Source organism: Vidua chalybeata, chromosome 20 (genome assembly GCF_026979565.1).
Source record: "Vidua chalybeata isolate OUT-0048 chromosome 20, bVidCha1 merged haplotype, whole genome shotgun sequence".
Taxonomy (NCBI): domain Eukaryota; kingdom Metazoa; phylum Chordata; class Aves; order Passeriformes; family Viduidae; genus Vidua; species Vidua chalybeata.
Window position 1 is genome coordinate 2,698,485 of NC_071549.1, and position 549,551 is coordinate 3,248,035.

General features: G+C 43.3%; 5 protein-coding genes and 2 long non-coding RNA genes across 26 annotated transcripts; 2 read left to right on the forward strand and 5 right to left on the reverse strand.

Annotated features, from left to right (window-relative positions):
* Nucleotides 1–190,832: 190,832 nt before the first annotated feature.
* Nucleotides 190,833–192,285, reverse strand: LOC128798175 (uncharacterized). Its single transcript, XR_008434344.1, has 2 exons — nt 191,924–192,285; nt 190,833–191,842 (listed from the first exon to the last, which is right to left on the reverse strand). It is a non-coding gene; the product is annotated as an uncharacterized LOC128798175 (long non-coding RNA).
* Nucleotides 192,286–197,500: 5,215 nt separating this feature from the next.
* Nucleotides 197,501–314,889, forward strand: CASTOR2 (cytosolic arginine sensor for mTORC1 subunit 2). Of its 4 annotated transcripts, none has more exons than XM_053961431.1 (10): nt 197,501–197,883; nt 258,491–258,561; nt 277,601–277,645; nt 303,308–303,501; nt 304,263–304,395; nt 305,698–305,821; nt 306,386–306,496; nt 308,158–308,240; nt 310,324–310,418; nt 314,370–314,889. In XM_053961431.1, the coding sequence occupies exons 1-10, from the start codon at nt 197,771–197,773 to the stop codon at nt 314,433–314,435; spliced, it is 1,035 nt and encodes a 344-aa protein (XP_053817406.1). In that variant the 5' UTR covers nt 197,501–197,770; the 3' UTR covers nt 314,436–314,889. The 4 variants fall into 4 exon arrangements, with proteins under 4 accessions (XP_053817406.1, XP_053817407.1, XP_053817408.1 ...); XM_053961432.1 differs by having other exon boundaries at nt 277,604–277,645; XM_053961433.1 differs by lacking the exon at nt 277,601–277,645.
* A 10,195-nt stretch (nt 314,890–325,084) lies between these two features.
* On the reverse strand, nt 325,085–344,689 carry RCC1L (RCC1 like). The gene is made up of 12 exons (XM_053961177.1): nt 344,421–344,689; nt 343,154–343,283; nt 340,600–340,728; nt 339,687–339,753; nt 338,595–338,646; nt 337,159–337,243; nt 335,952–336,133; nt 334,434–334,518; nt 333,218–333,391; nt 331,784–331,869; nt 330,197–330,247; nt 325,085–325,532 (listed from the first exon to the last, which is right to left on the reverse strand). The coding sequence occupies exons 1-12, from the start codon at nt 344,685–344,687 to the stop codon at nt 325,506–325,508; spliced, it is 1,335 nt and encodes a 444-aa protein (XP_053817152.1). The 5' UTR covers nt 344,688–344,689; the 3' UTR covers nt 325,085–325,505.
* A 131-nt stretch (nt 344,690–344,820) lies between these two features.
* LOC128798210 (uncharacterized) lies at nt 344,821–346,128 on the forward strand. The gene is made up of 2 exons (XR_008434358.1): nt 344,821–344,905; nt 345,764–346,128. It is a non-coding gene; the product is annotated as an uncharacterized LOC128798210 (long non-coding RNA).
* Nucleotides 346,129–346,606: 478 nt separating this feature from the next.
* On the reverse strand, nt 346,607–354,862 carry NCF1 (neutrophil cytosolic factor 1). Its single transcript, XM_053961321.1, has 11 exons — nt 354,748–354,862; nt 354,204–354,284; nt 353,815–353,890; nt 352,419–352,584; nt 352,232–352,287; nt 351,805–351,927; nt 351,318–351,425; nt 350,375–350,492; nt 349,648–349,755; nt 347,961–348,103; nt 346,607–347,067 (listed from the first exon to the last, which is right to left on the reverse strand). Exons 1-11 carry the CDS (start codon nt 354,817–354,819, stop codon nt 346,949–346,951), a joined length of 1,170 nt encoding a protein of 389 aa, XP_053817296.1. The 5' UTR covers nt 354,820–354,862; the 3' UTR covers nt 346,607–346,948.
* A 5,944-nt stretch (nt 354,863–360,806) lies between these two features.
* On the reverse strand, nt 360,807–453,670 carry GTF2I (general transcription factor IIi). 10 transcript variants are annotated; one of them, XM_053961111.1, is made up of 47 exons: nt 453,585–453,670; nt 437,171–437,276; nt 435,709–435,847; nt 427,610–427,744; nt 427,066–427,249; nt 426,846–426,874; nt 425,790–425,838; nt 425,042–425,085; nt 423,907–423,924; nt 423,754–423,807; nt 416,692–416,748; nt 415,138–415,200; nt 413,323–413,445; nt 412,246–412,308; nt 410,387–410,491; nt 405,906–405,968; nt 404,217–404,339; nt 402,134–402,196; nt 400,927–401,031; nt 397,551–397,613; nt 396,353–396,538; nt 393,480–393,542; nt 391,651–391,755; nt 388,927–388,989; nt 387,617–387,721; nt 386,767–386,832; nt 384,915–385,098; nt 383,513–383,565; nt 381,880–381,963; nt 381,004–381,187; nt 380,629–380,687; nt 378,490–378,561; nt 377,801–377,993; nt 377,237–377,295; nt 376,504–376,587; nt 375,957–376,037; nt 374,258–374,323; nt 372,546–372,729; nt 371,620–371,672; nt 370,951–371,058; nt 370,043–370,126; nt 369,070–369,253; nt 368,043–368,071; nt 366,809–366,877; nt 365,431–365,469; nt 363,068–363,142; nt 360,807–361,320 (listed from the first exon to the last, which is right to left on the reverse strand). In XM_053961111.1, exons 2-46 carry the CDS (start codon nt 437,267–437,269, stop codon nt 363,084–363,086), a joined length of 4,095 nt encoding a protein of 1,364 aa, XP_053817086.1. In that variant the 5' UTR covers nt 437,270–437,276; nt 453,585–453,670; the 3' UTR covers nt 360,807–361,320; nt 363,068–363,083. The 10 variants fall into 10 exon arrangements, with proteins under 10 accessions (XP_053817086.1, XP_053817085.1, XP_053817083.1 ...); XM_053961110.1 differs by having other exon boundaries at nt 416,692–416,751; XM_053961108.1 differs by having other exon boundaries at nt 423,754–423,831.
* A 20,629-nt stretch (nt 453,671–474,299) lies between these two features.
* On the reverse strand, nt 474,300–543,447 carry GTF2IRD1 (GTF2I repeat domain containing 1). 8 transcript variants are annotated; one of them, XM_053961453.1, is made up of 28 exons: nt 543,366–543,447; nt 521,790–521,918; nt 519,629–519,770; nt 516,790–516,936; nt 513,179–513,362; nt 511,377–511,678; nt 510,855–510,944; nt 509,957–510,040; nt 508,387–508,570; nt 507,159–507,184; nt 504,487–504,607; nt 502,035–502,072; nt 500,922–501,002; nt 499,108–499,197; nt 498,476–498,535; nt 497,932–497,997; nt 495,284–495,467; nt 494,092–494,150; nt 493,855–493,920; nt 492,939–493,022; nt 488,565–488,748; nt 487,789–487,817; nt 482,329–482,376; nt 478,177–478,254; nt 476,662–476,854; nt 476,162–476,199; nt 475,313–475,449; nt 474,300–474,553 (listed from the first exon to the last, which is right to left on the reverse strand). In XM_053961453.1, the coding sequence occupies exons 2-28, from the start codon at nt 521,910–521,912 to the stop codon at nt 474,479–474,481; spliced, it is 2,913 nt and encodes a 970-aa protein (XP_053817428.1). In that variant the 5' UTR covers nt 521,913–521,918; nt 543,366–543,447; the 3' UTR covers nt 474,300–474,478. The 8 variants fall into 8 exon arrangements, 7 of the variants coding, with proteins under 7 accessions (XP_053817428.1, XP_053817432.1, XP_053817427.1 ...); XM_053961457.1 differs by having other exon boundaries at nt 475,394–475,449; nt 499,075–499,197; XM_053961452.1 differs by having other exon boundaries at nt 499,075–499,197.
* Between the last annotated feature and the right edge of the window lie 6,104 nt (nt 543,448–549,551).

Here is a 549,551-nt window from a genome sequence, read left to right on the forward strand (position 1 = left end):
AGCAACGGCCCAACACTCTGAAGCTGCTCAAATATTCACTTACATCCAGAGCCCAAGCCACACAGCTCAGCCACTGCGCCACTGGGCTACAGTGCACAAAATGCTCCAGTGGTGTCTAAACAGGCTTTTGTCACAGATCTCTTCTTCAAGTAATCATTTACTCTTCTTTTCAAAAACAAGGTAAAGAGATTGAAAGTCTCTGTCTCCCTTTACATTACATGATTTTCAAATCTTCCCTGTAACCCTTTCCCAAACACTCTCCAATTTGCCAGCGTCCACACACCAAATGTGGGCACACATCTCTGCTACTCAAATAAGAGCACCTGGAAACTAATCAGCACAGTAATATGGTGCAGTTTTCCATTTGACAGCTCTCATTGGGCTGCACACACTCTGTTTGTCTGTCCTTCATTTGAAGTGGGCTTGTGTCGCACTACGACACGAAATAACTCACACATTCATGCTAGATGCAAAAGAGGGAAAAAAGAGGAAGTTTATTCCTGACTCCACTATAGATAGAATTCCAAAAGTGACAGTGGATTGGAGGATGAAATTTCCACTTCTCCAACCACACTGTTCAAACCAACAGTCTATCAGTTCTCTCTTCCCACAAAGAAGAATGCAAAACAATCATTATTTACATGAACATGCATGAGAACTCCAGTAGAAATATGTAAACATCAGAAGGTATAGAAAACTTTTAGAAGAACTTTAAAACTTTTAGAAGAACAGGGCAACAGGCTTGCTTTGGTGGGAAGGAAAATAATGTACATGCCTTCACATGTAGTTTAATTTGTGCTTGCATTATATAGTACACAATTCCATTACCTCTGCTTCCAAAATGGAGTTGCTTGAAGATTTTAATATTTGGGGACAAGGGAAGACGTCAACATTAAAAAAAAAAAATAAAACCATTGCCTAATTTGAGAAAAGAAATTAACGCCCTGTGACCCATTCCAGAGCAGACCACTGATGGCATAGCTCTGCACTGGCAAAAGTCTCCATTCTAAGGGGCAGAGGATGCTGCATATGTTCAAGAGGAATCTTGGCTGTGATTACTTTGGAGAGATCAGGTTACAAAATGGAAAATCTCCTTCCAACGGGGGGCATCATTCCAGTTGGCCATTACATCACAAAACTTCCAGGGATTACAAGCAATTTTAGAAGGCAACTGTGCAGCTATAAAACATCTGGCTGTATTTCACAGGGTGATCATTCACTTCCTGGGTCCCCCTTCAGAGCTCTGCATGAGCAGCCCTGCTTGCTGTTGGATACTGCAGAGTCTCCAGAGCCCACATGGTGCTCTTCCAAATCAGAAATGCCACAGCAATCAAATCATCAGAGATATCTGTGCCAGGAATCACATAATTCACATTTTTCTTTCCCACAAAGCACATTTTCTATGTCTCTTTCATGAGAATGCCCTCTGCAGTGTCACTGCCAGAAGCAGCCAGGCTTGCTGTGACTGAGCACAGCAAAGCCCAGGCCCACTGGCTGCACTGACGTGAGCTTGAAATGCTTTAATTGCATTAAATGCTTAACTCTACTCACTAGGATGGTTAAAAGGCCAAAAAAAAAAAAAAAAACAAAACAAAACAGAGGAACAAAAATACAGACCAAAACAAACAAACAAAAAAAGCTTGCAGAAGGAGAGAAAGCAAGAAAGCACAAGAGGAGGTTAAAACCAAGCAGTAATTTTAAAGACCCATAGCAATCAGTGACAGCTGGAGCCTCCAGGTGCCCATGTGGTCAGCACTAAAGCCTCTACTCTTCTCTGCCTCAGACACAGGCATTTTCACACTCTCCCAGTAATGCAGTAAACGAGCATTACACTCATTACATGAGTGCAACAGTGAAAAACAATGAAAGCAGCTTGGCATTTTTATAAGACAGTTCAAATAAAAATTAATGGTACATGTAATAATAATTCCAAGTGTATTTTGTTTCCATTTACGTCCAACTAAGAGACAATTTTTGGTGCATTTGGTTTTACAGCTCTGTGTATATGCAGCAAAGTAAAAATTCTGCACATGGGAAAATAAATAAGTGGCTATATGACTGGTTGACAGCAAGATTTGTAGAGCTAATTAGTTCAATGAATAGGAAAGGCACTCAAAACTAACAGCTCATCAAATAGTTCTTCATACAAGAGATATCTGTCACCCTGCCTGTAGTGAATAAATATTTTTACTGTCTTCCAGAGATCAATGCCAGCACAAGCAAATGAAAACAGAACAGAACAAAACACCAAGGCCCAAAGAACCCAACACCCAGGGTGACCTCACCAGTGGCAGCTGGGTGGGATCACAGCATCATCAAGGTTGGAAGAGACCTGCAAGGGAGTTGAATCCAACCATCAAACCAGCATGACCATGATCACCCCTAAACCACATTCCCCAAGTGCCACACCCAAGTACCTCTGGAGCACTCCCAGAGCATTTCCAGAGATGGTGATGCACCACTTCCCTGGGCATCTTATGTCTTATTTTTTTTCTAATCTGAATCTCCCCTGGCACGGCTTGAGGCCATTTCCTCTAGTCCTTTCACCTGAGACATGGCAGAAGAGGCTGAGTCCCACCTGGCTACACCATCCTTTCAGGTAGCTGTAGGGAATGAGAAGGTACCCCCTGAGCATCTACTTCGTGAGACTAAACACCCCCAGCTCCCCCAGCCACTCCTCACAGCACACGTTTTCTAGGCTTCATTGCCTTTCTCTGGACACCAGAGCACCTCCAGCACCTCAGAGTCCTTTCTGAAGTGAGGTACCTCAAACAGAACCCAGAGCTGGAGGTGCTTCACCAGTGCCAGTACAGGAGGATGGCCACTGTGGTCACTGCCCTGCTCCTGCTGGCCACACTGTGGCTGATACAGGCCAGGATGCCCCTCACCTGCCTGGCCACCTGGGCACTCCCTGGCTCATATGCAGCCAGTTGTCAACCAACACCCCCAAGCCCCTTCCTCCTGATCAGCTCTCAGTTCCTCCCCCAGCCTGTAGTGCTGCAGCCCCAGTGCAGGACCCAGCACTTGACCTTCCTGAACCTTCTGAGCTGTCCTCAGCCCACTGCTCCAGCCTGCCCAGAACCCTCTGCAGAGCCTTCCTGCCCACCCAGCTTAGTGTCATCTGCAGAATTACTGGGGGTGCCTTGATCCCTTCATTCTAATCCCTGATGAAGATATTAAACAGCTGACCCCAAAACTGAGCCCAGGGAGTCCCACCAGTGACCAGCCACACTCAGCACCACTCTCTGGGCCCAGTTTTTCAGCCAGGGGGGTTTTCACACAATGAAGTATAAGAAGTTGTTGGAAATATCAAGCTAAAATCTCCTTTCTGCTGTGGCCCAAACAAGCTTCCTGTGATCCAAGACGGAATCACAGTAATTGGCACAGCTTAAATACTGTAATATACATAAACACTCTTCTTGGTGTCAGTCTGGGGCCAAAGGCCATCATTTTGGCTAGTCAGACAATGTCCAGTGTGGATTATACCACAGTTTGTTATTATCACCCTGAAGAAAACAACAGGCAGGGAACAGAAGACTTCTCACAGTCCCTCTGCTCTGTCTGTCCTGCCAGATCCAGATCACAGCACAACCTGCTGGGTTTGCTGTCACTCAGGATGTCTCAGCAGGTGACCCTTGATGCATTTCAGCAGAAGATACACATTAAATTACAAATGCAGCCACATCTCAACTTGCTGATCCCTTCATGTGTAGCTGGGACTGCAGGGGAAGGCAGAACCCAAGGCAATTCCATGCCCAGGACAGAGCAGGCAGCTCAGCACCACGAACCAGGGACATGGGCAGAGTCTCCAGGCACTCATGTGCAAGATCTGTTCCAAGACTCAGGGTCCCGGAACAAGTATAGCCCCTTAACAGAAGAATTGGGCCTAGGATGAGCTAAGCTGCATTTTTCCGTGCTGCTCCTACTGTTACTGTTAGAGAAGTGAGAGGAGGTGGACCCCTGAAGAGGTTGGAAAAACTTCTCCCCTTCTTCTACGTTAAAAATCAGCACTCCCACATCCTGAGCAGCTGTCATTGATATAAAACTTAAAAATCTACTATGCAAAACACCTTAAAACTGGTACAGGGTTGACTGAAGTGCCTGTCCTGGCAGCCAAGGGTTGTCCTAAGCTCACAGCCCCAATTCAGATTCTGGTGTAAAACCAGGCCCAATTCAGACACCTCAACCTATTTCAGATCCCACTGTAAAGGAAACAGAAGGTATTTATTTATGTTTGCCAATTTTCTCATGCCACAACACGTGAGTTGAGCCCAGCACCTCACTGCTATCAAGAGCCAGGAGGCTGTGGCTCACCCCCCTGAGCCAGCTGCCAGGCTGGCTGCAAACTGGAGCATTTCAGGTGTCCACAAAACAGGTCCTGAGTGTAAGAACTGCCTGTGCTCCTTTTGGGCATTGAGTCATTCTTTGCGTGGTTCTTTGCATTGTGTTGAAAATTATGATTAATTAGGAAGACAGAGCACATCCCCAGAGCACACTGTAGAAATGGCAACACCTTGTGTAGACATTTGAGGTCAACTAATTTTCCATGAGAGTTCTCTGCAGAAGTGTGGCTTCATCAAACACAAACAGGTTCAAGCAAGTGCTTTTGTGTTGGGGGACCCAACGGGGCCGTGTACTGCAGATTAAGGAAACAATCATGCTTTGAACTAATAACAGATGAAATAATAAAAATTGTCAGTGTTCTAGGAAGGCTACTGATAACACTGTGACTCACTTGAGTTTCTAAAACCCACAAATATCACCTTATTCAATACCTTTGTCTAAAAAATTAGGCTCTCAGGGATAGTTTTATTTCTCAGAAGGGCCTGTATGAAATACATCATTGTGAGAGACAAACCGAGTTACAAGATATTGTTCTGGGCAGAACAGTTAGTTAGAGTTAGCAAAAGAAAAGAAAATACTTGTCTACTTCTATTTTATAGTCCTTGAGGCAGAGGAGAAACTAACATCCTAAATAACAAAGACCAAAAAAGAAAAGGAAAACTAAAGCAGCAATGAGCATATACCTGAAACCAACAGCAAGGACCCAAATCTCTCCTTCTGGCAGCAAGTGCTGAGTGGGACAGAGGAGGAAAAGGACGAACTTTAGAAGCAGCTGGTTGGAGAGAATCCCTCCCACAGATACCCTGAGAAAATGAAACTCCCTCAAAAGGAGCAGGAAAGCTCCTGCAGCTCCCAGCAGCTGATACCAGCAGCACTGTCCCTGGTATGGAGAAATAAGACTGTTAAAGAGTCCAAAGTGATTCATGGCTTATCCAATTTTATTACTGACAGTCAAGTAAACCATTGGATCCTCTGGCAAGCGATATTTCTAATAGATTTGAAATTGTGATATAGCTATTATTCAATCAACTCAGTTTTGCAAACTACATCGATATCTGAAACCATTCCAAGAGACATAATGAGACCATAGTAGTTACGTATTTAAAAGAGGAGAAAAAGCAAACCATCTGTTTGCTTATGTCTAGTAATAGAGAACATACCCTTACCATCTCTTTTGATTTTGACACTGTACTCCTTTAAAGAACTACTCCGAAGAAAAATGCTCAAGCTGCAGCTGACTTTCATCATACTCCCCCAGTCTTAGTCTTCTTTTGAAGCAAATCATTACAATTCTCTTCATCTTTTTATGCCTGTAATCTAGAGTTCCAAGCACACTCTTGGATATAGAGGCCATTTGGGACAAACATAAATTGATGAAACATTGGCCTTGTCTTTTGAGCATTTCAAAATGATAATACACCATTTCAGTATTTGAATTCTTTTAAACCTGAGGCATGATACTGAATGAAAGCACAAGTGAGCAAACTCACATCTGAACATGAATTTGTGATTTAACTTTGAGCATTTTGTCAAATCTTCCCAAGCTTCCTTAATAACAAAGCAATACAAAAGGGGCATTTCCACTGGGATATTGAAACTGGCCCTTGGAAACACAGTACAAAAAGGTTTCCATTTTACTTTCCTTGTGCTCACCCAGCCCACACTCAGTTCAATAACTTTTCCCAGGTTGGCTGAGGTGACCAGCATGACAAAAGTCCACATTCACTGCAAATATAATTCATGACAACTTGTTTCTACTCTGGTCGCCCTCTCATATTGAATTCTTCTTGTGTGTGAAAAGGTGGCCATGGCCAGCACGACAACTGTAATTAAGGTTCACAGACTTACTATTTCCATCATAAAGCCCAATTTCCAGGGTTCAAGAAGTCAGCAGTTCCAACTGCACATGTTAGCAGCAGAGGCACAGTTTGTTCTTATCATTTATAAAAGCAGTTTAAATGCACTCAGCTATTGCTGGAGATCTATAAACCATGGGCCTGCGTGTTCCTCTTCAGCTGTTTAGAACTTACACACTCTGGACATTAAATTCTCCTCTGGAGAAAGCAAGCAGAGTTGTGTTTCAGGGCAGCCATTAGAAACACCTCCCCACCAACAAACTCAGGGTTTATTCCCATTGCTTCCTGTTTATTCACAGTCTCCAGGGAACAGAAGGAGATCTTTATTTAGTTTTTGACACAAGCATGCCAAAATTCTGAAACATGGTAATTCAGGGTGCACCAACCTTCATAACCTGATTATGTCAAGCTCTTAGAACAGGCAAGAGCTGGAAGATGTACATTGTACAGCTCCCAGGGGTTGTGCCTGCTCCAGGCTCCAGGCTGGGTCCTGGAGCAAGAGGCAGTGCCAGCAGTCTCTGCCCACACCAAAGGGTTTTGTTCCCCTGCCCCAGCACACAGCAAGAGGCACATGCAGCTGTGCTGAAGACAGATGCCCACACTGGAAACCTCAGGGTTGGTACAATCCAACAGAACAAGCCCCAAGGAGGTGGGAAAAGTGGGAAATGTTCTTCCAGTTCCTCCCTGGTGCAAACACCAAATCTGCATCTGGTCACCCAGTGGCCAACATTCTTACAGAACACAGCCAGCTTGCTACTACTTTCCCCTTATCACTGAGTTAGGAGACAATTACATCACAAAAGGAAAAGGTGTAACTTGCCAGTTTGGAAAGTATAAAAAAAAAATTGCATAAAAATAAGTAGAAATGCTAAATGTAATACATATATGTGCAGAAATGAAAAAGAAGTCTGCAAAACAGTGATAATTCTTGGTATCCCATGTATCCAGCTCTGCTCCTGACACAAAACACACCAGTATCCCTCACAGTGAGATGCTGGCACGTGTGGGAGTCACTGACTCACAGGTCACAACCCAGCAAGTTTGACTTACCACACTGCCCACATTCAGCTGGGCTTTGGCTGCACAGGCTGCTCTTAGTGCTGAGAGAAAATTAATTGTATTCTGTATAAGAAACAGTACAAGAACCTGAAATGAAGCACTGGAAGAGATATGTCCAATTTTTTCCCCAGCACAACCATTCATATGGAATATAAAGGAAAAATAAAGAAAAACCTTTATTTAAACATATAAACGTTTATTTATGATGGTTTTTGCACCATAAAGCAACACTGGATTCCTAATTCCTAATTAGTATAGGTAGGTCAGCTACACAAGCCCCACAAAAATGCTACAACTTGGTGGAGTAATTTCTGAAAGACCAGCTCTGGAAGAGCAGAGATAAGGGCAAATTTTGAGATAGTGAAATCCAACACAGGCCTTTTCACTCAGGCTGTAACATCAGCTGGGAGTCGGCAGGTTTCATCTTTTCAGATGTCAGAGCATTGGTCTCTGCAAAAAGGTGAAGTACATAATCCTCCTGCACAAAAGAGAAAATTAATTAGTTTCTCAGACATGATAATGAAACCTCGAGCCCTGAAAATGCTAATCCCCACACTCAGTGAGGCCTCAGAGGTGCCTCGATGGCAGTGTCTGTCTGCACAGAAGTCAGGAGCCCTGGGGGAGCTCTCCAAGGTTCAGGGCTGCTTTGTCCAGCTGGCTGCTGCTTTACAGAGGCAGGGCAGCCCAAGGCAGCAGAGGGACTGACCTGGACCTTTCTGCAGAGAGAAGCTGCAGAGGAACCCAGAGTGAAGGTGAGCCTGTGGGAAGGAGCTGTGGGCTGGTCCAGAGTGAGTGGAGGCAAGCACAGCAAGTACTCTGCAGGTTTGGTTAGGAAGCCACAGTAAAAACAAACAATTTCCCAAAACAACAGAGAGACAGTGCTCAGATTCTGGTTTATGTGTGATCATGGAAGAAAGAAAAAAACTGATCAAAATACTACACTCTGTATCTTTCTACAGATTATTACAGAGGCAGAACTGTAATAATAGTTATTATTATTACAGTATAATAATGATAAGTATAATAAGTATTATTATTACAGTATAATAATAATAATAATAATAATAATAATAATAATAATAATAAGAAGAAGAAGAAGAAGAAGAAGAAGAAGAAGAAGAAGAAGAAGAAGAAAAAGAAGAAGAAGAAGAAGAAGAAGAAGAAGAAGAAGAAGAAGGAGAAGAAGAAGTTGTTACTATTTTGGAGTAAATTCTAGCACCTGATACTATTCTGGTCTTAAGATTATTTTAGTTTAATTCCTCCAAACTAAAATAGTAAACAAAATAAATCCAAACTGCTACAGCCCAGCACTAACATATCCACAAGGGGTTGAGGAAAGCCTTCTGCAGTATAAAAGGAGTAAAAACTGATCAGTCAAATATTTCAAGAAGGAAAAAGTCCAGCCTTGGTAGTAAGATTCTTGATATGGTAGCAACCAATCCTGCTGGTATAAGCAGCATGTGTGATCACCATCAACCTATAACATGACTTTTAGTCTTCAATATTTATTCCACACTAGTGAAAATTTAGAGCATCTTCTCTCAAGCCAGTCTAATTAAAACAGTAAAAAACAGAATTAAATACTCAAATCCAAGGATTTGGTTCTCCTTCCTGCATTGACACCATCTCTTGGTTAAGTTATGATTCCAAAAGCCAGCAATGATGAAGTTCATCAGAACTGAGACAATGAGCACGTCTAACTTGCTCAACTATCTTCACTGTGTTATGCAATGTTCAATATTGATTTTGATTCTGCTAGACTTCTATTGGAGTTATCTGTTCCAGCCAGCTGCCAAATATACCTGCTCAGTAATGTGTCCAAATTCATTAACGGTTTTGTTTTAATAATATTTCATTTTCAAGTTTAATTTTATCCACACATTAGCTTCATATTACTTATGCAAATAAAAGCTTTATGACTATATTAGCAATAATTCATTATCATTCCCTACTGGCTTAGTGAAGGAATTTGTAACTTTGGAGTACATCCAGAGCTTTTAATTGAAGATACTAAGGGAAGTCTACATTTAGTTAGAATCATTTACACATACTAATTAAATATTATTAGCATAAGTCCCTCAAACTCTTTCCAGGCTCAATGATTGATTGTCTAGGATAGGACTTCTCCTCGAGCTCTGTCTGAAGCATACTGTATGAAGATGGAATCCAAAGAGCACCCTGGGGGAAGTGATGCCTTCAGAAGGCTGACCTAGAACAGAGGTTGGACAGAGCTAAAGAATAAAGCAGGGATTTATTAAAAGGCCTCAATGGATCCACCTTGGGCAGCACAAGAGCCCAGCCAGGGCTGCACCCCAGGTGAACCAAAATGGTCACAAAATGCACGAGCGGTCACGGGGGCTCTCACTTTTATAAGTTCTGCTCCATTTGCATATTGGAATTCATTGTCCCATTACAGCTTTAGCCCATGCAATCCCATCCTGCTTGTTTTTCTCTCTCCAGCCCACGCTGTTTGTGCTCTTGGGCCTGAGATTTGGATCATTTGTCCTTGGTGCCCAGCTGGAGAAGGAATTGTTTTGTCTCCCTGCTCTGTGCAGAGAGATCACCATCCCCTCATATGAAGCTCAGAAGTACACACTAAAGCAGCACAGAATCTGAAAAATACAAAAGCTAAAACCTGAAGCATCAGCAGGAGGCTGTGACTGTTGGAGCTGGGATCCAGGACAGTAAGGTGATCTATTTATTGAAAGTTACTGCTCCATCTTCCCCATTCCATCTCTCCATCACCATTATAGCAGAGGTAACATTTGTCCCTTCCTCATCTGTCTACCCCTCACCATCTCTAAGCAGTGGAAGACAGGAAATCACTGGCTCTAGCCAGGGTTATTTTCCTCCCAGAGACTGACTTCAGGTGAGAAGTTGTAGCAGGTAAGAAAGGAAATACCAGAACTGTATGATCTAGTTGCAAAACCTAAAATGTTTTAGTTACTGGGAACAAGGGAGACTGTTTGGGTGCAAGTTTTTTCTGTTTCTTTACATCTTCATAACTGGCCACAGGTAGGGAATTTAAAATGATTAAACATACAAAAGAGTGCAAACTTACAGAATGGATTGTAACTACCTGTTCCATATTGCCACCCAAGTCCTACAGGGCTGCAACTTCTGAGTTCTAGTGTTTCCATCTCCATTCCAAAGACTGGACCCTAAATCACCTCAAAAAACTCATTAAGAAAATTGCAATGACTATATTCCTTTCTTTGTGCTCTAAATGATCTCCTGTTGGATCAGGAACTGTCATCTGTTTACTTTAGTATGTTCCTAGTCCCATAAGGACTGTGGGTATCTCCCCATCTCCTACAGAAGATGTTTTAATTAGCCAATTATATTAGTAAAAAGCAAGCTAATTTCTAGGCCAAAGAATGGCATGGCACAGATATTAAAATCAAATTAGCAAGATATAGCAGTGTTTCCTTTGGCATGCAAAAGCAACCTCCTGCACAGATAATCAGCATTGTGTCTGGGTGTGATCTGTAGCAATGAAAAGCACACACAGTGCTGTGTAATGAACATGGTGACACGTATATGAACTTCCCTCTACTATCTCCAGCCCTGTTAATTTAGTTTATTGGTAATCACTGTGTGTCCTTTCAATGTATGCTTTAAAAAACAAACAGCAGTGCTTGCAAACCATGAGCAAAGCACATACACCAAAAATAGAAGGGGGAGGGAGGGAGTAGATCTTACAGCTTAACTCTACACTGACTTCTGCCCTCAACACTACAAGTTTACTCCAAAGGAGAGAATTTGAATGTTTGATCCAGGATGATGGGCACTTTTGATTGCCAACTAGTGAAAGCTGAATCTTTTAAATTGCACCTAGAATCTACCTTTTGAGGTGGTAACCAACTGAAAAGATATTTATTTAGGCATTAAAACCAGACATTCACAAAACAACTAGCTGCTTTGAAAAATGTATTTCCACCTTTCCTCCCAAAGAAAACAGCAGACTGCTCTTCCCTGCCCTGCTCCCAGAGCCCAGCTGTGCTGCACACTGAGCTGCTGCTTTGAAAAGCAGCATGGATTTGTCTGGATAACACTTTTATCCTTCAAAGGCCGGGGCAGCAGAGCACCTGCCTTGGCAAAGCTCACACATCAGCTCTGCTTAACCCGTGAACTCCAAAACCTTATCACAACCTTTCAGGGGTTCTGAGCTGTAAAACCACCCCTGACCAAAACAGGGCCAACAAGGCTGGACAGTGAGGAGATGAAGGGGCAGAAATGGGCTCAGGTGGCAGCTTTAGGGGACTGGCCTGGCTCCTGGGGGTGCAGAACATTCCCTGCTGTGCCACATACTGCAGCAGCTCCAGCCCCAACGTCAGACTGGACTCAGGCTGGGACTAATTGCTCCCCTCACAGCTTCTGACAGCCCAGAGATGCCCTGGACTGGCATGGACACACTCTGACCTGCTCTAATACATAAGGGGAATCATTTCCCTGCATAAAATGGGAGATCTGAAAAGTGCAATACGTCCACATATCTGAACCCACATTTAATCTCTTCAAAATTACTGTAAGGGAAGGATTGGAAGACTGCAGGGATCATTTCTGACTCCCTGGCATTAGTGCCTTGTGTTCCTGGCTGTATTTACTGTGCTGCTGAACAGAGATTCAGAGAAGACTGACAATCCAGAAGAAAGGCAAACGAAATACAAAGCATGTCAGTACTCTTCTGATGTTGCTGCTGTCAACACTGCTAGTTCCTCCTCTGAACAGAATAGAATTGTACATATTTTATTTTGTCTGAAGGATCATAATGTCTTTGTACAATGTTCAATCCATAATTTCTTGTCTTTACCTCACCTGGTGTCCTGCTCACCTGCTACCCTGAAAAAAACATGCACTGGATCAAACCACATGATCCATCAGCTAAGCAAAAGATTGATGAAAATCTCATTTCTCCATGTGCTTTCTGACAAAAATGCCCACAGGAATATCCATGTGCTCTGGGAACCACTGACACTCAAACCCATGACCAGGGCTCACTACATTTGCTCCTGCTGAATACTTGGCATCAGTGCTGTCTTAATTGCCTGTGCCCAAAGAGAGGCTAGCATCTCTTATGACAACCACAGCATTTTTTGTATCTATTGAAATGAACTTGTAATTTCTTTTGCCACTTCCTACAGTAAATAAAATATTCTGAAATTGCTGTTCAGTAATTTTGCAGAATTTCATTCAAGGTGCCTGCTTGCCACTTTCCCTTCAACCCTGTGATATTATTTCTACACTCACTCACCCAGAATCCTCTTCAGTTCCACAAGGTGAGCCCCACATTTTGCTTCATTTTTGTTCTTACCATTTTGCTCCTTCCTCGAGTCAAAGTGGAGTCATGGACACCAAAACTGAGCTTTATGATCACCTAAAGCCATGCTCAGACAGAGGGAATGCTGCTGGAAGCACGGTGGGGGCAGTGATTCCTGGCTGTGTTGATGTCCTGTTTCTGAGGTGATGGAATGCTCTGGTAGGAATAGAGGGGGGTGTGTCCAGCATTTGGAAACATGATGTGACATGATGTCTTGGTTTGAAAAGACAGGTGTGTGCTAAGGAAGGCAGGAGCCGTCCTTAAAATGGAAAACGGAAACCCCCTTCCTCTGAATTATTACGATTTTGAAATTAAGGGGCTCTCAGGCAAAGATATGGGAGTAGGAATAACAGTTCTTTACTAGCAAAAATTTAAAATACAAATGCAATAGTACAAACAAACAAACCCAAACCACTGCCAGAGTGAGAGCAGGCCCTGGCAGGCTGTGGGTCAGGGCAGTGGCAGCAGTGCCATTCCATGGGGGCTCAGCCCTCCTGCAGTGCCAGCTGTGCTTCTGCTGGAGCAGGATCCTGGACAAGGCTGGAGTTTTCCTCTCAAGCTCCAGGGCTGCTGTGGATGGGCCTGGGCTCCCTCTGGGAATGCAGTGGAGAAGAAAGCTGCTCCTCTGGGAATGCAGTGGGCAAAGGCTGCTGTGCTGTTCCAGGGTCAGATTGGATCCAGGTAGGAATGCTTGGCTGCTCCCCTGGGCAGAGCCTCTCCCCATGGGATGCTGGAATTTTCTCAGCCATGCAGGGACACTCAGTGGCCATGAACAGAAGAGATCTCCTGGAGGGAGGATTGGCTGTGGGAGAGATAAAGAAAAGTGCCCCATGAACAGCAGAGAACTGCCCCAGCTCTGACAGATGGGGACAGAATGCACACCTCCAGGCACATCTTTCAGCCTAAGGCACATGAGGATTTCCCAGCCCAGCAGCAGGGTTTGCCCCGTGATCCTCACACACATCCAGACAAAGGCTCTTCCCTGCATAACCTCCCTGCCAGGACCTGCAGCCCTCTGGCACACAGGTGAGCTTAGGTGAGAGCACACCGAGATGGAGCCCTGCCACTGCTGCCACCACCAACAGCAGATGGACCGTGGGGAGCACTGGGGAGCTCTGGGGAAGAGCCACCAACCACTGCTGAGGTGGGGAGTTCAGAGGTGACCCCAGCACCACACCTGGGCTGCACCTGCTGGCATGCCTGCACAGCAATGTCCCCGTCCCTGTGGGCATGGGTGACTGCCACAGGCTCTGACGTGGGCTGCAGGGTATGTGCACTGGCACTGGGAAATCACCTGGGCACCTGCAGCTCATGAGCAATGGCAGCTCTTGCTGCAGCGTGGCCAGGTCTTACTGAGGGGAAAGGGGTCAGGAAAAAATGAGTTGGCTGATCTGGGACTTCTGCACCTCAGCACAGGACTGTGAGAGCAACAGAGACACAAACTGAGAGCACACCATGCAGGATCAGTCTGTGGCTGCTCGGCAATCTACATTCTGGTGCCATGGTTTTGGGATGAGCTTCCCTCCCCCAGTGTTTAGCTACAAAATGTATGAGTAAAGAATGCTAAATTATATGCAAGTCACATTAAGAACAATCAGTCGCATGTAAGAAGGAATCTAATAGTTCATAAATGAGATGCAAATTCATTTTTATGGGTGCACTATAATAAGCCAATTATTTCAGAGTTCTTCAATTATGCAGTTTCAAAAAACTGAATTGCTTTAAATTTTTTAAAGAAGCTTTAGGTTTTTCTATAGTGTACAAGGAAAAGAAAATATATCTGCTTTGATAGCAACATTAAACCAAAAACCAAATCCCAACTCCTAAACATGATGCCAAGCTGCAAATAGGAGCAATACAAACCGAATAAGCCAGCTGGCAAAGCACAAGTGCAGCAGACATGGAGCTCTGTGCTGCCCCAATGCCAGGTCCTGAGAGCCCAGCCTGCAGCTCACTGGGGTGAGTGTGAGACAAGCTCTGGGGAATTTCCAGAGCTGCAGGGATTCACCAGGCCTAGAGCCAGCAGTGGCATTGCCATCCATGGCACTGTCTTGCCACCATCAGAACAGTCCTTTGGGACTCATGGCACTTGGAAAATTAAAGGACATCTTTTTCCTTTGGAAAAAAGACTCAGCTCTGAGATGTTCTTCCTGAATCCTCCTGCACTATTGTTCTTTCAAGAAATTGGATAGAAGAGAAAGTAGCTGTCAATTTGGTTAAAAAAATATCCAACCAAACTAGTAGAGAAGATCACATAAAGCAGAACTTCTCTCCATTGTGCACTTTGTGTAAAAAAGTGGAAAAGTACAAGAACCCAGCCAGATTCCCTGACCTGCATGACAGCACAAAATACATCCTGCACTAAGTTACAAGACAGAGAATTTGTGAGTGGCTCATCGCTGGAGGAGTTCAAGGCCAAGGACGGATGGAGTTCTGAGCACCCTGGTCTAATGGAAAATGTCTCTGCCCATGGCAGGAGGTGGAAACAAGATGGTCTTTGAAGTCCCTTCAAACCCAAACCATACTATGATTCTATGATTCTATGATTCAATTCTGCCCCAAGTTTGACCTAACATTTTTTTCAAAGTTAGTAAAGAAGCAAAGTGAGGCTTAAGAAGGCTTGAAGGAAAACAAGCTACACAAACCTCAAAGGGGTGAAGTGTTGCCAGGTGAACTATTTGCTTAGATGGTACAGAAAAGGCAATGACAATTTTTCAAAATCACTAGCCTGTGGAACCATACATTCAAACTACAATTAACATTAACCAAGAAGGGAACAAAGATCACACTTCATTGATTAGAAGAATCAATCACACCAGTTATGCCAACTCTTCTCTATATTTGGAAAGTAGCACTGAGTTCATCAGGTGGTCAGGCATAACTCTGTGGTCAGCAACCACCAAAGACCACCAAAGGGACCCCTGGGACAAGAAAAGAACTGTGCCAGTGGGAGGGGAAATATGCTGATAACTTTGGGGAAAGGATTATCATATGTATGTTTCTTCTGGGAAAAGCAATTAATATTTATATAAACTACAGTATATAAACACCAGCCTTGCCTGTACTCAGCATCAAGATATTTCAGAGGAAATATCCTCTCATGCATCTGGGGTCCAATAAAGAATGCCTGCTTCTTACTGCCACACTGGTGTTAAGGAGTTGTATTTTACTGAGTATTTGGTAACAATGCCACAGCAGGAAAATAACTATATGAACCCTGGCTTAACTTTTCTGGGTATATAGAGGCCATATAAAGAATAAACTTATTCTTGCTGCTGGAATACTTACACAAGCTTCTGGCCATATAGGCTTTTCTTTTCAGATCTGAAACAGAAGCAGAAAACTTGAAATCCTCACTGCGTGGCTGCTCTCCAGTTAAATCTTTTTTGGAAGTGTGCTGCTTCTGATTCCAATTCAGCATGCTTCCATGCCTTAAGCACAGCAGCCAGCCTAGTAAAAGACCCAGCTTCTACTTGGTTATCTTGTCTTAGTGCAAGTGCACCACCAAAAACCTTTAATGGGTTTCCCTACCCTCACAGAGAAGCCCTATGGTTTCAGGATGCTGAAAAGCAGGAAAATTCATTTTCCCCTTCCTCTCCATGCCCAGTGTAAGCTCCTATCAGTTTTTCTACTAGGCCTAGTCTGTTGTTTCTGCCAAATCTTCTTGGCAAAAACATCCCAACAGATCAAGTGTCTGAGTAGCAGCAAAAGAGGCAATAAAGATAAATTATAACATAGTCTTCCACACCAGTTAAGTTGCCTAGAGATAGTACAAAATCAACACCCAGATATAGAATCAATTGTTTAGCTTTAAAAATGCTTTTAGAATAAGGCTTAGAACAATGTACATCAGAGTTTGAACACTTTCCTATCGGAATCCACATGTATTGTTTGCAATGGGAAAACAATGCTCATTTTAACAAATGCCATGTTCACAAAACAGAAATATAAAAAAGTGGTGTGACATATCTAACATCTGGATCAGGACTTTTGTGTCTAGAGACTGTGCAAGATTCCAAGGTGGCTTTGAAGAAGGATATCGCTGAGCAGAGCTGACTTGAAAGCAAAGTGTCAGAATCTGCAGCCAGCTGACCTTCCAGGACCGAATAATTTTAATAGTATTCTGGCCTTATAATGCCATAAACCATATCATGAATACATACATCAGTCTTGGGTAAGAAGCTTAATAATAAATTAGTTAATTTTTTTTCCTTTAGCCAAAAGCCAGTACAAGCCATAGCTTTATTTACAAAAGGTTAAACATTTCTTTAATTGGATTGCTGGCATTTAAGTGTGCAGCAGAATATCCTTCAGCAGTGTCCCTTTTATTTGTGAGTGGAGAAGTGCCTAGAGAAATGCCAAGGGAAGATTTAATTTTAATAAAAAAGAGAAGCTTAAGATGCCTTTGGAGGCTTATGTTACATCTCAAAACTACCATGAACTAATGAATTTAATCTAAAAGGTCCCCAACCACAGGACTGAAGGGAAATGGCAACCTTGGTGTAGCTTGACAAAGCTGACATTCTGTGTGTTAGCAGTGGTAGTTCTGTGCTTATGTTCTGTTATGAATGCACACACACATCTAAAGTTTTTTGTGATTCAAAATATATTTTTTAATGAGAAGTATAGTTGCCCTACAGCATCCTAAAGATAGTTCAAAGAACCATTCATGTCAGGAACTTGCAGATAAATAGAGGAAAAGGAAAATCCTCAGCCCCTCCTCTCATGAGTCAGTCCTTTGGAAAATCTTAAACAGTGAAATTGTGCAGCCTGGAAGAAAAACCCCCTAAGAAAACACCCCCTTGTTGGCCCACACTGGGGCCAAGGTGAGGACCCCATTCTGCACAGTGCTGGAAGCCGAGTGCCCTCAGCACCACCAGCTCAGATATTATCTCACAGTTATCACACACACACTGTGGGACTCTCCTGGAAGTGGCTAATGTGCACTTTACCTCCCTAGAAAGCAGGGTGAGAATTCATGAGGAAAGAAAAGAGGGTCTGTAAATTACACAACGGACCTTTAACTAGAGGGATAGGCTTCATTACTGGAGCATGTTACTTGACGGTCAGAATTAAAAACAGCTTCTAGAACGTGGATTGCATTTAACTTTCCATTTAGGGGAACAGAAAACAAAAATAAAATTAAGTAGGTAAGAAAACAAGAAACTGTTTCAGAGACAGCCTCAGTTATCTGGTAAATATTGTAAAGCAAGTTTGCACCAACACAGGAAGGGACCATCAGGTAAGTTACCATCAACCAGGCACCTCTACTTCAACATTGCATTTGGCCTTCCAAAATGTGATAATTGGAGCATTGCCTTAATGCTACGATGGATTTGAGAGCCAGAATTACCTATTTCACTACCACCTTAGACAGCATGAGTCTCTAATGTTTGTGCAATGGTTGAGCTCCAACATTCAGAAGCTGGAGAGAGAGAGAAGAGTGAGAATGGAGAATGTGAACAAGGAAAATCTTACTGTGATGTGTCCTGACCTCTGCTGGGGCCAAGTGCAGCAGCCAGCCACCTCTACCTACTGACCATCTGTAAGGCCCCAGATCTCACTCAACAAGTCTCTTAAAAGGGATTAATATTCTTTTATGTACCCTGAGTCTGACACACAGGAGAAAACACTGACTAGATATTCCTCAAGAGGTCTAAAGAACAAAATCTTTACTGGCAAACCAGAGAAACAGAGAACTTCAGCAAATTTTAGAGCAACACTCAATCAACATATAGCCCTTCACAAAGCATTAATTTAGCGAAGTCTAAGTCCATTCAATTTAGCAAACTCCAACACATCCAATTTTAAGTTAATCAGACTTGGAGAAGAAGAAATTAGATGAAGAAAGAAAAAGAGAGAAACAGAAGAGATTGTTTTTTCCATGATTCTAAACCAACCCATCTGTTTGATCTTTAAAAAAAGACACTTATTCATGCAGGGTTTATCCTCCTGTCCCGCTGCAATTCCATGACCAGCTCATGGAAGACACAGCTTCTGCCTGTGGGACAAAATCAGTGAGGAAAAAGAACAACCACAGCAATAGCAGCTTTGGTTTCTTCTATTCTGTGGCCATATATTTGTTCTTTGAGTCACGATTATTTGACCCCAGTCACCACACTCTGTACTGGATTTTTACATCTAATGAGGTTTCAGGCTGCTGCTTTTCACTATTATCCTTAATCAAGTTTTATTGATTACTGGGGGACAGCATCAATGGAGAGAACATTACAAACAAATGGAAAAGCTGCCCAGAAGCTACTGGGAATGTTTTCATGTTTTAGAAAAAACACACCCAGTGTTAAAAAATAACACCATTGCCTCTCCTATTCAATCCTGTGAACTGCCTGTGAGATATTCTGATGATCCTGCATTTTATTTTCACCTCTAACCCTAACAGTCCCTGGCTGAAAACCTGCTGGATGTGAAAACTGAACCAGCTGAGCCAAGAGCTGGAGGCAGGAGGATCACACATTCTCAGCTTGATGTGGGCAGTTTAAAAAGTGTTTATTTATACAGCCTCTCTCCCACTCAGGCAGCAGGAACCCACAGAAAGCTGAAGGAAAGGTTGGTGGAACTCAACAGTTATTTATCTTGTAGTTTTTTATAACCCATCTAAGAGTTAATGGCACAGAAGTCACTAGGCCAGGTACCACCCTATCAGAGCTTCTAGAAAAGTATCAACTTAGAAAAACAGATCTGTTATTCTCGTTATGGTGTGTTAAATTAAAATGCATTTAGTATTCTAAATTATTTAAGATCCATGGCGTAAATCCTTCATGGCAACATATTTATGATCAAGGTAATGCTAGAGTAGAAAATAAGGGAATTGGGGTATTTAGGGTACACAGGAGAGAAATGTCTGAGGGATTGAGTTAAATAAAAAAATATATCTGCTAGTTCTTAAATGGTCATTATTACCTAGAGTGACTGTTTAAATGGAAGCAGGGTGACAGCAGTGACCTGCACTGACAGTGCATTTCCAGACAGTGTTGTGAAAGGAAAGAGTGTTTGCAGGCCAGGAGCCCATTAAACATGGCAATCCGTTAACACAAAGGCCCAAACTCATATTATCACAGAAATCTTCAACCTCTTCCAATTTCTTTCTAGATACAAATTGCAATTTCCCAAGACAGTTCTAAGTAAGCAAAGAGTTGCTGCTACTCTGCCTCTACCACCTTCATGTCTCTTCTTTATTCCAAAGGATTCCTTTTGCCATGAGATATTCTATGCCTTGTAAAAGTATCCTTCAAAGTCAGTATGTCTGAACTCTTGATTTCTTGATCATAAGATTCCCTACTGTATTGCATAGGATTAATGACTAACTGCTTTCTATGAAGAACAAACACAAAACAAAGGGTTGTCTGTACAAGATGGGAAAAGAACTTCCTTAATTTCATCTAATTTATGACTGCCTTATGCCATGAAGAAAATGGATCTCTCCCTGTGCACCTTAGGAGAATTCTACAGTTAAGAGTCAAGAAAAGAAAAACATAATACCAAATTTCTACTTCCTGCATTTACACTGATCTACAAAGGATTCTCTTGTCTCTGCAATTCAGAATGACCAGTCACTACAGGAGAGAGATTTAAGTAAATAAATCTACCACAACCTTAAGTGCTTGTGAAATGCACCAAAATCTGTGTCATTATCTTGATTATTTCATCCACTTCTACACCCTCTCCTAAGCTTCTGGTTATTTTTCTGAAGAAAAGAAAGCTTTTATTTCACATTACTTATAGATTGCTGATATGATGTGTTCCTTCCTGTGCCACTGTTGGATAGGGATGATGTTACACAAACAGGGATGCAGATGAGTGGGAATGGGCTGACACTGCTGGTGTTCCCACACCCAGCATTGATCAACTGTGGTGTGAGAAGCACTTGTAGAAGAGAAAGCAACACTGAGCACTGGGCACTGAGCAAACCCCCAAGGCACGAGCCCACATCCAGCAGCAAACCCACTGCCATGCTCTGGCTGGGTGGTGGGGTTTAGGAATGGTACTTCCCAGACAAGTGCCCTTTCTGAGACTGAACCACACAACTGCTACCACTGACCACACAGGAATCCACACAGCAGCTTTCCATTTTCAGTGTATCCCTACAACATGACAAGAAGTGTCAGTGAAGAGAGTGTATCACTCTTCATTTTCTGGTAGCTGGTTGTATGGTGGGGCCTGCTCAGCACGTGTCACCTTCTGTTAAATGATGATGATGATGATGATGATGATGACAATAGTCAGAAATTTTCACCGTCAGGCCAGTTCATGAAGACTTCCAGGATCCCAGGGCCATTGGGATTTCCTGTTCAAGCTCTCTGTATGATCAGTGCTATCCATGTAGTCCATGTAGCATCAGTGTGTGCTGCAGGGCCTTTCCCTTTGAACATCCAGCCCAGCACTGGCAGCTGGGGTGCCAAAAGAAGCTGTGCTTTGGTGCCAATCACTTCAGAAACAGCTCAAACCCCTTCATAAGCAGGCAGTATCTCTTTTTCAGTTGGGGTGTAGCTGGCCTCAGATATTTCATATTCCCAGCTCCAGAACCCCAGGGGTTGTTCTCAGTCTCTCCAGGTACCTTCTGCCAGAGGCTCCAGGAAGGACCATTCTCCCCAGCTGTGGTCTAGAGAACATTCTTTGCATCCTGTCCTGTCCTGACTGGCCCAAGGACTACAGCCTAAACAATCTCCTGTTTAATTTGTTAAAAAACTTGTTGTTGCTCAGGACCCCACCTAAAATCGTTCTTCTTCCATGCCACGTGATAAGAGAAGGTTTACAATCCTCCACCAAGAATCTGAACCATGCTCCTCTCTTGCTCCCCCACTTTCACCTCCCCCTCTCTGCCACAGCAGGATGGAGAAGAGAACTGGAGGCACAAAAGGCAAAAATCACAGGTTGAGGTAGGAATAATTTTTTTATGGCCATAAGATAAGAAAATGAACAGTAACAGCAAAAACATTAATAACATAAGTGTACAGAAGAGAGTGCTTGATGTGCCAAAATCCGTGGAGCTCACAACTTGACTGCAGCCACACTGCCCCGAAACAGAGCCCTTTCTTCTGCATAAAGGTTCCCTTCCCTTGCCCCTGGCAATTCTGTGAGGTGGTACAAAATAAACTCTGTCCCAGCCAGGCTACTGCCAAAACTAACCCTGTGCTGGCCAGAACCAGGACACGGGATGCAGATGTGCTGAGAAACCTGAAGTAGCAGCAGATTGTTTGTGCTTTGGAGACCACTGCAGTGTTCAAAGGACTCATCCTCTGCTCTTATCATTAGGGACTGCAAAGGAAGAGCACACTGCTCACAGCTCTGCATTACCTGACACCACAAGTTCTGACACCTTTCCCAGAGCTCCTGCACTGGGAGTGCTGTGTCTGAGTGTCATTGAACAGGGAACATTTTGTAGCTATCCACATTACAAGAGACAGCAAGGCAGAGCTCAATCAGGCATGGACAGGGAATGTTTCCCAGCTGGTACTGCTCATGCTCATCGCTGGGTGATTGTGTTACATTTCTCTGCCCTTTGTTGCTCTTTGTTCAGAGATGGTGGGATGGAATTCACCATATCTTTAAACTGTCACTTAGTGACACAGCTGCACTACTCATGTGCTTATCTTCTGGTTTGCAGCTTTTTTTTTCCCTGCTTTGTTTCTCCTACAATGTACATGTATTAGCAGCTTTCTCATGAATTGGCTTTTTTTAAACATGTGCATTAATTCCTAAATTACAATGTGTCATATCCTTTCAACTGCTCATGAATGTCTTTGTAACTATGGTATTTTATGGCAATTTAACTCTGGAGATTACAAATAAAATTATCAGCTAAAAACAGAATGATTAGTAAGCCAAGATAAATGCTGTAAATTAATCATCATTTCATACATTGTACCAAGGTTTTAAATTTTCATGTTAACATAGCAGATGCAAATTTTTGAGGTGAAAATAGTTGTAGCAATTGTAACACTACAAACTATCAATCCTTAAACACAAATAAAACACAGATGAGAAATTTTCAGCTAGCTTTTCAGTGCCAGGCACCTTCACACAACCACAGCCATTTTTGAGCAGATACTTGCCAAATGGCCACACTCTGACAGTTACTGGTCTTTGATTTTCCAGCTCCAGGTCAAGAAGGGTGCTGGTGACCCAGCACACTCTGCAGCCACAGCTTCCTGCAGTGAGATGTGAAGGAATGAAACTCCCCTGTCTGCAGATCTTTTTTTGGGACAGGACGTGCTGTACCTTCTGAGTCTTGCAGCACTTGGCCCAAGGGACAATTAATCCTCATTTAGGAAAAGGACCTTAGATGTGAAGAGAACATTTTCTTCTGCAAAATAATGGGGGAAAATCTTTTAATATTAAGAGAAACAGACATGTACCCTGACATCCCCTAGGACATATACAAACATATTCCTCCTGTGTCCACATACAGATGCACACACACTTCCTTCACATTTTAAATTATATTGCATTGACTCAACTAGACAGAAAATGTGCAGGGTTACTCCCAGACAAAGATTAATCTTCCTTTGATATATTCAATACTTCACATGCTCCACATTATCTGGTGAGTATATATGCCTTGCCTTCAAGAATGTGATGTACTGTGCCATACATCATCGTCTAATTTATTGAGTGTGCTTCTGCAGCATGCACTGCACATCCCTGCCCAGGGTCAGGATCACATGCCAATCTGCAGTCTTGCTTTCCCCAGCCCTGGGACTCCTCCAAGTGCCACAACTGCTGCAGTCTGTATAGCCAGACCTGTTCACAGTGCTCACCTGCACAGTCCAATCTGACTTTTTTCTGAACACGTGTACCATCAGCATAAGGTTAAACCAGAAACAACCCCTGAAACTCATTAAAGGCAATAGCTTGGGAAAACCATTAAGTAAGAGGAAAGACTGCATGTCAGCAGAAGCACTGGAACAAGCAAAGCAGCTGGATCTATGCACTCAGACACTGGCATCCAGATAGACTCTCCTGGCTTTATTTAACAGGATGAAAACTCAGTTGGGGCAGTTGAGTGTTCCTTTTGACACTGTTCCCCATTTGTATGACAGCTGTCTTTTAAAGATGAGAAATTGAGAGACAGATGACTCTGACTCACCCAAGTGAGCCTCATCTTCTGAAAGATTTCCATAGAAATGGAGCAGAACATTTTTCTTGTTCCTACCCAGATCCTCTCAAACACCCACTCTGCCCCAGCACTCTTCAAGTCACAGGCCAAGAGGTGCTAACAGCCAGTGTGGTGAGAAATGGGAGGAGGGAAAATTGAGCAGATACAAAGACATGTCCTCTGTGTGCAGTTCAGTTTGCTATTGAAGACATGGGGCTTCTGCAGAGAAACAGCCTGGAGTAACATCCCATGCTGCTTGCCAGCAGTGTGCCCTGGTGGCCAAGAAGGCCAATGGCATCCTGGCCTGGATCAGGAATGGTGTGGCCAGCAGGAGCAGGAAGGTCATTCTGCCCCTGCACTTGGCACTGCTGAGGTCCCACCTCGAGTGCTGTGTCCAGGCCTGGCCCCTCAGTTTGGGAAGGACGTTGAGACGCTCGAGCGCGTCCAGAGGAGGCAACGAGGCTGGAGAGGGGCTGGGAACACAAACCCTGTGAGGAACCACTGAGGGAGCTGGGGGTGCTCAGCCTGGAGAAAAGGAGACTCAGAGGTGACCTTATCACTCTACAGCTCCCTGAAAGGTGGCTGTGCTCAGCTGGGGTTGGGCTCTTTCTCCAGGCAGCTCTGACAGAACCAGAGGACACAGTCTCAAGCTGCACCAAGGGAAATTTAGGTTGGATATCAGGAAAAAGTTTTTCACAGAAAGAGTGATAAAGTTCTGGAGTGGCTGCCCGGGGAGGTGGTGGAGTCACCATCCCTGGATGTATTTAACAAAGCCTGGATGTGGCACTCGGTGCCATGGCTTAGTTGAGGTGTTGGGGCATGGGTCAGACTCTGTGGTCTTGAAGGTCTCTTTCAACCCAGTGATTCTGTGAATTCTGTGAATTCTTTAAGCAAGAGCAATTGTCACAGAATGGACACAACCCATCATGGTGTGGCTGAAAAGTCTGACTCCTCACACACCTCTCTCTCAGCATGCACGAGCATTGCTGTCTACAGCTGCACTTAAATGGAAGCATGCTGCATAAATATTGATACTTGCTGTGATTAATATTGCTATTTATATTAGCAATGAATTGGGTTCACATAAAAATAATTAGCACAGCATGCATGGGTCCTATTTGCTACTAATTATATCACAGTTCATTTCACCAACAGCAATGTGTCACCAAGTCAATAGCAACCAATGATTAATACAGAGAATGTATTATTTTAAAATAATCCCTGTGTAACTACCTGTGTTATTATGAAATACTATTAGGAAGTCCCTGCATAATTGCTTCAGGTGAGTTCCTGACCAGAGTTAATAATGCTAACATAACTTGTAAATACAAGGATAAAAAATATGTTACTCAGTGGTTTTGTTTGTTCATTTTCTGGCTTTTATTCTTTTTTCCATTATTTCCTTTTGCACATCCAGACTCGGGGGCAGATCAAAGGACCAGTTCTACCATTCTGCAGCTCCTCAATCCCAGCAGTGTGATCACTCACTCCTGGAGCAAGGTGGTGTCATTCAAATCCCCCCATGGGGAGCACCTACAGCCACTCCCCCTTCCCCCAGAGCTCTGGATGTACTTTTAGAAAACACCTCAGAGAACAGACAGACTCGGGCAATTGTGGCCCAATCACACCACCCAGGCAGCAGCATGAATATAACAAACATGTAATAAAGCCAGCCAACAAAATCCTCCCCAGAGCCCGCCTCCTGCATCTGCCCAGCCTCACTCATCTACCAACTCCCCTGAGAGAGCCATTTAGCCACGCTCGTTGCCATCTGGAAAGGCAGGACACTGCCGCTGCTCCAGGACTCACAGGCTATCAGGAGACTTTGTTTACTGGAGTTTGTGAAGAAAACTGCGATTTTGGGGATGAAATGAGTTGTCATCGGCTCTATTCTGCAAGATGCTAGCTCTGGCCAGGATCCAGGAAAGCACTTAAGCACTTGGTTATCCCTTAAAAAAAGTAGAGCAACTTTTCTACTGACTGTATCACAGAAAATATATTTAAAAGAGCTTTAAAAAGGAGCATAGACAAAACAGGGCGATGTGATACAAGTGCTGATTCCAAAGACGAGAAGAGTGCTTTTATATTGCTCTCAAGAGCAGACTTTTCACTTTTGGCTTCTGGTGGCACCTGCAACATTTAAAAAGATGAAAAGGGCCACATGTCAAAGCTGAAATAAAAAACTTTGCAGGATAAAGAGTCACAGATCATTTTGAGACCGCAAATACAAACTTCTCTTTGCTCATCACTTATTAGTTAAGACAAACTCGGATGTAAGTTAATATTTCTTGCCAATATCTGTCAAGCCCACCGCCAGCTAAGGAACACTAAATATCCCTGAGTAGGGTGTGCAGCCATCCATCAGCCCAGGCAGCATTCACACACGGAGCAGCTCCGTGGTGTGCTACTGCCCCCGTGTGCAATAAACATTCCTAACAGCAATCCCAAAGCTGCCAAATGCTGCCCTGGTTTCATCCTCAGAGCTGGAGTGTCAGGGAGGAAACATCCTGGTGCCCTGCAGCTGAAAAATCAAAGGAATATTTCAGCTCAAGGATGACTGACTTTTAACCTGGGAATGGCAGAACACTATCCCTTCTGATTATTCTGTAGGAACTTCATAGATCTGGGACAGACATAAATCAAAGGAATATTTCAGCTCAGGGATGACTGACAGTTAACCTGTGAATGACAGGACACTGGCCCTTCTCGATTATTCTGTAAGAACTTCACAGATCTCGGACAGACATTTGTAACAATCTTGTTGCAGCATAGGAAACAATGGATTCTGAGTCAGCTGGGGTGAGATTTTTTTGGAACAGCTCAACTCTTATTTAGATACAAAAATACTCAAAGTTTGAAAGTTTTCAGTGCATTACCTGAAGTGCTTTTGAAAAATGTATTTGGCAGTGTTACTTCATGAAGAGCAGGCCTCTTTGGAAAAAAGAGGGGAAAAAAAAGAAGAGCTTTTAAACATGATGCTGAGGGTGGTCCAGGGCCTAGGAGAGCTCTGGAAATTTCTTAATGGTCAGTACAAACACCAACAGGAGAAAACCCAGACAACTCATCACAGAAGCAGCAGAAACCCTGATCAGCCACTCTGTAACAAAGGTTTCTCTCCAAGCAGAAAGCAAAACTACTTTCCTGTCCTGTCAGACTTTTCAGCTGCTGCTCACCCAGTGATCTCCATCTGCAGGCACAGCTTAAAGTCAAAATCCTGACAAGGAATCAAAAAATCCTCAAGGGAGAAAAATTCAGTTTTGTTATTTCATTCTTTTTCAAGCAAAACCAACACTTGTAGTTTTAAATGTTGAAAACAACGTCAAGTTATAACAAGGCCCACATTGTCATTTTTTAAATGTTAAAACAGGGCATATTGAAATTCATCACGAAAGGAAATCATTGCAGAAAATCCACTTCCTTCTCATGCTTACAAATTCAGTTTTATAATCAGAAGGTTTTGATTAAAAACGACATAATGGCAAAAACTATCAACAGCTGTACTTGGTACCTTGAGAAACGAGTTACTCAGCAAGCACCTTGTTTAGTTTAGAAGAAAGATGAACTGGCTAAATTTTTTTCTTTTACTTTCTAAACAGCTCTTTCTCCCATCCAGCGTAAATGAAAGCAGAGCCCAAGCTTCCATGCCTGCCCAAGCTCCACTGCCAGCACCCATCTCAGTGGCCTTGTCCCCAGCACTGGCCTTGCAAGCCAAAGGGCCAAGGGAACAGGGACTCTTCCCACCATTAGAGCATCTCTTGGCTCTCTCCTGGGGATTGGCACAAGCCATGTTCTAGATGTGCCAAACATGGTTTGTGCCAATCTTCCAGGTGCCATCCCACTTTCAACACGTTTTTAAGTAGTTGGGAAGCAGCAGAGCAGAGGCCAGCTGTCCTTCTCTGCCCTCAGAGCGTGGGATTTAACAGCACACAGTGCCATGCCTGGAGCAGGAATCCTGCTGTCACAGTTACCATTGCACAAACAAGATCAGAAAAGGCAGCCTGAGTGGGCAAGGGCAAATGTCTGACAAGAACACGTGTCCCTGATTTTCTCAGAACACCAGATGACCCATCTCTCATTCTCAAATCATAGGAACTTGCCTTTTTTCCAGCTGAAGTCGGGGACTGATGACTCCTTTGTTTGCATTTGAGATCCTTTCCAAAGGGGAATTGGACCACTTGCACTATCTTCCAATCAACTCCACAGAGCCCGGGGTCTCCCTTGTTCTAAGGGAGCCACCAAAACAACCAAGAAAATGACAGGTGATTTGATTACCCACAGGCTGTAGAGTAACACCGACAAAGGAAAGCTTTTAGGAGTTGCACTGGAAGAGGAAAAAAAGCATTATTTTACTGAAATGGCCTCAGGTTCAGGCACAGGCCATGGGGAAAGTCTTTAACAGTGTCAGCTGAGCTGGGCCTCTGGCACGCTGCAGGAACTGTTCTTTTTGCAGCTGATACTGTCCCAGTTCAGGATGCAGGTCCCCTGCAGGAGGGAACAAGTGTGATCCCTGGGCAGGTGGCAGCAGGAGTGATGGCATCTCACTGGGCCTACAACAACCGTGGGAAGAGAAGGCATAAAAAACATGGAAAACAGTTAGATTTTGAAGTTGCAAAACAGTATCTCATGGTCTTAGGTAGGAAATGGGGGTGTGTATTCTATTGCCATCTGTCAGAACTGGGGCAGCTCTCTGCTGTTCTTTGGGCACTTTTCTTTATCTCTCCCACAGCCAATCCTCCCTCCAGGAGATCTCTTCTCTTCATGGCCACTGAGTGTCCCTGCATGGCTGAGAAAATTCCAGCATCCCATGGGGAGAGGCTCTGCCCAGGGGAGCAGCCAAGCATTCCTACCTGGATCCAATCTGCCCTTGGAACAGCACAGCAGCCTTTGCCCACTGCATTCCCAGAGGAGCAGCTTTCTTCTCCACTGCATTCCCAGAGGGAGCCCAGGCCCATCCACAGCAGCCCTGGAGCTTCAGAGGAAAACTCCAGCCTTGTCCAGGATCCTGCTCCAGCAGAAGCACAGCTGGCACTGCAGGAGGGCTGAGCCCCCATGGAATGGCACTGCTGCCACAGCCTGACCCACAGCCTGCCAGGGCCTGCTCTCACTCTGGCAGTGGTTTGGGTTTGTTTGTACTATTGCATTTGTATTTTAAATTTCCCTAGTAAAGAACTGTTATTCCTGTTCCCATATCTTTGCCTGAGAGCCCCTTAATTTCAAAATTATGATAATTCAGAGGGAGGGGGTTTCCATTTTCCATTTCAAGGGAGGCTCCTGCCTTCCTTAGCAGACACCTGTCTTTTCTAACCAAAAAATTCATCTTCTGGCCAGCCCCAACCTTAGCAATGCAGCAATTCAAATGGCAATGGGCTTTTCTGTGCCCTTTCCAACTAGCAGAAATATTCCTCTATATTCCTATTTCACTCATGGAGACTGTCTTTTAAGACAAATTAAGCCTTTGAATGTACAATTAAATTGGCAATGAAAAGGACTCACACAGAGAGAGTCCAAGTGATGATGAAGAGCAGCAAACCCAGCAGGTAGAAGCAGCTGCACAGGGAAGGCTGCTGGAAGCTGCAGAACATCCCAGCCGGGCAGCCCATGGCTCACACACACATCAGGAAGGCAGATGATGTATGCTTCCCCACAGAACTTTACTAACACATTCAGGTTTGTGAAAATATGCAGCCTAAGCATTTTCAGTTTTGTTTGTTTGTTTTGGTTTGTGTTTTTTTTTTTTTTTTTAATAAGATATTTTCCACTAACAAAACTGATTTTTAAGTATGGAGCAGTCATTTGCCAGGTTTTCAAAGCCATCTGTTTTCAAAGCCTACCTTCCTTGTTGTTTACCACAGACTGTCTATCTGTTTTAACAACCTCCACTGGGATTTCACATACCTCATTATGCGAAATCACTACTTATGCATTCACTCCAGCACTTGTCTAACTAATCTGCACTCACAACACCTCCCACAGAAGATGCACCATCCCTCTTCAGAGGCTGCAGATCAAAAACAATAGTAGCTGGTGTCATAGCAAGACAAAACACAGCCTCCTGTGAATTATTGTTGTGATACAGGCCTAGTCCATGACTCCTCAGAGCTGCTAAAGTATAATAGAAAAATACCGTATCACAAGAGATTTTGTATCATATACAAGATAAAAAGCATCTATTTTTAATGTTGAGACTTGTTCTTTTCTGCATCAAGAGGATTCTAAGCATTTTGGTCTCCCTGGCAATCTGATGAGCACCCTCAACCTCCCCTGGTACTCCTCATGCTCCACTGTTTGGTTCACCCCAGGCACCCTTTTCTTGCCAGATTTCCATCTCTAACAGCAGCCCTCACCTTGGACAGAGCAGCTTCAAGCTGCTCTTCAGAGCCCACCTCTGCCTCCCCCTCCACCAGAAAATCACCAGGTCATTGACAACAAGAGACTTCCCAAACTGCTCTGGAGTCCAGGCCCATGTGGGGACCCTTCTACCAGCACTGATAAAATCCATCCCATTAAGAGCTTGCTGGGGGATGCCTTAATCCACACATTATTAACAGGAGACTGTAATGTCTGGTGCCATTATGGCTGTGTCACAGAACATACTCAGGTAGGTTAAAATACAGAGAGAAAAAGAGAGGCATATCAATATCTCTATTGGCATATCAGATCCACCATATACACTATTTTCCAAATAATTACAAAAATAAAGCAGAATTCATTAAAATTATTTTCTTTAAAATAATTCTATATTTCATCTTCCTCAGAAAACACAGCTACTATCTCTATTTGTCCATATACTGCAAAAATTGAGAGCTAAGTGTGAATGCTAAACTTGCCATTCTTACATCTTTAAACACATCTCTGAATCACAGCTGCAACGACACTGCTATGGTGAGATGTAACTCTAAAATTCAGAAAGATAAAGTGACTTTAAATGATGTTTATTTTACATGGGGAGCAAGGAAAATTCCTGTTGAGCAAAGCACAAGAGATTGAGGCTTACAACAGAGAAAAAGTGAAATTTCATGGTTATTTAGGATTTCCCAGAAAAAAAACTAATACATCACTTGTAAAAAAGGCTTTTCATCTACAAAGCCAAAAACACTTTTTGGGTGAGGAAAGCATCATGTCACTATCCCATTTCATATCTAAGCAGACAAGAGATTGGAAATAAAACAAGGGGGCCTGAACACGTGTAAACAGCCAAACCCTGCACCCTGCTGCCCCCAGCTCCATTTCCTACCCTGGGGTGCCGTTGCCCCAGGGCACTCCTTGGGGCCACTGCTGTGGCCTGACACACTATTGTAAATACAGGTGAACCTGGTGGGAAGAAATGCTGATGTCTGACTCCAGTTCAGAAGGCTGAATGATTTCTTTATTATAACTATGCTATAATACGTTAATATACTACATAAAGGAGATACTAAATCTACAAACCTACTTTTCTAACTACTATCTCTAACTCCCAACTCGTGACCCTCTCTGAGAGTCCAGCACAGGTGGGTTGGATTGGCCACCAGGCTCAAACAATCCTCACCAGAATCCAACCAAGCAATCACCCCAGGTAAACAATTCTCCAAACACATTCCACATGGGAAAACGAGGAGCAGAAATAGAAATTGTTTTATCTTTCTTTCCTCTGTGCTCCTGTATGAAAAACTCCTGGGAGAGAGAAGAATGTGCCTGCCACAACGCACCCAAGAATTCCATGCTCAGGGACTGCCATGCCAGGGCCTCCCTACTCAGGGTGCTAGAGGGGATGAGGGCAGACACTGCCCTCTTGGACAGCTGCTGCTGAAAGAGGTTTTAAGAGCTAGTGAGGGATTTGGCTTTGATTTTACCTCAAAATGCACCCTGCAGAGCCCAGACAGCAGTGCCACAAGTCTATCAATTTCTTGTAAGAGCCTTGGTCCTACTGAAATCAAAATGGGCTTTTGTGGAGTGATTGCTCATGGAGGAAGACTCCAGAAGAGAAATTCCCTGGGATGGCCATGCTCATGTGTCACTATTGGACACGAAACAAGTACACAGAAGCTTGGTAAGTTCAAAAGAGAAAAAGACCCAGTTTTATTCAAACATCTGGTATTTATAGAATTCCAAAGGTGACCGTGGGTTGGAGGATGGAATTACCACCTCTCCAACCACACTGGTCCAAAGATCAATCAATCATTTCTCTCCACCCACTGAGAAATATGTAAACTATTCTGTTTATACATGAAAATGTGTGGGAACTCTGACTCTCAAATATGTAAACATTATCAGAAGGCTAAAGAAGTTTTATGAGAACTTTAAAAGAACTATAAAAGAAAACTTAACACTTTTAAAAATCAGAGCAACACTCATGTCTTGCAGCATGACAGAACAAACTCCCAATCAGTGTGTCTATTTCTTTGTGTCTTTGCTTTCCTGTGACACAAAAGGAAAACTGCCCTAAACACTCACAGTTGCAAATCATTCTATGGTTAAAACCCTCTTATAGTGGAAAAGACTGAATTTATATAGCTGCATTACCATTTTTCTATGTAAGAAAGAAGAAAGATTCATTTGAATGTACTATTTTGAAACACTAAGTTTGTATACACCTGTATGATACATCTTCACTACATCATGAACTCCTGTTTCTTTTCCTGCATTTGTTTTACTTGGCTGGTTTGTTGTTCTCCACAGTGCAGTTTCAACAAGTACCTGCATTTTGCCAGGGGAACACCTCATACACCTGATACAATTCTGCCAGCACAGATATTCGCTGGAACAGCTCTAAATGCTTGATGTGCCTTGAACACTTATGAAATGTGTCAGGCCCATCACTAGGTTAAACTCTGTCAGGAACTAGCACAGGAGATGGAAGGTATGGATCAGGATTCTGTTGGGGTAGGCACTGGGTAAATGCAGACTAAAGAGCAGACCTTGTACAAAGTTGTCCAAATTATTTACATGGATGCTAGCTACAAAAAGGATCAGATTAACTTTCAGCTTTGTTTCACTGGAAAAAATCCTGTTTCTACACACTGTGCTAGAAACAGCAGCCTAGCTATCCAAGAGGCATCATGATTCCAGCAGCTAAGAACAGAGATTGGATGGCCCTGGAGCAAAACCCCATTCTTTTGGATTACAGCTTGGATAATTAACACAGACACATGAAATGTTTTCTATTTAAACTGATACACTCTCATCAGGAACAGTTCTATTCCTCATTGCACTTTTCCAAACAGCACAAAGTAGCAGAAACCATCTTATCATTGTTTTTAAATATTCCTTGTTACCTCACTCCTGACATAATTTGGAAAACTGCTAGAATGGGAATAGAAACTGCATTAAACATAAACCAAACTGAAACCTAGCTGATGGAGAAAAACATTACAGAAACAAACAGCCTCTGAAAAATGAACTGTGTTGATGCCTTGTGAAGGCTGACCTAGAGCAGAGGCTGTACAGAGCTAAAGAATAAAGCAGGGATTTATTAGAAGTATCTCCTCAATGGATCCACCTTGGGCAGCACAAGAGCCCAGCCAGGGCTGTACCCCAGGTGAACCAAAATGGTCACAAAATGCATGACCGCTCACGGGGGCTCTCACTTTTATCAGCTCTGCTCCATTTGCATATTGGAGTTAATTGTCCAATTCCAGCTCCAGCCCATGAAGTCCCATCCTGCTTGTTTTTCTCTCTCCAGCCCACGTTGTTTGTGCTCTTGGGCCTGAGATCTGGATCATTTGTCCTTGGTCCCCAGCTAGAGAAGGAATTGTTTTGTCTCCCTGCTCTGTGCAGAGAGCTCACCATCCCATAATATGAAGCCCAGACCCAGACACTAAAGCAGCACAGAATGTGCAAAATATAAAAGCTAAAACCTGAGGCATCAGTGTTGTCAGGAGCCCCACACCTGCACTGTCAGAAGGGTTAAAGCAGCAGCTCTGGGACATGCTGGAGGTGGATCCAGTGCCCCAAACCCTGACAGGGCCATGTGCTCTGCCAGGACAAGCCCTCAGGGTGGATTTATCCAAGAGGCAGCACCTCTCCTTCAGGCTGCCAATCCAGTGGCATCACCAGCTGCACCCCTGCCCCATCCCTCCATCCCTTCAGAGCAGACCCCACCTCTCCCCTGCCCTGAAGAATCACCTAAGGTGCCCATCAGCACAACGGGGTCACCAGAACCAACACAACACATTTTGATCATAAAGTGGCTAGAGGAGGGAGAAGCACCCCTCGAGTGCACTGTTGGCACTACAGCAATAGGACTTTTTTTTTAAGTTTCATTTCTTTAACAAGACCTCTCCTCCATTTTCTCTTTGACCTCGAAAGCACTCCTCATTCCAATATTTAAGCATCACACTAAAACAAAATATCAAAGGGTCCAAACTATAGCACAGAAGATGGATATAAATATCAGTCCTTTTGATTCTAATGGAGCTTGAAATTAACACCACTTTTCTATTTCAGCACAATTTTTCAGAGAGTTTAAATTCTTTGGGACAAGGGACACTTCCTCTGAGGCCTGCAGAGTATGAAGATAAAAGATGGGTTTTGGCTACTGCAGAGGTGATCAGAGAAGCCACAAAATCCTGCCATAGCAGAAAGCACAGGGAGTATGCAAGAAATATTTAGTCTATACTTATAAATGGAAAGTTCTTAGCCGTTTTCAAGCAGAGTAATCATCAGTACACCAGATGAAAAATCTTCATTAAATAATCAAGTGGTAAAGATTAAGCTATAAAATGCAGTAACTGAACAAACTCCAAGAGTTGGGATTACAGATCACTTCTAGAATTAACTCTGACAGCAACACTGGGGAGAAATCATATTAAAGATTTTGGTTATTTCTGGGTTTATCCTTGGGGCTCCTTTGACACCCAAGACTGCAGAGTCTAACAGGTTCAATCCTACTCTGTATATAGAGTATATAGAATACCTGCCTATGTTCTGTATATGGAATCATAGTCTCACAGACTTGTTTAGGTTGGAAAAGGCCTTTAAGATCAAGTCCAACCAGTAACCCAGCACTGCCAGACCCACCACTAACCCATGCCCCAAGTGCCACACCTGTGTGTATTTTTAAAACTTCCAGGGGCAGTGACTCCACCATTGTCCTGGGTAGTCTGTGCCAGGGCTGGACAGCTCTTTCAGTGAAGAAACTTTCCCTAATACCCAATTAAAACCTCCCCTGGTGCAACTTGAGGCCATTCCCTCTAGTATCTATCACTTGTTCCCAGAGAGCAGAGCCCGACCCCCCCAGTTGTTCCCTTCTGTTAGAGAATTGTGCAGAGCCAGAAGGTCCCTCCTGAGCCTCCTTCTCCCCAGGCTGAGCCTCTCCTCATCTGTGCTCCAGACCTTTCCCCAGCTCTGGACACACTCCAGCTCTTCAATAGCTTATATCCTTGTACTCAAATAGAAAAGCTTCTACTTCCATCTTGCAAATGGAAACACTAATAAGATTATTCTCTGCTATGCTGACCCAACCCACAGCAACATTATGACATGCCATCTTCCTGGAGCTTATTACTCAAGTTTTACCAGTGCCATGTAACTGATGTCCTGCCTGAGTGATGGACTTTAAAAACACTGTGAACTTTCATTCCCTGTGGTGACACTGCAAGTACTTGCAGTCCTTTAGAGCCTATGTAAGCAAACTGAAAATGACTCTTCAAGTGTGATGTACAAGGAGCTGATCACTTTTTTCATGCCTTCATGAACCTTTTCACAGGAGAGAGTTTTGCTTTTGTCATGAATTTTATTACAAAGACTTGTTTTGGAGGGCCGTATAATTTACAAATAATTTATGGATGAGGTGACACCAGGTAGGGACTAGTGGGGTTTCGCAGGGCTCTGTCTGAGGCCCAGAGCTCTTCAGCATCTTCATAAATGACACGGATACAGGACTTGAAGTGACACAAAGTAAATTTACAGATGATACAAAACTGGGAGGAGCTGTTGACTCCCTCAAAGGCAGAGAGGCCCTGCAGAGAGACCTCAACAAAGTAGAGGACTGACTGTATGAAGTTCAACAGTGGAAAGTTCTGGATTCTGCCCCGGGGCAGCCCTGGACGTGCGTACAGACTGGGGAAGGGGATGCTGGAAAGCAGCACCACACAAAGGGACCTGGGGGTCCTGGTTGGTGGCCAGTGGGCTGTGAGCCAGCAGTGCCCTGGGGCCAGCAGGGACATCCCTGTCCTGGGGCTCCAGGCCCAGAATTGCCAGTGGGGCCAGGGAGGGGATTGTCCTGCTCTGCCCTGGGGCGGCCTCACCTCGAGAGCCGTGTGCAGGTTTGGGCAGCACAGTGTGAGAAAGATCTTGAACTGTTCGAGAGAGGCCAAAGGAGGCCACGAGGACAGGGAAGGCCTTGAGGGGAAGCCTGTGAGGAGCTGCTGAGGGCACTGGGTCTGCTCAGCTGGAGAAGAGGAGACTGAGGGGACTCATTGCAGTCTGCAGCTCCCTGGTGAGGGAAGAGGAGGGGCAGACACTGATCTCTGCTTTGTGTGACAGCGATGGCACCTGAGGGAGTGGCCTGAAGCTGTGTCAGGGGAGGTGAGGGTTGGGGGTTAGAAATGGGTTCTTCCCCCAGAGGGTGGCTGGGCACTGAACAGGCTCCCCAGGGCAGTGGCCACAGCACCAAGGCTGGCAGAGCTCCAGGAGTGGTGGGCCAATACTCGGGCCCATGGTGTGACTCTTAGGGATGGTGCTGTGCTGGGCCAGAAGTTGGACTCTGTGATCCTTGTGGGTTTCTTCAGACTCAGCATGTTCTGTGATTCTGAGGTGAGCAAGGGAACACCTGATGCTCACCCTGCTCCACTCCCTGCATATTTGGGGCTGGCTTTGCAGGATCAAAATCTTGAGTAAATATGGTTGGGTAAACTAATAAATATGCACAGTGTTCAGCAATCATTCTTCCCTGAAAAAGTTTAAAACCAGGGAAAGTGCTTCCTGATTTCTCTTTGCAGAGCATGGTGCACCAAAGCTGAAGACTCCTGGATACATGGGGGCAGGGTAGGAGACAGAAATACCAGCACCAGTAGGAAACATTTGTGATGCACTGCAGGAAACCTGCAGTGAAGGGTACAGCACACTTGATGTGCTCATTTTTAATGCCCATAAACATTCCAGCTTCCTAATAGCCCTTCAGAGTCCTCTGGTGTCAGAAATCTGGCAACAAGACTGAACCTGTGATGTGTTCATCTTTAAATCTTGACATCACAGGAATTTATTAATCAAATGTGGGTTTGGAGTAATATTTTTGCTCCAGTCTAATTCTAGAAATCAGTGGTCTGAAAGTGTTAACATTAGTACGGTTGACTCCTTTTATGACTTAACTCTCAGCTACATCAATATTAAAAGAAATGTAATTTCTAATTTAACCTAATTTTTAAAGAACATAATTCTATAACCTTTGTTATATCTTTTTATTTAGCTTAAAAAACACCTATTTTAAGTAATAAAATAGGCTAATATGAAAGCTGATATTTAGTTTACCCATATTTTTTCAAAGCAAAAAAGCCCTTTTTACATAAATGGAAGCAATCAGCCAGCTTTGGTCTAATTCCTCTGAATTCAAAATAAAAGTCACCCCAGGAAAAAAAATAACCAGAATACATTCTATGCAGATGAGAACTGAGGGCTTTGTGTAGGCCCGTGGCTGTCACCACAAACCATACTACCAGTGTTCTCTCAATTTTAGAGACTGAGCGATTTTTGAAAAGCCAACATTCTACCCTGGGATTGGAAGCTATATGTTAGCTGACTTCAATTAAAATATTTAAGCTTGGGTTTTAAATCAAGCTCCAGCTCAAGCTCAGATTCCTTGCTTCTAAGATTCTGGTCCCATGTGAATATGTAATGCACCATGAAAAAGAACAGGGCAGCAAAATCGGAACATATGTGATTTAAGAGGCACACTGCAACCATTTTAAAATCAATTATCTCTTATCAAAATACTAAAGGGAGAAAACCACTCTAAACCTTAACTGGACTCCATCCAGACCACTTACCCTATAAATTCAAAACATGAATGCTGTCCTTTTTTAAATCTTTAAATATTTTAAAACTTCCTTTTAAGTTTGGTTTCTCCTAGCTATAACCTTTGAGTTAAGGTGGCATTCCTAAAAAAGATATTTAATGAACAAAACATGAAGTTCAAATTTGATGAACAATACCAGTCTAACCTTTTTTGCTATGCTTTTGCAGTCACTGCTTCACTCAGTTCCAATTTTCTTTCCTTTATTAATAATTGCCTTTAAACCAGGTAACCATAGTGATCCTTTTCAAACTGGATGACTTTTGTTTGGTTTGCTTGAAGACAAAGTCACAACAGAATTTTCCTCAACATCCCTTATGACAAACTTAATATCAAGACTACGACATTATTACAAGTAAGGTATGAGAGAGAGGAGCTTTCCATGGAAAATAAGAATTTGCCTTTATCTTTAAATTAAAAAGAAGTACAATGGCTGTTAGTACAATATTCTTACCTCAATTTGGAGCAGATTTGAGTCCTCCCAACTTTTTTCATTCTGTTGATATATCCAGAGAGTGAATCAGAGTGAGAATCTGAATTCTGTTTTTGTAAGCAGTTCCTTAACATCTGTGACAGGACCGAGCTCACGGGGTCACAAAACACGTTGTGCCCGTATGCTTCCCACATACCAATGGCAGCAAGTCAGCAAAAACAAGCCTGACAATCAGGAAGTGCTGGCACAAAGACTACAGGGTCAAGGGATTTCATTAACCATTTAATTTGCTTTGATAAAAGTGCAAAGACTTCTAGCAGTAGCTACATTAAATTTTAAAAATTTAAAACTTATCATTCAGCCTAATTTTTTCTGGAAGGGTACAGAGTGGATCACATATTAACTCTCCTCCATGGCTCAGTGTGTCCCACAGAACCTGAGAGGTATGAGGGAGTTTTGCTTTGACTTGGTCCTGGCTACACATATGCACTCTTTACAAATCCAGTATGTATCACACATTAAGATAACATTTTCTTTTAATTTTTTAAAATTTTTTTAGAATTTTTTTTTAGATAAAATTAAGATAAAAAGTGGTGGGTTGACGCTGGCTGGGGCCAACAAAGCCATCAACAAGTATCCACCAAATCCACTCTGTCACTCCTCTCTTCGGCTGGGCAGGGGAACAAAAATATAACAAAAGGCTCGTAAGTGGAGATGAAGACAGGGAGAGATCACTCACCCACTATGGTCAAGGGCAAACAGACTCAACTTGGGGAAATTAATTTATTACAAATTATTACAAATTAATTAATTTATTACAAATTGAATTATAGTAGGACAACAAGAGGTAGAACCCAACCTTAAAACACCTTCCCCCCATCTCTGCCTTCTTCCCAGGCTTAACTTTAGTCCCAGTTTTCTCTCCCTGCTCCCCTCAGTGGCACAGGGGGTGGGGAATGGGGGCTGTGGTCAGTGGTCAGACACGTTGTCTCTGCTGCAGCCTCCTCCTCAGTGGGAGTATTCCCACACTCTGCCCCAGCTCCAGGGGCTGCAGGGAGGTCTCTGCTCCCCTGGGCTGGGTCCATCTGGAGCTGGCTGGCCTTGGCTCTGCTGAACATGAGGTAAGCTTCCAGCAGCTTCTCAGAGAAAGTCACCCCTGTAACCCCCACTGCAGAGTCTTTGCTTCTTTGCTGCCAAGGTCAGGATTAAATGGTGAGATGGAATTTCTTGCTGGGACTCAGATGTTTATTAGTTCTTATCCATGTCACAGTCTCACAAACCCTGAGTGCTACAGCACCTCACTGTAACAAACTAAAAATGGAGCCCCATCTCTCTCTACAAGGCCTTTTAAGGATAAACTGTGTAGTTAAGAAATGACACCTAAATTATTTTTACTTTTTACCCAATACCCAACCACCTGTGTCCTCAGTGTAGACTTTTTTATCCTATTACACAAAACCACCCAAACCCATGGAGAAGAAGGTGAAGAAGAAGGAGCAGCCTCCACCCTAAAACCTCCATCTTGCTTTATATATATTACTATATTCTAAAACATAAAAGTCTAAGTTTCCCACCCTGTGATATCACACACTTCTATTCAAACTCCACACCCACAATCCCAGTGCTATCAATCAATTTTGGAAGCTTCTCCATGGCCTCAGGTCAGATGCAGTGTTCTCCTGGGGGTCAGTGCCTGCCAGCACAGAAAGTCTAAAATTCTCAGGAACCAGGGTTCCAACACCCCACTGCCAAAACCACACCACACAAACCCAGTAGAAAAATTCAAATCCAAACTCCTACACGGCCTTCCTAAGTTTAGCTTGAGTTGAATGCAAGGAAGGAATGCAAGTCCTGACTCACATTTTTGATCAAAAAGAAGACGAAACACAATGCCTAACACTCACAGGACCACCAGAAGAAATTCAGAAGGGTGTTTCATGTTCAAGAAGAAGGATTTATAGGATATTTTTCTCACAGCTCCCACCAAACAAGGCTGTGGGAGAAAACAAAAGCAGTTACCAACACATTCAACTCACTCACTGGGCATAGACCACTGACAATCTCCTTGCTGGCCAAAACCAAGACATCTTCTTCACCTAAAACCCAGAGTATTTCACCTAACACCAGACTGAAAGCTTTCCATGATTCATGAGCTTCACATGATTTTATAAAATTTTCTCTAATTTATCCCATTTTCAAATGGCAGGAAAAAATCCTCCTTTCCATAATAAAATATAGGAATATTCATAGAACTTTATAGGATAACAACCAAAAACTTAATTAAAACCCAACTTTCATCAATTTACTCCTTCATCTGTGTAGGTGCACTTTTATGTTCATCACCTGCCTTAATGATTCTTGTTTTCATTATGTCTTTTTCTTCCCTAAAGATTCCCTAAAGATTATATCCCCTTCAGGATACCCATGAAGAAATGCAGATGTTGTACCACATATGGTGACTAACAGCACAGTGAGATCAAAACTGAAACATGGATATGGGGACCAACATTTTCAGTTAAGCTCACCTTAATAAGCATGCATCAAGCATCAGGATTTGTACCACTGGGATTTAAACCAGGAGAGATTCTTGTTGTGTCTCAAGTTGATTTACATATAAGTAATATTTTATTTACTTTAGAAAATGGGTATTTTGCTCTATTTCAGCACTGGAGGGGGTGATGCAGTTTTTAATTAGTTTAGTGGTTTGATTTTTTCAATGTCAAGAAAACAAATAGAGCAATATAAAAATAATAGCAAAACAGCTAACATGGGGGTCTATAATGTAACCATAAAAGAAGCTCTCTCAAAGCACTTGCAAAGTTCCAGCCACGTGATTCCCATTAACTGTAATGAGCACTGGACAGATAAAATCACACATGTTGCTTTGAAGATTTATAGTAAATTGGCCTCATCTTTGTTAGCACTAAAGGAATACTGATGCTATACAATATAAAAAAGAAGTCTTTCAATTTGCCCCCTGCAATCTTCTTCATTATCCACAGAATTCTCCTGTAGCCAGTCATACCACAGATTCATAATCTCTCTAATTTAACAGACAGTTAAAAATATTAAGAATAGCACACCAGTCACTCTCTGTAGAATCAAGTGCTAAAATGCTCCTTTGTTTAAGCACAGGCCCAGCTAGTTCTGCTCTGAAGCACATCAAAGGCCTGAACAAGTGGAACAGCTCAGGGAGAAAGCTGCTGCTGTAGAAGCCAATCCATAATACCTTGCCAGGTCTTTAATTGCTATGCATGTACATTTGGCTTGATCTTGTGCTGCTTTGAAGTGAAGACATTAGCTTCAATTAATCCCAAAATGACCTCAAGTTATGGGCTTGGGAAAAAAAAAAAAAAAAAAAAAAAAAAAAAAGAAAACCAGAAAACAGCAAGCAGAGGACCAGCGCTTGCCCTTTTATTTCCTTCTTTTCTCCCTTTCTCTTCTTGTCTGTTTAAGGACAGGGTTTAGTATTCATGCCCTAAACAGACCCTGCAAATGAAGCCTCTTCTCTGCTCCCCTGGCCAGAAGAGCCACAGGCTGTGCAAGCTGGGGACTCCCCAGGTGCCATCCTGCTGGCCCAGCACATGGGGCACAAACACCCTTCATCTGATGCTGCCATCCAACATCAACAACTGAAAATCACGAGGACAAAACCCCAGAATCCATGGATCCAAAGTTATTCTTCAACTAAAGGACTTTGGAAATGGAGATTTACACAAGTAAGCTGTTGGAGTCTGAAATGCAGGGAATTCTCAGAACCTTGGGCCTGTAATCCACAGCTTAGAATTAAACACAGGATTTGATTTGAGACTTTGGAAAAGGCTCCCAAACTTAGGTGCTAGAAATGAGAATGTGGATTTATAGTTTAAAGCAGAGACACATTAAGCTAACTAGAGGAAAGTTTAGAGTTTTGATTTGTGTGTCATAACTTGATTGGCTAAGAAAACTTACACTGCAGCATGAGTCCATAATATGAAATATTTAAGGATTGGGTCAAAAACAGAAATATCCTTGTTGGCAGTATTTTATTGGTTAATAAATTATTAAAAGGTTCTGTAACTAGATGTCTTGTGACTGTGGTGAAGATGTGAGCCAAACTCACCCTTCCTGCCTGTGCAGAAGATAAGAAAAATTAATTGCATCATCTAAAGCAACTCAGAGGTCCCATCTCTAACTCATTCAAAATTCCTTCACAAATCCTCACAGTAAGCCACCTACCAAAGGGAGCCAAGGGCTGCACTGCTACTCGTGCTGGCAAAAGCCCTTACCACCATCTCCCTACCTACCATTCTCACCCCAATGACTTCAATACTTATCAATTAGTATTTTCAGGGGCTTATGAACATCAACACTGTTAGTATCCAGAAACTTGCACTGAAAAATCTATGTACTACTTTTCTTAAAACTTGAGGAAAAACTCCCAAACCACCAGGAATTCTGAAGTCTCAAATAACATTCCTATACCAAACAGAGTCAGGAACCAAACCCACAAGGATGTGCTCCATGACAGCTTGAAAATGTTATATCTTTCATATGATAAACAAACAAACAAAAAAGTAAAAAAAAACAGAGCACAAGAAAGAAACAATCCTTGAATGCTTTTGCTTCTTCTAGCACAACTCCAGCTCCTGATTCTGCCCCAAGTGTAACCCCTCCTGCCCTGGAGAGTGCACAGAGAGCAGCAAGGGCTCTCTTTCCTCCAGATGGCACTTTCACAAGGAAAATATTTTTAGCATTTAGAACAAGCAGTAAAACTGGAGGTGACTGAGTTGCTGCATGCCCCACCCAGGATGGAGAGGCATCAACTCCAGGTTGATGGCAGCAAACAGCTCTGCCCTCGTGCCCTAACTACAGCTCAGGTGAGCACCAGCAAGAACCCTCTGCTCAGGCTTCCCCCTGATTTTCCTGTGGGCATTTTCCTTTGCTGGATTTTTTGTAGTTGTTTTCTAAGGGGATGACTTTTTTGTGTTGTTCTTTCTGACACACAAAGAGCCAAAGTCATATTTCAGAGTTTCCTCCAAATCAAAATACTACTGAACTACTCAGTGTTACCTCTGTGTCAGCACATTCCCTCGAAGAAAACACTGTCTTTTTCCCTTGACAGTTAATTTGTTCATTGCAACACAAGTTTATTGAAAGCACTCTGAGTCTTTATTAGTGCTCTTAGCTGATGTTTCCTACAGTTGCTGTGTCTCAGTATCAAATGCTGTAGAGCAGAATTAAGAAGAAATTTTGTTACAGCCATGGCTTAAACATGAAATATTCCAAATACGTGTAGGAGCATACTTGCAACTAACTCTAAGCCCTGAAATTAAAATATTTACACCTGGAAAAACAAAACCAAAAACAAAATCAAAACCAAAAACAAAACCAAAAACAAAACCACAACATCTTTGCAATTGTACATGTACAGACACAACCATTTGGAAAAAATCTCCACAAGACCAGACAAACTTTAATTTGTTAATACAGAAGGAGGAAGAGTCACTCCTGGGTCACTGAGATGCATCAGCCATGGAAAAACATAACTGTACCTTACAGACGGTTTCCTAAACAATGCATATATGTTAAAAGCACAAATATACATTGCCACTGACTCTACCAGCAAACTGTTCCAAAAATTCTGCTATAAACTGCCCTAAAGGCTAGAAACCTTTTCCTAAATGAAGCATTTCCTAAGGATTCCCCCGTTCTTCAGCCCTTTCTCCAGGTACATCTCAGACTCAATTGGCCCCTGCCCCAGTGCTCACTCTGCAGAGCAGATAAGCCCAGCCTTCCATCTTCAACTCAGAGCCTCTCTGTATTTCCTGCGGTTGCTCCTATATTAATTCATTTGTCCTGAATGCAGGTGACCTGACATGGGCCCAGGATTCCAGGCACACTCTCATTCCTGCTTCACACAACAGCAGAATAAACACCATAAAAACCATCCATGTTTTGCTGTGTGGTAGAATTGCTCTGATGTTCCTCTACACATACTTCAAAATTACAAAACTCATCTTAAAAATTAAATCCTTATTACTAGTCCTTTATGATTCATGCGAGTTTTGTACTAATATATTTAACAGTCTATTATTTCAGCCCATAAAACCAACCTCTGGTCTTTTGCCCTATTTGACAAAGCTCCCAATCATTGCATTCCCAGTAAGTAATGCTAGAAACTTCCAAGCTGTTCATGCTGGGATTAGTGAGTCACACACTGCTTTGGAGGGATTCCAACTTAATGGGCCCCCAGCCCAACACCAACACAAAATGGGGCTGTTTTCTACCTGGTTTCTTGTACCAGTTTCTAGTTTAACTAATAATTTCTCTCATGGTTTGTAGCTAACATCTTAATGAAATACAAACTGATGGGATCTTTGTAACTTCAAAATCCCTTCATGGCTTCAAAAACAATACTAGCAAGACCTTATGGTTAATGCTACTTTATTTATTTTAATTATGTGCTTTGTTGCATATTAGAAGAAAGCAGCCTTTCCTGTTTCTCTGCTCTTGTGATAAGACTGATTGCTCTCTCCTTAATGAATCGTGGGTCTGCAGGTGAGGGAGCCCAAGCATAGGCTGGAGGTAAATCAAGACCTTTTCCCACTATGAAAAATGTTCTGCTTTCAAAGCTCTGCTACTTTTGGTCAAAAGCTCCAAAGATGCAGTGACTGCCAGTGAAAGGTTTTAGAAAAACAGGGCAATTGTCCATCCCAATGAAATACAACAGATGGATAGAATGGAAATGGCTGTTACCCATTCTCTCAAATCCTGGCAGTTGCAGGACCCCTTGGAGCTGCAAGCAAAGAGCCTCAACTGGATCACAGGAACTGAAGTAATCTCAAAAACTTGACTCTGACCATTCCCATTTTCTTCCTCCTACTCACAAATACTGAATTCCTAAATACCTGCATCCATGGAAGAGAAATACCCAACAACTTGAGCCTGAACACACCACTGGTCTGACTTGCCAACCTTTATACAGCCAAACAAAAAGGTCAGAGCAAAGACTGCATGGTGGGCTGGACAAGAGCACTTTTGGGTGGTATGATGTGGATGTTTTTGATGTCCCACATATTAGTTTGCATTTTTTGATGTCCCACATGTTAGTTTGCATCCCATGAAGCAGCAATGCTGCCATACCCATGCTGGGTGAATGCTATGAGCCCACACAGTTCAGACAGAGCAGGGGAAGCACACACAAGCTCTGGAACCAAGAGTTCTGACTCTGAGCACAGGAACTTGGATCCCATGGTCCCTCACTTCCCTGCATCCATGTAAAATACCAACAGCTGTATTCCTTCTCTTTGCAAACCCTGCTGTAGTGTGTTGTTTGTATGCAACTGCATCTTGGAACCCGAAACGTGGTTAAGGATCCTACTATGCCAAATTCACCCACAAAGAACAAAAACATATTATAAATATCTTCAAATCTACAAATAAAGATACTACATATATAATTTCAAGCAATTCTGAAAGAAATGTAAAAAGCAATTTAAATTAGCCTTATACGTAACCATTGGAATAAAAGCTTTCAAGTCATTCTACACTTAAATATTTTAAAACAATCATATGAAATTATCATACCCAATCAGACAAAGGAGCTGATGCCACAGCTCTTCTGACTACATCTTCCTCAACAGCAGAAGAAAGTTCAGTCTGAGCAGAATGGGGGCCAGCCTTACTTTCCCCTTGGATTTACTTCAGTAAGGAAGTTACTGACACAGATTTTTGGTTTAGTTTACAAGACAACTTATTTCCTAAGTTTTGTGAAGTATTTTGCATTTCCCATTCTGCTATTCCCATTAACTTTAATATGTTGCTGAGGAAATGTGTAGTTTACCAATCATATCATCATCAAAATCCTTCTTTCCCCAAGCACAAATTTAGTAAATCATACCTGTAATTTAATTCTTAATCAAGAGGTCCTTGAGTCTGACTCCAGAGACTCACTTAATGGATTCTGTTATGCATAGTATCAAAATGAAGCTGCTGTAGTTTCATGCCCCTGTCTTCTGCCTTGCCACCATTACAAACCTAAAATAAAACACTATCTGGTTTTTGTGTTGCAATTGGTTAAGAAATTAATTTCCAGTCAAAATATTGGTTACAATAAGAATATAGACAGCATAAATGGTTCCAAGCCTCAGTAAGCACTGTGTTTCTAATGTTCTGTGCCCAGAATTAAAAGCAGAATTTGGAAACAAATTTTGCTTTGTCATTGAAAGCAAGAGATGACAGTTATGCCTGTGCAAATTAAGTCTGGGAGGCTTATAAGGAACATTCTCCCCACCCAGAGAAAACACTAGCCAACCAACCAGCCAAATCAGATTGGAGCCTGTGAACCTTACTCACATATTTTTAAAAGGATATTTAGTTCTGTTGGTCACTGCATAAGTGAAATGCTTTCACTTCTTAACTCAAATTGTATTGCACTGAAAAAACATGCATGTACACTTACTTAAGCTTAGAGACTGAGATGGGAAATAAATGAAAAATAAACCAAATTATTTATTTCCTCCCTTAGATTTCTTTCAGCAGTGTTGGGGAAAAAACACCCCAAAGTTTTAAGCTGACTTAAGGGAGGGAGCTGTCCTCAGTTAGAGGTGGTCAGGAGGGATAACAGGCAGCATGTGCCAAAGTGGTCCTTATGGAACGTGGGCAGAGGAAACTCCAGTAAGCCCTGTTTAATGAAACAGCTTGGTGTGAAGGAAAAATACTTTGAGTATAAATGCCAAAGCCTTGTGTAAACTGATGCAACAGGATATTCCTAGGCACACTCTCTTTGATATGGCAATTCAAAAATCAGAGTCCTGGTGATATAATTACATTACAAGTTCATGTTTTACTGACAATCCAGAGAGGGGAATAACCTGCATGGTAAGGGAGCTTGTTTCTGTGATCTGGAAAAACAAAATGAAATTTTAAAGGACTAAGCATGGAATGTGTTTTGTATACATAAAAATATACTCCCATCTACATATGTGAAAACACAACACTGCAAACACATTTAATATGACTAAAAATGTTCTGCCACAAATCTAGACTGGGTGATCTCTTATAAGGAGCAAAACATTTTGCATAACTAACAAAAGTTAAATCCATTTAATACTGATGTTTTCTCAATTTGAAGAGGATGCACCAAAATAAATGAAGTAAATAAGGAGAGCAAGTTGTTCCTTTGAAATAGTATTTTCTCTTAGTAAGCAACCTATTTGTATAAAGATTTTAAATAAATAAAGATAAAACAGTCTGCTTTGCAGATTGGCAGTAATGTTGGAAATGATCCCACATAAATAACATTTCCAAGTGACAGCATGGACAAAAGAAATCAGTACCCTGTGTCTGTGTGCAGTACAAAGTGAACATTTTAATGCAATCAATAATCCCAAGGTAAAGAGATGATGGCTACACAGCAAGACTCAGTAGGATATAGATTTCAGGTTGCAAGTCAACAAAGATGTAATAACTCAGCCCAGCTGCAGCATATTCCTCAGACACTACTTAAAAACTCATTCACCACCAAGGAATATTCTCAGGAGCAGATCAAACCACTGAAGGATGATTTTCTCCATGTGCCATGGGACAAATAGCAGAAAATACCATCACTGGAGCCCAAGTCACGTGGACTCTGAGCCACAGGAGCTGTATAAATATAAGCAAGCAAAGTGACACATCCCTACCCTGCCTGAGGCTCTGAGCAGCAGTAACTCAGCACAGAGCAGTGAGGTCTGCTCCTCCCACCAGCAGTGATCATCACTGACCAGTCACCACACTAACATAAATCCACATATTATCCTCCTCATACACCCATCCCCAGGGAACAGCACCCAAAATATCAAGCAGCACCTGACACATAACTTGCATGTGAAATTCCACCAGCATCTGAAACCAAACTTTGTGAAGTGTTGGTTTGACGTGTTTGATTTCACAGAGTAAAATTCTTCCAAGACATACTAAAACCTTTGCCAAATTTTGTGAGGAGTTTCCAGAGCTCTGTGGCAATTGCAGTTCTCACTACACAGGTACAAAGCTGTTGTGTTTAAGACTCTACAGGGCTGGTTGCTCCAGAGCAGAGTAACTGTCCCTGAAGACATGTGAAATCACTGCTGACAGAACACATTGAAGCACATCCCTAGGATAAAAAATGATGGCATTTTTTGTATGCTGATCCTCTCCAGAGTCTAGAGAGGGCTGGAATCCTGGCTGGTTTGTACAGCACTGGTGAGATTGTTAACTGAGTTTTTCAGGACAAAATTCTTTCAACTCCACACACCTGCATGTCTTGTGTTCCATTTTTCCCCAGGCCACATTTTCTGCAGCTGTTGCCACTGTCTCAGAGCCATTTCAGACTCCATTCCCATCAGCTCTGACCAAAGTGTCTGCCTAGGCATGAATCCAAGGGCCTCAATTCCTCTTTTTGTGCCCTTACTGGATGTGGCAGGCCTGTGCACAGCAGTCAGCCACTGTTCATGTCTGGAGCTTTCCCCTTCTCTTCCCCAAGTCCCTTCCAATAATCTTTCCCGTCTCAAGACGAGCACAACTGGTAGGCATCCTTTAAACTGCACAGTGAATGCTTCTGTACCTGCAAGCAGGAATCAGAATAGGTGATTTGTATAAGCAGCAGAATATGAATGAAAAAATGTATTTTTTATGTAATTTTCTTGTCCATTACTGGGAAACCAGGACTACTACTAAGGCAAAAACAGCCTTCATTGTAGAGAAGTTTCGTGGAACACACTAATTTTTACAGGGTTTTGTAATCTCCTTACATTTTTGAACTTAACAAAGAATCAATGCTAATGAATCACTTGCACATAAAAGACAGAGAGTAGCAACTTACAGTATGTGTCTTCTGATTGGTCACTGTATAAACTACATTACAGATTTTTTTTTTTTTTTAAGATTTTTCTCTTGTGCTTGAGGATGGCAGGCAAAACATCTGTATTATCCAGATCATCTCAAGCAAAGAAATTGAAACAACTGGCAATGACCACTAAAGCTGTAACAAGATGCACAGGTCTCTGTGGTCACTCAAAAACTTTTCAATTGAATGTTTTATACTAGGATAAAAAAATTAAAATCTAGTTCATCAAAACAGTTCATTAATTTGGATAAAATTGTGATGAAAACCAAGCAGGTTTCCACTGGAAAATTACTTCATTTCCCCAGAGCTCTGCAGCAATCATCCCAGCATGCTGTGGAAACCTGGGGATAAAGAAGTCCTACACTCACCACTAGCTAACTCACAAGCCAAGTCTACAAGGCACCCTGCCAGCCTGGGAAATCACCAGGCAAACTGCCTTGAATTTACAGAAACTTCACCTTTTCTAAAGCCTTCAGATCCTCAGAAGCTTTGTAGCAATAGGCAAGCCTGACTTCAGGACTCTCAGTCTTCAGGGTTTTAAGCACTCCAGAAATCTGGTGAAAGTCTCTATGCATTTATTAAAAGGATCTATGTATTTGAAAAAGTAATCTTCAGCATTCCCACTCTGCAGAAAATTTCAATGCTTCTTGTTTCTGTGACATTCGGAATAGGAAACTTCCAATTAAAAGATCTAAAAAATCAGACTTATGCTTTCCAGGGAGTTACCTGCTGTCCAGAATAAAAGACAAGAGGTCACGTTGCTCTAGTTCTTTATTCAGAAAGCAACAAACACGTGCAGATGGAAAGCCACAGCTCCAGTTGCTGCTTGCTCATTCTGACAAGGCTGAACACTCAGTGGATCAGGAATGACCTGTGTCACAGGGACTCTCCTGGTCCCTGCACATCCCAGCCCCAGGCACGTACAGGTTTCTCTGGGCTGTGAAACAGGTGTGCAAACAGCACAGCCATCAGCAGCAACTTACAGCCCACAGCCAGAACAAACGTGTTACATGACAGCTTCAAGTTTCTTCTGTTCAAATATAATTAACATCAAAAAGGGCAAGAGCTTTATCATCTTTATTTTGAAACTGGAATAAGAGAGATTCTTCATTTTTCTTTTATTTCATGCTTGTCTTCCCCAAACCTTTACAGTACATAAGCTTGAACTGGCACAGACTGTAGTGTGTATTCCCATGGATAAAACATTCCCAGAAAGTGATTATGGAATCTCTATGAGCAAATCATAACCAGACACTGAAGGTGGACTGAAGCAACCTTCACTCACATGCAAACTCATTTCAGACAACTGGGATTTCTGGAAGAAAAACAAAGGGTACCTAGTCAATCACTTTTCTTTCATAAAATAAAAAGATGCACTTAAGTTATTAACCTTTATCCACTGCACTTCAGTGAAATGGAGTATTTTTCAACGGAAACTCAATTTCATGACAAATTTAACTAATTGGAATATATGTGTCTCCTAGCACCTCAATACCCTGAAGTTTCCACCCAGAATTTCACACCAGCCCAGCCATACAGGAGTGCAGGCCTGGAACACACCTATCACTGCACATCCCAGAGCTCTGGAGCAATCCCAGAGCCAGCACAAAACACGTTGGCTGCAGAGCCAGAGGAGTGGTAGGAGAGAGCCAGTGCTGGCTCTCACCTGGCTGACTTGCAGCACCATTGCACTAACTCCAGGGATCCAAACTGGCCTTTCCATAATACCCTGCAACACACAGGCAACCCTGGGCTGGCTCCAAACACCCAAGGGGAGACAAAGCATTTTACTCACAGTCTACTGGTGTTTCTGCTGTGTTTTACTGAGCCAGACAGGATGACACAAAGCCAAACATGGCAGAAAAAAGTTAATTTTTTAACTCCAGAACTGACTGCATGCTATTTAACCATGGAGTATCACAGGATAAGGATTTATCCCAGGCCTAGTAATAGAGCAAAGGGCATCTGAGTTCAAATCGTAATATGCACGTTGACTGTCCTTCAGCACAGTCATCTTCCTTTGTGTTAACTCTTTGAATTTCATACGTTAGGGCTTGCAAAAAATCAATATTTATTGACCACTGCCTTGGCTCTCTCTGTCTCTTATCAGTCCCTCCTGTGCTGGAAATGGCATGTCCTGGCCCTGGTGTGAGCTCCCTGTGCTCTTCTGGGTGTTCAGTCCAGAGCATGTTTGAACAGTTCCAAGAAAAAGAAAAGCCACAGCCCAGGGAACTTTACTACCTCAGCTAGCTAAAAAAAAAACTAAGAGCAAAAAAAACTTTTAAAAACCTAAAAAGCAAAGGAGTGCTCTGTCCCGCTGTCTGTCCATCTGCAGACAACTCAGTCCAGAAGAAGGAAAGCTGGAGCTCTCCTCTCTCTGTTTTTGAATACAGCCCCTCAGACATTCCACTGCTTCTCCTTCTTGTCCCCTCTTCACTCTCAGATCTAGTTTTAAAGGTGTAAAACTTATTTCTGGGCTAAACAGATGAATGGGGATACAATTCAGCATCATAAAGTCACCCTAGGACACTCCCATACACAGATGAACCTTCAAGAGTACAATAAAGAAAAATTACCAAAAATTACTCAAAACGCTGACAAGCTACCAAACCAACTCTCTGCACATTTACTTCAGTCCTATAATGCCCTTCTATTACTTGCTAGAAAATCCCACAACCTCAACTCACTGACTGCATGGGCTACTGATTACAAGATTGTAAAAAAAAATTATAAAATCCCAGCTTCCCTGCTAGTTTAATGTCACAATATAACCTGTCATTAGCTAAGAGGGTCAAAATAACTTAGTTGATTGACTAAATTTGATTACCTTTGCCCCTTGCTGATGAATGTAAGCTATTTTAAAAATTAAAAAGCTATTAGACTAGTGAAAATAATTTTGAGCAGTAATCTCTCGAAACAGTATTTCCATGTTTAAAGATCAGCTGGCAGAAGTATGACTGCTAATACAGGCTGCCTGAAAATTCAAAACTGGAGATAATGGTCAATTCCTCCACTCTTCTTGTCTAACTAGAGAATTCTGCTTTAGTTGAAATCCATTTAAGTGAGCAACATCCATAAATTGAAATGAAAGATTAAGAAAACATTAGGTCAGAGTAAGAATCCTTATGATGTGGGTAGGCAATTACAGAAGCCATCTCTGATTTTCCACCTCCACCCCTTTTATTGTATTCTCTTCTCTGTCAATACAAAACTGTGGCAAGAATTGAAATCAATAATAATTCCCCTCCCCACTTTTTCTTTTTTTTTAAACTGTCACAGTAGAAAAAAATAGATAGTTACTAAAAAACAATGCTCTTGTGAGAAAGCACAAACATCTGCTCTCTAGAAAGGGTGAGGAAAGAACAAATATTAGCATTCCCTCTCTACAAAACTGGTAGCAGAATGTGCTGGAGTGCTGTACCCAAAGGAAAGCTGGTTTGCTGTAGTTTGTGGACAGCCAATTGGCAAACCACAAATTAGGTCAAATTTTCATTAAATCAGGCCCACACATACACATTCATGAATAAGAACAAGTGTCTAGCATTCCAAAAACATCTTCTAATGGCCATTATCTGATGGTTGAGCACTGAACAGTCCCAAAAATAAAGTAAAACATTATTATCTCCAGAAAATTTGATGAAGGGAGCTTTTGCCTAGTGCTCTGGGTGAGACTGGGTAAGAGCAAAGGGCAGACAAGCCTGGCAACACCACCAAAGAAGGAAAATGTTCAAATTTTGCCAGTATACTATCTAAAAATTGATAAATAAAGCCCCTAGGAAACAGTTATTGAAATGTCAGCACCATGAAGCCTAAGGCTACACTTTTACACCTCTATAATTCCTTTACCTTCCAAACCAATCAAAAGCAGCATGGAATTTGTAAAATCTGACAATCCCACTGTGCTAAGAAACCATTTCCCATGAGACACAATTGCATCATTTTATTATCAGGCAGAAATACAACCCCATATGTGAATAATATTGGGCAAATACATGAAGTTTTCTTGTGCTTTCAAGAATATGTTATTCTTTTTAGCTTGATGTATCAAAGAGAAGCATTTTAAAAGTTCAGGGAATTTTGTGACTACTGATGAACTTTCACACATGCTGATAGTTAAGACAGGGTCGTGGTTGTATCACTTGCAATGGCACAGCTTCTTAACAATTTTCCTTTCTTCCTTAATCACACATAGTTAACAAGAGCAAAGTAAAAGTTAGAATTTCAGGTATTTGCAATGTTTCCTCAATAGCCTTTCATTTCTATTTGGGCTGAAACTTGATCTATTCTGAATAATGGAAACAATGTTCAAAGCATACATCCCCCCAGCATTACACTTAGTTAATGGCCCTTGACTTGTGATACTGTGATTTTTATACTCCATATAAAGGTCTCCTTTAGGTTAAAAAAAAGAAAGTGTGTCTTAACATTTGAAGCAAAGCCAAATAATGCTGTACTGCTGGGCAATTTTCAAAGCCACATTAAAACAGGATTATAAGAAAAAGAGGCATCCAGTACAAAAACACTACATGGCTCCTTCTCTGTGCTCCACGATTTTGTTAAGATATTCTTTTAATCCAGCCATTTACTGCAACAGGCTTTATAACATATATTAAATATTATTGCCTCCTCTAACTGACAGATCAGGTTTGGTGAATCTTGACCCTTCAGTTCCCTAGAAGCCATATTAAACTGTTACAAAAGTGTTAAGAATATTGTGAAAACCATAACAAAAATTACTATTTCCCTGATGGATAAGTTCTTTTTTGCATGGTGGATGGTTCAAGAGATTTCTGCACAATGTGATTGTCATGAGGGACCTCAACCACAGGAAGATTCTCTCTGACATTTCAGTGTCACCTCTGAAGATGTGCTCAAGCACAGTCTTTCCCCAAACCACCACAGCTGGCACAAACCAAATCTCTGGACACCCCTGCTGCAAGGACTCTGAAATAATGAAATGAGGAGATTTTGCAGAAAAGCATCAATCTCAGCAGCTGATTGCCTCTTGAAGCTTGTCAGACACCATCTGTCCTGCTCTCCCTTCCTTTTGGGTCAAGGTCTTTTATGGGTGACATAAGAGCCTGGCAAGGTGAAATTACTGGTGTGTTTCCAACCTTCCCTGAGCACAGGGGTGAGGCACAGTCAGAACTGACCCCCAAAGTGCTCTTCAGTGCTGAAGTCACCACCACCTCTTGGACCACAGAGACCGGGAAAAGTGGTCTGAAGCCCAGAAGTGGAGGAGCTGTAGACTTATCCATCAAAGGGCTGAGAAAGAGCCTTGCACAAACCATGAGCTTTAGCAGATCTGGAAAGGTTTTCTTCCATTTACTTTAATTCCTTTGATTTCATCTCCTCTGGGAAAAATTAAATACTGTTTTCCATACCCTAGTATCTTTGGTAAAAATCATCAAGGAAATTTAAAAAAAAATGAAAAATCAAATATCTTGCTTATCCTACCTAAATTTGCCATGTAACACTTTACAAAGTCATTTTAAAATTATAAATAAAAGAGGATCATTCAACTTTCTTGGAAACCATTATCCCTTTCTTCAAACATTCAGTCAGCATCAGCTGATCTCCAGAAAAGAATGTCTTTTCCATGTCCAAGATGTATTTTTTAGATCGCTTGGCTGGGTTAGCTTGTATGTTTCCTCACATCCCTCCTACTCATCCATCTCTGTTTCAGACATAAAAGAGAACAGACAAAAAAAAGCAACATTTCCTCAAGCTTCAGGCAAAGCAGGAAAGGGAATTTGTGACTGCCCATTTGCTCAAGTCATGCAGCAGCTTCAGCGCCTGGACAAGTTCATGAACTTGTAAGACCTACAGATAGAAAAATTTGATCCTTGAGCAGCTCAGGAGCTCCAGACATAGCCCTGAGAGAGGAATATTGGCCTCATTTGCACTGCATCGAGGTGCATCAAGGGATCCCACACTGGGCACGACCCAGCCAGAGCCCCATCCCTGCTCTCCCCCTGTTCTGAGACAAGCAGTTGTCCCAGGACCCCCTGCACCAGGCAGGGACAGGCAGCACATGGTCCAGGCCAGTTTCTTGCTCATCTGAATAAATTCCACAGGTCTTGGAGCCAGTGAACATCTGGCCCCTAAGCCAGGATAAAGCAGCCCAGGGTTCCAGAGGAGGATCCTGCCAGGGCCACGCACACCAAGGCACAGGCAGCACCACAAGGCTGTAAATGCCTTTTACATTTGAAGTGAATTAGGGCTGGGTTTGCTCCTTAAACTAAAGGTCAGACTGTCAAAAATCCCTATCCAGACACTATTCCAGAGCTCAGGAGCACAGGTTCTGTGTTCTTCACAGCCTAGGTTATCTAAACTCAGAATTTATTCCACTGGCTTCCCTGTGTGTGCACGCATGTACGTGCATATGTTTAATACACATATTAAATTTTAAATAGATCACTTTTAACTAATCACATCAAGTGGCATTTGTGCAATGTAAATATTTGCTTTGTTCCTTTAGCACTCTTTCAATTACACAAAAAATTGCAGAGAAATAAAATTACAGCAGGCCAAATATTAAAAGGTGGGGAAGGAAAAGAGTGAGAAACTAAGCTTCAAAGGGAATTTTACACTTTGATTTCAGTTTGCATATTCCAAATGCTCACATTTTGCTACACAGATGTCAAACCAGGAGGCAGGTAATAAAGCAGGTTTCTTTAAGATTAAAAAAAAATACATTTAAATTATCAAATTAAACCATATTCCAAGCATTGCAGAAATAACTGACATATTATTAGTTCTTCCCTAAACGTTATTGAACCATCTCTTTCCATTGTAGCAGGGGTCTGTCAGCTATGCAGGTCCTTGCCAAAAATAAAGAAAGGATGGCAGCATTCCCCACCTGCTGATGAGTCCAATCTAAGGGAAGAAAAAACACTGATTTTATTTACCTCTGTTCCAATTATTGTCAGGCAATACAAACAGTCATCATGACACACAGCCAGGTTTATTCATGTGCCCAGCAAGCCAGGCCAGGCATAATAAAGAGATTACACACTCCGTTTGGAATACAGGCAACTTGGAATGGCTTTTATTGAACCTTAAGCATGGCAAATATTGGGTAGTAGACTTAGGTATCACACAATCAGAAATATGTTTGGCTCAAAAACACAACACATGGCACCCTCAGAGAATGAGGGTGACTATTATTACAGCACAACAGGCCTGTCTTTCTCTCCCTGCCAAAAGAAAAGCTTGGAATAGCACAGAACACATGGCACTTTAAACTTGGAGGAGAGAGCCTGGAAAGAGCTTTACAGAGTAGGAAGGAAAAATAAATATAAGTACTGTAAAGTATCTGTGCCTTTGAAAGACAGCTCCTCATAAACCACCACCAGTCCCTGCACCAGAGTCACCCTGGAAGAGAAAGGACTCTTAACATCAAGAAATGGGATAGAAGGGGCAAGAGCTGTGCAATATGATTGCTGCAATAACAGAGGCACTATAATGATCTCAAAATTCAAAGTCTTTTTAAGACAGAATGGAAAGGAAATTACAGCAGATGTTACAACAGGAAAAGGGTTGAAAGTTTGAATCTCTTTAAAATGCAGATTAAGGCTCTGTTGATAAGTCTAGCCAATTTTCTGCCCAGGACACTCTTGCCCCACTTGGCCAGCTGAGAGCCTAAATTGCCTGCAGACCCAGTTCTTGAAGATATGCCCAAAATCATAGACCCCAAGACCTTGAACATGGCACCAGCTCTGCAGCCAGTCATTCAACTGGTTCACCTGATTTTTCTCAAATCTTCTTCTCTAACTAGGAAGATGGAGCAGACCCTCATCTCCTGACCCTCTGAATATTGTCCCAAGGGATATAAGGTCCCTCTTGATATTTCTAGCATCACCTCTCTGCAGTGTCATTCACCCCTACCTGAAAGAGTAGGAAGAGATGGGAGTGCACAGGCTTGACCAGCCTCAGCAGCCTCTCATGACAGCCTGGAGGCAAGCTCCCAGCAGGCAGACTTCTCCAGAGTCTGTCTGGATGACAAATGGGGCCTCTCAGTAGGAAGACTCCAATGCCTCACCCCCGTTCTGGGAGCACCAGTTTAGTGGGGGCAGATGATCAGATTGATTTTGCATTGTTGGCCTTTCCTGGGACTTGCCTATTTACTCTCTCCCTCCTCATTCTCCAGCCCCAGGACATTGCATCTGTCACATAAGGACATTCAGGGGGAAGAAGGTTCCTCCTCCTTCCCCAAGCAGATGTGAGACTCCAATCTCCTTTGTCTTGTGAGTTAGTTGAGTCAGTCAGTCCAGGGCTGGAAGCAAACTTACTTTCTCCTTGAAAAAACTTAAGGCAAGACTCGAGCTCAGCTTGTGACAGCAGCACACAACACTCTTGTGTCCTTCCCTCACAGATCCCCAGATCCTGCTGCTGGTTTTGCTCTCTTACCACATGGCTACTGGCTTGAAGAGTCCATCCAGCTGAGCATCCATGACACTCACTGTACCTTCAGACCCCAGAGGGACTGTCACTTCCCATGGAAGTTTTGGTCTGGGCAGGTTTTTCAGCTCCTGAGAGGCCATCCTGGGTGGAGGTGTCCACACTGGCATTGTACCCTGTGATCCTCCCTGTGGAACATGCCAGGCTCGGTGAGTATCACTGGATAATTTAATTCAAAAATGTCATCTAAAGTGGAGTTACGCATCATCAAGGTTTTTATTTTCAGTCATCCTATTGACAACCCTAGGCAAGTTGTGAGATCTTTGGGCTTCAGCTTTGTGCCCTCCAAAAAAAGAATAATTCACCATTAACACCAGCTCCAAGAGAGAACAGGACTCAGAGTCCCCTGGGCCCTAGCCCTTGGCACTTCTGTTTCAGCTGGAGAGTATTTACACTTCTCAAATGTGCACTGGAACCAAGCTGTGAAACATCCTGAAAAAGCTGGTAGGCTTCAAAGCTCTAAGTTTGTAAAAGCATGAATTTCACTCTAATTTCTGATTCTTGGGAATTATCCTTCCAAGCAGCAAAGTAATGACTGCTCCTGATTACAATTCAATCTAATAAAAACCCTGCAGAATACCCACACATACTTGGAACAGAAAAGGGAAATGTAGTTATCTGAAATTCTCCATTCATTCAGAGCACAATGCTGCTGGAACCTGGGCCTAAATGTCTCTCACCAGTGCTCACAAGCTGGTGTTGTAATTGATGCCAAAAATTCAGCAGCTTTATCATATGCATTTTTTCCTACTGACAAAGTATTCCATGGAGCTGTATTTCAATTCTGATTCCATATGTCACTTCAATTTCTGATCAGAGCTTGAACATAAAAAAATTATAGCCCATATATCAATGGACTAATAAAAAAGGATCATTTCTTTTTACATATCAACATTTATTAGTCTCAATCATTTCAGAAATATAATCATTATAGTCCCTTTTACTGAGAACAGCTCCCCACACACACTCATCCCAGGGGCTCCTCTGTACAGATGTTCTTTTTCCTTTTATTTCTGAGGGTGCCATGTTGTTGCACAGCAAAATCAGCCATTATGCAGTATCAGGATAAAAAGTAATTTAAAAAAGACTGGGGGTTTTTCCTATTCCCTATTACCCTTTTTTTTTTTTTTTTTAATATTACTGTTATTTCCTTCTGTCTTCCCTAAATAAAAAGTCAAAGGCAGGAAAGGTTTCAAGTCAGAAGGCATGATTGGGTTGACCATCCCAAACTCTGCATTTCCCAGGCCTTTGGTTTCAGGAGGGGCTGATGAGTTTAACCAGAGCACAGCTCCCAGCTGGCTCAGCACATATTCCAGAAGCATACAAGGGCCTGGCTGGAAAACATCAGTACCTAGGTTAATCTTGTTTTTCAGAATTACTGATCATATCTGTTTGGTTTACAGTCTTTCAAAACCTTCCCAAAGAAATTGATCAATCCTTCCTACTGAAAACCCAATACAGACAGGATGCTGTTTTCAAAATGACTTTTACAAATCCCATCAATACTGGACTAAAACCAGAAAAAAAACAAGGCAGCTTTATTGATTTACACATTAAAATAACATATGCTTTTTTTTGCATGTGCAGTCTCCCTTAAGTGAAAACTGAACTTCTAAAGATAATCTAATATTGAACCTATAAGTATTATCCATCAGTTCTCCTTCCCCCTTTTTTTTTGACAGCCACAAAAATTAGAGATAACATGCTTAATTAGTGTACAATGAGGTAAAAATAACTTCCTGGACTGAAATATGTCTTGCAAACAATAACTGAGCTCCTTGTTAACTACAGATCATTTAAGTTCAGTCTGCAACCTGGGTATGCCTGGATACAGAGCTGGAAAGTGAGCACCTGTATGGTTTCTGGGACATGTAAATCTTCATCTTAATAAAAATCTTCATCTTGCTAAAGACAAGGGGACTAATTCTACTGCTTCCATTAAAACATTTTTTCACTCAAAATTCATGTCCTGGTAATTCAAGCCATCTCAGCTCAAAACAATCTTATCTCAGCAGAAACTGATCCAAGTATTGCATGAGTCAGAACAGAAACAAAATATGGTTTCCCTTTCCCAAGGCTAACTTTCCAACTTTGTGAGTCAAAGCAAAAATGTTTAAGAATCAGACTTAAGCTATATCTAAGTTTCCCTGCAGACCAAAGTTGCATAGTTCTGCTTCACACATTGCTGTTATCTCCAAAATTCACATCTTCTGCAGGAAGTATTTACTAAGTACATCATCCTATTACCTATGAATCTGGGGTAAAGAGGACTAGAATCACCTCTATGTGCTATATCCATGACTTGATCAGAAAACAATTCCATTCATCCAGGATTTGGTTTGAGTTTTCTGTTGGGATGATTTGGTTTTGTTTTGGTTTGGGGTTTTTGATTCTTTTGGGGTTTTTGGGGGGTTTTTTTGGGGGTATTTTGTTTTGTTTTGTTTGTTTGTGGTTTTGTTTTGTTTTGTTTCTTTGTTTTGTTTTGTTTTTTTTTTTAATACAAGCTCAGCAAGATTTTGAAAACTTGACGTTAAGGCAGATCAAAGAGTATTAATCAACTGATAACCAGCTGCCAGCTGAAACACAGAAAGTGGATAAAACACTTGTTAGTGGTCCTACAAGCATTGCTCTATCTCAGCACCAGGCTGCCCCAGGAAACCAGGAATGTCCAGGACTGCACTGGGTCACCAACCCAGAGTGGGCTCCAGCCCTGGTTCAAAGGAAAAGCCCCACAATCACCTTACTCTGCACAGTTCTGTCCATGCTGGAGACACAAACTGCAGCAGTTCCTGACTCACAGCAGGTGCAACGTGGAGCCCTGACCTGCCCTGTGCCACCAGGATGAAGGCAGTACTGGCAGCTCATACACTTTACATGTCACAGGTTCCATCCAACTTAAATTTACACTGCTTGTGTTTAGTAGAAGATGCAACACAACTACTCCAACGCATAGCAGACTACTCTGCTACATAAGTACTGGAACAGATTTTGGCAGCAATCTTGTCAATCTCCTGTCAGCACTCTGCCAAATGCCCTCCTGCAGGAACTCCTGTGGTGCCACACATGTGCTGGCAGCTCCTGTCTCTGGTCTCCACAGACTCTGTATCATGGCTCAGCCCAGGCAGAGCAGCATTTTGTGTCCCCTGCAGCCCTGGCACTGTGGGCACACAGCAGATGCTCCCCATCACATCCACATGAGCCACTGCAGCACAGCAGAGCTGCTGCCCCACATGAATGCAGCACTCTGTTATGTGCCTGCAGAAAAAAGACTGCAATGAAATTGTGTTTGCTTTGCCTTCAAGGTTCATGAGCAGGTCTGTGACCACAATGTAACTTAAAACACCCACAAACTAATGCCCTTTGCCTGGTGACTCCTCGTCTTCTCTTAGGAGCAATGGCCTAAGGAAAGAAAGGCACTGACAAACTCCCTATCTTAGGTTGAAAGATGTGTCTGGGGATGTGCATCCTATTGCCATATGTCAGAGCTGGGGCAGTCATCTTCTGCTCATGGGACAGTTTTCTTTATCTGTCCCACAGCCAATCCTCCCTCCAGGAGATCTCTTCTGTTCATGGCCACTGAGTGTCCCTGCACGGCTGAGAAAATTCCAGCATCCCATGGGGAGAGGCTCCACCCAGGGGGAGCAGCCAAGCATTCCTACCTGGATCCAATCTGACCTTGGAACAGCACAGCAGCCTTTGCCCACTGCATTCCCAGAGGAGCAGCTTTCTGCTCCACTGCATTCCCAGAGGGAGCCCAGGCCCATCCACAGCAGCCCTGGAGCTTCAGAGGAAAACTCCAGCCTTGTCCAGGATCCTGCTCCAGCAGAAGCACAGCTGGCACTGCAGGAGGGCTGAGCCCCCATGGAATGGCACTGCTGCCACAGCCTGACCCACAGCCTGCCAGGGCCTGCTCTCACTCTGGCAGTGGTTATTTTGTATTACTGTATTTAATTTTTTTTTCCTCTAATAAGGAGCTTTATTCCTATTCCCATATCTTTGCCTGAGAGCCTCTTAATTTCAAAATTATAATAATTCAGAGGGAGGGGGGTTGCATTGTCCATTTCAAAGGAGGCTCCTGCCTTTCTTAGCAGACTCCTGTCTTTTCAAACCAAGACACTCCCTCACTGCCCCAGTGCCACTCTCTTAAACCAGTGAAGTGTTTCTGGTGGCTTAAATGATGGCAGACTCAGTGCCGAGGAAGTAACTCCTCTTTTGAAACCACACTGTTTAAGGATAGCTGGTACAATGCAACATAAAGAGACAAAAAAACCATGAAATTTGGGGTTATTTATAATTGTATGCATACATATATAGTTATCATGTACACACTACAGATGTGTATCCTCCTTCCAGATTAGTTTAAGTTAGGCTCTAATTTACAGAGATCTAATTTACAGAGATCATCTCTGTTCAGGACAGTATTTGAACTCGTTGCTCTACACTTCAGCAAAAGTCCCTGATGACTTTAAAAATAAAACCAAAAAAAAAATCAAATTTAAAGTTCATCTTTAGCCAGCAAGAAGAAAATGCTGAAACCTCTTCTTCAACAAAGGAAAGGAAGGAAACATGAACAAAGAATGAAAAAAGGTCAGTACCACTCATTTTCATTTTTCTGTGAAGGTCACCAGAGAAGATAGTGCTTCCTACAGCTTCTCCTGGCAGGAGGAGCTGATCTCTGAGGGCTCTGCAGTCCCCAGAAATATCTCACCAAATTCAGCCACTCTGGAGCAACAGCAGTGCTGTGACATGCAAGTTTGCTCACTGCTAACTCTGCCAAGGAATTGCTCGTTTCTGACAGATGTTTCTGTTTAAAGCCACAAGGAGCCGTATGGATCATTCCACCTCAGCAGTCTCGAGAGCCAGCCCAGTAACTCCAAGAGCCAGAAATTTGCCAGGAACCAATGAAAAACCTAATTAGATCAACAGACATAACTTGGATCAAGATTAGAGGATCTGACATGACAATGGGATTAGACTGTTTACAAGACATAACAAGGTTTGGCTATTTATCATTTCACAACCAATTTCTGCAGTAGAAGAAGCAGTGACGAATTAGCATGAAAAATGCAGATATGAGAATATCCTTGTTTCAGTTTTAGTGTATGCTCCCTACTGATGCCAAGCTCCCCACAATCACAGTCTGTTCTTTGAGAAAAAACACTGCAATAGCAAAAGGAAGTAAGAACTGGAGGCGTAGTAATGGAAATAAAAATTTTAAAATCCTTTCAGCCAGGTTCTAGTAGTTTCAGGCATACAAAAAGGCTAAAAGGTAAATAAATAATTGCCAAAAACCTGGAGCTATGTGGAAAAAATAATGCAGATAAACAGCTGATTTTTGCAGCTGGATAGACTTTGCAATGACTGTGTCATTTTTGTCTTCTTTACCTTGTCATTCTCTGACTCAAGAAGCCTAAGAGATTACAAAGGTATTTACAGCTTATCACTAACAAAACTGCAACACCAAGCAAAGTAATTAAATAATGATACAGCATAAAATAGAAACATTTCTCCATTATAAACAGGTCCCATGTAGAAGCACCTGTAATAGGAAGAAAAAACTTTCACAGCAGAAGAAACTCCAACCTTGACCATCTGAATTTATTATTTCAAGTTAATAGAACATCAGTTGATGTCAGTGAATGTGGGGGAGTGCTCCAGCCCAAGGTGTAACTGTCTAACAGGATGGACATTTATATTTTAGCAGAAATGTTTATTCCTAAATACATTGCTTAATCCTTTCATACATGTTTCAAAAATAATTGCTCTTTGTCAAACTAAGTATGGCTTTTTGAAACAATTAGCTTTTTACCTAGAGCTCTCGTAGTCCTGATATGAAAGGAATGCAGATACACATCAGTTCTGGTTTAAGTCCTGCATTTAAGAACTAGATAAAAAAATAAATCCTTCTCTCAAGCTCATCTCCAGTAAATCCTATTAACAAAAGATATTCTGAGATAATTCCAACAAGGTGTGATCATCCCTCCTTTCCTCTGTTCTTTTGATATTGCACATCATCTTGCCAATGGAGTAGCATCCCTGCAAGTGCTAGCACCTATAAATGCCATATTTCTACAATATTTCTATTGCTCTTCACTAAATACTCAGTTTTCTTCCTCTATTTTTTCCCTAAAAGTAAATACACACATAAATCAAATGGAGAGAAGATGGAAACTAAAAGAGCAGCATTTAAGCAATAATAGTTTTTTTAAGCAATACATGCTCTCTAAGCCCATGCCAACAGCAACATTTCAACAGGACAACAGAAAAAACAAGGAGTTCAGTGAACAGCCAAGCTATGAAAAAACAGGGTTTCCTGTGCAGTAAGGTCCAATTTCCTTTGTCAGTGCATTAGAAGGAAGGTCTTTTCTCCCCTGTCTGGTTGCAGGAATCTGATAATTTTAAGTCCCTTCCTGCCCTATTAGATTTAGTGGAAGTTGGCCCATGTGGGCCAAAATTTGCAGTGGGCAGGAAGAGCAGACAGACACCTGCAGTCATACACCAAGATTGGCACAGCACCCTCATCTCCTCAGGAGACCCAACAGAAAATCCCAGCTCAGGGAATGGAGCCCAGGATGGCATTTTTCAGACACACATGGGCCATTCACATGGTCCTGTACAGAAGGATCACTGAGCTCTCAGGTGTTGCACACTCATGGTGCTGAGTCCAGGACCCCCAGCAACCACAGGGGCTCCAAAATCAGATCCCCTACTGTCGCTGTTCAGGCAGGCACAGAATGAAAAGACTCTAAGATGTTCAGAAGGTAAAAGAAGAATCTTTACTAGGAAGTAGCATTCCTCTTTTATAACCAGGATTGCAAAGGTGAAATATGATTGGTCTCAAAGTGAAAACCTTTCACACCTGTGGCAAGCACATTTCTCTCTCTCTCAGGATTTTTCATAAAGGTGCACAGAGAGAAATTAAAGAGAAAACAATTTCTATTTCTGCTCCTTGTTTTTCTCTTGTGGAATGTGTTTGGAGAATTGTTTACCCAGAGTGAGCGCTTGGTTGGATCATGGTGGATTGTTTGGGCCTGATGGCAAATCAGATCCACCTGTGTCTGGACTCTCACGAGAAGGTCACAAGTTGTGAGTTAGTTAGATATAGGATAGTTAGAGAAAGTAGCATGTAGTTTTTAGTATCCTCTTATATAGTATATTAATGTATTATAGCATAGTTATAATAAAGAACTCATTCAGCCTTCTGAACTGGAGTCAGACATCAGCATTTCTTCCCACTGGGTTCTCCGACATCTACAGCGCACACCATTGGTGCACCATGAATAGCACACTGTGGTAGAACATATCTATAAACAACATGAACAGAAAGAGAGATAATAATTGTTTTCATTCCTTCTCCTAACTTTCCCAGGCTGGGCCTGGAAGAATTCTCTCTCTTTTCTCCCTGACTGAACTGAGAATATCCACACCTTACAGCTCAGAACTCTGCTTTCAGGGACCTTGAGTGCTGAAAGCTGGGAATCCCATCTCACAGCTACTGTAGGAAGGGTAACAGAGACCATTAGTATCTGTGAAATATTCCTCCCATTCAAATATTAGCAGCTACAGTGGTAAGCAACATTAAACTACACTAATATGTGTGGTTAATAAAAACTTCAACACAGTTAAAACATGTCAATTACATCCCAGCACCAAAGCTATAAACTTTAACTTCTTTCTTTCTTTTCAGATTCAACTGAATCTGAAATCTGCTTTTTAAGGGACATTTGTTTTTCATAAAGCATTTGTGGCAGAGGGGTGATTTTTTATGGTGAATTTCTGTAGTACCTGGGTTCCTGTCAGTCACTAGTTAAGTGTAGCTGGAGAATGCCCCTCTTTAGTAGAGAACTGCATCTTGCAGCAATGCAGTTCTGGGGCTGCAGGTCCTTGTCTCTCTGCACCTCCCCTCTGTGCTGTGAGGAATGCCACCCATTGGCATCTTAGCTGCTTCTGATGTTTAGCACACAAATGTCTTCATCATAAAAAATAAAGAAGTCTTTTCATAGTCATTGTAAGTCATGAGAGCAAAACCTGCTAAGAAAGGCTTCTCCAGTTAACCGCTTAAATGTGACAATTTTAGCAGCCACATATGTACCCAGTATGGTTCAATTTCCCCCATAGATGTTTTCCTGATCCTAGGTAGGCAAAGCACTCATTTGTCCTAATTCTGAACCAGTGCAAGCTAGTCTCCTTCAATCTCAATTAGCCAGTAGGAAATTTATTTTAAAAGCTGACAGGAACTATTTGGGGGATTAATGATCACTGATTTATGAATATTGAATAGCATTTCAATAATCCAAGCAGAGTGATCACTTGTAGATGAAGCCAGTTCTCCCAACCATTATAGTCTGTAGCAATCACTCAAAGGCAGTTAAATGATTCTGATTTATGACCTTAACCTACAGGGCCCAGTACATTTGCTCTATCAGTGTGTAAATTCTAAAAACGCAATTCCCTGCACCTCCAGAGAGCCAATTTAAGTCAACATTATGCATGAGCTGAGCATGCTTGAATTCTCAGATCTCTTATTTCACTCATTAAATTTGCACTGAACATCTTGCAATTAAAATTTCATATAGATTTTTTTCTTATGATTGACATTTGGCCTTGGCAAAATGAGTTTAAATTTTGTTTCTTTAAAGATTTAGAAGGAGATAGATTGATCTAGACATTGTTTTCTGCAAGATGATGATGACGGAGCACTAAAGCTTTTATTAGCATTTTGAAAAGCCTCCCTTCTTGCTGGAAGACTGTCTACCACTGGTAAGTGAAAGCAATTCAGTAACCACAGCCAAAGCTACAGCTAATACAGCTCAAACGTGCTGCTGCAGTCCATGTGACCCTTTCCTTGTTTTAGGCCAACATCTTTAACTGGGGTGGAACAAATTGGGCCTTCCAGTACAAACCAATATGTGCTCATCTGCAGTGGATAAACAGCAGTTCTAGTATGTAATTTTGAAAATAAGCTCAGGACAACTGGAAAGAGCAGAGAAGTATTAAAGTGATTTCAAGTCCTGATCTGAAATTAACTGCTTGGATTGACTCAATGCTCAATTTGTGGTGCTAAAATCAGACAACTCATTTTATCTCATGTTCTGTCCCTCAGGCAAGGAGTTCAAAACCAGTTGTGCCCTTCTGTGATCCCATGCTTACAGCACACCTGCAGGAGATGGGTCACACAGCAAGGAGCTCACAGTGTAGGGAAAACATGATGGCTGAGGGGAGAAGAATCATTTATGCCTCAATACACCAATGTTTTATGAGGACTGCAATGTTAAGTGCCCATGGACAGACTGTACTACACAGGAGAGCTCCAGGAAACACAAGATCTTTTTGCAGAAAAGCAGCTCCTAGCACAATGACATATCAATTTCTTCTAAGACTTGCATTATTAGGGTCATGCCAATAATAAATAGTCATGCATGTGCTGCAGCAGACATGCTAGTATTCATTTTGTACCTTATGAAGCAAATCAAGAGGAAAATGTTTCAAAAACCTAAGGAGCTGACTAAAGGAAGCATCCCCTATGTAGGAGAAACATGAATGCACATTTACAATCACCATTGAGATCTACTGATTGTATGTGGGTGGAAGCTGCACCAAAGATAACATTTTAAGTGCTCTTTCCCAACCTGCTGGCCAGATTATTCATGTGTCAGTGCAGAGATTCACACACAGAGAGCTGCAGCAGCACCCATGCTCACATGCTGAACATGCAAGTGGTAAGAGAAGGCACCCTCCTTCACCCATCACAGGAGCTGCAGACTGGCATCCAAGCACAAGGAACAATGCTCAAACCCTACATATCTCCCACTTCCACTTTAACCAGTCTCCGTTCCATCCAGCTGAGCACAGTTTGCCCATCAGTAAATTATAAACAAAGGAAATAAGCAAAAATTTGTCTCACTAAGGGAAGAGGTCAATGGTGTACCTATATTCCACAAATATTCCATTGTGTAGCTAAAGGAAAAATCCAGTGTACTAGCTGTGGAGAATATCAATCTTGCAGCAATGCCCGTGGCATATTTTACTGCAGAATAGTAAAGTCTTTACAGTCGCAGCATAATTACACTAACACACCGGTATTTTAATATCATCTCTCTGAAATGAAATTTTGTTTCCATGTCCAGTCAATAATTCTGTCTCATCTCAGTGATGAATAGAGCTAAGTGAATAATTGTTATGAATAATTTATTCACTGCATTTCACCTTTCATCTCTCTTTGAACATTTTGTGAAATTCTGCAGGTATACATTACACAAAACTATTCACTAATAACTCACGCTTGCAGACCATGTGTTGACAGTTCACTGAAAATATTCAGGCTGATTTGCCACGGTTACATTTATGAGGTGCTGTAGCTGCTCCACCACTGGTTAGGCCCAGCTCAACCAAGCTGCATTCCCAGTTGTTCAGACAGCTACAATTCTAGTTCAGTCTCAGATATTTAAGCTTGCAATGTACATTATGCTTAATTTCTCTCACTCCAGTCTTTCAACTGGAGTGACAGTCACATCATCAAGCCATGACCCAGTAGAAGTTGATTCAGAATAATTCACTTATATTAGAATTAGGTGGGCAAGTGTCTGGGAACAGTCAACAGCATAAGAGGGGAAAAGGTACCAGAAGGAAAGGCAGACCTGGAGCTGGGAATGGAGCATTCAGGATCTCAGAGCACTCATGTGTTGAAATATGATGGGCTCTGACTCTTCAGTACCATAGCACTCACTCCATCCAAGCTAAATCTTGACCACGGTCTGACTCCTGCTGTGGAGTCACCAGCTGCAGCCACCAGCCCCACCAAGAGTGTGGGGCAGTTGGTGGGCAGGTCCCTGACCTCCACAGCCCCTGGATCAGCAATTGTGCTGCTACAGAACAGCACATGCTCTTCTGTAGTGATTAGTGAGACTCCCCCTCGCAAGCATGGAGCACAGATGGACACAGCACACCCTTAGAGAGAGCCTGGCTAATACTCCACAACCGGGTGAGGGAGGACGTTGTTATGATTAGGTGGGCTGGAGACTTTTTTCGTTTATTTCTTTGATTCTACCACTTCTACTTGCTATTACATGGTTTTAGACACCCCATAGCTAATGTAATTTGACCAAAAAAAAAAAAAAAAAAAAAAAAAAAAAGCATTGCATGACAATAAATTAAAAATACAGACTATGAATAAGCAATTCAGTAAATGTCTAGTCTGCCCACCAAAGTATGGTTATATAGAACCCACAATTCATTTTATATTGCTGAGTTGCTCTAGAAATATCAGATAACTTCAGTGAACAACTAAGAGTTACAAAATTTACAGAAATTGAAGTCCTCAGAATGATGATGCTCTATTTCTTACCTGTTTATAAAAACAGCAAGATTTACAGAACTGCAAAGAACAATTCTTTAGCTTCACACACTTGTGCAATTATCTTAAAAGTTGAAATGTCATCAATGATACAATATGGTCATAAGCAATTAACCACCTAATTAGAATCTAGAAATGAAAAGTAATTCATGTTCAGACAAAATTGTCCTTCACAGCTGGATTTCAGTAGTCCATGAACCAAAGCAATACTGAAATTGGAAGAAATCAAGGGACTTTTTATGGGAATGTGCAATGCAAAAAGGAACAGCAGGCCAGGACCCCCATGCTGATTAGTGTTCAGTTTAATTAATGCTGAGATGGCATCAGCAAGAGATGGCATGTGTCACTTTGCTGTGTTAGAACTAAGTCAGAAAGAGAGAAATGAGGGAGATTGGGAACACAAGAGTTCCTCCAGTGCTGGAAAAGTCTTTGCCTGCTCAGAACACATACACATTAAATACACATTAAAGCCACAGAGCACTAAAATGGGGGGGGGGGGGAGAAGAATGCTTGAAAAATTTCAAACATTTCAAGTCATATTTGTTCTCCTGTCCAGCACTCTGTATTTGGTGAGGAAAAGAAGCAGCACCTCATTATGTGGCAAAGCATTCCAAGATTTCAAGATCACAAATTGCAGTCCATCAGGGAGAGATCAATGCATTTTTAAGTCCTATCAAGCTTTCCAACAAAGCACTAACTACTGAAAGTTGGCATTCCATAGTCTCAATTTAAAGAACTAACAGAAGAGTTGTTACTGTCAGTTTATGTGGATTCAGAGACAATGTTCTGCAGCAGGTTAAGACAAATCATTGGGAAAAAACCAAATGGAAAATGTACAGTAGCATGACTCTGAGCTCAGGCAGTGGAGGGAGCTCCCAGATTTAAGTCAAAGTGCTAGAGAATTATTACATAGGCCTTTCATTAAGATTTTTTATCATTAATTCTAAACCTTAGATTAACAGAGGAACTTTGTTTTAGTTGCAGGGTAATACTCTGCACTTGACAAAGGCTCTGTGTGTGCACATTGGATGGGAATCCCCAAAAATGTGTGTAAGGCCAAACCAAGGCCCCAGCCTGTCTTACAAAGACCCAGAGGCACATTTGCACACCTGAGTACTGGGTGTGTGACTTGGTGTGTATTTAAACACCTGCACACGTGAGCTCCTGAAGAGATGATTTCTAGGTTTTGCTAGAGGCCTCTCCTGATGGGCCATGCAAGGCCAGTGATGTGTTTTGACCTCCCAAACATGCAAAACTTATCATAGAATATGAGCCACTGATGACCTCTACTCCTTCAAACCCTCTTCCCTTAGGAAGCACTGGCAGAAGGCACACAACTGGTTTTTAGAGATGCTACATACTTATTTCATATCAAGTTTTTCCAGCATTCCAAACAGTCAATCTCATAATCTCTTCATCTCCTCTCCCCACCTGAAATAATGAGAGTCCCATTCTTTTTAATTTTTGAGATTTTATAGCAATTCCTACAGAACTGTTTCCATCTTCCAATACAAAATAGAACTGTCTGCTATAACTACCCAGAATGATCTTTTGTATCCACTGAATACCAGACTCAAGAAATCTGAAACTTTAGTGCACATCCTAAAAAAGTAAGTTTTTGTCTCTCCAAGTGTGTTCATTCACAAACCATTTGGAGACAAGCAGAGAATACAGCATTAATCTCTGATTATGTTCCTGACTTGCTGCCTTGCCTTTCCCACCACCCAGGCACCAGCCCCAGACATTGGCAGCCGTGCTTTGGGTGCACAATGAGGCACTGCAGTGACTGCAGATTTCTTCCTGCTAGAGCTGGATATTTCTCAAAACTGTCAGACAACTTTGCTAAGTTTCTGTCTGCTCGTTTTTAATCACCACTATAATTTCAATCTTCTCCACCTACTGTGGATCATAAATTAAAAATATGAGCTATATAATCAGGGGAAGTATTTATTATTATGTTTTTTTCTGATTTGAAATGCCCATAGCTTGCCATGCTGACTGATGCTCTTTGGTCAGTAAATAATGCCACCTGCTGAGCCAAGTATGTGCTCAGAATGAACATACACTCCTAGGTGATTCACAAAGACCATTATTTTCCCTTCCAGTTCCATGCTTTTCCTTTCCTTAAAATTTTCAGCAGCCTTGTCTCATTTGTATGAACAGAGAATGCACAGACCCCCCACGGATCTGCACAACCACTGTTGCACAAGCTAATTAATCCAGAATTTGTCCTCCCACCCAGCATAGAAGGCATAAACAAGTATTAAATGAGTTCCACTCCACACGGATGGAAATCCAAAACTTGGTAAAACTCACTCTCTCTTCACACCCTGTCCTCCTTCTGCTGAACAATACCACACTCTTTCTGGGGCAGGAAAGAGGAGCACAGTACTTAATAAGAAGCCCATGGTATGGAAAGGGTAAACCAGGTGACTGTAGCTCATCTTTTTACCCCACCGTTATTTCACAGAATAAGAGTCACTGAGGCTGGAAGGCACCTCTGGAGATCACTTACTCCAGTCCCTGCTCAAAGCCTACAGCATGCTCAGTGCTGTGTCTTGATGGGTTTTGAGTATCTCCAAGGATGTCCCTTTCAGACAACCAGTGTTTGATCACCCTCTTACAGTAAAATAGCTTTTTCTTAGGATTAAATAGAATTTCCTGTACTTCTGTTTGCACCCACTGAAGACCTATTTTGTGTACCTTAATCAAACCTCTCTTTTTAAGTGACTTTTCTTTAAACTAAATATCCCGGGGGTCATTATCTGTACCAAAGGGGAATGGAAGTAGTTCCATCAGGATTTATAAATCCACATCACACCAGCCACATAGATCAGTGATCAAACATATTGTACACCATGAAAAGCTGCAGCCCTGGGGAGTTTCTCTTGCCTCCTGGCGATCTTCAAGAGGCATTTGCTTCTAAAGACCTTTTGTCATTAGCTGCTTTTAAGTAGTCCAGATCAATGTTGTTCCTTAGTCAGGTCAAGATCATTTATTATTTGCCATAATGGTCAAAAAAATGTTTAATTACATCACCTTCACATGAGCTGGTACAGAGGTGGATTACAAATGCTACTTGTTTTCCAGTGCCATTCTAGTAGTAGATTAGAAGTGACAAGGAAACAAAGAATTATACTGAAAGTGACCCTACAAATATTAATAAAGTCTTATCACAAATTTTCTCCAAGAAAAATGGTTTGTAATGATTTGACTGTTCTGCCATTATCAGGCATAAGCAGCATTGGAATATTAATTCTGCAATTCTATGATTAGGAACAGTGAGGAGCAGAACTAACAGATTCTCTTAAGAACTCTTGCAAAACTGTATGCAAGTTCAGAAATGCAAATTCAACTGATTATCACATATACTAAGATCTGTCAATTTAAAGTTATCAATTAGAAGAAAAGCATCCACATTAGTTTCTTATTATATGAAACAAACAAAAAACTCCCTAAGTTCAAGATGTTTTACTTTACAAAGGGTAAGCCCTTCACATTCTTCAGTTTTCTCACTGTGTGGAATTTACTCCTATTTACTGTTCTATTTTCTTTTGTTGTTATTATTAACTACCTATGGTAAAACAGAAAAGAAGAAAATAATTCTGCATTAACTCTTCAATTTTGTTAGGAAGAGACTCTCATCCCAAAAAACCTTACAAGAAAAGAAACAGATCTGAGTCTAATAATAAATTCATATCCCCAAGTGAGACAGCAAAATAATTTCTAATTATACGTTAAATGTCATTGAGGTTCACCATGCTCATGAAGGCTATGGACCACATGGATCAGAGAACAAAAGGAACAAGGCCATGCATGCACAGATTTCCTCTCAAACATGCTCAACAGGCATCCCTGGAAGGTCTCACATCTCCCCACTCCCTGCCAAGCCTTTCTTTTTCTCCATCTGCCTTTTCTCTATTAACTAATTTTTCTACCCTGAAAAGATTCTAAGGCTGTTCCACTTTTAAATAATGAAATAGAAATTGCACAGTTGTTTAAAAGACACTGCTAACATAATAAAATTGATTTTTCTTTTGGGTAGAAAACTAAAAAGCAACAAATGCACTTCAGCAACAAGTACAAAGAGGAAGGTATATAAAGAATAGGTTACATAGTCAAAGTTTTCTGTAAGCTGGGTAATTTTGTTAATTATTTTGTTAACTTTTACTAGTGTTAAAACAGAAAAAAATTTAATTCCCATATCATGAACAAAAAAAAAAAAAATCCAGACTTCTATAATATTCACAGATTAATTAAATCAAATATCCCAAACTACTGATGTAATAAAAAAGTAATTTTGAAACATTTTATTCAATACTGCTGGATGGCACCTGATAGCTCTTGCCATGGGGACCCTGTCCAAGCCTAGTCTGTTCCTGTGCAGGCTGATGACAATCACAAAACCTGGAATGCTTTATCAATGAGTTTCCCAGGGTGCCAAGAATATAAGGTTTTTGCCTGATGACCAAATGTACAAAGGAAGAGGACAGGAGTCCAGTCTAACAGCAACAAGCTCATCACACCTGCTGCACACAGGCTTCCTGTACCTGACACGGGAAGAGGAATCCCTAGGGGCAATCAAATCCTCTGCTGGAACTCCTGATGGGGAATTCCTCTGCAGGACTTCCCAGTATCTCTTCCCCATGAGCTGCAGGGTCACCAAAGCTCTCCACCAGCAACCAGGGCAGGCTGGGCAGACCACAAGCAGCACAAACTACAGAAAGAGAGAAAGCAAACTGGAGGAAAGGTGGGGATTTTCTCCTCCCCAAAGTGAGAGGCATTAAAATTAGAACTGAGGAAAGAGTTAACTGCAACCAATTTCTCCAGAGCACAAGGCATCTGAGAAATCAGGTCCTGGGTACAAACATCCAGGTTTGCAGACCTGAGCAAACACCCATGGCAGGCATTATGCCCTATGCACACAGCTCTGCTGGTAGGTGAAAGAACGGAGAAATTAGGGCACAGCCTGTACCAGGGTGGTACACAGGCAGTTCAGCACAAGTTACCCAACAGGCAGTTATTTTCAACTCATGGGAAATTATCTGACACTTTTTTTTAAAGACTAGCCAGGAGTCACTTAGAGATTCCCAGTGAGATTCACAGCAGGGAGAAGAGGCTGCTAAGGGTCACAGCAGCTCCCTGTTTTCAGGGTGAATTCACACCACAGCAGCTCACCCTTTGGACTGTAACAGCCCTTTAACGCCCCTGACTTGGCAAAGACAGGACAGACTCCACTCCCACCACACTTTGTGCTGGAGGGGCCCAGGCACTTCCCCCCTGCAAATTCCCAGCAGCCAGCTGCTGTCAGGTTGCACTGAGCAGGAACCCAAGCTGGGATACACTATCCAGTGTGAAAAATTCCTGGTTTTTGAGTATGTACCAGCTAATCATGGATATGAAGAGTCAGCTAGACACCCAAGTGTCTGTTGTCTGGGTGACTGTTCCTATGATTTGTAAAGGGCAGGGGAGGAGAAGGGACAGAATCACAGACAAGTAAAACCTACGTTTTCTCTCTGTCTCTTCTCTCTCTCTCCCTTTGATCAAAACAATTCCTTGTAATTGCAATACACTTTGCAACTATAATGCCATTCTTCTTGGATGAGAAAAATAGACTTCCTGCTAAGAACTAAATGATCTATTTAAGTAACACTTTCAAAAGATGCTCCAAGTTTTTAAATTATCAGCTCAAAATGTGGCATAAATAAAATACCAACAATGGAAACCCATGTGCAAATCATGCTATTATGCTGAGTTGTACCAAAAAGTACACCAAACAACTGGAGCAGATCTTCCATCATTTGATCTTTTTTTGGTGTTCAACACACTCACAAATAATAAACTTTTTCATTCCTTACAAATCCAAAATCCCATTGGGAGCATGAAAGACAGGATGGAATCCTCTGAATATGGTGGCATTGAAGTTAGTGGGAGATTAAAATGCAGAAGAAATGCTGGATCTGGACATAAGGGTATTTGACATAGAATTATAATAGTCATAATAATGTAAGAATATTTATTCAAAAATGCTTCAGTATCTCAGAAGTTATTGCTTTTCCATACTACTTCCTCAAGCTGGATCACTCCCTAATCTTTCCTTTGTAATTCTTCTTTTAAACATTTATAAAAAATTTGCGCAGATGGGGAAAAAAGCTGAAGATCTGAAACAAAATTAATTTAATAAGGTAGGGACTAGAATTCCATTACTGGTTTAGGCAGCCTTTTTTCATGCTGTATATTGTAACCAGGAACAATTAATTTTGAACTCTTTGATCCTTGGGAGCTTTTTCATTAATATTATTATTAATAATGATAGCAAGTGCTGCTCACTCTCTCCACTTGCCTCCTGCTAGCTGTAAGCACTCCAGTGCCTCAAGGGATCCTGCCCCAGCACAGAAAGCTGGATTTAAAAGCTGCTGCTTTCCATGCTGGCCTGTGGGCAGGCAGGTGGCTGCCAGGAGCTCTGCACACCCAGGACAGCCTGTCCCTGCCTGGCCATGGGCTGGGTGCCATGTGCAGGGCAGGAAAGGGCTGAGGCACAAGGATCCTGCCCGTGTTGCATGGGGAAGTGTGGGGAGCTTCAGAGCTCATTCCTGTGCTGAGAGCTGCAGTGACAGAGCAGCACCTTTGTCACTCCACCCTTCTGTGCAAAGGGCACAGCCTGAGTCACAGAGACAGCACCGTGCTGTGCTGACAGCGTGTGAATCAGTGCCACCCCAGCTGGCACATGCATGTGTCAGAGTTGAGACAGAGACAACACAAAGCAACACACTCCATTTTCAGAAGGCTTCAAAACCCCAGATTTTTATAGCATGCTTGCTTTTTATACATTCTTACAAGACTCATAAGTTTACACTTCACTCATTGGTCATGAGAGACAAACAAAGTGCCCATTGAAACAGGCAGTTACAGGTTTCTCTTACTTATCCATCTTTCTTCCTTGGTTTCCATGTTAACGACCTCGGTAGGAAATTTTTTCAGGGGTAAACATGGATCCTCTTATCAAACTTCTCCTGGCTCACAGAAGTCACTGTAAAACCTTTTCCATATGCATGGTCCCAGGGCTGCCAGCCACATTCTCAACAGATGGGCCTGGAGCTCCGGATGGCAATTTGTCTTAGGATGAAAAACACACAGATCATGAGTTCAGTCCCATCATCTAAACAAAACACTTGGCCACATCTAGTAAGGTGCAAGTCATGTGGGTTTTGACTTCAGTCTTTCCCTGTGCTGTTCACATGTTGGTAGCAGCTGTCTGTGTCTGGGCAGGAGGTGCAGCCCCTGCCCAGGGCACATGTTGGTGGTGAGAGCTGGGACAGGGCTGCATGAAATGCAAACCTTGTTCCAAACAGGGCTCAGAGCAGCCAGCCACAGAGCTCTGCACCAATTGGCCAGGAGAAGCAGTAGCTCTGAAAATAAGCAGCATCCTCCAATGCCCCCAGAATAACACACTCCACATTGGACTCCACTGCCTGCTTTAACATCCAGACTGCCATGTGTCAGACAGACTGGCCCTCCACCTCCAATCCAAGAACTATTGCCACAGGGCTCTCTTCCTGGCTGTGCCTTGTTGGTCCTTATTCTCATAACAGGAACAACTTCCTGCTACCTTCCTTTTCAAGGACCTCTCCATCTCATACAAGCTGTTCACACATCTTCTAACACCTCCAGGACATGACAATACTGTCTTCACACAAAACCCAAATCTATTCTCATTTCAAAATTTCTCAAAATCCCTTTACATATTCAAGGCTTTTGAAGCTGTGCCTTCCTGGATGTGTACCTTGGCAAACCAAATAAGGACCTAAAAGGCCCTGAATCATCAGCAGCTGACATAACAAAGAATAGAGGCAAACATATGAATGTAGCTCAAAAACTACACTCAATTCAATTTACCCATGTTCATCCCTCTCCCATATGGGAATATGAAAACAGGGAACATGCAAGGCCTCTGTTTCTCTTTGGCTCCCAGCCATGCAGAGGGGGCAGGAACATCCAGCACAATGGGAAAATTCAGCATTAGTTGTGTTGGCAGCTCAAAAGTAGCCCCTGGGTGTGTCACTCCATACGGCTGCAGATTGACCATCTGGGGTGTCTCCTCAGTGCCACACGTGGGGATTTTTGAACTCCTATTTCTTCTTAAACATTATCCACTTCTGTATTCTTGTGGACAGCAGTCCATATAAGCACCTCATGAACACATCTCCCCAGGTTCCTGTAGAGTTCCTTTCTTCCTGACTTTAAAGAAAGGAACAAAAGCATAATACACATTTCACTTGCAAACAGGATTCCTCAGAGGAAAGAATTTCAGTCCATCTTCCACACAGACACTTTTTTTTTATTCATGTGCAAAATAAGGCTTGTATGCACAAAATATAAAGGACCCTAAAGAGAAATAATACCCTCTGTTTCCTGGCTAAACTATTACAAGTCAGTACACTGTTGAGGTTATAAACCTTTATTTTCAGTAATCTGGCATAAATGTTGCTTGTAAGCAGTTACCTTCCTAAACTGATGGATCATTAGGTCAGCTGAATCTCTTTCAATTTAAAAAGTACTTTGTCAAAAACCTCAAATTTAAGTGATATACAATTGTTTTGCACTGAATAATATACTTTCAGATGTAACACACTCCAGTAAGTTATAAAGATATAAAGACAGAGAGATGTAAACATTATGGTGGACCAAGACAACCCAAGTGTAACTTCCCAAGTTTTTGATGTAAGTACAGGCACTGTGGGTGAAGATCTGTATGGTTTCAGAATGCAGATACAGGGGTTTTGTCTGTTTGACTATACTTTAATTCTGATACTCAGTTCTCAACCAGATGAGACAAATTAAGTATTAGAGCTTCAACAAAACAGCAAAAAACATAAGATACCAGCACCCACACCCACGCATAGGCAAAAGTCTCCAGCAGAAAGTTCACCAGAGAGAATTCTGAAAGAACAAGTAGCAAAGCTGGGTGGGGAATAGGAGGGATGGCTAAACATTGTCCAGGACATTTGCCATCTCCTCAACAAGCACACAAACCTCCTGAAACAATTCAATTTAGGTGTTCACTTGATCTGCTTTTTTGTTGCCCAAATCAGTAGGAAAGTCCTGTCTCATCCCTCCAGTGACTAGCAGGTGATTGCACAAGTCTGAACAAGCTGGTTGTGTTTTCCTAAGTTTCTGCAGAGAAGTGGGCATGTCCAGAGGGAAATTCATCACTTAATTCATCCATCTCTCAGGCAAGGGGTATAAAACACCTGGCAGCATCTCAAGGGGGCTCTTGTCTCCTCATGTTGCAGAGAAGCAAAATTCCCATCAGTGAAGTGCAGCTAAAAGCACTTCAGCAACTCACAAGAGTTTTCAGCAAAAGCACAGCAGAGAACTGCAGAGCAGCCAGGCACCAAGCAGAGCAGAGCCCAAGTGTGCCCAGGGAACTGAGGGCACAGAGCTTTGCACTGCTCAATTTGCTGCCTCTCCAGGAGCTGCAAGCACTGCATGGGCACTCTTCAGACTCCTCTAAACCTGCCAGCCAAGCAAATCATAAAGAATTGAAAACTATGCAAAATCATAAAATACAGGTCTTTGGGTGAAGGGTGTGGTCCCCAAGTGTGACTGAGAGACAACAATGCATCTAAAGGGAGAGGAACTCCATCAAACCAGGCACTGGATTGTCTCGATTCCCATCTTGGCTGATTGCCACTGTCACTTTGCTGGTCACACCAAGACTTCTGCATGTACCAATGGGTCAGAAACTGTCTTTTTCCTCAGGAGGCTGGAGTGTGACACTTGGGAAGTATTATGCATGGGAAGATGTTATTAAACGGAATGCAAACTGCTCTTTGCTTTGTATTAATAGGCTTGTTATCATTATAGAAATAATTGAAAAATAAATAAAGCATTTCTCTGCAGGAGCTCACACCATTTAACCCAGACAACCTTTGCTGCTTTAATGCAAGTAGTGGGTTTAAATCCAGCCACTGTCATCTAGTCCATATTGCCAAAACCCAAATCCCATCTTAAAATCTGCACAAAAGTAAAATTGCTGTATAGCAGAACTGAATATTTTAGTATATTTTTAAAGAAAATATTGGTTTTAACAAAACCAAAACTTTATCTGAATTCTAAGATGATGTGTGTGCAGGAGAGAAGAAATTCTCAGGAAATAATTTTAAGTATTCATGTTCCATTACATAAAACTTGCTAGACTGCTGCAAAATGCATTTAAATAAAAGCAAAGTCATCATACAGTTGCAACAGAGCATTTTGCCCTCCTTCAGTGAGGATGTTTCAACACCCTTCTTTTTTCCTATTTGTCTTGGTCATATTTTTTATTGTCCCCTGAGGGAGGATTTCTTTAAGAACAAATTTTCTGTGGGTGTTTTCTCAAGATGCCACATTTAGATCTGTTGATTATTCTCCTTGGTAAATGTTTATGCTCTGGCTCCCACCACATTTTAATTCAGGTATTTTTGTCAACTGCTAAATAATCTATTTCTAAAAAACCAAGTTCCTATTTATATGTTGCACTTCATCATACTGGTTTTATCCATTACAAATTAAAAGGAAAATTTTAAAAACCTGAAGGCATATAACTTCTCTCTCTGAGAAATAAATACTGTTATCTTCATATTTTTAAATCAGTCAACTCCCCAAACTGGTTCCTTCACACAATTTTCACCAAATTTTAAGAGAAGATTGCATATATTTTGAGAAGATTAAGCAGGGGGTGTGCTGTTTTTCTCTGGACACAGGGGAAACCAGCACAGCCCACACCACAGCCAGAACAGGTAGGTTTCCTTCCTTCCTTCCTTCCTGGAGTCCTTCCTGGAGTCTGTCCTTCCTCGAGTCCTTCCTTCCTTCCTTCCTGGAGTCCGTCCTTCCTGCCCAGAGCCACGGGGTAAAAGAGACCCCTTGTCCTAAGGGGTTGGGTGCAGCCCACAGCTTCCCATCTGAGACAGCAAAGACAGTTACAAACCAAATGAAAATGCTCCTGACTGGTGGGATTCTGCAGCCAGCTGTTACAGATGGGCCCCAGCTTTACTGACAAGCATTTGTGCAAAGTTGTTCTTTTAATTTCCCTTCTATCTGCCTTTCTCAGACATCATGTCCTAGGCCAGCACTGGGAGGTTTTTACCCAGGCAGGGCACACACCTCAGTGACAGACTAAGAAGATCAGTAGCAGTAGGAAGAAATTTTATTCTATCAACATTGTCTCCTTTCAGCCTATAACTGTGTAAATGTCACTAAAGCCAAACCAAACTCTGCAGCAAACCTGATGCTGAAGGGGCTGCACAGGACACCTTATGCTCTTGAGCTTTGACTGGTATAAAATGTGCTACATCAAAAATTATCATCACTCTGATGAGCAATAATCATCCATTTACCTTAGGTATAATTCTCCTTTTCTCTGGTAGCTGAACCCACCAACCATTTTAACTGCCTCACCTCACCTGACTTACCTGTTTCATTAAAACACTCCATTTTAAACACTGACATACTCTCCAGACTCAGGGAATCAATGTGCCAGGGTAATTCCTGGACAGCTGTATCCTGTTTCTCCAACAATCTTTGTAAAAGGCAAAGTCAGCTAAAATAGAACAGTTTCTACAGATAAACAATACCTTTATTTCAGAGTAAATATTTTAAAATATTTTAATGCAATGATAACCAAAGAAATTGGTGCCAAAGCAAAATCACAACATTAATACTTAATATTTGACTTTTATAAGACTTCAGAATTTCATCATTAGTTAATATGGGGATTTTTTGCAGGCAGATAATTTTACTTTGTATACATTGTTGCACAAAACTATCATTAACAAGATAAATTACCTAATTATGCTGGTCTGTTCTACTTCTGAGCAGGATTGCAGCTATAAATTTCACATGGGCTATGTGCTGTGTGCAAAGGCTTCTCACAGAATCCCATGGCCACAAAGAACAGAATCTGGAGAGACAGTGTCATTCCATTTGACAAACTGACTGGTATCACTGTCAGCATAATAGTCCCAGGTCTGCAGCAGAAGAGAACAACATTGACTGGCAACATCAAAAGGGTCAAGATAAATTAAATATTTATGGCTCTGGGCTGTGCTGACAGCTTCTGATGTGTTCTCAAAGCGGATACATTTCTTCCAAAAGTTGTCCCACTAAACCTGCAGTTTCCAAGGTTCCAAGTTTATTTCCCAGGCTGCTGACAGCTCTACAGCTCTGCCAGCCTCTAGGAGGGCATTGCTGAACATTCTGCCCTTTCCCATTTCCCTAAGCCAGAACCATGCAGTCCTTTCCATAGAGAAAGTGAAATCATTTGCTTCACTAAAAGCATAATAACCCAGCAATGGTCACACAGAAAAAAAGAGAGGTGGCTTTTTATATACAAAAACTGTTTTGTGCATCTGCCTTCTGTTTTTTTCATCTGGATGAAAATTTGTGAAAAACCTCACTGTCCCAAAATTTAGGTTTGTTGAGTTTTTAAAATTAATTAATTTCAAGTGAGACTGACTCCTGGCTCCAAGCTAAATTTGCATATTCCCAAAGACTGCAAATTGTATCACTACACCCATATTTCACAGATGCAGGTAAATGAAATTATTAGCATAACATGCAAGCCACACAAAACAAAGCCAGGAATATAATAACTGTCAGGAAAGAATATTTGCTGTACATTAGTTCTTGTTTAACAAGCCTGATTTTTTGTTCCAGTTGGTTCTAAGTTAGGGCAAGAGAGTAAATTTCTTAGTTTAAGACCTGTAAACTAGCACCTGAGAATACAGCATGACTAGAGTACACATCAAATTGATTAAAAATACCTCCCTAGCTTGAAAACATAGACATCAATGGGCACTTGACATCTGAGGCACCAATACTAGCAAGTTCCTGAAAGGATTGGGATAAAACCCCTTACAAAGGAATGCATCCTTCAATGAGAACTAAAGGAAACTGAGCAGAGGGAGTTGATATTACAAATACCTGCAGACTGATAAATGAGGAAGAGATGAGACTACTGACAAAGAAATTAGAGTCACTTGAGAAAAAAGACCCATTTGAACAAAATATGTTTTCAATCAAAACTCACAAAAACGTTCATCTGGGGAAAATCCTAGAAATTCCAAATAGGAAGGTTTATGAATCATCTAAGCCCATCTTCCTACTGAGATCTAAGACATTCAGACAGCTATTTGTTTAACTTCTTGAAAAACTCTAATGACTGAGATTTCACAGGCCTGGCAAGCAAATCTAGTCTTGAAAAAGTCCTATCTAGTCTAAAACATTCTCAGCTGCAATTTCAGATCACATATTTTGTTTCAGATCTCAGCCAGCCCCTGGTGGCTGGAAGCACGAGGCACATTTGTCCTTCCAACAGCCACCTGCAACAACCTGCCAGCTCGTCCTTCCTCAGTTTGCTCTTCATCACAAACCATTTGTTCCATTTTTCTTCCCTGGTCCTGTTTTCAAGACTAAGGAAAAGCACTCAGAAAAATAATACTGGAAACAGACTAGAGCTGGTGGTAAAGTGACAACGTGAGCCCCAGGCACAGTTCTGTGGCAAAGGCTTGATCCATTTGTTCAAAACCTTGAAAAGGACAGTGGATAAGTCTGCCTCTACCTAGAGCTTTAGTTTCCACATTTAAAAAGAGGATACTGACATAAAGACATTTCAAAAGAGAAAATTCACCTCTTTCCTGGTCATCTGCTTCACTGTAAAGGATGCAGATTCCTACACTTGCCTTATTCCTACTTTGAATTAACCTGATTTCACTTTGTAGCAACTGCTTCTCATTCTTTTTGAGCCAGATTAAACCACCCTGTAGCACACTGTGTCTTCTCCACATGAATATACTTTATTCCTCTTAGGAACCCTTGTACCACTCAGAGGGAGTCCATCCCTGTGGCTCCCCTTCTATACTCACAGCCCTCAGACTAACTGCTCACCACTTGTGCAAACAGGTCCAAGGCTCCTCAGCTTGTTCACACACTGCAAGCCTCAAACTTCACTGTCAAAGTCATGGCACTACCAAGTCCAAGAGTTCCACTGAAAGCTGGCCCAGTTCTCCCCATCTCCTCAGTGATATTGTAATTCATGCACATAAGCTGGTACATAGAAAGACTGACTTGAAGTTATCTGCCTTTTTCCCACCAGTTCCTCCAGTCAGGGAATTAATAACAATGCTGTGCTTCATTCCCTGAGCTGCAAACAGAAGAAAACATCTTCTTTAGAAAGCATAATGCAAGATTACTAGGTAACAGTTAATGTCCTAATTAACTGCACAATATCTTCAATATTTTCCATTACATTACTGAAAATAAAGTTAGGACGGAGAAATTATTTTCTGCATTGATGACATCTGGTACCAGCAATTTGCAGTTATTTTGACTAGTACAGTATTTAAATTACTAACAACACATAAAACTCTGAGCTAACAGCAGTCTGTGGCAGTAAGAAACACACTTTGTCAAAATTATATTTCCATAGGACCAGATTAATTTAATTACAATTAATATTTTTTTAGTAAATGGCTCCAACAGACATGTATAGCAAATAACTTGAGTATAAATTACTCCCACTCCTGCTCTAGATGTTATCAGCTCCAAAAAGCCACTTAAAAATATGTGAATTCACTGTCATTCTCAATGATTGTATGTGAAAATGTGGGCAAATTTTTGTTAAAATAAGGTACATCTTTTGCAAATACCATGTGTCTGCTTTTCCCTCCAAGGCAGCATGCAGACTGGGCTGGAAGCAAGCAGTGTTTGCTGTAACAAATGTTGATGTTCATTCTTGGCAAGGATCCCTTCCTTAAGACAAGCAGTTTTAAGAAACTGTCATGGATCTACATCATCAGAAACAGCATGCACATAAAAATATTTTGTTAAGGGTTCTTTGGAAAGAACATTTCACTTCCCAGCTCTGCTCATCCAGCCCAGGTGCTGTGGCATTCTGCCCTGCCATTGTGGTGGCCTTTGCCCACCCTTGACTCCCTGCTTGTCCTGCTCTTGCTGCTCCCTGACATGGGAACGCTTTCCCACAGTTCAGACACACAAAAGAACGATTTCCCCTGGGGGTCCAGTGCAAGAAGTCAGCTCACACCCCAGGCTTTTGCTCACAAACTGTTTTGAGCAATTGTACTCCTGCAGGAACACAGTATGTTTGAGTGCCTTTCTCCAAATTTGGTTAAATTTGATTAAGAGATGTTACAGGCTGAGAGGGGCAAAAAGGGCAAGCACACTCATGACAGTATGAGCCATCAAAGAAGGAATTTCATGTCGTTTGTGTCTTCTTTTCCCGTTATCTTCTTCCATTGTGATTTAAACAAGAGAAACTCCTTTTCCTGACCTAGCTTCGTTCAGATTTGCAAAATATCTCTGGTCTAAGCTTGATGTGGATATCTAAATGAGCACTTAAAAGGCTTTGGCAGGTGAACTGACAATACCTCATGACAGCTTTTTCCTGCTATCGTGCCAAATTTCTCTATTATTAATGCTGCAGACACCTCCATTTCAGAGAATTGTATGATGCTTCAATGAGCAGTCTCTCATGTATACACCTGAAATATTTTCAGGATGATTTTTACATAGCTCAGCAATATTCACTGAAAGAGGCTTCCTCATGTTTTGGGTCACAGCATCTGGCATTCAGACTTCAACAGAAAAAAAAAATCATTCCACATATAAAATTTCTATCTAGACTCCATCATCAGGCCTGTTCTTTGAGGTAGCACACAAGCAGAATCAGGAAAAATCTCAAGAGAGAAAAACTTAAACACAATAACATTGAATCAGTGTCATGGTTTGACACTGGCACAATGCCAGTGTCCCATGAAAATACACCTTCTCAACATAAATGCTGTGAGATGTTATCAGGAACAGAGCAGAGCAGGCCCAAGCTTAATAACAAAAGAAAAAACACTTTATTAAACTACTACTACTGTAAAAGATACACACACTAAATCCAGGATGAAGACCCTCCAAAACACTCCTCCTCCTCCCAATTTCCAAAACAACCACAGTGAGACATCACCCGGGATTCCTGATCAAGTTGCCACCCTTCAGATAATCAATACTCAGTCTACCAGGGGAGAGAGGAGTCTCTCTTGCACCACAGACCCCCCAGGAAACACAGTTGCCACCCTGTGTTTCCCTGTCACACATGGCAACCGCCCAGAGAAAATCTGCCAGTGTGACACTCTCCTTTCCATGTCACAGTGCTCTCACCACCGTGCATGGACAGACTGCTCATAGGGCTCCTTTAAGGATGCTTTGCCACGGACCCAAAGATACAACAGTTCAGTTTCTCATCTTGGGACCACAGTCCCCCCCATTTTCCCCTGGGGCCAAGGGTCCAGGAACAGAGATCATCTTCTTCCTGAAGACAGAGGGCATCACCATTCCCTCCTCAGCTTTCTTCAGTTCTTGCCATTCCTGTGCTGTTCGAAGCTGAAGCAGGTCTCCCTGGGTCACCACTGCATCCCCCTAAAATGCAGTCTCTATTGCAGGAGATTTTGGTTCAGTCCATGGCTAACAAGAAAAGTCCAGCCAAAAGCTACTCCATCATCTCCTCCCACCTAAGATTTCTTTTTCTAACATCTCAGGTCCCGGACTGTCTCTCTTCCACTATAAATCGAGGAGGAGGAATATTTTACAAAGCCTTCATTTCCCAGGATAGGGTCAAAAGTTCAGACTCCCTGGACGGCTGAAATCTCTGCCCAGAACTCTCAACTCCCACACTGGGCGTCATCCCCCCACCCCCCTTCTCCTTCTCCTCTGCTGGCAAATTTCAGATATCGTCACAGTCTCTGTCTCTTTCCCTCTAGGGAACAAAGGCATCTCCATTTCTCTCCACCCTTCCGTCCGCAGGAGCTGGCTCGGTTCCAGTCCTTCAGCCCCTGGCCTACCTCCCTCAGGCCACTTGTGGCTGGGCAGGGGAGAGTCTGCACTGCACTCTGACAGGAACCAAAGAGACAGTTCCCTTGGGAGTTCTTGCTTTTAACCCCCTGTGTGCTCAGAGTGGTCACTCCAGGTGCCAATATCCAAAACTGAACACTGATTGGTTTGACTCAACTTCCTGAAAAAATTCACTTCATGTCAAACCACAACAATCAGGTAACCAGCACAGCATTCCCCACCCTATTGCACATGCACAGAAACAGCCTGGGCTCCCAGTCAAGAGCATCCCAGCCAACAAAAACTGGAAGTTGTCTGTGTTACCACTAGGTCGCAGAAGTGAAAATTCAACCTGAGGACAGCCAAGCAGCCCATCTAGAAGGAAAAAAAAAAAAAGGGGAGGTGAGGGGGGGAAGTGGGGAAACACAACACATTAGAGGCTATTCAGTATTTCCTGGGAACTCAAGTACACAACCTAACAGGAATTTTCAAGGTTTGAATATAGCATTTTAATGTGGAAAATCAGAGGTATATGCTACAAACTGGACAAACTCCTATGATCCTTTATTCAAACCAAGATTTATAATCACATCTTATATCCTCTGTTTTACTCATAGGTAAAAAACTTAAAGAAGATTAACAATTGGAGGGCATAACTGTTCTTGTAGAAGTGACTCGGGGATCCACAGGAAGCCAAATTGTAGTTAGCATATAATGAAGACAACTTCTCCAGCACTCCTGTAGTCTAAGATCATTCTTTTCACACTCATTTGTGCAACTGTTGTGATATCACATTATTAAGAATATTTTGCCAACAGAAAATACTGAGAGGAAACCTTTAAACTTAGGCACTGAATTTTGAGGCCTCCCTCAAAGCTGTAGAGAGCAATGGTTTCTCTCCCTAGGAAACACAAATTGCCATAAACCACAAGGATTCCTAACCCTTAGCACTGTTTTTATCATCAGTAGAGCCCCACTCCTTGCTTTTCCCCAGTGAACTGGCAGCACAGGCAGCAGTAAAGTGTCTTCTAAGAGGAAACATTTGGTTCTCTGCTCTAAGCCCCTGCATTACACAGCTGGTTCCCCATCCTTGGTTAGATGAAAATCATGGGAAAAAAATAAATCACAGGAAATGCTTTGTAACATTCGCCCCTCTCTGCTTACATCAGAGATTTTCATGAATATTTTTAATTTCTCTTCAGGTTTTAACTCCACCTCTGCCTGATCACTTACCCCACTTCTAGATTTCTGTACACATTATATCAGCAAATAACAGTATTTTTTTGAGTTTATTCTAAAATTTGTGAGTACTTGTATTATAAATTCAGATTACAATCTATTTAAATGTTAACATCAACAAATTCAGCCTAACAAACTGAGCTCATTATACACCTATGTTCTTCAACTACTCATTCTAGTGTCACTGAAAACTGGACCCCAATTATCAAAAATTTTAACTATTTATACATTTTAGCAAACAAAGGAATTAGTGTTCATTAACTACAAATTACATAATTCTCTTATCAATTACTAATTTATTTTCTATTGCTTAATGATTCTCTCACTTCTCATGTTAGTTAGCCCACATGCTCAGTTTCTCTCTGCTTTTGGGCAGGTGGTCTGTGAGTCAGTGGTCACAATCCCTGCTAGGATTACCTCTTACTCACTTGGAGCTGATTTCAGCACAATTACTGAGTTGATTTTATGAGTTCCTTCCTTATCTTGGGAGTCCTGCCAGATGACCTTGTCATCCATAAATTCTGCATTCTTTGTGTCTATTATCAGTCTTTGTGTCTATTATCCTTCTTCCCAAGCTTATGTTATCTTCCTCCCCCAGGTCTGATCACTGAAGCATGTCAAGCTCTAAACTTTGTTTTTCTAACACATTGATATCACTTAGAGCTTGCTTGTTTGCTACTATCTGTTTCAGAGATTAAATTTCCCTTGTTGATTAGGTCCCAACATTTTCTGCCACTCCTTTTTAAAGAAATATAACTTGCTTGTGAACCCTAGGAAGGCACAATACATTTCCCAAAGCACTTTCCCAAAGATTTACTCAACTCAAACATTTTCTGCAGGTGAGTCTCCTACTACCTCCATTTGCCCTCTCCTTTGCACTCTGTGTTCTCTGTCATGACCAGAGTAATTCAACAAGTTCCAGTGGCCACAAAACACACCTTTATCACCAGGTCTTCAGTCAAATCAAGCCAAAAGCACCACTGATGTCACAGAAATACATGATTCCTGTCTGAAACATTACCCCTGACAAGGCAAATTCTTTCCAGGCTAAAGCCAGCATGGAATTAACTTGCTCTTGCCCACACACAGTATTGGGGTATAGCATTGCAACAGTTCTTGCAGAAGAGTTTTAAACTAAAAAAAAAAAATCCTCATTCAATGTAGATTAGACTAGAAATAGGTTTTCACATGAGATTTAAAACAAACATTACCATTTCTGTGGGCTAAGAAGCACAGTGCTGATCACAATAGCAGTGAAACACTGAAAGAATCCATGTTCCACTATGATGACATGTACTATTAATGCTCCATACATTTTCCAGGAAAACTGCTTAGTGGACAATGCCCCCTTTTTTTGTCTGTATTTTGCATTACCAGCAAGAAGACAAAACAGAGCTCAACTCTAGCTACAGCAGACTCAGGCTGAACATTAGCAAGATGCTGCACTGACCTAAACCCTGCTGCTGCTTCCTGGTTCCTTCTGTCCCCTGCAGCCACACCTCCACTTTGGTGCTGGCTGTGCCATCCACCAAGCATCTCAATGAGCTGGTCCAGCTCTCCAACCCCGCAGAAAAACATCTTGTTTCTGCTGAGCTTTCCCCCATTTTAACCAGGCTGTCCTGGCTGACAGAGGGGCTGACAGGGAGAACCACCTCTTCCAGTGGTGAGTTCACCCAGCCCACCCTGGGAAATCTCCATAACAAACCAAAGCCAAGCAGATTATCACTGATAGATTATCACTGTGTATGTAACCTTTCAGCAGAACTCACAAAACATAGAAAGAAAAGGGTTGTTAAAAAAAGAGTAAAACTCTCCACAACTTGTTTATGATAGTTCTTATCCCTAATAACTAAATTACCTCCAGCACCTGAAAAACAGATTATATAATATTTTCTTTAGAAGGGCAAACAAAATAAACCCACAAAATTTTCTACAGAAGTTACAAGGCTTATGTATTGAAAAAATCCAGCCACATCAGAAATTGTAACAGCAACATGTTCCTGTACAAAGGTTTCTGTGGGATGTGCCCATGGGGAGGACAGTGTAGGAATGCCATGGGAAACTACAGTCATTTAGCATAAGGCATTTCCCCAGAGTCCTCTGCCCCCCAGTGCAAATGAGCACATGCCCATCACCTGTCAGTTTGTTGTTGTCATCTCCCCAAGTTCTGGAAAGTTCCCCGTTCTCGTTGTTTCTAATGGTTCCCTCTGTAAACCACTCCTTCCCTTTTCCCTCACTGGCCCAGTTTATGTTACCCCATCCCTTACACCCTCTTCCCATTGGATCATTTTGTACCCTAAGCACTCCTTCCCTCCCCGGTTATATACTCTGGCCCCTCCTTCCCCCGGGGCTCTCGGAGTCTGCCTCCCCTCAGTGTGGTTGTCTCCCTGCTCCTATTTCTGCCTCCCTACTCCTTCAATCGATCCTGAATAAACCCGCTCGGATTCCAGCAGCTCAAGAGTCCTTCTGTCTTCCTGGTGGGGATTGTAATTACACTATCCAGGCACCCATTGACCAGCTAACTGAGGGTTACCCTGCGGGACTCGGTCCAGGGTAGCCTATAGGTTTTTACATCTAAACAATTCAGTCACATTGTTTTTCTTTTATAAATATGCCCACAAATTATTTGTATTCTTAAATAACAGCCAGCTCAACACATGCCCATTGCAAGATGGCTCACTTTTATAAAGATACAGAACAAAGGACAACAATAGTACATAATTGCTTTACAAATGGCTTTAGAGAGTAATTATATCATTAGCTCTGAGTGGTTCCAGCTTCCAAGTGTACTGCCACTAATCTTTTGGATACATTTTTGTTAGGAACTAAGTGGATAGCACTAGAGAAAAACCTTGCCAAGTGAAGAGCACTCAACTGGAGAACTCCATTTCCATGCAGTTCATTGAAAACGAGAAATTTCCTACACCCATTGCCCTGGAGACAGCCAAAGAAGGAGCACTGACAGCTGCTTTCATGTACCAGCTCCACAGTGACTCTGTTCCCAAAGCTTTACACCTTGAATTGTATCTGCCTTGACGCAATCATTTGTGGGCAGAAGGCCTCCTAACAGCCTGCCTACCAAGCAAGACAGATCAGTCAAAAAAGGCCAGTAGGACACAGGGATCAGAACTTCTTCATGGCTCTGGATGTCCTCTAGGGCTCACAGACTGCAGCCATCCCTACAAGAGCTGTGTCCACACCTCCCTAAGTGCTCAGCTCCCCCTTTCACCTCAGGTTCTGAGGAAGGTCACCTGCAGCTGTGCTAGCACACACCCAAGGTTCTGGCAGATACCTGCTGCTGCAGTGGCCATCTGTTACCTGCTACTCAACTCCTGACATCTGACTGGCCAGAAAGAGCAGAGATTAAATCAGTTCAGTACCTGCTCCTTCTTTAAATAGTTACTTCTACAAGACCATTTTTTTCTGACACTACTAACTATAAAGCAACACTTTGACATGAATTCTTTCAATTTCTCAGTGCCCTTGTCCATCTTATAAATACTGTCTTTTCAGTTTGACTCTGTGAATGGAAGTGCCTTTCAGCTTATTGAAAACACCTAGAGCTGCCAATTCTACTTCTGACTTAAAATACACTTACTCTAGTTCGCTTTGCTTTCCTCCACCAATGGAATGCCTCAGACAACATCCCCATAAAGATTACCTGTTTTACAGCACCCAGGCAGGAAAGGAGTAAACACCTTCTTATTGAAGTACTGTAGGTGCTGTTACGGTGTACAGTAACAAGTCATGCATGCACTGAAAGCAAAAAGTTCAAGTTTCCTCAGAATTATTCAGTGCACAGGTGAGAATAGCTTCAGATTTCAGTTCCATCTCCCAAAGCTGTCTTTGACAGAGATTGCAGTTACCATCTTATTTCAAAATAAGAGTCATATTTATCATGTGCACCTCAGTAATCATGTCATTATGTCATGACAGCCAAATTTAGTAATAAACTGCATTTTATAACCCTCTACTAAAATTTATAATCTATACATTGCTCAGGAATGACTTGGTTTAAAAAAGAGAGAGCAAGCATCATTTGCATACAAATAATTTCTGAAGATAATACAGATATCATGGAGCCACAGAATAACCAAGGTTAGAAGGGACCCCTAGAGATTATTCAGTTCCAGTTTGCTTAAGAAGGGTCAGCAGGACCCTGTCCAGCCAGGCTTTGACTATCTCCAAGGACACATTGTCTCTGAAACCAGGGAGCAGAGAGGACCATTTCCCTCAGCCATCTGGCTACACTCTTCCACTGGCCTTTGCTGGCTCATGCTCAACTTCCAGTCCATGAGAACCCCTAAAGATTTTCTGCCATGCTATTTTCATGTTCATACAGCACGTATTGGGGTGTTTCTCCCCAGTTGCAGGACTTTTCACTGAACTTCATGAGGTTCCCATTGGCCCCATGCCTCTGAACAGCAATGCAGCCATGAGGTGAACCAGCCATTCCTCCTAGCTCTGTACGTTCTCCAAATGTGCTGAGAGTGCACTCTGTCCCACCAACCTTGTCATTAATGACAATGTGAAACCAGCATTGTCCCAGTATCACCCGACTCTGCTTCCACATCCTGTGTGCTTTTAATGTTTGTGTTTGGTCAGGAGCTCCACATTCATCCATGCAGACCTTCTGCCACTTGTGCTCAATTTCCTGCTCATCTACTTGGCCCACTCCTGAGCTTGGAGAATATAATCCTTAAATATTAACCAAGAGGGTCCAGAGGTGCAAGTCTGCTCTCCTGGAGCCCACAGTTACAATCCTACAATGTGCCTTGTTTCTTTCCTTTGGGATTCTGAACTCCACCATCTCTACCTTGCTGTCTCTGAGATCACCTCCCCAGACTCACATACCCAAATAGTTCTTTCTCCTTGGTAAGTATGAGGAGCAGAGCAGCTCCCCTTATCAGCTCCTTGATCACTTTGCTGAGGAATTTTTCAACAATGCACTTGAGAAACCACTTGATTGCTTGTGTCTTGCTGGGATGAGAAGATGGTGGGGTGGGCAAAGTTTCCCATGAGGAGAGGGGCCTGCAAATACAAGGGTTCTTCCAGCTGGCTGAAGACCACCTGATCTACTGCTTGTTCCTAATCAGGGAGTCCATGACAGACACCACCACAGTACTGGTAATACAGGTCCTCCTGGTAATCTTGACCTGCAACTCTCCCCTGGCTCATCACCCACCTCAAGGCAGATCTCCAGGCATTCCTGCAGCTCTCTCACACACTAAGGGCACTGCCACCCCCCAGCTTGACCTTCCTGGGGGCTTGTACCATCCATTGCTGCAGCCCAGTGGTGTGAGTATCTTAGCTCATCTCTGTGATGCAACGAGGCAACAGACAAGTGAGAGCACCTCCCCCACCATGCTGTCCTCTCAATTCTGCATTTTCCTGTTAAAATACTTTAAAAAGCAATTAAATAAGATCCCTGGGGTATATCTTCCCCAATCCCTTTGATCACTGGCTAAAAATGCCTCACATGCACTGTTTAATGCAGCTCGTACCTGGCAGGTATGAACAGAGCCATTATATTGTATTATATTTTATATTGTATTATATTGTATTATATTGTATATTGTATTATATTGTATTATATTGTATATTGTCTGAAGCCATTAATGCAGCACAACATGAGCCATAGTGTCAGGGGTTCAGTCATGTACAGGGGATGGAGCACAGGAAAATGAAGGTGAAAAATCATTTTGGGGATAGCTGAGCTGAAACACTCTCTGCACAGGTCCAGACAGCAATCTGCAAAAATGCAGGTGAGGTGATCGCTCAGGTTAGAGACCCAGCTGAGATATTATTTCAGCAATCTGGACTGTTTTGCAGACAAGGTATTTTTACCTCACCATAATTAAAAGACACCTGAGCACTCCCTGGAAAGCTTCTAGCACTGTAGTTGGTTCCCCCTCCTGCTGACAAAACAAGAACAAACTGTATTATCTCAGCCATGCAAAGAGAACAGGAGTTATGGAGCTATCCTGAAGGGAAACATCCCTCGGTGTTTAACCAGAGGGAACAGAACCATGTGAAAGCTAAGAAATAATCTACTTGGTAATTACAATTAATAGCATTTACCTCTTACTGGGACCTTTAAATTTCTTAAATATTTTCCAAACATTAATTAATTACCAAGGCAGGGGAGGAAATGTTGTTGTATTATGTAGAAAAATAGGTATGTTGTGATACACTAATTATTGTGTAAGTATCACTGTTCTTTAAGCCCTTCCATATGTATAACAAAGGGGTCCATATGGGTTTAGCTTGTTCTCTGCTGTACGGGCAGACAACCCTTTTGGATTTTATTTTTTTTTTTTTGGTCCACTTACTTCCAGCCTAAGTTGCCAATTATGGATTGTTCTGCAATAAGAAGTGAGCTAAAAGTCAAACTTGTTTTTAACTAGACTTGGACAAATACAGAGTTCCAGAAAGCTACATTCTAAATTTCCCTGAGTTTAAAATACTATAATAGCAAAAAAAATTTCCCCAGGTTTCCAAAACAATAAGACAACATGTAAATAGCTCTTACCACCTCAACAGGCCATTTTACAAACCAAGGACACAATTTGCACTCATAACCAGTACTTCCAAAAGCAGAAACTTATACTTAATTTTTTTTCTAACTATCAAAACAAATGCTTTGAAATTATTGATAAAAGCTGAGAATCCTAGAAATAATTAGAAATACTAAAAGCTGTACTACTACTTTTCCTCAAACTACAGTGTAACAGAAAGAGGACATTTACTTGTCTGATCTGAGGACTTCCAAGTGAAAACTTCATGAAACACTGATTGTTTCAGGCAAAAAAATTATCCATTTTCGGGGAAACAGCCTAAAGAGAATAACTTTTCTTTTTCTCCATCATTATTAAACATACTTTTAACACTTGGGCACTAATAACTCCTCCAAACACTTCTCACCACTTTTCAAAGTTTTCTTTTTCATCTTTGCATGGATTAGTTCAATCCACCTCTTGTAAGGAGTTCTAATTTCCTTGGGAAACTGCTATTAAATCTTCTCAGAATCATCTTCTTTGGATAAGTCTGTTACAGCTGTTATGACCCCAATAAGGCACATGATGTAACTGAGACAAAAATTTTGAAGCGTGTTGCAGAACTCAGTCTTCCAGGTTCCAACAGAGCTCATCTAAATCCAGGCAGCACTTCAATAGTGTGTATAATGGAATTAAACTGTGACACTGAAAACAGCAAAAGGAATTTCCACCCAGAGCTCTTCACCACACACTTCTCAACAAGGTGGAAGCTCTAAAACCAGAATGCAATTAGTGTTTTGATTGTTATCAGTGTCTGAACCCCATGGTGATGGATACTTTATAAATACACAGAACCACCAACACTCAGTATCCCTCTTCCACCTAGTCTTCATCTTTGCACTCAAGAATACTTTTAAAAAAAATTGTTTCCAAGCTTAACATGAGGGAGAGTATGGTTTACTTTTGTAACTGTCATTTTACTATAAATGCTGAACTTGAAAATCCAATTAAAAATCCAATACTTTCTGCTTGATCTCATCAGTTTTCATCCTGCCTGACAATCTGAAGCAAATTAAACCTAAAGTTTCATTTAAAGACAGAAAGAGAATTGGTGTATTATTGCAGAATTGGAGAATTTAAGGAAGGCACTTTAGAGGAGGACAGAGGTGTCTGACTCATACTTTTAAGGCTTTTATGTGCTAAGCATTCCAGTGCCCTATTTTGTATAGGGTTGTTCAGGTCTGAATTCTAATTTTACCCTTTTGCTCATTTTGTAAGGAAAAAGTTTGATAAAACTGAGGAGCAATGGCTACATCTGCTCCATTTAAACCAAGGAGGCAAATGAAGGTATTAGGAACTCCTTCTTTATTTCCCTGACTTACCAGGTCCTTCAGAAAGTTAAAGAAAACACATGGACCAGTTCTCAAAAGTACTTAAGGCTTAACTGAAATAGGAAGCCTTTCACACTTTGAGATATCTAAATAAAGATGCAAAAAGAAATAAGGAGAAAGGGTTTTCAACTTCTGGAGAATTCTCTGCATCTTCTAATGGCTACCTACCTTTACAGTTCTTGCTCTCTGTTTTCCATTTGCCAACAATGTCAGGATATAAACATCTCCCATTTGAGATGCATCTGTGAGGATGAAGGGCAAAGCAATTAGTGATGAAGAACACGAATGTCCAATACCTCATGGAAGTGTACTTGCTCACAGATGCATCTCAAATGATGATGAGGTCACTAAAGTGCAGAGTTCTAAAGCTTCCAGCACTGGCAGAGCAAACCAGATCATCATTTAGCAAAAGCAAACTTGAATGAGGGTAGTGATAGCCTCTATTTCAGTATGGCATTGGTCACCAGACCAGCAAGGTTCCAGATCACTGATGGCAGCATCTTCCAGGGCACAGCCAGGAATGGACCACTCCTACCTGTCTCTTTCTTACACTCTTGCCCTAAGCATCTGCTACCTCCACTCCTGAGACTTCTGTCTGACCTAACAAAGATGCTACACATTCTAAATCAAATCCAAGGCAAGAAAACTACTCACTTTTTCATAGGCTCTCAAACATAAAGATTAAAGGTAAATGAGACAAACTGAGCCTAATACTTCTATTCTACCTCATACAAAATCTCTTTACACGTGATCCTACAATAGAAAATGGCACTTTGAGTTGTATCACAAAGGAAAATCTTGTAAAATCCCTTTCAATGTCTTGTCAAAATCAGCATGCTCTGTGACCAGACGACTGTCAGGGTGATCTATAGCCCCCAGACAGCACTGTAATATAAACTAAATTGCCTGAGTCACAAGCAATGATAGAGTCATTCTACAGGAAATTGGAAATCAATTCTTGTCATCACTGTACATAACTCCTTTATCAGAGTTCCAGTTGGCCGGTGTAATGCAAGGGAAAGAAGCTGGGAACTGACAATCATGGCAAGTTGAACAGTCTGCACACATACTGAAGCATAGAAGCTCTGTTTCTAGAATAGCACTTTGCATAGGGGACATGACAGATACGAGCAGCCTGACCTGGTAAAATATCAAAGGCTAATCAAAGGTGTGCTGCCTCCTGTTCCACGAGGAGGAAATATGTAGCTTGGGTTTGGGCCTGAAAATTGAGACCAGTAGTCTTATTTGTGCAATGACTCTTGGCTGAAATATTTTGCTAAATCTCACACTGGAAGTCTGTCAGACTGGTACTTGGAGATTCCTTCATAATCACCAACCAGGTGTTGCAGAAACCAGAGCACCAGTATCAGCATTGGCAAGTTTATTCATAAGTTTGGCTCTCTGCAACACTTGTGTCAGGACTCAGTTGTTGGAAGCAAGTGATTAAATTAGTTTTTGTTACCAAGTAGATTTTTAAGCTATGGGAAGAACCAATAGTTTGATTCTAAAAGTGAAAAGGAAATAAAGAGTCTAACACAATGTTATTCTTACAGCATGCACCCTTTGTGCAATGTTTTTCTGTGTAGATGCTCTACTATGCCTCATTTTACCTGGACTCACCAGCTAAATTCATTAAAATTAAGTACAAAATCTGTTTCAAAAAAAAAAAAAAAGGCAATTAAGACAATTCTCTGTGAAACAAAGAACATTTTCTATTTCCACTTCTTGTACAAAAGTTCATTGAGCTCCCACACACCTAGAAGGAAGCCATAGCCATTTCTACACAAGCTCACTTTCAACTACTTAATACAGATGGATGCAGGAATATGATCAACTCATGCAGTGTCCAGCACAGCATGTTTCTTATTTTAATGCAGAAGTCCTAACCTAAAATAAGGACTCCTTCCAAAATACAAAATCCCAGAATTATTTGGGACCTTAAAGATTAAACAGTTCCAAGTCCCTACCATGGGCAGTGACACCTTCCACTATCACAGGTTGCTCCCAGCCCCATCCTGTAGATGTGACAGCCTGGTCAGAGAGCAATAAAAAAAAGATTCCTTTTCTCACAGTGAACTTGTGAGGCTTTTTAGAGAGTTGCAGAGAAACGATGATAACTTGTTAGTATAAACAATGTACAAGTAGTGTTTTTCTACTCTATTTTTCTGTTCTTCTCAAAAACTGTTTGTAAAAAAGGTGGTTTTATTAATTAACCAATCAAGTAGAATGTATCAAAACTATCTATAAAAGAAGAGAGTTTTTTCATATTGGAGCTGCTGTTGTGCAAACCAGCCTTCTAGTGAACCAACCTTCTGTGTCATTTCTTGCTCAACAGTGACACCATCCAACCTGGCCTTGGACACTTCCAGAGATGGGGCAGCCACAGCTTCTCTGGGCACCCTGTGCCAGGGCCTCACTGCCCTCACAAGGAAGAATTCCTTCCTGATATCTCAGTCTAAACCTTCAGTTAACTGGAAGGCTGCAATTAGGTCATCCTGAAGCCTTGGCTGAACAATCTCTGCCTTTCCTTATAGGAGAACTTTTCCAGCCCTCTAGTCAACTTGGTGGCCTCCTCTGGACTTTCTCAACAGGTCCATGTCCGTCCTGTGCTGGGGACCCCAGAGCTGGATGTGTCAAATATAGTTTAGTACAAAGCATTCTGCTTAAGTGTCACAAAGTTTTCTTCCTTATTCTCTGGCTTGTTTGGGACAAGGTGTGGTTTCTTCACATACCAAAAATTTATTGAAGGACCAACGTTGAGTATTCCTCTTCATGAGACCTAAAAAGCAGAGACCATGAAGCAAACAAGCCAACACCACCAGAAAACGACCCCCATGCACCACACTAACCTGCAAAGCCTGGCACACACAGCAAAGGGGCTGTGCATGCCCTGACAGCTCTGCTTTAACACTGGGTTCAATAATGTCTGACACTAGTCAGACAAATGGAGAGCCAGCAAGATATCAGAACACAGCTGAGAAGTTAAATGCTATCATCTTGGGTCAATTAGCTGAATTTAGTTTGCATCAGCCACTGATCTTTTTATCCTAAGTATGATACTGTTTATATTCTTGAAAGCAGGCCTGGACAAAGAACTCATTCATAATCAACTTCTGAAGCATATGAATATTTTTCAGCTCATCTGCCTCACTATTCAGAAATATGGTCATTCCACATTTGTTTTTTGTTTTTCAAGTAGTTGAGAAATGAATGCACATTTTGTAGTGGGATAATTGCAAGATTTAAATAATTTGTGATGAAAAATGCACCTTCTTTTCTTTTTCTTGAAAAGCAAGCTGAAATCCACAATATCCCAGAAAGTTGGCCACTTCCATTGACAAAGTCTTACTTGCTTTTAATTACACTAGCCATCCTTAATGATATGCCATTATTCACTAAACTATTACAAAACTAATCTGGTAGATAGACATTTAGTTAGATGTTCGTTTGTTTAACATCATTACCCAGTTTTGAGTCCATGAATCAAAGGAAATGGGGTTTTAATTAAGGCCTGTAGAATAAGAAGGGCATGAAAGCAGAACATTTAATTTGCAGAGCACAGTTGCACAATGTGTATTCCTTTGTGTCAAAGCAAGCATGAGAAGTTCCTGCTCCACTCCACCTCTCCCTTCTTGCCCTCATTAAAATGCTGCAGTTTTCTGCTCTTTCCCTCCGTTGTACCAATATAACTGCATGCTGTGATAAATGTTCATCACTGAAATCATCTGGAATATCATTCACTATCTCTGCAACAGTATCGGTATTCTTTTATTTTCTTCCAGTACTGCTCCATAAACACCACACTGTGAAAGCAGCAAATGCTGACCTGGGAAGTGATTTGATCTGCACAAAAGCCAACTCAAGGATCAGTGTCCATAATGTACCATTGCAATAATAATGTCCTGGTTTGTTTTGGGCTGGCACATGGGCCCAACAAATCAATCCAATATGATCTTTAACAGCACTGTACAAGCCACCACCTTCCAAAAGTTCACACTCGAGTACACTGGCTTTGAAACAACCAAGACTAAAGCCCACCCAAGTCCATTACCAGGGTGACACTCATGGGTTAGGACATGTGGGTTGTCTGGTGGCTCACAATTTTTTTTGACAGTCTGAGTTTGAAAATCCCAACAAAGTTTTCAGCCATCACAGAAAGATGTGCAGCGTTAATGTCACTGAGGAAAAGTGGCCAGCTCAAACCAGAGATTTTGCAGTAGCAGATGTGTCATTCTTGACCTGGGCTCTTACACACACAGCTAAAAGGACCAAGATTAAAGAATTGGTAAGTGGTGACAAACACAAATGGATTCTAGAAAAGCTGCAGAAGTCCATAGAGAATGAAAACTTCTCCGCCAACAGCATGTGTCAGGCAGCAGTTGCAGAGTTTAACCATCTTGCAACAAGTGAAAGGCAGAACCACATTGTTTCATAGGTTGCACTATGCACGGACAGAAGGTAAGAAGTGATCCAAAAAGCATCAGAGTGTTAGAAACAGCTCAAGCAAAAGAGAGTTTGTCACACTACGATACGAAATAACTCACACACTTACATTAGATGCAAAAGAAGGAAAAGAGGTGTTGCTGTCGAGCAGGACGGGAACAGAGAACTCCAGATCAGAAGGTAAAGAAAATGAGCTCTGATTTATTTCAAATATACCGCTCTATATATAGAGGACATCGAGAAGACTAATTTCATTGGTCTTAGAGTAAAAACATGTCACACCACTGGTGTGCAGTGAATGATGCACAGTGGCAGAGCATATCTATAAACAATGTGAATAACAAGATAGATTAGAGAATTATTTACATTCTTTCCCAACTGTTTCCCAGGCTCTTGCCTGGTTAGAAAACTTTTCTCTTTCTCTCTGACTGAGCTGAGAATATCCACAAAGAGGAAACTTTATTTCTGACTTTGCAATATATAGAATTTTAAAAGTGACAGTGGATTGGAGGACAAAATTGCTACTTCTCCAACCATACTGTTCAAACTAACAGTTTATCAAGTCTTTCTTCTCACAAAGAAGAATGCAAAATAATCATTATTTACATGACAGTGTGTGAGAAACTCTAGTAGAAATATGTTAACATCAGAAGGCATAGAAAACTTTTAAAAGAACTTTAAAACTTTTAAAAGAAGAGGGTGACAAGGGTTATTGCTTATGAAAAACTATCTGAAAAAGAATCCCATGCTTCTAATTATCTTCATTACTGGATTCAATCCACACTCCTCCTTTCCCTCTCCAAACTGAGGTTTAACTTACAGCATCAATTAAAGAATCCAGGAGTGAACTATACCCAGCAAAATTTTGCAAGTCATGAATCTTCTCTACAACTGTCTTCATAACCATGGGAAAATACTTTATCACTGCAATAATCCCCTTTAAAGGAGATTTCTAAAGTGAACAGGCATGATTGAACAGTAACCAGTCTCAGTTTTGTTTCTGTCCTTAATTTAGACGCTTTGTTAACTGCTACTTATTGCTGAAGCACAGCAAATTTTGCTTGGTAAGTCATTTTAAAGACTGTTTCTCCATATCTTGAAAGGTCTGAAACAGAGGTTAGAAAAACCAATAAACTTAAAAGTATGGAAAGTACAGTCACAGAGAAACCTTTTATCAATGCACAGCATTGCAGTGAGACACATCCCAACATGAAAAAGTAATTTGCATGTTTACTGATGCATTGTGGATATTTGTTCAAAGCCTTTAACATAAGCTGTTAGTTACACAGCCGTGATTCATTTAAGTTCTCAAAGTTTTAATTAGTTCTGAAAAAATGTTTTGTGTAGAAGTCACAAGTTGCCATGAAGCAGCAACTTCCCCTCTGTCTTCCTGTGATTCAAACTCTCATGGGAAAAGTCCTGCCTATAAGACTTGGGCCAAGAACACACCAAACAAAGCTGAAGCACCTGCTGTCTTTCAGCACCCTGCAGTTCTTAGCACCCAAACTACTTTACAAAGACAAGACACTCATCCATTTTGTCAATCCATTTTGTGGATTAACCCAATCTGCAGAAAAATAAAGTCATTTCTTATGGACCAATAGCCATGGTAACAACCAGGAAAGAAAAAGCAGGGGGAAAAGAAAACAACCTAGCAGCAAATGTTTTTCAACTGTCAGAAGAGCAGGGCTGTAGCAGTGTGGAGGCCAGCAAGATGAGCAGGTGAGCCTGCAAGGGCCCTCTTCAAACCTGTGCCTGCATTTCCAAGAGCACAGATGGCTGCCAGGTGGGAGCAGAGCAGCTCACATTGACCCACACATCAGCACTTACACTGGGGACAGGGAGCTCACTGCCCTGCTCAGCACTGACACTGGATAGAGCTCACTGCCCTGGTCATGGTACTGACACTGGGCACAGGGAGCTCACTGCTCTGCTCAGCACTGACACTGGGCACAGGGAGCACACTGCCCTGCTCAGCACTGACACTGGGCACAGGGCATTCACTGCTCTGCTCAGCACTGACACTGGGCACAGAGCATTCACTGCTCTGCTCAGCACTGACACTGGGCACAGGGCTCACTGCTCTGCTCAGCACTGACACTGGGCACAGGGCATTCACTGCTCTGCTCAGCACTGACACTGGGCACAGGGCTCACTGCTCTGCTCAGCACTGACACTGGGCACAGGGAGCTCACTGCCCTGCTCAGCACTGACACTGGGCACAGGGAGCTCACTGCCCTGCTCAGCACTGACACTGGGCACAGGGCATTCACTGCTCTGCTCAGCACTGACACTGGGCACAGGGAGCTCACTGCTCTGCTCAGCACTGACACTGGGCACAGGGAGCTCACTGCCCTGCTCAGCACTGACACTGGGCACAGGGAGCTCACTGCTGTCGCCTGCAATCCGACCACCCATTCCCCACACGGCACTGGTTTGGTGTCCCAGCCCAGGGGGTGACTGAGGCACACCCAGTTGGATGGAACTGGACAATTTTCATGTAGTTCTACAGTAATCATGGCTTTACCTGCCCTTTTTTTGCCTTTCCATTGCCTTTATTCCAGTGACACTCTAAGGGTGATGCCGAAAGCTGACTTCAGCATGTGTGATTTTGATGCCTTAGGTTTTAGCTTTTATATTTTTCAGATTTTGTGCTGCTTTAGTGTGTAATTCTGAGCTTCATATTAAGTGTTAGCAAGTTCTCTTCAGGGTAGGTAGACAAAACAATCCTTTTCCAGCATGTCCAAGGACAATGATTACAACCTCCAGGCCAAAAAAGTATAAACAACAATGAATTGAAGAGAGAAAACCAAGGAGGATGGAACTTCATAACCTAAAGCTATAATTGGACAATTAACTCCAATATGCAAATGGGCCAGAACTTGTAAAATTCTGAGACCTCATGACCAGTTGTCCATTTTGTGACCATTTTGGTTCATCTTGGGTGCAGCCCTGGCTGGGCTCTTGTGCTGCCCAAGGTGGATCCATTGAGGCCTTTTAATAAATCCCTACTTTATTCTTTAACTCTGTCTAGCCTCTGTTCTAGGTCAGCCTTCTGAAGGCATCAGTTTAATGAGATCACACAGTTTCTGCAAGCTTCAGCATGTTAATTCTTATTCTCTTATTTTACAAAATTAAGCCATTGGAGTGCATTCTTGTGGCAATTCAAAAAGTGACTTTTCTGAAAATTGTACCTACCACATGAATTAAGTAGAACAAACCACTCTCAAACTTTTAAGAGCCCAACAAGTATTTTTGTACCTATGCTTTTAGAATTTTCTACATGATCATTGACTTTTGAGTAATATCTAATTCTTTTTTCTCCATTTGCTTTTGGATTTCCACTTTTGACTTCCATATCCTGTTTAGGACTAGAGCAGCAGAAGGGAGAAAAATGGCTTGTGTCTTGCTGTCTGTAGCCTGGCAAGAGGGAAACATGGGATCATTTGGCAAAAAAATTGCAATTCTGTAAGGATTTCATTTCTGCATCAAAACAACCATTATCCTGTAAATCTGAATAACTAAGCATCCACATCTTCAGATGCTTCTCAAAGCTAAAATAAACTTATGTGTTCCATCATAACTGTCAGAGATATCTATTGTAATAATTTGTATGTTTTCATAGCTTGGATACATAATGATGCTAGAAAGCTCTGAACAGAGGAAGAGCATAACCCATGGGAGTCAGAAAAAGTGAATTAAAGGTTTATTTAATAAGTGTCTCTAAAATTTCCTTTGCCTGAAAATGTGTATCATGTCAGGCACAGAACAAATCATTTATAAACCACTTGCAAGTAGCTGCATCACTCAATGTACCTGTGACCTCAGCACACAGGGTCAAGGCAGAACTCCACCTTCACCCTCTCTTTTCCCATCCCAATGTAAAGTTTCTTCAGTTTTTCCTGAATCTGTCCCCAACATGTCTTATTGCCTGTTACTATCAGCTGACAGACGTGTGCCCTCTCAGTGACATCCTATCTATATGTTTTCAGTAAGCCAAACGACCAAAATAGTGAAAGTCCTAAATCAAAGTGAAAGAAAGACTTCACCATTTAGAAAAAAAAAATGAGAGCAAACTGCATGTGATGCTTCTTTATGATTGCACACCCAAAATCTTACACAACTGATGAAAACCTACCTGAAGGAAACGCCTTTTGTCCAAGCTCTGAACTCACCACCACTGGTGACATATGCACTCTTGACAGCAAGGTTACCCCTGAGCTGGGGTAAACCAAGCAGCTAAGCACTCAAACATCACCCCTTGTCAGCCTTCCCCCCAGCAAAGAAAACCCATCTGGACAAGATCATCTGATCATACTTAACTGATGTTACAGTGCCACTATGTCTCAAATAAGAGAAAAAGCTCATTCTCCACAGTTAAACTACAACCTTCTTAAAATCTGAGTACTGCTTGAGCCTTCACAATCAACTGTGGTTGAGATACTTTAAACAAGCAGTGGCTGCTCACAGATTAACCCCTAAACACAGTTAAAGGAATTCAGTAGGGATGCAAAGAGCTGAGCTGGAAAATTTAAGTTACCACTGAGTTACCCAAGCACACAGAGTCTGCAATATCCTTAATTACCTACATCCCTCTATCATTGCTCTGTCCTTAAGAATCACACCCAAAAAAGGGAACATGGTAAAAAACCACGTTACTGGGCCTCTTCTGCCTGTACATATCAAGTGAAACCAATATTTTAAGACTTTGCTCTGCTTATGCAGCTTGTCACATTGCTCTGCTAAAAGCAATATGATGACAATTACTGAATGCCTTTGCAGGACTTACAAACTACTGGGGAAAACACTATCTGCTACAATGTCATGACATATGATGGTGGCTAAACCATTCATATTTACCAATCAGGACCACACAGATGGCCAATTGTTGAAGTCTGGCTGAGGGGTTGCTTGCTAAGTTGCTCTAACATCTTCACTCAGGATCTTAGGAATAAATGCACAGAGGTCTCCCTGAACAAAGATCAGGAGGTTGGTGTTTCTAACTGTTTTGGATGGTTTTGATTATCAAGCCTCAGTAGGAGCTGCATTGCACTATGATGCTCCAAAGAAAAGGTACCATGTATATTTTTAATGGTTCTACTCATGCTCTTTGACAGCATGTGCTATATCCATCCCATCACTGTACCACGACCATCTCCTAACAGTTATTTGCCTCTGTGGTATGTAATATGTGACTTGGATACAACACACTGAGGCTTGCAGAGGCAAAAGGAAGAGTAACAAACAATTTTACAGGACACTTTCCCTCTCCATATACTGGAGCAGATTGTATGTGTGGGAATCCTTAAAATCAGAGGGTTTTGGGAAAGCAGCAAAAGGCATGCCTCAGAAACAGCAGAACTGCAATTAGAGCTAAGCAGCAGACATGAGATTTGTCTGCAGAAATGTTCTGTAAGATGTAGAAAGCAAGGACAAATAGAACAGTGGTCAGTGTATTAATGCTTGGCTAGAATAACTCCCTAAGCTACAGAAAAGTATATCTAGCGAGATATTAGGAAGTTCTAAGCTTAATAATGGAGCTCTGTGCATTGTGTTTTAAGGCTTACAAGCAGGTATTGTATCCAAAATAAGTGAGCATTGTTTTAGCCAAGGGTACATGTGCTTATAGTGGTTGGACAGAACTACTGTCAATATGCTTTTGCTTTGTGTGATTGGTCAAAAAGCTTTTAAAGTGAGTTGTAACACTGAGTTTTTTGTCTGCTGCCAGGGATGTGAGCTGCTGGCATCTTCCCATTGTCATAACCACGTAATGAGACTGATGCTGGAAAATAAAACAGCTCGAGACGTTCCTCAGCAGCCCCGTCCCATTTGTGATTTGTACATAGACACATGGCCAGCGTTAGTGTGTGTACAGCACAGCAGTGGAAGGTTCAGAGTATCCCAAATTCCCCCTAAGAACTGATGCTGCAGTGCCAGCCATCCTTCACTGCGAGTCTCAGTCCGTGGAGCAGGAAGCAGTTTTCTTTCCCCATCACTGCAAGTCTTGGCCAGGAGTCCCGAGTGACAGATCACTGCGGGCCGGCCCTGCTGATGGAGTGGCTCCATGGTCGGCGCTGGCACAGCCCCGCCAGGGCAGCGCCTCCCTGCCGCAGGAGCCGTGCGTGGAGCCCGAGCGCCATCCGCCGGAGCTGCGCTGCCCGCGCTGCCCCTTCCCCCGCACCCACCGCGCCGAGCACTGCATTCTGACCCTTCAGCAGCAGCACAGGCTTCACATTGTTACACACTTCATGTAATTTCGTCTAGAATCAAAAAAAAGTCATTTTCTCAGAATTATTTTTACCACTATTTTCCCCATCTTTCTAGTATCAGTTCCATTAATTCTCCCTTTTCCCTAAATCTCACAGAAAGGGATTTTCAAAAGCACTAGATCTTCAAGTGAGTTCTGGAAAAATCCCTCATCCAAAAAGATACAAATAAATCCCTAACCTGCTTTGCTGTTACAGGGAGAAAGATAAGCATAAATCCAGCTATAACTCAAATTCAGTCTTTTTACAAGCTAAAAAGTCTATTGAAAAGGAAGATTGATGGCTGCTTTACTGCACATTACTGGTACTATTAATTTAAGGGATTTCTTAAGTGTCACATTAGGGAGATATTCCTGCTGGTGAAGGTTTATCTCTGCCTCCTTGCAGTCAAGTAGGATGTGATGTCTCCATCTACTTCCTCATTCTCTGAGGCACCCTACAAACCTGCAAGTGGAGAACAGAAGAAGGGACATCTCCCCAAAAAAGAAGACTGAAAACATTGCTATCTAGAAGCTGGGAAATCAAATTATAAAGGCCCTGCAATCCTGTTGCCCTGAATGGCATGAAACGGCTTTCTACTTACAGCTCCTACAGCTCGATCTGCCAGCCCTGCTCCTCAGCACTCCCTCTCCTCTTCCCCATTCAAGCACACACTGTGGGCATCTGTATCATGAGACAGAGACACAACTAGGGAAATTTCTCTTCCTGCACTAACAGAGCACAGAGGAACTACTACAGTCCACTCTCCCAGCCTCAGCTTTAGCACACCATGCATGCACACCTTGTTCATTGTATTTTATGCTGGCATCAGAGAGCTCACCCTGACCAGCAGCTCAGTGCAGCAGGCACAGCTCACACAGCTACTGGATATCACTCACAATATCTGAGATATTACAAACCCACTGGGATGCCTCCATTCTCTAAATACAGCACATGTACCAAATTATGTCTTCTACACTTGTGACTTGTTAGCCCCCACCACTTCCCCTAAGAAAGCTTAAGTTAGACCTGACACCTGGGTTTTGCATGCTACTGCTGCTACAGAGCTGAGACAATGTAAGGGGAAGTAATTTTAATACACAAGACAGGTTAGAAGCAGTCTGGCCTTCCAGCTGCCCAACAGGCCATAAGCAACCAAAAGTTGCTTGCAACCCAACAAACCCCAACCATGCAGCAGGCTTTGATATCTGGCTGAGACAGATTTGAAGTATCAGATCATCCTGGTTCATGTCTGCTTCTAAAAGCCAAATGAGGACACAAAGCTGTTCAAACTTCCTTTGCTTGCCTTATTTCACGTGATCCCAGACTGCTGCAAAGCAAGGGCACAGCACAGGGCAGTGAGAATTACACCTCTGCTGAACTCAGCTCAGGATCCAGCTTAGATCCACTGATTCTTAATAACAGGGCACTGGAAGTGATAATCAAGAGCTGCATAGCTTAGAGTGGCTAATGAAGTTGTAATGGGGCATTTATGAAACTATTTTTAAAGTAAACATCATTGATTTCCTTGCAAAATGTAGCACTTTACTGACACATTTGAGAGCGGCTCAGCTACCCGGTCCCTGGGGAGCCAGGACACCACACAGAGTAAAGTTGTCAGGCACTGCAGGCACTGCAGTCTCTGTGTGGATCCAGCTGTTGCCTCCAGCTGGATTTAAGGACCATTACAATGAAACAAAGCAAGGACTTGAGGCAGTCCATCTTCCATCTCAGATGAATGCTCTAACAACCAGACATTTAAAAACTTACAAACTACTGAGGAAAACTATCTACTATCTACTACAATGTCATGACATACGATGGTGGCTAAACCATTCATATTTACCAACCAGGACCACACAGATGGTCGGTTGAAGTCTGGCTGTGGGGTTGCTTGCTAAGTTGCTCTGATCTTCACTCAGGATCTTAGGAATAAATGCTGAGGTCCCCCTGAACAAAGACCAGGAGGTTGGTGTTTCTAATTGTTTTGGATGGCTTTGATTATCATGCCTCTTACAGGGGGGCATCTCTCTCATCTCAAGACTATGCTAGGAGCTCTCCTTGGAAGTTTTTAAAAAGCAAATATGTTCAAGAAAATAGTTCTCTCATTTTGAGAAGTCAGTATTTTCCAACATAAAAAAAAAAAGTCACTGAATAGTGCACAACCAGCTACAGCTATTATCCTAAATTATTTTCTTATTCCTCTGGGCACCTTGAGGGTAAGTAATTTCATTGTGTTTCTCAAACATGTTAAAACAAACTTTCTCTACCCTTTCCTTGACTTGACCACTCTGCTTTTGTGCAGCCTCCTTTGTCAGCAGCAGCTCAGTTCTTCCATGGCAAAGAACTGGCTGGGTTTGGTGACTGTGGGAGGTAATACACACTCTCCTGCCTTGGGAGACTATTAATAAACCTTGGGACTGCTATTAATAATCTCACTCCTTATTCCCAAAGGAAATGGACTACAGAACTGTTTTTCCTTAATCCACCACGTGGTTCAGAGTCTCTTTTGAACCCTTGTACAAGCAGGCCACAACAGCTAGTCTATCAGCCAGTTTTTCAGTATGAATTTCCATTATTTATTTCTAGTGTCACCTGAAATTATGTCAAATTGGTCTTAACTGAATTACGTCAAACAGTCACAAATGAGGCTGGTGGAAACAAATAATAACCACATGGAAATCACACACACACCAGGCCCAGATCCCAGGCTAAGGTTACAAAAGAAAATCACTGCCAACCATTAGCTTAAAAACTAGGACTCACAAAATAACAGCCAGTTAAACCCCTTGAGAGCAAACCACTGAGGAAAAAGACCATCAAAACCAGTGACAAACCAACTGCACGTGAGGGTATTTCAGTAGACCACCACTCTATACATCCAGATTTGTTACTGCTACTCCAATCAAAGCACAGTGAGAAAGTGAGCACAGTTAGAAAAGCAAAATCAGGAGCATGCACAAAAGATGACTCTGCTGGCATTGCACAGCTCACTGTTTTAGGCCACAGTTGATGACTCCACTGATGCAAATTAAATGCAGCTGCAAGACCCAAAAGGACAAGATGGACAAAGTGCTGGGGAAAAGAAACAGAAGAATGAAATTCAGCAGTCAAGTGTTATTCATGAAAGGCTATTTAGTGAACATTTCAACATTCATCTTTGGTTACTGGAGGAAAACCAGAATGAACATCTATGATTTAAATAAAAATTAATGAAAAATAAAGATGTGGAAAAAGCCACTCACCTGCACTAATGGCTGCTAAGAGATTGTCTGTATCAAGGACTGGTATTCAGTGATAGCCACAGTCTCAAAACTTCAACAATAAATGAAGGACCACTGAAAACTTTCAGAGTTCCAATGGTTCTCCTAGACAGATTTTACAATCTGCAGGCATTTATCTCAACTCAGTAAAGCAAGTACAACTGTCTTTTGCTATATCAAAAACTGAAAAGCTGCCAGCAATACTTATGCATACTACAGAAAACATTCTGCATGACTTCCATCTGGTATTCATCAATCTAAGTGGATGTAAGGATGGCATATGTTACTGTTCTCCCACAGCCTAGAGAAAGTAATCATCTTGCCCTCCTTGATGCAAACAGTACATATCTTTACATGAAACAGATATTTTTATTTAGTAGTTTGTAACAATCTATACACACTTGTATTTAGGAGGTCTTCTGGGCATTTCTACTGGAAGTACCAGACTGGATGGAATTCTGTCTAGTTTTTCCAAAGGAGAATACTATCTACAAAGGGAGACAAAGAATCACACTACAAAGAATCAGGTGGTTTGCAACACTGAAAAATGTGAGCCTGTTCTTCTGCCCATGTAGTTGAAATCCTCTGAACAAAAACTAAAATTCAAAAACACTTAATCTTCCATCATTACTAATGCTAAATTTGCTGCAAGTCTTAAAAGCCTCATGGACAACCAATATTTTCTATCTCACTGATAGTGCAGATCTTCTTGTTACAGAGGAAAGTATTGTGTTCATGTGATGTTAACTGCAGAGATGTATTTGCCAAAATATGGACTGAAGGTTTAAGGAATTGACACAGCTGGATTTCTAAACACAAAGCAAATGGATGAGCTAGCTGAAGTCTTAAAAAAAAATCCCACAAGGGATCAAACTGACTGATAAACCTCTGCTACAGACAGAGAGACAGAGAGTAAAGCCCAGTGAACTCACAGCAAGGCTCTTTCACACAAATGTACACAGATCAGGTTCCAGCTCAGAGTATGAACACAGAGCCTGCTCAAATTTCAGCATGCACATGTGTAGAAGAGCTTGCTCTGCCAAGGAGGCACAAGCTTGGGGATTGGGGCTTTTTTCCCTCATGTCTTGTTGATTTTGAAACTATTGGTATTAAATAAATTAAATGAGAAACCCTAGACAATGTTAGGGGAATAGACAAAGGTATTCACCAACTATTAAAAACCAAAAATAGGGGAAAAAAAAATCTCAGTATTTTAGATTCGACTGAATACAGTCCTTTTTTCCCCTCTCATGACTATTTTCTTTGAATCTGATGTCCCAGTCCTGCTCTTTGCATTCCTTGGTATTAAACTCCTTGAAAATGAATGAGAAACACACAAACACAAGGAGCAAGCTAGCAGCAGAACTGTACCAACTGCATGGAAATATAATAAAGCTTTCAAAAGCATCAGCCATAAACAATACAGTAAGGATTACTTCTAATGCATTGCATTTCACAAGAATAGTTTTTCAGTATGGACAGAAAGTGTGGTATGGAAGAGACACCAGTGTGGAAAACCTGATTCAGATAGACTTTTCTGGACTTTTCCTGCTTTCCCTGAGGTAGCAGTATATTTATCACTATAGGATATACTTCACACATTTAAACACAAATATTTATTTTTGAGAAATACAGACTCTGCTGAGAGACTAGACTGGCAAGAGAGAAACCAATTTATCTAAAAGTAAGCTTGCAGAGCACAAGGAAATGCCACACCACAGACACCTGAGCTAGCTCATTCTGTCTCCTGATAGGAGTTTTTCATTCCTCATGTCACTCCTCTAGTCCTTTTCCCCAGTCCTAGTGTGAATTACTCTTTCCCAAATGACAGCTCATAACATTTTTGTTAAGGTCCTACCAAGAAAACAGACAGTAAGTGTTATCATGGCCAATCTTTATCCAAGTTCTAAATAATATAGGAGGAAAATGTTAAGCTATCAGAGTCTTTTCAATGAAAAACACAATTGTTTAACACAAAGTACTCCTAACAGTAGAGGAAAATTGCAGTCACCTCACTACCTTATCTGGGGAGAATGAGTCTGCTATTGGCAGGTAAAGGTGAAAGGCCTCCAAGGAAAGAAAAGCAGAGATTCCACCCTCCAATGCTAAAAAAAAAAAAAAAAACCAAAAAAAAAAACCCACAAAGAATCCCCACAGCATCACATTTAAGGACATGAGAGCACCATAAAATTTCATCCCTTGCAGCATGACATAGCCTCAGCAGTGTATTCCTGCAACAGGAGCACCACTTTTGGTTCAATATGACTACTTCTTTCAGAAATTAAATCATTTAAACTCCTCAATGAAGGATCCCCCTTGTCTAGAGGGATGTCACTCTTAAGAGTTAACTATTTTGGTGTTAAAATTTCATACCAAATTTATAGTTTCAATACAAGTTTCAGATTCCATGTCACTGAAAACACAGGCCAATTATAAAAAGGTGACAGCAGAAGCCATTTGAGGAGTAGAACCATATTGGTTACCAGCACCTAAATTTCCCTGGGGGATTTTTGGGATTGTTTTGGTTTGTGATGCTGGTTGCTAATTTTTAAAGCAGAAAAATCTTCAACCATGAAAATCATCTTCCAAAAGCAGTTATCAAACTGGTCCAGCTCACAGCAACGCCTCTGAGGGAAGAACACAACTACCTGCAGAGGTGGGGTTGTGCTGCTCGAGTACCCCTGCTCTGGGGGAAATGCAGGCACACAGAGCTCCCAAGGCCTCAAGCATACAGGCTCAGAGAAAGAGATGGACACAGTGTTTGACCTAAGGCCTTGGAGAAGGCTTGAAGGTTTAGAATAGAATAGTGAAACAGACACGAAATAAGAATAAAGATTTGTAGTCTAAGCAGAAATATGTTTTAAGCAAGTAGAAATATGCCTCATGTAAATGAATAAATACATTAAGCAAGATAGTAGAAAATTTTAAAGTCTAGCAATAGAACTTCTTATAGAGTTAGTAAAAAGGGGAAGATACAGCAATAAGTTTCTGTAGAGTTCCATGACTGGATAAAAAGAGATGCATTGGTAAATTGTGTAAAGCGATTAATGATTGGTTTATGAAGAGGCTGGTGAGCTTTGTGGAAGGATCTGATTGGATAAGAAATATATAAAATACATTGTAACTAGAATTAAAACGGCTTCTGGTGTAACAGTTTTAGATGTAAAAACCTTAGGGTCTCACCCTTCCATGAGACTGATACTGCAATAAACCATCTTTTAATCACCTCATCAGTCAACCTCGTCTGCTCTGTATCCCAAACACTGCTCAAACCCAGGAGATGCAGATACTGGTTTACCACCTCTCTCAGGTCCCCAAAAAGTCTTTCTTGCTTACAAGACTCATTGTCAAAGACTTACATGCATATGAACCTGAGAGAAAGGGTCAAGAGATAACTTTCATATAAAGGTGGGACTCCTTCATATACAGACATCTTTCATAGCCAACAACTTCTCTCATAACTCTGAGAATAAATCTATACTGAAGATGTTTATTTTTACCATATCAGTGCTTTGGAACAGGAAAAAAAAAAAAAGTGCTATTAATTTCAGTTACAATTGCCCATTCTTCTGTTTACAGCAGGATAGATTTCAGTAAAAGTACTAGAAACAGGAGTAATGTTTTATAGCAGTATCTTATTAATGTTTCAGAGATTAATCATATCTTATGAGGCCATGAGCATCAAAAAGCCAAAAACATAAAAATTGAAGATGTGCCCTCAAACTGCATATTTAGCAATCTCTTTAAATGTACTTTATTTTTACATCAGAGTGCTGTACAAATTCAGTTGTGTATTCTCTAGAACCAATTAAGTCATAATAACTTGACATCTCACCATGATTCTCTTCTGTTTTGCCACCTACATTTTACATCAAGCAAATAATGTAAAAGCAAATAAAAATCTGTGAAGGTCCTTTTAACCTTGACAGTCTGTCGTATTGTGAAAGTCAGAGTAGATTAAGAATTTCTCTTATTTTTCCAGTCTTGCCTCTCATTCAAACACACAGGTTTAAACATTTACATGTCTATTCATAATTTATTGGAGCATTTGCCACTCATGACACAAGTACAGCTCTAGCCTGCAGGAAAAACAATGACTAATAGTTGAAAGACAACACTCCAATTAGTCACTGGGAAGTACATCCATGCTCGTTGCTTGGTTCTCAGGTGCCAGTAAGCTCCAACAGGGAAGTCTGACATCAAATACATCATCCAGAAAGATATACTGCTTTCAAATGGCAATAGCAGTTAAATCAGAGACTGATTCTCTCTCCCAGTACATACCAGTAGGTAGACTTATCTTTAAAGAAGTTCCCAAAAATATTAACCCCTTAAGAAGGCTGATGAGGAAAGCTATGCTGAGAGTTCTGTTCCTGCCACTGGGACATGCTTATTCTGCTTCAGAAGACATGTGCCAGACTGTATTTTGTGTTTCAAATTTCAGTGCTAAGCATTGAGAAAAATAGCAGAGCCAGGAGATGCACAGGAAAGTTGTTGTGCAAGATGAGAATCCCACTCTGGCCACCTTTGCAACTCAGGAGGAGCCCTGTAATGAGAAAACCCTGTAATGAGAAAACCCTGTAATGAGAAAACCCTGTAATGAGAAAACCCTGTAATGAGAAGACCCTGCAGTGAGAAGACCCTGCTTGTCTCAGCTTCTTCCCTGTCACAACAGGGGAGCCTAGCCAAATGCCATTCAGTATTTGCTTGGGTGCCATCTTTGGCATCCTAGTCACAGACTGTTGATCCTTAAATTAACAGACTTGGAAACACAAGCATCTCCTCAATCAGGAAGCACTGCAAGTCTCCAGATTGGGTTTACTGAATAAGCCTTTTGCTCCAGGATTGTGTTCATCTCCACGATCCTCCTTCCAAGACATTTTGCACCTGCAGCCCAAATCCAGACTTTGGAGATAAATTAAAGCCTAAATTTGCTTATTCTCTGTAGACGTAGAGCAACACAAAGTATTCACAGAATCCCAGATGGGTTTGGGTTGGCAACCACCATAGAGATGATCTACCTCCACCCCTCTGTCATGGGCAGGGATACTTTCCACTAGAACAGGTTTCTCCAAGCCCTGTCCAGCCTGACCTTGAGCACTTTCAAGTTGCATTTCAAAGGGCATTTTCCAGTTAAAAAAATCCAAAATAAATCAAAGTGGATATTAGTCATCTGAGGGCAATCCCATGATGGATTTTTCTTCCAACTTCCTCCCCCTTTTTAAATAAGCTGGCATAGAGCTGGCACAGTCTGTGCTGCATCCCATGCCACAGCCATGGTCAGAGGCTGTGCAATTCTGCTGTTCAGATGAGTACTGGACCTGCTCCAGTTTCCACTTACATATGGTCATTATTACCATCTTGCTTTGGAAAGCACAGGGACTCTGAAAACAGCACGTCTGGAAGGGGTTTCTCATTTTAAAACAGCTCTCTATTACACTGAACGAGTTTCACATTAAGAGTTTTCAGTGTATTCTAGTACTCTGGATTACATTTTTCTAGGATTTTAGTAGAGAATTTTTTTTACCTTCTTCTGAAGGATCAAGAATTTATGGAATCTGAGATATGGCCTGGCAGTTTTTAAGTCCCTTCTGTCTAAACAAGAGGCTAGGAACAAGGGAATAGGAAAAAAAAAAAAAGACAAATACCAACAGCCACCTCCATTCAAGTAAAAAATTCATGTTATATTCCTGAATATATTATGCTCAATTTTCATGTTAATGAGACATATATAAATAGAATTGGGCATTAACTGACAATTAGATTTTTTTTAATGTGAAGGACATGAGGGATTTTGTTATTAAGGGAGTTAAATTCTAACATTTGCTTTTAATTCTACCAGCTTATTTGTCTGTTTATACCTACAGGCTTTCAAGACATCATTCAACACTGCTAATTAAAGCTGACAAATCCTGTTCACTGTGATGCTTCCTTGTATCCCTGCAAGCCACTTGCTCGTGTCTGTGCTGTCACTGCAGGTGACACTGCTGCTTGATGGAGAGATGACAAGGGGTGGAGTGCCCCTGAAGGGATGAGAACAGGTTCACCTTGTCACCTGTCAGACAGAGGAGGGAAGAAGTGATGGATGGCAGTGACCATTGCTCTGGCCACATACATTTGTCTCTTCTCCAGGCTTGGTCAGAATCATCCAGTTTTCTACCATGTTTAACTTAAAACAAAATGCATGGCAACATTCTCTAGTACATTACTAAAATGCCACAGAAATACACAAACACACAGTCTGTTTCACTTGGCAGTAAGAACCCCATCTGCAGCTATGCCCTCAGGAAACTTGCTATTTGTGCTCCAGTCAGAGCAGCACAACGCTGATTCAGGAGAGCAGCAGCAGCTCACAGGGGAGTGGGCCATGCCTAGGAAAGCATTTGTAGAAGCAGCTGACTTGGATAAAATGCTAGAAGCCACAAGAACCAATGACAAGTTTATTCATTACTTCATATCCTGGCCTGCAGACTTCATACATCCAAACATAGACAGTACTAGCTACTAATTTGCACATGTGTTTCTTTAAATAAACAAATAAATCCCATGCTACACAGAGAATACTGGTGAAAGGTCAAGCAAGCAGGCCAGGGACAGCCCATTATAAAATCCAAGCCTCAGAGCTCTGCATCATATACACATTTCATTGCCCTACACACACAGTCGCCAATGGAACAGGCTCATGGGTGACTGCTGGCATCCACACTGGGCTGTGCAGGCTGGACACGTGCCACAAGGAGCAAACCCAGAGAGGGAACAAGTCAAACAGAAATTTTCCTTATCTTTACTCACATAAGAGTTTCACAACCAGAATGGACTTTTTTTTTTTTTTTTTTTTAATTTTGGAATGACCAACGTGCTTTTCAAGTGGATTTTTAAAGCTGTTAGAATCTAGAAGAGGTTTTTTTGTTACCCAGGTACACAGTGCTCAGTACCTGGGAGCCTGGCTCCCTGGCTGAGGTGTCTAGACATCTCTGCAGTAGAAATAACAGCACAGCACAGCACAGCACTGTATTGAATCCACTAGTTTTAGCATCAGAAGTCATTTCATGCCCCACGTTGCCACTGTCAAACACATCTGTTGTATGAAAATTATCCACTGCCAACTTGAGAGCAAAGCAAAATATGTCCAAATTATCTGTCTTCTAAAGATAGCTTCACCTCCTAAAAGACTACATGAAACAACACACCCTTCAACATCACCACCACTGCTTTAGTCACTCCAAAACTCACATGACATGCAAACACATCTAAAAATCCACTTTGAGGAGGGATGGACTTAAACTGGGAATGGTAGCTTTGACAGCAACATTCCAACAACTACTACACTGCATGCTAGGAATATATAAATTATGTATTCCAAATGCTTTCACAGAAATAGATTAAAGCACTTCTCTCAATCCTCTAAGAAGCAAAAACAGTCATAGAGAAAACAGCTGTTATTTTAAGGCAGTTCTTAGCTTCATTTGTCTAAAGCTACACTTTCATAGTTCAATACACAAAAACATTATGACATATATGCAAATCTGATATTTTCATACAGTAAAGGTGAAATCCCTATATATGAAAGGTTGAAGTCTGATCTTTAAAAGAAGCCTGCAGGTAGTTTTTGTCATCTTTCTTTCTCTCCTTATTTTAATAACCAGACCCACATCTTAAGGAAAATTATACTTTTGTCCACAGGAGAAAAAGAACAACAGACCTCCCCAGACTGAGCCAAGAATTCACCTTTTCTCTAGGGGAAAAGACTCTGGCACTTCTAAAAATAAAAAGGGACAAGGACAAAAATAAAAATCAGACTCTCCAGGTTTTCAGCAAAAAAATTTTGCAAGTAAATAATAAGAAAATAAAAGGTAACCATATAAAAGTATTTCCCACTCATTGGAACACATTTCATTTCCTGCTTTCTTTCCTCATCTAGTCTAGTATTTTCTATAATTACTGAATTGAAATGATAAACTTCCACTCCTGCTCTGTACAATAGAAGCAAATATTCTTTCTTCTCATTCTTCCTCCTCAGAGTTGTAAGATGATTGCAGTATGGTTTTCTCCAACCTCAAGTCTAAAAGATACCTTTTACCTATTTATGCTACATCACCCAGGTCCAATAGGTTAAAAGCACATGGGGCTTGTTTTTAAAAAAATAAAGATATATATTTTACTCTACTGGTTTGGGATGCTGAGAGCCTCTGAATCCCTCTTTGAAAGGTAAAGCTTATGCTGTCACAGATTGTCACACTCTTCATTTGAAGGCTGTTGATTACTTGAACACTTCTCTTGCTGTGGCTCTGTTCTGTCACATTCCCTTCTCCCAGCCCATGCACATGCAGGGCTCCAAGAAAATAACCCCTTCAGGCAACACCAGCCAACAGAGCAGCAGCAGGGACAAGTGTATGCACTGGCTAAAATTAAGCTCTCCAGACACTACAGAAACTTAGTTATTAAGCTTGAACTGCAATAAACCCAAATGAACAGGGCACAGAGAGCAAAGCCCATGACCCAAACCCTCAGGAGAACTGAGAGCTCATACCTGTAAGGGTGCACAGGACATCCACCCACAAACCTCAGAACAGGTTCCAATAAGTGTATCCACTAGAAAAAGTTAAAGGTGGTAGAAAAAGTTTCTTAAAGAGATGTTCTTAAACATTTCAAATGCATCCAAATTAACAGAGACTAAAATTTTATCAATAAATCCTCACAAACAGTGAGGAGGCAATAGAAAACATTCTAGAGGAGGCAATAGAAAACCATCAAACTACTTCTTTAGTTTAACAATCCTTTGGGGATGTGAGTGCACTGCATTTTCTTTTAAAATGTTGAGCTGCCTAATTGAAATGCAGCGCATGTTGCAGCCAGGCTTACTTCTGGATCACTAAGAAATTGGTCCGATTTGAAAATGTCAGGATCTGGTTAGCAATTCAAATGACCATGGTGGTAATTACGGCTTTTCATGTTCCAGCATGTTGCACTGCATCAAAACTGACACAAATGCCTAGCTTTATAATATCACAGAATGGAAATAAATGTCCAAGATTATATGAAAATGTACCAGTAAGAGATTAATAACTGTTATTCTATGAAGAAAGACAGCTCTTTTCTACAGTATATTTTAAAAAAATGTTCTCTGATAGCATCTCTCCTTGAAGAAAACTGTACTATATTATCACCCACAAGCTAGAATCGTTTCTGTCAGCACCAGTCAGAATTTTTGACAGAAAAGAGGAGGGAAAATTGAATGGGTTGTGGGGAAAATAGTGCAATCCTATAAATAAGTCCAAAGAGATACTACTTAAAGGTTCCCCTCCAGCACTTTGTTGTCTCTCCCAGCCAGCAGACTAGAACATTTCAAGTGTTTTATTTTGATCATAAAGTGGAGGAACCTTGTGGATAGGGAGCAATGCATCAAGAGCCATGTGTGCAGCTCTACAATGTGTGTCATTTTGAAATATGGGCCTAAAGCAATATGCATAAGGGAAAATCTTCCTCTTTTTCAGGGGAGAAAGAGGAAGAAAGGTCTTTTGAAGTCTAATATGCACCCAGAAGTCTGCTTATGAAATAAAATAAATAAAGCAAGCAATGTCTTTAATATTTCTCTTTTGCAGCTGCCAGCTGAGTCACTGAGCTGTCTTCTAGCTGTGGAAAGGTTAAACAGAGATCAACACTTGGTACTGCTGCACACCTATTTTGACATCTGATAGATCACACAAGACACTCTCTAGCCATATACATGACTCAGAGCACAATGAACAGGCCAGTGCCATGTCATCTCAGGCTGCCCTGAGCTTCAGAAGGCCCATGCTTTCTCTGCAGTCTTGTATTTTCTTTCCACCTTACTAAGAGGCTGAGTGTCTTGTGTTTATCCATGAAGTTAACATGGGGACATGTGCTGGACAATCCCCTCCCTCCTGTCCCTAGCAGTGCTGCTGTGTCATGGGGTTTGCTATTTGTTCTGAGCAGCATCTACACCATTCCCTGTAATTCAGCAAAGAACAGGGAGTGATGCCAGAGCTGCAGGTCCCTCAGCACATTACCCCACTGTACCCTGGTCCTGATCCCAGAAGGAACAATTCTATCTATTCTATCCGTGCTTCTGGTCTCCCTTGGCCACTCCACCCTCTTAGACCAAGATGGAAGTTCTTGAAATCACCCAGGAAGGGGATCAGAGAGCTGATGGAGAGTTGATCACCTTGGTCAGATAAACTAGGAGGGGACAGAAGGTGAAACTGATGGTTCAACACACTTTGTCCTCTGGTTCACAGGAACACAACACAAAGTGCTCAGAAGTGGAGTGTTTCCTCCCATAACCCTCAGGCAAGATTAAAATCTAACAGCAGTGAGCCAGACAAACCAACGGTCAGTTGTTAAGTTACGAGCTGTCATGGACACTTAGAGAAAAATATGAAGTTATCTGCTTTGAGGAATGTCTTAGGTTGGAAATGCAAGATGTGGCTGGGATGTGCATCCTATTGCCATCTGTTAGAGGTGGGGCAGTCATCTTCTGCTCATTGGGCACTTTTCTTTATCTCTCCCACAACCAATCCTCCCTCCAGGAGTGCCCCTGAGTGTCCCTGCATGGCTGAGTGTCCCTGTGCACTCCACTGAGTGTCCCTGCATGGCTGAGAAAATTCCAGCATCCCATGGGGAGAGGCTCCACCCAGGGGAGCAGCCAAGCATTCCTACCTGGATCCAATCTGCCCTTGGAACAGCACAGCAGCCTTTGCCCACTGCATTCCCAGAGGAGCAGCTTTCTTCCCCACTGCATTCCCAGAGGGAGCCCAGGCCCATCCACAGCAGCCCTGGAGCTTGAGAGGAAAACTCCAGCCTTGTCCAGGATCCTGCTCCAGCAGAAGCACAGCTGGCACTGCAGGAGGGCTGAGCCCCCATGGAATGGCACTGCTGCCACAGCCTGACCCACAGCCTGCCAGGGCCTGCTCTCACTCTGGCAGTGGTTTGTTTTGTATTACTGCATTTTTATTTTTCCTATTAAAGAACTGTTACTCCTACTCCCATATCTTTGCCTGAGAGCCCCTTAATTTCAGAATTATAATACTTTGGAGGGAGGATGGTTACATTTTCCATTTCAAGAGAGGCTCCTGCCTTCCTTAGCAGACACCTGTCCTTTCAAACCAAGCCAAGGAAGAAATACTCTGCAGGAGATGACTCTTTCCTCTCATACAGTGTTAAACAACACGGCTTACACTGATGGCCTTGCAGCCATGATGAGCACAGAGAAAAACCCCAAAGGTAAGTGAACCTTTAGGTGTCCATTTTATGACACAAGGCTCTTTAAGCTCTGGATTTGGCAAGAGAGATACAGCCTCATCTTTGCCATTGTCTTTTGCACACCCGGTCTCAATTTCTCCCATTCTGCAACAAATTTATGTCTATTTTTCTTCTTTAGTTATATACTTCCAGAAAAACAAATCGTTGCATATAGGTAAAGCCTTACAAAAGGATGGCTTTGCAAAGTCATGGCTCAGGCCTGTTACTTTGGCTAAGTAGAAAAGGACTATGGGAAGGTGACACAAAACACTGTAACAACTTCTCTGTTTCTTAAAAAAAACCTCAAAAATATACCAACCAGTGACAACATAAGGGAATTAATGAACTACTATTCTACTAGAATCAATCAAAGAAACAGTCTTTTTATCTAGGGGGAAAACCCACATCTTACACACTCAGCAAACATCATTCTTACTTTACAAACAGGCTGCTTCTATCCAAAAAATCAAGGTCTTAGTCTACAGCTGGGATACTGTAACATAGTGATTGGGAACAAACCCAAGGAACTCCGCTGAAGCAATGCTGCTCTGCATAAGGAAGAATACTCATGTGTCACAAGATTACTTAGAGCATTTCTTGTCTTTAGAGCATGGGAAGTAATAAGCAAAAATACTCCAGAGTAATTTTTTGCTGGGATTATTTTGGTGAACAATGAAGCTCATAAATTCACAGTGAGAGAGTGAACCCGTGCAGAGACTTACATTAGATTACAAGGCATCTACAGGCTCTCTAACTCTTCTTCTTCAGCCTTTATTTTTTTATATGTTTAATAGTGACTTTAAAAAATAACTACAGGGTTAGCAATGACTCCTTACAGCTTTGAATGAACCTGAATATACACAGTATTACCTAATACTGCATTAAAAATGCAACAAATATGGCATTACACATTTAAGCATGGAAAAAGAAACAAATTGCCTTATGTGAGAGATTCTCTTTCTACTGCAAAGAGCCAAAACCTGAGCTTCTTCATTCAAGCAAACTGTCACACAAGACTAGACCTCAAAGCTGACAGCTGTGCACAGCAGGTGACCTTAGTACTCCCATTATAATTTGTGAGAATATACTCAGATGGCTGTCACCATTACAGAAAAATTAAAAGTTTAAGAAATTAATTTAACATAAAAATAAAATACTTCCTCTAGAGAAGTTATTTTTGTGTAAGACAAAACTAAGAAAGAAATTCTCAGGCTCAAACTATAAACTGTTGCAAAAAGAGATTTTTTTCTGTACAAACTTCAGTATAAAAAGGGCCCACCTACTACATGCACAGGATCCCATAGTTACAAACAATACTTGTATTGTTACAAGTTACAAACAATAATTGTAGAAGTAATTAAAGAAAAAAAAGGGCAAATAGACAGATTGGATTCCCAGTAGATGAAGGCTGTCTAACAACCTACAATGAACACGTTTGAAGTCAACTTCAAGTAATATGCTAACAAGAATTAAATGCATCTGTTTCATGCTCCCTGAGAATAATGTCATCAAAACTGAATTCAAATGTTTCAAACCTACAGAGAGCCTGAGCATGTCTTTGACTAATTAAAATTAACCATGTTACTGAGGTTACAAGCTTACCCCTTTGGACGTGAGCAGATCCTTGCTAAGGTCACTTCATCAAGCAAAATAATGAATGTCTGTGTTCAAAAGGCATGAACAATACATTTTTTTAATTAACATTTTACTGTATTGAGGGAGATTTATGGAGTTATTTGAATTTTGGAAGACCCACTATAGCTGCCCTCAGTCATAGTACTATGGAAACGTAACAATATGCAATAAAACTTAAGAAAGCAGGTCAACACTTGAACCTTGGCTGAGTTATCAATAAGCCTAAAATAGTGTTTGACACCAAACTACTCTATTTTTACTAAGGAGTATCAATTAGCTTTTATTTTTTTTTTAATAAGATAAAGAGAAAAAAGGTAGATTTAATTCTGGTTTGCTATCACTGAGGCTGTTGCATCTTCCAAGTTCCTTACGTAAATTATAGTTCTTGTTTTCCTAGGTCAAATGGAAAAGGGAGCAGAGAATCAGAACTGCTGTCTAAACAGAAAGTTCAAGGTACTGCAACAAGTTCCAAGGCTCTTTTCCAGACTTTGTTCTTCTATAATATAGTAAAAAATATAAATTTTATAATGTAATACATTCTATTATAAAATATAAAATATATTTTATAATATAATATTAAATGGGAAATTAAAGATCATGGTACAAAAATAAAGATTAGGTTTCTTAGACTGCACTATGCAGAAAACCAGATTAGCATAGGGAGGGAATGCAGTGGAGGGAAATCCTGATCCCCCAGTACCCTGCTGTTCCAGGCAGGAGGTGAGCTCAGCCCAGGTGTGCAGTTTTCAGTCCCTGTGCCACCAGCTCTGCTTTCCTGTGCAATCCCTTCCCTATTGGAGGTGCCTCTGGGTATCACAGCAATATAAAGAAGAATTTAGGTGAGAAACTGACAGATTTAAAGACCATTCTTTCTTTTGCAAAGCATAGCAATCCATGCTAAAGTGTTCCCTGTGGGATTTATTCCTGTCTGAACACAGATTTACTCATTGTGTTCCAACTGCCCACATGACTGTAGGCAATTCCATTTTTTTAGCATATTGGCACGAGCAAACTCTGAAACCTACTAAATGAAAATAATCTTCTTATGACACAAAATAATATCCCCTTATTTTACCAGACACTGATCTGATTATCATCTGAGTAAAGCTAATCAGTGTAATTACACAGTTTAAAAGTACACGCTGCGGATCTGTGGATCCGCAGATCATACAGACAATACTTCTCTAGGTGTCAGCTGTGTTTCAGATTTGTTAAATTGAAGTTTTATGTAAAGTTTTTTTTCAAAAAACCCATTGGTTTCAAATTACTCTTTCAAATTCAATTACATAAATAGAATTGGAAGAAGTTTCCTACCATTTGCTTTCCAATGAGGACATTCCATTAAAAGCTAACAATTTTAAAGATGAAGCAAAGTCATTCCATGTATTGTGGTGCTCCATCAACCATGGGCTGGATATGGAAATCCACAGTCCCACTCTATTGCCCTGACAAAGCTGATCAGCAGTTTACTTGACTATTAAACATGGACCATTATCACTTAATATGACCACTGTCATTTAATATCTTAGCATTAATATGTGAGGTTGTCAAAGGATTCTAATCACAACAATATCATTCAGGTTTAAAAAAATTAAAAGTAACCCATGAGGTACCCAGCAGCTTTTTCTAATTAAACAAAACCATATCAGATTTTACTACTGTCACTCCTACAGAGACAAGGGTCAGTGCCATAGCCTTCTTCCTTTTATGCCCTGTGACAGACAAAATTTGATCTAAGGCTTTCCAGAAATTCATTGTCTGTGATCTGGGAATTCCAACTTTACCCAGTTGATCCAGCTTTGAGCTGAAGTATCAATGATGTTCTCTTGCATACAAGTTCAGCAGCTCTGGGTTGAAAACCACTTTGACATTCCTGGCTTGATATCCTGCCCTCAACAAATGCATTTGATGCTCATGTATTGCCTCCTGGCTGCCTGCTGCCACAGCCATCTGTCTGCATGGCACACTGCCTGTGGGCTAGGGGACGTGCCAGCTTTACTAGGGCAGAGATGCCAAGAATAGGTGGTCTTAAATGCACAGCCAGCTCATTAATTCACTGTCACCTTGTCTTATTGCCCCCTGACCCTCATCTCAAGGAAGGTAAGAGTAGCCATACAAGAAGAGACAAGAAGTCTATCCAGAGTTCTCTCTGATTCCAGACACAGGTCATTAACATGTGCCTTGAAGTGAAACAAGCATCAAGAGCTGAACAATCATGAAATAACCTGCTCATCAAAGTCCTGGAAACATTTCAGCTGTAAACATGCATAAGGGCTAATCTGTAGAAAGTGCTATAAACCCTGGAGTGAACCCTGTCATCTAGAACTGAAAATGCCTCAACGCTGTTAAACACATAAAGCAAATTAAAGCCACTCCAGCCTTAACACAGTGTCTGTATTTAATACACAGTTGAAATTAATATGAAACTACCCTTTTCTGTGTTTCTGTGTTTTCTTATCTCTACAATGGAGACAAGCTTTAAATTCAACTATTTTATTGCCTGAATATGATTGAGTGATGTAAATACAACTGGTTCTTTTGTACCTTAATTCCTGTGAAAGTTAAAATCCATAAGAATGAATGATGGTACTTCATTTTCATGCCTGTCCCTGTCTACCAGACTGTTTACCATGGGTAGTCAACCTATTTACTGGGAGGTCCCACAGCCTGTGGTGAGGACAGGACACACTCCCACAATTCCCCCAGCCCATACCAGTTCCTTTAGGTAAGAAGGTGGGTGGACTTCCAGGGGATCAGGAAGGACTGTTCACCACTTTCCACTCATGTTTAAGGAGTTGGTGAGGGAAAGAGCAGTGAGGAAGAGGCTGCAGGGTATAGGGATTGAAAGACTTGCCCTGGTGCCAGGTTTCATGCCTCTGCTGAAGTAGCAAGTTACCAGGTAGAGCGTGTTACCCAGTGTGTGCCCATCTGGCTTCCAAGCCAGCTGACAGCCAGGCTCTGCACTGCTGGCACAGGCAGAGCAGGGATTAAAAATTAGCCTCAAGGCTAATGGCAACAACACAGGACAGATCAAATCACGTGGCATTAAAAAGCAAAGTTGATGGAGTTCCAATACACACACGGGGTTCGTCTGAGGAGGTGAGATCCAGCCAGCACATATAAATATGACTGTCCTTTTTGGCAGAGAAAAGATTTTTGGAAATACATTTGATTTCCCCAGTTATATGGCACACTAAGGTGCCAATTTTGAAACACATTTGAGCACTGAGTACAACACAACTGCTTTCCAGTCCTGAACTAGGCATTCTACTATATTTGGACAAAGTCCTTTTGAAAAAACACTAAAACACCACAAAAACCCCAAACATCTCATTCATATTCTGCTCAGGCAGCAGAAATTACTTACCCTCTCTCTCCACTTTTCCTTATGACTTCATCTTTCTCTCTCTCCATATCTCTTCTCTGCTCTTCCCACCCCACACTCCTGTACAGCTTTCAGATAACCAAAGACCAGTCATAAAATACAGTCACCTATATTTGTCAAGTCAGCTACAGCAATAGCTGACTGTGCACCAGAAAAACACTGACCTGAGCCCAGACTTTAAAATACCAGTGAGCGTAAGTTCCCTGAACTCCATGAGACTCCAAGTAGATTTACCACAAGAACAGAACAATGCTGAATTCCACGAGCTGAGTGGCCCCCCTTCTTCTGGCAAGAGGGGACAATACTTCAAATTAGAGCATTTCATGTCAAATCACAATCAATCTGGCATTTGCATTATTAGGTGTATAAGCAGACTACATGCACAAGACAAATATGTTCTTTGTGCCCCACAGCAGCTGCCATTATTTATGAATGCATCTCAGCACTTTGCTGCTTAGAACTGAGCATCACTACCTGGCACTGCTCAAATGTTTCAACAGAAAGAAACTTTCTATGATAATTTATTTGTGACAGCTACAAGAACTGTGAAAAATGTATTTGTAGTTGTAGCCCTAGTCACAAAAAAGCATTTCAAGTCTTGCCACAATAGTTTACAGTTTTGGGCATGAGGCCAAGTGTACTAACTAATACCAGGCATGTTTCCCACACTGGAGCTCCCACAGCATCCCTGAGGCTCTTCCTTTCATGCAGTCAGGTGCACTCCTCTGCAGAATCCTTTGCTACTGGCAACTTAGCTGTTCTTTAACAGAGCAGGGGAAGACACTGGCACAGCAGTAGCTCTCTTCACCTGCTTTTGACCAATGCATTAGCAGCCAGCAGAGGAAAGACTGGGATTTTCCCAGGTAGTTCAATAGCTAACCTGGGCTGTGAGCAGATGAGGTTCACCTAATGTGCAGCCAGTAGTAAATTAGACTCTTGAGCCTGAGGATAATGAAAGCAAAGCATGGCTTTTGCCCCACAGCCTTCCTCTCAACTCTGCTCCAGGTCCTCTGATGGGACAAACAGCGCTTACCTCACCCTACCTCTGACAAAAAGTCAGTCATGGGAACTTCACTGGCTTTTTATAAAGAGGTGGCAAAACTCCAATGCATTCTTTCCATGCTGCCTGCTCAGAAAGTTGTCAGCACACTCTCTGGATCAGAATATTTGTTTCATTCAGTGTATATGTTCATCTATTTATGATCTGTATTTATTCCCCATTGGAAAACTTGATGCATTTTAAGATAAATTCCCTCCATTCTTGCTATTTCTACACTGTAATTACATTACAGTTTTTATAAGCTAAAGTTGTGATAAGCAGCAATGCACTCTATTTGAATGGGAGCAAATTACACTTGCTCGGAATTCTGTAGAATTTGTTTGTTTGCATGATTGTAAACCATTGTGGGGAAAGAGGGTTAATATCACCATCATGTTTGGTTGGTTTTTAAAGGGCTTGTTTTTCTACCACATAGCAGATAGCATTTGTAGTCCAACACAGATAATTATAGCAGAGACAAATGAGATGAGGCTGGTTGGAAGATCACTGAGATTAGCTCTGCTGGTCAGCATGGTGTTAATAATGCCAAGGCTGTGGGTTTGATCCCTGTGTGGGCCATTCACTTAAGAGCTGGACTCATGATCCTTGCAGGTTCCTTCCAACTCAGGGCATTCTGTAATCTCAGCTGACACATTTCTCTGCAAGCACAACAGTCTCCAGCTCTGCTCTCTATTGGTACTCTGATCAATGAAGTTTTCCAAGTCCAAAAGAGACATTTTCCTCTGAGAGCTTCTAAGTTTTCTGGAAAATTCCTCTCCCTGCCCCTCACCAAATCAAAAAAAAAAAAAAAAAAAAAAAAAAAAAAAAAAAAAAAAAAAAACACCACCAAAAAAAAAAACATTCACACCCTTCCCCCTTCCTCTTTTATACCCATATGAGAAGGAAACATCCCTACTCTGGGAGTTAATGGCACAGTCCCAGGGTATGCAGGGACTGAGCTATGTATGCTCCTGAGTGATAATTCCACTTTCCTGCTTGCTGAACCATTCACAGTATTCCTTCCACAGGAGGGAGATGCCTTTCCCCATCACCCAGGGCACACTGATCTTTAGCTGACCATTTTTTAAACAAAAGCTTCAGAAACCTTGCCAAACATCCTCCCTTCGTGCAGCCATACCCAGACACAGAGCTTGGCAAGGTTCCCTCCAAAAAGGAAATTGTGTGCATGCGCATAGGAACAGAAAAACATCTCAATTCACAGTCTCAATTCATAGTAGCATAAACCCTTGAAAAAGCAACTAGTCACATTATCCAAACTAGAAATTTAAATGGACATGAATAAAAAAATCCCACCAAGAACAAATGCCAGAATCCCATGTCATTTCTAGACACATGTTTTCTTGTATGAAAATCAGACTCTTCCTGTCAAGTGATGTTCTTCAGAAGGGTGCTGTAGTGTGCACACAAAAAGTCCCAAGGAACTTTAACAAGCAGAGTTGCTGGAACAAAGTCACATTGGTGCTGCAAATTAGGCAGAGGTAAGTAACACAGAGCTGCATGTCACAGCCTGGTATGATAGCAAGCATTTACAGAAGGCAGAAGTTGCCACTACACTATTCCAAATCAGACATTAATCCAGAGTACCCATTGACAACAGAAGGACGAGGTGGGGGAAAAGTCATTCAAAAGAATGTATAAAGCCTCTCTGTTCAAAAGGTTTGATAAAGCAATTATTGAAACATGAACTAAACCCACCATGTAGTAAAAAGGCCAGCAGCCACCTGTAATTCAACACAAGCAATAGTTAAAAGCTATGCAAAAGCAGATGCTGTGTGCAAGGAGCTTTTATTGGATCTAGACAGGGCTCCAAACATGACACCCAACTAACAATGGAATAACAGGTACCTAGTAGGACCAGCAATGTGTGCTTCCTCTCTTTTCCAAAAAAAAAAAAAAAAAAGGGAGAAAACCTGTAAGACTGAACTGCTCTGTGGCTGCTCAGAGCAGTTTGCATCAGTGCTGCAAACCTGCGAACAGGACTGTCAAAGGGCAGCATGAGATAAGGCATTTGCTGCAGATCTGTGTTTTAAGAGACCAGAAAGAACCCCAGAGCCTTGAACTGTGGTGGCACACTGTAAAACAGAGAGCAGCAGCTCCCATGTTATCCCTGGAATACCTGTGGGCCCATGACTGCAGCAAACTCATGCTAACAGTATCTTAACACTCAGAAGGATGTGACTTCTGTACTCTATGCTTTTAAAGACCTTTGTTCTTTCTTGTACTCATTAGAAATTAGAGACAATGATTTGCACCTTCCTGGATGTAACTAACAATATAAAAATATAATAGAAATAAAATCTTAAGTTTCCACCTAGTATTAATGGAAGCAACCCAAGTGCCATTACTTAGCACAGTAACCTGCTACAGCTCCTGCCTTTAATTCTGTTCATGTCTTACTATGATGATTTGGATTTTTCAGCTTTTTCTCCAAGGAAAATTCCTAATATGAAGAGCGGAGAGCTAGCCAAAATTAAAATTCATGTATAATACACAGAAAATGTTCCTTCAAAGTATTATCTCCAAGGACTATTTTCACTTACACACCACATTCTTTCCTGTAGAGAATCTCAAAACTTTAACTAAATACATCCACTCTCACTGGATACATTTAGACTTGAGAATATCATTTCAGTAATCATAAAATCATTAATTTGAGAAAAACTGATATTACTACAGTAATACTGTGCTGACATAAGTAATTGCACTTGTTAGCATAAAGCCCCTATAAGAAAGGTCACTACTATACAAATTGCCTTTTAAAAAATAAAAATCAATCTTGTATTCCTCCTTATTATAAGAACAGCACAGGTCATTAGTGCATTTAAAATCGCTTAAAAATCAAATCTAATTTCCCAGAGTTTTAAATGGTTTCCAGCTTGACCCAGCTGTTGAGCGAGAAAGTAAAAATTTAGCAACTATAATCACAAGTAACTTCATTAAAACAAATGTATGTGGCTGGAAAAACCTAGTATAGAAATAAAATATCTAGAAAAAGCCATAATGTAGAGGTGAAAAAATAAATTTCAGGTGCTAGCTTTCATTTTTAAACATACGTAATCTAAAACAGCATGATATTCAAGATAGTAAGAAGCTTGATTTCTCCTATTCTTTCAGCTAAAACAAGTTATAGAGATTAGCACAAATTTTACCAACCTTTGGTCTGAAATTATACTACTTTGGAAAGTGAATAATCTTCATTCTGCCAGTACTATAGTTTGTTAGTTTCATAAATATTCCTCCTAATGTTACCTCCATTTAAAATACATTCCTCTAATAGGCTTTGTTCCAAAAATGATGGCCAAAAACTCATTAAGAATGTAGAACTAATGTGAAGGATTAACAATGAAAATGCATTTGTTTATTCTCTGAGACAGGACACCCATTTATGGTACACATTGACTCTTAAATTCAATGGAAATTTTCTAATTCATATGACAGAAATAGAAACACGTAGCCAAACAGAAATTATCAGCTGAGTGTCTTAAATAAACAAAATCCCTTACTGTTTCTGCTATGGCCTCTCCCCTGTTGTCCATCCATTTAGTTTCTTGTTTCAACCAATCAAAAGTTGCTTTTTTTGAGTTGGTTATTTTTCAACACCATGTAAACTTAATATATGCTGCCATTGAACACAGAAGTCTCTTCCAATGACTGTCTCATTCATCTTTAGAACTCAGGGAAACTTGAAGCAGTCTAAACAGAATAAATCATTAGCATTTCATACTCTAAAGCATCTAAACAAAGCCATTCTCAGGTCGGGAAACATGAGATACCCATAAGGGATAGGGTAGATATTCAGGATGTTATAGTAATGGCCCCAAAAGTTAGCAGCTCTGTGGCTTTCCATGGGCCACATCACTGGTTGTTCTGGGAATCAGTCTGTCTCATCCCAGGAAATGCTCCGTGAATTCTCAGGCACCGGTTCTACATAGTCATAGTCTCTTCTGCATACACAGCTCCATTCTTTATCTTCCTCGGTTTTGCATCTTAGATTCTCCTCCCTCAGGGATGCAACATTCCTCCAGGAATTCCTCCATTCTTCTCCAGGAAGAACATGGTTTAGTTCTTTTGAGGTAGAGTGAGTATTTCATGCCCACATACCCAGATTCCTTAATTCTGTACAGATGAAGAAAAGTCAAACTACCAGAAGATATTCAGCATTTGTGATAAAAATTCTCATGCTCCATTCAGCCTAACCCATACTGGGGTGCTGGCCAGCACATAAATGGCTTTAATGTCTTTTAGCTATAAATCAAAGACTACAGTAAAGATCTTCTAGCAAGTTTTCGAGGCATCTGCTGAGGCTGCAGAAGTTTCAAAGAGGCAGATGAAGTAAAACAATAAAGGCTTTTAATCCAGCTGAATAACATCAGACTGTGCAATCCCCACAGACTCTTCGTATCTAGCATTTCTCATAGAAAAATAAAAATCTAAACATGGATCAAGAGAGCAAAGTCATTCTTCAAGGACTTAAAATCAGACCCTAGCTGTAAGTGTAAGATAAAATGTATTTTACACCTTCTGTAACAAGCCACACATGGTTGTGAGCAGGTCCCAAGTGTGCTCTGGCCATGCTCCAAGCTAGCTGGAAAGCATGGAACTATTAACCTAGCCCTGAGGAGCATCTGACAGCCCTTGTCTTGTGAGCATGGATTGCCAGCTGAGTTTCAGTGTGAGCATGGCCCATGCCTAACTGATTGGATGCTGCCAGCATCCAGGAACACTGGATAAACACATTGTAACAGGGGATACTCCCAGATGGCAAATTTCTCCTCAGCCATTCCAGTAAAACTAAACCTAAACCATACAGCTGGTGTAGAAGGGAGTACAAACTGCCCACAGGTTCCAACTCTATGGCCACGCTTGTTCTCCTTGAAATCTGAACCCCTCTACCTCAACTTATGAAGCAAAATAAAATGGCATGTTTTAGGAAAGCACAGCTCCAGACTATTGGCTGCAGAGCCAGGAAAGGTCATTCCGCACTTCAAAGAAAGAGCTTGGAACACTTTCAGAGTCTGTAGAGTGGATAGAAATGAATGCTATTCCATTTTAACAGGGGTTTTGGTTCTATTAGCAAATCTTCTTGGCAACTTTTTTTTTCACGTGGAGTTTTATTTTCAGAAACAGATACCTGAAAGACACACAAAGTTTGATAAATTTAAGATATTCTTTTGTATCTGCACTGCCTCTAGGGTAAGTGGTTTCCTCAGGAAAGGAATACCAGCATGGATGTCAGTGCAAGGGAAGGCCAGCTGGTCTCCAAAGTGTGGACACATTGCAATGCAGTACCAATTCCATCGTGTATTGTACTGCAGTTTAAAAGCAGGCTTCTGCATTTTGACTACAAATCCTGAGTAGTCAACAAACAGATTTTAAAAAGGACACAGGATGGTACAACCCAAGAGGTTGAACTTCTCAGGGGTAGTGTACGGCTTGCATGCAACAGCTGAGGATGAGGGAACCACTACCACCTCTACCAGCTCTACAGACAGCAGCAAAAGGTGGGCAAAGGAGGGAAAATAAAAAGAAACCTGAAAAGAAACAGTAGGGCTTGAAAACTTACTTCATTCATTTTTACTCAAAAAACTGAAAGCATGAGCTTGCTTGATATATTTCTTTAACAAGCAATATGAAAACAGCAATCAAAACTTCTTTCACCTAACTGCATGAGCTGCTATCCATGCTCAGCTATTTGTTTGTTCATTGGAATAAAAGTCCTGTTTCTGAACCCCGATTTCTAACAGATGCATGATCTACCATGATCTTGGTATCAGGATCAAAACAGAGGTAGTCTGAGTACACACACACACACAAATACAGGCAGACCATCAATAAGCCACACTTAGCACTAGCACATGGTGCAGCATGGAAATAATAAATGACACATCAAAGCACTTCCCAGCTGTAAAAGATTCTCCTTTTTAATTCATCAGCTCATTCAACTGCCACTTCGTTACAGTTTATATTCAATACAAAGTAATCAGAACTCTTTTACTGGACTAAATATGAGCTAATTTGTAGCAATTTGATCCAGAAGAGTATAATAAAGGACTTAATATCACCTTTTCTTTTATTAGAAAGCACTTTCATGACAAAAGCAAAGTTTTTTGACTTTCAGTAATTCAACATTTGGTTCTAATGCACTTAAATGGAAAAAACACTTAGAGGTTTTGAAAAGCCTAAAATAGAGAAACATCTGCTAAAATTTAGGTACAGCTGTTTAGTGAAGAAGTCCAACTCTAGAAAAGCCAGTATTGAAAGCTCCCTCTGCAATCAATAAAAAGTCTATTTAAAAAGTCATGGAACAGGGTGAAGTATTTGTTCAGGTTCAAAGTTATTTTTTTGTTTTGTTTTTAAAATACTGACATTTTTTGGTCATCAAAACTTGGATGAATTTCTTAATTTAGTGTCAAACAGGTGTTTCAATCAAAGTCCCAAATAGGCCAAATTCCAGCCAGGCAATAGCTTGTGCTCTTTCAAAGCAGACAGAATTATTTCAGTTTTACGAATAAAGATCCCCAAAATAGTCTCATGTTTGGTACAAGAGGCCTGTTTTATTTCCTGCTTAGCAACTAGTGTCACTTCAATGGTGAAAAAAGTCACTTTATGTTAAGCCTTTTAACCAGTTTTATGTTCTTTTAAACAACTCTACCCAGATTTGTATGGAAAGCATCTTACATGGTATTACTACATTGTTGCCCAGTTCAGGGGAAATCTGAATGGCATTTACATAAAAGCTGAATTGATATGACATTTGCATAATTTTGGCCCAGGGAAGTGTGAATGTAGACTATTACAATCCTTAGCCTCAGTGAAGAAGGTAGCATCCTTCAACATTGTAGATTTAATTCTTTATTAAAAAATGAAATTAAAGAGACAGATAAATTCCATTTTTTCAGCAGTAACATTAATCACTAAACATGCACCAGGCAGGTAAGATTCCTGCTGAACAGGACATAGACTGTTAAAATGAGAAAGTTCCATTTGCTACTGTACACAAGAGAAATCTGAGCCTAAAAAAAAAAAAGAAAGTGAAAATATGAGTCTCTACACATAAGGCTTATGTCTGCCTGCCTAATGCTATCTTGTGCCTGTGAGTACAGTGCATACAATGCACTACCTTATATAAACTGGAAAAGAGAATTAAAGGGTTGAGTACTACAAGACACGCTCTTCTGCTAGTTACCCACAACAATGACTGGAGCAAAGTCAAACTGCTGCATTTCGTACACATAATATCAATATTTCTTGTACTTTTTGCATAGCTCCAAATACTTCATCAACATCATAATGTAGTAGTATTGTTTTTCAAGAACATGCTAAAACTTATATTTCATTTCTGTTTCTGCTGGAGAGGGAACAGGCAGGATTCAAAATGTAATACACAACCATAATGTTGGTTAACAGAACCACAAGCTACCAAAAAGATTCAGGTGGGTTTTGATTCATGATAATTCTTGGGTTTGATCTATATCCTGGCTCATTGCATCACACATCACTGTGGGCTTCCCACAGTCCTATACTCACCCCAGGTGTCCCTCATTGTCCTGTCCTCTCCTGGAGCACAAGCTCAAGGGACTTTTCATCACTTCTAGTACAGTCCCATGTTCATGGTTCTCCTCCAGGGAAATCTTTAGCAGAGAGCTAAAGTTATTAAAGATAAAATATGTATTTCTTTGCTGGTTTTTCAGATTAACAGCAATGGACTGAGGCAACAATATTATTTTTATATTTTAATTAGTTGGGTCAAAAGCAAATGGCTTGTCAAAGTTAACCTTACTGCTGCACAACACATTTCTGTGAGTGCAAACACTAGCCAGAATATCCAAGTGACTTTTAAAAGACTTTTATGGATATTCCACTCTCAAAGGATCCTGGATGAGATCAATGGACGCCAATCGAGATCATTATGTATGACCTACCTTGCCCATTTCCTTCTCTTTTTGCCTTTGAGGCTCTTTTAGTGCACTGAATGTCTTTCTGGGGAATTTCATTTAATATCTTGGCAGCACACTCAATTCCTCCTGTCAGATCCTTGAGGCAGTCCTATAAATAAAGGGCAGAATACTTTATTACTAGAGTCAGCAAAAGAATTGTGCACAGTGATGCCCTTACTCATACCACATTATTAAAATGCGCATACCGTTTCTATGGTTCAGAGGCAAAGGGAGGCAAGCAATTGCAACTTAATGGCTTGTTCTTTCTGCTCCTAGAACTGTGTGCAGGACTTAGTGTTTGGAATTCTGCTCCAGATGAGCTACCATCTCTGCCTCCTTTACTTCTGTTCACACAGCCCCACATCTTGCTGGTCTTACATGAACACATGCTTTATTTGTGTTTAATGCTGATGTGTAATTAGTATCAGCTGCAAACCTGGCACATCAACTGTTAGCAAGTGGCAGCCTGGTAGGAGTGACAGCGCTGCACTATGGTTGGAGCTCAGGACTCCTAATCTACCTTTGCATTTCCAACTGCCCAAAGCATGCCAGAGACCTGGAAGAAGTCACATAGGGTCTCCCATTCCACATCCACTGCAAATTCTACAGCCTGTTGCTTTGATCTAAAGTAAAACAGACAGCAGGTCGTTGCTAAATGTACTAATTTAAAACCAGCCTACTTCAAAAAGACTTCAAAGTCCTTGCTAGTATTACAGAACAGTCCAGTCAGGGATGACATAAAAACACATTGCAGCCAGACTCATGATTTTATCATAATGCTCATCTGATTTGTGAGTGCTCTTCCCATGGGCTTACTTGGTAAGGAAGAATTTTACTCTTTTGAAAAAGATATTTCTAACATGAGGAAAGCACTAAAATAGAATCCAAACCTACCATTTCATTACTCGGTAATTGTAGTCCAACAAACAATAACATCCAAGACTTATACCAGTTTAAAGAGGGCAAGTTTGGATCAGGAATTCATTTTCCCATATTAAATTATCATATCATTTATTAAAAAACTTAATATTGTGTAGTAACAAAGTCCAAAAACCATTAGCAGCATCTTATTCATGTGCAGCAGCTTTAAAGCAAACACATTTACCTTACAGTTCCCCTTTCTGAGTAGCCAGGAGGTATTCATCTTGCCAGGGGGAGAAAAGCTAGAACCAAGAGTATCCTCAACACTCCAAGGCGGGACATTATGGTAAGAAATTAATTTCAAAATAGTTTCTATTTAAGGCTTATAAAACTTCAGCAAAACATTATGACTTTACAGTTAACTGCAAAACTGCATTAGCAGCCTTTTCCAGGAGAGAGAGCAGGAAAGGAGATATGACCCACTTGAATGAGATTGTAAAGTTATTGTAAAGTTCCCTCGCTACAGGGGAATGTGCCAATTGTCAAATTTCTTTCATTTTATGACACAGTACATACATTTGCCCCAAAATGCAGCCTCAGAATGGGCATAAATTCCACTAGGCTGCCTCCTTATGGGAACAACCAACAAAGAAATGAGCTATCCCTATTTACACAAAGATAGCCAGCATGCACCACTCCCTCTCTAACACTCCAGTTCCTGTTGCAAATAAACTGCACAGGCCAACTGAGTTACTCTTACCCCTACTCCCATCCCCTTGACCTCACATCCTCAACAAAATTGTTAAACTGATGCCCTTCAACAGAACTTTATGGATGAAACACAAGATTCAAGAGACAGTAAGTCCCATATCACTAACTAGAACTTTCAAGGGCTTGCTGAAGGCCTATTTAAATAACTGCTGGGTTCATTTCTTGGCTCTCATTTCTCATTTCTTGCCTGTTCAGCTGCTGTTTACAGTGGCTCTCAGCCACAGAGCAGTAAGTAAGATGTTGTACACGTTATTGCTACAATACCTGATAGGTGGGGTGGGGGTTGGGAGGGAGATTTCTTTTTCAAAAAGAACGTTGCAGAAGAGGCCTTCCAAAAGTCTTACAAAATATCTCTTCTAGAGCTACCCTGCATTACCAGAGCAGCACATCTACTTAAAAGGAAAATGAATGATCTTTCTTCTATTCACACATGATGCTTTTCTGGATTTTAGTACTGCTGCACCTCACAGGCTGAGATGACTCCATCCCACACACCTTTCACACAACAAGGCCATGAAAGACAAAATATCAGTGTAATGTACACTGTGGCCCACCTTGGGCAATTAAGCTACCAGTCAACTCATATTAGAACTCTAACTTCTCAAATCCAATGTTAAAATATACTTATTTCTTATTAAAATGCTTACATAAGGAGGAAAAAAGGTGTCAAATAGCAAAAATATTGCTGGTGTAGGGCTCCAGCAGATTCAGAACAGTATCAGAACAGAACAGTCTGCAGAACAGACTTCAGTGATCATTATTCAGTGTTTACTCAATAAAACTCATTATGTTCAGCTCATTGACTGTCCCAATATATACCATAACATTCCAATGCTGAATTTTTAATAGTAGGTTCCCATATGGATTTTACTTGTACCAGAGCTTCAGCAAAATACAGTAATACAGTTCAAGTAGACTTTGTTTATGCACACGGGCATTTTTTTCACACAGACCCAAAAGAAAGATCTTTTCACAGGACTTCTCTTGATGGTACATAGAAACTTTCATTTATCTTGACAACAGCTAAACAGCTAAAAGTGTCTAAGGTTTCAAGAAAAAAAAGGCTGTAAAATGATTTCTTTAAACTTGTCTGAAAAGCCAACAAAATAATATAGATACATCAAAATAGCATATGCATCCAAAAAAAAAAAAAAAAAAAAAAAAAAAGAAGTTCAAAGGTTAGTTTAGCAACTCACAATGCAGATATTAAATATTAAATTTTTTTTTTCTTATATGTATACACAATTCTATATATATGTATTGTTTTAGAGTCAAGAATTAAATCAGCAGTGTGGGGTAGGGTAGGCTGACTTGCATACATACTAAGGAAAAAAGAAAACACTTTAAAATCACATACATGTGGTTTTAACCACAAGCATGCAATAACATTCCTCACTGCCTTTGGAACACGTATCAATGTCAAACTCGGGGCTGGAATGTCATCACTGCTGGCAGGGCACTACTGCCAGGACACTCATGTATGCAGTGGTCCCACTGACACCATCAGGTGTTGTTTATGCATGATTCAAGTCTAAATGTCATGGCAAAACAGAAGGAGCCAGCAGGAAATATACCATGGAAAAGCATAAGAAGAGAAAGATTAGCTACACAGATACCAATAAAAATGATTTTCCCCCTGCTCTTTCAAGAGGGAAGTGTAGGGGTTTTAGGAGTTCTCCTTTTGTTTGGTGGTTTTTGTTTGTTTTTTTTTCTCTTAAGGAATTTTCCCTCATACGTCTTAGGAGGAGCCAATAATGACTGGATACTAAGGAGAGACAAAAGACGTAGTCACAGCTCAGGGAAGGGGTGCAGCTGGCTGCTCTCTCTTTACCTGGGATTTCTCAAGGAGAGCAGAGGTACTGGGAGATTTTTGGACTGGGGAAAGGGGGTTCGGTGCAGCCCCTATCTCTCATGCTGTCTCAGCATTTGGAGAGGAGGGAGGCTGTGGTTGCTGTGGGCAGAATTTGTCACCACTGTGGGGTTCAATCTCCTGCTGCCATGAGTGCAGCTCTGCTCATAAGAGCGGCCGTTGCACTGGGACCTTATCAACACCCTGCCTCACTAAAAAAAGGGACTTTCACCGTCTGCTGGGGTGTCGCCCTGGTTATCAAGAGTTTTCTAAAGCCTTCTGAGTTTACATTCTTGTAGAGAACTTTCTCACACAACTTTCTGTAAACAACCTATTGTTTTACATTCTTTCATAGAGGCGGAGAAATTTGATGTACAGGTAGTTTGTCCAGTGTCGTTGAAGAGGTGGCACATTCACCCTCCAATCCACTGGCATCTTTTGAGAACTATAAAAGATTGGAGTCAGAAAAAAATAAATTAGTCTCTTCATCGTGACCAAGGCTGTGGTGCGTCGTTTTTGCTTGTGTCATCTGGTGACACTGGGGTGCCTCAGGGAAACCCTGGAATCCTGAGCCTGCTTTACCCTGCTCTGCTTGGAGCCCGCCCTCGTTGCTTCATCGGCACTGCTCCGGGTTTTCGCTACACTCAGCCCTGCACCCCCTGCCCACCGAGACCAACCGTGGTTCCCACTACCGCTGCAGAGTTTGATACATCTCAGCTCCCACGCCGAGATTTTTGCTCATTCCTGCCGTTCCAGCTTGCTGCTTCCAAGAGTTCCAAGAGGTTTGTGAAGCGAAGCCTCTCCTGCATTCCTTCCCATCTCGGCCGAGCCGCCATTGTTGCCGTGAGGGAGATGAGGCCGAGCCCGCGCCACAGCGCCCCCTGCCGGCGCGGGGCAGCACTGCCCCCGCCCTGCCCGCCGGGAGCCAGCAGCGCCCCTGGCGGCCGCGCCCGGAACTGCAGCAAGGGGAAGGTCCCTTCTCCCCGCAGCCGGGCCGGGCTGGGCTGGGTTTGTGCTGCTGCTGCTGCTGCTGCTGCTGCTGCTGCTGCTGCTGCTGCTGCTGCTGCTGCTCTGTGCTCGCCTTGTTATACACCCTGGGAAGGAACTGTTATTCCTCTTCTTATATCTCTGCCTGAAAGCCCCTTAATTTCAAAGTTATAATAATTTGGAGGAAGGGGGTTACATTTTCCATTCCAATGGAGGCTCCTGCCTTCCTTAGCAGACACCTGTCTCTCAATCCAAGGCGGGAAGTTGAACATAAAATTGTGCTGTAAACAGGAATTATCCTGATTACAAAACAAGTTGACATTTAGGCATTAAAGACACTTAAAAGAAACTTAAAATTAGATACACTTTCCTACAATATTCGTATTTAAAATACTCCCTCCAAATTTTTTTAAAATCCTGATTACTGAGTTTAAAACAAATTTTGCTATGCTCTGCTAAGACATGGGCCCTCTGAGAAAGAGAAAGCCAACAAAAATACACTTAAATACTTCCCAATTTTTAACATGAGTTTACCTGCACATTACTTTTACTTTCCAAATCTGTATCCACTTAGAGTTTGAACTACAGAACAGCATTAATGAAACTAATTAATGAAAAGTAACTTGTTTTAAAAGACTGGAAATTAGACCTAATTTTAAATATGCACTGGTTTAACAAAGCCTTATAATCTACTCAGGTGTATTACACTTGCGATTTCCTCTGTGTTTCTGTAATGATTTTGGAAGGTAATTCTCTGTTGTACTGCAAACCAGTTTTGTTCATACATTTAAGTTTCCCCACAGTGGAGTAAGCAAGTTATCAAGAGAAGTAATTAGCTTGACCTTCTGTTTCCCCACTACTGAGAAATGCACCAAACAGGTCTCTTTTCATGTCTGAGTCTGTCAATTAAAGCTCAGGCTTTCTATTCATTGCATTGTCCTCAAGAATATTTACCACAAGTACAGACAATATAAGGAATGCACTATCCACTTGCCTCTTCACACTACCACGTAATAGCTTTGAATTTTCTTCAAAATAGCAGCCATAAAAGAAACTTCCTTTGCAGAAAGCAGATGAAAACCTTCAGAATTCAGTTACTTAGACAAAACTAAGAGAGAAAGATGTGGCTGGGAGGAGGAGGAGTGGAAAGGGTGCAGTTTGCTACCGTCTCTGAGCTGGGGGGCTTTCTCTTGGGAAGTGCAGAGTGATTTCGGCCGGGGGGTGAGGGGCTGGGCTTGGCCCTGATTTGCTCTCTCACTTTCTGGATCAGAGTGGGGACAGGAGGTGTTTTGGTGCCAGACTGTTGCTGCCCAGAGGATTTGCTACCTCTGAGGAGGTTTTGTCCTACACTGCTTCTCCTTACCGTGGGTGAGCCTCTGCTCACAGAAGCAGCAGTTGAACTGGGACCTTTTCAACTCTTGACCTCACTGGGAAGGGGACCCTGACCCCTTCCCCCCCTCTGGAAGGAGCATCTCCTGACTGCTTGTGGCAGCTGCCTGTTGGTAGCCCATCTGCCACCGCCCAGCCCTGCTGTTTTCTGCTGCTGCTTCAGGGCTTTTTTGCCACACTTTAATCTGACATCCCATGTCTGCCCGAAGGCCTACAGCTCCTGGCACAGCTCTTTTCAAACTTTGTTTGCTGTCCTCACCACTGCTGTTCCACCTTGCTGCTCCAAGGTTCCTGCTACAGCCCATTTCACAACTGGAGGGACACTGAGACCGGCTGGCCCCGTGAGTTTGTAAAGCAAAGCCCCTTGTGTCTCTCTCCCGCCGGCCGAGCCACCATTGTTGCCGTGAGGGAGATGAGGCCGAGCCCGCGCCACAGCGCCCCCTGCCGGCGCGGGGCAGCACTGCCCCCGCCCTGCCCGCCGGGAGCCAGCAGCGCCCCTGGCGGCCGCGCCCGGAACTGCAGCAAGGGGAAGGTCCCTTCTCCCCGCAGCCGGGCCGGGCTGGGCTGGGTTTGTGCTGCTGCTGCTGCTGCTGCTGCTGCTGCTGCTGCTGCTGCTGCTGCTGCTCTGTGCTCGCCTTGGTATGAAGCATGGACAAACTGTCAGAGTCCAGAACATCCCTCTGGCTGCCCTGGCTGTCTCGAGACCCTGGCAGGGATCTCGGATACCCTGGCATGAAGTCAAAAACATCTGTGGCTTTGATTTTAGCCTGTGGAAAAAGCTGTCAATTTTGTATGAGGAATTACAAGTCACAAGGGTTTTAGTAGTGTGATATTTGAACTAACACAGGGTGGAAAAGTAGAATTTTGGGATTTTTAGAATGGGGTTCAAGGGGGCACAAGATGGAGGAACTTGGGCAGGTCCTAGCCTTCTTTCCCTTCTTCTTGTCCTCCATGCCTTGGTGTGATGGTGACACTTTTCTATTGGTTTAGGATAGGGACACACTGTCCAACATAGATGTTAGATATTGGTGCATTTTTATAAACAGACTACATGTACCTTTTGATATAAAAGGTAAACACCACCCAAGAGGGCACTGCAGACTGCCACGGCTTCCTTTCTGGACAGAGCTCGGCAGGTCAAAGATAAGAAGAAATAAACAACCTTGAAAACGCTTTCCAAGCTCCTCCTTTGGCTGCTAGGGAAGGAAAGACTCTTTACAATCTCTTGGGGTCACCCTAACCCTTAGGAACCCCGAGAGAAATCAACAACAAATGACTCTTCAACTAATTAAAGTTGAAAAGAAGGTACATTTATTACAGCACTGGACACATGTGGAATAATTTCCAAAGGCATATGTAAAAAGTCATAAGCTCCTTCTCTCTATTTATCCAGAAAAGGTTTTACATATTCAGATGGTTTCCAGGACAGTTTCTACGATGCCTATTACATAAACATTAGCCCTTGCCTAGTATTATAATTAGCTGAATATCCAATATGGCTGCACAGTTGTCCTCCTTAATTGGGTTGGTGGACTCTGGAGAGGAAGTAAAATGTCTTCCTTATGGTAAACTCTTCACCCGTGTCAAGTTGGCATGGCTCCTTGACTTGCTGGTCACAGTCCAAACCTCCTCTCATCGTTAGAACCCAGTGGTATTTATGGTTCCTGCACTCTTACAATACTTCATATATCAACTGTCATTCCTAACCTTGTTTCAGTTATCCCCACCTGGTATCACAGTATATATTCTTTGCTAACTACATTTCTAACTTAATCCCTTAATTCATTTAAGCTCTTAATTAAAATATATATAGTTTTCACTATCTTAGTTGCATTCCTTGCTCAACCCGTTGACTCAGTTATAGACATATACTCTAGTAAAAAACTGTTATTTCCTTTCCAATGTCTTTGCCTGAAACCCTGTAATTTCAAAGTTATAATAATTTGGAGGGAAGGGAGGTTCCTACCTTCCTTGGCAGGCACCTCTCTTTCAAACGAGCACAGGACTCAGATAGTAATGGACCATACAGACACTCTCAAAAGACTAATCATATCCCAATTTATTAGGAAATTCAATAATTACTGCATTTGAATGAACTATAAATCCTCATTTCCCTTGGACTCTAATAGCAGTCATTTTGCAAATATAAGCCCTTAACTTATCCATTCAACCTCCTTTTACAAATAAAGCAAGTTGGAAGATAAACCATCAAAATGAAAGGCGAAGACCTGAGGAGTAAAAGGAGCAGGGACCCTGCTGTAAATTATCCCTCATGTTATGCATAGAACCTTATAATAGTCAAGGTTACAGGGGAATTGCAGGGGAATTAATTGAAGAAAGTAATTTTGGAGAAAAAAACAAGTATTATCTGAGTTTTTTCTGTTTTAAAATAACTCTTAAGACACATATGTGAAATTCAAGCAAATTGATCGCAGAAAATTGATTTTAAGATCTAATATAAGGCCTTAGCTTCCCATTGCACAGCTTCAGATAAATACACTCATCACATCTTCCAGATATACCCTTACAAATAAATCCAACAACAGATCTTGACATTTATGCTGCATAGGGAACTGTCAAGATCTGCTTGATACAAAATTCTCCACCTATTCATCCTTGGTATGCAGAACACTCCAGTTTAGCAGCCCTGATTACTCTCTTCATCAATGTGAGCCTGAACTGCAGAGAATCAAAGGATTAGCCCTCCAAAGAGACTTGTTTCTTGTACTGAGGAGCACCACAGAACCCTAAGCCATTCTCACCTGTGTCATACATCACAGTGAATGAGGATTTTAAGCTCATCGATGCCTCACAGAGAAAGTCAGCATATACCAGTGGTGCTCACACAACACTCACAGTAAGCTAAATGTCGTCTAAATTACCTTTTTCAGAAGAAGGTGCATCTTACTTTTGCTGCAGGAGTGCATTTTCCTCTTTTAGAGTTCAAGCACCTGACATCTTTGTGAGTTGTCCACTTGAAAATCTTTCTACTGACAACCAGTCAGCTATCATTCTTCTGTCTGAAACATAGCTGACATAAAATGAAGTGACATTTCTCTCTTACCCAATGTCCCAGTGATCACTATGTGTCCAAGATGAAAGAAGTCCGATTTCAGTTTCCTCTTCTGCTTGAAGGAGGGTCAAACTTGTACCTTTTACTACTCCCACCAGCCAGGAAACCTCAGAGCCTGGGAACTCACAGTCAGTCCTAGGCAGAGAATGATGCAAACTGAAGTGGGAGATAGGCAGGTGGAGGAAATAAATTCCATATGCAGGAGATTGCCCTAAAAGCTAAACCATGCATGCAAGAATTTCACCATCATATCACCCCTCATTTTTTTTCAGATCTGAACTGAGAGTTTTGACTGATCTTGCAGTATGCATTGCTATGTTCAAAACACGTCCCCCAAGATGTCACTTGGAAATAGAAAGGTTGCAGGCAACTTAGTGGAAGACTCATGAGGCAGAGACAAGAAGCACTGTGCTCTTCTCAAGGCAGTCCAGAGCACACGCTCAGGTAGAGCCTTGTGGAAACTCCCTGATGAGCACAGGTGCCTGCACACTGACACAGTGGATTTTAAGGACTGTACTTTCAGGCTTAGACACCCAAATTCTACCTAGATCCCACTGTCAACATCTTAAAGATTTTGGAGCTGCTTCTCAAGCAATTCTTGAGAATAGGAAAGCAAAACTCACTCTTCCAAGTCCCAATCTCATTCCTATTTTGCTTAGCAAAACTAGCTCACTTCTCTAATTCTGCACCCATATTACTTCCTGAGAGAAAAAAGGTTGAACTTCCAGCAGCTTTTGGCACCAGTGAGTTTTAGATGACCAGCTATAATTTTTAATTTATATATATATATATGATATTCATATTTATATATTTATTGCTGTTCATCGAAACTACAACAAACTTTGGACAATAATACCAGGCATGAGAATTCAACTGGTGTTCAAACAGCTGAATTAGGAAGGATGTCTTGTGGGTAAAGCATGGCCTGCAAACTTAAGTCTTTCCTAATTCTGTCTTACACTGTTTTAAAACTCAGGGAGGCCATCAGTTGCTTCTTCTCAGACCATTTCTCCAGATGATAAATGGAGATAAATATAACCTCTGTTGTAGCATGCTTTGAGAACTACATAATAGAAAGATTACATTAGTACAAAAATCAACACCTCACAGTAGATGACACTCCATCAAAGCATTGGTAAAGAATCACTGCACTTCAATTTAAAATAAAACAAAACCAGGCGATTTGCAAAGAGAGTAACCACCAACTTGGCATCTTGTTTTCTCAGTCACAGCTTTATAACAATCATAAAATCTGTTGGTCCAACTTGTCTGTTTTCTAATTTTCAAAATGAGAACAGACTCCAGCATTTGCTGTGGGCCATGCCACCCAAGAACTGATGCTGACTGCCCAGGTCCACAGCAGTACATACTACAAAGTCTGAAGCAACCCTGAGCCCTTAGACACTTTTTTTTTCCATAGTCAAAATACAAAAACCAAACGTGCTTTACCTTACAGAAGAAAGTTACTAGATAGGAAAAACACAACCCAGAAGAATGTTCTTGTTTCATAATTAGAAGGTAATATCTTAGAGAAATGTGTTACAAGGGTGCCTGTCATGACATGATGCAGCCTTCTCCCCCATGGACATTATCCACATCCTCTAATGAGAAGGGACAGCCAGGATGGGAGGTCAGGATGCTGGCAGCTGACATGTTTGACAGACAACTGCATTCACATGGCATTGTGCAAGTTAACAGGACAAAGACCGAAGGGAAGTTTTACTCTGACAGTACTCAACCATTTTAAACTAGAATTATTTTTTGCAGTATTTGTATGATCCAACAGGAAGGAAACAAAATATAAACTAGAAACAACTTTGAGATTATAGTACCCATAACACTAACTGCATAATTGAATGGAAAAACTGATTTGTTTATTACAACAGTATTTCTTTCTTTGTGCCATAAATTAAGCATATATTTTGGCAATTCTCCCTTGCTAGGAAATTTTTTTTATTGATAAACCTGCTAATTTTAAGGGCTGAGCCTTTAGAGCCCGTTAGAAGAACATCATCAACACATTTTGTGTTTTAAGGCAAGGGAAAGAAACATTAAGCAATCTGCCATTCCCATTTTTCAAAGTAAATCTTCTTCTCTCTCCCACAGTTATACACTAGTACATAAAACTGATTTCAGAAGTTACTTCTGATTGACATGGCTGTGGAAGCAGTCAGAAACCCATAGCATACATAAAGGCATTTCTGCAGCACCTCCTCATGCTGCTGAGTCTGCATGCATCTAACCTAGGACAGCAGAGGAATTTCAAGTGCCATTATGCTGCAAAGGGAAAATGTGCCTTGCTTCCCAGGCTACTGATTGCTATTCATATTGCCAAAGTGTCCTGAGAACAAGACTCAGGTTGGTATATATATCTCTATACAGAACATTTCTTGAATATTTACCACCTAAACAGATACCAGTAAAACTAGAGCTAAGGAGCTGACAGAAACCTCCACCAGGGCTTCCTCAAGGTCTGCCAGTGCACCTGTGACAAACAGAAGTGCAGCTCAGGGACACAGCTCTATATTTCCTCTCCACTTGGACAGCGGTTTTTTGATACAATTTGGTATCCTTCTGAAATATAACACAGATACAGCTTTATTTTTTTTTCACATATTTGTGGGGAAATGGCTTCAATGAGAAAAAAAAAATCTCTTTACCTCTGGAAGTGTATATCAATACATATCAATACTTGCATGTATTTTAGCTATCTCCTTTTAAAAATAAATGGGGAAGTGTAGTGGAAATCAAATTCTTCTTATTTGAAGGTCTGGGTAAAAAAAAAAAAAAAAAGTGGGTTTCGCCATTGTAATTTCACAGTCTTTATGTATGTAGGCAGATTTCCAGAAAACAGGAAGTATTTCTCTGCAAGTGCTTGGGTCAAAAGGGTTCAATGAGGTATTGAAATTTATCAGGTACTTTTAAAAAGCAATTTCCTAGGTATTTATGGAGCTCCTGCCTAAAAACACACAGACTCCTGTTAGTTTGGCACATTATAAAAACATCTAGCTCTAGTACTTCATCTAGCTCCAGTACTAGTTATTGACTTTACACGAACCAAAATTTATTATCACTATTTGTTCATGACTCACGTCTTTACAAAAAAAAAAATACCCAGAAACATAAATAATAGAGTTTCATGCTAACAATATAATAATTTATTCACCAATTAGTCACAGATGAAAACCAGAAGAAAAATATTCATTAGGACTTCCAGTGCCAGATTTCAACCTGAAATAAAACAGTTTTCAGACACCTCAGAAATTATGTATTTTAACAGAGGCCATAATTTCTACCAGCAGCTCTAGAAAAAGGTGGCACTTCCATGCATATTATCCTCCAGTATACCAGCCCAAACCAAATAACACAAAAATACAATAGAGATTGCTTCCACCTCCTCCTCTTTCCCTCTTTATTGGGCGGGCAGAGTCTGGTTTGTCTTGCATAAAGCTTGGAGCAAAGCAAGTGTGGAGATGCCAGCTGGTTTTGTCCTTGCACCAAGAACACCAGTAGCTTACACCAGACCTTCCCTCCATGTGGAGCAAATCCTCAGCATCAGGACACTTTTAGGCAAGCTGTCTTCTATTCTTTTGGTTTTGATGCCTTGAGAGGCTACCTAGAACAGAGGCTAGACAGTGTTAAAGGAATAAAGTAGGGATTTATTAAAAGGCCTTCAAGGATACACCTTGGGCAGCACAAGAGCCTGGCTGTGGCTTGTTTTCAGTCTGTGAGCACTGGGAATGTATCATCTGTAAGGGAGCCTACATCCATATTTCATAAGTAATAAACAGTGAATTTAAATACAATTTTCCATATTGATACATAATACAGAACTGCTCAATTTTCAGAGCATTAAAGAAGTCTTATTTTCAGCATGCCTGGGGGAGGGTAGGAAAGAAATTAGGACCTTCATCAGCATGGTCAAAAAGCCCCATAAATCACTGTCTGTCCTGAAAGTGAGCTTGCATAGCATGTTCATCAAGACATTGCTGAAACATTAGTGAGACCACTTGTGTGCTTAATTAGGCATTTTCTCATCTGGAACAAGAGTCAGAACTGCTGAAACTACCTTACTTCCTCTGAAATCAACAAATTCATAAGAAATTAAGAGGATTTGAGCACCTGAACACCAGGTGAGCTCTGGCTTCAGTTTCACAGTTTTGCAAAGAGCTAAGATGGCAGCCTGAGCAACTGTTTCATAATAAGAGGAATCTTAAAATATTTTTTCTTTTTTTTAATCATATTGGGTATTTTTATCATGCAGTCATTCATTTTCTACCTGGGGACAGAAAAGAGAGAAAGCAGGAGCTGAACTCAATTTCCCAATCTCCAACACAACACATATTTTCCCAGCATGTTGTGCATTTATTCTCACTGGCTCCCTAGGCCAAATGCACAGCAATTTCACCAGAAACTGGGTCAGACCCTTAATACCCAAAGTGGCCTTCTGTGAAAGGGCCACATCCCTATTGCTTAACAACATTAGGTCCTAACCCATACCACTTACAAAAAATCTGAGAGCCATTCTGCAAAAAGGCATATTTGCTTTCCTTCTGTATCAGAGAAAAAGTTAAAAACACAAGAAAAAGCAGAGGAGAATCCTCTCTTTAAATGCTCCTGGGTTAGACACAAATCTGAGAGATAGGAAATCCAATCTCACTTGCTGCTTTCATCCATCTGAAGCAGGGTTTTGAACCAGCTTTCCCAAGCATTTGAGCAAGACTGCCTAGCAGCTATTGCCCTAGGTTGGATACTCTTTTTTCAATAAGGAAAAACTACCAACAGATAAACCCAAAACCAAATCCTATCAACTCTAAAGCCTTCCTTGCCCAATTTCTCATCCTAGAGACTGCTTAGCTTTAAAATCACCATCACATTCTAGTAATAGTTACACTCCACATGCAACAGATATGTACTACACACCTCCAACTATGGCACTGCCACATGAGTGATCTTGCCAGCCCTGTAGCAAGTGTAGTGTCCTCTGTCACATCCATTTTCACTGCACTTCTGTCTATTGATCCATTCAAAGGCTCTATTCCTTCTATAGAAGAAAATAGCCTTTTTTTTCTGGCTATAGAGTAGCTAGTTCATCTAGGGCACTAACAGGAAAAACTTCAAGCCACCTATTATATGCGAGTGATTTGTCTCCATAAAACAGTTCTAGTGCAATGGATTGCCCCAACATTCATTTTCTCCACACTTCTTCTAATCAGTCAAGTCAGAGGATGCAAAGCACATCCAAATATGGCAAGTAAAAGCAAATAAAGGCCACATAGCAGAGGCTAAGATAAATTACATACTTACATGAAGAATAAAGAACAAACAGCTGTTTAGTTCTTGTTCAATAATTGCACCTACAGTGCATTTGACTAAAAGAGGGAGCCTACAACAACTGCCAGTCACATTCACATTCCCATAACTGCTGTTTCCCAACACAGTTTCAGCAACTTGCAGTCCTGACTCATAATCTCCTCGCATCTCCACCTCTAGCTAAAGCAAACCTTAACCCAAATAGCACCTCAGTTCTTCCCTGTGGATCCAGTTATTTCCCCCCCATAACCAGGATTTCCACTATCTTTCGTACAAAACATATAGATAAATACTGAATTGGAAAAGTTGGTTAAAGAAAATAAATCGGCCAGAATATAATCTCACTGAAAAGTTCTTGGATCACACATCATTACAGAATATCCCAAGTTGAAAGGGGCCCAGAAGGATCATCCAAGTCTAACTTCTGGCCCTGCACAGGACACCCCAAGAATCCCATCATGTGTCTGAGAGCATTGTCCAAATGATCCTGGAGCTCTGCCAGCCTTGGTGCTGTGGCCACTGCCCTGGGGAGCCTGTTCAGTGCCCAGCCACCCTCTGGGGGAAGAACCCATTTCTAACCCCCAACCCTCACCTCCCCTGACACAGCTTCAGGCCACTCCCTCAGGTGCCATCGCTGTCACACAAAGCAGAGATCAGTGTCTGCCCCTCCTCTTCCCTCACCAGGGAGCTGCAGACTGCAATGAGTCCCCTCAGTCTCCTCTTCTCCAGCTGAGCAGACCCAGTGCCCTCAGCAGCTCCTCACAGGCTTCCCCTCAAGGCCTTCCCTGTCCTCGTGGCCTCCTTTGGCCTCTCTCGAACAGTTCAAGATCTTTCTCACACTGTGCTGCCCAAACCTGCACACGGCTCTCGAGGTGAGGCCGCCCCAGGGCAGAGCAGGACAATCCCCTCCCTGGCCCCACTGGCAATTCTGGGCCTGGAGCCCCAGGACAGGGATGTCCCTGCTGGCCCCAGGGCACTGCTGGCTCACAGCCCACTGGCCACCAACCAGGACCCCCAGGTCCCTTTGTGTGGTGCTGCTTTCCAGCATCCCCTTCCCCAGTCTGTACGCACGTCCAGGGCTGCCCCGGGGCAGAATCCAGAACTTTCCACTGTTGAACTTCATACAGTCAGTCCTCTACTTTGTTGAGGTCTCTCTGCAGGGCCTCTCTGCCTTTGAGGGAGTCAACAGCTCCTCCCAGTTTTGTATCATCTGTGAATTTACTTTGTGTCACTTCAAGTCCTGTATCCGTGTCATTTATGAAGATGCTGAAGAGCTCTGGGCCTCAGACAGAGCCCTGCAAAACCCCACTAGTCCCTACCTGGTGTCACCTCATCCATAAATTATTTGTAAATTATATGGCCCTCCAAAACAAGTCTTTGTAATAAAATCCATGACAAAAGCAAAATTCTCCTGTGAAAAGGTTCATGAAGGCATGAAAAAAGTGATCAGCTCCTTGTACATCACACTTGAAGAGTCATTTTCAGTTTGCTTACATAGGCTCTAAAGGATTGCAAGTACTTGCAGTGTCACCACAGGGAATGAAAGTTCACAGTGTTTTTAAAGGCCATCACTCAGGCAGGACATCAGTTACAAGGCACTGGTAAAACTTGAGTAATAAGCTTCAGGAAGATGACATGTTCAAAGTTATTAAGGTGGCAGTTTTAGGCACAGCCATTATTCACATAGATCTCTGCCACCAAGGGAAATTTATTAGAACTTTCAGTGTGATCGCAACAATATGTAAATTGGACTGCTCAAATGAGGATATATGGTGATGATGTATGGTAGGAGTCACCAACTAAAGATTGGAAGTAGGGCTGAAAAAATGATGTGATTACTGTGGTCAGGCATTCTGAAGGTCTTGGTTTAACAGACTGAGCAAGATGTACTACATCAGAGAAACCCTCTAGAATACAGTTGCTCAGTAATAATAATAAAGTGACTGTCTTAAGTATTGAACTATGGAATACAGTATATCAAAACCAGGTTATTATAGAAAGAGAGACACAAAAAGACATGAAAAAATAGATGAGTTGTATGGTCTTGTTGACCATATTTTGTAATATAGATTCTGCAAGCAGTAAAATTTATGAAAACTATCAGATTCCTATTCTAAATGGTTTCTGATTCATCTGTATTGGTGTTCAGATGTGAAGAGTTCTTTAAAATGACGAAGTGATAATACATTTGAGAAAAACTGGCAGACAATGTTGACCAGAACTACACTAAGAGATCATTGGCCTCTATTTATTCTTTTAAAACACTTTCTCCTTTAGTCTTGTATGAGGAAAAAAAGCAGAGCTCTTTTACAAAGCAAGTCCACACTCACATTATTAAGAGTAAAGATCTCTAGGGTGAGAAATCATGTTTATTGTCCTTCAGGTTTTAATGGGGATGAAATACATGGAGTGACACCCATCCAGGGACTATCAGATCCTCTCATGTCAATAGTCAGACACCCTAACAAACCTCTGTCTTCATAAAGGGACAACTACTCTTCTTCAGAACACCCTCAAAATCACCTCATCCCTGTGCTAGCATCTGGCTTCATGCACAAGACAAGCCCTGAGCAGCACTGTCATACTTGTACATGAACAGTACTCACACTGAACACAAGGTGCCACAAAGCTACACACTGAACAGGACAGACACTTAACTGCAGGTGAAATTAAGACACACATTAGCCAGGAAACTGTAATTGCAAGGAAACTGCACTATAAAAATCCAGTGGGAGTTGCAAAACAGATATTGTATAGATTACAAACACAGTTTACATCTTGCAGAAACAGTCACTTTACAGACAAGAATAAATCTTTGGAAAGAGGGAGAGATATGCTGGAGTACTATCAGGTCACCTCAGTCCACAAAAGAATCACCAGATTTTAAGTTACAGTGAGAAAATGCAGACACCTTTCATGACTATGGCCATTTCTGCTGAATGCTTCCCTCTATGTCACATTGCAGATGGCCACTTTCAACCTATATATATCTGTGTCATCAACACATGGGTCAAACAAAACCAATGCAGTGGAGCTTTACAGCATCCAAATTCCCTGCTTGTCCATAGCCCTGAACAACAAAGATGTCAACATGGGTTTTCTATCCACATTAGGGCAGACAAGCCGTCACACAGAAACTCTTGGTTTCTCAAAGGAGGAAAAGCAGACATACTTCAGGATATCTAATCTATCCTTGCCAGAATCCAACAGACATACCCTTTTTGTGCCACTGGCAGCAAAATTAAGGCTGCAGGTTAAGAATCAGCATACACACCTGCTCTAGAAGACAAGGACATAAGTTTCTCCTTTAGTCTTGTATGAGGAAAAAAAGCAGAGCTCTTTTACAAAGCAAGTCCACATTCACATTATTAAAAGTAAAGATCTACAGGGTGAGAAAGCATGTTTTTTGTCCTTCAGATTTTAATGGGGATGAAATTCTCCTCCAAGGGAAAAAGCATTGAATGGACTGGTTGTACATTTTCCTCCAAGGGAAAAAGCCTCCAAAATTCCTTTGCTGCCCACATTAGCATAGCATCAGAACTGAAAACCTGTGAACAGGTGCTGGAATAAGTCTGCCTGTATTCCTCCTGCAGTATTTCAGTGAACAGCTGATAACTGGAAGTGACAGTTGAGCAGTAAATAACAGGTATCTTTCCTTAAGATGAAAGGGACTAGAGAAAAGCTGGCATTGCACTTTAAAATGCTGTGTCTAAACACAGAAAGCTACTGAGAGATTTGAATCACCATACCATAAAAAAAATCCTATGTAGCACGAAAGTACTCATTTCACTCTAACTTTTTAAGCTGGAAAATAGGGGATGTAGCATTATATATTATAGTTATTGCATTCTTTGACCTACAACTAGCAAATTCTGAAATCTGGTATCTACTTAGCTGGTATCTAGTTCCACCCATCTACCAATAACAGCAGAGGTTTTATTTTGGGTATGTTTCAGTCGTGAATGGCTTTACACTCATTGAAACATGAAAGAGGGGAAATAACAGTTGAACTTCATTATCTTAGTGGTCTTTTTCAACATTATTGAAATGAATATAATAAAATAAAATATATTTTACATATAGTGTAACACCATAATATAACATAATATGACATAACATAATGTGACATAATGTAATGTAATGTAACATAACATAATGTAACATAATATAACATAACAATATGGAAGGGGTCTCAGGAAAGGTGAGGCAGAATTGGGTACTGCTCAGAAAGAGAAAAACTGCTACTTTGGGAGAAAAAAAAAGATTTTATCAACCACAGTATCCATGAGTATTCCTAAAAGAAGATAAGACCTCCAGATGTAAATAACTACAGTTTTGCAAATGGCTTGCAACCCTGTTTTCCTGCCTCAAGGAAAAGCATCCTTTTAAGGTACCTCACACAAAGCTGACTCAAAGAAAAGAAACTGTATAATATCTACTTCTGAAAACTGAAAGCAGAGTATATAGCCCAGTGACTGGCATAACTCAAAATAAATCAATTATAGTGGTGAATTACCTTCCAGGTCTTCTTCAGAGAGACACAGAGAATTCAATCCAGACTAGGCTACTGTAAAGCTATCCCTGGATTTCTTAGTGACATTTGGGATAACTAACCTCAGTATATAACATAACAGGTTAATTAACCTGTTAAATAACAGGTTAAAAAAGTAACTTGTTCTATGCAGAAGTCCCTCTGAGGGCCATATTCACACAGCCTAAATTACACTCAAGTCCCTATACTTTATATTTTCTAAAAGCAGACTGTGGTTTGATAATGTATTTCAGTCCCATGAGTTGTCTTTTCCAGCAGTTGCTCCATCAATGGATCTGTCACCACTGACAAAACAAAAGGAATTTAAGGGATTTTAAATCCATCTTTTGATAAAGTTACATGATGAGATTTCTGAGATCATCTTTTAAACACAATGGACAATGACTACTACTGCACTACTGCCTTCCTGCCTTTCCACAGTCTTCAAGAAATGCCTTTTTTTTCATTATTTCTTAGAATAACTGTCATCAAAAAGAAAGATGCATAACTGCATATTCCCTTTAGAACACAATTAAGCAGAACCTGTACTCTTTTGATGCTGAGATCTCAGCAGTGAATCTCCTGTAGTATCATAGCAGGTTTATCTGTTGCATCCTAGGCCTGAATGAGGAGAAGAAAAAAAATAATGATAATCAGCACATTCAGCTTCAATCAGCAGCATGTTCCAAGATCACAGGATCTGAAATTCAAATGACCAAGAGGCCATTAGAGACAGTATAGATTTAGCAGATGTATGCTCATCCTAGTGTTATTGGGGTGGGGACACATCAGGGGAGGGAGGAGGAAATACAGAAGTATTAATTCCAAAAAATACAAAATGAAATATATTTAATCATATTCATCCTTTCACAGAATAGTTATGTGCCTCACTAAAATCATACTTACTGTCCAATTTTTAATGTTTCATGTGGGCAAAAAATATTAACAATAAATATTCCCCATCCAGCTCTAACTTTTATGACTGTTATTTACATCAATAGTTTTGTTTATAGGATGAAAAGCTACTCCAGATTTCTCTCCCTACAGACTAACCTTTACATGACATTCCTTTCCACATGGACTGGTCGTACATTCTCCTCCAAGGGAAAAAGCCTCCAAAATTCCTTTGCTATCCACACCAGAATAGCATCAGAACTGAAAAGAGTGATCTTGCAGTACAGATTTTGCTATTTGAACTCTCCAAACCAAAAATCTATTCCTCTTCAAAGGCATTTCTAACACTTATTTCTGCAAAGACATAAAAATAACCCTTTTCCATAAAGCCATTCAACAAACACCTACATATATTTGCAAGCAATTAGAAGAAAATTCTAGGGCTTCCTTTAATTTCCATATGTAGGCATTGATGATCAGTGTCACAAAGATTAAAAAACATACTTTTCAACTAAAATTTTCAGTCAGCAAGCTTTGGGACTGTATTGTCACAGTTACATCACATTATTTCCATCAAAACAGCTGGAGGTTTCCAGTGTAGGAAGCAATTATTATGAAAAGTGTCAATGTGTCACATTGTGATTAACTTCACATTATAGCATTTGACAAGTAGCCAGCTCCAAGTCTCTACCAAGAAAAAGGGAAATTGAGAGAGAATAAACTTGCAAGTCACAAGAGAAAATAACAGTTTACCCACAGCTATGCAAGCAGATTTTGACATTGCTGAGTGTTGCCACAGTTGTGATACACTTCTAGAGTTTAATTGTTTTGGTGGAAAAGTCTGCATGCATTAACAAACACAGTTTGCCTTGTCCTGACAATGCATGTACAAAAGGTGTCTATGTAAAACAACATTCTCAATAATTATATCTTCAATGAATGGTGCAAGCATTTTAGGAGGCAACAGTCACAATTCATGGCAGGGATGAGAGAAAATTTCCCACCTGTTAATGCACAGCAAAGAAATAGAGTTACTGTGACACCTTTCAGACCTAAAAGGCTCAGTTCAATGACAGTGCTAGGTACAAAGGACCACACACATCCCTGAAGATTCCTGGACCAGTGACTTGCCAGGGTATGTCCTCACAAAGAAACAAAGGTGTGGTGATAGCCTCAAGCAGGTGTATTTCTCAGCACGTGGTTCATCTACTACGTTAACCCATGCCAACTGACCAGCTGTGTTAGAAAAAAATAAAGCAAAAGGCAAGACAATAACAAGCCAACAACCTGGCTACACATTGCCTAAAGCAATCACAAGTGCCTTCCTCTACATCCTCCCCCCATTTTCTGGTTAGTAGGTGTGGGAAATGCAACCACAGAGAGCTCCCAATGCCTCAAGCTCAGAGATAGAGATGGATAGTGCTTGACCTAAGGCCTTGGAGAAGGCTTGAAGCTGTAGAATAGACGAGTGAAACAGACATGAAATAAGAATAAAGATTTGATGTTTAAGCAGAAATATATTTTAAGTAAGTAGATATAGGCCTCAAATAAGTGGACAAATATTGGAATAAATCATGTGCAACTCCATTTTCTTAATGGTGGAAAAAGCCCCCTCTTTATTCACAAAACTCCTTTTTATACAGTTTTACAGACCTCATGTGGGACTCCAATTGGTCAGGAGCTTTCTTGTTAATTACTTAATTGGTTAGTAACAAGTTGTTTCCCTGTATTGATTGGTCACTCAAATCCCTGGTGTGTAGTTGCACAAAAAGTTGTTTGTGAGAGATAGTTTTCATTTTTCTATCTAATGGTGTAAAACAGTTTATACAGGTACAAGTTGTTTTTTACCCAGGAATAGATTGTTATGTTAATGAACTGCTCACACCAGGATTGGTTTCACATGGGAACTTGCAAAGGGCTAGCCTGACAAGGCCAGCCACTGATTTTAGGAGAGCAGGCTTGATTTTATGAAGCCTTTCTTTGTGATTTTCCTACCTTACTATAACAGACAAATATATTAAGCAAGATAGTAGAAGATTTTAGAGTTTAACAATAAAACTTGCTGTAGAGTTGATAAAAAGTAGAAGATACAGCAGTAAGTTTCTGTAGAGTTCTATGACTGGATAAAAAAGATGCATTGTGGTAAACTGTGTAAAACGTAGCAATTAATGATTGGTTAATGAAGATGCTAGTGAGCTTTGTGGAAGTAGATGATTGGATAAGAAATTTATAAGAGACATTGTAACTAGAATCATAATGGTTTTCTGATGCATGGCTTCTAATGTGATAACTTTGGATGTAACAACCTCATAGTCTCCCCCTCCCATGAGACTGATTTTGCAATTAACCATCTTGTAAACTCCTCCTCAGTCGACCCCGTCTTTCTGCATCCCAAACAAGTAGGCATGTTCTGCTCAGTCCAGGGCACACTGCAGTCTGGCTGTCCTTTGGAGGCACAGACAGAGCCTTGGTGCCTTTGCTCCAGAGCCTGCTCTGCAGTTTCAGGGAGTCCTTGGCTGATGCCAAAGTCAGCACACCCCAATGAACAGTTATGGATTCAACAGATTAGTCAGAGAGAGAAACAGATAACTTTCCCACGCATCGTCCTGGGGAAGTTGTGATAAGTTCAGAGAAAAGAATTAAAAAAATTCTTATCTTAGTCTCTACACCTCACATTCACAGTGTTTGTGAACATGCAAAATGTTTGTACGTGATGTTTATGAAAAGGAACTCACAAGAAGGTGTTGTTCCTAATTAACCAATGGTGTGAGAGGTGTTGTTAGGAACCAGTCAGGTTCTGGGGGAACGATTCTGTCTATAAATATCTGTCGTTTTCTACGAAAGCTCACTTTTGTGCCTATTAATCATAGGAGTCAATGTCACTTTTCTTCAGCCTAACTCAACGGTGACAAATGCTTCTCTGGTTCGCAGCTCCAAACTGCTGACTCAGACCACCCACACAGGTCCTGCTCCAAAAACCAAAGCTCTGAGGGGGGTCTTCTTCTCAGGAACCTGCACGAGTCAGACTGCATACCAAAGAACACCACGCACAGGTAGCACAAACTACTCCAGCAGCTTGGAGTGCCAGGATCTCGTTTTTCCATTTCACTTGGCACTAGGAGGACCATCCTATCAATTTTGAAGGTAATAATTTGTGAAAGTATTTGGAGGGAAAGCAAAAAAGCAACTGAGGGGACTTCATCAAAAAGAACTCCAATACTTTCAAGCTGGAATCAAGACAAGGAAATGATACAAAACATATGAGATCCCAAATCCTAATTTCACTTATAGCAGGCATCTCCTGTTTGTACAGTCTATTCTCCAGCTAGTCATGGTATATTAAATTAATGGAAACTCTGAGCTTTAGCATATGTTTAATAGCTACAGTGTGCTTTTTAAGTGATGATATGGCTTTCCTACTGTACAGAAAAACACACATGGATGCAGTTATGTTTGTCAAAAATGCCCATGCAGGCTTTGATATTAATCAACAACACATATCATCCTTGGTCAAACAGTACTTTAGGCTGTATTTAACAATGTAGAGGTAAGCTGGTAAAAAGTGCCCCAGTTCCTCAGAACCTAAAAGAATTCTAAAAAAACAAATAAAAAACCACACAAAACAAAACAAACAAACAAACCCAAACAAAAACTCCCCACAAAACTAAACAAAAACCCAAACAAACAACAACAATGAAAATCAGTTACAAGAAAGACATTCTTCCACAATCAATCAGAGCCCAATAAGCCTCTGGTCCTTCCTCAGTATGGCTGTAACATCACCCCATAACCCAGATGTCCCTCACGCTCATACAGCTGTAAAGATCTGTGGAACACAGCAGGACAAGGGGCAATTTTTCATCTGTGTTTCAGTCAAAAAACTGAATGATTTCTTTATTATAACTATGCTATAATACATTAATATACTATTTAAAGGAGATAACTAGACTAGGCAGGTTTAGCTAACGCTTAGTGTTAACACCCAAGACAAGATATCCAAGTTCTAATCCTCAGTATGAGCCACCCAGAAGGACGAGGGTGACATCATTTGCACATTTGGAAGGTGCTATGTATTGAAATGCATCAAGTTGTTTCCAGTGCACCAAAACAACTGAAGAAATGTAATTGCTTACTCTAAAAGTACAGGTACAGGGAAATCACAGATGTTTTTTAACTGTGGGTTTGCATCCAAAACAGCTACATCCACAATGTGCACTGAATTAGTGTTCCCCAGTGGCAGGAATCTTGGGCAGATACATGTTGCATGCTCAGACATGGGAACACCATCCTGTCTCCCTCCCATAATACATGCAGCCAAAGCAAAACATTGCACCAAGACACAGGAGAGCCACAGAGGGGCAGGGTCAGAGCAGCCCGGCAGGGAAAAGCAGTGAGGCATGCTCACACATGGCTTCTCCTGTGAGCCAAGAGTGACACCTGCCGGGATCCAGGCTGGCCTCACCTCGGGGAGCTAAGGAGAGCCCTAAGTGCCAGCACTGAGGGCTTTAGCTCCTCGTGCACACACACATCCCACTGCCTGTATTCAGAGGAATCCACACACTCAGGAAGCTTCTAGACAAGCTACACTGTGGCAAGCACATTCTTGTCTCTCTCAGGATTTTTTCATAGAGGAGCACAGAGAGAAGAAAGAGAAAACAATTTCTATTTCTGCTCCTTGTTTTTCCCATGTGGAATGTGTTTGGAGAATTGTTTACCTGGGGTGATTGTTTGGTTGGATTCTGGTGAGGATTGTTTGGGGCTGGTGGCCAATCCAACCCACCTGTGCTGGACTCTCGAGAGAGGGTCACGAGTTGGGAGTTAGTGAGATATGGTAGTTAGGAAAAGTAGGTTTGTAGTTTTAGTATCTCCTTTAAATAGTATATTGATGTATTATAGCATAGTTATAATAAAGAAATCATTCAGCCTTCTGAACTGGAGTCAGACATCAGCATTTCTTCCCACCGGGTTTGCCTGCATTTACAATACTACACCACATCACACAACTCAACAATGGCACACCACACCAAAACTGTACAGTAAAAAGGAGCAGTCGATGTTTGTGTAAGGAATAAACACTCCTTCAGAGCAGTGAAGGAGACAAAAAACAGAGATATTGAAAGGTCAAAGGCATTCACTGCAATCCTTCCCACACCTGTCCCATATGGCTTTCAGGGACAGTGTCACCACCCTAGAAGTGAAAGAGAGAACATAGCTGCAGGGAAAATAAAAGCTCACTGAACTTTCATCACTGAAAATTATGTGTTTGTGGTCAAGATGGTGCCAGTGTTGAGAAAAGTTTACAAGAAGTTCAATATTCATCTGTTCTGAAGGCTTCTAGAAAGATCAGCAAAGAGAAATCATTTTGTGCAGTAAGCAACAGAAAATTAGCTCTATGTTGTAGTGTGACTGAGATCTCCTTTTCCTTAGATCTCAACCTGTACTAGCTCTACAGTGCTACTCCTGGGTGGTTCTGTGGGCCCTGCAGTTAGCACAGGCTTTGCAGTGGCAGTGGGGTTAGTGAGCACAATTTAACTAATGCTATGAACTTACTCCCTGCCATTTTCCTACAGCACCAATCTCTCATTGACACTATTCTATAGTGTTTTTGAGGTTGGAGACCTCAGACTGAAACTCAGGGCACAAGCATTTCCCATTCCATTCCACCCCATCCACTCCCAGATATCAGGGGAAAATAGGAGTTGGGGGGAAAGGGGGAGATAAAGTAACATCCAAGGAAAAAACACCTCAGCTTTGCATTCTGCTGCTCTAACGTCATCTGTTCAAAATAATAGAGCATTGCTGCCACCTTGTGCTACAAGAGATGTCTGCAATCAAGGGTTTTTTTGTCTTACTATTTTAAACCACAAAACCGGAGCTGGTCCTTACGTTGGCACATTCAGGAGAGAGGGTGAGCAAAGCCCCCGCGTCCCCACAAAGGGGGGATGTTGCCTTTCACCAGAGTGCCCAGCCCAAAGCACAGAGCTGGCTCCCCTCCCTTCCAATGCCTGGGGAACAGCCAGAGCAGGGGCCCAGGGCTCCCCAGCCAAGCCCTGCTGCAGACACAGCATCCACAGGGCCAGGTGTCCCCAGCCCCTAAACCAAAAGGCACCAATGATTTTGGACCTTCCTTGGTCATCACCAGTCAGTGGTACAGACTGCCCATGATTTTATTTATGGCAGGAAGCTCACCACAAGTGCTTTCAAGGTGGCATGGCTGTCATTGACCTGCTCAACCAGAGGCAAGCAGCCCACACAACCACTCTTCACTGACAGTCATCAGAGGGGTTGATTCTGTGTGACAGAGGAGTGATGTGATGGGTGACTCTCACAATTAAAAGGCAAATATCGTATATATATGTTAGGAGAAGTTTTACAGATTTATAGTTGGGTTTTACCCCCCTTGTGCTGTTATCAGGGGTGCCCTGGGTTTGGGACATTTGGGAGGGTCGGCTCGCTACCATGGCAACAGCTGAGCTCCAGTCAGGATGTCAGGCAGTGATCTCCAGCACTGGGCAGGGAAGGAGGAGTGGATGGACAGAGCTTTGGGAGGGGCCAAAGGGTTAAAAGGTGACACCTCCATTGTGTGGGTGAGCACATGGTGGGAAAATCCTCTGCTCCTGAATTTTCTCTATTCAGTCTTCTGTTGAGTTTTCTGATGAGGTTTTAATAAACCTTTAAAAGTTTTTGGAAGTGAGTATAATTTCTCACATTCTGGCTGAAACTTACTTAACCTGCTAAACACCACAGCTTACATTACAAGAACTGCTGGTCTGGCAAGGTTTGTGTTTGTTTCCATGCTCAAGCACATTTTGAATAAAGTCATATTCTTATGGAGAGATTTTTGCTACACTGGTTTCTGAGAAAGATTTTTGAAGGGAAATAAATTTTGACTAAAAACTAATTTTAAAAATATACGAGTGATTGTTCTCCCACAGCAATGAGTACTAACATAAAAATTATACCTTTGTCAAAAATGCAAGCATGTTTTCATGTATTTTAAATCTTTTAAAAGTGCTATCCCAGAGATAGAAACAAATGCAACTGCTGAACCAGAAAATAAAGGAAACTTTCTCAGAGAGACAGAGGCCTTTATTTCTTAACCACTCTAAAGGCCTGCAACAAGACAGTGTTCAGATTTTCTTGACTCCAAACAGACACTGGAAAGTATATTTAAAAATCTAGCTTTATGGCTGTCCACTATGGTTCTTGCCTCAAAAAATCTTTCACTATCAGAAAAGGAAACCTGAAGGCTCCTCCACCCATTGTCACAGAAAGCTTCACAGAATTGGCCATCCCCTTATGTACCTTTTGGTTTGTCTTATCTGAACAAAAGATTGGTTCTAGTCAGGTATGCTCCTTATCCAAAGAAGATTCTGAGCTGTTCTGCTGCTTTTGCTTTCTTAGAACCATAAAAAACACCAAACAACCCTAAACCTAGAAACTGTTACAAAATTGTTTGATGTTTACCTTCCCTCCATTCCTCTTCCCTGTTCTGTGTGAGACACTGTCAGTCAGCAAGAGTTTATGTATATTTAAAAAATCTGTACCAACCAGTAGGTAGTTTACTTTGGGTTTGTTACTCCTATCTTTTTACCTAGTCTGGTAATTCACCATTATTTTTCCTATTCCTATCTACCATCCACCATCCCCCCATTTGCTACCCTCAGTGTCACCTAAAAAGCACTCAAGCAAGTGAAGCTGGGCAAAATGAATCAGGGTGTACTGACCAGGGCAAGTCTCATTTTAATCCCTACTTCATCATTTGAAATTAAAAAAAAAAAAAAAAAAGGAGGATGAAAAAACCCTCTACTCTGAATCAGTGAGAACACAAAGTAAACAGCCCAGTCTCATTATGTGGCTACCCCCTAAGGGACACAAATGTGAATACCCCTCCCCAGTGAAAACCCATTTCCACTTCTCCAAAGCAGAGTGAAAAACGTAGGGCTTCATTTTGCTCCAGCAAGACTGTCTCAAATGACCGAAGTACCAGAGGGCTATTAAAATATTTCTAGACATAGAAAACTTGTAATACTTTGTTGACAAATTTAATTCCCCTCTGTTATTCCAAATTGGGTCTAGCAATAGGAAAATGAGTCAGAGCAAGGTAAGTGCAAGGTAAATGCAGACATAGCTGTGTCTCCTAAGAACCAGGCCAGCTCTGCTGTAGAGGCAGGCAGCTGTTTTGCCCTCACTTCTGTGGCAAGCACGTTTCTCTCTCTCTCAGGATTTTTTATTGAGGTGCACAGAGAGAAATTAAAGAGAAAACAATTTCTATTTCTGCTCCTTGTTTTTCTCTTGTGGAATGTGTTTGGAGAATTGTTTACCCAGAGTGAGCGCTTGGTTGGACCATGGTGGATTGTTTGGGCCTGACAGGTGGATTGTTTGAGCCAGTCGGATCCACCTGTGTCTGGGCTCTGGAGAACAGGGTCACGAGTTGTGAGTTAGTTAGATATGATAGTTAGAGAAAGTAGCATGTAGTATTTAGTATCCTCTTTTATATAGCATATTAATGTATTATAACATAATTATAATAAAGAAATCATTCAGCCTTCTGAAATAAGTCAGACATCATCATTTCTTCCCATTGGGTTCGCCGACATCTACAACACACTTCAGCTAAAGGCAGTCACCAGCACAACACTTCCACAGCACGCTCTCTGAGGAAGATCCTGCAGCTGTTTCCAGTCCAGAAGAAGTCGTTCTGACAGGGCCTACAGACAGCCTTTGTGTCTGGAGGAAAACACAGCATTACTGTTCAGTCCATCCTCCAGCGCACACACAAAGCATATGTGTTCTGACAGCCACTCACGACAGGAGCTTGGCTCTTCCACTGCAGCTGTCAGCACTCATTGTTTTAGTGTGGAGCCCTCCAGTTCAGTCCTGGAGTGTGAGCCAAAACCATGGCTGCAACACAGGTATTGTGGAAATACCAGCAGACAGTCAATGGTCTGAAAAGTTAATGCTTTGCTCAGATATATCCAGGGAAGGCATAGTGGTTGAACTTCTCCAATATAGACCACGGTGCAATATTTGAAGGAAAAAATTATCATTTTATCCTTGCCACCTGCAAAGGAGCAATGCTGACAAAGTGGTGGCACCTCTGACACAGCAGTGTCCTAGCTGATACACAATTTTTCTGTGTTACAAGCTCTAGCTTACCTTTTTCATTACAGACTTCAGTTTTATAATGTAACTACATGATTGTTCAGATAGGTCATTCTGAGCTTAAATAAGACATTTGTCTCCTACAATGGGATAGGAGTAATGAATATTATTTTAGTTATGGATTAAGTGTGCTAATAGAATACTTTGTCTAACCCTGTTTTCTAAGCAGCATGGCTACTTACAGTCTCAAAATGAACTGTGTCATGAGAGTGGATTCATACAGCACCAGACTCCTGGTTTGATGCAAATGTCACAGATGTTGTGGTTAACATCCAGCACTGATGATCTGATTAAGCCTGCCCTGAGTGGTACTGGAACACACTATGAATTAATTACCATCCAAGGGGTAAAAGGTTGAAGGTGTTTAGAATTTAAATTTGTCATGTTTATCCAAATAAATCAGAGATAAACAAATACACCAAAATACCTTAGTGCTTAAAACTGATTTGCTTCTGTAGAAAAGAAATTAAATTCTGGATACAAACCAGTAAGCCCTAGAAGACATAATACAGATTTTCATTGCAAGAAAGGCAATTTCTGCTTTCCCATTTCAGTTATTGTCACAAATTCATGAACAACTACTTGAATATAATCCTTAACTCCTATTGAGTAGTATCATGGGATACAGGAGCAAATATTTTATCAGTCAGTGTTACTGGGTACAACTGAGGAAAAATGCTCAAGTCTGCACAGCTGTTCTTTGCATGAATTGTCCCCTAAAGACATGGGTCACACTGTGATTCCTGTAACTTTAATGTACCACTCCAATCATTTCTGTCACAGAGAAATGGTGGAAAATTGTTCATCCCAAAGCATGTGGACAGTAAGAGGAATAAATTGTAATGACTTATGTGATACCAGATGACACAGAGGTTCCAGGGTAGTCACCAGCTTCTGTCAGGCTGGGTTCCCTTGAGTTTCAGCCAGCAATGAGGCCACTCTCAGGCCTTCAGGAAGGCCATTTAAAGTGGGAATGTAGCTTAGTCCTAGGCACTGGAAATCTTTCTATCAGAAGCAAAGAATTGAACCTAGTATTTCTCACAGAAATGCATTGAAGTACGCTGTGCTTTTATAGCAAATCTACTTCCTCACATCAAACTTGGAACTGAAAACAAAGGTTTTCTGGACCATGGTATTGCATACTGTAGATCAGGGAGAGGACCCACAAAGATATCAGTAATTTGGGATCAGTCAATGGTCTGAAAAGTTAATGCTTTGCTCAGATATATCCAGGGAAGGCATAATGGTTGAACATCTCCAATACAGACCACGGTGCAATATTTGAAGGAAAAAATTATCATTTTATCCTTGCCACCTGCAAAGGAGCAATGCTGACAAAGTGGCTGGATGACAAAATGCCAGGCTGTCAGTCTCTACAATACAGGAATGAAGCTGGTCCGGGCACCTGAGAAGGCTATGCTTCTAACATTTCATAGTTGCTATAAAATATAATAGTTTTCCAGCATACTCAGTCTTCAGCAGATGAGCTGTCCTGGTTGCAGAGAAGGATGGTGCAGTTCAGCACCAGGTCAGTGTGGCCAAGTTGTTTATTCCACACCACCCCCATCATTGCTGGGAGTGTGGTTTGGGCAGGGAGAAGGGGAAGTGCCCCATCTTGCCTGGCTCCCTCCAGCAGAGGAACTGCTGCCATGCAGCCCTGCAGAGCTGCTCCCTCTGCCACCACTGCTCCCCCTGCTCCTGTTTTCTCTGAAGTGTGACTGCAGATGGGCTGTGGTGCTCACAGGGACAGCAGCAAAAGGTGTGCTCGACTGTGGGGCTGTCCAGAGGGGAATCTGCCAGCAGGGATCGACCAGCAGGGCAACCCCCACTCAGCTGAGCTCACTGAGCCAAGCAGAAAGAAGCTCTGCCAAACCCAGGCAAACCAAGCTCAGGGAAGCACAGGTGAGTGGTAGGAAAGAAGGAGCAGCTACCTCCAGGATCAACCTACAGTGCATTGAAGTGGTGGAAACGTCAAGACAGGCACCTGTGCAGAACTGAGGCCCAGCTGCCAGCCCCCTACTCTGATGATCCAGCTTCCAAGGCATTTGTTTGTCCTTCTATTTTTTGGGGTTTGGGGCAGGGTTGTGGGAAACAGTAGCCATGGGAGCTCCCCCACCTTTGTTTCCCAGTAATCAATTGGCACAGCAGGCAGAAATGGTCCCCACATTGCCTTTGTCAGTGGAAACTATATAGATGTGATCTATAGGAAGTTTTTGTCAACTTGTATTTGTTGGCAGTGGTGAACAACTTTTCATGGGTAAAACATCTTCCCTTTCCATACACTTTTGCTGTTAATATTGCTATTGTGTTGTTAATGTGTGTCTTATTCCATTACCTTGAGCTTTTAGTAAATTGTTATCTCAGCCCACAGTGCCTCCTCTATTTTCTCTCCCTTGCTGGAAGGGACAGGGGGATGGGGAGTGTCTTATCTGTAGTTTATTTTACTGCTGGTGTTAAAACTAGCACATAAGGGAACTGCTGAACTCTGGGATACAAGAGAACCCCAAAAACCTATTCAAATGAAAATTGTTTTTAAAGCTCTGATTCCAGGCAGTCTGGTACTGGTTTAGCTCAGCTTTGATGTTAGAAGTGTGGAGGTTGGCCTGCACTGTGCACTGCAGCACTGCCTGGAAACCCTAGAGGCAGAGCAAGGTCTGGGGTCAGGGCAGGCATATGCAGGTAGCAGCTCTGTGGGATGCAGCACACACACTGAAAACCTCTGCTGCCTGCCCTGGGCCCAGGGCAGCTATCACCAGGAACAGCTCTACACTGGCCAGGCACAGCATGCTCGTTGAGAATAATGAGAGATCTTTTTAGGCAAAGGTTTTTAAGGTACTTCTAGACCCCACCTTCCATCATCAGAGCAAAGAGAACCAGCTGCAGATAGGTAACAATAAGAAATTATTTACTGTTCCCATTTCATATTTGGCCTAATTTAACAGCAAATACACAAACACAGCAGGATCATGCACTCAGGCACCACCCCTTCCATGGGCAACCTCTTCATTTCATAACTGACTTTTGTCCCATTGACCTCATAGAAGCAGCCAGGAAGAGAGCTGCAGTGTCAGTGCAGTCTTCCAGCCTTCCACTGAGGCTATCAAACAATCTACTAGAAGAGGATAGAACCTGCAGAAAAATAAATTACATTCCAAAAGGAGAAAAATAAATACAACACAGTCTGAATTCTTGCAGGACCAGCATAATTTTGCTTCAGTCAGAGCTTAAAAGCCTCACCTCAAAAGCTACTTTCATCTTTCAGAAACTGCATTTTTGAAAACCCAACAAACTAACAAAGCCTACATAGCACCATGCAGCTCTTCATTCCACAACCTCTCCCAGAGATTTAAACCCTCATGGTACTTGCCAGGCAGCTCTCTGTCAGTCCTTCCACTAGGGCAATAATCCCAGCAGCAGCCAAGCTGGATAAAGCTGCTCCTGGACATAAACTGCAAGCTGCTCCTGCAGTAAAAGGACACTAAGGGGGTGCCTGCCTGTCACTACATAAATTCCTCCCACTTTTGGCTCCTGTTGTAAGCACATCTCTTCACATGAAGACCCCATCCCTGACCCAACTTACATTACTCATGGTCACACAGGTGGCATCCACAAACTAAAGCTCAAAAACTTCAACTTCTGATCTACCTTCAAGTCAGATATATACAACAGCAGAATTTCACTTAAGCTTTTCTTCTAGCTGCAGCTGAGGAGGAAAGTACAGCATTAATCTGTCAAGTCCAGACCTGCTTTCAAACACATTTTCCTTCACACTTCAATCCATACAGCCATGGCTAATAACACTCATACATCAGCAATTTCTATCCTGTGGTTCACACTCCTCTGGGGGCAGGGAGGGAGACCACAAATTATTTGAGAGATATCCACAAAGAGTGTCTGAGAAAACCAGGTTTCTGCACACCTTACAGCAAACCACTTATGGGCCCATAAAAATTTCACACAAAGTCCCTGTAATTTGGAGGGGAGGCTACAAGAACCACTACTGTCCACTGTGACATTCCAATGATAGAGAAATCTCTGATTTATGACCTCAAAACCCCACATTATTTTACCAGCTTTGCCCCTTCAGCATAGCAATAGACAGGTCTTGTCACTGTTGTGGGCCTCAGTCTCTCTACTAAACTAAGGGGGAAATAATTGCATTTTTTAAAAAAGATCTGATATATGATTAAGTAAATGTTATTTAAAAGGTATGTGTTGCTACTGTTCTGCATTTAAAGTTCACCTCTGTAAATCTCCTCAGTACAACAGATAGTTGCTTTGAATTCCTGAGTCTCCCGTAATCAAACCCTGGAATTCAGCACTGGAAGTCACACATCTATCTGGAACTATCCTGTTTGCCAACATATAAATAATTGTTGTGAGGTTGGTTTGGTGTTTACACATTGGGGGCAGAACACTACAATATAGTGTAAATATTAATGTAGTTGGTGACAGTTACATGTTCTATGTTTGCAAGCAATTGACACACAAATCACAGAAAACAGGATCACATAGAAACAGAGCAGGAACAGAATGCAGAAAGCATTGGTCAATGGAGCAGGGAAACCATGCCAGCATTATGACACAATTAAGGCAAAGCTTCTCAAGCAAATTTGTCCTGTCAACACAGGGACAGAAAGAGATGATTGCATATAATCTCCATGTCAGCAGAAACTTCAGTTGCTCCCAGCTGTTGGGCAAAATTTAGCAATGATATAAACCTTACATCCTTCAAGGATGCCTTGCCAGTTCAGACCTTGAAGGATGTTGTTTCTTCAAGTAAATTTGCTAATTTATTAGTAAGCACCCGTAAGATCTTGTTGAAGAACCAACAAGCCATTGTGCTAGCTTGTGTCCAAACACAGATTTTAACATTACTCCTCTTGCAGCAAGCATACAATCACTGGTTTACTATTTATATGCATATTTATCATACACAGTTCTTACATGTTACATGACCTGGCTTTTACATGGCTTTGCTTTAAAAGATTTATCTGTGTTTCTAATGCTTCCTGGAATAATCCCACAGAAGAGCTTTTTTATATGCTTATCACTTTTAAAAATGATGGCTTCATTAGAAGAAGTCTCAATTATGGTCTGTAAAACATGACCCAAAATCAGTTAAAAATCAGTGGGAGCTTCCCATTGGGTAGTCTGAGCCTTGAAAAGCCTTTACAAGTCATCTAACCTTCATTATGCTACACACTAACTTGTACAACAAATGAATCCTCCTGGCACTCTCTATCTCTTGTTTTTCTTCAATTTCTACCTTCCTGGAAGCTTCTTTTGCTTTTAAATATAAAGGTAAAAATCTGGTTTGACCTAATTCTCTCCAGAACTCAAGGAAACTGCATAGGCTATCAGCACCAATCATTACTATGTCCTTCCCCTACCCATTGCCTTAGCTGCTGCTTCCCACAGTGCAAGCAGCTCATTCCCAGTCTTGCTCAAACACACGTGGTTTCAGTGCAGAAAGCTCTAACTGAGCCTCTCAGAGTAAACAGGACACAGGTCACAAGTTGCCTCAGCTATGAAGAGCCCAACTCACAGGTGTCACACACTGGGCAGAGCCCATCTACCCAAACTTCTGGGGTGTACCTGTTCACAAACCCAGCAGGATTCCTGCAGGCAGAAATATGAATCCTGAGCAAAGCTTTTAAGAGTGACACTACAACTCTCATCCTAAACTTTTAGGTTAACTTTGGCATGCTGATCAAGATCTACAGTGGTATAGTGCCCTAGCTTTCCAAGTAATACAATGCAGCTCTGCCACACCTCCCACAGCTGTCAACAGGGCTACAAAGGTGCTTATGCCGTTCTAACCACTCTCTTAAGGGAAACAAAATAGGAAGAAATTACTACATGAAAAACAGCAAGCCTGTTATAATGCCTTCAGGGAATGTTTGCACTTAAGTCTCACTGTTGTTCTTATCCTGCAGCAGAAACAGTACTTAAAGTTTCAAACACTTCATTCAGTACAGAAACTTGAAGCCAACCTCTTTCAAATGCATATTCGTCTGAAGGGCTTCACCTGGCCATAGCATTGTCAAACCTAGTGGGTTATGCAAAACCCATTCTAGCTTTGGGCCAAAGGGGTTAGTGGCCAGGCAGCTTGCTGTTCATTCCAAACTGTTTCCCCAAACAGTGATGTTGCTACATACAGCTATATATACACCTATAGGTTATCAGGGTCAGCCCATATGGAGTATAAGGCATTGATGTCACACCATTCTGACCATGGTGTTCCCTCTGCCTGAACCTGACCCTCAGAAAGCTATTCTGATTAACATCAGGGGTTGACCTGCAAGTCTATTGCCTATCTATTGTATATCTCTGATGCTGCCTAGGTAATCTTCATGTGTATCAGAACAGCTATCGTTTTAATTGTTAGACTGAAACACCTATCCCTAAAGCCAGACAACTGAATGTTATAATTTCTTTTTTTTTTTTTTTTTTTTTGCTGTCCCAGTACAAAATGTTTTAGTATAATACACCTTTAAAAATATTTCTAAGACCCTTCTCAATGTAATTTCCAGGGAACATTAATTTACTTCACTGCTTTGATACCTTCTTTTTCTTTCTTTATCAATTAGCAAAGCATTCTAGGTCCTTGCCTCCACAGACACAGAGTGGCAGTCAAGACTCTTTAAAGTTGCACTCCTTTTTTAAAAGAGTTTTGCATTACATTATTTTGTTTTCAAATGTAAGGGATACTTTTATTAAGTTGCCATGAGTTATGTTTTGTCATCCTTAGGCAGACCAGGGCTTCTCTGTAAATAGTGCTGGTGACATCAATGAGATAAGTGAAATGTTGACTACCTGGGTTATCAGTGTGGGAAATCTAACCTTAGGAATTCATTGTTCTACTCTTTATCCATATGAAGTAAAATTTCAGTTCTCTCTTCCATGCATTATGTAGCCATGGAAAATTGAAAGTAGCATATATCAAGCCATATACAGACTAGGAAAGAGTTTGCTGGGTCATCCACTCTGTCATCATCTTCCAGAGAAGAATCATTGCTCTTTTAATCAGAAAACATGGAACATGGTCTAGGCTCTGCAAATATCTTCTGCAGGTAGCCATCAGAGACAGATCTCTTCAGATGTTTGTGGCATTTCTAGTTTAGAATTCTGTCTGTTTTGCCTCAGTTTACTGTCAAATATACTATGGCAATCACTTTGTGTTTCTTAAGATAAAAGTGTCTTGTGCTATTCTGAGGCAAAGCTGCAAATCCTCTGGCAAGCAGTCACCTTCAGGCTGGCTCAGTGAAGTAGAAGCAAGGAGACTGTTAGTAGTAGGAGTGGAGGGATTGCAGGCTGGACATTTTACACTGTTTGACCTTCAGCTTGGGTGGTCTGACCAGTCTGCCTAACTCTCTTAGTGTGTGGGAGTTCTGCATTGCAGGGCTCTGCATGTGTTTATCCCTGAAACCAAGGGAGTACATTAGTGAAGCTGCATGCACGACGCTGGGTAATAATGCTCCTTCTGCTGGTGATGGAGTCAGTGACTCAAAAGAGATTATGTTTGTTGACAGAGAGCACATCTGGCTGCCATATAGCTGTGCACTCCAGAGGTCTAATTCTGTCCTGATTTACTCCCCATCTGGGTCATGGCTGTAACTCTTCCAGATGTGCCACAGGTTGCTAAATATAATTCTTTTATCAATTACTAAATTTGGACAGAACTTGGTCTTCTGTATGTGCTTGTAGATTTAATTTAATTTTAGTGATACATTTGGATTTAGGAGGCTAATTATAAGCTTCCACGTGCTGCTGGGGTTTGCTGCCGCGGGTTCCCGGACACAGCTCCGTGTCCCGGGCGCGTGGGCTGGCCAGCCGCTGTTACCGTGCGCTAGGGATCCGGCAAAGAAGTAAGGAATTTGTCCATTTACTCCGTGCTTGGCAGGAATGGTTTATTGGTCACGTGGCGTGGTTAGATGGAAAGACACAACCGCTCCAGGCACTCACATGGGAGAAAATGGTGCCTGGGTACCGGCGGGGTAGGGTTTTATGGAGCGGTGGGGCGAGAGGATCCACGGCCCGCCGGCCAACAGGGGCGGCTGCCATGGTGGTGACACCAGCAACAGCGACCAACCGAGAGACGGCGCTGTGGCGGTTCCTGGGTCCCAGGGCTAGTGGGGATGCGGCATAAGGGAGATAGGCAGGGAACTCTCTGGCAAGGATGGGGAGTGGGTCTGCCTGAGTGATTGGGGTAAGTTCCAATAGCACGCAGCTAGGAGCAAACAACCACAGGGAGGGGAAACATGGGGGGTGCGTGGGATTACAGAACTTGACCTATCTAACTGTCCAAGACTGAGCACCAAGATGTTTCCTATTACCATCCGAGTAGCAGTTGCATCCGGACAGTTTTCCTTATCTCCTGTTAATAGGCCCATCAATGTCTTGCCACATGACTCAGAGATAACACTCTCCAGGAGCCAGTTCTGTTTAACAGGTGATTAAGGACACACCTCGTGACTCAGAATAACATCAGCCCATTGTGAGATGCTCTGCCCAGGGGGAGAAGCTAGGCATTCCCACCTGGATAAATCCAGGGATTTCTAGACAGAAAGGAAGCCTTTCCCCAGGTTTCCGAGAAGACACAGCAACCACATCTGCCACTCCAAGAGGACTGCAGCCACTCCAATTTGGACTGCTACCAGCATGCTGGCCAAAGCGGGTGTCAGGTTGTATTCTGACTTTGCCAGTGGTCTTCCTTTTGTATCATTGCATGTATTTTTGTCTTTTTTTTTCTTTTCCCTTTTCCCAATAAATTGTATTTCTGACTTGGAATCTCTCACTGGTTTTGCTTTCAAACCAGAACACTAACATAAATAATAAACCCTAATCTAAACCCGAACCCCAGGATGCAACATCAAGCACTTGGTCTGTGCCTAGACCTGTAACATCAGTGTTTCTTGACCAGAATACACAACTACTGGAATAAGGCTGCCCAAGTCCCTTGCTTTATTTAAATCAGTGGGGTTTTTTTCTTAAAACATTTGGTTTCCTGGATAGAACAGTTGATATCTATGTGAGTATGTATATGAATAGCTCTATGAAGAAGAATAACAATGATAAGCTTTTGACCACCTTCATACTCATTCCCAGTGTTGAATGTCAGGACTGTATAGTGTTGCAGCAAAAACAGAAAGAGAGTCTGAAACTTTATCTCTTTTATAGATAGGATTTTTTTAAGGTTTTCTGGTATCTGTTCTTGTTTTTAGGAGTGATGCTATCCATTTTAGACTTTCTTGTGCATATGATAGAGTAGCAGCATAAATCATACTTCAAAGAAAAAAAGTTACAAGTTGATAGCTCTTGTAAAATCCCTTTTTCCACCTTTAGATGGCTCAGATAGGTATGGATGGTTCTGGAACTATGTTTTTAATTAATTACATGTTTAATCTGTGTCATCATTAATTCTAACTTTATTTTTTATGATAAATTAAATTGTTTCTTCTTTTTATGGATATTTCTCCAAGACAAAGAAGGAAATGGTTGATTTCTATATACTTCCTTAATCAATTTAGCATATTTATTATCAATAAGCTTTTGTTACACTTTGTTCTTCATGTTTGAATTCACAGCTTCCATCCCACCACTTCCTGACAGACCAGGAAGTCAAGTGAAAATGTGATGTACTTCTTTGAGGCCAAAGAGAGTGCTTTCAGCTAGGTGCAGAAAATGTAGTGGCTGTTGAATTTAGCAAAAATATTTTGGTAAATGTATTCTATTGCTTATATGTTTTCATATTGTATTTTGGATAGAATTCCTATTTATTTCCCTTTGGTACCCACAGGGTGCATTGTGCAGTAGCTGTGCAGTCAGGTAGCTTGCAGGCTCACTGCTCTTCTGTGTGTGTCCTGAATGTAAAAGAGATTTAATGGAACTGATCTAGTAAGCATGATGCAAAGGAATGAGAATAAAACTTGGTGTCATATAATTCTGAGTTTATATTTAGATTATGACAGTGATTAACTTTCTTACTCCTTTTCTGCCTGTAAAATTGTTATTTTCATTTATACCTTTCTAACAAAAGGTTTGATTTGCTTAATTACTACACTGAACATAACAGCTGCTAACAAGGGTGTTGAATGATTAATTTTCAATTGTAGCTTTCTTTAGAATTTCATAGGGATCTCAAATTTGATAAATCACCTCCTTATTTCTTTTGAGGAATATTCCAGTGTCTGCAATATTTGCTTTCTGTTTCTTGTTTTGTTTGTTTTTGTAAAATGTCATCAATTTACAAGTGTTTTGTAACTAATGTCTCCACTGTAATTTCCTTAAGCTGAACAGACTCATTCCTCAAATACCAGGCTCATTAAGCTCATGAAGTAGTTTAAAATACATAGTTAGCTACTTTGAAAGTAATAAACACACACTGGAAGAGTCAGAGCTTTTTCATTTACCTATTCACTTTTTTCAGCGGCACTTTGTTCCTTTTGTTGGTTTTATCCCTTTAACCATCGTTCTGAAGCTGTGTAGAGAGGACGACAATAGCGACATGCTTTATCAACTGAAGAGCACTTAATGCACCAAAGATCCTTCTCTTAAGTTCAGTAAGTTGTAAGGCTACAAGTTATAGATAAGGGGCCAGATGACTGTTCAAAATTATGAAGACAGTGGGTCTAAGTTTTCTTTCTGCTACTTGGAATTCAGTTGTTCTAACTGCCCTGACCGCTGGCTCGACTCAGCACCTCTCCTCATGCGGGGCGCCAAGAAGGAACATCTGCCCATCTGTTGGCAGCGCGGATGGCTAAAAGCAGCTAAGCAAATAAAGTTCATTGCGAGCCATGCCAAGATAGCAGCGGCTGCATTTGCCCGGCTAGCTCAGTCAGTAGAGCATGAGACTCTTCATCTCAGGGTTTGAGCCCCTCGTTGGGCGCCAAATATAGCAATGTGGGTTTCAATGGTGGCTGTTGCTACCTATATCTTATTTCTCAATAAGTATCTCCTGTGGAGAGGCTGCTTGGTAAGCACTCAGGCAAGGCAGTCAAGACCACACATCACACTCACCATGGCAAGCTCAGCAAAGAGAGGCAGAAGGGCCTTTTGTATGGTCAGTTCCAGCGAGGTTTATTTCAGCAGGCCGAAGGGAAACCAGGGACTAAAGACCAACCATGTGCTCTGCACAAGGCTTTTAAAGGGGGGACTATGGGGGCCGTACCAAGGGAAGAAGGGGCCGGCCAGCAGGGGTGCCACAACCAATGGAGGAAACTGGGAAAGGAGAAACCAGGGGAAGTTGAGACATATGGGGACAGGAACTGGGGTGGATCAGTGTTATGCAAGACTCTATGGGGAAGTCCTTTCCATCCACCTAGGTAGAGAGAGACTCTATGGTAAGTCTCTCCAGGAGAGGACTCTGGGGAATTCTCTGAGGGGAAAAGATCCCTGAGGATTCGCACTGATCTCGGCTGCACAGCCGATCTTGCCTGTGTGGGTGCTCCCCACAGCCATTAGCCACTAGCCCCTGGACCTCATGGTCTAGGCCACATGGCTGCTCGCGGCCCTGGTGGCCACGCCAGGAAGGGGCCTGGCAGTGCTTCCCACCCCTCGGAAAAGAGGAAGAGGAATTGTGCGCCTTTTTTTCCTTCTTAGATATGTCATCACAGAGGCATTGCTTACTTCTCTAATTGGGCCAGCCAATGTGTCCATCGTCAGAGCCTTTAGGGATTGGCTCTGCTGGACACGGTAGAAGTTTCAAACAGCTTCCCTTTCAGAACCAGCCTCTGTGGCTTCCTCTGTCCCCACTAAAAGTCAGATTGTGTTAAACTAACACAGAGTCTTGGATCTGAAAATTAATTTTTTAGACTATAATAATTTTGTTATGATGGAGATCTCATAGTTAATCTTAGTGGTTGTTTCCTGAACCCACAACAATATTTTTCTAAAATTCTGAGACTGGTCTTGCTAGTAGTACAAGACCTCTTCTGTTTTTGCTAATGCCAAACAAAATCCAGTTCTAAGCTGTACAAACTCACAGAACCACCAGTGTCTGAGCAGAGGGGCAATAGGTTTTTATCTTCTGCTCTGTACATTGTTTTAATGTCTGTATAGGTGAATTGGCAAGCTTGGCAAGTGAATTTGCCATGGGAATTTCCATCTGAATTTACCTGAGGATCTCACTGATATAGAACCACAATAATGGGAATCAGGTGTTACACCCAGGGGAGAAATGCTAACAAATGTACAGCATCTCAATTCAGCAAACATCTTGAGTTAAACAACACTACCAGAAAACAATTTCCCCTCACCTATGAGATTATGCCCATACTCCACATAAAAATGGTGTTGGGAGACTGCCATGGCAATCTTAATATAAAATCAGATTGGATGCAGAACAACATTCAATGGGGATTTTTTTTACTCAATTAGGAAGAATTATGGACTAGGTTTGAATAATTTCCAGATCCCTTGAACTCTACCTTGCTTTGCCAAGAGTTTTGTTGATTCAAAAGCAAAGAGCCTATGAATTTAATGCCTATGAAAAGTGTTCTTTCACCCAAACAGCACATTCCTAGCGAAAGTTCAAATGGGTTCTTTTCAGGCTAGTTGGCATGACAAACAGGGAATGGATAAAATCTGCATAGATGTTTAATGAATCATGATTATTTTGTGATTATTTTGTGTGTAAACAAGAAAATAATGGATAATACACCATAATGGATAACCTTTGCATCATCAGAATCTCATTGTCAGTGCTCTAGGATGCCAGTTTGGGATTTCTTCCTGTCTACCAGGGTAATATGGCAGTAATTTACACACCCTTGCATAAATGATTTAGAAACACAGGAGACCAGCCTTCTCCATCCATTCCAACCAGCCTTGCAGTTTGAGACCACATGAAACCCACCCTGAATATGTGGCTGTTAAGCCTGGGGCAGTGGCTGTATGCTTTGTTGAGCTCCTCTCTGCCATGCTGGTTTTAAGATCTGTCCTCAATTCCAAGGCTTAAGACAGGCTTTAGTACTTAGCAAAGACATAAAAAAAATACTTCTTTGATTGACAAATGTGTAAACATTGGGATAAGCTTCCAAGGGAAACTTTGTTCTATGGGGAAGTATGTCTACATCTTTTTTTCATGCAAATTAACCAAAAATATTTGCATCTACAGCAAATGTTTGTGTACCCAAGGCACATGGCTAAGTAAGATTTTCTCTTCCTGCTGTTATCATGCATATGGGTAGATCTTGATCTAGACTCCACCTTTCCCCTTAAAGAGAAAGTTCATTTTCTCAGGGAAACATATCTGTATGAAACTATTATTGCACACTCCTGCCTATCTGCAGAGATGACTTTCTTACTGTTGTTTTGTCTAATTAGTGATCTGTGAGGTTTTTAAATTAAAAATTTTAAAAATCTAAATTTGGTGCAAAGCTTGAGTGGCCAGCTGTTAAATAATTTGTCTGTATTTGTTAGTTGTGCTGACATAGAATCCACTGAGCCTGGACATACAATGTTCCTGATTAAGAACATCAATGACTGAAAGACGACTTCAGATCTTCTATAAGGAAAAAGCCCTTTTAGAGTTTGTATTTGTTAGTGCATTGGCATCCCATAAAATAAATATTTTCTGTGATAGATTTCAGGATTAAAAAAAAAAAAAGGAAAAAAATAGGTGTTTTGAGTTATTCCCATAAACTGTTCCTATCCAGGATCATGACATCCCTGTGAAGTTTTGTAGATTTTTCTTTAAAATTTCTTTACCTTTTAGAGTTTAAACAAGGTTGACTGTGTAGGTTGACCCTGGCTGAAAGCCAGATACCAACCAAAGTCACTCTATCACTCTCCCCAACAACTGGACAGGGGAGAGAAAATATAATAAACATGAATTGAGGTAGGGACAGGGAGAGATCACTCATTGATCACTGTCATGGGCAAAACAGACTTGACCTGAGGAAATTAATTGAATTTAGTAGAGATCAAAATCAGAGCAGGATGGTAAGAAGTAAAGTAAGACCTAAAAGAATCACCTTCCCCCACCCCTTCCTCCTTCCCAGCTCTACCTCCTCCCTCAGCAGCTCAGGGAGATGGGAATGAGAGTTATGGCCAGTTCATCACAGGTTGTTTCTGCTGCTTCTCAGCGAGCAGAGTCAGAGTCCTTCTCCTGCTCCATGAACTTCTCCAATGTGAGTCCATCCCACAGGAAACAGTTCTTCACCAACTACTCCAACATGGCTCTGTTTTCAAGGAGTGCAGTCCTTCAGGCACAGCCTGTTCCAGTGTGGGTCCCTCACAGGGTCCCACAGGGTACTCACAAGTCCTACCAGGAAACCTCTCTCCATGGATCCATGGAGCCTGCTCCAGCACGGGCTTCCCACGGGCTCACAGCCTCCCTCAGGCATCTCCCTGCTCTGGCGTGGGCTCCTCCAGGGCTGCACGTGGATCTGTGCCCCCCATGCCCTCCGTGGCTGCAGGGCACAGCTGCCTCTCCACAGGCTGCACCAGGGGCTGCAGGGGAATCTCAGCTCTGGCACCTGGAGCAGCTCCTGTCCTTCCTCCTGCACTGCCCTGGGTGTGCTGTTCCTCCCACATATTCTCACTCCTGTCCTCTCTGGCTGCAGATACAACTGCTCAATAACTTTCTTTTTTCCTTCTTAAATATGTTATCCCAGAGGTGTTACTACTGTCACTGATGGATTTGACCTTGGTCAATGGCAGGTCCATCTCTGAGACAGATGGCATTGGCTGTAGGACACAGGGAAGCTTCCAGCAGCTTCTCATAGAAGCCCCCCCTGTAGCTCCCCTGCTACCAAAACCCAGCCATGCAAACACAATACACTGACTTTCTATGCATGTTGTTTTTGAGATTTTAGGTGGTCACATATTGAATTGTGGTTGAAGTTGCATGTGCAGATTGTGGTTTTTCAATTATCACCACTCTGGGAACCATTTTCCCTTCCTAAGTGGTGTGTGAGCTCTTTTTTTGACAAGTATGTTCTACAAATTGGAGAAAGGGAAGCACCACTTCATGGTTGAATATTGTTTAAAGTATATTTGTAACCTGTCCTCATTAACTGCAAAGGTGTTGAAAGACTATATTTCCCTTTTTGGAGTGGGAGCTAATCAAGTCTTCTGTGGGAGTGTATTCTGGCAGGAGAACAATTTAAAAGTGAAGGTTTAGGTAAGTGTATTCCCAACTGGTACTTGATTTATTGGCCTCATACAAGCAGATGAGGACCTGAAGCTTGGCTCGGTTGAGTTGTGTTTGTACACACCCATGCTGCTTTTTGCTTTCTGATGCAGCACAAGCAGCAGCTTTCCTATCATACTATTGCTGTCTGTAAGCACCTGATAAGAAGGAGGAAGCACTAGCAGATAAGAAGACGGAAGCTGACACAATTTTCAGCCTCGAGCATTTGAAAATGGGGTGTTATTTTCTTGTAATACCCTGTTGGAGAGGGAGAACCTTGGGAATAGAATGTTTCTCTCTTTACTCTTCAGTGCAACTCTTTTCACAAAATACTGAAGTTAAAATCTTGAGCTTTATTTACTATACTTAAGCTTCAGTTTAAGGACTAAAAATAATGTATTTTCATATCATTTACTAAGAGATTAGGTGGTCTAAGTATTTAACTTGTTAAATTTTTTTTGTTTTGTTTTTTTTGGGGTTTTTTTTTTTTTTTTTTTTTTTTTTAAGAATTAGAAGTTACTCAGCCAAGTAGAGGGCAAATGGGCATTTTCCCAATAAAGTTTTGCTGTGCATGGTCAGGAATAGCAGATTTGGGCTATGGAACCCGTGGTCTACTTTACTGTTGATTGTTCCTGACCACCAGAAAGAGGGTGTCAGGGCAGCCCCTGGTTAAACAAGGTACAAAGCAATGGGACAGACACACATGACATGCTCCCATGTTTTGAAAGACAAAGAGCAAAGGAAAATCAATAAGCAATCTGTCCTCTTGCTGTTTGGCATGTTGCAGGAGAAATTGTTTGTTTTCCCTCTTAATTCAGTCTGTTAAGGGATATCCAATTAAACATGGGTGGCACTACAAGCCCCAAGGTCAGTGTAACAAAATATTTTAGTATCCCTGAGGCCCATGAACCCTTTCAGAAATGCCTGCTGATATTGTTATTTGTAAGCTTAGAAAAAATTGTTAGGTCAGCAGATGCTGGCTGCTCTTTTTAGTGCCAGCAGTCACTGTCAGTCTATCAATACAGGGATGATCTACTCACAGAGGTATGAGAACCTGTACTAGCTCAAGGGTAATTGCTTTCCAGGTGCCTGAAACAAACCACCAAACAGCGTGTTATTCTGCATAGCATGAACACAAGAATACAAAACGTTCTTCGTGCTCCCTTCTGTTCCCTCTGTATTGCCTCCAAACCTCCAGTGGAGGAAGCAGCAGTGCAGGCACTTCTCAGCTGCCAGTGTATGACAAGCACTGCAGATGGCAAAAATAGTCTCAGGCTTCTGGAGCTATGCCTGATCTCTGAGATGGGTTCACAGGTAGTGATATGTCTGGCTGATAATTTTGGATTAGTCCCTGAATAAACTTCTTTACTCTTGTCCTGAAGAGAATATCTATCTGAGAAGCTACTACAGTTTGTGTAAACCAGAAAAAATTCCAGCTTTCTGTTTTAAACTAAATAAAAACAAATTGGGGACAGGCCCAGAGAACATGGCTATGCTATTTGTGTCTAGAAGCTGAGATAGCAGTGTTCCATCACATTAGTACATTTATGTGTGAGAACAGAACTCCTTTCCTGGGTTCCAGAGAGGAAACAGTTTCTGCCTCTTTAAAAATATGTTAATCAGTTTATTGGAGAATATGTTGATGAAACTGTCGCTAAAGCAGTTAACTGCCATGAAGGAGATTTCATCACCTATTTCGAGACTTTAATATTTATTTCTATTGCATGTGGGGGAAAGAATCAAAACCAAAAAGTATGCCTGAGTACCAATTAAGATGTGCTATGAATCCTCTTTGCAAAGCAGTGAGAATGCTGTAATCACATTTTAAAACAAAAAGTCAAAACTGTGATGAAGCATGAAATCTAAAAATATTTTGTATTAGATACCAGAAAATATTCTTTAAATTCTACAAACCATTTTGCCGTATTTCCTTCACTGCACATACACCCTGATTTCCAATGAAATATGATCCCAGTAAATCCTGGGTTTATGGAGCATTTACAGTGACCCCAAGCATCCTGTTTTTGAGGGGGTTATGTTAAGCCTTCTGGAAAATACTTGTCTTTCATGGCCACCGTCTAAAATAGCTCTTCAGTTTCTGGAGACTGCAGTTCATCTGACAGCTTTAGGCAGGTGCTTCAATTCATGTGCTTGGCAGTCTTCAAGCACATACTAAGTCCCTATAATATTGGGAAGGCTTTAAGAATAGTGAGCACATGCTTAAACACTCTTATAGAGGAAAGCAGATGACTATTACTGCCACAGTTTTGGGTATCACCTCTCTTTTTGTATCTCTTCTTGGCCAGATGCTTCTGCTAATCCTTTGGAATGGCAGGAGAGCCACTTGTGTGCAAGTCCTGAGCCACAGCTGGAAACAAAGCAATTTGTAATGCCAGCTCAAGCTCAGGTGCTAAGAGGTGATGTGAATCTGCTCTGGGGCCAGCACAGAGATGACATTCCTGGCAGAGTTCAAGGACAGTGAGGACAGTCACATTGTCCCTGGCCTTGGGCTGAGAGATAGGGCTCACCTTGCTTCTTGGTTTCTGCCTCTGGTGCCTCCTTCCTTTGATGCCTGTGGTATTGGTTTTGCTAATTTTGGGGAAGCTTATCTCTTATGTGGAAAAAACCTACTTGTGTAAAAGGGTCTGTAATGAAAGATGACTACAATCATTGCAGGCTGTTACATTTGCACATCTGAAGGTTAATTCATGTACTGCACTCAGACACAGCCAAATATCCATGAGAGATGATCCTGATTTTAAAAATAGACTGATTACAAAGCAAACAACTGAATAGAGATGAAACAGCAGAAGTCCACCTGATTCTAATACTATGAAATTGTCAATGACATGGGGAATCTCATGCCAACTTAACTATTCCTTTTCTTGTAGAAAGTGACAGAAACAGTCTTTGCAGCATCAGAAATAGGCTTTAACAGTGCTGACAACTAAAACAGGGGTCCAAATCAGTTCCCTATGTCTTAGCCCCTTTCATTTTTTTTCTGGAAGGGAAAATTTTGTGTCAAATCTTGAAAAAGTACAATATGTACAAGTCAAACGATTTCATGCATGTCTAGGGTGTTGTTCCAGTGGTACTTCCTTAAGGCTTGCCATCAGAAACCAGAGGGCTGTATGTACAAAACAATATGTAGCACACCAGGGGAGGGAACAAACTCCTTGCTAAGTGCATACACACATGTCTATATGTAGAGCATATCTGTGGAACACTGACCTTCTCGTGCCTCTGCAAATACTGGCAGTACTGCTGCTGTGTTTCCTCTTTGGCTGCTGGCTGTGTGAGCTTGCAGCAGTGTGGCCTAGCTGCAACTTTGTAGTTTGTGCTCTGGGAGCTAAACATTGGTCCCAGGATTACAACTTGGCCTTGAGAGTGCCCAGTAGATTTAGCCAGCATCATAAATACAATGCCAAAGTCTGTATTTCCTTCTAAACATAGCTTTCATGAGGTTGGTGGAACATGTATTTTGTTTTTACATTTCTAGATTATATAATCTCAACAGAGGGGATTTTAAAACCAGATATTGCATTTGCCCAGATCTTGTGTCCATCACTTACAAAAACAATATCACCCTTTGCAATCAGGTGAAAGTGACTGCAGAGGTAGGGATGTAACCTGGCTGGCTGTGCCTGGAGCAGAGCATTTCCCTGGGAACGCTGCCTTTGGTCAATGTTGTTTTTTTTGTTGATAGGAGCATGGAAGGGAAAGGAAGGGTATTTGTTCTTCAGCTTTCCAATTAGCTCTGTTTCTTTGTGTGCGACGTTTTTACTCATATGGTCTTTTCAGCAATAGAATTCACTCCCTTCTTCTTGATCTAGATTATTGCCTTTCAGTATTTGATGAAATGAGCCTGAGGCCCCAGGCAAATGGGAGGAGAGGCAAGATTGGAAGCAATGGAATGAGTGGTTGGTAAATGGTCTTGGATTGATTGGGCTCCGGTCCTACCTTATTTTTTTTTTTTTTTGCTAACTACTTGTGAGTATCCAGCAGATCTGGCTGGGTAGGAGAAAACCTACCATGACCCCCTGCATGCAAATGCTGACATCTGTCTTGAAAGAAAGGTGGTTATGCATAAATATGAATGCCAAAAGGACACCAAACCTGTGGTTCTTAGTCTCACTGAAGCCTTCCTCTTCTTCTATTAGAACAAGGCTCAGTGTTTGCCTTGCACAGCATCTCTGCTGATCCATCCACATCTCCACTCACACCTTTCCAAAACAGACACACATCATAGAAGTGTCTGTTTGACCCACAACAATAATTTGCTTTAGCATTAGTAGAAAAAACCTGCATTGTTACACAGGAAAACACATGCTTTTAACTTTAGCAGGATCTTGTTAGTTTGTTGCAGAAATCACCACAAGTTGGATTTCGTTTAGTTTCTTGGGGTCGTTTTTGCCCAATAAAAGAGAGGAGAGAATCTGACCTGCTCCAATTTGATTGGTATTAGAAACAGTAATTTATTTTACTGTGATTGAAGAAATTAAATAACTGATTTTCCATTGCTCCTTTATAGAAATTATAGTCTTTAAGGCCTGTCTCTAAGAAATGCTAAACTTATACATTCAATAGGAGTGGGCACATAGCACTTCCTTAAGTGTATTCCTAACATGCTTTCTAAGGCAAGACATAACAAATCATGGAAGCAACTGTATTCCTGCTGTTGTCCATGGCCTTATGTGCCTGATCTGTTCATTTCATGGAGTCATGCATGCTTTTCTTCCCTTCTCTTTTTAATGAACAGCAGAGTATAATCTCTAGCCCTTGTCAGTTCTGAGCTGTAGAGCTGAAAGGGAACCTTGTTTATAAGGTGTCCTAGCTGTGTAAGAGGGAAAGTTATCTCTTCACAGATGAATGGAAGTGATAAACATAAGGTCTGAAAGGTAACTTGGATGATATTTTACAATTTTCCAGGTCATAAGCATGGAAAATAGTATAATGCATTATTGAATCAGTTTTAGTGGAAACTTTTCATCATGAAAATGTAATTAAGCTATTATTTTTGTGGCAGCTTAGTGCTGTAATGGTGGCATACTCCACTGATGAGTAGAATCTCAAGATTCAGAATGTGCTTCCTGCTCACCTTCTTGGAGAAGAGAACACAACTCCATATTCAGGCAAGCTCTAAGGAAAGAATTTAACTCAGCATGTATTGTCAATACTGATGCAGAACACGATAATGTGGAAGGGGGAAAGCCACTTCATGTACTCTTCTTGTTGTCCTTGTTGAAGAGCATGCAAAAGGATATTGGAGTAACAATGGAAATGAAGCAGCCTACTTTGTTCTGACCTGATTTGTCAAGGGCATGGATTGTTCTGTTGTCATTTGGAGAGGAACGCTCTCTCTGTGCTTCCTTTGAGGTTTCCAGAGTGAGTCATGAAGGAGAAGTACCCAGGTGGCTCTGAGTACATACCTGTCTCCTGTCTCTAGCACTCTTCAGCACTCTTGCATAGTAATTCCAGGCTTACAGATAGTAAAAGGATTTTCCTTCTTGAGAGGTTATTAAAATGAATTAATCACAAATTTCTTATTGAAATGTCTGTGTTGTGAAATGATAATTCATTGAAATCGAACCTTTTTCAGGAGGAGGCTTGTTCTGAGCCTATCCTATCACATTTTTTCTTTTACAATGATTTTTACAGGAAAGGTTTTGAAACTGAAGCATCTGCTTTGAACAATTCTTTTATAATTTGTAGTATTTGAAACACATAAATGGGAGCTTAAACTGAAAAAAAAAAGACAAAATTAATAGTTGCAATGAAACAAGGAAGTTTATATTTTTGTTCTAATTTACATGCGTAAAATATTTTTGAAACATCACATTCATATAGGCTTGGAAGAGTGTTTCTCATTGTACTCAAAAATAAAAGGGTTGGGGAAATACCTAGTTGAAAATAAATTAACAGAACAAAATAATAGTTAATTTACGCTCTTTGTAGAAGGACTTTAATTCTTGATATCCTTGTATTAGCATATGATATTACATTTTACCTTTCTCAGGACTATGAGAGTCCCTACTCATGTTTGTCCTCACTATGTTTCTGTTCATGTACGAACTTTAAAGGTGAATTCTGCACACCTCAATCAAAATCCTGTGAGAATTCCAACTTGGTAAAAATCACAGGGTCAATACTAAGGATTGCTTGCTGCTACTCTGCAGTAAATATGTTTTTTGTCATCCAATTGCAAATGCAGCTTTTGTACTCAGTGGTAGACCAGCGGAGCAGGAAACAGCACCTCAATTATTTGTGATACCATAAGGCAAGCTGGGCTAATAAGGAAGTCATCTGTAAATTGGAAAAGCACAGTACAAGGAAACCTGAAATGACTACAGAAAGTCGTTGGTCCTTTCTTTAAATCTCTTATCATTGTTTTCACATAGCATACTGGTTGTTACAGAGCAAGCATGAAAATCAGAGCTGCTGTAAACTAGTGCTGTCCAGTGCAGTCTGGTGGAGTTGCGCTATTTCATATGTACCTGCTTTCAAAGAGGGACTTGCACAAAAGTGACCATACCATGGAAGTGACAGTGATATTATCCTGGCTGCCTGAATTTGTTCCTCTTGCTACTGGGGCAGATAAAAGCATATGTAATATACAGACTATGGGAGGCAGCCTGCGTTCTGTTTTCTCAACACTTTATCAACGCCATTCTCTCCAAATAGATTCCATACAAAGGAGAAACCAAAAAACAAACCAACCAACAAAAAACCAACCAACCAACAAAAACAAACCAACCAAAACCAAACTAACAAAAAATTCCTTGTAATAATTTCTTATAGCTTACAGCAAAGACATTTGACTTGAAGTTCCTTTTTTCTCTTTTGAGTGATAAAAAGAAAAAACAACACCCTAGCTTTCCAATAGTGGCCTAAACTATTATTTCTTCTCAGTAGCAAGCCATTTATGTTCACAGAATTTGAGTTTCTGGCAAGCCTGCACTGCTAGCAACACGTCTTTCTCATAAAGAATCTTTGCTTCTGGATTTGTCAACAACAGTGTAATAGGAATATTCTTCTTGACTACCAGATGAAGCTGTCTGTGATCAGCTAGTCAATGCATGTATTTTAATTTGTCGTGGATATTTTTGTGTATCCAAGGAAATGTTTAGACTGAAAGTTGGGAAGAAACAGATTTAAAAGGCAGTAAATCTGTGTCAAAGAGTCTAAATACAGAGATGACAAGTGTGCCAAAATCTAATTCTGAAGTCTGACTGAGTCAAGTCTTACGAGATTACATTATAGATCTTTCTCCTACCATTAGTCAAAAGCTATAACCAAGCCATAACTTCCTACAAAGTCTATACATATTTAGACTGGATTATCTAAGCAATTGGAACACTTAGCATTTGCATGAAAAACTCTTGTGAAGCAATAAAAAAATAATTAAAAATCAGTGATTGACATCAAACTGACATTCAGCGTCTATATTTTAGGAAAATAGTCTCTTTATGTTATTTGGGGAGATAGGTTTGCTATTCCCTTTCTACATATACCTTTTTACATCTAGGACAGTACCAAGCATGGTGTGTACACATTGCTGATGGAATCATGGTCATCTTGTCAGTCAGAAGTGGTCATGTGGATGCTGGAAGTCACTATGCTAACAGACACTGTGACATGGGGGCAATCTCTGTATTACTTACTCTTTTGGTCACAGCAGATTTCCACTGATCTATGCTTTGGCAAAGAGCCCCTTCTTCTCACCAAGTGGCTCTTGAATTTTTTTTGCCTTTTCTAGCCCTCGAGTTTTACAGCTGAAAAACCTGATGGGAAACACCACTGGGGACCAAGTGTCTCTGCCAGCCTTTCTTTTTCTAATTGCTGAGAAGATTGGTGGCACAGCAGCATGCTCTAACTCTTCTCAATGCTCTCTACATGGCTAATGCATAGCTCATTGCTGCTTTCTCCCTGGGCAATTGCCTCTGGAGTAGCTTATACATCAGCAAACTCTGAAGTACAAGGCATTATCACTTGTTGTTGCCACAACAGTCATTGCCACAACAGAAAATGAGGTACATAAAAATGTCACTCACAAAATGCTGATCTACAAATAAACCTTATTCTGGACCAGCAAAAGGACTTAAGATGAGATAATGTCATGGTGTTTGAAATGGCTGTGGTTCAGCTCTTAATCCTAACTGCAGACTTGGGTCAAGGTGGCTGTGAGCTCACAGTTAGTTTGTGGAGGCCTTCCTTGTTGCTTAGAATCTCAACTAATTTACAGGCAGTTGTATTCCAGCAAGTAGTGTCTGTAAGACTTTGTCTATATACTGTTTCCATGGCTTGTGACTTCCAAAAAAATCAACCAAAAACATTTTAAAATTTCATGTTCTTTGGATTACCTGCTATATTAAATATATATATTCAAAGGGTAATTCTTTAATTTGTTTTTTGTCTAAGTTTGATAGGGACTTGAAGCTAGATGAGGATGCTGCCTTGGAAATACAAAATCAGGGAGAGGCACAGTTCTTTTCAAACTCAGGACAACTACAGTGAAACATGCATTACCTGCCTTGAGCAAGGCACCACAGTGCAGTACACTGAGCTCCTCAGCCCTGGGCCCCAACAGCAACAGCTCCCATGCAGCAATGAGCATGGACAAGAACACACCCAGGTTGAGCTCACTAAAAATTTGTCAAGCAGCTGAGCTGTGTTTTAAAAGTCCTTGGCATATACAGGGTCTGAGATCTTTGGGAAAGGATTTAAACAATGAAGTTGCTTGTGACAGCATAGAAAGATTCAAGAACCAGAAAGAGCCTTTCTGTCTTCCTTCTGGCTTAAAAGAAAAAATTTCCTGCAGTGAGATTATTGGAAACAAAATCCTATTGTAGCCACATCATTTAAAAGGAGTATCTGGTACTTTTAGGCAGATTTTAGGGCTCTTAAACATCATCAGAAAACACTGCTTCCCTAGTCAGGAAGCCCAGCTTGCTCCTTCTTCCACTGATTCGTTGAAATAGTGCTGACAACGAAGTGTTGCATGCAAGGAGATCCAGTCTCAGGCTGGGGCGGGGGGGGTAGAGAGCAATGGAGGGTCTCTCATTTTAACTCTTATCCTTCTAAAGACTTTAAATCTTAATCTTTCTAAATGTAGTGCTATCACAAGGCTTACAAGGTTTTGTCCTTGTTTAGTTTTCTTTAGCCAAAATAATTATCAATCCCTAGTGTGAGTGCAATTATATAATTTGTGTTAAAACTAGAGAGTGGAAACAGAGTGCTATTTTATGAAAAGTTTGGTGATTTTGTCTTTTTGTTTGTTCTCTTCTTGAAAAAGAAGAAGGAAGTGCCTAAGCCTACCTCTTGGAGAAAGAGACTGTGATAGGAACCAATTCCCTTCCCATATAGCAGTAATCCAGTGGGAGGGCCAGATTCAAACACTTCTTCTAAATCTGGCTTTGTGCACTAAAGAGGCTGCCCTTTCTGGGTTGTGCTTGTCTGTCTGTCTGTCTGTCCACGCAGTGCGTGGCTGGTGCAGAAGGACCCCAGAAGGGAAGCTGGATCTGCCTGGTCTTGCCAAGCAATTGCACTGTGAACAGAGGAACATCTTCCAGCTAATATTTTGTTGAAGATGACAGTTTTCCACAGAAAGCTTTGTTTTCAACAAATCAGCCCTTTCCAACAGAGAAGTCTTTTGCCAAAGAAATTCCCCAAGTATTTAGTTGTGGTTGTGATGGCTCCTCAATAGGGGGAGTTGTGGTATGCTTAGTTAGAGGTTCATGCCCACGAATTCGGAGAAGATAAAGTGCTTCCATGACTGTGGTTGGTTATGAGGAAGGGGTAAAAACCTCTTGGACTTCAGCTCTTCCCTAGGCTTCATCATCTCCTGCTCTTCTTTCTCTTTGCACGTTCCTGAGTTAAATAAATACTGTGTAGTATTTATTCCATTATCATTTCCCCTTGGGACAAATTACTACAGTGCAGAGACCTTTCTGTTATTCAGCCTAGGCAGTGAAATATTCTTGTGACTATATTGCCTTCCCTTCAAAATTCATCTATTTTTTCTGCAAACATGGAAACAAATTTTGTGTTGTTTCTGCCTCAGAAGTTTATCCCATTTCTATCTCTGCCCAAGAAGCACATCATAAAATCACTGCCCACTCACTCCACTTAAAGAGTAAGAAATTAATATGAGTTTTATGGGAAGAGAGGTAAAGAAGACTCTAATTAATGCAAAGAACTGAGAAGGCTTAGTTTTCAGGTAAAAAGCAGATTAGGAAGCAGGTAGCTGTCTGGAGACTCTCTTCTTGGTGTAACTGTACTTCTTTTCCTTTTCTGCTTTCTGCAAGTCATGAACAGCAATGAAAAAAAAATATTCTTGCAGTGGTTTTTCTCTAGAACTATATTTGCCCCCTTGTGAAAACAGGCCACTAGAAAGAAAATCAGTTACCAATGCAGTAAATGGCTTTCACTGTTCATCCACCTGATTGCTATAATCTCCTCTTCCCTTTCAGCCAGAGCTGACCTCATGTTTATTTGCCAGGCCTCATGTATAGTAAGAAGCATGGGTTTTCTTCACACAGTATTTAGTGCATTTCACTTCTCTGCACCCATCCCCCTCTGCACTTTCTGCCCTCCCTCCTTGTTAGACATGATTACATGTTGTTTGGCCTCATTCCATTTAGGTTACTTTGCTGTATCATCCTGTATTTGTGTGTAGCATAACAGCTCCAAAGATCTCCTAGTTTGAACCAAATGATAGAGTAGACAGAGTTCATTAAAATAAATAACAGCATAGCGTGAAACACAGCCTTGAAGTAATCAAAACTGAGATCTGAAAAGTGACTCTGACTGTAAAGAAGTGTGTTACATGCTGGCTGATACAGGCAGCAATGGGACCTTGAAAACAGCCAGCTTTATAAGCACTAGTCAAACCTCTCAGCTGTCAAGACAAAGATATAAGTAGTTATAACAGGGGGAGAGAAAACAGTTGTAAAGGGGATATGTGTGACCATATTAAAAAACAGTGTGCCTGAATTTCTCCTTTGATCCCTAAAGCTGGGATTCTTCATGTTGTTGCTGTTGTTTTTACTGTGGCCAGTGGCAGAGAAAAGCCTTGATTTAACCTAGCAGTGAACTGTTTCTTATAAAGCAAACTTTCTACACAGATAAATGCAGTTGACTCTGCCTCCTTCTACCTGCTTCCCTGTGTGTCTTGCTGTCCCATTTCTTTAGACTGTTTTCAGTGTTTGTAATGTTCCATTTTAAAATATTTCAGTGTTTTTTCCCCTGCTGTCTAACAGACTTTGTTCTGCAATTCATCTTTAGTTTTTCAGGGCACTCAGATTATTACTACTAAAATTTTGCTCTTAAAATAAAGACTGAGTGGTTTAGAAGAATGTGAACTTTTCTACTTGTTAGACTCTAGACTGGGTGCAGCAGGAGGGGCTACAAAAATGTTCTATTCTTACATTCTGCCATGAGTTACTGTGTGAAACAGGATTCAAGGCAAGATGGTCCAGTTCTACAGCTCATTTTGTTCATCGCTGCATTTGTTTGAGCAACGCCTCCCTTGCAGCATCTATGAACCTACAAATATGGTGTATTATCCAAGTATAAAGTATTCCTATGGCACCATGGTGGAACACACAATATGAAGAAGTGAAAATACATTTCTAGTTCTCTGCAGAGGTATCCTGTTGATAGATGCAACATTTGTAGGATTCTTGCATTAGCAAATTGGAACCTGAAACTATCATACATGATTCCCAAGTGTTACAGAAGAGGGTCTTGTGTAGGCAAATACGTGTACATTTCCTAACTATTTAGTTGTTTTAATGTCTCTTTAGTATACTCTTCATTTTGGTCTTGATCTGTGTCTACAATTAAACTTCATGAAGTGCATGAGAACAGTTGTGCATGCTGCTGTAGCCTGTTTACAAGGGATAACAATAGGTTAAAAACTTTATGCTGGTATTACAGGCAAGAGGAGGAGAGTATTTTCAAGTACTTGCTGGAATTTGCTGTCTGGAATCAAAAGGGTTGAGATATTTAAAGGAAGACCTCATGTTAGAAACTATGAGAACAACTGGGCTTTATCTTCTAAATTGCTGCAGGAGGACACATTTGTATCAAAGCAATCATCTAAAAAAGACCCTGCTGAAGAAGACAAACAGGAGGGAATGGATGTTGATAAAGTGCTGGAGGAAATGGAGGCAGTTAGACAGACTAGGCTGCTTCCCTGTTAGAACTTCTGCCAAGAGAGACCTGGACATGCTGGCTCAGGCTTGCTGTCTTTTACAGACAAATGACCAACAGGCCCTACTTCGTCCAAGCAAAGCCACCTTGCCTAACTGTGATTCCTGCCTGCTTGCCTCAGCTTCTCCTAAAGAGGGCAGGCCGTAGAGTGGATTTAAAATATTTATATATTTTAAATATAATATTTAAATATTTTAAAATATTTGTATATTTGGATTTAAAATAGTTTTGTCCTCTTTGTTGAACTTCTACCACAGGAACTCCCTGTCAGTCCCATGGCCAGACAAAAGCTTTGACTAGCACAGCAAATGTGTAGGAATTAGTCTCTTAGGGCAGGCTGCAATTCTAAAGCCAGCTTCAACAGCAGTAAATGCACTGCCACAGCCAAAAAATTCCGTAGCGAGGAAAAAGCATGGCATTCCAGGCCCACAAAGTCAAAAGTCCACAGGATTTATCCAGAGGTTATATTGACCAACAGATTCAGGGGGTCTTCAAGTGGCAATGACAAGACGCTGTGAGCTCAACTTAGCTATACCAGTTGTAAAAGAATTGTGGTCTATTTAGAAGTGTACTGCCTTCTGTGCACATAATATTACTCTATAAATATTTGGGCAAACAAGGCCTTCTCACCATTGAGATATGGGATGTAGTTTATTGAGAATGCAAGAGGCAAGGGGATTTTTCCATATACAGGGGATTTTTCCATATGGCATTTCACGTGGAAATAAATCTTGTGAATCCCATGATCCAGCAGAGCATAAAGGATTCCGTCCTGTACAATCAGATCTTTCCAGTGTATAAACCTGTTTTAGGAAAATACTAATGGTTTACAGATTGGACTGGTCTTTAGGAGTCCCCAGGCCACTGTGGAGCCCTACCTGGTCACATAGTAGACGGTGAGATATGCACTATATTCTTCAGTGGGAAGTACAACAAAGGCCATTGAACAATCTATGATCTATGCTTTCTCATGAAATCTTGTCCCCACCAGCAGATGCCTTCTCGCAGAAAATGCACTGTCCACTGCCTCCTGAACTCTGGCCTCTCTTACAGCACTGGGTTTCTATAGAGCAGTGACAGTGTTTATTTGATTTGGTGTAAAATTGTGCAGTTAAGAGGGGAACTGTGGATAAATTTCAAATCCTTAATTTGTGGATCATTAACTCTGCACTGTAACCCTTGGGAGACAAGGTCACCTGCTTCATGGGCTGGGAAGGTGCTTTTGCAAATAAGGGTGTTTGTTCAACACTGCTGATCCCTGCTGATCTGTTATAAAAGCCATGTTAGTTATTGTATTCGTATGTTATGTACAGTCATGTGATGCTTGAGGCCTGAAATACATTCAGCCAGTCAGAAGAGATAAGGCAGGCTGCAATCTGGCTTTCTTCCCTGAGGTTTGCAGAATGTATTTGCAGATGTGTTGATCTTCAGGAGGATGGCAGTCTGGTGCTGGGAGGGGGGGAGGGAGTACTTTCTTCAACTGCTTATTTCAGTATCAGAAGTAAATGAGAAGATGAGGTCATCTTTAACACCTCCTAGTAGCTGTGAAGTTGTCTTTCCCACATCCTGAGCCATGCTTTCTCAGTTGTTTCAACAATGATTGTCAGTGTTCATAAAGTGGACATGACCTTAGTAGCTTCACCTGGAATTGTGTAGAGATAATGAGCTGGACTGGGTCTGTTTCAATAATGCTTATTGCAGCAAAAAGGTATAAGTAGCTCACCTGATCAACCAACCAGTGGGATCAGCATCTTGGCTAGGAAACTACCAGCTTCTATCTTGTGTGATGTTTTAGTTCAGCAACACAGGGACTACTTTTCCTCCTTCTGTTACTAATCATTTTACCTTCTAGACTTTGAATGTTTCCGGCAAAGTCAAGGTTCAACTTCTTAATGCATCTAGGTGTTAAATGAGGGCTTCATAGGAGTGGCTGTACCCAAGTAATCTCTGAGGATGGGGACAAGTTTTGCCAGACATAAGTTAAGAGAATGAGGAATTGAATAAAAATACCAAGACCAGATATTTATGCTTGGCTTCTCACAGGATAAAGTTGAGTAAATACTGCTTACCTTAGAGGGGGACAGTACAAACCTGCCACTTCATAGTATATGAGTTTTAGCAAGGTACTTTGTGGTTGGTGAGTCCTGCATCTGGGAGTTGCTATTTCCAGCTACACATGACAGGTACATGCAATTTCATCCCTTCTATCCAGAGGTTACGTGACACTGATTACAAGTGCCAAAGCTTCCTTTCCCCAGGCCAGTACTGGGAATCCCATTGTTTTCTGTTCTTCTAGGGCAGTAGCTGTGAGGCATCACCAAAGCATAGAACAGAGGTGAGGCAGTTGTGACATTTTGTCTTCCCTGACCAAGCTGTTTAGTTGGACAATCTCCATTTGCAAACTGGTGTGTGAATGTTTAATGGAGCTCTATGGTGCTGTTCAGGTAAGGGTAATGTGGCTTTGTGCACAGGCAGAGCTGCCTCTGCACATCCTTTGACTGCTGTGGCCCCCCTCAGCTCTCCTGCAGGACCTGGCCTCTCTGAGGAGCTGAAGCACAGCACAGTCTCATCTGCACCCCTGCTACCTGCTCGGCCCACTTCATACCTCAACAGTAAAATAAAGTCTTCATTATCTTATTTGATAGTTGAATAAAATGCTTTGAAACACTGGCATATTAACTGCAATCAAGTTTTGAAAGGTCTCTGGTTGCTAGAAAGAAATTAGTCTGATAAATTGCTCTTTTTAATAAATGAGTAACTTTCCATAAGCAAGCTCAGAAACTATCATTGGGGAAGCCATCCCCCACCCCCTTTTTTAATTTTTATTTTCATTTTAATATATTACACATGATTGTTCTTAAAGAACTGATCTTTTTGCCTTAAGAGAGTAACTGTCACTGAAGTATAAGCAGCTTGTAAACTCATGCTGTCTGCCTCAGACAACCTTGTAGTGGTTTCATGATCAAGCAGTGGCCTATGATTTGTACTTCCAAAATGATAATAACTGATGGTGTGACCTCGGATCATTGCCTGCCTTTCTGTGACTTTGTTTACCTGTTTGCCTGAAGAAGCATTACCGTCCCTGGGTCGAAAAGGCCTGTTTAACTTCAGCAAGGAGTTCCCAGATAATTATAGTTACTTAGTAACTTCCTTCCATCTCAGAGCAGACTGGTTGAGGCTGCTAAGAAATGTTGTGACTTCCCTTTTGGTCAAAATCAGCAACTGACCTGAAGGTACCTCCAGTTCTCAAACCTTTAAACAGAGTCTGCACTCAAAAGTACAGTTTAGGAGCTGGAACAAATTGCTGTATCCCTTATGTACTGGGTCTGACAGGGACCCTAGAAATGCACACGGACCCTGGTTTCACACCAGAGCTACAGATGTGCTAAGGACTAAATATGCTCCATTTACTGAAGAAAAGCAAAAGCTAGTACAAACAACTGTGACACTGGATTAATCTTGCCTTGGGCATATTTATCCAGGGTATTGCCATTACGTCATTCACATTAGGCTTTTATTATCTACTATTTTAGGTCTTAGCAGCTGTTACAAGCTCTAGTCAGAGGTCAAGATGCTGTTGAACTTCAGATTTTTTTGAAAGAAGAGCATAATTCTATCAGTAACAATGTTAGATTTGCAGCAGTGCAATGTCATACAAATAATGAAAAATAATTTAATCTAAATTATATTTATTTTTTTTAAATGAGGTTTAATTGCCAAAAAGTTAGATACTGCATGTTAAATTCCATCTGGAAAAGGCTACCATAACTTCATCTTTGAGAATTAAATAAAGTAATTTCGGGCTTTTTCATTATATCAGAAAAGACTACAAATTATTTAAGAACAATTTCCACCATCTAAATAAAATAATACTGAAACATCTGCTGTAGTTTGTAGTAACTGTATAAAACACGATGGCATGATTCTCCTTTTTTTTTTCCTCTGTGTGCAGTGCTCACCTTCATGAACTGTTCGTCACAGTGTGTAATTACATTCCTTTCACCTGAACTATTTCTACATATTTTCAATTTATATTTGCTGAAGCTGATTGCTGGTGAGTGTTTCAGTGTGCAAATTGCATGCAGACACTTGGGTGGTGAACTTCTGTGTAGTTTATGAGAAATTTTGCTCGCAGACAAAATTCAGACTCAGAAGAGCAGAGTGGCCCAGAGAACTGTTGGTGAACTGTACCTTAGTTGCCACTGAGAGAAATGCTCAAGGCAAAAATGCAGACCATCTCCTTGAGCTCAAGTTTTTCATAAAATAATCCATTCCTCCTGAGGACCTCACTCCCAAATAAACAGTGCTCCAGGGCAAGCAGGAGATGGCTCTTGCACTACTCATCAGTTAGGTCGTTGTGATCATGAGCAGAAGCCAGGATAGCTGAGAAGTCCCTGTTGGTCCAAGTACAGCCTCTATTTTTTTACTGGAGAAACCCCCACCACCTCTGGCCTCAAGGCTTCAATCCCCAAATTCTGCTTAGTGCTATGGGTAGTATCTCACCCAGAGCACTTAGAAATCTCATCTGCTTATGACTTGTGCCCGCCATCCAGGCAGGAGATGAGTCAGAGAGCCTGGTGAGATTTGTTTTGCTGCTATCTCCTCTGCCTGTGTTCTCGTCCGAGCTCCCCATTCCTGAGCTCCGCCTGCCCAGCATGTGCTGTGGTAATGGACACTGCAAGCTGCGTGGGCAGGGAATGAGTTTTGGTTTTAGTAAAAATGGGCAGTTACATCATCTTGCACAACAGGACCTTGCTCTGTGGCTGGCCTGGGCCAACTGAGTCCTCCCAAGCTGCAAAAATATGGCAAACTTGAAACTGCAGTAATCAAAAAATATTATAGTATGTTATGTATACTAACAACACATTCTAGGCTGCTCCCTGCATAGAATCTCCCAGATGTACCTGGCAACAAGGGAGAGAGAGATTTGAATACTAATGTCAGCAGGAGGAGGGGGCCCTTATTAGTATTTTGGCTAATTGCCAGGTTGCCTGCTCTTGAAAAATTTGCCTGTGCTGAGCTAGACATATTTCTCATGTGTAGAAAATTTTATTGAGCGTTGGTAGGGCTTTATATTTTCCTAATGCTTCCTATAGTCAACTGTGTGAAGGTTCACAGTAGCCATGAGGTCAGAGTTTCTAGCTCAAAGGCCTTTAGGCTTTCTTTGGAAGACTTGGAAAACTATAGCAGCTGAACAGGCCCAGAAAAGACATTGCAATTTTGGAGAGCATCAGATGTAAACTCACAAAATGAAGAAGTATTTTTGTGTTTTGTGGGCTCGGGGGTGGGATTCTTTTTGCTTGTTTGCTTGATTATTCTTTTTTTTTTTTTTTTAGTAAATACAGATGACTTACTCAGGGACTCCTTTTCTCCTTCCCTGCGGGCAGAACAAAGTCTCTGATGAGTTGCTTGTTCAAAAGGTTCCCACTGATTTTACCTTTGGGTCTGTTCTAACTTTCTCATTGTTTCATGTAAGCATTTTCTGTGGTAATTAGTCTGTAACAGCATAATCCCTGGTGGCCTTCCTGGAGTGTCTGGATTCTCTGGGTTGAGAAAGCTCTGCTGGGGGGCAACATATTTTTCTCTATGTGGGAAGGGGAACAGTTGATGTTGTGAATGGTGTCCTGACTACGATGGAAAATCTCTTAAAAGAGGAAAGTTTTGCAGCATGTCTTAGAAATTATTCAGGCTACATTTGTCTGATTTCCTCTGGAAGATCCCAGCAACCAAGATAGCATCTGTGTATTTTGTCCCTGGCTGTTTCCTCCTGGACTCTGTGGTCTGCATTGTCCTAGAGGAACACAGGTGTCTCTGTGATTTGTAGATGCAGTTGCAGGCATTTTTTGTAGCTGGGCACAGACACATTCAGAACTTTGAAGTGTAAGACCTTCAACTGGCAGTGGAAGCAGATTAAAAATCCCCTTCAGCTTCCTAAAATGCAATGCCTAGTGTCATCTGAACTGTGAGGCCATGAAGGAAAACTAGTTTTTTAAAGGCTTTTTAAAAACAAAGCAGAGATTTGATAGTTTATGTTGGTTGCATTTCCTCTAAATTATTTTGACAAACTATCAGTATGAATGCCTCAAATTTCAAGTTTTTCCTTTTTGGATATAGCAAAATTAAGACAGCCTTTCAGGTGTATAGCCACAGACAGAGGAAGAACAGACATGTCCAGGGGAAAAAACACAGCCATCCCATGATAATTAACAGAACAGAAAGGGGTTGGAAATCCTAGTTTTGGAAGCTTGTCTCCAGACAAGGGATTTCTGCAACACAACAGACCCTAAAAAACTTAACTTACAACTGCAGGAGCTCTTCTTGCTCTGTAGGGGAGAGGAGTCACTTGGAGTATGGCTTTGCTGGCTGAGCCCTCATCTTGGGCCGTTGGAGACATCCCATGACTCAGTTTCCCTGCGTAGAACAGAAAGATTTCTCTTGATGGTCTTCATAAAGCTCATTTGAAATCTTTTGGTGAAAAGGGCCATAGTGACTAGGTGCTGGTGGTGTGTTCACGGCAGAATCAGTGCGATCTGAAGTCAGAGGGACCCTCGTACAGAACCTGAACCAGTTTTATTGCCTAAGCCCTGTTTTCTGAGCAGCCCAGGGCTGAATTTAACAGCTGTGCTGGTCAGCGCGGTGTCAGTGGCGCAGTGCAGAGGTGCTCACACTGCCTGGGGCACTGCCGGAGCAATCCCATTTCTGGCACTGCTTTGGAGGCCCATCCCTTCCTGCCTCCATGCAGCCTCCTTGTGTTGAGGAGTGGGGCAGGAACGGGGCCAAACGGGCCGTTCACCCTTCCAGCATTACCACACACATTGTAATGGTTTTATGCTCTTGACAGCTGTCATCTTACCTCTGCAACACTCACGTGCAAAGTGAACGCTTTTTTCCCCCATTATTTTTGCTGCACAGCGAAATAGACAAGGATTTCCCATCTGCCACGTGAAGGAATGAACACGGTAAAGATTTGAGTATTTCCCTGCTGTTAATGAAAACTTCTAAAGTTCTCCTTCTGGCCGCTTTTTGGGCTGTGAAACATTTTCCAGCAAGCCGACAGGTGCAACGAAAATGAAACAAACCAAAACAACACCTTTACCAGCGCCGATTCTCGCTTTCACGCTTTATGTTTTTTTTTAGCGACCGGTCGAAGCCGCCCCTGAGGGCGGGCGGGCTGTGGGGCCGGGCGGGCGCCCTCAGGGGCGGGGCGGCCCCGGCGGCGCCGCCGCGGACTCCAAGTCCCGGCATGCCGCGGGGCGCGGCGCATGCGCGCCGGGCCGGGCTTGAGTGGCAAGTTGTTTGTTCCAGCGAGCACCAGCTGCTCGGCACTCCGGGCTCCGCTGCTCCGCTCCGCGCCCCGCCGGCCTCCCCGCCGCTCCAACTTTTGCACCCTCTGCTCCCTCATCCCCTGCTCCTGCCCCCGGAGCTGGGAAGGAACAGACAGAAGCGGAGAGGGGGGGGAAAAAAAAAAAAAAAAAGGCACCGACAATAACAGCCCCCCCTCCCCCTCCCCATTCAAAAACACAACATAAACCCCAGGGATAGATGAACTACAAATGAGAAAGAGGAAAAGATGGAACTGCACATCCTAGAGCACAGGCTCAGAGTGGCCAGCATAGCCAAGGAGAGCATCCAGTTGTTTACCTATGGATTAATCAAACTTGCTTTCCTGTCCTCTAAGACGAGGTAGGTGCTGGGGATGGGGCAGCGCGGGGGAGGGGGGCTGTCCTCCCTGCGAGGGGACACAGTGGTGGGGGCGTATCCTGCTTGCTACGAGGGGACTGGGTGCTGGCAGGGCACCCTCCTGCTCTCCGAGGGGCTGGAGTGGGGGGCATCTGCCTTGCGAGTGAGCAGGGCAACCTCCTTGGAAAGGGGGTGGCTTGATGGGTGCTCTCCTCCTTGGGGGAGAAAAAAAAAATATAAAGCAGGGTCCTGGGATGGAGGACACCCCTCCTTGCAAGGGGACAGCGTCGGGGTAGGGGTCACCCTCCTTCCTGCCAAGGGGCAGGGTGCTGGGGTGGGTGGTGGCACCCTCCTTGCAGTAAGTCAGGCTGCTGGGTGCGGGGGGACGCCCTCCTCGCCAGAGGACAGGGATTTTTGGGGGGGGGCGAGGAGAACACCTGCGTCTTCCCTAAGCACAAACCCCATGCCAGGACTGGGAGGCGGCGGTGAGGACCATCGCTGGAGTTCAGGGTGCCCCCGTGCAGCTTTAGGGCAGCTCCTGCCCGCCGCTGCCCGGCGGATGAATGAGGGCAGGTGGGGGCCGGGGGCCCGGCCGGGCCAGCCGCAGGCTCGGGGCGCCCGCCGGACAACAAAGGCAACAACAGAGCCCGGCGAGCAGGAGCAGGAGTGCTAGTGGGCTTTTTCTCTCGCTCTCTCTGGTTTTGTAGGGTTTTGTTTTGTTTTTTTTTTTTTTTTTTATTTCCCCCTCCCGGATTGTTGTTCCTTGCGGCACTTAGAAGAGCGGGTCCTCCACGCGCGGGTTTGTTTAAAAGGTGCTTTTTCCAGCGCTGCCAAATTGGGGGAGGACGAGGGGCAATGCATGCCTTGCACTTCAGTATTGTGGTGTTAAGTCATTTGGATTGTGATAGCTATCGGGAAAAAGAAAAACGTAGTGGAAGGCACTGAAGGCACTGTGAGAATTTTTTTTATTTTTTTTTTTTAGGAGGAGGAAAGAAAACACTGTGGCCAGTTTATTGGGTGTATGTAAGGTGCTAGGCCTTTTGCACAAAACAACTTGAATAGCAATTGCAGATTCTTCTGTCTTCACTTAGTTTGTTGACTTCACGCTATTCAGAAAGGGGAATGGGAATGTAAATAACACAATTCAAACTCTTCTTGTTTTTCCTGCCTGATAATTAGTATTCCAGTTTTCTCCCCACATTCATTCTTGTATTAAGGTGGGAAATTTTCTTTGGCAATAGGAAAATAATGAATAGATATTTAAGAAATAGAAAGCAAATTAATTTGTTTTATTTCAAACTGTAATTCAATGCTCTCTGTTAAAATGCTTACAGATGAATGGACCCATTTGTGGTGTAACTTGATTACATCCCTTTATCTTAAACTTCATGCCTTGAAATTTCACTCTGATTTGGCTTTCCACTAACATTGTTTGCAGTGTAAAGTATATCAGCACCTTGTTTACTGCTGTCCCTGAATACTCCACAGGGCATTAAAGGGTCCTCACTCTTAAGCTACTATTTTTATGTGTTGTTTCATTGTAATTGAAAGTTGCTGCTGATTTTTTGAAGGTCTTGTTGCTTCCTCTCCCATGCATAAAATGTCACTCTTACTGTCAACAATGAAGTCTTTAATCTGTCACTCTCAATGCATAGACTGGAGTTTCACGGGGCTTTTTCTATTTGTTTGGGATTATTAATTTTTATTTACTTTTATTTTTATTTTTTAAACTTCAGGGATGGTCTTGTTGTCTTTTTGTTTCACATTACATTTCAGTATTTCAATGTTAGAGAGCTGTGAAAGGTTCAGGGCAGTAAGATAACCCCTTTGGGATTTGATACCCTGTCCAGCATTTGGGTGCAGCACCTGACAGTTTTGTATTGTTTCTGATTGCTGTGTTGTGTTTTAACATATACACCCTGAGTATCAATCTTTCCTTACCTTCCATGGAATCTCACTGCTCAGGAACAACAGATGTTTGTGGAAGGATTTGTTGGCATGGGAAACTTCTCTCTATTTCCCTTTTGTTAATTTTGTTATTTTTGCAGACAGTAGAGATGGAGGGGAAGCTTGTTTGTGTCATTCTTGAGACAACTGACAGCACTGAAATGCTTTCTCCTGAGTGCTTTTGCGTGCCCTGTGGCAAACAAGGTCCCTGCCCCACGGATCTTCTCTGATCAACATCATGTGTATAAGAATGATGAGGGTCTCTGGGAGATGTAACTCTGTAGATTTATGACCCCACTGTTTCTATTTCCTCTTCCTTTAAAAAGTGAATATGCTCAAAAGTAAACTTTTTATAGGAGTGCAAGACAAATCTCCTCTCCCACACACCCCATGTGCAAAGAACCCCTCAGGAGAATGAAAGAGGGAGGGGGTCCACATCCCTGCTAATCTTTTCTAAAAAGATAGCAAAGATAAGTTACTACATCACCTACATTTTTCCCAGTAGACATTAAACAGTTTTACTTGTGCTGCAAGGCTGCCAGTAAGAAATAATGATTTGTAGGACAGATTTGATCCAAAGGGGTGACATCATCAATATTCTTATGTTAGTGATGCAAGAAACTAGGATTTTTACATAGCCTCCTGTGAAAAGTGATTTGGGGGGGTCTCTTTCATGTTGTCATACATCAGGGAAAAGGGCTGGAACAGTAATTTTAAGTCTTGCACATTTTTTTAATCCCCTTGGGAAGGAAAAGTAACAAATCTCCAGTTTTATTTGGCCTTTTGCCACTCTCTCACACTCTTGCCCTTGTTCATGATACAAGTGTTTTAATTTAGCTTCTGTTACAATAGCAATATTTTCTGGTACAGAGAACAGCAGTTTTGAGACTATTCTGATGGCCAGAAGCAAGACAGCAGCTAACACGGTGAAGAGGTGAGACCAGTAGTGAATTAAATAGTGGGCAGAACTAAGCGAAAAGAAAAATACTATTAATCATAACTTTAAGTTAGGCATGAGGTATTTTATGCAGAATTGCATTAAGAGAGGTCATCTAGGAATAAATAATAGTGGAACTGCTAAGCAGTTACACTGAGGACTGTGCTCCTGATGTTCTGCTTTTGTCAGTGCAGGCCTGCTGATTTCAGCAGGCTCTGCCAGGCACCCCAGTGGAGGAGTGATCCGTGTCTTTTTTAGTGGCATGCTGAAGATTTGCATGTGTCTAATGTTTTTGCTGTTGCTGTCATCACCATTCTGGTGGTTTTTTGATTGTGTTGGTTAGGGCATGGTGCCAATAGCACCAGGGTTGGGGATTCAGCCCTCATACTAGCCATGCACCTAAGAGTTGGACTTGATAATCTTTGTGAGTCCCTTCCAGCTCAGCATATTGTATCTCTGTGTCTGACTTCAATGTTCCTTGGTGCCAAGGATTCTCACCTATTCAGAAGCTGTGCAGTGTGTTTATACGTGTAAATATAACAACTGTGTGTGGCTTCATCATTGCATTATTTTTCTTCTGTATGTGCCTCTGTAAATGGTAGTTCTGTGGGGCAGAGAACTGTGCTCATCTGAGAACTCCTGCCTTCATCTCCCTGGGTGCTGCAGAATGAGCGGCTTCCCTCCCACCAAAGTTATGTGTCTCTGCTTCCTTGGTTAAACTGTCTCATGTTACTGGGAGAGGTGCCACAAGTAACCTGCTTGAGGACTTGATACAAATACTGTTTTGCTACATTCCTGTCTTGATTTTTTTTTTCCCTAATTGCAAACTACTTTATAACTGCATCCAACAAGGAAAAGTGTTGGATTCTGCGCCTGCCCCGGGGCAGCCCTGGACGTGCGTACAGACTGGGGAAGGGGATGCTGGAAAGCAGCACCACACAAAGGGACCTGGGGGTCCTGGTTGGTGGCCAGTGGGCTGTGAGCCAGCAGTGCCCTGGGGCCAGCAGGGACATCCCTGTCCTGGGGCTCCAGGCCCAGAATTGCCAGTGGGGCCAGGGAGGGGATTGTCCTGCTCTGCCCTGGGGCGGCCTCACCTCGAGAGCCGTGTGCAGGTTTGGGCAGCACAGTGTGAGAAAGATCTTGAACTGTTCGAGAGAGGCCAAAGGAGGCCACGAGGACAGGGAAGGCCTTGAGGGGAAGCCTGTGAGGAGCTGCTGAGGGCACTGGGTCTGCTCAGCTGGAGAAGAGGAGACTGAGGGGACTCATTGCAGTCTGCAGCTCCCTGGTGAGGGAAGAGGAGGGGCAGACACTGATCTCTGCTTTGTGTGACAGCGATGGCACCTGAGGGAGTGGCCTGAAGCTGTGTCAGGGGAGGTGAGGGTTGGGGGTTAGAAATGGGTTCTTCCCCCAGAGGGTGGCTGGGCACTGAACAGGCTCCCCAGGGCAGTGGCCACAGCACCAAGGCTGGCAGAGCTCCAGGAGTGTTGGGCCAATACTCGGGCCCATGGTGTGACTCTTAGGGATGGTGCTGTGCTGGGCCAGAAGTTGGACTCTGTGATCCTTGTGGGTTTCTTCAGACTCAGCTCTGTGATTCCTTTTAGTACATGGGAGTTAAATCTGAATGGAGGACAGTTTGGGATAATGCATGCATTGAGCCACCAGTGCATGCAGTAGATAGTAGGAAGGTGAGCCTAGCCTTGTCTTTGGAGAGTATATAAAAATATATGGAGAGTCCAGGAAAATGAAGTGGGATCAGGGTTCTTCCAAGCACTGGGTCTATGTCATGTAGTTAGCTTGATTTCTGGGTAATGCTTTAGTAGACCCCTGAACATCTGGAGTCAGTGCTAACAAGTTATCTTTCCTGTCTCTTCCAGTACTAATATAAAGATTTAGTGGTAAGTAGTGAAGTGGTTGAGGGAGAAAGGTATTATTTAAATTGTAAAGCTATTAAATTTTAAATAGAATAAAGTTGAGCAGTTAGTTTGCTCACAGGGCTGGGTGTTTAAATTACCTAATTGTAGGTCATGTGTCTAAATTTTAAAATCTCTGAGGGTTTTTTTATATTCTTTGTTTTGAGATGGTCATTATTTTTGAATGCTGAAGAGAAGGAAAAAGTTCTGCATGTGTCAAGGATGAGACCTTGATCACCTGAAATGTTTAAATGCAGCCATTCCAAAAGCATCTGTCACACTGGGTTCTTTTTCAAGATGCTCCAGTTTATGTATATTGGTGACTTGACACAGAATTACAGGCACTGTGCAAGCTAACAGGTTTGGCACTATACACAGATAGCTGTCCACGTGAATGGGATGATCCCAGAGAAGATAGATGGGAGGTAGTGATCCCTCTACAGTGGGATGCTTGGAGGCAGAAGGTATTCTTAGTGTGGAGAGGTTCTTAAAAACATTCATTCCAATAAAAATGCAGCAATAAGTGAATGGGGATAAAATGTACAGAATAAGTTGGACTTTCTTTGGGCTTTGAGTAAAAAATAAAACTAGATTTGTTGTCTTTAAGTTTGTGGTGGTATTTTTGGTAATCTGTCCATTTTGCTTAGTAATAATTGACACCTCTACTTTATGAACAGTGTGCTGTTGCTATTAATATAAGTGTTTCTCATTCCCTGATCACTTGTTTACTGTATAGGTGTCCTGAAATTTGAGATACTGTAATAAAAAGTCTATTTTGGACTTCAGAATATAATAGGACAAACAAGCGCTTAAAATGTATCCATGCATCATTTGAGGACATTGAGATCAGCAGTCTGTTTCCTTTGGTATGAACTCAGACAAACACATGTTGTTTATGCCCTTATATGAGAAACAGATCAGCCTGCAACACTGGATGATTATCTGGCAAAGGCAAGTTACTCCTATCGTTAAAACCTTTTTTTTGTCTCTCATGGCTTCTGCCATCCTGTGCATCCCAGGAAGACCACTGAGTAAAGGCTTTTGCCAGTTACAAAGTCACATCTACTCATCTAAAACATGTTCCTCGTGTTTCCTTTTGTTGTGGCAAAAACTCCCAAATGCCTTGAATATTTTATTTTCTGGGTGTGTGTATATATGTGTGATATCTGAGGTGTGGGGACTTCTTTTTCAGTGTGATTTGGCGGCCATCTGTTACAGAAGGAGTGAGTGCTGATGTCCAGCCTCCCACAGGAGGCTGCAGTGATGGGAAGCCTCATGGCTAAAGCTGCCTGCCTGCCCTTCCCCAGAGCACTCTGCCGCCCTGTTTGTGTCACCATGAGCATTTATGGTGCTGAACTTGCTGGTGGATGTTCAGGATGAGTAGAGCTAGTGAGAATCAGCTAACTGAGTAGGTGGAGAGAGCAGAATTTACTTGCTTGGGCTAAGGAAGTATATAAGCTCTTTAATTGTGGATGTCATCAGTTTGTGTTCAAGACTGCTGGGTGTTTCAGCTGCTGCTGGGCTATGAGAGCATTCTGCAGTGTTTTAACGTGTTAAGCCTTGGAAGGAACAGGTTTCCTTCCTGATGGTCTCTTACTGTTTATCTACAAATGGTTTTTTCCCTTTATTTTCTGCTTTCTGGCACATGGCTTACCAGTGGGGCACTGCTTGATTTTCTCTTTCTTTGCCTGGCAATTCTGTCATGCAGTCAGTCCTCAACCTACCATGTGGTCCCATCAGGCTGAGGCTCGTGCCAAGTCAGAAACTGACAGGAGTGCTTACTAAAGCACTAAATGAGATTCAAAAGGTGGAATGGAAGTACTAGATCAAACCTAGAGTGTAATGCTGGGCAGCACTATGTGCTGGAGAAATGTTGATTTAGATATTGTACTTTTAAAATAAATAGATATTTGCCTGTAGTTTGTCCTTATTTCCCATGTTTCAGTTTATTGGGAAAGCTCTCACATAGATGAGATGCATCACCTGTGGATAAGGTACAACATCAGTTATGTGAAAGAAACATCAATGGTGCCCACTCATGTTGAGCTGAGAAATAGAAAAGTGTAAAAAATACTCCTCTTTTGCCATGTAACTCATTAAAGATCCCCTCAGATGAATGGTTTTTTATTACTCTGAGGTGAAAGTCAGTATTTAAATTAAAAATGTGGTTTTTATCAGTTAAATAGCTCTTCCTGCAAGCTGGTACTGGTGTGCTTCAGCAATAGAGCCAGTGCAGGTCTGTTATGGGATAGTATAAATACTGTGCATTCATCATCTAGAAGTAACAGCTGAATTGTTCATTAAGACAACAGTTTGAATCTACAGTCTACCCCTCTACTGAATTATAACTTAAATTAGGCTCTATTTGACAGCTGAAGTCTTTGACAATGCCTTGGTCATTCTCTGTAAACATGTCTTTCTGTTGTTTTTTTTTTTTTTAATTCTGTTTAGCACACCACCTCATTTATCCAACACACATCTTCTTAGTCATCCTGCATGTTAGAGTTTTAATATATTTGGAAAAAGGCTCCAATTTCTTTTCTCATGAGAAACAGTATGGATTTGTTCTTTTGTTTACTGCCAACTCAAGAGTAAACTCCAGCTCTCATCTGCTGGTAACTGAAGGCTGGCAAAGGAAGAATTATCCAACAGGAATGTGAGGAAATATCTCCATTCATTATAGTTCAGAATCAGCAGAGTAAAGCCCCTAAGCTGCTGTTAGCATTTCAAAGTAAAAAGATCTCTTCTCCCCACCCTCAACTCAGCTGAGTTTTGTGTAGATAAGATATATTTGTTAAGAAAGAAAATAACAGGCAAAAATGTTCTATTATGGCACAAAAGAAATGAAGATTGATTAAGCCAGTTCCATGACTATACAAGCCCTTGTTAGTCCCAGATGTACTGCACAAAGTTTTACTGTACTGATCATTGAAATAGAGCATCTGATCTTCTTTTTGTGGTCTGATATATAATAAACATTATGTACTGATTATTAATGTTTTATTTTCACATCCAAAGAAATGCAGTGAACGCCTAAACTTTCTCACCAGCCAGAACAACTTTACTTTGGTCTGTTAAATGTGGCTTACTAGAGATTAAACTAAAAAGCCTACTTCTGATCTGTAGCCTGCTTTAGGAAGCTCCCAGCAGTAATACCAGAGATACCAGATCTCCCAGCAGATACCAGAGCTGCTGTTTAGCACAGGGCTGGCATGTAGAAGAGAGAAGGGGCAAGTTTGCTTGGTGGCAGAAAACCATTTACTAATCCTTTGGGGATCTCTGAGGTATGCTTTTGTGGGGATGCCTGGGTAGGCAAAGTGATTTTTTCAAAATGTTGTGATCCAGTTATTGTTTGTTAATGTGATGGAATAAATGTTTTTAAGATACTTGTGGTACTTATTGGCCAGTAATTGTAGAGAGATGTCGACTGTTATTGATGGTAAGCAGTCCTTGACCCAAAATTTTTCAAAATAAATTGTTTATAAAGTAGGAACCAAACCCTCTCGGGAGTGTGAATGTATGTTTGACTAAGATGTAACTGTAAAGGAGAAGTTAATCTTCTTTTCCTGTGAAGTTTTAGAGTTCTTATTATAGAGGGTACTAGAGATGGCATAAGATCTGCCTATTTAGGAGCAAAATGCAACCTTTAAGTCTTGTGCAAAGTATTCAAATAGATGAATTTAAAAAGTTGATACTTAGGGAATTTCTGAACCTGAGAGGGGAAAATTTGCAAGTTTTGACATGAGTGGAGCAGTTAAAAATGTACGTGTGATTCTCCCTGACTTTTTCTGTTCAGACTTTTAAAGAAAGTTACATGAAGAGAATCTGGGTAATGATATGCACTGGGTTTAGCAATATCTGAATATTTATCTTAGTTCTGTGGTTAAAAGATCAGTATTCAGCCCTTTCTTATGCCATGCATGTTTTTACAGGGTGAGTTGGTGGAAGTTGGTAAGTCTGAGACCTTGACTGAAATGGCCCATGTTAATCTTGCTTAACATTTGTAGTTTTTATTTCTTTTCCTAAAGAAAGATTGACTCTTTTCCCTTGATAACCTCTAAGGCACTCACTTACAAATAGTCTTGGCAGGAAGGAAAAAAGGTAGTTCTTAATACTGAGAAGGATATACTCTGCATGCATCTAAGCAACTGTACACATTTACATAGATTTACTTAGTCTTTATCTTTGTGCTTTTTTGCAAATGATGGATGACTTATCATGATTAGTCTTTCAGTTGTGATCTTTTTCAAGTTGCTTTTGGGTGGAAATCAAGAGTTTGTAACATAGAAAGCAAACATTTCCATTTGCTCTTTTTAAACTACGACACAGTATTATATGTATTAAGTATTTAGGAAAAACAATCTCAGCTTATTTTGTATTTATAAATAAGCAGTGTAACATGACCTGTACTAAACAAATGAAGCCGGTGGTGGCTTGAGACTGTATTTGGCAGGACATTGGAGCTGGGAGGTCTCAGCCTTCCACATCTACCTCTTATTTGCAGACTGGAAGAAGAAAACCAAGTTTACTTGCCTTTTCAGTTCCTATTTTGTTTCCCAACCTGGAATTAACTACTGATCATTTTGAACAAAACTGAGTAATTTGAAATGAGAAAAATATTCACCCATCTTGTGGAAGATAATATGCAGAATCTGCTGTATTGCATAAGTGGACTGGTCACAGTGGCTTTGTCAGTGACTTCTCCTCAGCTGACTTGTTTAATTTGCTTTGGAGTTTGGAGCAGCAAACATATTTTGATAAATGTTGTTTAAATTATCTCACACCTAAGATAATATTGTCTCTGCAAAAATTTTTTTATTTCAGGTATCTTTCTATCAGATGAGCTAATGTTAAAATAAAATTATGCTCTTAATTGTTTTCATATTCAAAGTACTTGGTTGCAGAAGGGTGGTGTTAGAATTGGCCTTTCACTGCTGTGGGGATCAATTTCAGGCAATTTATGATATACTGAGATGATGTGTTGTGAGTTGCATGTTATTTCCCATTTGGCATTTTTGTAAGCCAAGCAGAGTTTTGTTGTGTGCAGTTTGTTTGCATCTGCTGAGCCAGCGAGGTGTGAAACCACACACTTGTGGCTCAGTCTCTCTTGAGCTTCCTGCAGGTGAGTCTAGTTAGTGAATGGTTTTCTGCTGTGAGTGGTGGGACTATGTGCTTTGCAAAATTCCATCTCACAAATTAAGTGGTCACAAATTGACATAGATTGTTTGTTAAGAGATTTTTCTTCAGGTAAAATGCCAGCAATGTAGAGTGGTTTTTTTCTTGTTTGTTTGTTTGTTTTTGTTTTTTTGGTTTTTTTTCCCAAACAAAATCAATGCTTCATTATGGAAAATAAAATGGATAAAGTTACCTGCATTGCAGACAAGGCCCAGATGTGCAGAACAACTGGAATCCTAAGGAACAGAGCATCATTTTTAACACAGATTTTGTTTTTCAGTGATTGTTTTCTTGTCAGTCCTCCTGGCATACGGTGTAACAATATTTTGTTGACTGCCAGAAGCTGCTTTGCTACACCAGTTTGATGTTGGCTAAACACAGAAGAGGAAGCAAGAATTTGGTTTGACCAGAGCAGGCTTTATGGTTTAATGGGGAGACAGATGAAGGGAAGTGATAAAGGCCAGAGCTGGCCTTGTGAATGAGCATGGATGGCTCATGACTGCCTGAGAGCCTGATGTGGAACCAAGGGTTAATGCAACAGTGGAGCCTCAAGCTTTTTGTGCAGTTTTCAGTCCAAGCCTGGTACATTATCACAAACTTAGAAAATATCAAATCTTAACAGAATGGGTGAGGTCAAGAAGGAACTCTAAAGATCAGGTAGCCCAACCCCCCAGCTCAAGGCAGAGGTTACTCAAGCAGCTTGCTCAGGATTTTGTCCATTGGGATCTTGTGCTTAAAGCCATGCATGGAGCTTTGCTCTCTGCTGTGTTAACATGTTATTGACCTCATTCACATTGTAATGCTTTGCTCCATTTGGCAATACTGTCCACATAGCATTATAATGTATGATTGAATGTCTCATCTCAGCATGACAAAGTGGTTTTGAAACTCTAAAGTGAAACTGTGCAACCTCCTGGTTATGGAGAGAACTATTGGTATGAATGAGACTGTTTCCTGAAGTAGTTCATTGGTCCTTTGTGCTGCTTTGTGAGCATTTCAGGTGAAACTGCTTATTGCCTTTAAACTGTGAAAAACTAGGTGAAACAAAGTAGATGCCAAAAAATTCCATAGCTTGGTAAGAGCAAAGCTTGCCTTGGGAAAGGGCATGTACTCACTTCTGTTCTGGTGCAGACAACTTAATTACAGTTTATAATGATGTTGGATAGATGCACAAGGCTAATGAAGCTACTTCTACCCAAGCCCTCTACATAGAAGTTTCATTTATGTCCTTGACCTAAGTAAGGGAAAGTATTAGAATGACATGAAGCCCAAATGTGACTTAGTTTGACTTTAAGTGCAGTATTGTGTGCTGCATGCCCTGCAGTAAATGTTGTGCTTTGGTTATTGTGCAGTTTCTGAAATTCCACTGTAAGAGTGGTCATGTGATGGAGCCTCACTGTAGGGAAGTGTTTTCTCTGTACTCCTCCTATTGGTATCAAGTTACTCCAAGCATTTCTGAGTGGTTCTTACAATTCCTGTACATACAGTCATGCTGTTGGCTTTATGCTTTATCACATTACCCATCCCAGTGCTGTATTCCAGGGACTGCTGAGGTTTGATCCCAGGACAAGTGCTCTGTGTCTGTATGTAGGGAAAGCCTCATGTCTGAGGAAGGGTAAGTTTATAAGGCAGGGGTTTGCATGGAATCACTGAGCTATCCCCTGGTAGCTCTTATGCTGTGACAGGCCAGAAATACTTCTTGTTTGCACAGGAGTGTGCAATCAGGCTAGAATGATTAATGTAGATGTAAATTTATGTGTCCTGTACCCATTTGAATGGCTTTGTTCATTCAGATGGTGTTTGAATTGTAATTTTAGGCAATGATTTAAATATGAAGTAGTCCCGAAACAATATAGTTGCCTATTGGCTTTTGATGATCTTGTGAAGTAGTGTAGTTTGAATGGATATGTCATTATAAAGGTGATAATGACCTAACTATTGCTGGCAGAAAAAAAAAAAGAAAAAGAACAAAGTCAGAAATGCTAAATAATATATGCACGTATAAGTTACATGCTTCATGTAAAATTTGCGTCCGAGATGTCCATGAGCATACGTTTGAAATTAATTTTCTTCTATGTTTATAGAAGCATTGAGGCTTAAAACTGGCACATAATTGGCTGTTAGTCCATGTTTTATAGCCTTCCATGGCAAGTTACTGCTGTTTATCTCTTTTTGAGATTTCCTACTACCATAACCATGTGCTTTTCGTAGAGATGAGTGGATGGCCACACTACATAAAATCTATCATAAAGATAGGATCTATCTTTAGGTGCAGTCTCTGTTGGCTGGATAACTTAGGGTGTACTTGGAGCATCATAGCAAAACAGTTGATGAAACTCCTGTCCCTGATTCAACAGTTTCCATCTCCAGTGTTTTGGAAGTTGCTGTTGTGTGTGTTCCAAATTCAGGAGAGAAAAAAAACCCCAAAACATCAGACCCCCTACACTTTGAAGCCACCTCATTTTGTTTATGTTTATGGTACAGACTCACAGTTGGAGTAGTGTGGCTATGGGCTGGTTAATTCAGAGTTGGTGTGGAAATGACTGACTTGTTAACCTTTCTTTACTCAGGAGAGTGAATGGTCAGATGATTAGATCTTGTAGGGAGAAAAAGTATTTATATGGGTAGAAGGTGTGTGACTAGCAATGGTGTTAACCTTTCTTCAAAAGTATAGGGGAGGTTTTATCTGTATGTGTTACTAGTATCCCACTTTGAATATTACATTTTCTCACTTTGTGTTTTTACAGTAATTGTTTTTCCCTTTCACTTGGGTTTGAAAAAATTCAGTGACAGATCAGTTCCTGGATTCAAAATAGAGCGGTACATTTACGTTTTCCTAGGCCTGTTAAATCATACTCCTGTTTATATATTCCTTGAAGGATCAGCACAGCAGAAAAGGACAATGAAAGAATTTCATGTGTTCCTTAAAAGAGCCTTACATAAAACAAAGTTTAAATTTAATTAGGACTTACCTTTTAAACACTTGTCAAATCTTCTCATTGTCAGGTTTTCTTCCCACTTAATGTTCACTTCATATCAAATCAATGTGAGGCACAGGATAATACTTTCAGAATCACCTAAGTCCCATTAAAAAAAAAACAAGCACTTGGGTACTCCAGTGCTCATTGGAAGCCAACAGGACTCGGACTCCAAAATGGCTGTTGCTGTTTGAGGAGGAGATGCTTAAGGGCTTTAAAAATTTTGCCTCCTGCTCAGACTAGCTGGTAACATTCAGGACAGGAGTAAAGATGCACCAAAGGGAAGGAAAGGCTTAGTGTGGCTGCTCATGTGGGCAAGAGTGAAGATACACTTCTGAGAACTATTACAGAGGACAAAAAATGGGGATCTCTGTTCTTCTATCTTCTCATAGCCAGGTGGGCTGCGGGCTGGCTTCACTCCATGTCTCCAGCAGCATCTGGCCTCTGTGCTGCCTCAGCAGTGGTCCCTGCAGTCCCAGGCCCTCGGTGTTCCAGGGTCACCCCTGGGAGCTGGGCAGAGGCTGCTGCCTTGCTTTGCAGAGGAGGAAACTGAGGCACATAGGAAGGTGAGTGCCTTACCCATCTCACTCAGCAGGTCTGCAGTAGCACCTTGCTTTTGTTTTCCACATCCTGCATAGTCTTCACCACTAGGACTACTCCTTTCTAGTGGGACAGATGAAGGCCTTGTTTTTAGTCCATGTGTGTATTAGCCACTCTGAAGTCCTTGTCATCCAGCTGCTGCTTTCTTTTCTGTTTTTTTTTCTTCCTAGTTTTGGTAGGCTCATTAATGGAGGTGTTCTCTGTTGTCTCTCCTTGTACCTTGAGAGAGCAATGTGAGTTGGAAGATGTCCATATGAGCTTCCAATAGTAACAGCAGTCTTCCTGAAACTCATAAAGAAAACCACCAGGAATGTACTCATATATAAGTGTGGCTTTTAAATATGCATAAATACACATAAACACACATATATATGAACATTTGTACAGTATGTCTGTAGCTGTATACATTTGTCATTCCAAAGTCAGAGTTCTCTTGAAATGGAAATTGCCTCAGCTGGAAAATAGAGGTAGCTCCTGCTGACAAATAAAACCACATGTTTTTAGGAGCTCTAATAGTTCTGCTTCAGGACAGAGAATGTCTCTCTTCCACTATGCTTCAGACAACAGCTGCCACAATGAAGCCTGAATATGAAGAATACATTTTTCTGTGGCTGTATCCTGGGCGGTGGGAAGACTCTGCAGTTCAGAACAATAGCAGAATATGGAGCTGCCAGCAGGCAGTCTGAGTGGACAAGTATAATCATGCACCACTCAGCTTTCAAGGAAATTACAGTTAGTGCACTGACTTGCTCATAATAGCGATCCATTGTTTGGCTTAATAACTTATCAGCTCTCCAGGAACCAGCTAGTGATCACTGTCATCATACACTGCTAATCATTCTGTTCTTAAATTATCCCAAGATGAACTAAGGACCCATCACAGCACCTATTAACCAGCAAACTGAGTGCACTATAATTATTTTTTTTAAGCTAGAAGGAACAATATTGCTTACCTTTTTTTCTTCTCTCGTTTTGTAGTTATCTTTGTCATATGTAATTGTGCCTGTATGCTTTTTTTTTTTTAATGTCTGGTTGAAAGGACATTGTCAAATTGTGTTGGGATATTTTTAGATAGAGAGAGTTTATGTTAAATTGTGGGATTTTTTTGTGGCAACTACTAGGGAACTGAATCTGAAACCTGCTTTTTAAGAAACATTTGTTTTTCATAAAGCATTTTTGGCAAAGGGGTGATTTTTTTAATGGTGCTTTTCTGTAGTACCTGGGTTCCTGTCAATCACTAGTAAGTGTAGCTTGAGAATGCCCCTCTTTAGTAGTGAAGAGTGATTATCCCTCTTAGACAAATGTAGAATTTAGGCACAGGAGGATAGCGTGATTTACCCAGAGCCATGCAGGGAGCTGTAGACGAACAGAAAGGAGAAGGAAGCTGGTTTGAGTCCTGATCCCAGGAGGCCTTATATCATGCTGAATGCATTCTGCCTTCTTACCAGAGGGTTGTTTGTGAGTTCTGAGCTGCCAGCGCTGAAGGAGCCCTGGAGTATTTCTTCTGAAGGCAGAGTGGCCACAGCTTCATTTGCAGCCATTGATATGAAAGATCCTAGAATAGTGCAAAGTATCAAACCTGTTGGGACGCCTTTTTGTGGTTAGGAGTGCTTAGGACCAAAATGGTGAGTTTGTGAAAAGGGGAGGGGAAAACAGATGCATGTGCCCAACTGAAATAGGCCTCCTTGCTGTTGTGAATAGTGCAGGCAGCTGTGGCATAGGATCTCCTGGTCTCGGGAATTGTGCAGACTGTGGGGTCAGCTGTTCTTATTAGACCAGAACAAGTACACCAGGATTTAAATTAAACCCTGAGCGTTTTTGTGGTTTTCTTTAACTGTTTGCTTTGTTTTCATCTCTCCTGTGTCTGTCTTGGAAAGACAGTTGTATCTCTTGATCAGTGACGACTAGAATTAAAATAAGGACCCTTCTGCTCCAAGTTTTATTGCCTGGCACATCTATGTCTCATGAAGTGTCATCTTTCATGTTTTGAGAAGATGCTGTCTGACTGTGATATCTCTGAACCATATGAGAAAACACACCTATTCTTGTCAATTATAGTAACAGTCTAGCTCAAATTCTATAGGTCTTTGTATATTGTATTGAAAAATGTGGATCCGGCCTTTGTTAATAAACAGAAACAATCAGGTTGTTACAAAATGGTGATCTCTACAGAGATTAACCTTTGCATGTACTTCAAATACATCACCTACTTTTGGCAGCAAGAAGTGAAAAAAATGCTGAGTAGGTATATCATGTCCCCAAGGTAAGTTTCGTAATAAGGAAATACCTGAAGCTTACAGGTGTGTCTTTCTCTTTTCCATGAAAACATTTCCCACTTCTCCAGGAGTTTACCATCTTTCTTTGAAAACAATTGTTCAGGTTGCAAGTCCTGTTTTATTGGCTTCATTTGCTGTAGGGCCAACAATTGGCATTCAGCCCAAACTCCAGGGTTGTACCAGTTCACTGTATTTTGCACTGTACAAAGTTGAAAAGCACTGCCAGATGAAAAAATAGAATTGAATTGGAAAGCCTAAAACCTCCTGTGCCAACCTGTTCTTTAATACAACACAATGGCTGTGCAATGATTTGCTTTACTCTGTGTTTTGAAATGTGTCTGACTTGGTAGTTATGCTTGATCAGAGCTTTCTCTTGCAAGAAGTATTTCTTTCTTTGTCCTGTCTACAAATACAAGAATGAAATTTCGATGTTCAAGGCAATGATTTTGTTACAAATCTACTTGGGATGCCCCAATAACCCAGTTCTCTACATAGCAGAGTCAACAAGTTTCTCTGTGTTGAGTTTTTCTGTGTTGGTGAGTTAGAGCCCAGGCTGAAATATTCATGTTAGAGGGAATGTTTCTGTGAAACCCTGTTCATGCAAATTGGACATCAGTATGCTTGAGGTTTCTGGGAAAGTACCCTTCTTTGTTTGGCATACCATGCATTAGGATCCTTGGATAATTCATGTTATATTAAAGCCAGGCCTTGATTATCTGTGGTGAAATGTGTGAATACTGAAGTCCTGTACTAAGAGGACAAAACATCCCAGTTGGATCTAGATGAGCAGACTTCATGGAAGCAACATGGAGTTTTGTTGTTGGTTTCTCAGCCTGGGAAAATCAGCAAGTGACAGGATTACTGATGGTTCTTTCCCAGCATCACATTCCAGACTCATATGTATGGTTTCTACTACTTCAACCTATGTTTTACCAAGGCTCTGCCATTCCTTTGTTCTCCTGGCTAGCCGATGCTTACAGTGCTCCCATCTTTTTGCTGGTCCACCATGGTGTGATACCATTGTTTGTTGTGAAGTGTGAACGTGAAGATGCTTGTACTTAGTTTGATAGTTCCCTAAGCCTTGCTCTGTTACCTCTTCCTCTTTTATTGCTCCTCTGTGGCTGTGAGATTCTGTTCAATGCTGGTTTGTTAAAGAAAAAAATCCATGGTGGCTCTGTGCCATCATTTCAAAGAACAGCTATTCAGCAGGCTCTTGATGAAGAGGTTTAAGAAGAAATTATTTTGCTCCTTGGGCATGAAAATTCTGATTAAGAGTGTAACTGGCACAGGACCTCCTTTGCTGAAGGAGTCTGGCCAGAGAGTTTTTACTCCATTTAAGCCATGGGTCTGCACCTTCAGTAGGCTTTTTCATTGATATTTTGTTCACAGCTGTCTGTGCTGCTCAGGAGGATGCTGTGATGCCTCAGAACAGCTCTCAGGCTGCTCAGCAATACTAGACCTGCCATGCTGGGAGGGTGAGGATGCAGGGCAGAAAGGGTACAAGGGTCTAAGAAAACCTGCATGTAAATTTTGGGTTTGGGCTGAGTCTTTCTTTTAATTTATTTTTTTTAATTGAAGGAAACATCTTCTCTAGACAGCTGTTATTTAAGCCCGGGGCAAGAGCTTGATTCCTTCAGTACAGGTGACAATAGGGTTGACCTTTTTATACTGCCACTGTTTAGAGCAGGAAAGTCAGAACTTTGCTACTGCTCAAATAATTGTGGTAAAATCTTCGTGTCATTTTATCTTCACCAAATGTTTGCCTTATTTTGGAGGCAAGGGTTCCATAAAGATTAAATTATTGGATATTGACTAATTTTGGAGCCTCATTTTGTCCTTTTTTCAGTTACCTGTATGGTTGTATTACAGCTGGCAGCAACACAGGCTTATTGTAATCTGGGCAATACTCTCAGTTGAAGAAGAAGTTAACAGGAGCATGGCCCAATACTAGATTGTTTCTTATAGACAGTGAGCAAGCTGAGCCTTTATAACAGGAGAAGTCTTTAGTCATTTGCAAGCAGTGGCCACATTGACATTAATTTATTTGAAAATGACAGACTTTGTACCTATCTATTGATAGATCCAAGTGTTATTTGCTTTTTCCAGTACACTTATGTTCATTTCTTCAAGTAGAAGATGCTGCCTGGTGTTCACACAGCTCTAGAATGAAGCTTCACACACCAATTGAAACTCCACAGCAGTTGTAGCTTTGCTTTTTGCAGCCTCAGTCAAAAATGAAGCTTATTTTACAGAAATCCAGTAAATTACTCTTCCGCTTTTCTTTGGACAGCAGTGATTTGCTTGGAAACCTTGGCATACTGTTGAATTTCTGCTGTGGAGAAAGCTTGCCTATGATTTAATCTAAAAGATTCCCTTCCCCTTCCTCCCTTGCCATTTATTTACCTCAGCACAAAATTATTACTTGGACACTGTGTGAGTTGATTCCCGTGAAGGCAACGCCCTTCCCCACAGAGTGAGTGCCCTGGCACTGGAGCTTCCCAGGAAATCTGTCAAAACTGCTTCACCTTCATACCTTCACTGTGTCTAACATTGCTATTAAACCAGCAGTAAACTTCAGTCCAGGCTTGCATACTGACAGATTTGAAGCAACAAGCTCTGTAATGTTACTTTTGGTATTTTTACCCATGTGTTTGTATGACCCCATGGAGCCTCCTCCTGAAGTTTCTGGCCTCCCCAGTCTGCAGGTCACTGGCTGGGAGGGTGTTTCCTGCTTGATGTGTTATAGAAAATCAGTGTCAAATAGTTAAATGGCACCAAGCTAGTGAATGTGAGGCCTGCATCCAAAATTGGGAGGTGTTTTTGTGGGAAACTGGCTTCAGTGGAATGATCTAATATTCTGGTTAACTAGTTCATTGCTGGCTTCTCAGAACCCCATAGTATCCCTTGGTCATTTTCTTTCAAAATTACCTCGGTTTTCTTGGTCTGAGTAGTTGGTCCTTAAGTAAACTAAGTGCTTGGGTTTTGGGGATTTTATTTACTCATTTTCAGATTACAGTTTTGGTTCCTTCACTGGCTGGCTGTCTCCAGCTTGCTGCCTTTTGAAAGAATCTGCAGATTGTGCACTGATGATTCCTCTATCTGTTGCCACTCATTCCTTGTCTTGTACTTGTTTCAACTTACCATAACTGTTCTATTGGCTCCCTCAAGCCCTGCAGAGCCTTGTTAAGTCAGAGTGTGTGGGAGATGGTTTTATAGATTTTTGTTGTCGAGGGAATCTCATTTTGAGTCCTGTATCTTTTATATCTCAGGCATTGGAGATATTTGGTTCTTCCTAAAATGTGGTGTTTTGAAAGTGCTCAGCTGGCTGAAGCCTTTGCTGCTGAAGCACTGAGGATGTAGCTGCTTGGGGCAGAGACTGTGCAAGGAGCTGGAATGCAGGCTGAGAACTTGCAGTATAGGTAATAGGACTATGGGCAAGATCAATGCCATGATAAAACTTACACTGAAGTCACAGTCTTGGCACAGGATTACTAAATCTGTTTCCAGAAGGTTGAACTATATAATGACAAAGCATTTAATTTTCTCTCTTTCGTTTTCTCTCTCCCTCCTGTTCTTTTTCACACACACGCAGACACACAATCATCTTTTTCGTTCTTTTTTCTCTTTAGTCTGCAGAAGGCAAATTCCTGCAGCATTCCTGGCATAAGGAAGGAAGCTGATAATGCTGGTGTGTAATGCTGAACCAGGAGCTGAAGCTACAGCTGTTTAATAGTTTCCAGCACAGGGCTCTTGCATTTTAGCTGGGGGAAGATTCCCGAGTGAAGCCTTGCAAGGGCACTGTGTCCTCTTGCTGCATCCAAGTCCAGCTGTGTGCCCGAGTGCCCTCTTTGGGAGAAGGCAGGGGTTGTGTAGTGACTACAGCACCAGGAACCAGGATTCCTGGCTTCTATTCTTAGCTCAGCAACCAATTTGTTGTAAAGCCTTTGGCAAATCATTCAGGCCTAATCCTGCACATAGAACAGCCCCCAACAAAGTCCTTTCTGTTTTTCATTGGGGACAGAGGATCAGCTTCTTAACTTCTCCTTTTCTCACAGTCCAGAGGACTGGTGAATTGAAAAATATGCAAGAAAGTGTGATAATTTATTCATGTTTATGAACCAATGACGTGGGCATCACTGTGTGATGTGTGTGATCTTGCATCCATAAAGGGAGATTGATTGCTGTTATCAGCTGGATCTCTGGAGCACAGGATTTTTGGCCTCTCTCATCACAATAAAATTTTACATGATTATACAGGATAATGCTGGAAATGCCTCTGCACTGTCCAGATGGCAGGGTCAATGTAGCGTGGACCTTGCTCAATTGCTTTGTGTGCCAGGATAAGTACTGCTGCTTTTCTCTCTTTACGCTACTGGCACAGCTAGAAATTGAGGAATTCTACAACTGTTGATAAATTCTGCAGGATGGAAATTAATACCTGCTTTTATTGACCTTAAATTAATTTTCCATCCTTTTGCAAAGATGAATGGCAGTGCTCATTTTTCTGTAGTACTTTTGCTTCAAAATAATCTGAGCTGCAATCTGAAAATGAAATGGTGTAAAAAAAATTCCAGGCTAGGAGTTAATTTCAGGAGTACCTTGTAAGATAAAAGGGCATAACAAAAAGGCACTTTAATCTGCAGCCTCCTTGCCTTTACATCTGGCTGTGCTGTATTTTGTAGTATGTGTGGTTCTGGTATCTGCTGAGTGCAGCATCTTGCTCTGCTGATTTGTGTAAGGCTTTATTTGCCTGCTGCAGGGACAGAGGTGGATTAATCTATGGAGCTGTCGGCAGAAATCCGTTAGTAGGCTTTCGAGGGGAGATCAGCTTGAAGAAAACACAACTTGATTTTTGTGTCAGTTGAATTTTTGATAATATTACAGAAAGTCTGGTCTCTTCGTAAGCTTAGTTCTGAAAACACAGAGCCTGGTAGGGGATTTTTTAGGTAGGTGATGTTTTAGTGTAGTGCTCTTGCCTGTGAAGGGATGGGGCTGTCCCAGAGCTCACAGATACTTGACAAATAGGGCTTAAAAGTAGGCATGCCTTGCTGAATAAATTATATAGTTAAAGTAAGAGACAGAAGAGCAGAACTATTACCTTCTGTGCCACTCGGGCTGGGACAACATTCTCCTTTCCTCTCTCCTCAGTGAATGCAAATATTAGCCTGTCTCCCACAGCAAGTCATTTCTGGGAGCTGGAGGGGCAATGGTGTGAAGAGCACAGGTAGCCCATAGTGAGAAGCTTCCAGTTTGCTGGGAGCTACATGCCTGTACCTTTAACTATGCCTATCAGTTTGCTGGTGTCTCCCCAGCTTTACAGTTTTCCTATTGTCTCTGTCTACATTTGATGCAGTAAACTGGAGATGCCACCAGTGCTAGTGACCCCTGGTCCTCATGGAATTTCACCAAGGGATGCACCTGCTAGTGCCCATGTCCCACCCCAGTGCTGAGCTCTCTAAGATTGATGCACTGGGGCTGGGTCTGTCCCCCCAAAATGATGATGACAATAACAATACCATCTATTATACTGTTTTGGGCTGTCACTGCATGGTTGTGATTTGGAGCCCTTGTCCAGCAGTCTCCTGTACTTTAAAAAGATTCTCCTTATATTGTTCTAAAGCTTATCCAAATGTATTTTCTCTTCCTGAAAGTACAGGAGTCTCTTGCTTTCCTGTCTGCTCTCTCCCTCTCAGTAGCTAGAGCCCTCCTGCCTTGAAGGGGAAGGCTGTCTGAAGGAACTTGTTTGCTGCAGTTCTGCCTGAGGGCAAGGCATGGGATAAGTTTTGGGTTTTGGGGTAAATTGGCTGATTCGCTTGTATTGGGTGGACTTGAACTAATTGTGAGCTTTCAGTTTTCTTCCTATCTCCTTGGTAGAGAAGGTAGCAGCCCTGTGTGCTTCTCACCACAAAAGAGCAGGAAGGCTCATCCCCAACAAAACTGGCAGGAAAGGGGCCAGGAAAAAACTTCTGCTCTGCTTCTCCAAGTACTGCACTGGATTTAGCATCTCAAGATGACATCCCAGTGTTGACTAAGTTGTGCACTGGCTGGCTTTAGTACTTTATTAAAATACTAATGGAGGCTCTTTGCCTCCTTTCTACACTGCTACTTTTTTTCCATTAGTTTTACTAAGTTTCCAGCCATAAAGCAGTTTTTTGGTCATTTTGTGTTAATCTCCTTCTGTTGACGCTAGAGCATTGTGTGATTTAGGGCTTTGTTTTCAGCCATGATATGAAGGCTAATTACTTCCTTCTGGCATCCTCTCAGTAAGAAAGCATGGGACTTAATCTTTCAAAAAGAGAAAAGCAAGGAAAACTTTTTAAATGCCTAGAAGTGTTTGGTAAGTCCCTAGATTTGAATTTATTCTTCATAGTGTAATGACAACAAAACATTAGGAGCTAAGCTCTAAACTCCTTAGCTCTGTCTTGTGGACACATTTTCTATTTGGTTGTTTGTCCTCACTGGGTATAATTTTGCAGTTACAATTTAACCTGTGCCTCAGGATGTTCAGTACTGAGGGGTATGGTATGGATATTTATTGTTTATATAAAAGGATGTATTTGTCTTGTTTCAGCCTCCATTTTCTTCTAGATAATTAAACTGTATATTTTCTCCCTGTCTCTTTCTTCATATTCTCTCTTGGCTTAATTTGATAAGAGAGGGAGAAACTACATCAGGAAACTTTGGAGCACCAGTAGATTTTTTTCAGTGGAAAAGTGTGTGATAGTATTTCACAGAGATTCCAATCTAAAGGCAGGCTGCTGTGCAATATGGGAATAAAAAGGTCATTGATCCTCATCAAGTGCCACTTTAATACAACCAATAGAACATCAGCTCCTGGGTTCACTTGTGTAACAGGAGACTGACGAAGCTGAAAGGAATCCTATTTCACTTCTGATTAAAGCAGTTGTCGTTAAACTTTGATATAAAATTTCTTCATGGTTTAGGCAGTAAGGATTGGAGCCCAGCATTAGAAAATGCAGTACTCCACAATGCACTGTAAACCCCAGATAGATTGGGAATGTTTTCACTGTAACCAGCAGTCTTGATGGGAAGGTAGGCTTTTATAAAAGCTTGGTGTTTGTTAGATGGTTGGGTTTGCTCAAGGTCAGCACGGGACGTTCCCAACATCACCAGTCCATCAGGCTGCCTTAGGCCATGCAAAACTTCAGGCACATTAGTCACTCCATTTAAATGTTATTCCCTAGGTATATGGTTAAGTAACTTGATAAATTGGGAATGCAAGTTGTCAGTAGGGACTGGGGAAGTGCTCCTCAAGTCTCTCATCAGGCCATGACCCCTTCGGCAGAAGAAAAGTCAGGTGATTCTTTTGAAGATGGTTGTGTGGGATTCAAAGGCAATATAAACCCATCAAACTTATTTTATAAGCAACTAAGCTCTGTAGAGCATCACAAAGAATAGCTTTTTGTCCCTGGGATCACCACAAAGCTGCCTCAGGCCAGTTTGTATAGTGCACGATGTGGGAATGAAGCACTGTTTTGCTTAAATGCTCACAAATAACACAACAGAAATTCAAATGAATTTTAAATCTCTCCTACAGAGTGTGAAATCGTGGCTGTCTGAACCATTCTAAATACTTGAAATAGAGGGATTACAATTCCATAAATGTTTTACAGAGATCTTAACTTTTTGAAAGTGCTTATGATATTCCTCAAGCCTTTTTGACAAGATACATAAAGATTATATTAAAAAAAAATAATGCTGTGTGCCTACAAGCTTTGTACCAAGGCAGATTTTACAGCCTACACACACCTGTGGCTATTTTTCATGCATTAAAAAAATACAAAATAAGCATTTTTCACTCAGAACAAGTATACATATATTGTCCAAAAAATGCAATTAATTTTGAAATCTTGATATAAACATTAAAAAAATAGACCTATTCTTATTTATGTTCCAATGTAAGCTTCTTCAGCTACACAGGCATTGTGTTTATTTTGCTTTTTCTGTTCAAGTGCCTAAAATACATATCCTTGGGCTTCATATGATTATTTCTATAAGCTTTAAGAAAGGATCAGTGACTGCTTTAAGAAAGGATCAGTGACTGTAAAAGAAATCATCAGTCCTGAATTTTATTGCAAGTGGAATCACAAACAATGTCATATTACCTTGACAGTCATAAGTTGGAAATGTAAAGAAAAGATACAGAAATTACTGGCTTTTAAAGCTTGATGAGTGTCTAACTGTATCTTCAGCTGAACAATAGGATGAGATCTGACTTAGTGATTGAGCCTGTTTAGGGCTTCTCAGATGACTCTCAGGCAAGGTTTTGGGTTTTGGTTGCACTGCTGAAGAGCTCATCTACCTGCATTGTCAGTGAGGGGCTGCTTTGTTCAGCATCACCCCTGAGCACCACTGGAACAGCTGCTACTGGCTTCACCTTCACGAGTGTAATTGCATAATGTCACTTGTTTTGGAGACAGCACTGAAGTGTGGGCTCGTGCTAAGGGATCTGCATGGGAATCTGTTCTGGTTTGAAGTTTACCCATATTTGGCCATTCCGGTTGTAAAAGCCGGTTTGTACTTTTAACAAGAAAGGTGCAATAAGAAGAAGCAGCAGAGCACAACGTGGACCAGTGCTGATGGCATCTGCTCAACAGTCAGGGCCTTGCCAGGGGCCAGGTGGAAAGAATGTGATGTAGTGGCCTGGCTGGAGTTACTTGTCCCCTGTGTAAGGTCAGTGCTGCACAATGGCCAGGCACAGTCAGAGAAAACCCTGCTCAGGAACCTCTCATAGCTGGCCAGCTGTTTTAGAAGTGGTCTTACCACAACCTCTGAATAGAAATAGTTGTCAGAGAAGCAGTAGCATTTCATGAAGAGTGGTTAAGCTGCGGAACAGATGCATGAGGTAGGTGTTGGCTGGACATTCCATTTTCAGCACTGACATACCCAAATAGCCATAATTCCCATGAGGCTGGGCCCTAAGAAACAGGAAGACTGGTTTTAGAAAGCAAGTTTCTTTCTGTGCTTAGTATCCAAGTTTTCAGTTTAGATTTGTCTGCAAACAAGCCTAAACCTATTTATTTATTTATTTCATTAGTTTTGTCTTGTGTAATCTTGTTATTTGAGGCAGAGATTTGGAGAAAATATCATTGCTTTGTTAACCATGTTGCAATGAGTGATAGTTATGCAGAAAGCTAAATAAGGGGAGAGGTTTGCCTCAAAGCTGCAGTACCTTGAAGTTCATGACCTTTCTAGCTCTATGAACATCACTCATTTGAATGCCATTCCATGCCTTTGCAGAAAAAAGTTCTTCCTTTTCTCAAGTTCCGTCCCATTGCTTTCTTCACTGCCCAAAAGATTTTGATTTTTGTGGTGATCCCAGGGGCTAAAAGTCCTCGGTTTTTTAACATTGGATATTTAAAAAATAGGTACAGAGAGCAGCTCCCTTTTCTCGAAAATGGACAGTTGTGAACATGCCCTCTCAGCAGTCACATCCCATGCAATGAATTGCGAGCCCTGTGACAAAGAACTGGGCTGTCTTTTTAATTACTACAGTATATAATCAACTTCCTGTTTTGAGGAGTATCTCCTTGGCTTGTAAGGGATCTTTGCAGATCACTTGCACTTGTGGGGTTTTGGGGGGTCGTTAGGGGTTGTTTGTTTTTGTTTTGTTTGGTGGGGGTTTTGTGTGTCTTTCTGATTTTGGTTTTTGTTTGTGGTTGTACTACATTGAAGTGTGATAAGGAACTTCAGGCCTGATTTGGGGGAGATAGTCCCAGCCCTAAAGTACTTGTACAGATCACTAAGACCTGCTCTTAGCAGTTTTGATGAGGAGATACAATGTTCATGGAAACTACCTTTCCAAATTATATTTATTTCCTAAAAAGTGTATTCGGAATGTTTTTGTGATGTGGTGTGCTGGTCTTGACTGGGATATGATTAGTTTGCTTCACAGCAGCTGGTACAGGACCCTGTTTTGGATTTCTGCTGAAAACAGTGATGATAACTCAAGGTTGTTTTCATTAGGTCTGAGGAGTGTTTGTACAGAGCCAAGGCCTTTTCTGCTTTTCACCCAACCAATAAGGAAGCTGGGGGTGCACAAGGAGTTGAGGAGGACACAACCTGGACAGCTGACCCCAGGGCCATCCCAGAGGGTATGGTGTCATGCTCAGCATACAGAGCAGGGGGAAGAAGGGAGGGGTGAACATTCAGAGTGATGGCATTTGCTTTTCTAAATCACCTTTACACAAGATAGAACCCTGCTGTCCTGGGGATGCCCAAACATTTGCCTGAGATGGGAAGTGGGAATGAATTCCTTGGTTTGGTTTGCTTTTCTTGTCCTTGTGGCTTTTGCTTTCATTATTAAACTGTCTTCATCTCAGACCACAAGTTTTGTCTTTTTACCCTTCCAGTTCCCTCCCCATCCCACTGTAGGGGGGAGGAAGCAAGCAGCTGTATGGGGCTGAGTTGCTCTCTAGGGTTAAACCATGAAATAAGGGTGGATTTTGATGAAAAATTGTTAATCCTCGAGCTTGTTTTCAATTTTCACTTGTTAGAGGAGTAAAATCATCATGTCCCTTTACATTGCTGAACTGAGATACAAAAAAAAAAAGCTTAAAGAGCCTTTTCATGTGCAATAATTTCCTTATTGTAAGTGTCTGAAGTAAGTTAAGTCCCCAGCTCCTGACACAAGCACTTTTGACTTCTGGATTTGTTGGAAAAGCTCCACTTTGGGTCCAGGCAGCGCTGTGAATGCAGGCAGAGACTTGCACCCAGTGAGTTGGGGCAGGGAAGCTCTATTCTACTCTTCTGCAACTTCCCCAGGCTGTGTTTGCTCCTGGAGCAGCACAAGTTTGCAGTTGGAAAAAACTGTGTTGGAAAGAACTGATGAACATCTAGCAGTGGTTAAATCCAGCAAAACTGCAGGAAATACCCTGGCACGTGAGCTTCAGCAGATTAACTTCTTTTTTGTTTCCTATTGAAGTGCTTCCCAGGGCGTGTTGCATACAAAGTTGTATCAAACAAATCTCTTGAGCTTTCAGCATTTTCAGAGTCGTGGAACTCTGTTTTCAGCTTTCAGCAAGTTTTCTTAGTAGCTGGGGTAAGAAGTGAGGCTAACACTGGAATGTCCTTGCCCATCCTGTGGTGTGATCACTCTGCACTTGCAGCATCAGCCACCTGGCTCCATCCCAAGTGTTACTCTTGTGAGCTTATGTTTGGGGATGAGGGTGAGCTTTGCAAGGCCCTGAGAAAGTGAGTTTCTCAGAAGGCCCTGAGAAGGTCCCTCAAGCATTTCTGCATCAGAAGAGGGCTGAGTGTAAGGTGCCTGGCTGCCATCACTGCCTCGAGTGGCTCAGTTGTCTGCTGCCAGGTGATCTGGTCCAAGGGACCCAGACTGCTGAGTCTGGCAATCTGTGTGTTCAGCCTTTGCTGTGATGCCTGTGCTCTTCTGTGGGCTTGATTCTGGGGATTTGTGGAACTTGTCGGTTCTTTTATTTTTCTTCACAGTTTCAAATCAGAAGAGTTTTGACACCTCCAAATCTTTCACAAAAAGACAGGTTTTTACCCATAAATTAAACCAACTCTCCAAAATATTTCTCACCAAGGAATTTGGTGCCTACTGCAGTGAATCCATTTTGATTGACGAGATTTTCAAAGGACCCTTACTGGTCAAGTCTGCAGTTAGGCAGCCTGTCCTCTCTGTCCTCTGAAACTGGAAAACCTGGTGGGAAACTCTCTTGTTACCAAGTAGAGCTAATCATTAATTAGCAGGGGATGAAGTACACCAAACAATCTGCTATGCCAGATGGATGCTTCAGTGTTAATTTATGTTCTCAAAATAACTGGACATAGATATGCTCTGCACCATGGCCTAAATCTTGTTTTTGTTGAATTCAGTGGTTAAAATGATGTTGGCTTTAGTGATCCAAGTGCATATTTCTTCAAGAAAAATGTATTTTGGCATCAAACTGTAAGAGTAAAAATGAAGTTAATAAAAGCTGTCCAGAGCAATGGACTTTACCTTCTTACACAGGGGCACATTGGTGAAAAAATGATGTTTTGTTTTTATCTCCCTAGAGCATTTCTATTATCTGAATGCCAAGAAATGAGTGACTTGGTTTGGTTTTGGCTTTTCTGTTTTGTTACTAGGAATAACTTACATGTCTTCCTAAGAGAGTTGGAACTAAAGCCTAGTCTTGGAAAAGTTAAGCTGTATGTTGCTTTCTCTTTGAAAGCCTTGTGAAGGAGACCAAGAGAAAAAAAGCAGTTAAGTTAAAAAAAGTCGTGATGATGACTTATTCTACCACACTTAATTTTAAATTAAGAAGGCTTACTACAAATTTCCGTCCACATTTTTCTTCTGTTCCTTCATTTTGTTGGAGTTTTTTTCTTTTCCATTCAGCTTCTCATAGCCAGCAGTTGATGTACCGAACAGATCTTTATGAGCTGCCTGTTGGAGAGCCACAGAGCTCCTGACAATCTGCATTCAGGCTTCAGTGGATACTGAAGGCTGTTCCTGCTGGCTGGAGGGAGAATGTGTCCCACCCTCCTTGTGCTGCAGGTAGAGCTTGCAAGGGAGAGTTTGGGGGAGCTCTGGATTGTATCAACAGTTCATCCACATTTTGTGAAAGGCAGTGGGTTTGTTCTGTCATGCTCATGCAAGGAGCCGGGTATTTACTAAAGGTATTATTTGTAAAGCTGGAGAAGAGACAGGCCCTGGAGGATGGAAGAAATTTGAATTTTTCTGCTTTTGTCTTTTTCATTGAAATTCAAAATATTGATGATACATCTTATCAGTTTTTAACAAAAAAAATAAGCATTCTACACTGACCTTTAGCTGTGTCCAGATGAATTTGATAGTTATTTACAGGATAAATTGTGTAATCAAAAAGCCAATTCAAATCTCTATTGATATACTTTAAAAATAAAGCACTATGTGTTATGCACAGGCTGACCTCACAAGCTTCAATTCTATTTTCAGGATTTAACCAAAAGATTAAATTACTTCTACCTTTGTGATACTGTGAGGATTGTTTTTAATTAAACGAAGTGCTTTAACATTCTCCAATTGTTTTTTTTACAAATGTGTCTAACACTTGATAGAGAGGGGCTGGTTCTGGGAACAAGACAATGTTGTGTTGCCTCATTTATCTGAGGGTTGGGTAAATATTCCTTGAGGATCAGAGAGGGGGAAGTTATTGATGACTTCCCTCTTACTACAGCCATATGCAAATCCCAGAATACTTGTATATGAAGTGCAGGGAGGAGATGATGTGTACAGGTTAAATGGTCTGATCCTCACTTGTGCTGTAGGAGCAGCTTATTCCCACAGTGAACAGTGCAGAAAGCAGAGGCTGAATCTGAGCAAGTGTTGACCTTGGCTGACACAAAGTACCCACCTAGCTGCTCTATTGCTCACCTTCCCAGCTGGACAGGGGAGAGAAAATAAGGTGCAAACCAACTTGTAGGTTGAGACAAGACAGTTTACTAAAGCAAAAGTTTGCACATGCACAAGCAAAGACTAAAATCAGTTTTATTCCCTACTTTGCACCAGCAAGCACTTTCTGGCCCCTTCTGGGGAAGGAGGCCTTCAGCACACATGGTGGTAGCTTGGAAAGACAAACATTTAAATAATTAATGCCCCCCCCCCTTCCTCCTCCTTTTCTTAGCTTTTGTATCTGAGCTAATGTCGTATGGTCTGGAATATCCCTTTGGTTAATTTGGGACAGCTGGCCTGCTTGTGTCACCCCCAGGATCTTTCCCAGCCACAGCCCCTTGTTGGGGGGGGCTGTTGAGGAGACAGCACTGATGCTGTGCTCAGCAGCAGCCAAAACCCTGGTCTGCCATCAACACCTGTCCACCTCCCAATGCAAAGCACAGCACTGTGAGGGCTGCTGTGGGAAAATGAACTCCATCTCAGCCAGACCTAATACAGCAAGCCATTAGTTCAACTCAATCTTACTCCCTGATGTACTCTCAGCCCAATTTTGAGGTTATACTGAAGCCTAAATATACATTTTCTTGAAAAAATATGCCATAAATAATAAACTATTTCTTCACCAAAACATCAGAAAAAGTTCTGTACTCTTTAAAACAAGGCAATGGATGAACTTAAGGGGTGCCAAAGCTACTGCAGAGCAACCTGTGCTTGACTCTTGCTGCCTGGCCTGTGCAGTCTGGCATGGCCCAGGAGGTGGGCATGGACCATACAGTGACTGAGCTCTCTTCAAGGGCTATGTTCAGTGTAAGGGAGTCAGACCAGAGGACAGTGCTTGGCCCTTTCCTTACCACAGTACATGTGACCCAGAGTGTGGTGAGGAAACCTGCATTTTCTTAGCATGGTCAGGAGACTTGAAAGGAGGATCCTTGGTTCTTCCAGTAGGCTTGGTGTTAGTGTATGGATGGGGTAAAACTGTCACGGTTTAGGAATGGTATTTCCCAATTTAGTGCTCCCACTGAGACTTTCAAGCCGTGCTCCCACTGGGTCACTCACACCCTTCTCATTCTCTTTGATGTAATGGAGAGGAGAATTGGAGGCGTGAAAGGTAAAGATCTCAGGTTAGAGCAATTTACTGGAAACAGCAACGAGATAAGAAAATGAACAATAACAGCAGCAATACTAGCGACAGAGGGTACAACAGAGGCAAATGATTCCCGTGGAAAAGCCCCAGCAGCAGATTCCTCTGCTACAAGACTCCCTTCCCCCAGCCCTTAGCAGTGACATGGGATGGTATAGAATAACCTCCAGAATAACCTGGAGTCCTGGCCATGCCCCCTCCTGGCTACTGCAAAAATTGACCCTATCCTTGCCAGAGCCAGGACAAACTGTCTGAGGAGAAACTTAATCCAAAGAGATGTGAAGGTGTTGGAAAAGGGAGGTTACACAGCAGTAGGCGAAAGTGTGACAAAATCTGGGAAAATGAGACATGTTCACTTAATCTTGCAGTTGTAATGGGATTTCCTTCCCCTTCAGAGTAAGCATTAAGATTTGCAGAGAGCATGAAGGTCTGGGTCAGAGCTGAGCCATAGCTAGGCAGTTTGGTACTGAAATCAACTCCTTCATTTATTAAAAAATCAGAGTTGGCTTTAGGTTAATCCTACCCCTCATCTCTTGCTTGCTGCAGGATTTTCCTTTTCTTCTCTCCTCCTTCCTTTTAATCTGTCTCCCAGTCTGGTAGTAAGGTGTAGGGCTGAGCTGTGACCACTGTTCTTGCATCTCATGCATCTTGACAGACTGAGAGGGAACTGCTGAAATATAGGATGAGGTTTTCAAAAGGGATGCCTTCAATTACCTGTATTACAAGCACCATTTCAGGGAAGGAGAAGAAGGGGATAAGGATCTGCTTGTGATCAAGAATTTTCTGTGGTGGCCTGCTCCTATTTTGCTTGTAAGAGGGAAATCTACCCTTATTTGACAACGCTGCATTCAGGGGCTACTGAATATGATCCCTCTCCCTCCATGTGAGCCAAAGACATTTAAGCAGAGTATATAACTAGGTAGTGTCTTAAATTTATGGTTAGTAGCTCCCAAAAACTCCAAAGAAGCCAAAGGAAGCTTGTTTGTGATTCATTTTGCAGGGCAGGCTGAAGAGTAGGTGAGTGTCCTGGTTTAGGGCAAATTTGGGAGGAAACTTCCAAAGGGGTCCCTCTAGAAAAACAGATTCAAGTGGCCCTTCCCTCAACTGGTTTGGGAAAAGATTTCCTTGGAGAAGAGTGGGAAAAACTGTTTATTTAACAAGCAAGGTATTCACAAGCATAAAAATGAACAATATTAAACAATAAAACCTCTCATTGTTCTGAAGAGATGGCAAATTCAGAAAGTCCTTGTGGGGGGGGTAGCTCGGCTCGCTCAGTCTCTTATCAGTCCCTCCTGCACTGCCAAATGCCACATCCCGGCCCCAGTGGGCCACAGGTGTGAGCTCCCAGTGTTCTTCTGGGTTTTCAGTACAGAGCAGGGTTAAACAGTTCCAAGAAAAAGAGGAAACACAGTCCAGGGAACTTCACTGTCACAGCTAGCTGAAAAAAAAAAAACCAAAAAAAAAAAAACCTAAGGAGTAAAGGAGAGCTCTCTCCCACTGTCTGTCCATGCTGCAGACAACTCAGTCCAAGAGGAGGAATGCAGGGGAGCAAGTGCAGTTTCTGAAAACAAACTGTGCGCTTCTTTTCCCTCCCCTCCCTCTCAGAACCAGTCTTAAAGGTGCAGAACTCAATATCCAGCATAAACAGAATAGGGGATACAAGCATCATAAAGTCACTGGTAGGACGGTGAGAGATGTTGACATTAGTATTTTGAGAGGTAGGGTTAGAACTGGTGTTTGTTTATAACTACTTAGTGCCACCTTGCTTGATAAAAACTATTTCCAAGAGTATCAGGAAACCCAGGGTAATATTGGGAGAGGGAAAGGAAGCCAGCTGCTTTTTTATAGATTAAATTGCAAGAAAACTTGAGTTACTGTGCTGTCGTATTTGTTACTGGGGACAGGGGGGTGGTAGGAAGTGTAAGCAGACAGATGCATCGCAGATGACAGCTGGAAGTCTCTGACTGACATCTAGATAATATTAAGAAGTGATCCCATCCCTTTGCTATGGTGTTATGTTATCTGTTTCCCAGAGCAAGCAGTCTGTAGCAGTTATGCTTAGTGCACAATCCTTCAGAGGAGCGTGCAGCCTTCTGATCTGCTGCACCGCGGGGCCTGCGCACTGTGCAAGGGGAAAACGGGCATGGAATCACTGAGTGGTTTATTGTGTTCCTATCAGAGTGTATTAGAGTGCAGCTTTTGGAAGTGCCCCAGTAAAAACAAATACAGTATTTGAGACATAATCAGTGACTGTAGCAACATTGCTTAAGTATGTAACAACATCTATGGGTGGGGGAGTGAGAATTACATGGTTCAGTCACAACACAGGTAGGAAAAATTGCTCTCTTTATGTGTCTTCTCTGTGGCTCAGCTGGGATTTATTGTCATAACTAAATAATTATGTACCAAAAAGTAGCCATTTTCTCCCACTGTAGCTTTAAATACTGATTTGGAGGTGGAAAGGCAGCACTGAGATGCCTGTGGCTCTGTCATGCCCATGATTTCTTTCCGCACAGGAGGCAGAGTGCCTGGCATAGTCTGCAGTGCAGGATCCCCTCTGCTCCCAGGAGCAGCCTGGGAGGTGACTCCAGACTCTGCTGCTGCTCTCTGTCCACCAGCAAAAAGTGAGACACTTCCAACATTCCCTGGGGCAGGAACTTGGACTCCTGTTTTCTCTCTTTTTACTTTTTTACTTCCACAATAGTAGATGTACTTAGTGAAACAAACCTGTGAGAGATTGGAGGTGTCTGTGTAACCTTCCTGGAGGGAGCAGCCGCCTTGGTACAAGGAACTTGTCTGGACTGAATGGAGAAATGGTGGTGGGAACAGCTGGGCTTTGTCTTTGGGCTATAAACAAGGACTTGCAAGTAGACTTGACTGTAGAGGGGAGCTTGGGTTAGTCTTTGAGCTGAGCCTTGGTTTCTGCAGTTTAGTTTCAGTACTGCCACAGCTGCTTCACAGATTTTAAGAGCAACAGCCCTTCTTTAGGCAGTGAAAATCTTCTTGAAGCCAAGTAGTGGTATTTTTGGCCTTCATTTCTCTGACTCCTTTTCCTATCCGCAAAGCAGGATAAATGCTCCATCTGCTTCTATCTTTACCCTTGCCTGCTGAGGCTGTCTAGATAAGAAGTTTGCTAGTGATACAGTCATGGCTTTGTATACATGAGGGGCACTTCTCCCAGTTTGCCAGGTTGTAATCCTCCAGCCTTAGACCCGACAGCAAGCCAAGCAGGCAGCTGCCTTCAGGACAGGGTTCTTGCAATGTTGCTGACGTCCCTGGTTGGATGTATTTATTTGTGTTTTCCCCTTCTTTCTAATTATGCTGATATTTACTGCTCAGCAGCTGTAGTCTGAGAAGGAGAGTGGTAAGTGCTGGCCCTGCAGCTGACACCCGCCTGGTGCCTTGGCTGTGTGTCAGCAAAGGCCTGCTGCCAGCAGGGGTAGAGCTGTGCAGCCTTGGCCTTCAGCTTCACTTGACCAAAAGCTTGGAGGGTGTTTGGAGTTACCCACTAGATAACACCCTAAAACTGCACAAAAAAAAAAAAAAAAAAAAAGTGGTTGCCTGATTTCTGTGATTTCTGTGGCAGGAACTACCTGGCAAATGAGTGAGAATTTGTGGGGAGGGCTTCCCTGAGGATTGGGATCTGCCATAGTGAAAAGCCCCCCCAAAACCCCAAAATGAATGCTTGGGCAGTTCTGGGTAGGTGATACTGTCCTGATTCCTGGTCCTAAATTGCCTGTTCTGTGTCAATATGTGTTTTGTAGTTTTCTCTCATCTGTTTCTGAGGAATTCTGGATGTGCTGGTTTCACAAGAACCTGCAGGTGCCCAGTGTGAGAGAGCATCAGAAAATGGTCTTGAGAAATTTTCTTGTCCACAATCCTTCATCCTCCATCTCCTGAGACCCAGCTCCAGTGTGATATTGGCACTAAAAGAGACCTGGACTGAGCGATGGAATGGTCTTCTGGACCTTAGGCTATACATTTCAGAATTTTTTAAACAATTTATCACTCTTTTGATTCTGCACTTAAGCCTGCTTTGTTTTTTAAATGAACAAAAAAATAAAGCCTAAAGACTCTGTTTCCATGGGTTATTTTCCCAATTCAGGAGCTCTTGAATTTACTTGATAGCTGCTTCCCGTTTCCATTTGCAGTGGTGGGAGTGCAGCATCATGGTCAGGAGCATTGTACTCTGTGGAACAGATACAGGAGTGAAGGGGTGGGATGTCAGAGTTGAGCTCAGCTGTGGCATCTAGGATAATGTTAAACCTGACTCTGATCTTGTCTCTGGAAGTAGGTTTTACACCTTTTTTCATGTGGGAAGATGAAAGTGATGAGGTTAAGGACAATTTACACCTGTTTGCTTCAGAGAAATGTGAAGATCTGTTTGTAAAATCTGCTTGCAGACAGTGCATGTCCTGAATTGCTGAGTGGTGGGAAACAGGCTGGTGAAAGGCATGCTGCATGGTGCTGCATTGTTGTTGGGGAAGGGGGCGGGAGGATGAGGTGTCTGCATTTGGAGCCCCATTTTTCCCTGGCAACAACAGACACAAATTATTCCCTGCTCTGGTGATTGCAGTGTATTTGCCAGCATAGAGCTTTGTACTGAAATCTTTGGGCTGGCATGCAGTAATTGGTTGGTTTTTAATTTCTTTCCTTTTTTAAAATGGTACTTCAAATGGTGCAGCTTTGCCATGGGGTTATAATTACATAAGTCATAGAAATGTACTTCAATGGCCAGTCAAATGACTTTGTTTTTTCCAGTAGTTTAAGCTTGCCGCTTTTTAAGTTGTTGAAGGAATAGAATTGAAATTCATTGGGGAGTTTAATTTCATCAAGCCCTCTATAGCTTCATGCTTTTGCTGTGTCTGTATGCATTTGGGTTGCTTGTAAATGGCTCATTCACTTTCATAAAGGAATTAGCACAACTGTGCAGCTGTGTAAGGAGCCAGTCCTCAATCCCTGCCCCATGCTGCTCAGCGTGCCCAAGTTTATTGACATAAATATCTGAGGAAGTGGCCTCTAAGTATTTCAGTCGGTAGAAAAGTTTTATATTTGTATTAATTTTACTGCAGTCCTTTATTCTACTTTTGGGCACAAACAGACTACCTGAGGTCTAATATAGTACAGAAGATTTTAATGACTGCTCTGGGGATGCTCCTGCCACGCTGATTGTTACTGGGAGGTGGCTGCTGCCTTGCAGCCCTGTCAGGCTTTATGGTCAGCAAGAAACTCACTTGCTTCAGGAGTTTTCAGTTCTGTAGGCTTGCCTGCTGGTTCTGTAGGTGTCAGCTTCATCTGGGGTCTGCCCCCAGCTTAGTGTGGAGTGCGTTGCAAGGCAGAGTCCTTTGCAAGCAGCACTTGGTCCCCTGCTACATCCCCCTTTCCTGCACAGCCCTGGGTTCATCTCCATGTGTGCCACAAGACCCTGCACTGTGTCCCCCTGTCAGCCCCTGTGATTTACCTTCCTTCCTAACAAGTAACTTGTGAGGCCCGGTGATGCTTTCTGGCACTCTGAAACTGAGAGGGAGGAGTCAGGGGACTTGCACTTCTTAGATGTGGCAGGCCTCCTCCGCTGGGATTTCTATACCCGGCAAATCCGGGGAGGAGTTAAAGCCCTGCTTGTCTGAGCTGAAGACATGAACTAGCAGGAACCTTCTCCACCAGCTCCTGCTCTGCAGAAAACACTGCCTCGACATTGCAGCCTCAGCGGAGATCTGCTGTGTGTCCCTGAGTGGCTGTCCTGGATTTTGGGTGTGGTGGCTCTGGTGCTGTCCAGGACCTTGGGGTGCTCCTTGTGCGTGCTGCCTCGTCTGCCGCGCTCACTGGCGCTCACCGCCATCCCCATGGAAACGCAGCCACTCTTCTTTTCTGTGCGTGAGAGTGCCTAACCTGGATTTTCATGCTTTTGGCAGTCTTGTTCCTTAAAGCAGTGACTTTAGCTGTGAAAGGTGAGCATGTGGGGAAGGACCTGGTTACAGATTGCTTTAATTCTTTCACTAATGGGCTTCAGGTACTCAGTTTTCACTTTGATCCCTTGCAAATGGGGAGGGCAGAAGGATGAACATGGTCAATGGGTTCAGTTCTGCTCCACAGTCAGAGTTGCAGGCTTGGGGGAAGGGTTACTGTGTTACCATGTGAGGTTTTTCGCTAAGTTGGACTTCTGAGTGATTATAAGAATTATTCTGTGGTTTGGCTGAATTGGTCCTCGTTGCTTTCCTGATTGTCTGGCATCTCTGCAATTCCTCACTGGAAACAGCCAGGCTGATGGGCTGTTAGCATGGGCTGAGCCCAGCCGGACATACATGCTTCTCTGCACTGTGATCTCTCTGCCTTTCTTTGAATTAAACTTCAGCATCTTCTGATCGTTTTCTTGTGATTGTGCTCCACTTTGTTGAACCCATCCGTGACAAGGCTCAGCCTGTTCAGTTTGCACCAGAGCTTCTGTGCTTTTTGGCAGTGTCATAATGCCAGTCCTTCTCAGACTTTTTTTCTGAGGCAGATGTGGAAGGGAGCTCACAGAGCAGAGATTGGCCTAAGATCACACAAGAAAACCTAGAATAATACTGCAAGCAGCTTTGAATTCTCAAATTTGATCTGTAAAACATGGTGGGGGAATTATCTTCCTTGAGTCTTGCATGGGTGAGTGCATCAAGGGCAGTTCAGAGAGTAAGGTATTTCTGTTCTGATGACCATATAAACACATTGTATTTCAGGCTTGGGGATACTACAGACTTCAGATTCTTGTCACCTCAAAAGATCCAGCTGTTGTGTGTCTGCTGTAGCTTCAATCACAGAGTAAGGTGGATTTTAGGAATGTGTTTTGTTTGAGGCTACTGCTTTAAGCACTTTAGCAAAACTGTCCTCTGTGTCTGTGCAGAGCAGAGAGGAAATTTTGAGGGGGGTGTGCAATACCTTGAAGTTTTCTGCTTACTTAGTAACTTCGGCTTGGTTTCCACATCTGAGATGTAGGAAAAAAAGTTAATTACATACTCGGAGATGATTGGGGGTGGAGTGAAGGGCTTGTGAAGCAGCCTTTTCCTCTGTAAAGTGACATCTCCCTGTCAGTTACAGGGAGATCTGTTGCACTGTTTAGAATAACGCTACAGTTAAATCATGTTTGTGATGAGCCCTGGGAGGCCAGGGACGTGAACACAGTGAAGCTTCTCCTCTGTTCCATTCTATCCATGGGGTTATTTGGGAATGTTGATAACCAGGGGGATCCCTGGCCACCCATGGCTGGGTTGCAGTGGCTTTGTGCTGTGTGGCTTTATCTACTGGAATGTTTGAAATCAGGAATAAAGTTCTAACTTGTTCAAATTACCACTGAGTTAGCACTGAAACAGTGAGTAGGTTGTTCTCTACAGAGGTGCTGAGCCATTGCAGCTCCAGCTGCTTGCAACAGGAATTACCAGTAGCTCAGCAGTTTGGAAGCTGCTGAAGGACTTGCAAGCAGATGTAGATGACTGCCTCTTGGCAGTGAAGTTGAGAATACTGGCCTGAATTTCCATGGCAAAGGAATATAATAAATAGCAACAAATTAAGCAGGATGAAGAGAGGAAGTTCATGATAGGCGTAAATGTTATGAGAAATTAACTCTTCATAACTGTTTTTAGAATAGCAAATCAGCCAGTGTAAACTTGCAGTGGTGTTAAATCACTCATGGTGATTTGATGCTTGGGAGATGAGTGAGGCTGGCTGGTAGCTTGGTGTTGCATTGATCTTATTTGATGGGATTGTTCCAGCCCAGTGAATCACAAGCTCTGGTTTACCCCCGTGTCCCAGTTCTGGCCAGTGCAGTAGGGAGGAGAGGGCATGGTCAGCACCTGGAGGGTCTGGCAGCAGTGCTGGGCTCTGTGTGGTGACTAAATTGCAGGTGAAGCATTCACCTTCCTTGTACGCTATTATTAATATTGTTGCTGTTACTGTTTGTTTCCTTACTTCATTACTGTTTTCAGTAATTTTTTCTTATCTTAGCCCCTGATCTTTACCTTTTGTATCTCCAATTCTTCTCTCCAGCCCCCTGCAGTACTGGGGGGAGGTGTGAGCAAGCAGGGTTTGGTTTGGAGTGATTCAGTGGGAACACTAAATTGGGGAATGCCATTCCTAAAATACAGCACCCCACCTCCACAATGGCCTAATCCTCTTCTCATTTGTGGCAAAATTCTTGTTCTCCATATGCACAATAAAGTTACTAAGAATGTATCCTTTCTTACCTTTGTATTATCCTGCAGGAACTGTTCTGATTGAGTTTGCAGTAGGGAACAGGGAGAGACTCACAATGTTTGGTCCCTTGTGTCAGACAGGACTTTCCCTGTTGAATTCACCCAGAGCACAGATCTGCAGAAAACATATGGGAGTGGGGAAATTCTGATCTTGCAGGGCAGTGAACCTTTCTCACTGTAAAAAGCAGTAAGGTTTCTTATCTGGACACTGCTTAGATACTGCCCTGCTGGGACTGCCATGTGTGCCAGCACAGTGTCAAATATGAGCAAGATGGGGCTAGCAGAAAACCTGGAGTGCCTGCTCCTGGCATATCAGAGGGAGAAAGTGAATAGGTGAGCACTTGATAATATAATAGGCGTTGTTCTGAAGCACCAGTATCTTTAGAAATGCCACAATATATGCCTTATTTTCCTCTTCTTTTGGAAGCTGACTGGTGGACAATTGGATCTATTGGGAGATCAAGACAATGATTCTCAGTGTGGAAGCGAAATCTGGCACTACACTGAGGTACAATAGAGCATTATGATTTCTATTTTAAAATGCAGTAGTTAAATTTTAAAGCCATAACTGACTATACTTGTAAATGCTTACTGCATCTACTGACATTATCTCTTCTCCCCTTCTTGGTTTTTTTTTTTTTGCCCATTGCTCTGCTTTTTGCACACAAGTGCAAAATTCTCCCTGCAGGCTTTTTTTCAGCACATACAGCTGTGAGTCAGCCTGCTCATCAATCTTCTCTTACCTAGGAAATACTTCAACTCATGTAGATCTGTTCCTTCCATCAAGAGAGTCATCCTCTTCATAGACCTTCAGGTCATTTAAAAGAAAAATATATCTTCAAGCACTTTTCCTGAATCTGCACTGCGAATTGAATACTCCCTCTAGGAATTATTTGGTAAACAATAAAAGCAGAGCTGTGAACATGGAAATGCTCATGGGTGTTCAAGCACAGGAATGGGTTAATTGTTCCACGGGGACATATTACCATTTGCTCTCTCCCCTCCTTGCTCTTTCCATAAATTTTTCTTTTTTTGGTGTGATACAAGAATTAGGGCTGTTGAACCAGACTTGGTTCTAGTTGAATACAAACAAGAAGCAATTTTCTCCACATACGCACAGAAATTGGCATCCTGGTTTTGATTTGTGGAGTAATGCTTCAGGACCCTTCTCCACACCTGTGAAGTCTAGCTGAGCTGCTTCATTTAAAAAGGGCTTTTTTTCTTTTTTTAAATAGCATGTGATTACATAAAAACTTCATCTGTTTTTAGATACATCAGCATCAAGGGAGTAATTTGATAATCAGAAAACCATACAAATCTGATAGCATGGCACAACAGCAGATTGCTGTTGTTTGGTGGAAGTGCAGTGGGGAGCGTTGCTTTCACTGCTGCTCCCTCAATTCTGTGCCAGCAATTTCTAAGTTGTTGGGACAAGATGGAAGCTGTCTGAACACACAAGGGAATGTGAATAAAATGCCAGCAGTCTCTGTGATTAACTGGCTATCTTTGTACTTGGTTCTTGTTTAATAATACACCAAGGCTGTGCTTCTCTTGCTTTTTCTCTGTGTGTTGAAATTGTCTGATGCCTAAAATATGACCCTTTATGTGTAATCTTGCTTTTGTGTTTGTAACAGGAGTTAGGTTGGTGACAGTATTTGGTCCAAACTGTGGGCTTCTGACCTATGTCTCACCTTTTATTTCTTTTTCTAGCAGCTGAGGCAATTGATATTATGTAAGTTAGTAATAATATTTGAAGCATGCCTGGAAATATCTGATAAGTAGCTTCATTCTTTTGATAAAAGAATGAGGCAGAGAAAAGCAGAGCTTAGTGTAAAGTTTATTAAATGGCAGAGCACGTTTAATCTTCCCACCCCACAAATTGAAGCCAGAATCCAGCATTTGTAATCACCAGTGTCCCCACAGCATCACTAAAGACTGATTTGTCTTTGCCACAGCAGATTGGTTTTTTCTTTCTCAGATGGACATAATGGGTTGTTTGTTCTTTCTCCTTGGACAGCTGAATAATATGTGCACGAACCCACCTACCTCTGTGCTCCAAAATCATGGAAAGCAGCAAGTTGCACAGCTACCCTTTGTGACAGTATTGTAGCATGCTCTAAGTGCTAATATTCATTAATATGCACTGGAAACAACTGCTTGTGTTTGAAATTAAGTATTCTACAGCTTCCAGTTAAATGGCAGCTGAACATAAAGAAGTTGCATTTTGAGGGACAGGTATGTGAACACTTAGAGCATGTACATGAGCTCTCATATGCCCACTGTTGAACACTTCTCTCCTTAGCACTTTCCCCGTATCTTGCCTTCAGTGCACTTCATTTTATTGAACTTTAAGGATAATTGAAAACTTCAAGAGAACCAAATTAAAATCTTGAATAGATAGGTTGTCAGAAATTACTACCTGAGTTGTAGTAGTAGCAGCAGAACCAATAATGTGTTACTGCAAATGGCACATATTTTATGTTTTCTGGCTTTTCTCCACTATTTTAGTGCTTTGCCACTTCTATTGGTGGTATCATCAATTATCATCTGAAAAAAAAAATAAATTGGCTCATTTACTGATGCTGGGTGAAAGACTAGCCTGTGCAAGACTTGCAGTGCTTCCCCACAACTGGTAAGCTCAGAGGTACCTGAGTTGTTGATGTGGGTTTTTTTTTCACTTGGATTTCTCACTGGAAAAAATGGATGGCAGACAGCAAACAGCCCAAAATACTGCATTGAATGCATGTTGAAGCCATAAGCTGCATGTAGGAGTCCCAGGTCCCAGTGCTGCCATTTCCAGTAGATTTCTTGCAGGTCAAGATCCAGGGTCATCCTGGCAGTGTGAATGACCATGGGGATCTACATGCACACTTCTACTCCTGTGGCTGCTTTAGTTTTCACTCCAGCTTTCTTGGGCATTTCATGGAAGAAATTGAACATAGTAATTTGCCTGATCCTGTGCTTGAGAGATAAAAGCCTTTCCAGTCATAGACATAAAGCTGGGGAGAAATGCAGGAGCAAGTGCTGCATTCTTATTTTGTGAGGTGTTTTCTTTGAGTAGAGGAGCTGACCTTTCCCAAGGGAACAAAACTGCCCTTCACATTTACCCCTTGAGAACAAGAGCTCTCACACACACTAAAGCATCTTATCCCTTTCTTGACCTTTTTTGCCCTCACTAAAGTCACAGGACTTTGTTCCAGAGAACTCAGCACCTGTACGTGCAGTTACTTTCCCACACTTGAGGTTCTGCTTTATAAGTTTTGGACTTGATGTCAAAATCTGAGGGTGTGTAGGAGAGAGATGAGTCAGGATAATGTCTCCTTTTAGCCCTCAAAACCCATCTTTGGAGGACTAGTGTTGGTGAAACTGCTGTGAGACTCTATTTTTCTCTGAGGTACACAGCTTAAAAGATAAAGCTTAAAAGATAAGTGAAACCTGAAATAAATGTGCGTTGTTGCATTGGGCAGTAAAAGAGAATGCTGGCCTCTGTTGACAGAGCAGACTGATCTTACAGCACCTGTGTGATCCCAGCATGTCCCTTACTAAGCAAAAACATTTTCTCTTCTTTGAGGTTCATTGTCCCTGGTGTCTCCTTTTATTGTGGGGTTTTTCTGTACAAATACCTTAGAAAAAAGCCTTTGTATGCTGTAAGCTGTGTGAGTTCTGTCCTCTCCAAAGCCCATAGCAGGATAAACCAGTGAGACTGATTTGGCTGATTTCTCATGATCAATTGTACATGTAATTCTTAAAGGCTTGAATTCACAATACTGCCCAGAAGTGGTGCAGATTCCCTTCCTTTGGAATCTGGGTTTTACTAAATGGCTGATTGGATACAAAGGTTGCAAGACTAGTAAAAGCAGGAAAATTCTAAATCTTGCATTAGTTTGACTGATCTTTGTAGTGGTGCAGATGTGAATTTACATAGATAGTTGTAAATAGTGTTTATCTAAGAAGTAAATTCTTTTCTTATGAAGATGAGTGAAATGTTCCTTACTGGTTCTTACCTACTCTGGGGTGGAATTGCTCATGATGAACATGAGTGCTGAGGGAAAACTAAAAGCACTAAATTCAGTCATGTCTTTAAATAAATTAAAAACCAAAACTGTTAGTCAGCTTCGTAACTTATATTTAGCATGACCATTTAGTCCATCTTGAATATATCAGAAACCAATGCAGAGGAATGAATAAGAAACCATAGCACAAATTAGTGCAGGACGACATTGTTCCATGTGTAACATGAAAGCATTTGGCACCATGAGCTCATTTTGATCTCACTTGTGTCTTCTGCCTCCTACCAGCTTAGAAAAGAGCTGAAGCTGTGCCTTAATGAGATTATCTCAATATGAATGATCTGTGGTTTACTCAGAGTTTATCAAATGTATTTAACTTTCATGAAAGCAAGGATTGGTTAGATGAAGTTTCTCTCACCTACTGCTTCTGCTCAGTGATTCACTGGGTCTAGAAATTATAACAGCTCCAGTGAAATCCCTTCTCATATTCCTGAGGAAGAGATCCCGTGGTACAGTAGCACCTTGGTTGGAAAACAGAAGCTCCCTGTGCTTACAGGGTTAGACTTGGCACCCAGGTACGAAGGAGCTCAGTTCATTTTGGTTACCCATATGGGTTTTGAGAGGCACTGAAGTGCCTGACTCCTTTTCCACTTCTCTTGAGGCAGGGAGTGCTTTGGTAACCTCACAGTAATCAGACTACCTTTGAAAGTTGGGCTGCTGAATTTTAGTGTGGAAGTTGGCTGGTAAGTAATAGTGGAGAGGTCCTGCCATCAGCAAGACAGAAGCAGCAGCTCTAAGTTGATTTCCCCCTTACATCAATGACTAAGATATACCATCCCCCAGTCTGATTTCTAGGAGGTTCTCCTCAAACCTTGTTTGCTTGGTGCCTTACAGCTAATACACAGTGCTGAAACCTGAAATTAGTTCAGCTGTGTCAGGGCTAACAGATGGCCATTTCCTAGGAGAAGATAGTGAACACTGTGTACAGGTTTTGCAGTGTGGTGAAAATCCAGGTTAACAGAAACAGCCAAAAGTGAAGGCTGAATTATATGAGACTCCTGAGTCATCAGCTATGGATGCAGAAGATCCTGCTATGTTTCGTTGTGATGCTGCTAAGTAGCATTTCCAGTCCTCTGGGCAAAGACATCAAAGGATAGTGAAGATAAAAACAGACCACTGTTGACTTTGAGAAAAATGTTCTAATTATACAGGCAGATGTTGAAGTAACTGAAAATTTTAGGACTGCTTTAATGAAAGTTTGACAGTCCTCAACCTCCAAAACCTCATACCCAGGCTTTCTTTCTTTCCTCCAAAATCATAGAGCTGGCTTTGAGTGCCCCTGGTTCTTAGCAGAGGAAAGTTTTCCAAAATGAATGAGGAGCTCTGGGAGCAAAGCAAGGCCTGCTGTGACCTGGCAGGGCAGGAGGGTTGGCAAGCCATGTCCTTTGCCAGAGATGCCCCTCAGTCATGGCAGTCTTTTTCTCACATGGACGTCTGGGCTCCTGATATATGGGCTGCTGTGTTTGGGTCAGGTCTCATTCTCTTCTAGGGTGGTCCCTAACTCATGCTCTGTAAAAGCTCTCTTCCACCAGTACGGCCATCCATGTGCTCTTCCCTTGGCTGGTGACACTTGCTGTTGGGTTTTCCAGCCTCTTCAGACAATTAATATAAAGAAATACCACAGGTTTATGTGGGGTTTCTAAACCAGGCAGGATTCTCGCTCACAAAGCCTGTCCAGGCTGTACTTCTCTGTTGAAAATGAACAGCCAAACTAGTAAAGCTGGTTTGCTCTTGCTTTTTCTTGTAGTGACATTCTCTGGAGTCTAGCATGGTGTGAGCTCTGAGATCTCCTGTGGTTAGGACATGCCTCTTGTGGATTCTTGACAGGCTGGAGAGATGGGCCAAGTCCAACAACACAAAGTTGAATAAGTGCCAAGTCCTGCACTTTGTTCACAATAACCCCCTGCAATGCTCTAGGCTGGGGACGGTGTGGCTGGACAGTGCCCAGGCAGAAAGGGACCTGGGGGTACTGGGCAACAGCTGACTGAACATGAGCCAGCAGTGTGCCCTGGTGGCCAAGAAGGCCAATGGCATCCTGGCCTGGATCAGGAATGGTGTGGCCAGCAGGAGCAGGAAGGTCATTCTGCCCCTGCACTCGGCACTGCTGAGGTCCCACCTCGAGTGCTGTGTCCAGGCCTGGCCCCTCAGTTTGGGAAGGACGTTGAGACGCTCGAGCGCGTCCAGAGGAGGCAACGAGGCTGGAGAGGGGCTGGGAACACAAACCCTGTGAGGAACCACTGAGGGAGCTGGGGGTGCTCAGCCTGGAGAAAAGGAGACTCAGAGGTGACCTTATCACTCTACAGCTCCCTGAAAGGTGGCTGTGCTCAGCTGGGGTTGGTCTCTTCTCCCAGGCAACCACTGACAGAAGGAGCAGACACAGTCTCAGGCTGCACCAGGGGAAGTTTAGGTTGGACATCTGGAAAAAATTCTGTATTGAAAGAGTGATTGGGTGCTGGAGTTGTCTGCCCAAGGGTGGTGGAGTCACCATCCCTGGATGTGTTTAAAAAAAGCCTGGACGAGGCACTCAGTGCCATGGTTTAGTTGATGAGGAGGCGTTAAGTCATGGGTTGGACTTGGTGATCTCAAAGGTCTTTTCCAACCTAGTTTGTTCTGTGATTCTTTGCTATCTAATAAGGTTTGTGGTCTCATTATGGCCTTTTCCCCACAGCTTTAGCAGACAGGCTTTCCTCTTTTATCTAGCACCCATTTTAGTGAACCTTATTTGAATTTAGTACCTTTGAAATCTGCAGCTCTGACACTTAATGGAAATTAGGCAATAGGTCAAAAACTTACATGGAAAGAACAAGCAGCATACTGTGTTTGCATTAAAATTGCCTTCCACTTTAAAACTAGGCCCAAAATAGGGGATCTGTTAGCACTTCTTTCTCAAATCTTCCATGCCCTGTCTTTGCAAGAGTGTTCATCTCTTCCCTGCTTCACTACTTGCTGAGCAATTGAACTGCAAAAAAAAAAAAAAAAAAACCAAACAAGTAGTCTTTTCATCTTAATAATATCTTAGTTTCTTCAGTAGGTCACTGCTCCTCTTCCACTCCAGGCAGCTTCAGTGACTCATTGCTCAGCCCAGCTCCCTGGCGCAGAGCCAGTTTGCCACTCTCAGCAGTTGCCACATCACTGGAGGAACACCTTGGTGTATGACCCTGGATCATGCTTCAGCTGCTAGAGTACACTGACAATTTCTCCAAATTCCTCCTGGACATCCAAACAATTGAGGTTAACCAGGGGAATATAGTTATAGGGAAGAGGGAAATTAAAAATTTACATTCCCAAAACATTCCTGTCATTGTGCCAGATCAGCAGGAGACAGGAGTGCATAGACATTCCTATCACTCTTGTCTCTGCTCCATCATGGACCAGACTCTTGACTCCACACTCATAAGGAACAGCACCTAAATCCATGGGTGAAATTGCAGCTTATGGTGCAAAATGCTCTTTGGGCAATTTGACTGCTTTATACGTCAGAGGATCATTCTGCAATTCATGGGACTGCTTCTTCTAGCAGTGGAGCAAAAAGGCAAAGAACTTACTGGCAAACAAATAATGGTAACTTCCCTCTCTTGAATTTATTCAGTTCTTTGAGGTACAAATGTATTCTTGATGGCCAAAGAAATCAGTCATTCTGCATTAGGAAGTTTGGTTGATGTCTTTAGCAGGCCCTTATGAAGCTCTCTGTAAGTGGTTTTAGAAACAACTTAGAGGGGAAAATAGGATGTGGTTTAACACAGAAGCACTTAATTATGTTTTTGTGTTACTACTTAAAATTTTAATTGTAAATATGTGAAAATACGTTACTTCATCCCTCCAAAACACCCCTGGTGTGACATTCATCACTGCCATACTACTGTGACTTGTACTACACCTGAATTTTAATCACTGTATTGTTATGTTGCAATTTGATATCTCTCTTAGTGTCACAAGATCAGATGTGTGTAATTATGGAACAGGATCCTGCTGAGGTTTACAGGTAGTGCGTGCCCCAAGAATGTTGTGTCTGAGCTGTGTGTTGGCTCACCTTCCTTACAGCCTTCATCATCTGGGCAACTTCCCATCCCCACAGGGAGTGTGGTGAGGAAGGAAGGGCTGTTCAGCAGAGCTTAAGCAGTGGGAGAAGGTGCATCAGAGTGGGGCCAGACTAGGATTTTGTGTTGAGATACTCTGCATCAAGAATAACAGCAAACACTTGAGATTTGGACTAAGATGGACAATACTGGAGTCTGAGGTCTTGTCTGTGATAATGCACTGGAATAACAAAGGAGACTCTCAGCTTGGCCAATGGGCACACTGTCATAGTCCAGTGAAGCTTTTTAGCTCCTAACCTTCCAGTGAGATTTGAATCTTGGCACTGAGTGAAGGAGACCTTGTGCAATAACCCCTGGATTTCCTACTACCTTGTCTTTTCCTCCCCCTCTTGATCTAAGAGCTTTGAAGATCAGAGGGTCATTTATGATTATTTTCTGGTTTTTGAGCAGCTTTCACCCCTTTACTCCTTGTTCAAAACCCCCCATGTTGTTTATTTACTGATATATGCCAGCAGGAAATAAAAATGGTGACTTAGCAGAACAAAGCCTGCAGACTGTATCTCCAAACATAAGCTTGACAATAAAGCCTTGGACTCAGCAAAACAGAAGTTGTCTATACTGAAAGAAGAGATCCTGTCTTTCCCAGGGTGTCCTGCACTTTCTGTTCCCCCTGACAGTCAAGTCCTGGTTTCAGACAGTTTTGGTACAAATCCTCCAACTGCTCTCTCAAGTGCAAACAGCTCAAGCAGCAGTTGTTTGCAGAAACTTCCTGGAACTGCTGCTGGAGACTCTGGTTTCTGGAAGTGAGATCCTGCTGGAGACCCGTGCACCATGTCAGACCAAATTAGGTGTAGATCCCTAGTTATGCTTCAATAGTCTTATTCATATCCATCCTCTCTACACGACTGAATCTTATTATTCAGGTCATTATTTTCTTTGCCAGCTTTTCTGCTATTGCTGGATTGATCTGTGGATGAAGCTGGCAGGGTACTGTGATCCTGCTGTCCTGTGGGCCTGTGCTTTTCTCTCCTCACTGCTCTCTCCCTGCAGTGAGTGTGCACGCAATACCTTGTGGCTTTGTTTCTGTTGTTTTGTCCTGTGAAAAAAGCCAAATGTTTTCTTGAAAGCAAAGTCTCATATATTGCTGAATGCTGTGCTCCCTTTATCCTCAGCACAGTTTAAAAATATTCTTTAACTGTTATAAACTGTTTATTCTATCAGAGAACTTATCAGAAGAGCAGTAAATGTTAAGACCTGTCTGGGCTGTGTGAGGCCAGAGTGAATATCTACTTTTGTGCTCTGTTCTCTAAAGATGAGGTGCAACAAAACCTGATATTGATACTGTCCTTTTTTAGAAAGTGCTTTGAGGTCTTGTGAAAAGCAGCCAACAGAAGCCAGGTGGAATTGTGACGAAGAGTCTTTTCACCTGCCTGTCAGGTCCACTCACAGCCTAGCTAAAGAATTTGTGTTCTTCAGTTCTCATTTCATCTGTTATTGTCTTAATTCAACATTTTACTTAGTTTTGTATGTTTTTCTAGGGTATTCAAGTGGTTTCTGTGCCATAAATATATTTTTAAGACAGAACTTTCTGAGAGTGAGACAGGGAGAACTCACTGAGAGAAGCCCTGTGGAGAAGGACTTGGGGTGGATGAAAAGCTGGGCATGAGCCACCGACGTTCAGATGCAGCCCAGAAAGCCACCATATCCTAGGCTGAATCAAGAAAGTGGACAACAGGTCAGGGATTCTCCCCCTCTCATGTGAGTACTTGGAGTGCTGTGGCCAGGCCTGGGCATATGGAGTTGTTGGAGAGGGTCCAGAGGAGGTCAGGGAGATGCTCCAAAGGCTGGAGCCCCTCTGCTCTGGAGCCAGGCTGGCAGAGCTAGAGGTGCTCACCTGGAGAGGAGAAGGCTTCAGGGAGACCTCAGAGCCCCTTCCAGTGCCTCAAGTGGAATACCTCTTACAAAAAAGATAATTTTTTACATGGGCAGATAGGGATAGGACAAGAGGGACTGGTTTTAAATTAAAAGAGGAGAGATTTGAAGGTCTCTTCCAAACCAAACCATTCTGTCATTCTGTGCTGCTAATCACTGGTATTTGCTGGCCCTGGAGATGGGAGAATTGTACTAGGTGAGTCAGGCTATGAGTTTGCACTTTGCATTGTGCCTTGCACTACCCGAAGTCCAGGACTGCATCTCACCTGAAGTTTTGTCATTTATTCTGATTGTGGTTTGTCAGTAAAACAAACTTTTCTGTGGAGTCTTTATGAAGCATTAAATAAAATTTAGGATATTCACCCAGATGAATCAATAAATAAGTTTTTTTCCTATGATCATGCTTTGATGGGTTTTGAAAAAACAATGACAGAAAGGACTCCTATAGGCAAGGAATGAGGACCCTGGTCTGTAGCTGTAGAGTGTTTCAATTCCTGACTTCAGTGGAAACAGATTGTTAACATACTTAACCATATCCCTCAGTTCACAGGGCAGTATTTTTCCTTAAATCTATATATTCTTACAATTTACACAGGTCTTTATCCTGGAATCCTATATTGGTAAAATAATTCAGTTTAAAAGTACAGAACTGAGGTGACAGAAGAACCTTTTACATTATAGACTCAGCTTACTGAAGTTTTGACTTGTTTTCTTTCCGAGCTGGACACTGTTGATGTTGAACACTTGAGCTCTTGGATGCCTGAGCTGGTTGCATTTTTCCACAGCAGGGGAACATCCCCTTCAGACTTTTCAGCCCAGGCACTGTGGCAGGAGCACGCAGGTGTCACAGTGCTAGATGTGTCATGACTCTTTTTTGAGTCATCTGATAATTTCAGCTTCTTTATTGATGAAAATTAAAAGCAACATCTGACAGCATATTTTCTGTTGTGTCCACTTGCCCCCTTGCTGGTTGGAAGGAAAAATGAAGTCAGAGCATTTCCAGCCAAAGAAATGGGTGTTGGCATTGCCCAGCATTACCCTTATTTGGTTTTGGTGGGCCTCAACATAGCTGCACACAGAGGAAAATCCAAGAACTTGTTAAGTTCTCATACTTGGGAGGTGTCTTTTGATGATACAGCCGTATATTGTTCTGAGAGTATTTGTTCTTCCCCAAACCTTTACAAAAGGAAGAATGTGTAGTTTTGTTGTAGTTTTTTAATCCTAGCTATTGATTTCACAGTTTTAATTTTCTATAAATCTTTGACAGCTGTTATTTTGTTACTTTAATTTTCTCAATCTATTTTAATACTTGGCCTGCACAGCATTTGGTGAGGACAGGGCATAAGTACATGATCACAACCTGCTGGGCCTTCGCAAGGCCTGGTCATTTTGCAGTCTTTGGCTGTTTCCAGAGAATGTGTTTAGGGACTCTGTTGGTTACTGAAGCATCTCTTCTTCCCTTTTCTCATTCTCGCCTTCTCTGTGGTAATGCAGGTAATGCAGTAAGACATAAAATTAAATGGGGGATTAGAATTTCATGAGAAGTGGTATTTTAAATGCAGCTGCACTTGATTCATTTATGCTTTAAAGGAAGGAGCATAAGGCAAGAGAAAATCTGCTAATTAAAGTAGTAAAATCTACTAGGGGCATGGCATTTCCTTTAACTTCCAAAATACCTATCCATTCGAAGACAAGTGGAAGTAGATGTTGTCTGTTCTGTCGGGGTTTCACTTCGAACTATCTTAGTTTCATGCTACCTCTGTTTGTGGAAAGGTTGTCCGAGCGTTATAAATGCATTGGATTGGTTCCCATAGATTTGAAATGCTTCTTTACAACATAAGCTGACCACTGCAATTTAGGTGCTTTTTAGTTTGACTAAGATGACGGCTAGTACTGATTACTGGTAGTTGGAACCATAAAGTGTTACTGAAATGCTGACGTTTTTTCCTGATACAGTTCTGTCATGGCCCTCTTCCTCAGCACAATTCATCTTGTGTCTTGGTTTGAAAGACAGGTGTCTGCTAAGGAAGGCAGGAACTTCACTTGGAATGGAGAATATGACTCCCTTTCCTCTGAATTATTATAACTTTGAAATTAAGGAGCTTTCAGGCAGAGATACAGGAAAAGGAATAAGAGATTTTTACTAGTAGTAAAGAACTACTAGTAATATGTGTATAACAAGGCAAACAACAGCAACAGAAGCAACAACAAACAAACAAACAAAACAAAAAAAAAGAAAAACAAAAAACTTAACCAAAACCAAAAAGCAGAAAACCCAATAAAATCTCTGCCTTGCTCTTTAAGTACTTCCCCTTGCTGCAGTTCCGGGCGCGGCCGCCAGGGGCGCTGCTGGCTCCCGGCGGGCAGGGCGGGGGCAGTGCTGCCCCGCGCCGGCAGGGGGCGCTGTGGCGCGGGCTCGGCCTCATCTCCCTCACGGCAACAATGGCGGGCACAGCCTGTGGGGTGGCATGGAGGAGGGACTTCCTTTATGAACCCTCGGGGGCAGCCGAGCCTGGTACCCCCTCGGAACAGCAAAAGGAGATGGAGCAGGAACCTTGGAGAAGCAAGGTGGAAAGGCAGGGAGGAGCAATATCCCGGGGTGGTGGATGATGTGACAGAAATTCCGCAGCTGTAGCTGTAACCGCCTGCAGTCCCGGCAGGCAGGGAGTGTGGGGTACGGTGTTCAAAAAACCCTGGAGCAGAAGCAGAGGCACAGCAGGGCTGGGCAGCAGCAGCCCGGCTCCCGAACAGGGCCGGGAGAGGCTCCCTGGGAGGGGAAGGGGCTCGGGGATCCCGGGGTTTCCATGAGGCACTCCAGCAGACGGTGAAAGTCCCTTTTTTAGTGAGGCAGGGTGTTGATAAGGTCCCAGTGCAACGGCCGCTCTTACGAGCAGAGCTGCACTCAGGGTAGAAGAAAGGCAGAAGACAGAACCCCGCAGTGGTGGGGAACTCTCCCCACAGCGACTGAAGCCTGTCTCTCCTGTGAATGCTGAAAGAACAAGAGCCAGCAGCTACCCCAGCCTCTTTTTTCCCAGCCCAATTCTCCCAGTATCTCTGAAGGAGAGAAACTCTCAGGTAAGAGTGCAGCCAGGTGCCCTCCTCCCCTGAGCTTGGCAACTTCATTTGTCTCTCCTAAGTACCGGTCATTATTGTCTCTTAGCAAGAAAAATGGGAGAAAATTCCCTAAGAGAAAGAAACAAAAGGAGAACTCCTAAACCCCAACATCTTCTTTGAAAAAACAGCTGTTTTCTAGCCACCAAGCAAACTGAACAGCCTTAGGAAGCATGTTCCTAAAGCACACTGCTGTGTGATTTGCTCTCTAGAAAGGTCCGCGTTCGTTGTGCTGGGTGCTGCACAGAGAGCACGGGAATTCTTGTGCTGAAACTCCGAAAGGATCAAAAGCCAAATATGAAGGCACTGGAACCACTTACATCAGCCAGCACACATATCCCAAATGTCAGAACATGGCCTGGGAATGGGTAACTCCCTTAACTTCTGGAGACTTTTGGAGCATTGATTTGAGGCCCTGATTTGAGCTGCTTTTGAGCTCATGTGACATCTCTCACACTGGTGGTTCTACAGGGGTCTGAGCCAGACCCAGCAAAGCTCAGTCCTATGGAGTGACTGGTGTGTTCTTCAGATGTCCCAAGAAACATCTGGGGAATGGGGCTGGCCATGACACTGATTTTGACCCAAACAGTGACCCACTCTGCATTATCATTTATGACATATATACTTCTGCAGGAGCTCTGGCTTTTGTTTTGGGTGTTGATTTGGCAGCTGGATTTTAGGAACAATATTCCAAAACTGCAAAATTCCATCTGAGCCATGTAACGCTGACTTGCTGAATAATTTCTCATGTTTTCCTTGGGTCTGGTAGGCCTGGGAGGCCTGGGAAGAAGTTTTATGCTTCTGCCTTTACTCTGGGCTTTTCCTTTGCAGTGTGAAGAGACCAATTTGCAAAGAGTATTGGAAGAGCATTGTTAAAAGTAATACCATCTGACATTTTTAAGTCTGAAACGTTGTGGATAGTCAGTATTGACTGACTTTAAAAACCTTAGAATTCTTAAAATGCATTTTCCACTTTGCTTTTGTATATAGGGATCTTTATCCAGAAAAAAAAAAATAAATAAAGAATTGGCACAAGAGGAGCTTCCTTTTACTTCATTAACAAAGGAAACAAATGAAGCTTCCTTTTGGTGCCTCTGGGAGTTGTAGATTTGGTTAACTACGGGTTTATGGAAAGCTGAGTACAGGCACATTTACAACACTATTTTGTACATAATATGAGCTAGAATATGCAGAAATACTGAACATCACTGGGCTGGGTAGTATGCATCTTGAGCAGGACCCAAAAGCAGAGCCTAGGAGAATGAGAACAGTCAGAGGTTGCTTTTGCTGTAAAGGTGTCCTTAGTCATACAGAAAGCTGAAACTTCTCTCTGAACTTAAAGGAAAGTTGCTGAAACTCTGTTTTTAATCTTTTTATTCAGGCTCCTAAATTGTTAACGTGTATTAAATTTGGGGTCAACATGCAGCCTCACAGCATGCATCCTCAGATTGATGTGGGGTGTGGACCTGCTTGCAAGTAGAAGCTCTTTGAGAATGATGAGGCCTGAAATGTGCTTCTCCTGCCTCTCCATTCCCATGGAGTATGGCTTGCTGAACCTCCTCCTCCCCCTTTAATTCCCCCGACACACATGTTCTCAATTACTGCCTGCATTGAAGCTGCAAACATTTCTTGTGCATCTAACTTTCTATACTGAGCACTAGAAATACATTTTAGCAATTTGTGGGATGTCCCATGCTGGGAAAATTGTGGTTATGGTTCCTGTAGGAAAACAAGTTCGTTCTAGTCCACAACAGATTTTCTGTTTCTTCATCCTTCTTTTGCATCTTGGAGCAATATTGTAAGAACCTCTTACCCCCAGTGCATTGAGCATGGGTTGCTCCCATCTTTGAAATAAAAAGCATACGCTCTGCAGTCTGTATTTTTCATTGCTGTCCACAAAATAATCATTGGCTTTTGGCTGATCACGGTAATAGCTACTATGAACTCCAAATATATGAGTTTGGATGTACAGCAGCATGACATTTGATGAAAACTCAGTTGTATTGTTGTGTTGGTGGGATTTAAAAGTCAATATTCTGCAGCAGAGGGCAATAAAGGAGTGATAGTATAATGCCTGATTTGGAAGGGAAAAGGAAATGGGAGTTAATCTTTTTCTCAGTATGTTCATTGTTCTGATAGGATAATCCTTCAGGATCCAGGTGGTATCATGTGTTCACAAGCCTTTGTTGTACGTTAAACCATACTTTATTTTCAGCTGTAAACCTTAGGACCCACACCCACATCTGTAATGTGTTTCTCAGTTCAGATTTTGGGTTGCAGAAGAGAATTTTGTGGTTAAAGAAAAATGTGGTGTTGTACTCCACCTCTCTCTTGTGCTGAAAATTAGTTCAACTCTGACAGTGATCAGGGGATATTGTTACTGCTGTACAGACAAAGTTTTTAAAGCACAGTTACCTTCTGTTTAAATAAATGATGGGCTTGTTCAAATGGAAAAAATTACTTTTGCATCTCATGTGTGACTAAGTTGACTCACAATAGAGGGGCCTCTGAGAATGCTGGCAGACAGGGATAGCAAAGAGAGAAGAGGAAAAGGTGTGTCTGGATCAATTAGTTAATTGTTAGATAATAAATGAATACTCTTTGCCACTGCACACAAACTAAACCTCTTTTTCATTTACTGCTCCAACTTCCCCTTCAGAGATTTGATGACAGCATTCTCTTCCAAAGCAAAGAGCTCTTGCCATTTCGATGTAAACACTCATTGACCTCCTGCGGAGACTTGAAAAATTGCTTTCCTGTCGTTAACAATGATAAATCTGTAAACAATATTGTTAAAGATGCTGGGGGGGGGTGGGCATCAAACCAAGAGGATCAGATTAAAGGACTTTAAGAAGTGATGTACACTTTTACAGTTATCCTCTGAGAAGGAAATTGGTACAAGCAACACTGTACACAGTGCGTCAGATGTACTTTCATGAAAATTATTTTTATAATTTTTGATGAAATTTAGGGATTTAGAGGTTTTTGCTATTGCTCTGCTGCCTGTCCTGGGGTGATGTTGCACCAACTGAAACACTACTGGTTTTGATATGTTGCTTAAAAAAATGCTGGAGGAACAACAGCAATAAAGCATGAGCAAAGTGCCTGAGATGCTCATTTAATTCCCATTAGCACAATAAATGTGAATATGATGAGGTTTGTTTTGGTTTTATATCCCCATGCTTCTCCACAGGGATGATTTAGATCTGTATCAGAAATGGAAGCTGAGTCATAGGCTGGCCAGGAGGACCAGACTGGAGCAAGGCATTTGATCTGAGTTTCTGGAACTAACAATGTAACTCTGGCAATTTTGGAGTGAGGTGTTTTTTGTTGGCAGTCTGTTGTTTTTTTTAAAGGGGATAGGAGTCTTGCCTCAATGCCCAATCTGTAATCCAAAACCCTTGCAATCTGTATTAGCAGACTGGAATAATTCCTGATGTAATTTATGGATTTACTTAAAAGAAAACTTTCCTACCTGGCCATGTAGGCTTGGGTCAGTAGCAATGGCCATAACCTCCCCTGCTTGCCCAGGGCACTGTGCCTGCCTGCCTCAGCACTGGCACAAAGGTGCTCCCACCCCAGCAGGCACAGAGGCTGGAACAGAACCAGTTGCAGGGATCTGGCTTAGCAATAGACAGCCTGTCCTGCAGCTGTCCTCACATAGCTGGCTGTAATGACTGGAGGAACGTGTTATCTAAGGTAACTTTATCTTTTGGATATTTCTGTTATAGGTAGCTCTCCTGTCTGTTGTGTCTGAGGGCTGTGACACTGTTCACGCTTTAAGTGTCTTCATCCCCTCTCACAATTATTTATTCCTAAATAAATTTTTCTGGAGGAGGAGAATGGAAAAAGCTTTTAAATACAGGGTTTATGTTCTCAGAGAAGAATGTGCTGAGAGGCCTTGTGAACAGTTTTCTGTTCTCCCCCAAGTGCTCTGGGCTAAGAGGATGTCTCTTTGTCCTTCCTGCAGGTTAATAGTTATTATGGTTCCCACTAATGGTTTTATAGTAGGTCAGTGTAGCATAGGCAGCACCTGAGCAGTGCTAAGGATGGCCATGGCTGGTCCATGTTTAAGGCTCTTGCTATCCCTTGATGCTGGCAATGCTGTGCTGCTTTGCTTCCTGAAGAGACTCATGTCCTGCTGCAGATGATATGTGCATCTGCATTTTCTCTTGTGCTATGGTTCACCTTCTGCCTAAGCTTGTTTTAAATTCACTTCATCCTAGTATTGAGGTACAAAGTATTTCATTTTCACATAAAAAGCAGCAGATGATTTTCTTTCCGGTCTCCTGGCTTTGTGGAGCTGCACGGCACCCTGATAGTGTTCTGCAGCTCTGCACTGCCCTGGCAGAAGCTGCAGAAATGTCTCCAGTGGGGAAGTCCTCAGAGGCAGTAGGAGGGGTGATGTTGCTTCTGATCCTCTTGAAGTGACCTCCAGTTCACATTTACAAGAAGTGAGCATGGAGTACTATGGCCAGAACTAGAGGGACCCTGCCTCCAGCCAGGTGGAGGAAAGGGACCATCAGATCTCCTGGACAATGTGGATCCATGGCACATCAGAGCCACAAGCACATAAGGCTTAAGTTGGCACTGCTGCACAGTGTACCCCAATTCCATCAAGTTATGTAGGGGCAGAATCCAGCTCCATGTCTGCAGTGACAGGAGGATCCCAACAGCTGACTGTGCTGGAAGCTGAAGTGAGCCTGACTGGAAATGAATGGCAAAACCAGCCCACTGTGCCTGGCCCAGAGAGCCTGTGTATCCTTGGCATAGATGGCCTCAGGAGAGGGTATTTCAAGGACCCAAAAGGGTATTGTTGGGCTTTTGGGAGAACTGCTGTGGAGACAGAGGAAATCAGGCAGCTGAATACCTTGCCTGGTCTCTCAGAGAACCCTTCTGCATTAGAACTGCTGAGTGTGGAAGAGCAACAGGTAGTGATTGCTACCACACCAGTGCCCTGACAGCAACACTGCACCAGCCAGGACTGTGGGACCCCATCCATGGGATGAGGAGAACTGGAGAGCCAGGGAGTGCTCAGCAGGAGTTGCCCAGCCTTTAATAGTCCTCTATGTCATTAACAGCACAGGTGTCCTTTACTGCTTTCCAAATATGTCTCACAAGATGTTGCATTGAATCTTCCTCTTGTCATTATTTAAAAACTGCAAAAAGGACTACCAAGAATTAGATGATTAGCATGTGTCTTATTCTGTAATAAGAATATATATTGTCATGATAACCTACAGAGTAAAGTGTACAAATCCCTCCTCATCTCAAATGGGAAGACAGCCTGGAACAAGTCCCAACAAATTCTGTCTCTCATATTCACAGAGATGAACTTGCTGCTGCTTCTAAATTTCTATTCAGTTCAACTGCTTCCTTGCAAACTTCTGTGTTACTTCCAGACTTTGCATTTGACTGCCTTGAATGGCATTTGGCCGTGGTTTCCTACATGTGGGGAGACCAGCTGCCCACGTGCTTCTGGAATGAATCTTTTCCATAGGGCAAGCAGTTTTGTAACACTTCACCCTGCTGAGACAACAATTAAGCAGTTTCTTTATAAATAAGGAGGTAGGACTTGTGGTCTTCCTTAAAAACCATTGTCTGTACTGAACTTCCAAATGACCCACAGCAGTATTCCCAGAAACTTGTGCTCTGTGTGTGACCCAGAACAAACAGAAGTCACATTCATCCCCGTATTACCACTCCTGTGATCTCAGCAGACCTAGAAGTCCAAATGTCTGGAGGAGACACTTCTGGTGTGGACCTGCAAGCACAGCCAAGCACTCCACTTTCCTGCTCCCTTCTCCCATGGAGACTGGAGTACTGTTTGCAAACTGAAATGATGCTGTTGCTGCATCCCATAGGCACTTTCCTGCTCTGTGCGAGCTTGAGTATTTCTTCCATACACAGTGTAAGCTTTGCAGTTTCAAAGATCTAATCTAATAATAGATTGGTCTACATTTGTGGCATTGCCAGAAAAAGGCATATGTTGTCAGGCAGTCGAAGTCAGCAACAGTGCGTAAGTGGAAATGTGCTTAAACACTGAGAAGGCAGAAATCCAAAATCCTTCTAAGGTTTGGCTATTAGGAAACTAAAAATACTGTCTTCCTACATATAGGGTTTCCACATGTACTTAGAGAAATACTGTTTGTCTGATGTCTCAAAATTATTAAAGGGCAATTCTTTTCCTTTCTTGGCTTTGGTGTGATAATAGAAGATGCTGTTGGCATTCAGCTTATCAAGGACTGGTTTAAGAGGAAATAGAAATTATTGAAATAACTTGAATGGAAGAGGCATGTGTAGAGACAGATGACATTGAGTTCCTTTTTCCTATCACACAAAGTTTGCAATTCCAATTTTTCATGTTTAGATTTCCTCTGGGAAAAGAATGCATCATTGGCTTGAACTAAGTGAATGTATATTGCAAGAACTCCTGGTCTTCTCTGTGCTGGGGAAAGACTTCGCTCTTAAATTCAGATGGCCCTGTGGCCCTGACCTTTTACAGAACTTAACTGAGTTGGGGATTGGGCTTTGAGGTGGTATATGGAGATGTGAGGTTTTGACATGAGTTCTGAGGCAGCAATTATGGGATTTCATGTGTACATATCTCTTAAATATCAGCATATTTAGATGTGTGCCCAGAAACTGGCATCTGTCACAATCATTCTTCTTCTGCTGAGGTCAATGTGTGCACACAGACACATATTACTGTTCTAGTAAAAAATTCTTCCATAAATGCCATCACAGATCAGGAAAGGTTAGGTTTTTAATATTAATGTTTTCTCCTTTAGGACCTTTAGTTTCTCCCTACTCAGTATGCATGTGACTCAGTCAGGCAGTAGTAGCAAAGAGTTTTATTTCAGTGACTTCTCTAGGGAATTCATCCACTGTAACAAACACTTCTGCCTCCTGGAACCCACCTGAAGCAATATCCCAGAAGTCCTTTTTGCCCAGCTTGTATTACCTCTTGCACTGGTAGCAGTCTCGTGCAGTTTAGAAGTGATGCTAAAAAAATTGAACTGCTGCTCTTTCCTGCTTCTTTTGGCACTATTCCTGGAGAGAGTTGAGTTGGTAAATGTGGCTGTCACAGCAGCTATTACCAATGACACAAAATAATTAAGTTGTGGTTTCTATTGTGGTGGGGCCATGTCTGTATTTTGTAATGATATGTCTCTGCTAGGAGGGAGTATTATGCTTGATTGTTGTGATGGATGCTTCCAGGAAAACAGGACAGGTCTCTAAAGGCAGGTTGTCTGATACTTTCCATGTCCATGAAATCCTGTTGGTTACATGGCAGACCACTAATTGAACTGTATGTTGTTTCCTCTCAGTTTTCTGATGAGGTGATGAGGAGGGCAGCATCCATCTCATTTTTCTCCCTGTTGCTTTTGGAGGGGATAGCTACTATGTTTGTTCTTTTCAGCCAGTCAAAAGAATGCTGAAGCCAGGTTTTCATCTGATTCTTTATGAAGTGAATGCTTTCATTTTTTTGATGTCTTGAGCCACCAGTATGGGGTTCCAGACTTTCAGAAGTCTTGAAGACTTTTGGACACAGATGCTCAGCAGTGCTGAGAAGCTTTGGTAGTCCCTGGTTCTTGAATCCTGCTGAACTGTGCTTCATGCAGAAATTACACTGTGAAGATGCTGTGAAATTTGGGAGCCTGGAGAACAATATCTCTTTTTCTAGTATTTAAAATATTTTCTGTAGGTTGTCTCAGATAAATTTGAGAGTATTGTAGTGTAACTGTGAAATCCTGCTCTTTGGTTCTTAGAGACACATGCTCTTCCTGCTGCACCCAATTTAGAAGGAAAAATTTCTCCTGGTCTTAGGCAACAAACACAGTTAGTCTTCTCCTGGAGGGTCCAGGAGCACTGTGGGTGTTGAGGATGCTGGCCAGCACTGTGCTGATGCTCTGCTGAAGGTGAACGTGAGCTTGCAAAATGTCATGCTAACCTTCCTGCTATTGCTAGGGACCAGCTAGATAGAAGCTGGGGTTTTTTTAGTACATGTTGATGTACATATGTTGGTGTGTCAGGGAAAAAAAAAAAACCTTTTCAGCTATATGTGGTGTTAAGCCTTAAGGCTGAAGCTTTTTTTTTGTTTGTATGTCTGCAGTGGAAGAATCCCATGTCATATTTGATTTGTATCTCCTGCTAGAGGTGACATTGTGTTAAATGGTGAACAAGCTGGGGCTGCTGCACTGCACATGGCCTGTGATGTCAGAAGATGGAACAGAACAGAGGCCACAGGGGATCAGGCAGGGGGAAAGCTCAGCTTTGTGTCCATTGGCTTGATGGCTGCTACCACTCTTCTTCACCAGGAAGGAGAGAGGACCAGCACAGGAAATGGGGATGCTGTCTGCTGGTGGCAAAAGCCCCTGAAGGAGTAAGAAGAGATAATGGGGCTTGGTTGAGAGGTTAGATGTCCAACCTTGATAAGGCAAGAAACTTCAGTGGGCAAAAAGGTGTATGTGTGAACCATAGAAATGCTTTTGGAGGGTGCTGGAATGAGCAGTCAGTGAGCAAAGTTTTTTTGCTCTGTGTCAGTGCAACACAGCAGGTCCTGGATGTGATGTGAACCCTTAAGGGATATGGTATTTAAGAAAAGTAACTAAGAACTAAGTAATAAAAATAATAAGAGTTTTACCAGCTTCATTGTGCATAGGCAGGCAGCAGGGAATATGGGTCACACAGTATGAGCTACCCAGAAATAAAATCCAGGTCTGTTAATGCCTCGGGCCTCTCCATAAACATCAGACTGTGACTCTTTCCTTCAGCACAGCTTGGATGGGAAAAGATTTCCATTTTAGGTTGTAGACGAGGCTCTGCTCAGTGCAGGTGCTAATCATGTTCTCCTGCTGTTTGCCTTTGCCAGGTGCAAGTTCTTCAGCCTCACAGAAACCCCTGAGGACTACACCATCATTGTGGATGAAGAGGGCTTCCTAGGTAAGTGTCAGCACGTGCCACTTCAGTATCCAGCATGGGGTGGATGAGGAAAATGTGTCATCTCACTGAGACTGTAAACCAAAATGTTTGTAAAACAAGTCTGTTTGTAAGTGCTGGTAGTACAGCTCTGAAAGGTGCTTTGATCACTTAAGCACACTGTCTCTGCTGGTATGCTGAGCAAGGCAATTCAGACATGGAATATGAATATATTTGAATGCTGGGAGAGGATCACACACAAGTCTTAAAGAGTAGTTTAAGCAGGTTTGAAAAAGCAAAACCCTCTGCATATGAGTGCATTAAAATGAGCTGGCCTGTGTTCCCAAGCCTCCATAAGTACACCATATCTTGCATTTCCAGCTTCTGTCAACCTCTGTCTTTGAAAGGAACACCTTGTTTGCATCATCCCTACAGCCTGCACAATGCTGTGGAGCTGTGACTGAGCTCCTTTGGCTCATCTCTGTAAGCTGTGATTTATCCCCCTTTCTCCCTGTACTAAGTGTGCCATCTTTACCTGGGGTGGCTGAAGGGGTCAAAGGTGGAGTTGGTCGTGTGTCACAGAAGGTGGTTGGCATGTGCTTGAGAGCTGCAGATTCTTGGCATTGTGCAAGAGCTGATGTAGAGAATGGTTTGGCTTTGTAGATGGAAATAGTTTGTAATAACCGTTATCATGTGTGGAGGTTTTGTTTGTAATGATGCTGTTGAGGTGAGGGAATAAGGAAGTGTTGGGCAGCTGTTATTATTTTTGTTCAGTTACTCTTTCTGTGTTTGGAATTCAAAGTCTACACATTTTGAAGTCAGAGACAATTCATTAAAATATGAAAAAAGAGGATTTCATTCTTGAATAGGAATTAACTCTTGAGAACCTTCTTGTGTCACTGTAATTTTTACTACTATTGGTAGTATCAGCTTTTTTGTTATCAGTGTCAAGTGAGGAAAATCAATTCTAATTTGATTTTGCCATGATAGTAGGATGCAGAGCCTCCCTATAACAGCTTCATTTTAAGTGAAGGGTCACTAAAGGAGGAGAAAGTTTCTGGGTTATTTTCCAAGGGGCACAGCACGTGGCACAGCAAGAAACCCATAGATTCTGATTCTTAGGAGGGAGTCTGTGTCACTGAACCTGGAGGTGGGATGTGCTGGGGGGATGCTCATCTCCAGCATCGTTTCTGTGTCTGACATCCATGGCACTCGTTTCCCTGCCCAGTTGGCATGACACAGATTTTTCTACTCAGTCACTGGTGACAAGCTGAATTGCAACCACCCCTGTAAGAGTCTCCAGCAGCCACAGTGCTGTTTATCTCTCTGGAAGTTACACTGGCTTGAAGCAAAGGTGAGCTCAAGCTTACCTTGCTCATCCGTACTGTTGTACTGTGCACCGTTGGTTGTGCTCAGAGCAAATCCCAGGTCTGCCACAACCACTGTCCTCAAGAGGCTGCATGTCCCAGGTTATCTCTGTGAACCAGGCAGTGCTGCTGCAATTCAAAGCAGCAGTCCTCTCTGGATCTTCTGCTACCTTGGCTCTTTCTGCCACCTCAGCTTGGTGCTGAAAGTCACAGTGCCCACGTACCTTCCTGTGGCTGTGGTTTGGGTTCAGAACATCCCTGTTTTTTTTCAAATACACCATGTGCAGCTGGGCTGCTAAAGCAGGGCTTTGCAGGAGACAAGATCAACTTCCAGGCAGTGCATGGGAAGGAGGGAGTATGCTAAGGCCATCCTCTGCTGCAGCGTGGTGTGGAAGCCAGGTGCAAAACCCAACCTAGCAGTAGTGTCACAGAGCTGCTGGCTTCATCACCTTTTCTGTGCTTTCCCTTGTAAGTGATGATCTGTATACACCACATCCTGCTAACTCTCCTGCCCCAGCCCCCATGTCCTTCGGGTTTGTGTCCAGCCCATGGTCTTCTTTCTGAATTGTCGCCACCACATCCAAAGCTTCATCTCAGGGTTAGCCATGTGTGCAGTTCCATCCCTGCTCCTCAATTCACTGTGGTGTAAGTTTTTCATAGTCTGGAGAAGTCCAGGAAAAGTGACAGTTTAGCTAGAAATGTCTCAGCAAGAGAAAGTTCATTTTTCCATTGTATAGCCTGTAATCAGCACATGGGCTTGAACAGAATCAAAATCTCCGAGTTGCAGCATCCCACCTTCTTGCAAAACAGCACCAATTATGTCTGCCTCAAGTGCATCAGCTGCCTCTTGTCCTGAGTAGTGAAGTGCCAAATTCAGCTCAAGAATTACAGGGTAGATCTGCACCTTTGATGAGCAGTTCAGATAGCAAGTCCAACACTTAAATGACTTCCTTTTTCTTTCCAAGTAACTTTTTTCTTGCAGTGCTTATCAAACTCAAGTAAGTCTCTGAAGGAGAGGTTTTTCTGTGTGGGAAATGAGAACCTTTCTTTCGCAGGCACCTGTATGAATTTTTGCTGCAGCAGCAATGAGAAGGTTCTGTCAGCTGGCATCTTCCATGTTAGCCAGGCCCTTTCTCCTGCACATCACAAATACCACTGATGGGAATAGAGCAGGCTGAAGAAATACCAGCACTTTCATCAGTCCTTGAGGTTAACACTTAAAACATACTGGCATGCAGTAATCATTCTTAACTATTTTGTCAAAAAATAATCCCTAGGCTTGTTCCACTGAGAGCAGCAAGCTGGGCTGATAAAGCAGTCGTTCTTTCTTCTCCCCAGAAAACGTCCACAGTGCAAAGCTGTAACCTGCTTAAGCATTCATTGTGCTGAAAGGGAATGGCTACAGCCTAATTCTTGGCTTTAATTCCCTGGTGGTGAGGTGGGGATTATATTTGCACAGAACTTTATTTGTTCCAGTGGCTGTTTCTTGGGCTTTGGCCTTCTAATGAGAAAGAATTTTATTTAGCAAATAACCCAGGGAACTGTGCACAGAAAGCTCTTTTCCTGGCTGATACTGAGAAGAGCTAGGAGAAGTTTGACCATGGGCCCTCCTGCATGAAGACAAATATGCCTAATATGGCTAGTAACTTCTCTAAGGCCAGAAATCCATTCATTGACATATTTTCTTGGAGGAGATTCTTAGTCTTAGCTCATACTTCACAATAAATTGTCCAGTACATTAAACATAATGGAACTGTTTGAACTAACTCAGCTAGTTACAGTGGCAGAAAAAAAAATTCATTCTAATAAGAAAAGGATAAAAATGAAAAAAAAAATCTTGCTGGCAGTGTTTTGTTTAGATAACCATCATCTTCAGACAACCCTGTCTGAGCTTGGATTCAGGACCATCACATACTTTAGTACCACATTGAGTTCCTATTTCAATAACATCAAAATGGTAAATTGCTTTCAGTGTCCTCTCTCTTTTCCTGTATATAAGCTGGGTGAGAAAACAGCTTATAAATAAGTCCAAGCACAGAACCCACCTAGCTAGGAGCAATCTTTATTCAAAGTTACAGGGGGAAGCAAGCTAATAATTGCATCTGGTTTTCTGAATATTCCTTCAATAACTATTTTTAATTTAGTTTTTGATTGCCCTCTGACTAGGGCTTTGTATCTGAGGCACAGTGGCATAAGTTGCTTGCTGACATTTATAGTGTTAGATTCCTCCTCCAGACAGCCAGGAGTGCCTGTGGTTGCTAGGCAGAACATGTTTTTCTCTACTAAACACTTGTACAATCAGTGTCTTCTGATCTCTGTATTGGCTAGACTCTGCTTTCTCTGGAGTTTTTAGGTTTATAAGTAATGTGGTATTAATGACCTAAATTCAAAATAAAATGTGGGGATTTGACTATTGCCTTATTAGAAATACGTGCTTGGCTAGGGAGGCTTTTCCTGAAATGCATCTCTGCTGATATTGATCAATAAACATTTTGGGGGTCTGTGATTACGTGGGATTTCTGCCCTCTCCCAAGAGGCAGTAGGGTTTGGTGGTTAAAGCTTTTGGGGGAAGGGAGGAAAATTACAAATATATAATATTCCAAGGGCTGCTTTGCGTCACATGGGGAAAGGAGCACTTCTTAGAGCCTGTATGTGAGTGGGTTTGCAAATTTTGAGAGCATATATTATTCCTTATGTTTGTTACCTGCCACATAAAGTCTTTTGGTTCAGTTTCTCTGCTCACTCCTATTTAAAGAAGTACTGCATAAATAATACATATTTTTCACTGTTTCCTCCAGCAGATGGGTGTGTATTGATATCTATTTTTGTTTCACAGCCTGTGGTGAGAAAGCCAAGACTTCCCTTCCTGAACCACTTGACTGGCCATGATTTCTTCCTTTAAATTTATTACATCTTGGCTGCTTCCTAGTACTTTGTTAAGTCCAAGATAAATGAGCAGATAGATACCAGGGCTCATTTTTATCAACCCTTCTCATAAATGCAGGACCTACAAAGCTTTTCTGACTGAAACAATGGAACAATTAATTGAAATTTTAGGTTGTTCTCTGAGATCAGGATGCAACTCAACAGAAAAGTAGCAGTCCTCTTTTTTTTTTTTTTTTTTTTGCTAGAGAGCATTTGACCATCTGCTTGTTCTTCCACTGGTGCATTTCTGGTTTCTTCTGAAGGGTGGACTTGAGGGGAGAGAGTGACTTGCGTTGTTTGTACTGCAGTGAGGAGACACACCAGAGTGCTAAATGTACAAGGAAGGGCCAAGGCTGAACACATGCTCTAAGACCTTTTGAAGCATTTATATGTTATAAGTGCTGGTAAGACTGTGATTTCTCATCTTTCCCTACTTTTAAAGTGAATTTTATATGGAGAACTTTGTGAGAGATGGGTAAGTGCTGTTGCCCCCATCATAGGCTGAGAAGTGAAGCACAAGGAAAGCTGAGAAATCAGTGGTACAAGCTGCAAGTGAGTCCCTTTTCCCATGGCTGAAAACATTCAACCATCAGTTCCCAATCTTGGCTAGCTATCAATCTACTTTACATTTAAACCATATTTTTCTCAAGTTCGTGACCTGGACAAGGAAGTGGATTTCCTCCACCTTGGCATCTCATAAATGCTATGGCCTCAGTCTAGAAATGGAATCTTCAGTAACCCATGGAAAAAAAAACAGTCTGTCATCATCTGCAAACAGAGAAAACATCTCTTTTGTGGTAATCATTGCAAAATTCCAGTGTGTAGCACTCCCCAGGGTTGGTCTCTGAGTAGGTTTGCCAGATGCCAGATGAATGCAGGAGATGATTCAGGTTTCCCAAGGATCAGCAGTCATTCATCAAGGAGAGAAAATTTCTGTTCCTGATATGCTTGGAGGATTCTCCTGATCAAGTGAGATTGGAAAACCAAACAAACTTAAATCCTATCTGTACCCAGACAGAGACTCTCAGGCAGAGGTTGCAGGTTTTGTGCCCAAAAACTTCATCAACTTTATTTTCTCAGTCTTTCCAGCTTTCCAGGTACAAAATCTCCAGAACTAATGATGGATCAAGGGTAACTCATAATCCCAGTGCAATATGTCTAGTTCTTTGGTTTTCACTAGAATCAGTTGAAATCCTTCTGTCTGACTCTAGAAATGCAGACTGATGCATGTGTGTGACTCCAAACTACCAGTTCTCTTTTGAGGAGGATTTGCTTGATGCTTTGAGCTAATTCTTGTGCAGTTAAAACAAAGGGGAGATATTTTATTCTTTGCATGTAGTATTAATCTGATGGTGACACACTGGCTAACCATTATCTTCTTCAGGCTCTTGGACTGATAGTCACAGTCATCTTGGGTTTGTGGAAGGGCTTCTCCAAGGGCAAGTAAGCCTTTCTCAAGGGAGCAGCAAGGCACAGGGAACCAGAGCACTATGGTGGAGTTCATAGGTCTGCTGCAGGCTTTTCTCTTTCACCTTGGACAAGTCTCTCATTGTGTCTCAGTTTCCTCATCTTAGAAACAGGGATAATCCAATTAAATCACCTCATAGCAGGTCTTGTAAAGATTAATTAGTAAACATGGAAATGCTTTGATAATCTAACAGGCAAGGGCCATTGTAAATAGTCATAATTGAGGGAGTTTCTATCCCTCGGGATTCCCTTTTCCAATGGGTGCACTTGCAGCCTAAGGAACAAATCAGGTCTGCAGTAGAACAGATTGGAGATTATGGTGGGAAAAAATAGCCTTTATGGGAAAAGTTATATAATCTTTTAAAAATCTCATCTTTTACCATTTAAGCTTGCACAGGATTAAGAGTCATAACATCAAGGTTACAGTCACAGTTAGGAATTAAGTGGCTCCATCTTCCAGTCTTGTTTGAAATGTAATTATTTGCTCTATGCTGTCAGTCCAGTGAAATCTTGTCTGAAATAATGTCTTAATTTTTTTTTCTGCTTTGTTTGAAAATGCAGAAGGAATTGTAAATGTGAATCCAACTGCATTGATTCTTCTTTTGATATTCTTTTATTTCTGTGGGTGTGGCTTTTCAATGGAATGTGCTATCTGTGTCCCCTTGCTGGCAGTAACCAGAGCTGGCAACATTGCCTTCGACTGTCTGGGCTTGGTCCTCTCCACCCCTGGCTTGCAGAGTCTGTGAGCAAAGCCTTTGCCAGGAGTTTTTGAAACACAGGGAAAGTTTTATCCGGAAGTGGGAAATCTGCTGATTTCTGCAGTTCCTGTTACTGGACTGTCAGAGACAAAATCCTCAGTTCTTTTGGGTTGTGGATCCCGTTTGTTCGTGAAGCAGGGTGAGCAGAGGCTGGCATGGCAGTGCTTTCCTGGCTGGGAGCAAAAAGCCATGGCTGACAGGTTGGGAAGGATCTAGCTCTTGATCATAGCACAGAGGAAACAATCCTGCACAGGACAGACACACCCACAGCCATGCTCTGAACACATCTTGAGCCAAACTTCTAGTCTTCATTGCTTGTCAATAAAGAAAAAAAGCCAATTTTTGCTCCCTTCTTCATTCTCATGAGCAAATGTCAGCTTTTTGAGATTGAATCTGGTTTTAAGTTTCCAGATTTGCTTGTTATTAGTGGAGTGCTATCCTGTGAGGAGGAAGAAAGAGAGCAGCCTGATTTCCTGAAAACTGATCAGAGCCTAACCTGGATTTGTCTTCCCAACCCAGCTCTCCAGTGAGAGTGGACATAATGATTATTTTTGGAATCTACCTTACCATGTTCCACATTTTTAGCCAAACATAATAATGATGCTTTGTTTGTGGAGTGTATTCATACTTCCTCTCTTATGAGACCTCTGTGAGGTAAGAATTATTTTCTCCCACATATGAGGAAACTGATAAAAAGGAGACCAAGTTACTTGTTTCAGGTCACATACATACTCTGTGGGACAAATCAGATTTTGCCTTAACTGGAAGTCCAAACTGACATCTACTTATCTGCACTTCAAAATCAGACTTTATTTACCACTGTATTGCAATGACCCCAATATCTGTTCTGAGACACTGCTGTAAAACTGTCATTTCCTCATGATCCTCCAGGTCATCTGCAGTGAGTCTGTCACCCCTCTGTGTCCATGGCCAGGTGGGAGTTGCATTGACACATTATAGCAGCTTTTGTTTATAGACTTGACTTTCCTGTGCAATACCTTTTACTGCTGGGTCAGTGTCTGGCCTGGCAAGAACTTTGTCTCTTTCTCTTAAACTCAGACTTTGATATTAGTCTGAGTTTTTAGTTTCTTCCAACAGAAATTACAAGTAGAAGGCTAAGAAAGGAGGCCACCAGAAACAGATTGTCCCAAGTGGGCATTTTTGTGCATTTCACAGACTGCACCAATCTCACTGGAAATACACTTCTCCTTTTTGTTTAATTCTTAAAAATCAATGTAAAACTATAACCAGCTTAGTTTTTAGATTGCTGACAAAGTTTAAAGTTACAAGGATCGTAAGAGGAGAAGTAATTGAAATGAGATGAAAGCAGGGATTTCTGTACAAGCATTTCCTTTTATCAGTCCTTGGTTGGTTGCTCTTTTAGTAGACTCTTGTAATGGAGCTCTTTCCTCAGGAGGTGCTGCTGCTTTTAGTGGAGAGAAGGCAGCCTTCTGATATATGGATTTGCAAGTTCAGCATCAGCCCCTCAAGAAGGACCATTGTTTGTTATCCTATGGCCTGATTGAAAGTGATAGTTGCATGCCCTAGTTAAATGTTGAGTCCCTTGAAAAGCAGAGGGGATGCTTGTCAGAGTCAGGATTTCAGAGCTGGGCTATGTGTTTGTACAGCTTTATTTAATTCCAAGTTACCCTTGGGTTATTTAATTTCCTGACAGCTGCAAAAACAGTGTTCTCAGATAACAATGGTTCCTAATTAGGCAATGTGCCTAAAATGGTAGAATGTTTTATTTTGACCATGACACTGATGTTTTGTATGCAGCTTGGAGATGAGAAAGTCGAGCAAGTTGGACTTGCAGCTTCCTTTGGCAGAGCTGTGTCTCTCTTGTGATCCAGTGAATAATGCTAAAGGCATGGCCTCTCCTCTGTCCCTACACTTCAGACACCTCTCATTGTTTTGGACTGTGTCATCAGTAAATCTGCCTTTCAGCTGGAACCACCTTCCAGAAATATGTTTTATCAGCACAGCAGGACTAACATGACTTGCATAGCTGAGGCTACAGAGCATTCCAGGGTGAAGAGAGCAGGTGAGATTTACCTGTAGCTGAGGGTTGTGGCTTCTTGGGCATTCTATTACCCTACAGGTGTAGCTTTTATGGCTCTTGCACTTAGTACAAAATCAGGCAGTGATAGAAATAAACATACAAGTCAACTATTCTTCAAAATAATTTATTCAGTTTAGTAAGGGTATTAGCATCAGGTTATCTTAATTAGATCCTGACATGATTTGTGCTTGTGGAAGGTTTATGTTTTGGGCTGTACGAATTGATGATCTCTAAATTCCCTCTTGTGACAGCAAAAAGTGGCTGTTGGGAGGTCTGTCACCTCCTTTAATTCTTAGACATCCCTTGAAGTCTTGAATCTAAAAGAAAATAGGTAATTTTGTTCTGCAGTTTTGCTCCCTATTTCAATTCTTTTCCAGAGCTCATAGCTCTGACAATTCCCATACCACTTCTTACTGTTGCAGAACTTTTAAGTTCATTGTTTAAGATCCTGCTCATATAACCATGATACCGAATTGTGCCTCTGATAAATAAATGCCTACTTAAAAGTTTTGCAACTTTAATTAGGGGTTTGCTGACCTGAAGTCAGACTTTATCCTTGCCTTTCAGCTGAGCACTATTTACATCATGTCCTGTACCACTGACCAGGGGCTCTTAGGAAGGTTTCTGTTTGGATTCTCTTTAGCCATTTGCTTTTAGGTGCCTGATCCTGCTCAGATACCATAATACAATAAAAGAGAGATTACTGCCTCAATTGCCATGTAAATAACAGTGAAAAATTATTCTCTGTAATAATCTGGCCTTACCCAGTTCTTTTGAGATGCTGGTCTCTTTGAAAGAGCTGTGGGTATTGGCTCAGATTGGCTATATGAGCAGTGTGTCCTCTGTCTAAGATCAGCAGGGATAGGAGATGAGCCGGAATTTTTTATTCTTCCTTCCCCACTACAGTTTTCTACCAGTCAATAACTGAGGGATTCCTAAATTACAGGTTGAATCTGCATTACCGTATTTAATAGCTGTCAGTTTACCAATCCACCACAGAGTTGTCTAACCCCTTATGAAGTCTCTTCATTCTTTTGGTCTCCATGACATCCTCTGTCAGCACTCTGATAATTCCATTGGGTTTCAGGTGTTGTCTGTTTGCACTGTAGCATGATGTCGTCTGTGGTCTGACTCAGTTCTCCTCCCAACAGTTCTTAAGGATCTTTGAGCATCAACTTGTTGTTTCTCAAAGAACTATCCACAGTGTCTCCAAGACTCTTAGAAAAGAGGATAAACAGAGCCATAATAAAAATACAAAATAACAAAGGTTGTGCCAGTTCCTCAGTTCCTCCACTGAGAACTGGCTACTTATTGTTATTTTTCTTAAAAGTCCAGTGGAAAATCTCAAGTTTCTAAGACAAATTCTGCCTTTTGATTAGTTGTTTCACAATATATCTTCCCTTAAAATCCTACCTGTGACAGCTGTATTACAGCTATAGTGCTCTTAACAGAAAATATCCAGTAGATTTTCTCATGGTAGAGAAGAATAAAATCCTAAAATAAGAACACTTAATCCCCACAAAACAAATTAAAAGAATTACAATATGTTTGGGTTCATACCTCCCTCTGTCTCTCCCCCTCCCTCTCTCTATGAATGTGCTTATGAGTTTGAGTCATATAGTGTATAAATCCTAAATCCTGACTAGAATCAAAGTTAGGTGTAAGATGCAACGTGCTTCTTCAGAGATGCAATTAGCTTCCTTCAGAGTAGCATAAAAACTCAGGTTTATTTTCCTTCATAATCCTTCTCCAAGATTTCTGGAGACCATCTAGGCACAGTGGTAAATATGTTCCCAGTTTTGCTTGTCCATTTTTCTTTGGGGTTTGCTCTCCCTGGGATTTCCATCACTGTGTTCTACCAAAACATTCTCATGTTTATTTTACCAGATTTACCAATCCCTCTTCAGTTCCAACTTCCCTACACATCCACATTTATTGAATTTTTACAGTTGGAAATAACCGTATCTCCACAGCCACAGCCTGCATTTATTGTTTGAGTTGGTTTTGGTGTACATTAAATTGAAGAGGTTGATAAAATGTGAGAGGTGATTTCTCAAGGACTGGCAGTGTCAGCAGCACTGGCATTGTGGCTGACAAGCCCTTGGAGGGTCCCCAGACACCTGATTTCTTTATCTTTGTGTCTTTCACATTGCAGAGCAGACTGCAAGCACTAAGTAACTGTTAACCTCTGGAGCCCTGCTAAAGTAACTGTACCTGCGAGGTATTTATTTCACAGTTGTTTTCTTCTGCTTCCCTGGGCTTGGTTAAGATGTTTATTTACTGAAATGGTTTGAGCTGAACTTGTATACTTAGGAGTTGTCAATTTAAACATATATATATGTGTGTGTGTACATATAAAGCCTGTGTATGTTGGTGTATATACCTATATTTGTATATGTATATATTTATTTAGGGATAGAGAAGTTGTTTAAGAGAAATCATTTTTAGCTCTTCTTTTTCAGAAACCTGTCCTTAAACTCTAGATTAAAACTGAAAAATATGTTGGATTTTCACTATATCTGCCAGGACCAAAACAAGTTTTTCTGTAGCTGGCAAGTTAAAAAAGCAGCTCACAGATGGGCACTGACATCTGTAAGTGAGGCAAGCTCAGTAGGGCAGGGAATCCTCAGGAGCTTGATGACAGGTTGTGTCCTGACCTCTTGAGTGCTGTTGTTGTACTGCTGACATCCTCAGGTTTTAAGTTTGGTGAATTAGGTGTTTTATTTTGTTTCTTTAAAAAAAGTTAGAATTGAGCTTTTGGAGAAGTAGGATGAGAATTTATGTGGACCATCATGTGGATAAACTTCTGTCGGATGCCTGTTCTTGCATTTTAGCCAGTGAACAAAAATAAAGTAGCCTCTTAAACAAGCTCTGTGCTGTTTGCAGCAGACAAGAGTGCCTGCTCTGATGAATGTTTACTATGGTTTTTCATGCTTTAAATAGAGCAGATAGAACTTTTTCCCCAAAATTCATTTTTAGAATTTGTGTCAACAATTTCTTGACCTAGATGAGTGCTCCTAACATGCCACAATGTGCCTGTTTTAGTGGCTTGCATGTACCTCTTTTTACAAGGAAATGTATTTATGTATCCAAGAATCAAGGACAATCCATGAAAGATTCTCAGATTGTCTCAGATTACCACCCATTTGGATGAAAGGAAACCACAAACTGAAACCAGTTTTCTTTCAAAAGTGCAATTTGTGTATCTGATAAACATGAAGTTCAAAGCAACTGCAGAGTGTACTTCACCAACGCCAAAGGAAAATGCTCTTGAGAACAGGAGGTTTGGTAGCTCTTTGTGGAGTGATGGCTGCATCTTTAAGTCATTTGCACCTTCTTAATTTTAAGCATATTGAGCTAGGTTTTAGCAAGCCCCTTGTGCACTGAACGTGGCTTAAATATCCAAAAGGTGAGGACCCCCTCCTGTCCTGCCCCATAGAACTGAGGAAAGGCAGGCCAGTTGGATGAGGCTCTTCACAGGGGAGGAGGAGGGCATGAGCAGATGTCTCCTCCATACAGGAATCTCTTTGGGTGGCTTGGTGTCACTTGTGTTCTGTGACAAAGGCATTGATATTCTGTTGGCAGTGCAGAACACTGGGTTTGGAGCAGGGCTCTTCTATACAGGCCACAAGGCATGTGCTGGGGTACTCCTTGCACAGCACTGCAGGGTTTCAGATGGTATTTGTCACTCATTCTCAGCCCTTACCCAGCTGCTTTAAAAAGTTGCTTCAGCTGAGAAGTTTCTGGAGGGAAATTTACTAGGAAAAAACCAGCCTGTTCTATAGAGATTCCTGTGCTTGAATTCAGCAGGCTTTTGATAGACTCTTCTAGACTGGGACACGTTTGTTGTCAGTTTTGATTAGTTGGGCTCCTGGCATAGGGTGCAGTGCTTCCTTGTTTGAAAATGGAGAGGTGTTGCATCCTGGGTTTGTAACACACAGCCGCTGAGAGGTGATGCTTTAAAGGCACTCAGTGGAAAATTGGGCAAAGGAAAAGAGTTAAATACAGCTTTTCACCTGCTGCTTTATGTGGGGGGTTTGAATTTTTCTGTTTCTTTTATTTTTCCTGCAGTAAGCTCAAGGCAACTGGTCTCTGGTCCGTGACTAGGTCTCCTAGCCTCTGCCACAGGATAAAGAATGATAGTCATGTGGTCCAGGAAGCAAAAATCTGAAAGGCTTTTGTGTATTTACTAAGTACTTTTTTTTCCAAGCAGCTATTGCAGTTCAAAGGTTCTAGGTGGCAAGAAAGGCTTGAACAAAAATGCAGAAGGTCTTTATTGCCAAGATGAGTAGAAGGCAGAGAAGCTTAATGTGACCAATTTCCCATTCAGAAAAGGGCTTCATTACTGATCTGTGTGTGAATAAGTTCGGTTGCTGAATGGTGACAATAATATAATTTTTACAGTGGACAGATAGGCAATAATCTATTGGTTTTCTCCCAGCTTCTTTCTTCAATTCTGACAGTTTGGCTACTCATGGATTAGAGAGTAAGACTGATTTGGCCTTTTTTCCTTTGAGGTGAGTGAAACAAGGCAGCTCCTTGTCAATATAAGTCTAATTTGACCTGATCTTCTCCAGTTGGGTGAAATAGTGGAGTAAGAGCTGGAGTCACTGATATACTTTGGTGAATAGTGTGACTGCTGAAAACACATCATGCTTAGTAGTTGGGAAGCACTTAATAAAGAGAAGGCACTTGTACTCAGAAATGAGAGTGAAATTGTGTAGAAAATTCTGTCAACTAATGGCCTGAAAAATATTTTGCAAAGGCTATTTTCTACCCTTACTTCTAATACATCTTGCACTTTAATAGCCTGAACAACTGGAGAATCACACACATTAATGTCACAGTTCACTTGGGACAATTTGTTTTGCAAGATAATGAACTGTGTCAGCAAAAGTTTAACACTTGCTCTAGGTGGGGCTGACAGTTCAGCTTTCTGGTAGCTTTGCCAGTGTTTCCCAGTAAAATGCTCATGGTCTGACTAAATCTCTGTGAAATTCTGTAACCTGGGAGGAGGTTATGTCATCACTTTCTTCAAGTATTTTTTATTTTGTTTAAGGCATTCTCAAGAGTAGCTTGGAAGGAAATACTGCAAAATACTGATAATTGATTTTTTGAAGAGCTCTAGTCCTCTCACGCCTTGGCAGCAGAGGTGTCTTTGTGTGAGAAGGTACCTTCACCTCATTAAAGTCATTCTGCCCAGGTGGAGGTTTGTGTACCCTAGAGCTTTTCAGGCACAGTGTCAGGAGTGACATCCAGTCTGGTGGGTTTTTTGCAGTCTGTAGTGCAGCTCACACTGGCAGAGGATGCTGTACCCCTGGTTGTGGGGGAGGCCTCAGTGGTGCAGTTGCAATCAGAGATCCTTGGGGATGTTCAGGAGCAGGGGAGGTTTCTGACCCTGGTGTTACCCTACCTCTTCAGAGGAAGAAGCAGAAGAAAGGTATAAATAGTTAGTCTGAGATTGTAGGGGACAAATCTGTGAGAGTGATGGAGACATGGACAGGGGATCGATCCAGTGTCAGGGAAGACAGGGTACAGGATCAGTGGGGAAGGCAAGAAGAGACAAAGAGTAAAGATGGACGTAGCAACACGGAGAATAGGAGATGATGCAGTTTGAGCTGTACTAAGGGGCGACTGGGGTGGAGAGGTGGGTGGAGGGAAGAGAAGAAAGAGGAACAGGCTGGTGGGTGTTGGGTTTGTGGGTAAGCAGAAAGTAGCCACCTAGAGCACTTGCTCCTTGCACTGCCCACAAGGATGCTCAAGGCAGCAAGTACCTGCCAGACAACAAGCAGTGTCTTTGATTCAGATCAGCTCAGGGCAGTGGAAAAGGCCAGCCACATTTTCAGTGCCTGTGGCAGGAGGATGGGCTGGCTCTAAAGCAGCAGCGTGTGCAGCAGGCCATGAAACTCTGATGCAATTGCAGTTTTTCAGCAGCTTTCAGTGCCCAAGATGGTAGTTGTACTGGTTTTGTTTCTGAGCAATTTGTTTAACTATTACTAAAAGTGCCTGTGGTTATTAAAAAATTCAGTTTGCCTGTGCTAATTTACCTCCTCTTGTATGTGCCTCATGAGGCATTCAGTTGCATCACTACAGGCTGCTGCTTTGAGCTCTGTTACAGTGCCCAGAGCTCTGGCACTGGGGTGGCACCTGGCTGAGTGGTGAATGTGGCTGGGGCTGCAGACGACCCTGTCCTTCCGACTGTGGGAAGCTGGAGACTAAATAAGGCAAATGGCAGGAATAGAAACACTGGTTTCATGATACATTCGATTGTGTCCCTGCCTGTGACAACCTCTGTTTGGCAGCCTCCCACCTGCAGAGCACTCAATATTGCACCACTTTAAACATTTTCATGTGTAAAATAAATCCTCAGTTACCGTGCCAAAGTGGTTGAGTAAAGCAGGCTGCAGGATGATGATTTGTGAGTTGTCGGCAAGGAACCACCATTTTCAGCACCAGGTGCTAAATGGGTCTTTAACCTTCATTGAGGGGCTCGATCACATGCATTAGCGCTTCACTTGGTTTGCAGCATTGCAGGATGAGCTGTTCCCACTGGGGACTGACCAGTACTGTGGAGCATGATCCCTGACTGATGATGAATGTATTGCTTTCCAAGCATAGGTAATAGCTCCTAAATCCCAGGCTGTCATGGGATCTGCAGTAAACTGACCCTATGGAGAAAATTTACAGGAAATGTCCAGCTATACTGAGAAGAAGGATCACCCTTTTCATCAAGGGCACATATATAGAGAAGTTATAAAAGCTTAATAAACAAATAAGTAGTTTATTGATTATTAACTCAAGTGCAGATTGCTTTTACGTGTTTGAAGGACTATCTATGCCACACTTGGGAGAGATTGGGCTGCAACAACCCCATCTTTAGTGTTTTCTTGCTCTCTTTCATCTTTAGGATCGGTTGGGAGTGGAGAGTCATCTCTAACTGTGCCTGGTTCAGAGGTCTAGATTTGTTTACTCTAAGGAAGAGGTCATACGAGTCCAGTACAAACACAACGGCTTTGTTCTGCAAGATGCTTCTCTTCTATGCTTTCTTTCATACAGTGCTGTCCCATGGCTTTTCACAACAGTGGGGCACAGCAGAGCTGAAAAAGTTATCTGTCCTTTGATTTCTAGGCCCCAAGCTTTGGAGGTCCAGTTCTAATTCTTACAAATTAGAGGTTAGCTGTGTCAAGGCAGCACTTTGTGAACAGAGTTGGGGAGGACAGCCTGAAGGCAAGAGTCTAAGCTGAAGGCATGCTGAGGTATGAGGTTGCTGCAGATCCAGTTTTAAAGTCATTAGGAATGCCTCTGCCTGAATTAAGGTGCAAACAAGACCATATGCCAACGTCAGTAGTATTTTTATTTAATATTAAATTGAATAAAGGGTTTTATTTAATAGTAAATATGAGAAAGAGAGGAAAAGAGAAGAAGGAAGAGAAAGAAGTAGCAGAGGTGGGGCACAGAAAGAGAGACAGAATAAAGAAGATATCACCATTCCATGGATCCCAGTGATGTTCCATTGATCCACTCCAGCTGGTCATCTTGGTGGTGAAGGTCCCCTGAAAAGCCCAGAATCTGATGGATTCATGTATATTCAGGCCAAGTGGGAATGCCCCAGCACATCCCCCGTGGCAGGTACCAGGCTCTCGCAGCAGACTCTGGATCTGTTGCATCATTTTGCATCACATGCAGTCCTGTGGTGCAAAGCCTCAGGAATGAGTCTGGGGAGTGATTTGGGGTGTCTTTGATGGATTATGACACCCCCTCATTTGCTTCTCACTTGAATGTCCCATGGATGTGGCCTATGGGGTTAGGGGTTCCACAGCTGGGCCAGTTTGTGTAAAGGAGAATGGGAGTTCAGTGCCTCTGATCAGAGGTGACACCACCCACCCTAAACCTCCCTCTCCCCACCTCATTTCATGGGGAGGCTGTATAAACCTGGCTTCTGTGGGCTGTGGGCTCCCCAACCCCAAACCCAGCCAGAGATGATTCTCAGTGCACCTGCTGGGTTTGGCTTTCTTGTGGATGCATTCCTTTCCCTTAACCTTGTTTGTTTCTCCCTAGACCTGAGCTGACTGAACAATAGTGTCCCCTTTATCTTATCTAGGCAGCTTAACTTAGAGTCCAAAGTTCCAGTCAGCCATCTTCAAGGAGGTTTCTGTGTTTGTAGCATCTTTATACAGTTTTTGCTGTAGTGGGCAAAACTCCTTCATAACAATGTTAAAGGCATGAACCATTTTAGTCCCTGACAGACTGTGTGCCTGTCTGCCCATGGATTGACCAGCTCTGAAGGAGAGGGTAAAGCTGGGGAGCAGGGTGTTAGTCTGCATCACTTAGAGCCTCTTTCTCTGGGACATCCATCATCTCTCTCAGTCAGTTCTTGCAGAACTTGTATTTATTCTGAAGATGTCTGTTTTATTTCTTTACTTAAGAGCTTGTGCTGTGTTTCTGCTAAGCCCTGTCATGGGACTGACTTTTGCTTTTGATTGCCTGCAGTGTACAGTGAAGTTCCATTTCGCACTTCTTGGATTATGTCTGCAGAAGTGAATTTAAACTATTCTTGTTTCTACTTATCTTCTTTGCTCTGCTTTGCTTCTCATGCTCTGAAAGCAGCCAGAATGTATTTTTGCTTATGTCCATGGTTTCTCTGGATTAGATTGAAATGTAAACTCATGGAGGCAAGAAACACCTCTTGGAAACAAGTGCAGGGCCCTTTGGAGTGCAGTTGTTTCTGCTCCATTTGGTGCAAGTGATCAGTAAAAACTTAGATTAAAAACTTAGGTCGTGCAAGCATTTAAAACCAAACTGCATGTTGTATCAACCCACTCTCAGTTGGTGAGGCATGCTGAACATCTTGATGCTGCTTTTCTGCTTGCCTTTTTTTTTTTTTTTTTTTTTATTTTAATAATTAGCACCTCACCTTCCTCTGCAGGGTTTTCTTTTCCCCATCTGGTACGTCCTGCAGGGTGGGCAGATAGAAGCCAAGCCACAGTGGTGCTTATGCCTCAAGAATTGGCCCTTCCAGCCATCCTTTGGGCTGTGCCTTGTTCTGCTTGAGGGTCTCAAGAAGCTGCAGAAGTGACTGGGGGGTTGAACCCCCACCGTCACTGTCAGGGAGGGAAGCGGTGACAGAACAGAGGAGTGAGTGCTGCCTGCTCTGAGCTGAGCAGTGGTTGGTTCATGGGCTGCCACTGGGGCCAGCACTGGCCAGCCTACTCCATCAGGGCCCCAGTCCTGGCCCCCATGCTGCAGGGCTTTTGCACCTTTTAAGTGGTTACTGCTTTGGCAGAGTTTAGATGAGCACTGCTTGTCCATTTTCTTTCATACAGACTAATCTGAAAAAACTTTTAACTGGTGTTATTTTCCATTATAGAATGGTTTGTATTGGAAGGAAAAGATCATCTTGTTCCTCTGTTTCTCCCTCTTTATAAACATTTGCATTTCTGTTGATGAGGATTTGCAGTAATGCAGATACCTCTTGATGCATTCCAGGATAGAGTAAACACTCTGTGGGAGAAGTTCTTTGCTTTTAACTAATCACTCATTCCCCCTAATTTGAATGGAAAGCAACATTTTACTTATCTTTTTAAACTGTCAGCTTAATTCTGTGTTTGTTGCCAGTGTAAACTCTTGTCTCTGGAGTATTCTGGGCAATTTGCAAACAGAGAAGTTAATACATATTATGCTCAGCACAAGTAGGCAGGGGCCACGAAATGTCAGTTCTCCTTACCTAGCCCGGGCAGATTTTGGCATACCTGGAGTTACAAGTGATGTTAATGCAGTCTGAGAGATGCTGCTAGCAGTTTCCATCATGGATTGTGCAATACATGTAATCAATAGGCTATTAAAGAGGCTACAGGCTCTCTACTACTGGGTGATTTCAGATAATGCATTAAATACAACTGGGAATGATAGGGCTAACTACCATAGACTGGTTGTATTTTACCTGAAGATCTTTCAGCTGTGGGGTTTTTTTGTCTGCATGGTGTATATTACAGATGTACACAGCTCTCATCACCAAACAGGGACAGCAGTGCAAGCTGTGAGTGTAGGAAGGAGGTGGTTATGTCCTGCAGATTCTGTTGTAAAAGCTAGGCAGGAATTAGGAGCAGGGCATAGTCTTTTAGATGACCTGGGATCCAGTGAGATGCTTTGCAAGATGATCTGTGGCAGACACTGGTCCCAGCCCCCAAAGCTGGTATTCTGTGCTCCAAATGGAGCTCCTCTTTGCTGGAGGTTGTTTAAAAATACATGTTAGTGAAACAGAGCTCACAGGCTTCCTTGGCAGAGGGCCCATAGCTAATCACTAGAGATTTCACAGTGAAGTTTATCAGAGTGCCTGTTTGATTAATGGTTCATATTTTGTTGATCTGAGACTTTTTATTCTTAAATTTAATACATATTACTTATATGACTTAAATATGTTTTAATTCCATCTTAAATCAGTGGAACAATCTTTACAGTGGAGTTGGCTTTTTTTTTTTGCACAGCAGCAGCAGCATGTTTGCAGAGGCTCGTGCTTGGACATGCAGCTGGTTAGTAGGATTCTTCACAATCCCGTTGTATGCACTTCCCTGGAAGTCTCTTAAAAGTAAGAAACCAAAGAGCTCAGAAACACCATGGAACTGAACCTCAGTGCATTATGCCTCAAGGCTATGAGGGATAACCCTGCTGCTCTCCCAGGAGAGAGGTTTGGTGTGTCAGGCTGTCGCAAAGGTATGTGCAGAGAGGCTGGGTGGGAATGGGAATGCATGTTTGGGTCCACTGAGATGACCTTGCAAAGTCCAGCTGGCTTCCCTTGGCCAAAATTTGAGTATGTCAGAGTGAAACCTGATTTTTACAAGTTCACACAGTCTGTATGCTGCTCCCTTCCTTTTAAATTAAACATCCTTTTCTTTCCCCCAGGCAGGAAAGCCCCCAGGCGCGCTCCCATTGTGGCTGCGCTGTCTGGGGACAGGCTGTTTGCTGTGACTCTGGCACCAGCGCTGCAGCAGCAACTGCAGTCGGTGTTGGATAAACAGTGCCCCTCCATCTGTTCAGCTGTGGATTCCTGAAGATGCCTTTGCATACATGCATTTGCATACATGCACGAGGAAGCCACTGCTGTCTAAGTACAGCCGAAGGGTTCATTAACAAGGGATTTAGCAGTTGTGCCATGTTTGCCTGTAGGACTTTGATCTTGAGAAGGGCACTCAGCAGCAACACCACTGCTGCCATATCAAGGGCCTTTATTCCGAGCACCTGGGGCTGGAGGCTCAGCAGGGAGGAGCTTTGAAATGAACTAGGAGTTTTTCTCCTGAGAACGATGAACCTTTGTCTCAGTTAAATGTGTGTTTGCTATTTTTCAGTGCTGCAAGTGATCGGTTATTGTAAAATCCCTAAGCAGTTTATATTGAGGAGAAATCTGTGACAAATGCAAGTAAGCTTACTGCTTTTGACACTTGTTTCTCTTAATATTTTCAGTCCTGAATGGCAAATGGACTGTATTCTTTGTGGTTAGCACAGACTACTTGCAAAAGTCTCATGCATTCATGCCTTCACAGCTCAAAACAACTTCTCAAGCCAGCTTTTCCAGCAAATTTCCTCTTCCTGAGGTTAATGGTTGAAGATCATAATAGCTAGGTGGCAGAAGTCCACAAAACAAGGCAGTATTCTCTATGTAATAATATATCGTAGCACATTCATTAAGTTTTTGCATACTATTCCTTCTCCCCTAACTGCACTACTTCAGTCCAGATCTAACACTGTCATGCCAGCTAATTCATTTTCGTGTCTTTGCTTCCTCTTTGTCCTGCTTTCTTGGGGTTTTGCTCACGTTCACAGGAGCAGCCCTGCCAGGCTGTGCTTCCACACTGGGCTGCAATCGCCACTGTCAGTGGTGGGGTCTGCTCTGTGCTGCAATGGCTTTTACAGCCAACCAGTCTCTCCCTGAGCTGACACAGTGCTCTCCAAGTAGCTGCATTTGTTTGTGTTTTTTCTTTCTCCACCTTCCCAGGGTTGTTTTTCTTCCTGTGTGTGACACCAGTGAAGTGCACAGCACGCTGCCTTCCCATCTAGGTAGTCCAGGGTTTGGTTTATTTATAGGTCAGGAGAGCATGAGTGGCATTTCCAGGTTTAGGGAGGTGGAAGAGAGAAACAACAGAAGGGAGCAGCTTGCTAGCAAAGAAGAGATTATTTGTCAGATTATGTCTCTTGCTCTTCCTGGAATCAGCTCATTCGTTTTAGAGGACCAGCATGAGAAAGGCAGAAGTCCTGGGAGTGCTGTGTTTGTCAGGAAAGCTCTGTGCTGGGATTACAGCAGCACAGAGGGGCCATGCCTAAACTGGTAGGGTGACTTGATACAGGAGCTTGCGGTGTGCCACTGAACTGATTTTATTTCTGCATTCAGAGGCAGTATGCCTGCTTTGGCTCTCTTTAGGTTCAGAGATAGGAAGTGTAGGAAAGGAAATATTTCTAGCTTCTGGAAACTTTCTTCTCTTTTTTATGTAGTGCATAGTCTGGAAGTAAAAGTCTTTGTTGCTCTGCCAGCATGGCTGTTAAGAAGAAAAGATAAAAATATGCCAAAGAAGATTATAAAGGAGCACCAACAGGCAATGATCTTACCAGCAGATAAAAAAAACCTTCAGTTTTTTCTCAGCATCTCTTATGTAGTGCTTCTGCCCCACTCTCTTATTTTTGTCTTCTGAACTATCACTGTGAGATAGAAAAAAAAAATACTAAGAAATTTAGTGTGTGCGCAGAATCACAGCCTGTCCCTTTAAACTACAGAGAAGCCTTAGTGGAATTTCTATTCTGGGAATAGTTAATTCTGTTTGAGGTTGGGCAAGAGAGATGCACTCACAGGCTTAGTAGCAATATTTTTACTCCATTTGTCTTTTCTTTTAAGGATTTGCCTGCCTCATTTGATGGAAAGTGCATTTATTGATCAATCCTCCACTAAGGAGAAGATCTTGAAGAAAAAGAGGGTGAGAGAAAGAAAGAAAAACAACCAAACAAAAAGCCAAAAGACAGTATTTGTAGCTGTAGTGCTGTTATATAATAGCCATTATGTAATGTCTGTTGGTGCCAACTAAAAATATACTGGAAGATAACTTCCAATTCATTGAAGCATTTAACTAGCATCATCCCAGGGTTTCTGGTTCTGGATTCACCCCCTTCTGCAGATGTTGCAAAGAGCTTACAAGTCCCCTAGGTAGCACAGCAACTCGTTCTGTCTTTTATCCTCCTTCTTGTCCACTCTTGATTTCTTTCTTATAACTGGAGTTTTAGAAAGGGTAAATCTCTCTTCAGGTCACCTCTCTGCATACCCCACTGACCATGCCATTGGCCCATAGAGCCTCTCTCTTAATGCTTTGCTCAGCTAAGCTTTAAATGTCTATGGCAGACACTGGGTTTCAGGAGAAGCTGAGCGTAAAACGTAGCAGGGATTAGATTTTGCAGCAGACACTGAAAACTTGACAGCTTCATAGGCAGTGTTTTATAGGAGGTTGTTCTCCTGTAGCTGAGCTGCAGCTAAAAGTACCTTGCCTTTTCCATCCTTAAGCCTCCCCTTGAACTGCCAGCAGGACCTGCCATTGTGCCCAAATGCTCAGTGCAGCTACAGTTGCAGAAATGGGCACCCCAGGATACCCACAGCTGGCCCCAGTGTGATGCAGACCATGGTTTGCCCTTCCTCTCTGAAGCACAATGTCGACATGGCTGTGCAGAACCTGGAGTACATTTCCAGAGGCAGCCCAGCCTGAGTGGTGCTGCATGATGGAAGTGCCTTGGCCAGGGCTTGAGGGCAGTGGCAGCCTCTTTGGGGAGGGAAGTAGACATCAGCTATGATGCCCTACACAGGGTGGGTGTGACAGCTGTGGTCCCCTTGACACAAGGGAACATGACAGGCTGCTGAAGGTGACCCAAGGAGGAGCAGCAGGGAGGTGACCTAGACATAAGCAGCGAGCTGCATCACTGATAGGAACCCAGCAAGGTTTCTTGATTTGGACAACAAAAGTCTAAATAATGCTGGCTGAAAAATCAATGAGCAAAAAAATTCTTTATATCCAGGATTTTAGCCTGCACAGAGCCTTACAATATTGTAAATAACATGATGTATCACAGAATTGTGTGAGTGCCTCGTGATAGTGCTGGGGGAGGGTAGTAGACATGTTATCACCAGGGATGAAGCTGAGTTGTGGTTGAAGCAACTTCACACAGATGGATTCAGAAAGCAGGGTTTAGACTCCCCTCTGGTGCTATAATTGATGTAAAGTATTGCCATTTCTGTTCTTCATTATTGAGAAATCATGGTACTGTTCTGTACCTAAGCACTAAGACTGTGCAATGGCATAAATCTATATTCAGGTTTGTTACTGCAGTAAATACATCCTGTTCATGAACAATGATCAAGGAGACTAATAGCTCCATTGCAGGCATAACAGGTGAGGAGAGAACTGTCCAAGCCCTCCAGAATCACTGTTTCAATCCCCAGATGGGATCAGCAGGGGGTTTTGCTTTTCAGAAGAGCAAAGGTTTAGTATGTCTTCAAGATTTACTTCAAGACAAGTATTGAAGCATTTGTTTTGCATGAATTTACACAAGAAGCATCTTGCAACTGCATCCACACAAGCATTATGTACATCAAGCGACACGTTTTGTTCTTGAAGGTGCAAAAGAAGTCTTTAGTACCTATCACAGTTATTGTTGTTGCTATTGCTTTATTGCAGCAGCAGAATGAAGTGGGAGTGCATGTAACTCCTAGTTAAACTCAATTTTTCTGCAGAAACAGAAATGTTGACAAACTAATGAAGGGAACCAATAGTGCTTTATGCGTGCATTGGCTAGGTGTCAGCTGCAATGACAAGGGCAGTTATGTTGGGTCAAGTTTTAATAAGGAGGAAACCCTCACAAGTAGAACTAAGATTTTATCCAACAAGTATTTTTGTCTGCTTGCTTTAACTGAAGCAGCCTACTTCCTGCCACATGGATGTGCTTCACATCCTAGCTCCTGGCCAAATGCAGGAAGCCTTTCTGCTGGAAGATGCCTATGTAGGAAGGGCAGTGGGTACTGGGTTAAAGCAGTGGATCAGGACATAGAAATCATATCATGTGTGATCAGAGGTTTTAACCTGGTTGTGTGTTGATGCTTGTCTCTGGTAGTTGTTGAGTGATGTGGATGCTTACTCAAAACGATAGCAAATTAGGTGAGTGATAATTGTTTAGCACTCTGGGATACAGATTAGGATTCTACAGACTCAGGCCAGCATGATTTGCTTCTGTGGGGTAAGATACGGTGCACAGTGCTTATTCCTTTATGTGTATGAAGACAGGGAGAGAGTCTATACAAAAGCTTTTTGCTGAGGTGTGTGTGAATAGAAACCTCTCTCCATTTCTTTGTGTTTCGGATCACAAGTGGCAGACACTTGGAGAAGAGACATGTAAAAGCTGTGGAAAAAAGAGACACTGGATTTACTGCTGCCTTGCTGGTCCAGCCAAGCACAGTTAGAGCAATACACTCACTTTGGTCCACTTCCCTTGGTGACAACAGCAACATAGTAATTGAAGACATGACCATAAATCTTTTAGTGTGAGGAAAAAGCTGGAGGTCTGAAACATTGAACAAGATCCACTGTCCTGCACATGCTCCCCTGTGGGAAATGCACAGGGGCAGTCAGCATGGAGCAGATGCTGGACCACTGGCGGTCCTTGGAAAGCTGGAAACCATTGCACTGGAGAGGTCCTCAGTGTGCTTTTAAGAGGGCCAGTCTGGGGGGTTGGCTCTGCTGCATCATGGTTTTATATGCTTATGGACAAGATGTGTTGAGGAAAGCATTCATTACGTTCTGAATAGGCACAAATAAACCAGGGATTACTGTATCAGTGATATTGTTGTGTGGGATTGTTATCTAAAATACTCTTTCATCTGGAAGCTCTGACGAGCTCTTTGGAAATCAGCTGGGTTGTTATTGTGCCTACGTTTAAATTGTGCATTCCTTTAAATGTCTTTAGTCTACATCTTGCATTAAAAATACACGTAATTTTATGGCCAGAAGATGCCCTGGCTGTTCCTCCTGTACAGCTGTTTCACTACCTAATATGCCATAGCCATTAAATCACCCCCTGCAGTGACCTGCATATCTTTAAGCATTTAAATGACTTCTGTAAATTAAGCTTTTAGGATTAGTCATCGTAGATTTGCAGCATCATTGGTGTGTTGCCAAGGACCCCAGTTTTGTCACCATGACTACTACCACAGGGTTACTGAGAAACACAAACTGCAGGGAAGTTTATTCACATGCCAGAATTTGAGTGAGTGAGTGAGTGATGATATTTCACCAACCACAGCCAGAGGAGCACCTAGTTGTTTACCTCCAGAACAGCCTGGAGGTGGGCTTCCAAATGGGAGAAGATGCTGTTAGCCATCCAGGGAAAATCACCATCATACTTATTTCTTGTATTGTCACTTGTTTGTGTTCAATAAATAGTGTGCTTGGAGAAGATTGGGACGTGTGTGCCTACTCTCCGAAATGCTCTTATCCTGTGGGGATTATCCCTTCCCAGGAAAGGCAGTCCTTCACCAAGGGGTGTGAAGCTGCAGGAGAGCTGATCCTGTGATGAAGTAATCGTAATGACCAAATCCCATGGTACTGCCTAGTGAGATGAAGTGTCATGTTTGGGAGATTTTTTTTTTTTTAAACCTGAGCACTGAAAAACAGAATGCCATGGTTTGTCTCCAGTGGGGAATATACAACCCAGCTCTTCTCTGCTATTGCTTCTTTAAATTATATTCCTACCTTGTGCAAGGGCAAGCTCCTGGCCCCTGTCTGATTTTCTTCAGACATTTGGGAATCAAGTCTTTAGAAATACCACTGCTGCAAACTCTTCCAGTGCCATCTCTTCCAGTTTGGTGCTCTTCCATTGTTTGAAAACACATCTCTGTAGCTCTCCTCCACCTTCTCCCACTGCATCTTCATGGATATCCAACATGTATACGTGAGTTTACCTGGGAGATCTTGAAGAGAATGTGCATTTGGTAGCATAATCTGGTGTATTTTCCCCTATAGTGTTGATATTCATGGCTCTCTCATGTAGTTTTCTCTTGTTCCTCAACATCACCTGATTTGTTTCATAATGGCTCAGGACCAAAGTTGTCCTCCTGGCTGAACCTCCTGTCTCCTGCTACATGTCCCGGACTCTCCTACTGAATCCTTCAACAAAACCATGCCAGATATCATCAGTTCACTGGCACCTCGTGGAAGAAGGGTCCAAGTTTTGAAATGTCTTATACCTTGGAGGAAGAAGGAAATCCAGGGAATGATTCTTAGCTCCCTATCAGCTCTGTAGGCACTTCGTCGTGCTCCAGGCAGGAGTGCTGATAAACAGGCTGCCCTGCAGTGTGCTTAGTGCCAGGCAGGAGCAAAGCCTTTCTCAAGAGTGTTTTTCTTCATGCATGAGTCTGCCTTTTCCAACTCATCTCATCCCATCCTGCTCCCATCTCCTTTCACAGGAGGTCCTCACAGCTCTTGTAGCTGAGCATCTCTGTAAGGGTGGCTGCCCTGTCTGAACATAGGATCCCCCCTATGCCGTTCCACCAGCTCTGGGCTGCCAGCTTGCATCTTGCCATGAATGCCTGAGTGGGTTTTTTGTTTTTGAAAGAAATTCTTTGAATTCAAAACATAGCAAATTCCTGGCGGAGGCAGCTGATGGATTATGCTCTGTGAGTGCTCTGTGCCTAGGACTTGCTCTTCTCTGATCCTTCCCTGACCTTCCAGCAACAGTGCCAAAAACCTCTGTTGTGGGTCACAGATCAAAAATGCATAAATAGAATGAACCGATTTGCTGGGGTCAAAAAGGGGACAAATGCTTCTGATGCCAACTCACATGTGTGACCTGAAGACAAACTGTCTGTCCTACAAGCCAGCTGCTCCCTGAAAATGGGGCTGGTCAGGAGAGAGCATAGCTGTGTGCTTACATGTTCTCTGGAGGTACATGTCTAGTGACAAACACAACTACATGACATGTTTGAGTGCTAGTAGGCCACCACAACCCAACTGCTTCTTCCATTTAGGAGGTTTCCCACTTAAACCATTCTGGTTTCCTTCTTATATTTTGGTTTTATCTCTAATTTCCCACAAATAAGCTGTTGGGTTCTTCACCACTGCAGTTCCCCTGAACATAACTGCTTTTGCAGGGTACTTTCACCTATGCAGTAAAGTGTTTGTTCTGAGGTCTGTGTGAGTGTTGGGGTTTAGGAGTTCTCTTTTGGTTTTTTTCTCTCAAGAGAACTTTCTCCCACTTTTTTGTTGCTAAGAGACAATAACGACCAGGGACTTAGGAGAGACAGTTTCCCCGGGAAGGCTGTGGCTGGCTGCCCTCTTAGCTGGAGGGTTTCTCATGGAGGGGCAGAGATAGTGCAGGAACTGGGCTGGGAAACCAGGCTGGATGGAGCTCCCAGCCCGCTCTTGCTCTCTCGGCACGGTGAGGGGAAGGAGGCTTCAGTCGCTGTGGGGAGAGTTCCCCACCACTGCGGGGTTCTGTCTTCTGCCTTTCTTCTACCCTGAGTGCAGCTCTGCTCGTAAGAGCGGCCGTTGCACTGGGACCTTATCAACACCCTGCCTCACTAAAAAAGGGACTTTCACCGTCTGCTGGGGTGCCTCATGGAAACCCCGGGATCCCCGAGCCCCTTCCCCTCCCAGGGAGCCTCTCCCGGCCCTGTTCGGGAGCCGGGCTGCTGCTGCCCAGCCCTGCTGTGCCTCTGCTTCTGCTCCAGGGTTTTTTGAACACCGTACCCCACACTCCCTGCCTGCCGGGACTGCAGGCGGTTACAGCTACAGCTGCGGAATTTCTGTCACATCATCCACCACCCCGGGATATTGCTCCTCCCTGCCTTTCCACCTTGCTGCTCCAAGGTTCCTGCTCCATCTCCTTTTGCTGTTCCGAGGGGGTACCAGGCTCGGCTGCCCCCGAGGGTTCATAAAGGAAGTCCCTCCTCCATGCCACCCCACAGGCTGTGCCCGCCATTGTTGCCGTGAGGGAGATGAGGCCGAGCCCGCGCCACAGCGCCCCCTGCCGGCGCGGGGCAGCACTGCCCCCGCCCTGCCCGCCGGGAGCCAGCAGCGCCCCTGGCGGCCGCGCCCGGAACTGCAGCAAGGGGAAGGTCCCTTCTCCCCGCAGCCGGGCCGGGCTGGGCTGGGTTTGTGCTGCTGCTGCTGCTGCTGCTGCTGCTGCTGCTGCTGCTGCTGCTGCTGCTGCTCTGTGCTCGCCTTGTTATACACCCTGGGAAGGAACTGTTATTCCTTTTCTTATATCTCTGCCTGAAAGCCCCTTAATTTCAAAGTTATAATAATTTGGAGGAAAGGATGTTTTCCAGTGTCAGTCCCTTCCCGTATTTGTATTTACCTTGGCTGTTCTGGAGAAACAGGGGAGAAATACACTTCCACTTCAGAACCATCTTGATGTAAATAATTTTTGTGCCTGTTTGCACTGATCCCAGGGTGGAAATAAAGATGTAAAATCCTGAGCTATCATAACCCTTTTTGAGTTAACTGGCTGCCTCCAAAGTACACTGCCTGGTGTTGAAAGCATCTCATTTTTAATTACTACTAATGTTGCTGTTTTGATGGCACTTAGCACTGGCTTACTCAAAAGCCTGGCTGTCTCAGGAACACCAGTGTTATCCATAGGCAATGCAGAGAGGACTCGCGTTTTGCCAAGCCTCATTCAGCTATGGAAGAAACCCTTCTGTACCCTGTTTGCTTCATTTTCAGCTAAGTCTTCTATCCTGGTTGGTTTTTATCTGTGGTTTCTAGCCTGTGCTCCACCTCCAGCTCTGTATCCTGATGAAGGAAGCGCGGTGATGAAATGTTAATGTTCAGATTCTAGCTGTGAGCAGCAGCGCTCGCATCCTGCTGCATAATGTTCCTTGTCATGGGCTGCAGGGCTCGGTGGCTGGGCCAGGCTGCCTTCCCTTCCCTCCCCATGCCAGCCACTCTGCAGGCCTTGCCCCAGCTCTGGCACTGTGCTCTGGGGAGCTGTGCTAGGCACTGCTCCTGCCTTTCCCCCTCCCAGTACTAAATACCTGCTGTGCTCTATCTCTCATGGTCCTTATCAGCTCCAGCTTTGTTCACTTGCATAATTCTCTCAGTGCCTTATCAGATGAGCATGATTTCAAAGTGTTAAGAGCATCACTGCCTCAAACAGTTTTGCAGTAGCTTGCCTTGGTCTCAAATTAGATGTAGACATAATAATAATAATATAAAATTAGATAACAGAAAACTGGGTAGAGATGCTTTTCCTCTTGGATTAATAATAGAAGCATGGAGACCTGTTGGAAAGGAGGAGGGTTTCCTCATGTAGTTGCTTTAATCCTAGCTGTGTCTCTGATATCTGACTGTTTTATGGGTTCATGTTCAGGAGCAGTGGAGAAAGCCCCCGTGTCCCATTGCAAAGGCCACATGTGCTTCCCCAGCACATGAAGAGAAGGGGATTCCTGTTTGTCCCTGTGGCTGGGTAACAAGGCCCCCCTGAGCAATGTCTCATTTCTCCTGGATGTTTGGAGATGTGATTTGTGTAAAGAAGGGCTGTGAAAGAGGTTATACTGGAACCAGCCACCATCATCCCTCCCTCCCTCCCTCCCTCCTTCTCTGAGAGCAACAGTAAGGCATGCTGCATGTATGTGAGTGCTATGTCAGCACATAGGAAAGAATGAGATCTTCCTGTTCTGAACAATGGCAGGAATCAGACCAGTATATTCAAAACATCCCAAATGACAAAGGTATGTGTGCTGCTGAAGACCATGGTTGGAGACAGCCACCCAGCCCCTGTGAGGATGCTCACTCCTCTGAAGGGAGCTGGTCCTGAGGATGCTCACTCCTCTGAAGGGAGCTGGTCCTGAGGATGCTCACTCCTCTGAAGGGAGCTGGTCCTGAGCCTGGTCACAGACCTGGACCCAGCCCTAACCAAGCCGGGTTTCTGCCTGAAGTGTTGAGTGGCCAGTTTGTACCTTGTGCCCTCCCATCTCACATAGGGAGGATCTGTTTACAGAGTACTTTTGCCTTGCTTAGAGTGCTAGGTGCAGCAGAAAATAGGCTTGTAGTATAGATAGGGAGATATCTTTACTTGTAGTCAGAAAAAGTGTGCTCTGCTTTCCATGTTCAGGCCATATACCCATTCCTCAGCCCCTCCAGCTCCCTCTGTCCCCCATTTGACTGGTTGCAAAAGCATCCAACAGCCAGCACTCACACTGTAGCTTGCTCAGGCAGCACCAGGCGTTGACTTTTCTATCCAGAAAAATTTACTCTTATTCCTATTTGATCTCACCCTTCCCTCACCATCTCCCTTTAAATTCCCACCCCTTGGCTTGCTGAATAATTTTAAGGTGCTAATTGCCCCGCACTGCAGCTGATCCATTGATCTGGAACACAAACAGTCTCAAGGTAATTTTCCGTCTGAGCCAGTCTGGGGCTTGCGCAAGTGCTGATGTTTGTTTCCTTGCTTTTTAATTTCCTGCAAAGAAAAGCTATTGTGTTGCTCTCGGTAAGATGTCTCTGCCTCTGCCTCAGCCAGCGGCTGCTCTCTAAGGCCACGTGGGGCTCGAGGAAATTGACACTAACAGTACCCGATTCTGTGTAATTGAAGTCTGTGGGTGGAAATTGATAATCCTGCTCAGTCATATTGCATCCCTCTATCAAAACTGTTAGCCTAGTCCCTGAGGTATCAGGTAGCTTCTTTGCCTGTCTTTAGTCCTGCATTTGGGACAGAGTGGGAGCAACTCAGACTTTTTGTCCAGTTATAAAAATACTTGTTCGGCTAGATAAACACTTGGAGGCAGAGGTTGCTGGGCTTGCACATCTCTGAGGATTCAGACATCCCTGCCTATAACAGCTGACCACAAAATCCAGCAGTGGGTCACTACTGGCCACTGGGAAGTGCATCCTGCACAGCAGAGAGTTAATTTTCCTGGCTGTTGCTTCCAGCAGCCTCAGCAGAAGCTGTGCCTTTGCAGGGTTTGATCCGAGGGGTGGGGGTGTGGGATGATGTAATGTTGCCAACTCCCTGCACTGGTGGGAGGAGGTGAAGTAAAAAAAAAACTCATCTGCATTCATTTCTCTCTCCAGCTTGTATGCACTGGTTTGGTTTACCTGGAAGACTTGTTTTCATAATTTTACATGAAATCAGTGGTTGTTTTTCTTACCCAGGGTAAGGCTGGTGTGGCAGCACTGGTGGATGGGGCAGAAGGGAGAGCCCCTCGGGTGCTGGCAAGGCTGCACCTGCGGGACCCCCCCAGAGCAGGGGCGGGATGAGCTCTGCAATCCCATCTCTGGAGGCAGTCTTGTCTGCAGGTGGTGTGTGCATGTAACTAGAAACGAGTAGCAGTTGTCTACCCCTGAATCATAAGGAGATTTTGAAAAATGGAACACCTATCTCCCTCCAGAAAAGCAGCCCCTTCACAGACTCAGGTAAGTTGCCCATTCCTCAGACCCCTTTGGATGAAATGCTGCAGGCTGAGTCGGAAGGGAAGGGAAGGTCAGCTCTAAGGTGGCAGGTAACCAGGCAGAGGGGTGGGAGGGGAGAGGGAGTCATTGGCATTACTTGCAGTCCTTGCCTCTTTCCAGGCTGGCTGGTAGATCCTGTCCCTCTGGCAGAGCTGTTGCTTTGGCAGGAGGGGAAGGTTCACTCCTGCTAGCATCACTCGTGCCTTTGAAGGGGTGCTGGCTGGAGAGACTCAGCCATTGCTCTAAGGACTTCATCTATAGAAAAGGAGGATCTGCCTCAGTGAGTGTGTGCAGCCCTTACAGCTGTATGCTTGGCTTTTCAGAAATGGCAGATTGATGACACCTCAGGAATAATGTGACACCTCCCAGCCAAGGAAAGATTTTCCCAGTTCACACGCTACTGAATATCCCTCCATCCATCCACAAATCCACAGAGAATAGGAAAAGGGGAGTAGAAAGACATCTCACAAATTGCATCTCACAAATTGGAAACTGAGCTGCTGTGAATCCTTTTCCCAGCACCACCCTAGGTCACCTGCGTGCCTGGCAGTGTCAGGGGATGGCAACACATCAGAGCTCAGCTGGCAGCTGGGAAGGGTCTTGGTTTTTTATGATGATGGGCTCAGATGACAGGAAGACAACAGGTGTAATTCTTGTGGTGGTGATGGGTTGGGCAGGCAGCACTCCCAGATTTCTCTCAGACTTGTCTGTCGCAGTGCGCTGTCGTATCGCACAGCAGCTGGGCAGCGACAGCAGGGGCGTGACCTTCCCCCCGTGAGCTCTGCTATTCCCAGTTATTGCTTGGTGACAGCAGGGACACGACCTTCCCCCCGTGAGCTCTGCTATTCCCAGTTATCGCTTGGTCCGGCCCAGGAACAGATAGCGACCACACGGGACACGGGGTAAAACTGGATGGATTTTTTAGGTCCACGACCTAGGATCCCAAGACAAAGCCCAGGGTGATCTGCAGAGGTCTTTATAGGGAGAGTAGTATAGGGCAGCTGATCAATGAGGGCATGGCAGGGGAGGAATCTGAGGCAGGACTAACATTCTATAAACCTATCAGGGAGAGCAGGGGAGGGGGATAATACAAAGCAACAAATGGGGTATCGAATACTACAAGACAGACAAGGAACACTCTGGAAAAAGGGGTAGGGATAGGGAGGATTGACAGCTTGAGAGGGAGGAAATAAGGGAAGGGCTTGGGGAGATGGGTAACACAGGAGGGGTGGAGATTAGGGAGGAGAATAGTTGGTAAACACAAACTTAAAGCAAAAACCACACCACAGCACTTGTCCACAGACATGCAAATATGTCTGCACTGTCCTGAAAGTCCCTTTTGAACTGATGTAATTATTTGGGTGTTGCTATGGATCCATTCTGTAGTCTCAGAGCAAGATGGGAACACCCAAGAAATGGACCTGTAATGGATGTCTGTCATTGGACACTGTTGGAACTGCCTCTGCTCTGACTCTGTGTGCTGAGTGAGAGTTGTGTATCCAGAACATCTCCAGGAGGGAAGTCTTCTCCTCCACATCCTTTAACTGAAACAAGGGTAGGCAGGCATTTAGCAAAACATGATGTTTTCATGGAAAGTTAATGACTGTTAAAATGGCATTTCTTACTCATTTCCCTGCCTGAGGCCTGCCTGTGGTTCTGGACGTGACCCAGGACACAGGACTGGCACTGTGGCAGAGCACAAGACTGCAGCAGCACTTTCAGGAGCAGCAGTTTTGTGTACCCACGCAGGACACAGCTTCACCTGACTTTTCTGCTTGCTGCAGCCTTCATGCCAGTGCCAGGTGAAGGACCACAGGCAGTCCAGAAGGCTTCCACAAGGCCAGGAGAAAATTGCAATAGTAGCAAAACCCCTGCAAAACCCCATGCATACACTCATTATATACTAAATACTTGAGCCAGGGAAGGGAAAGGAAAGGGCACATGAGTTATTGTGGGTCTTCAGAGATTTGTACTGGGTGCCTCTGGTGAAGCAGCTTCAGCTGCAGCAGGTCTGGTAGATGTGTAGAAGAACATGCCACTGCTTGGGTATCAGGTTAGTGCAGGACAGGCAGAGACTGTAGGTGTTGTTGTTTCTAGCCTCTGCCTATAGCAATGCAGCACTTGGTAGTTGTTGAGGTCAGCTCTTTATCAACACAGGGATGCTAATTCTTTGCTTGAAGGTGGGGAAGCTGAGCTTTGGAGGAATATGTGCTGATTTTAAAGGAAATACATTGTGTTTCACATGGCTGAATATCTCTTTCCTGCAAGGGAAACTTGCATTGCAAACACATTCTTTTCCCCTTGGGAAATTCTGGCTTTTCTTTGATCCAACTGCTGTCCAGATGAAGACCAAAGGAGTCACTTGTTTTAGGTTTAGGTTGGAGCCTAATGAAGAAAGAGGAACTGCTTGAATTTCTGCAGCCATTGCTGGTTTTCCCACTTCAGAGGGATAGGAGAGGCATGGACACCCCTCACCTCACTGTCACAGGCACTGCTGGGGCTGGCTCTGAGGTGCCACCCTGCTGCAGACACAGGAGGCTTTGAGAAAACAGCATGAAATGGAAATACCAGCATGCAAGCAAAGCAGAGCTGCTTCCTTTGAGTAGACAAGGGTGGCTGGCCAGATCACACCTCCTGAACTTTATTTTGGTGCTGTTACTATAACACCCAGGAGCCACCATGCTCTGTGATGCCAATATTTCACATAGTTATTTAGTGCAGGAGAGAAGGACTCTGGCAGCCAAATATTTAATGTGAAAGGGAAGCACAGTTTTGGGAGAGGATGTGGTATGCTCAAGATCACCTCACAAGTTAGTGACAAAGTAAGACAGGTAAGTCAGTAGAAAGCCAAAAAACGCTTATAATGTATTGTAATTAAGAAATAGTTGGCTTCTGATTGTAATAGCCTAAATTATAACATCTGTATTGTCTCACCCTTTACATGAGACAAAAAATAGAAAAAAAGTTTTTCAAATGCCTCTCAGTTACCCCATCTCTAAGTCAAAAAAGGGCTTAATCCTACAATATCTTGTGGGGCCACACCACCATGAGGGACTCACAGCATCCATTTGCAGCCATCACCACTGCCCCAACATTCCTGCACGTGGATTGTCTCTGTCTGGCAGGGACCAGGCACCTGTGAAACAGCCTGCAGCTCTACTTAAACATCAAGCCAGAATCCAGCTGGGCAAGGAATATAAAAAAGTCTGGAAGAAAGAGAAAAAAGCTGCTCAGAAATGGTGCATTTATGAATGCAGCACATTTCTTGCCTCTGCTTCCTGCAGTCAGCAAGAGCAGCAGAGTATTAATCTGGCTGTTGCTGCTTTTTGCTTTCACAACACGCTCCAGCAATAACATTCACTGTATTTTAGCTTTTCTCCAGAAATGGGCTTTTCAGTTTCCTCTGCTTGCCCGTGTTCAGGCAGGAGAGAGATCCTGAACAGCTTATATTAGGTAAAAGCCACTGGTTTGTCCAGTCCCAGTGGTGTGCCAGGCGTATTGGATTGCTGGAACTAGCCCAAATTTATGTCTGCACCCTTAACTGAGAAACAGGGATGGGGATGAGCAGGGAACTCCTGAGCTGTAAATAGATCAGTCAGCCACATGGCGTCATCTCTGCTCTGTACAAATATAGTTGAGAACATGCTGAGCAGAAGAAATAATTTTAATCAGCACATGCTCCTTTGCCAGCTCTGGAACTAGCATAAATACATTCCCACTTCTGCTGCTTTTAGCAGACTAGCTACTAAACTTTCTAGGACAGTGCCACACCTCAGGATCTACCTCATCTCATTCCTCAAAATCTGTGAAGGCTGTGTGTCCATGCCAGCAGAGGTGAGGATTCTTCAGCATCTGCTGAGAAAGTGGTGCCTGTGTGTGGCAGCAGCTCTCTGACCACAGAGAGCAGGCACAGACTTTCCCAGGCATTTTCCCAGGGAAGGCTGTGAGAAGATCAGAGAAAAGAATGAGAAACAATTAATTTCTCCACTTGTTGCACCTGCTGTTGTGCACATGTGGAATGTGCTGTGGAGATTTGTTTACCAAAGGGTGATTTCTTAATTGGACACTGGACGGTGTTTGGGTGGATTGACCAATTAGGTCAAAGCTGGATCGGACTGGCTGGAAGGGTTACTGAGTTTCTTAATAAGTACAGTATAATATAGTATATGTCATGTCAAACCATGACACTGATACAATAAATCAATTTATAAGCCTTCTGCAATCATGGAGTCAATTCTAATTATTATCCAGCTGAAGGCCTGCAGCAACACCTGTGTTCCCAGATAGGTCAGGAGAAGCAGCTCCATAGTGTCCTCCTCCATCAACCCAGGGCATAGACATTGTGCCTGGGATGTCTTTGTAACTGTACCATTAGTGGTAAAAATACAGACTTCTCCATCTTTGAATGTGACACCTCCAGTGCTTTCATGTCAGACTTTCCTATCCATGCAGATATGTGGGCAGATGTATAACAGTGGAGCTTTACAGCAGTGTAGTCTGTCTTCCTTAATTTTTTTTATAAAGGCCTTGCTCAGGAGCTGCTGGATCATAGTGGCTGTAAAAATAGTTGTGATGTGGGGGATAGTGAATGGGACAGTTAAGGAAAAGTTGGTACTTTACATAAAAAGTTACCATCTGTTTCAGAATATTCATTTGCCCCTGCAGATTGTTTACATGGACAGTGAAGCTTCAGTGAAGATGGCTGAGCTGATACAGTGTCTGCTGTAGCTGCTGAGGTGGCTGTAAATACCCGCTATTAAATCCCTTGATGTAATTTCTCTCTCTTTGAGAACAGGGCTTGAAAAAATTCCCTGGGTGACCTCAGTGCTCTTTGAAGCAGATCTTTGGGTCTACTAATTTTTATAAAATAAAGGTGGGATGAATGTGGTTATCATTTCTCTCCAGGGCTTAGAGGACTCCCTTATATCTGACTGGTATCAGTGGTTTCCATTAAATGGACGTAGGACCCAGAGTCACTTGTGTAATTCCCTGTGTATGTAATTTGTCCTATTCACATGAATGGTTGAAAATTCAAACTGGTTATTGTACTGGGTAGAGCTTGTATTGAATTGTCAGGACAACATGAGAAAATTGCACTGGGTACATTCACCCATTCTAGGGTAATCCATAAATAGCCTTTAGAGGTAATTACTCTATAAATTGAAAGAAAATCTGTAACAGCAGACAAGGAGTAGTACAAGATAAATGTCATGCAAGAAGTGAGGGAAGACACACTGCTTGAAATTGCTTTGGGAGCACTCCTAGGAGGTGTGGGCTTGGGGAGAGCTGGTCTGTACTGGAGGCAGCTGCTCAGAGCTCACAGAGGGGGACCTTGACAGGCTCAGGGTGCTGGCTTTTCCCTAGAGTGCATTCTTGCTTGCTTAGTTCTTCCTTTCATTTGCTTTCTTTTCCTCTGTCTGTTTGTCTTTCTTTTATGGTCTTGATAGTGGAAATTAAAGAGACCTTTGCTTTTCAAACCTACCTGATTATCCCTGGAATAGCACTAGCACAAACAGCTTCCTCCCTCAGAGACAAAGCAAAGATGCTTAGAGAGGTCAGAACAAAACTTCCCAGTCCCTCCCATTCTAACCTGATTTTAGACATTCAGATCTTTGTGCAGGAATTTTCCATGCTGCTTTGTGTTAGCTGTGAAATCCTTCAGTTGTGAGATGTATATAAACCTCTGCTGAACAGGTCAGCTAGTTCTTGAGAGTAAGGTTTAGAAGAAATAGGGGCTTTGCACCCACTTTATGGGTAGGAAACTGAGGCACAGAAACATTGAGGCCAGATAAATAAAACGTCAAGCTGTTACTTCCTCAATGCAGAGTGTGTGAGTTTATGAACTTAACAATGTTCTTTTGACAGTTGTGTGAGTGGGATAAAAGCTAAATAGGAAAATGAGATGACAGATTTCACAGCTTCCCTGTTGAGGGTATTTGGAATAAAAAAACCCTCTCAGTTTTGCATGCTCTGTTAGGAGAAAGTGTCAGAAACACAGAAGCATACAGTTAGAGGTGGCAAGGTTCCCTGGCTGTGGATCCAGTCCTGCAGATATGCCCAGGCAGATGCCCAGGTGCATCAGGGGCAAATCTGAGATGCACAGAGAGCAAAAAAAGACACAGAAATTAAAGTTTCAGTCCACTAATCTTTATAAAATAAAGAATGTGTTTGTCTTTCCCTCCAGCAAAGGGCTTAGAGGACTCCCTTGTCTTCTTCCCCTGTTGCTGTGATCCTGGAGAAACCTGCTGTCACATTTGCTGGTAGCAGTTGTTATCTAATGAAGGTGTGGAGCTTTAAAAATCCCTGCCTGCACTGGATGTCTCGCTGCTGGCTCATGCGTGTGAGCCTGAGCACACTGCAGGCAGAGATGTAGTGCTGGAGGCACTGCACTCCTCATGGCTCAGGTCATGTTTGCAGGGCAAATCCTGTCCCTGCCTCTGGCACAGCCTCTCTTGTTGCCCAGAGAGATGGTGGATGCCTCATCCCTGGACACATTCGAGGCTTGGTTGGACAGGGCTTGGAGCAAACTGCTCTAGTTGAAGACATCTCTGCCCATTGCAGGAAGGTTGCACTGGATGGTTTGTGAAAGTCCCTTCCCACCCAAACCATTCTCTGGTTCTCTGATCACCTCCAGTACTGTCCTCTGAGGAAGGTGACAGCTGACCAAACCATTAGCATAAATGGAAAAAATAGCAAAAGCTGCTTGGTCATGGGTGTGCTGACTTCTCCCCAGGATGACCTCAAGCTTGTTGGCATGTGAGATGATTTCAGGTGGATTGGAGATGTGGGATTTTCTTCCTCCTCCTGTGCACATAAGCAATAACTTTTTGGACCTAATAATCACGTTCCCCAGCTCAAAGCTAAGTGATGAGCTTTCATCTTGCTTGGCTTGTGCTTAGATTTGAAATCCCTTGGTGTGGGAGGCTCTGTGGCACTCAGATCAAACTCACACCAAGAGCTTTCTGCCTGGCAGCCACCTCTCTCTGCTGCAAACTGCCCATGGGATCTTGCTAGAACTTATGTGGCAGCAAAAATCTTTGCTCACAGTTATCAAGTGTAAAGCTAGCAGCCTGTGTTTTGAGCCCAAAAGAGAGACTCTTTGCATCCTCTGAGAAGTCCTGATTTGCAGTGTAACATCCCCAGGATGTTCATGCTGCCCTGGTGGGCTCCTGTGGAGGAAGCACAGTGCTGGATCACTGGCATGTCCATGCAGCAGAGCCAAGCATTCCGCAGGAAGTACTTCCAGAGTAGTAAGGACCAGAACACACAAAGCTAGCCGTTGGACCAGCTTTAGAGCTCTTTCTGGATTTTAGCACCCTATGAAAACTGATAGATAAATAAATATTTTTATCCTGCTTTAACCCCTTCCTCACAGCTTCCTGGAAGTGAGAGAGTACTCGATTCCACAACATTAAAGGAATCTTCACTTTGCCTGATTTCTCAAAAGAAACGAGATTCAGGTGTTACCTTCCACCCACTCTCCCCTCAGGATTTTGAGCTCATATGGCCTGTTTACACAGTGCCTGAAAGAATAAAAGTTTCCTGAAATGTTTCCTGAGCAGAGATATCCAGGTCAAACGTGTGTTTTATGCAGGTGTCAGGGGAAACACACCAATTGGGTGGTGGCAGTGGGCCCTAGGCATCCCAGCTCCCTGCTGATGGCTGGGGCATGGCATGCTCTGCATGACAGCACCCACCTGCTGCACCCCACGGCCTCTGCAGCTCCTCCAGCGTGCTGCTGCTGACAGAGACCTTGGAAAGATGCCAGCTTTGGATCAGGCTTTACAGCCTGAGATAATCTCTCACTTCATTTGAAGATGGGATTTTAAAACTGCAGAGCAATGTGGTGAGTGGGAAGAGAACCCTTTAATGAACATAAAGATCCTAGTCAATGTATGTGTACATATAAACTGTGTGCCACTTGGTGGCATTGGGCATCAGCTTTCCCAGTTTATCATTACTTCTGCAGTTGGCAGCACTTATATTTTTAATGACTTACTATTGGGGTCCTGTTATTGCAGGAGCCTTTTTCTCTATCTTTTTAGTGCAAGCCAGACTCTCCCTGCCATTTTTGCTGAGGGAAACTCTAAAAGGTGAAATAAGTACAGTGTAAGGTTTCTAAAGCCAGAACACTGATCAGAAAGTCCACAATATTTTTTAATTTCATTATTTCTTTGTATTTGGAGTTAACTGTGGCTGCAAACATAAGTTTCATAATGATGAATCAAATGAGCAGTTGGTTCATTCAGAATACCAGAAGAAACCAGGGAGCAGCACATCACTCAGAGCACTCTGCTATAATGTAAAATTTGTGTACTGAGTGAAGATGAGTGCTTAGGAGATGGTCCAACATACCACACCAAAGGAGGAAACCAGCTGAGGGTCTTCATTTCTCTCCAAGCACTAGGATAAATCCATGATTTATCTACAGTTTCACTTGGAAGCTGAGAGGTGTCTGATTGCTGTAAAGTTGGAAGAGTCCACAGAAAACAATTCACAGAGTGTCTTTGTGGGGGGAAGGGAGTTAGCAGCATGTAGTACAGGACTCACCCAGCTATTGGTATGGGTAGATGAAATGCATTTCTGTTGTGGAACTGTGCATTTTCCAGTTATTTCCCCCTTAGCTATAACCTTTTTATGAGAAATACGAGCCCATTTAAACTAGGTACAGAAAAGGAAAAAAGTTCTGGTGGTGTTGCCCTTTCTCAGAGCATTTTACACATTTTCCAGTGTTCTTTTGGAGAGGTAGGGCTCTCTCCCAGTGCTGTGCAGGGTGTTTGAAACTGAGGGGTCTTCAGGGTAGAAAATGTAGGCAGAAAGAATGTTGTTTTTCTAATGTTGTGCAGACTGACACTGTCAGACTGACTTGGTCAGGGTTGTAAACCTGGAGATCTTCCTTCCCTGCTTTCTGTGACTTCTTTGGCAGCTTGCAGAGACCCACAAGCTGGAATGTCATCATCATCCCAGCATCCTCCCAAGGATATTTTAGGAGCAGCAGCTCACAGTATTTACAGCATTGCATAATGCTCCAGCGGCAGCATTTCAATCCTATTTGGGATTCAGCCAATGTTTGTTGTCCTCCTTGGAAATGATATTGATTATTGGAGCTCAGTAGCCAATTATGGTCAATATGATACTCACCACCTCACACCCCAGGGTGATGTGCTAGGAAAGCTGCTCTACTTCCATTGTGGCTGCCAGTGAGGCCCTGGACAGACTCCATGCCTTGTAAATCACCTGTGCTTTGAATAAGCAGTTACTCACATCCTAAATGTTATTTGACATGTTGGCTGAGTTTGGTTTGCACAGAGACTGGCATTAGTTTGGTGCCTGTACCAGTGGAGAGCAGCCCCACAGGCTTTTGGAGACCACCAGCACTTGGTACCCACTGTTGCATTGCCAGGAAAAATCATCCTGGACTATCACAATGATCACCTCTTGCTGAGGCTGGTGGTGTTCAGTGCCAGAGACCATGGATGGAATGACAGCTTGAGTCTGGAAGCCTGCTCTTCCAGACTGTGGTAGTTGTCGTGTTGGGCAGCAAATGATGGTTATGGAGCCTGCAGGCAGCTGAACTGCTCCTGGTGCCTTCTGCTAGCAACTCTGCAAAGCCTTACACAGCAAAACCAGAAAAATCTTAAGGCTTCATCCCAATGAAAGGTCAAAACGAAAACCTTGATTATAAGAAACTAAGCCCAAATCTCTGACCTTTTAGACGTCTTTGTCAGCCAGAGTTGAGATGTCCCCCATGATCAGAAGTGGGAGTGACTGCACTCTGATAAACCAGTTACAAGAGGATCTTGAGAGCCCAGCAGACGGATTTCTGTCCAATGGAAGGACAAGGGATGTGGCAGTGCTGAAGCTGTGGGGGCCTGGAGCTCTGTTCTCCTGTGGGGAAAGTGGTGGTGATGGTGAGTTGGTACTGGAATGTGGGCAATTCCTCATTTTGCTCTTTATTTAGTACCTTATTCTGCCCGAGTCTGTGCTAATGTTACAGCTGGTGTTCTCGGCTCTCTCTGGGTTTATAGCATTCAACAGCTTCCTGGGCAAAGCACCATCCCATATGGCTTATTAAATGCTATTTAGATGAATTTGTTGAGCCTTCAGCCTAGGTTTGTTTCATTAAAATTTGGGCTGTACTTTTCTATCTGGCTGCCTAGTGGAAACAGCGTCCAAAATTGGTATTTCAATCACTTCCTATATATTTTTTTGAGTTAATTGAATCATGAGAAGCAGGTTACTTAAGCAAATGCAATGGCCCTTGTCACACTTCATAGGGCCTGTTAAACACATAAACCCAGAAATTATTAACACTTCTGAGTAATTACAAGTGCAATGCACAAATCAGCCTTCCTTCCCCCTGAGAAAGAGCTTGATGAGGTCTTCTTGGGGCAGCTCATCCAGCACAGCTGCTGCTGGAGTGAAATGGGATAATGCCTCTGTCCACCACAAAATACTGCATCTTCTATCAGATCCCTGGCCCAAAATGTGTTAAAATTGGTACTTAATGAATTGCAATCCTTATCACCTGTACAAAGCAGGAATATCATCTACTCTGTGTATAGAGCAGGAAGTGAGCTGTGATCTCGCTGCCAGAAATGAGTCATTACTGGACTTGGGCACACCTGGGATGTGCTCACTGCAGGTGGGATCAGCTGGTGAGACCAGGACCCTGGAACATATGTAGCTCAGCAGCAGTTGTTTTGAGCTCCAGCTTCTCCATGCCAGGTGATGCAGAAAGCTTGGATTTGGACGGGCTTTTCTGATGCAAAGGGCTGATGAGAAAATGGTATTTTGCTTCAATAATTTGCTTCAAGCACCTTGCACAGATCTCTCTGACATAACATGCTATTGATTAATGCACACTTACCTCCTCTCCCTGGTGTCTAGTTTTCATTCCATGTAAGCTCTGATTATTAAAAAAGAAACATTGGCTTATGAAGCTAAATATCAAAATGCAGAAGCAGAACCCTCAGTGTCCCCACTGTTTGCAGTGTGTATGCTCAGGGTTGTTTTCATGCTACACACAATTGAGGTTATTGAAGAGAGCAAAATGTGTTTGTTATTCAGATCATTTTGGGTTTTCAGTGCTGTCAGTGTCTCAGGGAAGTGATGCCTGAGCATTCAGCGAGGGTGAGGTTAGGAATTCATTACACGGTGTGTGGGGCTGTACAGAAACAACTCCCAAAGGTCTCGTTGAAGGAGAAAGAAAGGATGGAGGAGCCAGGAGTGTGTGGACATGGAGACATGCAGGCACATGCCTAAAGTGCCAGAGTGCTGACTGCAAAAGCAGCAATGCAGGGGTCTGTGCTTTCAGACTCCTGGATGTCAGAGTCCAGGACATCCCTCTGGTTGCCTTGGCTGTCTCGAGACCCTGGCAGGGGGCTCGGAAACCTTGGCACAAAATCAAAAACACCTGTGGCTTCCATTTTAGCCCATGGAAAAAACTGCCAACTTTGTATGAGGAATTACAAGCCACAAGGGTTTTTGAGTAGTGTGGTAGTTGGATTAACACAGGGTGAAAGAGTAGAATTTTAGGGTTTTGAAATAAAGGGTTCAGGGGGTCAAGATGGAGGGATTTGGGCATGTCCTGGCCTTCTTCTCCTTCTTGCCCTCCATGTCTTGCTGTGCTGGTGACACTTTTCTATTGGTTTAAGGTACAGACACACTGCCCAACATCAATGACAGATATTGGCACGTTATTGTAAACACAGCACACGGAGTTTTTGGTATAAAATGTGAACACTGCCCTGAGGGCAGACAGAATGCCATGGCCGAGCTGCTGGACAGAGCTCAGCAGGGCAGAGAAAGAATGTTCTAGATAAGGGAAAATAAACAACCTTGAGAAGCTGATCCTACACATTCAGACTCCTTCTTTGGCTGCATGGGCTGGGACAAAAGAACTTCTACAATCTTGGGGTCACAGAGACACCCAGGCCCTGAGATCTGGGCTGCATCTCACCTCTGAGCTGAGTGTGTAGGCCTCCCCTGGCACGTCTGCTGTGTCCTTGCTGGCTGGATCTGCATCTGAGATCAGGTTCCTTACATCAAGTAGATTTAGCTGGGATTATGCATTTGTTAGTCTGGATCTGAACTGTTTGTTTCTATAATTTGCCAAGTAAAAATCAAAAATCCAGAGAATCCTAGAGCAGTGTATGTCTTCATTCCAGAATCTGCATCTCATTTTCTGGGCTGTTAATACATTAAGGGTTTTTAAAAACAGTTAATAATTTGTATTAAATGGCTTAGCTGCAGATTTTTAACTACTTAACCACAACAGATTAGAAGCAAGTGGAATGAGATTATTCTTAGTATTTTCCATTTCCAAAGTAATTGGTATTATTTTAGAATGTGCTTACTTTGTAATCCCTAGTATATGTGATAACACCATCCATCCCTTGCAGAGCTGTGTGGTTCTTCTGCTTTAGAGATGGAGACAGGAGCCCACAGATGCACAGGGTGCCTGCTCTGCATCTTCAAAGACTAGGGATAGTGCTCAGGGTGCTCTGTCAACCTCCATCTCCAGTCCAGGAGTACAAAATTTGGGTTTAGATTAGAGTGGGAAAATGGAAACAAAAGAGGCCAGAACAGCTTGAGTAAAATGTTTGGAGAAATTGTATGATAGAGATTTAAGTCCAAGACCACTGTGCTGCTTTGAAAGTGAACCAGCTGGAGAATCCCCATAGAATTATCTTGAGAGAGATTTCAGGTTGGAGTTACGATTTAATAGAAAGATGGCAATAAATGCAATGATCCACAGAAGACTGGCACAAAGTCAGAGTACAGCCTGACACTCTGTTGGTCAGGGTGCCGATCACAGTCTTGTCAAATGACGGCTGCAGTCAAAAGCCATGGTCCTGTGGAAGTTCTCTTCCTCTTCTGGGTCCATCCAGTGGTGGAGGTGGTGGTAGTGTTGAGATTATATAGGCTCAGGTTCAGTCAGGAATGCTCAGTACCTCCCCCAGGGGGGAGTTTCACAGTGGAATGATATAATAATGTGAGTCATAGGATATTTTGGGGAGTTCCAGCTCCTATTCTGGTGGTGCCCATTATGGCCCATTAGCAAAGATTCCCCCTTCAGGATGGGTGTGACTGTGCTGGTGCTTCCCCAAAGGGGAGTTATCACAGCTGAGTCATTGGTGTGAAGAAAAAACACTACCCAGCCTCAAAGGGTTTGCTTCTTCTGCTTTATCTAATTTGACACCCAGCTTGTAGCCTGGGGTGTCAGGTGTGGGATGGGCAGCTCCTGCAAACGACCTATAATGAAAAGTTTGTCAGGAATGATGTAGAGGGGAGTAGAATAAACAGTTTGTTTAGACCCACACTGGCACTCTCCTTCTGTAACCACATGACCACCACAGGCTGTTTCCCCTTGGGAAGGTCAACAGAATTGGTCACTGGCATCCAAGTGAATTGCTGAATCACCTGCAGTTCCCTGTGTTGTCCTTGATAATCTGTGTGAATCCTGCCATGGAAAGGTATGGAAAGGAACCTGCAGTTCCCTGTGTTGTCCTTGATAATCTGTGTGAATCCTGCCATGGTGCATGAAGGAGTGTCACAGTATGAACCTGTGGAGCAGCATGGGAAGCCCAGGAGGTTGGGATAAGGGGGCTCATTTCATTCCTTGCACTGAGGTCCATGCTAAGCACACAATGGCACGTGGTGGACCTGTCTCTCTCTGCCTCTAAAACAAACCTCTGTCCTCCCCTTCTGTCTCTGCAGAGCTTCCTTCCTCGGAACACTTGAGTGTGGCCGATGCAACATGGCTTGCCCTCAACGTGGTGTCGGGTGGAGGCAGTTTCTCCAGCTCCCAGCCCATCGGAGTGACCAAAATTGCCAAGTCAGTCATAGCACCCCTAGCTGACCAAAACATCTCGGTGTTTATGCTCTCCACCTATCAGACGGACTTCATCCTGGTAAGAGGACATGAGGGGACCAGGCAGAGTTATTGCCACCAGAGGAAAGTTCAGCTGGGCAATTCTGGGAACAAGTTGTCTGGGAGTGGCAGAAATACTGAAGTCTGCTTTCCCCAGAGCTCTGTTTCTTGTAGTTAGGCCCTCTGACATCTCAGGAGCTTTGGGATGAAGCATTTGTTGTCATGGGTTGTCTGGTGTCCAATGAGTGCTCAGCCCACACAACAGTTTCTCCTGAAATGGAGATACTGATAGCACTTCCCACCATCACTCAGACATTGGTTTTCTGAAAGTTATAGGAACATAGTGTCTGCTGTCAGGTTGGCTGGTGATGGCCAAGAGGCTCCAAAGTTGTTTTGGTTATAGACAGCCAAACTGTCTTTCTGTGTCACACACACAGGTGTGCATGCACACAAGGCATAGCCTTATTTCCTGAGGAAACAAGACTGAAGAACATGCAGTGCTGAGCTGTTGCAGGAATGCTGGAAAAGAGGTGAAGCATCTCCCACTTAGAAATCTCCACATTCTTTTTACAGTCATAAAAGCACTCTGGTGCTTAATCCTCACAGTGATATCACCAAGTGTGCTTCTCTTAAGATACACCTAAATGGTAACTATCCACTGCCTCAAGCAGGAGTTGTGTCCACTTTGCTGTGCACTAAAACACTGCAGTGTTTTGTCATTTCTGGTGCATATCTAGATAATACCATAAAACAAGATATCCAGATAATACCATCACCAAATAATCCTGTTGTCCCCTTCAGGTGCGTGAGCGAGACCTGCCCTTCGTGATGCACACGCTGGCTGCCGAGTTCACCATCCTCAGAGTAGTGAATGGGGAGACAGTGGCTGCCGATGACTTTGGGGTAACAAATGGATTTGTCAAACCAAAACTAGGTAAGGACCAGCACAGGCTCAGCTTGCCAGGGATTTGGTCTCCCTGACACATGGGGTGGAAGTTCTGCCTCCTAGCTTCCTTCAACATTTGGGTGAATATTTATCCTGTTGTAAGATTATAATCTTACAAGCCTCTTCAAGTACAACCAAGGATTTGAGTAGGTTCTTAACTTTCTGAGCAGTGCTAGTAAGTTTGGCTGAATTTTGGCCTTCTAATGCTAGTTTTTCTAAAGAAGACATGCCTTTACTAGGACAGAAGGTTAAAGTACAGTTCGTTGCAGTTACAAAAATAATGTTGTCTGTAGCCCATATTTCCATGCTTCAACATTCCAAAGGAAAATGGCTTCTCTAAAAGCTTGTTTAAGTATTGCAGTGATGCACAGAGAAGATTGTTTTTCAACTTTCACACTTCAGTGCCAGTGAGGATCAAGGCCACAACGAGCCCAGGGCTGTACAGAACCTTAGGATGTTTGCAGGCTAAAGAAGCAAGTATCAAGCCAAAGGGCACAATCAGGAAAAGGAAAAACTTACATACATATGCTTACCTACAGACATGTGTGTAATTTTTTGCCCATAACCAGACAAAGCAGGGATCAGTTATTATGAAGTGCCACTCAGTTTCATCACTCAAGAGTTAACAATCACCTTGTTTAAGAAAATGAGTCTTAAAGAAAAAAAGCATCAAGAAAGGGCACAGTGAGACACATGTTGATAATGCACCAGTCCACAGTTTGCTGTGTTGCTCTATTAGGTTGTTCTGTATTGTTCTATTAGGTTGCATGCCTAAATGCTGGCTGCTTCTCAGCCACTGTCTGCAATCTGTTAGACAAACTGCTGTGTGGCAGCTGGTTTTTAATTTTTCAAGATATTATGGCAAAATAGGTCCCCAGAAATGAGGGAAAACAGGATGGACTGCCAGCAACCATAGCATTCCATAGCCCTGCCTTTTCATGGTGGAAGCCTGCCTTTTTTTCCACTTTCCAGTTTCTCTTGGCCCCTCCTTTAGCTTCCCCCTCATGTCATGTGGATGCACCCAATGTCCTGAAAGTCCCTCAGAGCAGAGAGCTGGGCAGGGTATGCAGGGTAACACCACCCTATACCTTAGGAGACCAGCAGAGGAGCAAATTATCCACAGGCCCCTGTCTGAGAGCCAGCAGGGCTTCAGCAATGAGGCACTGCCTTACAAATACTGTCAGCTTTCTCTGTAACCATTGCCAGGGCATGGATAACACAGCTGATGGGACAGGAGCCTGCTGCAGATGTGGCTTCATAGCTGTGTGTGTCTGTGTGTGTCTCTTTCAGTTCAGAGGCCTGTCATTCATCCTCTTTCCAGCCCAAGTAATATGTTCTGCGTCACCAGCCTGGATCCAGATACCCTTCCCACTGTTGCTACACTCCTCATGGATGTCATGTTTTACTCCAATGGGTAGGTCCTGCAGGGAGATGGGCTTCCAGGAGAGGTGTGCCCAATGTCTGGAGGCACAGATTGCTCCTCTGGCATGCCAGGGATCTGCTGTGGCCGTGAGCTGCTCCAGTGCTCTGCACTGAGGGAGGTTTTATAGGCTCAAGAGGGTTGTCCTGACAGGTGGAAGCCAAACAGGTGTTTGAGGGTGCCCAAAGACATCTGCTGGCTTTGGAAAGCTGAGCTTTTTCAGAGTGAGGGTGAGAGTAGCCATGTGGTCAGTGTGTTGCATATCCACACAGGGCCAGAGCGTGTACAGCTGGCTGGATTGCTGCCCCTTGGTGCCCATGGCTCCTGGCCCACAGCTTCTTGTGAGGGGACCTCGAGGCTTGTCAGTTGTGGGGACTGGATAGTTTTCCACCTGCAAAATAAAAAAAAAAATCAAATCAGTATAATACAACAGAACTCAGTTTCACTTCCCTAAGTCAATGTAAGAACATTTCTGGTTCCACTGGTTATATCTGCTTTAAAAACCCTTTTTTGTGCTCTTCTAGCCACAATTAATGTAGTTCTCTTCTGTTTCTTCAGAGTAAAAGACTCAGTGGTGGGCAACGAAGACTCGGGACACATTCGCTTTTTCTCCTTTTCTCTCATTGAGGGTTACATCTCCCTGGTCATGGATGTCCAGACGCAGCAGAGGTGAGCTTTGCTCTTAGAGTAACCTGGACCTTCAAAAAAAGGGCTGTTCCCAAAGGAGCAGGAAGCAGCTTAGACTCCTTGTTTTAACTATTTGGACTGTCTTGTATGAGTGTCATGAGCCTGTACACCTTGTCACTTTTCTGAGTAAAATCTGGCATTTTAGTTCCAGTGTCTAAATTTTGGATTGGTCTGTCCAAGTCCTCAGTGAAATCACAAATCAATGTGATATAGGGTTAGCTCACTTTCAAAAGAGGAATACTGGAGCAAAGTGATTTTTGCACTTCTATTCTGTTCCTCATTAGTTGTACCTGTAAGAGCAAAACCCAAAAGAAAAACCTGGTGTAGGTGTTTGAAGTTTTCCTTGATTGGAAAAGGATAAAAGCCAGTATCAGGGTGGGGATGTCAGTGATGCTGTCCTCCTGCTTTGCTTTTACACATGGATGGGCTTGGTTCAGAGTTTTGTTATGACGATAATGTCCCAAGCCATCAGTGTGCAGTGGGAGCCCATGAATTGTTTGTCTAGCAAGGAAGGAGCCAGCTTGTGAGCAGTCAGCCTCTGTGTGTGTGTGTCTGTGCTTCTGCAGCTGTGCAGCACGGTCTGGAAGCTAGAGGGATGCTGTACTCAGCAGTACTTATATTTGCTTTTGACATACAGAGCAGTTTGGGTTTGGTTCTTGGGGGTGAATCCCCTGCTTCAGGGACTTGTTTTTCAAAGTAATAAATTGCTCTCCTGAAAGTTTCTTTGACCTTATTGGAGTAAACCTTTGTCTGTCTTAAGAGGAGCCAGAGGGCTGGAGCTTCAGCCTGGGGTGTGGGAAATCTGGGGAGCCAATTCTTCTCTCTCACAGGCTGCCTGCTTCACCTTGGGCAACTCTCTTAGCCTCTGGCCTCCTTCCCCTTGCTAAGGAATAGAGACCTCTGCAGTGGTCCCAGGACGGGATGGAAAAAAGCACTGATGGTGCTCAGACATAAAACCAGTGGTTACTGTTCACATTCCTGAGAGCAGGCATGGAAACATATTCCATACCTAGCTGTTTCCAAGTGCAGCTCAAATCAAACCTTCACAGTTTCAAAGTAAAGCTGGGACACAGCCTGTTGCTTACAATTTTTTTCCCGTGCCTCTCTGGGTACCTATGCCCACCTCCAGCAGGAGATGCTGATTTGCCATAGGATACCTGGAGGATCAGGCAGGTGCATCTGCCCCACCTGCCTTCAGTCCTCACAGTTTGCCCAAGCTACTGCCCCATTATTGTTGGCTTCAAAGCAGATTCCCCACAGGCAGAATCTGACACGCTGCTGTGTTTCAATTGCTATGTGTCGCACTACGACACAAAATAACTCACACGTTCACACTAGATGCAAAAGAGGGGAAAAAAGAGGAAGTTTATTCCTGACCTCGCAATATATAGAGTTCCAAAAGTGACAGTGGATTGGAGGATGAAATTGCCATTTCTCCAACCACATTGGTCAAATCAACAGTCTATCAATTCTTTCCTCCCACAAAGAAGAATGCAAAACAATCATTATTTACATGAACATGTGTGAGAACTCCAGTAGAAATATGTAAACATCAGAAGGCATAGAAAACTTTTTAAAGAACTTTAGAACTTTTAAAAGAACAGGGCGACAGCTATGTTTGGTATTCCTTTTTTTTTTTCCAGATTTCCTAATAATTTGTTGTTTACAAGTGCATCTGGTGAGCTCTGGAAGATGGTGCGGATTGGTGGGCAGCCTCTTGGCTTTGGTAAGTAACATTTGGAGGATCAGTTGGTGTGCAGGCAGGCAGGCAGTCACCTCAGGGCCTTCAAGAAGTATGGAAAAATCCATCTGAGCTGATGCTTTTTAAGAGCCAGCAGCTTAACATGACTTTGTGAGCTGAGATTTTCAAATAGAAGCCTCACTCCTATTAAGTTTGACTTCTGAATATACTCCTGGAAGTGCTACATGCTCAACAGTTCCAGCTACATTGCATTCCTGTGCTGGACTTTGGGGGTGGCTACAGCTGGGGTTTTGGTTAAAGAGAAAAACTGGACTAAAAGGTGGCATGGGAATTCATTGTAGATTACTGAAATCAGTGGTCAGAAAGCAGTGTCATACCCCAGTGCAGTGCTTGGGTAATTCTGTGATTCTAGTGGACTTTTTATAGATTTATGGCAGTCCAAGTGGAGGTCTTCTTCACAGATGTGTTTCACATCCAGTCCTGCACATGTTTTTTCTACTCAAAAGAATATTGGTCCTGAGTAGCACAGAGCAAATGCTTCATGTCTGCAGGAGTGTTCTTGTTATTTCTATGTCCCCTGGAATTTTAAGGGTCCCATCTGAGTAATGCAACAAAGGCCTGATCTTCAGGAAATGCAGTGGCTCCTTCCTGTGGGCTCTGAACCAGTTACAAAATACAAGCTTCAAGGAATATTTTTGAAAATTGGGCCAATTTTTGTATTTATTTGCAACTTCTACACCAGACCACCAATAGTGGCAATAAGGAAATTTTCATGTTCTTTCTCTTTAGACATCTTTGAGGAAAATATGTAAAAATAGCATGATTTGTCATTGATAGCACATCAGGACATTGCCCCGGCCCCTAAATATTTGATGTTTAAATATGTTAATTTAAAATCAAGTTCAAATGTTGAATTTGAATCAGTGAAACTCCAGGTTTCATCTGATAACAGTGATCTGCAAGAAACAAGACAGATGAACCATTTACATTTCATTTAAAGCCTAGAAGGCCAAGCAAATAGCCCAGATGGCAAATTGAATCCCAGGCTGCATCCAAAGAAGCATGGTCAGCAGGTTGAAGGAGGGGATTCTGCTTTTCTAATGTGCTCTTGTGAGAGCTCAGCTGGAGCCCTGCACACAGTTCTGCTGTCCCCAACATAAGAACATGGAACTGTTGGAGCAGGTCCAGAGGGGGCCATGAAGTGGATGGGAGGACTGGAGCACCTCCCCTATGGAGACAGGCTGAGAGAGTTGGGGCTGTTCAGCCTGGAGAAGAGAAGGTTGGGTGGAAACCTCACAGCACCTCCGGGGCCTGAACGGGCTACAGGGAAGCCAGAGAGGGACTTTGCATCAGGAACTGGAGTGAAGGACAAGTGGGAACGGGTACCAAGCAAAAGAGGGGAAATTCAGGCCAGATATCAGGAAGAAATTCTCCCCTGTGAGGTGGTGAGACTCTGGCACAGGTACCCCAGGGAGGCTGTGGATGTCCCAGCCCTGGCAGCGTTCAGAGCTAGGTTGGATAAGGCTTTGAGCAGCCTGCTCTAGTGGGAGGTGTCCCTCCCATGGCATGGGGGTTGGGATCAGAGGATCTTTAAGGTCCACTTCAACTCCTTAACAATCTGTGATGATTCTGTGGTGAAATTGGTGTGAAATCCTATTTCAGGGGCTGTGGTGGGCTGCAGCCTAGGAACCATGTGTCCAGTCTGACTAATGGGTCAGCATCTCCTCTTTCAGAGTTGCAGGGCCAAGTGTTCAATCACAGAGAAAAATGGATGTTAAGGATAAATGGGGCTGAGCTTTGTGCTTTCTTGTTGAACATTATTCAGTGCCTTTCTTTGGACCTCTAAATCATTCCAGTTCTAATTGTTTTGTGCCTTTGGAGAACGTGCATTTCTCTGTAGCAAAAAGAAGGTAATAAAACTAAATGTGCAATGTATTGTTGTGGCTCAAAAGCTTGATTGTGCGAGAAAGAATACATTTTATTACAGAGATTACTTCTGATTGGAGTTTGTGAAGACAAACTTCTCCATATGTAGGCATGGAGCTGGTGAGCCCTGAGACTTTTGCAAGCCCCTCCAGACAATGTTTGTTTTTTTATCTCCCCACAGATGAATGTGGAATTGTCGCTCAGATTTCTGAGCCTTTGGCCGCAGCCGACATCCCAGCCTACTACATCAGTACTTTTAAGTTTGATCACGCCTTGGTGAGTATGAATACAGCTTCTTTGGAGCAGGGGAGATCTTTTCCTGAGGAGAAAACATTATGAGAATGTATAGCTCGTTGGAGTGCCTTTGCTCCAGTGTAGCCCAGCAAACTCCTGTCTTCAGCCTCCTGGCTGTTACTGCCCTGGGTGAGAGGCTCCTGAACCAAGCCTGGCCCTACCCAAGGCAAAGCTGTTTTAGTGAGTGTTGTTCTCAGTCTTTAACTGCAGTGATGGAAACTTCACAACCTTCTTCCACTGCATCTGTATCTTCTATTAGAAACAGCCACAAACCCTTCCATTTGCTTCCAAAAACAGGCTCCAGACTCTCAGGACAGTGCTGTGACAAGCCACCCTTAAGGGGAAGGTGCTTCCTTAGGTTCTTCCTTCCCCTTAAGGGTGGGTCATCACAGGTTCCTTTGTGTGTTGGGAACTTTTTGGACAGTCTACCAGTAGCAGACCCCTGCCTTCATCTCTTGGTGTCTGCATTGTCCAAACCTTTGCTTTCTGAGACCCATCTATTAGCTTTGCTGTCCCTGCATCTTCCTGGTTTTTGATAAACAAGCAATAATTGCCAGCACAGCAGGAAAAGGTGATTTTGAAGGAGATAAGGTTGTTCCCATGTTTGTTCTCATGAGTGCCCATAAGCAGTTGCAGCACAGTCATCAACACAAGAGTCTTGCCATCCTTGGAGAGTTCTTTTTTTTTTTTTTTTATACTGATGGATATTTTACTATCTAGGCCTACCTCTGCTCTCCCTTTGCAAAGAAGACACCCTCAAAAATGAGGGATTTCCCTAGAAAAGGAAAATGCAATGCCTGTAGCCACAGATAGTATGGCATTTGTCTTGGAACCCGTTTCCCTGATCCTGAAGGAGGGAATCAGCTGCTTTACACTATTCAGTTGTTTGTTGTCTGTTTGTTTTTTTTTTTTCCTTAAATGTGCCCTTTATTGCATTATACTTCTCTTTCCATCACTTGCAAATTCACTATTCAAGTCCCACCTTTGACCTGTAAAAGCTCTAGTGAGATCAAAGCAGGTTTGGGGATTTTATAATTACTTTGTTTTTTCACAGTTGGTGTGAACCATTCACAGCTGATAGGTCACGTGTGTAAAGAGTAAAAGTAAATATTATTTCAGATAGCAAAGGTCAGAGTGTTATATATGTTTGTCTTATATTTTTAATATTAACTGTGCTGATAAGATAAGCTAATAAAACACCATTTAAAAATCAATACTGTTAGCTTTGCCTCCCATTTCTGCCCATTGTGTGGCCCCAGGTGTGCACTTTTTGTGCAGAGCACAAGGTGCAGAGTGCTTCTGCATGTCAAGCCATATCTGGAGAGCTCAGCCCCATCAGCTAAAACAGATATGTAGCTGAAAACTTACACCACACAATTGCTCTGCAGGCAGCTCCACCTTGTCAGAGCTGCCTCCAGGCCCCACAGATCCTGCTCACAGCAGCTGGCAGGGTATTAGGGGGGCCATGCAGGTCTGCAGGTCTTCCTTACTCCAAGCAGTGTTTCAGTGTTTTTCTTTGCTGCTTACTGTTTTCTTTATGTATGGTTTTAAAAGCCTTTTCACCTGGACAGTGCTGTTCTAATTGTCAAACCCTTCCATCCTTTGGAAAGTGCCTTTTTTGCCTGACTTTGCTCTGGGTGTGCTGGCTGGGCTGGATGCTTGTTGGCTCTAGGGTGGTTTTGTTGGCCAAGACCCTGACCTAGATTTTGCCATGTTTTCCCTAACTTTGCTACCCAGATACCTTGACTTCTAGTGACATTTCTCAAGGACTAAGTGTATGTTGAACCCTTCCTCTAAATTCTCCCTTTCTTTAATTAAGGTAGTTCAGTACCTGCTGTCAACAATTTTGAGTACTGTGTAAAAATGTTTTATTCCCTTTGATATGATCTTTTTTTTTCTCCTGTGCATCTTAAGGTGGTTTTTGTTACTTAATTTTTATTTGACCTGGGTGTAATACTCAGGTCTTCCTGCCATGCTGTAGCTGTAGATGTTTGCCCTGGTAATCAGGACTTGTGCTTGAGATGGAATCCCTTTGGGAGACAATGTTGAGATGGGAACCTCCAGGTGTCTGGCATGTCCCTGGGTGATGCAGGGTCAGGCTGGAGAGAGTCTTGGTTACCAGCTCCCTCTAGAGAGAGCAAGGAAGAAGAGTTGCCTTTCCAGGTACTCTGCCTCATGTTCACTGGTGTCTTGCTCTCTTTCACCAACATTTTGCTTCTGAAGAGGCTGGAGCTGTGTCTGGGATGTAATTTGGAGCTTTGCTTCTTCCTTTATGGTCAGTGCTTTGATCTGCACACTACCTGAGTAGTGAGCACAGTGCAGCAGCTGCCTTGGGACAGGGCTCATCTCCAAGGGGCAGGGAGAGGAGGACTCCTCCACTGGTGGCAAACTAGGATGGGTCCTACAAATCAAAACTGTTTGCACGTCTGTCCCGGAGAAAACCCTGCCAAAACATTTGTGGGGTGATTGATATAATTTCTGTGCTGTTAAGGGGGTCAGGCATTTTGCAGGGAATGAAGGAGCACTGTGTTTCATGGAGGAGATGTCTGTGCAGGTCAAAGCCAGCTGGCCAGAGCTGGCCAGTGCTGCTTCCTCCTGCTTCTGTCCAGTGCTGAGGAAGCAGAGACCCCCTGAGCATTACTGGGGCTGTCTAGAGGTGTGGTTAAAAAAATTGACAATTATGTCTTTTATCATTACCTTATGTAGAGGAAAAGAGTCAAACAGCTTCTTGCACTGCAGTGTTCAGTGTACTGGGAGAAATGATGAAGGGGAGGCAGTGGACAGTCCTGTCTCAAAGTCCTGTTCCCTGTGGTGGAGGTGTCCTGGGGTTTTCCTTCTAAACCAGAAGTCTTTGCTATAGGCTTGTTTTAAGATTATTTTCTTCCTTTCCAAATGACTTTTGTTCACACACCATCAGAGTTGACTGTGGTTATTTCATTTTCCTATTGGAAAATGGAACATTTTTCTTGTTATTTCTCATGGGCTTTTTCCTTAGTTTTGTTAAAAGCCTCACAGAAAGACACAACCAGTTGTATTTCCACTGTCTGAGCTCTTGAGAGTGTCCAGTGAATTCAGGTATTGTACTCTTGGCCTTAAATACCTTGTAGAAGAGACAGTTCCTTCTTCAGTTTACTTGATATGAATTATATTGGCTTCTTGCAGCAACTTACAGATAATTTATTTTTCCCTCAGTCCTCTTTCCATTTTTCAAGATGTGCCAGTGTCTTGGAGTTTATGTAGAGTTCAGACACACTTTTTCTGCCAGATGTAACTTTACTTTTGATGTTCTTTTCTGCCAGTGACAGTCACTCTGAGATTTTTTGCATCTTCTGTTACAAGAGGTTTTTCTTGCAGTAAGCATGAAAAAACACCATGAATAACACAGACTTCTATGATTAAACCTCCTCACAAGGCTGGATGAGAAAGCACCACAAACAAACTGGTAGCTCTCTTCCTCTTTTGATGGGTGTGCTCTCCTGTCACCCACCATGGCCCTCCCATCCACACTTGGAGGTCCCAAACCTGCAGGGTGCCCCCAGAGCCTCATGGAGCCCTTAGGCAGCCACATAAATCCATCAGCACAGGCACCTTGAGTGAGCTCCTGGCATGCAAGTGCTTCACCAGCAAAAGGAAGGGAAAGGAGGGGACAGGAAGAGCAGAGAGAAGGAGAAACCCCAAAATAATTGGCTTCCCATCAGCATCCACCATACAACAGCAAACCCTCTGCATTCCACTTACAGTGTTTGCTCTGGGGGTCCCACGGGTGAACAGGGGTGTCCTTGTACCTGGAGCCCTTTCCCAGTAAACTTCAGGTGTAAGCAAAAGCCAGCAAAGTGTCTGCCTCCCTGGGACTGGTCTGGCTGTGTCTCCTGCCTCTCTTTCTCTTGTCACCCCTTTTGCTGGAACATGACCTTTCTTTTTGTTTTCTTGCAGGTACCTGAAGAAAATATAAATGGTGTGGTCAATGCACTCCAAGTCAGTCAAGCTGAAAAGCATTAGAAATCTTCTGAGCTGGTTCCAGATGCTTTTTATTATTCTAATAATAATAATAATTATTATTATTATTCTTTTTTTCTCACAGTATTTCTTGAAAAATCTGATTACAGAGAGTGACATGAAAAGAGACTGTGGAAAGTTGAGCAGAAACAGCTCCAATAAGCCTTTGTTTTAATTATTATTATTATTATTGTTATTATTATTATTATTATTGTTATTTTATTAAATTTATGAATGAGGGGCAGGAGGAAAGGGAGTTTGTATGGTTTCCTGATGTTCAGCTCCAAGGTGAAGTGAAGTCTGGCTGTGTTCAGTGTGGAAGGAGCTGCCTGGGGACACCCAGGGACGCCCAGGGACACCCAGCACGGATGGCCCTGGGCACAGGCTGCTGGCTCAGAGAGCCCTGAAAACCAGAAACAAAGTGAAATATGGAATTAAACGGAAAAGACGTCTCATAGTTCTGCCTTGTCTCCTTGCATCAGACTGCTTGATGACTGTCCATCATTGCCTGTGTTGAGATAGGATGCAAAGGGTTCTGTTTCTCCTGACAGAACAGTTTGGTGTTGGAAAAGAGGAAAATATCCAGTTGTTTGACATTTCCTCTTTTTCTTTCTCCCTACAGTCAAAGCCTGGCTGCTCTGAGAAATCCTGGGCAGGGGGAGCTCAGCTCTGGCCAGCTCCTGGCAGGTGGTGTCACCCAGACTTGTGTCTGCATTGAAACTTGGCCAGTTTTGTCAGTTTTTTCCAGTCACTCCCTCACTGCTCCAAGGATTCTCCTGCCATATATCCTGCTCCAGGACAGCTGTTGTCCCCTTATCCCACATCAGAGCTTTCCCCCAGCCTTTGTTCCCCAGGGCCAGCAAGAGGAGGAAGGCCTCTTTTCTCCTGTCCCCTCAGGCTTTTTTCCCATGCAGTGTGCACACATGGGGAAATAAAGGATTGCCCAGGGTCCCTGGGCTACTGCTCTTGCACATCCCAGGCCACCTTGGCCAAGAGCCACAGCAGGTTGCCACTGCCAGGGCCAGGAGGGTGCCTGAGTCTTGTGGGGACCCTCCTGCAGTTTTTCATCACACAGGTGGAAATTGCTGCTGACTGGGGAAGGTAGAATGCTGCTGAAAATGCCTCAAACCTGCTAGCATCTGGTCCTGTCACAGGAAGATGATGGGGCTTTTCCCATGGGGGAGCAGTAGTGTGTTTTCTTCTGGCTTGTACCACAGCTGACCTGGCATCAAGGCCCATAGTGGCACCTGTGTCCAGGCTGTGCCCGTGGCCACTGCCAGCACTGTGGAGGACAGCAGAGACCAGTGCTGGAGAGAAGTGTTAGCCAAGGTGTGGGTGCAAGCAGTGTGCCCCACGTGTGACCATGCAACAAGGGCTGGTGAGAGGAGAAGCTGCCCGCAGAGAACCTTGCTTTGGTGATTACCAGCCCCAGCTTATCTTGCATTTCTTAACTTCTTCCACTTCAGGCTTGACATAAAGAATTTGCAGATCTTGCCATTTTCCTGAGGGCTTTCCAGCCATGCTTCAGAAACAGCCTCTGGCAGGATTTTCCTGAGGCTGTGCCACATACAGCTGTGAGCTAGGGTTTTGCACTAATCTGGAGGCAGTAAACAAACACCTGGGATCATGCCATGGGCATGGTTTTTACTGGTGTGTAGGACAAGCAAACAGACACAGACACAGCTAGTTGATTAATTCTGAATAGTACTGTTGGGCCAAGCAGTTATGGTTTCTGATGCTGCTGGATTCAAACTGAGTTTCAAATCTGATTTTTCACCAATGGGATGTTTTGTGGCATCTAGACAAGGAGTTAGAGCATCCATGGGAAAAAGCATGGACTTTCCTTGCTTGGCCCTACTGGAGCTAAAGCATCTCTGTTGAGGAACACTGAGGCATATGTTCAGTGCTTTACCAAACAGAATGTTCTGCTGTTCCTTTGCATGGGTTTTTAGAATTGTCCCATGATATGTTTATATTCACTCCAGATTTCTGGACTAAATGTTTATTCTCAATGTGGCACTGTGCATCTCTGGATGTTTGTTTGGAAAGACACTTTGGCCTCCTGGCACAAGGACACAGGCACAGGCTGCAGAGTGCAGAGCTGAAAGCATCTGGAGATGTTTGCTGTGGCTCTGCCTAGTGCTGTGGGCACTGAGCTGGGCTGCAGTGGGCAGCAAGGCCAGTGGTAGCTTTTCACCCCAGGTATTGTCAGGGGGTTACTCCTGGGGATGGCAGATTGGCAGCCTGGTTTGGAGGAGGGGGATGTTGAGTTGCTGTCCAGCTGCTGAGTTGCCAACCAAGGTTTCTGGTCAGCTGAGTTGAGCCTGAGTTTTTGCTGCGTGCATGGATGGTGCCACCATGCCAGAGTCATCAGGACAGGTCTTCCTTCTGCTCTGGGGTTTTGTCAGCCTTTGGGAAATGCCAGTTTTGGCATCAGAGAGTACTGAGTGTTGCTGTGCATGTGCCAGTGCTGTTTCCAAAGGACTTCAACATGGATAGGAAGGAATTAACTTGAAACAAGCAACAACTTTACTGAGCCTTAAATGAAAGCAAAAAAAAAAAAAAAAAAAAAAAAGGGTTTAATTTTCTAACATTGCACTCAGGCTATTTTAGAGGCTGATTCTTGTAATCTAACCCAAGGGAATCAGCCTTATATTTGTGCAATCTGTAGAAAGCTCTGTGGTATTTCAAACTTTCCAAAGGAAGGTTGATGTCCCAACATGGGAAAATAGGCCTGAAAAATTCACAGAATGTAAAATGCTGTTGAGGGACTCTGATGCTGCCACCATCCTTGGCTTCACCTTTTTATTTCCTTTTATCTTTTTGTCCTGACATCCAAGAAAACTGTTTCAGATGACTTGATGCTTTCCCTTTAGTATCCCCTTCATATTTTTTTCTGGTGGGAACTGAGATACTTCAAATGTGGCCATAACTGGTGGAACCTTGTCCTTGCACCAGCCTGAAGTCAGGATCAATGCAGGCTTGCACAGTACTGCTGCATGTGAGACCTACACTGCAGGAAGGGCTCTGTAGGGGCTTCATTAAATATATTCATGATAATAATACTACCACACCAGTAACACCACAGTGCTTAGTGAACCCAAAGTAGGGGGGGCTCTTAAAGCTGCTCCACAGCTCCCACTCTCTCAGCACCCAGCCTTTGGGGAAAAAGTTGAAGAGTCTTTTCCTTTTTTTAAAGGAAGAGTCTCTTCCTTTTTTTCCTTGTGATAATACGTTTGAGCATCCCTGACATTATGCTGTGTGAATAAAGGAGGAACATGGCTCAGTGGGACACCCTTGGGCTGCATGCCTGGATCACCTGCAGCTGCCAGTGCTGCCCTCAGCATCCCTGCTCAGCTCTCTGGGCAGTTCCACCTGGCCATGGCTGCTGCTAATGAGGATTGCCTCAATGCTGCAGGCCCCTCCCCGTGCCCTCTCTCCTCTCCTTGCACAAAACTTCAAACAGCAAAATGCAAAAGTGTTTCTAGCCCTGCAGAAAGGGGTAGGCAGGGGAGGAGAGCGTGGCCTTTCTTTCTCCAAGGCCTTTATTTTCTTAGAAGCCTTGGCCTTTCCAAGTTGTGTTATTAAATAGGGTTTTGTCTTTCTCCCTCAACCCAGTTAGATTTTGACTAGAAATTCCTTTCTACTGAGCAAGTGTGTGCATATATATACATCTTTTGTGTCTCCATAGAAATCCACAGTGTGTCTCTATTGCACACCTATAAATACCTGTGTTTGTAGGGTTGTATCCTGTACATGGTGTGGGCACTCAAGCAGTATCAGTTCAGACACATACACAGTGTATGTGTGTATACTCTGGGCACACACCCTTGTGTGTGCATCTATGTAGTGAGTACACACTATGTATACACACATTTAATCACCAATTTAATGTATACACACATTTAATCACCATATATTTTTAATTAAAATAATGGGCAGTATGAGTATTAGTTTCACTCTTGCTTTTTCTCTACATATGTTTAGTGAAGAGCAGCAGTGGAGTCCACCTGAAGCAAAGCTGGGGCTCCTCTGCTTGCTGGGAGCAGCATTGGATTTCCCTTCCTGCTTCAGAAAAATCTGTTCCTCTCCAGTTTGGTGCCTCAAGAACAGAGACTGTAGGAAATCCACTCCTTTTTCTTTCTATATGTTTTAGTTGCTGCCCTAAATTGCCTCAGCCTGTAAGTGTGGCTGGTCTGTTTGCACAGTGCCTGCCCAGGCACTGGCTGGGGGTTTCCAGTGGGGCTTCCAGCTCCTGCAGGCACAGAGCACTGCCTGCCTTCCCCCAGGCAAGGCAGGAGCTCCTCCAGGTTTCCTGCAGCTGGGGCTTTGGGGTGGCCTGGGCTAGGCACCAGCATTGCCTCTGAGCTGGTTCCTGGTGGCTTCCCCAGCGTCTCCTGGGGGCAGGTGCAAGGTTTCCTGGTGGGTCTGTCTGCAGTGGCAGCCCATGGCTAGTGCAGGGCTCTGGTATTTGTTGGGGAATTCGCATTGTTGGGGAATTCAGGCCTGTGAGGAGCTGAAATCAGTGGGTTATTTTTGAATAGGTGGAAGTGTTGCAGGGTGTTTTCCTGTTAAAAGCAGAAGAGGCTGCTTGAACCCAATCACTGGAAGTGGGTGGTCTTTACATCTCACCATTGGAGATTTCTGCTGACCAGGAGTGCTGTTAGGGTCCCTGTAGGGAAACATCCTGCTTTCCTATTTCAGTTGCACTTCACCAAAGGGGAAGAGGGGGTGGGGGGTGAGGGGTGCTGCCTTGCTGCTGATCTTTTGGCACTTTCGAGCTGCTGATTTTTCAGGCTGCCCCCCCAAATATAACTTTGCACAGGTTTGTGCATTGTTTGGAGTTTCTGCAGTGCTGTGCATGTATCAGCCTCTCACATGGGGAGGCCTTAATGGAAATATCTGGTTTTGCTGCAGCATAGAGAAAGTGGCACCTGCAGTGGGTGACATAAGTATTAAGACTCACCTAATGACAATGCTATTTATAAAGCACACTCATCATACTGCTGCACTGAAATGTGTTTTAAACTCCAAGTTCTCTGTTACCATTCCCAGGGCACAGGCTGCTGGTCAGAGATCAATCAATCCTCCTCTCTCATGAAAAGCTTGTTGGTCCTGCTTGTCAGGTCCTGCTTTGGGCTGGCACATGACACTGTGCAGGGATTTACTTTTTAAGATATGCCATGCAGATTTGGGTGTGGGGACTTCTAGGTTTTGCTGGGAGTTCCTAGTGGCTCCAGCCAATCAAAGCATCCAACAGAAGTGTATCAGGTTTTATTTTTCTGAAGCATGATGTTTTGTCCTGCCAGCACTGGGAGGAACTAAGGCAGTGCAGCATAAGGGAGTGTGTGGCAGAGGAGCTTGCTGAGGCTCCAGCGTAGCTCCCTGAGCACCCAGTTGTTTCCCTGGTGCTCTTGGTGCTTTAAGGAATGTGTAGACCCCTGAGAGAGGCAAGGCAGGGAGCAGCTCTGCTCAGAGCTCTGCCATTGCACTGCATTTGCAGGATTTGCTGCCTTCAGGCATGAGCTCCTGACACATTCCCCCACCAGCTGCCCCACAAGTCTCACAGTGTGTCTGTGAGATGAGGGTTTAGCAGTGTGACTGACATCCTGTGAAGGCTGGGAAGCTGTCTGGGACATGAAAGGCTGAATTGCATATGCTTGATCAGAGCCTGCCTCTGAGAAGCGGTTTTCTGTCTTTTCTCAGCTTTGCTATACAAAGCTTGAATTCTTTTTCTTACAAAGGGGCTCCATCCCTGGTGTGAGCTGATGTTGCTGTGACTGCCTGGCTGCAGAAGGGCCAGGGCTTCAGGCCATGCTGACCTGTAGCAGCCACGGGGTCAGCCCGGGCTCCTCTGTTCCAGAAGGCATCTAGGTCTGACTTGGCATTGTCCCACACATCCATACTGTGGCAGTGCAGGGTCTGCAGAGATCCCTCTTAGTGACAGGCATGGGAAAGGTAGGGGAAGAACAGGGATAGGTGGAGTGCTGAGTGATGCAAAAGAATTAGTATGTTCATTTTTAGTTGTGCACATATGGAGATATCGAAGTTCTGCTTGTTGTTGTGAACACCAAAGCATTTTCCTTCTCCTTTTTGACTGAAACAGATCATCCCACCCTGCCCAGCCTCCATGCTCAGCCCAGTATCCCAGAGGATACATTTGTCCCAGTCACACCATCCCAGCAAGTGTGGGCAGCGTGACCCCTCTAAACCCCCAGTACGTAGAATATCTCCTGGTGCTCAGCTTCTCTGCTGGGGAAGGCTCCCACGAATCACTGTGTGTTTTGATGTAATGATGGTATTGGGTACTGTGGCTAGAGGGGTTCCTCCCATCCTTGTGCTTTTCCCCATCCATATACCCACACAGCTGTTCAAAAGCACCAGGTTGTCCAAACTCCTTAATTTTGAGGTCAGCAACATGAATTGGAGGTGCTGGGTCCTGCATTGGTACAGTCACTGTTCACTGAGCACTAGTGTTCCCATCAGCACTGGATAATTGGTATTTTCTGTTAATGAAAAGGGAGAAATTCTTTGTTTGGCCTCAGGCTGAGCATTGCTGCTCATTCCTGAAAGAAAGTGTCCCCCAGCAAGATTCCATTAAGGACAAGTCATTTTCTGATGAGGATTTTTTCTCTCTCTGTTGCTTTGACTGTTGTGGACATCTCCAGTAAGCAGCTTAAGGTATCTCACTTACCTGTTCCAGTCCTGCCTGCAAACATTGGATTGGATTAAACTTTTATTATCTGCAGGAGAGTAAAACCCAGTAATCCTTTGCCAAATAGTATTTACACATTGTAGCATGCGCTGGGGTGTATTTACATTGGCTGAAATGTGCAAACCTGCCTCCAGATTTCCATACCTTCTCCCCATGAGTGCATCTGTCTGTCTATCTGTACCCTGCCATATGTCAGGGGCCAGCAATATCCCTCAGGAATCCTGGCAGCACTGAACTGGTGTGGAAACCAGCAAGGCTGTGGGACCTTCCCAGGCTCCCTGGAAGGGAAACACTTGACTGTGAAGATAATCTTGAGTTACTCTGCTGTCCTTGGCCTCCTTCTTTATTTAATACTTATGAAGCACAGCTGGGTTGAACTATCAGCTCCAGTTAGCAAAGGTGAAGGAAAGAAAGGGGTTCTGCAGTGTGAGACGTGCACTGGATGCTGATCAGCAAATCCTGGATGCAGCAGTAATGGCCTCTGCAGATGCTCTGGTGAGCACAGAGCAATGCACAGCCCCTGTTGTATGAAGGGGAAATGGATGAAGTATGTGTCAAAGTACATTCTCTTTTTAGGGTATGAATTTTAGGGTTCTGTACCTCTTTGGAACATACATAAGCCAAGATCCTTTCTTGGTCTCTCTAGACAGCGCTGGTCATTTCAGGTTCAAAGCCTGGGGATGAATTAACAGAATTCAGAATTCAGTTATAGAATTCAGAATAGCAATCAGCTATTAATAGTAATCAGCTATTCAGAATAGCTTCCCCCTGCTCTGTAATTCTCTTGCAGCCATGACCTGAGCTGCTGCATGCTCTGAGTTTGCAGAGGGCCTGACCACAGGGAACACAAACTCCTGGCACCTCCTCCCAGCTGAGAGTGCCCAAATTTTGCGTGGCCACGGTGAAGGGAGTGGCAGATGGGAGCCACACAGCTCCTCCCCTGCCTGCACAGCTCCAGTATGGCCACGGCCAGCCCAGCTCAGCGCTGTCCCAGCTGTGTGGAGCAGGACAGATGCAAAACAGCTGTTTAATGCCCTGGGCTCCCTTGGGGTTTTGTTTTCATCCATTTTTAGCTTTCTGCAAATATCTGTAAATGAACTGTGGGTGGATTTTGGAGCAGATGTGGACAGAGATGCCCATCAGGCATCAGGCAGGATTGAAATTTTGAAATATGTTTGAGAGCAGAGCAGGAGCATGTCATTGCCCGTGTCCAGCTCTGCCCTCTGCCTGTACCACAGGAGAGCTGACCAGGTGCCATGTCCCTCTCTAGGCAGACCCAGTGGTTTTACTCCCAGCCCTAAAACATTATGCCAAAAACAGGGCTCCTTTCATCTTTCATTTTGCAGGGGCTGGCTGCTTCTTCCTTCCTTGTGTGGCTGTGGCAGAGGCAGTATCTGTTGCACAGCACCTATGGGAAGATGCCATAGGAGGCTGCAGTTTAGAGTCCCCCTGCTCTGGCTGGCTTTCTGCTTCTATTTCAGCATCCTGAGGATTTAAACCAGATTTCTGCAGTTAGAGTAATAAGCTTGAGGATTCCTACTTGCTTGTTTGTTGCTTGAAAACCATTTTACAGGCACCCAATTCCCTGGTCCTTGTGGGAATGCTGCTTGAAGCACCCACTTGCCAGGTTGGCTGCTGTGAGCATTACTGCTCCTTTGGGCCCTAAAAGAGGAGTCCAGCCCCATTTGCCAGCTGAAAGGTTGAAGCAGCCCCAGGCTCAGGCTAGTAGGATGCTGCTCTGGGCCAGGTCACAGGGGAGAGACAGCCCCAGGAAACAGAGCTCCCTTATCCTCTGCATCCCTGCTGCCCACACAGAGCCATTCCCATCAGCTGGAAGAGAATGCAAAGAGAATTTCCCTTCTGCTGAAGGAAAGCAGCAGTCTCCTCTATGGATTTGTGGTCAGTGGCAAAAGCAGGAGTGTTTCCCATGTGGGACATTGAAAGAAGGAGCCAGGGGTTCCTATACATAGAGTAAAAGAGAAAAAAATCTGCAGCCTTTGTTGTAGCTGTTTCTTGCAGTTATTTCTAATGCCAGCCTTGGATTGGGGTTGAATTTTTGAGATCACTGAAATTACCTAAAGAGCTGGCGGTGCTCTTACAGCTGTGGGACATTGCCTCTAGGCAGGACCAACCTGCACAGAGAGCAAGACCCTTCCCACCAGGGCTCAGCCCTGGGCATGGATGTTCCCCTGCAGCAGCATATAGGGACAGACAGGCTATTGAACCAGGCCTACTCTTGAAGAAATCCGAGTTTTAACATTTCCTTCCTGGGAGCAAACCTCTGTTTTTGTCTGTTAGCTGGTTGGTGCTGATGCAGGAGATTCAGAGTACAAAGGTGGCTCTGCAGGAGGAGGAGCACCCCATTTCTCCTTCACCCATTAGGAACTGTCTGGTCCAGCTCAATGACCTCAACCATTTTTTTTAGTTATATTATAGAATTAAACATGAGTCATGCCCTCATTCTCCCCCAAACCCCACCTACCCAGATCCCTGCCAGTCCCATGTGCCAGTGCTTCCTTCCTCGAGGTTTTTATTTGTTCTCCAATTGCAAACTGCTCCAGTGATACCATGGCAGAAGATCAGCATCCCAGGGCAGTCTCTTCTAGGTTCTTCTGGTTGTGCTGGATCCAGGGCTGCCCTCGTCTCTCACCAAAATCCTCCTGCAACTGCTGCTAAAAATAATCCTGCCAATCCAATGGTTGTTAATAGTGTGAGAACTGCATCCAAGTGCCATTAGTGCCCAGGTTAATGCCTGGAAATGCACAGGGTAGTGCCTCTTTCCAGCCCAGGACTATGGTGTCACAGCCAGCAGAGTTGTGTCCCTGTCCCTGCTGGCTGTGGCTGGGCATTATCTCTCCCCTGTGTGTGGGCTCCAGGCTTGACTTTGGGGCTTGTGAGACATGGAGTTGAGGAGCAGGGTGTTCCATTTTAGCACAGTGGCAGCCACGTTTTCTGCCAGTGCATCCTCCTCCACGCTGCCTCTGCAGCAGCTGGAGGTGGCAGTGACAGAGAGGGGACACTTGTCCTGCTGACCCAAGCACTAGGACAACCATGGCTCTTGGACAGGCAGAAGAGGAGGCTGCCAGGCAGTAACTCATAGGAGGATGCAGCTTCAGAAGCTCTGTTCCAGCCTTTGGAAGAGCCTGTCTCATTCCCTTACTGTTAACTCCTTACATAACCCATTCTCCCCTTGTTTCCATTACAATTAGAGGGCAGGTGATCACCTCAATTTGCTTGACATGGTCACCTGCTCCCACCCCCCAGCCATGCCAGCAGCTCCTACTGCTGCTGGGGTTTGGGTCTTGGTGGCCCAGTGCCTAGGGAACATCTGCAGCCCCACCTTGCCACGAGTCTGGCCACAGCTGCACAGCACAGCACTGCCTGGTTGGCTCCTGCTGTTTGGGCACCTCGGGGTCAGTTCTGAGGGAGAGCTGCACAGAGGGAGGAGGAGCCTCGCTGTCCTCATCGGTGCTTAGGGCAGATTTTTGGTTTGTTTCCTCTGGGCTAAGCTGCAGCAAGCCACCAACGCTGCAGGGTCACACAGGGGAGGGTCAGAACCCCACTGCACTGCTCCAGTTCAGGGCTGGTTACCAGGGTCAGCACAGAGCCACTTGATTAGTGCCTCAAGTGGCCTGAACAAGTCTGAGCATGTATCTCCTTCTCCCCTTTGTATGGACTCCAAAGGAGCCCAGATTCTCTCCAGATACCTACACAACACTAACCCAAATTTCTAGAACTGCCAAGAGAGCAGAGATGCTCCTGGTGCAGAAGCTTCCCAGCCTGGGGAGGAAACACAAATCTTTAGACTTCTTTATTTAATAAGTTATTTAAGTATCATTTATGTATCCTGCTCTGTAAGTGAAATACCACTTTTGGCCTCAGACACACACAAAACAGGCTGAAGTGGGGCTGGGAACCCCAAGCTCTTGCAGCCTCTCCTCCCTGCTCACCTTTCAAAAATCCCATGCAGACTTCATGGGGGAGGGTGGGAAAAAAAAAGTGTATTTATTTCCTTTGAATTACCAGATCTGATGTAAACAGACAGAGTACACCTCCTGCTCTGGGCAGCAGCCATGGAAAAGCTGCTTGCACCTGCCTGTGAGCAGTGCCCATGGGCTCAGTGGGGCCAGGCCCTGCACGTGTGGGTGGGCAGTTCCTGCAAGCTTGGGGGTACAAAGCACAGGGGAGCCTGAGTACATCAGTTGCCTTCATGACCTCTGCACAAGGGGGGATGTTACACCACCAGGCACGGGGAGTGGTGGCAGCAGCTTGGGATCATGCACTGGACATTGTGTGGCGCTGAGAAGTGGCTGCTTTGCTTTCCCAGCAAGTGCACAAGCTGCTTTTCTTTGCTGGTCTTATGCTGAAAAGCTGAGATTTATGTACTGTATGAAAAAAACAAAACAGAAAAAAAAGAAAAAATCCTAATGTTCCAAAATAAATGACAGTATATTTTGTACTTTGTAAAGTAATTAAACCGATAAAGAATAAAAAGTGAAACTTATGCTGTCTGCTTTTGTACTGATCAAACTGATGAAAATAAAGCAGAGTGTGGTATTGTCTGCAAGATGTAACTCTCATTTCTTTCACCTACAGCCATGTTGGGTTTCACTCACACAAACACAATTTATGAAGGCCAGCAGACATCCCTGAGCCTCTCTGGTGTCCAGGTCCTGTCTCTGGGATTTACTGTACCCCTACAGATGAAACCCACCACCATCTCCATCCTCCAGCTGTTTTCTGGAAGCCACCAAACCTGCCTTATCCTCTTCCTTTAAAATAAGAGGTCAGTGGGATGTTGCTAGTGTTATTTGCCAGATATAGTTTTACCTGCTCACTGCAGAGTGCAAGATGCCCAGGAGTCTGGGCAGCCCCCCCAGATATGCTGGCAGGACACCCCCAGAGCCCTGCACCCCAGCAGTAGCAGGGAAACAAACTCAGCCTCCTCATGGACTATTTTAGGGCAGTCACTGTGGGTCCTGAGTCTCAGTCAGCAGCATGGTTGCACAGCACCATTGTCACATGGTCTGCAAGAAAAAGCTGAACAACCTGTGTGAAGTGTACAAGAAAAGCAGTGAAATCAGACACATCACCCTATTACAGTTTTAACCATTTATAGTGGATGTTTAAAGGGAAGCAGCTCATCTGTATAAACTGTAGCCAAGAAAAGTATCTCCTTTTTAGTGTAGTGTAATCCATTGTTTACTCTCGTGATCAAGTGTTAAAACATTAATGTAAGAAATTAACTGAGGGATTGTTAATATGGAATGCAGCCTTAATGCAGAGCACTGCCTCAAGGGTTTAATCCAGTAAAACAAAAACCCAAATAAATCAACACAGACACTGTCACACAATCTTAACACTGCCTGCAACTGCCCACAAAAGCAAATGGCATCTTAAGGTAAGTAACAGGACTGAGGACTGGTGTCCAGACCCCAAAGACACTGATGCCTTCCCCCCATCAGTGTTTTTCTTACCTCACCTGCCCAGGCTCACCCCTTTGAGCAGGAGGTGCTGGGGTACTGGAGGGAGATGGGGGAGATTCCAGTCCCTTGCAAAAAAATGTTACAAAAATATATTTTTATGAGTTATGATGAAGCACAGTGAAGTAATATTGTTTCAAGAGTATTTTGAATGCCAAAAGCTAATTATTAGTTCTCTGACTCATCAGTTTTTGAAGGATCCTGTAGAGAAAAAGTCTGTTGTAACACAGCAAGTGCCTAAGATAATCTTTGTCTTACAGGTGTTCATGTGTTTTATTCCCAGGGGGGCAGTCTGCTGACAGAGGAGACCAGCTTTGCTGTGTGGGGGCTGCAGGGCAGCCCAGGAGCCATGCTGGATTCAGCTCTCCAGCAGGGAATTGCCAGGACCCCTTGGGATGGTGGGGTGTGGAGGCCTGAGCTTGTGCAGGTACACTTGGAGCCGAATCTCTCCCCCATCCTCTCTGCAGTCCTAGGCCACTGTGGCAACCCTGCTGGGCCACTGCAGTGCCTGGAGCTGTTCCTGCACAGGGCTCTGCACCAGGGGACCATCCTGAAGCCCTTCTGGGCTATTTTAAACCAAACACGCCAGCACAGTGCTGATCTGAGGGCAAATCACTTGTGTAATCAATGCCAAATCAGGTAGGTTATTCTAGCTCTAATTTGAGCTGCTCCCCATGTGCATCCTTGGCCCATACACTCCCTCACTGCAGGTATATTTAGGGATGCTGGTATATTTTGGGCTGTCTACTTTGCCATACTCTGAAGGACAAAATGATGCAAAGTTGCTTTGCAGTTCACAATGGCAGTGACCTGAAGCTACCCCAGCACAGCTGGGCTCCTGTGTGGCCCTGATCCTGCAGAAGCATAAGCCACACAGGTTGGATCTGCCTTCAACAGACAAGGGGGTGTGGCAAGGAAGAGGGTATTTTCATTTTCTGAGTTAACACTGAGCCATCAGCAACAGCAGCTCTCAAAGAACTGTATTTTAGAAAGGAGAAAAACTGCTGCACAGCAGCAGCCAAAAGAAAGGAGTAAAGAATCTGTGACAGACAACCACGTAAATACAAAGGTCAGTAGAGGAGATGAAGGAAGTAATAAAGTCAGGAGCAGGGCTGAGCCTGGGAAGAAGGGAGATGTGTGGGAAAGGCACTGTTAGACTTCTATTTAGACATACTAATTCCTCATTCCTGCTCTACTTCACTGGCAATAAAATAATCTCCCCAACGTGAGTCTGCTGTGCCCATGATGGTAACTTGTTCCAAGCCACATGTTTTCCTTCAGATTCTCTCTCCTTGTCCTGTTGATGGGGGAGGGATGACAGAGCAGGTTGGGAGGCACCTGGCTGAAGTCAAAATGCTCCCCACACTGTAAGCAAACCATGGATAAGTGCTGGTGCTTGCCAGACTGCCCTCACTGCCACTAACCTTGTTCCCACAAGCAACATGTCTGAGAATGCCCACAACCACTGTAATGAAGGCACAAACACCCCCTCTGCATTAAGCCATACAACACTCCTACTGAGGGCTGAAGACCTCACTGGCATCTCATTACCACAAAGAATTTGCAATTTATTGTACAGCAAGAATGCAACACAAGGACTCAACCCAGCTCTTCAGAAGGCCCAGCCCCAAGGTGCATTGGGAAACAGCTGGGAATGAGAGCAGCTGAGAGCCCAGCACTAACCAGCCCACCTCCACAGCAACATCCATGAAGAGAATTGTTTGTAACACCTTTCTCACCAGTTTTTGTACGTGTTTTCCATGGTTTAATAAGCCTCCTCAAGTTGAAAGGGCAAACCTACCCCCATGAGGCCAACAAGACAGGCTTAGGCACTGCAAGGTGCCCAAGCTGCATGTAGAATCAGGTGTACATTAAAGCCAACCAAATGGGAGTTCAGAGTAGTGAAGTCTGCCAGTTTCATAGCAGCTTTCTGTTCTGCCTCACCCACCCAGCAATATCTGTTAACACAGGAACGTCAACAACTCAAGAGAGGTGTCTCCATTTCCATGTACTTTGGTTCACCTTTCCAATATTTCATGCAAACCCTTCAAAACCTATTTAATCAAGGTAAAGTTTACACATTAAGTTTTGGTACAGAATTTAATCTAAGGAAGCCAACATGGTGGTGTCCCATGGGGCCATGGATGCAATGCCAGACTACAACACTATCAGTCCTGCAGGTATTGGAGCTGGCTCAGCTGACAGAAGTGCTTTCCTGTCATGGAACTGTGAACCAAAATGCTGCAGTTCAAAGGCAGATCCAACCAATGCATGAACAGATCATGCTCAAGAATATTCCTATTACTACTGATAAAGATTTTATAATCACTTTATTGAAAACCTACTAGCTTGGATTCTACCAAAGTAGTTTGCACACTAGAAGTATCCCACACAGAGAGAAAAGACACAACTCTGCCTGATGTTTGGAGTGTTTCACAGGAGACAAGATTCCCACACTTGGGCGTGAGACTGGGTAAGTGCCTGCTACAGACAGAGCTACTGCATCCCATCTCTATCAGCTTACTCCAAGAAGGTACCAAGGAATGAAGTTCTGCCTCTTACCCATTAAGACTCCTTCCCCTGCTAGGCAATCCTGAAATCCCCAGCTAATTGCAACTGAGAGCCATACCTCTGAAAACAGAAAGGGTGTAGGGAATAAAAAAAAAAAAAAAATCAAAGGCAGTGATGTGTGATCAGCACAAGGAGACAAAGGTACCTGAGGGGCAGTGAGCACTGCTCACATCCATGCCTGAGCACTGATTTTGCAGAGCTTTGTTTCCAGCTTCCCTCAATAAGCTAGATTGGCTTCTGTCACCATCCATCTGTCCTCCTGCAGCACAGAGAGCCTGCTGTCTTTTTTAATAGTACTTACCCCTGCAAACAGGTTCTCACTCTTTGAATGTGTTCCTTTGGTGTTCAGTCTTTAGCACTAACACAGAAAGCCATCAGCAGCCCAGAGACACATCACTGCCACCAGGCAAGGGCTGTGCATCCAGTTTCTGCACAGGACAACAGCCTGGGCACAGTGCAGCTGAGGGTGGCCACGCAGGACAGCTGTGCTGGGCTTCAAGACCTAACATGACCACTCTTCCACATAATAGTAATTAAAAAACACACAACTTTTCCCTTGAGAAATAGTTTGGCTCTGCCCAACGCTGACACTCTAGAGCTGGTGACAGGAAATTTCCATATATCAGTGTCCTATGCTGTAGATTTCATCCCATGCCAGTCTTCCTTAAGGGAGATGCTCTTCATCTTCAGGCACAGAGGGGCTCACCAGCTTGGGGCTGGGTCTCAGATCCTCTGGGAGCTCATCACAAAGGAGCCAGAGCACTTCTTTCATTTCCACACTCCTCAGGGAACGTGCTTCCTTCCTGCAGCCAGGCCAGAGCATTCCAGTGATGCGGGGATGATAACAGACACTGCTATGGCTGTCTGCTCACAGTCACTTGGTTTCATAAAATGAGTTTTGCTTTCCAAGAAGCTTGTCACCAAGTCCCTGCATCGCCCTGGTACAGTGCTGAGACCCAGCAGCATCCTTAGGTAAAAGACCTCACCATGCTTACCATATGATCAACTCCACAGGCCACATCCACCACCTCACCGGGTACAGTCACCTGCATGAAACATGGGAGAGTGGGTTATTATCAAGTTCATGCTTCACACCTGGTAGTTCCTATTTCTCATCCTCCTTCCACTCAACATGCCACTAGTTTCACAGGGATTTGTACCAATGCAAGTGCCAACTAGAAAACACAGAAAGAGCAAGATTCAGCACCAAGCAGGCTTGTGCATTGAGCTGTGAAATACTCCTCTCTTTCCTTCACAGAAGCACATACAGCTTTGGAAGGAGAAAGAAGAGCAGGCTCACTAGCAGACAGTGAGGAGATTGAAGCCTCAGCCCATTTGTTCAGCAGCAGAAGCAGCATGACTGAACAGAGCATAACCTAGACATAAGGAAGAGGATCTGGCCAGGCACCACAGGGATTTGCCTCTTCTTTCATCAGCAAGAACTGGAACAAGGCAAAGGCTCAACTCAGCCTAAGGCAGTTTGTGCTTTGATGCTGAGAGACCAGCTCCTCACTCCTGAAGCTTATTCACTTAAAACTGACTTCAAACTTGAGGAAAGCAGAGTCTAAAAAAGCCAAGTTTTTCCTCAGAGCCAAGAGAGAGGACAGCAGCTAGTTCCAGGGCAGGAGGTCACAGACAAGGATCCTGGCACATTGCCACAGTACTGTCAGACAGGAGCTGGCTGGCTGAAAGAGCATAACCCCCACTGCCCACATCTGGGGAAGTGAATTCAGAAATTCCACCCAGCCACAGCAGTGTGATTTTAGGCAAATGTTCCAGAGCTGTCTGGTTTTGTTCATTTTTAAACAAAGAAGAAAGAATACTACAGAAATACATTTACTGCAAGTTCAGACAGACAGGGACTTCAGGGTGGTCCAACTGATTGTCTCCCTCATCTCCTACTTGGCCTTCATGGAGACCAGGAGCATCTGTTAGGCTCAATGCTGAACTCCAGAACCAAAGACACTTCTACATCCACTGAGTCTGGCTCTCAGAGCCATCTGGGAGGAAGCAGTGGAACTGGAAGCACTGTGAGACAGCTATGAACATAGTTGAGTAAGGACCTCCTGGATAACCTGACAGTCAGTCCACTGACCCACCACCACAGATGGGAAGGAAGCCCACCACTGTGTGGACCTGTAGCCACTACAAACCAAAATGTTCACCTAATTGAGGTGAGCAATGATTTGGACAGAAGACCAATACTGACAGTTTTCTTTGCAGCACATACACATGGAAGAGCAGGTTAGAAGGGGAAGGAAGAGGCAGGAAGGGTAGCAAGCAGATCTTGTGGACAGAAATATGAAAACTGTTCAGATGTGGTGGAACAGCACCAGATGCTGTTTCAGGATTCAAAATCATTACTGGCATAGCAGACTAAAATGTTTACTGAATACCTCCATTCCCAGGCTCCACAAGGACCTCTGGAAAACAAAGCACTTCTACAGTCATCTTAGCCTTCCACTCCTTTCAGAATTACTCAACAAAACCACACAGCAAATGATAATCCTTGCCCTCAGGATAAAAAAAAAAAAAAGCCTAGCCAAAGAATATACTCTTGGCCTTAATACCACCATCCTTACTCTCCATGGGAAATACTGGTCTTCCATTCTTCCAGTTCCCAGGCACCCTCTTAGATTCTTCCCCCACACAAACAGTTCTCCTCTGTCTACACAGGAGAAAAAAAATAGAAAAGAACAGAGTCATTAAAAAGGAAGAATTCTATTTATGATGCTGGCAAATGTGGCTACAGTGTTTCTGGAAGTATACAGGGTTATACAAGCAGTATGACAGCTACCAGATTTAATTCGATGTACAATAAATTTACTTGTGTTTGGAGAAAATTATGCCTAATGAGCAGTACAAGAAACAAGTTCTGTGCACAAGTCTTTCCCCCTCTTATACCACATGCTTCAGAATTTTATTTGAAGGAAGAGTGCAGCAGCAGAAATTCCAGGGAATCATTTGTGAAGTGAATAATTTGTGCTGAAGTTAGACATCTGCAGTTATCTGTATCAGCTATCACCACAGCAAATCCAGTAAGCAAGGCAGTGAGATCTGTCCCAAGCCATCACCTGGAGATTGCTTATTTGACTGTCTGAAAGAAGTGACCTTCTAATGACAGCTGGGGAAAGGCAAAAATTTGTGTTCAACAGAGTTGAAGAGTTTTGAGCTCCTCAGGAAAACACACAGATCTCAGACATGTCTGGATCAGCTCCACAGCCAAAACAACCAAAACACAATATAATTTTTATGTATGATTAACAATTTAACCAGAACACTGTTTCTAACTCTTTCTGAATACCAAGGGGAGCCCACTTACAAGCACCCTGCAACCAAACTGACAGTGTCACACATACTGCTTGTCCCAAAGGACTCAGCCCTGGCATTTTTTCCTGCTGCCAGCTGGATCTCTGAAACTGCTGCCTGATGTTAAATGCCTTTCAAATTTTAAACCCTTCAAAGGCTGAGAATCCACACAGGGTGCACAGAGCACAGTATCATAACCTTTGCATATTAAATGCTTGGGTCTGCCCACCTCAGGCTGCTAACTCAGTTGGCCAGAAATGCCAAGAAACTGATATCTAGCTTCATTTTGAATCAGTTTTAGTTTGTTCATTTATCACATTAATTTTCTAAACTGCTAAAGTGCAGCAGACTGACTCATTCTATACAGGGAAATTAAAAAATCTTCTGGATTTTATGTATGAGAATAGTTTTTTGTGTAAAGACAAATAACATTTTCTTAATTAAAGCATAAGTTAGCACAAAACATATGCCAGGAACCATGCTGACACCTGTAAATGTGCTGTCTGGCTCCCTGCTGCTGCATTCCAGTGTGCCTTCAGTTTCAAGAAAGATGGGTACATTTTTTGGGGTGTAGGGTTTTTTTTGTTTCAGATTTGCTTTGGTTTTGATTTTTGGTTTGTTTTTTTTTTTTTTTTTTTTTCTTTTTTTCTCTTCTGCCAATAACACAGCAACATGACCTCTCCATGACAGCAAAATGAGAAACTTACTTGTAAGTGCTGCAAACTGGCTGAGTCCACAGCGAACATGAGCAACACGGGTGTCTGGACTGAAGTCTGACCAGCCAAAAAGGCTGGGTGGGATCATCTCTGGCACTGCTGTCTCTATTAGGTTTGGTCCTTTCCCAAGAATTCCATATCCCCAGACAAAAACATTTCCTTCTTCTGTATTACAATAAGAACACATTCTGTAAGAAAGTCTGTGCTTGTGAAATTCATGCCACAACCAAGAGTTAATCAGAACCAAGGGGATATTTTCCTTTCTTCCAGCTCAGTCTAACACTTTCTGATTATTTAAAATCTGCAAATAATGCATTCCCCTCTAAATGCCTCAATCTTTTCCTAAGCTAGGCAAGCAAATCAAGCCCCCTAGGCAGAACTTTCGTGGGGAAATAATACCAACACAAGAGTGAGCTGGATAAAATACTACTGACTGATGGGACACAGGCTGAGAGTTGATTATCATGGCTTTCTTCTTTGATGCATGCACAAACCAGCAATTGGATGTCAGTCTGCCTGGCACTCTGCCTTAAGCTGGGTGCCTGGGAAAGGCAACAGTTGCACAGCATAAGAAAGAGTAAGTTTCTATGTCAGTTAGCTCTGGTCCCTTCATATTAGAAGCTCTGGTCATCACAATACCCCCGTTATACATACCAGCATCTTCATGGAGATAATCCTTCAAGAAAGTAATACAACCCCCTCCCTCATTCCTTCATGCAGCAACCCTCCAGCTATGCTCCCCAGACACTGTCAGTCCAAAGAACAGCCACCTAAGGATCTGCTGCACAGTTCCACTGTTCTCAGTGCTTTCCATCCTAGTTCATTATTTATAAACATGTCAGATTCATATAGAGTCTGAAGGGCTCTACTTTCTCTCAAGTGTTGCCTTACTTCCTCCCTATATCCATACTCATTATAGGCCATACTCAATATGGGCAGCAAAAGAGACCAGAAGAGCAAACAGCTGCCATGCCCTTGCTCTAATCTGCAGAGCACCCACAACAGCACACACTGCAGCAATGCTCTGCACTAGTGAAAGCAACTTCTCTAGTACATTCTTAAATCACATTTCTCAGTCTCCCAGCTTTTTCCTCATAACATACAGTATTTCCCAGTTCCCAGAAAACAAGATACTTATTTCATAATGTCACAGTCCACCTACTGCGTGGCCTTGCACCAAAGTGAATGATTCTAGAAGTGAACTCACCTGTTAGCACAACATTGCCAGTCCCTCCACAGGCAGCCTCCTTTACCTTCCCAATCTTGAATGGCAAATGCCTGGGAACATTCACCTGAACAGATTGCAGAAGAGTTGTTAGAGACAAGGTAAACTGCAAACTAGACATATATTTTAACTTGTTTAACCCTCTAGTTCTGGTTAGAGCTTACATACACTGGATTCCTGATACAACCTTTATTGTCTGAATAATAAAATGAGTGGAAGTCCCAAAATTTAAAAAAAAACTACAGGAAATTCATTAAGGTCAGGACAAGGTGGAAAAAGTTACCTACTAGAAAGCTTAAATGCATGGCAACAAGGCTGAGAATGACTAATAACTGCTTCTTATCCCTGGCTTTTAAAGTCAGACACAATGGGGAGGTCAATAGGTGAGCATGTCTTCAAGTCTTCACACTGGATTAGATCACTAAAATTCAGTCTGCAGTGGTGTTTTTGAACATACTAGGGAAAAATTACTTAAAGAAAATCACACTTATTTGGTACAGCCCAACACAAGATACATACACAGCTTGACATATGTAAAGAGCAATCTTCGATTTCATAGCTCTGTCATTCTACACTTTGGACTGCATCTGTATTTTAGCTCAGACTCTCATTTTTGGCAAATGTGCCACTCATCCATTTCAGATGCCACACACCTCCATCACACACCCAGCAAGGAAAACTGCTACACTGCACAATCTGATCATTGTCCTCAGGCCTTAAGGGTCTCAGCATTTAGCCCTACATTAAGGTAACACCAGGAGAAGGACAGGAAACAAAGCTTTCTAAAATGTTCCTAAAGCTATTCTAATACAATTGTCTGCTCTTAGCTTTCTGCCAAGAGTAGCTTGAGTATTGATTAATTTCTTGACTCCATTTTCTAAAGTACCTGTAACATGAGACCAACAGCCTAATTACCTCAGCAGTACAATGCCTAGTGTGAAGACAGCACCCTACCAATGCCCCATGTAAGTCTGGTCAAAAAAACCTTTCATCTGTGAGACACTGGAATTTGTTTAGGACTCAGTTATAAACCCACTAAGGATGTCCATGAAAAATTCACCAGTGCACAAGGCTGACTGGAAGGAACTTCCAAGGGCCATCCAGATCAGCACTATGCTCAAAGTAGTATCACCTGAAATCCTAGATCAGCCAGCCAAAAAAGTAATTCCTGTCCTGAAATGAGCAAAAGCACTTGAACTGGTCTCAATTTGGTGCAAAATCCATTGGTTGGAGAAAGAAAAATATGGAGTTCTTAGACTAATAAAATGGGGTGAGGTGACACAAACTTCTGCCTATAAAAGTGGGGAAACATACTGCCCCCCTAAAGCTACATAAACATGTCAGACAGGTTGGTTTTGTAAGCTTATGTAAAAGCAGCCTGCTAGTGGTGTTTGCATCTGCTGCCAAAAGAACCAAGAACAGGGAGAAACATGTAATTTTTAACTCTGTGCCCAGCAGCTCAACTGAAACACATAAAAACACACCCTCAGGTCAACTGACCTGTGTGGTTTCTGTGACAGAAGCCAACTGCAAGTATTCTGAATTTCCCCAACCAAAGACATCTCCTTCATCTGAAACTGCCAGACAACAGTCCCCATAGGAAGAGACCTGGATAATGTTTACTCCAGCAATGTCACCATGCAGCTTAGTAGGAACACTGGTGATGTTATAGTGTCCAAGACCTGAAAGGGAAAAAAGTAGATTATGAAGAATTTTTTTCCAGACACAATTTTTTAATGCCAGCATAGGAACCATTTTTGTCATGCTATAAGAAAATCACCTGTCCTCTGAAATAAATCTTTCTGTCCATAATGCTTACTGTCCACCAGCTGCAACAGACAAGCAGCCACAAACACCACTTCTACTAGCCAAAGCCACCTCTCTGGAGTACACAACAACTTTATACAATCCCACCCTGAAGAGTCTCATATCTCTTGTCTGCATGGACCAAAGTGTTTGAAGAACAATAACCAAGCCAGGCAGATATCCCAACAAGGATGAAGTTTTACAAACTGGCTGCATCCTGTCTTCTGCAAGGAGAGCCATGAGTGACAGCACACTGCAATCAATTAGACAACAGCAGGGGAAGTGGCAAAAGAGGCTGGGAAGCAAACACTTTACATGACAAAATGATGCCTGGAAAGAGACCAGAATATAGATGACAGCTGGGTTACACTATATTGGCACAAAAGAATCACAGGAAGAACTCCGCTTTGGGAGCAGCAAAACAAATAAACAATAGGAATGACTGTGAGGAGGAAGTTCTCTGCAGCAAAAGCCACCACAAAAAGGGCCTGCCCAAGGATCCCAAATTAAAACATGCAACTACTACCAAGGTGTTTGTCAGTTCAAAAGAACAGAACAGACCCCAAAACAAGAATCAGGAAGGCAAAGCCACCACCAAACTGAAGAGCAAAGATGCCTGAGTCACTTCCACATCTCCCCCAGAATCTTTAAACAGCAGATACACTCTCCTCAGACTGCATGCTTGGATTGCCAGGGTGGCATCCTACAGGTCCTCAAAAAATGAACTGGATTGTCTCAGTTTGGTCACACAAGAATACTGAAAACATCTACACACAACTGGAAACATTAGCAGCCCCTTTCTGTCCACACATGCATGACAAATACACATCACAATTTCTCAATTATCACGGCTTGCTATTTTCATCAATCCCCTCAAAAGCAAGATGAACTGAGTACCTACCTGTTTGTCCATCAGCTCCCCATCCACATGCATAGACTGTACCTTTCTTGGTTCTAAACAGACTGTGGTCCTGCCCACACACAACCTGCACACAAACAAGAAGTCAGTCAGGAAAGGTTACATGCTCAGACTTGATTTAGTGAAGCATTAGTGACAGACAAATTGAGCAATGAACCTCTATGATGTCCATCAGTTCACATTTTGACCTTTTTCTTCTTATCACATGGCTCTCAAGAAAGGGATGGCCAAGAACCACAAGATACAACACAGAAAACAGCAGAATTTTCTTTATGGAAAGTGATGCTGCAGTTGAATTGTTCTAAGATCCAAAACAAGGAAAGAAAGCTCGATTCAGCAGTATCACACAATAAAAGCAGCAAAGAGTAAATAAGAGCTCCCCCTTCACAGGATGCTAACCACATGATTCTTGATGCCAGCTACAAACTGCTATGGATTCTTTGCCATGTAAGCACTCTAGGCACACAGCTGTTCTCAAATCTATATTTATGTTGAACTAGCCATCATGTCTGCCACAGGCTTGGCACAAATTAAAGCCAAGGAAAAAGCCATTCAAAAGCAGACATTAAAAATTAAACAAAGATTAAAGGGATTTAATCAGCAAGTGGAGAGTGAGTATCAATATTAAGTACATAACTGCTATTATCAAAGTACAAACAGGTACCAAGTATTCAATCCCCCAAAAAATTAAAACCATGAAAAGTCCAAGCAGAAGTTTTGCAAGCCTAATTCAAAACAGTTTTAGGCTGAACTACAGCACAGTCTCATCAAGTGGGTGTACATGCAGGTGTACATGCAAGTGTTTCTGCTGCCCTGCAGTCCCTTGCTCTCCTAGGAACCTGACCTAGAGCTGGCTACTCTAAGTGCATGGTTTCACAGCTCATTTCTGAAAAGGCAAAGACAAAATTTAAACTCCTAAGCAATATAGAAATGACAAAAGGGAACAAGAAATCACAACAGGAAGAGAGTAGTGGAGTGGAGAGCCCAGAAACAGACACAGTACTGAGTGTGGCTGAGTAGAAAAGAGGAATCATCTCCTTGACATGCAGGTAACACTCCTCCCTAATGCAGCCAAGGATATCATTAGCCTCCTCTACAGCAAGGCACACTGCTGGGTCATGGTCAACCTGGTGTACCCTAGGGCCTTGTCCACACAGCTGCCTCCCAGACAGTCACCCCTAGCCCATGGTGGTGTCTGAAATTGTTCTTCACCAGCAACAGGACTTGGCCATTTCCACTGCTGATGAAGTTCACATAGGCCTATTTCTCCAGCCTCTGGATGGCAGCACCACCCTCTGGTTTATCAGTCACTCCTCAGAGTTTATGTCATCTGCTATCTGCTGAGGGAACACTCTGAGCCTGGCTGTTCAGCTGGTTCCCAATTCATCTTCAGGAGTGAGCTCAGATGATCCTCTCACCTGGACAACTCTGCTGTCAAATTCCTTCAGCTGATGAATGACATGGCTTCCACTGGACACCAAATAACCACCAAGAAGAGAAAAGGCAACACAGAGGATTTCAGAAGACTGCAAAAAAACACAAAGGTAAACCTGCCTCTACTGAAAGCCATTTTATTACCACAAGTAGAGAAATTTGTTTGCATGTAGTTTCACTGCAAAATACCTGCACGAAGAAGGAACATCATTCTATATTGTCTTATTTAAGAAGTTAAGAACTGTCATTTTTTCAATAGAAGCTCTTCTGACTTTGGGTAGGGGCAACCCTCAAAGTCAGTCCCTAGTCTAGAATGAGCAGACACACAACATAATACTGCAGTACCCATATAAACACTACACTTAGCTAGAAATAAACCAGATATCCCAGAGCACATTGTAGTGCTAACATCCCTGTCATTTTTTCACAAGGATTATCAACAATCCAATGACTGACTTCCAGTATCAAGACTAATAAAAGCTACCTAACTACAGCTATTTTCTCAAACTTTACAGACCATGTGTTGTGGAGCACAGAGCAATTTTTGATCCTACTATGAATCAGAAACTCAACATATTCCCACTATTCACTTACTCTATCATACAGAGCACTCTTAGCCTATGCTTTGGTGAGACTCACAAAAAACCCAATTAAGGAAAAGCATTACAGACTCAGAGGCAGTTACAGCAGAGACTTAAGAAGAGGATGCCTCTTTCATGATTAAATGGCACTTCTAACATCCTCAGGAACAGGACATGTACTCTGAGCAGCTAAAGGGAGAAAGCCCAACTACTAACACCTCTAGCAATTTATGAAGGCTGGGTTCTCCCACTATGTCCTGCAAGAACTGTCCCATGCTGACATTCTTTTGTCTCTTGTGAATGTTGTCAGCAGAGTGCTAGTGCCCAAGCCTGGGTTCAAAGGCTGCTTGTATGACACCTGCAGCACAAAAGCCTCAGTTCTCAGACTCCTTAATCTTAAATGGAATGCTTATACTACTAGACCTTTTCCACCGGGTTGTTTTCATGTAATTATGTTTCCAACAATAAGAAAGTTCAGGATCTTTGAATTCTCACCTGTAAATTTCATCTTCAACAACCTTCCGGCCACACTGTCCATAAGAATTGTTTCCCATTGTGAAAACTGAAAAACAATTATAAAACACACTGGTTTTATTAGTGCCCAATCCCCTGAAAGCCTCTTTTCAGGTCCTCAAAATATTTTCAGGCAGTTCTAAGTCTGAAAGGTAGAGCACAGCAATGTAAAAATTGGCATAAGCTTTTTTCAAAGTCCACTTGAATGAAAGTGACTGAATCCATTTTCACCAGCAACACCTGGCAGTATTGTTGTAGGCACAGCAGCAGTGGCTGGAGCCCGCTGTCTGTCACAGTGGGGAATTGCCTAGTTCATCCTGCCACTGTCAAAAAGACTCAAAAACAGATCAGCATTCCCACAGGAGTGGGAATCAATGAACCAACCAGCTCACCCACTAAGAAGCTGCACTGGATCACTTAATGCAACACTGAAGCCACTGCACCAGAGTTCCCAGAGATGTGGAGAGACAATTCACAAACAGGATCTTCTCTATAAAGGACTACTACTTAATTAATTTCTTTTATAAACATGTCACTCAGGGGTTTAAAGGTGAAGTAACATAGGAGTACTGGCATAGTCACCCAAATCTGCATTCAAAAACACATCTGAGTGAACAAGACAAACAGGCTGCACTCAGCCAGGCCTGGGGCTAGAGAAACAAAACTTGTAGTAAAAAGCTCCCAACACATTTACAACTTGAGCCAAGTGAAGCTCACGGCTCTCCCTCGCAGAAGCAATCCCACAAAGGCCAACAGCTGCCTGCATCCCATTTACAGTGCAAACAGCCCAGCTGGGAAATAGCTCTAGAGGACAAGACAATTTTTTTCAAGCTTTTAGTAAAAGCATAGCCAGGCACCCATAGACATCACCAGCACAAGCAACACTGCACTGTACCTCCTTCACTATCTGTCAGGACCAGGGAATGGGCTCTCCCACAGGACACTTGCAAGACTCGAGTTTGCTGTGGTTTCTCCAGTGGTAATGGAATTGGAGATGGTTCCAAGACATATTCATAGCCCTTAGCTTAAGGAAAAGAGAACAATTTTAAGTCAGTAGCTTCCACAAAGTAAATTCAACATATATTTGCTGATCTTGTTGTGCATTCACACACTCACTTCTGCCTTGTTACAGAAGCAGATACATTTTAGAAAGCCAAGACACTAACCAAAGAGGCTGACAGGGATTTATCAGAGAGAGAAAAAGGTAAAAGCTATGGAAATAGCTGAAGTCAATCACTGCCTAAACAGAAGTCCACCATAACTAGAGGGTGAATACTATTAAGGCTTCAGGTGGCAGAATTGTGAAACTGAGGCTTTCACCCACATGTTCAACCACTTCGGTGAATACAGCTGCTTTACTGGAGCTTAATATCACACACAAACGTTCTGGGCAACTGGGGATATTGCAAACAAGGTACAAGAGCAACAATCACAAAAATGTAGCAGGAAAGGTGAACAAAAAAATCTTAAAGAAAAGTAGATTACAGGCACTTTTAGAAATAAGGAATGCAAGAAATACTAGCTAGGCTAGGTCCATACGGAATAAGACATCTAACGTTTATAAAAAATGACATGCTGTACTTTAAAAAGATTTAGCAACTTGAAGAACACAGAATCAGTTACAGTCAACTGGGGTGGGGGGGAAGAACAACAAACCATAAATCAATACTAGGGGAAAAGTCAAGAGGAGATAAAAAGCCTTGATATCAAAGTTACTGTAATAAGTGAAATCAAATCCCAGAGGACCCAAAGCAATATTGCATACAGGCAGCAGTGCTTTACTGGTTCTCACTGCCTTCAATAAAAATAAAAACTAAAAAAAACCCCAACAACAACCAGCATGAGGACAGGCAGCACAACAGGCAGCTTGCCAATGGTCAGCATCTGCCATGCAATAAAGCAGGAACTTAAAGAAACCAACTCTCTGTCTAGAAACACCTGGAAGTCACCAAGCAAAATAACCTTTTCCTCTCTCTGCTCCCTCCAGCAGAAATACACATCCTAGTGGGATTTGTAGTAACCATCACTGACAGCTGAGGGGATTTGGAGAAAAGAGACAATGAGGTGGGTAAGGAACAGGGGGGTGAGTGTGAAATATTAGTAGTGTAGATGCAACCATCTAAAAGTCAGAAGGCTGCAAATCTGGGGTCTCTGCGGGGTCTCTGGTCTCTGTAGGGTCCCTCTGGGGTTCCCTTGGAAATGACGCATCTACAGCAACGCAGTGTTGGAAGGAGCAGGCACCAAAGTCAGTCTGTAAAACAGCAACGAGCAACACATCCCAAAGGAAAACTTGTCTGGGGGTATATTAAACATGGAGCAGTAGCAATCCCACTGATCTTCACCACATTTTCAACCGACCTTACCAAACACACTCTCTTACTTAGCAGGGCTTGATCTGCAAAACTCTTTAACCTACTTCTGGATTCTCTGACAAAAATAATTTCCAGGTCAGATGAAAAAAAAGGTAACTGCAAGACACTCCTAAGACATCAGCATGTACATAAGACCCAGCAAAAGCTGAAACCTTTAAAAGCAGAAGTGAGCAGAAGCTTCTGCAGCCCCTGCATTTTGCAGCTGCTGTTTAAGTGCACACTTGCTGTGTGTACACACTCCTCCAGAACTACCCAGTGTGCCCCACAAAGCAGCACCATTGCAAACCTCAACATGCTGCAATTTTCTTTTGCTTCTCCACCAAGTTTAATCTTCTGCTCATATCAGACATACCCCACCTTCATGGATTACACTCTTATACATCATAATGACAAAAACTGCTTTTATTGTGATTTTCCTCAACTGTTTATGAAGGAATGACTAGGCAGTCAGCCATTCTATGAGGAAGGTTTGTGTTTTTCCTGTCTTCGGTGGTAGGTGGCAATGTTCTGCAAAGAAATCGCCTTCTTAAATGAGTTTGAGAGTCTGGTTTAAGACAAAATGACTGAAAAACGTGTTTTTCCTTCAAAATGCAACCTGCTATTAAAATAATTTTAAAATAAACCCTACAGCTTCACAAAAGCCCCACAGACTATATAAAAAAACTCTAACTGGGGAGGGAAGGAAGACTAAAGGACTTTAGTTTTTAAGTGCAATGGCAACAGAAGCAAGCAAACCATCCTGCCAAAATGACTGACTACACTGTGCCTACTATCAAACTAGAGATCCAAAGCCACAGATTAACCAACATCACACTTTGCAGAATAAACAGATACATTCCTATCCAGATGAAACTAATTAAGTGCAGTGTACCGAACAGAGGCACATGTTGACCAATTACAAAGCACACAAAAACACAGATAAATTTCAGAAAAAGATCTGTTTAAAATAATAAAGCATAACCTGAGACTGTATCAAGGCTCCTGATATTTTTCACAGCTCCAAACACATGAAGATTCCTGTACCACAGGCATACTGCAGTGTCACCCTGTAAGTCTTTAAAACACTTAAATCCTTACTTTGATCTCTTCTGCTTCTCTGGAATCCAAGCTGGGAATCCTTGTTGAGCCCCATGCCCCACACTTTGGTGATGTCTCTGGTATTAGAAGCCAGCAGTGTGAATCCATAACCACAGGCAGCAGAGGATATCTTTGAAGACAGACAAAACCCACACCTTTCAGTTAGAAATTGTGGCTTAGAAAAGCAACTTTCACTCCATGCTACTTGTTCATCAGCATTCATTCTTCATTAAGCTACATTCACATGCAGCCCAAATTCATGGCATGTATGGTCTTCCAAAAATTATCAGTCTTCTGTGATAAGCACAGTGGTGAAAACTCAGGTCCAACCATTCTGCCTTAAAAGTTTTGGTTTTGTGTGCATACATCTTTATTTCTGCATTATCTTGGCCCCATTCAACACCACAGAAAGACCTGTCTGCTGACCTGCACCGGCAGATTAAAAAAAAAAAAAAAAAAAAAAAAAAAAAAAAGACAGAGGTATTAACAGAATAACATGTTTTACTCCTTTTGACAAAAAAAAAGCGCCCAGCATAAGTCACATGAGGAGCAACTGTGGTCACTGGGTTTGTTCAGCCTGGAGAAATGGAGACTGAGATCAGATCTCACTGGGGTCTGCAGCCCCGACCTCTGCTCTGGGACCAGGGACAGGACCCGAGGGCAGCTGCGCTGGGGGAGGTTTAGATTGGATTTCAGGAGAAGGTTCTGCCCCCAGAGGGTGGTCGGGCACTGAACAGGCTCACCAGGGAATGGCCACGGCCCCACGGAGGGTTCGGACAACTCTCTCAGGTGCAGGCGGGATTGTTGGGCTGTCCTGCACAGGGCCAGGAGCTGGACTCCGTCATCCTGAGTCCCTTCCAACTCAACATGTTCTATGAACGCTCTGACTTCCTCTGCACTCGAAAGCAGAGCAGGAGTGAAACACGTCGGCAAAAGAATAACACGATTTTCAACACAAGCTTCCCGTTTGTCAGGTGGGAGCAGCCTCGGAGCCACGGGAAGAGGCCCATTTTATCTGGCAAATGCTCTTCACACCCTGGCTCTCTAATGCGTCTGACAAAATTACAAATACATCTTTTCTAAACTCTATGCTGTTGCAGTTTTTAAAACAGTCCTCATCCCAAGCAATACCACTATATCGATAAAAACACTGAATCACGGCAAAGCCTTTAAGCCCGATCCAGTAACGCCGTTCTCAGCTGTGCTAAGGCCTGACCAGGCTCCGGAGGCCGGGGGAGACACGCTGGCCCCGCCGCACCGGGCCCACCTTCTCCTCTGTCTCCAGGCGGTACGGCGTGGGTTGGATGCGCCGCGGCTTCTTCCAGCCCGCGTCCGGCTTCACGAAGCTGGGGATGCCCAGGGCGCCCGAGTAGGTGAAGCCCCACACGAACACGCGGTCCTTGCGCCTGGCCGCCTTCCCCGCGTACTGGAACACCGGGGCAGCCTCCTCGGCCTCCCGCAGCTGGCGGGTGCTCGGCGGCCCCGCCGCCACGCACAAGCCCCTGCAGAGCAGGCGCCGCACCAGCCCCGCCATGGCCGCCCTCAGGCCGCCGCCATCTCGGCCGCGCTCACACGCGGGCCCGCGCAGCGTCACCGCCCCCGCGCATGCGCGCGGCCGCAGCGCTCTTCCCTTAAAGAAACCACACCCCCCCCCCCCGTGAGGGGAGCGTCCGCACCCGCCCAGACCCTGAGGCACAGCCCGAACCGACAGCCAGGCCTGAGCCTACAGCCCGGCACACACTCACACCTGTGGTAAGTGGGTGTGATTCGTGCTGAATAAGTTCCAATTATATCAATAATTTGGGAGAATAATTGGAAAAGTATATGTGATTAGTGTTATGAAGAAGATGGGTTTCTTCAGTTATGGGCCCCTCAGTTTAGGAAGGATATTGAGATGCTTGAGTGCGTCCAGAGGAAGGCTGGTGAGGGGCTTGGAACACAAGCCCTGTGAGGAACGTTTGAAGGAGCTGGGGTTGTTTATCCTGGAGAAGAGCAGGCTCAGAGGTGACCTTGTTGTCTCTACAACTCCCTGAAGGGAGGTGCAGACAGGTGGGGTCGGTCTCTTCCACCGGGCAGCACTGACAGAACAAGAGGACACAGTCTCAAGCTACGTCAGGAAAGGTATAGGTTAGATATTAGGAAAAAAAATTTCACTGAAAGAATAATAAAGTACTGGAATTGTCTTCCCAGGGAGGTGGTGGAATCACCATCTCTGGATGTGTGTAAAAAAAGACTGGACGTGGCACTTGGTGCTATAGTCTAGGTGAGGTGTTAGGGCATAGGTTGGACTTGATGATCTTAGAGGTCTCTTCCAACCTCATTATTCTGGGATTCTGTGTGATTCAAGAATACATGTGGGGAGCAGGATGCAGGAGTTGGATTTGGCCTTGGGAGGGGAGGAAGTCAGGAACTGACTTCCAAACCAAAATTGGCATCAACTGAAGTTAAGGCAACTCCCAGAGCAGGATCGACCTTGGTTATGAATAAAGTTGGGACCATTCCAGACAGGGAGTCTAGAATGGTGGCCTTATCTATGAAATAAATAAGGTTTAATTGGAACATAATGCTTACTTATACAACACCAAGCTCAATGCATGTACCACCTGCCAGGTTATCCTGGACATGTGAGGAAGACCTTCGGCCTTCCTCCAAGAAAACCTCTGAAGAGACAAGAAGGCCCCATAGCAACAATGGGAGCATGAGCCGTGCAGTAGAGTGACGTAGATTTCAAGAATCGAAAATGGGAGGAGATTTATGGGAACTACTGATGAATATGTACTAGCATAAAGTATAAAAGTCCTGCTTGGATTCTTTGCCTGTTGTACGTGAGGCAGGGTGGGAAGCCCTCCTGTACCCCAGTCTGTTTTGCTTATGCTTTATCTGAACCACTGCCAAATTTCTTTTTGTAACTACTGAATTATATTTGATTGTATTATTATTTTATATCTCCATTAAAATAGCTGCTAATTTTTAAATCTTGTGGTTTGTTAAATTGGACCTCATTTATAACACACCTAAACCTACACCCCGACCTAGACCTCAATCTAAACACACCCCTAGACCCCAGTGTGGACATAGACCCAGCTCCAAACAAAGATCAAAACTGAAACCCAGGCCCAAACCTACATGTCAACCCAGCCCCATCCCAAACCCAAACTGAGATCACACCCAAAGCCAGCCCTGTCTGGCACAGCGACGGCAGGGTTGGCTGTGGCAGGAACCAAATGCAGCTGTCCCACCACACTCCGTGTGTGTGTGAAGCAGCCCTGCCTCAACACTGAGCCCTCGCTTTCCTCTCGAGGGAGCCAAGCAGCCACCTTCCAGGAGGAAGCTGCTATCCTTTGATCCCCCAACTAAATTTCCTCACTGACAGCATCTTTTGCAAGAGTCTCTTGCCCAATATCCACCTGGAGGAACACCTTTCCTGCTGCCATGCCCACACTGCTCCTCAGGGTCTATCAAGTGTCTCTCCTTTATTGATGAAAACCACAAAAATAATTCAAAATACAAAGAGGTACTAGAGTGGCATCTAGAGATGAGGACTTGGTGCTTATAAGGAGCTGGTAGAGCAGGGCTGGTCCCTCCTCAAAGTGCAATCAGGACACCTTGGGCTGGCTGTGATGGAGGATGAGGATGGGCACTGGGCTGGGCTGATACGGCCACAGCCTCCCTGGCCTGTGCTGGCTGCCAGAACCATCTGGATCCCTGGATCCCTGGTCCAGCTCCAAGCCCTAGCTGCACAGGAGCTGAAGGAGATGAAGCTTTGGGTGGCTGGTGTAGGGGTTCACAGGATGCTCACAGGATCTTCCTCCGTGTGCTCTCAGTGCAGCGGTTCAGGATGAGGTCTTTGCTGGGACGGGGAGGAACAGCAGGTTGAGCCTTGGGCTTGTTGTCCTCTGGCTCATTTTTCTCAACTGCAAGTAAAAAAGATGTACAGATGGGTCAGAGCTCTTCACCACACACCCACCTTCATGAACATTCAGCAGCTTCCTACATCATGGCCACCAAAGCTCCTGCCTCTCCTCCTGTCCCTGCTGCATGTCTTCCTGTAGGTCATGGTGTCAGGACGTGCCCACCAGTGCCCGCTGGGAAATGTGCTCAGGGAAAGCCTGTCTTTAGGTCTGCATGAGGTCTGCCCATCTTTTTAGCTCTGGGAAGGTACTGCATGGGGTTTAGCAGATATAAAGGGTATACCTCAATGACTACCTCTCCTTCATGAAGAGACGCTTTTTACAAGGGCCTGAAATGGTAGGACAGTGGCTTCACACTGTCAGAGGCCAGGCTTAGATTAAATATAAGGAAAAAACTCTTTTCTGTGAAGGCAGTGGGGCACAGGTTGCCCAAAGAAACTGTGGCTGCCCTGTGTTCAAGGCTAGGTTGGATGAGGCTTGGAGCAATCTGATCAAGTGGAAGCTTTGAATGAATTGGTCTTTAAGGTCCCTTCCTACCAAAACCGAATTCTATAATTCTATGATTCTTCATGTAACACTTCCTTCTGGGGGCTCTGCTGACAGCTAACATACATGGCAATTGCAATGGTAATGGCAGCCTGGGGGAAGTTAGGTGCACAAGGAAAGCACAGGTCCCAAATGTGTGCTGATGTCCTTCCAGGACCATATTCTGGTCTCTGACCTATAGCCAGGGGTAAGAAAACTCATTGAAAGAAACACCTCCCTGCACAGACTTTCCCCATGGGAAAAGGACAGATGGGCATGGTGTGACCTCAATGTGCCATCCTGCTCCAGCTGCCAGCACTGGTGGGGGGCATGGGTCATGCCTGCAGGATTCCAGTTCCATTGAGACTTACTGATGACATTGGCCTTGTTCTGGGAATTTCCCCGCATTTTCCGCTGGTTCTGGATGTACTTCTTGCTGTTCCTCCTGTAGGTCTCCTGGCTGATTTGCTTCCGGCCCTGCTTGTGGATACTCTTCACATTTCGGATGGTGGATCTGCAAGTTGTGAGAAAAAAAACTTTCAGTTTTCATGCTGGCAGCTCTCACACCACACACCTCCTTTCCCCACACTTCCTCCTCTGCTTCACCCAAACCCCAATTTCTGCTTTTGGGTTTTGCCTGGTGGATGCCAGCCGTTGAGGGCAGCCATCAGTGAGACACAATCTACAATGTGTTCAGAGGAGCTGGATGGTGCTTTGCAAGCAAAGACTGAAGGGTGAACCCTGAGCACAAGTCTGGAAAGTAATGATAGGGATTGGTGAGGAAGATTTGGTGTAAGGCTGGAAGGATGAGATGGGCATGAGGTTTATCCAAGAAAGCCCCAGAAGTGATCTATAGCTCTTTGATGAATGAACATACAGCATCTATCCAGGTCACAAAATTGAGGTCCCTGGTGTGGGGCTTGGCATGGCTCCCCAAGGCTCAAGGGTCAGATACAGGGGAATGGAGTATGGGGCATGTGTCAGTGTGCACCCGGATGTGCAGTGTTCAACCCACAGGAGAGAAACTACTGAGAGAAGTGAAAAGCTGAGCAGCCTGGGGCTGCAGCAGGGGAACCCCCAGCACTGGGGACTGTCCCCGGGCAGGCAGACAGAGGCCCCTGCTTTGTCTTCAGTACCATGGCAGGAATGAGGTGGTTCCTGATGTCCACCCCATGGCATCATCCTCCTGCTCTTCTCAAATGTGTTTGTCTGCCCTCAGCCCCTTCCTGGTCTGAGCACATACCCCATGTCATAGCAAAGCTCTTGCCCACAGCAGGTCACCACATTCACAACAGGGCTTGGCCTGGCTGCCAGTGCCATGCAGGCAGCAGTCACAATGGCAGGGGGACAAGCCACTGTCCTTGGAACAGGCCACCTCATCTCCCCCAAGGCTACCAGCAAACATCACTGTGTTCAAATAAGTGGATCTGGACCATTTTACACTGTCTCACACTCGATCAATGCTCCAGCAAAATTGGATTTGGAGAGATTTTATAGCAGGCCTGATGTGTCATCTTGCAGAAAAAAGAGATAGCAGCAAATTCTGCCCTTTTTAGCCATTCTCTTTGCACTGGAATTCATGAGTTATTATTGCTTTTTATCTTTTTAATCGAAATAAAATCCCTTGCATTAGCTCAAATCCTCCCACTAGATTAGGCCACTTGGCCAGCTCCATTTAGTCAAATGTCTCCTTGCCTCTGAAAGATTCAGTGCACACACTTAGGAAGCAAGAAAAAGGCCAATTTGAAAATTAAACAAAATCAGCCCAGAAAAGAAACTTTGCAGAAGGACAAGGAGAAATACACCTGAGAGGTGGACCTGTTGGAGCAAGGATCTTGGAGCCCTGCATCAGCAATGCTGGGGTGCCTGTGGTAGCTGGGGAGCACAGAGCTGGTGGGAGGACAGCCCTGGTCTGTCTGTGCCCTGCTTACATTTCTCCAGGCGGTTCCTCACTGACAGGGCAAGCAGGTGACACCACAACACCCAGTCTGGTTTAATTTCATCTCCCTCAAGGAAGAGGGAGATGTTCTTCTGCCCCCTACACAGAGCTTCTCCTACCTCCGTGGAGGAGCACCCCGGTTCCTCAGCTCACTCTTCACACAGGTGTTCACCTCCCCGGCTTTCTGCAGATACATGGAGGGGTAGTAACCTGTGGTTTCATCCTTCCTGCAGTGCAACACAAAGCAACATCACTTACAGTCGTGGCTCTTCAAACACCTCCTCAGTCCAGGAGAGAGATTTGATCATTCTTGTGGGTGGTCACAGAGTCCCAGAATGGATTGGTTAGAAGGGACCTTAAAGGACCTCATTCCAACCCCCTGCCACAGGCACAGACACCTTCCCCTAGAATAGGTTATTCCAAGCCCCATCCAACCTGGCCTTGAACTCTTCCAACTCAGGACATTCCATAGTCATAGTTCAGGCCTGTCCCCTGCTGGTGCCATGGGGGTTACCTCTCATGTTCCTTGCAGCTGGGATGAAAGTTGAGGTTTTGCAAAGCAAAATATGCCAGAACAATTAGAGTCAAAATAACAGATACATGTTTTCTTTCCATCTGCCTCCTTCTTGGCTATTTCTGAAGCCCTCAGGAGAGGAATTTCCAGCTGAAATGTTTAATATTTGGCAAAGAACAGACTCTGAGAAGCAGCCCTGCAAAAGGAAGTGCTGGGCAGTGGCACCAAAGATGCCATGCCATGGCTTTCAGAGCCCTGATGTGGAGCACCATGGATGCTCCCTTCCCTCTGCCTGAGTGCTGCTCACCTGACCTGTTCATGGCATCTCTCACCTGATGACCCACCAGCCATCAAGGAGCTTGTGGATGACTTCAATGGTATCACCCTCCTTGAGGGTCAGCTCATCCTCTTCCACAGCAGTGTAGCTTTTCTGGACCACGTATGCTTCACCTACACATGAAATGGGGATGGTGGATCATGTGCTGACACCTCAGGGATGGGGGCTCTACCTCCCCAGCCACTGAGGAGGCACCAGAGCATTAGGAGGCACTCTACATTTTAGGCAAGACTCAGGGTGCTCAGGTTTGGATTCGGACTTCCCCCAGTCTTGTCATTGCTCATGGCTCATCCTAGCCCCTTCGTCATCTCTCCAGAAGAAAACTTTTGGGTGCAAGCAGAAGAAGCACACCTATCTCTGCTCAAAAGTGTGTTCAGAATTCAGGTGGTGAAATAAGGCAGAAGGAAGTCTTGTGCTAATAGAGCCTTTTCCAGTGTTGTGAAACCCACAAAGCTGAAGCCCGTTGAGCAATTGGCACAAGTCTGCAGGATCCTTCCTCTGTTCCACGTGATAGAGCCCTGTTGTCATGGCAGGGCAATGCAGAGGGCAGGGAGCAAGGCCAGGCCCTGATAAGGACAGCACAAATATGAAGCACTGTGAATGCCTGTGTCCAATTTGGATTTGGGTGCTGCACCATGCTGTTCTGCTAACCCAGCACCTCAGCCTTCACCCAGCCACCTCAGCATGGCCACTGGGTGAAGACCAGCCAAAACACAAATCTAATGCAGAGCTGCAGGTCATGGGAAGCTCCCAAGGTTGACACTGAGGCACCAAGCCATGAGATTTATCCCTCCTGACAGTTCCTACAGCAGCATCTCCCTGCCCAGTGTCCCTGCTCAGTCTGAATTGCCCAGCTTTGCAGTGAGCTGTCACAGTGGAGAGCTGCAGCAGACTGTGCTCTGACACACACACACACCATGGTCACCCCAGCATTTTACCTGCATAGTTAGGCTCCTGCTCTTCAGACTCATCAGGACCATCCATTGGCTCCAGATAGGCAGCAGGTACCCAGCCTCGTTTATTCTTCAATTGACAAAACCACCAGCCTGCAAAGAAAGCAACCATGGGCAAGAGCAGAGAGTGTTGTGGGGAGTGGCACCAGGTCTGTCCTGGCCAGGGCAGGTGCAGACATCTCCGTGTCCTGGACCAAAGGGACAGTGCCAGGGCCAATCTCTGTTGACATGATGCAACCAGAGAACTTGACCAGTTCATCCTGCTCCTGCTGGGCAGGAAGCCTCACAGGCTGAGGCATGGCCAGGATGTTGCTCAGTTTTCTAGAACTGCCCCTCACCTCAGCCTCCACTGCCATAACTAGCTCACATGCTGTGTTTGGACACAAGATGCAAGGGCAGTACTCATTCCTGCTGAAGTTGTGGCAGGGAGTGGGCTGGCCCTCAGGGGCTCTCCAGGGGGATGGACACATACCATTCTCGCTCTTCTCCACGACATCCACCATGTCCCCAGCTTTGAGAGCCATCTCAGATGTGGAACTCTTCTCATAGTCGGCGATGGCTCGGTACGTTTGCAGGACAATGGGGCCTGTGATGTCTGCATGAGAGAAGTGACAGATGTTCCCTCCTCCAGCCCCCAAACCAGAAACTCCCTATTCCAGGCCAGCCAAAAGCAGGCCCAGGACAGCCCAAAGTGCCCTCCCAGCCTCTTTCAGCCCCAAACCAGTTGGATTTTAGGACAATGACTCATTCCACCCGAGGATTTGGCTTCTCCCCAGCTGCAGCTCTGGCATAGCAACCATGTTCTTAGTGAGGGTATCTGCCATGGAACGACAACCTCTCTCCCCAGCAGGCTTCACTGCTGTTGAGGCAGCCACTTGCAGCCCTCTGAGACCTCTTACCAGTGGGGCTTTTCTTGGAATCCTTTGTCAGGAGGAAGACCTCAGGCTTCTTGATCCTAGACAGGTTCAGAGCAAAGGCAGCTCAATGCCAACCAGCCCTACATCAGCACCCTCCCTGCAGGCTACTGCCAGCGTCCAAGGCTAGGAATGCAGGATTTCCCTCAAAACAGCAGGCAGCTGGACTCACTGGCTGTCTGTGACAGGGTTCATGTCATCATGACGGACCTTGAAGAAGTTGACCACATGCAGGCACCGAGAGATCTTGTGGGGTAGGTTGACCAGTGTGTAGCAGTACTCAGCCAGTGTGCCCTGCCTGTTCTCAGTTGAGCGCTGCCCATCAAACCACTTTGGGGCTGGGGGAGAGGAAAAAGGGCTCACAAAAAGCAGACAGAACACCTTGTTTTTAATACTTTCCCAAGCACACTGCTCTGAATCATTAATTTTGCCCTGCAAACAAGTGGGTCTGGCCCTGAGGTGCTGCATGGCTGCATTGTGCCAATAAGGTGAAGCTTTGTGGGAGCACAGCTCTTGCGAGCCCAGAAATGATCCTGTTTCACCCTATTACAGTTTTAGGGTAACTCCTACACGTGTGTTCAGACTAAGCCCAACTGCTGGGCCACAAATACAGCAGATGCACCAGGGCACCAAGAGGGGCACAGGGGACCAGCCTGCAGTCAGAGGAGATATGGTTATCCTCCCATCCCACTGGTTATGGTGTTCTTGACTCCGGAGCTCTAAAATACTGCTGGCAATCCTGACCCTGAGCAGCGTTGAACCACACAATGGGAGGTGCTTTTATGGTTAGTGGCACGCCATGTCCCTCCAGCAGTCTTACACCTGTCTGGTCCCAGTGCTCTCAGTTCCCCAAATGGAATAAGGATGCTTTGAACAGCCCCTGCACGGTGGGGGGCAGAATGATGGAAGGGGCCCAGCATGGTGGTTGGTGTTAGCCCAGCTGCAGTGGAGCCCCCCCAGACTGGCACCCACACTTCTGCATAGAGCAGGTTACTCCTCCTCCAGAGATGTAGACCACATCTGCAGCTCTTTTTCAGACTCCCTTCTGCTTCCTTTAAAGCAGGAAATTAAATAAAATGAGGAAGTTTACTGACATGCACCTTGCTTGAAGAGAAAGCATCAGCTGTTTGGATCAGTTCATCCTCTGTCATTGAAGACATGTTGCATTGTTTCCTCTTACAAAATATCTGTGTTGCCATAAGGGCATTAAGCCAACCCCAGTGATGGTGTCACCAACAGAGGGCTCAGCTCAGCTCCACTCTGTTCAGCCTCCCCAAAGCCAGACACTTTGCACCAGCCAGGGGTCATGGGGTCACAGCTGATTCTTCTGGACGTGCCTCTGGGGTGCCTTTAGAGAGGAAGGACGGAGTCTGCAGGGCTGCTGAGCGTTGGGAAGAAGCACTGCCACTGCTCAGATCTTTCTGGGGTTTTGATTTCAAGCCTCATGTACAGGAAATACTGCACCACCCACTTGTCTGGAAGGCAGCCAGCACAGCTCAACCCACCAGGGAATTTCTCAGCTAGCTGCAATTTCTATTCACCCCCCAGCCACGGTGCTTGCCCCTCACCTGGCAAGTGCGGGATGATCCGGTTCTCAATGTTGATGTCCCCGGATTCAATGGGGAACATCTCCTTCAGGACTTTCTGCAGAGCAGAGCCAGGCACAACAGTGAGGATAGCACCAGGGGAACACGCTGTGACACCCACTCCTCTGCCCCTAGCCTGACTCCTTTCCTGGTGCTCACCCTGCTGCCCCCAGCATGTCTTGGCTGGATCCCACACCTTGTCACTCTGTGCCCAGGGACACAGAGCCAATGGCTCCCACCTTCAAGGGGCAAAATAGATAAAAGAACTGGACTCAGAAGCCTCTTTTGAACTAGGTTTCCTTTGAAGCAGTTTCAGATGGCATTCATCCTCCTTTTTCCCCACCCCAAGCCCATGTCCTGGGAGGACTCACATGGAATTCATATATCTCAGTAAAGCGGCGATAGATGACCTTTTCGGAGAGGTCATTCCATTTCACCAGGAACATGTAGACCTGAGGAGCAAAGCAGAGTCTGCAGTTTTGCAGGCAAGTGGGACACCACTCCCCACTGTGCCCAGGGAGCCCTGTGGATGGTCCAGTTTCAGATAAAATTGAATGTTTTCCTTCCACCACCCCAATGCAAGTAACTCTGCCTTGCCAGCAAATAAAATGGGCGCTAGGGGAGTTGGAATGGATGGAGAGGGGACAGAAACATGCAGGTGGGTGGGAAACAAAAAGGAAAAAACCCTTTCCAAGACTGCAAAGTAGCCAATGGCTTGCAAAGGAGGTGCATGAAGTCTTGAGTGTTCAGGACAGTTTAGTCTCTGGCTGCCTGCAGCTCATGTTATCAGCCATGACCCCCTTAAAAGGCAGCGTTTAGGCTCTCAGTCACAACTCCCTAAGGAAATTTGTTGGCCGGGTTTTTACCCTGGCCAGTCCTCAGTCCTCACATGCCAGAACGCTGCTGAGTACTCACATAGTGCTGGCTGGGGAAAAACCTTTTCTCGTAGCCCAGCAGTTCGATGTGCCGGATGAAGGCGTCCCCCATTGCTGCTCCTGCCCGCAATGCTCTACTCCGGACCCTGCTCCTGCCTGTCTGGGTGCTCTCCCCTCCCCTCTGCCCTCGCTCAGCTCAGCTTGATCTTAAAGCCCTGGGGAAGCGGAACTGCCGCTGCAATCGCTCCCGTAATTGTTTACTCGCTGTGGTTTGTACTGAGTCGGTGTTGCCCAGCCCAGCCCCTCCAGTGGCTCCAGGACTGCGGAGGAGGTGAGCTGGGAGGCCTGGGGGATAACCTGGAGGGACCTCCGGAATCAGAGGACAGTGAAGGGTGGGGGCCAGACTGGCTGCCCTGCTGATATCCCAAGGACTCCTCTGACCGCTGGTGCAGCCCCGTGAAAGCACAGGGACAAGGACAGCTGCCTTGGATATGACAGCCAGAGGCGCCTTCACCCTCTCTGTCCGAGCTGGAACGGCTGAATGAAGCCTGTAATGCACGCCCTGAGCCCCAGGAATGCCAATACTGTCTGTGTGTGCGGGAGTGGCAGGCGGGGAACCTGGGGCACAGCACAGCCAGGAGGGGCAGCCACGGGCTCAGTGTGCAAGAGACCCTCCCCTTGCATCACCATTTCCTTTCAGTCACTTGCAGCGTCTTCAAAATCTGCCACCAAAAGGTTCCTCTGAGGAGCCCCCGAGGACCTAAGCCAGTCGCAGCCCTGCTCACCACCTCACCTGGGCACAGGGCTGAATGGGAGGGGACCCCAGGCATAGGGAAACTGCAGAGTGGGCTGGAGACAGACCCCTGTGTCCTGCTGGGAGAGCAGGAGAGTTCTCTGCTAAGCCGTCCTGAAATGCCAGGGCACCAGCTGCATTCATGTCCTCCTCCTTCTCCATCCTCAGCCCTGAACAGAGACCTGAAGGGATGTGAGAGCTGCAGGGATCAATTCCACACTGCTTGCAAGCAAAGGTGTACCCAGAAGTGCTTTTGTCCCCATCAGGAGCACCCTCAGTTACAATGGGCACCAGAGGTGGGCAGTCACCTGACAGAGCCAGGCCCTGCTCTCCACAGGATCCTTGGAGGAGCCCAGCTGCAGCCAGCTGTGAACACTCAGCTCCATTCCCTCTGGAAACCTGTTCTCCAGTGCAGCCAATGTCCCCAGCTCGTTCTCATGAGCTGGGTGTTAGAGCAAACCCAGCCCCACACTCAGCCAGGAGCAGAGATGCCTCAGGCAGAGGCAGCACCCCAGTCCCCTGACCCTGGCAGGCAGCAGCCCAAAACCACAACAGAGCTGACAGGGGCTCTCTCCATGACCACCAGCAGCAAACCCTGGCACAGGATCAGCCCAATGCCCTTGTTAGCTTGTAAAGACAAAAGCTTGCTTTGGCTGCATGAAAAACATCAAATACTAACCATAGCCCTCCCCTGGCACTTGGGTGTGGTACTTACAGCTGTGCAATACTAAATGGTAATTTACATTTGGTTTCTTATTATTTTAACAGGGGGACTTCCTGATATGCAAGGGAAGTCCCTTCCATATTACACAATCACAGATATTAAAAAAGATCCATCCAGGGCTGTTTGGATTCTGCGCTGTTAGTCACCAGATAACTGCTGCTTATGCAGAACTCCACAAACTTTGTCAGAACAGCTACTTTCATAATTACAATTGTTTGTACTAAATTTAAAACTGCATTACAGACAGTACATTTCTGAAAACCACTTCATTCACATGTTTCCTCCTGTTTCCTCATTCCTCATCTTGTGATGTGAGAAATGAGAGGTTTTAGATGCTCTGTCCGTGAAAGATTAGTTCACAGTGAAACGCCACCTGTAACTCTGTGTGATACATTACTGAGTGTTCCATCAAATATCTCACAGCTAATATGTGTCAAGAAGCAAGATTTTAGAAGAAAATTCTCAGAAGAGGAACATCCCATCCGAACAAGCCAAGTTCTGTTGGTTTTGCACAGTCTGGTTTTTGGTAGCAGGGGGGCTACCGAGGTGCCTTCTGTGAGAAGCTGCTCGAAGTTGCCAGATGTCCAGCAGAGCCAATCCCTGATGGCTCTGAAGATGGACATGCTGCTGGCCAAGCCTGGGACAATTAGAGATAACGGTAACACCTCTGTGATAACATATTTAAGAAGAAAATCAAAACAAAATGGGGCACGCAGAGTTTTTCCTAGCCAGAGAAGAAGAGGACATATGAGGGAAACAACCTGGAGATACCAGGGTCAGTGGGGAAGGAGAGACAGGAGGTGCTCCACGTGCTGGAGCTGAGATTCCTCTGCAGCCGTGGTGAGACCATGGTGGAGCAGCTGTGCCCCTGCAGCCCGTGGGGATCCATGGGGGATGCAGAGATCTACCCACAGCCCGTGGGGATCCATGGGGGATGCAGAGATCCACCCACAGCCCGTGGGGATCCATGGGGGATGCAGAGATCCACCCACAGCCCATGGAGATCCCTGGGGGATGCAGAGATCCACCCACAGCCCATGGAGATCCCTGGGGGATGCAGAGATCCACCCACAGCCCATGGAGATCCCTGGGGGATGCAGAGATCCACCCACAGCCCATGGAGATCCCTGGGGGATACAGAGATCCACCCACAGCCCATGGGATCCATGGGGGATGCAGAGATCCACCCCCAGCCCCTGGGGAGGTGCCCATGCTGGAGCAGGTGGATGCCTGGAGGAGGCTGCGATCCAGTGGGAGAGCCGGTGGAGAGAGGGGTCCTGCTCCCAGGCTGGAGCAGCCTGTCCTTGCAGGACTGCACCCGTGGAAAGAGAGACCCATGTCACAGCAGTTTTGGGAGGACTGTGTGCCCATGGGAGGGACTCACATTGCAGCAGGTGTGGTAGGGCTGCTGCTCGTGAGATTGGAACCACATTGGAGAAGTTAAAGGAGAACTGTCTCTCCCATGGGAGGGACTCCATGGTCTCACAGGGGAAGGACTCCTCTGCCTGAGCAGTGGAAGATCTCAGGTGATGAACTGACCCAAACCCCCTGCCCTGTCTCCCTGGGCTGTTGGTGGGAAGGACAGAGGGGTTGGGGGACAAAAAGGTGTTTTAAGGACTTATTTTACTTCTCATTATCCTCCTCTAATTTAGTTAGTAGAAAATTCACTTTGTATCTCTAAGCCAAGCCTGGTTTGCCCTTGGAGGAAGCCTTCATGAAATTAGTTTCTCTCTCCTTTGCCCAGCTGTGGCAGGGGAGGGGAAGTGAGACACTTTTTTGGGTGCCTGGCATTTGGCCAGTGTCAAACCACAAAGTTTATTGAGTTCATGAACTGATTCAAGTTTTGGGATACAAGGCTGGGATCTGAACACAGGATCCCATTTTGAGAGAGATGGAGAAGATCCATGTCCTCCAGACCAAGCTGGCAGCAGTGGTCTCAGCAAGGCCCCACTGCTTTGGAGTGGGAACAGCACACACAGGACTTCAGAGGATGGATTTCAGTCAAGGCTCTTGGAGGTTAAGAGTTTCTTAGGCAAATGGACTATCCTCTTTTTGGCACTGCTCCACCCAAAACTAGTACCAAAACCTCTCAGGATATAAGAGCAGATGGAATAGATACCACCCTAATCTTTGTTCAAAATGGAATCTTTGATTTTTGGTAGTTTAAATTTCAGCTTAATTCATTCCAGAGCCAAGGGAGGTCTTATGTCACTGACAGCACAGAGCTGTTACACAGTCACAGAAATGAGAGCTTGCCCTCTTCCTTGGCTGTGGTCTCTGACAGGACAGACATGAAAAGAAACAAGAAGAGGTTCAAATTTTATATGTGGAAAAATTCAACTCCCAAGAGAAAAACACTGGCCAGCAACTGCATCACAGAGATATTGGCTGTCAGCTGGTGGGTATGCTGTGAGAAAAGCCAGGGTGCCATATCTGAGGAATGCCCAGTTCCACCATGGACACCCTGAATCCTACACTACTTGGATACAAAATTCCCATTTAAGAGAAAGGAGCCAGTCCACTGCACAAGACAGGCTTTTAAAGTTCAGTAAAACATGGGAAATAAATATTTGTCTGCTTCTTTGTCACCACAAACCTTCCCTGCTGGGACAAAAACTAGTCAGAGATCTTGTTACTGGAATTACTGAGTTACTGGAATTTAATTTATTCATTCATTTATTCATTTATTCATTAGTACAGTCAAGTCTTTTTAGGGCCTATCTCATGTACTACCAATTTCAAAATGAGTGAGATTTTCATACATGGTCAACATCCCAAAAGTCTGCTAACTATTAGGACTACAGGTAATTTCTTAATATTGGAAGGTAAAAATACTGGTGTAATTATTTTGTCAGACTAATTTCTCTCAACTGGATATAACCCAAAATGTCTGAAACCAAAAAGAGCCTTCAGCACTGAGTGCCAGCCCATCAGCATTTCTGCCCACCCAGCACCAGGCCATTCACAATGTCCACTGTGTAAAGACTCCAGTCCTTTCAGCAAAACCATGGCAACCATTTTCACTTTATTTTTCTTTCAGCTCCTGCATACAAAGTTTCAGTAGAGCCACCCTGCTGTTACACACGTGACAAGGCAATACCCTGGAATTATTTCTTTTCCCAGTTCCTTTGCTGTGACACTGCCCTCATTTTGAGCACTAACAACTCCACCAGCAATAGACAGCTGGGCAGGCAGCTGTGCTGAAAGTGCCTCCTAAAGAGGGCTGTGACTAAAGAAGGGATGAACCATCCTGCTTTTTCAGAAGGGGAAGTCAAGCCAGCTGAAACTTGGGGAAAGCTGCATTATGTCATTTCCCCATTCTAAAGATGTCCAGAAGCAAGTGTGAAACCTGGTCCCAAACTACTGCTGGAGGTTCATTAGCTCAGCATGTCTGTTCAAGTGAGCAGCAGGTAAATGTGATTACAAGGTGGACAGTGCCCCCATGGCTGGGTTAACAGGTAAGGTGTGGCACGTGGACTCATTCCATGGGGCTGGGAATGGCTGTCTGCTGAGGCAGGAAGGCAGCATGGCACCAGTCACCACCAGCTCCTATCTGGAGAGAAGGAAGGTAGGACCCGGATGAGCTTTTTCAAAATGCCTCAGCATGGAGCTAACCCTGCCCCTGCTGACATCACCAGCACAAGGTCCCAGCATTCAAGTGGAAGCACCTAGATCTGCATGTTGTGAAACACAAGCAGATGCCCTATAGGGTCTCCCTCACCTCCAGAATGACAGAAATGTGCTGCTCTGAATTTACCTCCTGAATTTCAGGTTGCTCCCACAGAACAGACACTGCACTCAATTGAATTTAAGGCTTCAAAATGTTCCTTGAAGATCCAATCACCTCAACCACCCAGAGCTGGATTTCAGTCTCAACAGCATGACTGGACCTTGCTTCTTTACTGTCAGGACATAACCATGCTGCAGCTTATTCTACCTGCCTACAGAATTACTGCTACGACTTGATTTGTTGTGAAAGACATAACTGCATGGACGGTCTTGAAAAACATCAGACAGGTCTTTATTTCTTCATCAGGGAACATAATTTACCATTTGTGCATAATGCAATCATCTCAAATGTGTGCCAGTGAAAGAGAAACCTTTGCAAATAACCAGCATTTTTAGAGATTACCATATAGCCAGAACTGTACATCTCTGGTTTGTGAAAAAAAAAAAAAAAAAAAAAAAAAGATGTGCATGGTTTTACATATTACGGCGCATAACCAGGACCACAGGGAACTTAATTTAACTGTTGTATTCACAGAATATTCTGAGTTTTTGACAAAGTAGGACTTAGAGCCAGTTGTAGCACGTTTCCATAACCAGTTCTAGATGAACAGAAGAGCATCCCCACAGCCTTCAGCAGAAAAGCACTCACACAAGTCCACACAACTATTACCTATGGCAGGACTGTAAGACCAAACCCATCATACGTAAACTGTGTGATACTCTGATATAACATGTACTTACTACTTTGAATTAACAAAACAAACTATGATGGGGTTTGATTTCAGCTGGTTTCTAATCCACACACTGGAATATTGACCATTTCACAGTCAATCTCATTAATAAACACTAACCATCAAGTGGATAATTTTATCTTTTATTTAGGAAAAACATTTGAATTGTGATAGATATAATAGGAAAAATTAGCTCAAATATACAGATACTATTCTCCAATGAGACATTAAAGTAATAGCTGAATATTAATGTAGAGGGTTTTTTTCTCCAAAGTAAACAAACTGAACTCTTTGTAGGAATTTTTCATTACAAAGGCTAGGATGCATTCAGGTACAGTGAAATTCATCTTTATTGGAAAATGTAGACAGCCTGAGCTATGTCCCTGCTGATTTCAATCCCTGCCATCTCCCCAGCATTGCTGAATCAAATTTAGTCCTTAAAATATATTCCAAAGTAAACTCAAGACATTCCAAATCTACAGTCATTATGAGGTCAATTCACAGAACTGCTGAAAAAGTAGACATTTCTATATAATAGTACAAAAGTGTTTGTATAGAAGATTCTTCTCTTATACAGTTATATTACACAGCTCTAGACAGGCCGAGCAGGCTCTTCTCAGAACAGGAAGCTTCTGACTAGGTAAGAGAAATTTTAAAAATTAAGTTAGTTTCATTGAAGCCTTGTGCCTTATTACAACTATGAGCAGTTTGTATTCTATTTTCCAGTTCTTTAGGCCTAGATTCAGCAAGCATGCAGAAGTTGAATATTGCTCTCAATAAATATGAGATTAAATGTGTGCTCTAGTGGTCTCTTGTCAGAATTTAGAACAAATATTTATTTTAGTGTAAATTCAGTGGATGGCCCAAAGCATCCAAAACTCTGAGCTACTGCAGCATCAAATTGTGCAGCCATTGCTCAGACAACATTTTTGTGACCTTTAATTGACAAGTGAGGTGGTTTTTTATATCTCATTGGATGCAGTCTGTCCCATGACGAATCAAAGTTCTTCCTTTAGTATGTTTTATCCTGCCACATTCAGTTTTATGACAAATACCTCCAACACAGACTTCACTGATTTAATAAGAGCACCACTGCTGTGCCTGCAGTGCTCAGGGACAGACAGTTGAGATCCTGGTTTGTCAGTTCCTGCAGCTTTCCACCACATCATTTCATTGCCCTGGGCTGTGTTCATGCTGTACCAATGGAGGGCCAAGGCTGTCCCTCAGCTCCAAAAACTCAGATGGTGCCAGGAATGAAACCCACAGGCTCCAGGCACCCCTAGCCAAAGCTTCATTTAACTTTACACCAATGAAATCAAATTGCTGAAGTATCAAATGCTGCATAACGAAGAAGATATTTGGGGTTCAGTATTACCAAAAAAACTGAAATGGGAAGAAGTACTACTATTTCATTTGAATGAAGCACAGAGACTCCAAACCATGTGGGTCAGCATTTTAGATTTGTTGATGTGATAGCATTGCTAACATTGCTCTCCACCACCACAAAAACATAATTTTTAGGAACAAGTGACATTAAAAATAGAATAAGAGAAAGATTTGGACATTTGGGCATTGTAAATTAAACTAGGCTTTTCATAAAAGTTTAATTTAAGGAAAGGAAAGGAAAGGAAAGGAAAGGAAAGGAAAGGAAAGGAAAGGAAAGGAAAGGAAAGGAAAGGAAAGGAAAGGAAAGGAAAGGAAAGGAAAGGAAAGGAAAGGAAAGGAAAGGAAAGGAAAGGAAAGGAAAGGAAAGGAAAGGAAAGGAAAGGAAAGGAAAGGAAAGGAAAGGAAAGGAAAGGAAAGGAAAGGAAAGGAAAGGAAAGGAAAGGAAAGGAAAGGAAAGGAAAGGAAAGGAAAGGAAAGGAAAGGAAAGGAAAGGAAAGGAAAGGAAAGGAAAGTTTTAAAGAAGGTTGGTTTGTCATCACAGTTAATAGCTTTACTGAGTGTCCCAAGGTCAGACAATACTGCAATCATAATGAAGAGCTTTCCTGCTCAATTACAATTTGGAAATGGATGTGCATTACCAAGAATAATAATGCTTTTTCACACAACCATGTCAGAGCTTTTAATAAACACCAATTCCCTCAGCTTTCAGTTACTCTGCTTCTGAGATATGTGATTACCATCACAAATTTTAGGCCACATTCTTCTAGGACTTCCTCACAAATTTGAACACAGTGTGCTTTATATTGTATTTGGGTAAGAAAGTGCAAAACATCTGACATCTCGTAAGTGAGAACTGAGACACAAAATAATTCACAACTAAAGTACTGGCACCTTCTGACATTCAGTATTGTACTTCATCTCTCCTTTCCCCAGCCAAAAATATAAAAATATTATTCCTTGACAGGGGTTGACTTCAAGAAACACTAAATTCTTTTACCCAGTGTTGATGAGGTCTATGACGTCAGGTCTGGATCTTGCTTTATTTGAAACTTTTCTTCTGTTTCTGTGTTATCTGTTAAAAAAAGTAGTGAATGAAAAAAGTGGAATTTCCCCACCTATTTTGTTATTGTTTTACTTAAGTAAAAATTTATAAAGACATAAAAAGTATTCATTATCTCTTTAAACTAATAATCATAAATGAAAGTGTATTCACAGCAATCTGATTCTGTGGAAATTATAATTTCCACTGCAAAGTAAAGCAGCTTAGGATCTTAGAGCACTCTAGTTCTTCATGAATGGAAATACAATTGGTGTTAGTAGGACTGCTTCTCTCTCAACTAGATGCATATTTCTGCATTATTCTATTTCAGTCTGTCCAAAACAAATTTTAACCCTACCTAATTTTCAAAGTACAGTATCACACAGGAAAGCATTATGATATGTTTAAAAAAATATCATGTTGGCTAAAGCATTCATCACGTTTTGATACAGTTTTATTCATTGCAGGGATGCTTGGAGGCAAATCAAAGGAATCTCGTGTCTGTGTAGCACTGTCCATATGACCCAGAGCCTGATTCTGTTCTTTTACAGACAATATGATGTTGGAAGGAAATTATTTTTTCCCTGAAGTTGTTTGGAAGGTTTGGGGTGAGAGTAACTCATCACTACAAAGCCAAGCTGTTTCACCACATGATCATTTTATACCTTCCAGCCTAGTTCTGAAGTGACTTTTGCCACTGCATGCCTTTTCACAAAAACATTTCTGTAATTACAGTGTCTGAAGCCAGTTTTGGATGACAAATTCATAACTATGCTTTTCTATCTCATCCAAACCATCACACTGAAGGCCCAGAGCTGATTTTCTTCCACATGACAGTATTCAGGAACAACTGTCTTTCTCCTGCACCATCTAGCTTCAGCAATCCCATAGAGTTTTGGCATGATAAAGATACGTGATGTTCCAGCCTTTAAAACTGTGAGCTTAAAATCTGCAGCTCAGCTCTGCTGCGATTCTAACATTTGCCTTCTTTCTGTCTTGATTGCTACAACAGGGTCAGTCCAAGAAAGACTGATTTAAAACCCTTGGAGTGAACCTGTAACTCAGCTTGTAACACTCAATCTGGTTGAGAATGTTCTCTTGGCTTAAAGTTCAATGACATGACAGGGAGAGTGAAGCAATGGAGACTGGAGAGGGAATTTCCATGGAAAAGGCTACAGAAGAACAGGACCATAGAGATTTGCTGCTTTCTCTTTTAGGGCAATGTGAGCAGGATTAGGGAATGAACCAAAGCTGAGAGTCTCAAGATGAGAAGTGCTGATGCACAGCAGCTGCCATCCCAGGGCTGTTGGCTATGTTGCCATCAAGCTAGCACAGACACATCAGCAAACCCTTCTTGGGAGCACCTGACACAAAGGCAGCACCCCAGCAAAGTACCAGAGCCCCCTGGATCACCTTGGAACTACGGCAGAGACAGCTGTGGCCATCCAGGGCCCTGCTGACAGGCTGGGGAGCAGCAAAGGCAGCATTTACAGGAGCAGAGCACACAGCAGACAACAACATCCCAACTCTCAGCTCAATCCAGTATTTCTAATTCACCAAGACCACAGGCAAAAACACATGGGGGATACAAAACCTACAGCTTCCTTGGTCTTACATGTATCTATATATAGAAAACACTTCTTCACCAAAAGGGGTGCCAAGCCCTGGCAGAGGCTGCCCAGGGCAGTGGTGGAGTCACCGTGCTGGGAGGTGTTTAAAAGCTGGGTAGATGTGGCACTTGGAGAGATGGTTTAGTGGTGAGCTTGGCAGTACTGGGGCAACATTTTGACTTGATGCTTATTGAAGGCTTCTCCAAAAGAAATGATTCTATGCTTCTATCTGAAAAGGATACAATTCAAGTGTATTCTTGGACAATAGGAAAGTTGGATGTTTTCCAGAGTTTAAGTGCTAGAAGAACAACAATCCTCCACTCCCTTGTCCCCAGCGCAGTGTATCCAAGCCAATATGGATCAGAGTTTCTGATGATGGCAATCACTCACTTGCATCAATTGTGGAAACTACTGCACTGAACAACGAGATGCATCATTCAGGATATGAAGTCACTAAGAGCCTATGTATAGGCATGATTCACCAACCATGAAGAATTCATAGAACTCTTTTGTAAAATTATTTGAATAGTAATTTTTGCTGCTAAGTATTTTTCACATGATGCAGCATGTTATTACTATAAATGAAGAAATGTGTCAGGAACCAATAAAAGACCTTTTCTTGGTTTTGATTGACCTGACTTTAAAAACAGATGCCAACTTTGTTCAGCATTACTTAAAAATATTTGTTTTTAACTGAAGACAAACTCTTACCTCCTAGAGATACTTCTATTTGGCTTGGTTCAGCTGGCTCTTAAAAGAAAAAAATACAGTCAAATGAATATGAATATAGTTTCAACAAAATGCATCAGAGTAGGAAAATTAAGTTTTCCCTGAAAAAAGCACCTAATTTTTCTTAACCAATCAGACTCATATCTCTTTGACTGAGATAAATTTTTGTAGCTATCTATAATCTGGAAAAAAATATAAAATATCCCCAAACATTTATTACATTCAACTATGTAACACCTTCTCTTCTAAGAATGGTTCACTGTGGCAGACATATCACCAAGACCCAGAACAACATAATGTGCATTTGTACAGAATACACCAAATTTGGAACAGCTTAAAGAAAGAGTCACCACTTCTCCTAAGCATTGTCTTTGATGGCAAGTATGTGTACTTTGGGGCAGAGTGGGAAGGTGCATAACAGAGGACAAGAAGTATGCTTTAATTCCATGCTGAGTTTTCTACTGTCTCTGTATGGATTGTGGATGAACATGTTCTGGGAAAACCATTTAACCTTTTTAACACTGCAGATGTTAAGGACCAACAGACTACAGCAAGCTCACAAACCACCAGCAGCTGATCTCCTCCCTCCCACACCTCCACATGGAAACAGAGGAACCAGCAGTTTTCTTTCCAATAATTTTCATCATACAAGTGTCCCTTACTCTTAAAATGTTTATCAGATGTTTTCTCTTAGTTTCCCAGCTTCTTTGTATAATGATTTATTTAGTCAATTGCAGACGTTTTCCCCACACTACACCAACTTAGGATACACATTTTTAAAAGGCATATGACCATTTAAAAGCTGTATTGGATCAAAGCAAAACTGCCCAACCACATGTACTTTAGTTAATTCCCAGCCCAAAGCTAAGTTCTCTGTTCAGACTAAGATAGGTGATGTGTGTGCAGTCCCAGCTGCAGTCTAGCCAGGGTTACAGAGCTTGGCAGCAGGCAGAAACTCCATCCACACCCCACTGCCACCTATGAAGGCAAACTTCACTTGGCTGTACATGCAGACATGCACACATTTGAACTAAGCAGACATTAATAAATAGATGCTGAATTGTCTTTACACATTGCCCCCACTAATCCTTCTTTCCAGCTCACTCAGCATCTGTAAAAATCAAATCAAGGAACACACCAATGACAGAGCTTGAAGAAAGTAGAGGCACTTTCCACTAATGTTTAACAGCTATTAAAGTTATTTAAAGTTTAACAGTTGTTAAAGTTAACAGCTATTCATTTCTCAAAATGAAATGGCTCATCATGACCTAGGACATGACTGCTAATGATATCTGCCAATGACATGCAGAACTCCACACCCCACCCCTCCTGCAAGGACACATGTCACACTCTGCATCACCTGGTAGTGCTGCTGTGGTAGTGGCTGCTGCTGGTGCTGATGCTTCTGCTTCAGCTTCTTCTAGTAGCTCTAAGATTAGACATGATCATTGTTTTACTTCACAATTAAAATGGTTCACATGAACAGGTTACTAACAGGAAACATCACATGAAACTTCTCATATGAACAGGTTACTAACACTGTGATTGAGATGCAGATCAATTTTTTCTGTTACAGAAAAAACATTGCCTGTCTTGCCTGCAAGCACCAAAAATTTCCTCTTAAGTTTCCACATGTTCTTTAGATGAAGAATAAAACATCATGCTTATAAGCAGTTGGCTCAGAGTCTGTCACTTGTTCACCTTGGTATCCATCAGTATAAGATCATTTTGATCATAATTAGTGGACACAGATAATGCCCAAACCTCATGTGCTCCATGACCAATCTGCTCCCCCAGTCCCAACACACATTGTTGACAACTTATGCTGACCTGACAACAGCTCAATGGATTCTTTCATTTCTAGCTGAATTCCCTGGAAATACCATTACACATTTAATGTGTAATGCCAGAAGGTTCCCCCTTGCAGAGAGACTTCTCTGCCACCTCAGAAGTGTACCTAAGTCTGTGAGCAGGTCAATGGGAGTCACTGGCTACAATATCCTCTTGAGGACATCTCACACTTGCAGTGCATGGACCTCAGCTTGTTAGCTGGAATATACTGGTGGCTGCGTGTATTTGAACAAACACTACCCCAAGCAATTTCATTTTGAGGGACAAATTGGCCATGGCATTTCAGCTAACTATAGTCTGCCTCTCTAAAAAGTTATAGTTTCAGCAGAACATAGAATTGTTCACTGGAACAAGGTTGTGCAGTTACTGGAAAGCTCTTGCTTACTAACTGCTACTGTGATGGATTTAAACCTACAACATAGGAACTCTCATCTAAGTGTGTTGCTCCATCAGGATCCTAAATTTCTCTGGGACTCTGCAGCTGAAAAATACAAAATCAGAGTCTTGCATTTTCATATCAAGTCAATGCTAATCTTATGCTGTTTAAATGTAAATTTATCCCCCTGCCCTCAAGTTAACTGTACATACATGTTTAGTCAGGAAATCTTAATGAGAAATACACAGGCAAGAGTTATACAGTGACCTTAACAACTTGGGGCCTCTGCCTCTAAGACACAATGTAGTAAATGAATCTTGGTAGGTCACAAAAATACATTTGTCATCAGTGTCTCATAAATACTTACGATTGTTAATCACAAGTCCTGGAAACGGTCTGGAAAAAAAAAATAATTACTGATTCTAAAATGCACTGCATGGCATTTCCTCCCAGTGTAACCTCCCCAGACCTTCTATAACAGAGGTCATGCTAAAAAATGAAAAGAAAGGCAAATAAAGCAGAAGAAATAATAGCTCTTAGGGACTATGGTTCTTCAAAAGTAGCATTTTGAAAAGTAACATGTATGGGAAGAGCTAAACCCTTCCCTTGGTCACTGCTACTTAGCAAGGGGTCACCTCCTCTTCAGGGTTCAATTCAAAAACAAATCAAAGTCTTTTTGGTTAGAATATGTCATAGAATCACAGAATCACAGAATAATGAGGTTGGAAGAGACCTCTAAGATCATCGAGTCCAACCTATGCATGATTAAGGGTTGAGAATTCAGACTCCTTAGTAAAATCTAAGAAATTTCTCTCTCTAAAGATAAACTGAAGCTTTTAAACTCCTGTGAAGTCATCTATGATTTGAGAAGTTACAGAAATGGATCAATTTTATATTTTCAACTCCTCCTGAGTATGATTCCAAAGTTTGATCTGTTCTGCTTTAATGCATACTAATTAATATTGGATATGTGTGTGTGTGTATGTCTATGGAGATATACACATACAAATGAAATTCCCTTATACTAGAATTGGATAATATTGTATTTTAAAATATTGAATAGAAACCAATGAGCTTTTGTTTCAAAACTTGATATTATGACTGGAAGAGCAAGGCCCAGAAAACTATAGGACTTTTTTTACATATTATGATTAGATTTGAACTCAAAAGACAGCTTGCTGTAATATGCAGTATTAGTAATATGCCTTTTGTCATACTAAATTGGACATGTCCTCCTTCATTCATGCTAGGAACACCTGGGCTTCATTTGACCTGACATATTGTAATCCAAAAAGGGCCAACATATTTTTAAAGATGTTCTACAACTTCTATTCTCTCACATTTATTCCAGCTATGGGCCTGTACTCACAATCTAATTAATGGCAACTACATACCTAATGACAGTAAACTTGATAAACTCTGCTGATTCCAAAATCTTCCTCATTGAGCTGAGTTCCAGATAACTGGGTGCTTTAAATGCCACACCTGGAGGCATTCCATCCACCAAAACACAGCCAGGGTTGTTAGTGATTTTTCTGTATGGAACTTTCACAGGAAAATTCATACCAGTGGCTTCACCTAAGTGAAAAGAGAGGTCGTGTTTATTTTCAAACCTACAGTATTTATGATTACATTGAAGAAAAAGCCCTCAGATGATTAAGAAACAAATTCAAACCATGCTTTCTATCAGATCTGAAACGATGAAAATTCACTTGACAATGAAATTATTACAGTGTTAGAAATGGATTACACTCACAAACATTACTATGAGAGCATTAGTCACAGCTCCAACAGAATCTGCTATTAGAGAACAGTACAGAACAGGATATAAAAGGAGATAGCCACACAAAGGACATCAAAGCATTTCCCACAATGCTATGAAAAGCAATTCAATGCAGCACAAGTGAAGGAATTTCAGATAAGGAAACCCAGGTCATTGCTACTGTACAATGCAAAATAAAAAAAACAAACAAAACTATACACAGCAAAAGGGTTAAATTGCATTTTTAAAATTACTCTAATTCCAAGTATTAAGAGGTCAGGATTATGAAGCCCTGAGAAGAACCATGGACTGCCAGCAAAATAAATACTTCATCCATGCTGACACAGAAGAAAGGAAAAGGGAAGGGGAACCCTGAAGCAATCTAGACTCTTAGGACTTTGTTTAATATACCAAACTGTCTACATCACTTACAAAAGATTCTTTTTGGAGTCAAAGCACAACATTCATATGCAATTCTCAAATTTGTTCATTTTAACGACCATATACATCATTCACTGTGAGTGAATATTCATTCAGTAACTGCAGTATGAACAACATTAATTGCACTCACACCTATATAAAAACATGGAGTAAGAAGCAATTACCAAATTTCTGGCTAAAAAGCTCATTTACTTGCTCTCTCAATTGTCTGGCATTTTCTGCTTTTGGCAGTGGCTCACTTTCATCATCTGGAAGAAATTGTTAGAATGTCATGAGAATTAAGCACAGATTTCCCCCCCTGAAGCTTGTTTATCCTTGCATGTTTACTCAAAGCAGGTATACCCAAGAGCTTCTGAACAGGCACAGTCTTTGTTCCCCATTTTAGTAGTAACACCAAATTGTAGAAATACACACAAGTAGATGGTTGCTAAGGAATTACAGAATCCTAGAATGGTTGATTTGGAAGAGACCTTAAAGATCATCCAGTTCCAAACCCCTGCCATGGGCAGGGACACATTCCACTAGACCAGGTTGCTCCAAGCCCCACTTAACCTGGCCCTGAACACTTCCAGGAATGAATCTAGAAATGTCTAGAGATGATTTTGTAAAGTAATTTAAACCAACAAATTGTATTTTACTTTCTTATGGAACATCGAATGGTATGTAAAGGTAAAAGCAAAGTGATCATTCAGTGGATGGCCATAGTATGCAACAAATAAAGCAGAAATTGGTGTTAAGACAAAGCAGTTCAGCCTGCACAGTCATTCATTTCAGTTCAACTACTAACATCTGGAAGTTGCCAAGAACTGCAAGTCAATACTTAAATTATTGCATCATAAAAATGTGGATCCTTCTTAACAGGTGGTTGGACTAAGAATATTCCAGAGATGTCACTGATGAGTGTTAGATAATATTTAACATCTCAGCAAAACCAAAAGGTAACTTATGTTCTTTCTTGACTGTACTTGTACTTCAGCAAACCAGCTTGACTGTAGGAAAATATCAAACTAAGCAGATATCATGAAGAATATAAGCACAAGTATTATGATGTCAAACCAGCCAGTATACACACCTTTTATGGTTACTTTAACAATGTTTAGGTCTTCAACACTTGCAGCTGTTTTCACTGTGTTTTTTGTGGTCCTTGCTGTATTGGCTGTACTGGGGGAATTATTTTTTCCTAAGAGGATTAATTTAGAAAACATTTATAGAGAGCTCAAAATCTTCAGTCTCATCTATAAAGAAAATATTGCAAAACAACAAATATTGGCAAAGTTTTCAAAGAGGGCCTAGTTTCAGCTTCAAAATGGGAGCATCTATTCCATGACCTACCTACCTGACACAATTTTCTACTGGCTATCTGCACTCCTGTCTCTGGTGCGTGTGTCATTTAGATGATCTACATACTAGGAGTAAATAATTTATCTCTAGACCTGAATAAATCCTGTGAATCCTACATTACTGGCTACATTTTAATAGCATGTAGTAAAGAATACATTACAGGCACAATTATATGTGAATAACTTTAAAAAATTAATACTCCCTTTTTAGAGCTATATTTAATCTGTAACTGGTAAGTGCTTATCCCATCTTAAAAATAAACAAACAAGCAAACAAACAAAGCAACTGCAATGTAGAATAAATCTTTCAGGAATTTATTAACACCATGCTGCTCTCATAATTAATATTCAACCTTTGAAATAAACTGTTATCTGGAAAGCTAAGCAGTTGCAAAACTCACCTTGGGGGCTTCTATCAGAACTTTCTTTGATAGCTGCCTCAAGCATCTCAGGCCTGCAAACAGATTGAACATTTTACATACAATAATAAAATTATAACATCAACATTAAAGAAAATCCCATTTTCTAAAAATGGTAACTAATTGATATCCTCTCAGCCAAAGAGACAGTCAAGAATGCAATGACTGAGAGGCTCCATAACTTCCCAGAATCACAGAATATTAGACTGGTTTGGGTTGGAAGGAACCTAAAACCCATCCAGTTTCTTGCTCCTGCCATGGGCAGAGACACCTTCTACTACATCAGGCTGCTCAAAACCCCATCTAACCTGGCCTTGAACACTTCCAGGGATGGGGCAGCCACAGCTTCTCTGGGCACGCTGGGTCAGGGCCTCACCACCCTTCCCAGTGAAAATTCCTTCCAAACATCTAATTTTACCCTGCTCTCTGTCAGCTTAAAGCCATTCTCCCTTGTTCTGTCACTACCTGTCCTTGTAACTTCTCTTGCCACTGTTTCTGCACTGGCACAGGAATATCTAAGCCTGTTCTACACAAAAGAAAGTTCTTACAGCTCTCATTAAAATAATCTCCATTCCTCAGCTCTCAATGCACAACCAACAAGCTTTATGAGCAGCCCATAAGTGATCCTTGCAGTAGGAACTAAACCAGTGATGTGATAATTGTGATGGATTAAGAAATATGGATTTGCTCTTCCCTCTCACAACAAAGTCTAAGAGTCTTTCAGAACAAAAAGATTATTGTATCTTGTTCCACTGGCACAAGAGCTTTCTGACCATTTCCTCAAGTACTAAAAATATTCCAGTGTGTATTTTATAGAGTAATTTAGCAACTTGGCAACAGAATTTCATTTTTGGGTCTACATTTCAATTCTCATAGAACAGATTATTAAAGACATATGGGAATCTTACTTTTTAATAATAAATTTTATTTTGGATTTATTTCTCAGGATCTTCTCTAGTCTTGGAATCCCAAAAGTTGTAGGCTGTCGGAAGGGCACCCCCTCAGGTAGCCCTTCCACGTGGAAATCCTCTGGGTAGGAATCAAACAGTGCATATGGCACCTTCACTGGCTCACTGCGTCCCAGCGCCTCCCCTGAAATGCAACAGAGCAAATGAGGCACCAGTTAGGCAACTGATGTGTACAGAAATAGAATACCTCTGGCAAAAATGCAATAGAGCAGTTGGCACATATATACTTGATTAGGTAGAACCAGCAGGCTTTGCCTTTTTTGGTGACAGCTATGAGTCTGCAGGAAGAAAATTAACAGTTTCAAACTTAACTCGTTCTGTTGCAGTAAATCTCACCGTAATTTGCTGAAAAATAGTAATCTGCATCCAGCTCATGCCACTGGCTTGCTCTGCATGTATGACTATCCTATCTGTATGCCACTTTTGTCTTAGGGTGCAAATGCAAGATGTGCCTGGAGGTGTGTATTCTGTCACCATCTGTCAGAGCTGGGGCAGTTCTCTGCTGTTCATGGGCAGTTTTCTTTATCTCTCCCACAGCCAATCCTCCCTCCAGGAGATCTCTTCTGTTCATGGCCACTGAGTGTCCCTGCATGGCTGAGAAAATTCCAGCATCCCATGGGGAGAGGCTCTGCCCAGGGGAGCAGCCAAGCATTCCTACCTGGATCCAATCTGCCCTTGGAACAGCACAGCAGCCTTTGCCCACTGCATTCCCAGAGGAGCAGCTTTCTTCCCCACTGCATTCCCAGGGGGAGCCCAGGCCCATCCACAGCAGCCCTGGAGCTTCAGAGGAAAACTCCAGCCTTGTCCAGGATCCTGCTCCAGCAGAAGCACAGCTGGCACTGCAGGAGGGCTGAGCCCCCATGGAATGGCACTGCTGCCACAGCCTGACCCACAGCCTGCCAGGGCCTGCTCTCACTCTGGCAGTGGTTTGGGTTTGTATTACTGCATTTTTATTTTTATTTTTCCTAATAAAGAACTGTTATTCCTATTCCCATATTTTTGCCTGAGAGCCCCTTAATTTCAAAATTATAATAATTCAGAGGGAGGGGATTTACATTTTCCATTTCAAGAGAGGCTCCTGCCTTCCTTAGCACACACCTGTCTTTTCAAGACACACTTTGTTGCAGGCAATGCATTCTGCCTCTTTCTCTTCTAGAGAACAGCACCAAGGACAGGTGAGATAAGTGCTCTTGTTCAGAAACCCACACTCAGAAGAATAAGAAGCCATGACTTCCAAAAGTCGCTAGTTTTCAAACAGCCTGCACTAGAAGAAGTTCTAGAATATAATGGAGCACATTTCTCCAGATACCACCCAACCTGTTTTGAGTCATGCAGAGTCATACGAAGTCCCATTTACAAGCAGAGTGATGAAAGCTCAAAATGATGTGCCAGTATGTGAACTCACTCTGTCTGTGGATCATTAAAAAAACTGTAATCCAACTACAACTTCTCCATTTTCAAAACCAAGTAAAATAACAAGTGGAAATGTGACACTGGATTGCAAGCATGTGGGAATGAACTCAGATGGGAAACTGTAAGGTACACAAGGATTGCAGGACCTCTGGAATAAACATATGAACACCTCTCATACATCCATTTAACTGCATGTTCATAAGAAAGGCATCTCAGTAAAAAAGAATCAATAAACATACCACATTTTTCATTAAAAAGATTTTCAACTTTCTGCTTTAAGTCTGTGATTTTCGCATTCCACAAGTCTGCCAGGAAGAAATTGGAAGAATTAGAACAACACTCACACAATGAATCAGTCTTTGAAAAACATTTTAACAACTGTTTAATAAATTATTATGCTTGATAACCAATTTACTACAGCAGTAAAAATGTGCAAAATGGCTTTCATTCTGCAAAACTACATCCACATCAATCCTCATTTTCCTGAAGCTTTGAAAGATACTGCCACTAAATAAAGTAAAAGTGATTAAAAGCAAAATTAATCCAAACGTGATCCAAATTTAAGTTAGCAGAAAATTTACTCATCTGAACCAGCACCCAAAATAGTGGCAGAAAGTTCCTCATATTTTCAATGACACAGCCCTGAAACACATGCCTCTCTCCTGAGAACTTTAATCTCTAGCACAGTTTCTACTTTAGTGGTGAGATTAAATGTCCATTTAATTTAAGCATTTTACTTGTGGCTGCACTAAGTGGGCCATGGCTGGTCTACAAAACTAAAACCTCAGTCTAAAGTTTAAAAAAGTTGCAGATTAAAACAAAAACAACAACAACAAAAAAACCAAAAAAAAAAAAAAAAAAAAAAAAACAAAAAAAACCACCAAAAAAAAAAAAAAAAAAAACAAAAAGAAAAAAAAAAATCCACAAAAAACCTTAGGTCTAACAGCAACAGGAAAGTCCAAGAAAACTGTATGCAACTCTGACTATGAATACCACCCATGCCAAATCAGTATCTCATTCATTCTCAATTGGCTTGGCAGGAGTAAGTAATTCCTTTCTTACAGGTTTTTTGACCATACAGCTAAAAAGAAAGCATAGGGGACAAAAAAGATAAAGCAAATAACAGCAAATTCCTACACAAACATAAGCCAATAAACTCAGAATGTAAGTATGCTGAAAAAAAGATTTAGTGAGGCATAGAACTACTTACAGTTACTTTGAACACAGTCACTCATCTCACTTGACAATGAAGAATTTTTCTGGATTGCAAATTGACCCTGCTTTTAATACTGAGATTTCTGTTCCGGAGCACTGCACTAACAGGCCTGGGCCTCCATGGCCAAAAAGCTCTGGCCTACATTCATGAACACAACTACATGACTTTCAGTCCTGTCCAGCTTTTCCTTTACTGATTTTCCAGAAGTGGGAAGGTCAGTCATGGCAATCATGCATAATCAGCTCTGACAGGTCATGGCTTATTAATGTCAGTTCAAATCCTTCCTGGTCCCTACATCCCACCTAGGTATCTCTGCACAGGGATGTCAGTATTTCAGATTTATGAAAATAAATCTTATGAAATTTACGCACATTTCAGCTGGGTTTATGCACTCGGTGGTACTTTGCACCAGAAAAGTCCTTCAAGGGTCTGCAGCATTGTGTAGTAACAGACCAGCAAAAATCTAAAACTGACTCTGCACCTGAATCAAGAATATCTAATGGATCTGGGCTGCATTTGTACAGCATACTCCACGTATCATCCAGGATTTCTCTACTGCAGATTATTCCACATAATGAACAACTGAATGCACACAAAAGCGAGGACTTCAGTCATTCACTAACTGTATGTCAGAATATGAACTTAAAATATCTGATATGTAATCCAGGTGTTCCATACCAACATTAAAGGAATGCATGTGTGCTAATTCCCTCAACACTTACCAAAAGAAAACTCTCTTCCTTGTTGCTTCAAAATGGTATTGGAGCCATTGGTATGAGAATCACTTTGTTCTTTTTGAGGACCTATGAAGAGACATTACATATATAATGCAGAGAGCAGAAACAAGACATCATACAAAAAGAACAATGCATCAAACTTGATTACTAGAGAAATCTTCAATTCTGAATCAAGAGTAGAATTTTCAAAAAGCCTTTAGGAAGTTCTAGAGCTGTATTTAAGCATTTAATGCTACTGACCACATCTGTGATCTCTCTGCTCAGGACTACATCATTTCCCACATCTCTGCTTGGAATAATGGGCCAAGCAAGCTGCCAAAGTGCAACATTTTACCTAAGCATCATCTACACAGTATCCAGTTTGTTTCAGAGATGAAAAACAAAGGTGTTTTTATATTGAAGTGTATCTGGAGCCTTCAAGAGTTTGCTATATGAGGTGTATGTTACTTAGGAGCTATGAAAGCTTAGAAGAACAAAAAATATAGAAGAATATAATAAAAGAACATCAGAAGAATATTTATTTCTTCCATACTGTCTTCAATAGTAACTTCAATCTCCGGGACACTTGAATTTTCTGAAGAACTTCGTGACCTTTTCGGACTCCTTGGACTACTTCCTGGAAGCCAGAAGAAAACAAGGTGAAAAGCACAAATTTTGCACACCTAACAAAGGAACAGCTGTATTCTAAGAATTCTAACAGACTGAACTAAGTAGAGTCTGCATAGTAAAACCTGAACAATACAGTGATGCTCACAATCTTAAGAAGTAGGTTTAGTGCTCTTGAAAAAGATACACTTAGATTTTCCACTAATTCAGAACAAAAGACTTTGTTTTTTTCTAAGTGTGAAGGAGAGTTTTGGTACTTTTTATTATCTGAAACCCCCCAACATTACTAACATCTGAATTTTCTACAGAGAAAAGATTCTTTTATTCCCTTCTTATAAAACACCACTATTATTTACAGCAGTTCACAGCTCTTAGTTAAAAATGGTTGAAGCCATTAAAAGTGAGATAAAACTTGTGAAAATTGAGTAAATTCCATTTTCTGTACTAGAATAGTCAAGTAAAAAAGCAGATATATTTATGGTTTGAGTGTCTTTCTCAAATAATAGCATATTTAGAGGCTACTATGCTAGACCATCTTAAATAATGCCTTTTATTTACAACACCTGTATTTTTCAACCACAGAGATCTCTCAGTCTGCTAGGGAAGCAGAAAGGAAGTATTTACAAATGGATGGCAGCAAATAATATTTAATTGTTTACCTTTTTTCTTTAGTTTACTAGCCAGTCTTAGAGGCAAATGAGAAATGATAAGCTCAGGCCTAGAAGTTGAACAGAACAAATCCAATCAATTGCAAGACAAGTCATACAGCAAAAAGCTACCAATTTCTTGGAATTCAGTTGAGTTTCAATTCACATAACATCAGCTCTCTAAAAGGAAGTTCTGTTAGAAGCATGGATGACTCTTCATCTACTATAACAACAAAACATTAGAAAATATAAAGCTGTATTTTCTATTCTGCAATTTTCTTCTGGGTTTACTTCAAGCAAAGAAAAATAAAGAAAAAGAAAAAAAAAAAAAAGAAGGAAGAAAGCCTCCAGGTACAAGACCATTTCCCCCCCTCAATTCTTGATGCATGAAACACACAACATCTACAGAAATTTAATGAGGAATATATGTCCTTGTATGAGATAAAACATATGTGCAAAATATTCTTTGTGTTTCACGGAAGCAGAGTTTAGGTAGCATTTAAAGCCTAGAGTTACTGGGAATTAAGCCAAATAACTTCAAAATCAGAGGTAAAAATAACTAGATCACAAACTTACTTCTTAATAACAAATTTGATTTTGCTACTCCCACGGATGATTCTTTCAAGGCGTGGAATTCCAAACCATGTGGGGCTCCGGAAGGGGACTCCTTCTGGCAAGCCTTCAACGACCAAGGACTCAGGGTTTGATTCAAACACAGAATAGGGAACTTTCACTGACTCTGAAACCGCTGAAAGCCCCAGAGCTTCAGCTGAAAATAAAGATTAAATTATATATTACAAACTTAAATGGGTGGAATTTTATCTCAAGTGATTTTAAGAATCTTGTCTTACAGAAGCTCTGCTACTCAAAGCGAAAAAAGATAGAAATATTTAAATATATTTGAACAGATTCCCTATTATTTTCTGTGGAGTAACTGCAAATGGGAACTTGGCCCATCTTGTTACAGATGATATCTAATATAGGCCTACAGTGCCTAATGTTTTATTTTGAGAACTTCTTTTCATCCAAAAGCTTTTGTGCAATCATCTCATCACACAACTGGAAAAATAATGGCCTAGGATGCTGTTATAGAAACATTTATGTCAGTTATAGGAAAGAGTAAGTAAAACATAGGTAAGAGGAGTCAAGATTACCATATCTGTCCTAGTATACTTCTGATGCTTAAGTAAATACTGTAAAATTTAAACAGAGGAGTTTTAAGATGCAGCAGCATTACAGAACAGTTCATTTAGCATTTAACTTACCAAACTTCTTACTAAATATATCTTCTACTTGCTTTCTTAGCTTTGTGATCTTGGAATTCCAATCTTCTCTCGCTGAAAACCAGAAATAGGTGTCAGAGAATCATCCAGCTCTAGATACAGAGGTACATTTCAGCATACTTCTTTCAACTTAATAACATGAAAACTAACAACACAACTACATCTGATTAGACAGGGACACACAATGAGTAATGATTATTAATAGCAGCTTAAATGATACATGTAATTTCCTCTACATAATGAAAAAGCTATTTAAATGTAGTTACGAATTTCAAACACTGACCCTAGCAGAACAACTTGTTCTTCAGAGCCTTCAGATGCAGGAAGAAATTATTTTAGTGGTTCTTACAAAACTGAAATTAATTAATCATAGTGTATATAATAACATTCTTTAGAGTAGAACATGAGGATTTAAAGAATGCTTCGCTGAACATTTTGATTAGTACCAGACGGCAGGAGAACAAGGAAGTGCCTTAGATTTGGGATGAAATCCTTTTGCAAGGCTATGGAGAAGAATGTAATTCATACATCAGACTCTTTTTCCCTATAACTCATTGAAAAGTATGGGGATATGAACTGTTCAAATTTTAATATGAGAAAAGGCATCTATGCTAAAGCAAGCAGATGCTGAAGTAGCTGTGATCCCATGAGAAGTTTGAACAGAGAGAGAAGAGTGATGAAGACCCTTTACCCTAGGGAAAGAAGAAGATCTCTGTTCCCAGAGATGAGGATCATCTCAGAGATATATAGAGAATCTTTGCTCGTGAACAGCTCATCCTTAAAATAGTACCCCAAAAGTTGACATGGCCCATAAAAGCAGTTGTGGGAAAGCTGTGAAATATGGGAGGGACTTCATGATTGCAGATTCCCAGGCAGCTGCTATTCGTAGAAATTAAAAGCCATGAGAGAACTGTTTTCTTGTGGAGAAGTCTCCTTAGCATGACAGGAGAGACTCCTCTCCCTAAATGAACTGAAGAAAGACTATTTTAGGGGTGATAAACTGACTGAATTGTTTCTGTACGTTGTTAGTGGGAAAGAGAAAGTTGTAAGGGGGGGAGAAGTGTTCTGAAGGTTTTCTTTTGATTTTTATTATTCTTTTAGTTTCTCTTAATAAAGTTTTCTTTATACCCTTTTAAAGTTTTGAGCTTGCTTTGCCTTCCTCCTAATCCCATCTCACAGCAGGAAATGATTAAATATATTCTAGTGGGTGCACTGGCATTTGGTCAGCACCAAACCCACCACACTGATTTGGTGCGTTGGCCGGGAAATCTCACACTGGCGAACCAAAACCACTGTATCTGTTCTTTCAGAAAGAGGTTTTTATTAGCTGGATGTTTTACTGCTGTCACTGGCACATGCTCTTACTACTTTGAAGAAAACCCAAACTTGATGCTGCCTGTTCTTGCTCCACAAGAAAAACAGCCTTTTCTATTTAATTACCCTCTTACTGAATATGAGTTTTTTCCTAAAATAAAAAAAAAAAATCCACAATACATTGTGATGATGTAAGGTGACTACTGCTTGCATGATTATTAAATCATATTAAATCATATCAAATCATATCCCTTCTTTTTATTTTTTCCTCCAGCAAGCTAAAAACATAGGAAGCCCTGAATACTGGTTTGTGTTCTTACTACATGCAGATTCAGACTCCTAAAAAACCCAATGAGATCTGGATTGCACATTCCTGTAGTAAGAAAGCACCAAGACACTTCAATTCAAGGCATTCAGATATAAACCCCAAACTGATTCTTCTCCCTTTTAAAGGCTTTCAAGAAGTCCTTACAATTCCTTACCAACAGAGACTTGAAAGAGCTCAGGGTCACCTGTGAAATCCCAAGGGATACCAGACCTTTGATTCAGGCCAGGACAATAACTCCAGTTCGCTGGGGCTCTGAAGGTGACCCAGCCTAGTTATTCAAAGGTAGCTCAGACTGCATCAGGATTTCACAATCCAGGAAGCCATCTACATTCACAGTGATCAGTTTATTCCTTCCAACCCTCATGAAGAATATGTCAGCACACCCATCAAACATGGGTTACTTCTTGAAAAATCCTGCATTGATCTAGATGCATTTCCCCAACCCTTCCATTCCCACTTGGAGTCAGCACCTGTCTTACCTTGAGGATTTGACCTGGACTGAGTAACTTCAGTTGAAGCGTGACTTAGCAGCTCTGGCCTGCAACCAGGACACAAATAATCTGCTTATTCTTGTCATAAATTAAATACCACTACCTATTATGACATGAATTGAAGAGATGGAATTTTTCCATTATGTTTTTCACACCTGTCAGCATGCTAACAGATATGCAAAACACATTCTGAACATATTTGTCTGGATTGCAAATGCCCACTTGATGATGCAGAATATTCAATTTGCCTATTTGGTAACTAGAGACCAAATGCTTCATGAGTTAATGAAACCAAGTGCTTGATTACACACAGAGTGTTTGTTTAGACTCTTTTTTTTAAAAACCCTCCATGTTTAGACTTACCTTTTGATCACGAATTTTATTCTGTCGCCCATTTGAATTATTTGTTCAAGGCAAGGGATTCCATACCAGGAGGGACTCCTAAAAGGGATGTTGTCTGGCAGCCCTTCAACATAGAGGTCGGTCGGATGAGCTTCAAATTTCTTGTATGGAACAGCTTTGGGCTCATTGCTCCCCAAAGCCTTGGCTGTTGGAACAAAATACACCCAGTAACTGGACAGACTGGCCAATCAACTGTCATTAAAAGCTAGCTGATACCAATTCCTCAGGCTGTAGCAATTGTGCTCTTAAAAGGTGGAACAATGCAGGACATCTAAATCCAACAAAACCCAAGTCTCTGCATGTAAAAAATTTGCCATATTGTATGATGTTGCTGTTGGGCAGTCACAATACCAGACTGGACATAATACATAATACTGGGGCATAATACATTTGTTTTATCCAAAGTTGTTAATCTGTTATAGAGTATAATGAAAAAAAAAATTATTCTAGGTCTTACAAAGTTGACTTTTTTTTTCATATTGGACAGAACATAAAAATTAACCCAAAAATGTTTCAATACTAATTATGATGATATTGCGGTGGATATAAGTAGACGGCTGTTTTATTCACCACCAAAGGAAAAAAATCCAAATAGGAAGGAATTGAGAGCAATCAGAAGAGCTGTATATGTAAGACTTAAAATTCTTTTTAAACTATGAATTTTGTGTAAGCAGTAAACTAAAACATTCTTTTTCACTGAACTTCCAGAAGTTTAAATACTTGGAAAAAAAATCTGAACAAAGGTCGCATTCATGCAGACATTCAAAGGAAGGAATGAAAGCAACCTTCAAGAAATATAAAGCCATGCAGAAAAGAAGATAATAATGCTGTACTTACCATACAATTTACAGAAAAGTTGATCTACTGTCGTTCTCAGTTTGGTGACTCTGGAATGCCAGTCCTCTTTCACTGTATTTGAGACTGACACAGAACAAAATCAATATTCCCTAATTATATTAGTTATATTTTCAGTTGTTCAGTTTATACAATGCATAATCATCCTGCATTTTCAGGTAACACATAAACGCTGTGTGCAAGAAGTATGGATTCAATGTGGAACTAGAAAAAATGATCATAAAATAATGACAGAATATTAAAACTGACAAAACTCCAGTGAACCAGTGACATCACTCTTGCTACAAAATACACACAGTGTATTGGCCTGGAGAACTGCAGTACTTTCATCATCCACCTCCAAACTGCAGATTCCACTTGGAGTTTTTCAATGGTTTCATTTCCTGAAGAATTTATTGATATTCAGTGCAGAATTAGCATGTGTATGGGATGAAAATTTGCTTTTAAAGGCTCAAAGCACATATAATGCAAATCACTTTTTGCTCCTGATTATGTCTTTGTGACCAACAAGTGAAGCTTCCCAGTCTCAAAGAAGACATTGGCCAGCTGTCACACCGTGTGTTTAGTCAGAATGCAAAAGCAATGACTTGTGTTCCATACTTGCACCAGACTGGGCTATCAGCATAAGCACCAGCTGACACTTCTCCAGCCATTCCTGAGATCCAACTGGTCTGTCTTGCAGCCAGTATCCATCTTCTCAGAGTCTCAGGACTGAGGCCATTCTACAAAACTCTCCTGGACCAGCTTGCTTCCCACAGGAATGCAAATGAAAATCATATACAAAATACAGGTTCCATACTCATCCCATTCCTTTCCTGCTGGGGACACAAGCTGTCAGGGCCTATGGACAGAGCAGGAATTGGACATGGAGCCACAAGGAGCTGAGAGAGCAGGGGCTCCGTGGCTCTGTCTCCTGAGATGGCAGTGGACACAGGGAGCAGCAGAGGACATAATAAATTACTGGGAAAGAGGGAATCCAAACAGGAAGAAAACTTCAGGAAAGGAGGCTCAGACAGCTCCTGTCTCCTGTGTTCTCTGAGATGTTATTGAAAGCTCCCAAGGATGCTCTCTTCTCTTATTAGAGAAGATGCAGAGGTCACATGCATCTCTATCAAGTGATAGCTAGTGATGACAAGCCACATAAGTAACTCTTCAGACACCTGTGCCATAGAAATTGGTTACCACTGGTTTTCTTAGCTATAGGGGTTTTATAAGTTGAGCAATGTACTTGTTTTGCCTTCATAATCAGTACACCTGTATTAAAAATTACTAAAACAACAGAAAAAAGGCTAATTTTAAAAGCCACATAAGAGTCCAGTTAAAGCTAAGGTTGAGTTACTAGCCTACCTATTATTTTTGTAGTTGAATTTTGTGCTTGAAGGTACAGTAGGTTATTAAGACTCAGTACACTAAGTTAACTTATACTTCAGGAAAAGCTTCCTGCACGCATGTTAAATAGACATCCTTATGGTATACCTGCTTTGTTTAATTTAGATCCTTAATATTCACTTAAATACAGTCTTTGATATACTTTTTACAACAGAAGACTATGGGTATATAGGACAAATAGGAATATCACACTGTGCTTGTACAACTCACACATTTGAAAACCTACCTGTTGAAACTGTATTGACCACTGGAGCATCTGTCGAATTGAGAAGTTCAGGCCTGAAAGATTTAAGGTGCATATTTCAACAGTGACAGACACTTTGAGAAACCAAACAACCTCCCAGGGGACATCATGATCCCCAGCACTAAATTCCAACTAACACCAAAGTATCATAAGAGCTGACTGGAACCCTACTGACAAAACATTTTTCATACCCAGTACCCATATCTGGTGACTGTGAGTATCTACCCATTTAATGGTGACGTACAGCTTCCATTAAACTTACCTCTGAGTTGTGAGATACACTTAATCAGAAACAAAGATACAAATTAAAAATTTAATCTCTAGAAGAGTAAACTTCAAAGCAGACACTTCGGTTTCCAAAATAAATCTAATTTTATCCACAGTTGAACAAACAAAAAATTAAACATTTTGATGTTTCTCACAGAGCCAAACTAGATTTTTAGCTGCTTTGGTTACACATTTCAAAATCAATGAACACCAAAAATTAATTTCTGTAAACAACTAAGACATATTTGACAAAAGCGGGTGCCAGCATTGCATAACTAATTAGATCTATGTATGATATCTGATTTTAAATGAGACACAAGGTAGATCTACACTTCTTCCTTTTCTAGTTATCTGCAAGCATTAGGATGATAGAAACTTACTATGTTCCTCTCAAATGGAAGTAACTAGCACCCGTGGTAAAGGCAGCATGCACAGAGGCAGGGGCTGCCACTACCCCCAGTTCTGAGCCTGACCATTGCAGTCAGCAGATTCCTGTCTATTTCAAAAACCTTGGATTAGGCCCACCACTGAACACAGGAAAACATCAGCTGTTACTCACTGAAGCTTCCTTTAAACTTCAATCAGTCTCCATCAGAGATCTCCTTCATGTACACTACCTGATCCACCTCCAGACACACCAAGGACATCTAAACCACAGGAACCAGCAGCTATGTGTTGGCCTCAAGCTTACCCTGGGAAATGCTTTATACAAATACAGCCATAGACACCTTGATACAACATTCCAGCAAATTAAAAAAAAAAAAACATAAGCTGAAATTAGGCCAGGATTCTCAAATAGGATCAAATATCCCAAAGTCAATGGCTTTCAACATGTATTGCAGTTGCAGAGATGTGAACAGTACAAAGAGGTCTGCCCCTGACAAGAAGTCCATAATATTGAAGAGATCTGTCCAGAGATCTCTCCACCACCACTCTAAGTGGTCCACTGGTCTGATAAGCTGAATATACCAAAGTGGACATAACTAAAAACTACTCCTTAGTACCATAAATTAATATGTCAGTAGAAACCAGTTTGGAATTCCATGAAGAAGAATGAAGCAAAGTGGAACCAGCAGAAGACAATGAGTAATGTAGAGACAAAAATGTAACCCCTTACTTTTTAATCACAAACCGGATCCGCTCCTTTGCTAGAAGTATCCTCTCCAGCCGGGGAATGCCGTACGTGGCTGGACGCCTGAAGGGAATCCCATCTGGCAGCCCTTGCACACATAAATCTTCTGGATGTGACTGGAAGGTTGTGTATGGGATAGACACTGGACCCTTTGCTTTTATAGCTTCAGCTTTAATGAAAAAGGAGAATAAAAACATTAGACTAGCTTGTGGCTCTATTCAATTACCTCTTTGATATCACTCTGATGAACGTTGTATTTAGCATACAGGCAATAACCCCTCAGCACAATTTAAACATTCAAGCATTCATGTTGTGAGGGACTTTATTTAATAGCAAAATCACTTTGATTCACAGTAAACAAGCTGCAACCCTGCAAACATATGCAGATCATCCTCTTTTCCCTTCATGTAAACATTTAATAGCAGTGACTGCACCTGTTAGAGTGAAGATTCTCACTACTTTGGTTTTGCTTAATAGAGCATTTTGAAAGATTAAATTATTTAGATCTTATGACAAACCAAGCATATTTCAGTTCAGTATCTCTGTTACTATTTGTTACTACTATTGGCTTACAAGTCATTAATGCCTTGGAGTAGGGGCACATACCCCTTCTTTTCAGTGAATTCCTGAAGTTTCTGTGTATTTTAGAAATCCAAAGAACCACTAATGAAATAATAAATACACTTCTAACTCTGCTGAAAAAAGCATGGCCCTCCTAATGAAATCTTTGAAACAAATGAAAAGCAAGTAACTAGCAGCTTGGGAAGGGGGGCATACCCCACCATTCCAGATTTCCCATTGCTGCCATGGACTTCCAGACATTTAGCAATTTTTTATTTAATGATTATTTCCTTTTACTTTTTGCCCGTTGCTGTTTTCCTTGCAACTAGACTGTTATTTTTTCACTTACACCTATTGAAGTGTAGTATTGCTGGAAAGGGATTGTTAATACCATAATGGGACGCAACTCATTTCATAGTGTCTACCTCCTAAATTGTCTTAAACCAACTTAATTTTCTTCAACCAACTTTGCTATGTGCAAACATCAAAATCAAAATTAAAGCAATTCACTAAGAATGATGCTCATTTCTAGAGCAATTAAAATACAGTGAATAAGATTCTGAACTGTATTACCTTGGCGCAAGTTGCTTTCAGTGAGCTGTTTAGATGTCAGATGATAGTCACATCCCAAACATGTAGTAACTCAAAATCACAAGGTCTATTCTGAAAGCACTTCCACTTTTCATGGCAGAGGCACACCAGCATTTATTTTTAAATCTTTGCTGATGCTGTTGTAGTTTGTGGTATGTGGACACAAAACATATCTAAGTGCAGCATTTGGAGACAAATTCCAAAGTCTAATATATCTGCTGCTTTTTCTTTCCAAGAGCCATTAGGATATATAATTTTTGCTTCACTGTAAAACAATCAAAATCAAAAATGAACAACCACTGAGTGGCAGCCTCTCTTCAGCGCCACTCTAAAGATTCTTTCACTTAAAGACTCAGTGTAATTGCAGAGAAAAGGACAGCTCTCTCAAATGTGGGTGCCCAAGATACGTGAGCACGCAGGTGCTCCAGGAGACTGAGCACAACTGAAAAATAAATTCAAGTTTCACACATTGGTGCCAAACACAGATATCCCATTGTGAAATTACTCTGCTCATCAAAAAAACTACTTTCCTCAATTTTATGTCTTCTAACAGTATTTAGCCCTTTGGTGCTGTCAGTTCTAGTGTGCTCCTGAGCCAAGAACAAGATGCATGCCGAAGAGCAGTCTGTAACTTGCTGTGACAAAGGACTACAGGCAATGGCTTGGAAAGGTGTGTAACACATACCATATCTTTTTTCAAACAGCTCTTCAACTTCCCTTCTCAAGTCTGAAATTCGCGTATTCCATTGGTCTGCAAAGAAAAGAGGAGGACATGTCACACTACAAACAAAAATGAGAATCTCTTGTAAAATCTGTGTTACCACTAAATGAAATATGAAGTGTGTACTTTTACTTGCAAAAAGGTGCCTGCTGAGTACAGTACAGATTACAGCTTAAAATGCATGGATACATAAAAAAAAAAAGTACAAAATAAAATGTTAAAGATTACTTCTGAAAGATGCATATTAAATGAAGTTTAAAAAAAACACAACAAAAACTAGGTTAAAGTAACTTCCAAAAATTATTTCTCTCTTTGATGGCTCAGTCATCAGCTCTTGCTGCTTCCACGGATAAAGGCAGTTTATAGGTGCTGTTGAGAGTTATCGAGATACGAGTGCTGAAAAGCTTGATAAAGCTTACAGAAAGTACATGGAGTTGTTTTGGTGGAAATCTGTACAACTACTGGATCAGGAGGCATCTACCATTCTCTACTTTAATCCATTATTTCTCCAAGTCCTGGTGCTGCAAAATACCCACAGAAGTCCTATTTCTGAAAGAAAATACACCTGCAAAAAAGAAGTTAATGCAAATCCAAATTGGTGCATCCAATTATGTTGTCAATTATATGTCAAATAATAAAATAAACAGTGGAAGCCTATGATGATGATTATACTGCTGCAATTAATGGACACAGAGCCCAGGGCTCTTAAATGAATTCTTGCATTAACATGTCTCACTCCTGTAGCACAAAATTACCTAAAACCTTTTCATAAAACAAAGCAGGGAAATAAAATCATCTAGAATCTTCATCTTACCAAAATTAAACTGTATTCCTTTGCTTCTCCCACTATTGGCCGTGTCATTAGCCGACTTGGGGCTCCTCTGTCTCTTCTCATGGGGTACATAGTCATCATCATTATCTAAAGCAGAAAAAAACAAAATCACTTGAGTTTTGTCCAGGCAACTCGAGTGCAACACTGGAACTGCTCTGAATTTCAAAACTAAAACAGAATTAAGGAACTCCGCTTATCAATGCAACAAATTTTGCAATAAATTACTTACAGGAGTAACTTCAGAAAGCTCCTGTTCTTACCAGTGAAGGAACAACTTGCTCCTTCAAAAAGGTCTGAGTAAAGCAAAAAACAAAACTGCTTCTGTACTTCCTAAGGAAAACAGCATTGCCTTCTGAAACAGGACTGGGTATTGCATGACTGTAAAACAACCATGCAGCAGCAAAAGAAATCACAGAATAAATTGTGCAGATAGGGACTACCTTTGGTATCTAACTGGAAGTAACATCATTCCATACTAGATCACAAAGGACAGTACCTGTGTTTTGTCCTGAAGAGCTCAAATGTTCTAAACCCACTTTCAAACCAGTCTAAAACCAATGGGTGCCAATGAAATTTATCAAACTGGTCAACTCTGCCTTAAACACACACAAGTGGACACACAGGAGAACAGCAAAACTAGCAAAGTGTCAGACAGTGGCTACTCAGCCTGTCACTTCCCAATGCACCCCTACCTTCCTTAAGCTAATGGGCTTTTTAGACTGCCCAATTAACAATTCCTCCAACCTCAGAGAGAACAAATGGTTAGAGCAGACAAAGAAAACTAATATCACATGCAGAAAAACATGCACCCAATGTCACCAAGCAAGAATACCCATGTCTTACTTAGCAAGAATAATATCACATATTGACAAATCTTGTACCTATACAGCTTTCTTATACTCTGTCACAGAAAACATTTTCAGAGCACTTTTACTTTTGTGGTAAAGGCCTTTATACATAAGCAGAACTTCATGACTCCTCTTATATAAACTTTTCTGTTGAGGTAATGTTGGAGTTATTTCCTTGTAGCATTGTAAAATGGTGAAGGTAAGACCAGAAGTGCTCACTTTCTCACAAATGTTTTGCCTACTTTCTAAATTGCTGATTGGCTGCTCCTAATCTAATTCCACAGCAAGCACTGCAAAAGCCAATCTCAGCTGTGTTTTAAAGCAGTTACAGGACACTCATTCCCAAATACAAGAAACACAGCTCACCTCCTACCAACATCCCAGCATGAGGCTTAGCAGCTTTAGAGCCATTTAGATGACAAATGAATGACGTGGGGTACTGACCTTCACTAGTGAGTTCAGCCTCAGAAACCTCACTTGCTTCTGATGAGTCATGCTGGGAGGAATCTGAAAGACAGGACTGCTCAATGATTGACATGGACAAGAATTTCAACCAAACACTCCATGCCCCTGCATCTAAACCACATTGTCAAAGAAGCCCCTTGCATTCACAGCATGCCATAAAAATAGAAGCAAACAGATTTTACCATTAGCCTTTGAGCAATTCCAGACAAAGGAACACTCATAGTTAAGAGACTTGTGCAAAAATCTCAAAACAAATGACAGCAAAGTTCTGGAAGAAAACTCCCAGATGGGACATTTCTCATTAAGACACATTAAACCAATCTTGTTAAACAATGAAGTACCTTTTTTTGGACAACATATCATCATCATTAGGTCTCCTCTGTTCCTTAGTAAATACACACAGCTCCGACCTAAGAAGCCTTCTTCACAGTGCTAAATTCTCTCATTCACAAGCACTGGCTCCAGGTTCTCAAACATGATTTTGTTCCCTTCAAAACAATTTCTTCTGACACACACAACTTCAACTTTCTGATTGCTGAATTCCAATCACACCATGCTGCCCACTCATGCAATCTCAGTAAAACCACCTCAGAATCCTTCATCAACTACAGCAAACCTGGAGGATTCCAGGCACACCATGGTTTTGCCACTTTCACCATCTTGCCAAGGTTACCAGAGGGGAAAAACAGTGAAAACCCTCGTTATATATAACAAAATAAACCAAATCTAAAGGTGATCTTTGATGGAAACAATCACTTGTGCAAATCTGCATCACTGGCTGTAGCGTGCAGACAGAATTCTGGAAGAGCTTTAAATGCCTTTTCTGTGTATTTCTTTACTAATACACAGATTAAACCCAAGACTCCATAAATTTCAAACACTGCCACTGATTTGTCCGTCTCACTCCTTTTTGTGAGGATGAGCAATAAATAATTTTATTTTTCAGAATCCAGACAAGGCTGCCTACTCTGTATGCCTGTTTAAACCACAAATTAAATTTAGGTTAGATTGTTACCTGCCACTGCCTCTAGATCTTTTCATAAATATCAGCCTTCAAGAACAATATCTTTATTATATTTTGTTTTATATAGGTAAAACCTTATAAAGGGAAAATATTGTAAAATCATGCCTCACACCTCCTACTTTGGCTAAGCAGTCAGGACTATGGGTAAGTGACTCAGCCAAATTAGAGATAGAAATCATGTTATGTAACCATAGTGTGTTTCCATCAGGGTGTATGGTGGTTGGTTGAATTATGATTCTTATGATTTAAAACTATCTAACTAATAACCAGCTAACTGCTTAAAAAGACCAGGTTTTTACAATAAATTGGCTCACCTGTGCACCTGCCCAGGGACCCTGCATCACTTCAGACCCTCATCTCAAACTATTCAGCAAAGCCATGTGCAACTTTCCAAACTTCTCTTACAGAAACTTGCGAAAAAGAACAGATCTCAGAAAAAGATGTGTTACAAAGCCTTACTCTGACTCAAAGGGACACACTCGGCATCTGTAGCTATACAATTCTAGTCAAAAGCAAGGCACAGTCAGAATATTGGTCACTTCCTATCACACATCCCCTTCCTCATGCTCCCTCCTCACAGTCAGGTATAAAGCACATGGCATTATGCTGAGGAAAACAAACTACCTACATTTCTCTCCTCCAATGAGTTCAGTTCATCCTGCAGCCAGCACAAGCAATGAACTTCATTCTCCTTTATCAGGAGAATTGATGCTGAATTTCATGTCATGGTACCCCTAGCTATGGTGATACCTAACTTCCAAGCAAAACTAATGGCATTTGCAAGAAGGAGCACTGCTGCTAGCAAAACCTGCCTTCAAAAGCACACAAGTCAGGCTGGAGAGCCACGTGCTCAGAGCAAAGCCAGCAGCACAATGATGTGCTTTTCACAACCTGCCAAACCACTAAACTTTGGGTGACGAGCACCTTAGAAATCCCTGTCATGACTTAAAATAATGAAGACTACCATCACAATTTGCTTATAGCAAGCCTCAGAGTGGTGTGATTTGGGAGATTAAAAGCAAAACAAAACAAATATCAAAAAAGCCAACCGGGTGGAAATATGAAAAGAGAATGGTTGGACAAGATGTGCGATTCCAATTAGGTGACATCTTCCTAAATATTTCTATGAAAAAACATCCAATGATATTATTATCCTTACAAAAAAACACTTCACATCTCAAATGCTCTGACTGTATTTCCACATCTTTTCCTTTACTGCTATCAGAACGCTGGTGGCTGCCTTCAAAACTATCAAGTAAAAAACCATATTTCTGACTGCACAGAACCTTATAAAAGTAGACAGAGTAATGTGTCCCTAAACCAAACCAAACCACAGAATAAATGAGAGGTACACAAATAATCTGAGGTGAAGCATCTTTAACCAGATTAAACTGAAGCACATGGATGCATTTCTGTGGAGAACCAAACAGAAGGGATCAGAAAAGAACACAATAAAAAGATTTCAACTTCCTGTGCCTCTAATTTCGTCGTCACATCAAAAAACAAAATACACCAGTTGTAGTCTATGATGATGATTATACTGCTGCAATTGACCTTCACAGAGCCCACAGCTCTTAAACGAAGGCTTGCACTTGATTCACCCCTGCAGCATGCAATTACAGAAAATCTTTTCATAAAAAAACAGCAGGGCGACAAATCATCTTGAATTTTCATCTTACCAGAATTGAACTCTTCTGCATTTCTTCCCCGAGTATTGGCTTCTTCATTAACTGATTTGGTGCTCCTCCACCTCCTGTCACAGTGTACATAGGTATGGTCAGTATCTAAAAGAAATCAAATAGAAATCACTTCAGTTTTGTCCAGGGAATTCATGTACAGCACTGATACCACTCTGAATTTCAAAAATCTAACAAGAATAAGGAATTCTGCTTATGAGGGCAACAAATTTTGCAACAACTTACTTACCTAAGTAATTTCAGAAAGCTCCTGTTCTTACCTGTGAAGGAACAATTTGTTCCTTTAAAAGGGCCTGTGCAAAGCACAAGACAGCAAAAAAACAAAACTGCTTCTGTACTCCCTAAGGAAAACAACATTGCCTTCTGAAACAGGACTGGGCATTGCATGATTGTAAAACAACCATGAAGCAGCAAAAGGAATCACAAAATAAATTGTGCAGATAGAGACTACCTTTGGTATCTAACTGGAAGTAACATCATTCCACTAGTAGATCTCAAAAGACAGTATCTATGTTTTGTCTTGAAGAGCTCAAATGTTCTAAACCCACTTTCAAACCAGTGTAAAACCAATGGGTGCCAATGGAATTCATCAAACTGGTCAACTCTGCCTTAAACACACACAAGTGAACACACAGGAGAACAGCAAAACTAGCAAAGTGCCAGACAGTGGCTACTCAGCCTGTCACTTCCCAATCCACCCCTACCTTCCTTAAGCTAATGAGCTTTTTAGACTGCCCAATTAACAATACCTCCAACCTCAGAGAGAACAAATGGTTAGAGCAGACAAACAAAACTAATTTCACATGCAGAAAAACATGCACCCAGATCACCAAGGGTATGGTTTACCCAGCAAGAATAATATCACATATGGACATATCTTGTACATAACTATCTATACAGTTTTGCAATACTCTGTCACAGAAAACATTTTCAGAGCACTTTTACTTTTGAGGTAAAGGCCTTAACACATAAGCAGAACTTCATGACTCCTCTTATATAAACTTTTCTGTTGAGGTAACATTGGAGTTATTTCCATGTAGCATTGCAAAATGGTGAAGGTAAGACCAGAAGTGCTCACTTTCTCACAAATGTTTTGCCTACTTTCTAAGTTGCTGATTGGCTGCTCCTAATCTAATTGGCTGCTCCTAATCTAATTTGCAAGCACTGCAAAAGCCAATCTCAGCTGTGTTTTAAAGCAGTTACAGGACACTCATTCCCAAATACAAGAAACACAGCTCACCTCCTACCAACATCCCAGCATGAGGACAGCAGGGACACTGCTTAGCACCTTTAGAGCCATTTAGATGACAAAGGGAGCTGCTCAGTGCAAAGGTTTGCATCTCAGAGTTACCAATATTAGACAGACACCCTGAGGCTCCACTTACACCACCTGCAATGCTGCCTTTCTGTCCTGGTACCATTCTTCCCAGAAGCTTGTGTTAACTACAAATGTTACATAGAACTACAGCGTGTTTATAAAGCAATGTGTTCTCCAGAATGAAGGAATCTTATAACAACTTGTCTGTTCAATGAATATTTTTCATTAACAACACTTGAAAAATACACAAAAGATACAAATTGCAGTCAGGCATCATTTTAAAACCAGCCCAGCAATCCAATATGCATCACTATATTGTGGTTTCCTGATACTGCTCCACCAGGTTCATTTACCAAGCAATGCACAATCCAAACCACAGTTAACACCAGCACAGATTCTCTTCATTCAGTGCCAAGAAATGCAGGCATGGGAATACACATCCTGGATAGAAAAATGCAAAAAAAGCCTGAAATTAAGTACCCATGGTACTAACCTTCAAGGGTGACCTCAACCTCAGGATTCTCACTTGTTTCTGACATATCATGCCGGGAGGTACCTGAAAGAAGAAAACAGGACTGCTCAACGATGGACCTGGACAAGAATTTCAACCAAACACTCCATGCCTCTGCATCTAAACCAACATGGTCAAAGAAACCTCTTGCATTCACAGCATGCAATAAAAATAGAAGCAAACAATTATTACCATGAGCCTTTGAGTCATTTCAGACAAAGGCAAGGAGGGGAACATTACACTTGCTAAACTGCACATGCTACCCTGCAGAGTTGCTGCTATCACTGAAGGCAATTCCATCTTCTTGGCTCTCTTGGGTTAATACAATCATAAGTATTTTCCCCTCTCTTACCCAGGATTACTGAAAATAGAAACAAAGGCTGCCTGTCCACACAGATTAGGTATTTTTTGTCCATCGCTACAGACTCATGGTTCCTGTGCCATCAAGAGTTCCACAACAGGCTGCAAGGCCAACAGTCAAGCAGGGGAGGGCAATTCATGATCACAGTGCTTTTGTTGGGGCAGAGAGCACCAACAAGACAACCAGGATTAGCCAATCAACACTCACTGTGAGATAGAACAATTTACATTTAACTGCACTACAGTTAAACAATGTGAAGCTAATTCTATCAGGAACTCTATCAAAATTATGCAGCAGTTCATGAAGGAACAGATTTTAGTTATTCCAGCAGAGTAAAGCTGCACTTGTGCATTTTGAAGAGTATTTTCCTTTAGATCTCTGTATGCTGGGGTACAGTATCATTTTGGGAGCAAGTCTGAAGGAATCTTTGTTTCAAAGGCTTCTCTTCACATGATGTGTGTGGTGTAGAGCAGAAATCCAGCTCTATCTACTGGGACACCTCAACTGCAGTGCATCTGAACTGTGTCAAATACATCATCCAGTTCATGGAAATCAATATCATGTTTTGGTCTAATTCCAAGGGAGTGCTGGGTACAGAACTAACAAATGCAAAGTACTACAAAAGGAAAGAATTAGGAGTTGTTTTACTAGACATGAACATAAAGTACAGTCATAAAAAAGCCTGTCACATCAACTGATCACTTAGAAAAATTTTGAGAGAATTAAATAAGATTAAAAATATTACTAATATAGAGCATTTTTGGATATTTAAGAATACCCACAAGACTGGAAGATGGTACATCTAGTCTAGCACCAAATCCCTGACAAACACTCACAGTTAAGGGACTTGTGCAAAATCTCATAGCAGTTAGTTACAAAGTTCTGGAAGAAAACTCCAGATGGGACATTACTCATTAAGCACATTAAACCAATGGTGTTAAACATTGAAGTATGCTTTTTTTTAATAACATATCATCATCATCAGGTCTCTTCTCTTCTTGGGTAAACACACATCTCCTACTTAAGCCTTCCTCACAGTTCTAAATTCTGTCATTCACAAGAACTAGCTCCAGGTTCTCAAACATGATTTTGTTCCCTTCAAAACAATTTCTTCTGACACACATAACCTCAACTTTCTGACTGCTGAATTCTGATCACACCATGCTGTTCACTCATCCAATCTCATCAAGGCCACCTCAGACGCCTTCATCAGCTACAGCAAACACAATTGTTTTGTCACTTCCTTTTTCACCATCTTGCCAAGGTTACCAAAAGGGAAAAACAGTGAAAACTCTCAGGGAAATATAACAAAGTAGACCAAATCTAAAGGTTTTCTTGAGTGAAACAATCACTTTAGCAAATCTGCATTACTGGCTGTAGCTTTGAAAAGTCACACAACTTCTGGAAGAGCCAGGTCTGCCTGGCTATAACTCCTGCAGATTTTTAGGCTCTCAGTCCTCCTACTTTGCTGTTAGGTCCACAGTTGTCTGCCTGAACCACCTCACTATCACGTTGGGGTCACCAGATGTCGAAGTTGAGATGGCCATAACACAGGGAGTGACACCATGCAGTTTCAGAAAGCTTTGAGAATTAGCCTTTTCTTATTCCACAGTACAACCTTTTATGCCATTTATCTTACGTGCATTATGCCTGTGTGCCCTCTATACCCTTTTATGATTGGTCAGTACACCTGGGCACTCCTTGCCTCAATGCTTTCAATACTGTTCACCTGCTTTGCAAAGCTGTAGCTCACTGGGGCTGGGGCTCGGCCGCAGCCCCGCTCCCAATTACCATAAACTGTGTTCCTACACAGAGTGGTGAGATTTGGGAGATTAAAAGCAAAACAAAACAAATATCAAAAAAGCCAAACTGGGGGAAATATGAAAATAGAAAGGCTGGAGAAGATGTATAATTTCCATTAGGCTACATATTTAAAAATATTTATGTGAAAAAATATCCAAGGATCTTAATTTATCCTCACAAAAAACACTTCACATCTTAAATGCTATAACTGTATTTCCACATCTTTTCCTGTACTGCCATCAGAACTCTGGTGGCTGCCTTCAAAAATATCAAGTAAAAAACATATGCCTGACTGCACAGATTAATATGTCCAGAAGCCAAACCAAACCAAACCACAGACTAAAGGAGAGGTACAGAATCACAAAAAATACCAGGTAAAGCATCTTTAAGCAGCCTAAACTGAAGCGCATGGACTCGTTTCTGTGGAAAACCCAACAGAGGGATCAGGAAACAACACAACCAGGAAATCCCAACTTGTGGTGCAACTATCTATGTCATCAGGTCAAATAATAAAATACAACAGTGGTAGCCTGTGATGATGATTATAGTGGTGCAATTCACCTACACATAACCAAGGGCTCTGAAATGAAGGTTTGCACTAACATGTCTCACTCCTGCAGCACAAAATTACCCAAAACCTTTCCATAAAACAAAGAAAGGGGGACAAAATCATCTAGGATTTTTATCTTACCAGAATCAAATTCCACTGCTTTTCTTCTCTCAGCATCTGCAGATTCATTTGCCAAATTGTTGCTCTTCAGTCGCTTGTCAGGTGGTAGGTAGTCATCCTCATCATCTTTAAGAAACAATAAAAAACCCCCTGTTTTTTTGTCCATGGAATTCGCATGCAGAACGGGAACTGCCTTGAATTTCGAAACTAAAACAGAAATAAGGAACTGTGTTTATCAGGGCATCAAATTTTGCAACAAATTATTTACATGAGTAACATCAGAAAGCTCCTGATCTTACCTGTGAAGGAACAATTTGTTCCTTCAAAAGGGCCTGTGCAAAGCACAAGACAGCAAAAAACAAAACTGCTTCTGTACTCCCTAAGGAAAACAACATTGCCTTCTGAAACAGGACTGGGCATTGCATGATTGTAAAACAACCATGCAGCAGCAAAAGAAAACACAGAATAAATTGTGCAGATAGGCACTACCTTTGGTATCTAACTGGAAATAATATCATTCCACTAGTAGATCTCAAAAGACAGTACCTATGTTTTGTCTAGAAGAGCTCAAATATTCTAAAGCCACTTTCAAACCAGTGTAAAACCAATGGGTGCTAAAGAAATACATCAAACTGGTCAACTCTGCCTTAAACACACACAAGTGAACACACAGGAGAACAGCAGGGACACTGCTTAGCACCTTTCATTTAGATGACAAAGGGAGCTGCTCAGTGCAAAGGTTTGCATCTCAGAGTTACCAATATTAGACAGACACCCTGAGGCTCCACTTACACCACCTGCAACACTGCCTTTCTGTCCTGGTACCATTCTTCCCAGAAGCTTGTGTTAACTACAAATGTTACACAGAACTACAGCGTGTTTATAAAGCAATGTGTTCTCCAGAATGAAGGAATCTTACAACATCTTGTCCACTCAATGACTATTTTTCATTAACAACACTTGAAAATTATGCAAAAGATACAAATTGCTGTCAGGCATAATTTTAAAACCAGCCCAGCAAGTCCAATATGCATCACTATATTTTGGTTTCCTAATATGTCTCTACCAGGTTCGTTTACCAAGCAATGCACAGCCCAAACTACACACAGGGCCAGCACACAATTCTCTTCATTTAGTGCCAAGTATAGCAGGCTTTAGAAGACAGAATTTAGAAAGAAAAATGCCCAACAAACTGAAATCAATGACATGGGGAACTCGCCTTCAACAGTGACCTCAACCTCAGGATTCTCACTTTTTTCTGACACGTCATACTGGGAGGAATCTGAAAGAAGAAAGACAGGACTGATCAATGATAGACATGGACAAGATTTTCAACCAAACACTCCATGACTTTGCATCTAAACACTCTCAAGCAAGCCTGCTGCACTCACAGTGTCCAACAGAAATAGAAACAAACATATATTACCATGAGCCTTTGAGCAATTCCAGACAAAGGCAAGAAGATGAAGATTACACTTGCTAAACTGCACATGCTACACTGCAGAGTTGCTGCTATCACTGAAGGCAATTCCATCTTCTTGGCTCTCTTGGGTTAATACAATCATAAGTATTTTCCCCTCTCTTACCCAGGATTACTGAAAATAGAAACAAAGGCTGCCTGTCCACACAGATTAGGTATTTTTTGTCCATCGCTACATACTCATTTTGACGTGCTATTAAGTGTTTCACAACAGCCTGCAAGGCCAACAGTCAAACAGGGGAGGGAAATTCATGATCACAATGCTTTTGTTGGAGCAGAGAGCACCAACAAGACAACCAGGATTAGCTAATCAACACTCACTGTGAGATAGAACAATTTATAAATAATTGCACTATTGTTAAACAATGTGAAGCTAATTCTATCAGGAACTCTATCAAAATTATGCAGCAGTTCATGAAGGAACAGATTTTAGTTATTCCAGCAGAGTAAAGCTGCACTTGTGCATTTTGAAGAGTATTTTCCTTTAGATCTCTGTATGCTGGGGTACAGTATCATTTTGGGAGCAAGTCTGAAGGAATCTTTGTTTCAAAGGCTTCTCTTCACATGATGTGTGTGGTGTAGAGCAGAAATCCAGCTCTATCTACTGGGACACCTCAACTGCAGTGCATCTGAACTGTGTCAAATACATCATCCAGTTCATGGAAATCACTATCATGTTTTGGTCTAATTCCAAGGGAGTGCTGGGTACAGAATTAGCAAATGCAAAATATTACAAAAGGGAAGAAGAATGAGTTGTTTTACTAGACATGAACATAAAGTACAGTGGTAAAAAAACCTGTCACATCAACTGATCACTTACAACCCGCTTGAGAGAATTAAATATGATTAAAGCAATTAAAAATATACAGCATTTTTCAAAATCTTAGAATAGCCATGACACTGGAAGATGATCCATCTAGTCTAGCAACAGATCCCTGACAACCACTCATAGTTAAGAAAACCTTGCAAAAATCTCAAAGCAAATGTCAGCAAAGTTCTGGAAGAAAACTCCCAGATGGGACATTTCTCATTAAGACACATTAAACCAATCTTGTTAAACAATGAAGTACCTTTTTTTGGACAACATATCATCATCATTAGGTCTCCTCTGATCTTTAGTAAATACACACAGCTCCGACCTAAGAAGCCTTCTTCACAGTGCTAAATTCTCTCATTCACAAGCACTGGCTCCAGGTTCTCAAACATGATTTTGTTCCCTTCAAAACAATTTCTTCTGACACACACAACTTCAACTTTCTGATTGCTGAATTCCAATCACACCATGCTGCCCACTCATGCAATCTCATTAAAACCACCTCAGAATCCTTCATCAACTACAGCAAACCTGGGGGATTCCAGGCACACCATGGTTTTGCCACTTTCACCATCTTGCCAAGGTTACCAGAGGGGAAAAACAGTGAAAACCCTCGTTATATATAACAAAATAAACCAAATCTAAAGGTGATCTTTGATGGAAACAATCACTTGTGCAAATCTGCATCACTGGCTGTAGCGTGCAGACAAAATTCTGGAAGAGCTTTAAATGCCTTTTCTGTGTATTTCTTTACTAATACACAGATTAAACCCAAGACTCCATAAATTTCAAACACTGCCACTGATTTGTCCGTCTCACTCCTTTTTGTGAGGATGAGCAATAAATAATTTTATTTTTCAGAATCCAGACAAGGCTGCCTACTCTGTATGCCTATTTAAACCACAAATTAAATTTAGGTTAGATTGTTACCTGTAATTTTTAGCCACTCCCTCTAGATCTTTTCATAAATATCAGCCTTCATGAACAACAGATTTATTCTATTCAGCAAAGCCATGTGCAACTTTCCAAACTTCTCTTACAGAAACTTGCGAAAAAGAACAGATCTCAGAAAAAGATGTGTTACAAAGCCTTACTCTGACTCAAAGGGACACACTCGGCATCTGTAGCTATACAATTCTAGTCAAAACCAAGGTACATTCAGAATATTGGTCACTTCCTATCACACATCCCCTTCCTCATGCTCCCTCCTCACAGTCAGGTATAAAGCACATGGCATTATGCTCAGGAAAACAAACTACCTACATTTCTCTCCTCCAATGAGTTCAGTTCATCCTGCAGCCAGCACAAGCAATGAACTTCATTCTCCTTGATCAGGAGAATTGATGCTGAATTTCATGTCATGGTACCTCTAGCTATGGTGATACCTACCTTCCAAGCAAAACTAATGGCATTTGCAAGAAGCAGCACTGCTGCTAGCAAAACCTGCCTTCAAAAGCACACAAGTCAGGCTGGAGAGACACGTGCTCAGAGCAAAGCCAGCAGCACAATGATGTGCTTTTCACATCCTGCCAAACCACTAAACTTTGGGTGATGAGCACCGTAGAAATTCCTTTCACGACTTAAAATAATGAAGACTACCATCACAATTTGCTTATAGCAAGCCCCAGAGTGGTGTGATTTAGGAGATTAAAAGCAAAACAAAACAAATATCAAAAAAGCCAACCGGGTGGAAATATGAAAAGAGAATGGTTGGACAAGATGTGCGATTCCAATTAGGTGACATCTTCCCAAATATTTCTATGAAAAAACATCCAATGATATTATTATCCTTACAAAAAAACACTTCACATCTCAAATGCTCTGACTGTATTTCCACATCTTTTCCTTTACTGCTATCAGAACGCTGGTGGCTGCCTTCAAAACTATCAAGTAAAAAAACATATTCTGGACTGCACAGAACCTAATAAAAGTAGACAGAGTAATGTATCCATAAGCCAAATAAACCACAGAATAAATGAGAGGTACAGGATCACAAAAAATACCAGGCAAAGCATCTTCAACCAGACTAAATTGAAGTGCATGGATGCGTTTGTATAGAGAACCCAACAGAAGGGATCAGGAAAGATCCTCTGCATCTACATACATCATTAATTCAAAAACCAAAATACAACAGTAGTAGCCTATGATGATAATTATACTGCTGCAATTCACCTACACAGAGCCCAGGGCTCTTAAATGAATGCTTGCGTTAACTTGTCTCACTCCTGCAGTATAAAATTACCCAAAACCTTTTCATACAACAAAGCAAGGAGATAAAATAGTCTAGAATTTTGATCTTACTGCAATTGAACTCTTCTGCGTTTCTTCTCTCAGCACTGGCATTTTCATCTGCTGAATAGGTGGTCCTCTGTCTCTTGCCAGAGGGCATGTAGTCATCCTCATCATCTTTAAGAAACAATACAAAAAACCCCTTTTTTTTAATCCAGGAAACTCGAGTGCAGCACTGGAACTGCTATGAATTTCGAAACTACAACAGAAATAAGGAACTGTGTTTATCAGGGCACCAAATTTTGCAATAAATTATTTACATGAGTAACTCCAGAAAGCTCCTGTTCTTACCAGTGAAAGAACAACTTGCTCCTTCAAAAGGGCCTGTGCAAAGCACAAGACAGCAAAAAACAAAACTGCTTCTGTACTCCCTAAGGAAAACAACATTGCCTTCTGAAACAGGACTGGGCATTGCATGATTGTAAAACAACCATGCAGCAGCAAAAGAAAACACAGAATAAATTGTGCAGATAGGCACTACCTTTGGTATCTAACTGGAAATAATATCATTCCACTAGTAGATCTCAAAAGAAAAGACAGTACTTATGTTTTGTCTTGAAGAGCTCAAATATTTCTAAAGCCACTTTCAAACCAGTGTAAAACCAATGGGTGCTAAAGAAATACATCAAACTGGTCAACTCTGCCTTAAACACACACAAGTGAACACACAGGAGAACAGCAGGGACACTGCTTAGCAGCTTTAGAGCCATTTAGATGACAAAGGGAGCTGCTCAGTGCAAAGGTTTGCATCTCAGAGTTACCAATATTAGACAGACACCTTGAGGCTCCACTTACACCACCTGCAACACTGCCTTTCTGTCCTGGTACCGTTCTTCCCAGAAGCTTGTGTTAACTACAAATGTTACATAGAACTACAGCGTGTTTATAAAGCAATGTGTTCTCCAGAATGAAGGAATCTTATAACATCTTGTCCACTCAATGAGTATTTTTCATTAACAACACTTGAAAATTATGCAAAAGATACAAATTGCTGTAAGGCATCATTTTAAAACCAGCCCAGCAATCCAATATCTTCAGTATTTTGAGGTTTCCTAATACTGCTCCACCAGGTTCATTTACCAAGCAGTTCACAATCCAAACCACAGTTAACACCAGCACAGATTCTCTTCATTCAGTTCTAAGTTATGCCATCTGTAGAAAACACATGTTGGATAGAAAAATGCCAAACCAACTGAAATCAATGACATGGGGAACTGACCTTCAACAGTGACCTCAACCTCAGGATCCTCACTTTTTTCTGACACGTCATACTGGGAGGAATCTGAAAGAGAAACACGGGACTGCTCAATGATGGACATGGACAAGATTTTCAACCAAACACTCCATGACTTTGCATCTAAACCAACACTGTCAAAGAAACCCCTTGCATTCACAGCATGTAACAATTCAGAAGCAAAGGTATGTTACCATGAGCCTTTGAGCAATTCCAGAAAAAGGCAAAAAGATGAAGGTTACACTTGCTAAACTGCACCTGCTACACTGCAGAGTTGCTGCTATCACTGAAGGCAATTCCATCTTCTTGGCTTTCTTGGGTTAATACAATCATAAGTCACCCTCTGTAACCCAGGATTACTGAAAATATAAACAAATGCTGTCTTTCTCTACAGATAATGTATTTTTTTTACCATCTCTAAAAATTCATGGTTACTGTGCTATGATCATTTCCATAACAGGCTGCAAGGCCAACAATCAAACAGGGGAGGGCAATTCATGATCACAATGCTTTTGTTGGAGCAGAGAGCACCAACAAGACAACCAGGATTAGCCAATCAACACTCACTGTGAGATAGAGCAATTTATACTTAACTGCACAACAATTAAACAAAGTGAAGCTAATTGTATCAGGAACTCTATCAAAATTTCATTCTCCTTTATCAGGAGAATTGATGCTGAATTTCATGTAATGGTACCCCTAACTATAGTGATACCTACCTTCCAAGCAAAACTAATGGCATTTGAAAGAAGGAGCACTGCTGCTAGCAAAACCTCCTTTCAAAAGCACATAAGCCAGGCTGGAGAGCCACGTGCTCAGAGCAAAGCCAGTGGCACAATGATGTGCTACAGTAAAAATGAGGCGATCCCTGGATGCAGGGAAAAAATTATGATGTCTGGCTCCAGATCAGAAGGCTGATGGATAGCTTTATTAAAACTGAACTATATTGCATTAATATACTATTTAAAGAGACACTATACTGTTTTACATACTTACTTTTTACTTCCCTATCTAACTAACCCAAACTCGTGACTCTGCTGAGAGCCCGAGCCACAGCTGGATCCCATTGGTCACTGACCCCAAACAACCTTCACCAGAATCCAACCCAGCAATCACTGCAGATAAACACTCTCCATACCACATTCCACATGGGGAAAACAAAGGAACAGAGATAAAGACTGTTTTCTCTTCTTCTCTCTGTGCTTCTCCTGAGAGACAGAATAATGTCCTTCTGTCCAGAGAAACTGACTGTCACAATGTGTTCTCACATCCTGCCAAACCACTAAACTTTGGGTGATGAGCACCTTAGAAATCCCTGTCATGACTTAAAATAATGAAGACTACCATCACAATTTGCTTATAGCAAGCCCCAGAGTGGTGTGATTTAGGAGATTAAAAGCAAAACAAAACAAATATCAAAAAAGCCAACCGGGTGGAAATATGAAAAGAGAATGGTTGGACAAGATGTGCGATTCCAATTAGGTGACATCTTCCTAAATATTTCTATGAAAAAACATCCAATGATATTATTATCCTTACAAAAAAACACTTCACATCTCATATGCTCTGACTGTATTTCCACATCTTTTCCTTTACTGCTATCAGAATGCTGGTGGCTGCCTTCAAAACTATAAAGTAAAAAAACATATTCCGGACTGCACAGAACCTTATAAAAGCAGACAGATTAATATGTCCATAAGCCAAATGAACCACAGAATAAAGGAGAGGTACAGGATCACAAAAAATACCAGGCGAAGCATCTTCAACCAGACTAAATTGAAGTGCATGGATGCGTTTGTATAGAGAACCCAACAGAAGGGATCAGGAAAGAACACAATAAAAAGATTTCAACTTTTTCTAAATCTACTTACATCATTAAGTCAAAAACCAAAATACAACAGTGGTAGCCTATAGTGATAATTGTACTGCTGCAATTCAACTACAAAGAGCCCAGGGCCCTTAAATGAAGGCTTGCACTAACATGTCTCACTCCTGCAGCACCAAATTTCCCAAAACCTTTTTATAAAACAAAGCATGGAGATAAAATTATCTTTAAGTTTCATCTTACGGGACTTGAAATATTTTGCTTTTCTTCTCCTGTTATTGGCAGCTTCTTTAGCCGACCTGGTATTCCTCCTTCTCCTTCTCTTTCTCTTGCTAGATGGCAAGTACTCATCATCATCATCATCATCTAAAAGAAATAATTAAAAAAAAAAAGAAAAAAAGGTTTTTTGTCAAAGGAACTTCTGTGCAGCACTGGGACGGCTTTGAATTTCAAAACTAAAACAGAATTAAGGAACTCCGCTTATCAATGCAACAAATTTTGCAACAAATTTTTTACATGACTAACTCCAGAAAGCTCCTGTTCTTACCAGTGAAAGAACAACTTGCTCCTTCAAAAGGGCCTGTGCAAAGCACAAGACAGCAAAAAACAAAACTGCTTCTGTACTCCCTAAGGAAAACAACATTGCCTTCTGAAACAGGACTGGGCATTGCATGATTGTAAAACAACCATGCAGCAGCAAAAGAAATCACAGAATAAATTGTGCAGATAGGGACTACCTTTGGTATCTAACTGGAACTAACATCATTCCATAGTAGATCACAAAACACAGTATCTATGTTTTGTCTTGAAGAGCTCAAATGTTCTAAACCCACTTTCAAACCAGTCTAAAACCAATGGGTGCCAATGGAATTCATCAAACTGGTCAACTCTGCCTTAAACACACACAAGTGGACACACGGGAGAACAGCAAAACTAGCAAAGTGTCAGACAGTGGCTACTCAGCCTGTCACTTCCCAATGCACCCCTACCTTCCTTAAGCTAATGGGCTTTTTAGACTGCCCAATTAACAATTCCTCCAACCTCAGAGAGAACAAATGGTTAGAGCAGACAAAGAAAACTAATATCACATGCAGAAAAACATGCACCAAATTTCACCAAGCAAGAATACCCAAGTCTTACTTAGCAAGAATAATATCACATATGGACATATCTTGTACCGATACAGCTCTCTTATACTCTGACACAGAAAACATTGTAGAGCACTTTTACTTTTGAGGTAAAGGCCTTCACATGTAAGCAGAACTTCATGACTCCTCTCATATAAACCTTTCTGTTGAGGTAATGTTGGAGTTATTTCCATGTTGCATTGTAAAATGGTGAAAGTAATGCCAGAAGTGCTCACTTTCTCGCAAATGCCCTGCCTACTTTCTAAATTGCTGATTGGCTGCTCCTAATCTAATTCCACAGCAAGCACTGCAAAAGCCAATCTCAGCTGTGTTTTAAAGCAGTTACAGGACACTCATTCCCAAGTACAAGAAACACAGCTCACCTCCTACCAACAACCCAGCATGAGGACAGCAGGGACACTGCTTAGCAGCTTTAGAGCCATTTAGATGACAAAGGGAGCTGCTCAGTGCAAAGGTTTGCATCTCAGAGTTACCAATATTAGACAGACACCCTGAGGCTCCACTTACACCACCTGCAACACTGCCTTTCTGTCCTGGTACCATTCTTCCCAGAAGCTTGTGTTAACTACAAATGTTACATAGAACTACAGCGTGTTTATAAAGCAATGTGTTCTCCAGAATGAAGGAATCTTATAACAACTTGTCCACTCAATGAGTATTTTTCAGAGTTACCACCGGCACACAAAATTCTCTTCATTCTGTGCCAAGTAATGCAGGTGTTGGGAAACAGAATTTTGGATAGAAAAATGCCAAAAAACCAAAATCAATGACCTGGGAAACTGACCTTGACTAGTGATTTCAGCCTCAGAATCACCACTTGGTTCTGACGGGTCATGCTGGGAGGAATCTGAAAGGGAAAAACAGGACTGCTCAATGATGGACACGGACAAGATTTTCAACCAAACACTCCATGCCCCTGCATCTAAACCAACATGGTCAAAGAAACCTCTTGCATTCACAGCATGCAACAAATATAGAAGCAAACAATTGTTACCATGAGCCTTTAAGTAATTCCAGACAAAGGCAAGGAGGGGAACATTACACTTGCTAAACTGCACATGCTACCCTGCAGAGTTGCTGCTATCACTGAAGGCAATTCCATCTTCTTGGCTCTCTTGGGTTAATACAATCATAAGTATTTTCCCCTCTCTTACCCAGGATTACTGAAAATAGAAACAAAGGCTGCCTGTCCACACAGATTAGGTATTTTTTCACCAGCTCTACAGACTCATGGTTCCTGTGCCATCAAGAGTTCCACAACAGGCTGCAAGGCCAACAGTCAAGCAGGGGAGGGCAATTCATGATCACAATGCTTTTGTTGGGGCAGAGAGCACCAACAAGACAACCAGGATTAGCCAATCAACACTCACTGTGAGATAGAACAATTTACATTTAACTGCACTACAGTTAAACAATGTGAAGCTAATTCTATCAGGAACTCTATCAAAATTATGCAGCAGTTCATGAAGGAACAGATTTTAGTTATTCCAGCAGAGTAAAGCTGCACTTGTGCATTTTGAAGAGTATTTTCCTTTAGATCTCTGTATGCTGGGGTACAGTATCATTTTGGGAGCAAGTCTGAAGGAATCTTTGTTTCAAAGGCTTCTCTTCACATGATGTGTGTGGTGTAGAGCAGAAATTCAGCTCTATCTACTGGGACAATTCAACTGCAGTGCATCTGAACTGTGTCAAATACATCATCCAGTTCATGGAAATCACTATCATGTTTTGGTCTAATTCCAAGGTAGTGTTGGGTACAGAACTAACAAATGCAAACTATTACAAAAGGGAAGAAGAATTAGGAGTTATTTTACTAGACCTGAACATAAAATACAGTAATAAATAAGCCTGTCACATCAACTGATCACTTTAGAATATGCTTGAGAGAAATAAATAAGATTTAAAAAATTTAAAATATACAGCATTTTTGGAAATTTTGAGACTGGAAGATGTTACAGCTAGTCTAGCACCAAATCCCTGACAAACATTCATAGTTAAGGGACTTGTGCATAAAAACTCAAAGCAAATGGCAGCAAAGTTCTGGAAGAAAACTCCCAGATGCGACATTTCTCATTAAGACACATTAAATCAATGGTGTTAAGCACTTAAAATTATTTTTTTTTTCAACAACATGTCTTCATCACTAGGTCTCTTCTCTTCTTGGTTAAACATGCAGCTCCTACTTAAAAAGCCTTCTTTGCGGTGCTAAATTCTGTCATTCATCAGCTCTGGCTCCAGGTTCTCAAACATGATTTTGTTCCCTTCAAAACAATTTCTTCTGACACACTTAACCTCAACTTTCTGATTGCTGAATTCCTATCACACCATGCTGCCCACTCATCCAATCTCATTAAGACTACCTCAGACACCTTCATTAGCTACAGCAAACCTGGGGGATTCCAGGCACACCATGGTTTTCTTACTTCCCTTTTCACCATCTTACCATGGTTACTGAAGGGAAAAGCAGTGAAAACCCCCAGTGACATATAACAGCAGTCAGAATCGCAGTCATTGCATATCACACATCCCCTTCCTCATGCTCCCTCCTCACAGTCAGGTATAAAGCACATGGCATTATGCTCAGGAAAACAAACTACCTACATTTCTCTCCTCCAATGAGTTCAGTTCATACTGCAGCCAGCACAAGCAATGAACTTCATTCTCCTTTATCAGGAGAATTGATGCTGAATTTCATGTCATGGTACCCCTAGCTATGGTGATACCTAACTTCCAAGCAAAACTAATGGCATTTGCAAGAAGGAGCACTGCTGCTAGTAAAACCTGCCTTCAAAAGCACACAAGTCAGGCTGGAGAGCCACGTGCTCAGAGCAAAGCCAGCAGCACAATGATGTGCTTTTCACATCCTGCCAAACCACTAAACTTTGGGCAATGAGCACATTACAAATGCTTTTCATGTCTTAAAATATGACAACTCGTATCACAATTTGCTTATAGCAAGCCCTGGAGTGGCATGACTTAGGAGTGTTGGGGGGATAGGTATTTTTTCCCTTTCTCAGGGAATTTTCTTCCTATCTGTTTCCAGGGAAATGATGAGCAGACAGCAGTCAAGAGAGAAAATAGGTGGCTAATTGCCTTGGCATACTGCTGGAATGTTTATGGGGGGAGGAAGGGGAAGCTGGGTTGTTTTGACAGTGTCTTAACTGGGTGTGGGCAGCTGCCTGGTTGGGAGCAGAGACGGCCGTGTGCTCTTTCTTTGCCTTACACCTCTCCTATACAGTGTTTTTAAACGCTGCCACGGAGCTCTGCCGGCTGCCATCTCGTTAGCCTGTTGCTTGCAAGAGAGCTAATCCTGGCTGCTACACTAACATTCACCAGCTCCACGAGTGACCAGCAGGGTCCACATGGGTGCCTGGGGAAGATGTCCCTTCTCCCCTTTTCCCCAGGAGCTGCCACACGAAGGGCCCGCTTGAGCTGGAGCAGGACTTCCACCAGGCCTTTTTTTGCACAGCGCTGTGACCTCGTGACAAAGCGCTTCCCCCCTTCCCAGCAGCTCCCGTACCACTGCCATTGTGGCTAATTGGCGGTGAAGAGCAATCACCTGCCGTGGGCGCCTGAGGCCATCGAGCCTTCTTCCCTCACAGCGCCGAAACCAGCCCAGAGCGCCCCGCGCTGTGACACAGCGCCCCCTGCAGCCGCGGGCCCGGCACTGCAGCCCTGCTGCCGCCGCCACGCGTGCCAACAGTGCCCTCTGCTGGCCGGCGGTGTAACTACACCGTGCGCAGGAAAACAACGTTCGTGCGTTTTCTTCTCGTTGCTTGTTGCTGATGTTGTTATTTCTTTCATCTTGTTACATAGATAGATAGATAGATAGATAGATAGATAGATAGATAGATAGATAGATAGATAGATAGATAGATAGATAGATAGATAGATAGATAGATAGATAGATAGATAGATAGATGTGAGAAATGCTACTCACTTCCAAAAATTTAGAAAGGTTTATTAAAACCTCATCAGCAAACACAAAAGACTGAAGAGAGAAAATATTTTGGCGCCGGAAACAGAGGATTTTCCCACCATGTGCTCACCCACACCATGGAGGTTTCACCTTTTAACCCTTTGGCCCCTCCCAAAGCTCTGTCCATCCACTCCTCCTTCCCTGCCCAGTGCTGGAGATCACTGCCTGACATCCTGACTGGAGCTCAGCTGTTGCCATGGTAACGAGCCGACCCTCCCAAATGTCCCAAACCCAGGGCACCCCTGATAACAGCACAAGGGGGGTAAAACACAACTATAAATCTATAAAACTTCTCCTAACATATATATATGATATTTGCCTTTTAATTGTGAGAGTCAATCACCGCATTATTCATCTATAACACACAGACTAGTAAAAAAGTATTATTCATTTTCCCACTTCTTTGCAGGGAAGCCATGTATTTCAGTAACATTAAAATTTTGGATGGAGAGAGTCATCTTTCCATTCCAGGGAAGGCCCCGCCTTATTGTGTTTTAAAGCAATGAAAAGAGATGAAAACTAAAACGTAACAAAAACTAGAAAAACCAACCAGGTGAAAATAGGAAAATTAAGTGCTTGGAGAAAATGTACAATTTCAATTAGGCAACATTGTCCAAATATTTCCAAGAAAAAAAAACCAATTATGTTAATGTATCCTCACAAAAAACATTACACATTTTAAATGCTCTAAATGTATTTCCACACCTGTTCTTTCACTGCCATCAGAACTCTGGTGGCTGCTTTCAAAAATATCAAGTAAAAAACATATGCCTGACTGCACAGAACATTATAAAAGCAGACAGATTAATGTGTCCACAAGCCAAACCAAACCAAAGCAAACCACAGAATAAAGGAGAGGTACAGAATCACAAAAAATACCAGGCAAAGCATCTTTAAGAAGACTAAACTGAAGGGCATCAATGCATTTCTGTTGAATACCCAGTAGAAGGGATCGTGAAAGAACCTAATCAGAAAATCCCAACTTTCTATGTGTCTATTTACATCATCGTGTCAAATAACAAAAACCAACAGAGGTAGCTTACAATGATGGTTATACTGCTGCAATACATCTACACAGAGCCCATGGTCCTTAAATGAAATTCCAAAAATGCTGCATATGTTTTCTTTTTTTAGCTTCTCTAATTCTCTCAAAAAGGTTCTAAACAATCAGTTAATGTGAGAGTTATTTTTTCAATGATACTGATTTTTTTTGCAGCAAAAAATCACCCAAAACATTTTCATAAAACAAAGCAAGGAGATAAAATCACCTTGAATTTTCATCTTACCAGAATTGAACACCTCTGCATTTCCCCTACCAGTATTGGCCGCTTCAGAAGCCGACTTGGTGCTCTTCAGTCTCTTGTCAGGTGGTGGGTAGTCATCATCATCTTCTTTAAGGAAAAAAAAAGAAAGAAAAAAAAAAAAGAAAAAAAAAACAAAAAAAAGAAAAAAAAAAGTTTTTTTGTACAAAAAACTTCTGTGCAACACTGGAACTGCTTTGAATTTCAAAACTAAAACAGAATTAAGGAACTCTGCTTATAAGGGCAACAAATTTTGCAATAAATTATTTACATGACTAACTCCAGAAAGCTCCTGTTCTTACCAGTGAAAGAACAACTTGCTCCTTCAAAAGGGCCTGTGCAAAGCACAAGACAGCAAAAAACAAAACTGCTTCTGTACTTCCTAAGGAAAACAACATTGCCTTCTGAAACAGGACTGGGCATTGCATGATTGTAAAACAACCATGCAGCAGCAAAAGAAATCACAGAATAAATTGTGCAGATAGGGACTACCTTTGGTATCTAACTGGAAGTAACATCATTCCATAGTAGATCACAAAAGACAGTATCTATGTTTTGTCTTGAAGAGCTCAAATGTTCTAAACCCACTTTCAAACCAGTCTAAAACCAATGGGTGCCAATGGAATTCATCAAACTGGTCAACTCTGCCTTAAACACACACAAGTGAACACACAGGAGAACAGCAAAACTAGCAAAGTGTCAGACAGTGGCTACTCAGCCTGTCACTTCCCAATGCACCCCTACCTTCCTTAAGCTAATGAGCTTTTTAGACTGCCCAATTAACAATACCTCCAACCTCAGAGAGAACAAATGGTTAGAGCAGACAAACAAAACTAATTTCACATGCAGAAAAACATGCACCCAGATCACCAAGGGTATGGTTTACTTAGCAAGAATAATATCACATATGCACATATCTTGTACCTATACAGCTTTCTTATGCTATGCTATACTTTTTCTGTTATACACCGAAAAACTTTGCAGAGCATTTTTATTTTTGTGGTAAGGGCCTTCACATATAAGCAGAACTTCATGACTCCTCTCATATAAACCTTTCTGTTGAGGTAACATTGGAGTTATTTCCATGTAGCATTGCAAAATGGTGAAGGTAAGACCAGAAGTGCTTTCTCACAAATGCCCTGCCTACTTTCTAAATTGCTGATTGGCTGCTCCTAATCTAATTCCACAGCAAGCACTGCAAAAGCCAATCTCAGCTGTGTTTTAAAGCAGTTACAGGACACTCATTCCCAAATACAAGAAACACAGCTCACCTCCTACCAACATCCCAGCATGAGGACAGCAGGGACACTGCTTAGCACCTTTAGAGCCATTTAGATGACAAAGGGAGCTGCTCAGTGCAAAGGTTTGCATCTCAGAGTTACCAATATTAGACAGACACCCTGAGGCTCCACTTACACCACCTGCAACGCTGCCTTTCTGTCCTGGTACCATTCTTCCCAGAAGCTTGTGTTAACTACAAATGTTACATAGAACTACAGCGTGTTTATAAAGCAATGTGTTCTCCAGAATGAAGGAATCTCATAACATCTTGTCCACTCAATGACTGTTTTTCATTAACAACACTTGAAAAATACACAAAAGATACAATTGCTGTGAGGCATCATTCCAAAGCGATCCCTAGCAAGTCCTATGTGCATCACTATATTGTGCTTTTCTAATACTGCTCCACCAGGATTGTTTACCAAGTAGTGTACAATCCAAACTACACTCAACATCAGCACATGAATTCCCTTCATTCAGTGCCAAGTAATGCAGTTTTTGGAAAACACATTTTGGATAGAAAAATGCACAAACAACTGAAATTTGGGACCCGTGATACTCACCTTCAAGGGTGACCTCAACCTCAGGTTTCTCACTTGTTTCTGACAAGTCATGGTGGGAGGATTCTGAAAGGGAAAAACAGGACAGCTCAATGAGGGACATGGACAAGACTTTCAACCAAACACTCCATGCCTTTACATCTAAACCCTATAGGTAAAACCTTATTAAACAAGGGCCTTGTTACACTTGTAAAATCATGGCTGGGGCCTGTTACATCAGCTAAGCAGTAAAGGACTATGGGAAAGTGACACAGTTGCACTGGAGGAAGAAAAACTAGTTACATAACCACAATGTGCTGACATTGTGGTGTAGGGTGGTTGGTTGAATTATACCTGTTATCCTAAAATGGAATGTAACAGATAATGGGCTATCTGCTTAAAAAAGGCCTGTTTTTTTGCAATAAACTACTCTCCTTTGCACCTGCCAGGGAACTCTACATCACTCTGCTTGGTACAATTTATCCTCACAAAAAACATTACACATCTCAAATGCTCTAAATGTATTTCCACACCTGTTCTTTCACTGCCATCAGAACTCTGGTGGCTGCTTTCAAAAGTATCAAGTAAAAAACATATGCCTGACTGCACACAACATTATAAAAGCAGACAGTTTAATGTGTCCACAAACGAAACCAAATGACAGCAAACCACATAATAAAGAGGAAGTACAGAATCACAAAAAATACCAGGTAAAGCATCTTTAAGCAGCCTAAACTGAAGGGCATCAATGCATTTCTGTTGAAAACCCAGCAGAAGGGATCATGAAAGAAGCTAATCAGAAAATCCCAACTTTCTATTTGTCTATTTACATCATCATATCAAATAACAAAAAACAGCTGAGGGAGATGATGATGATGACAATACTGCTGCAATACATCTACACAGAGCCCATGGCCCTTAAATGAAATTCCAAAAATGCTGTTTATTTTTTTGCTTAATTCTGACAAAATGTTTTAAGTCATCAGTTAACGTGACAGTTATTTATGCGAGGATATTGAACTTTCTGGCACCACTAAATCAGCCAAAGAGTTTTCATAAAACAAAGCAAGGAGATAAAATGATCTTGAATTTTCATCTTACCAAAATTGAAGTCTTCTGCATTTCTTCTCGCAGTATTGGCCGCTTCAGTAGACAAATTGGGGCTCCTCTGGCTACCTTCAAGGGGCAGGTACCCATCATGAGCATTATTATCATCACCATCATCTTTAAGAAAGAAAAAAAACCCAACTGGTTTTAAGTCCAGGCAACTCATGTGCAGCAGTGGAACTGCTTTGAATTTCAAAACTAAAACAGAATTAAGGAAATCTGCTTATAATGGCAACAAATTTTACAACAAACAACTTAAATGCGTAACTTCAGAAAGCTCCTGTTCTTACCAGTGAAAGAACAACTTGCTCCTTCAAAAGGGCCTGTGCAAAGCACAAGACAGCAAAAAACAAAACTGCTTCTGTACTCCCCAAGGAAAACAACATTGCCTTCTGAAACAGGACTGGGCATTGCATGATTGTAAAACAACCATGCAGCAGCAAAAGAAAACACAGAATAAATTGTGCAGATAGGCACTACCTTTGGTATCTAACTGGAAGTAACATCATTCCATAGTAGATCACAAAAGACAGTACCTATGTTTTGTCTTGAAGAGCTCAAATGTTCTAAACCCACTTTCAAACCAGTGTAAAACCAATGGGTGCCAATGGAATTCATCAAACTGGTCAACTCTGCCTTAAACACACACAAGTGAACACACAGGAGAACAGCAAAACTAGCAAAGTGTCAGACAGTGGCTACTCAGCCTGTCACTTCCCAATGCACCCCTACCTTCCTTAAGCTAATGAGCTTTTTAGACTGCCCAATTAACAATACCTCCAACCTCAGAGAGAACAAGTGGTTAGAGCAGACAAAGAAACTAATTTCACATCCAGAAAAACATGCACCAAATGTCACCAAGAGTATGGTTTACTTAGCAAGAATAATATCACATATGGACATATCTTGTACCTATACAATTCTCTTATACTCTGTCACAGAAAACATTTTCAGAGCACTTTTACTTTTGAGGTAAATGCCTTTAAGCCATTAAGCAGGACTTCATGACTCCTCTCATATAAACCTTTCTGTTGAGGTAATGTTGGAGTTATTTCCATGTTGCATTGTAAAATGGTCAAAGTAAGACCAGAAGTGCTCACTTTCTCACAAATGCCCTGCCTACTTTCTAAATTGCTGATTGGCTGCTCCCAATCTAATTCCACAGCAAGCACTGCAAAAGCCAATCTCAGCTGTGTTTTAAAGCAGTTACAGGACACTCATTCCCAAGTACAAGAAACACAGCTCACCTCCTACCAACATCCCAGCATGAGGACAGCAGGGACACTGCTTAGCACCTTTAGAGCCATTTAGATGACAAAGGGAGCTGCTCAGTGCAAAGGTTTGCATCTCAGAGTTACCAATATTAGACAGACACCTTGAGGCTCCACTTACACCACCTGCAACACTGCCTTTCTGTCCTGGTACCATTCTTCCCAGAAGCTTGTGTTAACTACAAATGTCACACAGAACTACAGCGTGTTTATAAAGCAATGAGTTCTCCAGAATGAAGGAATCTTATAACATCTTGTCTGTTCAATGACTATTTTTCTTTAACAACACTTGAAAATTATGCAAAAGATACAAATTGCAGTCAGGCATCATTTTAAAACCAGCCCAGCAAGTCCAATATGCATCACTATATTGTGGTTTCCTAATACTGCTCCACCAGGATTGTTTACCAAGCAATGCCAAATCGAAACCACAGTTAACACCAGCACAGATTCTCTTCATTCAGTACCAAGTAATGCAAACTGTGGAAAACACATTTTGGACAGAAATCGCCTGAAATCAATGACCTGGAGAACTGACCTTCATTACTGAACTCAGCCTCAGAATCCTCACTTGTTTCTGATGAGTCAGGCTGGGAGGACTCTGAAAGGGAAAAACAGGACTGCTCAATAATGGACATGGACAAGATTTTCAACCAAACACTCCATGACTTTGCATCTAAACCAACACTCTCAAGCCTGCTGCACTCATAGCATCCAACAGAAATAGAAGCAAAGACTTGTTACCATGAGCCTTTGAGTAATTCCAGACAAAGGCAAGGAGGGGAACATTACACTTGCTAAACTGCACATGCTACACTGCAGAGTTGCTGCTATCACTGAAGGCAATTCCATCTTCTTGGCTTTCTTGGGTTAATACAATCATAAGTATTTTCCCCTCTCTTACCCAGGATTACTGAAAATAGAAACAAAGGCTGCCTGTCCACACAGATTAGGTATTTTTTCACCAGCTCTACAGACTCATTGTTTCTGTGCTATGATCATTTCCACAACAGGCTGCAAGGCCAACAATCAAGCAGGGGAGGGCAATTCATGATCACAGTGCTTTTGTTGGGGCAGAGAGCACCAACAAGACAACCAGGATTAGCCAATCAACACTCACTGTGAGATAGAGCAATTTACATTTAACTGCACTACAGTTAAACAATGTGAAGCTAATTCTATCAGGAACTCTATCAAAATTAAGCAGCAGTGCTTGAAGGAACAGATTTTAGTTATTCCAGCAGAGTAAAGCTGCACTTGAGCATTTTGACGTGTATTTTCTATCTCTCTATTCTTGAGTGTTATACCATGCTGATGGCTTCTTTTACAAATATAAATTAAAAAGATACCGCAGTAAAAATACATAAGAAAATTTTCACAATTTTTAATCCTTACTATTTAAAGTAAGGATTTTCACAGTAGAAATTCCAGAATTATTTTGTTCATGTGAACAACACTCAGAAGGTCATTTTGTCATCTTAGAAATTCATGGTAGCAGGAACATTCCGACCTTACTAGTAACACTACTACAGTGTTAAATGCAGGTTAATATTTTCTAGTCTTTGCAAATGGGTAAACTAATATATTTAATGTAAACTGTAAACAGTTGAAAAAAATTGCACCATTTTTTTGTAAAGGCATTTCAGCTATTACAGAGTTTTGTACTGCTTCGACTAACACAGACTTTCTATTTATTTATTTATATGCTCATTCACCTCACACTGAACTGAAAAACATAGTTACGTTGCACTCACAATTTATAAAGCAGAGTTTTATTAAACTTTATAAGCCATTATGAAACAGACTGAATTTCTTGAGAAACATACTAATTTACACAAACAACTACTGCTTTAGAGTGATCAAGCTGATACTCCTCTTTGAATTTAGAAAAGGAAGAAATTATCTTCCCATCTACATGTCTCTAACTTTGACAGCTGTAAATTAAAGCAACTGTAATTTTCATTTCTAATCATGTTTAAGTTCTAATACCCTCACGTTTTATGGTAAATCAAGTAGAAAAGCTGTGAAAAGCAATACTCACACATTCAATTTCTAAAACAGATATGAGGAAAAATACAAGCAAAAGATCTACCTGTGTAACTTTTTCCAGGAGCAACTTTTTCATCTATCTCTGATGTTTTGGAAGGGCCTGCTTGAGAACAGAGAGAACAGTTTTTAAGGGTGTCTCACAACAAACACATACTTCCAGCCCATACAGGAATTTGTCAAGTAACTTTTAATTTCATATATTATGTGCTCACTTCATACTTTCTCTAATGTTAAACTTTGGAAAGACTCTGTTAAATATTTAGTATTTATAAATCCTTGCTTACTTGGTTCAATAGAATAAAAATGGAGTTAGTAGCAGCATTGTGCATTTCTTGGACTACTGAACAGTCAAGAGACTCATGCTGAACAGCAGGCTTTCAACTAATAAACTAATTTTTAAAAAAGAAATGTTTTCATTTCTTTTCTTCAATAACATTTTAATAATTTTTCCTGTTCATTAAAGTTTATATTCCTAAGGAGTATTCTTTGACTTCAGCATTCCCATCTACATTAAATACATAAATTCACGGGGATTAAAGTAATTTATGACACTCCAAGGCTGTTTACTTTTCATTACAACAGTTCTTTTGAAGACTACAGACTGGTTAAAAAAGACCAGTGCAGAAAGCAGCACAGAAGCTACACTTAACAGATTACATAAACATTCTTAAAATCCTACTGCTTACTGCTCTGGCTCTCCTGCAGCTATGCCAGAAGGGTGGGCTGCTTACAGCACAAACAACACCACACTGAGCAAGAGTATGGAACACCTGCCTATGTGTGGCAAAAAGGAGTAACTGGAACTGACTGATTTGGACTAATTGTTCTGTGGAAATCGATAATTTCTGTGTGCATTTGCAATAGCAATCTGCAGAGCTCATATAGCTGACCAGAAATTCTAGTCATGTTCATAAGTGTATCAGCAAGAGTATTAATAGTGCCACAACAGAAAAGCTGCTGTTAATTAACAAGGCAATGAAATATTCTAAACTCTATTTCATCTGCACAGTAAGAAAGAAAAGACTATTGTCACAATCAGACTTCGTAAGTATTCTGGTCAACTGAAAGTACATATACAGTATCAAATAAGTGAATATTTAAGTATTAAAGAAAATAATGATAATTAGGTGGTTACAATAATGTTAACTTGAACAGTTCTGCCTAATTTGATTGTTCAGATTTTCAAAGAGATTTAAAATAAACAGCATTTCATGTAAGGAACCTATGCAAAGTTCTTTGCTTGAAACACTTTTCTTTCAGCAAGTGCTGCTTAGATCTGCTCCTGACACTTTTCTTTGCTGGGGGAAGGTGTTTCCTCTTTTTTTTTTTTTTTTTTTAAATCTATTTACTTCAGAGGAGCTCCCTGAATTTGTTCAAAACACAGCTCCACAAAGACTGATGCTGGCACAGCCGAGACCATAGTCCAAAAGACAGGAAAAAACAGGGAGGAAAAGGAGCAAGGCAGAGCCAGAGACACTGGCTGGTCCTTCAGGTCTCACTTATATATATAATAGTGTGATCTGCAACTGTAAGGGGGGAGTGGGAGTAGAACACAACCCCCTGGGTGTGCTGAAAATGTCTCCATGGACTAAATTTGCTTTTATTTAAATCAGCTTATTCAGCAGATGCACCCAGTCAGGTTTGTCATTTCCTAAGAACTTCTGTGAACATGCAATTATTATTACTCATAAGGCACACAAAAGTATGCATCCCACTATAACCAAATATCTCAAAATATGCACAGTTTTGCATTTATTTCTTAATTCAGAAATCCTGACAGGATTGTTTTACCCACATATTCTGCAGTATTCTCCGTATTGCATTATCTTTGTGCCAAATACATGCTGTGACAGCAATAAAAAAGGAAAACTAATAGTCTTTCATGCATTTAAACTTGAAGGAATATTTCTCTAGTTAAAAAGATAAACTTAGTAGATTTATAGCCCTTGGGATTAAGCACAGAGAATTCTGTCCTTTTATATGTAATATTGATAAAAACTAGAGTACATGTAGTAAAACCATTCAATTTTTTTTTTTTAAAGTGACCAACACAGATTATTTCATGAAACTTGAACATTTTTTCCATATTACAAAGCGTGGACAGAGTATGAAAAAGTTGTTTCAGAAATTTAAACATTTCAAACAATAGATTCTGCTACCCTAATTTAGTAAAGACTAAAAAATTAAATTTAAAATAGTTCTACCACCAAGAGATATTAATAAAAACAGATAACTTTACTGCATTAATGCACACAACAGGCAGATATACACAGATATGACATAACCAAGGAAAGCAAAAATTAAGTACAGTGGTAACCAGATCAAAAGAAGTTCCATCCAGAAATAAAGATATGAAAAAAATCACAAAATAGAAAAATAAGAAAACTCAAGAAAGAAGAACTAAATTCTACTGCTGAAGGTAACACGTAGGAGGAAGGATGGAGAAAGAGGTGGGAAATTTAATTACTAAAACAACAGGACACCTTAGAAGTAAAATCTTTCAGTATGCTTATGGCTTGGAATCTGAACTTCAGATCTGTAGGCAGAGCTAAGCAGTTTCACTTGAACCAGAGAAAGCAGAGGTATGCTCTTAAGCTAACAGCCAGCTCCTACACAGCACAGGCACTTGGGAAGTCTCAAACACTCAGACCAAAACTTGGTCTTTCACGAGCAGATAAATACGTGACAGATCACCAAAGCACGTGCTTGGTCTAGGATTCAGCAGTGCAGTGGAACCTCTGTAAGAGATGGCTGTTGGCATAAATTGAAACTCCTGAAACGCCTGTTACAAATAGGTGATTTTTCACATTCCAACAAATCCAATAAAAACAAATGTAGATGTTGTTCCCTCAACAGTCACAACTATTCTTTCTGTCTACCCCCCACACACCATTTGCTTACACTGATTCCAAACCTCTCAGCCTCAGTTTCTAATGGATTATGTCCTAACACTACACAGCCAAACCTGTGCCACTTGGCAGAAGGAATGGATTTATCACTTCATGGATAAGCATCACTTTTCTGCTCACTTTTCTGGCCTTTTTATAGGTTACCCATGTGATAGCAATGTGAACTAGATGTGATTCCCCTCGTGAAGCACAACATTGTACTCAATATATTTTCTGGAATTTCTTGGTTTAAAATAATACCTGCATACTCAGCATTACATGCCAGCCTAGCTTCACAGATTTAGCTCCATTAAAATGGACATTATGTCCAGTATTCTGAGAGATCTCCAAAGGAAAAATATTTTGTTGTTAGAGACATACTAACAGACATTCTTTACTTTTAAGGTTCAGAGTGAGAATAAATGCAAAGCTTACATTGACATTTTGGGCTTTTTCTTTGTAGAAGATGATATTTTCAATCTCATTTGGGTTTGGATGAATGTCCTGTATTTTAACTTAGTGTGCCTCACTGACATTGTCAAAAATTCCAAAACTGACAGCACACTTCAACTACATGGTGTTTTAAAGAGAAAAGCTGTTAGGCAGTTTTTTACTCACTTCTAGGTGTTTTATAAACTGAACCAGGCAATTCACAGGACAGACTGTTTACAGCCTTTTCCTTCTGCTTCCATTTTTCTTCGTTTTAACTTCAAGGCATCAGTGAAGACCTACATTCACAAAATTTACAGGATAACATGCCACTTTTACAAAGTGTTTGGTCGTAAGTCAGCAAATAATTCAGTTCTGTATGGGTTATGCCACCAAAAAAGCCTGCTTTACCCTGTGATGATAACACACAGAGCACTCAGCAGTCACTCAGCAGTGCCACACTTCTGAGCCCCAATTGTTTGTTTTTATATAGGACAAATGGGGTATTCTCAAATCTGAAAATACATCTGACTCTGGAGAAATGATTATTTAATTTGTTAGTTTCTAGTAAAGATACTAAATTATATTTAAACCACTGAACCAAGAAACAGCATTTCCAGTTATGTTTCTTTTCATAAGAGCCACGTAACTGATATTTACAGGTAATGCACATGCAGGAATACTAGCTAACATAGCTGGAATACTCCAGGATGTGTCACTTAGTCCTGATGATCAATACTCAGTCCTTTTCCTCATTTAGTCAATCATCAAAATCTGGCCCTTTTTCCCAGAACAGGTTGTCTTTGGTCTCCCCCAAGTTTAACACTGCAGCATTTGTCCTGGACACTTGAAAAAAAACATCCACTGCCATAGTGCTTATACTAGTTTGAAAGCAAACTAGTGAGAGATTCCAAGTCAGAACAACCATTTAATAGGAAAATAAAAATAAAAAAAGAAAACACTGGATTAAACTGACAGAGTCAGAATACAATGTGATACCCTGTTGGTCAGGGTGGTGGTAGCAGTCCAATTAAAGGGTGGCTGCAGATCTGTTGGGGTGATAGATGTGGTTCTGTTGAAGCAGTGATCCTGTAGAAGGGTCTGGTCTTCCTCTGAAGGTCCAGTGGTGGTTATGTAGCTCTTGTCCTCTAGGAATTCAGTAGGTAAGACTACCCATGGTGTTCCACGCCTCAGATTCTATCCAGGTAGGAATGCTTGGTTCCTCCCCCTGGGCATCATCCCCAGTGAGATGATGTCATTTATGAGTCCTGCAGTGAGACCTGATGCCCCATTAGCAGAGATCAACCCCAGAGTTATCAGGGATGAGTCATGGAGAAGAGATAAGGAACACTGCCCCACCTGTTCTAACAGCTTATGAAGATGGTAATAGAATACATACTTTTGGTTATATCTTCCTTTGTTACTTAAGACAGTTCTAGAGCCCACTGACAGAAAACTGCCCCTTATTCTCTGTCAGCATACCCACATGAAGTTTTAGAAATCCCTATTTCTCAGTCATCTTACTGTGTACTGCTAAAACAATTCTAAATTTAGTAATCCAGTATTAACTCATGGCAACACCTAAATGGTGCAACCTTCAACGAGGATGAGAAGAACATCCACCTACAGATATAATTTTCCCTCTTTGATTAACAGGAAGAGTTAGTGTGCCACCCAGGCACACAGCACATTGATCAGCATTAAAGATCTTTGAGAGGAAGCACTTAAAGAAAAAATACAACCATTAAATTTTATCAGTGAATCATTTTCTGCAGGAAGCCCAAGCAGATTGCTATTCTCTAACACTTGTTTCTTCTCAGAAATGGATACGCCTGGCTTTTGCTGTAGGTTATTTTTAGCAAAATTTATTACCTTATCTGTTTTCTCTATTTCATAGCACATCTCTCCAAAGGCAATACTGGGGCAGACTATGTCATTCCTCAGGAACATACCTCAGAATAACCACTTTTTAAAAGTTCACTTCTTGTGCAGCACCACATAAACACCTATGTGCCTCCAGAATTTATACCTCTATAGTTTGGACAACCCTTTGGCTTGAATCAGAGTAGTAGCTTCTTGAAGAATGAAGGGGAAACTGCTTTAGTTGTCTAGTCAGCATGACTTGACATGAAAGCGAAAACATCTTTTAGCTCACAGCACCCCATCACTTCTACCAATAAACTCAGTTCTGTCTTGTTTTAAATGCCATTTTGGACAACTACACTGCAGGAGAAGAGGGGGAACTATCCTTCAAGCACGACTTTATCAGAAAGATATATATATTTCTCTTCATCAATCAGAAGATTTAAATTTAGAGTTCTGTGAAAGACAACAGAAATCCCCCCTATTAAATGTGCTTAGACTTCACTCTGGAAGCATATTGCATGACTTGGATTTTTCAGCTGCAGTGCAATGGATACTATTTGGTAGAGAAGTGATTCCAGTGCAGACTCTCTTCAGATGGCATTGAGTTACACTGTGGGCTATTGGCCAAATTCTGACATCATTTGTATGCATGAAACGGAAAACCACAATGAGGATGAAAACCAAAAGGATGAGAAGACTTGGAGTAGGAAGGAACAATGCTTAGGTTGTCTTCACACCAATACCTCCTTTTACTACATTAAATCACACCTGTAAACCACTAATTTGCCTAGCCTGTAAACCTCCTAGGCTAGGCAAGGTACACATATAAAGAGCAGATAATCCTAACACCCTTCCAGTTCTGCACTCAAAGGGTGACACTTCACTATGCTATTAGGTTGAGGTCTCTCTGAATGATGCTCTTATGTTTCTTGAGATATGCTAGGATGAAAATATTGATTCCACATCCCCATAGTTACTTATTAAAGCATATTAGAAAATAGTCTCAAGAATCTTCATGTCTGAATACACACAAAATGTTATCACAGTAATATATAGTATTACAAAATGAAGGGATGTGCTGTTTTGCACTTTACTGTTGAACATGTAACTGTCATTGAGAGAAGTGTAGCAGCTTGCCCATGTTTCCTTGCATTACTCAATTAAACTAAAGACAAATACACATAGGTTGAAATTATAAATTTAAGGTTTTAGTTATTTTATATTGCCATTTATAGTCACAATTTCTTAATTACCATTCATGTCAACATAAAGAAAAAACAATTTCTGTTTTCTCCTAGCTGAGGTGAATGCGTAAACTGGATACATAGAGACGAGGCAAAGCAACTGGGAGAAAACTTAAAACATACATGGAGGCTGAGCCATGGGCCTCATGAATATTGTTATGCTTTGTCCACATAAATAAACCTTTCAATAACATTTTGACACATATTGGACATTCCATAGAAGAGAAGTGATTGATACACCTCCAATCACAGAATCATAGAATGGCTGATTATGTGGTGCAGCATATAAAAGTTACTGAATCTTTAAACTAAAAATTAAAGCAGTGCTATAGAAAGCATCACTATAAAGGTTTATTTCCTGTTTAACAAAGTCATTGAATTATAGAGTCTGCACATTGTACCCTCAGAAAAACACATCAAGCAGTTCAAAAGAGTCCTGGAACTTCTTCAGACCAAACACACACATATGGGTTTGGAATGAAGTTGTTCTTTAGGTCTTTTGGTATTCTTCATAATAACTTACATGATCGGCAGCATGGAAATGCTGGATCCTAACAGAGTTAAGTAATTGCATGTTAAATGACCAAAAATTAGTAAAAAAGAGAGGCATGGAGAGATCAACACTTAGGCAACCAATCCTTTCATGAAATAAACACATATGAAAATTAGTAACATTACCTGGAGTATTAAATTGATAGTAGTTAGGATCATCTCTTTCCTGCTTCATTGTTACTGTTGACATTTTGGAAGAAATTCCTGTGGAAGCAACAAAGGAATCAAAAAAACTAGTAATAAGCAGATTCTTAAAACAAAACAAACAAAAGTACCCACCATGATCCTCGTTGGTATCTAGTAAAAAAAAAAAAAAAAAGAAAAATTAAAAAAATGAAAAAAAGCACAAAACATTACTTATTTGTTGAGCTAAAACAATGGTAACAAAGTGAGCTGCTGGCTTTTTATGTTTCAGTTTGGTCAACCCCAGAAATAATCTAGGATTAAATGCCTCCCTACAAACTAGGCTTCCCTGCAGATGCTGTCTCAGATCTGAAGAATATTTTTTAAATGGGCTCCTTCCTCTTTGCATGCTACCACAGGAAAAAAATATATTTTATCACTCATTGTGCTGAAAGTCTGGGAAAAGCTGCTGCTCACTCTCTGTGAGAATTACTTAAAATGCCTAAAAAGCAGCACTGGAAAGAGTCTGGGACTGACTTGGCAAAAAGTTCACATTAATCCTTTGTGTATGTCAAGCTGAACATTAACCATGGAGGGTGCCTAAACCACACATTTAAAGTTGTGAAGCACAAATAACAAGAGCAAAAAGCTGGTCTACATATGAAAACTTAATTCTAATAGGAAAGTGAGCAGTGCAGCTCAATCCAGCAAAAGGGAAAGTCACCAGTTTATCTCCCAGCACATCTGCTGCCTCCCTGGCTTTACTGGGATTACCCATGCTTTTATCTCACAGCACACACTTCAGCGTTACTCTGCCACAGATCACGGTGCCTTGGGGAATCATCTGCTGCCTGCACAGCAACTTAGAAATGATCTGGCAATTTTTAAGTAACAAATAACACATCTTGCTATTTATGAACTTTTTGTTTCTATTTTAGCTAGAAAATTGATATTTTAACATTTTCAATATTTTAGGAATATTAACAAATAAATTCTTCTCTAAATTACATAAAGATAAATTCAGTCTATAATGTATTACAATTTTTTTTTTAATTTCCCTCTTGAAATGGAAGCATTTGGCTAGGGTTCAATATTTGGTAAAAACTGCAAGTGAAAAATGGGCAGTTTCAAGGAAAGAAACATTTTTCCATCTCCCTAAGGATGTCTTTTTGCTACTTTTCTTTTTTTTGGAGCTTTTTTTTTTCCCCGTCTTTCCTTAAGTTCAGTCTTCTGACAGAATCTGGCTTTTTTTTTTTTTCCCCTGCAAATTAAGGCAAAATTTTGAACATACCAGAATCCTTGCTTGGTTCTGTTTTCACATTAACAGGAGGACAACTATAAAATTAAGCAAATAAAACAGAATGACATTATTAAAAACAAACCTTAGATTTGTTGGGAAGTTCTTAAAGCTTTACAGCTTGTTAAGCAAAATCAATCTCTCAGAATTTTTTCTAACAAGAATACAAAATTTAAAAACCCTGCACATTGGCTTATCTGATTTTTCACAAGCGAATTGCTAGCAATCTCCTATTCCTACATTTTTTGAGGCAGACACAATATTCAGACCATGTTTAGCATTTAATGAGAGGCAAATGCAGAAATACAGAAAATTGATCCCTGTTTTCACATTAACAAGTTTTTGATATATTACAGATATAGTATCTTCATTTACTAATTAAAAAAAAAATCACTTCTTTCAAATTGAGGAGGGGGAAGGAAGCAACATTACATCTGTTCTCCCTCTCTGCTATACCATAAAACATGGCAAACTTATCCCTGACTAACAGTCTGTGAATTAAGAACACCCATTGGGCTAATTAAACTGAGGAGAAACTTTGCCATTTGTTTAACTTGTAACAGTTTCCTCACAAATAATGATCAAAAGAAAGAGAAGATTGAGCTTCATGCTTTTTATAATGCCAAGCAAGCAAAAGTTATTCAAAGGTCAACTGGGCAGAAAAAGCACATTGAGACAAAGATAACAACATGAAAATAGACAGCTGATTAAAAAAAAAAAATCTACATTATTTTAAATTCACCTTTCACATGGGGGTGTAACTGAATGTGAAGGATCTGTAATATCAGCTTCTGAAAGTTAAAAGACAGTATTTGAATTTCCTGTACTCCATTTACTTGAAACACAAATTGAACATATAACATTGATTTCACAAAGCAAAAGCATGTTCACATTTTACAAGCATATCTGCACATTTTCCTTATTCACAGAAAATGAAAGATCCCATTAAACTGTACTGAGACACAAACAGCTTCAGAATGTCACTTAGCACACTGAAAACCTACCTCATATTTTTGATAAAACGATGTTATTACCAGAATTTCTGTAATATTCCATCTCTAGTCCTCAACCTATCTCTAATTTTATTAATCAAGTATCAACTTCTGGCTCTTTCACTTACGAAATTAAACTTTTCTTTTTTGACTACATTCCTACAGAGATTGCTTCATCATTTTCATAAAACAAATCCCCACATTTACGCATTTAGCAAGTAAAGGAACATGATACTATAAAAGGAAGAGGAGAGGGGATTTCTCCTAAGCTAGAAGTGAATCTTTCCAGAGATTTACAAAACTCATTGTAGCTCAGAATTTTTCATATACAGAGGCTGTCATAGGAACTACAACACCTAGCTACTTCAGAAGATTAAGTTACTTTTTAAAATTACATAAAACTGCCAAAATCAGCTGGGTAGTGGAACACAAGCACTAGAAAGTCTTGGCATCTTCTAAAAATTGAAAGCAGTCCTTCCTATGTTCACTTCTCCTTCTTCTAGGATACTATACAATTCACATTAGATTGAAATTCAGTATAAGGATGAAGAATGAAACAGAATGAACTTGAGCAAGACAAAGGATAAAACAGAATGAATTTTATCTCTACTGAGTTGCTCCTGGCAAATGCATATGGGAAAGGCTTATTTATAGGAAAGGTTTACTTATAAGTAAGGCAACTCACAGTCTAGAAATTTCTGCACAGTTTGCCACTTTATTTACATGACCAAATGCTCTATGGATATTGCTACCTAAACTCAAATTTTAATATTTTTTCTGTTTAGTCTGAATAAGCATTAACTTACCTATGTGTTTCTTTAGTTCTAGAAAAGGCCTGTGTGGAAATATGGGAAGAAAAACTCTGTTTTAGCAAAGACATTGTAAATTACTTGGTAGTGTACATTACAGAGAGAATTCCTGTGTAAGAGAAACAGTCTGCAGTGTATTTAATTAAAAATTAAAATTAATTTTACTTAAGTACAAAACCAAATTGGACAGACCAGCACAAGAAAGAGAGTAAATAACCTGTTGATACTAAATGTGATCCCTGATTTATTTTCCAAAATCCATTTCAGGGTGGAAACATCATAACTTGATGGATGTTTAAATGTGACTCCTTCAGGCAGGCCCTGCACTATCACAACAGACTGGTTCCTCTGAATCTCTTCAAATGGCACAGGTACCGACGCTGACTTTCCTAAAGCTTTACCTAGAAAAAAGAGAGGAGGTTGCTTTGATGTTGAGACTGCTGAAGTTAGCAAAAGGATGAGTTCCTCATAAAACTTTGTAACTTTGGATAGTACTGCAGCAAAAGCAAAGTGTGGATGTGAATCTTCTCAGAAAACCAAATGCTGCTGGCACTAATATGCACTGTGCAATAATCTCAAATCACATCCTACAAAACACACCAAGAAGAACCACTATATGTGTATTTTTTAGAAATAGCTACTAAAAGTTTCTAAAAATAGCACTGTAGTTGGGAGGCTAAGATCACGCAGTTTTTTCCTCCCAAATGGAATAAAAATTTTAAAATCTAGAACAGCTCTTCAGAAGAATTTAAAGCACTCACCATAGGAAGAGCAGAAAAACTCCTCCACAGACTTTCTAAGAGCCTCCAGCTCCTCAGCATCCACTTTCTGTCTGTTTACAAGTGGTGTAGTCTTTGTTTTCTGCAGTTCTGGAGGCCTGTCCTCTTCTGTAACACCTGGCAGTTATTTATAAAAATAAGACAAACATAAAATAGTAAGTTATTAGAAGTGCCTAGCCCCACTTTAGACTAGATATTCTCAAGCAGCAATCCTGCCAGGAAATTGCAAGAATTTCCTTGTATTAGAAGCAAATGCACGCATCTATGCACATAAGCAATGAGCAAGCTTAAGTTTACAGCAGAATTATTATATTCTCCCTACAATCTCTGCAAATATCACCCCCTGAAGAACATGAATGACAAATTAAGAGACACATCTAAGGCTTTTTTTCTGGCATGAAGAGGTTGAAAACACTATTAATCTCACGGGAGGATAATACAGTCAAAATAAAATCTTAAACTGCCAAGAAAAGAAGGACCAACAGAGTCACCAAGGAAAAGGTAAAATGCCAGTGTGAAAGGTCCCATAGCTCTCTAGTGCTGTGCATGTCATCTTATGCTGCAGTTCTATTATATCCTGGTTTATTTATTCTGTATGTGCTTTGCAGAACATCTTACAGAAGGGAACTGACTTTTGCCATGACAGCTCATCTCTTTCAAAGGACATTTTAAGTACACACCTCCTACTGCTGAATAAGAGGAGCTACAAACAAGACATCATCACGTAAACAGAGAAGATTTCAGCCCTACATCTTGCTCTAGTCTCTAAGCAAAAGTCACTGCAAAAGGAGTGAGGAAGTAAGAACACTTCCAGTATTAAAAAGCAAACAGAAGAGATGGTTTTGGGTGGCAACCTTCCTTTCTCATAATTCAATTCTTGCTAAGATCTACTGAGAATCATCCAGCAAAACCAGAGGCAAACGAGATATGCTTGCCTACCTTGAAGGAAAGGCAAGGGAGATCTGTGTTCCTTTGTGCAAGAGCATGATCAGTGCTGAAGCTGTGTCATGACTTCACCACAAGCCAGCACAGCAGTAAGCCTGAAACACTGCGATGTGCATCACCAGGACTGCTGGCATCAGAATTCTACACTGACACAAGAAAACAAACATCAGTTTGAACAACTGATTACAAAGGGGCTGTGAAATGAGCTGAAGCAGCAATGCTTTTAGTAAAATCACAATTATCTTAAAAACTCGTATCTTCATTTAAAGGAGAATCTCATCCTTCCTCTGCAGATCACACATCTGCTTCATGCCCTGGAAACTCACCTCCATGTGACATTTAGCTTGCCAGCTCTTCAGGCCTGAAACTTTTGCATTCTCTGCAGTATGACAGGGCCTATCAGAACATGAAAAATAATGCAAAACTGGGATATTGTTATATACCTGTAATACAGGTGCTTAATCAATGACAGCATTTAAGATTTGTCTGTGGACTTGGGATAAGACATCAGTTTCCATTTACAGCTACATCTAAGGTAGCTTTTTGAGTGGGTGTTTTTCCCATGTAAGAAACTGATTCACTGAAAATGCCTCTACTGCCACCAGCTTCAGAAAGTGTTCCCACATTTTCTAAAAATAATAAACAAATCAAAATAAGGATGACAACACTGCCCTCTTCATATGAAAATGAAAAGCAGACAGAAAGGTGGAGAAATTTTCTTTCTTAACTAGAAGACAAACCCTTATAGGTTTTTTTCATTACATGATTTTTATGCATGTTCCTAAGATCACATTATGCAACTGCCTCCCTAATCCCTCCTATAATAGTTGGTCAATTTTAATCAAGACTCACAAACAAGATTAAGTTTCAAACGCAGCAAGATTTGCAACACCCTGTACAACTGATCAAAACTAGCAGGCATTCACTCCTCCTGGCACTACCGGTGGAGACACAGGAACCCTTGGAGGTTACACAACTTCACAGGCTCTTCCAAAGCCCTTGCCACAATTACTGGAACCCCAAGCAGGATTCGGGCTACATTTGGGAGGGGATGTCTAGGACATATGCAACAAGATCTGGTGCAGAAGATGAGGGGGCTGTATTTATGGTTCAAGAAGGGTGAGGAATGGTTATATGGTAAAAGAATAGCATTCTGCACAGTTGTGAGCATCCTGTGGAATTAGCTTCACTACTCTTCTGGATTCAGCAGGACTGCAACTCCCAACAACCCTCATTTTGCAATGAGAGTCAATATATGCTTAAGTGTCTCTTATTTTCTTCAACTGTCCAGTGTTTTGGTTCTTCAGAATATCCTTCCCTCTAGGTCTGATAATCCAGCATACCACTTAGCTGGAAAAGAAATCTCCCAGCTGTCCCCATTCCAAGCAACAAATCCAACACTGTCCTCATCTCACCAAAGAACAAGAAACAAAGAAATCAAGCTTTAGCAGAAAAACAATTTAACTGAAACTTCCTCAAAAAAAGACCTGAAGATGAGATGCTCAATGGAGAACAGCTGGTACAATTTGGTATCTGAGGCTGATAGAGCTCAGGACTCCTTTAGCAAAAGAGCTGTAAGTCCCACAGCAGTTAAGGCATCTTAGAACATCAGAAGGTTTTTAATCAGGTCGCTTTCAATCACTCAGGGAGAGAAAAACAAGAAACAATTTTAAGATTATGACTGTGACCCCTGTGCAGGCACCCTGAGAGGCAATTTAAGAGCAACAACAATCTTGTGACACCACTCGTATACACGTATTTCATTATTTGTGCTTAAAGAAAATTACTGCAATGAAAGAGGGAAAGTAAATAGGTGCACTATGCTAAAAGCATTTCGCTTTGGTTATAATGTCATTCATTCAATTAATCTGCGAGCTTTTTAAGACCATCCAGCTTTACAGTTCATGAAATTGGAAAATATCCTCAAATTAAAGTCATTTTATAATTATCAAAGGATCACTTGAACCACACAAAAAGCAAATCACCTGAAGCAGAATTTAGGAGGTGCGAAATTTCAAAAATACTATCTACAGTAACCTTCTGTTTGTTGTCAACTCTGAGGGAACAAGATGTGTGGTTTCCAGGGAAATGGGAGTGAACTTTCCCCATAGGTTTTTAAACCAGCTGTTAACTTCATACCCCTTAGCTGACTAGGCAGAGACAGAACATTAAAGGTTTGTGGCAATCAAGCCAAGCAACCTAGCTGTACAAGTTACTCAGAAAGGATTCAGTGAGACAGAAGCCTAGCTGCAGATCTTCAAGTAGGTCCACAGTATCCTAGTTTATGGGAAGAAAAGACATTTTACTTGTCTGCAGATGATGGAATACATCCAAGAGGAAATAGTAATTCATATACCAAAAAAACATACTGGAGCCAAAGCTGAACAATCTTTCCCATAAAGCCTGCATTCCATTCATTCTTCCTGAGTAGCACGAATGGCTGTGTTCTTACATTAAGAACACTCAGATTCTGAGCATTCCTGAAACTACAAGAAGTTCTCACATCCTTGTGGCTGGGTGGACATGGAGGTACAGGTTAGAAGAGTAGAAGACCCTGGCCTAAATTCTCTAGCAGGACCTGAAGTCAAACTCGGGCCCATACCAGATGCATTGTTAAGATCAGTGTGGAAACCCAAGGCCATCAGAAAGAAAATGAAGGCTTCAAAAATAAAGGACCTATCCAAGATGAACCACCTACAGGTGCAAGATGGCCCCATCTCAGGCAAGTGAGCCTAAAGCCCTGGCACCACCGAAGGAAAAAACAGCATGACTGGGAGAGCTGCCAGAAGTTGAGAACTAGCAGGATTAAGTTTCCCTGCGACCTACGTCTCAATGGTGTAGCAGCCAATACCAGTGGAAATGCTAGCAGAGGCAACTGGGATTCTTGGAGAAGAACTGTCTCCTTGGCAGATGGGATGGTACACATGGTGCTGGGTAAATACCTTTCAAAGTCCAGAACAGGTGACCAAAAAGTGCTCCTGAATCAGGAAGCTCTTCTCACAGTTCCCTTCTGACAGGCAAATACAGCCTGGGGAAACTATGGCTTCCTCTGGATTTTGGGGTTTCTTTGGCTGTCTTCTAAACTATCTCCAGCTCACATTCAAATGAGAATGAATTTCACAGAGCCCAAGGGAAACTTCAAGATGACAAAGAGGAACACTGAAGAGTACAGCATTCTTCAGGATACCCCAGGAATAAGTCCCCTGTTCAGGATAGCTGATAACCCACAACTCCAGAGCAATCCAGAAACAATAATCTGGAGGCATTTTATCTTGCCAAGGCCATGTAAGAAGAACTGAGGACCACACACTACACTTTAGCAGGGGACAGCAACTAAAACAAAGAGTATGGTTAGAGAAAGATGTATATGATCTTGACTGCTTACAGTGCAAAAGTATCCACACTTGTCCATATGCTCAATATGAGCAGGTACTCAAAGAACATGCTCTTTTTATATTTTACACAGGCCTGGAATGTCTGACACTGCAGGTTACCCAAGTCACATGCTCTGGATACAAGAACATGCAGTTCTACATTAATTGAAACAGTCTATTTCACCATGACATAGGGCTCACAGCCATCTTCATTAAGCAGAGTTCAGAAGAATACATTATCCGATTCAGTTTTAAATAATTAATGCCTGTTGACTGGCTTTTCAACACTTACTTTCAACACAACCATATTAAAATTTTAAAAAGCATTGTTATTATTAATTCCTACCATATTTTCTTAAGGTAAGAAGGTAAATGAGCTATCAGTAGGGCTCCTCCTTGCCATGCAGTAAGGTGTTAGGGAACCCATGTGGGTCAAAGTCATCATGAATGAAAGCCACAGGAAACCAAACTCCAGTGCTGCTTTCACTGAACCACTATTATTTTTATCATTCTATACTGCTAAAAAGTGTACATGCTACTTCCTTCTGAAACCTCATAAATACATTTCATCAGTTTAGCCCACTAAATTATACTCATTAATTTTAAAAAAGCAGAGGCTTTTAAGCCTGAGCCCTACAAATTCTGAAACGCTTCTTACACTACTCAACTTATACAAAGGAGCTGTGAAAAATGTGGAAATAAAGACTGAAGATATGTGCTGGCTTGCACAGAATCAGACATAACCAGAGATGTGCTTAGTAACTACACTTCTGTTTCCATATTTGAAGAAATATGAAGATACCCAAAAGTGGAGAGGTAATTCTCAATATTGTCAGCACCATGCATTCTAGAGACTGACATCACAGATGAATTTTTAAAGGTTTAACTCTAACAGCAAGGTAAGAATCTCTTAGAACCTTTTATCAGTCCTAAAGTAACAAGAAGGACTCAAGTCTCACTTGTTAAATATACAATGAACTGTGTCCTTCCTGGATTCTTACAAAACACCTATTAAAATCTCAACTACCACTGCCTATTGCTCACTTTCATACTGAACTGAATAAACAATGTATAAGGGGAAAGGAACTGTTGCCTCTACAGCTCTACATTTTAGAGCAGAAGATATTACACTATAAACTTCATCAAGACTTCAAAGCTGTCAAAGGCAGTGATGGAATCAGCATCAACAGGAATATGCAATGTTATTATTCCTAAAAATTGTTGTTCTGAAGTATTGTTATCAACATCGTTCTCAGGGACAAAAGAAAACTACTTCCAGCATCAAGACTCCCCTGAAAGCATGGGAGATGTGCACTTAGTGAAACCATGAAAGCAATGATGGACATTAGTTGACCTTGTTCACACAGATCTACATTTTAATGTTCTGCAAGAATCATAATGGAAACACTGTTTTCAAAGTTAATATTCTTTCATCTTATCAGCCTGACAATACAAAAATACAGCCCAAAAACGAGTACCTTGTAACTGGAATAAAGCAAAAGGTGAGGATTATCAAAACTGATGTAGGACTTAAACACAGGCATGCATCTATAGAAATCACATCCCATACAGCAAAATACAAGCATGGATGAGAAGCCAGTGCTTCCCACAGTACAAATCTGAAACAGAGATCTAGCCAGGAGATCAAACAGCAAATCCCCATAATTTCAGGTTCCCTACTAATAGATGTGTCCACTACACAAAGTTCCTGGTCTATCATGGGCCATGATACCATTGTACTGGCAATAAAACATAGTACCTAAGATGTCGGGTAAGTCCTTTAAGCAACAAAAACAAAACAAAAAAGCAATCAGGTGAAAAAATGAACTCCCTCCCCAGTACTCAGATAGCAGTTTTCAAAAACAACAGTATACGAAGATTGCCCCTGTAAAAAAATTAAAAAAAAAAAAAATTTGATTCATCTTATACTTGATTCCTCAATCAGGTTACAATTCTACATTTTGACATCAGTGATCTGACACAACCCAACATTGTGGTGACTTTCCTTGGAGTAAATATGTGCACAGAAAGTCACTGTCCATGAAAGTAGGACAAGAAAAATCCAGTGCCCTACTGTCTTAGGCTGCAAGATGTGTATTCTATTGCCATCTGTTAGAGGTGGGGCAGTTTTCTTCTGTAATTGGGCCACCTGTTAAAACCAGGTGGGGCAGTTTTCTTTATCTCTCCCACAACCAATCCTCCCTCCAGGAGATCTCTGCTGTTCATGGCCACTGAGTGTCCCTGCATGGCTGAGAAAATTCCAGCATCCCATGGGGAGAGGCTCTGCCCAGGGGAGCAGCCAAGCATTCCTACCTGGATCCAATCTGTCCTTGGAACAGCACAGCAGCCTTTGCCCACTGCATTCCCAGAGGAGCAGCTTTCTTCTCCACTGCATTCCCAGAGGGAGCCCAGGCCCATCCACAGCAGCCCTGGAGCTTCAGAGGAAAACTCCAGCCTTGTCCAGGATCCTGCTCCAGCAGAAGCACAGCTGGCACTGCAGGAGGGCTGAGCCCCCATGGAATGGCACTGCTGCCACAGCCTGACCCACACACTGTCAGCTCCTATTCTGACTCTCAGTGTTGTTTTTTTGGTTTTTTTTTTTTTGGTTTTTTTTTTGTACTATTGCATTTGTATTTTAATTTTCCTAGTAAAGAACTGTTATTCCTATTCCCATATTTTTGCCTAAGAGCCCCTTAATTTAAAAATTATAATAATTCAGAGGGAGGGGGGTTACATTATCCATTTTAAGGGAGGCTCCTGCCTTCCTTAGCAGACACCTGTCTTTTTCAAACCAAGACACCTACCACAAACAACTGACCTTGAGACAGAGCCTCCAAGACAATTTTATGTAGCAGCAAAAGCATTTTCAGAGTAAGTCTTTCTGTTACAGAATAAACACAGTTGCTTTCCAAGCAGTATTTAACCTGACAGTTTTTTAAGCTCTTCCTGAGACTGATTCTTCTGTCATACCCTACCTTTGACCTCCATCTTTTCTCTTTCTCTAGGCAAATAATTTTTTTATTTATTAGACAGTGTCTACCACCAACACTTTCATAAATGAGTGCATCAATGCTCCCCTAAATCGTCACTGAATCTTTGAAACCTATCCCTAAAAATACTGTCCTTTATGAATGAATCATTTTATCAACACAAAAGTTCCACTGTTTTACTGTAAAAATGAAATGAAACAAAAAACACAACCTAGATGTACTTAAAGCAGTATAAAAGTAATGCAGATGTAATTTTAAGTCATTATGATATAGATGTGCATTTCTGTTTACTAAATAATAGTGATATAAAACAGCTGCATAAAAAATACTATCCTGTCAAAACTGTGCATCTGCTTTAGTAAGGCATGAAGTGATCTCAAGAACCAGGACCACCTGAGTTGACAGAAGTACTTCTCTACCTGTTCAGTGCTCTCTTCAATCTTCCTGAGTGGGAAAAAAGGTTTGGAGGAGGGGATACAAAGAAAAATTAACACACACTAGGAAATGCAGGATGTATTAGAAGGGTGGACTGTCTAATACTTCTTATTGTACTAGTTTTCACATTATCTAGGAAAAAATGAACATTTTCAGCCATTGTAGAAATAACACTACAAACAAGACCGCTGCTACTGCTCATTTTACAGCTTGATTTGCATTAGTCAACATAATTATAGCACACAGCCATGACAGACAGAATTTTGCTCCCAAAATTATTAATATTAATATACATTATGCAGCTTGTGACATACAAAAATAAAACATTGAAACTTACAGTATTCAATAAAATCCGTCTTTAAATCTTCCCTAGAGTTGACAAAGGCTTTTCCTCTCTCAGTTCCAACAACAAAAACATTTCTTGCATATACACCAATACAGGCAATTTCTGCCTTGGACTTGGAAAGTTCTTTACACTATAAAAAGAAAAAGCTTTTATTACCATAGTTAAGATACAGTTAGTAAAAATGTACGTGATATTATGTAAAACAATTACTATACTGCTGTCAGCATCCACTCTTCAGAAGGTACTGAGAGCAACATAACATCAGACAGTAGCAAAGCACAATTTACACATCTGGAATGCTTTTCATCAGAAATCTTAAAAGCACTGGAGATTCATTAGCAAAATTAAGGTCTTGTACAGACTCAGAGATTGCATTGTTTTTAATTAAAATTATTTATCACATTAATTCATGTTAAATTACTACTTCCATGTTAATTATACTGAGTGTCTTACTCCAACTTTCAACAAAGCATACAGAAGTTTTGTATATTCACAGCACACTTCTCACACACTATGTTCTGTTCAGAAAGGTGTGGCTGCAAGCAGGATGGCTCCCTGTAGTCTGCCCTGTCCTGAATGCCCCATGAATGGAAGGATTGCACCATCCCTGCATATGTTCTGCCAGGAGAAATTTCTGGCAACAATTAAGGCAGGAAGCCTATGGAGAGAACAGGTTTCCCAAGAAAACTAGTGAGACGACCAAGCAGTGATCACAGAAGGTCAGTCTCTCCTAGGAACTAAATCAGAGTTTGCTACAATCTATAAAAACACTAACAGTTGCAGCATGGGAGGAAAAAGTGATACAAAGACTTTAAGAACCAATGGGATAAAAGACTTGCAATACACTGTCTTATAACTATTCCACTTGAAGTTTCAGTGCTAAAAAGAAAATATTTTTTCTTGCATATCATTTAAAAACTCCAATTTTAAAGAAACAAATCTTGGACAGCGCCTCAATTTCAAGGAAATGGACAGGTATTTCCACTCACAGCCCCAACCAACCATAAACCTCGCCGAACAATTTAATGACTTCTAAAAAACAGATTATATGCCAACAAAAAGAAGTATTTTCTGAATAAGTTTTGTTGAGTTGGTACAGCAGCTGAAGATAAGGCATTAGCCTCAAAACCATTTATTCAATCTACATTACATATGACAAAGACCAGAAGACACTCTTGCCTTTCAACCACGTTGTACCTGAGCAATAAACAAATATTTCCCATTTATTTGACAAAATAATTTTTAAAACAACCACACCACAACAAGAAACAAGATTACTGACAGCAAGATTTATCACAAGCAAAGACAGAATTACAGCTGGTTGGACAAGACATATTACAGTACAAGTACAACAATCCACCTTCCCTGCTACCCAGTGGGAAGCAATATACTGATGTAATCCTGCAAATACCAAGACAGATTTATGATGCAGAAACTTAACTTCTCTACTAACCATTGACTCAAGTCCTGACATGAGGAATGTAACCACCATTCTGCTTTCCAAGGATTCCTCATCATGGATGGATGTTGCTGGTGCAAGAATTTGAGCCATTTTCCTCCTGTAAAATGAAAGGAAAAAACCTTTTCAGATACATACAACAGTGTGGAAAAAAAATAAAAACACCTCTTATGCAAGCAAAGAAAAAAATTAATTCAAAATCCCATAGAACACAGCCCACTACATACTGGCAACCAAAAAACAGGCAAATTAACTGGAGAAAGTGCTTGCTCTTCTTTCATGCTTCCTGCTCTTTCATCCAAAGCTGAAGCTAAACATAAAATAAAATGTTGCATCATGATCTGGCCACAAACTATCTGTGCCCAGAAAAATGCAATTTAATTGATTAGCTGCATTTACATTGATTTTTCTTTCTTAGCATGTCTAGATAAACACAGCAACAAACACTGGCAGTAACAAACAAATGGCAAATTGTAATTATGACACAGGTATTAGAACAACCTTCCCTTATAACTATGATAGCCTAACTCAAAACAAACAATCACCACCCTGCCACAAAATCACAGCCTCAAAGACTACAGTATCAATAACCAGAATGTGACTTTCTTTGCCTATTTTTCAGTTGTAGGTTTAACTCAAAACTAAGTAGTTTCAACTAAGGTTCTAAAATTAATAACCTAAATTTCAGCACCCCTTCTTTCTGTAGGTCATTCAGGAGATTTTCAACTTATTTAAAACATAAGTAATAATCAAGATTTGTTTATGCTTCTATTGGTAGAATTATTTATACAAGACTGATATATGAGAATGAAGTTTCAGCAGCTTCTAAGAGCACATTTTTCTATTGGAGTGTTGCAACTTCTTATGTTTACACACATCTAGATGTCCTGGCTTGTAAGATAAGCATATATTCTATTTGCCATTGTCAGAGGTGGGGCAGGTATCTTCTGTTAAGTTGGGCAGTTTTCTTATCTCTTCCAAGAACAATGTCTCCCCCTGGGGAGATATCTTCTGTTAATGGGCTATTGAATGGCTCACTGCATGACTGATAAAGTTACATCATCCCATTGTGAGATGCTCCACCCAGAGGGAGGAGCCAAGCATCCCTCCCTGCATAAAATCAGCAGCTCAGCCTCTTCACTGGATTCCCAGAGGAAGACCAGGCCTGTCTACTCTATCACCAGACCTTCAGAGAAAACTACACCCTTCTACGGGATCACTGCTTCAGCAGCATTTCATCTGCCACTCCAGGAGGAGCAGCCACCATTTAACTGAACTATCACCAACACCATGACTCCTCAGGGTGTCAGGTTTCTGACTCTATCAGTAATTTTGTTTGTACTAATTACATTTTTATTATTACTATTATTTAGTTTTTTCCTAGTAAAGAACTGTTATTCCCATTCCCATATCTTTGCCTGAGAGCCTTTTTATTTTGAAATTGTGGTAATTCGGAGAGAGGGGGTTTACTTTTTCCATTTCACGGGAGGCCCTTGCCTTCCTTCACAGACTCCTGTCTTTTCAAACCAAGACAGATTTTGGCGCCCAACGTGCGGCCCGAGGGCATAGAGTGGAAAAAAAGGATTAACAGTTCTTAAGTAATCTAATTTTTTTGTGCTGATATAGAAACATCTTTAAGTGTCACCATGTGGTCTAGTTTACCCTGGTTTGGGTGGCATGTGGTCATGGCTGTATTTCTCCCATTTGCAGGCCCTTATCTAGACATGGGTCCTATAACTAAGGCTGCTGTGGCTGTTATCCAGTTTGGCTTTTGGGTTAATATGGTGAGGAATTCATTGATCTTTAACTTCCTCTGGAAGGCAGGTACATGGATTCAGAGCTATCACACACTAACTGTACGGTTTTGGGGTTACTTTAATAATGGTACCTACTGTGAGGAAATGACACCAGAGAAAATTTTCTCCCAACCTTTTAACCATCTTTTTGGGTCTGCTCCACCAGTTTTTGAAGGTTTAAGATCCACTCTAAATGCTAATGATATCATACAATGGGTGGTGTTGCTGATATGCCTGTTAAGCCTGTTCTATTTAGCACTCAGAGATAAGGGAAGATTAACCTGGATAACTACCCTGACACCTACACCAGAGACTAGGGATGCTGCTGCAGAGCCTGACACTGCCCCAGAGACTAGAGATGCTGCTGCTCCACAGCCTGACCCTGCCCCACAGCCCGCCTCAGAAATGAACCACCCAGATTGGGTGAGGGTTCTGGTTAAGAAGATACGTGAGATGCTGAAGGAGTGCATTTCCCCAGCTGGTGAGAAACCCTCCCTTTGCTTTGAAGAGGGACAGTCTAATAGTACAGCTGTGGAACCCATAGATGTTACAACTGTCCAGGTTCCAGCTGAACCACAAAGGCAGTCCCAGCCAGCAGCAGTTGCCCCAGTAGAAACAAGGAGGTCTAAGACGAAAGCAGAGCAGCCAGGTAGGGATAGGAATGGAGGAACCTCACAACCCACAGGGGACCAGATACTGCGATCATCACCGAGTCCCTGACGTACAAAAGTCTCCGTAATCTGCACAAAGACATTGTGCGACAAGGGCGTGAGGCTTATACTACCTGGTTACTCAAGGTCTGGGGCCTTATGGGTACAGGCATCCAGCTGGATGGTGGTGAGGCAAGGAATTTGGGACCCTTGACCCAGGACTCAGGTATGAATCAGATTTTTGTAAGGGAGCCAGGGTCCCTTTCTCTCTGGGAGTGGTTTTTAATGAGTGTCAGAGAGAGGTTTGTCCACAGGGAGAGAATGCAGGAGCACCATCATAGAATGCGCTGGAAGACCCTTGAGGAAAGGATCCAAAAGCTGAGGGAAGTGGCAATATTGGAGGTACTCTTTGGGAGGGATGGACAGCATGATAATGACCCTGACAAGGTCAGGTGCACAGGGCAAATGCTGTGGAGTCTAGCAAATCTTGGGCCATCTCAGTACACCACTTTCGTCGCAACAATCAATGCTGACACTAACTGAGAGACAGTGGGTTCTGTTGCCAACAAACTTAGGAATTATGAGAGTATGATTAATGGCCCAATGCAGGCTCATATCTCAGCTGTGATTAAGGAGTTCAAAGAGGAGATGAGGGAGGAGATGAGGAAGGTTAATGCAGCACCCGTGCGAGTCACAGGCCCCAAAGTCAGAGCCCAACATTCCCCAGCTAGAGAGAGAAGGTACACCCCAAGGGCTAATCTGTGGTTCTTCCTGCGTGACCATGGGGAAGATATGGGAAGGTGGGATGGGAAACCCACTTCTGTCCTGGCAGCACAGGTGCGTCAACTCAAGGAGGGAAACTCTAACCGGGGGAGTTCCACCAAGGTGAAGGTAGCCTCAACCTCCCATGACCAAGCTGTCGGGTACGATCTGTCAGACCCCCTTGAAGGAACCTCTAGTATGCATGCCCAGGAAAGGAATAATAACCACGGTTAGAGGGGCCCTGTCTCTAGCCAGGGAGAGGCATGGGAAAACCGGATCTTCTAGACGGTGTGGATCCGATGTCCTGGCACATCAGAGCCACAAAAATATGATGCTTTAGTTGATACTGGTGCGCAGTGTACTCCGATACCATCGGGACATGTGGGGGCGGAGCCTGTTTCCATTGCTGGTGTGACAGGGGGATCGCAGCAATTGACCCTGCTGGAAGCTGAGGTGAGCCTAACTGGGAAGGAGTGGAAAAAACATCCTATAGTTACTGGCCCAGACGCTCCGTGTATTCTAGGCATAGACTTCCTCTGGAACGGCTATTACAAAGACTCAAAAGGACTCAGGTGGGCTTTTGGAATAGCTGCTGTAGAGGCAGAGGACATTAAGCAATTAAACACCTTGCCTGGACTGTCAGAAAACCTGCCTGCAGTAGGACTCCTAAGGGTGGAAGAGCAATGTGTGCCAATTGCGACCTCGACAGTGCACCGCCGGCAGTATCGGATGGATCGAGATGCTGTGATCCCCATCCACAGAATGATTTGTGAGCTGGAGAGCCAAGGGGTGGTCAGCAAAACCCACTCACCCTTCAACAGCCCCATCTGGCCTGTGCGCAAATCTGACAGAGAATGGAGATTGACTGTGGACTATCGTGGCTTAAATGAAGTGACTCCACCGCTGAGCGCTGCTGTACCGGATATGCTGGAACTCCAGCATGAGCTGGAGTCCAAGGCAGCAAAGTGGTATGCTACTATTGACATTGCTAATGCATTTTTCTCCATTCCTCTGGCAGCAGAATGCAGGCCTCAGTTTGCTTTCACCTGGAGGGGTGTGCAGTACACCTGGAACCCAGAGGTGGAAACACAGCCCCACCATCTGCCATGGACTGATCCAGACTGCACTAGAAAAGGGTGAGGCTCCAGAACACCTGCAATACATCAATGATATCATTGTGTGGGGGAGCACAGCGGCAGAAGTGTTTGAGAGAGGTGAGAGGATCATCCAGATACTCCTAGAAGCTGGCTTTGCCATCAAGAAGAGCAAAGTCAAGGGACCTGCCCAAGAGATCCAGTTCCTGGGAGTGAAATGGCAAGATGGACGGCGCCAGATTCCCACTGAGGTCATCAACAAGATCACAGCGATGTCTCCACCAACCAGCAAAAAGGAAACACAAGCTTTCCTAGGTGCCATAGGTTTTTGGAGAATGCACATTCCTGAGCATAGCCAGATTGTGAGCCCTCTTTACCTGGTTCTCCACAAGAAGAATGATTTCCACTGGGGCCCTGAGCAGCAACAAGCCTTCATCCAGATCAAGCAGGAGATCGCTCATGCTGTAGCCCTTGGCCCAGTCAGGATGGGACCAGAGGTCAAGAATGTGCTCTACTCTGCAGCTGGGAACAATGGTTTGTCCTGGAGCCTTTGGCAGAAGGTGCCTGGTGAGACTCGAGGCCGACCACTGGGATTCTGGAGCCAAAGTTACAGAGGGTCCGAAGCCAACTACACCCCAACAGAGAAGGAAATCTTGGCTGCCTATGAAGGAGTTCAAGCCCCCTCGGAGGTGATTGGCACAGAAGCACAACTCCTCCTGGCACCCCAACTCCTGGTGCTGGGGTGGATGTTCAAAGGAAAGGCTCCTACTACCCACCATGCCACTGACGCCACATGGAGCAAATGGATTGCCCTCATCACCCAGCACGCCCGTATTGGAAACCTGAATCGCCCTGGGATTTTGGAGATAATTACAAACTGGCCAGAAGGTGAAAACTTTGGTCTCACTGACAACGAGGAGCAGGTACAAGTGACAAGGGCTGAAGAAGCTCCACCATATAACCAACTACCAGCAGAGGAAACACGCTACACTCTTTTCATTGACGGTTCCTGTCGCATCGTAGGGATGAACCGGAAGTGGAAAGCAGCCGTATGGAGCCCCACACAACAAGTTGCACAAGCTACCAAAGGAGAAGGTGGATCGAGCCAACTCGCTGAACTCAAGGCCGTTCAGCTGGCCCTGGACATTGCTGAAAGGGAGAAGTAGCCAAAGCTCTACCTTTATACCGATTCATAGCCAATTCTCTGTGGGGCTGGCTGGGAAGGTAGAGAAAGGCCAACTGGCAACGTAGAGGAAAACCAATCTGGGCTGCTGATATATGGAAAGACATTGCCTCTCGGGTGGAGAAACTAACGGTGAAAGTCCGTCATGTAGATGCCCATGTCCCCAAAAGTCAGGCTAATGAGGAGCACCGAAACAATGAGCAGGTAGATCAGGCAGCAAGAATAGAGGTGTCAAAGACAGACCTAGATTGGTACCATAAGGGGGAGTTGTTCCTGGCTCGATGGGCTCATGATGCCTCAGGTCATCAGGGCAGACATTCCACCTAGAAGTGGGCATGAGACCGAGGTGTGGATCTAACCATGGACAGCATTTCTCAGGTTATCCACGATTGTGAGACATGTGCTGTCATCAAACAGGCCAAGAGGGTGAAGCCCCTATGGTATGGTGGGCAGTGGTCCAAGTACAAGTATGGGGAGGCCTGGCAGATTGACTACATCACACTGCCTCAGACACGCCGAGGCAAGCGCTAGGTGCTGACCATGGTGGAAACCAACACTGGATGGCTGGAGACCTTCCTTGTGCCTCACGCTACTGCCCGGAACACCAACCTGGGAGTGGAAAGGCAAGTCCTGTGGAGACATGGCACACCTGAGAGAATTGAGTCTGACAACAGCACCCATTTCAAGAATGGCCTTATCAACACCTGGGCCAGAGAACATGGTATTGAATTGATATATCATATTCCCAATCATGCTCCAGCTGCCGGCAAAGTTGAACGATGCAACGGACTCCTTAAGACTACCCTGAAGGGACTTGGTGGAGGTACATTTAGAAACTGGGAAATGAACCTGGCAAAAGCAACCTAGATGGTCAACACCCGAGGGTCCATCAATCAAGCTGGTCCTGCCCAGTCAGAACCCTTGCACACAGTAGATGGAGATAAAGTCCCTGTGGTACATATGAAAGGTATTTTAGGAAAAACTGTTTGGATTAATCCCACCTCAGGTAAAGACAAACCCATCTGTGGGATTGTTTTCTCAAGGACCTGGTTACACTTGGTGTAACCAGTGCACAAAGATGGGGAAACCCGTTGTGTACCACAGGGAAACCTAGTCTTAAGTGAGAACTGGGTGTAAGATTTCATTGTGATGCAGATGGAAATAGAATAAGGGGTGGATAATGTCCTGGCTTGTAAGATAAGCATATATTCTATTCGCCATTGTCAGAGGTGGGGCAGGTATCTTCTGTTAAGTTGGGCAGTTTTCTTATCTCTTCCAAGAACAATGTCTCCCCCTGGGGCGATATCTTCTGTTAATGGGCTATTGAATGGCTCACTGCATGACTGATAAAGTTACATCATCCCATTGTGAGATGCTCCACCCAGAGGGAGGAGCCAAACATCCCTACCTGCATAAAATCAGCATTTTTTGAGACATCAGATCAACCTCTTCACTGGATTCCAGGCCCATCTACTCTATCACCAGACCTTCAGAGAAAACTACACCCTCCTACAGGATCACTGCTTCAGCAGCATTTCATCTGCCACTCAAGGAGGAACAGCCACCATTTAACTGGACTATCACTAACACCCTGACTCCTCAGGGTGTCAGGTTTCTGACTCTATCAGTAATTTTGTTTGTACTAATTACATTTTTATTATTATTATTTAGTTTTTCCCTAGTAAAGAACTGTTATTCCCATTCCCATATCTTTGCCTGAGAGCCTTTTTATTTTGAAATGGTGGTAATTCGGAGAGAGGGGGTTTACCTTTTCCATTTCACGGGAGGCCCTTGCCTTCCTGCAAAGACTCCTGTCTTTTCAAACCAAGACACTAGAGCAATAACCTGACATGCCTGGAGGAATAGAGAACTGGTAGATAATTTAGCTGTAACAACTCCACATGCAAGTCAAGAAAAATCACCTCAACAGACAAGACGTATCAGGGTGATAAAAACATTTCACAGGTTGATGTGATAACTTGCTGCTCCTGTAGAACCTGGCCACACAATGTGTCTCAAGTTTTCAAAGGTGACATGTATTCTATTACCCATATAGATAACTCAGGGCAGCACATCGCATGCGATAATGTGCTGACTTTGGGGAAGAAAAGGCACTGTGCTCTTTCTAGGGCTTAGAGCACTTCAGGCAAATTGAATGGGAGGGGGAAAAAACCCCAGAAGCCCAAATGATAAACATTGCAAACTCAAAACACATCTAGCAGTCTTCATGCTCTCAGGCACAGGCCAGCAAACTGCATTTTGGATGAGGTGCATTATGGATGAAGTGGCAGGGAGTGACACAGTCAGCTATCGGAGGATGCCAGTAATGAAGATGCTGAACACTGGCACTACTACACTGAGGAGGAGCCAAAGAGGTCCTTCACCAGGTCTAAAAAAGGAGCCAACTTTGAGAGTGAATATAAAGGAACAATTGTAATATGTTGATGGCTTCAGCAACCTGAGAGAGGGCTGATGGGGATGGGGAGACAGAGGCTGATGGGGTTATCCTTCATAGGAAGAGAGGCACTGCTTGTAGAATATCAGAGGTAAAAGGGAGATTATGACATAAATAAATCTTTAGTGAGCCATGAGTTTTGATACATAATAGAGTTTTCAAGCTCATTTTTGGAATTCCTTTAGGGTTGGGATGCTGACAGTGATTTTAAAGATGATAGCTTTTAGACTTTCTAAAATGACACCTTAACAATCACAATATGAAAGATTAAATAGAAGATAACTACACATTTCCACTTTCTCACATAACTCTATTCACTGTCTGATGCAGTTATTCTGCACCAATTCAACACCTTCCAAACTAGCAGTGGTACAAATATATCCTATTCTAGGTGAAAAATCATGCTACATAAAAAACAAGAGTAAACTTACTTTCTGATTTGCAAAGCTACCTTGTCCAGAAAACAGACCAAGGAAATTCTAGAAACCATTTGAAGGCTATGGATGCACAAGCACATCAGAGAAGTGCCAGTTCAAGCTGTCTCCCCATGCTGTATTGCTCCCATCCCTGGAAGGTGATTTCTGATCCATAGGTGCAGAGTGGATCAAGCTAAGGAGCTTGTCCAAGGAACAAAGAAGTGCTCCACTGGACTGGGTCACAGCCTCAATACCTCGGAATCACATCTGGATACTGTCCTGGGGTGACTTTATGATGCTTGTATCCCCATTCATCTGCTCTTTTTATGCTGGATATTAAGTTCTGCACCTTTCAAACTGGTTCCAAGAGTGGAAAAGAGGGGAAAAGAAGCGCACAGTTTGTTTTCAGAAACTGCACCTGCTCCCCTGCATTCCTTCTCCTGGACTGTGCTGTCTGCATCATGGACAGACAGCAGGAGAGAGTTCTCCTTTACTTTTTAGTTAATTTTTTTTTTTAGCTAGCTGTGGCAGTGAAGTTCCCTGGATTGTGGTTTATTGGGATATTGAGACACAAGACAGATAATGGACTTTGGACCTGGTTAGCATAAGAGATTTGATAACAGGATGCCTTGGCAATAGCAAACAAAACTCTGAGGATTAAATCAACATTGCAAGAAGATTCAATCAGACTGACTTACCAGAAAAAAGAAAATTACATCAGACTTCTGCAAGCAAGAGATCTTGTAAAATGCCTAAGTTTGTTTATGTGATGATTAACCCAATCCTGGTAGCCGAACATTACTAGCATTCCTAAAATACTTTATAAGCATTTGTATCCCACAATAAATTTGGATTCTTTGACCATCACACTGTGTCCCCGTCTGTCTCTCTTTATCACCAGTAGTGGCTTTTCTTTTTCTTGGAACTGTTCAACCCTGCTCTGGACTGAAAACCCAGAAGAACACTGGGAGCTCACACCTGTGGCCCACTGGGGCCAGGATGTGGCATTTGGCAGTGCAGGAGGGACTGATAAGAGACTGAGCGAGCCGAGCTACCCCCCCCACAAGGACTTTCTGAATTTGCCATCTCTTCAGAACAATGAGAGGTTTTATTGTTTAATATTGTTCATTTTTTATGCTTGTGAATACTTTGCCTGTTAAATAAACAAGTTTTTCCCACTTTTCTCCAAGGAAATCTTTTCCCGAACCAGTAGTGGGGGAAGGGCTTGAGTCTGATCTCTGGAGGGACCCTTTTGGAGCTTCCTCCCAAATTTGCCCTAAACCAGGACAAATATATATTTCTGGTGCCCAGCGTGAGGCTTGAGAAAGTGGAAAAACCCTGTATTGATTGTATTTTGGTTGTACTTATTCTGTATTGGAATAAAGCAGTCAGTAGCCATATTACTTGAATTGATAATATCTCACTGGGTGGAGGCTTCATGTGTCTTTGGTCCCCAGGCTTTTTTGCAGTTTTAATACCTTTCTGGCCCCTAGGAATATTTTCTTATCTGGAGATAGCTCCAGTATTGTCCCTAACACATAGTTTTTACACTAGAGAGGCATGGATGAAAAGAGGTATTTTGCTGCACATGGTGATAATGATTTATAGGGAGTTTAGAAAGGAACTGCAGTTTGTTCCAGATATATATGGTTTATGGTTTCTTTGTCCTACCCTGCATCCTAATTCCAATAGCATGCTTTGGGGGTTTACTAGTAATTGCACCCAGTTTGTTAGAGAAGGAGCAGGGGATGAGGCTTTTCAGCCTTTCCTTCTTCTCCTTTGAATCGGTTACGTCACTATTTGAGAATGTTCCATTTCCCCTGAATGTTAAAGAGACCACTTTCCTAGTATTTTATCTAGTAAGCTTCCTCTATACAGCTTGTCTAGAATGAGGGTTGAAATGTCCAGAGGAGCTGATGAGACCCCTGACCCAGGAGTCAACCCATGCATTGAAAATCCTGAGTGTGTGGAAAATGGGAGGATATGGGCCAAACCCTGAAGAATTTTCTGACCTTATAGCCTGGGACTTTCCACGTGAACAAATACAGAACCCAACTGAGGTGGGGAAATACCTGAACGAGAAATGCACTTATGACTCTAAGGAGAAAAAGCTTATTTCAATAAGCTGGGCCCTGGCATATGCTTATCACACGCTGCTAGATACTGTAGGGCAGCAGATAGAGGCAGGGGGGCAGGGAGATAAACCAGCAGCTACCCCAGTCACTCAGGCTGCAGCCAACACCCCAGCTACTCAGGTTTGTAGCTAAACCAGCGAGCCTAGGCCAGCGGATAAACCAGACAGTGAGCCTAAGCCACTGTCAGTTGCTGCTGCAGGAAAGAAGCACAAAAACAAAACCAATCAACAAGTGGACAATGATGATCTGAGGGAAGAACCCTCAAAGCTCCAACAACTGACACAAAATCAGAATTCACTATTGAATCCTTTTCTCTGAAGGACCTCCATGGCCTAAGAAAGGATTACACTTGACGATCTGATTAATCTATAATTAGTTGGTTAGTCTGTCTTTGGGATGCTGCAGACAAGGCTACAAGTCTGGATGGTACTGAAGGGAGGCATTTGGGATCCCCGTCACATGATCCCATCATCGACCAATGAATGATGAGAGGGGCTGACTCTCAGAGTCTCTGGGCATGGGTCTTGGACAGTGTAGCACAAAGATACCTGTGTGCAGATGATGTCTATATGCAGCAAACCCAGTGGAAGACCATAGACCAAGGGATTCAACACTTCAGAGAAATGGCAATGGCAGAGATTGTCTTCTCAAATGACCTAATAACTATGAATCTAGACTTGATGACGTATACATCCGTGATGTGACGCAAACTTGTACAACTCGGGCCACAAGAATACGCCTCTGCTTTAGCAATAATGAAGCAGCATGACAACGAGCAGACCGTGCTTGATATGGCAAAAAAGCTCCGAGCATATTCAGATGCTGTGCATGGCCCAACACATGCCAGAGTTGCAGCTGTAGAAAAAGGTCCACAAAAATTAGAAGATAAGATAGAGGAGATTCAGAAGAAACTCAGGGAGGAGATTAAAGACGACCTTCTCCAAATCTCAGCAATACAGATTAGAGGTTCTGGTACCAAACGTAGAAGAAAGAAGGAGAGAAGGTACAACCCACAAGCTGGGCTGTAGTTCTTCATGTGTGAGGTTGTGATTTTAACCCTTTCAGTACCACTATCTAATAATCTTAAAACTTCCAGATCAGTTAATATTAGCTAAAACTATCTATAAATTCTTTGATTTAACTTCGCCAAGATGTGCCTTTGCCAAAGTAAAGACTTGCAAAATACATTCCTGCCTGTGATCTAACTTAGCCCTAAACAGCTGGTTGCTCAGGCAGGTGTTCAGCCATCCTCAGGTGTCATAGGTAACCCAAAATGTTATTGTATTCCATATCCATCTGTGCCCAAAATTATTACTTTAAGGTCTGCTACCACAGCAAGAAACAGGGCTGGGGGCTGCCCTGTCATTAAAGTCTGAGCAGTAAAGCAAAGGACGCTCTGGCCTTGTGGTTTCTGGCTCAGGTAAAGAGCTCTCTTGCCTGGTACCATTCGCTCAAGCTGGAGGCCCTGCCTATGAGGGGGTTGTTTCCCTAGAGTTTTTCTGGGCTTGCAACAGTACCAACTCAGATAAATTGTATTGAGCAATCAGAAACCCTTTTGGAGAGAATTTTGCAATATTTTGTCAGAATTGGCAACACAACTGATGACACCCAAAATATTTTGTGATTAAAAACATTGTTGTGAAGCCAAGAGAGGCTAATAAGGTTATATGTCCATACAGATGTACAATTATGTGCCAACCTCTCTTTAACACCAGGCCAACAGGCTTCTGCAGCAATTCTTTGTTCTCAGCTGGAGTTGTTCTTTGCTGGTGGCTGTGCTGTTGCACACAGGCCACTGAAATGGGTAAAATGTATGTTTATGAAAATTCAGAATTTTAGAAGCATATAATGTACTTAAGCGTGTAGAGGAAAACAGAAATATACATAGCTTATTTAGCAAGATTGCAAAAAGTACAGAATGCAGCTTATAATGGGAATGCAACTTGTTAGGTAGAAACAACTTGTAACAGAACACATAAGAATATAGCTGCTAGGTAAAGGTCATAAGGATAAAAAAATCTCAGTAAAGCAAGACTCAGGTATTGTTGAAACCCATAAAGCAGAACCCAAACCAGCCAGGACCAGGCTCCTGGTTTTGGCCAGGACAAACTGACCTGGGAGAAAGCCAAACCTCTACTGTGCTTGTCCAGAAGAAGTCAAGCGGAGAACACTGAGGAAGAAGATCTTACTTCATCAAGAAGACCCCTGCCCACAACCCCCAGGGGGCATGGCACCACAGAAGACTAATTATAATATGAAGTGCAAGGAGGTAGAGAGTGAGCAAGGAATGGGTGGGCAGGGATGTGTGGGCTTGGGGGGATCAATGTGTATTTAAACCTGAAACCTGTCTCACCAGGTACACATGCATGGAGGAAATATCCCCCACCCGTCTCATCTGGTAATAAAACATATCTGCTTTACAATTTTAATTGTAAAGTCCTTATTCACCAACTCACCACTAAAATGATTAGAGGGATGGAACAACTTTCCTACGAGGAAAAGCTGAGAGAATATATTTTTGCAAATATATTAATGACAAAAGAAAGGTTAAGACCAACCTTTGTTCTCTACTGGATGCAGGAGGGAACTTAGTAACTGCAGATGAGGAGAAGGTAGAAGTGCTTGCCTCAGTTTTTAGTGGGAAGATGGTTTATCCTCAGGACAACTGTCCTCCTGGGTTGGTAGAAGGTGGCAGGGAGCAGAATGGTCCCCCTGTTATCCAGGAGGAGGCAGTCAGAGAACTGCTGAGCTGCTTGGATATTCATAAATCTATGGCCCCAGATGGGATCCATGCCAGGGTGATGAGAGAGCTGGCAGACAAGCTTGTGAAGCCACTCTCCATCATTTACCAATAGTGCTGGCTCACTGGGGAGGTTCCAGATGACTGGAAGCTGGCCAATGTGACACCCATTTACAAACAGGGTGGGAAGGAAGATTCTGGTCATTATAGGCCAGTTAGTCTGATCTCAGTACCTGGTCAGGTAATGGAACAGTTTATAGTGAGCATCATCAGGCAGCACTTACAGGATGGCCAGGGTACCAGACCCAACCAGCATGGGTTCAGGAGACGTAGGTTGTGTTTGACCAATCTGGTCTCTTTTTATGACCAGGTGACCCATCTGGTGGGTGCAGGAAAGGCTGTGGATGCTGTGTACCCTGACTTCAGGAGCACTCTTTACTGGGTTCAGAACTGGCTGGATGGTTGGGCCCAGAGAGTGGTGGTGAGTGGTGCTGCATCCAGCTGGGGACAGTCACCAGTGCTGTCCCCCAGGGCTCTGTGCTGGGCCAGTTCTGTTCAATATTTTTATTGACGACATGGATGAGGAGAGTGAGGCTTTCATCAGTAAATTTGCAGATGACACCAAACTGGGAGCATGTGTAGGAGAGCTCTGCTGGAGAGAGACCTGGAACAGTTGAATGGATGGGCAGAATCCAAGATGAAGTTGAATAAATCCAAGTGCCAAGTCCTGCATTTTGTTCACAATAACCCCCTGCAATGCTCTAGGCTGGGGACGGTGTGGCTGGACAGTGCCCAGGCAGAAAGGGACCTGGGGGTACTGGGCAACAGCTGACTGAACATGAGCCAGCAGTGTGCCCTGGTGGCCAAGAAGGCCAATGGCATCCTGGCCTGGATCAGGAATGGTGTGGCCAGCAGGAGCAGGAAGGTCATTCTGCCCCTGCACTCGGCACTGCTGAGGTCCCACCTCGAGTGCTGTGTCCAGGCCTGGCCCCTCAGTTTGGGAAGGACGTTGAGACGCTCGAGCGCGTCCAGAGGAGGCAACGAGGCTGGAGAGGGGCTGGGAACACAAACCCTGTGAGGAACCACTGAGGGAGCTGGGGGTGCTCAGCCTGGAGAAAAGGAGGCTCAGAGGTGACCTTATCACTCTACAGCTCCCTGAAAGGTGGTTGTAGTCAGGTGGGGGTTGGTCTCTTTCTCCAGGCAGCACTGACAGAACCAGAGGACACAGTCTCAAGCTGTGCCAAGAGAAAGAGAAGTTGGATATTAGGAAAAAGTTTTGTACTGAAAGGGTGATAAAGTACTGGAATGGCCTGGGGAGGTGGTGGAGTGACCATCCCTGGATGTGTTCAAAAAAAGACTGGATGTGGCAGTTGGTGCCATGGTTTAGCTGAGGTGTTAGGGCATGAGTCGGACTTTGTGATCTTGAAGGTCTCTTCCAGCCTTGTGGTTCTGTGTTTCTGTCATTGGGATTGTTCAGCCTGGAGGAAAGAAGACCTCAAGATGACCTAATTGTGGCCTTCCAGAACCTGGAGGTAGCCTATCTGGCTAGGGACTTTGAACAAGGGCCTGGAGAGACAGGACCAGGGGAAAGGGCTTGACACAAACAGAGACCAGGGTTAGACTGGATATTTTGAGGATGGTGATGCCTATATAAACAGCTTGAGTTATAAGATATCCATACAACCTAATATATCTATATAGCCTGATACCAATATAACAGAAATCGTAGCTTTTTAAACATATATAACCTGATACAAATAACTTTTAACACAATTTAATGGTTAGTATATGGTTAATTAGTTGCTTAATGATGAATGGACAGAAAAGAACAAAAAACTCACCAGGTAGATAGCTTTAGAGATAGATGTATAGTACTAATGAGAAATTGGCAAATGTAAAGCCAATTAGCCACAAAACACGGAATTTAGGACCAGACAAACCAAAGAACACCATAACTGCACATGCTCTGAAGACAAAGTTGAAAAGTTCAGGTGCGAAGAAGACCTTTGAAGCCTTCATCAAAGACTCCCAGTGAAAAATGTTTCTGTGATTTGTGTCAATTGGCAATGGAATCAGCAAATGCTTCTATCTGCTGTGTCAAAAGTGGACGCATTCCCTGGGATAACTACAGAGAACGGTTTTGAAACTTTCTAACCGAATAGCCAAATAAAGCATCGAACACAAAAACAGAAGTATAGTAAAGAGATGGGGTAATGAAACAACTGATGCTTAGAATAAAATAGATAAAATTGTGGTAGAGCTAAGAGATATTGCAACAAAGCAACTGAATGCTTATGTGTAATAAAAAGCCTGATGCACCTGTACAAGACTAAAATTGCGTAGCAAACACTGGTGAAAGGCCTCCCTCCAGACGACCACACAAAGGACAGGAAGCCAATGACCACCTGGAAAAGATTATAAAAATGCTGATCCCAGCTTATTGATATTTGCTGATTCGGACTAACACAAGCACACTGGAAAATGCTTCGTAGGGTTAAAACCAGTATATATACTCTGGTGAAGCTGTAGTGACGTGTGCCGTTAGTGGAGCGGTGACTCCCTGGCGAGTAGAACGTTGACACCCAGCACTGCTTGCTTGCTTTCTTCAAAATAAATGATATAAAAATAAAATTCCGTTTGGCTGTCAAAATTTTACATCACCCCGACGACCCCCAAACTGAGGAGACGCAAGCATCGTGCAAAAGAACTATCTAATAACCACGAGCTCACACTACGTAAATTACTTGCGGCGCGTATATCACGATGTGATGGTGATATAGTAACACTAAGCAATACTCACCGTATAAATATAAATACTGTGGGTGAGCTCGGCGGAGATATCCCCTTCGCCGCCAGCGGCCGGGCCGGGTCCCACCACTGCCATTTACACCCCGTCGCTCCGCCCCTTCCCCTCCGCGCCCCGCGGCCGCCGCCACGCGCACAGCTCGGGCATGCGCGCGCCGCCCCGCCGGCCAATGGGAGGCGGCGTCGCGGCGGCAGCGCCCCCTCCTGGCAGCGGCGGAGAGAGCGCAACCCCCCTCCGAGGGAGCGGCGCGAGCAGCGGCCCCGACCGCCGAGCCCCGCTCAGCCCCTCACAGCGCCGCAGCCTCCGCGACCGCGCGTCACGGCCCGTCCCTCGCCCCACCCCGCCGGACCCGGGCCCGCCCTCCCACTCACCCGCGCCGGGCACAGGTAGCCCGGTCCCTCTGGCTGGAGACGCCGCACGGCTACGGGAGGAAGGCCGGGGCAGCGGAGGTTTTTTTCGCGGGCTCTCGGCGCTGTTGAGTGGCCCCGCTCCTCGCGCGCGGTATCGGGCCGAGCCCAGCGCCGCACCGGGCGGGGGATGATTCGCTCGCGCAGCCGCGGCGCCGCAGGCGCTCGCGGGGGCCGCCGGGAGACGCAGTCTCCGGGCCGGAGCTCCCGCCGGGCACCGCGCCAGGGGCCCCGGCCGGGCCTGCCCACCGCGCCCTTGCTGCGGCCCGGGCCGGGAGCCAGCAGGGTCCCGGGGCCTCAGCAGGAGCCCCTCTTCACTCAGATCGGCCACGCTGAACATCCAGAGCTGTTCTCTAGAACCAACGATGGGAGCAACAGCCTCCACCTGCAGAAAGCCTTACTCGGGGTTAATCACACTCTTCATAGCAAAGCAGTCTTGTTTCCTTTTCAAAGACGTTAAGCATAGTGAATGCAAGCTATGAGATCTTTTTTCCTGGCTAAACAGAGTAATGTGGGAGACAGAAGCATTCTGCAGCAGCCTAGAAACACAAATCCCAAGCCCCGACCACCAAAATACCTCAAAATCCTAAAAGGTTAGAAATCATTGCCACCTTAACTGAAACCAGTAGATCTCACCCTGCAGTACTTGGATGGTTCCTTTTTGCAGACCCTCTGCAGGGGAAGACGTAGTTGCTGGTGAAGAATTTCAGCGCAAAAGACACCAAATCTTCCTAAGCAGGCACAACTATTTACTCTATTAATTTGTCAGTTTCCTTGCTGTTTAGATTGCATTTTCAATACAAGGCATCCATGACTTCATGCTCCACCATATCTTCATGCTGGCATCTTCCCGTTGCACCTTACTGCACACACAGCTGATACTGACCATTTCATACTGATTTAGATGTCATAAGTACACCCTGCTCAAAAGTTACTCAATCAAATCCTTCTGGAAGACCAGAGGAGTTTACTTGCCTACGAAATGGAAGCCCACTGCCAGGACATCATTCACAGGCTGTGTCCAGACAGTTGCCCTGCAGGCATGGATTGTTCTGGGGGCGGAGAAGATGCCTTTTGATTACAAATCACAATCATGAATCATTTTGAGAGTTATATGTGCCAGCTGCTTCCTGCTGGTAAGACCATTGCTGCTATGACATGGGTCCTCAGAAGAGTGGAAATTTGGTATTTTTCCAGGTCAGGATTCTTCCCACTCTTCTGTATCTCTCTTTGTAAATCAACACATGCAAGTAACCAAGGATAACCATCAAACCACAGCTGAAATGCAAAGAGTAGATTTATTTCATTACCTTGCTAATAACACCTTGTGGAAGACACATGGGGACACAGGCTCTATTTGGCTTAGTGCATTCTAGCAGCCAATTGGGGGGGTGCTAGCTGCCTGCCTCACTAAAACAAAAGGGTTTACATGTTTTTGACAAGGCAGAGGATGAGCAACATTAAGCATAATAAATGGAGTTTTTTCACACCAACATTTCTTGCATTCCCAGCTGCAAAAGCACTTTGATCAAAACTATTCTCTCCTCCTCACCAAACCTTCCCGTTTTTACCCTTTCCTCCCAACACACTCTCTATAACCTCCTCCAGCCACGTGAGCTATGAAGCTGCATAAAGTTAACTGAAGTCATAGAGTTAAGTCACACTTTATGTGGAATAGTGTTTATCCAGCATGACTACAAGATGACTAACTGAAAAAATAGGTTAAGACTTCTAAATCTATCAGAAATATTTGCTGTATGCTGTAAGTCAATGTTCAGAGGTAACTCATATGTTTTTAGCAGGTGGAGTAATTAACAAGTGTAACGTATTACCATAACAATTGCTGCATCAATTTGGAGCCTGGAAATTAAGAACTTCCTTCTAGAAAAGATGTTCAGTGTAACACACAGCCTCCATGGAGTTCTGCTGTCAGATTCTTGAACCAAGTAAATATATATAAAACACCTGACTAATTAATTTTCATATTCTTTCTAGATTTAAAATTCAAGCTTGTGGCTTGTAACTGGCTTGTGTACACTGCCTTATGTACTGCAAAAGAAGAGGAAGATTATTTTAAAATAATTTACCTTTTGTGCCAGAGGGTTACAGTGACAGTAAATACGCATTTTTCCAAAGTTCACAAATAAAACCCCTCAAGTTAACATGATATCCAAAACTGCAGGCACTAGTAATATGTCATAGGGACCCCTAGGTGCATCTTCTTCAAGCTGAAAAAGAAACTGCCACTTTGAAAATCTGGCAAATTTGTGTGGTGAAATGCTTCCAAGACCATACTGGTTAACAGGGACATTAAAGTCATTCATGGCTGCTGAGTAATTATTCATGTCTCTGAAGAGTTGCTGCCATTGCAGGCTTGTACAGACACTGTTGCAACAGTTTGTGGTTCACAAATTTTCCTCCAGTCACACCAGCCAGGGACCAAGTGTCTCTAAAATGAAAGCCAAAAGGGTTGTGCACAAGCTGGCAAAGCAGGAGAGGTGCCAGCCACCACCATGCTCAGACAGCCCTGCAGAGGGTCCTAGGCAGCAGACAGAGGGATGGGAATGACTGCAGTGCCTGAAAATCAAAGTTTAATAATGGGAAATAAAAGGTGTACTAAGAATCAATGTGCAACAAAACATAAGCCTTACATTGTATAGAGCTTCTCCAGAAGACCGTGAACTGAGGCAAATGCAACCTTATATAGACATTATCTGAGGGAAAGGAACCAATGAACAGAGAGAATCAGAAACAACACCTTATATGGAACACAAGAGTACCCAATCAAAGGGCAGGGTTCAGAGCATAACCTCATATGTAATGACTTAATCTGCATAACTGTTCCCATAATTCCTCTCTTCTCACCCTAACTTAATTAGATGTTTCCTGTCTTAGCTTCTTGCCTCCCAGGGCCTAATGTTGTTGCCTTCTATGTGGCCGGCCCACAGCCCATCCTCTCAAGGATGGACTTCCACATCTCCCCCTTTTTGTTTTTCTTAAAAAAAAAATTAAAAGATCCCAAGGTCTTCTATAGTAGCTTTCAGCAAGCAACTTAAATTTAACAAGACTAGCATTAATAACTCTCTTAACAAAAACAAACCTGGGTATAATTATTGTCAAGTAAATTATATTTTTAACAGGCAACTTAACATAAACACAATCATTACTATAACCTACATTAACAGTTCTATTTTAATCAACAACAACAGTTGTCTTAGAGAACCTTTAACTTTTAAAGTGTTTCACCTGACAATGTGTAATATTTGTAAAAGTAATGATGAAAGTCAACAACAGGCAAACTAGTATTAATGATGTTAAGTGTTTTTATAGCTGCTGCTGATTTGTAAACTACTGATATTTTTGAGTTAAGAATGAAATGTGGTAATTATTCAATGGGTTAAAATAATAAGATGGTTTTGGAAAGTGATTAAGATTAAAATCTTAGGGAGTGTATGCAACTAATTAAAATTGGCTTACAAAATGAAATTAAAAGATAAATAAAATCATTAAGTTGAATTTAGAAGACAGACAAGAACTACACCACAACAGAAATACTGATTAAAATAAACATTTGGAGGGAAATGAAAACCACAATTTTCCTATAAGAAAATTGTATTAAAATGTGTTGAAATAATTGCTATAGAAATGCACAAAACAATTGATTAAATAATTGCAAGATTTGATAACTCTATGGGATAAACCTGACTACTTTAAAGTATATTAAGTAAATCTATAGACTTAAACTGTAAAAAGATAAATAAGAACTACTTTGCTAGGTTGTTACTAAAGGTATACTATGTGATAACTAAGATAAAACAGAAGGTATATTGTTTGCACTTTGTGTAATTGAAATCAGAAGCAAAGAATCATATAAAAATGGATTAGTGCAATATATGAAATCAACTATTTTCACTTTTTAAATTGAAAACTGGACACAACAACTATTCAATTCATTCAAATATACTCAATTAATTATGTATTGGGGAAATTATGGAAGACCCAAATCACTTTTAGTTCACATTTGTGGACTTTCTTCCTACGATTAGCCAAAAGTAATTTTAACCAGCCATATACGACCCTCTTCTGGTTGGACATTCTCAAACCCATTTCACTCCCTCCGATGCAGCGATGGGCCAATATCCCCCCTATCCGTCTGGCTTACCTGCAGTCCATTGCAGGAATCCTCACCTCTTCGATTCGAGGCAAGGTCAACTTCCTGTCACCCTTAATCCACTGTAGTCTGACACCACCAGAGGGACAACCTACCGGTCAGCACCCCTGCTGATCCGATCCCAACAGTACCTTGAATATCAGTGTCCCTGTTCGGGCGCCACTTTTTGCATTGCATCTGACAAATGTCTTTCAGACCGGACTAGCTGGGAGTTGTGTGGCAAAATAAAAAGGGATGGGAATGACTGGAGTGCCCAGAAATCAAATATTAATAGAGGAAAATAAAAGGTGCACTAACAATCAATGTGCAACAAAACATAATCCATATATTGTCTAGAGCTGCTCCAGAAGACCTTGAAATGAGGCAAATGCAGCCTTATATAGACATTATCTGAGGGCAGGGAACCAGTGAAGAGAGAATCAGAAACAATACCTTATATGGAACACCAGATTACCCAATCAGAATGTAAGAAAGTGACCTCCACCACTGGACGGCAAGGAAGGAATTGACTGACAAGGCTCTAGGAAGGGCTAGAGATATAAAAGGCACAGCATCCGTTTTGAAGATGAGCCACATGGCTGGTAGTCAGCGCTCCCAGCACTGTAATTTTTCCTTATTTGGTCCTTTTGTTGTATTTTTGTTAAGGTTTAATAAACCTTTAAAATTTTAAAAAGTGAGCAATCATTTCTCACAAGGGGCAGGCAGTAACACCTGTAAATCTGAGAGTGAGACAGCTGTGCTATACATTTTAAAAAAGACTTTGGTACTCCACTGGCAGCTTCTCCATGAAGCCAGTGTCCATAAAGGAGACAGAGCAGTCCTGCAACTTTATTTGAATAAAGGGAGAGAGGTCTTGGGCGCTTTCTCACTTGAGGTCTTGGAGGGCACAGCCTCCTTTTATCCTAAACTCCCAGCGCCATGTTGCCTTCTTCCTTTCCCCATTGGCCAAGGTAGTAGGAAGATACAACCTTCCTGAACTGTCTACCATATATGCCTCCTTGAACCTGTCATTTTTCCCCAAAATTCAGAAACTCAAGCTTCTGCAGACCCACTTGACTGTTTCAGGAGTCAGGCTGTTTGGGCTCTGCAACAATCCTTCTGCTTGAAGTAGTAGAGACATTAAGACCGATTTCAAAGCCATTAATACCCATACCTTCACCCACAGAATTCTTTGTAAAGACATTAGCACACATCTTCCCTAGCATGGTTGACCTCAAGGGCAGCACTGAGCCTGGGAGCTTCCAGGGCAGCCAAGCCTTTCCACAACCAGGATGGAGCCTCTCACAACCCTTCAGCCTCCATTCCATAAGCTTTAGCCTTGGATAATCAACTTGCTTTAAGCTGTGTAGGCTAGAAAGAGCCACAGGTAATGTCTGTGCACCCATGCTTGCTTTGTGCACTGCTGGAAGGGTCTGGATTCTGCAGGAAGGAATGGGTTGTAATGACTGCTGGAAAACAGTCCGAAACTTGGTTGCAGCTAAGATGCAGTCTTACTTTGGCAACAGTTGAACTCTTCAAAAATAAAAATGAACATTAAAAAAAAAAAAAACAAAAAAAAAAACCAAAAAAAAACCCACCAAAACTACCCAAAAAGGGAAGCAAGACCTAACTCTTGACTACATTATTACTTTTCCAGCCTTTCTCTAAAGTCGTGAGAAGTAGGATCCTGTGGAGGCACCGTCTAGCCATGCTGCCTGCCGAGCTGCATCCCACGACGTGGGATTGCTCTGGAAGACGTTGCAAAGGGATTCCTCAAAAATGCATTCAAGTCTTCTGAATAAAAGCACAGATGCTGTTTATGCTGTTCTTTAGCATCTTGTTGCTCTATATTTTTTAAAAATTATTTGAATCAAAGCTCTCATTCTTTAATTAAACTTCATTTAGTTGCCATCTGACTGGGATCAAAATGGCTTCATATTTTGAGGCTCTTAATGAGGATTGTTATTGGATTTGTAAACATATAAACACCACCCCCAGCCCCCTCAAAAACACCAAAGTGTTTGAAAGGTCATAAATGAGAAATAAGGCGCAAGTGTTAAGATCTGCATCTTCACTCACCTAATTGTAGTTGCCAGGAAAATTAGTCCAGAAAAACCAGAGGTTTATGTCCAAAAAAGATACAGAGGAGTCCTGTAACTTTATTTGAATAAAGGGAGAGGCCATGGGGCATTTCCTCTGGGATCTCTCAGATTTTTGGAGGATGCAGCCTCCTTTCTTTCCTAATTTCCTGAGCACGTCCCTCTCTCTTGCCCCATTGCCTGAGATACTTGAGAGGTACAGACTTCCCGAAACAACTAAGACCCCTTTCTAATGTATACCCCCCCGCTTTGTCTTTTCCTTGTGTCACTCAGTGGAGTTCTTTATGGAATTTATGGTTCTTCCCATTGTTTCTTTCATCTCTCAGTATCCAGTTCTATTTATTAGCAGACTTACAGTTTGTAAAGACAAATCTCTCATTCCATTTATCAGTCAGTGGAATCCTTCCCATTGTTTCTTTTATCTCTCAGTATCTAGTTTTATTTACCATCAGACCCACAGTTTGTTTCTAAAGACAAGTCCCTCATTCTTTTCAATCCCTCCTTTTATATTTTCTCAATAATTGTTTTTACAAACCTTAGTTATCATTGACTTAACTTTCTGTTCCTGGGTCCTTTTTGATTTTGCAGTTATTTGCAGTGACATCATTTTCTGTTCTTTTGTAGCCATTTCTGGACCTGTAGGCTACTACCTACATCCCCCTGATCACATATTGACTAAGTTGTACTAAGCAAGGGATTATACATGATAAAAAGATTAGAGTTACTAAGCACATAAGAGGAAAAAAGAGCATTCATTTAACCCATAGTCCACCAGGTAACCATGAAAACATGTCCCATTTCCATCCTTTCCACATTTGGACTGGTACATGAGCTAACTTTCTTATTTCTTTTCTTATTTTTTTCACTACTTTTTCATTGTCATCTATTTGCAAACAGCAGCTTGAGTCATTTAATTTTCCACACACTCCCCTTTCTTCTTAACTGATTTCCCTGATCTTGCAGTAGCAAAAAGGACAAGAGTCTAATATATCCTATAGAACATATTCCTGACCAGTTTGGAGGTAACCTGCAATAGGCCATGTTGGCAGCCCATGGCCTGTTGTCAGATCGTCCTGGCCTTCTGCAGATCCAACAATTGCTAATGGTAAAGGTTTTTGCCTTCCTCTCCTAGGACTAAAAAAATTGATTCTCCCACTTCTGGCCCAAACTTAACTGAAAATATAAAGCTAAGATTATTAAGAAAAACATTCTAGTGGTGTAATCTAATTTTCTAATCTAATTTTCACCTTGTCTTCTGCACCACCTCTGGCCAGTGAATACACAGAAGCCACCTAAGATAAAGAAAACAAGGACAGCAAGGATTAGCCCCCAGTGAGTGGAGATTCTAAAGAAGGGATGCCCGTACAGACTATTTCAGCAGACAGTCTGTGGGTAGGCACAAGGGGCTTCCTCCAATGTCGACACACTGGTTACTGCTCCGGTCTGCTCCTGTGGAGTGTCAGTCACAGCCTCCCATCCTTCTCCTTCAGCTGAGATGTCCAAAGCTCTGGGGCCTCCGAGACCTTGACCGAGTGTGATGGGTCACCTGTTTGCAGCTGTCTTGACGGCTGTTTATGTGGTCAGTAACACCTGGAAATGTCCACGCCACTTCACCACCAGGGGTGCTTCTTTCCACTCCTTAACTAGGACCCAATCTCCTGGTTGTATGTTATGAACAGCAAAGTCCAAAGGCAGCATCTGTGCTAATTGGGCTTTCTGTCAATGAGATTTCACAAGAGACAGGATCCTGGCAACATATTGTTTTAAATATACATCACTTATTTACACACACACACACACACACACACACACACCCCCACACACCCACACCCCGCCTGCACCATGTTGAGAATTACAGGGGTAAGGAATTACAACATCAATCCAAAGGGAGATAATTTAATATCTTCTCTGGGTGGCCCTTATTCTTACAAAAGCTACCCCCATGGCATTTTAGTTTCTACCACCAGCTTCAAAAGATGTTTCTTTATTTCTCCGTTCATCTGTTCTAATTGCCCTGAATTCTCAGGGTGCCAGGGGGTATGGAGGTCCCACTGAAGTCTCAAAGCAGCCATAATCCCTTGAAGGATTCCCCTGTAAAATGAGTTCCCCTGTAAAATGAGTTCCCCTGTCCAAGTCCACTGCTTTCACAATCCTATATTCAGAAATCATTTGTTAACTGATCAAATAGTTGCTGAAGTGACTAGAAATTCCCCTGGCCACCCTGCCAGCTGGCATATCACTATCACTATCTAAGCCCTCTTGCCTACAGCATCTCAGCAAAATACACCCGACATCCCTGGAGAGGACTTATAGCCCAAGGCCATTTCCCCTGCCTTGCAATCTCCTCTGCAGGCTGGCTGCTATTGGCATCCCTCAATAGCTCGTTTTGCTAAAACAAAAAGACTCAAAGTAGTCCTTGAGAGTCCCAACGACTCCTCCCATTGAGCTGTCTCAATATTTGCAGGCTCTAAGTTCTTGGCATCTGCTGTTTACTCTCCCCTCTTTCTTCTGCTCTACCACCTTTGATTATCTCCAACTCTTCTGGTGGAAAAGACAACCCCATCACTTTCCCCCTCCCCCTGGCAACAGCTGAGCCACAGGGAGCAAAGGGATGATCCCAGAGACCTCTGACGTAAGTGCTGCTTTTGAACATCTCCATTGACCAGTTGATTACCTACTATCTCTTCTGAGCACTCTGCCTGATGTCCCTTAACAGCTCTTACTTCTGCCTCTTTTGGGAAATTCACCACCTCCAACAAGTGAGCTGAGCAGACGTTTTCCCTGCAAGTTAAACCTCTTTCCTCCCAGCTTTCCAAATTCACGTACTACCCCACATGCATCCATAAGACCTTTAAGCACATTATTTTTCAGTAAAAAGACAAAACAAGTTAGACAAAAATCAAACTCATTAGTATGTAGGATACTTTAAGTAATATTTGATCTCTCACCAAGTCACTCGAACTGAAAGCACAAATTACCAACATAAACAAACTGAAAATGCATACACAAATGGTGGCACTTTAAATTTCATTGGTTTTTACACAGGTCCATCTCATGGATTGGTAGGTTCCTATTTAAAAAAAAAGTGAAAATTTGGCCTACTAGACAGATTATTAAAAATAAAAAAACCTCTAGTGTCTTACACAAAGTGACAGAGTTCACCCGAAGAAATGATTATCACATTTAGGTGTGATTTTGCTGCTTGAAGTTTCTCTGCTCTCAAACTGTTTTCCTTATCTTTGATGCAGGGATGTTTGACATTCCTAGAAAAAAGAACAGAAACAAACTCCCCGGCAGAATATGCCCGAGTGAAACAGTTAATTGCATTAACTTACTCAGGTGGAGTTTTACCTTTCATTCTAAGAAGTGGTTGCACCCCTTCTATTGTTTCCCACAGGACTTCAGTGAGGTTTCCTCTTGAAAGGAATGGGGGACTTGTCTTTAGAAACAAACTGTGGGTCTGATGGTATATAAAGCTAGATATTTAGAGATAAAAGAAACAATGGACGGATTCCATTGATTGATAAATGGAATGAGAGATTTGTCTTTACAAACAAACTGTAGGTCTGCTGATAAATAGAACTGGATACTGAGAGGTGAAAGAAACAATGAGAAGAACCATAAATTCCATAAGGAATTCTACTGAGTGACACAAAGAAAAGACGAAGACATTAGAAGGGGTTCTTAGGTATTAGCTGTTTCAGGAAGTCTGTACCTCAGGCAATGGGGAAAGAGAAAGGGACATGTGGCCAGGAAATTAGGATAAAAATGAGGCTGCTTCCTCCAAAAATCTGAGAGTCCCCAGAGGAAATGCCCCATGGCCTCTCCCTTTATTCAAATAAAGTTACAGGACTCCTCTGTCTCTTTTTTTGGACATAAACCACTGGTGTTTGTGGATTAATTTTCCCGACACTCTGATAGACTGTTCAGTGGAGGGACTGAGACTGCTTTTAGAAAGTTTTGCAAGAGTCTGTGAAGCAGGCGTGTCCTTTTTGCTTTGGAGCAGTTTGCCTTATCAGTTTGCTCTTTTTTGTTTTGGTGATTTTCCTTTTGGACATGTTTGAGTTTGGCAGCAAGCAATGCCACTGCCTAAAGCCAATCACTTATTTTTTAGTAACCAATTGCTCCCTATCCCAATTTTTTGCATCAAGTCCACCCTAGGGGTAGGGAGGTGACTAACAAATTGACCAAGGAAGGAAAACAAAATATTTTCCTCTGAAGTTTTCCTATAGCCCCCACAGAGGAAGCTGCATGATAAATACCTAGGCAACACCATAGGGACAACACCATCCCCACAAGGGAGCAACTGTAGAATTGGCTTCAGAACTGAAACCTGCCAATTCTGGCTTTTACAACAAAATACACAAAAAGTAGAGGGGTGTGGGTCCCCTCCAAACAGGTGTCTTTTGGCTCTCCACAAAACCCCATGTCGACAAAGGGATTAAATCCCCAAATTCATTTACCACACTTTCCACAATTCCCTCAGAGAAAAATGTGTTCAAACTTGTAAACCTACAGAAGAAACCACAATTTTCACAACTCCTTGAACAATCAAAGATCTTTTTGACAAATTTCCCCCCTTAGGGATAAAATTCAAGGTGGATCAAGAGGCCCCTGTGTTTACTAAGAAACACACCTCCTCTCAATCCAGACTCAGCTTAAAAGTTAACAAGGGCTCCAGAGTGGTGGGTCCCTGGTATAATGGGAGCCCCTGACACCCCTAACAATCCATCTCCATCATCCTCTGGACTTCCTCCTCCTGAGGATCCACCTGTATTTGCGATAGTCCTGCTTCCAGTATCTCTCTGTCTTTCCCCATCGTCCAAGTGGCTCACCCTCCTCCAGTGCTCCCACTGGGCACAGCCAGTAGCACCACAGGTCCCCAGCCCAGCCCAGCTCCTGGTCCTACACTTCTGTGCCTGGTTTTGCTGCCTCTTGCCTTAACTATATTTCTCCACACTCTCCTTCAACCAATTCTGTTCTGACACACCAACAACTATCCATCCTGTTGTCAAGACTCCGTGAGAAACGATGGTCACTTTTAAAAATTTCAACGGTTTATTAAACCTTAACATAATACAACAGAGGACTGAATAAGAAAAAAGGACTGCATGGTGGGAGTCTGTGACCCTGGCAGCCACAAGCGCGTCTACAAAATTGCTACTCCGTTTTTTATACATTTGGGGGTTGCATTAGACAACCCTGGCCCCTTCCAAAGCCTGCTAGTCAACTTTTCTTTGTCATTTATTGGTGGAGACTACTTTCTTGCAACTTGATTGGAGGTCAGGTGTTGCCATGCCATGCTTCCTAGTAACAGTCCTTCTATCCTCCCAAGATGCCCTGTGCAAGGGCACATGTACAAACCTTCCCTCTATGTGTCCTGACTACTGTCATTTCTTGGCAATCACACGGTGGGGAGGGGGACTGTGGAGAGAACAGAGGACATCTAAACAACAAATCACAATAACATAACTACACATCAATAAAACTTTCTTTAATATACACATAATATTAATCTCTTAATTGCAAGAGCCAACCACTGAATTACCCATCTATAACAACTCCTTTTTAATTCCCCTTATTGCACCTCCAGGAATGAACTGTCAAGACCCCTTCTCAACTTTTTTTATTTCCCCCTTTGGGCATCTATGTCTGTAATTACCTCTGGAACAATGTATAAACCAACTCAACATTCTTCCAAGGGATTCTTTGGAGATATTTGGGATTGTCATCCCTTTTGATGGAGCCCCTTCCCAGCTTTACTTTGCAACCCTCTATGGGTGCCCTCTTTTACCTGTGGTACCCTCCATGGGATCCCCAAAGATCCCATTGTACTCACTAGTGAGATTTTCAGTGGTCCTTCCCTGTGGACTCTTTATGGACCACCCTAGTCCACCACTCATCTGTCTCCACAGTCTCAGGAACTCCGTCAGTTGTGGTGCCAGCCAGCACCAAGGGGAGCTGATCACCGAAATTGGGTGAGGCACGCCTTCAGCACCGCTTGCTGCCTGCTGTCTCCGAGTGGTGGAAATATCCCGGACAAGTCCCCAAATTGCCAGATGATTAATTTTGTTAATTGACAAAATTAATCCACAAACACCAGTGGTTTATCTCCAAAAAGGAGACAGAAGTCCTGTAACTTTATTTGAATAAAGGGAGAGGCCATGGGGCATTTCCTCTGGGGACTCTCAGATTTTTGGAGGAAGCAGCCTCATTTTTATCCTAATCTCCTGGCCACATGTCCCTCTCTCTTGCCCCATTGCCTGAGATACTTGAGAGGTACAGATTTCCCGAAACACCTAATACCTAAGAACCCCTTCTAATGTATACCCTGCTTTGTCTTTTCCTTGTGTCACTCAGTAGAATTCCTTATGGAATTTATGGTTCTTCTCATTGTTTCTTTCATCTCTCAGTATCCAGTTCTATTTATCAGCAGACCTACAGTTTGTTTGTAAAGACAAATCTCTCATTCCGTTTATCAGTCAGTGGAATCCTTCCCATTGTTTCTTTTATCTCTAAGTATCTAGCTTTATTTACCATCAGACCCACAGTTTGTTTCTAAAGACAAGTCCCCCATTCCTTTTATAATGGAGTGGCTCCCATTCAGCAGCTCCCATAATCATATTATACACAAAACCCATGTGTAGAAATACTCTACCACTGCAGGATCAAGATTAGGGAAGCTGTGAGAATTAAAGCTGAGGGAAACCAGTAATAAAGAACAATCTGACATTTTTTTCAAAGTAGGTCAGTATTTCTGGGTCATAATGTTACTGTAAAGCTTTGATTCATTCTTTCTACTTTCCTGCTCCACTTTGGTCTCCATAGAGTGTGCAAGTCTCACTTCACCCCTACTCTTTTATTTGGCCGTTGCCCTATTTCAGCAATGAAGTGTGAACCTCTGTCTGATGACATTCCCACTGGTAGTCCAGACCTCAGGATAATTTCTTCGAACAAAATCTTTACCACCTTGTCAGCTTTGTTGGTGTGACAAGGAAAAGCTTCTTGTCATCCTGAAAAAGTATCTACTGGTACCCATTTTGTGAAGAAAGCTCTGCAAAGTCTATTTGCCAATAGTCTCCCGGTCAATTTCCTTTCTAGACACAGTCCCAAGTGCAGGCTGCCTAATCGAATGTGCCTTCTTCTTTAAACAGGTTTGCTAATTTTTAACAATGATTTTATAATACCTGAAATAGAGATTTTTGGAGTTCACTTAAGTTAACAAAATGAATTAAGCATTTATATTTTAGCTTATAAAATTATGTGTTGAATTTTAACCTTTTACTTAAGAAACCTCTGCCATGGTACAAAGGGCATAGGAAAATGCAAATTTCTGAAGCTTCTTGCATAAAGAACAATACCAGAGGGGACCGAGGATGCAAAGAACCCAGATAAAGGGGTTCCTCTGTCTCCAAGCCCATCAAGACTGACAGACGTAGTCAGATAAGCACCAAAGGACCGAAAGTGCACACAGCAAAGGAGAAAAGTTCAAAAGTTCAATCATGAGGAAGACCACAATCTTCAGCCTCAGGACCACCGAGAGACCCCCGTGTGACCACCACAGCAAACCACGCGTGCCCAGAAGGGCGTGGACTTACTTAGCATGAGAGGCGAGGACAGGCAGGGCCAGGGGTTGAATATGCATGAAAAAGTTGTGCAATGTATTGCATATGGAACACCTCTGGGAATAAAGGCGTGGGTCAGACTGAGGCTTGGGGCACAAGTCTTTGGAGAGATATCTCACTTGTGCTGGGTGCTGACGTACATACCCACTTCATAACTACCCCAGGTTGTGGAGTCTATTTATTTATTCCACGTATTGCTTCATACCAGTCATTCATATACTTGAAACTTGAGGTTTCAATACCTCTACCATAGACTCTATTCCCCAGTGAGCAACCTTCTGTTGTTTCTCCACCATTTTCTTCATAAGGTGTTGGGGAATTTTGATGTGTTTGCTGGGTGTAATTCACCATCCTTCAGTACTCTTTTAAGCATCTAGCAATTTTGCCAATTTTTCATCTTCGGTCTGATAATCATCAGCCTCCTTGTCCAAATCCTGGCACTTCTTAGGTGAGAACAACAGGATATCCCCACTGGCAGCCTCCTTGACTGATTTGTCAGCCAGGCCATTTCCAGTATTTACTGGGGTCTCCCTGAATTGATGAACTTTACAATGCATTACTGCCACCTTTTGAGGTAACTGCCCCCCTTCTAAAAACCTCTGTATTATTTTTCTATGTTTCACAGGAGATCCCTGGGAAGTTCATAGCTCCCTCTTTTTTCCACATGAGTTCATGTAGACCTCTCCAAAAGTAAATATTGAGTCAGTCCGTATAATTACCATCTGATCCTGTGAGAGACATAATGCTCTTGTCAAATGCAATCAGTTCTGCTTTCTGAGCTGTAAAGCAGACATGTTGGGGGTCAGAGCTTTGGCTTCTGTTACCTTGGGCAGAGTTACCACCACATTCCCAGCTTTTCAGATTCCATTTTTCACAAAGCTGTTCCCATTCATGAAGAGTTCCCAATTGTATGGAAAATCACACTTTGAAAACCCAGTGTTCATAAAGGAGACACAGGAGTCCCGCAACTTTATTTGAAAAAAGGGAGAGACCACCGGGGCCTCGCAAGGCCCTCACACACTCGCAAGGCCTTCTCTCTCGGGTTTCTGGGGTGCACCCTCCTTTTATCCTAAACTCCTATCCACATGTTGCCTTATTCCTTTCCCTATTGGCCAACACACTAGGAAGGTACAGCCTTCCCGAACTGCTAACCACATGTTCCCCCCTTGAACCTGATTTTACCCCAAAGTTCAGAAACTCAAGCTTCTGCAGACCCACTTGACTGTTTCAGGAGTCAGGCTGTCTGGGCTCTGCAACAATCCTGCTGCTTGAAGTCAGTAGAGACATTAAGACCCATTTCAAAGATGTTTACACCCCTACCTTCACCCATAGAATTCTTTGCAAAGACATTAGCACACATCTTCCCTATCAGTCCCTCCTCTTAGTATTTCTCAATTTGTCTTTACAAATCCTAGTCATTATTAACTTAAACTTTTTAACAACCTGGCGTGGTATAAAGATTAACATTTCAAACACCTCCTCCCAACTTTCTGGCCTCTGCAAGAGGCGTGGCAAGTAAATAACCAAGAAACAGAATACAGTAAATACAGTGAATAAAGAAGATATTAACAGTTCATATTAGCCTGCTAATCACTAGAGGTCCTTGTAGATGATCAGTGGCTACTGACAGCCACTCCCATCCTTTTCCTCCTGCTGAGAAGTCCAGATTTCTGGGGTTTTAGAGACCTTGACTCAAATATAATGGGCCCACCCGTGTTTTCAGCTCTCCTGACTGCTCTTCCTGTCGCCCTGGTTGGATGGTATGAACAGCAAAGTCCAAAGGCAGCATCTGTGCTAAATGGGTTTCCTGTCAGAGATTTTAAGAGACACAGTATCCTGGATACGTACTGGTATACATCTTCCCTCTCCTCGCCACATTGAAAATTAATTCCAAGGGGAATGATTTCCTCACGGTTTGGCTCTTATTTTTGCCCCAGCTAATGGCAAAAGCTGTGCCCATGGCATCTTATTTTCTGTCACCAGCTTCAAAGGTGTTTCTTTATTTGTCCATTCATATTTTCTACTTGACCTGAATTCTCATGTGCCGGGGGGTATGGAGGTCCAACTGAAGTCTCAAAGCAGCCATAGTCCCTTGAAGGATCCCCTTGTAAAATGAGTTCCTCCAGCCCAGTCTGCTGCCTTCACAACCTCATACCCTGGAATTATTTGTTCCAAAAAATACTTTAATAATTGATGCAGTAGTTGCTGATGTGACCAGAAACGCCTCTGGTCACCCTGCCAGCTGGCATACCACTACCAAAAGATATTTAAGCCCTCTTGTCTTAAATATTCTCTCAAGTAGTGTGTTGAATGTATTTTTAAGTTATAACACAATGTTAAAATAGAAACTATACTATATAAGATACTTTTTAACTAGCTCAAGAAAGAGATGAGATAATCAAGGAATTCTTCGCACAAGGATAACAATTACAGAAACCCCTATATTTTCCAGAGGAGAGGAATTTATGGCTTTCCTTATCAACAGAAATGAACTTCTTCAAGCCTGACTTAGACTCAAAGGCGCCTGGGGATTAACAGAAACTTTTTGACAAGTACCAGACGAATTTCTTGTTTTAAATAAAATATATGCATAATCATGAAGTGTTTTGTATATGCAACAGGCTATTGCTTTTAAGGCTATTCCTTTGTTCACAAGGCATGCTTGTCGTGGCTTAAGTGCCCGAGAGCATCCGGACGTCCATAACTCTTTGCTTTTTATTGTCTTGTAATTGTCCTAACTCTAAATTTTTATTACTCTAATTGTATTACTATTTTAATAACCATTTTATTATTATTAAACTTTAAAAATTTTAAAAACCAAGTGATTGGTGTTTTTCACAAAACACAACTCAAGGGGAGATTTGGGGAATCTCTTCTTCCAGGAGCTATGAAGATAGTCCCACAACGCATTTACCACTTAACAATAAAAACCTTTCTACACCTTTATAATGTTTTTAAAACCTCTTACTTTTTTTTAAAATCACCTTCTACAAGTTTTAATAACTTTTTACAACCTTTCCTGAGACTGAAATTGTGCTATGGGCATTCCTGCATTAGCTAGTGCATGATCTTACATAAGCCAGCACAGTTACAAAAACCTCTGAGCCCTGCATTGCTTCTCTTAACCACTTACAGTTTTCCAATTACCTGGGGACTTATACTCCCTTAAAGTACACTTTTCTAATTAGCTGGGGACTTGAAACCTTTTGATACTCACTTATACAGTTTTACAATAATTTTTAATAGAAAATAACAAATTATATCATTACTTTTATAACCCAATAGTATTATAGAGCTCCATTTCTGGAGGGATTCTCTGCTGCAGCTTATGGTTAGATATAACTTTATATCCTCAATAATGCTTTAATAAAACCCAGAGATTTTGCCTTGAATTCATTGGATTATAGGATCAAAGGATTTCCCTGAAAAAAGTATTTGATGCACACCAGAGTCCTCCATCCTGTAAATCCATGGAGCATCAAAAGCCATGTAAATCCATGGAGCATCCCATCTGGGGTCGCACGGAAATTGCTGTCAAAATCATCAGAATAAATAAGAGTCTGTAACACTGTCTTTTCAGTGTTGGGGGTAAGGCATTATTTTATTCTTGGCCCAGAGGTGTGTGTGTGGCTAACAAAGTTCCAGCCTCCACACATATACTGATATGAATCCTCTTCACTTACTTTTTACATTTTTAGCAAACAAAAAAAATAGTGTTTATGGGTTCTAAGTTACATAATTCTTTTCACTGATTAGCATTCTATCCTTTATTGGTTATTGATTTCTTACTCTTCATGCTAATTTGATCCACATTCTTTAGTCCTCTTATCATCACTTTCTCAGATGGGGGGTGTCCAGCTTTCCAGGCCTTAATCTCTTCTGTATCTTCTGGTTACTCCAACATCCTAGAAGGGTTATAAATTTAAGATCCCATGTGTCCAATCTTCAGCTCCCTTTGGCTTTGTTTATTGAAGCTTATCAGGGTTAGTTTTAGCAAACTTAACGTTTCAGTGATTTAATGATCAAAGTAACAATAAGAGCCTGTAAAGAAACTTAATTAGTGCTGGCTAAAAGTGGGCACTGCTTGCAATTAATTAAAACAACTAATTAAGTTAATAGTTAGGAAAGTTCTATCATTTCCAACAACTAGCAAACACAGGCACCAGGGCAGGAGTTTCCCACCCCAGCCACAGAAAATGGAAAGTGGATGTTGTGGCCCTGAAACTCTTCAAAATCACAGCAGGAATTACTGCTATTCACTGCTCAAAATACATCTGTTGCTAGAAGCCAGCAGTCTCAAGACTCAGCTGTGGGGCACTGCAGGTGCCAGGAGGATGCAGAGCTTCCCAGCTAAGCAGATGGAGCAGGGCACAAGCTGCCCTTTAGTGAGTGGGGCTCGGGCTCCATATCATCAGGAACCTTAGGGAAGGAAACCTGAGCCCAGTGCTGTGACTCAGCCCATGCCCTAGTGGCACAGCCAGCCTTCCCCTGCCCCATCTTGCTCACCAGGCTCTGAGCTGGGGATGCTGGTGGGGAGAGAGTCTCTTTGCTCAGTTTCCAGCCTTTATGATTACATTCAGCTCTCTGAAATAAATCATTAGTCCCCAGCACAGTTCCCATGCCCTAATTTAACTCCACTGCTACCATTCACCTCTGCCTTTTGGCAGCATCATCAGAACCTATGTGGGTACAGCACTTCAGCCCCCCACCCTGCCAGAGCCTCCATCAGCAGCCTCAAACATCCCTATCATTGTTAAACCGTGCTAACACCTTCAGCGTTATGGCATCAGACTTTTATGTCCTTAACACAAAAAAATAAAATATAATAAGTGTGCCCTCTTATGAGACATCTACTTGGTGAGGTATAACCTGCAAATAAGCCCCTTTCAGGCATTTGGGAAGAAAAAAAGAGTTTTTATCTCTGAATCATGTTTCCTAATTGGGGATGCCACAGGTTTGAGTATCAGGCAGAAACAAAAAATACTCAAATTTTGATGTTAACTGCTCAGATGTTAAACCTTATTTCTACGTGGGGTCACTGATACAGACTTTGCCAATTTTGTGCAATATCCTACATTTAGCTGGGATTTTGTTACCTCATGTGATCATTTACATCTAACTCCAGAACAAATTCAAGTCCAGATCCAGGAAACTGCAGGCCTTGAAACATGTCTACTCACCATTGAATAACACTTATACCCAGCATCAAATAACACTTCCATGCACTGTCCAAAGCCTTCTCATGGCCTGAAGACACACAGACTCATGCAAACCAAAAACATGTAAAATAAATAAAGCAGATTCCACTCAGATAAACTGTCAGGAGTGATTTTGATCGTCTGTCTGCCACCATCTACCCACCAGCAGACCACAGCTGCTGCTCTTGGGGTAGGTTTGCAGTGACAAGCCTGTGGTGACCCATCCTGCAGTCCTGGAGGGACACTCAGCAATGGTCACCTCACAGTGACACCATGTATCACTGTTTATAGTGACTCCAAAGCTAGAAGCCCCAGGGCTCTTGCTCCACTATTGGCTCATGCTGGGCTGCATTTACCTACACACAAGCCAGGATGTTTCTTCTTCTTGGTTTCTCACACGGACATTCCCACTGTGTCTCACCCATGCAGGGCTCTCAGCAGGCACAAAGCACAAGTTAAACACATGCAGTGCAAAGTAACAGCATTTGCTTCTGCAGCTTCTGCTGACAAACTACAGGAATGGAATGGAAATATAAGGGCGGGAATTTTAAATTATATCCCTCAATTTATTGCTTTGTTTATTATATGGGGGAAAGTAGTCCAGGGTACGTGGAGGAGTCTAGGGCCACCCCTGCATGCACTCAGCATTGCCACGTACAGTGGTCCAGTGTTATGGAGCCTGTGGAGCATCAGTGTGATCAGCCTGCGGAACAGGAGGCTCAGGGGGACCTTCTTGCTTACAACCACCTGAAAGGATGTTGTAGCCAGGCAGGCAGCAGTCTCTTCTCGCAGGTAACAAGTGATACAACAAAAGGAAATGAGCAGGGGATGTTTAGATTTGGTATTAAGGAAAATGTCTTCAACAAAAGGGAGGTCAGGCATTGAAATAAGCTGTTCAGGAAAGTGCAAGCATCACCATCATTCTGCCACCATTCAAGAGAAGTGTGGACGTGGTCCTTAGGCATGTGGTTTAGTGGTGAACATGGCAGTGCTGGGTTAATGGTTGGACTCAATCTTACAGATCTTTCCCAAATTAAACAATTCAATGATTCTCTTGTGGGAGCTTCCTCCCCAAAAGGCATCAAAGCCTCCCATAAAATCAGAATGATGATCTTAAAACCATAAATTGTGAAGGACTTCAGCGGCTGAAGAATTTTCCTGGTTCAGATGCCAGTTAAATGCACACAATCCAATCTTTCTGTGCCTTTCCAAGTCTGGGATGGCAGGACAGTCAACATGGGAGGGATTGGAGGGATCTCACCTCTTTAGGGGCCTGAAACCTTCTTCCCCCCTAATGTACTTGGACTTCAGAGCCAACAGAACTCATGGGTGAAGGTGACTGATTCTTGGGAGAGCTGGCTCGCTCCTCTGTCACCACTGCAGTTCAGTACCAGTCCTCTGGCAGCTCTGTACATAAATTTTTACACCTTTGAGTTAAATTAAATGAAACATTAAAACATTTCAGACCTCTTGGCTTCAGGCACTGATGACACTAAGGATTTACTGAGTTGCCAAAGCCCAACAGGGCCTGTCCAAGGGGTGCCCTTCTGCCCTTATTCTTACCTATAAATGTTATTTATCAATATGATATGTAATAAAATAAGCACTTTTAAGAGCAAGGCAACACTTCTTATTTTTATTTAAAAAGGCCTTGATGGCAGGAATATAGTGTAAAAATCATTGGAAAAACTAAAAGGCATTGATACATATTGGAATATACACTTTTTACATAAATTACATTTATTTATTTTTTCTTTCATTTGAGGTTCTTATTTGATATTGAGGTCTAATAGTTAATAGGTCCTGGGATCTGGACGTTTAGACCACCATAGTCTAACATGTACATGTTCATGGGCCATTGCTGAAAGAGAGGGAGAGAAAAAGAAGGCAAAAGTCTCTGTTAGGACACAACACAAAACCACGCATACCTCAAATCTCTGACATGTTCCAACAACTGGCTGTTGCTCCCACTTTCCAAGTAAGAGAAAAGAACCAACCCCAAACCAAAACACCACTAACAAACTTGACAAAAACCCTTGAAAGGTTTTATTTCTCTTGTGTGTTTTTGGGGAGTTTTATTTGGTATCATCCACAACTGAAGCCAAGCCCTGAAGGAGGGCAGTTGTATGCATCTCCCTGACTTTATCTCCTATTTTTCCTGTTCTGTGGCATTCTAGATCTCTGCATTGCTCCCAGAACCAAGCTAGAGGTACACCCAGCACAGCTTGGACCATGGGGAACCACCGGGTTCTGCTGAGAGGCACCACAGACCCGAGGTGATGTCACCAGCACTCACGTTTTACCCATGGGGGTGGAGGGATTTGCTTGAGCCTGTCTCATATGCAGCACCCACTAAAGCTGAGGCACACTGCAGGAATGCAGGAGAGCCCCTGGGGGTCTTGGGCACTTTGCTCTGCTGACCTCCCCCAGACAAACCCTGCAGAAAAAGACAGCCCCACAGGTGTGTCTCCTCCTTTGCCAAACCTGCTTGTGCCATTTTACATCATACTTTATAGTGTTTGTCAGGTAGAGGGAGGTGGTGACAGCTTGAGAACAGAGCAGCATCCTGAAGCAGAAAGACAGGTAGGCAGTAACCCCCCTAATATCTGGAAGGCTTTACCACAAGCGAGATCTGATTTGTTGATGATGTAGACTCCATATTGGAAGAAGAGGAAGAGGAAGAAGAGGAAGAGGAAGATACCGAGTTCCCTTCGGAGATCCTCTTCCGCTTCCGTTTGGGAACACTGATGTCTTTCTCTGCAAGGAGAGAGGGAAGGCATGAGGTGTCCAAGCCCTGAGAGTGGTCCCTAAATGTGGGGATTCATCTTGCCACTCCCCTTCCACAGAGCATCCCCCTGCAGTGATCTGCTGTGCTGCCACCGGTGACACAGGCTTGGCCTCCATGAGTGGCACAGAGCTGTCAGCTTTCCTCACACTGCAGGCATGCTCTGGCTTGCCAGATCTCCCTTCTCTATCCATCCACCTCTTTTCATAAAACATAGGCTTGTAGCTATCTCTAGGACTGCTAATTCTGACACATTTGATTAAAATTGTCTGAGATATATCAGGATGATGGGACAGAGAGAGAAACACATTCCCAGTGATGACAGAAAATCTTGTTGCCTTAGAAATTCAATTGCTAAATGATGGCTCAAATTGAGGGCTTTAACCAGGGAATAAATTGCTCATGGTGAGTAAATTGCTAATGGGAGAGGGATAATCACATCCTCCAGAACATGCTGGAAGTTTGAGCCAAACAGCCCAGTCTTCCCACAGCTCACAGAAGTGGAGTCCTCCAAAAGGATAGTTTACTCTGGAACAGATGCTGAGCCTAATTTTTTGTAGGTTGGATTTTCTCCCCATCCTGCCCTGGGGATATGAGAGGTTCAAACGCCACCTCACAACTCCCATCCATTTTGTCTCCCACAGGGCCAGGAAAGCCACATTTATGTCCTAGCCCTTCCCTTACCTGTTTGTTTGGCCTCGGTGCAGATTTCAGCAAATGGCCTGTGGAAGAGACAAGGGATGAGTCAGTGGTTTCACCCTGTGTGCCTGCCTGTGCTGGGACACAACCCTGACTCTGACCCTAAGCTGACTCCTCCAACACCCCTTTGTGTGGAAAGAGGACTTGGAGCATCCCCAGTGCATCCTGGAGAGAAGTAACCTGAAAGAGCTCAGCTGATTCTCTGAGTTACCAGCCCCCATGTCACGTCCCTTCCCAGCATCACCATCCCAAATTACACAAGAAAGAGGGGACAAATTGGCCCTGCTAACCCTTCACTGTGCCCACCCATGGGCAAGTACCTCCCTGCAGCACAGGACAGTGGATGCCAGGGATGGAGCAGGTCCTCCACAGGTATGTGGTGGCTCCGGTGGTCTCATGGTGAGTTGCTCTGCTTATGGCTGAAGAAGCAAGGACAACACTTAACAAACAGAAACTTCCCCCATCACAAAGCTGGGAAAACTTACTGGAGCTGGTTTATAATCGCTATTCGGATGCTCTCCCGTGCCTTCAGGATCTTCTCCAGCCGATGAATGTCATAGGTGTTGGGATTTCTGAAAGGGATATCGTCTGGCAGCCCAGTAACCTCCACAGAGTCAGGACTGTCCCTGATGAGTTTATAGGGCACCATGACAGGCCGGTTCAAGCCCAGAGCCTCTCCTGTAATGGCAGAACAGAAGACAGCACAACAGCTTTACCCTACAGTGTGGATATTCTCAGTTCAGTCAGAGAGAAAAGAGAAAGATTTCTGCCAGGCTAAGCGTGGGAAAAAGTCCGAGAGGAATGTAAACAATCTGTTACCTTGCTTTCTGTTCATATTGTTTATAGATATGTTCTACCACACTGACCTAAGTCCAGTGTACCAATCAGGTAAAATGTTTTTACTTTAAGACCAATGAAATTAATGTTCACGATGTTCTCTACAAAAGAGAGACATACTTTTGAATAAACACTCATTTTACCTTCTGAAATTGTACCAGTCATTTTGCCCGTCCCTAGCTCAACAGCATCACTACAGGGCTCTACAACCAACCAACTGAAAGACTAAGAACACTGGGGGACTTTGGGATGCCATGGCTGCTGTGGTGCTCAGCCTTTGCTGCAGTCACAGCCCACCCAGCCATTTTACATGTACCTGCCCAATTTATTGTCTGCTCTGTTAGTCTCCATTTAGAATTCTGCCAGGAGCCTCAGGCAAGTTCAGAACACACACACTGCCACACCTGCCCAAGCCCATGGCTGGACCAGCAGCAGCAGCATGCAAGACAGCCCAGGACAGAGGGGAAGTGGAAGGGATTTGCCCATTTCCTCTTTCCTCTGTACATCAGCAGGTCTGGGGAGTCACTGGGGTGGAGATCAAAGCCATCATCATATTACATCACTCCTGCCCATTTCTTGAATCAATTTATCTCTTTGGCCTCCACAACATCCTATGGCAGTGATACACCTCAGTTTAATTCCTCACTGCATTAAAAGCCCTTCCTTCTGTACAAGTAAACCTGCTGCTTAACTCTCTGGGTACCCCTTAGTTTCAAGCTCACTGGGGAGCAGAGAATATCCCTCACTCCTGTCCTGTTTCTGACTGTAAGAGCCTGGTCCCACCTTGCAACTCTGCAGCCCCAAAACCTGAAGCTGTTAGAGGCTGCACAGCCACATTTCTAGCTTTCCTCCTGGAGAGTTTGTCCCATCAAAGGCTGACATCAGACTGAACAAATCCTGCTACTGTGCTGCATTTGGCCATACCCCTTCCCCTCTCCAAGGATGAGCTGTCAACAAGAAGGTAATGGTCCCACCTGCCAAGAGTGAGACACAGGGACATCCCTGGGGACAGGCTGTAACATGGAGCAGCAGGACAGTATCTGTGCTGCAGCAGCTGCCGTGGGCTTGGGCTATAAATAGAGGCCTTTGTGGAAATAATTTTAACTGTGGCTGCTCTCAGCAAAACCAGCCTCACCCTATGATGCCTACAAGCAGAGACTCACCGTATTTTTCATTGAAAAGCTCTTTCACTTGCTCTCGCAGAATCACCTTCTCTCCAAGCCTGTTGGCATCATCCTCATCTGCAAAAGCAAGAAAGAACAGGGGTGAGCTTAACTTGTTTCCTTCTGAGCCCCTGGAAACCCAATCTCACTGACACAATGCAGGACAGCATCCCTGTCCCTCTGCCCCAGCATGGCCTGGGTTCACCTCAGAGGTGTTGCTGTCTGCTTGCACCCTGCCACACCTTTCAGAGCTGTGCAAAGCAGCTCTAAAATGCTGACAAATCTCCATTTGCCATGTGCTGCCACAGCTAAAAGCATTTTATATCTACTTTGTGGGGCTGTAAATGACTAGAAAAAATGCAAAGCAATGAAGACTCAAGCCCTCAGTGACTTGAGTCCCACAGGTGACATCAAGGAATGAGAGCATTTTTTTGGCTAAGCTCCTAAGTGAAGTATTGTTTTATAATATGCCATATAATCAGCTTGGCTTTCCTAACTTTTTGAATTATCCTCATTGTGCTAAACAGTTTCACTTTCATTCTCTCATTTCAAACAAGGTGCCTAAGTTAGTGGATTTTTACACTCAGCTATTTAGCATCCTCAGGAGGCTCCAGGACAAATGACTGGGGTTGTGACCTTAACCTTTGACCTAGGGTGAAATGACCCTAAACCTAACCTGTCCCTTTAATGCCTTTTTTCCCCCAGAGGTATAAAGTACCAAGTGAACACACCTTATCTGCCTCTTGCTGTGGCCACCCCTGCAGCTCCCAGCAAGCTGGGATGCACAATGCAGGACCAGCTCAGTGGGGTGGACTCCTCACCTTCTCTCCTCCCAAAGATCCCCACTGCACCCGAGGCAGGCACTGTCACCCAGGCTGGCAAGCCACTGGGTAAAAATAATGGAACCACTGAATGGTTTGGGTTAAAAAGGACCTTCTAAAACCATCCAGTTCCAAGTTCCTGCCATGGCCAGACACAGTAAGGTGTGCCTTACAGGCACAGTGCTGTGTGCTCTGTGCAAGTGGTGGGGGGCTCATGCTCCTGCTGCTGGCTCAGGTGATGGTGGAGGGTAGCTCAAAAGGGTAGAAAGAAGTGCTGGGAGGTGCTGCCCAAATCCCATCTTCAGTATTGGCATCCTCAGGCGTCTCAAAAAACATTTAATCAGTCTTTCTGTCAATGCTTTGAGCCAAGAGCTTTGAATCCAGCCCTCAGCACCAGGCAGCTCAGGACATTTTGGGGGCAGAGACTGCCAGGAGACATTGTTCAAGCCCTTGTTCAAAGTCCCTTTCCAGCTCTCCTGCAGCCACTTTAGGCACTGGAAGGGGCTCTAAGGTCTCCCTACAGCCTTCTGTTCTTCAGGGGAACACTTCCAGCTGTCCCAGCCTGGCTCCAGAGAAGGAGTGCTCCAGCTCTTGGGTGAGTTTGTAGCCTCCTTTGGATTTATTCCAACAAGTTCAGGGTCAGGTCTTTCTTGTGTTGGAGGCCTCAGCCAGGCGCAGTGCTTCAGGTGGGGTCTCACAAGAGCTATTCATAGTGGGTTTCTACAGCATCAAGGTGATCCCTGCAAACCTTGGCATGAGAGAATCAAGGCATCCTCTGCCCCCAGTCTGCAGCTATTCAGTTTCATTTTGAGCAATCACATGATTATGATTTTTTATTATTTTGAGCAATCATATGATTTTTGTTTTGGTTTCAAGCAAACAAGTGGCTGGAATTTTGTTTTAAATGCAAGGTGAAAATCCACTGCAAGTCCCTGCCCCCTGCATGGGACTGATTTCAGTGCTCAGCACTCCAGGCAGAAAGACCCCATCCCACATCTCAGCCACTTGCTACTGTGGGAGCTGGAGAGAAGCTGGCAACCTCAAACCTCTGCACCCTGCTACTGCAGGGTACAGCTTCAAAAAAGCCTCTTCTCTACCTGGAAAACAATTGCTTCGCCTGGATATCACATACACACACAAAACAAAAAAAAATCCCAAAAAACCAAAACCAAAACAAAACAAAAAAAAAAAATTACAAAAAACCCCAAAAACAACCCAAGAACTTTCTGCAAAGAGAGCTTAGGGGCAAGTTCTGCTTCAAATTCAGAAATGGCGACAAAGCAGCTTGAATGGCATGGAGCAAAACATAAATACAAGAGATGAAGATTTCTAAGTGATGCCTTGCAGTGCCACTCTGGAGGCCACGGTGGAGCAGAGGGGACAGCCCTGTGGTCTCCCTCTCTGACTTCCTTGTCATCACTGCTCAGTTTCTGGGCTGTATATACGTACCCGTATGGATGTGTAGATGGTAGCAGACAAAGACACACCAAAATTCAGTGTTCTCACTCATTTAATTCTCTGGGACTGAAAAATGCAGCAGGTCTTTCCTTTCTGCTCATGCCCCAAGTGACCTGAGTGCAAGAAACAAGATCCCAAGGGATCTTGTTTTTTCCGCTTTGAGGTGGGCACTACTCCCACATTCCCATTCAAGGACACAAACAAATGTAATGAAAATCCTGGAACTGAGCATAACAGTGAAGCCAAAGAGGAGCCTCTGGCCAGTGGCACTGCTTCCCAGGGACTTACCCCTCCGTGCCCAGGCAAGAGGGATCTCCATCTACCTTTGACTTTACCCATTTGGGTTTGGGAATTAAGCAACTCAAGGAGTAAATTGAAGGAAGAAGTAAATCAAGGAAGCCACTAGTGCTCCTGAAATGTAATGAGTCCTTCCCATAGAACAGGTTTATCCATGTTGCTGGCTTCAGATCTGTTTTATCTTTTTAAAAAAATATTAAAATAGTAGCTAGTTGATTAATTTTTTTCCCAATTCTGCTTGCCTGAAGTCAGCACCTCTGCACTCCACAGGCATTTACATACAAGTGGTCACATTTTTAAAGCACCACTTCCTTCTTTTCTATAGGACTTGTCAGAGCTTAACATTTCTTTGAGAGACAGCAAGCTACTTTTAATAATTATAAAAACTGAGGTTTAGGTGTCTGCTGTTGGGCAATAGAATCTAAACCACTGCTTAGTCTTCCAGTGACTCAAAAAAACCACACAAAACCAAATCCAGGGTACCCCATGGATAAATAATGGTGCTGCCTGTGTTCATGATGTCATGTGCAGAATCTTGATCTCAGTGGTGAAGCCACAGCATAGTTGGGCAGGGTGCCCAATGGAGCCTTCTTCCTTTCCATACCCTCAAACGCTGCTCAAGGGGATGCCTGTCCTCTGCTCAGCCACTGCTCATAGAGTAACAACCAACCTCCTGTTACCCAAAGACTTGTCCTGAAGCCCATTTCATCAGGAAAACTGTCACTGCCCAACTCTGAGAATATGGCTCAGATCCCTTCTGCAGGCAATCCCAGACTCATCAAAGAGACATTCAGCTGGCAGGCTGAGAGCAGGTTCCTTACAGCAGCCTGGGATCTGGCCCTGAATCCCAAGAGGAATCTTTCCCCTTCCAGCTTCCATGGCTGCAATTCGGTTATACCCCTGTGAATAAATGTGCTGACTTTATGGAGGCTATTCTGCAGTAACTCGGGTTTAAATGCAGTTTGAATTAGCTTAACATATGCATGTTTTCAAAGCAGAGCTATAAACTTGTGGCAGCAGCAATTAACACCTAGACCCACAGCCAAAATCCCAGCTGGTGGCACTAAGGCTGGATCTGCTGTAGCTAGGTGCAGCCACAGGCACAGGCAGGTCAGCTTTTCCTTACTCCTGCACATCAGTCTGTCTTGCATCCCTGGAGCCTTCATGGCTACTCACCAGCCCTGACCCAGAGTATGCTGAGTATGCAGAGTAAAAGCAAAGCAAAAAAAAAAAGCCCAACCCAAATCCATGGAAGCTCTCCTTATGAATGGCAAGTGGATTTGTAACAAATTAATTGCTGGGACACATGGATGAAGGATGAGAAGAACATGGCAGGTTCATTTGGCTGGAGTGATGGCATCGATGCTCAGGGACTACAGCAACGGTGCTTAGAAATACAGAAAGGATTAATAACAACAATAAAACACTGTCAGTTCTGGACACCACAGGGAAACAGCAGCAGGGAAAAAACAATACCTGAAATTTGGGGGGGGTTTAGACATTTTCATTCCCATATTAAAACACAATTGCATTTCTTGTCTGCTACCATCTACGATGCATCAACTGAGCTACGTACCATTCAAAGCAGCATAGGCTTTTTCCAAAGATGTTATCCGTCTAGGGGCTACAGCGCAAGTTAATGGAAGACAAAAAAAAAAAAAAAAAAAAAAAAAAAAAAAAAAAAAGAGAAAGAAAAACAGATCCATGAGTGCTGCAGCTTGGTTTCTTGGTCACAAACAAAAGCAAAAACCTAGGATTAAAATTCCTCTGGCCCCTTGGCACAGAGACATTTTGGTAGCTAATAACTGTGTAAGTTATTTACTGGTGAGCTGGGCTCTCCACCTCATACCAGGACCTGCTTTGCTGGAATGTGCTTAAGCCTCCAAGCATCCCTTTGGCTCTCTTGAGCAGCTTAAGGTCCACATGTGCATAAGGATGCATGGCCAAATGACAGCATTTATGGCATGTGCCAGAGCAGCAGCAGCTGCGTTGCACAGCTGTTCCAGTGCCAGAGGAGAAAAAAAAATCTCAGGTTAAAGCAGATGAAAAGCAAACAGGGAGATCATGACAGTTCTGCATCAACAGGAGAAATGGGAGAAAAAGGAATCCCTAAGGAGAGGCTGGTGCTTGCCACTGACTCCGAAGTGATGAACGACATAAAAAGAAATTAACTTCCTGTGGGGAAACAGCCAGGGATGGGACTATGGCCTGGATTTGCAGGATGGGCAAAAGGAGGAATGAAGTGGCTCATCCTACTGAAGTGACAGCCACAGGGAGAGCTGGTGGGGAGGGTCAGGGCTGCAGCACCAGGGCAAGGAAGGGGCTCAGAGGGGAGGCTCTTGATGCCAAACTGCAGTGAGCTGACACCAGCAAAGAGAAGGGGACTTGGGAGACAGCAGGAGCATGTGTCCAAATCTCCTAAGCAGAGGCATAAGCAATCTGAAGTAGCTCCAAATACCTAGCTCAAAATACGTGTTCCCCATTTCAAGCAGGCTCAGGAAAGCAGCCACTGCAGCACAGAGCTCTGCTGGTGCCCTGCAGGGGGGAGGAGAGCCCTTCGGTTCAGCAGCTCAAAGGAACAGAAAAAACATGTGGTTGTGCCCAGGGCAGCTGCAGGCACTGAGATTTGGGTGTAGACCCACATGAGCTGGGGCTCTTCACCCCTGAGCTGCAGGAAGACAAATCCTGCCATAAGTAGTTGCAGCAGTGCCACTCACTGCCGTGCTGCAGGATCCCTCCCCAAAATAAGAGACGATCTCTGCAGCTTGGTCCCCTAAATCTCTGGTGACACCCTGTGGGCAGCACCCACTGCACTAAATGCTTATGCAGAGGGGAGGAGATACAGGTGGGTCATGCTGGGAAAGCCAAGCTAGAGTCCAAGCCAGGAGGGAGCAAGGTCCTGGCATGGCTTCTGTCAAGGAGGAATGCAGGCAGGAGTGCAGGCAGACTGCAGGCAGCAAGGGAGAGCAACATATGGCAGGATCTTTCCAATATGGCTCAGAACTGGTTGAGAAAAGGCAGCATGGCATTTCCTTTGGCTGGCAGCAACTCAAAGGCTTTTGCAGCATTTCAAGGTGCTGTTATGAAATTACCTTAAGAAAGGTAATTCAGATTTCTTGTCCTGCTAATTCAAACGTGGCATTCAGCCTGAACCATAGGAAGCATCCCACCAGGTTCAGGGCAACTGTCCTGCAAGGTATGGAGTGCATCCCAACATACCAGGATGGAATGGCACCCATCTCACTGCTTGATAAGCACCCTGAAAAATGAGGGGGGTTGGGGTCTCTGAAGGACACAACAGGATATGAGGGTGGTGGAGAGCAGGGGGAAGGAAAGAACAAAGTGAACACAAGGGCTTGGAAGAGCTGGGTGATGGTGCTGCCCACTCGACAGCGAGGATGCCACACACAGAGGCAAATGGGAAAAGGAGACCAAAGCTAGGGAAATAAAAAGATGATTGGAATCACAAACATGCTTAAAAACAGGCTTTGAAGCTCCACATCTATTCACACCTGCTTGAATTTTAACCCTCATAATTATCCATATATAAAAACATATATTTTTATACACACACACACACACACACACACACACACACATATATTCAACCTGCTTGAATTTTTACCTTAGACTAGAAACAGTGACTAGTTGAACACTCAAAAATAATCACCCTGGGCCTGGCTGGTGGGTTAAAAAGAGTTGAGGGGTGAAGGGAGATGGATATGGACCCTGAAAACCAGCCTGGTGATGGAGCAAGATGTGCTCAGCCCTCATCACAGCTTTCCTCTTTTCTATTTTTCTTGCTAGGAGTTTCCAATGCGAGGCACATCTCATCAAAGTCTTGAGGAGGATTGTGCTCTTGTGATTAAAAAAAGAAATATATATATATATATATATATATATATATTTATATTTATATTTATATTGGATGCCTGGATGTGTGGGTTTTTCAATTAAATAACACTGCCTGCCCTACTTTATTAATTGGAGTATGGAAAATAATCTATGATGATGGTAGGGAGCTTGGGGAATAGGACAGATGGAGCTGGTCTACATTTTCAATCAAAGCACATAAAAATTAACATACAGAAAGATTTTTTTGTGTGTGTGTATGTGTGTGTGTATGCTAGATTACTTATGCTTTTTTCAAAGGTTCATATTAAGCCAGTTTTGTATCTGTGCCTCAGGAAAGAAAAAACAAAAGGATGAGAGTAGTGTTTATAGCACTAGAGCTTCACCCCTGCTCACTCACTTCTGTTTAATCCTGAAAGATCGTGCTGCTTTCAAAAAGGGGTTTTGAAAGTCTCTTTTGCAGAGCAGACACCAGCAGTGTGGAGAAGAGGCACTGGAAATCAAAAGGAAAACTGGATGCCAGGAGAGTTGTGCTCCTGGGTTCAAGGCTCTAGGAAAGCCATGCAGGTGAAGTGCTGGCACTGGTGGCCTCGGGGACCATTGTCCCATCTTTGAGAGGCTGCAAACCTGCACTGCTGAAGGGTTTTTTTCCAAAAACGAGCCTCATTCCCTGCAAAATTCACCTCCTTCTGCAAACAGCATCCCTGCAGGCACACAGCCCCCAGCTGCTTCTGCACTAGCCACTCCCCCATCTCCCATTCAAGGAAAAATACCATCTCAACATACAAATTACAGATTGTCTTGAGAAAAAGGCACATGAGGTACTCAGATTATATTGAAATCCTTTTACCTGTTTCTGTTACACTTAAAAAATGGGTGCCCCCAAAAGAAAGAGATGTGTGGTCCTGCAGTTACCAGGAATGCTCTTTGCAATTGTGCTGGTTTGGCAGCACAGCAATGCAGGAGGGTGCACAACTTTAAAGCATATTAAACCCCATAAAGGTTTAACCTAAAAGGTTAAAAGTGTAACCTAAAGGTAACTCAAATCACTCCAAAGTGATTTTATTTTAAAATTACATTGAATTTCCCTTTTTCTTAAACATGTGTACACTTCATGTAATTTTTTAGCCAAAATGATCCACAAAATCCATTAGCTTCCCTTACATTTATAATTCTACCTCCTGAGCTTTCCAGCTTTTAGAGACCTCTGCAATGCCATACTTGGGAGTAACCATTGCTTTCATTTTAACCCTCCTCTGTGAAATAAAAGTGATTTTCATTGACTTTATTTTAATGCCAAGCATGCTGCTGCACTTCATTTTACATGTCAGGCCTTCACTACACAATATTGAAGACTCTTTAATTTAAATTTTTAGTGACCTATGGCTAGTTGGAAATCATCCATTTTGTTAAGGCAGGTGAAAAGCAATCAAAGCCAAGGCAGTGACTGCATCACTCGATTGCCACCAACCACTTTGGGGTAGTGGGGTAGAAAAGCAAACAACGGGGATTAGGGAGGGGCAAAATACAAAATACAATCAGCTCTTTTCTGGAAGAGACATTCTAGTGGTAATCTGACTACTAGAAAATACTTATGAGTCCTGAAACTGTCTCTGAAGATTTGGCAAATACAGGAAATTGTCTATAACAAATTGAGATGTCAAGTAAGAAAAAACCCTCACCGGTATCTGATCTTATTTAAAACCTCAGTGGGAGGAGAGGGAGTGAAGCACCCAGCCTGGCAGGGATGCTGTGACCTGCTGAGCCCACTTGGGTACTGAAATACACATAAAATATGTCTTTGGGTTTGTGCTAGAAGGATGGTCTGTGAGGGGAGCATTCAGCTGGAGAAGGAGAGAAAAAATGTTGTGCATTGAAAAGAAAATCAATTTCCTCTACATCTCTTTTTCTCAGGCTGTCTCTCCCAGCCAGGTAGCAGCCTGAAGTATTTGCCTTCTGATGTGCTCCTCTGTTAATGGTGTGATTTGTGTCAGATCAACATCTCTTAACATAATTATACTGTTTGGAGTGGGAGAGTGGAAAGACAAGATGTGGCTGGAGGAGTGTATACACAGCCATGGAATTCTGTGGAAAACCAGAGTTCTGCAAAATTTGTGCTTCACTGAGGGTTCATTTTAGGCCCAGCTGATGTGAACTGGCACATTGCTGCTTAGGACCAAAAAATACAAGTCTAAGGCCAAGTTCCACAGAGGTTTTGGGGGACCTCCCTGTCCTTGGCTGGGCCCTACACAGGGACACAGAAGTGAACACATGGACCATGTCTGAATCTTCCTAGAAGTGAACACATGGACCATGCCTGAATTTTACTGACAGCTTACTTTTGTTAGAGCTCTAACACCTTTCTGCTATTCCCATTAAGGGCATATAAATGTTTTCCTGTCTGTCATATTTGCCTTTCCTAAATTGTGCCATTGCCATGGAGGCTGGCCAAGGAAATGGGAAGCCATGAATAAAGATGACAAGGTTCTTTGCACCCATCTGTGCTCTTCCAACAGTTGTAATTACAGACATTTAAAATCAAGACAAGTTTTTAACCACATTTCTGACAGCAACTCTCTTTTCTGAGCAACCAAGAAATGAGAGACAGCTACTGCAGGGACTGACAGTGAAGGACACAGCTCTGGGATGATGATTTGAGCAGCTGTGTATGGAGCTCACCCTGGACACCCTGTCCTCTCCTCTGCTGTGTCTTCCCTGGTATATCTGCCTGTGGAATGTTCACGAGCTGGAGTGGACCTTCACTGCCATGCTACTGCAGCCCAACATGGACCCTTGTGGTTAATCACCCCTTACCATGACCTTCCCTCACCACCCAACCCACCAGCTCATTACAGCACAGATTTATTTTAAGCAAACGCTTAAGAAAGTGGGTGCTTTCTTAAATACACAAAACAGATCCCTGCCCTAGATTAGCTCTTGAAAAATGCCATCATTTCAAGGCAACAGCAGCAGTACTGATGGGTGACACTGAGGCAAACTGGCTCAGGCAGCAAATGCACCAAACAACAACAGAACCAAAGTGGGAAGCCCCAGGAAAGTGAAGTCAGAACAACCTTCCTCCAGCTGATAAAATGATTGCTTGCCATCCACAGTTTACCACAGTTTGACCCCCACTAAACACCTAGTCAATGCATTGCTTAGGCAAAAAGGTATCATCTCTTACCGGGTTTGGGGATGAGTCCTTGAAAAGGCCTGTGAAAAATAAGGAAAAAAAGAGATTTAAAATGAAATGGTACCTGGAAGCAAGCATGCTTGGGCTGAACACCCTCCCGTGGCCCATGGAAGGCTGGGGATCAGCCTGTCCTTCACACAACTCATGTGGGACCAGCAGGAGCTCTGTGGGGATGAGGTCCCTGCTCGGGGCAGCAACCCCTGCTTGGGGCAGCATGATGTGCCTCATGCCCCATTGATGAGAAGACAAACATGGTCCAGCAAAAGGGTCACAGAGCCACTCAAGCCCATTTTTTTCCTGACTCACCTTAGTGTGATACATAGCTGAAGCGTTTCTCCCTCCCTTCCCACCTGCTTCCATCCCCTTTGGCTGTGAAACACAGGATCCTGCCATGAATACAGGGTGCTAAAGCACAGCAGGGCCCTCAGCACTGCCCTGCATCAGCAATAATCTGTCTCAAGCCTCTAAAAAAGGGGCTGGGATTTTTCTCTGCCTGGAGATCAATCTCACCAAGCACCTTTTTCTCCTGCCACTGCCTTCCCCATCATCTCCTCAGGCAGTGGATGGGAAGAAAGCAGGAGTGTCTGTTTTATAGCCCCCTCCTTTCTGATGAACCATTGGCTGCCACCTTAATTGCTGTCTTGGGGGACTGGAGGCACTTACAGACCTGTCCCCATGGGGCTGCAGAGCAGGGAGTGCCTTTAGGTGGGCTCCCTCCTGTCCCCCTGTCTGGCTCCACAGGATGGCTGACACCTTTCACCACATACCTTGTCACAGTGAACTTGATTTTATCAGCGACGGCCAGTATCCTCTCCAGGTTCTGGGAGCCAAAGGTGCAAGGCTTCCTAAAGGGGATCCCAGGAGGCAATCCCTCTATAATCACCGACCCTGGGTTGCTCTTAATGCGCTTGTATGGCACTTGCACAGGGTATTTAATCCCCAAGGCCTCACCTAGGAGAGAAGTGAGTGGGAATTAAGTAGTGAGTGTGCAGGATGCCAGGGATGCCATTTCTGCTGCAGCTCTGGCTTTATCCCCAGCCCTATCAAGGCACAGCACAGTGTGGGCAGGCTGCTCGAGGCACCAGGTCAGCATTAGATCAAAGACCAACACTTTCAGGCTGCCTCCATGATGGCAGTGGAGGGATCCAAATACAGGTACATGTGTGCAGCAGAGCTCATGGGGCCAAGCAGATGCACTGTCCTGCATCATGTTCTCTGTTTTGGGATGTTATTTGGAGATAACTCACAGCTGTGTTCCCTCTCTCAGGCCTGGCTGCAAGACTGAGGCTACATATTTTCTTGCAAGTACCTGGACAAGTCTTACTCCTGCTGGAACTTCAGTACAAGCAGTACATTGGCAACAACAATGTGTGGGGCAACACAGCAGAAGAAGGTTTTGAGAAAGGGGAGAAGGTAATCCAAGTCCTCCTGAAGGCCAGCTTTGGCATAAAGCAAACTAAGGTCAAGGGATCTGCCTGGGAAACTCAGTTTTTAGGAGCAAAATGGCAAGATGGATGTTGTCAGATTCCAATGGATATGGTCAACAAAACAGCTCTGTCCTCAGCAAACAGCAAAAAGGAAACGGGCTTTCCTTAGGTGCTGCTGGGTTTTGGAGGATACATATTCCAGATTACAGTCAGATTGTAAACCTTCTCTTATCATGTGGCATGGAAGAAGAACTATTTTAGATGGGGTTCTGAGCAACAACAAGTTTTTGAACAAATTAAACAGGAGATTGTTTAGGCTGTGGTCCTTGGGCCAGTCAGGACAGGACAGGATGCAAAGAATGTTCTCTAGACCACAGCTGGGGAGAATGGTCCTTCCTGGAGCCTCTGGCAGAAGGTACCTGGAGAGACTGAGAACAACCCCTGGGGTTCTGGAGCTGGGAATATGAAATATCTGAGGCCAGCTACACCCCAACTGAAAAAGAGATACTGCCTGCTTATGAAGGGGTTTGAGCTGTTTCTGAAGTGATTGGCACCAAAGCACAGCTTCTTTTGGCACCCCAGCTGCCAGTGCTGGGCTGGATGTTCAAAGGGAAAGGCCCTGCAGCACACACTGATGCTACATGGACTACATGGATAGCACTGATCACACAGAGAGCTTGGACAGGAAATCCCAATGGCCCTGGGATGCTGGAAGTCTTCATGAACTGGCCTGACGGTGAAAATTTCTGACTATTGTCATCATCATCATCATTGAATAGAAGGTCCTGTGCTCACCTGTGCTGAGGAGGCCCCACCATACAACCAGCTACCAAAAAATGAAAAGCAATACACTCTCTTCACTGACACTTCTTGTCATATTTGTAAGGATACACTGAAAATGGAAAGCTGCTGTGTGGAGTCCTACATGGTGAGTCACAGAAGCTATCAAGGGACACGGTGGATCAAGTCAGGTTGCAGAGCTGAAAGTTGTCCAGCTGCCTCTAGATATTGCTGAGCAAGAGAAATGGCCAGTGCTCTACCTCTACACTGACACATGGATGGCAGCAAATGCTCTGTGGGGGTGCCTGGACCAATGGAAAATGACCAATTGGCAGTACAGAGGGAAACCCATCTGGGCTGCTGAAGTGTGACAAGACATTACTGCCCAGGTAGAGAAGTTAGCTGCAAAAGCCTGTCATTTTAGATACAGACACACACGAGAGTCAGGCTACTGAAGAGTATCACAACAATGGACAGGTGGATTGGGCTGCCAAGGTTAAAGTATTTCTGGCAGATCTGGCCTGGCAACATAAGGGTGAATTATTTCTAGCTCGGTGACACCTGACACCTCAGGCCATCAAGGAAGAGATGCAACAAACAGATGATTTCGTGATGGAGGTGTGGACTTAGCCATGGTCACCATCTGCCAAGTTATCCAAGACTGTGAAACATGAGCTGAGATAAAAGCAAGCCAAGTGGGTAAAGCTCCTGTGGGGGGCAGTGGTCTAAATATAAGTATGGGGAACCTGCCAGATCGATTGCATCACGCTGCCTGAAACCTGCCAAGGCAAGCACTACGTGCTCACAGTGGTAGAAGGCACCACTGGATGCTTGAAGACCTACCCTGCACCTCATGCTACATCCTGTGCCTTGAAAAGCAGCTCTTGTGGCAACAGAGCACACTGAAAGAACTGGGCTGGGTAATGGGACTCATTTGAAAATAGCCTCATTGACACCTGGGCCAGAAAGCATGGGATTGAGTGGGTGTATCATACTTCCTATCACAGAATCAGAGAATTAACTAGATTGGAAAAGATCTTTGAGATCATCAAGTCCAACTCATGACCTAACACCAGCTTATCAACAATACTGTGGCACTAAGGGCCACATCCATTCTTTTTTTAAACATATCCAGGGATGGTGACTCCACCACTTTTCTGGGCAGGCCGTTCCAATGCCAAATCACTCCTTCCATGAAGATTTTTTTCCTAATGTCTAGCCTAAACTTCCCCTGGTGAAGCTTAAGACTGTGTCCTTTGTCAGTGGTAGCCTGGGAGAAGAGACAAACCCCCACCTGGCTATACCCTCCTGGTCAGGGAGTTGTAGAGAGTGACGAGGTCTCCCTGAGCCTCCTCCTCTCCAGGATAAACAACACCAGTTCACTCAGCCTCTCCTCACAGGGCTTGTGTTTTTGACCCTTCACCAGCCTTGTTGCCCTTCTCTGGATGCATTCGAGCACCTCAACGTTCTGCCTGTATTGGGGGACCCAAAATTGGACACAACACTCAAGGTGTGGCCTAACTAGTGCTGAGTACATGCAACAGCCTCTGGAAAAACAGAATGGTACAATGCACCATAAAAATTCACACTGAAAGCAATGCATGGGGAAACCTTCAAACATTGGGATCTACATTTAGCAAAGGCCACCTGGTTAGTTTACACCTGAGGCTCTACCAATCAGGATGGCCCTGCCCAATCAAAACCTCCATGTAGTGTAGAAGAGGATAAAGTCCCCATGGTACATATAGAAAATGTGTTAGGGAAGACAGTTTGGACTGCCTCAAGCAAAGGCAAACCTATCCCTGGGATTGTTTTTGCCCAAGAACCTGCATGCACTTGGTGGGTGATGCAAAGGGACAGGGAAACATGATGTGTCCCTGAAGGGAATTTGATTTTCGGGTGAGAACAGTTTGTAATGTTGAACTGTATAATACTGGTTGCTGAGTGCCACTGCCACTGTTTGCCATAACTGCCATGGCCAGTGAGGATGGGCTGCTCCAGATACACCAGCCATGAGCTCGTGATGCAGCAACCAGCCAAAAGCACAGCAGCCCTGTGGAAGACCTCTAAGATGGACAGAACTCACAATCATGGTCTAAATGAACTCAATAAACATCTTGGAGGGATGGCAGTGATGACAGAAATTATATCTGTGGATGTAGATATGTGCTTGTGGATACACACACACACACACACACACACATATGTATATAGTAAGAAAAGTATAGAATTTTGGTGTGAAGTAAATGGTATAAAATAAGGGGTTCTGGCCAGGACAGGGTTAATTTTTGCAGTAGCCAGGAGAGGGCAAGGCTAGGAGCTAGAGCTTATTCTGCATCACCTCACATCATTTTCCAGGAATGAGGGAAGGGATCCTTTCTGGTCAAGTAAGTGTGGCAGAGGGAGTGGTCAGGTAGTGCTGGTTCCCTCTGGTACGGATATTGTTGCTGTTACAGTTTGTTCTCTTATTCCATGGCTGTTTCCAGTAAACTTGTATCTCAATAGGTGATTTTTACCCTTTGTGCCTCCAAGTCTCCTCTCCAACCCACTGCAAGGGGAGGGAGAGGGGGAAGAACAAATGAACGAGCAGTGCATGGTTTGCAATAACATTCCTAAACCTCAACATGGGGATAATAGCATTTCCCTGCTCTGGGAACAGGAGGAGCAGCATCTTCCTGTCCCCCAGTGCTCGCTATGGCCTCTCCCTGTTCCCTTCCCAACCTCCCAGCACTCCTTGTGCTCCCACAGCTCCTGCAGCAAACAGCACCAAATCCCAGATCTGCCATTCCCTCCTGGCCCTCCTAAGTACCAGCAGCTCAAGGGGGAGATGAGAGAAAGTACCTGGCAAGTAGGAATCAGGAGCACAGGGGAGAGATAAAGAGCAAAAAATTAGGAGGGAGTAAGGAGGGGAATAAAACAAGCCTGTTTTCTCACCATATTTCTTATTGAACAGGTCCTGGACTTGTTCCCGCAGCGTATTAGCAATGTCTATTCTGGAAAGCCTGGCATCATAATTTTCTGTAAAATAAAGAAACAATTATAGATTTCTGCTGGTATATTAAAAGGCACTCTGTGACTTTTAAGTAATGCTATTTTCTAATTATAGGAAAGCCCTTATCTTGCAATTAGCTAATCTGTGGAGTGGGTCATTCAAAGTCCTTAAAATAATCTAAACAGAAATATGTTGGGTTATTTTTCCCTCGCCTGTTTGCTAAGAATAAAAGCCACGTGAAATTGAAGATTCAGTTGTGATAATTACTGGCATTAAAATATAACACACTCCAAAGCCTCTCAGAGAAACCAAAGGCTTTGAAAAAGCTCTCCATCCTTGTGCAAACCTTCACAGGCCCCCAGGGCCTAAGAAGAGATGCCTGAGCAGGGTAGCACTTGCCTGTCCAGCCCACAGGCTTCTCACCACCACTCTGTTCCTCAAGGAAGCCACCATGCTGCTGCCAGCTAAATTTGAGTGGCATTTATACAAACATCACACAGGTGGAAAAAGCCCCAGAAAAGGCAAACCCCTAGGCTTGGAAACTTAATTATGCATCTCACAAGGTCAGACAGGGAGATAAGCCAAGCTGGTTAATTAGGGCACCATGCAGAGCACTTCAAACCTCTCCTTAGACCTGTGGGACTGCCTGTCCTGGCTGTGCATCTTGTCTTCTCGTTGCCTGTGCTTTCCATCCTCTCATCCCACCTCCTTCTCTCCTTCTTCCCAGCCTTGTCTTGCTCCTCTGCCAACCCCCTGAGCCCCAACACCTGCAGCACTCCCTTCCCACGTCTGTCCCATGCAGCCCCCAGAGCGGGCCAGGGGCTCTGCCTCAGCCCCCACATGTCTCCAGCCCCACACCTTGAAAGCCCTGTCTCTTCACAGCGTCCTCCAGCAGCACCTCGCTCGAGTCTCTCTCGTCGGCGGCTGCGACAGGGGACACAAGAAGAATTAGGATTCACAGCGCTGGCAAGGGGGATGCATGGGAGAGGTTTCCAGCCAAAAAGCAAGGTGGGGAGGGAAGGCTGTAGGAAACCACTCTCACTCCTCTCCTACCTAGATCTTAACAGCCCAGCTGCTGGGTGTCTTTCAGCCTACCTTTGGCTGCTGGGCTGTCTGACACCGACTCCTTTACGCCCTCCGCCAGCAGCTCTGGTCTGCAAAACAGGGAGAAGCAGAGGGCACGTGAGTGACCTCCCTGCCAGTGACAAACTGCTGCTCCAGCATCTTCAGAACACCACTCCTACAGCCACAAACCATTCACTCTGTCTGGCTAATGCCATTTAAAAGCTCCTGCAACATAGCAGGAGAACTTTGGACATAGTTTTCATGCTGACAGGCTCTTTAATGAGCTGAGTTGTCACTCCTTGGGATGAGATTAAGCAGGTGATGACTGAGCAGCTTAAGTCAGCAGCTACAGACTTTTAGTGGATACGGTCCTGAACATTTCTTAGGGATGGGAGAAGCTGTGCTTCTTTCAACATAAAATTGACCCCAAAAATTGCCATTTGGGTACCTAATACTAAAGCTGCATAGTGAGGTGATAGGGCTTGTTAACAAGGTGCACTGAAGCTGTGTCACAAAGGAATGGATGTGAGATCATGACAGGAGGAAACCCCAAAATATGATTAGGCTGACCTGAGAGCTGCTATTCTGTCACCACAAAACCTCCACGCTCCCAATATCTATTTTCTGTTTCAGTCACCTGCAGCATTGGTTGTGCCAGCATTTGGGTGAGAAACTGCCCCCAAAATACCTAAGACATCTTAAAATCTATCTCTGCTGGATCTGTTCCCTCTTTCAGGGCAATGCTTTTTCATTACATTGGTTGTGGCTTTTCACAGCCCTCCCACAGTTCTTATGACACCCTTGCTCCCCAGCACAGGGTCAGCATCTTTCCTCATGTCTGCAGCATCCCATTTGCACAAATGCACATCTGGACCTCAGCTGGAGCCACTTTCTGTAGGAAAACCTTCCAGGGCTCCCAGCCCCTATCCTTGCTCCACATCAGGGCACCCTGAAGTTTGAATGCCTCTTCACCCATCCTTGCTGATGTGGCCAAACCTTTGCAAAAGCAGGTTAAAAACCCAAAAGACATGAAGGGACAGATGACAACACCATTGCTGCCTCCCACAGATGGCTCCAACAAGGCAACAACCCTTGTCTGCTTCTAATCAAGCAAATTTACTGATAGTGACCAATTGATGGGTGCTCCCCAGGACACTGCACAGCAGCAGAAGCTCTGAGCACAAACATCCCCCCCAAGGCACAGCCACCCCACCTGCCTTACCGTTTAATGACAAACTGGATGTTGTTGCTCGCTTGCAGGATCTTCTTCAGCTTTGCAATCCCGAAGCAGTTGGGGCGGCGCAATAGGATGCCTTCTGGCAAGCCCACAACAAACAGGTCCTCAGGGTACATCAGGAACTTGGAGTAGGGGACTTTGACTGGCTCTGATATTCCTATGGCTTTCGCTGCATGGGGACCCAATCTCGTTAGTTTGCTGGACCTCCACGTCAGGTCTAAGCAACAGCAACATGGTATGTTGCTGGAGGGATTCAAGAGGTTTTTGGGGAGTTTGTGGTGACTCTGTGCCTCATGGGGATGTCCCTGACACTGGCATGAGATGAGGGACAGAGCCATGCAGCCACCTGGAGCTGGCTTTTGCATTTGCTACATTATCACAGCCTGCCTTCCTATAAAGGCTGCAAGCATCTCTCCACAAAGCAATGGAACCCCACATCCAGACCCCCATGGAAACCCCTCTGCTAAGTGAGGAGACAGGGAATGTGCCTCAGGGTGCCCCATCAGCCTGTGCAGCCCAGCATGGTGAGGACTCCCCTTGCTCTGCTAAATACTGCCAAAAGCAACCAAAGAGCCAAGGCCAAGCAGTGCTGTTGGGATAGATGAAAAACCAGGTTTGTGTTCATTTGGCACAGCCCAGTAGCAGGGGAAGGCCACAGAAGTGGCTTCTTTGAGAAGCTGCTAGAAGCTTCCACCATATCTGACAGAGCCAATCTCTGATGGCTCTGAAGATGAACATGCTGTGGGGTTAATTAGAGAGCTGGTAACGCCCCTGTGATGACACATTGAAGCAGAAAATCAAAACAGCACACGGGCAGTTTTTCCCCAGGGGTGGGGAGGCACCGCAGCCGCTGTGGCTGCTGCCACCTTGGCACGGCCTGTGGTGAGCCTTGCCTGCCTCTGGCAGCCATGCCACAGGTGAAAAGGGCAGGGGCAGCAGTGGCACTTCATCTTCCCAGTGCCCTGCATGAGGAGAGGCGTTAAACAGCGCCAGCGCCGCGGCGGGCACTGCCCACACCACGGCAGCGGGGACACACGGCCAACAGCAAAACCATGGCGGGCTGCTCCCCAGTGCAGAACTTGGACAAAATCAACTTCTTGGCACTGGGGGATCTTGCAGAAATCTTTGAATTAGTGGAATTTGTAGGCAGTAGTACCTATAAGCAGCAGTTTTTCTTCTAGGCAGAGAAAAGGAGGACGTGAGGACATGTGAGGGAAAACAACATGGCAGCACCAAGGGCAGTGGAAAAGCAAGAGGAGAAGGAGGTGCTCCAAGCGTCAGAGCTGAGATTCCTCTGCAAGCTGTGGTGAGGACTATGGTAAAACAAACTGAACCCCTGTAAGGCATGAATCTATGGGGGATGCAGAGATCCACTTGCAGCCAGTGGGAAAGGTGCTCACGCTGGAGCGGGTGGATGCCAAGAAAGCTGTGATCCAGTGGGAAACCCAAATAGAGAGAGAAGGCCCTTGCTTCCAAGCTAGAGCAGCCTAGCCTTAAAAGACTGCACCCTGTGGATGAGTGATCCACGCCACAGCAGTTTTGGGAAGACTGTTTGCCCACGGGAGGGACCTCACAGCACAGCAGAAAAAAGACTCCTCTCCCTGAGCGAACAGAAGAAGATCTTGAATGACAAACTGACCAAGACCCCCATGCCCTGTCTCCCTGCACTGTTGGTGGGAAAGAGGGAGGGGCTGGGGAGCAAAAAAGATGTTTTAAAGGCTTGTGTTACATCTCATTATCCTCCTCTCACTCTGTTAATAATAAATTTACTTTATACCTTTAAATTTGAACTGGTTTTGCCCTTAGAGTGTTTTCTCCCAGTCCTTATCTCAACTCATGAGCCCTTTGTTAATTTTTTTCCCCTCTCCTTTGCCCAACTGTAACAGAAAAAAGTAAGCAAGCAACTTTTGTGGGTACCTGGTGTTTGGCCAGTGTCAAACCAGGACAAGGTTAAAACCCCACCTCATCAGTGTGGACTCCCAGCCTGTTACTGTAGTAGCATGGGAGCACTGAGAGCCATTGCTGCAATGGCTGTTCCAGCTGCCTCCCCAGTGCCCAGCCCTCGCTGAGAGCAGTCTGGCTCATCTCCTTTCCCTGGTCACCATGGACTCTACCAGCTCAGCTATGCCCCTGGCTTTTGAGGACTGTCAGGCAGAGCCACATCTCCTGGTCCTAAAAGTGGCAAAAACTGTGTGCCAGCTCTCAAAAATGCATGTGTGAGCTCGCTTGTATTTTTTCTCAGTTAAATAACCTCTCTCTGTAGAGGTGAGCAGAGCATGCTGAGTGCCAGCCCCTACCACCAAGGTGCCACCAGCTTTCCTGAGCCATGCAATGATCATTGTGGGTGGAAAACACTCTCTGAGACTCAAACAAGTGATGGGGGAACCACTTTGGACCTTCCCTCTGCAGGATGAAGGCAGCAATTCCTGGGCTGCAGCCAGTGAAACAACTTCAAGGAAACCAAGGGGAAGAGCTGCAGTAACAAGGCTGAAGGAGGTTTCAAATGCATTTGTGAGCCCAGCAGAGAGGAGATGAACAAATCAGATTGCACCTTCACTCAGCTGCTGGTTTGGAAATGGCTGGTGACAAAGCCAGCAGCTGGCATGATGAACATGTGTTAATGACCATCTTACCGTATCGCGAGTTGAACAAAATTTCAACTTGTTTCCTCAAATGACTTAAAATGTCCCCTATACCATCTGCAAAAAAAACCAAAAAACAAACAACAATACAGAGAAATGCTCTGAGCAACCAGCTGCTTCCAGGGCAAGCACTGTGCAGGTGAGCAGCCTCTGCCTGACCTCTGGCAGAGACAGCCATTCACTCTCCATGCCCTCAAATCAGTGCTAGTCCTCTGACAGCAGCCTCCAAACTCTGATTTCCTAACAAGGAAGGGCAAGGATGCACCTGCCACAGAGCCATGTTAGCAGTCAGGAGCAAAAAAAAAGGAAAAGTAAATTCAAAAATTCAAGCCCAAGAGGAGAGGAGAAGGAGTGGAGGAGTGGAGAGGAACACAATGGTGCCCTTCTGTGGGAAGAGGTTTTGGAGGCTAATGGCTAAAAGCTTTGCTGGTAACATAGGAAGCTCACAAAACCCAGCCTAAAATACATCTGTGTGCATCCATCCTTCCAAGAACCTGCAGTGATGGGCGATGCTCAGAGTTCACCATACACTCACCTGATCCCTCCACCTGCTTTTCTTCATGTCGAGACTCCTCACTGGACCCCTTCTCTGTCTCTGCCAAGGAAGAAGAGGGTTAGCAGCAGCAGCAGGCACCAGCAAAACCAGACAAGACATGAGCAGGAGTTCTCCAGGTGCCCTGCAGCCACTCAACTGCTCCCTCCCCTCACTAAGCTCTGAGCAAGTGTCCCAGCAGAGGCTGGGCTGGTAGCAGCATGCCAAGAGCTGCACTGGCAGAATAAACCAGTGCTTCCATACAAGAGGGCTGCCTGCCCTTTGGCATGGGCTTTCTGGGAGAGGAGAGACCCAGCAGGAGCAAGGGCAGCCACAGGGCCAGCATATATCCCACAGGTAAATTCCAGGTGAGCACTGGGCAAAGGGGCTTGGGTTTGCAGCATGCTGGAGCTGAAGAGAGGATGGGAAGGAGCAGCAGTGCCAGAAAACCCACCAGTTTATCCAGAAAACCCACCAGTCTATCAGAGCTCCCAGCTGGCCTCACTGAGGCCAAGACTCTTGAACTGGGTCTTGATCTCCACCACTCTGAATCATAAACAGTATTTATTCATTTTTGACACCTGCATGAACACCTGTCCTACCGTGCAGACTCCCAGATGCTTCACTTCTGGTACCTGCTACTGTTTCCAGGATGTATCTCGATTCATCCGAGGCCACGTGCGTGGGCAGCGGGTCGTGCATTTCCACTGAACCAGGTGATCGGTCTGCGGACAAACACCTGTGGGCATCTTTTGTTCGGATGCCAGCGGGACACTGTCCCCAAAACAGCCTTCAGAGGGTCCCGGCTGTCAGCAAGCACTGAGCAAAGGGCCCCCCGCTCCCAGGAGCCCCACATACCACCAGAAGATGCTCTGGGGATGCATCTGCCTTCTTCCTCCCAGAACCACCCAGAGCTCATCCCTGATACAGACCTGACCTCTCAGTCTGAGGGAAAGAAGCAAAAATCTCTTCCTAACCTCCACAGAAGGTGAAGAGGTGAAAACTAGTTCAAATTACTTTCTTGGCTTAATTCCATCTAGACACTCAATTTTGACTTAAAAAGCTAATGCTGCTTGATTTAGCTACTACATGGGGGGAAACAAGTCCACTAATGCTGCTTTTCTCAACAAAATCAACTCTATTTTGGTTTCCTTTACATTAAACCTGTTTCCCCAAGTGCTAGGCTGTCCAATGTCCTCAAAGACACACCCAAATTCAGCTTTAAATGAAGTTTCAACTAGTTTATATACTTCAATCAGGTCACTTCTGACCTCACAGGATAAATAATCCCAATTTCACCAATTTCTCCGTGTAGGTGAGCACCTCTTTTCTATTAATCCTCCTCCTTGCCTTCAGCGGTATTCCCTCTGATTCAACTTGATCTTCAAATAAGGCAAGAAGAGGGGGACTCTGGACTTGAGGTATGATCTCCCTGCCACTGGACAAGTGGTAATTCTTCCCACTCCTCCCATGGACCTCCAGCTTACCACGTATCAACTTTCTTCTCTTCCATTAGCTGCCAAGTTGAAAAAGAAAATGTTTGATCTACCACTATACCTTGTTCCTTCTCCTTCCCCTCTAGTAACCATAGGTAAGTCTATTCTACACCAATCCTGGAGTGACTCCTCAACTACCACCTTACTAAGGGGACTGCTACAGTCTAGGTGCAACAACTGGTGTGGTGGGGACTGGTGTCTCTGCTGTCCCCAGAATCACTCACCCTCAGGCATATTAGAGTTCTGTTGTTGCCCTCATTCTGTGGAGCTTATTAATTAATGGTTGTAAAGCACACTGAAAATGCAAACTGCTAACAATCCTGTCATTAAACCCTGAGGATTATCCTACCACGTGCTGCACTGTCCAGGACAAGTAAGTGGAAAACTCACTCTCCAAGCTGCCCCTCAAGCATGTCATCTCCATCACAACCCATTGCCACTCACCTCTCTGGGCAGAAATGTGGGGAATTTCCCCCATCAGTGTCAACAATTCCAACATATTTTTAGCATGTGCTTAATACTAAACCTGCCTACTATTAGACCTATTAGATCTGCCTACTATTAGTTTTTATGAACTCTTCAAAACCAGGCTGGTTTTCTAAATGAAAGACCTCTTCAAAAGCATCCTGTACTCAATACCTGGGATCCTCCACATGAAGCAAAGCAGCAAACCAGGCTCGCTTTCTCCAGGGGAAAGGCGAGATAGGAAAGCAATGAAGGAGAGAGAAAAACAACAAAGAGCCCTAAAACACCTTCCAACGCTCCCAGGAAACCTCAGTATGTTCCTATGTCAGCTAGGGAAGACCACTGCAGGTATGTGAGGGAACCATACATGATGGGAAATACCCTGCATATGCCTCTTCTCAAAGCAAAATGCTGAAACATGATGCTGAAATATGAACCCTGCCTGGGCAGCCACCACTGCACACAGATGGTACCCCAGCAGCAGCTACCTGGTACGGTGATCTGGATGATGTTCAGCTCGTCTGGTTCGATTTTGATCTGCCTGATCCCACCTAGCTCTCCTGAGGTACCTATGGGGAAAGGCAACGGAGGGCAGTCGCCAACAGGATCCAGCAACCTGCCCAGCACAGCACCAATGCAGGGAAAGTGTGGCCAGCTGGCACTTCAGTATGAGCTGAGCTCGCCACAACAACAAGGCTTCAGTCAGGTGGCCCACAGCATGCAGGTACCCAAAGGGACACCTGTGGGCAGGGATTCTGCAAACAGCTTGGCTGGCAGGAGCTGTTGGTGCCCACAAACTGGCAGCTGGACCTTGTGAAATGCTCGTTTCCTGGCTTTCTTCACTTAAAATGAGCTGGGCCACCAACGGGCATTGGTGGAGACACCAGAGGAGCTGTCTCCAGTGGGTGGCTCCTAGCAATTTTAATGCTCCCAAACTCATGCCTGGACCTTGCCCCTATTCTGACTGAAGCTGCATCACACCAAGATGAGACCAGCTGAACTCTGGTGAAATTCAGTGTGGTTTCAAGCCCAGCAGATGAAATCCTGTGCTGACCAGCTGCCCCAGGAGGAGGCTGCCCCAGGAAGAGGCTGCCCACAGTCCTCTGCCCAGCTTCCTCTTCTCTCAAGATAAATTTCCTCACTTTGGGTAGGATAGATCGACTGCAAGGCACTGAGTGCCAGCTTGCAGCTTGGAAAGGCAAGACAGCATGGCTTGGTGTGGTGTTTCAATGGGTCCAAGCCCCTAAATCTGTGGAAAAGCACTTCCTTTTCATTCATGGTGCTCAGAATACCAACACTGCTGACTTCTCAGTGGTGGCTTTCAAAGGAACTCAAAGAGTGAAGACTTCCCTTAGCTTTGCATTTATGCACATGCTTAAGTTTCATTATTTCAATTTGTGCATTTTTAGGCCCCAGCTGGAGGGTCAGGGGGTAAGAGCCTTCCTCTCTGCATCAATCAAATGGGGATAAAGTCCTTAGAGAACTGCACTGTGGTGAAATCAGGCAACTAAAGTCATACATTCAAGTTACTTTGCAGGCATCTTTCTCTAGAGTGCCCCCCATTAACACTGTCTTGCAAGAGAAAATGAATTATTCCTCACCTGGTTCACAGCCTTCAGAAACATTACATTTCTCAGACCTGAAAGGGAAAGGCAGACAAGAAAGGTGGTCATGGTGTAAGAAAAGAGAGAGCCTAAAACCCAGTGGTGTGTGAACTGATCCTGGCAGGAGGGAGAAATGCTGCCTGGGATCACAGAGGGCTGCAAGAGCTACAGAGGGGTCCCCAGGCCCACTACACCCACAGCCCCAGAGCATCCATGGCTGCAAGGTCTGCGAGTTTCTCTGGAAATAAACCTTGCTCTCAAACCCACCCTGGTCCTGCACCCTTGCTGATGGCAGCCTTGCCTCTAGAAACCCATGGATGGAACTGCAGCAGAGAGCTCCTAAAACCAAGAGAGGTTGTTTTGCAGCCCAAAACTTGGTTGGCTCCATCCCTTTGTGACAGAGGGCAGTGCATAAGTGTTATTACAATGTGGTTACTGATGGAGGTAAAAAACAAGGAGAAAGGAAAAAATCAATTGATTTGGTAAATATTTATTCTGTTCAAAGCTTTTCTTCACTGAAAACTGGGCACTATCCCAAATTCCCATCTACAGTTAACTTCACACGCTCAGGAGTTTACACAAGTTGTTCTGCATCCAAATGAGATTATTTTGCATTCCCAGGATGCATGTGCTTTCTTGTCTCTCTCTTGAACGAGGACAACCACAGCTCTTTGGCAGTAAGGGACCTAAAGAACCACTCTGGAGAAAGCACTCCTTCACAATGTTGGTCCTTTCAGGGGGAAGGAAAATCCTTCTGAGCTAGCACCTGTTGGCTCAGAAAGGATGTTCAAAAGCACTTCTCACTTGCCTAAATCCACTAAGGAGCATCACCAGAACGAACCACAAAACGAGCCAGGAGTGCTCTGGAAATGTTCTTCCTAAGTGTGGAAGGGCAAAAAGGGTCATTGGTCTAGAAGGTACATATACTACCTGGGAGCCTTGGGAAGGGTTTTAAACTCTCCCACTCCAGGTCAAAGTAAACCTTTCACCAAGGAAATCTGGGGGAAGGGCTTCTCTAGGGAGTGCATTACACCTCACAGTGTCTGGCCCTTCTCCTGGAGTATTGGACACTGCACATTCCCTGGAGCAGGACTCTGACCCTGGGGGCCCATTCCTATGGAAACACTCCTACTGAGGCACAGAGGTTCCTCATTTGCAATCTCCTACAATCTCCTACAAACCCTTCTTTGGGAAGAAGCCGAAGATACCCAGAAAGCTGGAGACAAATGCCAGCCCTGCAGACTGGGCAGCTCAAGAGGTCTCTGCCCTCCAAAGTTTTGATATTTCAGTACTGGCCATATTGCCAGACTCACTCATTGAGGTTCTGCTGTCCCAGTCATGCTTTAGGGGCAGGCAGCAGCCACATCCAAGGGAGCAAACCTGAAACAGCACTGGGCAGAACCAGAAGAGACGCCAACCTGTCACAGGTTCATGTCACTGAAGAGCCAAGAAAGGAAAGGAACCCAGGAGGTGTCATGGATGGGACAAAGACAAGTTACCTTATCTCCCCATCCTGACCCACACAGGTTAGAAACCACACAGCACTGTCTGAAGCCCCAGCTGGTGGAGCTGTCAGTGCTGGGCAATGAGGCTTTGTGCCAGAGAAGCTGAAGAGCATTCTTTACTCCATTTGTGTGAAGCAAGGCTAGGAGAAGGTTCCTTGTCTTACAGCAGTTCATAATGCTATAAACTGCTGCCCTGCCTCTCTTCTTTAAAGTGATTTTAGAGGCTAAATTACACCTTGCTTCCACTTAATTAAGAATGAAGGAAACTGGGGCTATAAAGAGACAAACACCTCCTGGATGTCTCAGTCTGGGTTGGAAAGCTGTATGCTGTGCAATATATGCTCCACAGGTGCTGCCAGCATGTTTTGGACCTGTCTAGCTCATGGCACAGTTGTAACAGAAACAGGTACTCTCATAAAAAAATCTCCCACCCTGCTGGACTGTATAACCCCACCTTTATTAAATGTTAGGTTCCTTGTGAGCTTTCTAAACAAGAAACACTTAATTAGCAGGGTGTTGTTACAGTGTGGGCTGAGGGTAAATCCTTTAGGTCATGCATTAACACCTGAGACAGTTCCAGCAGATAATCCCAGGCATGGCCCTCATTTCATCAGTTTTGCTCCAAATTAATGATTCCAAACTTTTGGCTTGCAAAAAGATGGGGCTGCCTGGCCTCCTCCTGTGCTGACTAATTGACTACCCCACTGCAGTGGGACTTTAGGGAGGTAGGAAAGCAGCACCAGTTTAGCCACTCACCTTCCCATTATGGACTTACAACATCTCCCTGATGCTCCAGCTTACTGAATCGGACTCATGGCACCCCCCTGCACCCACTGGACATTGCTGATGAACACATCAGTAACCTGCTGTGCACATTAATAGCCCCAAAATAACTCTCTGAGGGATGTCACTTTACAGGGAACAGGGACAGAAGTCCCACTTACCTGCTGTTGGCCTGAGAGGTCCCCACCAGTTCCAGCGTGGCCCCACGGTGAGGCTCGGGGGAGATCTCCCGGGGAGGGCTGGAGGGCTCAAGCTTGGTTGGATCTTTGGTAAATTTGCTTCCTGTTGCCAGGTGTGCATGGTGGGTTTTGGGAGAAAAGCAAAACCAGGATTAGCAACTGGAGGTGCCAATGCTGCAGCTTGTTCACCCCTCCTAGGCCCCGAGCTGAGGTCAGGGTAGGGGAGCAGGTTTTCAAGTGTACCCTGCTTGCAAAGACAAGGGTGTTGATTCCACTGGGTTCACATGTTAAAATATTAGCAAGACATTTGCTTAAACCTCTCCATAACTATGTGTGTGCTGGGAAGCCCTGCCAGGAAAGAGCATCTCCAGAAAGGGCTGGCTGACAGGACAAGGGTTCCAAGAGGTAAGGACTAAAACCCAGGGCCATGGATCACTGCTGTAGGAGCAAGCCCTAAAGTGGGCAGAACTGTCCCTGTCCCAAGGGAGGGGATGTGCTGCACTGGATGCAAACTTGGAAAAACAGAGTAGCAGAGACACAGGCAGCCCTGTCTCACAGCTCCAAGACCACCAAGCAACAGGAGAAATCTCTGTTACAGTGACACAGAGAAGGACAGAAGCATCCTGCCACCATGAAAAACTTCCTCTCTCCCTTCCCTAATCTTGAGCAGCGTGAAAGGAGCTGAAATGAAGCCTCATCAATGACCTTGGAGATGGAAAGAGTAATCTGAAGGCAGAGTAGGAAATAAAATCAGGCAGGGAAGGTGAGCAAAGAGCTGAAGAATGAGGGCTGAGGCAAGGAGGGAGCGAGACTACATTGTGAGGCTGCAGAAACCACAAGATGTCTTGTTAAACAGCTGTTGTCCAAGGCCCTTTGCTGGTCTCAAACACCATTACAATATCCTCACCCTTCTAAAACATATTCCATCTATGGGAACCTGATGCCACTTTCCTTTTGGTTCCAGCCTGCAAGAAAGGGCAGGGCTCTGGCAATAGGATCAGCAGAAATACAGAACCTTAAAAACACTATTTATCTACTGCCAGTCCAAAAGGCTCCTTTTAATCTGTGCTTTCTATGAACCAAATCTTGTTCTTGCACCAGCACAGCCTGCCTGAAGCTGCTACCCAGGGGAGCAACAAAAATAGGTTTCCGAGCAGTGGGTGAGTATTTTAATTAAAGGGTGAACAAAACTTTATGGGGAAGCTTTGGGATACTTCACAAATGGCAACTTAAAATACAGCTCCACTCAGAAAAGAATATCTTTGCAGAAATGGCACCTCCTGACTCAGCAGATGTGGGTTTTTTTGCACAAGCTGATGTGCTGACACAAACCACACAGAGACAGGTTTAATGGGTTTTGCTTCTGGTAGCCCTGCAGGGAACTGTCAGGAGAGTGGGACTTGTCACCCACCCCAGTTCTGCTGGGTTTGCTTCCTCATCTCTAAATATCTTGACTTGTACCTGCCTACCATGTCATCCACAAGCCCACAGCACAGTGGTCTCCATCAGCAGGTCAGGAGCTGATGTGCAGATGTACATGATGCCTCCCCCAGATACCATGCAGGCATTATGCAAGGAAAATCCAAGCATCCCAAAACACAGCTCAGTGCTCCATCCCTTGGGGATGGGCTAGAGCTTAAAGAAATAATTTTCTTGAGGAAAAAAAAGCCATTAATAGCTTTAGACAAAGAAATTCCTCATATAGGTGGGACCCTCTCCAGGTTCTGCTGGAGGTCCCCTTTGGGTGGCTCCAACCTCACCATGCTCAGGAAGCACCCTTAGGGCTGGGGCTGTTGTGGGGCAGGAGTGATAATCTGGATGGCAGAGATATCTGGGAAGAAGGTGTCTGGAGAGCTACCAGCATGTGCAGTTGGCAGCTCAGGGGGAGAAAAACCAAAACATCACTCCAAAACATGTCTTTACTTGTGAGCCAAGCCCAGGCAATCCAGGACCTGGGTGGGATAAATCTGGATGCAATGCCATAATCCAGGTGTGTATGAGGGCAGTGCTGGAGAGTGGGTTGAGTCTGACAGCATGGGCACCTGTCTCCTTATCATGGAATGGTTTGGGTTCAAAGAGAACCCTGTTCCACCCCCTGCCATGGGCAGGGACACCTTCCACAATCCCAAATTGCTCCAAGCCCCATCCCACCTGGCCTTGAACACTTCCAGGGATGGGGCAGCTGCAGCTTTTCTGGGCAACCTGTGCCAGGGCCTTGCCACCCTCACAGTAAAGAATTAGGTTGGCTTCTCCAGCTCAGAGAAAAAATAAGTAAAGACACAGAGCAAAGAAAGTCAAAGAAAGAATAATTTACCAGTGAGGAACACAGCAGTAATTTTCTTCCTCTTGAAATTACAGATATTCCCTCTACTGTGGCTCAGCCTGATTCAGAAGCCAGCCCAGCCTCATACACCAGGAATTCTCACTTAAACCTTCAAAACTCAATTTTTAAGGAGAGTACAGAGCTTGCACTGATACCAGGCAAAGGCAATCTCAGCATGTCCTGGTGTAGGGCAGACAAAGCTTCTCCTTACTGAGCATAACTGCATGTGTCCTGCACTTCCTCTGCTTACAGGTGACATTGTTTCAACTCTGCTTCTCTGGATAACCTTTCAATTTTGTGGGCAATAAATCAAAGGATTTGGAGAACGTACCTGTAAAAATTCTTTCGTCAAACATCCTAGGAGAAAAGGAAAAGAAAAATTAGAAATAGATGCTGCTAATGGCTGAGTTGGAGGTTTAATTAATGAATAGCATTAAACCAAGTCAAACTAGTAATTTTTTTTCATTCTCTAAAAATATTGAACGAATTTTTCAGCTAAAAAAAAGGCCTTTTAGCCTGTTGTGCAGCCAAACAACCTTGTAGCATATGATTTTACCTAAAGCATCTCTAAATCTGTTTATAAGTAGTCATTGTCTTAATTTAACTTATTAAATGGGGCTGCAGTAGGCTGCCTTTACAAAAAGAAACAGTGGGACCAAAGTAGCTGTTACTGGATCTTCAATTTCCAATGCAGACCACTGACCACGATGTCACCTGTCTCCTGAATATTGTATTTTGGTGCTACCCACAACTTTGCTCATAGGAGCAAACTGTGTCCAGGCCACATCCCACATCCTGATCCAGCCTGGTGCAGCCTGAACAAAGCAGGACAAAGTGGCTTCTCTATCAAATGACATCAGGAAAGCTAATCCCTTTCAGGATGCCTGAATTCCATCAATGCTGGTGATTTTAGCCCCCTTTGGGAGCCTTGTCCAGGATTTTTCTGCGCTGCCATTTCACACCTCTAGGAATGGAACAACACAAGTGCTGCATAGGCAGGGACTGGATAAATCAATGTATTACAGAGCAGATTTTCCTGATAGAGAAGCAAAGGGAGGTTGCACAGCACAGTGATGACTAGGAATATATCCACTCCTCCTAGCCAGCGGAAAAGCAGACACCTGGACACGGTGCCTGTCCTGTAGGTGACAGATTCTCATCACCAGACACAGAGGATGTGCACAAGTGATCACTGAAAAACAAGGTGGATGGGAATCCCTGTGAGAATATGGATGTTGCTCCCTCCACCCAGGGGCATCGCTCCCATCCACCAAATGTCACTGAAGGTGCTGCAACCACCTTCAAATGTTTGGGGTGGCATCGGCAAAGTTTGGTGCCCACGATCACTTAAAACAGGGTGGCAGAGCTTGGGGGCCATCATGGCACAGCCAGCTCTGCCACATCCTTGCAGAAAGAGAGAGAGATGAAAACCAGAGGTTTGCAGGGAGAAAGAGCTGTCTTATGAAAGAGGGTGAAATGAAGGAAGGACGGAAGGAGCACAGCTCAAATTCCTGACACCCTTGAGCCATACACTTCCTTTTGCTGTCCTTGCCACCCACCTTTTGATGACAAAATGGATGTTGTGCCTCTCCTCCAGTATCCGTTTGAGTTTGGGGACCCCGTAGGTGCAAGGTCTTTTGAAAGGTATTTTGTCTGGGATGCCAATGATCTCCACTGCCTCGGGGTCACAGGCAATCTTCCTGTATGGGACAGGGACCATGTGGTCTAACCCCAAGGCTTCAGCTGAAACATGAACACATGGTTTTCATTTACACAAGTGTTTTGTCTTTTACGGATGCTAAAACAAAGGTGTGAGGGCTTGAACTCAAGCAGAGCAAATGCCTTGTGCCCTCTTCTCTGCTTGTCCCAGAAGGTGAGCCCCAGGAGCAGCTCTCCCATGGGAAATGGCACAAAAAGGAAAGCAGCAGTAAACACAGCTAAGTGTCTTCCAAAACTCCCAGACACGTCCAGTGATGCTCAAACCAGGAGTGAGCTAGTCCAGATATCATTCCCAAACTCCTTGTGACCCACCCCAGTGGGTCTGTGAGCTCTATGATTCCCAATCTGCATAGCACGTGGAATCATAACATTGTTAATGTTGGAAAAAGCCTCTAAGATTGATTCCAGCTGTTAACCCAGCAGCACCATATTCACCAAATCATGTCCCCGAGTGCCACGTCCATATGTTTTTTCTGAACATTTCAAGGGATGGTGACTCCATCAGTACCCTGGGCAGCCTATGCCAGTGCATGACCATTCTTTCAGCGAAGAAATTTTCCCCAGTGTCCAATCTAAACCTTGCCTGGAGCAGCCTGAAGCAATTTCCTCTAATTCTATCACTTGTCACCTGGGAGAAGAAACTGAGTCCCACCTGGCCACAACCTCCTTCAGCTAACTGTAGGGAGTGGAAAGGTCCCCCCTGAGCCTCCTTTTCTCCAGGCTGAGCCCCCACAGCTCCCTCAGCCGCTCCTCATCAGACTCATGCTCCAGACTCTTCCTGAGCTCTGTTACCTTTTGGGCACACTCCAGTACCACTTCTATACATCACAAGTTCAAGGGCTTGTCTTAAGCCCATACACAACTCACAGGTGACAGAGCACATATCTACAGCCCATCTGTAACTCAAGAATTACACATCCTGACAAGGGATGGCACAGTTGAAGTGCCTACCAGCCCCAAGTGATTTCCCAAGCTTCCACCTCCCCCACTGCCCAGGAGCTACACCAAAAGCACTGCCCATAGCAAAGGGAGCACCAACAACATATGCAAGCCATGCAGATGGAGAACAAAGCAGCTGCAACAACAATCACCTTCTTTTTACCTGCCACATGTATGTAAAAGGGCCACATGCCACCACTCCTGGTGCCCAAGTGCTATGATCCACATTCCCAGACAGAACTGTTTAACAGCCCAGTTATAAATCCCTTGACAATGGTGTGGGGCTCCAAACAGAAATATTGACATAACCTTCAGGAGACTGGGAGCTGCTGAGCTAAATGTGTTAGGAAGAGCAGGGAGCTCTAGCATATGGCTTCTGCTGCTGTGTTAGGGAACAAAAATGATTGCTATATAATGATATGCAATCCACAAGCACCGCAGATGCATAATGGGATATTAACTCCTACTCACCATATCTGCTGTTAAAAAGAATTTGCACGCACTCCCTAAGGGTGTTGATGTCTTCAGTTTCTTTTATAAAACTGTCCCACTTATCTATCAAAACAAAATACAAGAAATAAGAAACTTCCATATGGTTCATACACAGCAGATGCACTTTTTTCCTGCAAAGTGCTGCGAAACAGGAACAAGACTTTAAAAATTATTTCCCTGCTCCTGAGCAAATTTTGCCAGGCTGGCAGATAAGGTCTGGGCTTCTCCAACCCCTGACCTAAGCACTCTTCTTGGCATGTGCAGAGCAGATTCCTAAGAAATGACCCCATAAAATTTCTCAGCCTGGAAGGAAAGACCCTCTTGGGCAGAGCCAACTCCACCTGGAATGAACCCTTGAAAGGTACAGCCCTTTCACAAGTGGATCTTTTCCGTCTTCTCCTCTTTCCCAACCTTCCCACCCATATTTTTTTCTCCTCTTTAAGGCAGGCTTGCAGTGGAGGTGGGGAAATGGCAGTCTCCTCCCCACTGCTGATCCCCCCAGGCACTGCAGCAGAATCCCACTGGGACTAGTGGCTTTCAGTCACTTGGAAATAATGCCAAGTTTTCAGCAGGTATGTGCTGTTTGCAGCTGGGGCAAACATCCTGTCCCAAAGCCACGCCTTGGTTCCCTGTGCAGGAAGCAGAGATGGGAATTCCCAGCCAGCCAGCAGTGCTCAAGGACCACTAGCAGCATCTTGGAATGGCAGGGACGGACCGGAGCAGAGATGAAGGTCTTGGCTCCAATGTGAGACACATCCCCTCCAGCATTGCCAGGTCCCTGCAGAGTGTGGAGAGGGCTGGGAGACTGCTGGGGAGAGATGTGGTGAGGGGAAACCTTTCACTAAGGCTGCCTTTAATGCTGGAGCAGGACACAGACCTGTCTTGTCATGGACAATGGAGAAGAGGATGCGCTTGGATGAGTGCACATTCTGGATGAGGGGACCTCCGGAGACTGATGATTTCTGTCCTGGACAAGAGGGGAGACAAGGAGAAAGGGCTGATGAGAGCCTGACCAGTGCTCCAGACACCACAAGAGCCTCAGTGCTGTCCCCTGCCACTCCTTCTGTCTCTCCTCCATGCACCCTGACCTGTGACACCTGGGTGTGGTGCTGGCCACACCAACCCCTGCCATCCCCATTCCCGCTGCCTTTCTGGCCTGGTGGTGCAGCACCTGTCATTTTGGGGCAAAACCAGAGGTGTGCCCTGCCAGCACCTTGCAGGCACCCAGGGAAGGGCTGGGGCAGTGCAGCACAGCAAGGGCTCTGCTCATTTCCATACAGGCCAAGCTCTACACTGGTTTTCATCCACGGAACACCAAAACCCCCAGCCTGCCCCCTGCCAGGGCCAGGGCTGGGCTGTGCACCAGGCCCTCATGGGAGAGCAGACTCCAGGCTATTACCACAGCAGTCGCTGTACTCCTGTGAGGAAGGCACCTTCAGCTCTCCCGCCGGCCGGGCCAGCAGCGCCTCGCCCGCCGCGGGCAGCCCCGAGGACACCTCCTGCTTGAGGTCGATGGCGACAGGGCCGGGCACCGAGACGCCGTAGAGGAAGTTGGTGACAGCAATGGCGGAGGGGGCGTCCTGCGTGGCGAGTTTGGCCACAGGGCCGTTGGCACCGGAGTCTCGGCTGCCCTTGGAGGCGAGGGAGGAACAAGTTAACTCGATGTTGGGGTTGGGCTCTCGGCTGGGCTCATCTGCTGGCCTGAGGGGAAGGAAGGGAGAAGAGGAGGGAAAAACAGGTTCCTTTGAGCCCATGGCACTGCTAAGCTGCAACAAGCGAGGATGTGGATGGGGAAGAAGAGCCATGCCTGGGAGGGTGGGACATGCTGCACCACCAGCTGCCAGGCTCCTTGCTGAGGAGTGCCATGAAGACCATTACAGGGTTAGAGCACCTCTCCTATTTGGAAAGGCTGAGAGAGTTGAGATTGTCCAGCCTGGAGAAGAGAAGGTTCTGGGGAGAACAGACTCTGGCTTTCCATTACCCAAAGGTAATGGAGAGCTGGAAAGGGACTTTTGACAAAGGCAGGGAGTTACAGGACAATGGGGAACGGCATCAAACTGAAAGAGGGCTGGTTTGGATTGGATATTAGGAAGAAATTCATCCCTGTGTGGGTGGTGAGGCCATGCCACAGGTTGCTTAGGGAAGCTGTGGCTGCCCCATTCCTGGAAGTGTTCAAGGCCGGGCTGGATGGGGCTTGGAGCAGCCTGGTCTGGAAGGCATCCTTGCCCACAGCAGGGGCTTGGAATAAGATGGTCCTTAAGGTCCCTTCCAACACAAACCATTCTATAGTTCTGTTCTGTGATTCAGAAGTTACATCCTTCACTCAAACTCCTGAGCATCTTCAGGCACCTAAATGGTTCTTGTCTTCTTTAAGTGGAGCTGGTTAGTCAAAGCTGGTTAGTTCAAAGCATTTTTTTTTAGCTAGGACCAAGCTGCACAGCTCCATGCCCGGTGCATTTAAGGGGTGAAACCTTTAATGACCACAATCACTCGGCTCCACTGCCTGTGCCAGCCCCCAGCACCCATGGCACATTCAAGGGGGAGCTCAGTCAGCCTACAAATGAGTTTCAGACTCAAGAAACCAACGTGCTCCACATGAGACAGGGAGCCACAAGCTCACAGACAGCTCAAATTCTGCGTGTCCTACTTTTAGCTGTCTCAGCCTGATTTTCCAGAAGCATCAAGCCTTTAGAGGAGGTATTTGGTCATGCTCAGCATTTTTCTGAATGGATCTGAGGTGCTGCCAGCCAGGCAAATGCAGGGGAAATGCACCTAAAACTACTGAACCCCTTGCGTAAATGTGGCCAAAAGGGGGAGTTTGCTCTGCTGCAGTCCCCCACTTCCCTCCTTGTCTGGCATTAAAAAACCCATTTCAGCCTGGGAAGACACTTGCAGCATTTACCCTGGAAATCCCTCCGGAGACAGAAAAGCACTTAGCTTACCGCAGTGGAAATTTTGGCAGAGACACAGAAAAAGATGCAGTTAATGTGCATGTTTACACACACTTTTTATAGAAATGAGTCTGAAATGGACTCAAGCCTCCCAACATGAACAAATCTCTGTGCAAGACTGGATTTGGCACAGCTGGACCTAGGTCTGTGGGTCTCGAGGAGAAGCTGGGACATGGGAGGGACCCTCCTGCCTGTGCCACCATCCCAAGGGCTTGCTGCTGTCTTGCTCATTGGAGGTCCCCAAATTTACCTTTTTAGCCTGAAGCGGATGCTGTGGCTGTGCTCTAGGATGGCCATCAGGGATTTCACATCATACTCCAGGGGTTTCTTAAAGCTGATTCCCTCAGGCAAGCCAGTAACTGCCAGTGAGCCTGGCTCTTTCAGGAGCCTCTCGTACGGCAAAGGGACCACGCTGCTCTTCCCCGTGGCTTCACCTGGGGAGGGGACAGAGTTACACACTGACAAATACCCTGTGCCCCTGACCATGGCTGAGCTGGGCTGGAGGACGAAATGCAAGAGCAAGAAATACCAACAGGATCATTAGGAGAAAAAACCCATTCCTACCTTCGCATTCAGCATGCAAGGCTAAATTCCTTTCTAAAAGCACTAATTAATAAAAAGCTCATAAAAGCCAATAAACAGATGTCTCATCATTCAGGTTTCACAGTAGAATCCTCAGTTGGGGTCACTTGGCACAAGCCCACCCCTGGGAGTGCCCAGCCATATGCCAGTGAGAAACATGGCCATCAGCAAGGTGTAAGGAGCCAAGGGCTGACAAAGAAGGCAGAGGAGCTCACAATGATTTTAATCTCATGCTTACTGAGATATTCTGGGAACCTCATTTCTAGTCAGTTTTCTTATTTTACCTCCTGGAAGAACGGAAAACAGTTTGATTGCTGTTGCTGTCAAGCAGCTTTGATTCACTTTGACAGATAAGGAAAAAAATCAAAACCAATAATCTCCCTCCATCCCACTATTCACAGACAGCTTGAACATCGATACATTTGACTGCACAGTCACCTCCAGCAGCCCAGAACTCTCACCTGCTCCCCTCAACACTGGCAACATAGTCCCACCATGGGCCTCTGGCTCCATTTTACCTCTGACACCAGAATCTCCCTAAGGAGTCAGGTACAAATTGCTTTCCCTTCCCTTGCAGCAGCAGAAAAGCACTGAGCATTGCCATTATATAGGGATTTTCTAAGCCAGATAAAGAGCCTGTGTGCCTAGACCAGGGCTGCCCTACTATACTTTGCAGGCACAACACCATCAGAAAAACAGCCTGCTCTGAAGGATTTCAAGGAATGGCCAAAACCTTCAAGCCACTCTCTGGGAAAAAATTACTTTGGAAACCAACAGCCAAGCCATTGTGATCAATAAACATGGTGCTGAAAGCATGAAGCACAAGAAACAGCCATGAAGGAATGCAACCTGGCAAAGCAGTGTCCAGATGCAAAACATCTGGTGGCATGATACAGTGCCTGCACCTTCATCTCCAGGCTGAGAGGCAGAGAGAGAAGGTTACAGGACCTTTAAGTTGTTGAGGGATTTTATACTGTGGATTTTCTTTCCAATCTTTTTTTTCCCTCTATTTAAAAAAAAAAAACCCAAAACCAAAAGATCTTACAGAAATACTTCAAATCTTGTGACACTGCCAGCAAGTTCTTACTAAAAGTGATTTCTTCAACATGTCCTTTGAAGGAATGCATTATAACTAACGATGTGCAACTTGCATGAGCCATTAAGGCTTCTTATAGGGAGGATTGATAATATTTTAATTAAGCAAAGTTTTCAAATAAGTCTTTGAACCATGACACCATGAGTTTACTTTCTACAAGCTGACAGTTTCCCTGCCCCAACGTGCTGGTTCTAGCAGCTCTCCACTTCCCTTCATCACCTCTCTTCACGACTGGGAGAAGCTCCCATGTCCACAGTGGCTCCTTATCAACCCAATGCTCAAGAAATCCCCAAACATATTTTTATGGGGACCATGTTATTGTCAAGGTGACCTTCAGAAGACTTGCACTGCTGCACAGAGACTCATGGTTTGGCTGAAGAGACAATAATCATCATTAATGCCTGTTTAATAGAAGCCACTGGTAATCAGTCATCCTGTTGGTGCAGAGATTACCAGGCTCTGGAGGGAATCTTTTTGACTGAGCATTTTAAAAGATTTTTTGTTTCCAATCCTTATTGATAAAAGGAATAAAAAAAAAAAAAAACCTAAGAATCATAATTGTTAAACTCTCACAGTCCTCTCAGTGTAACAAACAGAATCACCCTGGGGCATCTACTGTATTTCTCCCTACTCAACCAGGAGAGGCCCTTCCCAGTGGGTCCCCACACACTTCCATACACCTTGAAACTGTAAAAAGCCTTACTAATCATCCAATGGATGGGCTGCATGGTTCATAAAGCCCATGCAGATACAATTATGTATTTATTGTATGTCAGATTTTAGTAATTCACATATTCCCAAGAGGACAGCAAAGTTTGGCACTGTACCTGCAGCAGGACAATGAGACCTGAAGCTTGGAGAGGGAATTCACCAGCAAAAAACACCCTCTCCATTCTGTTCCCTTGGCTCTTCTGCATTATCCCTTCCTTCATTCTTGGGCCCAGCCTTTGGACAGCAGCAATAGGATCTGGTTGCTCCCATTAATGGGAATATTGCCTCTAAGTCTTTTAAGTGGCTTCAGAGAATTTCAGTGACTGTCTGTCCCAGGGGAGAAAGGATGTCAGCTCCCTCTTCCTGTCTGTGAAGCTTGTGGAAGATGCTAGCAACAGCCAGCAGCAGCAAATCCTGCACGTGAGCCCAGCATGGCTGGTGTAGCTCCCATTATCCCCCTCCTGTTGTGTGGGAATGCCCACTTCCAAATCACATACACAAACAGGGGCAAAGCCTGCACTGTGCATTCAGGGAGATCTGCAGAGCCCCAGCAGGGCTCTACCAGTCCTGAATCTCAGATGGTGACGGGGAGCTGCAGCCAGAAAAGCCAAGCACCCAGTTCTGCAGCTGGTCCAGCCACAGGGCCTGAACTCCCACAAAGCATTGTGCAGAACTAACATAACCCACTCAGCAGCATGGGGGAATAAGTGGGGCTGTTTTCCCAAGCCAATATTGCTTTTCCTACCCTGACTACCACAGCTGTAGAGGTGCTGCCAGGGGATGAGCCAGCAGCATGGCCACTACTGCCAGCTGCTCCACGGGGGTTCCAGTGGATCCTTGTGAGCAAGAAGAAGGGGCTGCTGCTGCTCAAGCCACTGCAGATTGGGTCTGGAAGGAGCTCTGCAACCCACTGGGTTCCATACCAACAGCCATATGGTCATCTATATTTAATTGCAGAAGCTTTATTGCTGGGGATGATGCATGTGCTGGAACGGCACCACCTCATCTCTCAAAGTTGGGGCTGCAGGGCCACATGCTAGAAAATCATCTGTTTTCTTTTTAAATAGACTTGCCAGGGAAAAGAGAGAGTGAATATGCAGAGGTCCAACAGAGTGCTATGAAAGAGCTGCTGTGGATGCAGTGGCAGGTTTAAAGGTGTGCTTGGAAATCACATTCAGGGCACCACAGAGGCTTCGCCTGGTCAGGGGACACAAAGGATGCTTCGTTCAGCACAGGGATTTTTTTGGCTCAGTTTGGGGCACTGGAAAACTAAGAAGCAGTGGCCAAAACCCATCTCAATGCAGTGCTAACTCTGTACAGGAGCACATTTCACCATGCTGCCCCTGCCAGCACCTGCTCCCACGCTGAGGAGCCGGGCTGGTGATGAAATCCACAGCTGGTGGCAGTGCTGGGCAGCTCAGTGAGCCCCAGGGACATTCCATATCCCCCAAGGGAAGCATGAAGGTTCTTACTATAAAGCACATCAAACACTTCCTCTACCATCTTCCTGAGGAGGTACACATCTGATCCCTGGTCCGGGGAGACCCTGAGCACCCTTTGCCCGCACTCCTTTGCCTTCTTCTGCACCTCTGCGTCCTGCTCCTTCCTCTGCTGGATTCCTGCGGGGGAGAGGAGAAAACAGGAGTCACTGCAGTGAGAAGTGGTGGTGCCTCTGGCTGAGCAGACAGGTGTCCCAGCTCTCCCACCCACCTCAGGCCCCAGCTTGGATGAGATCACACTGGGTTGATCCCAGCAGCCCCCAACGTGCAGGGAAAGGTGCTGGCAATAGGCAGTGGTGCCAGCAGCAGGGTCACTCATCCAGTGCCTGCCCCCTTTTCCCTGGCTTTTCCCACTCAGCCAGACTGAAACATTTATGACTAATTGGGCAGTTCATTTCTAGTCTCTGGTTTCAATCTGCTTAGCCTTCAATCTCTCAGGAAAAGAAAATCCGCCTTTCTTGGAGGCTTTTTTACCCTTCAGCATCACATAGCTCAGTAATACCAGCTATTTCCTGCTAATTTCCCCCATTAAACCTCAAATAAAGCATATCTTCAGCATTGACTTCTTTGCATCTCTAAATGCACAGAAAATTAAACACTACAAATGCATTATTGCTGTTCTATCCACAGTAATTTGCAAGGGATTTTTGGTGACAAAGGACTAATTCCTTCATCATCCTTGACAGACTCCTATTGGCAATCAGGCCTGCATGCTGCCTGGGTGCTCAAGGAGCTCATAGATCCTTCTGTGGAAAAAGTCCATGGCTGGGACATCACAGGGAATGGTCAAGAGCAACATGGGACACACACAGAACTAGACACAGCAAAGTAAACAGCCACCATGCCACCCCTGTAAAGATCCACATGCCTCCCACAGCATGGCAAAACAGGTCCTGGAAAATTTTTTTTGGGTGTTTTACCAAGGTTGTGAAATGCATCTGCATCCTCTGAGTACTGCCTCTCCCTCCTCCACTGACATTAATCCTCATCACTGCCAATTCCTCCCTGCATCAGGAGAGGCAGAACCAGAGGTTCAGATAAAGGAGGGTGCTCAAGCGAGGTCTGCGCCCCAGAGAGATAAGAGGCTTCTTACATCTCCAAGTGATGTCTGCTTTAGATTAATTCAGATCTTTCTAAGAGGGCAGCAAGAAATCAGAGGCACTTCCAGGGATACTTTCCACTGTTTGCCAGTTGTAAGGGCTTTATGGAGTGGAGTTGAGTCAGGGTCTGTATAATTCAATTCATTTCACCCTGTCTGCAGCATCATCCATTTTACTCAAACCCCATGCTCAAGATTTCTGTTTTCAACCAGACATGACTATTTCTTTTTGACAAAAGTGTAAATGAAACCAAAGAGAGGGGAATCAGGATCTAGTGCCAGGTGCTTTGCCCCCACACAAGGGTAGGTCATCAACCAGGATGTATCACAGAATCAGAGAACAGTCTGGGTTGAAAGAGACCTTAAAGACCATCTGATTCTACTCCCCTGCCATGGGCAGGGACACCTTCCACTAGACCAGGTTGCTCCAAGCCCTGTTCAACTTGGCGTTGAACACTTCCAGGAATGGAGCCGCTGCAGCTTCTCTGGACAACCTATCCCAGTAGCTCATAACACTCAAAAGAAGAATTCCCTACTAACACCTAATCTAAATCTCTCCCCTTGTAGCTTAAAACCATTCTCCCTTGTTCTATCATTATCTGCCTGGGTGAAAGGTCACTCTCCCTCTTTTTTGTAAGTCCCCTTTAGGTACTGGGAGGGGCTCTCAGGATTCTCTGGAACCTTCTCTTCTCCAGACTGAACCTCTCTCAGCCTGAGGAAACACAAGGGAGTTCCCTCCCCTTGGCCACCCCACTGCCATCCACATCTTGTGGGCGGTGGGAAGGGAAGGCAGAGTTGTCCATGAATGTAGGAAACATCCCCCAAATGCCTCCTGTCCTGCAGAATGCAGTGGAGGATAACTAACCAGGATGTGAGAGGATGGAATAGTGGAGTTGGCCAGGAGCTGCCCAGGGCAGCAGGACAAGGGGCTGGGCAGAGCCATGGCAGAGAGCTGCTCCTGTAGAGCCATGCAGTGAACAACCCAGTGACCTGAGCAGCTTCGTAGCACTGGTGTCACCAGAGCAAACCCTTCCTGAACAATCTCTCCAATGGATTAAGCACCTATGTGGTTTCTGTCAACACCATGTATTTCTCTCCACTGACATCCCACCATAGAACAGATCTAGCTCTGGTGTCCTCAGCACCACCAAAACCAGATCCCATTCCAGCTTCTACACTGAGTGAGGAAAGCAGTAGCTAGCATGCGGGGGATGATGCTGTCCAAGAAATGAGGTCCCCATTCACAGAACAGCTCCCACCCTCCCTTCAGCTCCCAGACTGTTTTTTGGAAACTGGCAGAGGTACAGAGCTGGGACAGAAGGCTTGCAACACACAGGTATCCCTCAGATACTTGGTGAATCTGATCTGAGACTGGGGGAACACAGCTGTTGCTCAAGATATCTTGTCAGCACTGTTCATCCCTAAAAAATACTAGCAACTCCACAACCAACACTTCCAGCTACCAAATCCATTCCTGTTTTTCCAAAACCAGGAAAAAAGCCTTGGACCAAGAAAGCCCTTCTGCTCCTGGGAGGATCACTAGGAAAAACTATTTCTGCTAAGTCCTCAAAAAATTCTGCAGCGCTCTGGCAGCACTGCTAGAGGCAAAGAGCAGCAGGGCAGCAGAGCAGCCATCCAGCCCTGAGCCACCTCAGGGATGCTTTAGGAGAGAAAAGCCTTGGCCTGGAAGATGGTGCCGGTGCGGATACTCACTGCAAAACTTCTGGAAGTCAGCCTGCAGCTCCTTGCGGGCGCTGAGGAAGACCCTTCCCTTTTCAGTGCCCACCACGAAGGCGCTCTCCTCGTGCACGGCGATGCAGGCGACCTCCGCGTTCAGCTTGGACAGCGCCGAGCACTGTTGGAGGCACCAGGTCAGCACAGCACAGGATGGGGCAGCAGCCCTGCTTCCCACCCCCTGCCATTTCCCAGTGGGGTTTTCTCCTTCCCGTCAAAAGATTCTCCCATCAAAAGCAGTGTTCTGGTTTATGTCAGAATTTCATGGGTTTATGACATCCCCTAAAAATTTTGGTGACTTTACAGCTCTACAAAAATATCCATCTGGAAAACAAGAACTATTTACCCATCGTTTTATTTCACTTTTTCCTATCCTAAAAATAAACTTTTATTGCCTTTCTTTAAAAGAAAACATTCCTATTAAAAGAAAGTCTACCAAAAAACCCACACCACAACCGATAACAATTTGCATTTTTCCACCAGCTCTAATGGAATAAGGAACACGGGAATCTTATTTCAGCTGCAGAACACTAATATGGTCAAAGTCCAGATTAGTGGAACGATTCTTCTTGTACAGTTATGCAAAACAATAAAGAGATGGAAAAAACTTCTTCCATTAATCCATTTTATGTAACATGCCCTTCCTGCTCCACATAATACACATGTGTATGCATTTTTATTAGTATTTTTTATATTATAATAGTTACTCAGTGCCAGCAGCCTGAGTCATATTCCTGTAGCTACAGCACTGGTGCTAGGAAGATGCTATCCCCAGGTCATCATTTAAATGGGTAAGAAAGGGGGCATTTTCCCAGCATCAGCCCTGGTTAGACACATCAACAACCCCAAAGAGGAGTTGGAGGATGCTGGCAGCCAGGGAGGGAGCGGGAGAGAAAGGGGGACCAACCCCCCTAAGCTACCTTCAGCTCCCTGCACACACCTACAAGGAACTTCACTTGTGTGGGCTTAGGGCAGTTTCTATACTAGGTCATTTTACCTCCTGCTCACCTTCTTAAAGGAGACATTGAATCAAATCCCACAAAACATGTATTTTTAAGAAACCTCCTTTCAAAACCCCAGTCGCAAAGAGAAGTATTTTGCTCAGGAAGTCCAAACTCAAAAAATAAACACAAAAACTAAGGTGAGATTTGGATGCAGAACGAATCCAAACCCTAAGCCTGCTTGGTGACATGGATATGGCCCTGTGGTTTATTTACCAGGCACACAAGCAGCTAGGTTTCAGTGAGCACAGAGCCTGTCACTGGTGAAGTGCTGGGATAAAGGCTGAATTTCAGGATCAGCTTGGCTCCCTGGCCCCTGTGTAAACACCTAACAAGGACTGCATAATAATGAATATTCGTTAAGAAGCCAAACTATGGTAACGTAATTTGTTGTACAGGATGGCAAGTATATAAATCATCAAAGCTGCTTGGGGTGTGTAGGCTCCAGGGAACCTGCTCCTTAGTGGGGTGGTGATGTCAAAGAGAAGGAAATTGGTATTAATGAAAAAACATCTACCCGCATAGAGAGGAAAACATATCCTGGATAAATGCATTACATATGACTTGACTTTAAAAAGAGAGAGCTATTTAGCACATCTCATTGCATTAGACATTTGTTACTACACATCCGCTTTCCCTTATTGATCACATTCACAGTTAAAAATAAGATTAGCTCTGGTCCACGAGACTTAATCCAGACAGTTATCTTGTTTATGTAAGCACGGCTGACTTAGGCAAGGTTTCCACCAGGAATTCTACGTCAAAAGATATGAAAGTTATTTTCTTTGTTCTCAGAGATAAAAAGCCATTGTTCTGCTGTTGTGTAAATGCTCACAGTAACATTGGTAAAACAGCAAGAAAAAAAAGCCAACCACCCTACAGCCAGTTGATACCAACATAAATATTAATGGGAAAACAATACACATCTGAGATTAACTTGTGCTGACTTTATGATCCTTATGGCTGTCAGAGCAGGAAAGGGATTTTATTTCTCAGCAGTTCCCTGGGCTCTCCAGCAGCAGAGGAGAGCAGAATGAGCTCACCAGGCATCGTGTGCCAGCCCTGCACCCAGACAGCCTTGCTAAATGGAGGCCAAAGGAGGGAGGGGGGTGGGGACAGGGGTGTCACTGGCCTCTTACCATGGAGTCTAAGGCAGACACTAAGCTGGTGATGATTTCGTCTCTCTGAGGAAAAACCATATTCCATTGGTCAGCTCTGGAGGTGGTGAGTGTCACATCTAAAGGCTTCCCTGCCAAGGCCATATTTACCTGAAAATAGAAAAAAAAAAAAAAAATGAAAGAGATATGCATCACTGTTACTAACAGAGAGCTGGAGCTGAGCATCACCACAGAAGCCCCACTACCATCGTGTGCTACGGGAGCAATGCTGGCACAGGTACACTGAGGAAACTGAGGCATGCAGAGAGGCCCCAGCAGCCTGAACCCCACCATCCCCATGAGTCCTCTGCTAAAGGCAGGTAACTGCAGAAGCTGTTGAGCTGTAATCAAACCCTGGAGTCAATGCTGTGTGCACCAGCAGTGGCTGGATCATCTCTGCATTTGAAGCTCACCCTCAAGGAGATGCCACCACAGCACAGGGGCCACTGGACAGCTGCATGGTGGGACACCCCAGCTGTCCAGCCCGTGGCCATGCAGATGATGTGGTGCTGAAGTGGGCACGGGGCACTCCTGTGCTCAAGCTCTGATGGCAGCCCTGAGCAGGGGGTGATGGCTCTGTCCCCACAAAGACACCGTGCTGACCACCCTTGTGCCTCCCACTCTAAATCCTGGGCAAGAGGAGAGCCTGCCACCCAAAGTGTCCCCGAAACAGGTCAAAGTCACAGGGTGCTCTGCTTTCACCCCAAGGAGAGATGCAGCTCATGGTAAGCTCCTAATCAAATCACCCCACTCTGCAGTTCTTGGTGTCAGGGGGAACAGGACGAGGCGGCGTGCAGGGGCCACATATCTGAAAAGAGGCTCAGCCCCAGAATCTCCATCCCTCACAGCCAAACGGGGAAAAATCCTGTGACCCAGCCACAAGGGCAGCAACAGCATCAGGGTTCTGCACCTCAGTGTTCATGTCTCATCTCAACTCGTGGTAATGCCAATGCTGCAGGAACACTAAGGCAAGATCTTCCCCTCAAAGCACCCATGCTGGGGCACCCACACTCGAGACAGCATCACCCCCAGCACCCAACACATCCCTCCCAGCTATTGCCCCTCCATCTGGAGGGCAGTATTGCACCACCCAGTCTTAATCCTGTGAATAAAGGGTGGCAAGTTAGCTCCAAAGGCACTTGAATCAGATCATAAATCATGTGCTGGCAAATGGATGAAAGAGGCTAGAGAATCCCTAACAAGGCTGGATGGGCAGAAGGTGGGGAATATAGATGAAGCTGCCTGCACATAACTCAATTTACCATTCAGTCGATAACCACAGCTGCCCAGCCTCACTGGGCTTAATGGCAACAGCAAATCCCCAAATTCACCTTCCTGCCCAAGTTTACATCTGTGTCCAAGCAGAAGGAATTTAAAAGCAAAGCAGAGCGTGCTGCCCCATGAAACTGGGGAAATGGTGGGGTTTGGCCCAAAATAACAAGCTCCCCTACACTGGCATCTTTGCAGGTGCCCAAGCACACACATGTTATGAAAGAATCACAGAATCGTTTGGGTTGGAAGGGACCTTAAAGGTCATCTCATTCCAACCCCCTGCCATGGCAGGGACACCTTCCATCATCCCAGGGTGCTCCAAACCCTGTCCAACCTGGCCTTGAACACTTCCTGGATGGGAAAGCCACAGCTCCTCTGGGCAAACTTTTATAAGGGTCTGCAACAAGCTAATGAAGAGAGGAGAGAAATCCCATTAAACAATAATGACTGAATTTCAGGAATTGTTCTGGATGAGCCCTCCAGGTTTTTTTCACATGCTGCCAGCTCTTGAAAGCAGCCAAGCAGTGCTGGGGCTCCACTGGCACCTGCAGATGGCAGAGCTGGAAACTCAGCCACACTAATAGTCACCCAGGAAAATCCTTTTCCACCCATCTGACACTTTCTAACAAAGCTGATGGACAACTCCTACGTGATAATATTGACAGGAAGGAACCTGGCCTAACCAGGCATTAGCTTGGAAAATAAAGCAGGAAACTGAACATATGGTCCTGCAGCTGGGCACAGACCCCAGGTGTCCCCGTGCTGGAGACAGGTCTCTGTCAGGCACCTCCAGCTTTACCATCACAGGAAGCTGCAGCAACACCAGGAAGCAATCTGCCCTGCTCCAGCCCTGCAGTTTGTGCATGCATGGAGGGACAGACAGACAGACAGACAGACAAGAGTCCATTTCATCTGCAAGCTCCCAAGCAGCTTCCTGAGTACAGCTCTGCAGGAGCAGGGAAGTTGAGATTCTGTATTTTCTTGGATGCTGTGCTAATAAGAGATGCCTTGTTGCAGTTGGCAGGAAACAGCGAGGTGCTGGTGGTGCCAATGCTGGGCACCAAGCTGAGCTGGGGACAGCCACTGCCTTGCTCCAGGGAGCATCACTCCCTTCTTCACTCCTCCAAGAACTCACTTAGAAAACAGCTTTACTTTGATGCCAGTACATGTTTCTGAGTGCCCTATTTATTACTAAATGTGGCTGCTATGTCATGAACGTTCTGTTGCCTCCTAACAGCGTTTTGGAGAAGCAGTCCCTGCCTTGGTGGGGCTGGTTGCATCCACTTGGAGAGCTGCACCAACCTGCTCAGCCATGGCCTCCCACAGGAATCAGCACTGCCAGGGAAGAGATGCTCCTCTCTTGGCTGCAAAAAGCAAAGCCACAAGCTGGATCTGGCTGCAGAGAGGGAACCAATAGGAAAGACAGGGATAACATCAATGGGAAATGGGGCAGGGTACCTGCATCCCCTTCTTATCCTGCAGGAGACTGGGACAAAAATAATCCCTTTCCCCTGGCTGATTGTTTAATAAGTAAAAGAAGAATCACTCAACAAGAAAAAAAAAAAAAACCCAAAACATAACAAAAAGATGACTCAAGTAACACAAGGGGATTTTAAGGGATGGGGGGGACAATATCACAGTAAAGCTTTTAATCATTTGTGGTCACAAAGAGCATGACAGTGGATTTAAGAAAGGCTGGAATAAAAAGGAGAAAACTTCACTAGCAAGTGCTAGGCTTATTTAAATCAAATTAAGACACAGGGCTTGAAGTTGTTTGTCTAATTAAAGGGAAAGTCCTCTTTAGGAAAACTAGGGTAAACCATTCTTAGAGCAGTTCAGGCTGGCAAAAGTGAGCAAGGTGAGTAGGATGGGTGCAGAGCAGCCTGCCCCACTTCCTGGGGCTCCACGTGCCTGTCCTACTGAAATCCCTCCCTGGCACAGCACCAAAGGGCTGATGGTTCCACAGGGGTCCTGCTCCTGGGACAGCCCCATCACACCTCTGCAAACTAAGTCTCAACCCCAGGAGCAAAGGTTGTCTCAAGGACCATCACACCACTGTCATGGGGCTCAAGCAAACATTTGCAGATTGTTTTAACATTTTTAGGTTTTTTTTTTTTTAAGTTATAAAATTTTATTATTTTTTAATTATTTCTCATCCACAAAGTAATCTCAGGGGAACAGGGTGCTGTGCAACAGCTGGCACAGGATGTCATCTCCTGCTTGGCTCTTACAACATCTCCCTTGATAATCCTGGGAGAGATTAGAAACTTGGCCCCGGGGCAGTTTCACTCATGAATCACCTGTGCTGCAGCAAAGGAAAAACCAGGCACCTTGGGAGACTCATGAATTCCTGTGGAATGGGCCAGGGGCCCCCCCAGCCCTGCACCCACAGGAGGCACATCGCCTCACCAGTCCCTCTAACGTTTCCATGGAGCAGCTGGGGGTTAAAAAAAAATTAGAAAAAAAAGAGTAAAAAAAAAAAACTGACCACTGCACTGGTCCTGCCCACAGTTCCACACAACAGTGGCAGGAAATTATCCACTTATTCATTTTTCCAGGAAAATTCTACCTATTGCCTCAGTGGTTCTGATGAGATGGTGGGAGGCCCAAATTAACCAAACATAGTTACAGCAAAAAAAATCCCAAAAACATTATATATGTATATATATATATGTATGTATGTATATATCTTGATGAAATAAGGGTTATCTCACCAGTGAGGAAGGGGCAGTGACTCAGAGGGTATTTCCCTGTCCCACTCCATCCCAGGGATTTTGGAGGTCCCTTTTTTGCAGGTAGTTGTGATCAGTGAGGTGCCTGGTGAGCTGGAGCCATTTGAGCAAAAAGCCTTTAAAACCACATCAGCCACAGCAAGGGCAAAAGCTAGGGTAGGGACCAGGCTTGAATTTCCATTTGTGTTTTTCTTCTCATTGCTTAAGCAAAAACTGGTATCAGAGGAGCAGATGTGACCAAAGCCATCTTGGACACAGGAGCACTGTGACATGGTCCCATGCTTGCCAAATAGCTGTCCTTGCATTTTTTTTTTCTGCAGCAGTGGAGATACTTGCTCCACATGGCCAATTTGCTTTAACCCACCTGTCCTGCCCAGCTAAACCCTAATCCCTTACACCTAACTCAGTGCCAGCCTTCAGCCTCTGTGGCCACATCATCTCCATCTAAAGCCATGCAAATCATGGTTTGCTGTGTCCCTAATAGGTGGCTGGTGAGCTGCTCCACTAGCACCAATGTCAGTGGTGCAGCAGATGTAACTGTGGTCCAGGCCACTCACAAAATGCCCAGAAATACCCTCAACTGTCTAAACACCCTGAAAAGCCCTAATCTGTGCCCTGTGTGTGGGTGCCCCTGCAGCACAGCCCTCCTGGGACAGGGAAGGAGCTCTGGGTTTTGAGGGACCCCAGGTGCGACGCTGCCACACACCCCCGGTGTGAGAAGCATCTGCTGAGGACACATCTGATCCCTAAACTGGGTGTTCATGCAACCCCAGTCCCAAACCTGGTCCAAGTGCTGCCCCATAACTGCTGCCAAATCTCTCCACACATCCAAAAATTCCCTTTTATTTTGCTACTTTTCACAGAATCACAAGCTGAACTAGGTCGGAAAAGACCTTTAAGTTCATCAAGTCCAACCTCTGACTTAACGCCTCCTCATCAACTAAACCATGGCACTGAGTGCCTCGTCCAGGCTTTTTTTAAACACATCCAGGGATGGTGACTCCACCACCCTTGGGCAGACAATTCCAGCACCCAATCACTCTTTCAATACAGAATTTTTTCCAGATGTCCAACCTAAACTTCCCCTGGTGCAGCTTGAGACTGTGTCTGCTCCTTCTGTCAGTGGTTGCCTGGGAGAAGAGCCCAACCCCAGCTGAGCACAGCCACCTTTCAGGAGCTGTAGAGTGATAAGGTCACCTCTGAGCCTCCTTTTCTCCAGGCTGAACACCCCCAGCTCCCTCAGTGGTTCCTCACAGGGTTTGTGTTCCCAGCCCCTCTCCAGCCTCGTTGCCTCCTCTGGACGCGCTCGAGTGTCTCAACGTCCTTCCCAAACTGAGGGGCCAGGCCTGGACACAGCACTCGAGGTGGGACCTCAGCAGTGCCGAGTGCAGGGGCAGAATGACCTCCCTGCTCCTGCTGGCCACACCATTCCTGATCCAGGCCAGGATGCCATTGGCCTTCTTGGCCACCAGGGCACACTGCTGGCTCATGTTCAGTCAGCTGTTGCCCAGTACCCCCAGGTCCCTTTCTGCCTGGGCACTGTCCAGCCACACCGTCCCCAGCCTAGAGCATTGCAGGGGGTTATTGTGAACAAAGTGCAGGACTTGGCACTTGGATTTATTCAACTTCATCTTGGACTCTGCCCATCCATCCAGCTGTTCCAGGTCTCTCTCCAGCAGAGCTCTCCTACACATGCTCCCAGTTTGGTGTCATCTGCAGATTTACTGATGAAAGCCTCAATCTCCTCATCCATGTCATCAATAAAAATATTGAACAGAACTGGCCCCAGCACAGAGCCCTGGGGGACAGCACTGGTGACTGTCCCCAGCTGGATGCAGCACCACTCACCACCACTCTCTGGGCCCGACCATCCAGCCAGTTCTGAACTCAGCAAAGAGTGCTCAGGTCCAAGCCGTGGGCTGCAGCTTTTCCAGGACTGAAAGGTGTCAAGCTGATATCAGCTTTTCAAGGTGATACCTTTCTCCAAAGGCTGAAAGCAGCACAGCTGGGGGGCAAACACCCTCTGGTGTAGTCTGGGCCACAGTGCTACCAGCACAGTGAGGACACAAGCACTGCTTTGTGCCTGCATCCCCACTGTGCCCTCGCTGCCTCTGTTGCCTCTCCCAAACCCTGTATCTCCCCTGCCTGTTTCCTTCCAAGTGGGTACTACAGGGCAGAGCAAGCTCTCATGACCGAACACCTCCTCCCCTGTTTTATTTTACCCACAAATCCCAAGGCACCTGCTGGAAAACCCCCTCACACACACACGGGCACGACAATATTCACCAGCGTTGCTGCCTCGGCTCCTCTTTCCTGGATAATCTGGCACCTGCTGTGGTTTAGTCCCCCTTATAAAAGAAGCAAAGAGCAAACTGGGGGCTCCTACATGGAAAAGTGTCTACCACGGGAATTTCACTTTCCATCTCCAACCAGGGCATTGCATTCTGCAGCCACCTTGATTTCCTTAAGCCTAGCCTAGGTGCATACCTTAATATAATATAATAAAATTATAGCAGGCTTCTGTCTAGTGCAAAGAGAGATAGAAGAGGATCAAGTGCCCTTCAAAAGCTGTATCTCATCTCCCCCAGGATAAACACTTCCATGGCATGGCAGCTGCTGGGGGATCACTCTGCCTGTGAGCTCCAGCAGCACTGCTTTCAGCTCCAGACAAGTTTCCACACTGCAATCTCACAGCAGGCAGGCGCAGAAGCTCTTGCTTCCAGCAACTGCTTCTTCATTTATTAAAGAAATTTTAAAGAAAAACAAGGCGAAAAAAAGTGCTAATTGGAGCATTCCCACCCTAGCAGGGAGGGATGCTGAAAGCACCGTGCATGGAAAGCTGGATCCTGCCCCAGCAGCCCCGCGTGCATGGCTGGGGTCAGCAAGGCCAAGATGAGCTTCCTGGTGGCTGGTGGGCGAGCAGAACCACCCAGCCCCAGGGACCTGGGTGCCTGCACGGCTCCCAGAGCTGAGCCTCCCTCCCCAGGGGGATGCCCAGCCCCAAAACTCTGCCTGCATCAGGGAGCTCAGCACCTCTTCCCGTACAAAAGCCCGCTGCTTGGCAGTTCCTAGAAGGAGAGACGCAGATCCGGCACCTCAAACGCCAGGGCTCAGGTTGCACTTCCCAGAAGCAAGTGGCATGGGGAAGCCAAAATTAGCAGGCTGATAATTCTACCCCTTGGTACATCCCGCTGGTCTAGTGGAAGGTGTCCCTGCCCATGTCGGGGGTGGGGTGGAACTAGGTGACCTTTAAGGTCCCTTTCAAACCGCATGATTCCATGAATCCATGAGGATCCCTAGCTCCTGCACCACCAGGACTGCTGGTTATTGCAAGAAGATGCTGGCAAACCCTTGCTCAGTGAAAAAACAACCTGAAATGAACTCAGAAGCCATGGGACAACCTGCAAGGCTGGTTTTGGGATTGCACCAGCCCGGGTTCCCAGCCCTGTACCCCCTTGCACCCCTCCATCAGCACTTGGGTCCCACCTAGCACGCCTGAGTGGGTGCTGGAGCAGGGGGAAGGCAAGCAGACTCTTTTCCCTGCCTCTGGTTCAGCAGTGCATACACTAACACTGGGGTTATTTAAAGCCCAGTTTTAACAGCATTCAGCTACTTGGTTGCGTGATCAGGATAAAAAATCGCAATCCTAATTCCTGGCCCCCGGTGCCTATGGCAACTGGTATCCGTCTCCTTGGAAACTAATCTCGTGGTATTTGAACAATGTACCAAGGGCCTTTAATCTCCCAAAGACTGTAAATCTTTATTCTAGCCTGCTCTCTTCCTACCCCAAGAGCCAATATAAAAAGCCTGTTGTTTTCCATGAAATCACTAAGAGCCTAACTTGAATTTTATATTACACAGACACATGCTTTTTTTTCTTTTTTAAAATATTTTTTCTCCCCACTAAATTAAGGAAAAATCCCATATATATGATACCCCTGGTGTTGCAGCCCTGGCCCCACACCGTGGCAGGGGGTTTGCTTTCTCTGAACAGTGCTCAATGCCTTATCCTGGCTCTTGCCTCAACTGGCATGTCCACCTTGACAATTTAACCAGACACTGCTCCAGATTATTATTATTCATTATTATTATTATTCATTATTATCTAGCAAAAGGCTACTCAAACTGCAAATATACAAAAACCTAGCAGCAGCAACTCATTGCTGGGGACAATGAGTCCACAAGGGCTGACCAGAGGATGCTCCATCCCAGTCCCCCAAAAGCTGTTGGGCTCCTCATCTTGCTCCTCAGCACTCAACCCCAATGCTTTTTTCTTTTGCAAAGCTGTGGTTGATGGCACCAGCCCCTCCCCAGCTCCCAGACAGTGCTCATCACCCACTTTCTGCTCTGCACAGGCAATTAGTTTGCTCTGCATAAGGTGGTCCCTGACAGAGATGCCACATAATCTCATTATGTTTAATTTTATCTCTAGTATTTCTCTCTGGTTACTGGTGTCTCAGTACTGAGTATTCCATGTGTTACAGGATGGGCTGCTTGCAAATCCAGGCTGGCTACATAAATAAACTCATTAAAAAAAACCAAAAAAAAGGCTTTTCAAAGGGATGAAAGGAGGCTCAGAGTTGGGAGCATCCCATTCCCTGAGTTTCCCACTCCTGTCTGCTCCCGGCTCTCTTCTCCCTTATTTTATTTTATGGGATGAGTCAGAAAGGTGAGAGCAGGTCCCGGGTCATCCCAACCCCACAGCCAGGAGCATGTGTGTAGAGAGCTATTGCCAGTGGCTCCTTGCCACCCACAGCCTCAGTGCCTGCCCAGAACTGGGCACCCTGCACAGGGCAGGTGACTCACGCTGGCAATGGAGGAGTCCTGGGTGAAGCCAAGCATGCCCACGCCCTGGTGTGACCCGTCAAGTGAGGCAGGTACTGACAGCGCTGCTTGGGAGGCGCAGCCAGCCAGGATCCCCACTTCCTCCCCAGGCAGCCTCTGGCCATGACAGCAGCCCCAAAAGCTGCCTTTTCCCATGCAAAACCCTGCCAAGGCTCAGTGTCACTGCTGCTGCCAGAGCCAAACAGCTGTGGGTGCCACGGCTGCCACCAACCCCAGAGAGGGATGTCACCTTCCACAGGGAGGCAAGACAGGGAAGCCACTGGGGATGGCAGCAGGGCTGCCCAGCATCCCAAATGGGGCAGCAACACTAGGTCCTGCTTTGCAGCTCCAGGGACCCCACTGGGTGGTGGAGCAAGGTGTCCTCACCAGTGTGACCATCCCCACAGCTCCTCTGGGGAGGTTCTCCAATGTCTAATACATCTTGCTTGTACAGCATAAGATTACCCCCACATTCACAAAGGTTTGGCTTTTTTTAACACTGAGCCCTGAGCGCCGTAAGCCCTGCTGTGCTGATGGCAGCTAGCCAGGGACAGGGACAGATGGATGGGACAGACCCACATCCAGAGACAGTTGCTGGTTGCAAACCCCAGCAACACCTCTGCCTCTGGGGACTCTGAGGAGCTGCACGTAGACATGGGTACCTTCACCTGGGCAGGACAGCACAGCATTTGAGGGGTTTGCTGTGCTGCCAGGGTCTCACTGGTGCTCCCAGAGGGATTTGGACTGCAGTGGGGTGGGGAGTGTGCCAGCCTAGGGCAGATGCAGTGGGAGTGGCTCTGATCACAGCCCTGATCCAAAGGTGCCTGGGCTGGCCCCGGGGTGCCCCGCAAGGATGGCTCCGGGCTGGCCAGGATCTGGCCCGAAAACAAGCCAGGTCCTCTCCCACATGTTTCTGCTTGGAGTCACATCGGGACAAGGTGACCTAGCTGTTGATACCTCCTCCTTCCCAGGACTTGTCATCATTCAGGCTCGAACATGGGACAGCATTTCCCTTCCCTGGCACCTCGACACACTCCAGAGCACATGAGGCCCTTCTTTCCCAGGAGGAAACTGGCCCAGATCAGCCCCAGTCCCTATAACCCCTGTTTGCCAGTGGGTCAGCTCAGCTCCCTGAACCTGCACCCCCCAGCCCTGCCCTTGTCTTGCTCACACTGTTTTGGAAAGGATTAACCAGAGAAATCATTGGCAGAGGTGTCCCCCAACACCATGGGGCCAGCAGAGCCCAAGGTCTTGCAGAAACACATGTTCCCTCCTGCTAAATTCCAGCTTAATTCTCATTTCCATTGTGTTATGAAATACATTATCTATTGAAACTAAGTCAACAGTTGTTTGCATTTACGTGTAAACACAGTGAAAATTAGGAGCGGGGCCAGCATTATATTTGCATCCAAAATGCTGCCTGCACTGCTCTCTCTCCCTGGCTCTTCTCCATTTTTGCAGCTAAAGATACAAGGATGCAGGAGATGGTGAAACCCAAGACCAGAGCAGCCCAAGAAGCAAGAAACCCCTTGTTTTTCTCTCTCTATTTTTATTTTTCTGCAGCAGAAGAAGAAACATCCGTTTAAGCCCCCATACCACACCAACATACACACCCCTTCATCTCAGGGCCAAGTTGAAACTGCTTCAAATTCCCAATGACACACATATCTTATCAGAGCTGCTTTGCATAATGCATAAATATTTATTTGCTTTTAATCCTGCAAAGCAAACCTGCCTTGTGGCACGTTTCCCTTAATCGGCAGCTCTGGCACCCGACAAAGCGCCAAGAGAAGCAGCGTCCCAAATTCAGAGCCTACTTTAGATGCAAGGGCAGGGAAATAAGCACCCAAGGTCCAGTACCCACCACCTCCCGGGGTGCCCAGGGCAGGATTGGGGTGCCAAAGCAGCCATAAAGCACCCTGGTTCCTTGCCTCCAGGCAAATGAAGAGCTTGGCTCAGGCACCTCATAAATACCAGAAAATAAATTTATCTGCATCACGAAACCTCCCTGCGTGAGAGGTGGCATGATGCTGACTTAGCTCCTGGATGGTGATGCTTCCAGGAGATGTTGTACCAGGGAGGGTGAGTCTGGGCCCCCAAAAAAGAGATTTTGGGGGCTGAGTAAAGGAAAAGCACCTTGTGACAGGGAAGGCAGAGAGCATATGGCTTGTTTTTGGGGTTCACAGCTTAGTTTTTGTACACGGGCTTGTTGAGTTGGAAAATGGGAACACTTCAATGTGATCATGCATGGGGATGGGCAATGAGGGCATGCACCACCAGAGACCAACTCAGCCTCTCCATCACCCCAGTTCAGGACATTGCTGAGCACAGACCAAAAAAACCCTGTCAGGACCCACGCAGCCTCATATGCTACAAAACTTGTAGGAACAGATAAAAAATGAGAATTTCCAAACATCAAATCACCCCAACACCAAAATCCCCTAATTACCTCCTGCTTCAGCCAGAAGTACAGGAAGCAGCACTCTCACCCTCATCCATCCCCACTCCACAGTGATCACAGCACCTACATCTGGACCCCTGGGGTAGTGATTCATTCCTCAGCCAGTTCCTCTTAAATGGGTGGGAAGTAAAAGGCAAGGGGTGCAGCAAGGCTGTGAATGCTGTGCACAGCTCCTCACTGCACATGCAGCCAGAGCAGGTAAACACAGAACTACTTCATAGTGGGCAGGTAAATACATAAATAGGATTTATTTCAGCCACTCTGCCTCATCCTCTGATAACCTGTTGACCCAGACAGAGCCACAAAAACTGATTCAAAGCAAAATGCTGTTTTTCCTCAAGATGGGAGGAAGCACCTTAACTTCTACCCAGGGCCAGTGATTTGGGACGGGGAGAAGAAACCAGCCCAGCCACCCTGAAGAGGCTTTGCCCTGGAGTTGAGTGTGATCTTGCATCTCTCCAGCATCTTCAAGGAGTGCTTCTTACAGCCCCAAACCACCACCCCCACAGATATCAGCACCTCCAAGGAGGGATACTGCTCCATCCTCATGAACACCTCCCCAGCCCCCATGTCCATTGCCTTGCTACTGAGGACACACAGCAGCCCAAAGTGGCAGCCTGTCTCTCCACAGCATCCTTTAAGCTACTCCAAATACCAGTGGCACTGCACAGACTCAAGCAGAAAGCAAAATCATTACTGGGCAGGAAGTTCCTGGTCCTAAATGCCTATCATAGCATCACTGGAAAAGTGAGTTAGTAAAGGGGGGAGGACAGAAAACCCACTGGCACACCCACAGCACACAGGGTTGAGAGGAATGGTGTTTGCTGGAAGGGTTTCCATAGGTATCACAGTGGCTTTCAGGCAGGGAGCACACACTGGGAGTACAGACTCAGCTTGGCACTCCCTGAACCAGATCCAGGCACGAACAAACAGTGTTATGGGGACGAGGAAGAAGAGAGAGACCCCAGCAATGTGTCCTGGCTCACAGCCAAGCAACGTTGTATGCACCAGTGGCTTTGGTTTTGGGGAGTGTGGAGCCATGGGGACATGGGGCAGCACACGTAGACAAAGAAGCCATCAGCCAGCACGAGGAAGAGAGTCACCCTCCCACTGCTCTTCTCACCTGCAGCCCTGACAGGAGACATTTTCCTTTCTGCTCTTCTGGTCTTGCACCTCCAAAGTGCCAGCTCAAGCTGCCAACAGCTTCCATGCCCCATGGGGACAATGCCACAGCAAAGTCCATCCAGTCTGGACATGGATGAGACCCCCACAACATGCAAAAGCCTTATTCTGCAGCATCCACAGCAGCAGCTCCCCAGAGCAGAGACAATTCCACATTATTTTGAGTGATCATGTTCAAAATAATAAAGGACGCCTACATGCTCAAACGCATTGACAGCAACCCAGCACCAGCCTAGGAGTTAAAAATAGCCCTTTCCAGGAGTGCACTGCCAGCCCTGACCACAGGCACCTCTGGCCCTGTGGGACACACACTCTCTGCTCTGTCTATTGGCATCGCCACATTAGGTCCATGGCACACTCAAAGGTCAGCAAGTGCTGAAATATGCATCTTGATTGCAGAAAAAAAAAATAAAATTAACCAAATGGAGAAAAAAATATATTCAAGGACTGACCCTATGCTGCTAGGGGAGAGAGGAATAAATGAAGATGGGGAGAAAATTTATTGGGGTTCAAGCCACAGTCCGAGCAGGTGATGTTCAGAGAGTTCTGAGGTGAGGTGCAGAGGGGAGCCAAGCATCACCCTTGACAGATGTGAAAATAGAGGAAACATTTGCATTACAGTGGTGGTACTGGAGTTGTCTTTTACCATGGAGAGCCTCATGCAGGCAGCAATAGAGCTGGACTTCTGCAGGTGTAATTCCCACAGAGATAAAGAGTTTGGTTTTCAACAAGCAGTGGTATTGTACATAAATTACAACAGAAAATGTGGAGAAACAAAGACGTTTTCAAGAGAGCACATAACCTTCAGATGGGTGGCATAGGAAAAGCTGGTGGGTGGCTGTGGGAAGACAGTACCAGTGAGAAGTGGGGCTGATCTCACTCTTCCACCCTCCAAAGGAATAGACCTTTAGACAGGTGGGGGGAAAAATTAGTCCACCTAACCAATAAGTATTTGAGGGGCACAGATGAAGGTGGGGGCAATGCATGCAGCAGGATCCAGCAAGGAGCCTTGGAAAGGGCACAGGTGGGTGCTGGGTCCATCCCAGAGCCAGGTCTTCACTTTGAGAGCTCATGTGGGATGGGATGCATCAGCCTGATCAACTCATTACACCAGTCATGCTTGTCTCTCTTAAATATCTTTTTTCTCCCCTCTCATTTTAAACGAACAAACAAAAAACCCCAAAACAGCCTGACACTAATTCTGACAGTTTAATAAATGTTTGATGTCCTGTTAAAGGTCACCACCCACTCACTTCTGCCTGTGGATCTGCAGTAACAGCACTGGGGCACTGGGCTTGGGCCATGCTGTTTCATAAGGGCCCTGATGCCCACCATGCTCCTTTCCCAGCCTGGCATCTCCCAAGGAGCTGTGGGGCAGCTGGCAGGGGCCTGGCACATGCAGTGAACCCCAGCTAACCCCTCACCTCTGATGGGACAGGGTGCCCAAAGCAGCTGTGGCTGCCCCTGGATCCCTGGCAGTGCCCAAGGCCAGGCTGGACAGGGCTTGGAGCAGCCTGGGACAGTGGAAGGTGTCCCTGCCCATGGCAGGGGACTGGAACAAGATGAGCTTTAATGTTCCTTCCAACCCAAGCTATTCCATGGTTCCATGATTCAAGATCCTAGATGAACTTCCTCTGGGGGCATGGAGGTAAACACATTTTGGGGGGCAAAAATACCAAACTCTAGCTCAGGATAAAATGCTGTAATTTCACTTAAAGGGTTTCTGGGCATTTTTCCCCCAGAAAGACAAGATGAAAGTACAGCCCAGCAATTCCCCTGAAGGGGGAATATAAAATAAAGAGCAATTTATTTCCAGTGATCCTCTTCTAATGAAGCTAATTTTTAACCTTGTCAGAAGGTGCATGCAGGCTCAGGGCACTGGTGCAGCTCCCTTCCCCCCACGCCTGCCTTTCCCAGGATGAAAACCTCCAACCTAAACCCCAACCAGGATGTTTATTTAAGACCCAAACCCCAAAGGCATTTTAAACAAACAAAGTTCCTCACATATTTTGCCGACCAAATGCAATCCTTCATGCCAGTGATTGCAAATTTGCACCCAGGGGGGCGTGGGAGTCCCTGCTGCCACCAGGACGGTGTTGTCCCACTGCTCGGGTGGGAGCCAGGATGATTCTGTGGGACCCAGGGACCTGGTGGCATCTTGTGGTATCCTCACAGGCCAGAGCATTCCAACACATCTGGGTGTCCACAGCTCAGCAATGTGGAGGTTTTTGGGAAACTTGCCAATGACCCTACCATCACCCCAACAGCCTCACTACACTCCAGTGGGAATTGGTCCTCACCAGTTGGAAGGGTTAACAGCTCATGTCCCAGCTGATTAAGAGGGAGGAAGCCATAAGAAAAAGCCCTTTCTCCATCCATACCAGCCACTCGTGTTTCTCCTAGGACACATCTGACACCAGCCAGCAGGAAGTAGCAGGGGAGCAGCAGTACAGCAGGCAGCTCCCACTGCTCCCTGCAGCAGCTCTTCAGCAGATGGTGGCTCATAACATCATTATGTTTACCTAACAAGATTGCTTTATTGTAGCCCTCCAACAATAAAGCCAGAGCATCTAAAAGCAGTGACCAACGCCTGAGCTTTGATAATCCTGGTGCCAAAAAAATATATATGTAATTTAAAATCTTTATATAAATCATGATTTTAGAGGTCACAGTAATACACTATTTTTTTTCCTCATACTAAAACAGATGTGACTCACATGCAAGCAAAAAGACATACAATTCAATGCTTTAAATTCTTTTAAGTGCTGGGGTGGGGAGTTGCTGTAGCAATTTGGGTAATGCCACGGGCACACAAAGCTCAACCCCCAGTCTACCCAGACCAGGACGCCAGAGACAGCGTTCCTCCTCCTGGCAAGGACTGTCATTCCCTGTCTGCACAGCAAACAGGGTCCTAGCCTTCTAAATAATAATGCAATACAAATAATAAAAGATAATTCCCACATATTTAATCATTACCAGAGCTCTGGGAAGAAATTATAATCAGGCCCCTACTAATTAGGGAGATATAATCCTGCCTTTCCTACAGGTTTTTCCATCCCTGTCTCCTACCCTGCAGTGAAACAAGAAATCCAGCCCAGTGGGAAAGAGTGTAGCTTTGGTGGAAGCCTCAAACAGATCCCAAAGCACAGCCACAGTGGGCACAGCCCCATCCTACCAATGCCAAAATACCCATCCCACTGGACTCAGCATCCACCCTACCACGAATGCAACCCATCCTTTATGGTACCTCTTGTTGAAAGTCCAAGCAGCAGCATCCATCCAGGGAAAACCCTACCCTTGCCACCAACGTCCCTCTGGGATCCCAGCCCTGCAGCAGGACCAGCAGCTTGTCTCAAGCCTCATCCAAAACCTTTCAGCATCCTGCAGCATTCAGTGACAGTGGGCAGGCAGGGAGGGCAGCACCTGCCGTACTGGCACCAGTCCTGGTGACATCGTGCCACCGACGTGCCGTGCACGCTGCCTGGCACTGAGCCCTCAGGAAGTGGACAGGGTTAATATCTGGCATAAGGATTGCTGCTCATTAGCAGCAGGGCTGGGTTTGTCCCTTTCATCTGTGTATCCTGTCAGCATGGGAGTTCTGCCCACCTCCAGGGAGCCACCTCCAGCTTGGTGCAATGGCCAGAGCTGTCCCACTGCCCAGGGCCAATCCTCTGGTGCTACCGGGCTGGAGCCTGGCAGCAAATGAGCAACTGAGCCAGTGCCTCAAGGCAAGGTCACCTCTCGCAGGTACTGAATAGTAGGTGGCTTCCCAGGCAGGAGACATCCACACAGACACAGGTGGAGCTAAAGACAGAATGTGATTTCTGCCAAAACCTGGGCACAGGGATGCACTCATCCCATTAAAGGTGGGTGAAGCATCTTCCAGCACAGCAACCAGACAAAACCATGGAGATCTTTCTCACCCACTGCGGTGTTTTCAGTTTCCAGTGTCGTCTTGCTCTAGAAGACTCCCACTCTGTAAGTTTTCCCTAAGCCAGACCAACTGCCTCTATATTCTTCCAAACAGCAGTTACCTGTTGAAAACTTTGAAGGTTTTTAGCACAGGAGAAGGAAGCCAAGGGCTCCTATATGGCCACATCACGGGCACAACCCATGGCCAGGATCCCATGTATCCATCCTGCTTCATCCAGGGATTTGCAGTGGGACTGAAAAGTCTGCTGCTGCCCATCAAGGCCCAGGCTCCATGTTCTTCTCTCAGAAGCACATAAGTCTGTGCAACCTCTGTGCATCCATTGCAGGGGGAGGTTTCTCCTCCAGGAGAAACCAAGCCAAGCAGGACACACAACTGTGGCAGCAACCAGCATCCACACACATCACCAAAAAGTTCAAGAAATTATTGAAAAATTAAAAATGACTAAAAATATCCTGCCCAGCACGTTTCCTTCCAGCCATCTCCAGTGGGATCTACACCTCAAAGCACCCTCTGGGCTCCCAGGTTTTAATCTGCCTGTGGGGCTGTGGGAACAGATCAACAACAGGTTCATGGTGCCCAACACAACCCTTTGCACCCACCTGTTCACACCCACTTGGATGGCTCAGGGACACTGCACACCCCACAGGGGATGTCACCCATGGGCAGGAGACATCTGGGCTTGTCTCTTCCATCTCCTAGGGCGGAAGTCTCAGGCACACAGGTGGGCTCTAGATGGCACATTTCCAGGACCCATCCTGGGTCCACACCAACCTACCCACTGGCACTTGCTCTGTTTAATGTTAGAGATTTAAAGAAAATTAAGATGGACACCTCAGCCCTCATATGAGAAGTGGAGATTGGCTTTGAGGAGGGACACGCTGGCAAAGGACGATGACATCCACAAGGCTGTGCAGCAGCAGAGTGATATTCCTCGCTGGTCCCCCACTCATTCCACCCAGATTAATTACCTTTTTAAACCAGCTAGACCAGCACGGAGCAGACACGACAACGTGAACCCAGAAAACTCCCACAGAAGCTGTTTGCATGGACAAATGTAAATACTGCTCAGCACAGTCTGCTCCCAAGGAGGGGGTCCATGTACCCAATGCTTTTCTCCACAGCATCCCACCTCAAGGAATACTTTCCCTTGTTCCCACAGCACAGAGAGCCTTGCTGTGTTCTAGGCAACTCCTAAGGTGGTGTTTGGCAGCAGCTCTTGGACCAGGATGGGACATGAGATGGTCCCACATGCCCCGGATGATTTAGGGGGGGTCTCTCTGGCAGAAACATCCCAGCAACTGCTCCACCACTCTTGGGATTGAAGCAAATTTAACCAATGCAGCTGCACCAAGAAATGAAGCATCAAAGCAGAAATCCCCATGGCCACAATTCCTAAAGCCCACCTGGGGCCACTGCAGCTTCCTGCAGCTCTTGACTGCTTTTTAAGATAACATTTAAAGAAACGTAAACTGAGCATGCCCTGTGAAGGGACAGGGCTGCCACAGGGCAGAGCAAAGTCCTGGGAAGCTTCACTCCAGTCTGCAAAGAGCTGCCACCTCCTCTGCAAACCTCCAGCTGGGACTGCTCTCTACCCCCAGCCCCACTGCTCTGGCCACAATCCAGATGGACACCAGACGCCCTTCCCCATAGCTTCCAGCTGGGCTCTTCCCAATGAATGAGCCAATAAATACATACTTGGCTCATGGAGAGCTATCTCCATCTCGGGAGAGGCTCCCAGTAGGTCCTTTCCTGTCCTCCACCCTGTCCTCGAGGTCTCTGGTGATGGCAAACCTTTGCTCTCCCCTCAAAGCCCTGAAGAAGTTTTGTCATTACCAGCAAGGTGTTAACACAGCCACACACGTGTCTGGAGGAGCAAAGCAAGAACAATAACACAGCCCTTCATCTGCTCATCATCCCCCTTCCCCAAACCATCACATACCACTTGCACCTCAGCCCAGTCATTCTGGAGCAGCAGGATCCATTCCCACATTTTCTTCCATGACAAACCACCACCACCTCCACTCACCACAGGCATCTGCAAATGGGTGCTGGCAGCACACAGCATAACCATGCCCCGACACCACTGCCCAAGATGGGGACAGCCAGCACCAAGCCCTGCACCCAGTCCAGGGGTCAGCCCTGCAGCCAACCTCTGGGCTGGAGTCCCTGTGCATTCCTCCAGCCTGGCTGCTGGGGTGCTGCTGACAAAATTCCTGAAGGAAGTACAGGGCATTGATAATTGCCAAAAAAAATCTGAGCTATTTCCTGTGGGAGAAGCAGACGGGAATCCCCCATTAACTCCAGTAGCCAGAGGTTGTGTTTTGGCCTGGGACTTTGGGGGTTTGGTATTCTTTTCCTTTCTTTAAGCAGAGCATCACTCCAGTTATATGTGATGCACACCACATAGAACAGCCAGACCTGTACCCTCTGTGCTGGCCCCAAGCCCACCTTTCTTGTCACCTCCTGACCCATGCAAGGACATGTAAGGTTTTTGTGAAAGGAAGGGCTGGGCTGCCAGTAAGGGCACTGTGTCTCACCCAGGCAGATAGAGCCAGGTTGCTAAACGTGTCCTTGAGCAGCTTCCTGCTCATCTGCCCCAGCTTCTCATTAGCAAAGCTGAACGAGCAGCAATCAGTGGCAGCACCAGCAGCTCCTCCAGAGATGGGAAAGACCTCTCAGGAGAGACAGCAGGAACAGGCAGCAGTGGCCACCAGAGCATATGCCTGGCATCATTCCTCAGCTTCTGCAAGCACCACGCGAGGGCAGCTGCCCGATCCCTTCTCCTGTCCACAGAGTGGCGATACATCCCTGGCAGGTGTCACCCCAAAAATGTGGCTTTGAGAGCCATGCCAGCCCGGAGAGCCAGGGTGCATGAGAAAACCAGTGGCACAGCCCCAAAGCAGGGCACCCTGTCCCTCAGTGGCCACCACCACCGGTGGTCACAGGGACTCTGGCTCTGCAAGGCTAAAGGGAAGAGAGCAGGGGACCCACGGGTGTTCATAAAACCACACTGTCCTGACACACAGTCCTGACACGCGACCGGCTGCTGACACTGCTCCAATGGCAGCACGTGCTGCTGTGCCAGGGCTTGCTGCTCTGCCTCAGGGGCTGCAGCAGAGGCACTGGGACATGGCCTTCAGCACCCCGGCCCCTCGGCTGCCAGCAGGGTCAGGTCTCATCCTGGTGGTCCCCAATATTGCTTTCTCAGTTCAGAACGAGTGCTGCAGCAGTTTCCACAGAAGGGGGTTCTGTGGGCTCAGATGGGCAACAGCCAGCTTAATGGGTCTGGGTGCATTGTTGGGGGCTCTGTGGAATTAAAGGCTCTCACATCCACATTATTCCCCAGCTGCAGCACTTCCAACAGCTCCTTCAGTGGGAGCAGCACGAAGAGCAGACACCCTGAAGCCAAGGGTTCCCGTTCCGCAAGGCCACACGCTGATGTCCCCAGGTGGTTCCAGTGTCCACAGCTTCAAACTGACAGGTGACGGATGTGGCAGCAGGCTGGGTGACCAACCTCAAAGTGCCCATAGCACCTAGTCCCATGGCTCTGCCATGGTGCTCAGTGGCACCATCGCCTCCTGAAGTGCCCACCACAAACACCCAGGATTACCTGCACAGCACCGCAGGGTCCAAGGCTCACTCCAGCACAAGGTGCATTAATAGGATGACTCCAATTTACAGCTTATCACAGATAAACCCACTGCCAGCCCCACACGCTGCAAGGACAAGGGCACCTGCTCCTCAGGGAGCAACCTTCTCCCTATCACAGTCATCCCTTGGCACTGAAAACCTTTCACTCACTGCTGTAGAGGATGCCTGTTGCTTCAGGCCATGGGCCACGGTGCCAAGGCCAGTGACCAGTCCAGCCAAAGCCCCAAGCGCTTCACCAGCTCAACACTGTGTTTCTATTTCCAGCACTGCTGCCAATCCCCATACCAGCGAGGAGGAGGCAAGCTCCAGCAGAGCCCTGCTTCCAGCTCCCCTTCCTGCCTGGCACTGTCCAACACAGCCAGGGCAGGTGGTGGTCCCAGAACTGCCTTCAGGATATGGGCCACCACTGAGGGCCAGCCTGACATCCCCTATTCAACTTCCCAGGTCTACTGCTCCCTGCACCCCCCTCTTCAGCACTATCACCCCCAACTCCTAATGCCCTCCCAGCCTTATTGCTTCCTGGCATCCCTTCACAGCCCCCATGGATCCCACCAACCCCAAGGTCCATCATCACCCCCAGCACTTCCTCCACTAGCCCTAATGACTGCCCAGCCACTCAACACCCCCATCAGCTCTAATATCCCCAGCATCTCCAAGCCCTACAGATCTTCAATATCCTTCCCAACCCTAATAACATCCAGAACCCCTGCCAAGCTCTATTGCCCTGCAGCATCCCCCAACCCTAATGCCCTCCCCCAGCCCTATTGCCCTGCAGTGTCCCCCAGCACTATCAGCTCCCAGTATTCCTATTACCCCCCTGAACTCTCCCACAATGATAAGCCTGGCATTCCTCCCCCAGCATCCCTCCAGCCCCAATAATCTCAGCATCTCCCGCAGGAACCCTACTGCTCCCCAAAATCCCCCCATGCCTTGATGCCACACTGCACCCTCACAGCCCTATTAACCCCCACTAGCCCTAATGAATCCCCCAGTTCTACCATCCCCCCAGCAGCCCTACTGTCCCCAGCATCCCTCAGCCCTAAAGAGCCCAGCATGCCCCCCCGCCCTACTGCCCCCCAACCCCGCAGCCCTATCATCTCGCCAGCAACCCTACTGCCCACTGACATCCCCTGCGCCTTGATGTCGTTTAGCACCCCTGCAGCCGTATCACCCCTACAGCAGTCCTGCTGCCCCTCTGCATCCCCCAGCACTCACCCCTACCTAACGTCCTGTGCTGCATCCTCAGCACCACCCTCCCCCAGGATCCCTAACGCTGCCCTGCACACCTCCAGCCCTAACACTTCCAATCCTCCCCCAAATCTTGCTGCCCCCTTGCATCCCTTAGCCCTATCCGCCCCCCCCCCCAGCCTCAATATCCCCCTGCGCCCCATCGCACCCACCACCCCCACATGGCCCCCGCCGCTGCTCGCCCCCCAGGACCGTGACCGGGGGTGGAGAGGGGACCCTTCAAGAGGGGAGGGGAGGCCAAAACTTTTCCTTACCGCGGGCGGTTGGGGCGCGGCGCCGCTGCCTCCCCCGGCGAGGCTGTGCGGGAGCGGCGGGAGCGGCGGGAGCGGCGGGGGCGGGCGGGCGGGGGCCGGGATGGAGCCGCCTCCCGCCGCCTCCCGCCGCTTCCCGGGCGGAGCCGATACAACCCGACAGGGGCCTAAAGGAATGAAAAGAAGCCGAGGGGGGTGTTGTTGTGTTTTTTTTTTTTTTTTTTTTTTTTTTCCCCACCCCCCAAATCGGGCAGGGAGAGCAGTTCTTTGTTCTGTAATCCCAGTAAAAGTGCCAGCCATTCGCCCCGCCGCTAATCCCAACCCCGCGCAACGGCCGCATCCATTGGCTGCCCTTTACACACGGGATTAACCAGCCCGAAAACGGGGAGGGGGGGCTGAGGAAGGCGGGGGTGAGCTCTGCGAAGTCCTTTCACGCCGCGCCGGGGACGCGCCAAGACGTACCGGGCCGCGCGGGCGCGTCCCCGGCGCGGCCGGGTCTGGGGTGCAATGGGTGCGTGTCGCCACCTGTTGGTGCTGACACGGCCGGGTTTGGCGTGGTGTCGTGTGGATTGGCACCTCCTGGCACGGCTTGATCCGCCGAGACATGGCATGGCATAGAATCATAGCGTCGCACCATGGTTTGGGTTGGAAGGGACCTCAAAGACCGTCTTGTTCCAAGCTCCTGCCATGGGCAGAGACACTTTCCACTAGACCAGGTTGCTCCAAGTCCCATCCAACCTGGCCTTGAACACTTCTAGGGATGGGGCAGCCACAGCTGCTGTGGGCAACCTGAGCCAGGGCCTCCCTACCCTCACACGGAAGAAATTCTTCCCTGTCCTCTGGCAGTGTGAAGCCATTCCCCTTTGCCCTTTCTTTCAAGCCCTTGTTCAAAATCCCTCTCCAGCTCTCATGGAGCCCCTTTAGGCACTGGAAGGATCTCTGAGTTCTTTAGGGTCTCCCCAGAGCCATCTCCAAGCTGAATGACCCCAGCTCTCTCAGCCTGTCTTCATTAGCAGAGATGCTTCAGAGGCATAGCACAGCTCAGCTCAGCACAGTGTGGCCCTGCACAGCTCAGCTCAGCACAGTGTGGCCCTGCACAGCTCAGGTCTGCACAGTGTGGCCCTGCACAGCTCAGCTCAGCACAGTCTGGCCCTGCACAGATCAGGTCTGCTCTTGGCTTAGCACAGCATAGCTTGGCATGGAGAAAGCAGCCCACCAGGAGTGAACGATGCTTCTCTGAGTTCCTTGCTGCATGTTGACGAATGGCAAATTAAAATGAATGAAAAACTACTAAAAATAACTTGACAATATTTTAACCTCTGAAGTTTTAGAAGTACTGACACTTTTCCCTGGAAGTATGTGTTAGGCAGCTGCTCCATTATCTGCCCTCTCCAGGGCCATGGGGAGAAGAAAACATTTTAAGAGGAAACACTCTTTTTCCAGTTTCTGGAGGAGCATAGAAAGGGTTTTGTTCTGTGCTGCTGAGCAATATGGAAGCACCCAGCACCTCAAGTGTCACTCCCCATGTCATCAAGTCTCAAACTCATTGCACTCGTAGCCATAGCCACAGAGGCCCAACAAATCCCAGTAGCTTTCCAGCAGGAATACTCAGGGCAAGACAGGTCCCACTGGGATGGTCAGAGCTGGTCCCTAATTCATACCTGTGGTGCCTGGGTCCATGAATGGTGCCTGAGAACACACTAGCTGACAAATTAAATGACAGATCTTACTGTGAAGAAAGAAATCAGGGCATCTTTTGGCTAATTAACTTTAAGCCAGCACCCCACCAGAAAAACAACCACCTAGCAAAATTAATTTAACTGGGTCACCAAGAACAGTACGGGGGAGCTGCCTGCACAGAACAGGAAGATTTCCATGTCCTTCTTTTGCTGGTGCCCTCCAACACTTCCCCTGGTACACTGCCCACCCAAGCCTGTGGCCCGTGAGTGGGGAAATGTGCATGATTAATAAAAAGAGGGTGGAAAAAAGTGTATTTTGATGCAACATACCTGTGCTGTGGCTGTGCCCGTCCCCTGCTCTGTGCCCCTGAAGCACTGTGGCCCCACAGTGCCCATGGCAGCAGACAGAGGTTTGGGTAGCTTGGAGCTCCTGCCTGCAGCCATACGTGAGTCAGGATAACACCAGCATTTCTAGGGAGCATTTACAGATCAGTCAAAGGAACGTGATTGGTGTCTGTACTGGGAGAATTAAGCATCCTCCAGCATGTGTTCAACTCATCCCCACTGCAAAGAGGCTGCAGGCAACACTTTTCAGATCCTTTGAAAGGATGCAGCCCCTCAAGACCTTGGCAAAGAGAGAGTCCAAGGTTCTTCGGCCAAAGACAAGCAGCTGGCTTGCTCCAATAGCCCAGGGAACTTTTTTGCCCTTTGCCTTCTTGCAGCAGAGCTGGTCCCGAGTCTGGGACCTGAATGCTGAGCACTGGGGGATGGCTCTGTAACAGCTGGCTTTGGGGTCTCATTTTTCTCCTCACCATTGGAGACCATGAACTGAAATGGGGTTGGAGACCCATGGGTACCAACTTTGGTCACCAGTGTATGAACAGGGAGCTCAGTCCCAATAGCTCCCAGCAGAGCCTACTCCTACCTGCGTAGGGGTATGAGAGCTAGGGACAGGGAGAGGCTGAAATAATCCTGAAATTTAGAGAAGAAGCTTGAGAAGATGGTGGGAAGGAGAGCAGGGCCACTTGAGGAGATCTCCTGGGGCTGTTGCCAGCTGGGGCTGTGGACTTCAGGGAGGAGGTGGACCACCTGGTGGGACTACAAATGTTCCACTGAAACTGAATCCACTCAGGTTAGCTCAGCCCCCCACGCTCTGGAGATGCTCATGCTGATGAAAAGGAGACCTGGTCCAGCTGGGGGACAGATGCTATGGCTCAAATGTACTTTTGTATCTCTTTCCATTCAGGAAAAAAACTGTCACAACAGGGTAAAAGTGGGGGCAGGGTGTTTTATTTGGGGACCAAAAGAGCCACACAAAGCCATCCAGTGTGAGAGGGATGGTTTAATCTGCTCTATCTCAGCAATAAAGGACTTCCTTGTCACAGTGCCAACAAAAGAAAAGGCAACATCACCAGGAAACAATCCTATCTGCAGAACTCTTTTTTTATATAATTTGTTAATTAATGACTGCTGGGCATCACAAGGATTGTTGTTTTCTCTGATATGCTGATTTCTTCTGTCTCGGTGGAATTGGAGATCACAAAAATAAAATTAAAAAAGGAGAAAAGCTGCTTCTTCAGAAGCGGGAACAGGGGAAAAGTTTTAGTAAAGTCAGGAGAAATTTAATTGAAAGAATGAGTATATTTCTTCTTCCTGAAGGGGTATTGTGTTCTTTTGCTATAGCATATTGCTGGTTAAAGCGACCAAGACAAAACAAAATGGTTTTTAAATTACAGATCAAAGAGCAGGACGCTTCTGGAAGCTTACCCCCACCTCATATTCCCAGGCAGGTCTCTGGTGAGCAGTGTGGCTGCAGGGGGCTGGCATCACCCAGGGTAGGGCTCGGAGATGTAAAAACCACATGAGGAAAAGCCTAGAGGAGAAAATACTGGGATCTGCATAACTGGGTGGGAGGCTTTGAGCTTTGTGGAGGGGAAAGAGCTTCTCCAGCCATCATTTTCACTTGAAATAGGAAGATTTTGCACTCAGAAATTGACCATCAGGTTTGGGGCTGTATTTGTAGCAAGTCCATCCTGTCCCAAACCAGCTCCTACAAGGAGAGCCATGCTTCAAGGCAGCCCAGTGTAATGTTAATTTTTTTGCAAGGTTACATGCTACTGAGTAAAAATCAGCAAGGGTTCCTTGCAAAACCCAAGCTGATATTTGTAGGTCCCAAATATATTTGGAAAAAAACCAAAAAAATGTCCACCCTCTCTCCAATCCCTGCTCACTGGGGCTCAGTGATGGCTTACAGTGACTATTTGCTTTGCCTACCTGCACATCACACACCTCATTGCCCACCAAGTGTCCACAGCTCTTCTGCTTTTTCAAGTTCTACTGCTCAAAGAGTTTGCTTCAGTGCAGCAGAAAAAAAGGCTTTTGTAATTGTCTTGTGGTCCATTCAATTATTTCCATGCTATGGAGAGAAAGTGCTACTGAACCAGAGCCTCTGAACAGTGTCCTGGGGAGCAGAGCAGGGAGATTTCCGTGTTCTGATTTCTCCCATCCTTCTGACTCTCATGTCACCTGGCAGGAGTAAAGGGCCCTTTCCAAAGGTGATGCCACTGGGGTTGGTTTTGGCTCAGGAGTTCAGGGGATGGAGAATCCTGCACACACCCAGCTGAGTACCAGCAAAATCCCAAGGGGACCCAACAACACAGCCCTTGGTTCTGGGTTCCCCTCTGCAGACTTCAGGCATTGTAAAGGGACAGGTGAGGCCCAACCCATGGAAATTCCACTCTGTGAGGTGGAAAGGCAGGCATCAGGGTTATCCACACATCATGTTTTGGCTGAGAGCATCACCTCCTCCTGACAGCAAGGGTCTAGGGGGTGTGCCTGCCTGAGCCCTGCCCAAGGTCAGGCTGTTATTCATCCATTTTTAATCAAATCCGCAGCTGAGGTTACAGCCTCAGTGTTTGAAATAATTGCAGAATTTCACAGTGTGGCTCCAGTTTTGCCTCTCGTCACCTTTCCCGTGGGACTGCAGCCCCAGCAAAGCTCCTTGCTCTCCCCTTCAAGACTGCTTTCAGCCCTGGATTGCAACCCCCTGACACTTCACGTGGCTAAGCCACCACCACTGAAGGCCCCATGCCCATTCCGTGCTGGGAATGAACTAAGGGTGTCGGTTCTCTGCAGGCCTGGGGTCTTGGTGCTGGTACCCGTGTGGTGCTGCTGGCCTGGCACAGCCCCCCAGTGCAGGCTGGGGCTCCCACCCACTCATGCCCTTGCAGCACTGATGCCAAGGGCAGGAGGCATTGACATTCCCCCAGGGCTCACACAGTGCAAAAGTAAACTTAACTATGTTATCCACTGATCTGGTAATTAATACCCTGGGTTCTTTTTATTGGAATGAGCAAGGGCCAGGACATGCTGGGGGTTTTAATTAAGAGATAGGCTGGAGAAGCACTTGCTCCCAGTTTTCCCTGGAATGGACTGTGCTGGGTGAGGGTTTGAGGTCTGCTCTGCATGGGGTGTCCAGTGCCCCATGTTGGGTGCCTCTGGAGCGGTCCCAGCCCTGGAGTAGTCCCAGCCCTGCACCCACCATATCAACCCATACATCTTCTCTACCTACCCTTGCTCTACATCTAAGTGCCATGCCAGACCCCACTGGGTCTTTTTTTAAGTGAAATGCTCTCAAGATCTTTAAATATTAGGCACAAAATGTTTTCCCTGTGCTGTTCTCTGAAGCACCCACCCAGGGCAGGGAGCAGGCAAGAATGCTCTACTCGGCAGAACCAAGGATGCCGGGGTCGTTTTGCTCCAAAACTGCTGTATCTGTAGTTGATCCCGCTGCTATTTTTAATACAGATGCCTTATTGAGATTCAAATGAATGTTTCAAATCCTTGCTCCTTTGCATAATTCTTTTTAATTAACACTTCAAAGGTTTGAACACAAGATCCATACTGTTTCCCTAACGAAGTTGACTGAGCCTCCTTTCCCCCTAAGCTTCCTCGACACATTTCTGAGGGATAAAGTCAGGTTTGGGGCTGTCTCCTGTGTCCCTTCTGCAGGGGCATGATGGCATTTGGGATCAGCCTCTGCACAAACAGGAGATAAAGGAGTAGAGGGGATCGATGGCTGCAATGGCTACCATCACTTACCCCTGCCACCAGCTTGACATACACTGGGCAGCCTGAGCTTGGCACAGAAATCATGGTGTTTGAAGTGAAAATGGTCAAGCTCACTGCTCCACCATCCCCTGCTCCAGCACCAACTGGTGCTCTAACACATTTTAACCCCACATCAAATAAAACCTCCCCCAAAGGAGCATCCATCTCCAGGGTCACCTTTTGGTCATATTTTCCACCTTCCTGGCACTCAAAAGACCCAGAGGCAACTTTCTTCCTTCTTAAATTGTACTTTGAAAATAAAACCTGGAATTTTCATACAATTGCATTCATTAGGAAGAGCTGTAGCTTTTCCTCAGCTATCCTAAGAGCTGGGAATGATAAAAGGTCCCAAGTGTGTAAAAGAGACACAGGCACAAAAGAAACAGCCCAGGTCCCCATC

Excerpts from the sequence above, each read along its gene's own strand:
- CASTOR2 (XM_053961431.1), top strand. The coding sequence starts at position 197,771 with ATGGAACTGCACATCCTAGAGCACAGGCTCAGAGTGGCCAGCATAGCC. Across the intron at positions 304,396-305,697 it reads ATTTGTCAAACCAAAACTAG|TTCAGAGGCCTGTCATTCAT; the intron begins GTAAGGACCAGC and ends TGTCTCTTTCAG. Across the intron at positions 306,497-308,157 it reads GATGTCCAGACGCAGCAGAG|ATTTCCTAATAATTTGTTGT; the intron begins GTGAGCTTTGCT and ends TTTTTTTTCCAG.
- NCF1 (XM_053961321.1), bottom strand. The coding sequence starts at position 354,819 with ATGGGGGACGCCTTCATCCGGCACATCGAACTGCTGGGCTACGAGAAA. Across the intron at positions 350,493-351,317 it reads GCAGGAGCCTAACTATGCAG|GTGAAGCATACGTGGTCCAG; the intron begins GTAAAATGCTGG and ends TTTCATGTGTAG. Across the intron at positions 349,756-350,374 it reads GATGGCTGGTGGGTCATCAG|GAAGGATGAAACCACAGGTT; the intron begins GTGAGAGATGCC and ends GTTGCACTGCAG.
- GTF2IRD1 (XM_053961452.1), bottom strand. The coding sequence starts at position 521,912 with ATGGCCTTGGCAGGGAAGCCTTTAGATGTGACACTCACCACCTCCAGA. Across the intron at positions 513,363-516,789 it reads AGTGTTTGATGTGCTTTATA|GTGAAGCCACGGGGAAGAGC; the intron begins GTAAGAACCTTC and ends TCCCCTCCCCAG. Across the intron at positions 476,200-476,661 it reads GCGATTATAAACCAGCTCCA|GCCATTTGCTGAAATCTGCA; the intron begins GTAAGTTTTCCC and ends TCTCTTCCACAG.
- GTF2I (XM_053961106.1), bottom strand. The coding sequence starts at position 437,269 with ATGGCTCAAATTCTTGCACCAGCAACATCCATCCATGATGAGGAATCC. Across the intron at positions 404,340-405,905 it reads GGCTGAAATCACTAGTCAAG|ATGATGATGATGATGATGAG; the intron begins GTCAGTTTCCCA and ends TATTTCTTTTAG. Across the intron at positions 372,730-374,257 it reads TCTTTTTAATGAAAAATGTG|GGGAGGCGCTGGGACGCAGT; the intron begins GTATGTTTATTG and ends GTTGCATTTCAG.
- RCC1L (XM_053961177.1), bottom strand. The coding sequence starts at position 344,687 with ATGGCGGGGCTGGTGCGGCGCCTGCTCTGCAGGGGCTTGTGCGTGGCG. Across the intron at positions 343,284-344,420 it reads GCCTGGAGACAGAGGAGAAG|ATATCCTCTGCTGCCTGTGG; the intron begins GTGGGCCCGGTG and ends CTGTCTTCAAAG. Across the intron at positions 336,134-337,158 it reads GGGAGCTGATGGACAAACAG|GTCTTGGACACTATAACATC; the intron begins GTAGGTACTCAG and ends TTTCCCTTTCAG.